Source organism: Rana temporaria, chromosome 3, assembly GCF_905171775.1.
Source record: "Rana temporaria chromosome 3, aRanTem1.1, whole genome shotgun sequence".
Lineage (NCBI taxonomy): Eukaryota > Metazoa > Chordata > Amphibia > Anura > Ranidae > Rana > Rana temporaria.
In genome coordinates, this window is record NC_053491.1 from 233,197,764 (window position 1) to 233,737,270 (window position 539,507).

At 44.2% G+C, this 539,507-nt stretch overlaps 7 protein-coding genes across 11 annotated transcripts; 4 read left to right on the forward strand and 3 right to left on the reverse strand.

Moving 5' to 3' along the window:
* The first annotated feature begins 13,277 nt into the window (after positions 1-13,277).
* Positions 13,278-88,326, forward strand: LOC120932220 (uncharacterized WD repeat-containing protein alr2800-like). 2 transcript variants are annotated; one of them, XM_040344459.1, is made up of 19 exons: positions 13,278-13,545; positions 24,488-24,549; positions 25,169-25,314; positions 28,926-29,104; positions 29,283-29,488; positions 39,633-39,770; positions 39,929-40,112; positions 44,995-45,085; positions 48,984-49,082; positions 53,373-53,463; positions 59,131-59,325; positions 64,476-64,617; positions 73,479-73,566; positions 78,428-78,522; positions 82,255-82,409; positions 84,174-84,357; positions 84,761-84,873; positions 87,892-87,985; positions 88,073-88,326. In XM_040344459.1, the coding sequence occupies exons 3-19, from the start codon at positions 25,212-25,214 to the stop codon at positions 88,154-88,156; spliced, it is 2,241 nt and encodes a 746-aa protein (XP_040200393.1). In that variant the 5' UTR covers positions 13,278-13,545; positions 24,488-24,549; positions 25,169-25,211; the 3' UTR covers positions 88,157-88,326. The 2 variants fall into 2 exon arrangements, with proteins under 2 accessions (XP_040200393.1, XP_040200394.1); XM_040344460.1 differs by lacking the exon at positions 13,278-13,545 and adding an exon at positions 19,144-19,182.
* Positions 88,327-90,959: 2,633 nt separating this feature from the next.
* Positions 90,960-115,183, forward strand: LOC120932221 (ADP-ribosylation factor-like protein 3). The gene is made up of 6 exons (XM_040344461.1): positions 90,960-91,145; positions 102,601-102,753; positions 103,864-103,980; positions 106,824-106,874; positions 108,435-108,620; positions 115,019-115,183. Exons 1-6 carry the CDS (start codon positions 91,128-91,130, stop codon positions 115,064-115,066), a joined length of 573 nt encoding a protein of 190 aa, XP_040200395.1. The 5' UTR covers positions 90,960-91,127; the 3' UTR covers positions 115,067-115,183.
* Positions 115,184-126,475: 11,292 nt separating this feature from the next.
* Positions 126,476-136,947, forward strand: NOP16 (NOP16 nucleolar protein). Its single transcript, XM_040344463.1, has 5 exons — positions 126,476-126,658; positions 128,514-128,622; positions 130,628-130,673; positions 132,677-132,783; positions 136,625-136,947. Exons 1-5 carry the CDS (start codon positions 126,555-126,557, stop codon positions 136,751-136,753), a joined length of 495 nt encoding a protein of 164 aa, XP_040200397.1. The 5' UTR covers positions 126,476-126,554; the 3' UTR covers positions 136,754-136,947.
* ARL10 (ADP ribosylation factor like GTPase 10) lies at positions 136,939-159,729 on the reverse strand. Its single transcript, XM_040344462.1, has 4 exons — positions 159,529-159,729; positions 145,502-145,670; positions 139,576-139,751; positions 136,939-137,433 (listed from the first exon to the last, which is right to left on the reverse strand). Exons 1-4 carry the CDS (start codon positions 159,679-159,681, stop codon positions 137,182-137,184), a joined length of 750 nt encoding a protein of 249 aa, XP_040200396.1. The 5' UTR covers positions 159,682-159,729; the 3' UTR covers positions 136,939-137,181.
* A 7,905-nt stretch (positions 159,730-167,634) lies between these two features.
* On the reverse strand, positions 167,635-323,238 carry CFAP43 (cilia and flagella associated protein 43). Its single transcript, XM_040344464.1, has 38 exons — positions 323,099-323,238; positions 304,124-304,377; positions 301,562-301,658; positions 299,564-299,731; positions 296,958-297,108; positions 272,604-272,760; positions 270,798-270,880; positions 269,106-269,237; positions 266,000-266,116; positions 265,544-265,624; positions 265,212-265,360; positions 262,698-262,801; positions 261,013-261,168; positions 258,770-258,939; positions 256,439-256,594; positions 250,466-250,596; positions 249,505-249,658; positions 246,158-246,262; positions 243,254-243,331; positions 240,802-240,927; positions 239,213-239,317; positions 239,012-239,128; positions 238,364-238,567; positions 233,866-234,072; positions 232,000-232,089; positions 227,033-227,113; positions 221,251-221,376; positions 220,049-220,168; positions 209,024-209,131; positions 204,384-204,470; positions 204,212-204,300; positions 202,870-203,077; positions 194,242-194,354; positions 185,390-185,549; positions 183,310-183,474; positions 181,092-181,172; positions 175,424-175,574; positions 167,635-167,936 (listed from the first exon to the last, which is right to left on the reverse strand). The coding sequence occupies exons 1-38, from the start codon at positions 323,128-323,130 to the stop codon at positions 167,764-167,766; spliced, it is 4,986 nt and encodes a 1,661-aa protein (XP_040200398.1). The 5' UTR covers positions 323,131-323,238; the 3' UTR covers positions 167,635-167,763.
* A 111-nt stretch (positions 323,239-323,349) lies between these two features.
* On the forward strand, positions 323,350-350,234 carry KIAA1191 (KIAA1191 ortholog). Of its 2 annotated transcripts, XM_040344466.1 has the most exons (10): positions 323,350-323,546; positions 323,844-324,115; positions 328,791-328,900; positions 329,072-329,158; positions 330,283-330,473; positions 331,583-331,700; positions 339,945-340,069; positions 342,943-343,046; positions 345,510-345,628; positions 349,266-350,234. In XM_040344466.1, the coding sequence occupies exons 4-10, from the start codon at positions 329,131-329,133 to the stop codon at positions 349,475-349,477; spliced, it is 897 nt and encodes a 298-aa protein (XP_040200400.1). In that variant the 5' UTR covers positions 323,350-323,546; positions 323,844-324,115; positions 328,791-328,900; positions 329,072-329,130; the 3' UTR covers positions 349,478-350,234. The 2 variants fall into 2 exon arrangements, with proteins under 2 accessions (XP_040200400.1, XP_040200399.1); XM_040344465.1 differs by lacking the exon at positions 323,844-324,115.
* A 34,267-nt stretch (positions 350,235-384,501) lies between these two features.
* On the reverse strand, positions 384,502-511,210 carry SIMC1 (SUMO interacting motifs containing 1). Of its 3 annotated transcripts, XM_040344467.1 has the most exons (10): positions 510,948-511,208; positions 485,599-486,195; positions 479,303-479,526; positions 454,290-454,359; positions 442,052-442,188; positions 439,962-440,054; positions 439,177-439,305; positions 413,947-414,109; positions 407,811-407,889; positions 384,502-385,219 (listed from the first exon to the last, which is right to left on the reverse strand). In XM_040344467.1, exons 1-10 carry the CDS (start codon positions 511,026-511,028, stop codon positions 384,996-384,998), a joined length of 1,797 nt encoding a protein of 598 aa, XP_040200401.1. In that variant the 5' UTR covers positions 511,029-511,208; the 3' UTR covers positions 384,502-384,995. The 3 variants fall into 3 exon arrangements, 2 of the variants coding, with proteins under 2 accessions (XP_040200401.1, XP_040200402.1); XM_040344468.1 differs by lacking the exon at positions 407,811-407,889 and having other exon boundaries at positions 385,073-385,219; positions 510,948-511,209; XR_005747941.1 differs by lacking the exons at positions 384,502-385,219; positions 407,811-407,889 and adding an exon at positions 425,189-425,409 and having other exon boundaries at positions 414,028-414,109; positions 510,948-511,210.
* Positions 511,211-539,507: the final 28,297 nt, after the last annotated feature.

The following is a 539,507-nucleotide window of genomic DNA, read 5'->3' on the forward strand; positions in this document are numbered from 1 at the left end:
TACAGTGCACCTGAGCCGATGTCTACGGCGCGCATGCGCCGTAAACAGTGGTGTACTCTATAGCACTTCCCCTGAAGGAGCTGCTGGTTTGTTTTGGGCGGCATGTTACTAAAGTTCAATGTCCACACTTTAGACTTATTTTTCTTCACTTTATTTGCCGAACTTGATAAAACAATAAAATAAGTAGTTGAAGAGGTGAAAGGGTAATAGGTAATAGGTTCAGGTGTATAACTTCTGTTTGGAAACACTCCTGCTTCCAGCAACACAGCTCTTGTCGCCACTCTAGCTAGAGTGGGTATTGCGCACCTGGATAGGCCTCTCTCACTAGCCTAGCAGCCAAGATGTCACACGGAAGTTGGAAAAGTCTCTGCCACAGACCTTCCCAAAGATGGAGGTATATTCGGTCCAGATTTATTCTCAACACAGGATTAAGCACCCGGATCTTTCCCGAATAACTTATTGTCAACTCAGAACTGACAGGCGACCATCATTCAGCCTTTCAGTAATGCCTCTCCTGAGATACCAGCCTGTTGCTCGGTGCTCTCCAAGACAGGTTCTTCATCGAGTGGCTTCCTCCCTCAGGACGCACAGCATAGGACCGCTCTGACTCCCGGGCCTACTTAGTAGATCACAACCCCGGACCAATGTGGTCCCGGAGCCAGGAACACTTGAACATCCCCCCCCCCCGGCCAGGAGGGCCACACACGGGGGGTGGTGAGACGACAACGCCCCCTGACTAATGCCGTCTGTCCCTTAAGTACTCCTCCCCAGCATGCACAGCAAGACGATCAACTCCCTCTGATTGGCTGCCGAAGGGGAACACCCAAAACACCTTGGCCTGACCGCTGCCACCCTTGGCCTGGGATGGTAACAGCACCCCAGACAACAATACTGGTCACTCACAGTAAAGGCATGGCTGTAACAGAGGCCCAAATTTTGTGAAAAATCATACAGTCTGAGTCAACTAACTCTCAGACTACCCTCTAAATTTAAAGCAGTGCTGGCTAGAAAGTAGCAGGCCGCTACAACTCTTTTTAGGAAATATCTCCTAAACCCTGTAGATTTAGGAGATATTGCAAACAGCCACAGGTAAGCCTTAATCTAGGCTTACCCGTTGGTGCAACTCACCCAGGAGGGTTTACAACCACTTTAAGCCCAGTGTGCATGGAGCCTGAAAGGTTTCCTTAATCTGGCTATGGTGCATTATACAAAACTAAGATTAAAAGTTAACAAATTTTTGGCTTGACATCATTAACCGACCGCCGCATGACTATTTACGGCGACAACATGGCATGGGCAGGCAGATTGGCGTACAGGTACGTCCCTTTAAATCTCTTGTGATTGCGGTCGGCAAGGGCAGAACTGGGGAATGCCTTTGTAAACAAGGCATTCCCCCTATTCTGCCTAGTGACACTGTCACTGCTGACCGTTCCTCGTGATAGGGAAGGTCATCAGTGACGTGTCACGTGTAGCCACGCCCCCTAACAGTAAGAATCACTTCCTAGGGAACACCTAACTCCAGCAGCGCCACCTAGTGGTTAACCCCTTCACTGTCAGTGTCATTTTTACAGTAATTAGTGCATTTTTATAGTACTGATCGCTGTAAAAATTACAATGGTCCCAAAATGGTGTCAAAAGTGTCCCATGTGTCCGCCATAAAATCGCTGATCACCGCCATAACTAGTAAAAAAAAAATATTAATAAAAATGCCATAAAACAGTCCCCTATTTTGTAGAAGCTATAACTTTTGCGCAAACTAATCAATAAACGCTTATTACGATTTTTTTTACCAAAAATAAGTAGAAGAATACGTATCGGCCTAAACTGTGGGAAAAAAAATATTTTTATATATTTTTTGGGGATATTTATTATGGAAAAAAGTAAAAAATATTGAATTTTTTTCAAAATTGTCGCTCGGGTAGTGTGCGGGTATTCCGTCACTTCCTTGATGCCGCAATGTCTCCTGGGAGCTTTTGTCATTGTTCCCAGGAGACATTGCGGAGGTCTGCAGCAAGTTATCGCAGGATTTATCACGGGATTTAGAAAGAACTACTGTCCAATAGTGCAGACCTCACACGTGCACGAAAATGTATTCCTTCCACTCCTCCATACCATGCAGCTAGGTACATGAGGTCTCTGTACCACGGGTCTGGTCCCAGATACTTTGGGGGAAGCGACCGCAAGGAAGGAAGCCCAAACCCAGATCCTCTCGCTACTGGAGGACCTGTCACCAACGCCAGGTACCTCGCTCTGTTGACCGGACGCTATTCATTCCCACTAGTCTGTAGTTACCCATGGTAACTACTCTTTTCCTCTGACTCTCCTGCTGAGTTAACCCTTTCAAGATTGTTTCCTCCTGTAGCAAGTGTGTGCTTTACAGACTGTGTTCTTCTGATACTCCGTGTACCACCATGCACCTCTTTGAATAACTTCAGACCAGGCTAAGAAAAATTAAAATGCTTTACTGAAGCTCTCATAGTGCAAACATTACAGTCGTATAAATACCATTCACAGATTCCACCTAACTAACTATCTTGGGTTGCCCAGGCATACCTTTGAAGGTAGAGATCAATACTTGGTAAAGTCCTTGCAGGTGAATCCCCTTCAGGCTGGTAGTCAAGCGTTGCTTTGGGTTACATCTTCTCCTTGAACTAGACCTTCTCGCTGACGGCCCCCCTGAGCCCGGCTTTCACCCTTTATATACAGACCAGGGTGGAGGGCAGAACCCCAAAAAAGCCTGGGAAAACGTAGATCCCAAATTAACCCTCTTACCTGAGAAGTCTAAACTATCTCGCTATCAGTATAACCCAACAAATAAGCACCTGCCTACAGGCGGGATGAATTTTTTTTGGAGTTAAAAGATTTCTAACAGTGTACAGTATGTAATGTTCATTACATTTGTTCCAAAAGCAAAGGTTAAATGCAAATGACATTTTGAAGTACTTTTTTAATGACATTTCTCAAATCATTAAATGTACTGAGAATTTTCATACAATTATTTCAATCCTCCTTTCAGGAATCTGCTAGTGTATGTCCAGTGTCCTGGCCCGCCAACTTTCATTCATTATATTTTATTTTCAATTATAGAGGCACAGCATCACATCATGTGATTCACATGTGGGCATTACCTGGGACATCTTGCATGCAAATGCAGCCTGCCTAAGAATGCCAACTTCTCCAGACAAATTCCCACCCATGAAAGCATTTTATATTAGCCTGATTCCTCCCATAATTACAATTCTAGTGCTAAAGGAGAGTTCATATTAAATCATACAAAAACAAAAGCAGAGAAGCGCTTCTAAGTGCAGTAAGACTTTGTATTTTAAAAGACCCCACAACAGGGCTACTTACAATAGATAGGTAAACAACAGGCAAATCAATAAGTGTAGGTCCGGAACGCCAATTGGAGAGGGCAACGGGAGCTGCTGGTACCGTCATATGGAATGTGACAGAAGTCCCTGTGTCGAGGAGGAAGCCGGCCGAATCCTGAGGGCCATTCCAGAAGCGAATGGGCAGCCAGGAGCATGATGTCACAGGCAGGGCTCGGGACCAGAATGCAACACATTTAGGGGCATGCATGCTCCCTTCTCAAGCAAATAACAACACTTAATGATGTGGTATATATACACACCAGCTGGCCGTGAGTTTCCTGCCAGCTCATGGAGAGAACTGAGCTAGGTATGTATGTAGCACCCTGATGTTTACACAGGGTTGCTATAAAATGTATTTGCCAAGTAATAGTTGCCTTGGCCAATTGATAGGAGGTCAATTGATTTCACCCTAACTCTGGAATTGCTTCATCTCTCTTCTGTCACTAGATGGCCGGGCGGTGGAATTAGACACGTCAAGGGCATTGCAAGGACAGAATAGGAATGAATGGGTAGTGCAGGGTTGGGACTGCGGACTTGTAGTCCAACCAGAAGTAACGGTTCCGCTGGCCGGGGAACCTGTCGTGGTCAGAGGGGAAGCTGTCGCCACAAAGGGACCATCCCCCTTGCTACCAGAGACCACAGTGAGTACCAGAGCAGACTTCTTGCCAACCGGGGACAGTGAAGAAGTGGGAAAGCATCAGCAAGTGCCAAGTCTGGGACCCAGTGGGACAGCAGAGGTGACGCTTGTGGAGTGTCAAGCCAGGGACCTAATGTGCCAGCAGGGGTGAAGCTTGAGGAGTATCTGTGAGTGCCAAGCCAGGGACCCAGCAGTGAAGAGGGGGTGACATTTGAGGAAGATACCGAATGCTACAGTGAAAGAGCTTAGGGGATCCATTGGCTGATCTGTGTCAGTCAGCATCTCTCCTCTCTGCTTCTCCATGCTCATTGGAGCGATAAGCTGTGGAGGGGTGGGGAGTGGCCGTCTCGGCAGCTCGCTCAGAGGTTGAGACTGCCATCAATCAGGGCAGCTGGTGGATCCAGACTTGGAAGTCGGAATGACGCGCTGCCTCGACTGATCTGTGTGACGTCAGCGGAGAGTGGACTTCAGACTGCTCTCCGCTGAAAACGGGTTACAGGAGTGCAAAACAAATTGCACTTCTGTCCTGTGACCCTGAGGAGAAATCCAGCCTAAAAAGCTCAGGCTGGACTTCTCCTTTAAAGTGGAAGTTCACCCTATCTAACAAGTTCACGTTAAAAACAAGGGCACAGTCAGCCTAAAAACCGTTCGTCATCCAAACATTTTTAAAACGTTTCTGTACCTTTCTTTAGGCGCTGTGAAGCAGGCACTTCCTGGTCTGTCTCAGCGGGGCTGGGCGTGTCGATTTGTTCTTGCATAACCGCTATGCTTCTTGGGAATGCAGCGTCACGTTTTCAGGGAGAGAAATCTCTACAGCAGGTCTTGTAATATCGCGCTATTTCCGCAAGTCACATGACTCTTGCAGCCAGTCATGTGACAAGGGCGGATACAATAGCGCCATTTTAACTTCTGGTATCCTGTTGAAAACGCCATTACTCACCTGTATACCGTCGGTATACAAAAGATCGCTCTTCTATTTACTGTGAAGGGGGCGGGCGAGTCCTTTTCAGGATGCTGCGCCGTTGTCACAGTAACTGTGCAGTGTTGATGGCGCGGCTCGCCGTCAACACTGCGCATGCCCGGGATAGAGTGGTAAATGCTGGGACTACAGCATTCGCGGCATCCCGGAAGACACTCACGTTGGGCTTCAGACTGCCCGGAGCTAAGATGGAAATGTCCATCTCTGTGTTATATAAAGTATTCTTTTGGTGGAATTCAGAATGCTGGCGCCTAGATTCCTGGGACGGGTGAGTACATTATTGAATATGTACAAAGCGGGAGAAAGGATTTAAAAAAAAATGAATTTCGGCGGAACCTCCCCTTTAAGTTATTCTATATGAATAGGAACATATAACAAATATAAAAGTACGTGTTATCCCAATATGACTGCAAAAGTGGATATACACTTTAATCATTTTGCTACCACCAATGTATACTATTTTTGTAGAAGCTGGGAAATCTGGAAAGCAGGAAAGCTTACTTTTGGCTGTCAGATGGATGTGTATTCGATTTTTCATGAAATATATTATTACTGTGTTTTTCTGCCTCCTTGAAATGTCCTCTCTAAACTCCCAACCCTCTAATTTTCCTTCTAACTGTTTGTTTGGAAAGATCAGGGTACATAGGTTTCTAGGTGGTATGCTACTCTATGCACACTACAATTCCCATAGTCCCTAGTCCACCTCAGGAGTAAGCAAGAGAGGGTGGCAACATTCCTACATACAGTGGGCCCATGGAGAACAAACCTAGTAGTCACCTTCTAACAGGAAGTCGGATCAGCAAAAATAAAGGATATGAAGGAGGCTGAGAGTTAAGAATACATACTTGTATGTACTTTAGAGTCACTTAAATTTCGAAGGAAAAGGAAAGTAGGCCGCTTGACCTTAAACGGAAAAAGGGTGAATAATGAGTGCATCACATCTTATACTGGTTACTCTGCGCTATTTTTGAAGGTGTTATAGATAAGAATCTACCTAAATTAGCAACATGTATGACTAGGAGTAATTACTGTACTTATACATGGAAACTTTTAATACCTTGTATGCTATTTTTCACAATTAACTTTCCTGAATTTGCTCATAACAGGTTAGCAGAGGACCCATGCTGAAAAAGTTTATGGAGTGTTTTTTTTTTTAACATTAATTTAGGATCTTTTTAATCTACAGCTTTTATCAAAACAAGATCCTTGTACATGCAATCATGCTAGGGGTGGCAATTGTCTCCTGATTGTTTTCCTGGTTTATCGTTCTGTCACATGTGCTTTTGGTTGAGACTTTAATGAGCTATGCTGACACACATTACCATGCCACCCTCAGGATGCCCTCCCTGAGTAATGATGGGCAGCAACCAGCGAAGTCGCAGCCAGGAAGGCTGCATACACACGATCAGTTAAACCGATGAGAACGGTCTGATGGACCGATCGTGTGTGGGTGCCATCGGTTATTTATCCATCGGTTAAAAAAAAGCCAACTTGTTTTAAATTTAACCGATGGATTCCTAACCGATTAGTTAGTAGGCACAACCATCGGTAGGCACAACCATCGGTTAAAAATCCACGCATTCTCAGAATCAAGTCGACGCATGCTTGGAAGCATTTAACCACTTCCCGACCTCCTCATGTACATTTACGTCAGCAGAATGGCACGGACAGGCACAATCACGTACCTGTACGTCCTCTGCTAGACGTGGGTGGGGGGTCCGATCGGGACCCCCCCCCGGTACATGCGGAGGTCGGGTCCGCTCGGGGAGCGATCCGGGACGACGGCGCGGCTATTTGTTTATAGCCGCTCCGTCGCGATCGCTCCCCGGAGCTGAAGAACGGGGAGAGCCGCGTGTAAACACGGCTTCCCCGTGCTTCACTGTGGCGGCGCATTGATCGGGTGATCCCCTTTATAGGGGAGACTCGATCAATGACGTCATTCCTACAGCCACACCCCCCTACACTAGTAAACACATACACAGTGATCCCTAACTCCTACAGCGCCCCCTGTGTTTAACTCCCAAACTGCAACTGTCATTTTCACAATAAACAATGCAATTTAAATGCATTTTTTGCTGTGAAAATGACAATGGTCCCAAAAATGTGTCAAAATTGTCCGAAGTGTCATAATGTCGCAGTCACGAAAAAAATTGCTGATCGCCGCCATTACTAGTAAAAAAAATAAAAAAAATAAAAATGCAAAAAAACTATTCCCTATTTTGTAAACGCTATAAATTTTGCGCAAACCAACCGATAAACGATTTTTGCGATTTTTTTTACCAAAAATAGGTAGAGGAATACGTATCGGCCTAAACTGAGGGAAATTTCTTTTTTTTATATATGTTTTTGGGGGATATTTATTACAGCAAAAAGTAAAAAATATTGATTTTTTTTTAAAATTGGCGCTCTATTTTTGTTTATAGCGCAAAAAATAAAAACCGCAGAGGTGATCAAATACCACCAAAAGAAAGCTCTATTTGTGGGGAAAAAAGGACGCCAATTTTGTTTGGGAGCCACGTCGCACGACCGCGCAATTGTCTGTTAAAGCGACGCAGTCCAGAACTGTAAAAACCCCTTGGGTCTTTAGCCAGCATATTGGTCCGGGGCTTAATTTTTGTAACTTCGTTTTTTTAGCACTTCATTGTGTTTTACGTCACCGCGTTCTGACACGATCGTTTTTTTAACCGATGGTGTGTAGGCACGACTGACCATCAGTCAGCTTCATCGGTTAACCTATGAAAATGGTCCATCAGACCGTTTTCATCAGATGGACCGATCGTGTGTACAGGGCTGAGGTAGCTGTAAAGAAGATGGAGAAGATCAGCTGCAAAGAAATGTAGCAAAAGAATACAAAAAAAATGAAAAAAAAAGTAATTATCAAGAAACAAACCTTCCAAATGTGTATGATACCTAGGGCTTTACCAAACTAAATATTATCCAAGGTACTTTAATGCCCAACTCTGGGCTCTACTCACCTCTCCACCCACGCAGTGCTTAATGTTTTTTTGTTTTTTTTAATAAAATGTTTAAGATATTTTCAGGCCATTAAAGTAAGTGGGTCTTCTTTGTCATTGCCTCTGTTGTAGTCTGATGCAGAGATACTGCATCACTGACCTTCAATATGTGGGGCCAGTAACACCCTGCATTCATAGCAATGTGACAGTCTTTCAGATTGAATAATACTGGGTGTAAGGCAATTTTCTTTTCCATCAACCTCAGGGAGGCGTGATCGCGCGCTGATTGGACAGAGGGGGAGCCAACCAGCGGGTCCGGCGGTCATTCCCGAAAGAGGCAGAATGGCGGTCCGCTTATGTAAACAAGACAGATCACCATTCTGACAAGGGAGAAGATAGAGATCTTGTGTTCCTGCTAAGCAGAAACACGGATCTCTGTGTTCCCCCAGTCAGAGCATCCCCCCACACAGTTAGCAAGCATCCCCTAGGGACACATTTAACACTTTGATCGCCCCTGATGTTAACCCCTTCCCTGCCAGTGTCATTAGTACAGTAACAGTGCATATTTTTAGCACTGATCACTGTAATAATGTCAATAGTCCCCAAAAAAAGTGTCAAAATTTACAGTTAGGTGTCCAATTTGTCCGCTGCAATGTCACAACCCCCCTAAAAATTGCTGCTTGCCGCCATTACTAGTAAAAAAATATTACTAAATAAAAATGCCATAATATCCTATAGTTTGTAGACACAAGTTGCAGATCCACATAGAATTAGATCCGCGCAGCGTATCAGAGATACGCTACGCCGCCGTACCTTACCTGGCGGATCTTCGAATCCTCAAAGAATTTGCGCCTTAAGTTACAGCTGCCTAGTGTATTTCTGGCGGCGGAATTCAAATCGGCGGGTAGGGGGCGTGATTCATTTAAATGAAGCGCGTCCCCGCGCCGATTGAACCGCGCATGCTCTGTTTTGAAATTTCCCGCCGTGCTTTGCGCGAAATGACGTCGCAACAACGTAATTTTTTTAACTTAGACGTGAGTTACGTCCATCCCTATTCACAGACGACTTACGCAAAAAAATAAAAATTTAAAATTTCGACGCGGGAACAAGGGCCATACTTAACATGGCAAGTCTATCTATACGCCGCAAAATACCAACTTTAACAATACGCCGGAAAAATCCGACTACAGACGACGTTATAAAATGCGAAGGCCGCGCGTACGTTCGTGGATCATCGTAAATCGGTAATTTGCATACCCGACGCGGAAAACGACGCGAACTCCACCCAGCGGGCGCCGAAGTATTGCATCTAAGATCCGAAGGCGTACGAAGCCGTATGCCTGTCGGATCTTACCCAGATGCCGTCGTATCTTGGTTTGAGGATTCAACTAAAGATACGACGCAGGAAATTTGAAAGTACGCCAGCGTATCAGTGCTGCTGGAGCATACGCTGGCATATCAGGGCTGCTGGAGCCCTTTTAGTTCTCCCATATAGAGGAGTGTATTTCTCCCATGGCTCAGAGAAGCAGGATCATCCATTCTATGGATAGCGTAGGACCCACTAATAATGGGGTACTTTGTCGCAGTAAGTTGGCTTAAAGCGGAGCTCCACCCTAAAGTGGAACTCCTACTGATCCGAACCCTCCCCCCCTCCGGTGTCACATTTGACACATTTCAGGAGGAGGGGGGGTGCAGATACCTGTCTAAAGACAGGTATTTCTACCCACTTCCGGCCACAGTCTGCGGGAAGACTGCGGGCATGACGTCACCTCCCGTCCTCCCCCTGTTGTGCTCTGGGAACACTCGGCTCCCAGAGCACAGCGGGAGCTAATCAGCTGGCGTAGCGCAACTCACGCATGCGCGGTAGGGAACCGGGAAGTGAAGCCGGAGCGCTTCACTTCCTGGTTCCCTCACCGAGGATGGCGGGGGGCAGGAGAGTGGCGAGCGATCGCTCGTCCTCTGCTGCGGATGGCGCTGGACTCCAGGACAGGTAAGTGTCCTAATAGTCCTGCAGTATTTGTAGCTGCTGGCTTTTAATATTTTTTTTTTCGGCGGACATCCGCTTTAAGTACCATATAAGCCATATGGTGTGACCAAATCCCCATATTTGAAAATGTTCAGGTGTTTGAAATACGGTAGCTTTGCAGGAGTTAAATGTTATTTTTTGCATGTGTGCGCTGTAATATTTTGTTCTGTTTTATGGTCTTATGGCTGCACCATCTATAATACATCTTTTAGGGTGTGCCCCCCAAATCTTTGTCTGTCTTTTTTTGTTTATAGAGCAAAAAATAAACACAACAGAAGTGATCAAATATCACCAAAAAGAAAGCTCTATTTGTGCAGAAAAAAAGGACATAACTTTTATTTGGGTTCAGCGTCGCATGTTCACATAATTCTCAGTTAAAGTAACGGAGTGCCGTATCGCAAAAAATGGCCTAGTCATTAAGAGGGGTAAAACATTCCGGGGCTGAAGTGTAAACAAATTGCCAAGTCATGGTGTACAAGCTTCAGCAGCTGTGTGAATGAGGCATTTCAAAAAAGCACTACATATTTATAAAGGGCTGCTGTGTTATGTATAAATGTGCAATGCACTTGGTTTTGGGACTTATAGGTAGATTCAGAAAGAGTTAGGCCGGCTTATCAGTAGATACGCCGACCTAACTCAGAATCTACGCCGACTTATGTTTAAGTGTATTCTCAAACAGAGATACGCTTAAACATATCTAAGATACGACGGCTTGCGCCGTCCTATCTTAGGTTGCAATATTGAGGCTGGCCGCTAGGTGGCGCTTCCATTGCGGTCGGCGTAGAATATGTAAATTAGTAGATATGCCGATTCACGAACGTACACCCGGCCGACGCAGTACATTTACGCCGTTTACGTAGGAGATAGGCCGCCTAAAGTTAGAGCTGGGCCCTAGGTGGCGTTGCCAATGTTCAAGTATGGCCGCCGTTCCCGCGTCGAAATTCGAAATTTTTACGTCATTTTAAGTCGTCCGTGAATAGGGATTTACTTTGTTTACGTCCACGTCTAAATCAATAGGCCCGTGCGGCGTACTTAGCCGCAATGCACACTGGGAAATGTAGGTGCCCGGCGCATGCGCAATTAAGAAAATACGTCAAAAACGTAAGGTCAAAGCATATTAGCATAAAACACGCCCCCTCAGCCGAATTTGAATTAGGTGCGCTTGCGCCTGCCGCATTTACGCTACGCCGCCGTAACTTAGCAGGCAAGTGCATTGTGAATCATGTACTTGCCTCGCTAACTTACGGCGGCGTAGCTTAAATGCTTTAAGCTACGCCGTCGCAAAGTTGCGGCAATGTATTTGAATCTACCTAATAGTGTTTCAGAGCCATGCATGCCCCTTCTTCAGGCATGTGGTCTGAAGCAAGGGGAGCACACATTTTCATTTAAAAAAAGCCCATAGGGGAGTTGGTTATGTGACCTGTCAAAGTCATGTTTTGGGCCTCATCTCTAGTCACATGGTTCTCTCCACAATGTTAAAACAGGACCTTATTAAAATGTGCTGTGTGTATAAATGACAGTGCAGCTTCTGTGTATGAGACCCACACCCATAGTAATCAGTTGCCATTTTTAGCACTGATCGCTGTATAAATGTCACTGGTCCCAAAAAAGTGTCTGATCTGTCCGACCGCAATGTCGCAGCCCCACTAAAAATCGCCAATCACTGACATTAAAATAATAATAATAAAAATGCCATAAATATATCCCCTATTTTGTAAACAATTTATTTTTTGTGCAAATCAATTAATATATGCTTATTGCGATTTTTTTTTTTTACCAAAAATATGTAAAAGAATACATATTGGCCTAAAGCCAGGGGTCTCAAACTGGCGGCCCTCCAGCTGTTGCGAAACTACAAGTCCCATGAGACATTGCAAGGCTGACAGTTACAAGCATGACTCCCACAGGCAGAGGTATGATGAGTCTTGTAGTTTCACAACAGCTGGAGGGTCGCCACTTTGAGACCCCTGGCCTAAACTAATAAAGACATCTGTTTTTTTTTTGGTGATATTTATTACAGCAAAAAGAAAAAATATTGACCCGGATTCACAAAGCACTTACGCCGACGTATCTTGATATACGCCGCGTAAGTGTAACTGTGCGCCGTCGTATCTGTGCGCCGTTCCCACAGAACTAGATACGCCTGAAAATAGGCTTCATCCGACCAACGTAACTTTCCTACGCCGGCGTATCGTGGGCGCATATTTACGCTGGCCGCCTCATTGCAAATATGCAAATGAGGGAGATACGTCGATTCACGAACGTAGTTGCGCCCGGCGCATAATATACGCGGTTTGCATAAGGCTTGCGTCCGGCGTATAGTTATTCCCCATCTATGAGGTGCAACTCAAGCAAAGGTATGGACCAGCGAACAGCCGCCGTATTTTACGTCGTTTACATAGTAGTACGTGAATAGGGCTGGGCGTAGGTTACGTTCACATCGCAGGCAGTGATTCGACGTTTCCTAGGCAGTTGTTTCGACGTGATTCTGAGCATGCACACCGGGATGCGGCCACGGGACGGCACATGCGCCGTACGTTATTCGTATCTTTATGACGCTCAGTCCATCATTTACATGGGGTCACGCCTCATTAGCATGGCTCACGCCCACTTCCACCTACGCTGGCTTACGCCGAGGAAACCCAGCGTAGATTTGGGGGCGAGTGCTTTGTGAATACTGTGCTTGGCGCTCTGCGCTACGCCGGCGTAGCCTAAAAAAGACACGCTACCCCGGCATAAATATGCGCCAATGCATGTGAATCCGGGCCATTGTTTTTTTGTTTATAGTGCAAAAAAAAAGTGATCAAATACCACCAAAAGAAAGCTTTATTTGTGGGGAAAAAAAGGACATACATTTTGTTTGTCACAGGACCGCACAATTGTTTGTTAAAGGGACACAGCGCGCATCACAAAAAATGGCCTGGTCATTAAGGGTGCAAATCCTTCCGGTCCTTATTAACTAGTTAACAATCTCATGTCATTTCTATTCTTCAGCTGAAGCAGCTTTTGCTTATTTTATCAGCGTTTTGCGGTTGTTCTCTCAGATACTTCCCAAATTTGAATGCTGTTTCTTTCCCTATAGGGATTGCTTTGTTTTAATGTCACTCCTCATTTGAGTTATGCAAATGCTTTTCATATTAGCATTTGAAAAAGAGTACAAAACATTGAAAATAAAGTTAATCTCAAATCCAAATCCAATAAACAAATTCTCATGGAAATATAGCAGAATAGTCAAATGGTTTCTAAAGAAGAGAGACGCCCAGACATGGCTGTTTGGGAGGAGGACTGAAGCAATGTGTTTCCTCAGAGAAGCAGACAAAAGAGTGTGGAAACGAGTTCCCATAGAGACAACAGCAGGAAATAATACAATGTCCCAAACACAAGTTGAAAGCAACATGTCGTCCCCAACAAAAAGAATGTTGAGAAGAGTCTGAGGCAGGTAATGACACTTGATGACACCGCAATGGACTTTTACTGCGCATACAGTACATTCCAGGATGTCCTACCTGGTCTATTCTAATGATTACGGTAATTTGTGGTGAAAAGCGACCAATATTCTGCGGATGATCACTTTCACAGTAAGTGCATACAGTACACTAAGGTAGTGCTGTACATACTTTTGTAAACAAGCTCAAGCTTAGGGGCCATGGGTTCAGTTACATTGCCGTACAAATTTATGTTGCTACTGTACTGTAGGGTATTATTATTATACAGGATTTATATAGCGCCTTCAGTTTGCACAGTGCTTTACAACATTAGGGCAGACATTACAATTACAATACAATTCAATACAGGAAGAAACAGATGGCCCTGCTCGTTAGAACTTACAATCTAGGATGACAATTATGTACCACATAAGTATAAGGCTGCATTCACACCTGAGCGTTTTGTCGCCTGAAACGCGAAGCTCAAATACGCTAGAGGGGAAAAAATACATTATTCCCTATGAAGATGGTTCACATCTGCGCGCCAATACGCCTGACGCCAAACGACTGAAGCTCAAACAAGTTCCGGACCCTTTTTTGTCGCGAGTATCGGGCGGTTTGGTTGTTTTTGAGCGTTTCCATTTCCCATAGAAAGTAATGGAAACGCTCGATTCAAGGGACTTGCGCGACAACGAGCGTTTGCTACGGGCGTTTCGTCGCTTTAATCAATAGAACATTTCACCCAGGCAGAAGATTAAAAAATCTACCAACAAAGCAACAAGTGATGAAAAGATGATAATTTTTCCTATTGGCTAAAATAAAAAACGTTGAAGTACAATAACGTCGGACGACGCTGTATGCAAACACGCAAATAAGCATGAATACACGCGGGAAAAAACGCCGGAAAAAACGACTGAACGACCGACGCTCAGGTGTGAATGCAGCCTAAATATTCTGTTTATATATTAATATAATAATACATATAAATAAAATTGGGTTTCTGTCTCAGTTTTGTAAATCAAAAAAACTTTCAAGCAATTTAAATAATGTATAAATAAGTAGGTGTAAAGCTTAAATGAATGACATTTAGAGGTGTATTCATAAAAACATTATACAGTGGAACCTCGGTTTAAGAGTAACTTTGAGAGCGTTTTGATTTGCGTTTTTTTTTTAATTCTGACTCGGTTTGCGAGTGTTGACTCGCAAGACGAGCAGAATTCAAGCTAAATAGGCCTGTAGTACCTCATTTGGCCTGAGGTACGGGGGCGCAGAAGCCGAGCAGAGCCGAAAATAGGCCTGCATTACCTCATTTGGCCTGAGGTACGGGGGCGCATAAGCCGAGAAAAGCCGAACATTGGCCTTCAGTACCTCATTTGGCCTGAGGTACGGGGGCGCAGGAAATGAGCCCAATAGCTAGATTCAGAAGGAGTTAAGCCGATGTATCAGTAGATACGCCATCGTAACTCTGAATCTAAGCCGTCGTATCTTTAAGTGTATTCTCAAAATGAGATACACTTAAATCTAGCTAAGATCTAGCTAAGATACGACGGGCTGTGCCTTAGCTTTCTATTTAGGCCGGCTGCTAGGGGCGTGAACGCTGATTTACGCCTAGAATGCGTAAATCAGCGAGATACGCCTATTCACGAACGTATGCTTGCCAGTAAACGCAGTAAAGATACGCCGTTTACGTAAGGCGTTTTCAGGCGTAAAGTTAGTCCAACAAAAAGCTGGCCTAGCCAATGTTAAGTATGGACGTCGGTCCCGCGTAGATTTTTTGAAATTTTTATATCGTTTGCGTAAGTCGTCCGTGAATGGGGCTGGGCGTCATTTACGTTCAAGTTAAAACCAATGGCCCAGATTCAAGAAGCACTTGCGCCCGCGCAACCATAGTTGCGCGGCGCAAGTGCTTACTTGCTCCGGTGTAACGAGTGCTCCTGATTCAGGAACCTCGTTACACCGAATGCAGCCTAGGATGTGATAAACATAAGCCTCTTTATGCCTTCACATCCCAGGCTGCATTCTTGCGTTGGCCGCTAGGGGGCGCGGCCTTTGTGATCGGCGTGTAGTATGCAAATTGCATACTACCAACGATTCACAAAAGTTGCGCGGGCCCTGCCTACGCAAGGTACGGAGTTTTCGTACGGCGCCTTTAGCATAAGGTTGCTCCTGCTAATAGCAGGCGCAGCCAATGCTAAAGTATAGCTGCGCCTCCCGCTCGCGACGTTCAAATTTAACATCGTTTACGTAAGTGAACCGTGAATGGCGCTGGACGCCATTCACGTTCACTTACAAGCAAATGACGTCCTTGCGACGTCATTTGCCGCAATGCACGTCGGGAAAGTTTCCCGACGGAGCATGCGCTGTTCGCTCGGCGCGGGAGCGCGCCTAATTTAAATGATTCCCGCCCCCAGCGGGATCATTTACATTAGGCAGCCTTGCGCCCGGCTGCTTAGCATATTGCCCGCGCAATTTACGGAGCAACTGCTCCGTGAATCGCGGGCAAAGCGCAATATTTGCGTGGGCGCAGAGAAAAAAATTTGCTCTTTGCCCACGCAAATATTGCGCGATTCTACTTGAATCTGGGCCAATAAGTCTTTGCGGTGTAATTTGGAGCATGCGCACTGGGATATGTCCACGGACAGCGCATCGTAAAAAATGTCAATCACGTCGGGTCACGATTCATTAGCATAAAACACGCCCACCTCAACACAATTTGAATTAGGCGGGCTTACGCCGGCCCATTTATGCTACGCCGCCGTAACTTAGGACGCAAGTGCTTTGTGAATACAGCACTTGCCTCTCTAACTTACGGCGGCGTAGCGTATATGCGATACGCTACGCCTGCCTAACGTTAGGCTCACATACCTGAATCCAGCTAGAAGTGTCCTCTGGCCCTTTCGGCCTTTTTCGGCGCTCTCTGGCGCCCCCCCATCTCTGGCCGCATTCCGTATTGCATACCATTGAAGTCAATGCGGAACAAATTATTTTTGTTTCCATTGACTTCAATGGGAAAACTCGCTTTGATATGCGCGTACTTTGGATTATGAGCATACTCCTGGAACGGATTATGCTCGTAATCTGAGGTTCAACTGTATAGCTGTTCGTCCATTAAAACTGCATATACATTCTGGGCGAATGGTGCAAAATTGAATGTTCTCAGGCTATATTCTCTGTAGATCGAAGGCTATGTATTGAAAAAGAAAACTGGCCACTAGTTTCGTGACTCTACAAAAATGTGTACTGGTTTACTTTCAAGCAAACTTCTCAAACTGGTGGCCCTCCATCTGTTGCAAAACTACAAGTCCCATGAGGCATTGCAAGGCTGAAAGTAACAAGCATGACTCCCACAGGCAGAGGCATGATGGGACTTGTAGTTTTGCAACAGCTGGAGGGCCACCAGTTTGAGACCCCAGGTCTACAGTATATGGACCCTTATAAAAAAAAGAGGCAGCGTTTACTTCATCTTTAAAGTGGAGGTTCCATTCCAAAAAAAAGAAAAATTAAAAGTCAGCAGCTACTAACACTGTAGCTGCTGACTTTTAATAAGGACACTTACCTGTCCTAGCCGCCAGCAATGTCGGCCCCCGCCGAGTCCGATCCTCGATACTGGCAGCTCCAAGCGCCGCCATCCACAGTAAGGGAAACAGGCAGTGAAGCCGTGCAGCTTCACTGCCCGTTTCATACTGCGCATGCGCGAGCAGCGCGGCGCTTTGTGAATGGGCCGGCTGCTTTCTGGGATACACACAGTTCCCAGAATGCAGCGCGCCCCATTCACAAGAAGACACCCAGTGTAGGAGGAGGAAGAGAATCCACCGCGGAGGATGAAGTGGCAGATTCGGCACTTCCGCATAGCAACAGCTATTTAGGGTAAGTAAAAAAAAAAATGTATTGGACCTTTAGGTGACCATGTAGAATATGCTTATGTTCACGGCCAACCTTTCATGTGGGGTTTGCCTGTTCTTTGTGCCCCTGCACTTGCCCCCAATTAAAGTCATACCATCTTCCAGTACAGATCATAGGCATGGAAATTTAGACTGTGCTACGCTACTGGAGAGCAGAATAATTTCTGAGAATTGAGAAAACCTCCAATCCACCGTTAGCATATCTATTAATATATATTAACTCACTTCCTCTAAGCCCAGTTCACCCTGGATCCACCCCAGCCTGTGATTGGACAGTGAAAGGAGAAGCAGCACAGTTATAGTCAAAGCTTCACAGTTTGTTTTGATCTGCAGACGCCCCTTATCTACATAGGTAGTCTTTGGGTAAAGGTTAACTATGCCTTTAACCACTTCCCGCCCGGTCAATAGTCAATTGACGTCCGGGAAGTGGTTGTGAAATCCTGACTGGACGTCTATTGACGTCCTGCAGGATTTCATGCCGGCGCGCTCCCGTGGGGGCGCGCAGCGCGGCCATCGGTGATGCGGGGTGTCAGTCTGACACCCTGCATCTCCGATCTCGGTAAAGAGCCTCCGGCAGAGACTCTTTACCACGTGATCAGCCGTGTCCAACCACGGCTGATCACGATGTAAACAGGAAGAGCCATTGATCGGCTCTTCCTCACTCGCGTCTGACAGACACGAGTAGAGGAGAGCCGATCGGTGTCTCTCCTGACAGAGGGGGTTCGCACTGATTGTTTATCAGCGCAGTCCTTCCCTCGGATGCCCACACTGGACCACCAGGGAGTGCCCCCAGTGCTCAATAGAGCAAAAAACAAAATAAAAACACCAAAAAAAAAACTTAACACAATCAATTGTAATCAGTGCCCACAAATGGGCACTGACTGGCAACATGGGCACTGGCTGGAATGATGCCCAGCAATGACATCAGTGCCACCCCTCAGTGTACATCAGTGCCACTCAGTGTCCATCAGTGCCACCTCTTAGTGCCCATCTATGCCCAGTGCCCACCTATCAGTGCCCATCTGTGCCACCGATAAGTACCCATCAGTGCCACCCATGAGTGCCGCCAAAGAGTGCCCAGTGCCGCCTATGAGTGCCCATCAGTGCCGCCTATGAATGCCCATCAGTGCAGCATACCAGCGCCGCCTATCAGTGCCCATCAGTGCCACCTATCGGTGCCCATCAGTGCCGCCATATCAGTGCCACCATATCAGTGCCCATAATTGAAGAAGAAAACATACTTATTTACAAAAAAAATTAACAGAAAAAAATAAAAACTTAATTTTTTTCAAAAATGTCGGTCTTTTTTTAGTTGTTGCGCAAAAAATAAAAATCAAAGAGGTGATCAAATACCACCAAAAGAAAGCTCTATTTGTGGGAACAAAATGATAAAAATTTCATTTGGGTACAGTGTAGCACGACCGCGCAATTGACATTCAAAGTACGACAGTGCTGAAAGCTGAAAATTGGCTTGGGCAGGAAGGTGCATAAGTGCCCTGTATGGAAGTGGTTAAAGCAGAACTGAAGCCTAAAAAAAATGATAAAATGTATAGCTCATAAAAAAGAAAAAAAAAGGAAAACTAGTTTTGGCTACCATATTCACCTCTAATTTAGAGATTTACCTTGTAACACTTTTTTGCCCAAGATATCCTCAGTCTAATGACAATCATTATCCAAGCCTCTTCCTCTGAGCCCAGGTTGTTCTGGACAGTGAAAATAGAAGCAGCAGAAGTGATGAGCTCATCTCTCTGTCATTCTTCCCTTCTCCTCCTATCAGCATGCTTCTTGCCAGCACATGAACTGATTGGCTCCCTGTTCTGCTTCTTCCTCTCACAATCCAGCCTCATTATACAGGGACTGCAAGAGGCCAACATCAGGTAAAACTCAGGTACTTACACTGCTTGTATAAAATGAATATACATTGGGGTAGATTTACTAAAACTGGAGAACACAGAATCTGGTGCAGCTGTGCATAGTAACCAATCCGCTTCTGGGTTTAAGCCTACGTTCACATTGGCCTGATTTGACATGCCATTTGACAGGTCACATCGTATGCCAAATCGGAGCCTATTGCCGTCAATGGCACTGGCACTGTCCGAATCAGTGCAGCGCCAACTTTGCAACTCCTCATCGATTCTCAAAAGTAGTTCCTGCACTTTGCGACTTTGGTGGCGATTTCAATAGACATCTGTGCATGAACCCTCACAGATGTCTCTCAAATCTCCCCCGAAGTTGGACTGAAATGCTGGTGACTTGTCGTTAAGGTTCCCCTATCGAGATGGTTCCTGTAAGGACTGCGCAGGCGCAATCCTTGACGACAGAAATCTCCGAACCTCGGCGGGCATCCAGGCTCATTCTTTAACATCCCCGTGGATTGGAGGATGTTAAAAAAAAACAGGAGGCCGAGCTAGCTGTCCGTGCGAATGGATTGCGCCTGCGCAGTCCTTACAGGAACCATCTCGATAGCCGGAACCATAACGTCAGATCACCGGTTTGAAATCATGCAAACTCAGCTGAACTGATATCAAACCCGCATTCAGTGTGAACCTAGGCTTAGGGCCCTTTCACACGGAGCGGATCCGTATTGATCCGCCCCGTGTGTGTCCGTCGGCTCAGCGGGGATCATCCGTAAATCCCCGCTGAGCTGTCGGCGGACAGGGCGGTCCCCGCACACTGTGCAGAGACCGCCCTGTCTTTCCTCCGCTCTCCCCTATGGGGAATCGGATGAATACGGACCGTGTGTCTGTATTCATCCGATCCGTTTCGGAAAATAGGGTTTTCTTCCGTCCGCAAAAGCGGATCTTTGCGGACGTTATCGGATGCATCATCCGCTAACGTCTGCAATCCCATAGGGATACATTACAAGTCCGTAAACGGACTTGTAAAAAATGGACCGTTCGTCCGTACGTGTGAAAGGGCCCTTATTGTCAAAGTTTAATTGAACAAGCTGAAGTTAGAAGCTGATTGGTTACTATGCACAGCTGCACCAGATTCTGTGTGCTCCAGTTTTAGTAAATACCCCCCTTGCTGTCTACGTAATAATGCACACAGCTGTGTAAAGATCAATAATACAGAAATGCATATAGAGTCATAAAATAAAAATAGAAAATGTTATGTTTAAGTCCAGTATTTCAGGCGCATACGCCACATGTATACACATGTAAACATGCAGATATTGCAACACTGGCAATTAGAACTGAAAAAAAATGTATGCATGTGTACACATATGCACACTTACGCACCCAGTGCCGGGACAAGGTCATCTAAAGCCCAGGACGGACATGCCAAACTGCACCCCCCGAGACATATGAGCATCATGTGTCAGCAAACATCCCCCCCCCCAAAAAAACAAAGCACTAATCTGCATGCTTAACCCCATGCATAAATCCCCCTCCTCCAAGTACAAATTCACCCCCCCTGCTGAAATCCCCCCTCCCAGCACAAATCTTTGCCCCCCCTCATCCTCCAAATTCCGCCAGCACAAATGACCCCCCAAAAAATCACCCCTTCTAGTAAAAACCATATACCCCTCAAAATTCCCCTCATCCTCTCTCCTCCTCCCAGCAAAAAGTCCTCCTAATTACCCCTCCTAGTACACACCGCTGCAAAAGCGCTGCCAAGAAGCTGCTGGCAGGACTTTTTTTGACGCCCTGCCAGCGCAGCACCCCAGTGTGAAAGCACTCGGGCTTTCACACTGGGTTTTCAGCTGAAAAAGCCTCCAGTGTGAAAGGGGTCTTTACCTCCCTGGCGGTATGATTCTTTCTGAAAAAACATGCTGAAAGCGGTACAATTATTTGCAAGGAAATTTGGCGTTTTATACTGTAGGGCTGCAATTTTTAGGAATAACTCACTTAAATCTGACCAAACAAGAATCTAATAGGCATCCCGGGTATGACATTTTTTAAAAACAAAATTTTAAATTATAATATAATAAATAATTATAAATAATTATAGCAAGTAATAATATAATTAAAATAAAAATTATTCAATAATGTAATCAACTCAAAATCACTGAAATTTGCTCAGTTGCAGAATTGTCGCTGTCATTATTATTATTTTTTTATGAGGAATTTCCCCACAAATCGCTGTCGCACAATTCTGCAAGTGATTATAATTTATTATCGCTGTTTTCTAGCTGCTCTAAAACCATTTTTGACATAAAAAGACACTTTTGGTTGCTATGGACAATCTACAGTTTTCAGGCAGAAAGAAAGGTTTTTATTATATAAAAGTACATATGACACTGGGCAGACCACTAGGGACAAGGGGGTGTGTATTTTTTACATACAGTACTGTAATCTATAAGATTACAGAATACTGTATGTATAGTGTTTGTTTACTTTTTTGAATTTGGCGCCGATCTCCGCTCCCGTGCGTCATAACGTCGCAGGGAACGGAGATCGGCAGCACAGGAGGACGCTGTGTGAATCGAGCGAGGTCCCGCTCGCTCACACAGCGTGGTGACATCGCTGGATCCAGGAGAAGGTAAGCCAGCGCAAGCTGCAGGCTCTGCATATCTACCCCGAGCGTGACTCGGGGATACCGATTATAGCAGAAAAAATCAACCCCGAGTCACGCTCGGGGATACCGCCAGGAGGGTTAAAGAGAGTCAGGCCGCGTACACACAATCGGTCCATCCGATGAGAACGGTCCGAAGGACCGTTGTCATCGGTTAACCGCTGAAGCTGACTGATGGTCTGATGTGCCTACACACCATCAGTTAAAAAAACGATCGTGTCAGAATGCAGTGACGTAAAACACAATGACGTGCAGAAAAAAAACAAAGTTCAATGCTTCCAAGCATGCGTTGACTTGATTCTGAGCATGCCCGGGTTTTTAACTGATGCTTTTGCATACTAACGATCGGTTTTGACCTATCGGTTATCAGTCCATCGGTTAAATTTTAAAGCAAGTTCTACATTTTTTGACCGAAGGTTAACTGACCGATGGGGGCCCACACACGATCGGTTTGGACCGATCGTGTGTACGCGGCCTCAGGCTTGGTGCCCTTACTATTATCAGATAAAACATACAGAAAATTAACACTTGTCATGCACAGTTGAAATTCATTTTTTTTATTTAATTTAAAGTCATGAAGTCATGAAGCCCTATAAACAATAAGGTTTTTGGTTTCCAAAATCTTTTTTTTTTTTTTTTTTAAGCTGGATCAGGGTTATGTTATGGAATCGTAGATAGAACTCCTTATCTCTAATAAATAATACACCTGACTCAATAACTTGTGGTTTAAATAGGCCGTGGCCTTTTTTTTTAGGTATAATAATAATAATAATAATAATAATAATAAATGAATCAATTAATTATCAATAACTTCAATAAATTAAATAATTAATTGTATTAAATTTAATTAAAGGGTTTGTAAAGGATTTTTTTTTTTTTATCTTAACCACTTGCCTACTTGCCTTTCCTGCCCAGCCGAGATTTTAGCTTCCGGCACTGCGTCGCTTTAACTGACAATTGCGCGGTCATGCGACGTGGCTCCCAAACAAAATTATTCCCCACAAATAGAGCTTTCTTTTGGTGGTATTTGATCGCCTGTGTGGTTTTTATTTTTTGGGCTGTAAACAAAAAAAGAGCGTCAATTTTGAAAAAAAAAAAACACAATATTTTTTACTTTTTGCTATAATAAATATCCCATTTTTAAAAAAAAAATAAAAAAATTTTCTCAGTTTAGGCCGATACGTATTCTTCTACATATTTTTGTAAAAAAAAAAAATCGCAATAACCTGGTTTTGTGCAAAAGTTATATTGCCTACAAAATAGGGGACATAATGATTTATTTTTTATTTATTTTTTTACTAGGAATGGCGGCGATCTGCGTTTTTTTCGGGACTGCAACATTATAGTGGACACATCGGACACTTTTGACACATTTTTGGGACCATTCACATTTATACAGTGAACAGTGCTATAAATATGCATTGATTACTGTATAAATGTGACTGGCAGGGAAGGGGTTAACCACTAGGGGGCTGGGAAGGGGTTAAATGTGTATCCTGGGTGTGTTCTAACTGTGGGGGGAGGGGGGTGACTGGGGGAGGTGACCGATCTGTGTCCCTATATACAAGGGACACAGATCGGTCTCCTCTCTCCCTGACAGGACGTGGAGCTCTGTGTTTACACACAGAGCTCCACATCCCTGCACAGTTACTGGGCAATCGCGGGGTGCCCGGCAGCCATCGCGGCCGCCGGGCACGCACACTGTGTTCCCAGTGACGCGACGGGTGTGTGCGCGCGCCCTAGAGGCCCTAGAGCGGGGATATGCAATTAGCGGACCTCCAGATGTTGCAGAACTACAAATCCCATGAGGCATAGCAAGACTCTGACAGCCACAATCATAACACTCAGAGGCAGAAGCATGATGGGACTTGTAGTTTTGCAACAGCTGGAGGTCCGCTAATTGCATATCCCTGCCCTAGAGGCTTTAAAATGACGTCCTGTCGGAACAAAAGAGCATTCCGCCCGCCGTCATTTGACGGCGGGCGGATGTTAAGTGGTTAATAGCTTTCTTTACCTTAATGCAGTGCTGTTTTCATGTCCTCATTGTTCGTTTTTGCTCTCAAGTTGCTGTAATTCTTCTCTGATCTCCACACTTCCTGGTTGTCTGTTTCCTGATAATCACAGTACTGGGAGCTTTCTCTCTGTGGTCACTAACTTCAAGGAGGTGTGATTACTGTGTGTCTAAAACCCCTTTAGCACCAATCAGTTTTGTTTTCCAAACCATCACTGCCCTGTATTGGCTCTGTGGCTCTGTACAGCAGAGAGGCAGGAAACAACATGCAAAACGAAACTAGAAACTACAGATACATTATATGATTGATTTTTATCTATTTTTAATAATTTTTAAAAGGAATCAGTTAACTATTATGTCTCTATACCCTGTAAACAGTCATTTCAGCAAAAAAATGTTTTTCCTTTACAACTCCTTTAAGCGATACTTATATTTTAATATATTAAAATATTGCATCACAATAACTCTAGCTCAGCTGTATAAGCTTGAGCTATTACTTTAAATCCACCATAACATCCTTTTTTAATAAGCGACAATAAACAGCAACACAACATCTCATCACAGAGAAAGTATAAACCTCATAAATGGCGGGGGGGGGGGGGCAGCTTTCTCTTAACCCTTCTTCCATCTGCCTGCTTGATGACGCATAATCTTCTTTTTATAGGTACCCGCTCGTGTCAGAGGACCATTTATTGGATAACTGCCAGTTCATTTCTCCAATCTGTGGTAAGTATTTATTTATTTCTTTTTTAATCTTTATTAAAACTAACTATTTGTCTCTCACGATCCCATATGTGGTGGGGGTGGGGACATTTCTTGTCCCACCCCTCACTTTTAGGGGGGGTCAATTTATACTCAAATAGCATTTAGAAAAATTCTCCTTCCAAAGTGATTTAGCTGAGGATTTATGTCTGGAGAAAAGCTGCAAACATACTAAAGCCATAAGGTCGTTAAAACCCATAAAAGGTTCCTGAGATTCTTAAGAAATATCTCTTGTTGGATAAACTATCAAGCTATTAGAGAAGCTGCTTGGAGCCTGCTGTGGCCTCTTGTATATAAGTAAAAAAGTACACAAGGAAATAAGAACATTTTCACAGAGCTGATAATATTATTTATCAATTTCAGTTATCATAATATACAAAAATGACAGCACCATTATGGAAAACAATTGTTGCAATATGAAATGTGCATAGAGACCAACAAAAGTTATTTTTTATTTTCTGACTTACCGTATATACAGCTTGATCTGTGTTTTAAAAGCCACAATCAGTGACTACAGTAATACATTACTCCTAACAATATTGCGATTTTTTTTTTATTCTTTTTTTTATTTTACACTAAAAAGAACAGGCAACAATTTGGATGAATGTCATACTGGAGCTCTCACCATGGCAATGCAGAAACACATTAGTGTGCGAGACTGCCACCTACGATCCATTACAGCGCTTGGGTACCACTCAGCGAGGCGAGAATTTCTCACAGGCTTTGAAGGTACTTCTATTGACCATTCACAACCATTACCAATAATTTAAGTGAACACGAAACGCGTAGAGATGCTAAATGATGACATGTCACAGTGTATATGTTTAATATCTACTTTCCAATATTCTATTTTAATGAACCATTATATTATTATTATTATTATTATTATTATTATTATACAGGATTTATATAGCGCCAACAGTTTGCGCAGCGCTTTACCACATCAGGGAAGACAGTACAGTTACAATACAATTCAATACAGGAGGGATCAAAGGGCCCTGCTCATTAGAGCTTACAATCTAGAAGGGAGGGTCAAGTGGAACAAAGGGTAGTAGATGTGGGGGGTGATCAGATGGACAAAATTAAAGTACAGTTGTTAGATGCGGGTAGGATAGGCTTCTCTGAAAAGGAGGGTTTTCAGGGATACTCTAAAAGCTAATAGAGAAGGAGATAGACGGACAGATTGGGGTAAGGAGTTCCATAGGCTTGGAGAGGCTCTGGAAAAGTCCTGGAGACGAGCATGAGAGGAGGTGATGAGAGAGCTAGAGAGCAGGAGGTCTTGAGAAGAACAAAGAGAACGATTAGGTTGGTATTTAGAAACTAGGTCAGTGATGTAGCTGGGGGCAGAGTTGTGGATGGCTTTGTAGGGAGTAGTTAGTATTTTGAATTTAATTTGTTGGGCGAGCGGAAGCCAGTGGAGGGATTGACAGAGCGGAGCAGCAGAGACAGAGCGGTTGGTAAGGTGGATGAGTCTGGCAGCAGCATTCATGATGGACTGAAGGGGGGATAGAGTATGCAGAGGTAAGCCAATGAGGAGGGAGTTGCAGTAATCGAGGCGAGAGATGACCAGGGAGTGAAGTAAGAGCTTTGTTGTGTCATTGGTTAGAAAGGGGCGTATTTTGGAGATGTTGCGGAGGTTGAGGCGGCAAGATTTGGACAGTGATTGGACGTGGGGCTTGAAGGAGAGTTCAGAGTCCAGGACTATTCCTAGGACCTTGGCATGTGGGGATGGGCTTATGGTTGTGCCATCAATTTTGACAGAGAGATTAGGGGAAGAGGCACGTGGGGAAGGAAAAATTATAAGTTCGGTTTTGGATAGGTTGAGTTTGAGGAAGTGGTGTGACATATAGTGACATTATATCACTATATTTTTCATATGCTACCACTACAAAGCCGGTCTACATATACCAGATTTATTATTATGGCTATTAACCTTAGACAATCATATACTATCATGTACCCTCTAGATTTTATGTACTTAGACCCACAACCACTATGCATTACCATGTTACTATTTTTAACCCTTTAGTACTATTATACCATCATATTTTGTATATGTTATGCCTCCTTTGTTTGAATTAAAAATATTTTTACTATATATCTTGGTTCATAATTCAGTAATGTGCTTCATACAAAGTCCCATCCTTAGTTGTTCCACTCAATTACCAATAATATAACTCCAAAGTAAGAAAGTCATCTATCATGGGTACAAAATGTGTTGTAATTTTGAGGAAGCACAAACAACTTGAGAAAAAGCACCACACCTGACAATCTAATGCGATCAGAAATGGCCAAAGGTGTCAGGGGTGGGAAGGTGTCAGGGGGAGGTAGATGTCAGGGGTGGGCAGAAGTGATAGGAAGTCTCTCCAATGGGACACAGATGTAAAAAATAACCTGCCAGGGGTTATACCCTTTCCTTATTTTAGCCACAATTTGTTATTTAATTGTCTTTAGTTCTACTTTGAAGTGGTAGTAAACTTTGTAGGAAAAAAAAGAAAATTTCACCCTGCAAGACAATGTCATAATGTGCCAGTTTGCATCACATACTAGTACATTACGAGAGACTTGCCTTGAGGCTGGATTCACACTTGTGCAGTGCGAATTCCAGCTCTGTTATCTCTGCAAAGATGTGAACCAGCCTCATTAAAATAAATGTTTTTTAAAATGTTATGCGAATTGGATGCGGTGTAAGCCGCAACCAATTTGCATAGGTGTGAACGGGGCCTGAAACAAAACCCTCCAGCGGCGCACTGTCACCGCTGACAGGGCTTCCATCTTCACCCTTCCAGGTTCACAGGCTCCGGCCGTCTGACTGGCCAAACCACAATGACATGACACCCGCATGGGACACTGTTCGCGGCACAGACCTCTGAAGGTATGCCGATTATTTAGAGCGCATGCGCCAGTGATGTCACCAGCTGCTGCGCCATGAAATAGGCAGGTTTTATTATAAGCCTACCTGCAGGTAAAAATGGCAGACACATGTTTACTCCCACTGAAGTTTTCACCAAGATGTAGCTGTATCGCTGTAGGCCATACTGTGTCATTGCGTGTTTTGGAGGGGGCTGTGGGCTGGCCTCCTACCCAAAGACTATGGCCCAGCCGAGAACAAGAGACTTGGGGACAAAATGGAGTTGGGATAATCCCTTCTCCCCCATCCCCCTCTTGTTATTGTGTTTAATTATGTTAGGTCATGGCACGTAGACAAAAGTTGTGTAGACACATCACAGCAGGGGATTTTTAAGGAGGGGCTGCCTGCTTATCATAACCCCTTTATGTGTTTCAACTGTAGTTTCTGTTTCAAAGTGTTGAGTTCCCATTGGTTCTTCCTTGTCCCCTACCCCCCTCTATGACAAGGCAAAGGGGTGTGTCCCTAACTGTGTTTAAAAGTGTATGTCTTGTATCTAATAAACAGTTTTATGCTCTGCATGTTTAACCCTTGTTATTGGGCTGGTTATGGCAAGTCTGCCGGCTGCAGATGCATTTGGAGGACAGGAGACACAGGTCTGGCGGAGGTGCCAAGCCAGGGTATCCGAGATCCGTCACACATACCACTGCTGAATCTTCTTACCAATAGTCTGGTTTTCTATGAATACCCTTTGCTGAGCTATAAAGATATGTGGACCAGATATTTCCAATTCCATTCCCTATAGGCTCCCTGCTATAATACTGCCAGAGAAGGAAAGAGCGATGCATATGCATTATGCAATAGGATATTTAGTACCATCCATAAGCACACACCAAAAGCTTACAAAATCAGAGAACATACAGTAAAAGTTAAATGAAAGTATTACTAAAGACAAAACTTTTTTTTTTGGTTTGTTTTATAGAGTGAAGATAGATTAGAACACCTATTGGGTTTTTAAAGCTGTTTGTGCCCCCATTAAGTAGATTCACCCTCTCTATTTGTCCTGTTTACCTTTAGCATTGAAAGTCAAATAAAATCCCAAATTTTGGGTTGTCCCCAGAAAGTAATAGAAGGGAAATCTTCCAATGGGGACACTAGTTCTAGTGACAAGGGGCGGGGAGCAAGGGATTCCCTTCATTTGCAGGGATTTCCTCTCACTTCCTGTTCTGGCTATGGGACAGGAAGTGGAACAGATTGCAAGAAAAAAAAAGAACACTGAGGTTATAACCCTCTGTTAATCTATCCAAAATGAAAAAATAAAGTTTTTGCTTTTAGGCTACTTTAAGTTTAATCAAATTGCTTTCCTGACTTTAAATCAATTCAGTGTTCTCTAATGACTATGGTAGTTTACTGGTTGATATAATGAATTGTCTTTTAGCTTATTCACTGTAGTTTGTAAATAATAAATGCAATATCTGATTTAATTTTCTAGATGGAGTGATCAAATGGTGGGATCTGGACAGTGGCAATTTGTCTCAGTCAGCCTCTAAACATTCAGGAATGGTCACTAATCTGTTGTATTGGGCAGATACAAAGCTCATTTTCTCCTCTTCCAATGACGGTACACTTATTGTATGGACCTCTGGAGCAGTTGTATTGGATAAAATCAAGGTGACTATAACTTCACTCCTGGCTATTGCTTTAGATCCACACATCCATACCAGTGGGTTTACTTTGGTTAGGAAATGCAGTGTGAATTTTGATTGGTCGCAATGCACAATAACCTTTTTTTCCAGTAAACAAAAGAAAACTGTAAGAAATACATTTTTTCTGTGTTTTTGTTTTTCAGCTAGGAAGTCCAATTTTTAGCATTGCCATCAATTTTCGCCGTCATTTGTTAGTGTGTGGATTTAAAACTCACCTTACAATCTACCCACTAGATGAGCAGAAAACCTGTGGACATGTCATCAACCTAAAGAAGAGCTTTTCTGACCATCAGCATGTAGACATTGTATCATGTATCGTGTCATTGGACAGTCAGATCTTCACAGTAGGGTATGTACAAAATAAACTAAAAGGAAAACATTGTTACAAAATCCATTCGTTAAAAAAACAACTATTCTGTATTTTGGCAAAAAGTATGTAAAATCGTACCTTCACTTTATTAAAAGTTTAGTTCTCTTCTAAGAACTATTGAGATATATAACTAGATTCAGAGACGCCGCTGTAACTTTAAGGCGGCGTAGCGTATCGTATTTACGATACGCCGCCTTAAGTCAGAGGGGCAAGTACTCTGGGCCAAATTCTCAAAAAGCTGTGTAAATTTAGTATTACCTAACTTATGTCATTTAAGTTACGGCGCCCTAAGTTGGTGTCGTAAGTGCCGTATCCACAGCGCATTTGCGCACAAAATTGCGCCATCCGTAACCTAAATTCCGAGGCGTAAGGCGTGGTTATGGCAAGTGGGAAGGAAGTGGGCGTGCTTCATTGTAATGAGCCGTGACCCCATGCAAATGAAGGGCCGGCCGTACTGCGCATGCGCGCACGAATCTGGACCTCACTGGGCATGTGCAGAACTTTGCTCAGCGCAATCAGTGAGATAGGTAAAAGGCCAAGCGTACTTAGTTTGAGGATCGCCCTGTGTCTAAATAGCCCCAGTCAAACACACTTCCCTTGCAAAAGTATTTCCCTGTGTTCCCTTCCTAAAGCATGTTGCTTCTGCTTTGAACGTTTGTCAGTGTTTGTTGGTAAGATTTGTTTGTGAGAAAAGTTGTTGAGGAGTTGTAGAGTATAGTTGGTGTTTGTTTTTGATAATTTGTTATTTGTTTTGATTTTTTGCCTGTTTGTTTTTGATAAGTGTTTGTTTTTGGAGTGTGATTGTTTTTTGTTTCCCTTTTTTGCCTGTTTGTTTTTGAATTTATAGTAGCTGTCTGTTTGTGTTTTTTTTTTTTTTTTGCAGTGATTTTTTTTCTTTGTTGTGTGTGTATTGTTGATTGTTTTTTGGGTGAGTTTCCTGTTGCTGGGTGGTGTCTGTGATGGCCCCCAAGCGCAGGAAGCTAAATTTTTCAGTGGCAGAGAAGCATATTCTTGCTCAGGGCATCATAAAATATGGTCGTTTTCTCCATGGCCCTGAGAGCCAGAACACCACCCCGGCCAGGAGGAAGGAGATCCTTAAAAAGATCACCGATCGGATCAATGCGTCGGGGGGGGGGAGACCAGGACCATCGCTGGCATCCAAAAAAAAATTAACGATTTAAAGAGCGTGTCCCGGAACAAGCTGGCAACGCTGCATGCCCATACCAGGGGCACTGGAGGAGGGGGGCCCTGCCCAGTCAGGATGAGTGAGGAGGAATGGGCAGTGGCCCAGTGTTTCCACCCACAGCAGGTGGTGGGCCGGCCTGGCTTTGACTCTGATGCTCCTGTGAGGACAGGTAAGTTTTTAATTTTTTCTATCTGGTGATTAGCATGTGTGGGTGGGGGAAGGGAAGATGTGCCAAGTGTGTGGATCCACCAACCTGTGATTGTTTTGTGTCCTCCCCAGATGGCCAGGAGGTTGCAGCCCCATCAGCCCAGGAGGTTGCTGGGTCATCAGCCCAGGAGGTGGCAGCCCCATCAGCCCAGGAGGTGGCAGCCCCATCAGCCCAGGAGGTTGCTGGGTCATCAGCCCAGGAGGTGGCAGCCCCATCAGGGCAGGAGGTTGCTGCCCCATCAGGGCAGGCTGCTGCACCACCCCCAAGACAGGCTGATGCTGAGTCCCAAGAAGGGCAGGATTCGCAATGGGAGGGGAGTGCCCACAACTCCCCTAATTTGGATGTTGAGTGGGAGGAGGATGAGGGCGAGGAGGATGAAAATATTGTGATTGGCCGGCAAATCATGATGGGCCAAGATAGGACCTTTGAGTCATCCCCTGAGGGTACCCCAGAGGCTCCCAGCAGTCAGGCCACCATCAGGGGTGGCCCCTCCCAACCCTCCTCCAACATGCAGCAACCCCCATGGGTCACTCCAACCCCTCCTCCAAGGCCACAAGCCTCAGGGGCAAGTAGGAGGCCGACCCCGGAAACCAGGGGGGGGTTTGAGCGTCTGCCGGTCAGTCTGCTGAGTGACAATGCCCGGCAGACCCGCAGTCTGGGTGAAATTAAAAAAACAATGACCAAGGTGGAGCACAGCATGGGTTTAATGAGGGATTCAATGGGTGATGTGGCCACCAACTCAGTGGGGGTCATCACCTGTTTGTGGGACCTGAAGAACGCCACAACAGGCGTGGCCCAGGAGGTGACTGCCCTGACCCAGGCTGTGCAGGCCAATACCCGGGCTGTGCAGGACAATACCCGGGCTGGCCAGGCTAATACGGCTGACATCACTGCCTGTCTGACAAGGATAGCCGTGGCCTTGGAGGGCAGGCCAGCAGGAGGACAGACACCAGGGGAGGCTCCTTCTTCCCCTGCACAGACCCCCCCCCCGTGAAGATAGTCCCTCCCCTGCACAGCCCCCCCCCCCCCCGTGAAGATCCTCCAGTTGGCCGTGCCCGTGGTCAGCCCAGAAGGAGCACTCGGCAACATCACTAAGTTGCAGGGGTACTTTTGTTTTTTTTTGTTTTTTTGTTTTTTTTATTATACTGTACTTATGATTTGGTTTATGTGTGTGAATGATGTGTGAATGTGGGGGGGTGGCATTCCTGATAACATAAGGGTGTCACCCTCAGTTTTGGTGGAGTAGGGATCCCCAGGACCAGGGAGAAGTGTTCCCAGGTTCCTGAATGGTGTATGAATGCACAGTGACATAATTGGAGCCGTGGCGGGGCGTTACTGCTCCCAAGTACCAAAGGTACTTGGATCTAATCCAATTCGATGTGCATGTGATGTGTCTGTGCTAGGGACCACAGTGGTGTGCATTCATGCATTCTCATTGTGAGATAATTAATGTGCGTTTTCTGTGAAAAAATACATTCTCATTGTCATATAATTAATGTGCATTTACTGTGCAAAGAAACATTTTAAATATCAAATAATATCTGTGCGTTTATGGTGTAAAACCAAACAATAAAGTGAGATAATGAAGGTCCATTTACTGGGAAAAGATGCCTTCAGCAAGTCGTCTCCTTATTGCTGTGCCCTCAGCAGACCGGGTAGAGGTGGTTGGGGGGGGGATTGCCTGGGTGGGGGGTCAGGTCAGGACATAACTCAATATGCAGGCCCCTTCTCATTGCAAAATTGTGTAGTATGCAACATGCCCCAATTATTTGACAGACAAAGTCTGGGGAATACAAGAGTGTACCCCCAGTCTTGTCAAGGCATCTGAAGCGGGACTTGAGAAGCCCGAATGTCCGCTCTACAATTGACCGGGTGAGAATGTGCACCTCATTATATTTGTGTTCTCCTGGTGTTTGGGGGTTCCTAAATGGTGTCATTAGGTGGGGTCCCAAGGCATATCCAGAGTCACCTGTAAGGGAAAAGACAGGAGGATATTAGTCATGCATGTGCCCCTTGTGATGTCTGCATCATGGGGGTGGGGCATACCTGACACCAATGTCACTCACCAATCAGCCAGCTGTCTCCATACACATTCTGCTCCAAGTCTTGGTAGATCTTGGTCTGCCGGAGAATGAAACTGCCGTGGCACGACCCTGGAAATTTTGCACAAACGTGCCAGATGAGGCCATGAGCATCTACAATAGCTTGGACGTTGATCGAATGCCAGCCTTTTCTGTTCCTGAACAGGTGCTCAGTTTCATGGGGGGGCTGTAGTGCCACATGGGTGCAGTCTATCGCCCCGATGGTCCGTGGGAAGCCACCAATGTTGTAGAAGTCAGTCATGGCTTGCAGACGCTGCTCCTCCTGGGTGGGCTTTTCAAACTGGTTGCCCATGCGCCGCAGTATGGCAGGGACCACCTGATGGACACATCGGCTCATTGTCGACTGCACCATCCCAGCCAGACCTCCAGATGCACGCTGGAAAGACCCAGTGGCCAAAAAATTAAGGGTTGCCATAACTTTTTGTAGAGGTGGCAGGGCATGGGATAGTTTGGTTGGGGTGGTGAGATCCTCCTGAAGTATTTGGGTGAGCTCCAGGATGGCTTCCCTGTCAAATATGAAGTTGCCATACACCTCATAATCAGGCATGGCAAACAGATCGCGCCGTGGGCGGTAAACCCTCTCCTGTGCCCGCATCCTCCTCCTCTGTGCCCTCCTCCTTCTTTGTGCCTGTAAAGTGGCAACTGCCGTAAGAACCATTGATGGCCCGGGCATTTTTGCTGACAGATTCTTGACAACTCTAGCTCTAGTCAGTAGCTTGAGCAGACCCTTACACGGCATGTGTAAAATTAGGTCTGCTTTTATAAAGTGTAAATTAGCGCAGGGAAACTAACAGGTGCGCACAGGGCGGAAACTACGCCGGACACACTTAATTTTGTGGATCGCCCTATCTCCCTCATTTGCATCTTTGCCTATCAAAAACAGCGGCGTGACTAGCGTAATTTGCGCCCGGGGATGCGCAGGTGTATTTTTTTTAGGTAGGACGGAAAATTCGGAAATCTAGGCTTAACTCGTTTTGAAGATCGGGCGCAAAGATACGCGCCGTGTAAATTTAGAAAACTTTAGTTAAGTCCGCGTATCTCTTTTGAGAATTTGCCCCTCTATTCACAAAGTACTTGCCTCCTAACTTACGGCGGCGTTGCGTAAATGCGGCCGGGGTAAGCGCGCCTAATTCAAATGAGGATGGGGGGGAGTGTTTTATGTTAATTTCTCGTGCGCCGTCCGTGTACATATTCCAGTGTGCATTGCTCCAAAGTACGCCGCAAGGACGTATTGGTTTCGGCGTGAACGTAAATTACGTCCAGCCCCATTCACGGACGACGTACGCAAACGACGTAAAATTTTCAAATTTCGACGCGGGAACGACGGCCATACTTAACATTGACTACGCCTCCTAGGGGCTGCTTTATCTTTACGCGGCATATCTCTTACGGAAACGGCGTATCTTTACTGCGACGGGCGCACGTACGTTCGTGAATCGGTGTATCTAGTTATTTACATATTCTGTGCCAAACTCAATGGAAGCGCCACCTAGCGGCCAGCCTAAAAATTACACTTTAAGATACGACGGCGTAGGAGACTTACGCCGCTCGTATCTTAGCCTAATTTAAGCGTATCTGGTTTCCAGAATACGCTTAAATTAACGCCGGCGTAGATTCAGAGTTACGGCGGCGTATCTACTGATACGCCGGCGTAACTCGCTCTGAATCTGCCTAAATATATAGTCATAATTGGAATTTTCAATGAGATGGCTGACTAATAGAAGTACTCTCAAAGAGTACAGAATTCTTTCTAAAGCTGGCCATAGATGGGTATTTTTTTTTCTTTCTTCTTTTAGCCAGAGGTTTCTCTATCCACATGAGCAAGGAGGATGGAGGTATCCATCCAGGCTGCAGCCACTGATCGAAAAAAGTTTTTCAGCATATTCCGTTGACAGAAGTTGATCAAACACATTTCTGTTGAACAGGGGCGGCCACAAACTGATTGAATTTGGTCCTGCCTCTGCTGAACCTGCCAAACTTTGACCCATCTATGGCCGGCTTTAGCAAAGCCATCCTATGGCCAGCTTTAGCAAAGCAATCATGTGCAAGGCAAAATCTTGTGTTTTATCTATCTATATGCAGTCTCTGCAGGGCTATGGACATTCCAACTTGCAGCATTACAGTGATTGGGCATAGCTGTAATATTAAATTACTGCTGTTGGAAGAAGGACTCTTAGAGCATGTGGGACCTTGGGCATCTGCACCAATCGCCCCATTCCCCCAACTCCAGCCCTGCCTGAAGCCCTTGAAATTTGACTGAGGCTGGGTTCACATCTCCGTGCAAAGTGGCTGGCAGCAGGGGTCCGGTGTGTCCCTGTTCGCCTGTTCAGGTCCAATTACGGTTAGAATTTTTGGCTGAATTTGGACCTGAAACGGACCAGAAGATGCATAGGATTCCGTCCTGGAGCTGTGTGAACCGGCTCCATTGAGAACCTGTCACAGGCTCCCCGCATCCAATTTGCAATAGTGTGAACCCAACCTGAAGGTATAAAGCCTCGTACACACGATCAGTCCATCCGATGAGAACAGTCTGAAGGACCGTTGTCATAGGTTAACCGATAAAGCTGACTGATGGTCCGTCGCGCCTACACACCATCAGTTAAAAAAACGATCGTGTCAGAACGCGGTGACGTAAAACACGACGTGCTGAAAAAAACGAAGTTCAATGCTTCCAAGCATGCGTCGACTTGATTCTGAACATGCGTGGATTTTTAACCGATGGTTGTGCCTACTAACGATCGTTTTTTTCCCATCGGTTAGGAATCCATAGGTTAAATTTAAAGCAAGTTGGCTATTTTTTTAACCGATGGTTAAATAACCTATGGGGCCTACACACGATAGGTTTGGATCGATGAAAACGGTCCATCAGACCGGTGTCCTCTGGTTAACCTATAGTGTGTACGAGGCCTTAGGGCTTCCTTTTGTGGAGGTTTCAGTATAGAATTTAGCTTGGTTTCTTCCAACCAAAATGGCAATATACACTCACCGGTCACTTTATTAGGTACACCTTGCTAGTATCAGGTTGGACCCCCTTTTCCCTCCATAACTGCCTTAATTTTTCATGGCATAGATTCAACAAGGTGTTGGAAACATTCCTCAGAGATTTTGGTCCATATTGACATGATAGCATCACAAAGTTGCTACAGATTTGTCGCCTGCACATCCATGATGTGAAATTTCCCATTCCACCACATCCCAAAGGTGCTCTATTGGATTGAGATCTGGTGACTGTGGAGGCCATTGGAGTGCAGTGAACTTATTGTCACCAGTTTGAGATGATTTGAGCTTTGTGACATGGTGCATTATCCTGCTGAAAGGAGCCATCAGAAGATGGGTACATTGTAGTCATAAAGGGATGGACATGTTCTGCAAAAATACCCAGGTAGGCTGTGGTGTTTAAACAATGCTCAATTGTTACTAAGGGGCCCAAAGTGTGCCACGAAAATATCCCCCCATATCATTAAACCCTCACTGCCAGTCTGAACTGTTTTCAATGCTTTCATGTTGTTTACACCAAATTCTGACCCACCCATCTGAATGTCACAGCTGAAATCACAGCTCACCAGACCAGGCAATGTTTGTCCAATATTCTATAGTCCTATTTTGCTGAGCCTATGCAAATTGAAGCCTCGGTTTTCTGTTCTTAGCTGATAGGAGTAACACCCTTGTGGTCTTCTGCTGCTGTAGCCCATCTGCTTCAAGGTTTGATGTGTTGTGCATTCAGAGATGGTATTCTGCATATCTTGTTTGTAACAAGTGGTTATTTGAGTTACTGTTGCCTTTCTATCATCATGGACCAGTGTACCCATTCCCCTATGATATCAACAAGACATTTTCATCCACACAACTGCCGCTCACTGAATATTTTCTCTTTTTCAGACCATTCTCTGTAAACCCTAGATGTTTTTTGTTTGTTTTTTCAGATTGTTGTGCGTGAAAACCCCAGTAGATCAGCAGTTTTTTAAAGACCAGCCCATCTGGAACTAACAACCAGGCCAAGTTCAAAGTCACTTAAATCCCCTTTCTTCCCCTTCTGTTGCTCAGTTTGAACTTCAGCAAGTCGCCTTCACCATGTCTAGATGCCTAAATGCATTGAGTTGCTGCCATGTGATTGGCTGATTAGCAATTTGTGTTACCAAAAAATTAAACAGGTATACCTGATAAAGTGTCCAGGGAGTGTATGTTATGTGTTAGCAGATCCATTTTGCCTGCAAGTATTTTATCAAAGATATGCCAATAGTATATACAGGTCGTTGATGGATAGTCATCTAGCAAGTCTCATACTTGATGTGTTATACAATAAAATGATATTTAGGTTATGGATATCAGGGAGTATGATCATCCCACTGGAGTCTCTATCTCTGCACCCTTAAACACTGTCTCACTTTTCTGTTTGCTTTCTCTGTAACCTAAAATACTCTAAACCAGTGTTAATTTTGGCAGCCAATTTCGATTTAGTTTTAGTCTTAGGACTAAAATGGCATTTTAGTTTTAGTCCCATTTTAGTCTTCTGCAATTGTTTTATTTTATTTTTTTCATATTTAGTCGACTAAATCTCCAGTGCATTTTAGTCGACTAAAATCTCCAGTACATTTTAATTGACCAAAAATAATTTTAGTCGTCTAAAATCGAATGGGTGTAATTAAATTGTAATACATTAGTGAACATTTCTCTACAATTTCCAAACTCATTATATACTGCTGGAGTGAAGAATCTAATATGTTAGTATTTATGGTATTGAGGTATGAACATGCACTACAGACCAGTGTTTATTTTGAAGTCAAATTTCTATTTAGTTTTAGTCTTAGTCTTTTGACTAAAATGACATTTTAGTTTTAGTCCCATTTTAGTCTTTTAGCTAAAATGCCATTTTAGGTTTAGTCGTATTTTAGTCATCTCAATTGTTTTAGATTTAGTCCTATTTTAGTCGACTAAAATAGTATTAATTTAGTCAACTAAAATGTTTTAGTCATTTTAGTCGACGAAATTAAAACTGCTCTAATCTGATAAACAACACTGAGGCCTCGTACACACGACCGTTTTCCTCGACAAAATTCAATCATAAAATTGGTGGCAGAGCTTTTTTGCCGAGGAAAACGGTGCGTATGTTTTTCGTTGAGAAAACTGTTGTGGATTTCGACGAGAAAAAAAGGGAACAAGTTCTCTTTTTTTTCATCGGGAGTCTCAATTTCCTAGTCGTGTTCCTCGTCGGGCTGGTTTACGACGAGAAACACGTTTGTGTGTATGCTTAGAAACCCGCGCATGCTCAGAATAAAGTATGAGACGGGAGCGCACCTTCGGTAAAAGTAGCGTTTGTAATGGAGATAGCACATTTGTCACGCTGTAACAGACTGAAAAGCGCGAATCGTCTCTTACCAAACTTTTACTTAACACGCAGTAACATGAGATTAGCAAAAGCAGCCCCAAGGGTTGTGCCAGTGGAATCAATTTTCCCCTTTATAGTGCCGCCGTACGTGTTGTACGTCACCGCGTTTGAGAACGACGAGATTTTGTCTTGACAGTGTATATGCAAAGAAAGCTTGTCAAGATTCTCCACAAGCCTAACAAGGAACTCATCGAGGAAAACGATGTTTCATTTACGACGAGTTTCTTGGTCGTGTGTACGAGGCCTAAAAGGGGAACTACTTTGCAAAAGCTCTAGTAGTTTCGATAAACTGGGACAGTTGTCTCCCCCAGAGCCTCCAAGAGATTTTATAAGCTGGCTAGCAATTGTAGATAACTGTTGCTAACCAGAAGTTGCTAACAAGAAGTGAAACAAAAGGGAACTGATTTTTTAAAGCAAAGATTGTACAAGCAGCACATAGACTGCCAACACTGCAAAAGCTTTTTTCTGCTGTCACAAAAAAACACACTTGGGAACTGGACAAACATTCAAACACATACAAAGAATGTATGCAAGTTTATTAAATGTTCTATTTAAAAAGTCCAGAAGTTGGCCTACTACCTACTGATACAGTCCTAGAACAACCTTTTTCTCATATGTCTCATTAACAATGGAAACTTTTAAACGCTGCATGTTTAATTCATGTAGCATATTTAGCTTATGTAAAATGATGACATTATCATGATTTAAAGGGGTTGTAAAGGTACATTTTTTCCCTAAATAGCTTCCTTTACCTTAGTGCAGCCCTCCTTCACTTACCTCATCCTTCCATTTTGCTTTTAAATGTCCTTATTTCTTCTGAGAAATCCTCACTTCCTGTTCTTCTGTCTGTAACTCCACACAGTAATGCAAGGCTTTCTCCCTGGTGTGGAGTGTCGTGCTCGCCCCCTCCCTTGGACTACAGGGGAGTCAGGACGCTCTCTACATTGCAGATAGAGAAAGCTGTGTGTTAGTGGGTGTCCTGACTCTCCTGTAGTGCAAGGGAGGGGGCGAGCACGACACTCCACACCAGGGAGAAAGCCTCACATTACTGTGTGGAGTTACAGACAGAAGAACAGGAAGTGAGGATTTCTCAGAAGAAATAGGAACATTTAAAAGCAAAATTGAATGAGGTAAGTGAAGGAGGACGGCACTAAGGTAAAGGAAGCTATTTAGGAAAAACAAATTGTACCTTTACAACCCCTTTAAAGTATAAACCCTAAAGATTTTTTTTTTCTTTTTAGATACGACAGAAAGTTTTTGATATTGGACACATATCAGACCCCAGAAAAGATTTGTCTTAGAGCTGTACATTGTAATTCCCGTGCTCATGATGCAGGAATCACTCACCTTCTACTCATCCGTGACCGGGAGTGTACAAGGTAGGTGCATATGCTTGAAGTACCCTGTATGATGGCCTCGAACAATACAAAAAATCCACAGCTGTACAATGAAATATTTAAAATCCATAATCTGTTATAAATTTAATTTATTATTTACATATTTGTCCCTAACCCATAATATCAATAATTTTTACCAGGTTTTTGACAGGATCTTTTGACCGCACAGTTGGGGTTTGGTCACAAGATGGTCAGCTAATCCAGAGGCTTCGCCAGTTTTCAGGTGAAATCACTGGTATGTGTTACATGGCATCGGTGAAGGCCGTGTGGATTACCAGTGGGAACAGTCAACCACTTGTTCTGGACCCACGATCTGGGGACGTAGTAAGTGATATTGTCTTTACTTTTGTTAGAAGAAATGCTTTACTAAAACCAAAATTTCATGTATGATGATAGGTCCAGGTTCACAATAAATTATGTATTTACTTATTTATTTTATATTTATATTTGTTTTCATTATTTCAGTATATATTTATTCAATTGATTATGCACGTATAATTATCATCTTGTGTTTATTTGCAAAAGGTGATGATGTCTGCGCTGTGAATAATTACCACTGTGGCAGGGGAGAGAGGAAGGTGAGGGGAAGGTGAGAGGGGGGGGGGAGAATTAAGGTTAAAGGGGGGGAGGGGGTTGAAGTCAGGTGGGTCTCTGGAGCAGTAATGAAATCACAAAAATGGTAGAGGTGCAGTTGCAAAGTGGTGATTAAATGAACATAAACTAGACAAAACTGTGCATATCACTGCAGAGGACTGAGAAAAAACTACAGTACATATATCTGACAGTCCCAAGTTAGATGAAAAAAAGAACCAAAATCAAATTCCAAAAAGTGCTGTTGCAAGAAAGCATACTGAGTAAATAATCAAAAATAAAGTTCCAAAGCCAATAATGAATGAAGATGTGCGGGAAAATCAAATCCAAATGAATGAAGATGTGCGGGAAAATCAAATCCAAACAAGTGCGCCCACACCGTTAGTGATCCAAGCAGCTTACCTCCTGGTTATCATTTAACAACCCCAAAAATGGGTGCTCTGGCCTTTCATTTGGTGGGGATCTTCCTGGTGAGTCTCAGTAGTTGGTCATGTATGGAAAATATATAATAATAAAGATAATGTGGCGTGATGCTGGTATCACATATATTAAACAAAGGGGGAGCTCTGTATAAGGTGGATGGAAACTCACACAACTTACACGCTGTGTAGAAATGGAGTGCTTGTCTCCACGAGCGCCGAGCTCGTCTCCCTAAATTCTCCTGCACAACTTTTCTTCCCTAGATGTCCGCGGAGCAGATGGCTCATGCGAAGGCAGAGGGGGTGGAGGAAGGAGAAGAAAGGGGGCACATCGCGTGATTCCGTATAAAAACTATTTAATTAAAGCATAAAACAATCTTAAAAGACTCACATGTAGCAGTCTGGTATCGGTTACATATCCTACGAGCACCGCGCTCGTTTACCATCTGTCAGGTGCTGCTGCCAGTGCTTAGTGTCCCACACATGTTCGTCACGCTGACTTCATCACGTGACGTGACGAACATGTGTGGGACACTAAGCACTGGCAGCAGCACCTGACGGACGGTAAACAAGCGCGGCGCTCGTAGGATATGTAACCGATACCAGACTGCTACATGTGAGTCTTTTAAGATTGTTTTATGCTTTAATTAAATTGTTTTTATACGGAATCACGCGATGTGCCCCCTTTCTTCTCCTTCCTCCACCCCCTCTGCCTTCGCATGAGCCATCTGCTCCGCGGACATCTAGGGAAGAAAAGTTGTGCAGGAGAATTTAGGGAGACGAGCTCGGCGCTCGTGGAGACAAGCACTCCATTTCTACACAGCGTGTAAGTTGTGTGAGTTTCCATCCACCTTATACAGAGCTCCCCCTTTGTTTAATTTATGTGATACCAGCATCACGCCACATTATCTTTATTATTATATATTTTCCATACATGACCAACTACTGAGACTCACCAGGAAGATCCCCACCAAATGAAAGGCCAGAGCACCCATTTTTGGGGTTGTTAAATGATAACCAGGAGGTAAGCTGCTTGGATCACTAACGGTGTGGGCGCACTTGTTTGGATTTGATTTTCCCGCACATCTTCATTCATTTGGATTTGATTTTCCCGCACATCTTCATTCATTATTGGCTTTGGAACTTTATTTTTGATTATTTACTCAGTATGCTTTCTTGCAACAGCACTTTTTGGAATTTGATTTTGGTTCTTTTTTTCATCTAACTTGGGACTGTCAGATATATGTACTGTAGTTTTTTCTCAGTCCTCTTCAGTGATATGCACAGTTTTGTATAGTTTATGTTGATTTAATCACCACTTTGCAACTGCACCTCTACCATTTTTGTGATTTCATTACTGCTCCAGAGACCCACCTGACTTCAACCCCCTCCCCCCCTTTAACCTTAATTCTCCCCCCCTCACCTTCCCCTCACCTTCCTCTCTCCCCTGCCCACAGTGGTAATTATTCACAGCGCAGACATCATCACCTTTTGCAAATTATCTTTTATTGTCTAATTAGGATAGACTTTCTTTGTCTGCTGCAGTGTTCCCATTCACGTCCCACATTCCCCTCTCCCCCATTCACCTATCCAAGACAGCGCAGGAGTTTCACCCAGTCTCATCTTGTGTTTATATTTATCATTTAGCGCGACCTTATCCTCCTTATTTTACATACATTTTTAACATGAGTATCGCATGATTTTAGGTGTCGCAGCTTTTTTTTCCACTAACACATAATTTTTTATTTTATCTTTAGCGCAGTATTATACTTTTTGTGGATCTATTTTACTTTGTATAAATAACAAAATATTGCGTATGTTAACCATTTAAAAAGTGAGGTTATATGATTGATTTGTATACCAATCAAGAATAGGGATGAGCCGAACACCCCCCTGTACGGTTCGCACCAGAACCTGCGAACACACCAAACATTTGTGCGAACTTTAAAACCCTGTTAAAGTCTATGGGACTCGAATGTTTGAAATCTAAAGTGCTCATTTTAACCACTTAAGCCCCGGACCAAAATGCTGCCTAAAGACCCAAGGGGTTTTTACAGTTTGGGACTGCGTCGCTTTAACAGACAATTGCGCGGTCGTGCGACGTGGCTCCCAAACAAAATTGGCGTATTTTTTTCCCCACAAATAGAGCTTTCTTTTGGTGGTATTTGATCACCTCTGCGGTTTTTATTTTTTGCGCTATAAACAAAAATAGAGCGACAATTTTGATAAAAATTCTATATTTTTTACTTTTTGCTGTAATAAATATCCCCCAAAAACATATATAACATTTTATTTTTTCCTCAGTTTAGGCCGATACGTATTCTTCTACCTATTTTTGGTAAAAAAAAACGCAATAATCGTTTATCGGTTGGTTTGCGCAAAATTTATAGCGTTTACAAAATAGAGGATAGTTTTTTTGCATTTTTATTTATTATTTTTTTTTTACTACTAATGGCGGCGATCAGCGATTTTTTTCGTGACTGCGACATTATGGCGGACACTTCGGACAATTTTGTCACATTTTTGGGACAATTGTCATTTTCACAGCAAAAAATGCATTTAAATTGCATTGTTTATTGTGAAAATGACAGTTGCAGTTTGGGAGTTAAACACAGGGGGCGCTGTAGGAGTTAGGGATCACTGTGTATGTGTTTACTAGTGTAGGGGTGTGTGGCTGTAGGAATGACGTCATTGATCGTGTCTCCCCTATAAAGGGGATGACGCGATCGATGCGCCGACACAGTGAACCACGGGGAAGCCGTGTTTACACACGGCTCTCCCCGTTCTTCAGCTCCGGGGAGCGATCGCGACGGAGCAGCTATAAACAAATAGCCGCGCCGTCGTCCTGGATCGCTCCCCAAGCGGACCCGACCTCCGCATGTACCGGGGGGGTCCCGATCGGACCCCCCACCCATGTCTAGCAGAGGACGTACAGGTACGTGATTGTGCCTGTCCGTGCCATTCTGCCAACGTAAATGTACATGAGGAGGTCGGGAAGTGGTTAAAGGCTAATATGCAAGTTATTGTCCTAAAAAGTGTTTGGGGACATGGGTCCTGCCCCAGGGGACATGTATCAATGCAAAAAAAAGTTTTAAAGTTTTTTTGGGAGCAGTGAATTTAATAATGCTTAAAGTGAAACAAAAAAAAGGGAAATATTCCTTTAAATTTCGTACCTAGGGGAGGTGTAAAGTATGCACGTGAAATAGCGCATGTTTCCCGTACTTAGAACTGTCTCTGCACAAAGTGTAATTTCTGAAAGAAAAAAGTCATTTAAACCGGACTCGCGGCTATAATGAATTGTCGGCTCCCGGAAATTCAGAGAGAATTCATTCATAAAAAAAAAGAAAAAAGCGTGGGATCCCCCCATATATTCAATTAGCAGGCCCTTCAGGTCTGGTGTGGATTTTAAAGGGAACTCCACCCCAAATAAAAAAAAATGGCGTGGAGTTCCCCCAAAAATCCACACCAGACCCCTTATTCGAGCACATAACCTGGCCGGCCGCAGAAAAGAGGGGGGGACAGAGAGCGGTCCCCCTCTCCTGAACTGTACCAGGCCACATGCCCTCAACATGGGGAGGGTGGCCCCATGTTGATGGGAACAAGGGTCTCATCCCCACAACCCTGGCCGGTGGTGTAGGGGTCTGCGGGCGGGGGGCTTATCAGAATCTGGAAGACCCCTTTAACAAAGGGGACCCACAGATCCTGCCCCCCCTATGTTAATTGGTATGATCTCGACTCGAACTCGAAGCTCATCTCTAATCAAGAAGTGGAAAACTCCTCCTTATGTTCCCTAAATAATCAGCCAGGATGGTACAACTTAACCTCCTACCGATTAGCTGCTTCTCATTTTATACTAAACAACTTTGAGGCTTCTCAAGAACTTAAAGTTCCTTGACCTTGCAGATTTGGCCTTGAAAAATACTTTTTTTGTTCAGTAAGGCAAAGAGCAAAGTGTGAATTGTAGTAATCCATAGCAGCTAATTACAATTTATCTTTTTCTGATCTGTCTTCGGTGAACTCAAATTTTTAAGAGCTGATGCAGCTTTGCACATACATTACCATTGCTAGCTACCTTGCTTTACAGGATATGGCCATATATGTCCTGCTTGACTATTCAACTATAGAACTTGACATCAAATCATTACAACAGAACCAAACAAAACAAACAAAAACAGTTATACTTGTTTTCTTTTCAGATATCTGAATTTGTGGATACTTTTCAAAACCAAGAGCACAGTCCACAAATAAAGCAGCTGGTATGTCTACCTGAGACAAGTCATGTGATTGGTGAGTTACATCAAATATATAACTTTTAAGATTACTTTCACAAACAAGGAACCCCTGATACTGCTGCCTAATGCTCTGGGGTTCAACTCCTCAAGGGTATTGATGCCATCACCCACCCAGATTGGGGGAAAGCAAAAAGAACTGTCATTTATAGCCAGAGACAGTCTCTCATACAAAACGAACCTTACCTATTGATTGCAGTGTTATGTGTGTTGTTGTCTCTAACAAGTTTTATCAATGTATACAACAAAGTAACTTTTCAAACAACTTGCAATTATCCTTTTTGCTACCTTTTCCTGACCCAAACTACCTCCCCCTTTTTATGTACATACTTACCTTGGTCTGGTAACCCCAACCAAGAGGTATGATAACATCACAATCCCATACATCATGCTAAGCCTGTAAAGCAGGCATGTCAAAGTCTGTCCCGCGGGCCAATCGCGGCCCATGTTCCGGTTTGAACGGCCCGCCTGGTTATTTGGACATATATATATATAGAGCCGGGGTCACAAAAGATATACATGCTGGCTGCCTTTGAGGGCACAGGGAGGAGGCGGGACAATTGTCATACACACACAGGAGAATTTCCTGTTTACGGGAGGCCTCTGTAATAGGAGGTTCCGTCTCCGGCACTGCCATTGGACGTTCTGTCCATCAAAGGAGGCCGGACTTTCTATTAAAGAGGCTGCAGTGTAAACAGGAGATTCTCCTGTAGGTAATCTTTGGCGCTCATGAGTGCATTCCTGGCAATGGTGAGTGCATCCCTGGCAATGGTGGGTGCATTCCTGGCAATGGTGGGTGAATTCCTGGCAATGGTGAGTACATTCCTGGCAATGGTGGGTGCATTCATTCCTTGCAATGGTGAGTGCATTCCTGACAATAGTAAGTGCATTCCTGGCAATGGTGAGTTCATTCCTGGTAATGGTGGGTGCATTCCTGGCAATGGTGAGTATATTCCTGGCAATGGTGAGTGCATTTCTGGCAATTGTGGGTGCATTCATTCCTGGCAATGGTGAGTGCATTTCTGGCAATTGTGGGTGCATTCATTCCTGGCAATGGTGAGTGCATTTCTGGCAATTGTGGGTGCATTCATTCCTGGCAATGGTGATTGCATTCCTGACAATAGTAAGTGCATTCCTGGCAATGGTGAGTGCATTCCTGGCAATGGTGGGTGCATTTCTGGCAATGGTGAGTGTATTCCTGGCAATGTTGGGTGCTGCATTCCTGGCAATGAAGGGTGCATTCCCGGCAATGGTGGGTTTATTCCCGGCAATGGTGGGTGCTGCTTTCCTGGCAATGGTGGGTGCATTCCTGGCAATGGTGGGTTTATTCCCGGCAATGGTGGGTGCTGCATTCCTGGCAATGGTGGGTGCATTCCTGGCAATGGTGAGTGCATTCCTGGCAATGGTGGGTGCTGCATTCCTGGCAATGGTGAGTGCATTCCTGGCAATGGTGGGTGCATTCCTGGCAATGGTGGGTGCTGCATTCATGGCAATGGTGGGTATGCAGATGGACACTGACCTTTATTTTGCTTCACAGTTCGTTATTTAAAATAAAAAAAATCCTAAAACTTCGCTCTTAAAGTGAAGGTGCGTGTTGTACACCAATAAATACGGTATGTCCAAATCATACGCATGAGCTCATCTCTTTACTCACACACAGCCACAAAGGCAAGAGAATTATTGTTGGGCAGTGTATTCGTGTTTTATCGAACAAGCTTAGACCAAATTTTAATGGTTCAAAGAATGTCAGGCAAAATGGTCGGCCCTCACGCATGTTCACTTCATCAAATCTGGCCCTTTTTGAAAAAAGTTTGGACATCCCTGCTGTAAAGTAACTCCCCATAGACTTCGTTAGGGCCATTTTGTAATGCTGGAGACGGCCCTATATACGTCTATGGGTAACTTCTGCACAACACTGACAACACACAGAAGATGTTTTGGCTGAGATGTAAACAAATTCTAGAACCTGGGGCTGCTGGTAAAGGGTATAATCTAATCAGTATGTTTTACTGTTTTGTATTGTTTTAATACATTTAACATGGATTAAATCCAAGGGAAAAAAATGGCAGGCATTAAATACAAAATAATGTGAAAATTTCAAATGTATGGTCTCATAAACACTACAGTGACACATTAGTTTCCTTTATAAAATAATCCAAGTGGCAAAGAAACAGAAATATAATGGGATTGATCTATTAACGTAAATTTATCTGTACATTAGTGAATAATGTGAAGCTCTGTTTAGTTTAATAATCCAATCATGTGCAAGTTAAAATGTTGTTATTATTTTTTAATTTCCTACGTATAAGGGTATTCAAAGTGAACACATCTTCTCCTTAATTATTAAAGCAGAAATAAACCTGTTAAAAACAATAAAAAATGGCCTCCTGAAACTTCATAATTATAGCCGGCTTACCTGCCAAGTGATCCTCTCCAGTGCTGTGGTGTCATCGCTTTCAACTGTCACGGACACTTCTATCTTCTTCCGTTCTTCCTTCCGAGTTTGGACTCCTTGGCTGCTTGATTGGTTGGGTCGCAACGACATCACTCCCCTGCCAGCGGACAGGAGTCACATCATCACGGCACATAGTGATGCCGTAAGCGCTTTTTATACATTAGCGCTAACAGACAGGGAGAAGCAGCTTTGACAGAAAAGACCGATAGAGTCTTCTCTGTCATAAAAATCCTACTTGTCAGCTTTTTTTGTAGAGTTTAATTTTACTTTAAGGTAAGTAAACAGTGTCCATACAGGGGCGCAGTCCCCCTAATCCATGTGCCCGGCCCCCTAATCTACATGCAGAGCATCTGAGGCATGGATTTCAATGGGGTTTTTCTTTTTTTTTATGTCATTAAAAACGATCGTGTGGGGGCTTCAGAGCATTTTTCATGTTCTAAAAAATGGGCAAAAAAAATTCAAACATGCTCTTTTTTTTAACACCGTTTTTAACATTGTCGTTTTTCGACGTAAAAAATCCGCGCATGCTCAGAAGCAAGTTATGAGACGGGAGCGCTCATTCTGGTAAAACTACCGTTCATAATTGAGTAAGCACATTCATCACGCTGTAACAGACAGAAAAGCGCAAATCGTCCTTTACTAACACAAAATCAGCTAAAGCAGCCCCAAGGGTGGCGCCATCCGCATGGAACTTCCCCTTTATGGTGCTGTTGTACGTGTTGTAGGTCACCACGCTTTGCTAGAGCATTTTTTTTTCACGATCGTGTGTAGGCAAGGCCGTTTTAATGATCAAGTTGAACAAAAAAAATCTTTTTTTCTAGAGCCTGAAAAACGTCATTTTTTAAAACACGAAAAATGATCGTGTGTACGCAGCATGAGGCTCTAATTGGCTTCAAAAAGTACGGGCTATTGTCTTCCTGATTCTCCTCCCGGCCAATTAGGAAGCCAATCCTAGGATTCCCGGGCCAATCGGGTCTCGGGACCCACTTCCTGTTTGGCCAGGTGGAGAAGCAATGGCCCCGAAGCGAGGAGCAGCAGCCCTACCCCAGATCCTTGTCCACTCTCCTATCCGTCTCACGTAGGGGAGGGGTGATCGCTGCCTTCCCATCCGACTCCTGTGGGGAGGGGATCACCGCCTTCCCATCCATCTCCCAGGAGGGGTGGGGGTGGTTTTGGTCATCTGCCCCCCCCCCCCCCAATAAAAAATTATTGAGCACCAGCCGCCACTGTAAGTAAACATTGACTTTTCCAACTGAACAGCCTCTTTCTCTTTAGTAAATCAATCCCACTGTATCCTTTCTTACACTGACAAAGTATTATTACACTGTCACTAATACATACTATGGACACATTCTAGAAGCTAAAGATGTCATTCTCTAAGATTATAGTGCTAATTAAAAATGTATAAATATGAGAGTAAATATGCTCTATCTTTTTTTAGGATCCACTAAGAATAATCAAGTTATAGTGTGGAAATATCACAAGATAGGCTGTGTTGCTGTATTGCATAGCAAAAACCCTCTGGAATGTCTGTCATATAGTAAGTAGCATTTGATTTCCAATATATTACAATCTTAGTCAGTCAGCTTGGATGACTTTAAGCAGCTTTTGAGTCATAAGGCCTGGTCAGAGGTGGCTCTTTAATTAGGCAAATTAGGCGGTCGCCTAAGGCCTCGCACTCACATGGGGCCTCGCGGATGCCTAATTTGCCTCTGCTCAATCACTGTGTGCTAGATCCATGCATCTCTCTTCAGCCATTTTCATTTGTTTGAAATTTTTTACCCATTATGGGCATGAGTGGGGCCCCCGTGTCTAAGTTTTGCTTAAGGCCTCACCAAGCCTAGAGCCGCCCCTGGGCCTGGTTTACTGAAGTATGAAGCAAGATGAGCCTGTGTTTACTTCAGACATCCAACCATTTGTACCGGGAGCTCTGGTTTTCGATTATTATCCATACCCGTGACTCATAGTGGTTGACAGTGTGTCTTATTTGGAAACAAGCATGACAAACACTGGGGCGCAATTAATAGCATTGTGCAGTAAGCTATAATATACAGTACTGGAACGAGAGGATCCAAGCTACTATCTCCTGTATAATGCCTGGCCAGCCTCAACAACATGGCACTCAGCCTGGGAAGTCTCTGCAAACCTCCATGAGCCATCCGTGCAAAAAAAAGAGAAAGGCTGGTGCCATGGAAGTCGACTAAAACATTGTTCGGCCATCAGGCCTTAATCATGGCTAACAAATAAGTGACACAAAGTTTAAATTGTGTAGGCTAAATCACATGTCAACCCCAAGGGTCACATGACCAAGAAAAATGGGTTGTGGCAAATATATATATAAAAAGAGATAAAAAAAGAGCACTATAAGCATGCAATTGGTAGTTTATCTAGTGGTTAGTGATGTGAAAAACTAAAAATATATATGAATAGTGAACACAAAAAATTCAATAAGTGATTGGGTAATAAAAATAATGATAAAATCACTATAGAAGCCAAAAGTATTGGGACGCTTGCCTTTACATGCACATGAACTTTAATGCCATCCCAGTCTTAATCCGTAGGGTTCAATATTGAGTTGGCTTCAATTCTTCTGGGAGGGTTGTCCACAAGGTTTAGGAGTGTGTCTATGGGAATGTTTGGCCAGAAGTGTATTTGTGAGGTCAGGCTCTGATGTGGACAAGAAGGCCCGGCTCACAGTCTCCGCTCTAATTTATCCCAAAGGTGTTCTATTGGGTTGAGGTCAGGACTCTGTGCAGGCCAGGGGGGAGGGGAGTATATTTTCCTTTTTCTTTTTTCTCTTTTTTACTGAAATGATGGGAGACCTTGGAAACCTGGTGAGCTCAAGGTCCCTACCCGGAGGGGGAGGAGCCCACTTTTAACAGCCCAGATAGAGTTCCACCATTTTTAAAGAGAGTAGATGGGTACTAAAGACCCAAAACCAGAACATCAGTCTACTGGGAAATAAAAGAGAAATGAGATGCCTTATTTTGGGTTTTGGGGGGGGGGGGGGCATGGGTGGAGGATGCAGGGGGGAGTGGGGATATGAGGGAAGGTTACTGGGGTAAAAAAAGAAGGGTAAACAGGGATTTTTTTTAAAGATTATGAAGTTGTTCTGTTCAAAGGTCTACAACCCCTTATATCTTGCAGGGTGTCAATTAGCTCCTTCAGCGTCCGTACCCAACTTAGTAGGGGTACGGGTGACAAAGGAATAAGGAATGTATTAGAGAGAGATGAGGGAGGAATAAAAACAAAATAAAGACCTTAAACTTCCTAATATACAATATAAGGGGCTTGAATACTCCATCAAAAAGATATAATATTGTAAAAGAGATTGAAAGATACTCTGCAAGTATAGTCTTTTTACAGTATCATGATCGTGGTGAAGAGAGGCAGAACAGGGATCTGCCTACGTAAACAAGACGGATCCCCGTTCTGACAGGGGACAACTCTGAGATCGGCTGTTCCTGGTGATCAGGAACGGCAATCTCTATGTTGTCCCAGCACAGTTAGAACACAGCCAGGGAACACAGTTTTAAATTGTTTTCATTTAGTTTTTTACATTTAAAAAGTTTACATAGTTTGCAAATTAATTTGCAAATCATCCATAAAAATACAAAACAGTCACAATACACATAACTACATATAAAAAAAAAAAAAAGGACATTGAAGATACATATAGGTACATAAATGGATCCGTCCTCTAATATACATTTAAAAAAAGGAATCCATGCCGCAGCATGTGCCCTTAATTCTCCTGGGTCTAGAATCGAAGTAATAAACTAGAGAGAAAGGATGGATAGAGAGACATGGGAGCAGATCCCCTTCCCCATGCCCACCCCTCCAAGAGGGAATAGAGAAAAAAAAAAGGGGGGGGGGGGGTCATATGCATATACGTGCGTACTAGTCTACAGGTATGCATGAACGTCTTTATGTAACACAGTTAACACCTTGATCGCCCCCTAGTGTTAACCCTTCCCTGCCAGTGTAATTTATGCATTGATCAGTGCATTTTTTTTTAGCACTGATCACTGTAACTGGTCCCCAAAAAGTATCACTTGGGATCAGATTTGTCCGCCACAATGTCGAAGTCCCGCTAAAAATCACCAGTAAAAGCAATAAAAAAAAAAAAATGTCCAAAAATTTACCCCATAGTTTGTAGATGCTATACCTTTTGTGCAAACCGATGAATATACGCTTATACATATATATATGTGTGTATTATAGCAGAAAGTAAAAAATATTGTGTTTTTTTTTTCAAAATTTTCTATTTTTTTTTTTGTTCATAGCACAAAAATAAAACCCCTCAGAGGTGATCAAATACCACCAAAAGAAAGCTCTATTTGTGGGGAAAAGGGACATCAATTTTGTTTGGGTACATTGTTGCAGGACCGTGCATTTGTAAGTTAAAGCTACGCAGTGCCGTATCGCAAAAAATGGCCCGGTCAAGGGGGTAAATCCTTCCGGGGCTGAAATGGTTAAGGCCTGATGGCCAAAACATGTTGGCTTTTTTACTGTTCCCCTGCATTAATGAAACAATGTTTTAGCCAACTTCCATGGCACCAGCATTTCTCCCTTTTTTGCACGGTCAATATACAATAAATCTTACCAACCGTACCGATTTCAGCTATTTAGCACAGTGAGCTTTATTTCCTATTGGTTCAAATGAATTACTACCCTATTTATTTATGTGTTTTTTTTTCATTGATTCAACTAATTACCACAGCTCATTATTTTATCAGCTTAAGCATTTGGGCCTCAGTACCAAGTTACCAGTGAGGCCTTGTACTCACGGCAGGACATGTCCGATGAAAACGGTCTGCAGACCGTTTCCATCGGACATGTCTGGCCGGGGACTGCCCGGGGACTTCTGTTCGATGGCTATACACACCATCGAACAGAAGCCCGCGCGTAAACATTACGCGGGGCGTGTCCGCGGTGTCGCCGCGTCGATGACGCGGTGTCGCCGCGACAATGACGCGGCGACGTGGGCGGGCCGCCTTAAATATGCTTCCACGCATGCGTCGAAGTCATTCGACGCATGCGAGGGATGCGGGCGGCAGGACATGTACGGTAGGTCTGTACAGACGACCGTACATGTCCGGGCGGACAGGTTTCCAGCGGACTGTTTTAAAACAAGTCCGGGAAACAGTTGTCCGCTGGAAACCTGTCCGATCCGTCCCAAAATGGTCCGCTCGGGCCAACACACGGCCAAACATGTCTGCTGAAACTGGTCTGCGGACCAGTTTCAGCAGACATGTTTGGTCGTGAGTACGGGGCCTTACATTCAAAGGCCTCATGCACACAGGATGCAAAAAACAATTATTTTTTAACCTTTAAACACCCCTCTATGTTAGTCTATGTATCCATGTACACATATGAGTTTACAGGCATATTGAAAGAGGAGCATTTAAAGGCTGGAGAAAAACCCCATCACTTGCGCATTCAGAAGAGGAGAGTTTGAGCAGAAAACATACTTGGCTTGCTTATATGACTGTAAACACATATAAACGTGCTTAAATTCTAGGTGTGTTTAGAGCTTGAGCATTCATTCACTCCAATGGTCAAAATAAATTCATATTCTGGTCAATGGATTGAATGAACTCTCAAAATGCTTGGCACACCCAAACGCACTAAAACGTGTCTTTAGGTGCGTTTTTAAGCTGCTTTTACCCCGGCAGGAGCAGGTTGCATTTGGGCAAAGGCCCAGTGTGCATGAGGCTGAAGACTATAAGGGTTCATTTGGTTGGTTGTTATAGAGAGTACAGAAAGTAAATACAGTATTTAATAAATTACTAAACAAAGGATGTTGTGTTATATTCCTATTTTTCAGCTGGAAAAAAAATTCTTCTTCTTTTCACTGGGGATAGCAGTGGCATGGTGGAGAAATGGGAAAAAAATGATTCCTCCCCATGTGTTTACAGGTATTCACAGAATTAAATAATAATTACTATTAGCCAACTAGACATTATAAAACATAAAAATAGCCAATTCTTCTGAATTTATGTTTATGATCTGCAGGACCATGCCGTCATGTGGCAAGTGGCTGGGTATAAAATTCCCCTCTCCTGTGCTACATGTGCCTTCACACTCACATGAACTTTAATGGCATCCCAGTCTTAGTCCGTAGGGTTCAATATTGAGTTGGCCCACCCTTTGCAGGTCAGACAAACATTCCCATGGACACACTCCTAAACCTTGTGGACAGCTTTACCAGAAGAGTCAAAGCTGATATAGATGCAAAGGGTGGGCCAACTCAATATTGAACCCTATGGACTAAGAATTGGATGCCATTAAAGTTCATGGCCCGGATCCAGATACATTGGTGTATCTTTTGGTGGGCGTAACGTATCTCAGATACGTTACGCCGCCGGAAAATAGGGCGCAAGTTCCGTATGCAGAAAGAACTTGCGCCCTAAGTTACGGCGGCGTAACGTCTGTGATCTGGCGTAAGCCCTTCTAATTCAAATGGGGATGATGTGGGCGTGTTTTATTTAAATTAATAGTGACCCCGCGTATTTTACGTTTCTTACAATTGGCGCATGCGCCGTTCGTGAAAGAATCCCAGTGCGCATGCTCGAAATTACGCCGCAAATCGTCATTGCTTTAGACGTGAACGTAACTTACGTACAGCCCTATTCGCGAACGACTTACGCAAACAACGTAAAATTTTAAAAATTCAACGGGGTAACGACGTCCATACTTAACATAGGATACCCCTCATATAGCAGGGGTAACTTTACGCGGGAAAAAGCCTAACGTAAACGACGTAAAAAAATGCGCCGGGCGGACGTACGTTTCTGAATCGGCGTATCTACCTAATTAGCATATTTATCGCGTAAATATACGGAAGCGCCACCTAGCGGCCAGCGTAAATATGCAGCCTAAGATACGACGGTGTAAGACACTTACGCCGGTCGGATCTTAGGGAAATCTATGCGTAACTGATTCTATGAATCAGTCGCATAGATACAACAACACAACTCAGAGTTACGACGGCGTATCCGGAGATACGCCGTCGTATCTCCTTTCTGAATTCGGGCCCCTGTGTGTGTAAAGGCAGACGTCTCAATACTTTTGACAATATAGTGAACGTATCTGCCTGGTTATTTGAGCAGCTGGTATGTGCACTTGTAATGTGTGATTAGGATCGGTGGTCCTTAAACTGTTTGTGCAATAGACCAGTCTGCAAAGTTTTTTGTAAAGCCTTCGTTAAGTGGGATCTTTTTATTTATACTGTAAGTTGATAAACAAAACCGCTAATAGTAATTAGTCACATACTGGAGTGCATCTGTAGTTTTGAAGATGTTTCATAACTTATTTTATACAGAAAGCTGCAAAAAATGCAATTTTACAATGATCAGTAATCTAAAAAACACATGGCACTTAGCATAGCAAAATAATTTTGACTGGTGGCAGACCAGATCTACAGTGCATCCAGAAAGTATTCACTTTTTCCACATTTTGCCATGTTACAGCCTTATTCCAAAATGGATTAAATTCATTATTTTCCTCAAAATTCTACAAACAATACCCCATAATGACAGCGTGAAAGAAGTTTGTTTGAAATCTTTGGTACATTGGATTTTTTTTTTTCCGTTTTTTACTTTTAATAAATTTGCAAAGTAAAAAACGAAAAAAAAAAAAAAATCCAATGTACATAAGTATTCACAGCCTTTGCTCAATACTTTGTTTAAGCACCTTTGGCACCAATTGCAGCCTCAAGTCTTATTGAGTATGATGCTACAAGCTTGGCACACTTATTTTTGGGCAGTTTCTCACATTCTTCTTTGCAGGACCTCTCAAGCTCCATCAGGTTGGATGGGGAGCATTGGTGCACAGCCATTTTCAGATCTCTCCAGAGATGCTCAATCAGGTTCAAGTCTGGGATCTGGCTGGACCACTCAAGGACATTCACAGAGTTGTTCTGTAACCACGTCTTTGTTATCTTGGCTGTGTGCTTAGGGACATTATCCTGTTGGAAGACTGAGGTCCAGAGCTCTCTGGAACAGGTTTTCATCAAGGATGTCTCTGTTCATTACTGCATTCATCTTCCCCTCGATCCTGACTAGTCTCCCATTTCCTGCCGCTGAGAAAATCCCCACAGCATGATGCTGCCACCACTATGCTTTACTGTATGTATGGTATTGGCCAGGTGATGAGCAGTGCCTGGTTTCCTCCAAACATGACACTTTCCATTCAGGCCAAAGAGTTCAATTTTTGTTACATCTGACCAGGGAATTTTGTTTCTCATGGTCTGAAAGTCCTTCAAACTACAGGTGGGCTGTCATGTGCCATTAACTGAGAAGTGGCTTCTGTCTGGCCACTCTACCATACAAGTATAATTGGTGGAGTGTTGCAGAGATGGTTGCTCTTCTAGGAAGGTTTTCCTCTCTCCACAGAGAATTGCTGGAGCTCTGTCATAGTGACCATTGCATTCTTGGTAACCTCCCTGTTTAAGAACCCTGGGCCAAATTCTCAAAAAAGCTGCCTAACTTAACTTTCAGCAGTTAAGTTACACAGGCGTTAAATTTCTACCTAAGTGCCCGATCTTCAAAGCACTTACCTAGAAATTACACGCCGTGTAACTTAAGTGCCTCCGTCGCAAGGCGGTCCTCCTCTCCGGGGGGGGCGATTACAATTTAAATGAGGCGCGCTCCCGCGCCGGCAGTACTGCGCATGCGTGTGACGTAATTTTCCCGACGTGCAGCGCGCGAACGTAATTTACGCCGGGCTTTGTGGATTGCGACGGGACAATAAAGTTGCGACGGGTGAAAAAAAAAATACGCGCCGGGAAAAAAAAAAAAAAAATTGACAGCATCGCTCGGCATGCATTCCTGAGAGGGAGAACTCCATGCCAATTTTCAAATAAAAAACCGGCATGGGTTCCCCCCCGAGGAGCATACCAGGCCCTTAGGTCTGGTATGGGTTGTAAGGAGACCCCCCCTACGCCGAAAATTCGACGTAGGGGGTCCCCCTACAATCCATACCAGACCCGTATCCAAAGCACGCTACCCGGCCGGCCAGGAATGGGAGTGGGGACGAGCGAGCGCCCCCCCCCTCCTGAGCCGTACCAGGCCGCATGCCCTCAACATGGGGGGGTTGGGTGCTCTGGGGCAGGGGGGCGCACTGCGGGCCCCCCCACCCCAGAGCACCCTGTCCCCATGTTGATGAGGACAGGACCTCTTCCCGACAACCCTGGCCGTTGGTTGTCGGGGTCTGCGGGCGGGGGGCTTATCGGAATCTGGGAGTCCCCTCAAATAAGGGGGCCCCCAGATACCGGCCCCCCACCCTAAGTGAATGGATATGGGGTACATCGTACCCCTACCCATTCACCTGGAGGCAAAGTGATAGTTATTAAACACACAACACAAGGGTTTTTAAAATCATTTATTAGTCTGCTCCGGAGGCCCCCCCTGTCTTCTTTAGCTCTAATACCAGGGGGGGCTTCTTCTTCCGCTCTCCGGGGGTCTTCTCCGCTCTCCGGGGGTCTTCTCCACTCTCCGGGGGGTCATAGCATAGCTATGAATAAGCACTGTATGAGAGTGTGAAACGAGTTAGCTCTTTTCCTGATTTTTTGCTGTGATATTTCCATGTTGTGACCAGTTTTTATTAAAAGGAACACATTTTTATTTTTGGAGTGCGGCCGTACCCGGTTATTCCATATACATTTTTGCGAAATATGTTTGTTTGAAATTTATTAAAAATAAAAAATGAAAAAAATCCCATGTATATAAGTGTTTCAGTTCAGATATTTCCAGTGCGGCCGTCCCGGTTCTTCCATATAAATTTTTGCATACTATTGCAGTGCCTGCACCCAAGGGTTTGGATTCCACCTTGCAGTTCTCTGGGATCTCTGAGCGGTAAACTTTCTTTCTCAAACATATTTCACATTGTCATTATGGGGTTTTGGATTTTTGAGGAAAGTAATGAATGTAATCCATTTTGGAATAAGGCTGTAGCATAAAAAAAATGGGAAAAAGTGAATACTGTGAATACTTTCCAAATGCACTGTATATATAGGCAGATCTCACTGGTGCCCATACATATTACAAATAACTGGACCTGCCAGGACTCTTCTCCCAAACCAGTATTTGTAAGGCATGCATTAACTAATGCTTGATATTTAAATGTACACACATGAATATCATATTTAATATGTAAAACAAAATTATCTGCAAAGAGCAGTAACCCACACAAAGATTTCATCTCTTAACTGATTTGATTACACTAAACTGAAATAACTGGCCTGAGTTGCAAAACATATTGCATTTTATACTTTCTCATCAAGTAAGCTCAAAGAGTTTTAATTCAATAAAGCAAGTATTTAGCTTTTATGTAAAGCGTTATTAAACACAAAAACAAACATTTTTATGTATTGCAACTTATTATTCCTTAAATGTTTCCAGCATTTCTCCTTTTTAGGCTTTTTTTCCCTTTATTTTGACCTGTTAATCCGGCCAGTAAAAGAGTTCTTGTCTTGGGGTGTTTCCACTGCACTGCACTGACTGCACTGCACTGACTTTTTCCATTGGAAATTCCGATCGTGTGTACGTGGCATAGGTTGCGTCAAAGTCACATCAAAGTCGTGTCATGTCGAAGCAGTGTCAACCCTGTCTAAAGCTGGCCATAGATGAATTGAGTCTTGGCAAGTTCAGCAGGGACCGTCCAAGATCTATGGGCAGGCTGATTGTACCCAAGTTGATCCATCGATCGACTTAAATACAACCAGCATGTTGGATTTATCACGTGATTATTCAAAGTGGCTATAGTCGCTAGCAGTAATCACTGTATTCTTCCAGTAGGAACGGCTTCCTACGCCAGCCCCCCCCCCCTGCCGGAAGTACACAATAGCTCCGCAGGAGTGATGCCGTCATCAACAATGACTGTGTTGATGGGGGAATCAAGCGACTTTCTTTACTGCAACCCAAGATTGCAGGAAAGAAAATCACTTAATCCATGGCCTGCTTTTGATGCACTAGCAGATTTACATAGACTTCACTAATAAATTAAAGTCAATCTCCAGCTAACACTTTTCAAGCATTTACAGCAACAGTTTTTTTTCCTTTTGGAAAAAAGGTTTTACATAAATGAATAAAACCTGATCATTTTAAGAACCCCAGTGGTAAATGTTTTTTGCACACTCTGCTTTGCTGGGCAACTTGGCCTGTTTTAGGAAGTAAAAAAAATATCAATCTTACTGTACAAATCACCAGGTGGAAATAAAGCGAAAAAAGCCTAACAAAAGAAAACTAGTACAACCACAACATCTAAGGATTGGTAAGCAGAAATATATATATATATATATATATATATATATATATATATATATATATATATATATATATATATATATATATACACACACATATATATATATAGTTTTGATATTGCAACATTAAAATACAGTATCCCACAGCCTGTTGAATCACCAACTGTCTTGACTGTTCTAAAGAAATGGGCTAGTGCAGTTTGCACAGTACCCTGGAAATTTGTCCTCTTTTAATGATTAAGCCCAATTTTTTTATCAGGAATTTTATGGTGTCTGTGTGTGTGATTAGGATTTGACATTTTAAGTGCATTATTTAAAGCAAAGAGTCATATCGCATAGAAGACAGCAGGCCTGAGTGGAGGGGGCTGCGTTGCTTACAACAGAAACAAAAAACAAACCAGAGCAAGAGACCACAGTCAAGGCTTCAACGGCCAGGAACAGCTGGGATACTGAGAAAAGGCACAATGCTCAATAATGGGAGAACTAGTAGCATAAAGTCCTGCGGATACACAAAGTAAGTGTAAGATCTCAAATATTCTGTTTTCAAGGGTGAAGCCTTCATACAATTAGTTGTGCATGAGTTTTGGATTCTTGTTAAGTGGTTGTAAACTTCTGAAATAAAGAAAATTAACAAAACATATAGTGTGTACTTGCCCCAGTCCCGAGCACTTAGTGTGAATTCTGGTTGAACCCTCCTTCCTCTGCTATCTGCATCAGTCACTTCTGAATTTTTTTTCAGACACCAGGCAATCCTTGGAGGCAGCCCACTCCTCCCCCATGTGATTGGCAGCCTCAAAAGTGCATGTTTTCCAGTTAGACTGTGCAGAGGGGTTTGTGGTGTCCATTCACTCCACTCATGTCTCAGATTACACTCAGCTCCATTCTGTGCTATACAGTGTGTGATATCAGATCCCCAACACCTTCCTCCTGGAAGCTGAGAATTATTATCTGCTCTGTGTACTTTAGAGGGCTGTAAAAGAGAGTAATCTGCATATAAGCAGGTACAGCTTATGAAGGAAGATTTAAAGACGAATTCTAGGTATGGCTATTTTATGCATAGTTATTTTAGTCCAGCATGGACCAATGTAACTATGTATATACTTTACCTGGCCAATCTCCTGTAAGCTGGAAATCACTGAAGTAGACACCGCTACTCCATTAATCTCTACTTGCTTCCGGTTCCTATGTTTAATAATATGATATTACATAATTTTGATGTACCGTATTTATTGGCGTATACCGCGCACTTTTTTCCCCTTAAAATAAGGGGAAAAAACGCCGATACCCGCTTCCGGCGCTCAGTTTGAATGCCTGCGCCGACATATACCGAGTGCAGTACACTCGGCTACATTCGGCCAGGCTCGGACGCCGGACCCGATGAGGAGGACACCACCGAAGCCGCAGACGGACGCCGGACCCGACGAGGCCGCCGCGCAAGACACCACAACTGTAAGTACTAACATTTTTTTTTATAGGAATGCGGGTCCACATTAGGGGTGCGCGCTATACGCCGGAGCACGCAATACCCCGATAAATACGGTAAATTTGCCCCCCTCCCACCATTACATTTTATCGCAAACGCTCGCCATTGTTCCTAAAAATTCACTAGTCCTTTCTAATTTACTAATGCAAGCCATTATAAAACTATAATACAGCCACTCTGATTTCTACAGGCCTCTGCCTTCATTTTTGTTCCTTACGCACTTTATGAAATAATAATAATAAGATTTCAGAGGCGGATTGATATACATCCTCTTTGCTGTCTTCTCAGCCAATAGGAACGTGCTGAACCCACCCCCTTCTCCAGCATGCCCTCTTTGAGTTGTGAGATACACAGATTGGAGGGAGAGGAGAGAGCACAGCTCAGCCCAGCCTGCCACAGGGGATGGAATAGAACAGAGAGATTCTCCATAATAATTACATGTAAACTATGTACATAAATTGTACATATTATTATTATTATAATATAGGGGGTTTCACCACTATTTGCACATTGCAGCTCTGCAATATTTCTTACCTTTTGCAGAGAGGGTGACACCATCACTACTATGTTCTAATACACTGGTTGATTTGAATCTCTGTTATTATTACTGTATGTAGGGGGTTTCACCATTATTTGCACATTGAAGCACCATCACTACTATATTGCAATACATTGGCTGATTTGCACTGGAATTTAATTTATAGGTTTTACTATTGCACTACAAAAGTCCATTTGTAGAATTGTATAAAGGAAGTGGAGGGTTGTGCTGCATTTTTTTGGCTTTTTATTGGTATACAGAGGGCAAGACATACTGATCACCATTCTACGCCATGAAGAAACCTCCACTTACTGACCATGCCCACTTGCTGGCCACACCCACTTTTTGGCCCCACCCATATGTGCTTTAGCACCCTCACTTTTGTCTCAAGCACCACCATAGCACCCCAAAAAAATTGTCTGGAGCCACCCCTGCCCGGATTGGATTTGAATTTTGCCACCCCATCTCTCTCTCCAAGTTTTTTCTTTATCTTACCTGTAATGGAATGGCCCGTGATACCCAGAGACTTTTGAAGGATGCAGGGTACTCCTGTGCCAGCTTCACTAATGACTCTTGGGTCTAGGGTCATCCTAGGTCCAATAGGGGCATAGGATGACTGAGAAATGATATCTCAGATTACATGAGATGGGACAGTAATGATAATTCATGTATTGCAAGATATCTTAAAATATTACAGGTGGTTAATTCTGACCCCAACAGGTCAATAGCAGAGTGACTAATTCATGTGGGGACACACAGACTGTTGAGGTGCTAATTAAGTCTACCTGGCTGTAGTGATACAAGCTTGCTGTGTTTGCATTCTATTGTCTATTGTGTTAATTAAGTCTGGCTCCTAAGATATTTCATTGTGCTATGCTAACTAACCCTGTATTGTGTGAAAGTTCTATTGATGCTAATATGTGTTGTGAGTTAACACACTCTAAAAGTTATGATGTCTGCCATGTCAGCTATAGTAATTGATTCATGTAGAGTTGGTGCCAGAAAGTCTGTCTAAGATGTGGATTGAGGGGGACTCGTTAAGCACCCATTGTGTGATGTTGTGGGTGGAGTGAGTCATTGTCCAGATTTGGTTTCTAACTGTATATAACCAGCTGAGTTTACCATTAAAGTGTTCATTTTGTTTGGAACCAGAGAACAGAGCTGTGTGTCTCGTTATTCTGGGGAATGGAATTTCTCATCACCACGTTCTTGGCAGTCAAAAGTTCACTGGACTTTTGTGTGACCGTGTGTATGCAAGGCAGGCTTGATAGGAATTCCGTCGGGAAAACCGTAGTTTTTTTATCAGATGGAAAAAACGGTTGTGTGTACTAGGCATAAGTGTTGCATAGGTTCCTACATGCTGGGTGGTGTACACATACTTCAGTGCATATGTAAAATGCAGCAGTTATTTACAGAATACACCATGAAATTGGCAATCCTTAGCTGGGTATATACTAGCAGAATTTGGTTCAACATTTTTTACTGTAAGAATGTTGTAATGCGTTAAGAACATTTGTTTTTCTAATCATTAGTGGGGTCAAATTGACAGTCAATTTCGACTGCAGTGATGAGAAAATTCAGAAGAGAGGGATGGAAAAAATTTCAGAAGCGTACAAATTTCTAACAGTGAATGTGGTTTACGTTCAGTAAAGTGCATTTATTCCAAAATTGATTGTCAAGAGCAAATAGAATCTTGAACTGCTTTCGAATGACTTTCAAATCTACCGAGAAGTTCTAGTAGTGCCGCTTTAATGATGCCAGCAGTATAAACAGTAGCCTACACAGCCTTTTGTTTTGTCAGTTCTCTATGCTCAGATGCATTAGCCTAACGCCTAGTACATACGGCCGGATGTCGGCTGACATCAGCCGGTTCAATAGAAAGCGTCTGACATTCGGCCTGTGTGTGTACGGCAACCATTTCAACAGAAGCTGAACCCAAAGGGCTCGTGACAAAAAAAGGTCTACCGACCAACTCCTGGTTAGCGCTCTCAGCCAATGGCTGAGAGTGCTGACCAGAGTGTTCTGGTGGGTGCTGTCTCTAATTCAAAACACAATAGCACAGCAGGGCAGATTGCTGTACTAACATCGTATTGTTATTACAGTAGCTCCAACCTGAGCTGTCAGTTTTTTTCATTCAACCTACTGGTTTGAACGGAAAATAAAACTAGTAGTGTGTACTAGGCTTAAGAATGAAACTATCCTACATAATGTAAGACACAGGTCAAACTGTACTGATCAGACTACTGAAACAATGTCACAGGGTTGTGTCCTTAAAAATAACTGGTTCAGAATGCTGGTCAACACCAGTATTTGCTTAACAGTCTCAAGCAAGTTGGTAACAGTATCTCACTGACACAAATGTCACAGGTATAGAAACTCTCAGCACGTTATTGGCACAGCGGTATAGTCCCAGCACTTATAGTGTCATCTTGATGAGGCTTACATTACCAGTACAGAATCTGGTTTAAGAGGGGTAGCTGTTTGGCAGGGTGGCGGTGTACACTGAGAAGACCAATGGCTGATCCTTATCACCAAATCTCAATTCCAGAGGTAGGGGAGCCAACGAAAATGTCCTTCCTCTTTAGGAACCTTTACCCAGGAGCAGATGCTCTGTCTATAGCCAGCACGGATCCTGTCCCTTGCCTATTCACTTCATAAATGTGCACCAACTGCATTAGTAATGCCCTCACCAAAGATGGCCGCAGAAGGCATCCAGTGTTGCAGCGTCCAATTGGACCACTACTCCCCTGGTGGCACCTACAGAGGCTTGATAGGAACAAAATTACTTTCATCTTCCATTTCCTCTGTACAGCACAGCACCACCTACAGAGAGGAGGGTAAATTGTGTCTGCCTGCCCATTGCAACACCATCCAGCATGGTCATCAATGTGAGCCCTCTGTGGTTTGCACTACTGCTTGATAGCCGGACTTCTCAACCAACTCCTTTTGTAATCAGGATTGTACTTCATTCCACTCATTCAACCATAATACTCCACGTATTTACAAGCCCCTTTGGAACTATATACACATTGCTCTGTGGGAACCCCCTCTCCCTTCTGTTTAGGGACTTCAAGTGGACTTGCTTGCATGTGGTATCCTTGGTGTGAATGAGGTATGCGCAGCTACAATCTCCCCTTGTTTTTAGATTGTTTGACAACATTGTCCTATTTTTAAATCAGTTTGTTTTGCACAATCTATTTGCTACTCTTTGATTAATTTAATTGTTGTAATATAAATTTTTGTAATTAATAAAGTCTTTTTGTATTCATCCAAAGTGTTTTGGTGTAACCACTTGAGAGAACTATATTCTCTCTTTTTGTTTATGCGATTTGGGTCTACCTCAACTGCGTCCCCTGGGCCCCCTTGTGGACGAGTTTTGAATACTTAATGTACCATTACTCCCCTATATTGTAGATTTAATTGCGGTGGAGCCAGCCACCCCCTTCTTTTTTGGAGGGTAAATCGCACCTGTCTTCAAGTGTCATTCAACCCTCTCATCCCAAGGGGAGAGTCATCGTGCTGACCTGGACTCATCATGTGATCACCTCTTGGTCTGAGAGTCTTTGTTTGGGGGTCACTATAATGTGTAAATTATCCAGCCTGATATCTGGAGTAATTTAGTAATTTGCTTTTTATTGGATAGGTCTGTGTTCTCAGATGAAATGGATCTCCTGGTCATGGCTACAGAAAATGGAGAGATTTATTTATGGGAGTTTGATGATTCCATCTCAGGTCCAGTTCCTGAGGATAATTCAGATGTGGATGAAAACCAGCAGATCATGGAGGTAATTCTTCTTTTTACATTTTCAGTGTCAGTGAATGGGTTTAAAAATCACACATTCGTAACTACATTTTGTTCCTCAGAAATATTTTTTGGGGGGGCGCAAACAAATGAAAAAAAAACATAAATTGCAGCCTCACTGTGCCCATCAAACACAGCTACTGTGCCCATCAATTTCCGCCACTGTGCCCATCAAACGCAGCCACTGTGCCATCAATTGTCGCCACTGTGCCATCCATAGTCGCCACTATGCTCATCAATTGTCGCCACTGTGCCATGCCATCAAACGCAGCCACTGTGCCCATCAATTGTCGCTACTGTGCCATGACATCAAACGCAGCCACTGTGTCATGCCATCAAACGCAGCCACTGTGCCCATCAATTATCGCCACTGTGCCCATCAATTGTCGCCACTGTGCCATGCCATCAAACGCAGCCACTTTGCCATCAATTTTCGCCACTGTGCCCATCAATTGTCGCTACTGTGCCATGCCATCAAACGCAGCCACTGTGCCATGCCATCAAACGCAGCCACTGTGCCCATCAATTGTCGCCACTGTGCCATGCCATCAAACGCAGCCACTGTGCCCATCAACTGTCGCCACTGTGCCCATCAAATGTCGCCACTGTGCCATGCCATCAAACGCATCCACTGTGCCATCAATAATCGCCACTGTGCCCATCAATTGTCGCCACTGTGCCCATCAATTGTCGCCACTGTGCCATGCCATCAAACGCAGCCACTGTGTCATCAATTGTCGCCACTGTGCCCATCAATTGTCGCCACTGTGCCATGTCATCAGTTGTCGCCACTGTGCCCATCAATTGTCGCCACTGTGCCATGCCATTAATTGTCACCACTGTGCCATGCCATTAATTGTCGCCACTGTGCCCATCAATTGCCGCCAGTTTGCCCCCTCAAAAAAATGCCAATTTGTCCCGTCAAATACTACCAGATTGCCCCCCCCCCCCCCCCAAGCATTTACCTTTCTCTGGTTAGCCATCCTCCCTCCACTATCCCTCGATGTCTTCTCCCACCCTCAATGTCGCCTCAGCCAATCAGGTTACCGGTAACCAGACCCAGTGAACCTGATTGGCTGAGACGCGTGTCAGTGTTAACCAGGGTGTGTCCCCTGGTTAACTATTTGAAAGCAGATTAGAGCCAACAGGCTGTAATCAGGAAGCCTATCAGAGGCGCTGGCTCTGATAGACACTTCCAAAAACCAACCAAGAACAAGGTCTGCAATGTTTCAGGGGACGGAAACGTCTTTTAATGTATTTTCCAAAGAACTTTAAATTCAGAGACAGTATCGCAGGTACAGTTAACAGCTATGAAACCCAGACAATATGTAATGAGTAACTGTTTTTTAAATACAACCATAAAGTGTGACTGCTGCTATAAAATGTTAAATAATCAAACAACTTGTATGTCCTCATATTACACAAGAAGTCTGCTTCCTTAGAGACTGGCAGGTATTGCACTGGTCTTGTGATCCAGGATAAACAAACAACAGCGAAAGTAATAAAATTACAAGAACATTCAGAATCAGTCTCCCACGTCTTACTTTCAATGATGAGCACTGCTTGCAATTTACCACTTAAGCCCCAGAAGATTTGGCTGCTCAATGACCAGGCCATTTTTTGCGATACGCCACTGCGTCGCTTTAACTGACAATTGCGCGGTTGTGCAACGTTGTGCCTAAACAAAATTGCGTCCTTTTTTTCCCCCCACAAATAGAGCTTTTGGTGGTATTTGATCATCTCTGCGGTTTTTATTTTTTGTGCTATAAACAAACAAAGAACGACAATTTGGAAAAAAAACACAATATTTTATACTTTTTGCTGTAATAAATAGCCCCAATTTTTTTTCAAAAAAGCTATTTTTTTCCTCAGTTTAGGTCGATATGTATTTTTATACATATTTTTGGTAATACAAATCACAATAAGCGTATATTGATTGGTTTGCGCAAAAGTTATAGCGTCTACAAAATAGGAGATAGATTTATGGCATTTTTATTATTATTTTTTTTTTTACTAGTAGTGGCGGCAATCTGCGATTTTTATCAGTACTGTGACATTATAGCGGAAACATCAGACATTTTTGACACATTTTTGGGACCATTGGCATTTATATAGCGATTAGTGCTATAAAAATGCACTGATTATTATTTAAATGTTAATGGCAAGGAAGGGGTTAACACTGGGGGCGATCAAGTGGTTAACTGTGTTCCCAAGTGTGTGTTCTAACTGTAGGGAGATGGGACTCACTATAGGAGATGACAGATCGTGGTTTCCAGCTTGCAGGAACTCTCGATCTGCATCTTCTCTCAAAACAGAACAGGGTCGTGTGTGTAAACACACACATCCCTATTCTGCCTCTCGTGCCCGCATTCCTTCATGTCCGGCGGTCATCGCGACCACCGGTCACGAGCATCAGCACCCCGCAGTGCAGAGGGTGCGTGCCCACGCACGCTATACTGCTTAAATAGACCGACGTGCAGCTGCAACGGTTCACAGGATCGTGCCGACCTGACGCAGTATAATGACAGCGGCAGGTCGGCAAGTGGTTAATTCATGATGCTGTTTGTTCACTAAGGTTCTCTAACAAACCTCTGAGAGCTTCACAGAACAGCTGTATTTATGCTGAGATTAAATTAAACACAGGTGGACTCTATTTACTAATTAGGTGACTTCTGAAGGCAATTGGTTCCACTAGGTTTTAGTTAGGGGTATCAGAGTGGCTCGGTTCACACTGCTGCGCTGTGAATTTGTTCTGTGGTGCGAATTTACCGCAAATTTCAAGAGTTGGACATAGCTGCGATTGATGTTCTAGCCAATGGAATCATAACGTAAAAAAAAAAAAAAAAAAGGTATTAACTTCATTTGTAGTTCCTGTTTTTTGTGGAGAGTAGTGTGGTGGAATTCGCACATATGTGAACCATCAATGCGATTCCAGAACGATTTACATTGATGTCTATGGATACTAAATTCGCAACGCAATGCTGTTAACACGCACAAGACCCTCTTTTTTATCGCATTCGTAGAGGAATCGCAACGCGTGTATGTGAACGACTGTCATTGAAAACAATGACTTTATGGATGACATGCGAATTTAGGATGTTTTTGACGCATCACATTTGTTATGAACTCGCATCAGTGTGAACCGGGCCTAAAGGGGGCTGAATACAAATGCACCCCACATTTTTCAGATTTTTATTTGTAAAAGATTTTGAGATCCATTTATCATTTTCCTTCCACCTGCCACTTTGTGTTAGTCTCTCATATAAAATCCCAATAGAATCCATTTATGTCTTTGGGTGTAACATGACAAAATGTGGACATTTTCAAGAGTATGAATACTTTTTCAAGGCGGTGATGTCCTGCTCTGGGCACCGGCCACTATGCATCACTCGTTATCCCTTCGGGAAACAATTAGGTAAAGAAAGGGAGTCACCGCTCAAGGCAGAAGATGCAAATGATGAACCTCTTCACCAGATCTGAAGCCACGGGTGCTGGCAATGCAAATGATAATGCAAAATAAAAGGGGATGTCTGGACAGCTGCACTCCAAATAAAATAGATTTTTATTGTAAAAATAGGATCACAGCATAAATGTCACAGCAAACAGGATACTAACTGACGCGTTTCACACTATAACATAGTGCTTAATCATAGCCAGTTATGATTAAGCACTATGTTATAGTGTGAAACGTGTCGGCTGGTATCCTGTTTGCTGTGACATGTATGCTGTGATCCTATTTTTACAATAAAAAGCTATTTTCTTTGAAATGCGGCGCAGACATCCCCTTTTATTTTGGGAACCAATCAGGTTTACTGAATTTGGCATATTTTATTGCAGTGTGTTATTTAATACTTGTTTGGTGTTTCTATGATTATTTGAGCTATAAAATGTGCAGGCTAGAATTGTACCATTGGAATGTAAAGAGAATCTTTAGACAGGCTAACAGCAATGCAGACTGGGGATTGAAGGTCTAGAAACCACAACATGTCAGTCTGACTTACTCATGATAAGAATTCTAATGTGATACATCTAAGGCAGAGTAATTCAGCCAATGTTATGTATCACCCTAGGGCTACTTCTGACAGATTCAGATGAGACTCATGCTTGTAAATTAATGATAGCAGTTTGACCATCTAGTAAATAATAGATCATAGCAAAAAAAACAACCACCGTAAATATCTGTGTCATTTAAAAACATAAGTTATTGTCTGTAAAATATTCATAAATGTTTAGGAGGCATTGGTAGCAGATGTACATTGGGGAGATGTACTTGCAATACAGCAACATGAACCTGGGGGCACATAAATATTGTCTGTTATCAAGTGTTATATAATGTAATAACCTCTGTCATAGTAAATCATAGGAAACAATATGAGAAGCTTTGTAGAATATACTGTATTACTGACTGCAGCAGGGTTCTGTGCTTTCCTAAAACTAGGGGCCAATGCAGCATATTCATAATGAGAAAGACCAAAGCCAGTAATAACAATCAAAAATACAATTTATTAAAGTGAAACAACTGTCTGCTGTCTGTCACTAGTATTAACACAACAGTTTTTGCTCCAACCTAGCACTCCTCGCAACACTTCAATGTATAGGAGATAAAAATAAATACTCACAAACGAGTAATTATATCAAGCATATAGTGTAAAAACTATCATCTGTATTATTTAGCAAGATCAGCTGGCCAGTAACCAGGGCTGGACTGGGACAAAAATTTGGCCCTGGACTTCATCCAGACTGGCCCACTTTGATAGGTCTCTCCTATGGCGGCCGGACAACTCCCGCCCCCCCCCCCAGCCACCTCTCCCCCTTCACTAGCCACTAGCCGTTCTACTTTATTAGTAAAACGGCTGGTACTCTTATAGGCAGTACCAGTGAGGAAGCTAGACATTATTTCACCCGGGCAAAGAATCAGTTCGGTGCCCCCCCCCCATGGGACAAGATTAGGCAGAAGTGAGAAACTCCCAGGCCATAGCTGTTGAGTCAGCTGTCTGTCCCCTCCCCCGTGCTCCTTCTGGTCCCCCCCATGCTTCTCTGTCATCCCCCCTGCTCCTCTGGTCCTCCCCCTGCTTCTCTGTTCCCCCCAGGTGAGCACTGCGGGGAGGGAGAGGAGGTGAGCACTGCAGGGAGGGAGAGACAGAGGAGCGGAGGGGTGCGTCGGTCCGCTGTCACTGAAGCCGGCCCACTAAGCCATCGGCCCACCGGGAAACTCCCTGTAGTCCCAATGGCCAGTCCATCCCTGCCTGTAACAGTGGTGGGATGTGTAGTCCAAAGACAGCTGACATGTTTCCATGGTGTACCCTCTTCTGAAGAACTTACTGGCCAGTAGATCTTGCTGGATGATGCAAATGATGGACTTTATACTATATGCTTAATTGTATTACTTGTTTGTGAGTATGCATTTTTATCTCTTATACATTGAAGTGTTGCGAAGGTAATGCACAAGGCTGGTGCACCCTCTGTTCTTTTTTCCTTTTTAAAGTTTCTTCTGGGCCCCCCCTGACCTGGTATGAGTGGCAGCACAGCTGATGTGGTGATTTGATTAGTGAAGACCACTTCATTTCTTTCCAATCAACCGCATGGCAATCTCTTAAGCGCAGGAGTTTTTGGTTTTTCTTTCTATTGACACATAGTTTTAATGCCTGTTGATTCTCTTCCTTTAACCTCCCTGGCAGTATTCCCGAGTCTGGCTCGGGGTGGAAATCCAGTACCATAAGCGGTATCCCCGAGCCAGGATTGCATCGCAGTGTCCACAGGCAGAGATTACTTACCTTGTCCCTGGATCCTGCAATTTCTCCCTGCTGTGTGATCGAGCTGTCTCCTCGCTCGATTCACACAGTGCCCGTGTGTCGTCGAGCTCCGTTCCCTGCGACGTTACGACGCACGTGGGCAGAGATCGGCGCCAAATTCAAAAAAATAAAAACACAGTATACATACAGTATACTGTAATCTTACAGATTACAGTACTGTATAAAATAAATACCCATTTGTCCCCAGTGGTCTGTCCAGTGACCTACATGCACTTTTATATAATAAATACTGTTCTTTCTGCCTGGAAACTGTAGATTGTCCATAGCAACCAAAAAGTGTCCCTGAGCCCTGGTTCACACTGGGCTGCGGGAGTGAAGCCGTGCGAGTTCAGCTGAACGGTTTCACTCCCGCTGGCAGGCCTGATTTCGGCCGCGATTCAAGAGACATCTGTGCAGGTTTCTGCACACACGTCAATGTAAATCGCGGGCCTGAAATCGCAAAAGTAGTACAGGAACTCGGTGCTCGCACCGATTAGGATGGTGTCATTGCCTACAATTGCCGGCAAATGCTGCCGATTTGAGATGCGATTTCACATGTTAAATCGCATCTCAAATCGAAGCAAATCGTAACCAGTGTAAACCTGGGCTGAATGTCAAAAGTGGTTTTAGACCAGCTAGAAAACAGCAATAATAAATTAGAATCACTTTCAGAATTGAGCGATAGTGATTTGTGGGGAAATTCGTCATCAAACACTGAAAGTAATAATTTTTATTATTATCATATTATTATTTGTTATAATTATTTATAGTTATTTATTATATTATAATTTATGATTTTGTGTTTTAAACTTTATCATACCTGGGATGTCTACTAGACTCTTGTTTGGTCAGATTTAAGTGAGTTATTCCTAAGAATTACAGGCCTAAAATATAAAACGCCAAATTTCCATGCAAAACAATTGTACCGCTTTTAGCACCTAAAATCTGAAAGAATCATACCGCCAGGGAGGTTAACTGGTACATGGCTATATCATCTGAATATACTTAATATCTTACAGCAGTGCTGTAATCCTATGGACATAGTAGTCTAAAGGCTCGTACACACGGTCGGACATCCAACAAAATTTCCCTTGGATTTTTGTCTTAATTGATTTGTCCGATCACACCCATAGCATACACACGCTCGGACTTTTCTGCAAACTTTTCTAACACTTTCCCAACATCACGTGGTTTTACTTGCTCTTTACCGCCACCCTTTGGTTAACTTCTGCTATTGTTGGTTGAGTTTAACATTGGTTCTGAGCATGCGCATTTGTACTTTGTCCAAAAGTCCGATGGTTTGCTGTACACACGGTCGCACTTTGCACAATCGGACTTTTCGGAACAGAAAGTTGGTCCGTTCACAGACCCAACTTTTTGTCCGATTGAAGCCAAAAAAGTTGGTCCGATGGAACGTACACACGGTCGGACAAATACGAAAAGTGCCGGATTTTGAAGTTGGTTGGGCAAAAGTCCGACCGTGTGTACGGGGCTTTAGGTGGACATGTAATTTTAATTAATACATTTTTAACATTTATACAATTTTCTTGTAGAATTTTCTTTTAGATTTACCAAACCATACAAATGAGGCCAAACCTAAACACTTTCAATTTGTATGCAATTAGGCAGGCCCTTGTACATAGTTGAAGGTAAATCTAAAGGAAATTGTGAAATGTTTGGCCAGCTTCACTAAGCAACAAACAAATTACATTTGATATCTAGCTAGCACTTTTTAAAGAGATAAAGAAACAGCCAAAACAGTGAAGGTAGTGATATATGTAAAAAAAAAAAAAAAAAAAAAATCTAAATGTATGTGAAAAAAGAAATTAAAAAATGAATGCCTAATTTCAAGTAATAACCTTAAACCATTACCAGCAAACAATATTTTTCACTTTAGTTTGCCTTTAGGGCCAGTTCCGTACAATTTTGTGTGCATATTTTCTGTGTTTTCCATGCATTCCAAGTTTACGGGGCAGAAACTGACCGGAAACTGACATTGTGTGAACTAGAGTCAACAAGAGCCGTTGGAATACATGGAAAACACTGTGCATGCATTTTGTGCAGAAAAAATCACACGGAACTGAATGGAACTGCGTCTGGTGTGAACTGGCCCTGAATGTGATATTTTTGTTTATTAAAATAAAAAAGATGTTATACTTACCTGCTCTGTGCAATTGTATTGCACAGAGTGATCCCTTACCTTCTCTTCCTGAGTTCCCCAGTAGCACTGTCTGCTCTTTCTTCTTATGAGGGGGGCACCTATGCAGATGCACTCCCTATAGAGGCTTTGTGCATCCATAGATGCCCACAGCACCGACAAGTCATGCCATTGCTCCCTCCTCACAAGATGTGACACAGCCTATGGCTCCCGCTGCCCTCAGAGTCTCCTGTGAGACCAGGAATAGGGAGCAGCATCACTACAGATGGAACAGCACTGGATAATGTATTCAACAGGTTAATAAATATCTTCAAATATACAAATGTTTTCAACGGTAATGTTTAAAACATCTATGTGTTACTTAGCTACCAAACCTACATTAAGCTAACAAAATATTCTTACCCTATGTCATCAGAAATCCAAAAGGATTGTCTTAGTATGTAATATTCAAACTTAAAGCTGAATTTCAGGGAATTGAAAAAATAAAAAACGTAGGGGGATTTCCTGCACTGCATGGGTTGGGTACTTGTTTTTGCTTAAAAGTACCAGTAAAAAGCACTTTTACATTCCGTATCACTTGCAGCAGCAGGCTTCTCCTTCCATGCGACCAGTCCTCCAAATCTGCCACTCCTCTGGAGGTTGCTGCTCTAAAATCATCCTGTACAATCCAAGACAATATGTCCTGCATTGTAAGTAGGAATGCCAAGGGCCTACCAACAACTCAGAGAGATGAAGGGAAGAAGAGGATGCCAGCTGCTGTTTAACCTTGCTTTCCAAGCAGAAGTTTTTACTTTTGCTTTTTAATATACATTATTTTAATTTATTTAATTTATTTAAATTTATTTAATTTATTTAATTTTCTGTTGTTATAAATATGTTTCTTTTTGTGTACAGAAATATGAAATTCTATTGTCTCAAGGCTCTCTAACAGAGAGTCAGCCAACACAAAAGAACACAAAGATATTGAACAAGCACTTAGCAGGTAAGTAACTGATTTCTACTTGCACTATTTATTTTAATTGTTCTGCTTAAAAAGTTTAGTTATTATAGACTGACATACAAATTAACAAGGACTTTAATATATATCTTGAGTTTGAGTTGAATTTTCTGCATTGGAAATTTTTATTTAGCGCAAAAATATCTCAAGATCTATATTATCACTGCTTGTGCATATTGCATTTTGTAATACTGGATGGCATGATTTGCATTAGGCATGAGCTGCACTGCAACATCAAAACCTTCTTTTTGAACCTTCAGATCAAATCCCTAGTACTATGTATATCAATCCATTATATTGTATGTATATAAAAACGAGACGACAGGAGTAACCAGTAGAACTAACATGAAAAAAGTTTACCAAATGAAAAAAACGTGGTTTAGAGTCTACAAACTCTCATAAATAAATTTAAATATAGCAAAACTAAAAAATACTATTAGTATTAAAAAAATCATAAACAACTCACTGGACTAAGTAAAAAACGTGCTATTCTTTATTACATATATCATTACATATATCACATTTAAAAAAAAATATCACACTACAAACACGTAGTGCCCCCCCCCCAATTTTCAGAGGCCTCGTGGTGCCCCCCAGAGACAGGGAGGGCCAACATTCCTCCTTGGAGTGCAGGGTACTAGGCATAGTGGGTGATGTAGAAGATAGAAAGATGGGCGCCAGTCACTTTTATGCTTGAACAAAGAGAAGTTTATTTCTCACAAACAGGAAAATGTGGGAGAGAGGGGAGGGGGCACAGGACACCCTTAGTCAAAAATAGTAATTATCAGCAAACAGGCAGACTCCTTAGACAAAAAAATTAGATAAGGCAGACAGCAGTACAGGAAAAGAGCCTTTTAACTGAACCAGTTGTACTTTGTAGAATAGGCTGTCTCCTAAAGTAACTGAACTTTGCTCACAGCATCATATAGAATTCTCTTGGATAAGTTCTCTCTTGAAGCTCTCCCAGCCACCTCATGGGTCTCCAGTCCATAAAGCGTCACCTCTGGTACTTCTCTAGAACTCCATCCCTCTCAGAATTGTTTCCAGGTATTAAGCAGGCTCTCCTCTGCGAAAGCTTGAACCCCTGGATAGGCAGACCTTGCAGCCAGGAGAGCTCCTGGATAGGCCTCCGGCTTCAGGCCTAGCAGCCAGGAGCTGTTTCTCACACACTCACCCAGACTGCATTCTGGGCGGAGAAGACGCGGATCGCCTAACTTTCTCCAAATAAATACTTTCTCCCAGCATGCATAGAGGCCAGTCAGATTGGCTGAGAGAAGTATATTTATTCATAACCGGAATTCACTTTAGCACATCATATTAATGTCAAAGGCAACAGTGCCACCTACTGACAAAAGGGAGATACCTCAGCTGAAACAGGATTAGGAGGAAACCCAAAATTTGATCCATAAAAAATACAAATTAGTCAGGCTAGCTACCACCCAGCATAGCTAAATTTACACGTAGCCCTGTTTTAGGACAAGGGTGTTACACACATATTAAAAACATGTCGTCACTTCCCGTTACGGCTCTTCACTTGTTTGTTGTTATGCGGCCAGTGAAGCAGCCGATCAGACCTATCTCCATCTCATCAGCTGCATTGGAGCTCAAAAGAGAGATCGGGGGGTCTAACAGAGAGTAAAGAGTACCTGTCATTGCTATTGCCGTCTAACATTTACATTCCTTTTGACAACAATAAAAGTGATCAAACTTTTTTTGTTCTTTTTTAAAAACACTGTAAAAGTAAATAAAATAAATAATAATAATATTAAAAAACACTGTAAATAAAATAAAATAAATAATAATAATATAAAAAAAATGTAAAGCCTTCCCTCTCCCCCCTACTCACACGCAGTGGCAAATCCACACGTCGATCCCGCACACATATGTAAACAGTGATAGCACCACACATGAGATATCACCGCGATCGTCAGAGTGAGACAATAATTCCAGCACCAGGCCTCCTCTGTAAATCTTAACTGGTAACCTGCAAAGGCTTTTAAAGCATCACCTATGAATAATTTAAAGTACAGTTGTTTGCCGTCATTCCATGAGCTCGCAAAATTTTGAAGAGTGGCGTGTTAGGTATCTATTTACTCAGCATAACTCACATTATACAAAGAAAATGGCCTAACTTTACTGGTTTTTAACTCATTAAAGTGTATTTTTTCTATAAAAAAAAATGTGTTTGAAAGACCACTGCGCAAATACCGTGTGACATAAAATATTGCAACCATTGCCATTTTACTCTCTAGGGTCTCTGCTTGAAAAAAAGATATAATGTTTGTGGGTTCTAAGGAATTTTCTAGTAAAAATAGTAGAGTTTTACATGTTTATGGGAAGTGTCAGAAATGGCCCGGTATTGAAGTAGTTAAATACCAGTAATTTGCAAAAACATTAAGCCAAAAAGTAAATGAGATTGTGCAAACTAAATTCCTGTGTCCATAGGCCTCGACAGGCAAAAGCAGCATGCTTTTAACATCAGTGTATGATGCTTCTGAGATCATTCAGGATGCAGTTGACCTGCATTTGATCTGCTTCAGTTACTTTTCAATTGCCATTGACTTGTGTAGGAAGAGAAGAAGATCCGAAGCAAGCTTAACTGCATAGATACTGAGCCTAAAACTGCGAAGAGGAAAACCTTTTTGTCGGTTTTCTAAAACACTGAATGTCATGTGTGTGTTCTTGCATTAGCATTAGGCTATATTCACACTGGCGTTTTGCCTCTGTGCGAACGAAAGTGACAGGAACTTGCTAATTCCTGTTGTTTTTTACACCTATGAGTGGCTAGCTGCATCTGCCGATCCTGTACACTGCAATGATAGGTTTCTGGTGGCCACAGCTATTTGTGGCTGTTCACACAGCCAATGATTACTTGTAGTGATCACTGCTGGATGCATTTTGGCACTTTGGCCACTACCACCAACACCACTGCCATTCGCACCAGGGCAAACCATCTGTGCGAATGTAATTTATACTATGCAGGAAAGTTTCAGCTCGCTGTCAGCGTGACTGGGACGCAGTAAAAAGAGTGATACAATACCTCAAAGGATTAATTCGGATGAAGTTACGGTTACCAGCAACATCCAATCCCAAACTGGTCGGATATCTGGATGCTGATTGGGCCAAGGACTACACAGACAGCAAATCCACGTGTGGATTTATTCATTTTTCAGTATGGGGAAGGAACCATAGATTGGTCTAGCTGAAAGCAAACAATTGTCAGCAGCACAAGCATGTCAAGCAGCGATATGGATTTGTCAACTTTTTGTAGACATTGTCGAAATCAATTCCCATTTTTGAAGACAACCAGGGTTGCATAAAGCTTACGCAATCAGAAAGGGTCAATCGACATTAGGTATCACCTACTGCAGGACAATCAAGAGCAAGGTGTTATTGACATTCGATACTGGCTGTCAGAGGAGATGACTGCCGATGCACTCACCAAGCCTTTGTTGAAGGAATGCCATAGTTGTTTCCAGAAGAAGCTGAATATAATTTGACAAAGCAAATGCTGTTGAGAAGGGGTGTTGGAAGAACTGCAATCTGCTTTTATATATATATATAGATAGATAGATTGATAGATAGATAGATATATATATATATATATATATATATATATATATATATATATATATATATATATACTGTGAACTATGTACTGTGTGCATTATACTCATCTATCCAGCAGGTGACACTGTAGTGTGTATCTATGGTAATGTATTTAGAGGAAGTGTTGCCTATCTAAGTGTATGTAATTGTATCCTCTTGTTTCCTGTAAAGACATGTTCTCATATTTCTTCATGACAGTAAAGTATTCTGCTGTATACAAGAAGCTTCCAGCCATGATTTCAATACCCTGCTAATATTTTTAGTATAGGTCAAATATCACTTTTTTTAATGTGTGTGTGCTCTTCTTCAATCTTCCACACTCATCATCTCCCAGATGTTCTGTGCATCACATGAAAAGAAAAAACTATATAGTGCCTTATCCTTTAATTATTAAATAGCCTTCAAGCTAATCAAATCACTTCCACCATGCTCAAAAAATTGAAAGTGTGCCACCTTCACCAGATGTGCCCTCACCTTGTTCTTATAAAATATCTAGCCTTGATACACCCCTCATATCAAATATTCCTTCCTTCAAACAATACTTCCTCTTTTACACATGGATCACAGCTTCTGCTATTTTGCAGCCTTCAATATCCTGCTAGCGGTCGAATAGCCCCGCTAAAATGATGGTAAAGCGCCACTAAAACTAGCAGCGTTTTACTGTCAACGCCTGTCCCGACCCAGTGTAAAAGCAGCCCTAAAAACACTTTTATTCAATAACATACCAATAAAACACACACATTATCTACAAAGTATCAATGCTTTTTGTTTCTCAGAGCGCTGTAGTGTGCTTTACAAACGGTTATGTAAAAAAATGCAAACAAACTGCTAGCCCGTGCCTCAGAGCGGGACCTGAGGGATGACGGAACGTCAGGGAGATGATGAGTGTGGAAGATTACAGAAAAGCACACGCATAAAAAAAAAGTGATATTTGACCTATACTAAGAAGTAGGGTCATATTCATAAGGTGAGAGCACAACTATAAAACATATAGTGTGGAAAACAAGAAAATAAAAAAAGAACAGAACACAGATGGATTACTACATATAAAGGACTCTAGGACTGTGGAGGTTTAAAGAATGACGTACACTAATTTTATTACATATATTGTTTTTTTCTTAGATTTTTGATTGATTTTTGAGTATTATTTTTGAGTATTTTTATTCTGTTGGTTATCTATTAGTTTATAATCTATGTGGTGTTGTTTGATATTCTCTTTCCCCCTTTTTTTGGTCAGGTTTCACTTGTAAGAAGGTATTGGCTGGCCACTTTAAGGCAGTCACAGCTCTAGCTATCGTTGGGAAGGAAAGTGGTTTCTCCACAGTGTATTTGGTGAGTAATTAAATACATTCTAAACAGAGTTAAAAAAACGAATGGACATATGTTCACGGACACATACATATCTTATACAGTATATTTAAAATGGAAAACTATGCAATGGCTTACTAACACCCTCCGATCAAGGAGGACTGCAGAGGATATAAAGATAAGTCTGGCAAATCTTTCAGAGAAAGAGAACAGACGCAATATATGGCTTTATCCCAAATGTCATACTGCCACCTACTGTAACTTAGACTAACTGAGAACTAATAACATCCTGACACATGTGTAGTTAAAACATCACTCTTTTTTTTATTTGAGCTGAAGGAAATTATTCTTCAACAATTTAAAATTCTATGGGCATAAAAAGTGTTAGAAAGCCTGTGCAACAATGTTGTTGCTTATGTGAGAGCCCCTTAAGGCTTAAAGTGGAGTTCCACCCATAAATATAACATTACATCAGCAGTTTTAAAAAAATGTCATTAGTCCTTTACGAATTTTTTTTTTTTTTTTAGATGCCTTCAAAGTGTTGTTGCTAGGCATAATAGTTAATCTTCCCACTTCCTGCACCTAGGTGCTTAATGCCTCCTAACCTACACCGCACAGACTCCTGGGAATGTAGTGGGTGTAACTTTCCAGGAGTCTGTGCACTCCCCAGTCTCAAAGAATCATGTGACTTGGACAGCACATGTGCTGAAACCTGATCTGACACTGCTTGTGCAGCACTGAGCATGTACGAGATCTGCAAGGCTGAAATCCAGGAAGTCATACAGTCTGGCTTCATGATGCCCACACTTAAGATGGCCCCAGTCAATTTCAATTTTATAAAGTGTCTAAATGCTGTAACAACCTAACAAAACGTACCTTAGTTTACAGACTAACTTTACTAGAATACATTAAAGCGGATGTGCCACTAAAAAAATATATTAAAAGCCAGCAGATACAAATACTGCAGCAGCTGACTTTTAATATAAGGACACTTACCTGTCCTGGAGTCCAGTGCCGTCCGCAGCAGATGACGAGAGATCGCTCGTCACCCTGCTGCTCCCCCCTCCATCCACGGTGAGGGAACCAGGAAGTGAAGCGCTCCGGCTTCACTGCCCGGTTCCCTACGGCGCATGCGCGAGTCGCGCTGCGCCCGCCAATTGTTCCCAGCATACAACGGGGGACGGACGGGATGCCAGGAAAAAACACGTCCTTTGCCCGTATCGTGTGGCCGGAAGTGGGTGCAAATACCTGTCTGTAGACAGGTATCTGCACCCCCCTCCCCCCTGAAAGGTGTCAAATGTGACACCGGAGGGGGGAGGGGGCCGATCAGCGCGACTTCACTTTAGGGTGGAGATCCGCTTTAAGCTTGTGTATTACAGGGGTATTTATATTTAAAAAGTGAAATTGTGGCCGGAACTCCGCTTTAAGTAATCTTCTGTTGCAAAATAGGTCCATATACGAGCAACCCAACTGTTTTGGAGAATAATTGTAAAAGGAGTCTGTAGACTTGAATGTTGACACTATCCGGCATACAAATTACAATGAGGTGTTATAAGACTAGGTTCACATCTATGCGTTTTGCAGTTTGCAGAAACACACTACAGTCCATTTAACATGGTTTCCTATGGTACATGTTCTCAGCTATGTGTTTTTTAGCTGCTACGTGGGAACCCAGCTGACAGCTGATGACTCATTGGCTGTTAAGGATGCGGCAGCCACCCCCTCCTTAACAACCGGCTATTCACAGTTTGTTAAAGGGATGTGAACCCTAGTTTAAAAAAAAATGTCATACCTACCTCTACTATGCAGTTCGTTTTGCACAGAGAGTCCCCCAGCAGCGCTAGCAGCTCCTCCCCGCATTGAGTGTCCTCATTAGAGAAGCACTCTCCTTGGTGGACACCAGTGCAGACGTGCTCCTGAGTCCCGCATCTGTGTCCATTAACACAGATTACAGGATTCGGCCCCGTCCCCCCCATGCTGTGTCATTGGATTTGATTGATAGCAGCGGGAGTCAATGGCTACGCTGCTATCAATCTATCCAATCAGGACACAAGACACCAGCTAGAGCTCGTGGGGGCTCCAGCACCACAGAAGGTTTTTCACCTTAATGCATAGAATGCATTAAGATGAAAAACCATGAAGGTTTACAACACATTTAAAGAGAAGAAAAAAAGCAAAACTCATGAAAACTGCATGCAAAAACACATGTTCTAAAATGAAAAATGCACCGCAAGCTGCGTCGGAAAACCACATCAACTGCAACTGCATAGATGTAAACCTAGATGCTCCTTTATGTGGCCTTATCATATCTGTATAATAAAATTAACATTTTAGAAAAGTTAATGTCATGTATTTGTATATTAATGTGGTTTGTTTTTTTATTTTATTTGGAGAACTTGGATAGGAGAAGGAATATGGTAGGATACTCCAAATTTAACTATTCACATGTGAGGAACAACTGGTAAACGAAGATTGGGACTTTAAAGGTGCCAAAATAATATACAACTACGTATATAAAAATATACATTTTATTTCAGTTTCTTTAAAATGACAGTCAATGTTCAAAAAGCGTATAATTCATACAACAATGCAGCCACTTCTTAATCTACATGTTTTGCTCACAAGAGCTTCCTCAGGAGCTTTTGAAAGTACTGCACGAAGTTGATACTACAAAAAAAAGAAAAATTATAAATAGTTATGCTTGCAAATATTGTGACAATAATGTCAGAAAAATTTGCATGACAAAATCATGAAACGTGTTTACAAACTTTTCAAAAATGATGAGCTGAGAATGTATGCCTGCCAGATTCTTTAAATGAACACACTTAAATTAATCAAATTAATATTAATTCATGTGTCTTTTCAAATTAAAGCATCTGGTAGGCATACATTCTCAGCTCATCATTTTTGAAAAGTTTGTAAACATGTTTCATGATTTGTCATGCAACTTTTTCTGACATTATTGTCAAAATATTTTTAAGCATAGTTATTTATAATTGTTTGTTTCTTTTGTAGTATCAACTTCATGCAGTACTTACAAAATCTCAAGAGGAAGCTCTTGTGAGCGAAACATGTAGAGTAAGAAGTGGCTGCATTGTATGAACTATATGCTTTTTGAACATTGACTGTCATTTTAAAGAAACGGAAATAAAATGTATATATTTATATACATAGTTGTATATTATTTTGGCACCTTTAAAGTCCTGCTCTTGCTTTATCAGTTGTTCCTATTTATTCAGTGGGATGTGGTACCTGATTTTGATCCCTCACTGCTCTGATCTTTAATTAATATTCACATAGGAGGACAGCTTTCTCGGTAGAACTGTGTAGCAGACTGAGCCCATGTGCTCATCAAATAATAATACAGGCATCCAGCATGCCTAGGGACAATTCTTCCTAATGTCCACAAGTGTAAAGAGCATTCTTCCCACTGACCATCACTCTATTATATCATGCGTTGTAGATATAGTAATTTTTAACAGGGGTTCCCTGAGACCGGAAAGTTTTGTAAGGGTTCCTCTGTGTTAAAAAGGTTAAGAAAGGCTGATTTAGAGTGTCTTCATTAGCATTCAATAGACTCGGTTCACAAAGCAAACACATCAGAAGAAGAAATTATTTTTTTTGTTTTTTTGTTTAAAGTGACACGAGTAAGTGAAATGAAAGCTGAAGATTAAGATCACATAGCTAAAATAAAGAGCATTTTCTTGTGTTAAACTATTGGGAGCTTAATCTGATATATGCTCCATTTTTCAGTAGATGAGTGGTGGATGGGACTGCAGAATCTGCATATGGGACCTACATTCCTGCTCACTTATAGAAACATTCTCCAGACCAGAAATGGATCACTGGAGTGAACAAAAAGAAAAGGCCTGTGATGGAGTCATTTTGGATATGTGTTACTGTCCAAAAAGGTAGGCTCATAGTAAGCATTTCTCCTAAAATTCATTTCCATTACAATAAAATATCATTGGTAATTTGTTGTGCTATATGTCACAGCACTTTGCCTTGTTCAAGTTTTTTAAAGTCTGTTTTTTATTGTTACCTATTGTATTTATCTAAGCAACCTTTTTATATCAAAATTAAATTTTCTTACAAATTACTTGACAGTTGTCATAGGAGGGGTCCACAATTTTCATTAATATTGCTTTTATCAGTTGAATTTTTGGTTCCAATTTCAATATCATACACATCTTGATGGGCATAAGAAAAAGTTTCCACCTGGTTGTTGTGCAACTAAAAGAGAAACGAGCTGCATTCAAGTCATGTTTTTCAAAAAAATAACAAATTATCAGGTTGTGCCAGTACAGTGCAAAAGCATGTTTTGAACAGCTGAAAGTCGATCTTAGGGATCAAGCTGCAGCCCATCAAAGCATGCACAAATTGTCACTGTCCAAGGCAAAGCAAGGAAAGGAACCTCAAGTACACTCGTTGTCGGGGTTTGAGGATTTTTTGAACACATAGAAGGTGTGATACATGGGCTCCCTATTTGTTTAAGCCTGAACATAAAGCAGCCCATGTCGTCAAACAAAAATCTTCAAGGCTTCATCATTTCAGCTAAATTCAACTTATTCATCATAGGGAGCACTGCTTGATTCTGCACTATGGGCCTAAATACCAAGCCGCCACGAAAAGTTTGGTCAAAGAGGGCAAGTGTCAGTATGACTAAGCAAAAACCATGGGAAAAAAATTATGATATCTATGCCAAATGGGCTTAACATCTGAAATACTGTATGCACTGATCTTGATTCTGAATATGCTAATACGACTAAAAAGAATAAACCTACTGTAGATTTAGGCAAAGCATTTTTTATAAAAACGTAAAAAGGGACATTAAAACTGAAGTTAACTTTTGACAATAAAACCTGAAAGGTGATTGGTTTCTATGCACAGCTGCACTCTCCAGTTTTAGTGAATCAACCCCATAGTGCATTTGTTCAGTTTTGGACAACGTGGGGAAAGGTGAGAACTACTGTTAAGTTTTTATTGCTGTTTATGCCAACAGTGGGATGATTTACCACTATACAGTATTTATACTGGTGGCCATTGTCACCAAGAAAGATGAGGCATTGGAGCTCCTGCTGCTGTCAATCAAATCCAGTGAGGATGGAGTGAAGGGGCATGACGGAGCTGTGCTTTGTGTGCCTATGGATGCATACAGCCCTGCAAGGCAGCACACCCACATGTGTACCCCCATAGCTTGCTGTTGGGGAACACTATGGAGAGAAGGAACAGAAAGTGCTGCTGGGGGAACCCAGGAGAGGAGAAGAGAAGGATGTGCAAGGATGTGTTAGTATAAACAACTTTTTTCTTTGTAGGTTAAATAATTACAGCCTTTATTATCACTTTAAGTTTTGCTAAAATCCCTCTCAGCCAATTCATAAGATGACAAGTCAGTTTATAACGTGTATATAGATATGGAAAATAGGTGATATAGGGGTTTATTTACTAAAACTGGAGAGTGGAAAATCTGGTGCCGCTCAGCTTAGAAGCCAATCAGCATTTAGTTGATTTTTTTGTCAAAGTTTCATTGAACAAGCTGAAGTTAGAAGCTGATTGGCTACCATGCACAGATTGTGTACTCTCCAGTTTTAGTAAATCATCCCCATAATGTATATTACATTTTATAAAAGTAGATCCAATCATTTTAATTGTTTCATATACTATTCCTCTTTTAGGAAAGAATTTGCCTATTCCTCCAGTGATGGAAAAGTTTACATACGTCATTTTGGAGTAGCCAGTTCTGAAATGACCCTTGTAAATATTCTAAAGGGACACGAAGCAGAGGTCACCACAGTTGTGTGGCATCACCTTGTAGACAAGTGGATCACTGGCTCTGAAGATGGAACCATTAGAATATGGGTAGCTATTTAAGTTTTTTTTTTTTTAATAACATGAAACATACCAAAGACCATCAAATCAATAAGATCTGATAAGATAAGGTTAGCAAGCAGCTAATATTCATTTCACTTAATGGTATAGGAATTGAAAAGTCTTTCTTACAAATTTTCATGAAGAGGAGCATATTTTTCTCTGCCCATGTGGGGCAAACAGAACCCCAACTAATTATTTACAGTTGCTTACGAAGTTTTAACATTTCACTTTTAGACATTGCAAAGATAAAAGGTATTTGTATATTCGTTTATTAGTTTGATCCATAAAATTTGCAGGTTTGAATGCAGTAAACACTTAGCTTCTGAGAGATATGTACCTTCATCAAAATATTATTTTTCAAATCAACATGTCTTGACTCTTATCAATGCAGGGTGCAGAAGGAGCTCTATGTGAGAAGATCCTGCATACTAAAGGAGTTGTTACTTGTATCTGCATTGACCAGATGAATGGATGCATTGCTGCAGGTGTGCAAGATACAATCAGGTAATTAACAAACTTAAAATGTTTTCCAATTTCTAGAAAACATAAACTACTGAATTAGATTCATGCATTTAGCAATGTATATGGATCTCTCCTAAAACGTATTGAAAGAGACAAGACTCACCCATGTTTTGTATACCTTGGCATTCATGCAGACTGAATCTGCTCCTACTACTGTATAAGCATTCACTTGGCAACTTTAAGTGATTGTAAAATCAGATAACTGGCTCTGTTGTATTAAGATATAAAATACTGTGTGTGAGTTTTTCTAAAATCATAATCTTTAATAACCTTTTTGCACAGCTCCGCAGTCATATGACCTCCCTCCGCTCTCCTTACCCCATCCAAAGAGAGCAGCGAGAGGGGCTGAGATTCCTCTCTAATATCAGCCAGGCAGCAAAGGGCAATCACATGACCACATAGTGACGCTGTGCAAGAAGGTATTAAGAATTATAATTTTTTTAAAACTGACACACAGTACTTTATATCTTCATACAACAGAGGGGATGCCAGTTATTTGTAAATCTTACTTTACAGGGAATAGCGGCAGGAGGATAAGGGAGGGGTAGGGAGGAAATCAGCTGTTGCACACAGACATGACAGGTAGGGAGGGGGAGAGACTCTGAGCACACAGCAGGATGTCGGAGGCACATATACTGACCACAGTATCATGGATTAGCAGCCATGATTACTGTGGTCAGCACACCTAGGGGGATACAGGAACAGGCAGGATCAACCAGGTATTTTACAACATAGAATGGGCAAAATTATACTGCAGAAGCACTATGATATTTATCATGTTTAAAGGGAACAGAATCTTTTCTTTTCTTTCTAGGGTTACAGCACCAATAAATGAACTGTGGTGCCCACTCATTCTAAAGCTGGCCATACACGGCTCAAATTATGGTTGATTCATGTTGATTTGCCTGGAATTCGAGTCCTGGGTAGCCCTCTTGGCAAAGAAAATTGAAGACTTGAGTGGGAAAACTGTCAGCTGAATAATGATTGCATCCTATCAGGTGCAGCCAATGTTTGGGTATTCCGACAGCTGTGGGTTCCCTCTCACTGAATATGATAGCCAGCAGGGGAGATTTTTCCATCCACACTGTTTAGCAAGGAATCTGTATGTGCATGGCAAGCAAATGTTTCCTCTAGGCAGTGAAGGTCCATGAGGAGTACTGGTGGGTGATCTGTCACTATGCCCCACTTAAATTTAGCAACTGAAGTACCAAAGCTGGCTAGACCAATATTGTACGCCAGTGCATTACAGAACAAGTGATCTATTTTTAAAAAGAGGAAGAGAATTCTACAGAAATTCTTCAAGGAACATAAAATGATTTTCCGAATATTCATTCAAGTTGCCTTAACCTCCCTGGCGGTATGATTCTTTCAGAAAAAACATGCTGAAAGCGGTACCATTATTTGCAAGGAAATTTGGCGTTTTATATTGTAGGTCTGTAATTTTTAGAAATAACTCACTTAAATCTGACCAAACAAGATTCTAATAGGCATCCCGTGTATTACATTTTTTTAAAAACAAAATTATAAATTATAATATAATAAATAATTATAAATAATTATAACAAATAATAATATAATTATAATAAAAATTATTCAATAATGTAATCAAATTAAAATCACTGAAATTTGCTCAGTTGCAGAATTGTTGCTGTCATTATTTTTTTTTTTTATGACGAATTTCCCCACAAATCGCTATCGCACAATTCTGCAAGTGATTATAATTTATTATCGCTGTTTTCTAGCTGATCTAAAACTATTTTTGACATAAAGGGACACTTTTGGTTGCTATGGACAATCTACAGTTTGCAGGGAGAAAAAAAGGTTTTTATTATATAAAATGACATGCAGGACACTGGGCAGACCACTAGGGACAGGGGGGGTGTGTTTTTTTTTACATACAGTACTGTAATCTATAAGATTACAGTATACTGTATGTAATGTGTTTGTTTACTTTTTTGAATTTGGCGCCGTTCTCCGTCCCCGTGCGTCGTAACGTCGCAGGGAACGGAGATCGGCGTCACACGGAGGCACTATGTGAATCGAGCGAGGTCCCGCTCGCTCACACAGCGCGGTGGCATCGCTGGATCCAGGGACAAGGTAAGTAAAAAGTGCCTGTGGATTCAGCGAGGCGAGCCGAGACTGACTCGGGGTTACCTATAGTAGCAGGAAAATCTAACCCCGAGTCAGTCTCGGGAAGACCGCCAGGGAGGTTAAGGGCAGGGGTCTCAAACTTGCGGCCCTTGAGCTGTTGCAAAACTACAAGTCACATGAGGCATTGCAAGGCAGACAGTTACAAACATGACTCCCACAGGCAGAGGCATGATGGGACTTTGTAGTTTCGCAACAGCTGGAGGGCCGCCAGTTTGAGCCCCTTTTTTTTTAATGTAATTGAATTATGGTACTGGTATGGTACACTTCTAATGTTTCAGTTTTCATCTCTGTTGGCAACATTGTAACACTCTTCATTTGTAGGTTGTTTTGTAGTTTATAAAACTTACATGGCTGTGTGTAGAAGCTTATATTACCCATGTAATGCCTTGCTCCATGAATTCAGGCAGCTAATAGTGGAATTTTACATAGACATCAGAGTACAATGGTCTCACAGCTTTACTGCATATTATAGTAAGCACATTGCTCATAAAATAACCCTAGCATTCCTGACTTGTCTATTTATTTTGCTCTCTGTGCCCCAACAGGGAGATTTCTTTGTACTTGTACTACTAAGGATGCAACAGGAAATGAGAGGAAATCTATACAAATGGTAGGATGGTTCTCCGGAAAAAAAATTCCATTGGAAGATTTCCCTTCATTTTCTCTTTGGGTGACAATGATCACTAGGACAAACAGAAGAGTGAATCTGCCTAGTGGGGAAACAACTAGCAATAACCCACAAACAGATGTGCTAACCCCTAACCACTCTATCAAAAAAAAAAAAATCGCCATACTATATTTTATATTAAAAAATATTTAACATGTCATTCTTTATTTTATTCTCCTTAGGGTTTATGATCCAGACTCTCTACTGCAGGTTCAGTATAACACTGGACATACAGACCTTATCCGGTCCCTCATCCACATTCCAGAGATGAAGCAGGTATGGTGCTTATGCACTTTTACGTAAAATAAAAATACATAAAAGGCAAATATGCATAGGGTCTTACTTACTAGTCTGTCTTTTTAGTATGTTACAGTGTCATGGGACAAGACAGTGAGAATATGGAAAGCTTATCACAAGGTCAACAACCAGAACAATTCAATGCCTTGAGCTACTAGATCTACAAACCAATACACTTCTGGGGTTACATGATCTTTAAAAATATACTGTTATTGTATTGGATTATACAGTATGTATTTTAATTGCATGTATTGCAATCGTAGAGTGTTTGGACTCTAAAAACTCTACACTTATTCAGTTTATTATAACAATTCTTTTAACTATAAGGCCCCGTACACACGACCAGTTTCCTCGGCAGAATTCAGCTTCCGACCGAGTTTCTGGCTGAATTCTGCCGAGAAACCCGGCCGTGTGTACACTTTCGGCCGAGGAAGCCGACGAGGACCTCGGCGAGGAAATAGAGAACATGTTCTCTATTTCCTCGTTGTTCTATGGGAGCTCTCGGCCCGCCGAGGTCCTCGGCGGCTCCAGGACTGAACTGGCCGAGGAACTCGATGTGTTTGGCACGTCGAGTTCCTCGGCCGTGTGTACGAGGCCTGATTCTTCTATATTGTTCCATCATATTCTATGTTATTGTATATGCGTGATGTATTTTTCTAATTAGCCTTTACCCCAAAAATGCTGAACTTGCCATGTGTGCCTGTAGAGCCCCTTGGATCTCAGACCCAGGCAGTACATCTGTAAAACACCAACTCTTATCTAATCCAACTAATCCAAGATTTAGCTCCACCCCTCCCATTGCTAAGCTTCACCCTTGTTACTAAAATGTCAAAACTTCAATGGTAGTAAATACTTTAGTATTTGACAACCGAATGACAAAGGTTGTGGGGTTTACAATCTTGATTTGGCCCAATGTACAGCCTGAACCTAGAATCCTTTTTTTTTTTTTACAAGAGTTGTTACTGTGTTTTAGACAGATTAGTAACATACCAATCGAATGTACAGCATTAACGTGACCAACAATCAAAAGAGATTATGAGACAATATATTGTATATTGTTTGTTAGGAAACACATCTGAACAAAGCAGTAAGCATGTTTGATCCTAAGAATCATATATTGGGGCAGGTACATAGATTAAACAAGGCATCTGGTAATCTGCTGTATATACATAGGGGTTCATTTACTAAAACTGGAGAGTGCGAAATCTGGTGCAGCTCTGCATAGAAACCAATCAGCTTTCATGTTTTTTGGCCAAAGCTTAATTGAGCACGCTAACGTTAGAAGCTGATTGGCTACCATGCACAGCTGCACCAGATTTTTCACGCAGTTTTAGTAAATCAACCCCATAGTCATTTAGTTTTATATGTGGTTTAGCTGTGTGGAATTTGTATAGCAGTTTTCAGAGTTTGGGAGATTAAAAGTTGAATGACCTTAGGGAAAGTGGTGGTGGTGGGGGGGAAGGGAGGGGGGTTTGAGGAAAAGAAAAAAGGTAAGCGAAAGAGAGAGAAGTAAAAGAGAGGAAGAGTACAAAAAACAAGGTGGGGCAAGAAAAGAGAGATAGAGATAGAGAGGAAGAGTTGAAAAAAGGTGGGGAGGTACCTTAATGTAGTTCAACAAATAAGTAGAAATTGTGGTTTGTAAGTTGCAGATGGGAAGGCCATCAAACTCACTTGCATATACAACCCATAACTCCTCATCCCCTCGATAGCTTACCCTGTTTTTACTGTTTACATGATCCCGTGGGAAAAGGCTTTCTGTCTGTTGTTTTACTTGTCCTTATTAGAGGGCCGATATATCTAAATTGTAAAAGATCAGGACACCCTGGATTATGCATTATATGATTTCAAACTTTAACTAAACATAGCCCTGGAGCACATACTTTGCAAGACTATAGCGGTCCTGGTCCCCCCCTTACCATGTTCCCTCCTCCCCCTTTCTCTTCTTTTTCCACACCTTCCTCTCTATTCCACCTCCCTTCTTTTTCTCGTATGTCTACTTAAACTCTCCCCCTTTCTGCACCTTGATCCTCTTTGTGCTCTCTCCTTTTTCTGTTATTTAGCTTTTTCTGGTTCTATATTGCCACTTATGACTTTATCTAATAGGTCAATGGGCCAATAAACTGTAGGTTTATTACCCCATGCAAACAGACATTTACTAAATTGCAGTGTATATTCATTATTATTAACCAATGTTTTCACATATGTTATGGGTGTATTCTGTTTATCCTTACGGTATAAGCTGTTGTGTCCCTTATTGAAAGAAAATGTAACGTGTGTACAGCCTTGATTATTTATTGTCAAACTCAATGCTACATTTATTTTAATAGAAATAAAGCCAAAATAACTTTTTGATAAATAATGCTGTTTTGTATGCTTTGCTTATGGTTATTTTTCTGCAGTTCAGATTTCCAAATGATATCCATCTTATACAATGAATGAACGAATTTGATCAACAATTTCTTCTCTAATTAAAAAAGAAAGAAAGCGCTTACCTATTAGGTGCAAGAATATGCAGGAAGAATAGATGAACTTGGTAAAATGTAAGGCTGACAGCTATGAGTTACCACAGTGCCTTATAAATATGCCCTGTCCACTCTAAACAAGGGAGAGATTAAAGGGAATTTATCAGGGAATACAACTAATATCACAGATAAATCACTACCAAATATATCCAGCATATACATCTTACTTGTACCTGTTTTTATCTGATGCATCTGAAGAAATGAAATAAGAAATATTTGCTATATAGTTTAAATGTGCATATAAGTGTGGTCTTCTTTTGTTCCTTGCTACAAGCTTTGCCAACTAAGAGGTTGGATAATGTGAGTGGCCGTTTATAGTTGTGTCTTGTGTGAAAGAGATATACTACCTACAGCAGAGTGGCAACAGATGGCATGGGGATTAGAAAGGTAATTACTTAATGCCGAGACAAAAACTGCAACTAAGTCAGTCTTCCTAATCCTTGTTCTAGCACTCCTATTTGACAGTGTGCTGCACACTGGGAAAAATATATAGAAAACTGTTCATTATAATGCTGCTACCACTGTAACTTCAGACGCTTTACTGTAACCCTATTTAATGGTTTCTTTACAAGACTCCTGTACATAAGGAATGTAGCATTATGGGTGAAGTTCAAAAGGTAAGTGCAAACATATGTATATTTAACATATATGCAAGACACATATTGTTATTTGATTATTGTTGGTTACTGGTATATATTTGATTTGGTCATTTATAGAGGGTGGTGTGAAAAATCGAAGCATTCTTTCTGCTAAAATCATGGCACTTATACTTCAGATATACAGCATTAACTACCATCCACTGAAAACCGTGGCTTCAAGAAATATGCTCTTTTTCAAATATATATAGATATATGCAAAAAATAGTAACAATTGCGCATCCCAAAAAACAAACAAACTGTTGCACAGTTCGTTTGTTTATTGGGTTGCGCAATTGTTAAAAAATGTTGAACATTTTTAGGAGCTGAATATTAAGGCTCTTGTTTTAGTTGCAGCACCATCAGCTATGTATCATTCATTGTTTTGTTTCATTTTTTGTTTATTCATTTTTGAATATTCATATATATACATTGATATATACACATTTTTTGTCATGGGATTAGCGTGGATTTATCACTTTTAACATATATAGATATAGATAGATAGATAGATAGATAGATAGATAGATAGATAGATAGATAGATAGATAGATAGATAGATAGATAGATAAAAATAGATGTAACTTCTTTCAATTTGTGTCCCAATCCCTGTCACTTAAATTTTTTGGCTTAGCCTGCATTTCATTGGCGAGAAAGATATAATAGCAAGCATAAAATGATTGAACTAAATCAGGAAATAAATAAATATATATATATATATATATATATATATATATATATATATATATATATATATATATATATATATATATATATTCTGTATTTATTAGTGTATAACGCTCACTTTTTTACCCTGAAAATAGAGGGTAAACTGTGCCTGCGTGTTATACGCAGGGGGCTGTGGATTTTTTTTTTCTTGAAACTTCCCTCTTAAAGTTAGGGTGTGTGTTATACGCCGATAAATACGGTATATAGGAACATATTGAATATTGTCATTTCATGTATTAACAAAATACAATTAACAGAATATTACATTTACATAAAATTTAGGGTGGGTTGTTTAAAATATAATCACATGTGAGAATGTGCAAGATAGGGCAGAGTATAAATATACAATTATGAATGAAAAAAATTATATGAATCAATGCTAATAAATGAAAATATGTTTTAGTTTTATGTAACTATTTATACATCTTTATGAAAAAAAATAACAATTATCTTTGCATGGTAATCCTACACTAATTCTTTGAAAATTACTATATGACACATAAGACATTAGAAACAGAAAACTGAAAAAAGATGCCCGTTATTATCTATTTTCTGGAGTTTTCCCGCTGATATTTAGTAAATTAAGTCATAACTAGAATCAAACAGCCTCAGCAATATAGTTCCACTAGATATTTAATTTAGTTACATTAATGAAGCCATTATTAAATCTTTGTAAGAGCTGTAATTTACGAACTGTGAGACCTCCCAGATTTAACAATTTATTGAAAAACTATTTAGTTTTCTTCATTCAAACCACATTTTAAGCATGATTCCCGAGCTGAGGATTTTCATCATTGGAAAAAGCTTTAAATGTAATCATTTACATTTCCACTAAATGCATTAATTAATTAATGAATGTAATTAAATAAATTAATACATACATACATTTAAATATATATGTAATAATAGAAATTTGAAGGTGAGGAAAGCTGGTCACCCCCATTACATCACACATTATACATATTGTATACATATTGTACGTTTAGTTTTATATTTTCTAAGAACTATTTATTGCAGATGTATAAATGAATATAAATTAAATAGATTGTCAGGTAAGCCTTCACATTACAAGCTGTTGTTGTTGGTGAACTGGTGCAAAGATTGGCCATGCAAAGCATCTTTGTTGTACAATGCATTTTTGCATCTACAAAATACTTGTGCTCAGTTGCAAAGTGCCTTTTTTTAAACATAAGAGTCATTTTTATTGTTATCGTGTTGGACCTACTGTATGTACAAGCCATATTCTAAAGCCTGATCAATATTCGTATCACACACGTTCCTGGTAAAATGGCTCATAAAAATGGTGGGTGCTGCAACGATTACCAGTTGGGTCCTGGAGACATCAAACAATCAAACGTTTTCGCCAGCACACCATGGATCGTACAATTACGTCCAAAAAAGTTTTATTGCAGAAAAATCACATTACATCATATTCTAAAGCTTGGTACACACGATCGGATTTTCCGGAGACAAATCGCAGAACTTTTGTCCGAAAGGTGTTGGCCGTGAACTTGTATTGCATGCAAACGGCAAAGAATTGCCGGCCAACAAACAGGAAACTATGTGGTTTTTCAGATCTTTAGCGACACCCTTTGGGCAACTTCTGCAAATGTTGTGTTATGGTTAGCATTGCTTCTGAGCATGCGTGTTTGTACTTTGGAGTTTTGTCCGAAGGACTTGTGTACACGCGATCGGATAATCCGACAACACACATTTGTTGTCGTAAAATTTTAAAGCATGCTATCCAACATTTATTGGCGGAAAATCCGACAACAATTGTCCGATGGAGCATACAGACTGCCATCACACAATTCCGGACGGAAAATCCGATCGTGTGCACGAGGCTTAAGAACACAGAGATGTTCCAGAATGTGCCAGAGAGGTTACTCACCAGTCAGTACAACTTTTATATCACAAAAATATTGGGCAGTCACTGCCAAATTATAAACCTTTTAGTGGCCTTTTCCCACCAAAACAGATCACCTAAGGTCATCTCTAACCTGAAAGCTGCATCCTAAATAGCCAAAGCTATCGGCCTAATCCTGTTGACAAAAACATTAAGTCTGTGGATTCATTTACCCTAACAGTGGCATGACACCAGCAAGTTAACATATTACCAGCTAAAGAAAAGGCAGATTACCACTGTCAGCTTGCAGTGCTTTCTCACTGTAATGAAGAGCTTGCTCTACTGAAATAACTATATGATCTGTTTACCAATTATGTATATTGTGTCCTCCAGAACTCAACTACCAATCTGGACCATAAAAGTGTTACACTTCAGCTTTGCTACCTGTGTATTTGTAGCACCCACTTGGTAGGATTACAATTGACCCCAATTTTTAATACAATATTTTAATCTATCCTCTGTTGTGCAATAAAGTTTCAAATAAAAAGCTTTTGATTCCACAATTTCATTTTACTGTTGGCTAAGGCCTCGTACACACGGCCGAGGAACTCGACGTGCCAAACACATCGAGTTCCTCGGCCAGTTCAGCCCTGAAGCCGCCGAGGAGCTCGGCGGGACGAGAGCTCCCATAGAACAACGAGGAAATAGAGAACATGTTCTCTATTTCCTCGTCGAGCTCCTCGTCGGCTTCCTCGGCCGAAAGTGTACACACGACCAGTTTCCTCGGCAGAATTCAGCCAGAAACTCGGTCGGAAGCTGAATTCGGCCGAGGAAACTGGTCGTGTGTACGGGGCCTAAGGATGTAAGGCTCAGAAAGGAACCATACCTCCAATCTCCCCTTTCAACAATAGCTATTGTTTTGCTCTGCCTTGCCCTAAGTGAGTGGAACTTCAGCAGCAAGACCTCACAATTTGTATTGTAAAGTAAGCTGCTTGTCCATGCTATGCAAAAAGTGAAAAAAGGTGCGCTTATCTATAACAATACAAACAGCTGCAAACTCAAAATGTTTATACAAACAAAAAATACTATAAAAAGAAGGAATGGAGTTGCGCTAAAAAAGTGACTTATCAAAAAATAGTGAGCACTATGAAGTCCCAAAGAGAAAAGAAAAAAACTTCTTTCATTAAATATAAACTCTGTGAAAGTTCCGTGTATAATCAAATTTTCATTTATAATCACAACGAGTGAAAAATTCTGGATCACTGTTCCCTGAATATGCTGACCCTTACCAGATCTTCAGATCCAAAAGATCAAGCCAAGCAGATTAGCCAAACACCTGGGCTGCACAGGAGATCAGGAGATCAGGATCTTGATAAAATCTTCCCAGCAGTGGATCAGTGGAACAGAAATCAAACAAAAAAATAAAACTAGATAGTGTGATATTGTCAGGTAATCACACAACAACAACTCCCCTGGTGACTGGCAAACGGACAGTGTGACATGCAAACCACCACCAATATACACACTGACCCTTACCAGAGTTGTAAATAAGATAGATTGAAAACACAGGGGGGGTGTGGGCAGCCACTGCAGAGAACTTCTCCCAAATACAGTCCTCGAATTCACCAGGATGCACCAGACAATCAGCAGTCATGGAGGAGAAACTCACAATGGTGTGATAACGTTTATGGCATTTATTGAGCAAAAACGTAGTACACTTACATCAAATAACTTTAAAAACAGCAAAAAGGATCCGGACGTTTCGTCTGCTAAGACTTGTTCACGGGTAGTGAGGAGGCGTCCTGCGTCACCGTTTAAATACATGTAAAGAGGCGGAGCCGGCTAGGCCAGTAATGGGCGCACGTCTCAGGTGATCCCCCGTCCGCCATCTTAACTCAGGGAAAAGAAAAGGGCAAATGAAAAAACATATAAAAACAGCCTGGAGATGCTCGGTGATTTGGGTAACATGCTGGGAGGCCACACAAGCCAATCAGGCAGCCCCCCAAGTAACCAAAAAACCCCGAAAACAATATCCAGGTACACAAAGGTTTTTAATAAGGGTTGCAAAATAGTAATCATGCAACTCAAGCAGGAGAAGTGGGGAAACATAAAAAATGGTGACAACATGATGCGCTCTTAATTACTGAGCCATAAGTTTTGGTAAAGCACAAAGAAAAACCAAAAATGTGAACTGTGGTGTATTTGATTATCACACCAACCTACCGTAGAACAGATGTTGTTGCAAATTGTCTCAGTATTTCACATTGTCAAACTGGTGGCGAATAGATCCAGCAAAAATCACCATGTCACCCACTTAGATGGAAGAATATACAAGCAAAATACAAATTGAGCATGTATAATAAAAAAATCAAATTTAAAAATAATTTAAAAATAATGTGCTTAATTAAATCTTGTAATGAAACTCATAAGAACAAGATGGCTACTCGGGGCACCCGAGACCTGCGTCCACAATACAATACATTACGTACGGGCAATAATCAATGCCTCGCGAAATGCAAAAACAGTGTACACAATATAAAAATATAAATTGTATAAATATAGAATATAAAAATATCTACAGTATATTATGCAAAATCCATAAAAAATGCATAAAACCTACATAAAAAACACAAAGACCATATGTATTATGTTGTAAACCCCAATGACAATCGTATTTGACCTGCTAAATAGGAAGGGCCGCCTATGTTGTCACCAACAGCGACTAGTCAGGGCAGATATAATTGGCATTAAGAGTATAAACCAAGGAAGGAAGTCAAACTGAGGCATATTACACCAAAGATTTGAATTCAGACTAGGAGTTGTCGATGAAGCAGTTCACATCCACTTCGATGTTTAAACCATGCGGTTCATAACATTTTAGTGTGTGAACCCACAACATTTCAGTTCTTGAGATGCTCCTTACAAGGTCACTGCCTCTCCAGTGCGGCTGAAACTTATCTATCCAAATGCATATAATGCCCTTGGGATCTTGATTGTGGGCCATCAAAAAGTGTTTGGACACTGAATGGTCGAGGTAGCCATTCGTAATGTTGGTTATATGTTCATTCAGGCGTATTTGGAGTGAACGCTTTGTCCTGCCCACGTATTGAAGGCCACAGGGACATTGTAGTAAATAAATAACACCTGTACTGGAGCAAGTAATGAATGACTCAATGGAAAAAGTCTTAGGTGAATGCCTGGAAGAAAAACTCGAGGTTCTCTTAGGAACCACTGTGTTGACAGCACAAACCTGACATCTCCCACATTTAAAGAAACCCACAAGACCCGACAAAAACATTGATTGGATTTTTGGAGGATCCAAGACATTTGGTGACAATTTGTCTTTAAGGGATGTGGACCCCCTGAATACCACTCTTGGCTTATCAGGGAGAATGGCATTCAGAGTCTTGTCACTTCTGAGTACATGCCAGTGCCTAGACACAATGTGTCTGACACTGGCATGTTGACAAGAGAAGTCTGTGATGAAGGGAGCTTTATAGTTGGCCAATTGGTCAACTTTGGGCTTAGTCTGGAGAAGGTCCTCTCGCCTGGTGCCTGTGACGAAATCCAGAGTCTCCACAAGAGAATCCCGGCCATATCCCTTTTCCAAAAAGCGCTGTGTAAGAACACTAGCCTGTTCAGAAAAAATGCTCTGCTCACTACAATTCCGTTTTAATCTAAGGAATTGTCCCTTGGGGACTGCTCCAAGCCATGAGGCATGGTGGCAGCTGTCATGTGGGATAAAAGAATTCCTATCTGTGGTTTTAAAGTGAGTGGAAGTACTAAACCTTCCTTCCTTCACAGAGATGGACAGATCTAGAAAATTAATACTGTCTCTACTGGCCTCGTACTTGAGGACTATGCCTCTGTTGTTAACATTGAGGAAAGACATAAACTCAGATAACTCCTCTTCAGAGCCTCTCCATAGGAGGAGGATGTCGTCGATGTATCTGGCCCACAACATAATGTGGGGCCTAGAGGCAACATCGACGACATCCTCCTCCCACTTGGCCATAAATAAATTGGCCAAGCTGGGGGCATATTTGGCCCCCATAGCAACTCCCCTATCCTGCCGGTAGAAATGGCCATCATGCCAGAAAAAGTTATGGGAAGCTGCAAATTGTAGTAGTTCCATGATGAATGCAATCTGGGCTTCAGGGAGCTCGGAATCCCTATCCAAATAATAACCTACTGCCTCAAGACCCAGGTCATGCGGAATCACAGTATACAGTGACGTGACGTCAGCTGTCACAAGAAAAAGACCTGGGGGTGGTATCAATTCAGTCAGGATATTGATGACCTGTCTGGTGTCTTTCAAAAAGGACGGCATATTTCTTACCAAGGGTTGTAAGAAAAAATCAATGTATTTGCCCACCCGGGACGTCACGGAATCTATACCGCTGACTATCGGGCGTCCCGGGGGGCAAATGGGGTCTTTGTGCACCTTGGGCAAATAATACATGATAGGCACCCGTGGAGCCTTGGGTACCAAAAAGGCCTTCTCTTTATTATTTAAAATATTCAGATGATAACCTTTATTAACCAGTTTGACAAGAGATTTTTTGTACTTGTCACCCGGGTTGAGCGGGAGGCGAGTATATGTATCTTCATCACTGAGGATACGCTGCATTTCTGTCAAATAATCTACTTTATTTAAAACCACTATACCCCCCCCCCTTGTCGGCGGGGCGTATCACAATGTTCTTATTGTCACACAATGACTTCATGCCTTCCTCCAATAGTTTTTTACATCTCACTTTTTTCACACTAAGATTCTCCAGGTCTTTAAGAACTAAATCTTTAAACACTCTCAAGGAGGCAGGCATGTGACCAGGAGGATTGTAGGTGGATGCATTACTCAAACCTGAATGAACATAGTTGGAGGCTAATGTATTGGAGGGGTTGAAAGGGTTAGAAGACATATAACGCTGGATGTTGAGTTTGCGCACAAACTTGTGAACGTCCATATATGTTTTAAATTTGCTAATGTTTTTAGGTGGAGCAAATTTCAAACCCTTGTCAAGCACACATAGTTCGGAATGGGTTAGCGTATGAGAACTGAGGTTAAAAATACCCGTCCCTATTACGTTTTGGGCCTTTTTGGACTGAGTATGTCGTCCCCCTCTAGTCCCTCTTTTAATTCTGCCAGTCTTTTGGTTCCCTGTCCGGCCCTGGGAAAACCCCAATTAGACTGGGACTGAATGATTGGCTGATTCGGGTAGCCCAACTCGTAAATTCCTGAGGTTTGGGCCTGACTGGTAGTAGGGATGGGGAAAAACTTATCTCCCTCAAAATTCTCAAAGTCCCCCAAAGGGAGGAAGCTATTTTGGGTAGAGACACTATAATCAGGTTCAAAGGTCCCTGTATAATGTGTAATACCCATATCTCTCTGTCTCTGTGTCACATTAGGATGTGATCCAATGTTGTATTGGGGAGTGTGGTTCATACTGGGTGGTTGGGCCTGATTCACACTATAATTTGGAAGATAACCAGGAGGTGGAACACTGTACAAACCTCGATTATGAGGAGCAGGTGCAGCGAGTGGTGCCACCGTGTTATGTCCCCATGGATGAGAGTAGTAACTAAGCGGTGGGCCAGTTTGGCCACGCTGATTGATCCCTCTCACAGGATTGGAACCATAAGTGACCACAGGTTTTTTAGACCTAAGTTGGCCCTTGGGGGTATGGTTAGTTTTGGTGCGAGCAGCACCGACTCTCCCAGGGTGTCCTTTAGGGATGACAACAGGTTGGACAATAGGGTTTGGAATGGTTACATCCATGGCTGGAGCCGCCATACCACTGGCCTCAGCCAGTAATTTTCTTTGCCATTCAAACACAGTGTTATTTTGGTAGTCAACAAAGTCTCTGTTAAATTTTTTCTTTTTTTTGATTTTTTGGTCCTTTTCTTCCTTGTCCAGGATCCGTAACAGATTTTTGGATCTTTCGGAATATTCCTCACTGGACATGAAAGGGGTTAGTTTTTCTTGAATAAGTTTAATTTCATCATCTAACCGTTTTAATTTTGCGGTCTTACGATCCCCCAAAAATTTCAATAAACTGAGACCACAATCATCGAAATGTTTGTACCATCCCTCCAAATCATCATCTCCCTTATGGGGGGCAATCTCCCACCTCAGGCTTCTAGGAACCATTTGGTTTTTGATATAAGTGTCTAAAAAGACAACATTCCACTGTGTATGGAGTTCTGAAATGGTCAAGTTTTTTAGCCTCATAAAAAGGCCTCCTTGATCGTTATCACCTTCCTTGAAAGCCTCAAAAACTCCTTCAGAGTTAACCACACGGGTTGCCCTGAATTGAAAAACATCCATGACAAAAATTAATTTTGATTGATTTTTTCAAGGTTATTAATGGAGCTCTATGATGAACCCGAAGATAGCTGCACCAAGTGTGTATACGGACAATATATGCAAAAAGTGAAAAAAGGTGCGCTTATCTATAACAATACAAACAGCTGCAAACTCAAAATGTTTATACAAACAAAAAATACTATAAAAAGAAGGAATGGAGTTGCGCTAAAAAAGTGACTTATCAAAAAATAGTGAGCACTATGAAGTCCCAAAGAGAAAAGAAAAAAACTTCTTTCATTAAATATAAACTCTGTGAAAGTTCCGTGTATAATCAAATTTTCATTTATAATCACAACGAGTGAAAAATTCTGGATCACTGTTCCCTGAATATGCTGACCCTTACCAGATCTTCAGATCCAAAGGATCAAGCCAAGCAGATTAGCCAAACACCTGGGCTGCACAGGAGATCAGGAGATCAGGATCTTGATAAAATCTTCCCAGCAGTGGATCAGTGGAACATCCAGAAATCAAACAAAAAAATAAAACTAGATAGTGTGATATTGTCAGGTAATCACACAACAACAACTCCCCTGGTGACTGGCAAACGGACAGTGTGACATGCAAACCACCACCAACATACACACTGACCCTTACCAGAGTTGTAAATAAGATAGATTGAAAACACAGGGGGGGTGTGGGCAGCCACTGCAGAGAACTTCTCCCAAATACAGTCCTCGAATTCACCAGGATGCACCAGTTTACATCCGCTTTAACCCCCCTGGCGGTATTCCCGAGTCTGGCTCGGGGTTAAATTTCATTACCAAAAGAGGTAACCCCGAGCCAGACTCTGGATCGCCTCACAGCAGCCACAGGCAGGGTTTACTTACCTTGTCCCTGGATCCTGCGATGCCGCCGCGCTGTGTGATCGAGTGGTGTCTCCTCGCTTGATTCACAGTGTCCCTGTGTGCCACCGAGCTCCATTTCCTGCGATGTTACGACGCACGGGGTGGAGAACGGCACCAAATTCAAAAAAGTTCATAAACATAATACAGACAGTATACTGTAATCTTACAGATTACAGTACTGTATGTAAAAAATACACCCCCCCCCCCCCACCCCTTTGTCCCTAGTGGTCTGCCCAGTGCCCTGCTTGTACTTTTATATAATAAAAACCGTTCTTTCTGCCTGCAAACTGTAGATTGTCCATAGCAACCAAAAGTGTCCCTTCATGTCAAAAGTGATTTTAGACCAGCTAGAAGACAGCGATAAAAAATTATAATCACTTGCAGAATTGAGCGATAGCGATTTGTGGGGAAATTCGTCATAAAAAAAAAACAGTAATGGCAGCGACAATTCTGCAACTGAGCAAATTTCAGTGATTTTGAGTTGATTACATTATTGAATATTTTTTATTATAATTATATTATTATTTGTTATAATTATTTATTATATTATAATTTATGATTTTGTTTTTCAAACTTTTTCATACCTGAGATGTCTACTAGACTTTTGTTCGGACAGATTTAAGTGAGTTATTCCTAAGAATTACAGGCCTACAATGTAAAATGCCAAATTTCCTTGCAAAATAATGGTACCGCTTTCAGCACCTAAAATCTGAAATAATCATACCGCCAGGGAGGTTAAAGAGGAGCTCCAGTCGTTTCAGTGTAGCTGCTGACTTTTAATAAACACAAATTCACCGGTCCCATGATCCAGCTATGTACTCACACGAGCCCTCAATTCTCTCTCTCCCTCTCTCATCATGGACATGGACATTATGGGGTTGATTTACTAAAGGGAAAAAGATTGTGCACTTGCACCAGAGCTTAGTAAATAAGCAGATGTGATTGGATATTCGTTGCAAAGTGAAGCGCCTTACCTCATTTACTAAGCTCAGGAGAACCTGCACTTGCAGAGGGTTACTGCACTTTGCAAGGCGCACAGTCTATTTGCCTTTAGTAAATAAACCCCTATATCTGTAGTAGAACATTGGATTATTTGGCATGTGTGCAGGGCTGCTTTTTATGTTGTTAAGTTATGAGCAGCTCCCTCTGTACTTTTCGGAATGGGAAGTTAGTTGTGAAAAATAATATAAAGCTGTGATTAAAACCTATTTCTACCTAAACATGCCCTCTATCCCCAGTCACCCTTTTCTCCTGGAGCATCCAAAACACATTACTGCATATTTATCTTTTTTCATGGGGTCTTCTGTCTGGTCATATGACATCATGAGTCCTTGTCTTCATCTTCCTCCAGAATATTACTTGGCATCGTGGCCTGCAGCCTTATCCTGTAAGTCCAGGGTGGCTTGATGAGGCACCCCCAAGGGGCAGGTTCTTAACGTTCTGGGCACACAGAAAGTGGGTTGAATGACACTGGGCTTCATTCAACCCAAAAAAATCAAAAATAGTGCTGGGTAGACTGGTGTCCTTGCATTTTTTGATGCACACTAGTTCACTTTATCTACTTCTCTACATAAAATCGAAATGTTTAGAAAATGAAACTAGGATTTCCTGATTTAAAAAAACATCTTTGACTTTGTATTATGTCTTTAGGGTTTGATGTCCCTTGTAGAAGAGTTAAGAAAGGTTGAACATTTGAATGACAACGGAGTTAGAATCGTGCTACTTGGCTTGGACAACGCTGGGAAGACAACAATATTGACCCGCCTTGCACTGGAAGAGGCCAGCAGTATAACTCCAACACAGGTGTAGAAACTACACAAATCCATAGCTCTGCTCAAGACTCACCTCTCTTATACATGGACAATCCGGGCACTGCCCACTATAGTCCATCTCCACTCTCCATCAAATATATGAAAGGATGTATCAGCCACACTCCACTCTCACTTAGCTCCTCTTACCAAATTTATTAATACTCAGTAAGTTGACTGCATACAACAGTATCTGCATCTGAGAACCAGTCTTCCCAGATATGTTTTATCATGCCTGGTTTGCTCACAATGATAATAGAAATTGTTGTTGTAGACATTGTTGTTAATAAATATTGTAAAAGAGAGGAGTGCAGCTGATACATCTTTCCAACACAGGTATGTTTCAGGTTTTAAAACAAATGTTGACTAACTTCAGACTATAATTATGTGTCATTGCAATATCCCATCTTGGATACCATATTGGTACTTGTATGGCCAATTATTTAGTGGGTACAGTTTCGAGGTGGTTCTGGCCAGCTCAGTAGATTGCTTTAAGAAAAGTCTGGATACTTTCCTAAATGTACAGAATATAACTGAGTACTGACATTTATAGGTAAAGTTGATCCAGGGTAAATCCGATTGCCTCTCGGGGGATCAGGAAGGAATTTTTTTCCCTGGTGTAGAAAATTGGATCTCATGCTCTGCTGGGGTTTTTTGCCTTCTTCTGGATCAACTGTGGGTATGGAGTTGGGTGCATGGGATTGTACTGTGTTTTTTATTTTTATTTTTATTTATTTTTGTGGTTGGACTGGATGGACTTGTGTCTTTTTTCAACCTGACTAACTATGTAAGTTTGTGGAATAGTATCACTCAAAGCCAAAGTTTAACAAAGAGAAGAACTTTTGTAGTAATTTATCAGTACTTTAGTGAATAATACCACTCTTTTGTGCGTGTGTGTGTGTGTGAGGGGGGGGGGGGAGTTTAGTGTATTAGTTTAAAGTTGTGAGCTTTGCTAGTAAGCCTGACGGTCCCTTTGCTTACCACATGTGTGAACAACAACAATGTATGGGAATTCTGTGAAACTCATGGCAGTATCCCTTTAAAAATTAGGTTATTACAAATGTTGCATTTGCAAATTTGTCTCCATTTTAACTCTTTGTTTTAGGGTTTTAATATCAAAAGTGTCCAGTCTCACGGTCTGAAGCTATCAGTTTGGGACATTGGAGGTCAAAGGTCCATTCGAACACATTGGAAAAAATATCTTGGGAGCACAGACTTACTGGTGAGATAACTCTATATACAGATGTTCCAAAAATTGTAGTGCTAATTAATTAATACATGAAGCTACTAGCTTGATAAATAAGGAGTACATAAAGTCCTGTATGATTCCAAAATGTTTCTTTCAGCTCTCTTAATCTTGTTGTCAGATCATAAAAGTGTTCAGATCAACAATATCAAGTGGTGACTAGAAGTGTCTTTATAAGTACCTAAATCTTTTTCAGTGTGCTTGGGAAGCTCTTTGGTCAATGGTAATATGTAATATACAGTATATAGACGACTATGACTGTCCAGATTCAGAGCCAAGCCCCCCTTTTTCTGGAGCTAAGCTCCACCTCTCCCTGCAACATGTATCAGCCCAATGTGGCAGCCTCTACTGACCACACAAATTATTGTTGAATGATAATTATAATTACAACTGCACTGATTTCTTTAATCTTCCTGCACAGCAGTGTTGCCAACCGCCAGTATTTTTACTGGCAGCCAGTAAAAAATAGGCAATTTTCTCCTGCCAGTAAATGCCAGTAAAAGTAAAAGGTTGCCAGTAAAAAATATGGCTGTGACGCTCGGCTTGGTCCGGAGCCGGCTGGGACCATCCAAGTGCTTGCATCAAGGTGATCGGGCAGCTTTGGCGGAGGCGGTGCCCGAGCAAGTCGTGTGATGCAATGGAGCCAAGCAGAGAGGCCAGAGCCTCTTGTGCGGGTATGCAGTAAAGGAGCAATGCAGGCTGGGACCAGGACCCTCAGTGCTGTTTAGACTGGAGTGGACTGGAGGGACCACTTGGCTTGGAGAGATACTGTCACTGTGACTCAGGAGGGGGCATGTTGTGTCGGTGAGGTCTCATCATCATGTGTGCGGCTGCACACTGCTGTCAGTGTCACTGTGAGAGTAAATTTTATGTGTGTGTGCCGCCCATTCTAACTTCTTGCCCTCCCGAGGCCCATTCCCTGAGCTACTCACTTACTATATCAAAAATAAAATAAGAATAATGTTTTTTTGCCTTATTATCTACCTTAAATCATATTACTAATTTTCTCATTGTACTTGTTTGTAGCCTAAATACTCTAATTTGCACTTATAACTGTAATTTTTTTAACTTTTGGAAATTACAGTAAAAACTTGTCTGTGCCAGTAAATTTTGGGTGATGTGCCAGTAAATTTCAATCTGGTAGGTTGGCAACACTGCTGCACAGACTCACCAACACCTGTTGAGTCTGCAAGTCTTCCAGCCCTGTAACTAAAGGTCTGTACTTGAGGAATAGTATGCAGGAGCCAGAATATTGTACCTGCAATCCACAGATTGTGGTTGCAATGCTTTGCAGGCTCCAATGCAAAACAATAATAAATGTGTTTACTAATCAATATGAGTGCAGTGGAATTATCCTTTAATTGGAAAATAGGACTATGGCCTCCCATTAAAAATATGCGATTCAGCACATTACTTGTAATTGCATCTGAATTCACCATTTTCCCAAAGTCTCACAATACCTGTTGATCCTGCCAGTTAAGTCCACCTCAAGTTTCCTTTGATGAGAGACACTGAATTTAAAGTAGCATTGTCCCTCATGTAAGCTGTAGCTACTTTTACTTCACTGGGATAAGAAGTACCGGTAGGCTGTGGCTATCAGCATTGTTGCTGCTGATTCATAGCTTGTCAATCAACGCTTGGTCACACCTAGTCCTGACACTGCTTTCTGGATTGGCAGAACTGAAATTTTCCCGCTGCAGTGTCTGAGAGGGATAGAATGTAATACTATACATACAGGAGGTTTTGGCCGAGGGAGCTAAAAGATTTTTGTCTTTTATTTTATAAAATTCTTGCATCACAAAGTAATTGGATCGGAAACCTCTTAAGCCCCATACACACTATCAGTTTTCCTGCAGGTTTTTTTCTTCAGGTTTACCAAAACCATCTAATATGAGGTCAAGCCTTAAGAGTGTCAATTTGTATGCATTTAGGCAGGCCCTTGTACTACATGGTTTTGGTAAACCTGAAGAGAAAAACCTGCAGGAAAACTGATAGTGTGTATGGGGCTTTAGACTCCTAGATGGGAGCATTTAGGACTCATTCACATGGGTAAAAACTCTGCCTTTAGATGTGCACTGTGCATAGTTTTGAGCGAATCCAAACACATCACTAAAGCAATAAATCAGTCTATACACACAGCTGCGCCTACCTGTGATAATGTGCGCTGCATTTAGCTGCGCAGAAAAAAGTAGGACACCTCTGCATCCAAGGTTGCACAGATTTGCAGATTTTGCATGCAAACATGGAGCAGCTGTGCATGGTATCAGCTTCTAACTTCAGCTTGTTTAATTCAGCTTTGACATAGCTGATAGCTATTGGTTTCTTTCTATACAGAGCTGCACCAGATTTTGCACTCTCCAGTTTTAGTAAATCAACCACAATGTTCCAGACTTCCCAGTATTGTTGAGGCTCTCATTTTTGGTGATACTGCACAGCTTGTGCATTTTCATTCGTGGAATAGTGTACTGTGTGTTTACAACTCTGGCTCTGTACACCTAGAACTGAACTTTTAGCAAAATAAGGTCACAACTTGCCTCACACGTGACTGTATTGTCCCGGAATGAACGTGCCCAGGACCGGGACAGAGCTGACAATTACGGGACTGTCCCGGGCAATCCGGGACTGTTGGGAGGTATGCTTGTTGACATTACTAAAGATACTGACTTACAGTAAGTGGGCAAACTATTTTAATAGACATTTGGCCTAGGATGAAAGGAAACATATGGCCCTGAAAATAAACAAATGTATGCAGAATTTGCAATGCGTAAATAAATAGGAACTAAAGTCATCATGCAATAATGTTTTTTGTTTTGTTTCAGATTTATGTAGTGGACAGTGCAGATCGTAAACGGTTTGAAGAAACAGGACAGGTATAATTTTTCTTAAAATCTTCTTCCATCCTGACCACCGGCTTTCTTACTCCTTTGTTTTGTCAGTAATAACATTCTGACATAAGAGACAAGACATGAATGCATAATCTATGGTCGATGTTCTAGTTGGGATTGTTTTACTATGAAAATTAGCTATTCAGGCCTGAACTGTTAAGAGTCATTTGTAGACCAATAATGTTCTGCATTGTGGAATGTGGAATGTAGCTTTTTTTAACCAAATATTACATTTACTCCTCATACAGGTACAGAGTTATTTTGCCTAGTTTTTGGGATACTATTGAAATGGCTTTAGCTGATTTTGTTTTATGGCTTTTTGATACAGGCACTCGCCAGATGTGATTATTATATCTGGCAACTGTGTTGTATGACTGTGAGAGACTTTTGCAAATTTGGTGATGACTTTTCTTTGTGATGACTGGCAAGACTACTAAGCTGCTTTCAGAAAATGGCTAACATAAAATGGGAAAGTACAGCTATACCCCTCTATAGCTTCTACATTTGGGATAGCTGTGCGGCAACACAGGCTGTACATGCAATATGTTCACCTCTGTGTAGGTGACAACATGTCCCCATCAAGACATGTGCGAGTGTCAGTTACCAACTCACAAGTCATACATCCACATATTAAAGTATATCTAAAGTGAAACCTTTTGGATAAAATAACCAATGGTTAATTTGTGCCATTTGTGTTCCTCTAGGGACTTTACATCATGTGCCGTAGACAAAGGAAGTAAGAGGGAATCTCTCCAAAGTAAGGGGAGCTCCCTCTATGGCTGGGTTCACACTATCTGCGGCCACGGCTCGCAGCAGGGGGTCTGGTGAATCCCCATTCACCATTTCTGGTCCAAATTAGGTCAGAACTTTTGCCTGGAAACTGAGCCAAAGACGCACAGGACCCTTCTGCTGTGCACTCCATGGCCACCCCGGAGATGTGTGAATTGGTTCCGTTGAGAGACGGTCACACTCTACTGTAATGTGAATTAGATGCAGGGAAATCTGCATCCAATTTGCATAAGTGTGAACCCGGCCTAAGACAGGTCATAAATTAAGCAATTTTCTTTCCTTCAACCACGGGTTGAAGAAAAGAATATTGCTTGATTCCCCCATTAACACAGTCAGTAATGATGGGGGAATCCCTCCAGCACTGTTGTGTTCTGACGGCAGGGAGCCTTCCCCACCAGCAGAATACAATGATTACTGCAAACTGCTAAAGTTGCTGGCAGTGATTTCAGTATAACCAGCCTGCCCATAGATGGATCCGAACTCAGCCAGTTTCTGCTTAACCAGCAGAATTTAATTCTGTTTATGGCCGGTTTGTCACCAGAACAATTGTCCCCACTGCAAGATTTCCCATCTATTCTTGTTCCCAAACTCCTAACAGAGTCATTTGGTTACAGAACAGAAGTGCCTAAGTACATTCACATATTAAAACGCACATGACTATTTTCAGGAGCAGTTGAAGACAAAGGGTAGATTTTTCAAGGTACAGCTTGGGCAGAAATGAACCTCTCTATATATTCTATCTTTTGTTCCCATCAGGAACTGGCAGAACTGGTGGAAGAGGACAACTTAGTGGATGTCCCCCTTCTTGTGTTTGCAAACAAGCAAGATTTATTGACGGCTGCCTCTGCTGCAGACATTGCTGCTGGACTCAACCTGCATACATACCGTGACCGAACATGGCAGATCCAAGCCTGCTCTGCCCTCTCTGGGGAAGGGATCCAGGTAGTACAGTATTAGTGTATGCTACAATCACATGTAATACATTAGAAAATTGTTGCGTGATTGAGGGCCCATTTACACTTGTGCACTGTGGCAACATGCACTAAAACACTAATGTTAATACAAAGCACTAGCGCTACCCCTATAAGAGCCACTGTAGTATAACCTATTCTTCTCCAGTAAGTGCAGAGGCAGCCAGGCACACAGCAACATTTCACACTTTCTAGCTTAGTAATTAGTCTAGGGCAGTGGTTCTCAACCTGGGGGTAGGGACACCCTCGGGGGTCGAATGACGATTTTCTAGGGTCACCAAATCCTGGGCTTTTCCTGAAGCCCACTCTGCTCTCCCAGAATTTTCGCAGCCATCCAGCAGGGCTGTTCCTGAAACCTGAAGCCGCCCATTCAGTTTACAGCATGGCTGTGGGGCAGAGACTAGAGGTCAGCTGACTGGTATTGAGTATTGCCACTCATTCCAACTCCCCCCAGCATTGCCACTCATCCCAACTCTCTGCCAGCACTGCCACTCATATCATTCCCCCCCCCCCCACCAAGGAGTAAGAGAAGGAATACAAATAGAGAATACATGGAAGGGAGAGGAAAAGAGGGGAGGAACAAAGAAAATGGAGAGAAAGAACAACAAAGATGGCTAGAGAGAGGGATGGGGGGGGGGACAAGAAATTAGGATAGAGAGAGATAAAAGGGAAAGAAAGTAGAGCAAAGAGAAAGAGTGGTACATCCTAAAATGTACCATAGGGGGTTTTAATACTGTACAAGTGGAAGAGACTCAGGGAGAACTAAATTTACGTGGGTGAAGGGTGCAAATTACTTGTCTTGCCTTGGGTGCCGACAACCCACGCTACGAAAATAATTTTACTGTTGGGGGTCCCCACAACTTGGGAATTTTATCAAGGGGTCATGGCACTAGCATGAGAACCACTGGTCTAGGGGATGTCTTTTAGGATTTGTATTGCTGAAAAACTTGGGATGGTAGGTTGGGTAATATGAGATGCTTCGGATTTGCAGATTCTTTGCAGGAGGACACTCCACCTTGCTAGTACAGTACATATGGCAGAGACTGAGCCATTCTAAAGCCACATACACACTATCAGTTTTCCTGCAGGTTTTTCTCTTCAGGTTTACCAAAACCATGTAGTGCAAGGGCCTGCCTGATTGCATACGAATTGAAACTCTTAGGCCCCGTACACACGGTCGGTTTGGTCCAATGAGAATGAACCGAAGTTCATTTTCATCGGACCAAACCGTCCGTGTGTATAGGCTATCGGTCTGGTTTCCTTCGGTCCAAAATTTCTAAACATGCTTCAAAACCAAACCGATGAACGGCTGCCCCATCGGACCACTACTGGTTAGTACAGAAAAGCATCGGTTCAAAACCCGCGCATGCTCTGAATCAAGTCGACGCATGCTTGGAAGCATTGAACTTCGTTTTATTCAGCACGTTGTGTGTTTGACGTCACCGCGTTCTGACCCGATCGGATTTTGGACTGATGGTGTGTACACATATCAGGCCGCATGGCCACTTCAGAGGTGAACCGATGAAAACGGTCCGACGGACCAGTCTCATCGGTTTGGTCCGACCGTGTGTACGGGGCCTTAAGGTTTGCCCTCATATTAGATGGTTTTGGTAAACCTGAAGAGAAAAACCTGCAGGAAAACGGATAGTGGGTATGGGGCTTTAGAGTCTATCCCTGTCAGGAATACTACTGGCTTACCACCCAAGTGATACAGCACACAGTCACTAGACCCTGAGCCCAGGCCATTACTCACAATGGTACAGGATCATTGGATGCTGCCTCCTTACAGTATCTACTGGACACTGTTCAGTGAAGGAAAGTTAATGCTCACAATGCCATAGGACAATCAGACCCCTTCCATTTCCCACCAAAAACTCTTCAGTGAAGGAGAGGTTAAAGCGGAGTTCCACCCAGAAATAGAACTTCCGCTGATCAAATTCCTTGTCCCCTCCGGTGTCATATTTGGCACCTTTCAGTGGGGTGGGGGGAGCAAATACAGGTATCTACTCCCACTCCCCGAGGAAAGTCTTCACTGCCTGCTTCCCTTACCAGAAATGGTGACAGCAGCACCCGGAAGTCGATCCGAATGTTCGGCTGGGGTGCCGACATCGCAGGCTCCCTGGACAGGTAAGTGGCCTTATACTAAAAGTCAGCAGCTACAGTATTTGTAGCTGCTTACTTTTATTTTATTTTTCCCAGGTGGAACTCCGCTTTAATGCTCACAATGTCACAAGGACATCCAGACTCCTTCTAACCTCCACTAGGCACTCTTCAGTGAGCTCCCTAGACCAGGTCCTCGGATGAGGGTTAGCTTGACCAGCTTCAAAAGTGGGTCTTTAGAAGAAAGCCCCCAGCTGGGATCTAGATGAATATTAGCAGGAACCAGATTAACTTATGCAGGTGGGGGTAGATTCCCTCCACAGGCAACAGAGAACCCCTCTGTTCTAAATCTCAGACTATTTATGTGCCTCTCCAGCCATGGGCGTAGGAACCGGGGGGGACGGGGGGGACGCATCCCCCCCAGGAAATAATGCAGGGGGGACAAGTATGGTAAAATCCCCCCCAGGTTAGGATAGGGAGATCGTCCCCGGATCGCAGGCAGGGGCCGCCGAGTCCAGCTGCGGTCACTGCTTTTCTCCCCCTTCAGTGCCGATGTAGTGCCGATCCAGCCCCGACCCCTCCCCTCCCGAGCGGCGCACAGCTGATTGCACACAGACATGCATAGCTGTGCTGGCCGCTCTGCTGAATGGGAGAAAGGAGCAGGAAGGGGGCGGGGCCCAGACTGACACTCGTGGCCACACTACACCCGACCAGCCTGCAGAGCCAGAGAGACTAAGTTGCATGTGATGGAGAGCCAGAACGACACAGTTGAGGTACAGGGGGGAGGAGGTAAATGTTACAGAGAGGGGGGAAGTTACAGTTTACAGAGAGGGGGAGGTATAATATTCAGAGAGGGGGGGTGTTACAGTTTACAGAGAGGGGGAGGTATAATATTCAGAGAGGGGGGGGTGTTACAGTTTACAGAGAGGGGGAGGTATAATATTCAGAGAGGGGGGGTGTTACAGTTTACAGAGAGGGGGAGGTATAATATTCAGAGAGGGGGGGGGTGTTACAGTTTACAGAGAAAGGGAGGTATAATATTCAGAGAGGGGGGGTGTTACAGTTTACAGAGAGGGGGAGGTATAGTATTCAGAGAGGGGGGGGTATGGTGTACAGGTACTAACCTGGCACTGGATAGTCATAGATTCATGCTTTTAGTGCAGCTGATGGAAATGGGGAACAGGACTCTTATCTATTCATGTCGTGTATTTACTCTGGCACTACCACTCTAACCTGCCACTACCACCTAACCTGCCACTACCACCTAACCTGCCACTACTACCTAACCAGGCACTACTGTATACCACCTAACCTGGCACTGCCACCTAACCTGGCACTACTGTATACCACCTAACCTGGCACTACCACCTAACCTGCCACTACCACCTAACCTGCCACTACTGTATACCACCTAACCTGCCACTACCACCTAACCTGCCACTACTACCTAACCTTCCACTTCCACTTATCCAGGCACTACTGTATACCACCTAACCTGCCACTACCACCTAACCTGGCACTACTGTATACCACCTAACCTGGCACTACCACCTAACCTGCCACTACCACCTATCCAGGCACTACTGTATACCACCTAACCTGCCACTACCACCTAACCAGACACTACTGTATACCACCTAACCTGGCACTGCTGTATACCACCTAACCTGGCAATACTACCTAACCTGGCACTACCACCTATCCAGGCACTACTGTATACCACCTACCCTGCCACTACCACCTAACCAGGCACTACCCTATACCACCTAACCTGGCACTACCACCTAACCTGGCACTACCACCTAACCTGGCACTACTGTATACCACCTAACCTGGCACTACCACCTAACCTGCCACTACCACCTAACCTGCCACTACTGTATACCACCTAACCTGCCACTACCACCTAACCTGCCACTACCACCTAACCTTCCACTTCCACCTATCCAGGCACTACAGTATACCACCTAACCTGCCACTACCACCTAACCTGGCACTACTGTATACCACCTAACCTGGCACTACCACCTAACCTGGCACTACTGTATACCACCTAACCTGGCACTGCCACCTAACCTGACACTACCACCTAACCAGGCACTACTGTATACCACCTAACCTGGCACTGCCACCTAACCTGGCACTACTGTATACCACCTAACCTGGCACTGCCACCTAACCTGACACTACCACCTAACCAGGCACTACTGTATGCCACCTAACCTGGCACTACCACCTAACCAGGCACTGCTGTATACCACCTAACCTGGCACTACCACCTAACCTGGCACTACTGTATACCACCTAACCTGGCACTGCCACCTAACCTGACACTACCACCTAACCAAGCACTACTGTATGCCACCTAACCTGGCACTACCACCTAACCTGGCACTACTGTATGCCACCTAACCTGGCACTGCCACCTAACCTGGCACTGCCACCTAGCCTGCCACTACTACCTAACCTGGAACTATTGTCAATCACCTAACCTGCCACTACCAGCTAACCAGTTAATTTTTGCTAATGCCATGTGGGTTAATTTTTACTAATGTCATGTGGGTTGGTTTTTACTAATGCCATGTGGGTTAATTTTTGCTTATGCCGTGTGGGTTAATTTTTACTTATGCCGTGTGGATTAATTTTTACTTATGCCATGTGGGTTGGTTTTTACTAATGCCATGTGGGTTGTTTTTTACTAATGCCATGTGGGTTGTTTTTTACTAATGCCATGTGGGTTGATTTTTACTAATGCCATGTGGGTTAATTTTTACTTATGCCATGTGGGTTAATTTTTACTTATGCCATGTGGGTTAATTTTTACTTATGCCATGTGGGTTAATTTTTACTTATGCCATGTGGGTTAATTTTTACTTATGCCATGTGGGTTGATTTTTACTAATGCCTTGTGGCCCACAGGGCATTAGTAAAAATCAACCCACATGGCATAAGTAAAAATTAACCCACATGGCATGTGGGAGTCCGAGTTTACTGAATAAGAATTTACCTGACGAGTAAAAATGCTGTCCCCCCCAGATTTGTAAGGGTTCCTACACCCATGTCTCCAGCCACCTTGTGGGTACACCCTCCAAGGATTAGCTGGAGCACACTAGATATTCAGGCTGCCCATTTGCCTTGCTAAACCCTCTTGAGAGCAAGGGAGAGCAATCAAACCCACAGCACGTTAGAGCCAGAACAGCTAAAAGCAATCAACAACTGCTCCACTGACTACAGTGGAGCCAAAAATAACTATGTCTGCCTATCTTCCTAGCAACCCAACCATATCTATATGCAGTGTCTTGGGCTGCCATTCATACACCATGGTAAGCAGAATAAATCAACTTATTGGGTTGCACATACAAATCACTAATGTGTACATACATTAGGCTGGCTGTTTGACCCCAGACCAGTGATTTTTTATTTTTGTTTTACATCTCTCCTGTGAAAAAGAATAGGCTGTAATGCAGTGAGCTGTGGTGAGGGAAGATAGCCAATTATAACAATTTATAATTCCATAAAGGCTTGTTCACATGGGTGGCAACATATCGCCTCCTCGCTGCCTTTGAAATGCTCTCTGCAAGGTGATCCACCTCGGATCGCTTTTTAGAGGCAGTATAACCTCACAAGTCTTAACTGCAAAAGCCTCTGTAAACTATCTTGTTTTACTAGCAGTTAATGTAGAATAGGAGATGCACATTAGAGAATCGTAAAAAATAGATATAACAGGTGAGAGCAACCAGTGTTACCAATTGGATTTCATGAAAAGAAAATTATATGCACTAATCATGGTTTATAAAATTTATGACATCTACAAACAGTAGACATGTGCAAGTCGTTTTGGTCTGAATACAAATGTGGAGGAATTTTGGGTTTGGTGAAATAGTAATGAACGGTAACAAATTTAATTGAAATTTGCTAAAAAAAAAAAAAAAAAAGTTTCCTGGCACACTGCTTAACAACCAGCTATTCTTCATACAGAATTCAATTTGGTCGATCGTTTTTAGACCGATCTGAATTCTAATCGTCCTGAAAAGTTGGAATTCGTTATAAAATTAATCAACAAAACAAATTTTAACTAAAACAAAATAAAATTGAACGAAAACTAAATGAAACTAAACTAATTCTGAAACCAAACTAAACGGATTACATAACGAAACTAAATTAGTAGCATAACAAATCTATCCGAAACGAAACAAATTTTTCCATTCTGCACATGTTTAATGAACAGTGTAATCTATACTGGAATATTTGTCTTTGTTTTATATGCAGGATGGAATGAACTGGATATGTAAAAACATTGCGGCAAAGAAAAAGTGAAGTCTCAATTTAGTAAAAAGAATGTAGAAGATGGAGAAACTCCTATAACTGTACATTGATTTTCAGATAATACTTGATGTTATTATACTGGACTGTAATAAAGATACGTGTACCCTACATCCGGTCATGTGATTATATATATTGAGCTGGACACAACCATATTTGAATCCACAAACAAACCACGCTAGCATTAACATTTTTGTTTTGAATAAAGCAGGGAAGGGTTAGAATCTCTGGCAAGATTATATTGCTGTCTGTGTGCCCACTAGGAAAATGTTTCCTCACTTCCTGTCTCTATGACACCAGGACACAAAATGAGAGGCATGGGGTTCACCAACACAAGAAGACACTGAGAGCCTTTAAAGCTTAGTAAAGTATCCAAACCTTTAGCATGTGTTGTCTCCATTGCAGATTACTCTCACTTTCCATGTCTTTGTCAACAGGGACAGAAATAAAGGGGATGAAATGGGGATTTGTGGGCCCCCAAAATGCATTGGCTATTCCTTTTATTGTCCCTTTGACCCTTGCTCTAATAAAATTGTGTCTGGACTATTAAACAAGTAGTATGGCTTTTTAATTATTTCTCTACTTGCAGAAATAAAAACCCAACAGAGGTTTAATTCCTTTCCCAGCCTGTCCAAAACTAAAAATGTGTGTAGTGGGGGGGGGGGGGGGGGGGGGGGGGGGGGGGGGGGCGGGGGGTTAAAGACGAATTCCAGGTTTGGAAATGTTGCTGAGCATCTGCTCTTCCACTTACTGAAAACAGGAGGTGGCCTACTCAGCGATTAGAGAACACTTTGCATTTTCTCAATAAATGTAAAGTGTTCTCGGATTGGAAAAGGTAGAGAGTGTGATGTCACTGTCCTGACTCTCCACCTTATCCAATATGAGAATGCTTTGCATTCATTGAGAAAATGCATAGAATTTGCTGAATGGCGCCTGTGCCCAGCGAGTGACCACCTGTCTTCACAATGCAGAAGGGCAGCTGGTCAGCACGGGACCTGAAATCTAGCAGCAGTCACTTAAAGAGGTTCCTTACCCTAGAAACAAAAATGTAAAAGTCAACAGCTACAAATACTGTAACTTCTGACTTTTAGCCTTGGTTCACACTGACTGCGGGAATAAAATTGTGCAAGTTCAGCTTGTCAGTCCCGGGAGGCAATTTTATTGAAACACAGGTACACAGAGGTAACACTCGGGACAATCCCCCCTCCCTTTGCATTCAGGGCGGGGTAGACTGTCCAATCAGCTGGGAGAGCTGTTGGAGGAATTCCCCCCTCCCTCCTCACAGCAAATAAACATCCCATAATACTTTTTTCCCTAGACAGACAGACACAATAGAACAATGGATACAGCCACAACCCCAAATGACCCAGCAGAGAGAACACCAAGATATCTCTATATACATAAATATAATAATACATAGCATTCCAGTGTGGTTGTACAGTGAGTTTGATTAGTACAGATCAGACTGGGGTTCTAGGTCACTCTGTGCCCCCAATAGACACAGGGTTACTTAAACATATGAGGTGCATGGGGAGCTGAAACAAGAGTTTCTTAGCCTCTCCAGGGGATTGTGGGTTCCAACGGCTCTCCACCCAAAGTGACTGCCGTCACAGCGACGCTATAAAAATTTCTACAGGTTACCAGTTTAGAGTTACAGAGGAGGTCTTGGACTAGAATTATTGCTCTTGTTCTAATGATTGTGGTGATACCTCACGTGTGGTTTGAACACCGTTTAAATTTGTGGGCGCAACATATACGCTCGCTTCTGCCCGCGAGCACGGGGGAATTGGGCGTGTTAAAATTTAAATTTTTTCCTATTTTTTTCTTTTTTACACTGCCTTTTAATTTTTTTTTTTCTGATCACTTTTATTGCTGCCACAAGGAATGTAAACATCACTTGTGACAGTAATAGGCAGTGACAGGTACTCTTTATGGAAGAATCCGGGGTCTATAAGACCCAAAATCTCTCCGCTGCACTTAAAAGTATTCAAAACACTAAGTGGCTTTTTTGAATGCTGTAATTTTTTAAAATTTGGCACCTTTAAAGAGGAAGTAAACCCTGATGGGTTTTACTTCCTCTTTGTTTCCCTGCAAAGGTAAAGCATAATGGGCTACTATGCATCACATAGTAGCCCATTATGTGACACTTACCTGCAAGAGAAGCCTGCGATGTCCCCGTCTTCCTCGCTGGCAGCAAGCATCCATTCTTCACCCCTCTTCCTTTCCGGGGCCATGAACTCCGGCTCTCTGACTTGCCGGAGCCGTGTGAATGCGCGTGGGAGCCACCAGTCACGGCATGACCTGAGCTAGAAACAGCACAGCGTACCCTTTCTAACTCTGGCACATGCACAGAAGAAATCGCCGTACAGCGATTTGTAAATATCTCCAGATTTATAGGTTTATAGGAAATATTTCCAGCACCTACAGGTAAGCCTTAATCTAGGCTTACATGTAGGTGGAAGTGGTATGTAAGGGTTTACAACCACTTTAAGTCTTCTGTAAACTGGAAGTGATGTCATGACATTGCTTCCGGATTAGTAGATCCGAGACCCGATCAAAGCCGATTCCGGCTTTGTTCAGGTCTCAGGACAGCCGGCAGACGTTCCGGCTTGTCGCTCGGGCCTCCTGGTGAGACAGGAGAGCCCGGGGCGAGCCGCGGAAGGCGGCGGGAGATGGGGAGCGTCCCCTCCTGCTGCTTGAGAATATCAGCCGAGCGGCTTCTAAGCCACATCGGTTGTTATCCCAAGAAAGCCAACCGCTGGCTCTACTAAAAATGTCAGCGGGCCGGATGCATGTGGATTCATCACGTGCACTGACGGGTCGGACATTTAGCCTGCAGATTGCCGACCTCTGAAGTAACCTGTTCCCGCCCAGCCTATGGGCGGATGACAGCAGGGCCGACCTCTCATTGATTCAGGTGGAAGTCATATGAACTTTCTCCCGGATCGTGCAGCCGCACAGTGGCGCGATCTGTCACCGGGTGCGTCCACCGGACACAGCAGATGACTGATCATTGTACCATGTGACCGCTGTAAAAATTCACAGCAGGTCACATGAAAATAAGTTTTACCAACTTAAAAAAATAGAGTAAGTGTTATGTACTGAACGTACCTTGTAGTAGAGCCTGACTTTGTAGGAGGAGACCCCTCTTGCAGCCCTGGCTCAGGAGTCGCTGGAGTGGGGACAGTGAACTCGAGAGCGCAGTGAAGTAGGAGTGCCTGGGATAGTTGTAGTAGCTGGAACAGTAGAAGGATGATGACCCTCCAGGGATGGCTGAAACTGCAGGTGGCAGCAGAGGTGGTTGCAGGTCAACGACCTGAAGAGCTGGTGTGTGCAGGATCAGCAGCGAACTGGAGCAGGGTGAGACAAGCCGGGTTAGGTGCAGAAGCAGTACAGAGCAAGCAGCAGGCAGTAGCAGGGTCAGACAAGCCGGGTCGGAACAGAGAGTCAGGCAGTTAAACTCAGCAGGCTGGAGCATGGTCAGATAAACAGGCAAGGTCTGGCAGCAGGTAAACAACATGAGATTAAGCAGGGTCAAAGGCAAGCCGAAGGTCAGGATTGGAGATAACGGGTGGTCAAGCAGAGCCAGATCGTTACAGCTAATAGGCAAACAGATTCACAGGTTTCTGAGTACAGAGCTGCAGATCAAACAGCAATGTACCAGTGCAGTTGCTGTCCTTTGAAAGGACCATTGGTGCCAAGTAGTGCTAAAGCACGCCCCCCAGCGCACACCGGCAAACAGGCACGCATAGGTGCCGTTGTCTAGTCTGTACAGTAACGCGTGTGTGCATGCGCGCACGCAAAAGCCTTTATTCTGTCCCAGCAGGTCCCTGACAGTAAGTTACAAGTTAATATCACTTAAAACTAAGTAATAGGACAGAACAGTGGTGTAGTGGTTAGCACTTTTGCCTAGCAGCAAAAGGGATGCTGGTTAGTATCCCAACCATGACACTACCTGCCTGCAGTTTGCATGTTCTACTCTGTGCCTGCGTAGGTTTCCTCCAACACTCCAAAGACATGCTGGTAGAGTAATTGGCTCCTGTGTAACTTGGCCCTAGGATGTGTATGTATGAATGAGAGTTAGATATCTTAGATCGAAAGCTCCTTGAGGGCAGGCACTGATGCGAATGTACAATGTATATGTAAATTAACAGTGCTGTATAAGTACTTGGAAATGAAATAAATAAGTTAATGTATGTGTTCCTTAGTTAAACTTTTCTATAAACTGGAAAAATGTTGTTGGCTTTACTTGAACCTAAGGTCTATAAACTGGAAAATGTATTTGGATTTACTTAAACCTATGATCTATAAACTGGAAAAATTGAGTTGTCTTTACTTAAAACTATAGTTCCAGACAAGTTAAGGCAGGCATGTCCAAAGTCGGGCCCGCGGGCAAATTGCAGCCTGCGTTCCAGACGGCCCGCCTGGTAATTTTGACATATATATCTTTTGTGGACCCCATCGAATCCCCGAGCGCCGGGGGCCACAAAAGATATGAATGCTGGCTGCCTTGAAAGGGACGGGACGAGTGCCATACATACAGGAGTATTTCCCGTTTACACAGCCTCCTGTGAAAAAGGAAGTCCTGTCTCCTGTGCTGCCATTGGACAACTGTTATGTCCATCATAGGAGGCGGGACTTTCAATTAAAGAGGCAGCCGAGAAAACAGGAGTTTCTCCTGTATGTCTGTTGGCGCTCGTCCCGCCCCCCTCCCTGTCTCCTCCAAGGCTGCAGATGGACATGAATCAGGCTGCACTGAAGGCAATGGTGAGTCTGCATTCATGTCAATGTGGGTGCTGCATTCATAGCAATGGAGTGGGTGCTACATTTATGGCAATGGAGTGGGTGCTGCATTCATGGCAATGGAGTGGGTGTGTCACATACCTGGCGGTAGAGCCTGATATGCAGAGGATGGCCTCTCTTACACCTCTGACTCAAGGCCCCTGGTAGAGCAGACAGGAGGCGCAAGAGTGAAGAGTCGCACGAGTGCCTGGCAGGATCGCTGATAATGGCGCTGGACTGGAACCCCTGAAGAGACTGCGGATGAACACCGGTACAGGAGAAGACCAGGAGCAGCTGCCAGCAGATAGCAGGAACTGGCTTGGTACAGGAACACCACAGACAGAAGAGTAGATGTAGCTGCAGGTGGGGTGGATGCTCAGCAGGACTCTGAAGGGCTGGAGAGGTAGCAGGTGCAGGCAGGCCGGGTCATACACTGGCAGACAAGTCAGGAACAGAAGCGTAGGCTGGAGCAGGGTCAGGGAACAGGCCGGGTCAGTATTAGGCTGGCAGCGAGGCAGCAGAAGGAGCAGGCAGATGCAAAGTCAAACAGGCCGGATCGGGTGCAGGCAGAAAGCAGGCGTGGCAAGGACAAGCTGGGTCAGATAACAGGAACAGGTATCAGATACTGGGGAACAGAACACACGGAACGCTGTAGAGCAGACAGCATCTGAGTCTGGGTACTGACCCAGTTTAAATAGCCTGTTTGGCGCTAAAGCTGTCACGGGTGCACAACGAATGCGCACCAGTGGCGTTCTGGCAGGAGCTGAAGTTCCAGGCCATCTTTTACGGCCGCCATCTTGGATGCTGGCATGCCCTTCCTGACAGGGTGCTGCATTCATGGCAATAGAGTGGGTGCTGCATTCATGGCAATGGAGTGGGTGCTGCATTCATGTCAATACGGTGGGTGGTGCATTCATGTCAATACGGTGGGTGGTGCATTCATGGCAATACGGTGGGTGCTGCATTCATGACAGTGGAGTGGGTACTGCATTCATGGCAATATGGTGGGTGCTGCATTCACGGCAATACGGTGGGTGCTGCATTCATGGCAATGCGGTGGGTGCTGCATTCATGGCAATACGGTGGGTGCTGCATTCATGGCACTTGTGAGGCTGCAGATGGGCACTGATTAGGCCTTATTGATGGGCACTGATCCTTATTTTGCTTCACAGTTCTTTATATAAAATGTAAGATCTCTTCCTGAAACTTCCTTTTTAAAGTTAAGGTGCGCGTTATAAGCCGATAAATACGGTATATCCAAATAACACGCCTGAGCTCATCTCTTCACCCCACACAGCCCCAAAGCAAGATAATTCTTGTTGGGCAGTGTATTAGTGCTCAGATGAACACATTTAGACCAAATTTTAATGGTTTAAAGAATGTCAGGCAAAAAGGTCAGCCCTCCAGCATGTTCACTTCATCAAATCTGGCCCTCTTTGAAAAAAGTTTGGACACCCCTGAGTTAAGGTATGTATTCCTAACTTAAAACACTATGGTCTATAAACTGAAAAACATTGAGTTGGCTTTACTTAAAACAACAAAGTTGAAAGCATGAAAGGTCTAATGAGTCAGACAAAAATAAGTTTAGTTGGCAGTACTTAACTACTTCCCACCCAGCCACTGCACATATACGCATACCTCCCAACAGTCCCGGATTCTGCGGGACAGCCACGCATTCGGACTTATGTCCCGCAGTCCCGCTCAGCTGAGCTGTTTCCCGCATTGCCTCCACTGCCACTCACTCTTGTAGAGTGCAGGCAGTTTTCAAAGCTTGTGAGCAGCTTATAGATTGGCCAAACATTAAACACCATTTGTTAGGGCCCCATCCTTCCATCAGTGGGGCCCCAGGAGGCAGTAGCAGAGCAGGACTCTTTTGTAGGGTGGAAGCAGCTAAGCCGCATTTGCCGACAGGAGAGCATGTGCTATCTCCCCATCCCATCCATCCTGCGATCCCCCTGCAATGTCCCCATCCCATCCTGCGATCTCCCCATCCCAGCCATCCTGTGATCCCCCTGCAATGTCCCCGTCCACCCCCCCATCCCATCCTGCGATCTCCCCATCCCAGCCATCCTGCGATCCCCCTGCAATGGCCTCGTCCACCCCCCATCCCATCCTGTGAATGCCCCATCCCAGCCATCCTGTGATCCCCTGCAATGTCCCCATCCACCCCCCCATCCCATCCTGCGATCCCCCCTGAGACAAGCCCCCCCGGCCCCTTACTAAGTTCAAGTCACGGGTTCTGCCAAAACTCCCCCCCCCCCCCCTGCTGCTCAACAACTTTAATCCAAAGTGTCCAAGTGTCCCTCATTCTGAACTCCACAAGTTGGGGGGTATGTATACGGCCGGGTGGGCGCTCTCTCCTTCTGAGTGGATGTTCAGGAACATCCATGCAATTTTGCTCTCCACCTGCTTTGAGACATACAATTAATATCAGCTAGACTCAAAATCTGTTTACTATATCAGATCAGGCAGTGATTGCGATTGGTTGCCAGAGGTTACAGCCTATCCTTACCACTTACTGACTGGTTGCTAGAGGTTACAACACACATTAGGGCTCACTGATTAGTTGCTAGAGGTTACAGCACATGATTTCTTCTTGTTGATTGGTTGCTAGAGATTACTGTACATAATACTGCTCACTGATTGGTTGCTAGAGATTAAGCACATCATCTCTTCACTGCAGAGGGGCATGACATACATATGAATTCCGCCTTTATTTACATATGAATGCTCCCGTTATTTACATATGAATGACAGTTATTTACATGTAAACACAGGGTCTGCAGGTGAGTCATCTGTACACAACAATAGGGCTGAGCTGGGCAGCATTAGTAGCAGCACGTCACACTGAGATATCAGGACACAGCAAAGGACTAAAACTTCAAGGGACAAGGGAATTTAAACTGGGATAGTTGGCAAGTATGAAGCAGCTGCTTTGGGCCCCACAACAATGACAGCTGCCCTTTTGCCCTGCCTTAAATACAGCTCTGGCCAGGTATAGTTGCCTTGGCCAATTGATAAGAGATCAATTGATTCCACCCTAATTCTGGAATTGCTGCATTTCTCTCTTCTGTCACTAGATGGCCGGGTATCTGGTGGCATTAGATAAGAAAAGGGCATGGCAAAGACAGATTAGGAATAGATGGGGTATCTCAGCCAATGGCCAGGGATCTTCTTGGGTCCCTTGGCCTGCTGGGAGAGCCTTTTTATTTGATTGAAGTCAGGTGATCAGGGTTCTTTGCCATCTGGATGTCTGTCTGGGTGGAAGTATGTAGTGCTGCCCCGGGCTACTAAGCCAAAGGCTGAGGCCTATCCCGGGCACATCTGGCTGCTAGGCTGTCTGAGGACCTATCCAGAAGCAAGAGAGTTGGGATTGCGGCTTGCAGTCCAACCAGAAGTGACGGTTCTGCTGGCCGGAGAGCATGTCGTAGTCCGAGGTAGAGGGTAAGCTGTCGCCGCTAAGGGACCATCCATCTTATTACCAGGGACCACAGTGAGTAGCTGAAGCAAGTACCGGAGCAGTATTCTCACCCATCGGGGATGGTGAAGAATTGGGAAACTTCAGCAGGTGTCAAGCCAGGTACCCAGCCAGCGAAGGTGATGCTTGCAGAGCAGTCTTGTGTGCCAAGCCAGGGACCGAGCAGGCCAGTGAGGTGACACTTGAGGAGTATCTGGAGTGCCAAAATAGGAACCCAGCAAGGACGCGGGGGTGACGCTTGAGGAAGATACTCAGTGAGAAGGTTTGAAGAGCTTGGGAGATCCAATAGAAATGGATCAGCAAGTCTAGTCTAAGAGACTAGGAGCTCAGTGGAGTGAAGATCTACAAGAATTGATTGTAGAGGAAGTACAGAAGTTCTTTACAACCTGTGCTAGAAACTGTTATAAGACTGTTGCCATAGGAGACCGCAATCCTACACATGCAGACGTGGTGCCCTGCTGGGTGCCTTTCCCTGCATGGCCTATAGAAGTCTCGGAGTCTGCTAATTAACATTGCAACTACTAAAAGGTGCCCTGGCCCTAACCCTCTCTCCCACAGTTCTGTTCTAGAGAAAATAAATCTCTTTGCATTCAAGAAGTGTCTGGTGCCCAGGAATCTACCTTGCATTACACCCACTATGCCTTACAACCCACTCTACACAGAAGGATGTCAGCTGTCCCTAACTCTGGAGGTTCTCATTAGACCAAAGGGGACTCAGGACCTTGCTAGATGTTTCACGTCTGTTAAAAATGTAACTGTTTGCACTGCCTATATGTGACAAAACGTGATGAAAAACTGATTAATTTATGTCCATAACATGATGGCACTCTCGAATGCATTTATGACCACCTGTGCCCTGTCGATATCCTCTGACCACCTGTGCCCTGTCCATATCCTCTGACCACCTGTGCCCATCCATATCCTCTGACCACCTGTGCCCTGTCCATATCCTCTGGCCACCTGTGCCCTGTCCATATCCTCTGACCACCTGTGGACAGGGCACAGGTGGTCAGAGTATATGAACAGGGCACAGATGGTCAGAGGATATGGACAGGGCACAGGTGGTCAGAGGATATGGACAGGGCACAGGTGGTCAGAGGATATCGACAGGGCACAGGTGGTCAGAGGATATGGACAGGGCACAGGTGGTCAGAGCATATGGATATGGCACAGGTGGTCAGAGGATATGGACAGGGCACAGGTGGTCAGAGGATATGGACATGGCACAGGTGGTCAGAGGATATGGACGGGGGACAAGTGGTCAGAGGATATGGACAGGGCACAGGTGGTCAGAGGATATGGACGAGGCACAGGTGGTCAGAGGATATGGACAGGGCACAGGTGATCAAAGGATATGGACAGGGCACAGGTGGTGGTTAGAGGCTGCGGACAGGATACAGAAGATGCTCATGTGGACAGGATACAGGAGATTGTATAAAATCATTGTATGCACTATGCAATCTCACCACTGACATTTTTGTCTGGAAACCGCTGCCTGTGCCAGTCTGTGGCAGTGACAGCCAGTCAAGCAGTGGATGGATGTTGTAGCCAGGCCAGGGCACAGGGTCCAGTGGTGGGAGTTCAAAAGAAGTAACTAATAGCTAGCTATGCATGCACAGCTGTGAGCTGCACACCACTCACTAACCAGGGGGCTGCAGCCAGGGCAGGGTCAGGTGTAGCGCTCAGTGTTGGCCAGGGGCATTACGTGTCCATCCAGGGGGTGAGCCCGGCCGGGTCCACAGCACCCTGCGCTGACCATGTTTCCCGGTGCTGCTGGTGCCCTTGCCTCAATTGTACGTCTGTGTCCACTCTATCTGCAGTGCCTGTGCGGCTTGCGGTATGACATCATTAGCAGGCGCAGGGGGCAGGGCGAGCAAGGCGGCGTGGGGCGGGCATGCGCAGTTCTCACCTGAGCCCATCGCGGCCATTTTTACTGCCACCATTCGGCTCCCACGGACAATTACGGACACCGGAAAACTGCCCTGTTTTTACGAACTGTCCGTTAATCTACGTACGGTTGGCAACACTGACAAGTTGATTTTTGGGAAGGGAGGGTGTCCCTAAATGGTAGTTTAGAAATGTGGTCACCCTACTGTGCATGGCTTTAAAATTGTCCAATTTCAAGGCTGCAGTCAATGTGAACAGGGGCTAATGCACTATACGAAAAATGAACATTCAGCCGTGAGCGCAAACGATAGTGCCATCATGTAATGACCGATAAATCGTTCAGAGGACATAAATATAAAAAAAATGGTTCGTTTTTTTTACATATACCTAGGGCAGACAGTTCGGACGAGAAACACATTAACCTTTCAATTTATCGTTCGTTCGGCAGAAGTTTTACAAACTTGCCATTGGTTTTTTTTTCCACAAAAACATCACCAACGATTGAACGATTTGTGCCCATTAACTTGTCGAAAAACGAACGATGATCGATTTTTCTTATAGTGTATGGCCAGCATTAGGCTGGGTCAACAATAGTGCGGTGAGGGAAATCCTGCGATTTCACACCTGAATCACAGGCTGTTCACACTGACATCTGCGAACCGCTATGAGTGTCAATGTAAAGTTATTTGCAGATTGCAGTGCGAATTATGAAATGGATAGGAATCAGTGTAAACACCCATGCAGTCTGATTCCAGTGCAGACCAAAAAAAAAGGATCCTGCACCATTTTGCTGCGAATGCAATGCGATTTCAAGCATACAGTTTGCATGGCTGAATTTGCATCGCACAGACATCGCAAGTGATCTGCGCAGCAATGCGGTGCGAATCGCATGCAATGTCTGGCATTGCACAAATGTGAACCCAGCCTAAAACCTGAAATCTGGTTTCTATGCAGAACTTTCATCGGATTTTGCACTTTTCCAACTTTAGTAAAACTCCCCATGGTGCGAAAGAGCTCTCACGTAGAATGCATTGTGGCTAAACCTAACCAAAAGCAACAGTATGTATGACCAACTGGTATAAAATGAAAACAACGTATATCCAACATCCCAAAGATGCAACCAGGACAACATTTATTACAAAATGTAGTTTTTATTGTATAGCTGATTGAAGAAAACTGCATTATAGGGTTGCCTTTCTCTCCCCCCTCCTCCTCTGTTGTCATTCATACAACTACACATCCCGGAAGTCTCTCCGTCCGTCCGTGTGACGTCAGAGCTGTGCGCCGGGCGCTTCCCTGCCCATGTGTTGTCGGTGAGAGAGAGAGAGAGAAAAGATGGGGAAGGTGAAGAAGACTCGGAAGAACACGTATAATTATAATGTGGATAGGAAGAAGCTGAGGCGCCGAGCGAAGAAGAAGAGTGCTCCGAGGATCCAATGGTGAGGAGACTGTGACAGAAGAATTGCTGCCGTACGCTCATTTCACCCCAGGAGGCTCTGACTGTACTTCAGTCTGCCACCATTCATCTACACTGGAAACAACATGGCACATGTAACCAATAGCTTTGTATAGAGAAAGGATGGTTAACCACTTGAGCACCAGAAGATTTTACCCCTTCATGGCCAGGCCATTTTTTGGTATTTAGCACTGCGCTACTTTAACTGCCGATTTTGCGCGGTCATGCAACGTTGTACACCGTCAATGACCGTAAACAAAATTCCGGCGCCAGCTCCATCAATTCCCATCCATGTGAAGCATTTCACTCTGATGGAGCTTAAAGCGGAGTTCCACCCATATACAAGTCAGCAGCTACAAAAAGTGTAGCTGCTGACTTTAAATAATCAGACACTCGCCTGTCCAGCGATGCGGGTGCAGAAAGCCTCCTGGAGTTTTGTTTACTGCTTCATGGTTGTGCGGCCATAGTTCGTTGCTTTCTACATATGTTTGGAGCTCAGCGTGCTCTTTGGGTAGACTGGCACCTGCAGCAGAGGAAAGCTGGCAGAGCGCCTGCACTGTGGCTTTGGAGCAGAGTCATCTAACATTCTCCTCATAAAGTGGACATCTTTTGTTGTAAATACGGCATCACATTTTCTAAAAGGTGAACTTGGCCTTTAAAGCGGATGTCCGCTGAATTTTTTTTTTATTAAAAGCCAGCAGCTACAAATACTGCAGCTGCTGACTTTTAATATTAGGATACTTGCCTGTCCTGGAGTCCAGCTAGGGTTGCCACCTCATCCCTTTAGGCTGGGTTCACACTTGTCCTACAACGGTCCTACATTGGGAGCTCATGTAGCATGACGTGTGAAAATCAATGTTTCCCTATGAGAGCTGTCTTAACTGGTCCGACACAAGTCAGTCCGACTTTGAAACTACTCCCTGTACTACATTGATCCTACTTCAGCCCATTGAATATCATTAAAGTAGGATCAAAGTAGGAGCCTTGTCCTAACCATCCGACTTTTGACATCCGACTTGTGATTACAGCAGCAGTAAAAGGAATTTATCTCACTCTGGGATTGTTTTGATTGGTCAAAGAACAAGTCAGACTATCACAAAGTCGGATCAAAGTAGTATCCTGTTCATGAAAGTAGGATGGATGTAGGACCAATGTAGGATCAATGTAGGACCAATGTAGGATCAGTGTAGGACCAATGTAGCAGAGCAAAGTAGGATCAAAGTAGTGTAGTAGTGTGAACCCAGCCTCAAAAAGGAACACATCTGAATTACACAGGTTCTGTGGCTGATTAAGGTGGTAATTAAACTCACTTGGTGCCTTATCTGCATTAAATTAGCCTCAGAACCTGTGTAATTCATATGTGTTCCTTTTTAAAGGGATGAGGTGGCAACCCTAAGTCCAGCGCCGTCCGCAGCAGAGGACGAGCGATCGCTTGTCACTCTGCTGCCCCCCCGCCATCCTCGTGAGGGAACCAGGAAGTGAAGCGCTCCGGCTTCACTGCCCGCTTCCCTACGGCGCATGTGCTAGTCGCGCTATGCCTGCCGGTTGGCTCCCGCTGTGTACTGGGAGCCGAATGTTCCCAGAACACAACGGGGGGGCGGGAGGTGACGTCATGCCCGCAGTCTGCCCGAGACTGTGTGGCCAGAAGTGGGTGCAAATACCTGTCTTTAGACAGGTATCTGCACCCCCCCTCCCCCTGAAAGGTGTCAAATATGACACCGGAGGGGGGGGGGGGGGGTTCCGATCAGCGGGAGTTCCACTTTAGGGTGGAGCTCCGCTTTAACAATATATTTGTGAGGAATTCCTGATACATATGTTTTTATGTGTTTTATTTACAGTGATGAGATCAGAAATGCCTGGAATCGCTCAAAATCACTGGCTGGAAACATGGCTGAGATGGGCCTGGTTGCGGACCCCAATAAATCTCTGCCGATACGTGAACGCACGGTAAGCATCAGTTATTCCACTATGAAGTGATCACACCAAGGATACATATCTTTAAATGACACCTGTACTTTAGAATTAGGCCTAATACCATGAAAGAGGAAATTTAGTAGGGTTGTCCAGATACCGATACCAGTATCGGTATCGGGACCGATACCGAGTATTTGCGCTAGTACTCGTACTCGCGCAAATACTCCCGATACCAAAATAGAATACTTTTTTTTTTTTTTTGTGACATCGAACACAAATTGGATGGCACTGGCATTGATTGAATGGCACTCATAAATGGATGGCACTGATAGGTGGCACTGATGAGATGCACTAATAAGCTGCCTCCTTGCACTGATGCACTAATGGGCACTGATCTGCACTGATAGGTGGCACTGGCTAGCTGCACTTTTGGGCACTGGCACCGATGAGCTGCACTGACAGTGATCACTCCTTCAATGATATGTAGTTTTCCAGTACCGTATGCTAAAAAACAGCCCCACACCATGATGTACCAGTTCTTCATAATTCTAAAGAAAATATCCTTGGTCTGTATTGTGGTTTGAAAACGGTCACATGACATTAAAAAAAAGTATCGGTATTCGGTATCGGCGACTACTTGAAAAAAAGTATCGGTACTTGTACTCGGTCCTAAAAAAGTGGTATCGGGACAACCCTAGTATGGAGGCATTCTCCCAGCAACCAGTTTTTTTTTTTTTTTTTAGGCTCCTAAAGCTGGGTATTTGCAATTAAAGAGGTCTGAGCCCTGTAACCACAATCTCACTAGCCCTAGATGTGCCCAAGCATTAATTTCTCTTTGAAGGTGGAGAATGGCAGGAATAAACGGCACTGTCACAAAAAGACACTTACCGGCCACTTTTATTAGGTGCAACTGTTTAATTGCTTGGTATCACAAATTGCTATGCAGGCAATCGCATGGCAGCAACTCAATGCATTTAGGCATCTAGACGACTTGCTGACGTTCAAACCAAACATCAGAAAGGGGATTTAAGTGACTTTGTTGGTGCCAGACAGGCTGGTCTGAATATTTCAAAAACTGCTGATCTACTGGGGTTTTCACACACCACCAACTCTAGGGTTTACAGAGAATGGTCCAAAAAAGAGAAAATATTTAGTGAGTGGCAGTTGTGTGGCTGAAAATGTCTTGTTGATGTCAGAGGAGAATGGGCAGATTGGTTTAAAGCATTTTTATAATTTCTTTACTAGTAATGGCTGCGATCTGCGTTTTTCATCAGGACTGCGACATTATGGCAGACACATTGGACACCTTTGACACATTTTTCTTAGTTATACATTTTTGTAAATAAGTAATTTTTCCCCTTCACTGATGTACACTGATCGGCATCACTGCTGGGCATTGTAGGGGCAGCACTGATGATCCCTGCTTTGATTATCTGTGCAGATCTCCCCTGTGAGGAAATTCTGCTGATCGGCTCTCCTCTCACGCTGTCAGTGTGAGTAGAGGAATGCCGATATCTGGTATTTCCTTGTTTACATGTGATCAGCCGATCACATGGGTAAAGAGGCTCGTCATCGACTCTTTATTGTGATCGGTGATGCGCCATGTCCCAGGGACAGAGCGCACCAATAGTCTAGGGGTGCATGAATAAGGTGTAATACCTATTGCTTGCTCCAGTGGGCTTTCACCCCACCTCCCCCACCCCCCTCATCCAGTCCTGCATAGCCTGATCTCTAAGGTGCTTTGGGCCCTGATCGGAAGCTCATCTACTTGTGTACAATGCAGGATTTATTAATAGCACATGATGACTCGGAGATATTGCCCACAGCTCAGTGCTTTGGGTGGAAGAGAATAGTGCTGAACTGAGGGAAAGTGTAGGTAATACAGCTTTTTATTGCACCACCGGGACTAAACAAGCATTTGATCTTTGCATTAGGGGGGGGTTTCTGCAACAGTAGATTTTATCAAATTTCAGCTTTAAATGGTTTATTAAAACTGTATTCTTATACTGCTTGGTTTGTTCTCTTATTTTTTTTGTAGGTGATTGGTGAACCGAGCAAAGTTCGAAAGCCATATGTACTAGAAGGTAAGATGTCAGTCTGATCTCACTCTCGTATGCGTCTGAAAAGTTTGTATTATAAAATGTAACAAACTGTGACGGCATTTGTCCCTCCTGGAGCTGTAAAGACCCAGACTAACCCTATAGCGGTCAGCAATAGAAATGCATGTGTTGAGAACACTGCAAACCATTAAAACATTTGCATATATATAGGCAGACATTTTGCAGATGTCTTTACAAAAGGAGATGCAAATTGGTTATAAACGGCAGCTTTCATATACCCCTTGAGTGGCTTGTAATTCCCCTCCACCTGCAATACATTTGCCCATGTAGTTTTTTCTTTACTCAAGAAATGCCACTTAATTTTATGTTGCAGCTCTCAGATGTCTTTTTTTATAGATATTTGTACAGGCAATCTTCTGGGACCTGTGACGTGTCCCAGAAGATTGCCAAGTGAGAGGGTCCGCCTAGGGGGAGAAGAGTCGACTACGCGGCCTCAAGTCAGAAACAGAAAGTGGGACAGGAAGTCCCACGCAAAACTAGGCCCCCCCCCCCAAAAAAAATGACATGTATATATGGCATGTAAGGGGGGGCACAAGGAGTGCTTAAAGGGGAAGTTCCACTTTTGGGTGGAATTCCGCTTTAACTATGTGATTGGGGCCACCTTCACTTTTGTTAAAGTGGAACTTTACCCATAACGGCTAAAAAACAAAACAAAAAACATGTTCTTTAGCGAGGAACATGCATTCCCCATTAATAATTATATCACAAAAATGAGTGTGGGCTGTAAATTGCCTCCGGAATTGCTCCTGTTTCTTCTTGCCCAAGGCTGCCATTTTTCTGAAGCTCAGAGCTCCTGAGCAGCAGTGAATCTAATATACAAAGAAAAAGAGCCGCTGATAACCTGAGGTGGAATATCTCGTGTGCCAGCCCCGGCCCGCCTCTGTGCGAAACTTGTAAGAAAAGAAATGGCTGCACATGCAGGAATTACGATTTGCCCTTTATTGTTCAAAGTGATAACACCAACACAAGGTCACGTAGACGCGTTTCACACAAACATCTTGTGCTTAATCATTCCCAAAGTAATGATTAAGCACAAGATGTTTGTGTGAAACGTGCCTACGTGACCTTGTGTTGGTGTTATCACTTTGAACAATACAAGGCAAATCGGAATTCCTGCATGTGCAGCCATTTCTTTTCTTACAAGCAGTAAATCTAAGGCTGTCACCAGATCATCCTCTAGTGCACAGGTGTCAATCGCAAGGCCCACGGGCCGAATCTGACCCTCCAGGCCATTTCATGTGGCCCTCACACCTCTCATGCAGCTGCAGGAGAGCTCCAGCCCTCCTCTGATCCTACTCCAGACCCTTACTCTCTGCTTTCAAGCAATGAATCCAGCTTCTTTCCAGCAGTAGTATAAGGAAAGGGGGTGCACTGTGATGTAGGGGGGAGGGTGGGGGACTCAACTTCTGATGGTGGAGTGACTCTTGACATCATGTAAAGGGAAGGGGATGTGCTGGACATTAATCTTACAGATACAACCGGCCCTTTTGAGGACAATCATAATGCTGATGTGGCCCACGATGAAATTGAGTTTGACACCCCTGCTCTAGTGGCTCTAATTTTTGGTGCAGTGGCTAAAAATAGCAACTGAGCATGTGCAGAGAGGGATGAGATGGTGTATTACTGGATATTAAACGGTATAGGCGCCTAATTTTAATGTTTTTTACATACCCATACCTGCAGAAGGTGCCAGCATGAATTGATCTAGCAGGACTTTTATTTTCTGACTAAAGTTCCACTTTAAGAATTTGTGGGCTGCAGAAGATCCCTATTTTGGATAGAGGACTCTGTTACCCAATCAAGAGAGCATCACTTGATGATGATGTCATGTAGGATTCTCTAGAGGGGGCACTCAAAATATTCCATGTAGTGTACATGTCTAACCTGCAGCCTGAGATCTCCAGGGGAGGAAATGACTGGCAGTGGGATTTTCTTCTGCATTTGTGCTAATCCATGTTATGTTACAGGTCTTAAAGCTGCTGCCAGCCTGCCATCCAAACAGACTATGGGCATCTCGAGTGACATGATTATGTATGTTCGCCACATGGTGGAAAACTATGGTGAAGACTACAAGGTACCAAACTCATGCTTATACAATATTGGTTACACTCTTTTTTTTTTTAGTGTTTGATGTTTTTTATTTATTTTTTAATCCAGTAGGGGGGGATTTCCACAAATGTTTTGTTCTATAGATCCATCATGAAATAAGAGAAAATCTCTCCAAAGTAAGGGCAATCACTAGAATAACTGTCCCCATGAAAAGATTTCTTTATCTATGTGAGAGGTGGGATTTTCCTTCAACTTCAGTCTGGGTGATATTGGTCACAGAGATAATTAGATTAGAGGACACGCACAATAAAAGACCTGAGGGGGTCACAGAAACCAGTGTCGGTCCTAAATTGCACTACGGGGCTTTGACTCTGGTTTGCAATGTATTCCTTCAATGTGATATGGTATGTGCCATTTTTTTCCCCTAGATTTATCATTTTATAATACTGTCACATTGTTTCTGCCTTTTTCCATTTTTGTACCTAAAGTCTATATGGGTATATTGTGTTTAAACTTTTGTTTAACCACTTCAGCTCCGGATGAGTTTACGACTTTCATGACCAGGCCATTTTTTTACATTTGGCACTGCGCTATTTTAACTGGTGATTGTTCAGTCATGCAACACTGTACACAAACTACATTTTGTAATTTTTTTTTTGCACACAAATAGAGCTTTCTTTTGGTGGTATTTAATCACCACAGTTTTTTATTGTTTATGAAAAAATATATAAAACGGGCAACATAATGGCTAAGCAGGGCAATAACTTTTCCGCAGGATGTGGAAACCTTTGCAAGAAGATCTGAACAAATGAATGGGGTGGGCAACTACATGGCAAATGAGGTTTAATGTAGAAAAATGTAAGATAATGCATTTGAGTGGCAAAAATATGAATGCAGTCTACTGACAAAGTTTGCAGGTGGTGCCGACAGGGTCACCTACAGCTTGAATTTTTGAGTTCAGCAGAAATTCAGCAAGATTTTTCTTTTTTTTGCATTAGAGAATAGTGTGGCAACAAAGGTTTTCTGATATGCATATGTGGGGCCAATTTGCTTTGCTGTGTTATTAGTATGTAATGTGTATGATCTATGGCAGCCGCTACTAAATGGCGGCCCGTGGTCTGAGTCCGGGCCGAGTGCCGCTTCTGCCCGGACCGCCAGTATAATTCTAAATTGCAGCAAGCGTTGGGGTTTGCTGGGACCACGGGTTTCCCCAGAAACGCTTCGTGTGTGCGCGCCTGCCCCCTACTGCAGTTCTCTGAGTTTACAGAAGACTCACAGGCTGCAAATAGGAGCGTGATGTCACATGCGCTGCGGTTCCCGGCTCTCCTTATGTCGCAGTATCCGCCCCTTTGGTATTTCAGTGCCCTCCTGCATTCAAGGTATGTGGGCCATTAGTGATCACTAATGGGCATATTTTTATTGTGCACACTGCTGGGCACCTTTTTTAATGTTATGGGGCACTCTGATGGGCACATTTAATTTTAATGTGCACGCCGATGTGTATATTTTTAATGTGCACAGTGATGGGCATATTTTTTTATGGGGCACACTGATGGACACGTCCTGTTGTGCCCATTAGAGTGTCCCTTAACATAAAATGTGCCCATCAGTGTGACCCTTATTTTATGTTAAGGGACACGCTGATCGGCACAATTTATGTTAAGGTGCAACTCTGATGGGGACACCTGATGTAAAGGGGCGCTGTGATGGGGACACCTGTGACTACAATCTTTCTGAGTCATAGCACAGACTTGAGATTCGGACCTTGGCACAAAGAAAACTTTGGCGACCGGACCTCCTTGAATTTTAATTCGGTACCCCTGATCTAGGGCTTCTGGCTAAATAGATGATTTCCATTTTTGACTATTCATTTTTTTTTGTCTCACAAGCTGACATTTTTGGTGCTCCACACAATCCCAGATATCAACATTAGTTGGCAATAACAGCATTATGCTATTAATATGTACTCTGTATGTAGACCTGCATTGATTATTGGATGAGAACCTAAATTTCAAGGATGTACAGCTGTGCTCATAAGTTTACATACCCTGGCAGAATTTATGATTTCCTGGCCGTTTTTCAGAGGATATGAATGACACAAACTTTTCACTCATGGTTGGTGTTTGGCTGAAACCATTTATTATCAATCACCCTGATCAAAAGTTTACATGCCCTGGTGATTTTGGCCTGATAACATGCGCAAAGGGGTTTTGAATGGCAATTAAAAGTAACCATCCTCATCTGTGATCTTTTTGCTTGTAATTAGTGTATGTATGTATGTATGTATGTATATATATATATATATATATATATATGTATATATGTATATATGTATATATGTATATATATATATATATATATATATATATATATATATATATATATATATATATATATATATATATATATATATATATATGTATGGTGAATGTTTCTGGGCTTCTGACAGACCCTTGCATCTTTCATCCAGTGCTGCACTGACATTTTTGGATTCTGAGTCATGGCAAAAAGTAAAATAATTGTTAGAATCTGCAGGAAAAGGTAGTTGAACTGTAAAAAACAGGAAAGGGATATAAAAAGATATCCAAGGAACTGAGAATGCCAATGAGCAGTGATCACATTCTAATCAAGAAGTAGAAAATGAGGGGTTCTGTTGAAACCAAACAGTGATCAGGTAGACCAACTAAAATTTCAGCCAAAGCTGCCAGGAAAATTGTTCAGGATGCAAAGAAATACCTACAAAAACTTCAGGTGAAATACAGGACTCTGAAAACATGTGGAGTGACTGTTTCAAGATGCACATGAAGAAAGATGGGCTGCATGGTCAAGTCGCCAGAAGGAAGCCAACACTATGTAAATGCCACAAAAGTATCCCACTTACAATATGCCAATCAGCACAGACAAACTTCAAGTCTTCTGGCACAAATCATTTGAAGTGATGAGACCAAAATGTAGCTTTTTGGCCATAAACACTTCATTTGGCGAGGAGCCAACAAGGCCTACGATGAAAGGTACACCATTCCTACTGTGAAACACGGAGGTGGATCACTGATGTTTTGGGGATGTGTGAGCTACAAAGGCACAGGAAATTTGGTCAAAATTGTTGGTAAGATGAATGCAGGATGTCAAAAAATACTGAAGGAACATTTGCATTCATCAGCCAGGAAGCTGCGCATGGGACGTACTTGAACATTCCAACATGACAATGATCCAAACCACAAGGCCAAGTTGACCTGTCATTGGCTACAGTGGAATATAGTAAAGGTTCTGGATTGACCATCTCAGTCTCCTGACCGCAATATCATTGAGCCACTCTGGGAAGATCTTAAACATGCAGTTCATGCAAGACAGCCCAAGAATTTACAGGAACGGGAGGCTTTTTGCCAAGAAGAATGGGAAGCTTTACCATCTGAGAAGATAAAGAGCCTCATCCACATATACCACAAAAGACTTCAAGCTGTCATTGATGTTAAAGGGGGCAATACACAGTATTAAGAACTGGGGTATGTAAACTTTTGATCAGGGTCAATTTGGGTAGTTTCTGTTGTGTTGATTTAAAGCATAAACACAGTTGATTGATAATAAATGGGTTCCGAACATAACTAACCATGAGTGAAAGAAATGTTTGTGTTAGTCATATTCTCAGAAAAATGGCCAAGAAATCATAAATTCTGCCAGGGTATGTAAACTTATGAGCACAACTGTATATTGCAATCAGTAAGTTGATTAAAAATTGCTTGTCTTTAGTCAGGTGATTACTGGTAATAGATCACTTGCAGTAAACATACTGAACTTGGGATGAGCTAAATAAATGTCTTGAACTGGCTGGTAGAGAGACTTATTTTTCTTTCTTTTTTTCGGTGTAGGCAATGGCTCGAGATGAGCAGAATTACTACCAGGATACACCCAAACAGATAATGCGGAAAGTAAACCTGTACAAGCATCATCACACAAAGGAGTACCAGACTCTGCTTGCATCAAGAACAAAACAGTGACGCAGCTATTGAAATTTCTTCAATGAAGACTTATGTGCGGACATTTTCCATTAATGGACAGAAATTAAATCCAGCTGCAACTTCAATTATCCAAGGCCCATCCTGGCATGAAGCAAACCCATGACCAGCTGATCCTAAAACAATTGTATTTTTATATGTATGTGTAACATTAAATAAGGACAATGGCAAAGTAATATTTTATTGTGTATAAACATATTTTGGGTTCTCTTATAAAATTAAGTTAGCAGTAGCTAGGCACGTTTCTGAAAAGGGCAGATGGTGGCGCAGGGACCAGCCCTCCCATCCTGTCCCCTCAGATTGTATCTTGTTGGTCATGGCTTTGGTCAGTCCTCCAGTGTAGTCTCAGTCCTTCCACAAATTAGAATCTTCGCTCTCCCTGCTAAGTACAGGACAAGTCTGCATATTCATTATGCACTTTTCTCTCTTTCAAATGAGTTCTGGCAGCAGCTATTTTGCAGCTGTATGATATTTTGCTGCGATTCTCTCACTTGGTGTAGCCGTTTTTCAAGCAATGACCTTACAGTCTGTAAATTTGTACTCTGACCAAATCCATTGCAGACAGCACTGGTTCCTAGTAATGTCACCTCCCTTTGGTCCTGGATTTGATGCAAAGATAGCTCTGAGTGAATGGCAGCAATATCAAGTGCTGACTGACAATCCTAATGAGAGAAGAAAGAAATTTGATATTAGCGCAGAACATGTTACATACGTATTTAGCCTTTTTATGTCTCAACCCATTCAAGACTGATGTTTGATAGCCTAGATAGTGTGATAGCCTAGATAGTGTGATCAAAGATCAGATGCAGCCTAAAAGTTTCTCCTGGATAAAGCTTTTTGCTTCAGTGCTACCTACTCTCTCCCAAAAACTGTGCATTACCATTCAGTAAAGTCATTATGCCCATGTTTTCTTTTATAGTGGGGGCTTAAAAAAGGTAAACAAAAGATCAAATAGTGCTTATTATGTAGTCTTCCATCCCACCAGCAGATGGAGCTCTAGTCTCCTTTTCATATATTTAGCTGTGCTAAAAGAAGCTTGTTTATAAAATTAGTTAGTAGTGCAAGGCAAACCTTCTCGACCTTTTTCATTCCAAAAACCCCCACTTAAAACGATTGGGATCAGTGGTAAGCAGGCCCCTTACAGACGGCTTAAAAAGATCTTTGGTACCCTGTCACTGGCTTTGACACTCGGAACCATTCGGGCACCAGCAGATTCGCTCAAGGTACGCAAAAAGAAAAATTAGCGCATTAAATGTGAATAGTGAACATAAGCAGCAACTAACAAGTGAAATACATACATAATAATGGAAAGAGATATAGCTGTGATAAATAAGGAGGTGAAAAATACTATTTGGAGTAGTATAACATGTATAAAAATAACAAATGTGAAACAAAAAAAAAAGTAAAAAAAAAAAAAAAAAAAAAACTATTTGCAATAAGTCCACATAAAAAAAAAAAAAACGCGATACTGATGAAAATCCACCACCGAAAGTGAAAACACCATAAGAAATGCGAGCTTACCGAATGGCAAGCAAAGAGCTTGCGGCTGAAACCCCAGCCCAGGCCTTTAAACCGTAAATTGCAGTAACCGCCAATGGTAATCAAAGGAAACCCCAGATGATTGATGTCACCCAAACAGATGAGGTACCAGAAAGGAATAAAGAATCGCCATAGTGAAGTTCTGTAAAACAACAAAAAAACTTACAAGTACAGGAGGAGACGTGCTGACGTCATCACGTTACAGTCAGAGCATACGGGCGTTCACTTAGCCGGTCTCTTTTACATGCTGCATACACTTCTGTGCTTGTAAGTTTTTTTACCTTTATTAAATTGTATTTATTTATGGAACTTCACTATGGTGAGTCTTTATTCCTTTCTGGTACCTCATCTGTTTGGGTGACATCAATCATCTGGGGTTTCCTTTGATTACCTCTGATGGTTACTGCAATCTATGGTTTAAAGGCCCGGGCTGCTAGCACCCTCCATTGTCACACTTGCCACTTTTTTTGGGGGGGGGGGTGTTTGAATAGAAATGAAAGGCAAAACATTTTTGCATAGGTTATAAGAAAAAAAAAAAAGTACTTATAATAAGCAAGTACCATCACAAGGGGGCATGGTTTCCAGGTTACATCAAAGCATGGCCCATCCCCATAGCAATACAAGAACTGTCAGACACTGGAGCTGCCAGAGCAGAGGGAGCATTCATCTGGGGAGGAGTGAAACATTGCAGCTGACCTTATTATACTACACTTTTTTTGTGGGGGGGGGGGGGGTGGTATTTCCCCCCCCTCAATTCTGAGGCAACACGACTATTGCATCCAAATAAAACAATTAAATTCTGATAAAAGTGAGGACATGTATAGGTGTTAAGGAATGTAAAAGCAGTGCTTACACACTTGTCTATTATGTTTAGCTTTAAAAAAAAAAAAAAAAAAAATTCTAACAATTTGTCAAGTATATCACACACACACACACACACACACACATATATATATATCAGTATTATGTAGTCTTATATTTGGCCAGCAGGAAGTGCGCTAGGCTCCTTTTCACATCTGTCTTTTTTGTAATAAAACTTATTTACAAAACTCAATAGCTCCAGTTGGAGCTTACACACCATATCAGTGCTTTTTAAAACAAAGACTATTTTCCTTTAAAAGCCAAACTCCAGGCAGATATAAAAGATCCAAATGAATGCAGTGAAGAGAGCATCAAAGCACCCCTTTCTATAAACCACACACTATTATAGGAGTATCTACACAGTGCTGGCTTAGCACATAAAAAAGCAAACAGCTGATGTTTACCTGCTTGTTTGCGAGCACCATCAGCGGTAAATGCGATGCCTCTTCCAGAAGTCGATGTAGTTCTTGTCTAGCAAGCTGCAGGCGCTTGTCATCCGTGGAATCCACAACAAAAACCATTATATGTGCATTCTTCAGGTACTGGTTCCAGTATGTCCTAAGGTTCTGGCTACCACCTACTGTGGAGAGAGGAGAAATATTACAGTACATATACAGGTGCTTGCAGATCCCTCAACCTTTGTTCCATGTTTTGTTTGAAATGTTGTGAAAAAAATATATTTTACCATTTTCTCAGGGGGCCTGGGTCTTAAGATCCCCCACAGGTGGATCAGATTTAGGGCGAGTACTGCTGAATCAGCCAAAACTAGAGCCATGGATGGACTTGCAAAAAAAAAAAAAAAAGGAGAAGGAAGTATATATTTATATTAGGAGGTGCACCGAAATTTCAGCCGCCGAAAACATTTCCCCCCCCCATTCAGGTCAAATGGAAAAACGTCAGATACCGAAAGGGGGCGTGGTCCATCCTGGAGCCCCTGCTGCACATTAAACAGTCCCATAAGCAGCACTGTTTTTTGCACTTTTTTTTACTGTCAGGGCATGGAAACTTTAAAAGCATTCACTGTTTACTATTGTTAAAGAATTTACCCTGCCCCAGTTTCACCAAGGTTGATAAGGCTGTGCAGCACTCACATGTAAGGCAATACTAACGATCATGCCAACAAACTCGCCTGCTTTCAGCTACCAGTTTAACCAATAACTGTCAGACCTGCAGATTTTAGCAAAGAACAACAATTAACCAAGTCTTCTAATGAAACAAATGTTCTAGTCTAGACAACATAAAATCCCAGTGCGGTAGAAAGCTTAGGAAACATCTGGCAAGGGCTTGGCTCTTAGGCCCCTTTTACACGTGCGGATAGTATGTCCGTATTTCATCCATCCGTTTTTGGATGAAATACAGACATACATGTATCCCTGGGAGATGGCGGGTGTCAGCAGATGAACATCCGCTGACACCCGATCTCATCGGTCCCCGCTATTGTCCAATTCTGCAGACGGAGAAAAAACCCTATTTTTCCATCTATCATCGGATCGTGTGAACACGGACAGACAGTCCGTTTTCATCCGATCCCCCCATAGAGGAGCGCAGAGAATGTCTCCTAAGTCTGTTTCCACTAGTTCGACTTGTCATGCAACTTTGGACAAAGTCGCATGACAAGTCATAGCCCATTGATTTCAATGGCCCCTGTTCCAATTTATGTGACTTAAAGTTGCAGCAACTTTGAAAAGGTTCCTGCACTACTTTGATGCGGCTTTGATCCAGAGACTGTAAAGTTGGACCAAAGCTGCACTCAAAATCACGCGACTTGGGGGGGGGGGGGGGGGGGGGGGTGTCGCAAATGTAGCCTAAAAGCTTCAACCATTGGTAAAAGTGATAAGACTGCTATATACTGCAGATGGGAAAATGCATTTGGCAGTTTATATTTACTCAAATAATTGTATTCCCATGTTCTGTGTACTGTGGGAGACCAGATATAGTGACTGCAGGGTCCTGGGTTTAGGAACACGGAGTCAAGGCTGATACAAGACAAGGAACTATGACTTTCAGCCAGCAGTTTGTTCTAGGTCTGTAAGGTTAAGGAGGTCTCTTGTGTTGTAAATTCTGCCAATGGTGGTTCATTGAGAGCATAGGGCCTCTAGTTGCCTTGCTTTTGTGCCAATCCAATGGCTTCAGAACTTAGTCACATACCCAAAACATTTACATAAATGTTTCAGATCAGTGACTACATACCGAAGCCATAAATAGCCAGACAACAAATATTTTCCTGGTGCCTCCATGGCAGCATACCAATGGTTGGTGGCTCTGCCCTCGTCCAACCCACAGGACCACGTAACTCTATAAAAGAAAGTTACTCCTCTCCCTTCCCTCCCCTCCCCCCCTCAGGCATTCTTTTTCCTGTCCTCATCCCTGCAGGATCACAGATCAGCCCTGCCTCACCGTCATATGGTGTAACCATTGCAGGTTAATGCTCTTCTGCAGTATGGAGTCCCATTACTTTGACTGCTAAATGCCTCACATAAGTATGGGAGCCCGTTTTTCTGTGGATCTTTTTGGGGCCTGTCTAAAAACATCCAGGAGCATCTCCTTCTCTGTGGCTTTTGGCTGGCAATTTCTGGGCAAGACAACACAAGCTACCTTTTAGAGCATACAATAGCATTCCAATGTTTTTGCCTCACCCTCTTCATGTCTTCTGACAGTGCATCGAATTCTGAATCCATGTGCACCCGACACTGCATCCACGTGCACCTGGTCCTACCTTCATGTGCACCTAACACTGCACCCATGTGCACTGGCGCTGCCTCCATGTGCACCCAACATTGCATCTGTGTGTACCTAGCGCGGCTTCCATGTGCACCTATCACTACATACATGTACACCTGACGCTATCCTCGTGTGCGCCTGGCACTGCCACCATGTGCGCCTGGTGCTACCCCCCCTCATGTGCGCCGGGATGCCACCCTCCTGTAGGTTCATTCCTGGGAGCCGCTAGTGGCCTGATTCTGCCGCCGGGGTGCTTCGCCATTTCCTTCCTGTGTGTGCGCGGGCGCTTCTCCCTACATAGAATCATCTCGGGGGGGGGGGGGGGGCGTAAAGTCACGTCACATGCGCAGTAACCTTTCTGAGGCTGAGCGGTGGCCATTTTGGTACACCCTGTCCGAGATTGTCTAAGGCCCCATACACACGAGAGAATTTATCCGCGGATACGGTCCAGCGGACCGTTTCCACGGATAAATCCTCTCAAAGATTTCCGCAGATTTCTATGCGATGGAGTGTACTCACCATCGCATTGAAATCCGCGCGGAAATCCTCTGGCGATGACGTGTCGCGCCGTCGCCGCGATTATGACGCGGCGACGGGCGCGACGCTGTCATATAAGGAATTCCACGCATGCGTTGAATCATTGCGACGCATGCAGGGGATCCCTTCGGACGGATGGATTCGGTGAGTCTGTACAGACCAGCGGATCCATCCGTGGGATCCGATTCCAGCGGATAGATATTCTGTGCATGTCGACAAATATCTATCTGCTGGAATTCGGAAATATCCGCGGATAAATATCCGCCGGAGTGTACACACCATAGAATCTATCCGCGGATAGATTCTATGGTGTGTATGGGGCCTTAGACTTGAATTGGCCATTAATCGGACAGAGAAAAGACATCTTTAGGTGTCTGCTTTCCTTCACCTCCCTCTTATAGAGCTTAACCAATATACTGATGGTGTGTGTGTGTGTGTGTGTGTGTGTGTGTGTGTGTGTGTGTGTGTGTGTGTGTGTGTGATATATATTTATTTTTTTATTTATAGTGTTATTTATGCCTTCCTATACTTTACGCAATTAGGATTTAATCTTAGTCCTAGCCGCTCTGGTATACAATGCCGCATCAATAAAGATCCGCAACATACCGCTAGGTAAGGGCTGCAACATACCGCTAGGTAAGGGCTGCAACATACCGCTAGGTAAGGGCTGCAACATACCGCTAGGTAAGGGCTGCAACATACCGCTAGGTAAGGGCTGCAACATACCGCTAGGTAAGTTCCTTCATTCAAAGAGCTTAGGGCATATGGAAACACTTTTGTTTGTTTCCGCAGCCCGCACCAAGAACCACCCGCAGGGGTTCTCTAGAAGGGCATACCTCCTGCAGTGACGGAGGTCACCCCAGCATACCCCAAGCAGGCATGACTCCCAGCGCAAATCTGAACATCCAGGGGAAAAGGCCTGTTGAGTTTGTGGGGAACAAACCTTACTGGGAAGATTGGCGTGTGGTCCAAAGTCTGTCTACGGAGGAGAAAGCAGTAAAGCGCTATCTTTTCTCCAGACCGGTTCAGAAGCCGATTCGGAAGGCGAGCCAAGGAACATATCAACGTTCGAAGTCAGTTTATTAAAATCGCATCACATTGTTATTTTATTTATCGCATTAAAAGACACGATTCTTTGGAAAGAAGATGCGGTATCCTCTGTCCATACGGGAATTTTTTTTCCCTCATCTGACAGAAAGAAAAGCTGCAGCCGTTACCTTTACGAGGTTAGGAGAACGAGCGGCGATAAGTGGGGAAAAAAAAGCATCGCCTACAATCAATGTCTCAAATTTTCTTACCACTGGCGCAAGCAGATGCTCAGCTCCTTGATTCAGATCCAACTTTGGGCACGTCGGTCATGGCATTAGCCAGGAATGCAGCCATCAATGTCCTTGGGTGCTTCCCCAGAGCAATGCTATACTTCAATCACAGCCAGAAGGGCATTACGTTTAAAGCCATGGTCGGCGGACCTATCTGCAATGCAGTCCTAGTGTCGCATCCTATATGATGGAAGGCCTGGTTCGGCGATAAAGAAATTCCCCAAGATAGGAGAAGAGAATTCGCCTCGCGGGCAGCTACCAAACAAAGATCGAGAGAGGAGGCTGGGAAGGCTCACAAGCCACCCTTCTCAAATTGAGCAATCCCAAGACCGCGACGACGGTTGAGAGCCAGAAGTCCTTTTGCCCCCCTTATCCACCGGTCCGGTAGTAGCAAGACTCAGGCTTTTCTCCCTACATTTGGGTGGAAAACTGCACTGGTCCATGCAGCCTCCACGGTCCTTCAAGGACTTTTTTCTCTTCTGGCGATTCAAAATCATCCTCCACCCCTTTCTCTCTGACCCACCAAATTCTGATCTCCAAAGACAAGAAAGAAGCTCTTTCAGTATATTCAAATACTTCTGCACCAACAGGCAGTATTGCCAGTACCAGTCTTGGAGAAACACCCGGGGCTCTACTCAGTCCTTTTTAGTTCCCAGGAAATCGAGGGTTGGAGACTAGTGTTGGACCTAAAGAGGACAACGGATACGTTCAGGTAGAACAAGTCATTTGGTATCCATAGTCACAGTAATTCGGATGGTCTCTATGGGTCTTTAGGCTGTGCACCTTCAAATTCCCATCCATCATCTTTCCAATCTTTCTCCCGGGCTCAAAGTAGGCGATTTGCGCCTCCAATGCAAATATCTTCCCTTTGGAATTTCATCCCAAAACCTTTTTACCAAGGTGTTAGTAACCATCCTAGCTTCCTTCTGGGAAAGGGAGATCAGGGTCCTACATTACTTCCAGTTCGAATGACTTATCTACTCAGTCAATTGGCGCTTACGCACGCATCTGGAAGCTTTATTCAACACCCCGAAGAAGCGACACCGCCTTCAATCAGAGAATCCCTGAATTTGTACAGAAGATGGACGAAGCAAACCACTTGGGTTTTTTCTGGCACAATGGAGAAAGGGGCATCTAAGACAAACGACAGTTATCGGGGAAGTCCAGCCTTGGTTCACGGCTTCCTTGACCCATCTCATGAACCATTCTTGCATCTGAGGCAAGTCATCTGGGCTGGGGGGGTGCCTCCATTGGTATGCTGCCATAGAGGCACCAGGAAAATGAAAATTTGAATACTTAACTTTCTGTAATTTTCCTCTCCTGGTGCCTACCCATGGCAGCATACACCCTCCCTTCTGTAATCCTTAAAGTTCTGAAGACTAGTTACAAGAATGCCTGAGGGGGGGGGGGGGGTAACTCTTTCTTTTATAGTTACGTGGTCCTGTGGGTTGGACGAGGGCAGAGCCACCAACCACTGGTATGCTGCCATGGGTAGGCACCAGGAAAGGAAAATTACGGAAAGATAAATTATTCAATTTTCCGTTTTCATAGCACGTCAGTAATGGCAACCTACACATTTATTTTGGTGTAGGTTTCCATTTAAAAAAAATGACTTGCTCTTTAAAACAATGTAGTTTGTGACATTATGCATGTGTGTACATACATAACAAGGACATGTCTATATCCCTCTAAAATAGTGAGCAAATTACACCGATTTCTACAAATTTAACTCCCCCTGATGGAAGAAACTCACCTTCCAGTAGTTCAATCCTCAGTCCCTGGCTGATAATCTGGGCAGTGTTAAACCCATGAGTAGGTGCCGAGCTGGATCTGGTGGTGTTTGTGCTCAGGGCATGAATTATACTGCTCTTTCCAGCACCATCCAAACCTAGGACTAAAATCTGACGATCCAAATAATTCGGCTGTATGCAAAAAAGAAGAGGAGACATGTGTCAGGATTGTACAAGTTAAAAAATAAATATAAATAACATTAAAATAAAAATTATACATTTTTTTCCCCCACTATATTGTGTGCAAAAGTAAAAATTTTATATTTAGGAATAAAAGTAAACTGCATTATTTGGAGTTTAAAATACAACTTCAAACCAAAACTAGGTCATGAATAAAATTCACTTTTAACACAGGACCCTGTACAGAGGGAACAATCTGTTTTTTTTATCCCTGCAAAAGGGAAAACAAAGATCTCTAGTATAAATCAGCACACATTGATAGGCATACATACAACTCTTTGATTAACCCTTCCCAGCTAGTGTCATTAGTCCAGTGACAGTGTACAAACCATGGTGCAGAGACGTCAGTTATTCTGCACGCATTTGGCAAAGGCAAAAAAAAAAAACACGCACACACATTCTCCATGTGCGATTTTCACACCACAACACTATCACATGCAAAAAAAATTTTAGCCAGAAACCTGTAGCATGTATACAGTTTACTGCAAAAAAAAAATTATATGATTGATGTGCGATTCCATCAAAACTATCATACAATGGAATACTCCAAAGACATGCTGGTAGGTTAATTGGCCCTAGTATATGAATGTGAGTGTGAGTCAGGGACCCTAGATTGTAAGCTCCTTGAGGGTAGGGAAAGCGCTGCATAAATTGACGGCGATATACAAGTACCTAAATAATAATAAAAATAGGTATAACTTCCCCCCCCCCCCCCCCCCCCCCCCCCACCCATCGATTTAGATCAGATTCAGTTGCTCATTCTGCATTATCAGCAGCAGAGATGCTTTGGTTGTGAATTAGAGCGAACAGATTTTGGTATTGCATGTTGAAAACATGTGGTCAAACTTGTGATCGTAGCTTCCAACTATCGATTCAAATGTTATTCTTGGTTTGTGTTGTAATGCCTGAATGGGTTGTACACTAGAGAGATTCTGATTGGAGGAGTCCCTCTGTTACGTCAGCACATTTGTGTCTGGCAGACACGGGCTGACCTGTTATAGCTCTATGAGTGGCTGGAGGCAAAAATGGACATGAACTTATGTTCTCCATGCTGAATGATCTCTTGGTGGCGGCTGTCACAATGCAGTTATATACGGATGATCAGGATACATCACTACCCCTTCTGCAGTTATTGAGAACCAATGTTCTCTAAATGCTTTGAAGTTCTGACTGTCATATAGGATATACAGGCTTGTTATATGCCTCTCCTCTACCCAGTGTATCATACTAGATTATCCCTCTAATCACTGCAGAAATGGGGTTCTTTATTGTAGCCACTAATATGGACCAGTTACACATGGAATGACATGTCTGCAACATCCGCCGCACCCATGAAACCTTTCTATTGCGATACCTACTTCTGGTTGCTGTGCATAATAATGTAGGCCAAAGCTCCTGAAGAAGCGTTCATACGTGTAACATGTAGAGCAGAGCTACTGCACATTTTGATCTACCCGTACCCAACCCGATAGAACAATTATTGCCTCAACAAGGACATGGTTATGGTCATTCAGGATTAATTCTTGGTGTATGGGTTACGTGCTGAAATAGTATATAGGCAATTCCTACTTTGCAAAGTTTTTAAATCACCATTGGCTGTCCTTTTTTAATCAATTTGTAATAAAAAAAATTATATATTTCGGTAATATCTTGCATCTCAGAGCCTATAAAGTCCAGAACCAATTCCTCCAATAGTATCTTGTGTCCGTTTACCTCTTATTTATATTACCGTATTTGCCGGTGTATAAGGCGACCAGGCATATAAGACGACCCCCTAATTTTAAATTTTTCTTAAGATTTTTTGCCTGTACTCACTGTAAAAGACGACCCCCCTTCCGAGGCTTCCGACACTTCATATTTCTTCCTTCTGGAGCCATATTCTTCTTCCTTCTTGCTGGAGCTGGAGCCAATCACGGCGAGCAATGTATTCTATTAATGAATACAAAGCCTGCTTGGATTGGCAGAGGCTGTAACATCATCAGCTGACTCTCAAAGCCAATCCGAGCAGGCTACTGTATGTAGCCTGCTCGGATTGGCAGAGGTTGTTACTCCAATCCGAGCAGGCTCTGTATTAATTTGAATACATCGCTCACCGGGATTGGCTAAGTGGTATATAGCCGAAGCTACATACAGTATTACCACACATCCAGCAGGCATCCGAGCGGTTGACCCGGCGTATAAGACGACCCCTGCCTTTTGGCCATTTTTTTTAAGTGTAAAAGGTAGTCTTATACGCCAGAAAATACAGTAATATTATACAGGGTTTATATAGCATACAGTTTACGCATTGCTTTATAACACAAGTACAGAAACTACAATTTAATACAGTAGGAATCAAATGCTTGTTTGAGCTTACAATTTAAGAGGGAGGCTCAGGAGATCCAAAAAAGGTAACAACTGTGGGGGGAATAGATGGACAGTTGGGTGGGGGGCCAGATAGGCTTCTCTGAAGAAATTTGTTTTCAGGGATCATCTGAAAGTGGGGAAAAAAAAAAAAAAAAAAATAGGAGCCAGTCAAACAGATTGGGGTAGAGAGTTCCAGAGGATGGGAGAAGCTCTGGAGGCGAGCATGGGAGGAGGCGACAAGGGAACTAGCGAGAAGGAGGTGTTGGGAGGAACAAAGAGGACAATTAGGTTGGTATTTTGAGACTAGGTTAGTGATGTAGCCAGGGGTAGAATTGTGGATGGCTTTAGAAGTTATTGATAGTATTTTGAATTTAATTCATTGGGCGAGCAGTAGCCAGTGTAGGGATCGACAGAGGAGTGGCAGACACTGAACGGTTGGGCAAGGTGGATGAGCCTGGCAGCAGCATTCCGTCACATTTATGTCCAGGGAAACAGAAAAGGCTGCAGTCTGTTCAATAGTTTTTTTTCCTGAAACAAAATGGACTCAAAAAGGTAAATGGACACAAATCGTCTTACATCAGCCTGTCCATAGGGCTGCATGGAGATTCCTGAAACGGATAGGTGGACCCGATAGGAAAGCACTTGTAAAAAGGGCACCTTAACGTGGAGTTCCACCCAAAAAGGGAACTTCCGCTTTTCCGGTCCTCCAATGTCACATTTGGCACCTTTCAAGGGGGAGCAGATACCTGTGTAATACATAGCAGTATTTCGCCCCTTCCAGGGCGTGTGCATCAGCCTGCTGGCCACGATAAACGACCACCTCGATCAAGGAGGATGCTTCTGTCTTGTTGGAAGAGGGGATATCACCTTCAGCTGTTCATCAGACCGGATCACACCACACAGGAAGGAAAAGCAGGCAGAATCCACTCAGGCACTTGATCTGGGAATAGTAGGCTCAGCAAAAAAAAAAAAAAAAAGAAGAGTTCCTTTGCACTTCAGCCAAGGATCAAACCTAAAGCTGAATAATATGAGCATGATGGCGTTGGGAAATGGTGCTCCACTGACGCGTTTCCTCAAAAATGGCTTTAACTGGGAACGGAGGCTGACGATTTTTGATATACTTCACCATGAAGACTAGGGTTGTCCCGATGCCAGTATCGGGACCGATACCGAGTATTTGCGGGAGTACTTGTACTCCCGCAAATGCCCCCCGATGCCTGAATAGAATACTTGCCGCCGCCGCAAACCCGCCACGTTAATCAGCGTGCGGGGAACATTACAGCTTGGACGGATGGGATGGGACAGATGATCTGTCCAATTCCGAGCAAGGGGGAGTGTCTATACACGGCGCGGCGGGGATACATCTATTCAAACAAAAGCTGTAATGTTCCCCGCACGCTGATTAACGTGGCAGCGGCGGCATCATCCAGGTATGGGGGACATGGCTGCAATATGTGGGGGGACATTTAAAAAAAAAGTATCGGTATTGGCGAGTACATGAAAAAAAGTATCGGTACTTGTACTCAGTCCTAAAAAAATGGTATCGGGACAACCCTAATGAAGACTATTGTCCCTTTCTTGCTGAGCCTACTATTGCCAGATCACGTGCCTGGTAAAGCTGAGTGGATTCTGCCTGCTTTTCCTTCCTGTGTGGCGTGATATGGTCTGATGAACAGCTGAAGGTGATATCCTCATCCAACAAGATGGAAGCATCCCACCTTGATTGAGGCGGTCGCTTATCGTGGCCGGCAGGCTGATGCACACGCTCTAGAGTTCTCTATAACCTGAGATTCTCTCAGTCCGGTAAGCGGCAGTAATATTACACTCTTTTGGCTGAAAATAAGACCAAGGCTCCTTCCAGATACTCCATTGAATATTGCAGTAGCTATCGGAATAAATCCTAGAAGTGTCCTATTTTTATGCTTTGGGACCGTGGGCCAGATTCTCAGAACTGATACGCCGTTGTATCTCTGAGTGTATCTATGCGACTGATTCATAGAATCAGTTACGCATAGATAGCCCTGAGATCCGACAGGTGTAATTGACTTACACCGTCGGATCTTAGGATGCAGTACCTCGGCCGCCGCTGGGGGGAGTTTGCGTCGTATTTCAGCGTCGGGTATGCAAATTAGCAGTTACGGCGATCCACAAAGGTTTTTCCCGTTGTTACAAGTATTTTTTTCCCGTCGCAAAGTTAGGTGTGCTTTAACATGGTGTAAAATTACTCCACCATGTTAAAGTATGCCCGGCGTTCCCGCGTCGCTTTTGAATTTTTTTTTTCCCCCGACGCAAGTATGGTACGCACGTCGCGATTCACAAACACGTCGGGCTGCCGTAAGTTCGCGCAAAGCACGTCAGGAAAATTGCGAACGGAGCATGCACAGAACGTCCGGCGCGGGAGCTCGCCTACTTTAAATGGTACCCGCCCCATTTGATTCGGGCGGGCTTGCGCCGGACGACTTTACGTTACACCGTCGCAGGTTTCCAGGTAAGTGCTGTGAGGATCAGGCACTTACACTGAAAACTTGCGGCGGTGTAACGTAAACGGGTTACGTTACATCGACGCAAATTTTCGTGAATCTGGCCCCTTGTTCTTTTTTCACACAATGAACATTTACCACATAATTTACTTTGAATACATTTGCCTCTTGTTATTATTCATTTTTTTTACAAATATTTTTATATGCACAATCATTAAGGATTTGACCATTTCACATAGAGATTTCTATAATGACACTTTTTTGAAATTTTGGTTTATAAAATTTATTATATCTATTTATATTTTTCTTTGGGTCTTAAGTATTTAGGCTTTCATGAGCAGCAGCACCACCATTTTTGTTTGATCATTTTTTCACAATCAATTGTTTGATTTTTCACATTCACTTTTTATTAGGTCAAGCGCAGAGTTCTTTTCTCTTTTTTGATAAACCCATCTGGACTGCTTTTTTTGTGGTGTAAAACTGTCCTTGGTATAAAAGTCAGATGTGTCACTCCCCTCTACAGAGCAGCGATTTGGGACTTGAGAGATACAAACCAGAATTTGCACACAGTTGCCTAGACAATCACAAAATGTGGATCTTTTCTATAAGATCAGTATGTCTCTAGGTGACCCCCCAGTAACAAAGGTTGCTGTAATCGTTGTGCTTTGTACAACACTCCCCTAATTAACAAAGCCCATGTGTTGTTGCTTAGTAATCACAGGCTGCCCTTAGGTAGCTCCATATGGTGTGCTATTAAGTTTTAGGACTCTACAATACACTCCATTGTGTTTACATTACAGAGGTGAGAGAGTACAAGGGGTAACCAAGGTGGCCATAGACATAAAGCAAGATGAATCTGATCAGCTCATGTCTGCATGCTAGTAGAATTTCATGCCAAGAACACCTGTCAGATTTTCTAACCGTTAGTGGGGTCAAATCAATTGACATTTGTTTGCAACAAGCAACATTTCTTAAGAAATGCTTGTCTAACAGCACAAGTGGTTTTCATGCAGGAAAGTCCATTCATTCCAAAACCGCATGTTATTATTAAAGGGGTTGTAAAGGTAAATGTTTTTTCACCTTAATGCATCCTATGCATTAAGGTGAAAAAACATCCGATGGTACCGCCCCCCCCCCCCCCCGAACCCCCGTTTTACTTACCTGACCCCTCGAAAGTCCTGCGCGCGTCCATGTGATGGTCTTCGGTTCCCAGCCTGGCCTTTGATTGGCTAGGCTGGACGGATTGATAGCAGCGCAGCCATTGGCTGGCGCTGCTGTCAATCACAGCAGATGACGATGCGCGCCGGGGGCGGGGCCGAGTGATACAGTCGGAGGCTATGCCCGCCGCTGTATCACGGGAGCGTGCGCGCAAAAGCTTTCCACCATGCAAGCTCGCTCGCATGAAGGTAGAAAGCTTTTGCGAGGAGGAGCCGAGACAGCCGCTGAGGGACCCCAGAAGACAGGGTTAGGGGACACTCTGTGCAAAACAAGCTGCACAGTGGAGGCAAGTATAACATGTTTGTTATAAAAAAAAAACAAAAAAAAACTGCCTTTAGCGACCCTTTAATATTTATAATAAAATAAATATAATAATAATAATAATTATTATTATTAAAAAGCATTTCAAGATTATTAACAGTCATTATGTCAAATGTACTGAGAATTTTTGTACGAATGTTTGATTGAAAATCTATCAGTGTATGACCAGCTCCATTTTTTGGGCCAAAAAACAGGATTGCTCAGGTTGTAATGCAAACACAGTAATAATGCATTGCATTATGTGCATTGCTATTCATTTAGAAGACCAGTGGACCCTAGTGCAGCGTACTACAATGCACATGTCATGTGTGATTCATTGCTTTTGCAGAATAAAGTTCTGGCTGCAACACACCACTTTAGAATGAGCAGATGCAAAGGGGCCCCTAATCACAAGTTGGTAGCATGTTAAAAAAAAAAAAAAAAGAAACTGCCTTAAAGTGGAACTTTACCCATAATCTGATTTAAAAAAAAAAGAAAAGAAAACGAACAACGTTGTTTAGAAAGGAACATACATTCCTCAGGAATAATTATACTACCAAAATGAGCGTGTTCTGCAAATTGCCTCCAGCATTGCTCCAGTTTCTTCCTGCTGGGGGCTGCCATTTTGCTGAAGCCTGGAGCCCACTGGGCAGCAGTAAATCTTTAGGCTGTCAGGAGATAGGCCTCTAGTGGCTCTGATTTTAGGCACAGTGCCAAGAAAGAAACTGAGCATGTGCAGAGCAGGGTGAGACAGTGCATTACTGGATTTTACACAGTATTTACTTATTTTTTTATATTTTATCTGCAATAAGGGGCCAGCCTGACTTAATTTTCTGACTAAAGATCCACTTTAACACAATGCATGCTGTTACACACTTCAGAGAAGGCAAATGTGAAAGCCAATGAACTCCCAAAATTGATAGGTCTGTACATAATGGCTGTGTGGCTTTCAAGGGCTCACAAAAATACTTCTGCAATGTGTTATAGCAGAAGAATTTGTGAGCCCTTGAAGGCTGCACAGCCATTATGTACAGACCTATCTGTCTCTATAGTGTTCCCGGGACTGCTGACCATGCAGGATGGGGGAAAAGTGCCGATTATACACTAAATTAGTCAGCAACTCTTCAAATGACCCTTTCCTGTGTGACGGCTCTGAGCAAATCCAACAGCTTTTCAATCTCTTTCAGATGGCAATACATGGGCAGATCTTTTCCAAATAATCCCAATTATTGTCCAATCTTCATACAATCAACACTGATGCACTTTCCCGTGTTGGATAGTTTTGAGCAATAGATGCACAGACAACAGAATGTTTGTTTGTTTTTTCGCTTACTAAGCAACTTTTTTTTTCCCCCCAGATCATTACTTTGTGATTATTGGCAACCTTTCACTAAAGTTAACCCAAACACTGAGCCAAATCCAGCTGGTTCAGCAGGGAGAGTCTGAAATTTGATCGGTGGTTGATCGACTTCTGCTAAAAGGCCAAGTTAGAAACATTTTCTTTAACAGCTGCAGCCCCCTAACCCAGTGCACCGTCACAGCCGCAGCCCCCCCCCCAATCCGTGCATAGTCGCAGCCCCCCAACCCAGTGCATCGTCACAGCTGCAGCCCCCTGACCCAGTGCATCGTCACAGCTGCAGCCCCACCAATCCATGCATAGTCGCAGCCCCCCAACCCAGTGCATCGTCACAGCTGCAGCCCCCTGACCCAGTGCATCGTCACAGCTGCAGCCCCACCAATCCATGCATAGTCGCAGCCCCCCGACCCAGTGCATCGTCACAGCCCCCCGACCCAGTGCATCGTCACAGCCGCAGCACCCCAATCCATGCATAGTCGCAGCACCCCAATCCATGCATAGTCGCAGCCCCCCGACCCAGTGCATCGTCACAGCTGCAGCCCCCTGACCCAGTGCACCGTCACAGCCGCAGCCCCCCCCCCCCCAATCCGTGCATAGTCGCAGCCCCCCAACCCAGTGCATCGTCACAGCTGCAGCCCCCTGACCCAGTGCATCGTCACAGCTGCAGCCCCACCAATCCATGCATAGTCGCAGCCCCCCAACCCAGTGCATCGTCACAGCTGCAGCCCCCTGACCCAGTGCATCGTCACAGCTGCAGCCCCACCAATCCATGCATAGTCGCAGCCCCCCGACCCAGTGCATCGTCACAGCCCCCCGACCCAGTGCATCGTCACAGCCGCAGCACCCCAATCCATGCATAGTCGCAGCACCCCAATCCATGCATAGTCGCAGCCCCCCGACCCAGTGCATCGTCACAGCTGCAGCCCCCTGACCCAGTGCATCGTCACAGCCCCCCCCCCCAATCCGTGTATCGTTGCAGCCCCCCGACCCAGTGCATCGTCACAGCCGCAGCCCCCTGACCGAGTGCATCGTCACAGCCGCAGCCCCCCCTCCAATCCATGCATAGTCGCAGCCCCCCAATCCATACATAGTCGCAGCTGCAGCCCCCGACCCAGTGCATCGTCACAGCCCCCCGACCCAGTGCATCGTCACAGCCGCAGCACCCCAATCCATGCACAGTCGCAGCACCCCAATCCATGCATAGTCGCAGCCCCCCCCCCCCCAATCCATGCATAGTCGCAGCCCCCCGACCCAGTGCATCATCACAGCTGCAGCCCCCTGACCCAGTGCATCGTCACAGCCCCCCCCCCCCAATCCGTGTATCGTTGCAGCCCCCCGACCCAGTGCATCGTCACAGCCGCAGCCCCCTGACCGAGTGCATCGTCACAGCCGCAGCCCCCCCTCCAATCCATGCATAGTCGCAGCCCCCCAATCCATACATAGTCGCAGCCCCCCAATCCATACATAGTCGCAGCTGCAGCCCCCGACCCAGTGCATCGTCACAGCTGCAGCCCCCCCCAATCCGTGCATCGTCGCAGCCCCCCGACCCAGTGCATTGTCACAACCCCCCCGACCCAGTGCATCGTCACAGCCGCAGCCCCCTGAGCCAGTGCATCGTCACAGCCGCAGCCCCCTGAGCCAGTGCATCATCACAGCCACTGCTCCCACTGTCAGAATACAATGTTCCGTGGGTAAATAGAAGGCTGGGAGGGATTCCTCCATCTCGTTTGCATGGATGGAGGAATAGATTTATTTTTTCATTTGGCCTGAGCAAATTAGGTTTATCCTGATGATCACAAGTGAAGCTCAAACCTATGACAGTTTACCAATTAATCATTGAGGAGATTTACTAAAACTGGAGAGTGTAAAATCTGGTGCAGTTTTATGGTAGCCAATCAGCTTCCAACTCCAGTTTGTTCAATTAAAGCGTTGGTAAATTGCATAAAAAATAAATAAATAAATAAAAAATTGGGCCCTGAGCAGTTAAGGTCATAATGTGCTAGTATGCATTGCACATTAGGACTTATCCGAAAACGAAGCCCTCCAGCGGCACAATGTCACCCAGTCTTCTTTGCAGGTTCGCCAGCATCAGTGATAAGAATGACGCATGCACAATGGAGTCCCTGTTAAGGCAGGGCTCTGAAGGAACAGCACAGGTATGTTGTTCCTTCAGAGTGTATGCATTGGTGACAGCTGCATCTAAGGCAATTTGAAGGTAAATATCTAATGGCACACGTTTAGGAGATATTTACTGTACATATAGGCAAGCCTTCTTATAGGTTTACCTATACGTAAAAATCATACATAGGAGTTCACTCCCACTTTAAAAAGGGGTTGTAAAGGATAATGTGTTTTTTTTAATAAATAAACATGTTATACTTGCCTCCACTGTGCAGCTCGTTTTGCACAGAGTGGCCCCGAACCTGGTCTTCTGGGGTCCCTTGGCAGCCGTCTCGGCTCCTCCCCGCAAGAACCAACCCCCTTCATGGGAGCTCTCTCCCATGGGGGTTAGTTCTTGCAGGCGCACTCCCATGATACAAATCGGTGGCTATAGCCACTCACTGTATCACTTGGCCCCGCCCCCGGCGTGTTGCGTCATTGGATGTGATTGACAGCAGCGAGAGCCAATGGCTGCGCTGCTATCAATCCATCCACTTAAGCCAATCAACGGCCAGACTGAGCAGAGAAGAGGACACCGGGGGCAAGCACAGCAGGTGAATGGGGGCCCAAATGCCACATCCCAAAAAATTGCAAAGAAACAAGAGAGTGCCCCAGGGACTATATGGGCAATGGCCACAACGAGATAGGAGAGTAGAAGGCTATAGTAAAAGTACAAAATTGAATATAAATATACTTTTACTATAGCCTACTACTCTATCTAGTCGTGAACATTGCCCATTAAGTCCCTGGGGCACTCTCCTGTTTCTTTCATAGCTACAGAGATTGGGAGTTGCCATCTTGTGCATTGCCACATTGTTCCTAACCATGTCAGCGTTTTCCCCTTTAGGCCTGGTGCACACTAGACTCTTCTCAACACCTTTCTACTTAAAGGAGAAAAGCAGCATTAAAAATGTGCCTAAAGCTGCATTTTTTAAAACACATTTATTTGCGTTTAGACAGCGAGTATCTGGGCACTTGTTCATTCCATTGGCCAGAATATACAGTTATGTAATGAATATTTAAGTGTTAATGTGCACAGCGTTAAGATGTGTTTAGTTGCGTTTTCATGCGTCTCGACTTTTCTGCCCAAATGCTTCTATACTGAATTTATTTTGGTTGCATTCAGATTGCTACCCCTCAGACCCAGTCTATACCGGTGCGGCTTTGAAATTGCACTACTTCAGTGCAATTTGCACTGCCTATTTAATTGCAGCATGCGACTTAAAGCAGATCTCCACCCAAAAGGGGATGCTTCACTTATTTGCCTCTGCTGCCACGGTTGGCATCTTTCGGGGCAAATTAATCTGGAAGTTCGGCCCGGCCCCCCCCCCCCCCTCCTCCTTACTCCGCCGCCGGGCTATTTACAAAGTGCAGCGCGCTTTGTGCATGTGCAGTAGGGAATCGGTTGTGAAGCCACAACCCAAGATGGCGACAGCAGCACCTGAGAGCCAATTAAAAAAAAAAAAAAAAAAATCAGCTTGGGTGAAGACATCGCTGGGATTCGTGGACAAGAAAGGGTCCCAATAATAAAAGTCAGCAACTATAGTATTTGTAGCTGCCGAATTCATTTTTTCTGAAGGAGCTGCACTTTAAATTTACCAAGTCAATGAAAAAAAAAAAAAAAAAAAAAAAATTCTGTAAAAGTAGTGCAGGAACTTTTTTCATAATCGCTGTGAGGTGAATCTTGGCAATATGAACAGTTCCATTGCTGGCAATGGGGTGCGACTTGTCATGCAATTTGGAACTGTCAAATGGTACAACAACAAGTCGCACCAGTGTGAGAACAGGGCTAAATGCCTGTAAATACCTAGGTATGCAAGGGCACATAGACTAAGATAGAGGGGCTTTTATGGGCAGGAGGGAAGATGATAAAAAAAAAAAAAAAAAAAAAAAAAAGCGTAAAACACGTGTAAAATGGGCAATTACCAAATGTAGTGTGGATAATGCCTAGGTTCGATTCTCCCCAAACTTTGGTCTGCCTCCTCCCCATCTAGCATACATCAACCAACATCCTGTCAGCCCAGGGTGTCATGGACACATCTCTCCAGCCTGAATTCACGGGTTCACTTGGATCTTCCTGATCACAGATGAAGCCCCCCCACATCTTTGGCTACTCCCAGCACATCCTCAGGCTACACACAGTCACATCTATTCACAGATCCAATGAAAAAAAAAAAAACTACAAGTCCCATCTGACACCAAGGCAGAGGGCCTCACAGATCTCACTGGAGAACAAGTGGGATGAGGTCACTGCACCTGTAGCAGGACCGCTGTGCAGTATTTACCCTACGTGGAGCCACCAGTGTCTGCTGCCATGCTGCAGAGTGTTTAGGAAAGCCATCCGGACACTTCCAAGATGGCGCTGGAGCGCACGCTTGGCCCGCAGCATCATCAAGATGATGTCACCGGAGTGGGAGCGATGCGTTTCAGAATATGCGCCGTGCACTCGTTCCCCTTAAAGTGGATGTAAACCCGGTTCATGAAATTTGAGCTTGGCTCATATATCTGCAGTATTTTGTTCTCTTTTCAATGAGCCAAGTCTTATAGCTCTCTTCTGAACGGTTCCTCTGTTATTAGCCTGAGAACTCCTGACATATTTTTTTACTTTTTAGACAAAAGCAGCCATAATCTTTTGTCAAAGGAGGTTGCTAAAATAGATTAGCAGAGAGCAGCTCCTATTACACAACAGCTCTGAGAGTCTCTGCCTATGAGGAGAGGGGGTGTGTTCCTTCCAGCAATGTTAGCTATCTTGTCTGTATGCCCAGACATCACACTCTGTGTTAACCAGGAAGAGACAATCTCCTAACAAAATCTGAATTTCTAAACAGTATATAAATGTAAACACAGCAGATATACATATAAAACCTATGTAGGGAGATTCGTTTCATCTCTGTGCATCTGAGGCTGTTCACGTCACTGGGTGTATGGGGGGGGGGGGGTTTACATCCACTATAAGCTGAAGATACAGAGAAGAGCCTCCATAAATCGGAACCGCCCTGCTGACGCTGTAATTTATCAGTAGATGGACTGCAAGTCATGGTGAGATTTTTGAAGTGTTTTTTTTTTTTTTTTTTTGAGGAGGGGAGGGGGTGGGGTGGAAGTAGCTGGTCTTGCTTAGGGTGCAAAATAGTGCAGCACCAGCCCTGTTTACTAAGAGATGAGCCCAGATTTGGTGTGTACTTGAGTTCAGAGTGAACCTGGATGGAATCCATCACTCCTGCCCAAGCAACACAAAGGGGTGGGGATGTGACATCACTGACCGAATATGGCCACTACAGGTCAATAGTATTGACCACATAAGTCCATATTGGGTCAACGATGACCTCCATATTGGGTCAACGATGACCTCCATATTGGGTCAATGATGACCTCCATATTGGGTCAATGATGACCTCCATATTGGGTCAACGATGACCTCCATATTGGGTCAACGATGACCTCCATATTGGGTCAACGATGACCTCCATATGGGGTCAATGATGACCTCCATATTGGGTCAATGATGACCTCCATATCGGGTCAATGATGACCTCCATATTGGGTCAATGATGACCTCCATATGAAGCTGGGATATAAACAATGCAGGAGCCTGCACTCAGGGGGCACCAATCAGTTGCAATGCTCTGCAGAGATGTAATAAATGTTATGAATGTGGGGACATTTCTTACAATAAGGGGCTCATGCACTGCGGTGCTGATAGGAGGACTCATGGGAAGTGGACCACAAGTTGTTGCATTGTCTTGCATCAACCAATCAGCTGTCATTGCTCCTGCCCGAGGTGTGTCAGTAAGGTCAGTCAGGATGGGTACTGGGGGTGTGACACTTCCATAGCAAAGCCCTTGTCACGTGACCACAATACACAGAGAGGGGGGGGGGTTCCCGGCTCCGGTGTGAGGGGTTCCCCGATAGTGACACACATTGCCCCAAATCCAGGCAGGGAGCGGCTCACCTGAGTGTTCAGCGGTTTGTACTCCAGCTGGTGTCCCGCCCTCCTGGACCTCCTCCGGCCCGGCATGTACCGGTTCCAGGCAATGAAGAGCACCGAGCCCAGCGCCGCCACCGCCGCTCCAATCACCATAGAGAGGTTCCTGAGAGCGGCCATCCGCCCGGTGCAACAGCAGCACCTCCAGCTATGACCCCCCGCCCGCCTCTGACGTCAGGTCCCGAGGCCACGCCCGCGGAATCCTTTTAACTGCTCGCTGCCCTACAAGGGATCCTTTGCGCATGCGTGATCGTCCATGGGGAATGTCATTTGGTACTGTTATCCCTGCCAGTGCCTACCGCAGGAAAAGCTGCTCTCTTGCTCCTTCCACTGTGTCAGGAATCACATAATTACCTTCACTGGATACTTTCTCTCTGCTGATCTCCATGAGCTTAGATTATAAATTACATCCAGTCAGGGCAGTCTTTAACCACCTCAATGCCGGGCACCTACCCCCCTTCCTGCCCAAAACAATTTTCAGATTTCAGTTGTCACCTTTGAAATGACAATTGCGCTGTCATGCTACACCCAAACTAAGAGCCAGATTCACATAGCTGCGCCGCGGCGTAACGTATCTCATTTACGTTACACCGCCGCAAGTTTTACGGGCAAGTGCTTGATTTACAAAGCACTTGCCTGTAAACTTGCGGCAGCGTAGCGTAAATCCGTCCGGCGCAAGCCCGCCTAATTCAAATGGGGCGTGTGTCATTTAAATTAGGCGCGTTCCCGTGCCGAACGTACTGCGCATGCTCCGTTTTCTAATTTCCCACCGCGCTTTGCGCGAAATGACGTCGCACCATGACACCAAACTCCTTAGAAGGTCATGTGCGTCAGAGGGGGGCGGGGTCACAGAGCGTCACACAGCGGGGGAATTCAATTTCAATCGCGCCGCCCGGAGAAGAAGATGCCGCCGCTTCCAATTGAAGTTCCCGCCGTGTCACACTCATGTCACCCCGCCCCCCTCTGACGCACATGACCTTCTAAGGAGTTTACTTGTGGCGTCAGAGGGGGGCGGGTCCCAGGAGCGGGAACACGGCGGCCAAATCAAATTCAAACGCTGGGTCCGGAGAAGACACAAGATGCGGACGAGGAGGCTGGCGGACGGACGGAGAAGAAAACAGGAGAAGACACCGGGCAAGATGCGGGACCAGAAGGCTGAAGGACGGACGGAGATGATAGAAGAACACGTCGGGCAAGATGTGGACGAGAAGACCCAAGAAAGAAGCAGCGGAAGAAACCCGAAGGAAAGAAGAAAAGAAGATTTTATTAAAAGATTTGTCAAAAACCGGCTACTGTCATTTTTAACACTTTTGACATTTTTTTTGGGGTGAAATGGTAGAGGTACAATGTACCCCATTACCATTTCACATAGGGGGGGGGGCCAGGATCTGGGGGTCCCCTTTGTTAAAGGGGTCTTCCAGATTCTGATAAGCCCCCCGCCCGCAGACCCCCACAACCACCGGGCAAGGGTTGTGGGGATGAGGCCCTTGTCCCCATCAACATGGGGACATCCTCCCCATGTTGAGGGCATGTGGCCTGGTGCGGTTCAGGAGAGGGGGGGGCCGCACTCTGTCCCCCCCTCTTTTCTGCGGCCGGCCAGGTCAACGTGCTCGGATAAGGGTCTGGTGTGGATTTTTAGGGGGACTCCACGCCATTTTTTTTTTCAATTTGGGGTGGAGTTCCCCTTAAAATCCACACCAGACCTGAAGGGCCTGGAATGGATATTTGCCGGGAACCGCACGTCTTTTTTTTTTTGGTTTTTACGACGGGGTTCCCCTTAATATCCATACCAGACCTGAAGGGCCTGGTAATTTAATTTGGGGGAACCCCTACACATTTTTTTTTTTTGTTTTATGAATGAATCCCTTTAGAATTGTCAGAGCCGACAATTCATTATAGCCGCGTGTGAATTTTTAAATGACTTTTTTCCTTCTGAATGTCACTTTGTGCAGGGGGAGTTCTAAGTGCGGGAAAAATGCGCTATTTCACATGCTGACATTACACCCCCCCTAGGTACGAAATTTAAAGGAATATTTCACTTTTATTGTTTCACTTTAAGAATTATTAAATTCACTGCTCCCGAAAAAACGGCCGTTTTAAAAAATAAAAAAATCATTGATACATGTTCCCTGGGACAGGACTGAGGTCCCCAAACACTTTTTAGGACAAAACTTGCAGATTAGCCTTTAAAATGAACACTTTTGATTTCTCCCATAGACTTCTATAGGGAGTTCGGCGCGGCTTTACATATTACTTTCAATGCGCCGGCTGCTACGCTGGTTCATGCGCCCAATTAAGCCTCCACCCGGAGTACTAATTAATGCATGAACCAGCGCAGCGCACAGAGCATAGTAAATCAGGCCCTCTGTGTTAAACAGGAAGAGAAAATTTCCTCACACAATCTGAACTTTCTAAACAGTATATGTGAAGACAGCAGATATACTGTACATATAAAACTTATGTAGGGAGATTTGATTTATCTCTGTATTATCTGAGGCTGTTCACTTCACTGGGTGTATGAGGGGTTTACATCCACTGACCACTGAGGATTTACACTGACCACCAATGTAAAGGGCAACTTTGCACTTACCACTAGTGTAAAAGGAAATGTGTTTTTAACCATGCGTTTTGGTGACTTGCATGCCACATTGGGGCTGCCATTAACAATGGATGACACCACAAGAACAACTTGTGGTTTTTGCATATTTCCTGAAGGCATGCTAAATCATGCGGTTGTGCAGACATTTATATGTTACTATAGTGTGATTGCAGCTCAGATTAGTAGGGGATCTGTTGATGGACCTCCTGCTGATCAGACTGCACACATCCCACGTGAAAGGGCCCTTTGAATTTTTATTATTATTACAGGTACTTATATAGCGCTGTCAAGTTACGCAGTGCTTTACATATACTGTATTAGCTAGATTCACAAAGAGTTAGGCCGGCGTATCAGTAGATACGCCGACCTAACTCGGAATCTGCGCCGTCCTAAGTTTAAGTGTATTCTCAAACAGAGATACACTTAAACCTATCTAAGATACGATGGCTTGCGCCGTCGTATCTTAGGGTGCAATATTTAGGCTGGCCGCTAGGTGGCGCTTCCATTGAGTTTGGCGTAGAATAGAAAAATCACTAGATACACCTATTCACGAACGTACGTGCGCCCGTCTCAGTAAAGATACGCCGTTTCCATAAGAGATAGGCCGCCTAAAGATAAACATGCCCCCTAGGTGGCGTAGCCAATGCTAAGTATGGCCGTCGTTCCCGCGTCAAAATGTGAAAATGTTACGTCGTTTGCGTAAGTCGTCCGTGAATAGGGCTGGATGTAATTTACGTCCACGTCGCAACCAATACGTCCTTGCGGCGTACTTTGCCGCAATGCACACTGGGATATGTACACGGACGGCGCATGCGTCACCCCCCATTAACATAAAACACGCCCTCTCAGCCTAATTTGAATTAGGCGCGCTTACTCCGGCCACATTTACGCTACGCCGCCGTAAGTTAAGAGGCAAGTACTTTGTGAATACAGTACTTGCCTATCTAACTTAAGGCGGCGTAGCGTAAATACGATACGCTACACCGCCTTAAAGATGCGGCGGTCTTTTTAGAATCTAGCTATATATTGTACATTCACATTAGTCCCTGACCGCAATGATCTTACAATCTACGGTCCGTAACTCACATTCATACAAACAATACATATACTAGGGACAATTTAGACAGGAGCCAATTAACCTACCAGCATGTCTTTGGAGTGTGGGAGGAAACCGGAGTGTCCGGAGAAAACCCATGCAGGCACAGGGAGAACATGCAGACTCCAGACGGGTAGTGCTGTTGTTGGGGTCTGAACTGATGACCCTAGTGCTTTTACATTGTTTCAGCTTGGATCATTATAAGTATGTACAGTATCTCACAAAAGTAAGTACACCTCTCACATTTTTGTAAATATTTTATTAACAACACTGAAGAAATTACACCTTTATACAATGTAAAGTAGTGAGTGTACAGCTTGTATAACTGCTGTCCCCTAAAAATAACTCAACACAGCCATTAATGTCTAAACCGCTGGTGAAGTACACCCCTAAGTGAAAATGTCCAAATTGGGCCCAAAATGTCAATATTTTGTGTGGCCACCATTATTTTGTAGCACTGCCTTAACCCTCTTGGGCGTGGAGTTCACCAGAGCTTCACAGGTTGCCACTGGAGTCCTCTTCCATTCCTCCATGATGACATCACAGAATTGGTGGATGTTAGAGACCTTGCGCTCATCCACCTTCCCATTTGAGGATGCCCCACAGATTCTCAATAGGGTTTAGGTCTGGAGACATGCTTGGCCGGTCCATCACCTTTACCCTCAGCTTCTTTAGCAAGGCAGTGGTTGTCTTGGAGGTGGGTTTGGGGTCGTTATCATGTTGGAATACTACCCTGTGGCCCAGTCTCTGAAGGGAGGGGATCATGCTCTGCTTCAGTATGTCACAGTACATGTTGGCATTCATGGTTCCCTCAATGAACTGTAGCTCATGTAATCCATGTCCTTAGTCTGCTTGCTTCTACAGTGATTGCCACTGTCTTTGGGGTCCCATTCCCAGTGGCTGCCCTCAGTGATTTATTTAGGTTTTGTGCTGCCCTAGGCCTAAATAAACTTGTGCACCCCCTAATTTAAATATGACCCACCCCTTCCTGTGAATGCCTTCCTATTTAAGACCCAATCTGTAAACCACACCCCTTCCTCTTTAGGCTCCACATTTTTCTCTTAGAGCTCCACCTCTTCCTTTCTGTACAATAAAAGTGGGTACCAAGTGCAGCCTCATCAGTGCCCATAAATGCAGCCTCATCAGTGCCCATCAGTGCAGCCTCACCAGTGCCCATCCATGCAGCCTCACCAGTGCCCATCAATGCAGCTTTACCAATGTCCACAAATGCAGCCTCACCAGTGTCAATCAGTGCAGGCTTATCAGTGCCCATCAATGTCGTCCGTGAATGGGGCTGGACGTCATTTACGTTCAGGTCGAAACCAATGACGTCCTTGCAACGTCATTTGGAGCAATGCACACTGGGATATTTTAGGGACGGCGCATGGGCAGTTCGTTCGGCGCGGGGACACGCTTCATTTAAATGAAACACACCCCCTACCTGCCAAATTTGAATTCCGCCGGGTGTTTTACGCTACGCCGCCGCAACTTTACAGGCAAGTGCTTTGTGAATAAAGCACTTGCCTGAAAAACTTGCGGCGGTGTAACGTAAATGACATACGTTACGCCGCGGCAGAGATACGCACGATGTACCAGAATCTGGCCCTTTGGTGTTAAATGCAATTGAAGCACCAGACTGAAGATGTTAAGCTGTAAAGAGTTAATCATTTAGATAAGCAGCAGAGGGTTAATTACCAGAGAGTCCCTATTTCAGATAACAGGGGGATAGGAGAAACAAAGTAGGAAAGCTGTAGCACAGATAAATGGTTTTATGAAGGTTAAGGAGAATATGTTGAGACCGGTTAGAATGGAGAAGGGGATTGGAAATTAAATTTTATGGGGCAGATTCTCGTACATTTGCATGGGCGCAGCGTATGTGAGATACGCTACGCCGCTGTAACTTACTTTTCTAATCTTTAAATCCAGAAAGAATTTGAGCCGTAAGTTACGGCGGCATAGTGTATCTCTCGCGGCGTAACGGCGCGGAATTCAAATGCGGCGAGTAGGGTGCGTCTTTCATTTAAATGAAGCGCGTCCCCGCGCCGAACGAACGGCGCATGCGCCGTCCCTAAATTTCCCGCCGTGCATTGCTCTAAATCAGGGCTCGACAAATCCCGGGCGCCAGGTCGCCATGGCGACTAGAAATAGGGTCCTGGTGACTTGAATTGGAAGGGGGGCAAAAAAAAAAAAAAATAATAATATTTTTTTTTTTTTTTTTGTGAGCTGGCGCCATCTGGTGGTGGCCGTTGGTATTACAAGTTAAGCATTACAAGTTAAACAGCAATTCTAATGTTGTTTTTCACTATTTTCACTGCCATCTTCTTCCCTCTGATTAGAACCCCCAAACATTATATATATTTTTTATCCTAACACCCTAGAGAATTAAATGGCGACCGTTGCAATACTTTCTGTCACGCCGTATTTGCGCAGCAGTCTTACAAGCGCACTTTTTTTGTGAAAAAATGACACTTTTTTTAATTAAAAAATAAGACAACAGTAAAGTTATCCCCCCTTTTTTTTTATATTATGAAAGATAATGTTACGCCGAGTAAATTCATACCCAACATGTCACGCTTCAAAATTGCGTCCGCTCGTGGAATGCCGACAAACTTTTACCCTTTAAAATCTTCATAGGCGACATTTAAAAAGAATCTACAGGTTGCATGTTTTGAGTTACAGAGAAGGTCTAGGGCTAGAATTATTGCTCTCACTCTACCAATCGCGGTGATACCTCACGTGTGGTTTGAACACCGTTTACATATGCGGGCGCTGCTCACGTATGTGTTCGCTTCTGCGCGCGAGCTCGTTGGGACGGGGCGCGTTTTCTGGCTCCTAACTTTTTCACCTGGCTCCTAGATTCCAAGCAAATTTGTCAACCCCTGCTCTAAATGACGTCGCAAGGACGTCATTGGTTTTGACGTGGACGTAAATTACGTCCAGCCCTATTCACGGACGAGTTACGCAAACAAAATAAAAAATTTTAAATTTGACGTGCGAACGACGGCCATACTTAACATTGCGTACGCCACCAGATAGCAGCTTTAACTATACGCCGAAAAAAATCAGGAAATTGCTAACAGTTGGGGCTCCTGTGTGCATCTTTGTTTGGGGGGGGGGGGGGGTTCTGCTTGTTGTGTGGAGGGTGGGGGCGCTGATTGTAGACTCTGGTCTCCTATTGGATGATCGAGTATTAGTCACTGGTATTTGTCGTTTTTTGAGTGGGTATCCAGTGGGACCATTTCGGGGTAGGTCCACCATATTTAGGGGACCTGTGTATTTATACCTGACATACATGTGTCTTTTTTGATATTTAAGGGTGTGCAGCAGTCTGTTTTATTTTTTATTATTGTGTAACTCTCTGAGCTCCTTATGCAGCTGAGAAGCTGAGAACAGAGGGTATGTGATCACTTGTATAAAAGGGGAAATTTATGTATTTATAATTGTTATATATGAATATAGATAGATACACGCATGTTTTGCCTTTTGTTTCTATTTTAAACTGAATGAGTTGTTTTACAAGGTGAGGATTTACATATACTTTAACTGCTGTTTATGTCTAAGGGCAGTGGTGGGCCGTAATGCAGGGTGCACGGGCACCGCCCCCCCCCGTTCATGCGTCCAGCCCCCTAATCTACATGTGGGATGCCGGACACATGGCTTTCAATTAAGTTTTTTTTTTAAGTACATGATTAGAGCCAGAGGCTCTAATAGGCTTCGAAAAAGTTCTGTGACAATAGCAAATGAATATTCGCTATTGTCTTCCCGATTCTCCTCCCGGACAATCAGGAAACGGGTCTGAGATCCGTTTACCGATTGGCCGAAAGGAGAAGCGTTTCAATTGGCCTAGGAGGAGGGAAGAGACGCATGGCGGAAGCTGCCTTGATTTCGAGGAGGAGATGCAGGAGAAGCTGCCGCCTGTCACCTGGAGGGAAGCGCTGCCCGCTCCATAGATGGGATCAGTGACAGGGGTTTTGTAACCGACCAACTGGGGGGATGACCTGACCGGCTGGACCGGAGGAGGTGGGTGGTGGTGTGGGTGACCCGACCGACTGGGTACCTCCAGCCGCCACTGTCAAGGGAACTGGGTAAAGTAGTTTTACTTACCCGATCCTCCTCTCTTGCAGGCTCCCCTGCACTGCTAGACTTGTCTGCCCTGATTTTTGATGATTAGATGCCCCTGACATCATCAAGACAGATGCAAAGACCATAGCCATGCATTGGATGTGAGAATGCCAAGGAACAGAGCATATTGGCATTTATCATATGCATATTGCCCTTGCAGTACAGGCACAGCTACACTGCAAGAGAGGACTTTTGCTGGGGTTGGGCTTTAAGGCACTGACATCACTTTCCAAAGAAAACTCTTTCTTACACAAGATAATACAAATTATTTATTTATTCATAAACTGTTCTGCACCACATCAGATGAAATGAGCAAGCCAACCAGACATAATAAATACAAATTGAAGATAGAATATTGATTTGGGGAATCTTAGGATGGTAAAGCCTAGTACTCCATTTGCATTAATGCTGGGAAGGTTTTCATCCTCAGTCGATCAAGATCAGCGCGTTGTATGTCGATCTCATGAGCTTGCGCCTTTACAAGATCTACTAATTTCCGGCGCTGCAAAATGTCTACGTATCTCTTTCTTGCATTCTTCTCTGCACTTTGCTCTAGCCCTGAAGAAAATATCAAACAAACCATTAGTCATGAACGTCATTCATGTATTGATTGTGCATACATTGCTTCATTTCTTTACCGCTTCCGAACCGGCCACCGTACATTTACTGCGGCAGGACGGCCTGGGTGTGCAAAATCACGTACATGTACGCGATTTAGGGGGGTATGCGTGCGCCACTCCAGCTATGATTGGACACAGCGGCAGCCAATGCCACAATCCCGCCGATCATTCACAGGAGAAACGGATCAGCGGTGCGTCAATGTAAACAAAGCACACAGCTGTTCTGTCAGGGAGGAAAAAGTGAGAGATCATGTTTCAGCTAAGCGGAAATACAATCTCTCTCTACCCCCCACAGTTAGAAACACCTCCCAGGGAACACATTTAACCCCTTGATTGCCCCCTAGTATTAACACATTCCCTGCCAGTGACATTTATACAGTAATCAGTGCATTTTTATAGCACTGATCGCTGTATAAATGTCACTGGTCCCAAAAAAGTGTCCGATGTGTCCGCCGCAATGTCACAGAACCGCTAAAAATTGCTGATCACCGCCATTACTAGAAAAATATTAATAATTTAAAAAAAATGCCCCTATTTTGTAGCCGCTATAACTTTTGTGCCTAGTACACGCAATAGGATTTATCCGCGGATACGGTCCTCCGGACCGTTTCCGCGGATAAATCCTCTGAGGATTTTGATCCGATGGAGTGTACACACCATCGGATCGAAATCCGCGCCGAATTCCCATCGCGATGACGTGTCACGCCGTCGACGCGATGATGACGCGGCGACGTGCGTGACGCTGTTATATAAGGAATTCCACGCATGCGTCGAATCATTACGACGCATGCGAGGGATGGGTTCGGACGGATCGATCCGGTGAGTCTGTACAGACCACCGGATCGATCCGCTGGAGCCGATTCCAGCGGATAGTTTTCTTAGCATGCTAAGAAATTTGTATCCGCTGGAAATCGGTCGGCCCGAAATATATCTGCGGATAAATATCCGCTGGATCGTACACACCAGTGGATCTATCCGTTGAAACCGATCCGCGGATCAATTTCAGCGGATCGATCCTCTCGTGTGTACGGGGCCTTGCACAAAACAATCAATATACGCTTATTGGGATTTATTTTACCAAAAATATGTATAAGAATACATGTTGGCCTAAAATGATGAAGAAGTTATTTTTTTTACATTTTTATTCTGGATATGTATTATAGCAGAAAGTAAAAAAATTTTTTTTTTTCTTTACAAAATCATCTGTGTTTTTTTGTTTATAATGCAAAAAATAAAAACCACATAGGTGATAAAATACAACCAAAAGAAAGCTCTATTTCTGGGAAAAAAGGACATCAATTTTATTTGGGTACAGCATCACAATTGTAAGTTAAAGCAACACAGTTCCGTATCGCAAAAGAAGGTCTGGTCAGAAGTGGGTAAAACCTTCCGGGGCTGAAGTGGTTAAAGCACAAATACAGGTAAAACATACTACTTTTCATGTTTTGGAGAGTCAGGAAGGGTTAGAGCCTCTGTAAAGTGTTTTATTTGTGCTTTCCAAGTCCCCATTATGTCGATTTTTCCCCACTTGCTGTCCTGATTTGAAACCTGTAACATGTTAGGACGTGGGCAGAATCTGTTGATGGGTGAAACAAACAGCAATAAAAACATTTTGTTTGATCCTTCTCTAATGATCAGTGTGCCAGCCAGGCAATTAGCATTTTCAGAAGGAAAGGTCAGCACTGGCAGCCTACATATGGTAATACAGGTTTCCTGACAGACTCCATGGCAGCCTACGTGTGGGTTAACCCCGCCTCTCATACCTCATAGGACCCTACTCCCATAAAGCTTTGCTTCTTGGCCATAGACAGTGTTCCTTTTTTGTCCTCCTCCTAGGACCTATAACGTTTTTACACTTTAAATCCAAGTCCTGGCGGGTTTTGTTTTGGGAGAAATTAAATGGTTGGAGTCCAACAAGTCCCAGCTATTAGCCGGGCGGATTGCACACTATAGAAAGAAATCCTGGTAGAAGCTTACTATTTAGCCATTGGCTAATATGCTATTTATGGTCAATCGTCCTGGCTATTAGCAGGAGACCTTCTTCCCACTGATGGTGCCCAGGTGATTTATTATGCTCCCACTCCCAGGCTGGACCGGATCGTATTGGTAATGTATCGATTACAGTATCTTTATGGCAGCTGTTTGTGTATGTTGTTTGTCAGCGCCGTTTTCTTTCCTTACCTTCCGGGTCTATGGCTGCTGGAACGCATTGTGCGTTCCACTCTCTCCTCCTTCAGTCTCCTCTGTGTGCGCGCGCAAGTCTCCGGTTCGCGCGTGCGCAGTAGAGTCCATTGCCGATTCGCGCAGGCGCGCTCGGCAGTCAGGGCCACGCCAATCACAGCACAGGTGCGCGGCGTACGCGGCGGGCGCGGTGACGTCATCGAGGGCGGCAGTTTTAAAAAGCTGTCTGCTACAGCTGATTCTGGGGATTTCTCCTAGGATCACTGTTGCTTCCAGGCTCAATCCTCATTGGAGAAGGTAGGGTGCTTGGCTGCACTATGTTCATATACTGCATCAATTGTCTCCTACACCTTATTGCCTGTGCTCTGCTATCATGCTAATATTTTTAATTTTTGCTTATAATTGTTTTCAGTGGATATATCTTACCACTATGGATGTGTCACCGCCCCCCAGTGGCCAACCCTTACGCCGCAGGTAGGATGGAAAATTTTCTTTTCCTCTGCCTGCTGTTTGGGTCTCTGTATTTGTTTTTTTTTTTTTTCTTATCGTTTCTTTCTCCTTCTTCAGCCCTTCTAGGTCTGATCATCAGCCCTCAGTTCAGGAAAACATTGACGTCGCCAATGCACATCGTCATCATTCCAGGTCAAGCTCTAAACGTCCAAAGAGCAGGTCACCCTCCAGACATCATGGGGAAAAATATAGATCCACCTCTGATCGCCATTCCCACCGTCATTCGGGCTATTCTGGAAGAAGATCTTGCTGGGGGTGCAAGGCCCAGGTCCCGGAAGGGAAATCTCTCTGTGATCCCTGCTATTCTCGTGCGGCAAGAGAGAGAGTGGATGGAGACCAACAAGTTGAAGCTCTGGTCAGGAAGGTGGTTCAGGAATCCCTGAACAAACCTGTTTCCTCTGGTGACATTTTTTCTCCTGTAATTCCAGCACCTGTCCTTATACAGGATGACTCTGAGGTTCCGGGTCCATCTCAGCGCAATCGTTCCTCAAGTATGTCCTCCCTTAGTGAGGTGGAGAGTGTTGTCAATTCCACAGGATTTGATTTTTCTCTAGTCCCAAATCTGGTAAGGGCAGTCAAAGTCGCTTTAAAATGGGAAGACCCGGTGGAATCTCCTAACAAACAGAGAAAATATTTTAAACACCTCAAGAAGGAGCGTCCCAGCTTTCCCCTCTTGGGTGAACTTGGTGAAATGATCACTGATGAGTGGACCTCCACTGAAAGGAAAAATTCATTGATTTCTAAAGTATCAAAGATGTATCCATTTAAACGCGAAGACGTGAAACATCTAGAATCAGCTCCTTTGGTGGACGCCGCCTTAATGAGATTGGTCAAACATGTTACCCTTCCTTTAGAAGACACAGTTTCCTTTAAAGATGCTTTGGACAGAAAGATTGATACAGATCTAAAGCGCATATATGTCACAGCAGGTATGACATGTAAGCCGGCTCTGGCCCTCGCGGCCCTCTCCAAGGCAATGGAAGTTTGGACGGATGAAGTGGATTCTACTCTATCCAATATGTCTGGTCTTCTGGTCAGAGACTTACCGGTTCATGAGTTAAGAATGGCTGCTGCCTTCTTGGGTGAGGCTTCCCTTGACATTATCCGCCTGGTGGCACGGGTCATGCTTTCGTCTGTTACAGCCAAACGTGCCCTATGGCTCCGTCCTTGGGTAGCCGACCCAGCCTCTAAACAGGCATGGTGCCGTATTCCCTTTCAAGGGTCCTCCCTGTTCGGGAACAAACTTGACAGCGCTATCTCCCGTGCCACAGGGGGTAAGTCGGGGTTCCTTCCCCAGGACCGTCGTCCCTTCAACCAAAGAAAATTTTTTCCCAGGCAAGACCAAGATCGTGCTAGAGAGGCCCGTCGATACAGGCCGGGTAGAGAGTTCAGGAAAAATTGGAGAAGAAACCAACCTTCGGGTCAAAAACCCACAAAAGGGGCAACTCCGGGTAACCGAGATACCCCTAAATCTTTTTGATATTGGGATCGCTCAGACGGAGCAGGTTGGAGCTCGGCTTCTGCAATTCCGGCACGTGTGGGCAGCCTCAATAAAAGACTTTTGGACGATCAAGACAATATCCTTAGGTCACTCCTGGACCTTTGTCAACCCTCCTACACTTCAGTTTGTCCCCACAACTCTGCCTCGTTCAGAAGAAAAGAGAAATATCCTTCTAACATACACAGACACTCTTTTGTCCCAGGGCGCCGCTATACAAGTGCCAGCGGCAGAAAGATTTCAGGGAATGTACTCACCTCTGTTCATGATTTTGAAGAAGTCCGGCTCTTGGAGGCCAGTGATAGACCTGACGCATCTAAACACCTTTATAAAAAAGGAAAAATTCAAGATGGAGTCACTTCTCACAATTCGTCAGACCATTCTACCGGGCGACTGGCTTGTGTCAATCGACTTGAAAGATGCCTACTTCCACGTGCCCATAGCGGCAGAATTTCAGAAATACCTTCGGTTCGCAGTAGGCAGTGTTCACCTACAGTTCACGTGTCTCCCATTCGGGCTTACAACATCGCCGCGAGTGTTTTCAAAGCTCTTACTGGCTGTCGTGGCCTTAATCAGAATGAAAGGCATCCGTCTACACCATTATCTAGACGACCTGCTGTTACTTTCACAGAGCAGGGAACAGCTATTGATACATCGGGCTCAAGTTATTCTCACTTTGACCGAGTTCGGCTGGCTTTTGAACAGGGAAAAGAGTCATCTAGAACCCACACAGTCTCTAGTCTTCCTCGGTGCCCAGTTCGATACGATTCAGAGTACAATTTCTCTACCCTTAGAAAAAATCCCAGTCATCCGGGAAAGAATTCGTCTTGCATTGGAGTCCCCTTTTCTCAAAGCTTCACTCTGCCTCAAAATTATAGGCACCATGGTGTCCACGACTCCCATGGTCAGATGGGCACAATGGCGAATGCGTCCTTTCCAGAGGGGTTTTCTCCAACAATGGGATCCGAAACCCCAGGACCAATTAATCCGGATAACTCAGTCAATGAGGGACAGCCTCCTCTGGTGGCTTCTGCGGAGAAATCTCCTCAATTGTCTCTCAATAGCCCCTGTCTCCTGGATCACAGTTACATCCGACGCCAGCAACAGCGGCTGGGGTGCTCTTTGCCTGAAGGAAGTAGCCCAAGGGAAGTGGGATTTTCCATCTCGAAAGGTAGTATCCAATATCCTGGAACTCCGTGCAGCCTTCTGTGCCCTTCAAGCCTTCACCCATCTGGTAAAGGGTTCGTCAGTCCTTCTGAGGATGGACAATACGACAGCCGTGTCTTACATAAAAAGACAAGGAGGCACACGCAGTCTGTCCCTTCTGAGGGAGGTGGAGCCGATTATGTCATGGGCTCAGACACATCTGACAGATCTAACAGCAGTTTATCTCCCCGGAACTCAGAATATTCAAGCAGATTTCCTATCGAGGACGACACTCGACAACAACGAGTGGTCTCTCCACAGCGAGGTTTTCGTCTGGATCCTGTCACTAGGATTCATACCGGAAGTGGACCTATTTGCATCCCCGTGCAACTACAAACTGGAGAAATTTTACACAAGAAATCGCTGTCCCCAAGCGTTCGGGGTGGATGCTCTAACAGATCAATGGATGTTCCACAAAGCCTATGCTTTTCCCCCAACTCCAGTTATTCTCCGGTTCCTGTCGAGACTCAGATGGGAGGAAGTCGAAGTGGTCGCAATAATTCCTTACTGGCCCAACAGACCATGGTTTCCACTGTTGTTTCAGTTGAGCTTCCGGGATCCAGTTCAGCTCCCATCCAGACCAGATCTCTTGCTCCAGGGGTCGACCCCTCACCCTTGTCCATCTCATCTGCACCTGATGGCCTGGTTTTTGAGAGGGAAAGATTGGAAGCGCTAGGTTGCCCAAGCCAAGCAATCTCTACATTACTAAATGCCAGGAAAGTGAGCACCAACAAAATCTATCAGAGGATATGGTCTAAGTTCTCGGATTACACCTCCTCCATGAACAGTTCAGCCAAAGTCCCCAGAGTGCAAGACATTTTGGGCTTCCTCCAAACTGGGCTTGACCTACCCTTATCAGTCAGCTCCTTGAGGGTCCAAGTATCAGCAATCTCTGCCTTCACAGGTATTTCGTGGGCCAGACATTCCCTTGTCCGTCAATTCTTCAAAGGAGCCATGAGGTTAAGACCTCTAAGAAAACCAAGATTTTCCAAGTGGGATCTCCCATTAGTCTTGGACTTTTTTTCAGGAGATCAAGATTCAACTAATCAATCTATCAAAGATCTTTCCCTCAAGATTGTTTTCCTTGTGGCTATAACATCTGCCAAAAGGGTCTCCGAAATTGGCTCTCTAGGCTCCAAAGAACCGTTCCTCACCTTTTTTCCGGACCGGGTAGTGTTGATTCCAATGCTGGGTTCCAAGCCTAAAGTCACGTCAATCTTTCATGAAAACCAGGAAATTGTACTTCCCACGTTTCATTCTTCTGAAGGTTCTATGGTTCATCCTCTGGATGTCGGCAAAATCCTTAAACAATATCTGGAAGCCACAGCGTCCTTCCGTAAATCTGATCATTTGTTTGTGTCATTCCATGGGAAAAACAAAGGCATGCGTGCTTCCTCCAGAACCATCGCCGCATGGATCGTCCAAGCTATCCAAAGGGCTTACAAGGCTAAAGGGTTGGCTCCTCCTGAAGCGGTAACCGCTCATTCCACGCGGAGCGTCTCTACATCATGGGCGGCTGCCCGACATGTTTCCCCTGAAGTTATTTGCAAAGCGGCCTCTTGGTCGTCTTTAAATACATTTATGACGCACTATTGCGTAGAACCGGCCTCCTTGTCGTCGGTTAATTTTGGTTTGAATATATTATCTGTTGACAATGTCAATTAAAATTTTTGTTTCTTTAACCAGCAATTGCCCACCCGGGTGTGTTTGGCTAGTCATTTCCCACACGTAGGCTGCCATGGAGTCTGTCAGGAAAAAGGAAAATTTATATGAAATACTTACCGTAATTTTCCTTTCCTGATGGACTCCATGGCAGCCGGAGTTCCCTCCCTTTTGCTGGAGTAGGCTATATTACGGAACACTGTCTATGGCCAAGAAGCAAAGCTTTATGGGAGTAGGGTCCTATGAGGTATGAGAGGCGGGGTTAACCCACACGTAGGCTGCCATGGAGTCCATCAGGAAAGGAAAATTACGGTAAGTATTTCATATAAATTTTCCTTTTTCCTTTACTTCCATACATCAGAACTTACCCACTACATCATAGATGTGTTTCCTTTCCGAGAAGGAGACAAGTACATCCTGCAGTTCTGTATCCAGCTCTTCATCTGCTTCCATTTTCCTAATATATTTCTCTAAATCCTCATGAGCTTTTTTGTAGTGCTTTACATTTTTCTCATGTTGCTGCAAAACAAAAAAAGTGTGTTATAGCTTTCCACACATCTGTGACTATATATTCGCATTTAATTTGGGTTTCACAATGCTGGTGGAACAAAACCGATAGGGTAAAGCTGTTTTGTTGCCATTTGGTTGACATTCATGTATTTTGCATGCTTCAGCATTCTAACTCATTGGGGGAGATTTACTAAAACTGGAGCACTCAGAATGTGGTGCAGCTGTGCACAGTAGCCAATCAGCTTCTAACTTAAATTAAACGTAATTGAACAATTAAGCTTTGACAATAAAACCTAGAAGCTGATTGGTGTCTATGCAAAGCTGCACCAAATTCCCCCCCCCAGTATTGGATCATAGGTTAGAAATTAGACAAATGCTTGCTGCCTGAAATCCCTTAAGAGTGAGCTTCTGCACTGTACATTCTCAAGAGATTTTGAGCAGTCAGCTTTCCCAGGCGGCAATGGCGAGGGACAATACCATCACTGTTGTCCCCAGGAAGTGCTGGAAGCTGAGGTTCAATGTAAGTATTTTTACTTTTTTTTTTTACTTGTTTTTTTTTTTTAGTAGGTTTTAATCATTGTGTTTTATTCATAGGGTGGGGGGTAAGAAAATAACTAGAGGTCTGCTTTAACTGTTAGGCCGCGTACACACGATCGGTCCAAACCGATGAAAACGGACTGAAGTTCAGTTTCATCGGTCCAAATCGCCCGTGTGGTCTGTTGTCCTTCGGTCCAAAAAAAGAGAACTTGCTTTAAAATCGAACCGATGGACGGCTGACCGATAGGTCAAAACCGGTCGTTAGTACGCACGACCATCGGTTCAAAACCCACGCATGCTCAGACTAAATCAGGGGATGGGAGCGCTCGTTCTTGTAAAACTTGCGTTCGTTTTTGACATGGCACATTCTACATTTTTAAAATAAGTGTCTCGTTTATTGCAGCGCATTTATTTCTTCGTTCTATTGCTAGAATAAACACGTTGTTTTGCTGATGCTATTTAGACAGAGTTCTCCCATACTGACTTCTTTTCTTTTTTGCTTTGTGATCTCATGTTTATTTATGTTTTTGGATTAAGCCAGATCTCCAAACAATTTTTTTGGACTCCACACATATATATATATATATATATATATATATATATATATATATATATATTTTTTATTATAATTTTTTTTGGCAAGTTATCGCACCAATGTTTTATTTATTTTTTTCGGGGTTTTTTGGAGAATTTTTTTTGTTTTTGTTTTTCGTTTGGCAAGTTATCACATCAATGTTTTTGTTTCACCCCCCCCAAGGAGGTTGTGTCCTTTGTTAATTACACATTGTATTTCGGAAATGTTTGATGGCTATTCACCAGAAAAACCCAATAGACAAGGTTTTAACCTAAATTAAATTACCATTTATTCTGGTAAAACAAAATTAAAAAAAGAAGGGCAACACTTGAGCAATTTACAAAATACATGCAGACTTTTTGGACACCAAAGGCACATTCCATCATGATCAAAAACAAAATCAACAACCTCAGGAGTCATAATGTGCTCCCCAAATCCAGCAATACCTGTAAAGAACTCACTGGAAACAGATACGAGCGGACAGGACGGCACTGCAAAGCAGAAACGACCCGACAGCCAGCACTGAATGCCAAATACGAACCCACAAGCACACACTGAACCCGAGAATACGATCTGAAAAAGCACAGAGACTGAAAAGCGCAAATCGGCTCTAACCAAACTTTCACTAAGACGCGGTTACACGGATTTAGCAAAAGCAGACTAAAGGGCGGCGCCGAAGGCTTTGGCCTTCCCCTTTATAGTGACGTCGTACGTGGTTTACGTGTCCGCGTTCTGACCCGATCGGTTTTGGAAACGATGGTGTGTACGCACATCAGACCATCAGTCTGCTTCAGCGGTGAACCGATGAAAACGGTCCGTCGGACCATTCTCATCGGATGGACTGATTGTGTGTACGTGGTCTTAAAGGTAGGGTTAGGTGTGTGTGTTTACAATTGTCAATTTTCAAGGTATAAGGGGCCTAACTGTGGCCCCTGACATTACCAGTGATGCACATAATGTACTACTGTATACATAATGTATTACTAAAGAGCATAGTTGAAGAATACAGACATACAAGGGGAAATGGTGGTCAAAGACTGTGGACATTCTACAGATTGGTTGCGATCTGGACACATGCTGCAGAGGACATGAGGAACCGGGAACATGTAACATGAGGCTAGTAGAGACCACTGTGATTATCACTCTACAAATCAATTCTGCCACTCCCATTACAGACTGCTGGGGTCCAAGAACCACACAACAAATATCAAAGTCCACATGTTGGGCACCAGGAACCTATGTACCAGCTTGTTATCTGCTGGAGAGCAGAGCATCTTCAGAATAGAAATGTCAGCTTCCTTAACCCCTTCACGCCGATCGCTTTCTTTGAGGCCCCGTACACACGACCGGATCTATCCGCTGGGATTTATCCGCATGTCAGTTCCAGCAGATAAATCCGGTCATGTGTACGTCCGAGCGGACATTTCCCAGCGGATTAAAATCCAGCCGACGGATTCCCAGCGGATAAAAATTTCTTAGCATGCTAAGAAATCTATCCGCTGGAATCCAGTCCAGCGGACTGATCCGGTCGTCTGTACAGACTCACCGGATCAGTCCGTCCGCTCCCATCCCTCGCATGCGTCGTAATGATTCGACGCATGCGTGGAAGTATTTACCTTCCAGGGTCGCGCACGTCGCCGCGGCGACGGCGCGGCCACGTCACCGCGGATGTATTCCGCGGGGATTTCGATCTGATGGAGTGTACAGCCATCGGATCCAAATCCGCCAGAGGATTTATCCGCTGGAAACGGTCCGGCGGACCGTTTCCAGCGGATATCCTCTCGTCTGTACGAGGCCTAAGAGTTCTAAAATCCCAGAGGCTTCTGTTTTGTATATTTTTTTTTCAATAAAAGAACGTTCTGTTCATGAGGAGGCACGCATTCAGGTCATGTGACCGCTGTGATTGGCTGTTACAGCAATCACATGATCAGAAAGCTCCCGATCGCAAGTATGCATTTGGAGCTTACCGATCCCCACCAGCTTCTGTGCTGGCAGCACACTCTCAGCCCAGTAAGTTGTTTTAACAGGGCCGCATATATGCAGTTGTTCGGCATTAAGACCCACATGCGAGCGGCAGCATATATGCATATGGCTAGCATCAAGAGTTTAACGCAACCTGCATGCCTTTCAACTTGGCACTGGGTTCAATGCATGTGGTTCTAAAGCTGAACTCCAGGTATGAATTTTTTTGTTTGGTTACAATGGTCCAGCTTGGAATCTTGTGGGATCACTGTGGAAGCAGAAAAACACTGTAGTAGTCACCACTGTGATAACGATCTCGCTATTTTTTGAGTCCAGCTGCTCCGCACTTCAGCCATTCACATAATGACATTTTTCTGAAAGAATGCAAGCCATTTTCTGATTAGAGGAGTTTGAGAAGTGGAGTGGTGACATCACCTCATGTCGTTCAGCGCAGGACCTGGACGACTGAGATATTCGCTGAAGTAGTGGATACTACTACCACTGTATTCTCTTCTTCCACAGCAGTCCCACAAGTATAGCATAAGTATATTTGCATTGATACGTGCTGAACCTGTAACTATGCAAGAAAATCCATACCTGGAGTTCACCTATAAAGCAGTCACATGGTCAGTAACTGGTAAAAAAGCATTTACAGTCCATATACTCTGCCATGATTTTTTTTATTTTAACCAGCTGATGCACAAAAGAATCATGGGAGCCAATTAAAATAGTTAAAAAAAAAAAAATATATATATATATATATATATATATATATATATTTATTATTATTTTTTTTTTTTTAATAACAACTTAATTTTAGCATATGGTTTATTTAGTGGAATGGAGAAAATTAGTAGGAGTTGGCGCCTGCCTGGCAAGTACTATTTTATTTCTACATGAACCAGTTTTTCAGGTTCTGAATTGGCTACGCATATATTTATCAACTTGGTTCTGTTGCGCGGATTCATTTTACCTCTCCACATGGTTTATTTAGTGCCTCGAGGTTATCTTTAACACACAACTTACTCCCATCATCCTACATACAAAGCAAACATTATAATTTTAGAAGATATTTCATGCCTATAGTCACCGTAAAATGTTTTTCACATAGATCACAGTACCACATACAACGGCTGCAAAGCTTTCACCTCTACAGTTGTTACAGCATCTTCTATGTCTACTACAGTCTTTAAAAACACTCAAGTGCTATATCCAGGACTTTTCTCTTTCACAATGCTGTAATACGTAATGCCTCTTTGGGGTGCAACCCTCGCCAGACTCGGAAATCTTTAATAAACTGCAAAAACAAATAGGAGGACGCAAACACCTTGTGCATTATCATAGACACGTTTATTATAGCCACCAAGACCAATGGATACTCACAAGCAGATAAAAACAGTAAGCATAAAGCTGATGTGCTTTATCCGAACGCGATGTCCCAGGACCAAAACCACTGGATTCTGCCGCGTTTCGGGGGACAAACCTTCCTCAGAGGGTTTTGTCCTGATGGTTGTAATAAACTTGTCTATGGTAATGCGCAAGATGTTTGCGCCTTTCTGTGTGTATTTGCAGTCTATGGGCTAGATTCAGATAGCCCGCCGTAACTTTGTGCGGGCGTAGCGTATCTCAGATACGCTATGCCGCCGTAGCTTAGTGAGGCAGGTTCTGTATTCACCAAGAACCTGCGCCCTAAGTTACGGTGGCGTAGCGTAAATCTGCCGGCGTAAGCGCGCCTAATTCAAATTGTGAAGAGGTGGGCGTGTTTTATGTAACTAAAACATGACCCCGCGTAAATTAAGTTTTTGACTAACGGCGCATGCGCCGTCCGTGAACGTAACCCAGTGCGCATGCTCCAAATTAACCCGCAAAAAGCCAATGCTTTCCACGTGAACGTAAATTCCACACAGCCCTATTCGCGAACGACTTACGCAAACAACGTAATCGACGGAAAATTCGACGCTGGCCCGACGTCCATACTTAACATAGGATACGCCTCATATAGCAGGGGTAACTTTACGCCGGAAAAAGCCTAACGTAAACGACGTAAAAAAAATGCTCCGGGCGGACGTAGGTTTCTGAATCGGCGTATCTACCTAATTTGCATATTCCTCGCGTAAATCGAAGGAAGCGCCACCTAGCGGCCAGCGTAAATATGCAACTAAGATACGACGGCGTAAGAGACTTACGCCAGTCGGATCTTAGCCAAATTCCGGCGTATATTGTTTTCTGAATACAGAAAAAAGATACGCCGGAGCATCCTAGAAGTTACGCGGCGTATCAATAGAAACGCTGCGTAACTTCTTTCTGAATCTACCCGTATATATGTCTACTTTCATTTATCCAGCTCATGGTACAGCTAGTAGTAGTTAGTTGCATTCATCTGGACTTGTTTAGCCCAGATGACAGCTTCTACATAATGATTCATAAAAAAATACTTAGCCTTTTAAACATACATTTTCTTGGACATTGATAGTCTCTTCTAGGACCTGGATCTGGTTAGATACACGCTTGTCATAATTGGATTCATTGAGAAACTATGTAACAAGAAAAATAAACTTCAGTTAAATAATTAGACAATGTACAATAAAAGTTTTACTTGTTCCATCTATTATATTTATGTTACAGATTTGATAGAAATGTTTGTAAAAAAAACAATCAAATGCTTGCTTTCCTTGCTGCAGACCTATGCTGGAAAAAAAAATGCCTCATAGAGTTTTTTGATTTGCATTTACATTATATGTGTACTTATTGTAGGACACATTTATTTTACACTGGGTGTTCATTTTTGTTTTTTTATTTTCTTCTAGTATACTATATATTTATACTTATTTGCATGCAGCTGGTTGGTTTTGCACCAGTCAGTGCTGACTCATGCATATTGTTTTGTTTTGGTTCAATTTACACATTACCTAAGTGCCGGTTCACACAGGGGCAACACGACTTCCAGCACGACTTTGCGAGACGACTTCAGCGCGACTTACAACGCAACTTCAAGTTGCCTCCAGGACAGGTCGACTTTGGCTGTGGCCAATCAAACAATAATCAGCTCTGTGGGAGGGAGGGGTTTGCCTGAGAAAACTATTTTCTCTTCCTGTAAAGTTGCTTCAGTTAAGATGGAGATCCGACAGCACTGGCCACAGCACTGGCAAGACGGTCAGGCAGTTCATATTTTCTAAGATGGTGGTAAGCATTGTCAGCCTACATTCTGTGCCAGTTTACTACACCACAACAAATCGCACTGCCCTTGCGGGTTTCAGTGCAAAATGAATGACACCCAAAATAAAGGTTGAAAATTTATTGTGTGTCTATTGTTAAAAAAAAAAAATGTATTGTGTTTGCCCACAGCAGATTCAATGTTACAAATGTACCATGTGCGATTCGGTTGCAGTGTGTTTACAAAAGTAGTGTATTCATTACTTTTGCTGTGGTGCAGTGCGATTTCAGTCCATTCAAAATAAATGGGCTCAAATCTCACTGCACAGAACTGCATGTGATTCGCACAGGAACACGCAGCGTGATCCTTTGTGATTCACATGCATTTCCTAGTGTGAATAGGCACTTAATTTTTTTTTTAATAGTTGTTCCGTCTTGTAAATCTGTATATGATTAGGTGGGTTTCAGAAAAATATTCAAACATGTATAAAGGCTGAAAAGGGATCTAAGTTATCCTGATAACTTGCATCCTTAATAACTTAAAATGGAGGTTCACCCTATAAAAAAATTCTAACACTGCATCCAGCCCAGTTGTGCATATAAAATGACACTGACCTTTTTTTTTTTTTTTTCGTAGATAGTGTTTAGCCGTGGAATTCACCGCGGCTTCCGGGTAGGGAATCCCGCGGGATTGGGCGTTCCTATTGACATGCCAATTGATTGACATGCTAAACGACGGCGCACACAGCGCGTCACGACTTCCCGAAGGAAGCTCGGGTCGGCTCGGCTCTATTCGGCGCCGGTGCGCAGGCGCCAAATACAGCCGAGCCGACCCGAGCTTTCTTCGGGAAGTCGTGACGCGATGTCTGCGCCGTCGTTTAGCATGTCAATCAATTGGCATGTCAATAGGAATGCCCACTCCCGCGGGATTCCGACGGTTCCTGTAGGAACGCCCAGTCCCGAAGACCATACCCGGAAGCGGCGGAGAAGATCGCTCTCTAAAACGGTAAGTACTGCTTCGTTTTTAAAAAAAATAGCCGATTCCCCTAGACAAAATGAGCATCAATCTAATGTTAAAAAAAAATTTTTGGGTGAACTCCCACTTTAAACTCCAAACTTTCTGTACTAATGGATGCATAACACGCTAAGGCCTGGTTCACATCTATGCATTTTTTAGTGCCTTTTCAGTTTTGCAGAAACACTACAGTCCATTAACCATGGTTTCCTAAGGATGTAGTTCACATCTGTGCATTTTATAGAAAGGGCCAGGGACTTTTTTCTGGTTTTTGGTTCCATAGACTTTAATGGATGAAAAACATGGATTAAAAAACGCAAAATGCACCTGAAATATGCAACTGCAACCTGCATAAGTGTAAACCAGGCCTGAAATACTATTTGCCACAGTACAATACTCCACAAAACATGGATATAGTTACATGTGATTGTTCAACTACAAACATTCTTCCTCTAGTTATGTTTTAATTATTGCTAATATAAAGTATTTGCAAAATGTCATACGATCTGAATGTCTTTAGTCACGCGGAGCATCGTAATGTCCCTGGATTTCTTTTTCAAGTCTTCCATCTCCATTCGGATCTTCTTGTGTTCCCACTCAAGCTGAAAGATTCCTTTACGGAAATCTTTGCTCTCCACCATGATGGCGATTTTCTGTTCTCCCAGGCCCTAGGAAAATGCATGGGACAGTAGAAATAAACTTAACAGTGCCACGTTTGTGTTATATGATCATCCTGTGTATATGCAAGTTGTACTTAGAAGATGCTTTTGCCAACTCTTAGTCAAAAGAACCTCCATAAATATAAGACTTTAACCACTTCACCCTCGGAAGAATTTACCCCCTTCCTGACCAGGCCATTTTTTGCGATACGGCACTGCGTCTCTTTAACTGACAATTGCGCAGTCGTGTGAGGCTGTTCCCGGACAAAATTTACATCCTTTTTTCCCCACAAATAGAGCTTTCTTTTGGTGGTATTTGATCACCTCTGTGGTTTTTAGTTTTTGCGCTATAAACAAAAGAAGAGCAACAATTTTGAAGAAAACAATGGGCCAGATTCACAGCGGACTTACGATCTTACTTGCGTATCTCCACGTACACCGTTGTAAGTCCGAATGTGAGCCGTCGCAACTCGCCGCTGATTCATAGAATCAGATACGCCTCACAGTTGCATAGATACGAGCAGCGTAAGTCTCCTACGCCGTCGTATCTTAGGGTGCATATTTACGCTGGCCGCTAGGTGGCGCTTCCGTATATTTCCGCGTCGAATATGCTAATTGGCTAGATACGCCGATTCACGAACGTACGTGCACCCGGCATATCAAGATACGTCGTTTACGTAAGACATACACCAGCGCAAAGTTACCCCTCATAAAGCAGGGGTAAGTCATGTTAGGTATGGACGTCGGAAACGTACAAACAGCGTCGAATTTTACATCGTTTGTGTAAGTCGTCCGTGAATGGGGCTGGACGTAAGTTACGTTCACGTCGAAAGCATTGACTTTTTGCGGCGTAATTTAGAGCATGGGCACTGGGATATGTTCACGGACGGCGCATGCGCCGTTCGTTAAATGCGTCAATTACATTGGGTCACGATTCATTATCATAAAACACGCCCACACCAGCCGACTTTGAATTACGCGGGCTTACGCCGGCACAGTTACACTACGCCGCCGTAACTTAGGGCGCAAGTTCTTTGTGAATACGGGACCTGCCTCATTAAGTTACGCGGCGTAGTGTATCTGAGATACGCTATGCCCGCCTAAAGATAGGCGCGTCTACGTGAATCTGGGCCATTATCTTTACTTTTTGCTATAATAAATATCCCATATTTTTTTTTTTATAAACATTTTTTTTTCTCAGTTTAGGCCAATATGTATTCTTCTACATACTTTTGGTAAAAAATAAAAAAAAATCCCAACAAGCGTATATTGATTGATTTGCGCAAAAGTTATAACGTCTACAAAATAGGGGATAGATTTATGAAATTTTTATTTTTATATTTTTTTTACTAGTAATGACGGCGATCCAGGATTTTTATCGGGACAGCGATATCGCGGCGGACAAATCGGACACTTTTGACACATTTTTGGGACCAGTGACAATTATACAGCGACCTGTGCTATAAAAAATGCACTGTTACTGTATAAATGTCACTGGCAGGGAAGGGGTTAACACTAGGGGTGATCAAGGGGTTAACTGTGTTCCCTAATGTGTGTTCTAACTGTGGGGGGATGGGACTGACTAGGGGAGGAGAGAGATCGTTGTTGCTACTTAGTAGGAGCACACAATCTGTCTCCTCTCCCCTGAGAGAACTTTAGGAGGCGGGTCCATGACACCAGAAGACCAATGACATGCAGGGGAAGAAAGGAATTACAGCAAAGGGGGCAGCACCCTGCAACACTCACCTCTAGGTGAGTGTTGCAGTCAGATCTGCTTTTTTTGTTTTAAACCCTATCTGGGAGACAATTTTTTAATAATATGCCATGAGTTGGGATTTAACAGCAAATATTTTTATCTGAAGCAAAAAGCAACACAACACCACCTTTCCCACCGATAAGCAGACATAATAAGATTGTCATTTACCCTTATGCTACTATTCAAATCTTCGATCACACTCCTGTGCAGCAGGATCGCATCAGCATAGTTAGGCATTAAATCTGTATTTTCAACTTCCACTTGCCCTTGTTTAAGTATAAACTGGACAGTCAGGTCCAATAGAAACTTCATTTTCTCATTACGCAATCTGCAATGATGAGATGAGGAAAAATATATTTTATTATGAATTATGAATCAATAAGAAAGAAAGTAGACAGTCAGATTTCATTTTACCATTTGACCTTACTTATATCAGTAATGGGTTCATTTAGATGAGCTGCTATGGGTTACAGCACTTTACACGTTGTCTCTGCTTAGCACTGCCTTATGGAATCATCCCTACCTGGCACTATAAGGACCCGTGTTGACAGGCTTTGGGATTGTGTCGATGACATCAGTTTGAGATGTAGCTATGATTATTCACAATTCATTGACAGGTACAGTACTTTACATTTGACTTGTAGTTGACCTCCTTCTGAAATGCATCTCACCTGCATTTCTATAAACTTGTATAGGAATGCAAAACCATTTTAAAGCAAACAAAAGGCCATCAACATAGGCCATTAAAGTGGAGCTCCACCCTAAAGTGGAACTCCCGCTGATCGGAACCCTCCACCCCTCCGTTGTCACATTTGACACCTTTCAGGGGGGTGCAGATACCGGCCACACAGTCTCGGGCAGACTGCGGGCATTACGTCACCTCCCATCCCCGTCCCCCCGTTGTGTGCTGGGAACACTCGGCTCCCAGTACATAGCGGGAGCCAATCAGCAGGCGCAGCGCAACTCGCGCATGCGCCGTAGGGAACCGGGCAGTGAAGCAGGAGCGCTTGACTTCCTGGTTCCCTCACCGAGGATGGCGGGGGGAGCAGCAGAGTGACGAGCGATCGCTCGTCCTCTGCTGCGGACGGCGCTGGACTCCAGGACAGGTAAGTGTCCTAATATTAAAAGTCAGCAGCTGCAGTATTTGCAGCTGCTGGCTTTTAATTTTTTTTTTTCAGCGGACATCCGCTTTAAGATGTTGATATAAGAGTCAATCAAGAATTATTGTTAATGGAAACCGGTACTGGTGAAATTATGTAGGCTAGCATTGTCTACGTCCATCTGAGTCACTGGCCCTGAATAATCAAGCATGCAGCAAGTGAAGGCAGAGTAATATCAGAACTTAAATTGGTTCTAAAGGCAGAAGGTTTTTTACCTTAAAGCATTCTATGCATTAAAGCGGAGGTTCACCCAAATAACATTTTTCTCAGAACAACTTCTTTAGACTTCTAACATGTACAGTCCGCAAATTTTTTTTTTTTTACGCTGTACATACCTTATAATCTATCTTTTACGGGGCCTTATCCGCCGGGGGGAGCTTTTTCTGAAAAGACGTCAATCATCTGGGCGACCTCCCAGATGACATGCCTCCTCAGCTTGGAAACGCCTACTCCCGCGGACTGTACATGTTAGAAGTCTAAAGAAGTTTTTCTGAGAAAAATGTTATTTGGGTGAACCTCCGCTTTAAAGTGGTTGTAAACTCTTACATATACCCAGTGAAGTGACTTCCTCAGGTGATACACAGAGATAAAACAAATCCTCCTACATAAGTTGTGCCTGTTTATCTACCACAATCGTTCCCCTACATCCATTCAAAGTGCAGAATTTACACAGAATCTCTCAGGTCTGAAAAGCAGGGGGCTGAGAGCTGAAGTTACCTCAGTGAGAAGAGCTTTGAGAGCTGATTGGGGGGGGGGGGGGGTGTTATACACCCTCCTTCATACAGCATACCTCCCAACATTTTGAGATGGGAATGAGGGACACCTACTAGCAAATGTATGTAGGCATAGGACACACACCCGTCACACCCCCGTAAAAGAGAATTAACCAAAAAAAAAGGTTAATTAAATCCACAAGAGAGTTTTTTTTACCACTACTATTCCTTTATATTGGCTTTTAACATTTACAAATGCAACAATTTATCATTTGGATGAATGTTTAGCCCTGGGAAACACTTTTTGAAAGATAAAAAGTGCATTTTATATACAACTATATATATCAGACCAAAATGAGGAGAAAAGAGGGACATTGCTCCAAATCAGGGACAGTCCCTCAAAATCAGGGACAGTTGGGAGCTATGATACAGCACAAAGGAACAGAGCTGAGGCTGTCAATCACATACAGTGCCCTCCCCATTACCATTTTTCTCCTGGTGTCATAAAAACTCATCAGAAGTGACGAATGCTTATAGCAAAGGAACGAAGCAGCAGAGGGAAATTACACCTAGTGCTATGGATTGAGACAAGCACACACTATAGAAGGATTTGTTCATATTTCATGTCTGAAACAACCTCTTTAAGGTAAAAAACCTTCTGGGTGCAACCTTCTAAACCCCATTATACTTTCATGAGCCCATCTCGATCTATTGATGTGTATGAGAGCAGCGTCTCTTCTGGGTCTCTCTCTTCTCATTGGCTCACACAGCAGTGGGAGCCATTTGCTCCTACTGCTGTCAATCACAGCCAGTGAGCAAATGAGGAGAGAGTGGGGGCAGGTCTGAGCCATGCTTTGTGTGTAAATGGACAATGTCCATTCACAGGGGCATGGCTTGGGAGCGAGCTGTTTTTTAGTGCCCCCATAGCAAGAGACTTGATATTAGGGGCATCCAGCAGGGGGGAGGAGCCAGGACCGCCGGCACAGACCATTGCAGAGAGCAGGTAAGTGTGAATTTTATTTTTTAATTACAACCCTAACAATCATTTTAAGATTTGTTCCACATCAGTGACTCATAAAGTACTAAAGCTGGAGGATCACATTGACAGCCAGGCAACTATCATTTCATGAGAGGTCAGTAGGAACAGCCTAATTATTTTTTTTTATGCAGCAATGAATTTCCCAAAAATTTCTGGTCTGTTCATGTAGATTGTGGGTTTGCAGTAAATCATTTCATACAAAGAAAACAATATTTCTCTGTACTGCTCTCCTGTGCTATTTGTTTTTCTCCTCTCTCTCACCTCCATGACAAAGGAAAGTCGGATCAATGACCTAGGTGTGCACAGGTCATTAGACTGCATATGGTGTGACATAAATATCAATCACAATGTTCAAGATAGGTCTTGTTTAAATGGAAACGCCTGGAAGCTTCTACTTATACCCAGAGTGCTTTTTGCCGGGAACAATGCTGCAAAATCTCGGCACTCTCTGAGCTTTACCTACTGATGACTGTACCGTTCAAATCTCATTTCTAATGTTTGAATTAAAGTAGATGTAAACCCTAAATGGATGACATTTAGGCCTCATGCACACTGGTTTCTTGTAAACGCTGTTTATTCGGACAAGAGAAAATCAACGTTATAAACTAACCTAAGCTGCATTCTTCCAAACCAGCTTAGGTGAGTTTAGCAGTGTTTGGAGTTTGGCCATTTATTTATTTCATTGGCAAGAATTTTAATTTATTCTGGCAATTGAAGAAAATAAACGCCCAAACGCGCCTAGCATTTAGCATTTTTGTGGTCTAAATTCCCTCTCCTGGGGCATTCAGAAAACATCCTCTGCATCCCCCTGCTACTAAACTGCTAAAAACATCCATGTGTGCATGGACACATAGGATAACATTAGGGGAGTTCAAGGGCAGAAAGAAAAATGCCTAAACTCACAAAAATGTGAGTGTAAAGTGGACCTTCAGTCATTTTTTTTTACTTTTTCTGCCCTTGTTGTTTTAACTTTGGGAAGTGCATGATCACATATATATATATATATATATATATGATCCTACACACAGCGGCCGCCCTGTAGCAGTAAAACTGCTATAGGATGGTCGGCAAGCAGTAAGGCTCCATTCACACTAATGCTTTTTTTGATGCATTTTGCAGAAATGCAGGGAAATTTTTTAACATGGTTTCCTATGGAACATGTTCACATCAATGCTTTTTTGTGCCTCTGCATTTTTGAAAAGGGTCAGGGACTTTTTTTTCCTGCAAAAAGCAGCGTTTTGCATGCAATAGAATTCAATGGACCTGCATCCAAAACGCAAGTACCGCGATTTTTGCCGCGATTTTGCCGCGATTTGCGTTTTGCGTTTTTTTTCCCAACCTGTTTATAGCTGGTTGTTAAAGGAAATGTAAAAAAATTAAAATTACTGGCAAAAAAAAAAAAAACGCAAATCGCGGTAAAGTCGTGGTAAAATCGCAGTAAAAATGCATGTCAAAAAACGCAGCAAGCACCGCAAAAAGCATTGCAAAAATGCTCGAAAGCAACATGCATAGGTGTGAATCGAGCCTTAGGCTGGATTCACACCTATGCAGTTTTAGTGCTTTTTGCATTTTGCAAATTTTTCACAGAACATTTAACATGGTTTCCTATGGAACACGTTCTGTAGTGCAAATCTGCAAAATGCAAAAAACACTAAAAATGCATAGGTGTGAATCAAGCCTTAAAGAGGGGAAATCTTCCAAATGGAGACACTAGTTCTGGTGACCTGGGGGTCCCCAAGAAATTCCCTTAAGGCTGGATTCACACCTATGCATTTTTAGTGCTTTTTGCATTTTGCCGATTTGCACTACAGAATGTGTTCCATAGGAATCCATGTTACATGGGCTGTAGTGCAAATCTGCAAAATGCAAAAAGCACTAAAGCTGCATAGGTGTGAATCCATCCTTACTTAACTGGGGACAACTCACAATGTGGGGTTTTCTTTTACTTTCAATGATCTTGATAAACAGGAAAAAGGCTGGATTCACACCTATGCAGTTTTAGTGCTTTTTGCATTTTGCAGATTTGCTCTTCAGTCCATTTACCATGGTTTCCTATGGAACACATTCTGTAGTGCAAATCTGCAAAATGCAAAAAGCACTAAAAATGCATAAGTGTGAATCAGGCCTAACAGGGAGCACAAACATTTTTTTTTTAACTTTCCATCTATTAAATCTTCTGCCCTTGTTGTTTTAACTTTGGGAAGTGCATGATCATATATATATATATATATATATATATATATATATATATATATATATATATATATATATGATCCTACACACAGCGGCCGCTCTGTAGCAGTAAAACTGCTATAGGATGGTCGGCAAGCAGTTAGGCTGGATTGACACCTATGCAGTTTTAGTGCTTTTTGAATTTTGCAAATTTTTTACAGAACATTTAACATGGTTTCCTATGGAACACATTCTGTAGTGCAAATATGCAAAATGCAAAAAGCACTAAAAATGCATAGGTGTGAATCAGGCCTAATAGGGAGCACAAACACTGGCAAGTGTTCGAATCCGTCCGCACTATATCCAAAACTAAAAAAAAGTTTTGCCTTTTAGTTATATTTTAAAGCAATCACTGGCACATAAGTGTATGTGGAAAACAACTTAAATATATAGAATGCAGAGCAGGGAACCAGAACCGCGAGTGATTATTGAGTGAACAGCAGGAGGGACAGATATTTTTCTGCAGCAGCAATCCCAGCAAAATACACCATAAAGGTAAGTAGAACTTTTAGATCACACTACTCCTCCAAGCACTGCCATTTTAAGCTGCCTCTATCTGTAATTGTGGATAAAACTATTGCCTCGTACACACAACCGTTTTCCTCGACAGAATCCATCAAGAAACTTGGTGGCAGAGCTTTTTTGCCGAGGAAAACGGTCGTGTGTATGTTTTTCGTCGAGAAAATTGTCGTGGAACTTGACGAGAAAAAAAGAGAACAAGTTCCGAATTTTTAAGAACAACACTACGACAAGTTCTCTTTTTCCTCGCCGGGAGTCTCAATTTCCTTGTCGTGTTTCTCGTCAGGCTGGTTTCTGACGAGAAACACGTTCGTGTGTATGCTTAGAAACCCGTGCATGCTCAGAATAAAGTAGGAGATGGGAGCGTGCCTTCGGTAAAAGTAGCGTTCCTAATGGAGATAGCACATTCATCACGCTGTAACAGACTGAAAAGCGTGAATCGTCTCACCAAACTTTTACTTAACAGGCAGTAACATGAGATTAGCAAAAGCAGCCCCAAGGGTGGCGCCAGTGGAATCGAACTTCCCCTTTATAGTGCCGTCGTACGTGTTGTACGTCACCACGTTTGAGAACGACGAGATTTTGTCTTGACAGTGTGTACGCAAAAGAAAGCTTGTTAAGTTTCTCGACAAGCCTGACAAGGAACTCGTCGAGGAAAACGATGTTTCATTTACGACGAGTTCCTCGGTCGTGTGTACGAGGCCTAAGGCTGGATTCACACCTATGCAGGTTGCAGTTTGCATATTCCAGGTGCATTTTGCATTTTTCAATACACATTTTTGATCCATTGAAGTATATGATACCAAAAACCAGAAAAAAATCCCTGGCTCTTTCCATAAGATGCACAGATGTGAACTACATCTATAGGAAACCATGTTACATTGACTGAAATGTGTTTCTTCAAAACTGAAAATGCATTAAAAAATGCATAGGTGTGAATATATTTTCATATACAAAACAGTATGGAGCTAACGAATTAGATTGTATATAAAAGAATAAACATAATATATCTGATCTGACTATAGGCTTGTGCCAGTGTTTTTAGTATAGCTCAGGGCAACCTGTGGGCATGTGAATTTAACTTTTTTGCCTACAGGGTCTTTACCTCTGAGAGACAAAGGATAGTAACTGACACTTCTTTTTTAAAACGTGGCACCTAAAAACTATTAACGAATATAAAACCACTTCTGCTCCCCAGAAAGCTGTATTGATTCTCTAAACAGTATGTTCAGTAGTGAAAAAGTATTCCCCCGTTGGACTATCTAAAACTTAAAGTGCCGACTCCATTCACATCTTAAGCCTCATACACACGATAGGTTAACCAGAGGACAACGGTCTGATGGACCGTTTTCATCGGTCAAAACCGATCGTGTGTGGGCCCCATAGGCTATTTAACCATAGGTTAAAAAAAGCCAACTTGCCTTAAAATTAACCTATGGATTGCTAACCGATCGTTAGTATGGATCGTTAGTATGCAAAACCATTGGTTAAAAACCCGTGCATGCTCAGAATCAAGTCGACGCATGCTTGGAAGCATTGAACTTCGTTTTTTTTCAGCACGTCGCTGTGTTTTACATCACCGCATTCTGACACGATCGGTTATTTAACCTATGGTGTGTACGCGTGATGGACCATCAGTCGGCTTCATCGGTTAACCTATGACAACGGTCCTTCAGACCGTTGTCCTCTGGTTAACCTATCGTGTGTACGAGGCTTTAGAGTTTTGAATCGTGGGCAGATTTGCCCCTATTCTGCCAGTGATTTCAAAGCATCGAGATGATAATGACAAATCACAGAAAGCACATTTGAGATGCCATTGATTTGAATGACACCTAAAATCGCGGCATTGGGTCTGCCAGGATTGTTGTGCCATAAATCGCGCTGCAATTGCGGCAACCCGCATCACGTGAAGTATGTCACCCAAAAGTAGCTCCTGAATTTTTTTGGGTGACAAGCTTCATGTGTTATCGCGTGACAATCGTGGCAGAACTGCACGGTAATTTTAGGTGACATTCAAATGAATGGCATCTCAAATGTGCGTTATGCGATTTTTTCATTTACACCTCAGGGGTTTGAAATTGCGGGCAGAGTTGCGGCATTTCTGCCCACGATTCAAAAGGCTGAGATGTGAATGCAGCCTAATGCCGCGTACATACGATCAGAAATTCCGACAACAAAACTGTGGATTTTTTTTCCCAAGAGGATGTTGGCTCAAACTTGTCTTGCATACATATGGTCACACAAATGTTGTCTGAAATTCCGAATGTCAAGAACACGGTCACGGACAACACTACGACAAGCCGAGAAAAAAGTTCAATGATTCCGAGCATGCGTCAAATTAATTCCGAGCATGCTTAGGATTTTTGTGAGTCGGAATTACAGACGATTGGAACTTTTGTTGGCGGAAAATTTGAGAATTAGCTCTACAGTTTTGGTTGTTGAAAAATTCCGACAGCAAATGTTCACACAGTTGGAATTTCCGACAAAAAGCTCACATCGAACATTTGTTGTCGGAATTTCCGATCGTGTGTACGCGGCATAAGAGCAGAGGACTGATTCACAGATTCACTTTAAACCAGGGGTTCTTAACCTAGGGCCCATGGATGAGTTTTAGGGGGTCCATGAGGGTCAGATTAAAAATGAGAGCTAGAAAGAGAAAGAGAGAGATAGAGATAGAGAGAGAGAGAGAGAGTAGTATTAGTGGTAGTAGTAGTAGTAGAAGTAGAAGAAAATACAGTAGTTACTACTAGTAGTAGTAGTAGATTTAAGATGACTGTATTTAATTTTTGTACTGATTGGCCATTACTTTTTGCATGAAAAGGAATGAGGTTTTTGTTAAGATTGTTTGCTTTATTCAAACCTTGTGTATGCCATATATGGGAGTCCATAGCGTTCATCAGATTCTTAAAGGGATCGATGATTCAAACAAAGGTTAAGAAACACTGCTTTAAACACACACACAAAAACATTTGACTATCCTGAAGACACTAGTTTCTACAAATTCTCTTAGGTACCATTTACACTGGAGAAATGCTGCTTTTTGGCAACTTTTTTTAGCACATTATTGGAGCGGCACCATTTAATTGAATGCGCCTCCCTCCGCTCCAAAAATATGCAAAAGTAGGTTGTGTCAAATTTTGGCACTGAGCCAAGCATGTTTTGCGTCCTTGATTTTTGTACATTTTTCTCGTGTTCTGTCGTGCAGAAAACAACAAAACACACAACCGCTAGCCACTTTTGGGGTGCCATTAAGAAATAATGCAATGGCATTCACGTTTTTGCACATTTGTGTGCAACGTCCAGGTGTGAACTGGGCCTTAATGATAAGACCACATTAAAATGTTACATTATAGTTACATGTTAAGATCTTGCATGATATTCTCAATGTCCTGCCGTGTCTTCTCATCTTCTTCTATCCTCTTATATAGAAACTCCTGCATTTCAGCCAGGATCTGTGCCTTTTGCTTCACCTAAACCAGAAAATACAAATACAATAACATAACTGACACATTTATCATATAGATACATAAACAAATGAAATATTGAAAATCCAATCATATTCTCTTCCACAACTTTATTATAATTTTAAGTAAAGACATAGGGTGTCTTGCTTACCTTACTCCTGGCTCTAGTAGGGTCTTTCAATCCATACAACTGGTCCCCCACAGAAAATATAAGTTTTAGTTGTACAACAATTGCATACCTGCCATTAATTTATCCCTTGCTATATATCCTCCAACATGAAGGCTCTCGTAGATCAGAGTTAGAGCTGCACATTACAGAGGGGCCTTGACAGTGCGGCTTCCACATATATTTGCAAATGTTTTCCAATTAAAACCTTGATCTGTATTGCAAGCTGTTAGATGTAATTCGTTTTTTTTTTTTGTCTCATTTCCAGAGTCCAGCTTTAAGGTTGGATTAGTTTTTAAAACAAAAGATATAAAACATTCAGCTTGCGGGCACCATACCATTCCTATTGGCCACTGAGGATCTCACTGCCCGCACCTTTAACAGTCAGAGGAGGCCTTCCTGCCTGCAGTGTATACAAGGCTATCAGGCAGCATGTTTAACACCACTGAAGAGTCAGTCTCCAGGTCAGGCTTTGTGAATGGGGAACCCAGCACTATAGGGATGGTGGGTGGGAACTGGCTGCTGTGTCTTAGCCATCCGCAGGCAGTATCCATTCACCACCTGTATGTAAGGGGGCTTCTGATTGGCCTACAGTTGGCACCAAATTACTCAAGCCTCTTCTTGGATAGGACAACAGTCCACTGCTATAGCCCAAAGCTTCCGTCATATTGTGCCTAATGACCTTCCCACAAAAGGCTATTAGCCTTCATATTCCTATAAAAGGAATGTGCACACAAAATGATAGCTCGGCACTTTACTGTCGTTCTTACAGATGGCAGTGACAGTGACACATCACATCACATAGATATAAATCACATATAGTGGACAGTCCACAGCAGTCAAATGTGAAAGCCACACATGGCACATCACTGTTTAGCCATCTTCCCTTAACCACTTCAGCCCCAGAAGAGTTTACCCCCTTCCTGACCAGAGTACTTTTTACAATTTGGCACTTTGTCGCTTTAACTGACAATTACGTGGTAAAGTGAGTGAGTGAGTAACTTATATAGCGCTAAGGCGATTTGTCCAGCTTGTCCAATTACGTGGAAATGCAAAACTGTACCCAAACAAAATTTGCGTCCTTTTTTTAACCACAAGCCTATAGTCTATAGAATTTGATCACCTCTGCGGTTTTTATTTTTTGGGTTATAAACAAAAAAAGAGCGTACATTTTGGAAAAAAAAAACAAAATTTTTAACTTTTTGCTATAATAAATATCACCAAAAATATTTCTAAAAAAATTATTTCTTCATCAGTTTAGGCCGATATATATTCTTCTACATATTTTTGGTAAAAAAATAAATATAAGCATATATTGATTGGTTTGCGCAAAAGTTATAGCATCTACAAACTATGGGAAAAATGTATGGATTTTTTTTTTACTTGTAATGGCGGTTATCTGCGACATTGTGGCAGTTTTTAGCGGTACTGCGACATTGCTACGGACAGATCGGACACTTTTGACACATTTTTGGGACCAATGACATTTATACAGCGATCAGTGCTATAAATATGCACTGATTACTGTGTACATGTCACTGGTAGGGAAGGGGTTAACACTAGGGGGTGATCAAGGGGTTAAATGTGTGTTCCCTAGATGTGTTCTAGCTATATGGGGATAGGACTGACTGGGGAAGGAGACATATATATCGTTGTTCCTACTTAGTACGAACAAACGATATGCCTCCTCTCCCCTGACAGAACAGGGATTTGTGTGTTCGCACACACAAATCCCCGTGCTGGCTCTGGTGCATGCAATCTTGCATCCGGGCCCCGCCAGAAGTGGGCACACGCCCTCTAGCGGCTCTAAAAAGGAAAGCCGTAGCCGTACCCGTACAAGGTTTCGGCCAGGAGAGCCATTCTGCAGCAGTATATCTAGGTGAGCCGGTCGGGAACCAGTTAACCACTTCCCGACCGCCGCATGTATATGTACGTCCACAGAATGGTACGTACAGGCAAATGGGCGTACATGTACGTCCTTGCCTTCTAGCGGGTGGGGGGTCCGATCGGGACCCCCCCCGCTACATGCGGCGGTCGGGTTCCCTCGGGGAGCGATCCGGGACGACGGCGCGGCTATTCGTTTCTAGCCGCCCCATCGCGATCGCTCCCCGGAGCTGAAGAACGGGGAGAGCCGTGTGTAAACACGGCTTCCCCGTTCTTCACTGTGGCGGCGTATCGATCGAGTGATCCCTTATATAAGGGAGACTCAATCGATGACGTCAGTCCTACAGCCACACCCCCCTACAGTTGTAAACACACACTAGGTGTACCCTAACTCCTACAGCGCCCCCTGTGATTAACTCCCAAACTGCAACTGTCATTTTCACAATAAACAATGCAATTTAAATGCATTTTTTGCTGTGAAAATGACAATGGCCCCAAAAATGTGTCAAAATTGTCCGAAGTGTCTGTCATAATGTCGCAGTCACGAAAAAAATCGCTGATCGCCGCCATTAGTAGTAAAAAAAAAATAATTAATAAAAATGCAATAAAACTATCCCCTATTTTGTAAACGTTATAAATTTTGCGCAAACCAATCGATAAATGCTTATTGCGATTTTTTTTACTAAAAATAGGTCGAAGAATACGTATCGGCCTAAACTGAGGAAAACAATTTTTTTAGATATGTTTTTGGGCGATATTTATTATAACAAAAAGTAAAAAATATTGCATTTTTTTCAAAATTGTCGCTCTATTTTTGTTAGATAAAAACCGCAGAGGTGATCAAATACCACCAAAAGAAAGCTCTATTTGTGGGGAAAAAAGGACGCCAATTTTGTTTGGGAGCCACGTCGCACGACCGCCTAATTGTCTGTTAAAGCGACGCAGTGCCGAATCGCAAAACCTGGCCTGGGCATTTAGCTGCCTAAAGGTCCGGGGCTTAAGTGGTTAATAATCTTTACCTCTCCTGGGAAGCAACACTGTGTTGGAACCCATCTCCGTAATGTCACTCTCGCACTCCCCATGGCCATTGGTACTCACTCAGAGGGCTTTGTTTTGCCCATTAGGCCTTGTGCATCCCCTTTATGTAATTCCAGAGACACCACTACCACAGCTGCACCTCCAGATTATGTACACTTTGCCTAGGTGTCACTGGAAGTCACAGGGGTATTAGTACCCTCCGTTTCTCCCAGGACCTCCTGCTCTCTAGCTCCCTTGTTACCTCCTCCCATGCTCACCTTCAGGACTTCTTCAGAGCCTCTCCCATCCTCTGGAACTCCCTGCCCTGAAATGTCCAATCAGACCCTAACCTGTCCACCTTTAGGAGATCCCTGAAAACGCACTTATTCAGGGAAGTCTATCCCACTCCCACCCAACAACTGTCCCCGAGCCACCCCCATCAAATCATTCCCTGCATCCATTACCTTTTGTACCACCACCCCCTCCCTTTAGAATGTAAGCTCTACGAGCAGGGCCCTCCTGTCCCTTCTGTATTGAACTATATTGTAATTTTGCTGTCCCCCCTCTACATTGTAAAGTGCTGCGTAAACTGTTGGCGCTATATAAATCGTGTATTATAATAATAATAGTACTCACGACAGAGAAAATTTTGCCTGGCCAAAAAGGCTTTTTGCATCTTACTCCCAGTCCAGTTAGATCATGTTCCCAGTCCAATTGGACCTTGCTTAGTGGGACAGGATGACTACAGCTGGCTCTTCTGGATATTGGACTATCTCACTGGGGACTTCTGCCCTATGCAGGGCCTTGACTGTGTTGACTACATCTGCAGGTGTGGGGTGTTTGGCTCGCATGCCCTGGCTACCTAAGGCTCACCTTATTCTGACTTTTATATGGGCACTAACTTCACCCATTATATCGCTCAGAAGGGACTTCTCTAAAAGGGGAGCTATCACTTGCTTATAACGTTTCCCTTTACCATACCATAATGAGAACAGAGCCATCTAGTGGCCAGTCAGCTAACTGCACCTGCTTACATGCCAGTCACAACAGCCTGCCCGCTTGGCATGCATAGTGAAACAATATATAGTAAAATAGTGACGGTGCTGCACATTTAATTTAAGCTAAAGCAGGAGATGAACAGTGAATTTGACCTAAAGAAGGTACAACTGGTTAGTGAATTTGAGTTTGTATTTAAACATTTCCAATTACCTTTTATATCTGTCAAAAGGTGGCCCATGGATAAAAGTGCAACCGTCTTTGCAGATTGCAAGGAATGTTAGCTGAAAATGGTGTTGCAAAGTAATTTTGAGCTAAAGAAGATGAATATGAGTACATATAGGTTTGTATCAAAACAATTACAATTCCGATTTATATCTGATAATGTGCGGTCCATGGATGAAGATGTGACCACCTTTGCAGTACATGATATGAACTGAGTATGACATGCCTGGTTTAAAGAGTCAGTCCAACCAACAAGAACCGTGGCAAGAAGACCTGACAGCTGGAATATCCAAACTACCCAAAACAAAGGTCAGAACCATTTATGTTTGTCAGGTTCCACCTATAACTAAAATTTCGGGTGAACTGCCCCTTTAATTTTAGATTTTTTTGATCTGCAGATACATGCAAAAACTGCAGTAATGCATGAAAATGTATAATCATATGATGGTAGACAGACACCATACCACTTGCCTACCAGCCAATTTAAAAAAAATCACATACATGTTAAAATCTGCATTATTTTTTTGCAAGAAAATTACCTAGAACCTTACAACCCCAAACATGATATATTTTCTGAAAGCTGAGACCCTGGAGAGTAATATGGTAGCTGTGGCAATGTTTTATGTCACATGATATTTGCGCAGCCATTTGTCAAACGCACATTTTCAGGAAAGAATACACTTAAATTAATTTAAGTGCAGAAAAACAATACACATTGGGGCAGATCCACAAAGGTATTACGCCGACGTATCTCTTGATACGCCGCGTAATTTCAAATTTTGCGCGTTGTATCTTTGTTTTGTATCCACAAAACAAGATACGACGGCATCTCGGCTAGATCCGACAGGCGTACGTCTTAGTACGCCGTCGGATCTAAGCTGCAATTTTTGGGCGGCCGCTAGGTGGCCGTCTCCGTCGAATTCCGCGTTGAGTATGCAAATTAGCTAGTTACGGCGATCCACGACCGTACGTCCAGCCGGCGCATTGTTTTTACGTCGTTTGCGTTCGGCTTTTTCCGGCGTATAGTTAAAGCTGCTATTCTGAGGCGTACTCAATGTTAAGTATGGCCGTCGTTCCCACGTCCAATTTTAAAATTTTTTACGTTGTTTGCGTAAGTCGTTCACGAATAGGAATTTGCGTAGAATGACGTCACCGTCGTAAGCATTGGCTGGTTCCGGTTTAATTTAGAGCATGCGCACTGGGATACCCCCGCGGACGGCGCATGCGCAGTTAAAATAAAACGTTGTTTACGTCGGGTCACGACGTATTTACATAAAACACGCCCCCATTACATCCATTTGAATTCGTGCCCTTACGCCGCCAGAGATACAATACGCTGCCGTAACTTACTGCGCAAATTCTTATTAGGATTCAAAATAAAATAAATAAGTTACGGCGGCGTAGTGTATCTTAGATACGCTGCGCCCGGCACAGAGGTACGTGGATCTGCCCCATTTATTTTTGTAAAATATAAAAGATGATGTTACGTCAACTAAATAGATACCTGTAAAAGGGCAACAAACTATTGTACCAAAAATTGTCCATAGGCGACACTTTAAAGCTTTTACAGGTTATCAATTTAGAGTTAATGTTAGCTATGGTGCTAGAATTATTGCTCTCATTTGGACATTATGTTGATACCTCGCATGTGTGGGGCAATCACTGTTTACATATGCATACCAGACCTACATGCATGTTTGTATCAGTATGCGAGCACGGGGAACATGGGGTGCTTTTACATTTTTATATACTGTATATATTTACACTTTCTCATATATATATATATATATTTTTTTTTTCTTTATTGATATCACAAGGGGTGATCAATCCCCTGGTGATAGCTTTGGGCAGTGACAAGTACTCTTGATAGAGACATCGGGGTCTATTAAAACCTCAATGTCTCCCCTGCTCTTCAAACATCAGATCAAACACAGATCATGTTTGATCAGATGCTTCCCTGGATGTACCGGACAGGGAAAGAGATGTCCCTCTATCTCCTCTGTGTGCAGCCAACCCAACTGCTTACAGCGGTTCCAGGCTCCCCAATGGAATAGGAGAGCCTGGCAACAGCGGTGGGTGGCAGTGAAAAAAGTGAGATAAAAGATCACTTTTACTGGGTAACCCACTGCTGACACAAAAAAAAATGGTACCAGGAGCATGGCTGCGCTGCTTTCTAATGAGGTTGCATATATACGCTCTTTGGGAGTAAGCAGTTAAGCAAATACTGCCTGGGGAAATAATGATAAGAAGTGGTATGCTGTCACTGCCCTTTTTATAGGATCAGCAGCTGGGGGGGGGGGGGGGGGGGGGGGGTGTTACATTTTATTTTTCCTATTGTCAGTATTACTATCATAAATGCATGTGGGTTAGTATCCTAATAGCAACTAGTCCAGCCTTGCTGATATCAGGGGCACACCAAAGTACCAGTGCCAAATGCTGATGAGAAGGCTTTTGTACCAAGAGGTGTGCTAGGATGAAACAACCTCTTGTTGTAACCCCTCACTGGTGAGTTACGTTATTTTGTGTACAAGCTGGGAAGGTTTTTAATATAGGACAAGAGTTGGGGGGAGTTCTCCTGTAGTTAAAAACGTCCCCACCATTGTGCTGCATTTTGTTATAGACAAGCAGGTTGTGAAACTCGTGCTGATCAATCTTAATGTAATAATAATTAAAAAAAAATGCTCCCAGACCACTGTCATTCCATGTCCACTGCGTGGCAGCAGGATCTTCCAACCACTGTCTGTGGCTTCTTGTTGTGACTAGCACTATATTCTTGCAGTGTTAGGATCCTGTGCCCAGTCCTGACCTGTAATATTATTTTTAGGAAGTTTATGGGCTCATGTACACTGCAGCTCCAAAAAAATGTTTTTACAGGCATCTTAGCTTTTATTTACGCTTGGGGAAGCTTGTACTTTTTTGGGCTCTTTTGCACGTTTTTATTGAGCTTCTTTGAGCTTCTTTTGTGCATAAGCGTTTTTTTAAACAACCCTCCGGAGCCTCAGCTAATTTGTTTTATTTTTTTGTGTGTTTTCAAGCTTCTTTGAACTTTTTCACGCTTTTTGCATGTTTTCACGTTATTTTGGCCACTTGGTGCGGGTGGGGTTTTTCTTCGGCCTGTAGGAGCATATGCCTGTAAAAGCCTGAAAAAGCCATAGGCCCGGATTCACAGACAGCAGCGCACATTTATGCCGCCGTAGCGTATCTCCTGTGCGCTAGGCCGACGCAGCGCAGAGAGGCAAGCATGGAATTCACAAAGCCACTGCTCCCAAAACTGCGCTGGGTTTCGAAGGCATAAGTCGGCGTAGGTGGAAGTGGGCGTGAGCCATGCAAATGAGGCATGACCCCATGCAAATGATGGTCCGAGCGCCAGACAGATACGTATCGCGAATTGCGCATGTTCCCGGAACGTGGACGCATCCCTCTGCGCATGCTCACAACCACGTCGGAACAACTGCCTAAGATACGCCGGATCACTGCGTACGCCATGAACGTAACCTACGCCCAGCCAGACTTGAGTTCCCTGGTGCAGACCTTTGCATGGCTGCTGCTGGGTTACACCTGCTTTATGGGGCATAACTTTACGCCGGACGTACAACTTACGTGCACATCACGTAGCCTGCGTCGGGCGCACTTACGTTTGTGAATCGCCGTATTTCCCTCATTTGCATATTTGAATGGCAAAACAATAGGAGCGTCCAGCCTAAATGTGCGCCTACGCTACGCCGGCGTAGGCAAGTTACGTTGGCGGGTTGAAGCCTGTTTTTAGGCGTATCTTAGTTTGTGGGTCCGGCGCACAGATACGACGGCGCATATTTGCACTTACGCGGCGTATCTGGAGATGCTTTGTGAATCCGGGCCATAGTGTGTATGGACACATTGGCTAACATAGAGGAGAGTTTCCAGGCAGAAAGAATCGAGAGCTCCAAAAAGTGCAAAAGCCTGTAGGAGCCACATCTTTAAGCTTCTTTGAGCTGCAGTGTGCATGAGCCCTATTTGTTGTTTTTGTGTTTGAAACAATTCATTCTGGTAGCTTCAGTTTCTTGCATTATTTTGAAAAGTGATGCAAGATTAACTGCCTTCTGCCCAAACTGTATGCCTCTGTATAAATGTGTTGGCGACATTAGATTGTAAGCTCAACTGGTGCCTGGGACAATGGTTCCATTTGCTCTGAAGTATTTTATAACATAGAAGTTGTGTAAATACAGAAAATAAATGCTTGTTTATGTTACTGACCTTCTGTTCATATTCCATTTTAGACCTCCTTGCTAGACAGAAACGCTCCCAAACTGGAAGTTCGAGTCCTTCTGGCATGTGTTCTGGAGCATCTAATTCATCCATCGCTTTCATGAGCTGAACAATTGAATCACTGTACATTTTCCCTGATGCTGGCCGATCACCAAAAGGGACCTCATTTTCTGTCTGAGTCCTAAGACGCTGAACTCTACAAAATGTACACAACCATTATTTAGACCGGGGATCTCAAAACTATCTAAACAAATGGACAATTTACTGTCCTTCAGACTTTAGGGGGGCCGGACTTTGGCCAGTGGGGGTAGAAGTTGTCCTTGCAACTGTGGGATAAAACAGTGCAGGAATTATGTACCATTGTTGGTGTCAGTGGGAGGAATAGTATCCCAAGGGCCAGATAAAGGCAAGCAAAACACCACAATTTGGAGTTTACCGATTTAGACAATACTGCAGTTAGCAATTCAGTACACTTAGGCGGTGCTTTGTGGTTTTGTGCAATTATACGCTTTTCATAAACATACAACCAAGAGTAGGCTTCCCATTTTATGCTGTTTTGTAGAATTTTTTACTTCAGCGGTGCTAACGTTTTGAAAACAGTTAAATAAATCTAAAATAAGTAGTGTGGTAACCCATAACAATCTTTCAAAAACTTTGTTCTGGCTATGGTAAGCTCATGACAAAAACTAGGCTAAAATGTTTAAAATGAGATACAGTTGAGATATGTTGGTTATAATAAATCATTACTTACCATTAATCTGCACTCTTATTAACAAACACTCTCTGCTGTTAAACATTAAAGTAGAACTCTAGGTAAAACTTTTTTTTTTTTTCATTTTGTATAGGACAAGAGTAGGTTATAACCCCTGTCAGATTTTTTTTTTCACCATCTGTGTTCAATTGCAGAGATTTCCCTTCACTTCCTGTTCCATAGCCAAACATGAAGTGAGAAGAAATCCCTGCAAATTAAAGGAATTCCTTGGGGACCCCCAGGTCACCAGAACGATTACTTTTCTGGGCACAACCCAAAATTTTGAGGTTTTTTTTTTTACTTTCAATGATAATGGTAAACAGGACAAATATAGAGGGTCAAAAAACGGGAGCACAGACAGCAACGAAAACTAATATGTGTTTAAATCCCTCTCCACTCTATCCAAAACTAGTTATACTTGAATCTGTATCACACCATGCTTTTGGTAGGGTTGCTTCTATTGTCTCACCTAGAAATAGTTCCTTATTATAAATCATTAATCACCACTCCCTAGAGGACTACCTTTTGGTCACTAGTGATATATACAGTTTCCCAGTCATAAGTCTACCTAAAATGTACCTTGGCCTTCGTTTGTAGAGTCTGTAAAGCTGGTCCACATGATGGGCTGATACATCTGGAAATTCTTTCTTAAATCCTCGATCCAACAACTAAAACCAAAACAGGCTAAAATGATATTGACTGGGAAAGAACACGTATCATTCCTTTTAAAGGACAGACATATAGGCTTTACCTTATCTTCTGCCACTAGGTCATCATAGGTCTCTCTGAAAGATTCTACCTGAACTTTAAACGTCTTAACTAGTTCGGCTGTTTGATTCTAGAACAAAAAGACATTAGAAATAAAATGTTGTAATTGATCTGGATAGGTGAAAATGACAAATCACACATATTGTAGAGTGAAAGTACCTTTTTTATATTTACAAAGGGTTTACAAATGATGAACTTTTAGGCATGCCATACACTAAGCAAAATTCTTTCCTGAAAGCATGGGAGCTCCATTCCCCCATCAACACAGACAGTGTTGATGGGGGAATCCTTCCCATAGAGCCATTATTTTCTACCGGCAGGGGAGCCGTCCCCGTCGTGAGAAGACAGTGATTATTGCTAGTGGCTATACCAGATACTAGCGATAATCATGTGTAAAATTCCGGCAGGCTGGTATTGCTCAAGCTGATTAATTGATCAACTTGGTACATTCAGCCTGCCCATACATGGTTTAAATCTCAGCTGGTTTCTCATGAACTGGCCTAGATTTGAACCATCTATGGCCGGCATTAGCTTCTTCATACAGGATTCCACCTGGTCATTTGATGCTGTATCTACAGATGTATAACTAAAATCTGAACATCTTTAATGCTCAGAGAACTTGCACTTTACTCTTGATGCCTATAGGCATAGTTGAATACCTCATAGTAGAGCAGTACATTGTCTATATTTACGATAGCAGAGTAAGACTCTCTGAAGAGGTCTAACACACCCCTCACTGAGTCACAGCCAGAACTCTCCAATTGGCAGGAAGCATAAGCTTTCCTGATTGCGTAGCTATAGGCTTGACTCTGCAAGAGTGTCACAGACCTTTTCAGAGAGATCACCCACAGACAGCAGGCAGCAAATGAAAAATAAATCTAACACACCCCTAAAGCTGATAATAGACTTACATGATTTTTTTTTAAACTTGTAGTACATATAAAATATGTACTGTATATATGATAATTGAGGAAGCAATATTTTAAATAGAAACGTCATAATTAATATCACTAAACTACAAACTTGTTTGTGTTGCAATATTATGTTTGTCACATCATTTCCTCATTGAACCATACTGTGATGAACTCCAAGTGACACCATAAATTGGTGTGTACAGTCTTGTTGCTTCTAGTGGCTGTTTGAGGGTGTTGTTGGACCAGTGGCGGAACTAGAACCTTCAGGGCCCCGGTTCAAGAAACCATAATGGACCCCCCTGACCCCAAGACAGGGCTCTTTCCTCCAAGCCCAGTGGCGGAATGGCAGGGCCCAGTTGCAAGTGCGACCTTATTTTTTTACAATATAATGTTTTATTATTTTTTACAATGTTTACAATTTAGGTGCCCTGTTGGGGGGTTTTGGTGAGATATCAGGGGTCTAAACAGACCTCTGATGTTTCACCTTTGGGACAGAGAAAGGAGATTAAGAATATAGCCCTCCATGTCCTTCTCTGTAGTCTCACGTGCACAGAATGAATGGACAGGAATAGCTCTGCACAGGGCTTCCCGTACATTCACAAACCAAAGCATAGTGAATTATTCCTCTATATGCAGCCACCCCATAGCTGATAGAGAAAAGGTTCCTCTATAGGAAGCCTCTCTCCTGCTTCTCCTATCCAGCTGTACAGGGGGGTCGCACAGGCCCCCTGCAGCACTGGGTCAGGTAGCAATTGTGACCCCTGTGGGTACACCCTTGTGCTGAACCAATTTTTTTAAATTTAAGGCACAGTCTAGATGCACCAAATGTGCCTTATGTGCCCTGTCGTAAGATGCCCGGTACATTAACTATTACAAAGGAAGATTGTAATCCAAAGCCCATATTTGTGCCTTGACTTTTTTCTTGAATTTTATTTATTAAGCAAACAGGTGGCTCCAATCTGAGGCACATATTTATATCCAAAATGTGGAGCTCTACAGTAAGCCATCATATAGGAGACACATTTTCATTAGTAGTTTTTGTTTTAAAAAGGAATCCTATAGAGGAGGGGCACACTTCCCCCCTCCTCTACCAACAAAGATGGTACTGTCTTAACCAATGGAAAACACAGTCTCACAAGAAAAAGGCATGATTAAGGGCAGTGCTGGACTTACTTTTTAGAAAGCCCAGATAGGGAAAAGTCTCTTACCAGACAGGAATGATCTTGACCTCTCAAATTTGAGATTTTTCCTGTTCGGTAAGAGACTTTTCTGTGTGTGCACACTGCAGCACAATTTGTTTATATTCATTACCGAACACTATTTGGCACTTGGAATGCTTCATATGGACTTTCATATTTATTCATGGACTTTACTTTAAATAATTTTTGCTATAAAAAAAGTATATTCAGCACTTATTATTAATGTATTGATATATGAGATACAATTTTTTTTGATTAGGTACTCTGTTGAGCACACCTTTTTTACACTTTAAATGTTGAGACACTAGTTCCCCATCAAGCCTGCTTCCCTTGTGATTGAGAAAAAGGCAGCGGGTGGATCCATAGCCAATAGACAGTCTGCTATTGGCAATAGAATCCGTTTACTGATTGATGTCAGTTACCAGGACAGAGCGGACCTGATGGTTAACCAGTTGGTAACCGCCCTATAGCCAAAATACGGCTACAGAGCGGTTCCTGTACTCTAGGAGGGCGTCAATGTACGTCCTCCCAGAGACTGCGTTGTGCGCGCCCGAGCGGGCGCGCACACGCGATCGCCGGTGCTCGCCGGGTCTACGGGACCCGCAGCAACAGCACTCGCGGTAAGGAGCCAATGGAAGCGGCTCCTTACCACGTGATCGCGCCGTCCAATGACGGCGCGATCACTTGTAAACAAACCGGCGCCGGTTCCTCCCTCTCCTCTCTGTACCGTTCGGTACAGTGTGAGAGGAGAGGGAGGGGGGGGGATCGGGCGGCAGCAGCAGCCGCCGCACTGTGGGCTGGATCTGTGACAATTGCAGTCACAGATCCAGCCATCCCTGCGCAATACTCTGCAGTAAAAAAAAAATAATGATGAGTGCAATACCCCACCCCATACTCTGCAATACCCCACCCCATACTCTGCAATACCCACCCTGGGGGGGTGGGTATTGCAGAGTATGGGGTGGGGTATTGCAGAGTATGGGGTGGGGTATTGCAGAGTATGGGGTGGGGTATTGCAGAGTATTGCACTCATCATTTTTTTTATTTTACTCTGCAATACCCACCCACCCATACTCTGCAATACCCACCCACCCATACTCTGCAATACCCACCCCCCCATACTCTACAATACCCCCCCCACCATACTCTGCAATACCCCCCCCCATACTCTGCAATACCCCCCCCATACTCTGCAATACCCCCCCCATACTCTGCAATACCCCCCCCATACTCTGCAATACCCCCCCCATACTCTGCAATACCCCCCCATACTCTGCAATACCCCCCCCCATACTCTGCAATACCCCCCCCCATAATCTGCAATACCCCCCCATACTCTGCAATACCCCCCCAATACTCCGCAATACCCTCAATACTCCAATACCTTGCAATACGTCGCCTATGGGGATTTTTAAGTAGCAACGTTTGGCGCAATTTCACGAGCGTGTGCAATTTTGAAGGGTGACATGTTGGGTATCTATTTACTCGGCGTAACTTCATCTTTCATATTATGCAAAAACATTGGGCTAACTTTACTGTTTTTTTTTTTTTTTAAGCACAAAACTGTTTTTTTTTTTAAAAACACGCGTTCAAAAAATTGCTGCGAAAATACCGTGCAAGATAAAAAGTTGCAACAACCGCCATTGTATTCTCTAGGGTCTTTGAAAAAAAAGCATATATAATGTTTTGGGTTTCTATGTAATTTTTTTAGCAAATAAATGATGATTTTTACATGTAGGAGAGAAATGTCAGAATTGGCCTGGGTGCTCCAGAACGCCTGATGGTGCTCCCTGCATGTTGGGCCTCTCTATGTGGCCACGCTGTGTAAAAGTCGCAAACATGTGGTATCGCTATACTCGGGAGGAATAGCAGAATGTGTTTTGGGGTGTAATTTGTAGTATGCATATGCTGTGTGTGAGAAATAACCTGCTAATATGACAGAAACTAGATTTTTTTTTTTTTTTTTACAGAATTTTCAGTCTTTTTTCTTTTATAGCGCAAAAAATAAAAACCGCAGAGGTGATCAAATACCACCAAAAGAAAGCTCTATTTGTGGGAAAAAAAGGACAAAAATTTCAGATGGGTACAATGTTGTATGACTGAGTAATTGTCATTCAAATTGTGAGAGCACCGAAAGCTGAAAATTGGTCTGGTGATTAAGGGGGTTTTCGTGCCCAGTGGTCAAGTGGTTAACTAGTGTCTCAGTGTCCCCATCATGCTTCGCTCTCTGTCAGCATCATCATGAAACCAGCAGCATCCTTAACAAACAGTGACAAATGGAGAGAGGAGGAGGTAGTGGCTGGAAACATGCTGCCTGGTACACAGCATACAGAGACAGGCCCTTTGCCCATCTCTGTATGCTAACGTGAGTACCGCACCTGTCAGTAATGCTATTGAAATATGGCAGTCATGTTTTTATTTGGTGCAAGCATACCACCAGAAAAGTTTTGTGAGGGCTTTATTAAAAAACCCCAATAGTTTTTCTTAAAGTAAAAGGAAACCATTCTCACCTTATGTTTTCGTTTTCTGGCCATGATTTTGTTTAATTGTTCCACTCTGGTATTTATCTCTTCTTCAATCAAAATGGAGAATAGAAGATTGCTGATTTTCAGTTCTTCCTGTTCAGCACAAAGATTAGATCAATAAACAAAGTATGGAATAACAGGGGAGTTAAAGGGGTTGTAAAGGTTAGTTTTTTATTCTCCAAATAGGTTCCTTTAAGCTTTTGAACATCTCCCCGCAGGGATGTAGTCCCAAGGGAGGGGGCGAGCATGCTGACTAACCCCCAGCCAGAACGGCTCGGATGATGGGGGCAAGCTTACTGAGGAGGAACAGGAAGTGAGAAATTCAGACAAAGAAAAAAAACATTTAGAAGGGAAATCGAAGGAAAAGGTTAGTGAACCAACAATGCACTAGCTTAAATGAAACTATTTAGAAAATACAAAATGAACCTTTACAACCCCTTTAATAACAAAAGTTTATCAAAATTTCAACGCAGTTTTTAAAGGACCAAGCCCCAAAAACAAAAATGTCATGTATAGGGATGTCATTGCTGAAGGCCCCAAGAGTTAACACAGTGTAGGATCCAGTGCACCATTATTGTATTGTTAAAAAGTGTATTTTTTCTGCATGCAAGTAGTATATTTTTATTGACTAATTTGCTAAAAAAAAATCTTAAATTACACTTTAAGATAAATGTTATTATATGTTTTATCTTATATTTACCCACTGAAGGTGCAGCACAAGTTTCTTTGTTTTATCTATAATCAAAAGCAAAAAGCAAAAACTTCTCATCTATATCTACTGGAGCATGTGATGGGTAACTCTATTGCACCTATTGGGGTGGTTTTACTAAAGGCAACTATGCTGTTACACATTGAGCTCTGCTGATTTCCAACATCCAATCATGTGGAATCGAAAATAGAGGTTTTATTTTGTTTTTAAAATTCCACATGATTGGGAATTGCACAGTGAATTTTCACCACATGTGCTAAGCTTGCAAAGTGAACAGCCTATTTGTTTATGGTAAACTAACCCTACATTTTTCTTATCATTAGCATAGCTGCTTACACTAGCATACCTAAAATCCTGAAGCTGCACAGCAAAAGATACAGCACATCTTTTACATTTAAGTTTTGCCTTCTAAAGGCAGCAACAAGGGTCTGTTCCAGGCCTCTGTGTTGTTAGCGATGACAATGGTATGTTTATGTACTCAAGGTACTTTGAAGGTATTCTATGTGATTTTCATAAGGGCTTTTGTAATGCCCTTTTTTAGCCTGGTAGTATATTGGGCATCTGCTGCAGGAGGGGCAGGAGCGCATTAGCAGTGGTGAGTTCATTGCTGCTAATGCGCTCCAAAGAAGCTACTGACAGGACTTTTTCTGATGCCCTGCCAGCGCACCGCTCCAGTGTGAAACCCCTTGGGCTTTCACACTGGAGACAATAGAGCAGCAGTTTAATGGCAGATTGCAGGAGCTATTTTTAGCGCTATAGCGCCTGCAAAACGCCCTCAGTGTGAAAGGGGTCTAAGTGCCATTTCTGTCTGCTGCTTCGTTCCTCTGCTATCAGCATTAATCACTTCTGACAAGTTTTCCTGACACAAAAGAAAAAAAGGTGACAGGGGAGGGATCTCCAGCAGATTGACAGTCTCTGCTCTGTTCCTGTGTGCTGTGTGAAGGAAGATGTGTCTCTTTCCTCCAATAAGCTGTCAGAGTTCTCCTCTCTGAGCTCTGCAGAGTGTAATTTCAGCTCTCTGCCCCCTTTTGTTTGATAGCTCAGACAAGCTTTATATATTCAGCACTGTGAACAGCTGTAGAGAAGAGAAGACAGCAGATAAACAGATACAGTTTTCATAGGAGGATTTGTTTTATTTTTGTGTTTCATATGAGGTCAGTCACTTCACTGGGTATGTGTAAGGCCTCGTACACACGAGGGGACATGTCCGATGAAAACGGTCCGCGGACCGTTTTCATTGGACATGTCCGCTCGGAGATTTTGGTCTGATGGTTGTACACACCATCAAACCGAAATCCCCGCGGACAGGATACGCGGTGACGTGGCCGCGCCGTCGCCGCGGCGACGTGCGCGACCCTGGAAGGTCAATGCTTCCACGCATGCGTCGAATCACTTCGACGCATGCGAGGGCTTTCGGCCGAGCGGACATGTCCGGTAAGTCGTACAGACGACCGAACATGTCCGACGGACAGGCTTCCAGCGGACATGTTTCTTAGCATGCTAAGAAACATTTGTCCGCTGGAAACCTGTCCGATCCGCCGGAAATTTGTCCGGTCGGCCGTACACACGACCGAACATGTCCGCGGGAACTGGTCCGGCGGACCAGTTTCAGCAGACATGTTCGGTCGTGTGTACGAGGCCTAAGGGTTTACAACCACTTTAAACAGAATTATTATAGTTGTGTTTTTCAGAGTAGATGAATGGCCTTTTATATATATTTAGCAAATTTGCTTATTGCTCAAGTTGAGCTGCTAAGATAACGAAGAGGAAGTCTTAACACAGGAATTGTGTTTCTTGTCAGCAGCACATGCCTGCCAGTATGTGTAAACCTTGCCTCTTGTGTGCACAGCCTCCAGATGTCACCATTTCTCTGCAAATGCTTCAGTCATAATAGTTTACCATAATGTGCGTTAATGATTCATTGGAGTGCTAGCCCTTGCAGCTTGTATACAAACTATGGCAGGAACAATGGATGAGGATTTTTATTGTAGACTGCAGTTCTTCACAGGAAAATGTCAACAAGGAACATAATCTTCCAGGATGAAACATTTTGCGTTGTATCCTGAAGCGTAGTAAGTGGGGCTTTGATCAGATTTTCCTGAGCAACCTATAAATCCCAGACTGCACATGGTTCATTTTTTCTAAGCCTGTTCAATGTATCAGGTTCAATTAGCAGCCTACTGAACCTATAGCATGTTACACTTTTTATCCTTTTTCAAATCCTTTTTTTTATAGAAAAAGCAAGATTGAAGTAAATTAAAGACCAAATAAATCCACTAAGGCTTGAACGTTTTTCGAGAAGGACCTAGAGTAAGTTCTGAACATGCAAGATCTTTGAGAATTTCTTGTCTTTGGATTTAGCTGAACTCCAGTCATATTTATTTTTTTTGCTTGTTAAAATGCATAGACGATATCTGGAAGACCGTTGAGGATGCTTTAAATAATTTTAGTTGTCCACATTACATACAGTAAGAGCTGTGATCCTCCATGTTCTACATGAGTTGGTTTCCCTCTACACACTGACCACACAGGGTCACTCATTTGGCACCCATAGTACTACATGTATTTTTTTTAACCACTTCAATACCAGGCACTTATACACCTTCCTGCCCAAGCCAATTTTCAGCTTTCAGCGGTCACAATTTGAATGAAATTGCGCGGTCATGCTACACTGTACCCAAACAATTTTTTTATCATTGTGTTCCCACAAATAGAGCTTTCTTTTGGTGGTATTAGATCACCTCTGCAATTTTTATTTTTTGCACAATAAATAAAAAAATATAAATAATAAGTGCGGCGCTTACAAGTGTATCAAAATACAATATCAGTGATAACATGCGGTATATGACATAAATGGCAAGTAATGATGACTTAATAATAAAGTCCATGTGTGAAGACCAGATATCACTAATGGTGTGATACCGGAAGAATAAACACTGAATGTGAAAATAGTCCATAAACAAACAAATATGTGACTCTCCAATCGCTGGCATGGACTGACGAATGACTAGTTGTCTGCAGGAATCATAAAGGCATCTAACATAAAAGGTAGGGTACTCTTACCATGTGTAGTGGACTCCAGCTGCTTTCACTTGTTTGATCTGGACCATAATGTTGCCAGTCAGTGCCCATTTGTGGGCACTGATTGGCATCTATTGTGCATATTTTTTCATATGTGAATGGCCATAGGGTACATACCTGGCCATCCACATGTTGGAGGCTTCCCTGATGGTCCTGGCGGCTTCCATGGTGGTCCAGTGTGGGCATCCGTGGGGGGGCTGCGCTGATAAACAATCAACGCAGGCCCCCCCTGTCAGGAGAGCCGTCAATCGTCTCTCTGCTACTCGCGTCTGTCAGACGCGAGTGAGGAAAAGCCGATCAACGGCTCTTCCTGTTTACATCGTGATCAGCCGTGATTGGACATGGCCGATTACGTGGTAAAGCGCCTCCATCGGAGGCTCTTTATCGAGATCGGTGTAGCGGTGTGTCAGACTGACACACCGCACCACCGATCGCTGGGATGCGCACCCCCAGGGCCTACTGCAGCTGTTATCCTGCTGGACGTCATATAACGTCCAGTCAGGATAACTGAACCACCGTCCGGCCGTCATTTTGCTATACGCTGGGCGTGAAGTGGTCAATGAATACAGGGTGTTCTCTGACTGGATAAGTTGGAGATCATGATGTTACTGCTCCTCAATTCCACTTTGTCCAATCACAGAACTCCTTGCGTGTACAAAAGCTGTTGTAGAGCGAGTATATCTAAGTTCTGCAGTGAACATGTCCACCCTGATGACCAAACCACAGGAAATTATATAAAGTTGAACTGTTTCACCTGCCAAAGGATTTGTATTTCTGTTTATCTAGCCATGAAACTTACACAGCTCTGCCACAGGGCATAGCCCTGTCTGGTAGGGCAGGACACCTGATTTTCCTCTGCTGAAGAAAAGGAAAAACTCCCACTGTCAGAATACAATAGCCAGTGGGAGGGATTCCCCCATAAACACAGACTGTGTTGATCAGGGCCGGTACAAGGGGTGTGCAGAAGGGGGGGGGAGCCCTGGGCAGAGCAATTTATTGTAGGAAGGGGGGCGCAGTGCTGGCAGTGTGCTGTTAAGCTTTCTGAGTAACAAGTGACTGTGACTACCGGCAGCCACCCCTACAACACTGCAGAGCTGCACCCTGCTTGCACAAATGTGCCGAGAGCGCTCCTGCACCGCGGTACAGGAAAAGGACCCGGTCTTCACTTCCCTGTCAGGCGTCAGGGTCTCCGAGTCTCGGCGAGGCATGATGTGATGTCACCAAGAGGCCGGCCAGGAGGAAAGAGGACAATAGAGAGCTGCTGGGCAAGAGGAGGAACCAACCAGGCAGTCAATAACAAAGTAAGCAAATGGGCATCTATGAATGAATGAATCGGCTAAATCTGGTGGTGGTGGGGGGGATAGATGAGTATTCTATCGTAGTGTTGTATTGTTTTAAGTGTTTTCTGGTTTTGAAAAGACACTGCCTCTTTCTTTATACCTGGGGGGGGGGGGGGGGGCGTGCAGTTTGCCATCTTTGCCCTGGGCACCAGATGTCCTTGTCCCGGCACTGGTGTTGATGAGTAGAATCAAGCAACAGCCTTCTGTTGCTATCAGTCAAACCCTGGAAAAAAAGAAGCAGGGGCATGGGCAAGCTGTGCTGTGGGTGTCTATGGACGCACACCCACAGGTACCCCCTCAGCATATGGCTTGCTGAGTGGTCTCTCGGGTAGAGAAGGAGCAGAGAGTGCAAGTGGGGGACTCCAGAAGAGGAGGTTAGGGACTGTTCTGTGCAATACAATTTTATTTTAATTGAAAACAAAAAATCCTTTACAACCACTTTAAGCTCTCCTACAATTGTATATATATGTGGAGCTGTCCTTTTGTTGAGGGTTGATGTAAAGTTGATTCTGTTGGAACATCAAGACCCACCCTCCTAATGCTGTGATTAATTCAAGTCCAATTTTGCCAGCCAAGGATGGAAATGGTAGAAATATACCATACTTACTTAAAATTGTCTTTGAGTCCCAGAGTTCATTTATTTATTTCCCTCCTCCCTCTCTCCCCTTCCCCTTCTCCGGGGCCCCGTCCTCAGCGGCATCCATCCACCGCCCCTCCGGGGTCCACCCGCCCCTCACCCGCCTTCCGAGCACCCCCCTCCAGCTGAGCTCAGTGGGACCAGGATCAGCGTTCCCCGTCCAGCCCCCTCCCCCCCTCCTCGGCCGCCAGCTGTCATCCTCCGCTGAGCACCCTCAGCGGCACACTCTAGTCCCTCCGTGGACAGCTTCTCCCCCCTCCTCTGCTCTCCGCCCCTCCGCAGCCGCCGCCTTCTGCCTGTGGCCCCCCTGACGTCCTCGGGCGCAGAGCTCCAGGAAAGACCGCGGCTGTGGCCCACCCCCAGCCATCTGTATTAGATCTTTTTTTTTTTTTCTCTTTTTTTTAAAGTGTATTTTTGTGCGTGTACTCGAGAGAGGAGCCGGACTGCAGGAGTTGGGAGTAGGCAGGCCTCCCCCAGAGGCAATCTGCCATCTTTCTCCATGCCCCGGGTGGCAATGGCGGGTGCGTGAGGGGGTCCTCCCACACAGCCCACCCTACCTGCTCCGCTTTGAAGCCCAACGGGGCAGAGGGACTCCCTATAAGGGAGTGAGAGGATCTAGCCCGCTCAACCAGCCCCGTTAGTCCTTCGCCTCTCTTTTTAGAGACCGCGTGGTCAAAGTGCGTGCATGTTAACCCAATTTTGAGTGCGTGTAAGTGTGGTGGTTTTTGTGGGAGGGGGGTGGGCGTACTAAGCGCAAGCTTACCTCGCATAGCACACCCACCGGGAGCAGGGCTGAGACCACCAAACTCAAATCACATGTAGCCGAGACCGGCCGTATTAGATATTGGTCTCCTTCCTCCACAGCATCGCCTCCAGCCAGACAGGGTTCTCCCTGACCCAGGAACACCCGGAGGCTGGTACTGACGCCCTCGAAGCCGCATCTCGGCTGAAGAGTGTAGGAGAGGCCCCGGCTCGGGCCTAGCTTCGGCTCCGGTGGCCATCTTGGTACTCCCAGACGTTTGGCCAAGAACTCCTCACCACCCTCAGGCACTGACCTACAGTCACGGGGGCCACGTACTACAGACAGCTGGAAGAGTAGCACTGGGCTACAACCCGGTAAGTAAGGGCCATTCTTTGGCCCCCTCTCCATTTTTTTCCCCCCCACTTTTCTTCCCTAGCTCACCCATTACAGCTCAGCCTACATCGGCAAGGTAAGTCTAATCCGGGGCCCATTTAGCCACTTGATCCAGGGTTCTCCGATCGCCTCTGGGGTCAGGAAGGAATTTTTTCCCTTGCTGTAGCAATTGGCTGCTAGGCTAGGGTTTTTTGCCTTCTTCTGGATCAACTGAGGGGGGCGGTTTAGGCCGGGTCACCACCTTTTTTTTTGCAGCAATTTCACCTGATCCGCATCACCGGCACTGAGCGATTTCAACTGAACCTTCGGGGAACATCACCCCCCCCCATGATCACCATCTTCATCATCGCTGGATCAACCGGATCACTGTATCAGCATATGACCAACAAGTCATCTCCCACCATGCTCATCTTCAAGTACGTAGCGGACACCCTGCGCAACTTAAGGAAGGCGGCCGCACCGCTACCAACCTCCATTCAAAAAACACTACTGAAAGAACAACTACTAAGAATCTACCGCCAGCCAAACCCAAAAAACGATAAGCCACCGCAGCGAGTACAAAACTTAGAATGCGCCCTGATCAACACAAGATCTGCAGTCAAGCACAGACAGGAAATCCACGACTTCATCATCCAACACAACACAGATTGCCTCTTTATCACAGAAAGTTGGCTTACACCCGGCTGTAATCCCATCCTAGCAGAATTGGTGCCCGAGAACTATCGCATCCTAACCGAGCATAGAACAGGTCAAAGAGGAGGAGGCCTTGCAGTGATCTACAAATCCCACCTCGCTCTCACCAAACCTACCCTACAGAACGCACTGCCCTTTATGGAAACACTCACCCTGCAACTTCAAGCTACACCCGAGGAAACCGTCCACATACTACTATGCTACAGACCACCTGGACCAAAGACGCATCTCCTCACACCCTTCACCGAATTCTTCTCTACATACACCCTGAAAACCAAAAACCTGCTGTTACTTGGGGATTTCAACCTCTGGGCTAACTCAACTTAGGATCCCATCGCTACCGCCTGCATCGACCAACTCGAAGAAAGCGGTCTGCAGCAACTGATAAAGACTTCTACGCACACGTCAGGTCACACTCTGGACCTCATCTTCAAGCAAAACGTGAATATCAACAAATTGGACAACAGACCTTTACCATGGACCGACCACCACGCCATCAAATTTATATTAACCATCGATACCGTCCTTCAAAAACCTAAACCCCCTACAACTATACATTGGACAAGATCACAGAAGAAATTACACTCTGAGCTCTTCAAAACCACACTAGCGACAAAAATAGAAGTACCAAATCTGAACCACTCAACGGAACAAACACTCAACGCTTTAAACAAAGCGTTACTACAAACAGCAGACACAGTCGCTCCGAAACGCAGAGCTCTCAGCCGGAAAAATAACTCAGGCTGGTTCAACGACACCCTCACCTTACTGAAACAGGATCGCAGAAGAGCTGAAGGAGCCTGGAGGAGGAACCCATCAAAAGAAAACCTCACAAAGTAAAAAATCCTCACCAAAAATTACCACAAAGCGATCTTTAAAGCCAAAAAAGACCATTTCGCAAACACCATCTCCAAAGCCCTCAACCGTCCACGGGAACTTTTTAAACTAGTCGCTAAGGCCATGAACCCCTCCTGCTTGGAGCCCCCTGCAAGTGAGACACAGGAATTCTGTAATGAACTATCTGACTTTTTTATCGACAAAATCGAAAAGATTCGGGCATCAGTTCAACAGAAAAAAAACACCAACCCCACCCAGATACAGCAAGAAGAAGCAATCAACACAAAGAATGTACGATCGACGAACTTCGAGCTGGTCCCAATTACCATCGACACCACAAAAAACATCATCAGAAGCCTCCGAGACAACACATCACCCAATTACATCATTCCTACAAAACTTTTAAAAGAATGCACAGACATCTTGGCACCCATCATAACGCACATCATAAACCAATCATTCAAGGAAGGGATTGTTCCGAACAACCTCAAGCAAGGCATAATAAAACCCCTCTTAAAGAAACCCAACCTCGAACCGAAAGACCCAAATCAGCGCAGACCGATAACAAGCCTCAACACGATCTCCAAGTTCATGGAGAAAGCAGTAGTACAACAGCTTCAACCCCACCTGGACGAGCACAAACTCCTAGATCCTCTACAATCAGGTTTTCGCCCAGGCCACGGCACAGAAACGGCTCTTCTTAAGATATGGGATGACGCCCTCGAAGCAGCTGATGACGGAGAATCCTGTCTCCTAGTGCTGCTGGACCTCAGTGCAGCCTTCGACACGGTAGACCACAACATACTGATCGCACGACTCAAAGAAGTAGCAGGAGTCTCTGACGCGGCCCTAGCGTGGTTCGCATCTTTCCTTGAAAATCGCTCTCAGACCGTGAAACTTGGAGGGTTTACATCAGAATCACGGACCACTACATACGGAGTCCCACAAGGATCGCCCCTTTCACCTGTACTCTTCAACATCTACATCCGCCCGCTCCTCAAAATCATCAGCAAACAGGACCTGCGCTACCACTCCTATGCGAACGACACGCAGCTTTACCTTTGAATCACCAACAAAAAAGACCAATTTCATGAACTTGGAAAGTGCCTTACGCTGATTGACAATTGGATGACAGAAAACTCCCTCAAACTTAACGGATCCAAAACAGAACTACTCACCCTTCACGCAAATAGGAAATACATTTCTAGGACCACCGGGACACCACCCACCATCCTCGGACAAACCATCGCACCAAGCAATAAAGCCAAAAGCCTCGGAGTCACCTTTGACTCTGACATGACGTTGGATGCACAAATAGGATCAGTTGTCAGCGGTTCTCATCATCTGCTCCGAATGCTACGTAGACTCATCCCCTTCATCCCAGAAAAGGACACGGCAGTAGTTGTGGGAACGATCATCAACTCACGACTCGACTACGCAAATTCCCTCTATTTAGGACTACCAAAATACCAGATTTCACGTCTACAAGTCGTCCAGAACACGGCAGCCAGACTGGTAACAGGTAAAAAGCCGTGGGAATCAGTCTCCCCAGCCTTGAGATCCCTCCACTGGCTGCCCGTACAGGACCGGGTGACATTCAAGACACTCTGCCTCACCCACAAATGTATACTGGGGAACGCTCCCCAATACTTAAGCGAGAAAATAAAACCCTACGTCACCAAGCGCGTTCTCCGGTCAACCGACCAAAACCTTCTCCAAATTCCTAAATCCCGCTACAAATCGAAGGGATAACGTAGATATTCGGTCCAAGGACCACGGCTCTGGAATGCTCTACCCTCTACAATCCGCTTGGAAGAAAACCATCAGACCTTTAGGAAAAAACTAAAGACCCACCTCTTCTGAAGGACCGGAATGACTCTGGACGGGAAGCGCCTTGAGGCGATTTAGTTCGCATTTGTTGCGCTATACAAGTTACTCACTCACTCACTCACTCATTATATTATTTGCTCATTTATCCCTCTTTATTTACATAAAAGTGCTTCACTTCCTTTCCACTGTTTCCATTATGAATGTACTAATGTGGGCAGCTATGCTAATGATGTACCAACTTATGTGGTGCAATGTGATACTTTCTACAGGAGATTTGAACCCTTCAAGTGCCGATAAAGACTGAAGTAATCTCTTTCTCAACCACTTTAAGTGTCAGGCCCCGTACACACGACCAGTTTCCTCGGCAGAATTCAGCTTCCGACCGAGTTTCTGGCTGAATTCTGCCGAGAAACCCGGCCGTGTGTACAATTTCGCCGAGGAAGCCGACGAGGAGCTCGGCGAGGAAATAGAGAACATGTTCTCTATTTCCTCGTTGTTCTATGGGAGCTCTCGGCCCGCCGAGCTCCTCGGCGGCTTCAGGGCTGAACTGGCCGAGGAACTCGATGTGTTTGGCACGTCGAGTTCCTCGGCCGTGTGTACGGGGCCTCAGCCTTGCACAGTGTAAGTTTGTTACATATTACTTGCACCACAAGTACAAAAGTTCACATTGACAACATTTAGTGAATAAGATTAGTTTCAAATTCTCTTTTTATCAAATATATTACATGCTAACAGCATTCAAATATACCTGGTAAATGGCCATTTCAGATTTCACCTTCTTTTCAAATAGTCTCATCAAAACATCATCAAAAGTCTGGGTAGTCTCCATTATTGAAGCTTGATTTTTTTTCATTTCCGCCTCTAGAATCTAAAAGTAAAAATATAAATGATAAGAAATAAAATGGAACAAACTTGAGATGCATACAGTATTCAGATCAAGAATATCTGCCATTCAAACTCTGATCATAATGATGCAATGATGCTTATCATATTAAGACAGTAGAAAACTATTACAAGTGGAGGAGGCACAAACACACAGCAAAGTAATATCCAATCCAACAGTGGCACCCTTGTCCACAGTAAATTATTGTCTACTTTGACATTTCAAGTGAAATGTAATACAACTGCTAGCATTGCTTTGCATGAATTATTGTGAAGGGGTTTTCTAGTTTACCTGCAGGTGTGTCTAATCAATCGTTTGATAGTAAGAGAAGAGAAGGCGGCACAAGTACAGCATCATCACTTCTACCCCCAAAACTTTTTCAATGGTAGTTCACGGAATTGAGTCTCTTCTTACACCCTAACACTAAATCAATATGCTGGGCATGAGTTTACAACCTCTGAGGCCCCGTACACACGACCGAGTTTCTCGGCAGAATTCAGCCAGAAACTCGATCGGAGCTGAATTCTGCCGAGAAACCCGGTCGTGTGTACAATTTCGGCCGAGGAAGCCGACAAGTTCCTCGTCGAGCCAAATAGAGAACATGTTCTCTATTTCCTCGTTGTTCAATGAGGAAAGTTGGCTCACCGAGATCCTCGGCGGCTTCACACAGAACTCGACGAGCAAAACGATGAGTTTTGCCCGTCGAGTTCCTCGGACGTGTGTACGGGGCCTCATAATTATAGGATGAAGAAGATGGTCATTTTAGAACTTTTATGTGATCGAAAAACTATGGCTAAAATGTAACTGTTTTCTGAAATTATATTTGGCTGACTGTTACAATACAGACAGGAACCATCCTTTGCTATTAAATACCCAATTTAATATTTAGAATGCGGGTCTGCTAGCAACCAGCAGGATGCTACCTCCATTTTCTAACCAGAACTCAGTAATTAAAAGCCAGAGCTGTAGGGTGTTGAGTACAGCATGCATACAACATGAAGAATGAAAGTTTTTTTCTTCTTCGCATTGACCAGATAGGATTTAGATTCCCAGTTTGTGATTCTTACCTTCCTGTACTTGTCCTTCTCCTCATTCAGCTCCTTACATTTTTTATCATACTCTGTGAACTGCTTTTTCTCATCTTCAGTCCATTCTGCCTCAGTCTTAGACAGGAATCCCGGATTTGGCACTTCCTGCAGAGCACAGAAAATCAACACATGTTATTTTCATTTACAACCTTTACTAGGTTGTATGAATGTAAATTTCTTAGATAATGGGTCGGTCAACTATTGATGGATGCTGGAAAGAGAAACCACCTTTTATCTTTCAGGGAATATATTGATGTAAGATCTCTGCACTTATATTCCTGGGTCTGCACACCTGTTGTGGCCATTATGAGGGGGTCCTACCCTCCATGTGGGATAACTGAGTTATGTTATAGAGATCCTGGAACAAACAAAAGTGGGTAGGAAGACTTGAAAGCCTGAGGGTCACAGAACAAATTGAGGAATCATGGCAGGGGGATCTTGTCAGGGGTATCAGGAGCAAATAGGCAGTCAGGGCCTAACCCAGGCTGCCATGCTCTATAAATAAACAAAAAAAAAAACATTTAGTCCAGTATAAGCCAAGATTGACGAATACCAGGCAGTGCAATTTCTGACCGTTTTTGTGCCAAAAAATGTATATGCAATCACTACGATTAATATCTAGGGTAGTAGTGTTTATTTAACCACTTCAGCCCTGGAGGTTTTGGCTGCCAAATGACCGGGCCACTTTTTGCGATTCGGCACTGCATCGCTTTAACTGACAATTGTGCGGTCGTGCAACGTGGCTCCCAAACAAAATTTACATTTTTTTCCCCACAAATAGAGCTTTCTTTTGGTGGTATAAGATAACCTCTGCGGTTTTGATTTTTTGCACTATAAACAAAAAAAGAGCGTCAATTTTGAAAAAAAAAAACCACACTATTTTTTACTTTTTGCTATAATAAATTTCACCAGAATATATATATATATATATATATATATATATATATATATATATATATATATATATATATAAATCCTCAGTTTAGGCCGATATATATTCTTCTACATATTTTTGGTAAAATGGCGGTGGAAGGGGTTAAGTGTGTCCTAGGGAGTGATTCTAACTGTGTGGGGGTGGGGCTTACTGTGACACAACACTGATCGCTGCTCCCAATGACAGGGAGCAGACGATCAGTGTCCTGTCACTAGGCAGAACAGGGAGATGCTTTGTTTACAACGGCATCTCCCTGTTTTGCCGCTCCGTGACATGATTGCGGGACACCGGCAGACATTGAGTCTGCAGGTCCCGCGAACACGGTCACGGAGCAAATCGACGTAATGCGCATCCGTGCCATTCTGCCAATGTATATTTGCTGACAGCCCTTAGCAAGTGGTTAAGGATGCATTCCCTAGAAAACCCACTTGATCAAGTCAACATTCTTTTCGAATCCCAATCATGTGCATGAGGGAAAAGCTACCAGAGTATGCATAGCATACCTGCAAATTATGGCTGACTTACCCTTTAGTATTTCCTCCTCTTGCAATGCAAGCCCTACACTTTCTCCTCCCTCCATTTGTTCACAGCCACTGCATAGCTGATTCAGCCCAGCGCCAAGCTCAATTCTCAATATCTCACAGATGACAGGCACCGACCAAGAGAGGACATTACTGTACATGCGCTCAGGCAGTGTACACTAATGCCCCGTACACACGATCGGAAATTCCAACAGCAAAAGTCCAATGTAAGCTTTTGAGCGGAAATTTTCAGATGGAAAAAAATCCTATCGGAAAATCCGATCGTCTGTAGCAATTCCGACACGCAAAATTCCGATGCATGCTCGGAAACAATTTGACGCATGCTTGGAAGCATTGGACTTCATTTTCTCGGCTCGTCGTAGTGTTGTACGTTACCGCGTTCTTGACAGTCGAGAACTTTTGTGTGACCGTGTGTATGCAAGCCAAGCTTCAGCGGAATTCCGTCGGAAAAACCATCCAAGGTTTTTCCGACGAAAAAATCAGATCGTGTGTATGCAGTATTAGGTGGGAAACTGTCAACCAAACAGTGGGGTTGATTTACTAAAACTGGAGTGCAATATTTGGTACAGCTGTGCATGGTGGCCAATCAGCTTCTAACTTCAGCTTCTTCAATAAAGCTTTGACAAAAAAAATGGAAGCTGTTTATGCAGAGCTGCACCCGATTTTGCACCCTCCGGTTTTAGTAAATCAACCCCTATGAATGCATCCATTCAGATGCAGTGACCGTTCATGTATTCAGACAACTGCAGGCTCTGAATTTCCAAATACAATAGTCAGCAGGGAAGATTGTGAGGATGGGAGAATCGAGTAATTCCCCATGTGCTGAATGAGGGAAATATAAACATGTATGGCTAGCTAACAAAACATTTGCTAGCAAACAGATAAAGCTCATTTTCAGCAGAAGAGAATTGTAAATTCTAATTGCTAGTGTTTTTATATTTTCTTTTTTGTTTATGTGTACTTTTAACCTCCCTGGCGGTATTCCTGAGTGTGGCTCTGTGTTAAATTGCTGTACCATTAGTGGTAACCCCGCGCCACACTTGAGATTGCATCTTAGGATCCTAGTGCAGTGTACTTACCTTGTTCCCAGGATCCTGCAATGCCCCCCTGCTGTGACCACGGGCTGTGTCCTCCGCCCGATGCCTCTGTGTACTGGGCTTCGTTACAAAATTCATAACACATACAGTACACTGTAATCTTACAGATTACATTACTGTATGAAATCATTTCACCTCCCTTTTGTCCCCGGTGCTTTGTCCAGTGCCCTGCATGTATTTTTATATTATATATATATATACTGTTCTTTCTGCCTGGAAACTTGAGCTTGTCCATGGTAACCAAAAAGTGTTTCTTTATGTCAAAAGCGGTTTGAGACCAGCTAGAAAACAGCGATAGTAAATTAGAACACTTGCAGAATTGAGCAATAGTGAATCGTGGGGAAATGTATTTTATTATTATTATATAGTTCTTTTTTATAATTATTTATAGTTATTATATTATAATTTATGCTTTCGTTTTTCAAACATTATCATACCCGGGATGTCTACTAGACTCTAGATTTAAGTGTGTAATTACTAAGAATTACAGGCCTAAAATATAAAACGCCAAGTTTCTATGCAAAACAGCATACCACTTTAAGACGCACAAATCTGACATAATCATACCGCCAGGGTGGCTACAAGTTAACTCAGTCCAAAATATATATTTCAGCTCAGATTCTTGTATTTCATTTAGACTAGAGTGGTACAGTCTCCTGCAGCAGTTTTCCCTCTCCTCCTCCTCTCACCACAGTCTGTAATGAAACTGTCACACTAATAGTAGGACTTCCAAATGACATATTTATACATTATAGAGGCTATCATAAGAGCTTGACACCTCATTTTGCTTTGAATGGCACTACCAGTTGGACTAAACTGCGAATTGTGGTGGTGGTGATGGAGAGAGCTCTCCACTGGTGTCCCTAAATTATATAAGAAGACTTCAAGAATACGCATTAATGAATAAGCAAGCAAATCTAAAATTCAATCATCAGCAGAGCTGGCCTTTAAGGAAATAAATTTAAATGTTAAAACTCATAAAATACCTGAAAATCTGCGAGAAAAAAAATACAGTGAAACAACAATACCTGCAGTTAATTACAGCTTAGAAACCGAGTCAGCTACTTGAATTAATTAATTATCATGGTTTCTGAACAACAGTGCTCATTTTTCTTACCAAATACATATTTTATTCCAAACAGTCGAATGTAAAAGAGGATGATTTAATCTAACTATTTTCTCAAACAGTAAAATGTAAAAGAGGATGAATTAATCTAACTATTTTCCCAAACAGTCAAATGTAAAAGAGGATGAATTAATCTAACTATTTTCCAAACAGTCGAATGTAAAAGAGGATGATTTAATCTAACTATTTTCCAAACAGTCGAATTTAAAAGAGAATGATTTAATCTAACTATTTTCCAAACAGTCGAATGTAAAAGAGGATGAATTAATCTAACTATTTTCCAAACAGTCGAATGTAAAAGAGGATGAATTAATCTAACTATTTTCCCAAACAGTAAAATGTAAAAGAGGATGAATTAATCTAACTATTTTCCCAAACAGTCAAATGTAAAAGAGGATGAATTAATCTAACTTTTTTCCCAAACAGTCGAATGTAAAAGAGGATGAATTAATCTATTTTCCCAAACAGTCAAATGTAAAAGAGGATGATTTAATCTAACTATTTTCCAAACAGTCGAATGTAAAAGATGATGAATTAATCTAACTATTTTCCAAACAGTCGAATGTAAAAGAGGATGAATTAATCTAACTATTTTCCCAAACAGTCGAATGTAAAAGAGGATGAATTAATCTAACTATTTTCCAAACAGTCGAATGTAAAAGAGGATGAATTAATCTAACTATTTTCCAAACAGTCGAATGTAAAAGAGGATGAATTAATCTAACTATTTTCCCAAACAGTCAAATGTAAAAGAGGATGAATTAATCTAACTATTTTCCCAAACAGTCGAATGTAAAAGAGGATGAATTAATCTAACTATTTTCCCAAACAGTCGAATGTAAAAGAGGATGAATTAATCTAACTATTTTCCAAACAGTCGAATGTAAAAGAGGATGAATTAATCTAACTATTTTCCAAACAGTCGAATGTAAAAGAGGATGAATTAATCTAACTATTTTCACAAACAGTCAAATGTAAAAGAGGATGAATTAATCTAACTATTTTCCCAAACAGTAAAATGTAAAAGAGGATGAATTAATCTAACTATTTTCCCAAACAGTCAAATGTAAAAGAGGATGAATTAATCTAACTTTTTTCCCAAACAGTCAAATGTAAAAGAGGATGAATTAATCTAACTATTTTCCCAAACAGTCAAATGTAAAAGAGGATGAATTAATCTAACTTTTTTCCCAAACAGTCGAATGTAAAAGAGGATGAATTAATCTATTTTCCCAAACAGTCAAATGTAAAAGAGGATGAATTAATCTATTTTCCCAAACAGTCAAATGTAAAAGAGGATGATTTAATCTAACTATTTTCCAAACAGTCGAATGTAAAAGAGGATGAATTAATCTAACTATTTTCCAAACAGTCGAATGTAAAAGAGGATGAATTAATCGAACTAATTTCCAAACAGTCGAATGTAAAAGAGAATGATTTAATCTAACTATTTTCCAAACAGTCGAATGTAAAAGATGATGAATTAATCTAACTATTTTCCAAACAGTCGAATGTAAAAGAGGATGAATTAATCTAACTATTTTCCCAAACAGTCGAATGTAAAAGAGGATGAATTAATCTAACTATTTTCCAAACAGTCGAATGTAAAAGAGGATGAATTAATCTAACTATTTTCCAAACAGTCGAATGTAAAAGAGGATGATTTAATCTAACTATTTTCCAAACAGTTGAATGTAAAAGAGGATGAAATAATCTAACTATTAAGTAGATACAAACCAAAACTGGAATTTAAATTTTTCGCTAAAGCAGTGTATTATAAACAACTGTCATTTAGTTCATAAAATACTGTTTTAATTTTTTCATCTTTTCAAGCTTTATTCAGCCACTTCCAGTCTACATGCACTTGCTTCATCAATAAATGACTGGCTCTTAGCAATTATGGCTATTTGCATGGCATTACTCTTGACTGGCTATGAAATTAAATGAACTAGTAAATCCTATATGAGATTTGAGTAATTGGGTTTAGATCTAATTTAGTCGTGACCTGAATACAATTACGACTACATAGCCTGACCATTTGATGAGCCCGTTTGACACTCACCATTCTTAAAATATCTTCTTTCTTTACTTCCAGAACACCTCCCATCATATCATTGAGGGCACGGTGTTTAGCATCATCTTCCTAAGAAAATTAGAAATAAAATACATTACAAATAGTTTCAACATTTCTACTTTGGCACAACTTATGACAAATAATGTTGGGTTGGGGGGTGACAGACAGAGTGATCAGACCATGCAGCTTCGGGGCTCATGTTTTCTGTCCTGCGTGCTGTATCTGTCAACTGTAACCGAGAACTAATCATTTCTAATTAACAAAGGAGCTTGCACACTTTTTGTTAATTAGGAGCAGCATCTGCACCATGTTCTAAATTTAGAAGAGTTCTCTCTTTGTTAATTTCCCCATTATCTTTCAGTAATACCAAATGGACAGACAATCAAGTTTCACACAAAACTTTTTATGTTCCTGATAATGCAAATACATATACTAACTTTAAAATTGCAACTGCAAATATTGCTATAAATGAAAACATACTACACTTTGATTATCAATTTTATTTTAAAAAGCTGGCGCAAACAATCTTTATTAAGAATAGTTAATTCAGTAAAAACGATTCTCTATAATAAAGATGTTTTACAGGGAAGTGTATTTTTTCAATTTGCAGAACTATTCATCCTATGAATCTGCATGTACGTTCATTGTGTACACATGGGGGCAAAAAAAAATGTTAATCGGCTGTTTTGCCTAAAGCTTGAATTTTCATAATAAATAAATTAAATTAGGAAAATCCACGGTATGGTAAGTACATGGAGCTGACAATCATAGGAAATAAGTATTTATTTCCTATCGTTGTCAGTTCTAGCTATTGACCATAATGCAGTATTTTCCTGATTCTGTCTGAAGAATAACATTTGATCTGGAGACAAAATATCCCAATAACATTAGTTTTTGCCCCATTTGCACAGAACAATACAGTTTCACAGGACAAACAGCTCTGCACATTTTTTTATAAATACACCTCACAGTATTTTCATTTGTATAAAACACTTTTCAACTTTGAATATACAATCCCTACTTATATCAATAAGTGGGAAAGACGATTGTTTTCAAAGAAACAAATAGATAAAACTTGTAGTAGATCCTTTTAATCTGACCAATGATTATCATTAAGCCCTGGTTCACACTGGGTACGATTTGGAACGATTTGAGATGCGATTCGACATGTCAAATTGCATCTCAAATCGGCGGCAATTGTCGGCAATGGCACTGTCCTAATCAGTGCGACGCCGCATCTGCGATTTCAAAAAGTAGTTCCTGTACTACTTTTTGCGATTTCGGGCCACGATTTACATTAAATTGCGGCCGAAATCGCGGCAAAATCGCAGCCGCGAAATCGCGGTAAAATCGCGCATTTTACCGCGATTTTGAATTCGCAGCTGTGTGAACCTAGGCTCAAGGAGTTGTAAAGGAAAAAAATGTTTTGCCTAAAATTGATGTCTGCAAGGTAGACAGACAGAATAGTGTAATGATTCTGTTAAAAAACGAGTAAATACCTATTAAATTCCTTCATCTATATCACCTCCGGCGTTCTAGTTTCTGTTCTCTCATTCACTTCCTGGTTTGCGGCGCTCGTTCATGTAAGAACTACATTTCCCAGTATGAATTGCGGCACGCCCAGTAATTCACACCTCCTTGAAGTCTCTAACACATAGAGAGCGTCCTGCCGCACAGATGTAGTTCCCAGGAGGGGGCGAGCACGTCACTGACCACCGCAGTAAAGTCTCCCTTAACGGTGGTGAGTAACAATCAGACAAGCAGGAAGTGAACAGAACAGAGAAGAAATAGAGCAACTTCTGAGCAAAAACGAACAATGAGGAAGTGAAAAGAGGAATGTCTGCAGGTAAAGGATGCTTATTATGAAAAAAAAAAAATTTCCTTTACAACCCCTTTAACAAAAACTATGGTATGTATAAATTAGTATCAACATAGTATAATACTTAATTCTATAACACAATATTATATCACATTTTGTTGGGATTGGAAATCATCTTCTCACATGGTTCTCCTGCCCTATAGTCCGTTCCAGGGTTTCTCAACCAGGGATCCATGGGACCCAGGGGTTCCTCCAGAGGTTGCTAGAGGTTCCTTGAACATTTTCTTCCTTTTAGAGAAGTTCCCACTTACACCATTGATCTTTTTAGCTATCTGTAAAGGTGTAATTCCTCTCAATGACCACAAGTGTAAAGAGCATTCTTCACAGTTATGTATCATGAGTTGTAGATATAATATTTTTTTATCAGAGGATTACCGAAAAGCTATTTTTACGAAATCCTCTGTATTGGAAAGGCTGGTTTATTCCAAACAGAGTAAAATACATTTTTAAAACAATATTTCTTTTTTTTAAACTAACTCACAAAGCTGTGATCCTGAATTAAGACTCAGACTTAAAGGGGAGAAATCCTCACTTCCTGTTCTTCTGTGTGTAACTACACACAGTAATGCAAGGCTTTCTCCCTGGTGTGGAGTGTCGTGCTCGCCCCCTCCCTTGGACTACAGGAGAGTCAGGATTCCCACTAACACACAGCTGCTTTCTCTATATGCAATGTAGAGAGCGTCCTGACTCTTCTGTAGTCCAAGGGAGGGGGCGAGCACGACACTCCACACCAGGGAGAAAGCCTTGCATTACTGTGTGGAGTTACAGACAGAAGAACAGGAAGTGAGGATTTCTCAGAAGAAATAAGGACATTTAAAAGCAAAATCGAAGGATGAGGTAAGTGAAGGAGGACTGCACTAAGGTAAAGGAAGCTATTTAGGAGAAAAAAAATTATACCTTTACAACCCCTTTAATTACACTTAAAAAAAATTAATTATTATTTTTTCTAATTCGAACAGCAAAATAACTACTCCTAAACGCTAGAATAAATAGCCTTCTCTTTGTAAATGGTTTATCGCAATAGACAATTTCTGCTGCATAAATGAAAGAGACTGAATGAAACTTACTGATATCCATCACATCGTTCTCAATCAGTGGGATATGTGGTATACGTTTAACATTTCTATTAGATATACTGTGTAAAAACATCTTTCTTATATAAATACTTTTACAGTTAGTATTTTTCCTTGGATAACAATCCTATTTTACTGTATATACTGTATGTGAAACTAACACTCATTTGTAAAAATTGTTTGTTTTTTCCTTCCTTATGTTTGTTTCATTCTTTCCATATTAAAGGCGGTGTGTCATTATCTCTCTTTAATAAAAAATGTATATATTAAAAAATAAGGTAGAATAAGCATTGACTGAAGAGGTAAACTACTGTATATCAATCCAAAGGAAAAGACTGGTTGCACTTCATGGAAATTCAAACACTGGTAATTATATTAATTTGGAAAGCACAGACAGAGTCCCTACCAGGCAGGGACCTTCTCCCGCAGTGTGTTCTGCACACAAGACTAGGCTACTAGTTGATTCAGGGCCTGAGGTTGTGTGCTGTCCACATAAACAAAGTGCAGGCTATCTTTTATGAAGCTGACCCAATTCAGGACATAGGAGCAGCCCCCTCCAATGTCTTGTTCAAAGCAAAATATTCCATTTGGAAAATTAAAAAAAGACGGTGTAAAGGAACAACTAAGTTAGAAAGCAGAATACAGGCTGGAAAAGATGTACACGGCACACGGAAATAAATTGTAAAGCCAGAAGACCATCTATTGCAAAATGAAACAAAGGGAGAAATAGAGGACCAGTATGGCGTCAGATGGTTATACAAGAAAAGGAAAATGTCGAACAGACAAAAAAGAGAAAAGGTAAAAAAAAAAGTGAAGACAAAAAGAAAAGAATATGGAATCAAAGAATAGACAAATAAAATAATTGCTGAAAGCATATGAGCAAAAAAAGATGTAAGGAAATGTTATAGTGGGGTAAAAAAAAAAAAGAAGACATTTTGAACCGAGAGAGGATTTTTACAGAAGTGAAAATGGTAACATCACATAGACAAAGACCGAATTGAGAAAGGATTCTTTGAATTGTTAAACAAAAACACAACTGAAGTCAAAGAGGATAAAAATAAAAGCAGGGAAATGTAACAGGATATCTAACAGAAGTATTAAAGTACTAAGTAGGAGGTGACGGAAACACTAAGGCCCGGATTCACGTAGAGCGGCGTATATTTGTGCGGGCGTAGTGCATCTCATATGCGCTACGCCGACGTAACATTGAGAGGCAAGAACAGTATTCACAAAGCACTCGCTCCCAACGTTGCGCCGGCGTAACGTAAATTGTCCGGCGTAGGCCCGCCTAATTCAAAGTAGGAAGGAAGAATCACGTTGAATATACTCCCTAAGATACGACGGCTCAATGGCTACAACGTGAACGTAACCTATGCCCAGCCCCATTCACGTACGACTTACAACGTAAACAACGTAAAATACGACGGCTGTTCCGCCGTCCATACCTTTGCATGGCGTGCGCCTCCTATATGGTGGAATAATTTTACGACGGACATACGCCTTACGTAAACGGCGTAGATTACAGCGACGGGCGCAAGTACATTCGTAAATCGGCGTATCTCGGTCATTTGCATATTCGTCACGTAAATCAATGGAAGCGCCCTTTGCGGCCAGCGTAAATATGCACCCAGGCTCCGACGGCGTAGGAAACTTACGTCAGTCGGATGAAGCCAAATTTCAGGCGTATCTTGTCTTAAAAATCAGGCGCATAGATACAACGGCGCATCCGTGCACTTACGCGGCGCATCAGTAGATACGTCGGCGTAAGTGCTTTAAGAATCCGGGCCTAAAGATCTATAAAAAAAAGAAAAACAAGACTCTAGCAAAGATACAATTGACGTTGAAATGTTAGTAAATGGAGGAGAAAGACTACAAAACAGCTTATTCTTTGACTATAGGGGGAAATAGAGATGCCGGGACAAGGGCGGACATCTTATTCTCATAGACTGTAACAGGATGTATGCCCTATGGACACAGAGCTATGTTATACAATGTATATTTACCTGAGAAGCCAGGTATTTTTCCTCTTGCTTTTTAGCTTGCTGCTCTGCTTCGGCTTTTTGCTCAGCTGTCAAGTATTTTTCAACCTTTATCTTTAGAGGAACAGTGGAGAGATATGAAGTTACATAATGTACACAACTAAGTTTCATCAAGAAATTAATTACGGTAACTCTTAAAAATGTATATTTTTTGTTCCATATTTCTCTCACAGATACAGCTTATCAGCAACAGGAAACTATAGAAGATAGATCACTACCTTTCAGCTCCAAGAATTAAGCGCTGTTAGATCTCATTGTCAGACTGTGGTTTTGGTGATCATACTTTCAGCACCTTAAGCCTCGTACACACGACCGAGGAACTCGACGGGCGAAACACATCGTTTTCCTCGTCGAGTTCCTTGTTAGGCTGTCGAGGAACTTGACAAGGCAAGTTTCTCCATTCCCGTCGAGGAAATAGAGAACTTGCTCTCTTTTTGGCTCGTCGAGTTTCTCTACAGTTTACTCGCCGAAAATGTACACACGACCGGTTTCCTCTGCAAAAAAATATCTCCCAGCAAGTTTCTTGCTGGTTTTTGCCGAGAAACTCGGTCGTGTGTACGAGGCCTTATATGATTAGTATACACTTTTAGGAGTTTAAGGACTCTACAAAACGTGTTTGCTTTTCTCCTTGCAAACCAGCAATAAAAACTTTTAAAATAAATAAATATTTGGTTGACTGTCAGTAAAGCTCCTGATTTTATGTTGCCGATTTTAATTTGATACCGCGTATCGCACATAGGGCAGCCCATTCACTTCAATAGACTGCCCTATGCACTTTTGTCGCCCAAGAGTAGCTACTGCTCCATTTTTGGAGACAGGCTTGAAGTGATTTTTAAAGGTGCGCTTTACTGTGATTGCCGCAAGATTCTGACACACAACAGCAGAAAAATTGCACATTTTTGAGATGCCATTTAAAATGAATGGCAACCAAACGTACAGTGTGCACTTTGCAGTGATTACCATGCAATTTGGAAGTGCACTCAGAATTGCGCTGATTCCACCCACAATTTCAAATCCTCAAGTGTGAATGGGGCCTAAGGGTTAGAGATAGGTAGAGATGAGGGGCATTGTTTTTAAACTGTAACTTGTGCCTTGGGTCAGGTTGTATGGTTGCAGACAGCCAAATGACAAAATATATCAGTATCTAACACATATGTGCTTAAAGCTGAGCTTGCATGGTCAAGAAAGGCCTACTTAATAAATCTGGGTCCCTCCCCCTTAAAAATAGGAGAACTGAGAATAAAAAAATCTATGGAGAAAAATGTTAGCTTACCTCTCCTTGGCATACACACCATGGGGGATAAATCTTGCCAGATACAGCCTCAGCATGGTGCCAAAGCATGTTATCATGCTATTTAGGATCTTAGGGTCTTGCTGGAAGGATCATGACTTCACCATTACCTAGGCACCATGGGCAGGAGGTAAGTATATTCACAATTTTTTTCCCCTAATTTTTTTTTTTATAACCATAACTCCACTTATAATTATGGTTGAGAGAGCCCTGATATATTAACCACACCTTACTTTTTTAGTGCATGGTCTGCTTTAAATGACAAATGTCTCAATTAAGATGATGGCAAAAATGGCAATAACATTTCCATGTTATTAGTGTGTATGGTGCTATGGCTCGGGCTGGGCCAAGCTTCTATATGATGTCAATGCAATGTATTTTTTTAGCTTGACCTGTACTAAGTGTAAAAATTCAATAAATATTCTTACTGGGGGGAAAAAAGGCAAACACACTGTTAGTAGCAATCATTTTAGCTGTTTTATTAGCTAAAGTGACCTGTGTTATTATTTTCATGTGGAAAATAACATTTTAAAAATTACCTCAGAATCCTCAACTGTGAGCGCTCTTTCTGGTTTCTCGTTATCTGTAAATTTTGGCTCAACAATTTTTTCTTGGAGGTTTAGTTCAGACATTATTTCCAGTATTCTTTGGTTTCTTTCATTCACCCGAGCCACTTCTTGTTCCTTCTGTCTATATATAACTTCAAAATCTTTGTTAAAAGCCGTTTTGACATTGTAGATGATGTCCTGTGTGAAATGGTATAACGTATATAAAAACAGGCTGCTACCACTGGATTGACAGGTCTATAATATTCAGAAAGCAATATTTAAAACATATTTTCACTTTTCTCTACATTTTTGACATATATAAAGTTGTAAGTCAGCAACATAAGATATTTAAAGGGCCAGTTCAGCTCAAACTTATATTTTACTTGTTGATAGTGGGACATTCGTTTTCTACACTGCTGGTTTTTGACACAGAGCTCTCAGTGTAAACTTTGAAACTCCCCCAGCTGTCCAAATATCACAAACAGGTTGATTTACTAAAACTCGAGAGTGAAAAATCTAGTGCAGCTCTGCATGGTGGCCAATTAGCTTTTAACTTCAGCTCGTTCAATTAAAGTGATTGTAAAATTTCTTTAAAAATAACAAACATGTTATATTTACCTGCCCTGTGCAGTGGATTTGCACAGAGCAGCCTGGATCCTCCTATTCTCGGGTCCCCCCCGTCCAGGGGCCCCACAGTAAGCAGCTTGCTGTGGGGGCAACTGAGCTGAGCTACAGCTCTGTGTATCCATTCAGACACGGAGCTGCGGTCTGGCCCTGCCCACTTTCTCTCCACATTGGCTGACAGCAGCAGGAGCCAATGGCGCCACACTGCTGTTTCTTCCATATGAGGGGTGTCCTGGGACAATCCTAAAACATTGCTGGATAGAGGGGGGACTCAGTTAAATATTAGGGGGGCTGAGAGGGGCTGCTGCACACAGAAGACTTTTTATCTAAATGCATAGATTGTATTAAGATAAAAAAAAACTGACCTTACATCCCCTTTAAGCTTTGACCAAAAAAAAGCTAGAAGCTGATTGGCTTCTATGCAGAGCTGCACCAGATTATGTGCTCTCCAGTTTTAGTAAATCAACCCCATAGTTTTCCTAATACTAAAGTAATACTCAGCACTCCATTTGCCTATCACTTAACCTAACCCCTAAATCAAGCCCTTAATACTCACCCTTTCAACATTTAACCCTTTCCCTGTGTCTTACAACTTAATCCTTGACACCTAACCCTCTACAATCCCAACCCTACTATTTATGGCAAACCATGTAATTCCTTACCCCTAAAATAAATTTTAACATTAAACTAACCCACTGTTCTTTCCTGTGCCGAAACCAATCTCAAAACTTCTGATGACAGTTGTCTGCCAAAAAAAATACTAATGTTGAGATGTCATCACCAAGAGTTACTGATTATATGGGAAGATTAATCACCGATTGGCATATTATATCTCCTAGATTTTCTGCTCATGTATTCTCTTCACTTCAGTTTCTAGGGTCACAGTCTCTGTTGGGTTTTTAATTTATTTTAAAAGCCATTTGTCACAGTTTCAATATGCAATGGATATTTCAAAAACCTTCACACATATATTTAAAAACAAACAAGTAATGAATACTGTATTTCCAAAATTTCCTATTCTTCCCGTGTGGTTAAAAAGACCGAAAATAAGCAGAATAACTACATTTAGGAGACAAACAGCAATAAAAGTACTTGTTTTTAGTAGAGTGAGGAACAGATAAAACAGGTTTTTATTGTTGTCTTTGTCCCTATTGGGAAGATTTTTCTGACATCTTGTGAGGTTACCATGGCAGATAGAGCAAATGTCCCTTAGATGTTATATAGACAGCAACAGAACTGTGTAGACCCTGGTGCCCAATCTGAAGTTCGGGGGCCCCATGCAGCCCTTTGGCACTTTTTGTGTGGCCCCTGCAGACACTAATCTGCGTTTACGGTTTGCCCTGTTATAGCAGTGATCTCTAGCAGTTTCATGTATTATGTTCTCTGATATTTATGTGTGGCCCTTTGATGATGTCAAGGGCCACACTTGAGGCCACCATATCAAGAAAGGTGACCACCACTGGTGTAGACAAATGAGATTTTAGGCAGCTGGATCCTCTAGTATAGTTCAATTTCTCAGCAGGAGGGTGTCTTCTGATGATAAGGCTCGTGGGAGGCAACTATTAGGTACTTAAGTGCCACTATATGGTTCTTGGAACTACCTTTAAGAAAAGTGAAGAAGAGCTGCCAAACCAGCAACAGGCTTTAAGCTCCTCCACAAAATGTGCACTTACGGTAAATAGTCTTACTTTATCACAAAGTCATCTGGAAACTACTTTAAAACATAACTACGATTGCCAAAGTCTTTTGGATACCGGCAGCATACAAAATCATCAACTTTCACCGGCGGCTATCGAGAAGCTACGAGACCGCAGTTTCGCCTACTGAAGGCAGCGACGCAAGCGGTGTGAGAGGAGACAGAAACGCGGTAAGCGTGGAGGTATACGAGCTAGGCTAAGGGCTAAACCCACAAGGCCGACTCTTCCAACACTTATGCTCTCTAATGTTTGCTCGCTGGAAAATAAACTGGATTTAATTCAACTCAGTCGTTCTACACAGCATGAGACAAGGGATTGCTGTGTGTTTATCTTCACTGAAACATGGCTAAATAACAACATCTCGAATTCCGTCATTCAGCTACACGGGCTAACCTGCTACCGAGAGGATAGAGATTCATCACAGTCCGTTAAGACCCGCGTAGGTGGTCTGTGTGTGTATATCAACAGAGAATGGTGTAAAAATGTTGTGGTGGTAACAAAACACTGCTCGTGACTGATAGAGTTTATGTTTGTGAAGTGTCAACCATTATATCTGCTGAGGGAGCTCACGGCCGCAAGGTTTACATTCCTCCGTGTGTAAACGCTAAGGAAGCGATTCGCGAACTTTACAGCTCTATCAGCGAAGATCAAACAACCCTAACGGCCTTTTCATTGTTGCTGGTGACTTCAACCATGCAAACTTAAAGACAGTTTTGCAGAAGTTCTACCAACATGTGAATTTTGCAACAAGGGGAAACAACATACTGGACTTTGTTTATACAACAGAGACAAATGCATACAAGGCTGAACTCGCTGGGCTTCAACCTGCCCCTCTGTAATTGAATTCTGGACTTTTTAACCGGAAGGCCTCAGTCAGTCCGTGTTGGCTGCAGCACGTCGAGCACTACCACACTGAGCACGGGTGCCCCACAGGGATGTGTGCTCAGCCCCCTGTTCTTCACATTGCTGACCCATGACTGTACTGCCAAGTTCAGCTCCAACCATATCATCAAGTTTGCGGATGACACAACTGTGGTAGGTCTCATCAGCAACAATGATGAAACAATGATGTGGCACAACTGGTTAAATGGTGTAGTACAAACAACCTGTTCCTTAATGTAAGCAAAACAAAGGAGGTTGTGATGGATTTCAGGAGAAATTCTGTTGACCACACCCCACTGACCATTGACAGCTTGATTGTGGAGAGAGTAAATAGTATTCAATTCCTGTGAGTGCACATCTCAGAGGATCTTACCTGGACAACCAACATCACGTCACTAACCAAGAAGGCACAACAGCGCCTATATTTTCTCTGCCGCCTTAAAAAAGCCAGTCTACTTCCACCCATTTTTACTACATTCTATAGAGGAACCATTGAAAGTGTGCTGACCAGCTGCATCATTGTCTGGTATGGGAACTGCAGTTCTGCTGACCGCAAGACCCTGCAGAGGTTAGTGAAGACGGCTGAAAAGATTATTGGTGTCTCTCTCCCCTCCATCCTGGACATTTTCCATACACAATGCTCCAGCAAAGTTACTAGTATCGTGAGGGATCCTACCCATCCCTCCTACAGTCTCTTCCAGCTCTTGCCATCAGGTAGAAGGTACCGGAGTATCAAAACCAGGACTGTCAGACTGCTCAATAGTTTTTCCCCCAGGCTGTGAAAACAGTTTTTTTTAAACCTCTTCTACAACCTATAAATTGACCAGGAACATCTCATTTTCCCTCTTTTTTACTCTTGCTGCTACAAAGACTTTTGGAAATATACAGTATATGTACAGTTACGTAGTTCCCAGATGTGTATAGGTTTATTTTTTTTGTACTTTACAGTGGTTTTATTCTTTGTATATTTATTTATCATTATGTTTAGTTTGTATGTAGCTCCATGGCCCTGTGAGAGACGACATTTTGTTCTACTGTACGTCTTTACGTGTAGTAGAATGACAATAAAGCTTGACTTGACTTAAGAATCCCACCTCTTGACCAGATCTTATTCTGTCTAACCTTTTTAGAGGCTCTGAGAAAGTGGGCCCCACAGAGGCCCCTGAATTGTGTTATGGTGTTATAGCTTTTTATCAGATACAGTGAAGAAGAGAGTTTCTTGTTGGAAGTAACACAATGTTTATAGCTTTTCAGTAGATGTCAGTAGATGTCAGCAATCCACCTACTTGAAGCAATATGATTTGGTTTATTTTCTCCTCTCTGCTGTGCATTTCCAGCTGACTGTACAAGTTAGACGTGTCCCCTCCATACTGATCACTCAGACTTCCAATTAGTGACGTGGTATCTTGACTCTTCACTGTCTCCTCCTCCACTTCTTCATCCTCTTCTGACCCTATCCTTGTGTGAACTTCAACAATTTCCTTTCTTGCCTACATTTAAAAACACAAAAATTACATTGTCATACAGTCCTTTTATATCTTGTCTTACAAGCAGAGAAAGGAGTACAGACACGAATAGCAATTGTTCCATTTGAGTTGTGCTAATTTTCAGTGCATCATCCATTAGCAACAGAGGGACATACTTTGGTGAGCTTACAGAAAGGAGACAGTTCGGGAAGAGTGTCTCATATTTGGTAATGTTAAGAAGTTGGCTATAGATCAGGCCAGGGCAGTGACACGAGGCTTACAAAATTTTGATGCCTTGATTATACTACATAGCCAGGGCTATATGTGTCATAACTGTGTGGGCTTTACTTTGAGCCTTTTGCCACATAAATTTGTTTTGCATTTTTAACTGACATGTCTGTAATTTATTAAATTAATGTATTTTAATGTTTTTTTACTACATGTAAATTAATGTAATATGATTTTTACCTTGAGATCAATAGATTCAATCTTCTTGAGCTTTAGTACTCTGGCGATATCTTCCAGTTCCTTTGCACTTCGTTCTTTCAAGGGATAATTTTTGACCTCATATCCTGTATGAAAGGACTAAACCAAATAACATGATTATTGTTAAGCTGGAATACTCCCATGTAGCCAATGGCCTTGTCATCCTGATTATGCTATATTTACCATAATAGATCGTCCTTTAACAGCCATAGCATCCCAGCATTCTTTCTTTATAACATCACGCAGGTACTGTTTGGCCAGGTTTTCCATTTCGATTTCTTGCCTCACCTTTTAGAAAGCAAATATTTTAATTGAAAAGTATGAGCTATAAACAACAGAACCACAAAATATATATTTCATCTCTTTATAAGCATTAACAACAAATACGAACCAAACTAAATACAAGAGCATAACAGATAAAATTAAATTGTTGACCTTTGTTTTTCTTTATCCTTAACTCAAGAACTATAAGAAAGGAAATAAAACCCACACCAAAAAGTAATAAAAAAAAACTATGTGTTCCCTTATGCAAATGTGAATGATGCTTTATGTACAAGATAACCCACTCTGTCCTTATTCATGATTTATAACTATTACGATAACTATTAAAGCCAGGATGTGCCTTTGAGGAGCACTTTACATGCTTCATATGTGGGGTTCTTACAGTCTAAAAGTCAGGAACCTACAGAAAAATACATGATCCTACTTCGATACAGAGCTGCTAGGAGACCTGTGTTTTATGTCTGCAGTCCCCACAATAATTACATTTCTGCTTATTGCTAAATTTTCACAAAGTTGCCCAGGGAATAGGAGCCAACTTTACCAGACTACTAGTGCCTGAAGTAAATATGGCCCAGAACAGAAGACAGGTCAATCCAACACTTATGTTCTTATGAGTGGACAGTGAAGCCATAGGTATACAAACTGATATCAGCATCATCTGCTGCATTTATATAGAGCATTGCCTTGTTTATTCATTTCAGCCACATGATAAAAAGCTGAACTGCAACCCAATGGTAACCCAACTATTTTACATGCCAAAAGATATGTCTTTCTGTGCAAATTCTTACCTGTTTATCTGCCCTATCTCTTGCGCTCTCTCATATATATATATATATTTGCCCAACAGAATGAAAAGAGGGTTTTTGTACATACCATAAAATTAAGCACTTTGGATACAATCAGATTATACTGCCACCTACAGGAGCATTAGACACTGGCAAAAAGAAAACGGGCAAGCCACCCTATATAACCCCTCCTCTACCCAGCATGCCACAGTTTTGTTGTAAAACAGTTTTAAGAGCATTAACAGGGGAGGGACCTGTGTCTCCAATGGACCCTAGGAAAAATGTTGTACTAAGTACAAAAAAATACTATTTTCATTCATATCCATCAGAGGACACATAAATTCAGATACAGTCAGGATGTCCAAAAGCAGTTCAACTGAATGATGGGCAACAGCAACACAGTAACAAACTCTAACAGGTCCTGCAAAGAACACTGGTGACTGCCTGCATCTCATGAGCCACCTGATAGATCAATGCCTGAATCTGAACCTGGATAAGCTTGAGCCCCCAACTAAAAGCCTGACCAAAAGGAGACACTTAAGGATTAATTAACTGGAGACAGCAGTGAAATCATAGTTAGCAATCTGATACAGAGAAAAGCCTGTACAACGCTTGCAAAACTGAAGGTTCAACTTCCAATAAACAAAATGTATTCCCACCACTTGGGGAATATTTTTTTTCTGCAGCAAATAAATGACCACTTACCTTTTCCACAGCCTGCTCTCTTTCTGCATAGAGTCTCTCTTGCTCCTCTGTGTCCAGATTAAATTCCTGCTGATCTAGTTTTTCAATGTCAGGCAAAGATTCATTCTCTCGCATCATTGCCTGTATCTAAAAAATACACAATTTTAAAGAAATGTAAACGGGGACATCTATACAAATTGGATACCATAATAAAAGTACAAATCTAAAACATCTTATTTCAGAGTTTTACATTTGTAAACATTGGCCCGGATTCAGATACATTATCGTATCTATCGGCGGGCGTAGCGTATCTCAGATACACTACGCCGCCGTAACTTAGGGCGCAAGTTCCGTATTCAGATAGAACTTGCGCCCTAAGTTACGGCGGCGTAGTGTAAATGTGTCAGCGTAAGCCCGCCTAAATCAAATTTGGCTGGTAGTGGGCGTGTTTTATGTTAAACTATCATGACCCCACGTAATTGACGATGTTTTCGAACGGCGCATGCGCCGTCCGTGGACGTATCCCAGTGCGCATGCTCCAAATTACGCCGCAAACTGTCAATGCTTTCGTATAACCTACGTACAGCAATATTCGTGAACGACTTATGCAAACTACGTAAAATACGACGCTGTTCGTACGTTTCCGACATCCATACCTAACATGACTTACCCCTGCTTTATGAGGGGTAACTTTACACCGGAAAAATCCTTACGCAAACGACGTAAAAAAATGCGCCGGGCGGACGTACGTTTCTGAATTGACGTATCTACCTAATTTGCATATTCAACGTGGAAGTCTTGGGAAGCGCCCCTAGCACTCAGCGTAAATATTGCACCCTAAGATACGACGGCGTAGGAGACTTACGCCGCTCGTATCTAGGCAACATTGAGGCGTATCTGATTCTATGAATCAGGTGCCGAGATGCGACGGCCCGCATTCGGAGTTACGACGGCGTATCTGGAGATACGCCGACATAACTCCTTTCTGAATCCGGGCCATTATCTGAAAACCAGCAGCCAGTTGCCAATATGTATTAAAAGTGGTTTTCTGCATATCTTCAATAGAGTATAATTGGCTGGAAATCTCCAAGGGTGACACCTTCCAAGAATCAGCTGTATCAGCTGTAAGAATGCATTCACATCTCAGTTTGGTTTGGAGTTGGTGCAGTGCATTAACCTCCCTGGCGGTATGATTATGTCAGATTTTTGATGCTAAAAGCGGTACAATATTTTGCATGGAAATTTGGCGTTTTATATTGTAGGCCTGTAATTCTTAGGAATAACACACTTAAATAATGTAATCAAATCAAAAACACTGAAATTTGCTCAGTTGCAAAATTGTCGCTGTCATTATTTGTATTGTTTAATGACGAATTTCCCCACAAATCGCTATCGCTCAATTCTTCAAGTGATTATAATTTATTAGCGCTGTTTTCTAGCTGGTCTAAAACCACTTTTAAAGTAAAGGGACACTTTTTGGTTACTATGGACAATCTCCAGTTTACAGGCAGAAAGAACAGTATATATATAATATAGAAGTGCATGCAGGGCACTGGACAAACCACTAGGGACAAAAGGGAGGTGAAATAATTTGATACAGTAATGTAATCTGCAAGATTACTGTGTACTGTATGTGTAATGTGCTTTTCACTTTTTGAATTTGGCGCCATGCTCCGTCCCTGTATGTCGCGACGCTCGCAGGAAAAGGAGCTCATCACTGATGAATCGAGTGGGGTACACAGCTCGCACACACAGCGGCGAGACACTGCAGGATCCTGGGGACAAAGTAAGTAACTTTGCCTGAATCCTGAGATTGTAACCCCCAAGCGTGTAACCCCGAGCGTGTGGCTCGGGGTTACCGCTTTTGGTACTGAAAATTCACCCCGAGCCCGACAAATCCTGTTTTCTGCATCTTTGGTGTGGTTTACAAATACACCTTCCATGGGAAGGATAGGTAACACATATGAAACATGTAAAACTGTGATGTATACAAAAGGCAAAGATCTTAAAGGGGCGTTAGACCAGACATACACAGGATGATCTCTAATAAAGAACTAAAAGAGATCCCAAATCTGCCCATGTTAATTTAGGGGACCGCACCAAAGGTAGCCATTATGACTTCTCTCCATAACTCGACGGATGGGGTGCATATGATGAAACCATTAAAACCATTAAAACCGTTATCGGGTGGCCCCATTATCACAGATTGCATTAGTTGCAACGATCAACCCATGACTTATAGCCAATGGATAATAACAAACATCTGTAACTGGCCAAGTAGAAAAGTTGACCACATTTTTGTCAAAAATGTATGGAAAAAATACTGTGTGCTTATAGGGAGTCAGTAGTGTTCTGAGATTTTGTATATAATGGTATGTGTTTTTAAAAATAAAGCAAGCGTAGCTAGAATAATATTAGATACAGGCAACATCTTCATATATTTACATCTCAAAATAATTTGAAAGGTACTTACTCTTTGCCTCATTTCCTTTATACCATTTTTTAGACTTTTCTTTTGGTTGGAATATTTCTTTGTTTCTTCTTTTATTGCCTTTTCAAATGAAGATTGAACACGTGAAAAGTAAAGTACTTAAAAGTGATAGCTACAATTAGATGACTATTTAGTTCATATACTCTTTTCATAAACATGTTTTTATTAAGTTGGTGCAAAGTGCAAAAACCCACAGCAACAATCAAAAACCTGTAGTGCATTTAGTGAAGCACAAACAATATACCTCAAAGCAAGCTTAAGCAGATACACTACTGCTAACACCAGTTGTTCCCACAATTAAAACGGAATATTGCAAAACAATAGTGCTGCTATCTTAATAAATGGTAACGCAACAGTCTGTGCAAAGTGCATCCGTGATACAAGTACACAGTAAAATGGCAGGATAAACCAAAGGACCTGGGACCTGAAAAGTTTCAGCTGACAGAAGAGTGCAAGCAAGGCAATATGGTCACATTAATACTAAGGAGGTTTAGAGGGATCATACCCCTTATTTCCTGGAGGCACTGTGGATTGTACCAAGAGAGACCCTAGTGAACAAGAGGCTTTGGTGGTTCCAGTCCAAGAAGCTGGAAGACCCTGGTGGTTTTATATATATTCCTGACCTTATCCATGATCCATTACCTTATATTGGAGGTAAGAGTTCTGGGAGCATTGACGTATCACGTGGTGTACCCATATAAGTGCACACACTGGTGTGGGGATTAAATACCATGGAAGGCTAAAGTTAAAGTGTTACTAAACCCACAATAGTAAAATCAGTCTGTATATACTGTATGCAGTAAAGCATGCTTGTTATACTCACTGTGGAACCTAAGGGGTTAGTCCCCTCATTGTGTAAAAAGGCTGTTTGATCCCGTATGCACAGATGCTCCTCTTCTTCCACTGACTCTAAAACATGTTCTGATAAGACAGAGTTACTGGAGTCAGGCTGCACACGCTCAGTTTGGTGTGTATTGCCAGAGTTTTCTCTTTCTTGGGAGAGTGCATGTGATCAGCACAGGGCCAATCAAGACTGCTATATACTGCTGATGAGAAAAAGTATTTAGCCGTTTATATTTACTAAAATGATTGCATTTCCATGTTCTGTGTACTGTGAGAGACCAGATATAGTGAGTGTGGGGTCCTGGGTTTAGTAACACTTTAAATATACACCAAACTTAATTTTGTATTTTAAAGAGAGACTGTTTTGTGTATTTTGCACAGTGTTTGTGTAAACATCTTATTTATATGTAACACTTTACTAGTGCTTTGTGATTCAGGAAAGAGAAATTTGACATTCTTTTTTTTGGTCCTTTGGTTTATCCTGCCATCTTATTGTGTACTTATATCACGTATACACTTTGCACAGACTGTGGAGTTACTCTAGCAGTGCAGCAATTTTTTTTTGCAATACTATGATTTGTAAATGGTTGCTTTAGGCTAATGTACTGTGCCTTATCATTGTTCCATTTAGTCAATAAAATAAACCTGAAATTCTTTCCTAACAGCCATTTCATCGTCCAGTAATCACTGACCGTGCATTCATAAAAATCTACCTTTATTTTACTCAGAAAAGTCTGCACAATTATTATTAATTAAAGGAATACTAAAGGTTTATTTAAAAAAAAACACTGTGCAGTTCATTTTGCATAGAGTGGCCCCAATTGTCCTTATCTGGGGTCGCACGGCGGCTCCTCCCCGGAAGAGCTAACCCCCTCTGTTAAGCTCTCTCCTGAGGGGGTTACCTTGCGGGCGCGCTCCCATGTGATACACTCGGTGGCTATAGCCGCCAAGTGTATGACTCGGCCCCGCCTCCGGCGCACCGCGTCATTGATTTGATTGACAGCAGCGGGAGCCAATGGCTGCGCTGCTATTAATCATCCAATGAAGAGCCGACAAGAGCTGGGGGAAAGCAACGTGGGATCGCACCCACAGAGATTCGAGGCTCAGATAAGTAAAATAGGGGCTTGGGGGGCGGTGACTGCAAGGTGTTTTTACACCTTAATGCATAGGATGCATTAAGGTGAAAAAACACGAAGGTTTACAACCCCTTTAAGCTGATTCTTATCAGTGGTTAAAACAAAAATTCAATCAATATACTGTAACAATGATTATGTTCGAAAAAAACACGGAAAAGTAGTCTTCTGTCAACAGCAAAGCTACAGTAACATTTCCAGGTATTCCTCACAAATGAGTAATTTCTTTCCAAGGTGGTTGGCAATGCCTTTGCTTCAGTGACCTGACTTACCTGAGATGTATTTATGTATTTTATAGGAAAGGCGATGTAGAATAAACTAGCTTCTGGCCCTATGAATTAAAGGGGTTGTAAAGGTACAATTTTTTTCCCTCAATAGCTTTCTTTACCTTAGTGCCGTTCTCCTTCACTTATCTCATCCTTTCATTTTGCTTTTAAATGTCCTTATTTCTTCTGAGAAATCCTCATTTCCTGTTCTTCTGTCTGTAACTACACAATAAGGCAAGGCTTTCTCCCTGGTGTGGATTGTCTTGCTCGCCCCCTCCCTTGGACTACAGGAGTCAGGACACTCTCTACGTTGCAGATAGAGAAAGGAGCTGTGTGTTTCTCAGAAGAAATAAGGACATTTAAAAGCAAAATGGAAGGATGAGGTAAGTGAAGGAGGACTGCACTAAGGTAAAGGAAGCTATTTAGGGAAAAAAAATTGTACCTTTACAACCCCTTTAAGAAGGCTCAATCCTTTGTTCATTCCATTAGCCGCCTTTTTTCCTACTGTTGTATCATCTAGTAAGTTTCTAAGGCATGTAGGTATTAAAGCTCACCTTCTTTGCTGCTGTACATACGTGTTATGTGGTTAGCAAGAAGTTAAACACATGCTTATGCTTACACATTTTAACAACTGTAATTCATACCTCATCATGCTTCTGATTAAGCCATGTAGGATCTCCAGATATAATAGATGAGGCTAATGTGAAGCTATCATCCTGATCAGTCACCTCCACACTCAGCTGGATGTCCTAAATAAAGAGTATGCCATCAACATATGCAAACTAAAAATCATACTTTCAAAATAATACATTCATAACATTTTAAATGATCAAAGAAATTAAGCAAAGAAAAGAGCAGGTGCTGCATATACCAACCAAATTTCAGTTTTTGTTTGCCTAAGGCAGGGGGAAGGCAACCTCGGCACTCCAGCTGTGGTGAAACAACATAACTCTGCCTCTTATGCCTGTAATTGTCAGGGTCTTGCAATGTCTCATGGGACTTGTAGTTTCACCACAGCTGGAGGGCCGAGGTTGCCTACCCCTGGCCAAGGGGGTCATTCACATTGGCAGCCAGGGGGTGCAAAAACAAACAGTTCAGCTGCCCATTTTACTACCCCCTGGCCAGCCACTGAGATTCTAACAATACAGCCTGTACAGATTCCACAGCTGCAGCAATATTAACTTGGGCTGCAGAGTTTGACAGATGGCACCACCTGTCAAACTCACCCATTGAGCTCAATGGGGCTGAACCACAACTGCAATCCAAATGCTTGGCACGGCCCTGCAATATATAATTGGTGTTTAGCAATTGAAAAAAAAAGTTTAAAAAAAAATGCATAAAAACAGGAGGTGGCAGTAATGCCTCTTGAATGCCTGCCAGCCACTGCTATTCTACAGTGGATTGCTTTTCAGAGGGCAATAAGTTTACTGCCAATGTGAACGAGCCCTCAAACATGTTACAAAACAGAAGGTAAACTCTTGATGGCTGCTGCAATTACTACCTCCACCATATACTTTAGTTTACTGTTTAATGTTTATAAACCTGACTATAAATTATGCAGCTTATGTTAAATATATATGACGCCTTTTTTCTAATTCACCATATACCGTAGGTCACCTATTTTTGAAGTTTGAACTGTAAAAGATCTATGAGGTTTGAGAGAAGGCACACTGGTTTGACAGAATGTAGCAGCATGTTAATGGAAAAAATTAAAACTGTAAATTGTTTCCCAAATCCATGCATATTTTAAATCACGATACTTAATGGGACTTTATAAGGAAAATGTGAATCTCCCTTTCGTGACGTGACATCAATACTGTGGTATGAACATGGGAATGTGACTGACACGCATGAACACTGATGTCAACGTGAATAAAAACTCACTGAAACGCGTATGAAAACTGACGTCTCTGCAAGTAAAATCTGTACAGTTTTCCCATCACTTTTCATGCATGTATGGTGTAAACGAGCCCTTAAAGGCCTCATTCACACCATACGTGAATAAAAATGTATTAGAAAACCGTGCAGATTTCACTTGCAGAAACACGAGTGTACATCAGTTTACATGCACGTTTCAGTGAGTTTTTATACACGCTGACAACACTTTTCATCTTTTTACGTCTTTTATGTGCCCTGTTTACATCTCAATGTTGAAATCAAATCAGTTTTTTATTTCTCCACGCAGATTCCTGCGCAGAAACTATCTGCATGTGATACCAGTGTTGTGGTGTGAACAGGGCCCATAGAGAACAATTGTTTTCTTTGTTTCCTTACAAAATGCATGTAGAAAAACAAATTTCTGTACATTGTGTGAACGAGGCCTTAACCTTTCCAGTAGTCACCTTCCACAGCTACTGTGTAAACAACTTAGGTTCATACCCCTATACGTTTAAAGTGGTGAAGTGTAGAAAAATAGTGGTTAAAGATAAAATGGCCATCTGTATGCCCAATGATTACACAGCTCATTCCTTTCTGTAGCAATACACAATCTATTTATGGAGATAAAACAAGAATGCTGAATCTTCAAATTGTAAAAGTTTCACACTGCTTGAGACATCCTTGGATAAGGTTTTTACATTTTGTACACTGTAGGAGTTATCTTCAGATTAGTCTACTACACCAAACCATGGGAAACATGTGATAACTGTCTGAGGAGAATTCCTGAGAGGAATCATTACTAATTGTATTTTACGCTCACTAGGCAATTATGCTGATTTAATAGTAAGTGTATTGGACAAATAACTTACAGCACATTCTCAGTAGAATACAATACACCAAAGAGCTATTTTTATATATTTTATTTGTATACATTAAAGAGGGATTCCACCCACGATTTATTTTATTTTTTTAAAAGTCAGCAGCTGCAAACACTGTAGCTGCGCCGCCATCCTTACTGAGGGAAACAGGCAGTGGAGCCTTGCGGCTTCACTGCCCATTTCCTACTGCGCATGTGCGAGTCTCGCGGCGCTTTTGTGAATACACACAGTTCCCAGAAGGCAGTGCGCACCATTCCCCAGAAGACACCGCGAGGAGGACGAGGAAGAAGACCTGCCGCGGTGGATGAAGAGGCAGATTAGGAACTTCCGCATAACAACCGCTATTTCTGGTAAGTAAAAATAAAAAAAAAAATTTAAAAATGTTTTAGATTTTCTGTAAAAAATACATTTAGGGTGGAACTCCACTTTAAGGGCCTCATGCACACTGGACATTTTTAATGCTGTTTTTAGGTATGTCTGCCATTTTTTTTTCTGTCTCTAAAGGTGTTTAGAGGTGTTAAGAGACAGGGGCGTTTAGAGGAAGAAAAACAAAACTACTGCCAGCGCATCCAGAAGCAGCAGTATTTTGGCAGAAAAACGTTTGATGCACGTAGACACGCCTAATCGCATTTTGGTGCGTTTAGCGTTCAAATATTAATTAGTTTCAATGGGCAGAATAAATTATTATTCTGGCCCATGAAATGAATTAACACCCAAGCACTTGATGGGTTTTCTGCCAAAACGAATGATTGTGTCATTCTGCAGTGTCAGGTCGACTATGAGCATGCAGCACGGTCACCATAGGAACGTCGGATCGAAACCGAGGCTTGTTGAAAACGCGATTGTGCATGCACGAGAATACAGCAAGATATACATGAAAGGGCGGAGGTAATATGCAGTGAAGACTATGGAAACAATACCTAAAATGGCGCAGCCTGATGCCTGGAGATACGATTTATAAAGGTTTTTTATAAAAAGTAAGTAATATGTGATTGAGGCTGTCTTACAATGTTTGCTAATTACCTAATATAATAGACTAGATGGAAAGTGGCAACGGAGTGGGAGAGTTTACTCTGGCTTTAAGGGTTTAAAGAGAGGATAAAAGAAGCACTAAGAAAAGAAGAGTAAATAGATGAGAATAAATAAGAGAGATGAAAAAGTATTAACTATTATGAATAAATTATTTAAAAAAAATATATAAGCTACAAAGGAAAACTCATGATGTTAAAACCAACCTCTTTTCCCTGAACCGGTGCAGTGTCAGTATCTAGTGACCAAACTGGCATTTTCCTTAAAGCTTCATCTTCATCAAATATTTTGGATTGAAGAGAAATGCTAAGAGCTCTACCATATTCTTGGGCAGAATTCACGATATTGTTCTTGGGAGATCTGTGAATGAAATTACATTTTTGTAAATGGCTCTCTAGCTTAGTACTAGTAAACAATATAAAGATGTGATTGCAGCAATATACTGACTAGCAAATCCTTTACATATTCCAATTCAATTTACAAAACAAATTGTTGAATGCGTTTTTTTAATTATTATGATTGTAGATACAGAGATTCCACTAATCTGTCCAGATAGACTGATTTTATGGTGCACTATTTCCTAGACTCCTAAATAATGTGATTCTTTGTAGCTCAGATAGATCTGCATGCAAATATTCAGCCAAATTAAAATTTGCAAATCGCTGATCTTCTTTATTTAGTCCTCAAAACAAGTGATTATGGTATCTCCACCATTTAAAAGATAGTTTTAATGGAAAACCTTTCTAGCTATTGCAGGGATGTTGAAATCCCCCAGTATAGCTGAATAAATGCATGCAGAGTGTGTGTTTGTTTTATAGAAAAGCAAAGCTTTTGGATATACCTTATTTAGCATTACGGCATATTACGTCAGATAACCACAATACAGTTTACATGCAAACTACGTGTCCAGAGAATTGCATGAATGCAAACCAGACAACATCCTCTGAGCTCCATGTAATTATGCAACAGAGCAAAAATAACAAGTTTAGTTAACTACATCAGCCTGTTAGAGATCACTTTCATCAGATTATTGTAAGCAAACTGGCAACAGCTGCTTATTGACTGGTTGCTGTAGTTCAGTTCATATATTGATTCTGTTTTCAGCATGTGCAAATGCATCCGGTATAATAATAATAATAATAATAATCGATTGACTTCTGAACTTACCTCCATCTGAGGCACACAATGGCTTCATCTCCCATTCCTGTGGTCACCAGTGTATGTCCATCTAAAGAAAAGGCCATTGAGCCAATACCCCCAGTGTGGTAGGAGTGACAGCTTGCCTGAGCAAAGGTTTCCTAGAAATTAGTAAACAGGAATAGTTATTAGATCTTGCAGTGGACCAAAGCATAGTTCATACTTTTTATAATATTTAATAACGTCTATCTGAAATATTCTCACTGTGTACTATCAGATACATTTTTTTTAAACTATCATGTAAAATATTTGATTTTGTTTAGAGTGAAGGGCAGTCTTCATATAAAACCATACTTAGCTTTGCAACTTTAATGTAAAAACCCTGTCATACAAAAAGTAGATTTTTTTAGCATGTATGGCTGGTTGTAAAAAATTAAAATAAATATTACACTTGTTGACTTAAAGCGGGGATTCACCCAAAAAAAAAATTCTAACATTACATTGAGCCGAGTTGTGATAATGACATTATGCTGACCTTTTTAATTTTATTGCCGTACATACCGTTTTATCTATATTTTCACCGCGGCTTCCGGGTATGTAATCTGCGGGACTGGGCATTCCTAATTGATTAACATGCTTCCGACCGGCGCATACAGCGCGTCACGAGTTGCGGAAAGAAGCCGGACTGCGAGTCGGCTATATACGGCGCCTGCGCACCGACGTTCGGCTTCTTTCGGCAACTCGTGACGTGCTGTATGACCGGGTCGGAAGCATGTCTATCAATTAGGCACGCCCAGTCCCGCAGATTACATACCCGGAAGCCGCGGTGAAAATATAGATAAAACGGTATGTATGGCAATAAAATTAAAAAGGTCAGCATAATGTCATTGTGATACATTTGCCTATATGTCTCAGTTTACTGCTCCCTGCTAGCCATGGGTAGAGGTAGAAAGGAATTTCATGTGATTCATTCCTCTGACAGGTTATTGACGTGCTAATGTCCCCTCACTATTTCTAAAGGTTAATTGATCTATTGTGTTGTGTGAAGGAGAGCTGGGTTTAAGTGGCTTGTGTTAATTATTCTGATTGCTTCATTGTGGTAATTATCTCTCTATATGCGGGGTCGAGCGGTCTGGTTGATGTATTCAGTACAGCTAGTGCTCAGCGTCATTGATGTCATTGTCTAAAGAAAATGTGTTTTCAGCATCGGCCCCGTCGTGTCTACCTAGTCATCTGTATGGAAGCCCCAGTGTGAGGGGGGCGGAGATTTGTCATTGTAACAGTTTTGGAAATGACATATAAGCTGTGTGTGATAACATTAAAGTCTGTGTTGTTCAAGCAGTAAGCTGGTCTCATGTGTGGCTTTCTGGGCGACTCCAGGGATATCCCTCCTCGTGGAATATTGGGGTGATTTTCGTTATGGGAAGAAGGGAACGTTGACTGGGATATCATACCGATACCGTCACAAATTGGTGGCAGCAGCGGGATCTTCCCTTCTACTCTCCTTTACACCCGGATTCCAAGCAGACACTGGGAACAGTGAATGGAAGGCTGCTACTCCCTGCTTAAAAGAAATACACTGAAAGAACTACTGGAAGTTCGTGGAAGGATTGCTAGCAACAAAACCAAGCGGGTCATCATAGCAGAATCAATGGAGATAGACCAGGAGGACGTGATTGCAGCAACGCCAGCAGTACAAGAGATGGAGACACCAGTGATTCAGGAGGAGTCACCAACCAACAAGCTAATGAGAGAGAAGCTAGCGTGGTTCGGCCCGAACCCAACGCCGGATGTGGTGCTGAAAGTGATGGACATGTTAGTAAACGCAGAGCTACAGAAGGCTAAAGAAATAAGAGACGCAGAGCTACAGGAGGCTAAGGAAATAAGAGACGCGGAGCTACAGAAGGATAAACAAATAAGGGACGCAGAACTACAGAAGGATAAACAAATAAGGGACGCAGAGCTACAGGAGGCTAAAGAAATAAGGGACGCAGAACTACAGAAGGCTAAAGAAATAAGGGACGCAGAACTACAGAAGGCTAAAGAAATAAGGGACGCAGAACTACAGAAGGATAAACAAATAAGGGACGCAGAGCTACAGTTAAAACTGGCAGCAGTCCAACAAGCAGCCGCACCTTCTACGAACAGTGAGTACAGCACAGCAGATGCAAGGAAGATTCCGTTTAGCGCTTTTAAAGCTTTTGATGAAAAGGACTGTGAGATTGATAACTACCTGGCAGACTTTGAGCGACAATGTAACCTGCACCGAATAGCTAGAAGAGACTGGGTCGCAATATTGTCAGGCAAACTATCAGGCAAAGCTTCTGATGCTTTCCGGACCGTGCCAGATCAGGATATCCATAGCTACGCCAGGGTTAAAGAAGCGCTCCTGGCTCGTTATGCAGTAACCCCAGAGTCCCACCGACAGAAGTTCAGGGACTCACGCAAAACCACGGAAGACTCTTACGCAGAATGGGCATGCCAGCTGTCCCTGTCGGCCTCTAACTGGGTTAACAGCAGCCAGGCCACCGCCGCAGAGGACATTTTGCAACTAATGCTCCTGGAGCAATTTTACAATCACATCCAGACGGACGTCAAGGATTGGGTGAGAGATCGCAGGCCCATGACTCTACCAGAGGCCGCGAAGTTGGCGGATGAATATGCGGATACTCGCAAGACAAACAATGTCACACCACGGGTACAACCCCCACAACCAACGGCGCCCTCACACCCACCAGCCGCTAGATACCAACCGCCTAACAGACCGATGACATATAGCCCTCGCTACCCACGCCAGGAGGACAACGAACAACGCTGCTTCCGGTGCAAACAGTTGGGTCACTTCAAGCATAATTGCCCCATGAATGACAACACCAGGTCAAATTGGTCTCAACCTGGGTACCGCCCACCAGCAGCAGCCCATTGTGTAGACTCAGCTTGGGATCCCCAGGATCTGGGTCAGGAAGAACCATTGGGCACCCCTTACGAAGCCCTCATGGTACAATCTGTTATTACGGACAACAGGGAACACCATTGTCAGCTGGTCATGGGCGACAGCCATGAGCCGGAGGGGCCTTGGAGGGAGCTGGGCAGAAAGAGGCACCGCCAGCTACCCTCCAAGAAGAGGTCCTGGAAGTCATATAACCAGCGGACCTGGGAGGAGAAGAAGCGACTGGAGGAGATGGAATCGCAGCGGGCGCCCCAGATGCGGGCCGAGATGTTCGCCAAGGGCCCACCGGTGGCCCCTTACACCACCACCCAGTTCCTGATGATGAAGGACCACGTGGAGAGCCTGCAGGACATGAGCAAGCAGGATCTGATCCGTGAGTACATAGAGCTGGAGGAGTGCATAAGCCGCATGGAGGAGGAGAACAACCACCTGAGGTCACAGCGGGCTGACCCCCCCAGGCTCCATGAACTGGAGATGGAGCTGGAGAAGCTCAAAGAGGAGAACCGGCGGCTGCGGAGGGAGCAGGGGGTGGCTGACCTTATGGGGCTCTGATTCCCCTTCCCCCCCGCGACTCTGAGCACCAGTGCTACAGCATTTCAACAAATATAACTTTTTCTTTTTATGAATCTCCTGGGATTGTCACTTCAGAGCCATAACCTGCCCCCTCCCATAGCGGGACACCTAGACGGCGGCGCACAGACCCATTCGCTGTCTTCACACTGACTTCTGGTGACTTTGCAGATCGCACAAAGACTTGGGGACTGACCGGCGTGTGATCTGACGACCCGGTGACATACCTGAGTCTGAAGCAGTTGCCAAGGGAGGTCAGTCATGCCAAACGGAGTTAACCTCGGACTAAAAGCTCTGAACCCGTCAACCCTACTGGACCAGGGAAGGTCCAACCGGGTTTGCCGGAGCAGGGAGCAAAAGGGGGGCCATTGTGATACATTTGCCTATATGTCTCAGTTTACTGCTCCCTGCTAGCCATGGGTAGAGGTAGAAAGGAATTTCATGTGATTCATTCCTCTGACAGGTTATTGACGTGCTAATGTCCCCTCACTATTTCTAAAGGTTAATTGATCTATTGTGTTGTGTGAAGGAGAGCTGGGTTTAAGTGGCTTGTGTTAATTATTCTGATTGCTTCATTGTGGTAATTATCTCTCTATATGCGGGGTCGAGCGGTCTGGTTGATGTATTCAGTACAGCTAGTGCTCAGCGTCATTGATGTCATTGTCTAAAGAAAATGTGTTTTCAGCATCGGCCCCGTCGTGTCTACCTAGTCATCTGTATGGAAGCCCCAGTGTGAGGGGGGCGGAGATTTGTCATTGTAACAGTTTTGGAAATGACATATAAGCTGTGTGTGATAACATTAAAGTCTGTGTTGTTCAAGCAGTAAGCTGGTCTCATGTGTGGCTTTCTGGGCGACTCCAGGGATATCCCTCCTCGTGGAATATTGGGGTGATTTTCGTTATGGGAAGAAGGGAACGTTGACGGGGATATCATACCGATACCGTCACAGTCATTATGACAACTCGGCTCAATGTAATGTTAGAATTTTTTTTGGGGGTGAACCCCCGCTCTAAAGCAGAACTTAACTCAATAATGCTTACCTTTACTTCAATGGTCCAACACCCGCAAGGTCACTTTCTGGTGCCAGCATCTTCTCTTCTATCGGGTGCTGGTCAGAACTGGATGCTTGCTTGGCTGGCACAGACAGGATGATGTCATTCCTGCACATGTGCCGCTCAGTGCACATTCTAAAGAAAACACTGTGAGAAGGCAGGTAGGTTTATTTTACTGCAGAAGAAACATTATATGACTCTTCTGCAATAAAGAGTCTGAGTACTCACAGGTTTTTAATACTAGAGTTTAGTTCCACTTTAACACAGAACTAAATACCTTGATTCAACGGTTTCCTAAAACAGTTGTATTGAAGATATGTCATGTATGATAACTGTCACAGTTGCCTGTACTCTCAATCGAACTGTCAAGCCATCAAATGGTTGGTGTCATAACTGATCACATGTGCAGCACTATGCCAACTGTGGACCAAAAGAGGTCAAGAGGAAAGCTTTCTTGGCTGTAAACGCTAGAAGGATTTAGTTCTGCTTTAAAAGGAAAGACGCAGGGAGGAAATAGCCTCCATCAAGGAAAAGATATCTATGAATGAAGAATGGGCAGATGAATGAAAGGTCTGCCTCCTCCATTTATATTTCTCTTTTCATCCATGGAAGCTATAGTACTGCTTCTACGAATGGGGGATGGATAGAAAGGGCGGGGATAGTTGGCACTCCTAATGAGTGCCTGTTAGGCCCCGTACACACGACCAGTTTCCTCGGCAGAATTCAGCTTCCGACCGAGTTTCTGGCTGAATTCTGCCGAGAAACCCGGCCGTGTGTACACTTTCGGCCGAGGAAGCCGACGAGGACCTTGGCGAGGAAATAGAGAACATGTTCTCTATTTCCTCGTTGTTCTATGGGAGAACTCGGCCCGCCGAGATCCTCGGCAGCTTCAGGGCTGAACTGGCCGAGGAACTCGATGTGTTTGGCACGTCGAGTTCCTCGGCCGTGTGTACGGGGCTTAACAGGTCTCTCGGATCTATTAACCCTGCAGCACAACAAAATTACTGCTGCAGGGATAAAGGGGATCGGATTACAGTCTATTTCGACAAAAGCAGCAGCCATCAGCACAGAGACACTTTGCAATGATAAAAAAGTGCTGTCCTTTGTGCTGATTTTGAAAGAAAAAAAACTTTGACTAAACCTAACCTTTAAATTGTATGTGCCAAGTGAATTAACAACACTCCAAGCTAAAGACCATGCACATGTGAAGAAGACAGCACCTGCCTTTTATCTGTGCACATTTGTTAATAAATGCCAGGCAGCATGGTTAGTAAAGATGTCTATCTGGATCTAATTGGGTATAGAAAGGCCATGTGCACTGCAATAATATTAATTTGTCCATGTTAAATTGAGGTTATTTAATGCTTTCCCGTAATCATTCTGCATGATTTTTGCATTGGAAATCTAGCGCATATGTCTTTGTATACTAACCAAGTTATAGGAGTCTTGAAGATACAAAATCCCATCTCTTGCAGCCACAGCCAGCCACTTGTGATGAGAAGACAAATGAAGAGATCCAGGCCCAAGCTGACTTCCCTGCACATTCTTCTCAGCAGACAGAACTTTAAGTAGGTTCCCATCAAAATCCTACAGACATAAATAGGCATTTTTGTCACATCTAAACAAAAAGTATTCAATGACAAAAAATTTACAGTTGCTCATTTCTGAAAATATCAGTGGTTTGCAGTATACAAAGCAGAGATCGACATAAAACAGTTTATTACTAGCCATAAAAAGCTTGCCTTCGTTTATTTTGTGGTTTTCTGGAGTTACTAAACAGCACCATTCTTTATCTAATATTATTTACTGTAATATACCATAAATACTTGAGTATAAGCTGACCTGAATATAAGCCGAGGCACCTAAATTTACCACATAAAACTGGGAAAACATATTAACTCGAGTATAAGCCTAGGAGTGGGGAATTGCAGCAGCTACTGGGTAAACAATGCCCAGCTGAAGTCTAATTGTGTCCAGTTGCAGTCTAATTGTGCCCAGGTGCAGTCTAATTGTGCCCAGGTGCAGTCTAATTGTGCCCAGAAGCAGTTTAAATGTGCCCAGATGCAGTCTCTCACTGTGCCCACATATGCAGCCTCTCACAGTCAGCTGTAAAACAGTGTGTCTGCCGCTGTGTAATCCATATGCAGACGTACCTTTTCATTAGTAAAACAGCGTGTATCTGCCGCTGTATAATGCAGTCTGTTCCCGTCCATTGTAAGAAAGCCCCGCCTCCTCCTCCTTGTCAGTCCATGATAGAGGAACACTGATACGATGCTGGGAAACTGTATCAGTGTTCCGCCTATCACAGACGAGGAGTAGGCGGGGCTGTCTTACAATGGACGGCCGAACAGACTGGATTATACAGTGGCAGACACACACTGTTTTACTAATGAAAAGGTACGGCTGCATATGGATTACACAGCGGCAGACCCGCTGTTTCACTGCTGACGCGAGTATAAGCCGAGGGGGTCGTTTTTCAGCCTAAAAAAAGGGCTGAAAAACTTGGCTTATACTCGAGTATATACAGTAGCTATGGCTGAAGTTGTATTTAGTGATTTCCTGCATGTGCAGTTTGCCTTACGATCCTTAGGCCCCGTACACACGAGAGGATATCCGCTGGAAACGGTCCGCCGGACCGTTTCCAGCGGATAAATCCTCTGGCGGATTTGGATCTGATGGCTGTACACACCATCAGATCGAAATCCGCGCGGAATACATCCGCGGTGACGTGTCACGCCGTCGCCGCGACGACGTGCGCGACGCTGGAAGGTAAATACTTCCACGCATGCGTCGAATCATTATGACGCATGCAATGGAGAGGAGCGGACGGACTGATCCGGTGAGTCTGTACAGACGACCGGATCAGTCCGTTGGACTGGATTCCAGCGGATACATTTCTTAGCATGCTAAGGAATTTTTATCCGCTGGGAATCCGTCGGCTGGATTTTTATCCGCCGGGAAATGTCCGCTCGAACGTACACACGACCGGATCTATCTGCTGGAACTGACTTACTTTTTAAAAATTTAGAATGCCACAACCTTTGCGGTTGGCGACCTATTGGCACAAGACATGACAAAGGCTTTAACCCTTCCCCACTTTGGGACATATTCTGAAAATGTATGTTTATAGTTTATTTCCAGTAGACATACAAGGGTTTGCACATAAAAGAGCCCTAATACCAATTGACCTAAATGTGGGCCAACAGTTATAGTTACATAGTTATTCTGCTTGAAAAAAAGACACAAGTCCATCTAGTTCAACCAATAAAAGGGAAAAAAATATACTGATCCTATATACACAATCCCATACCCACAGTTGAACCAGAGGAAGGCAAAAAAAAAAAAGCAGAGTGATCCAATTTGCTCCAGAAGGGGGAAAAAAATTCCTTCCTGATTCCCCAAGAGGCTCATCTTACTTTGATAAGGGGGGTGCACCTGTTATATCAGCTGTATAGATTTGAGGCAGAATAACCAATAATGAGCCGAACCAGATAAGCTCTTGCTCTGTGCCACCAGCCTTTACCCCAGAGTAAAATAGGAGTTTAACAGCTGTATAATATTTGTCAGTCTGAAGTTTGAAAAATTACAACTTTCATTCAAACTTTAATAAAGATACATAATATATTTACAAGTTATAGTACAATTAAGTGTCAGTGCTGTAGAGTACTGCACAAAATAAATACCAGGATCATAGACACAACATATATACCTTTATCGCTTTAATTATAAAACACTTTAGTAATATCATTCCAAAACATTTACCTTTGGCAGTACAAATTTGTAAATCAATGTAGAATCGCCACAGTAACCATAGACTGAATTGCCATTGCTTCCTAGAACAGCCGAATACAGGGGCTGCTCAACTTTGTACTTTTGCTTTTGGATCATGATGTCTTTAAACATCCCATGCTGATCCGTGTATTCAATGGGATCTGTAAGTACATGGCACAGATAAATTGTCACTGAAGATAAAAACGACAGGTTTACTTCAAGGTTTTCCCATGGCCGAGATCTCCTTAAAATCCTGTGACCACTACTTTATGTTATCATTATACACAGTAGTAAACCTGGCAAAAAAACCTTAACAAAACAATATTTTATACTGTATTTCTGATTCCTAGTTTTAAAAAGTGTATATAAGTTTTGAGTTTCAAGGCTATGTCTTTGAAATCATTTTCAGTTCAACCTATTGACAGCCCATACAGGAGGACAGTAGGGGAATGTCTGTGGCCACTGTGTGCAGAAGATCCTGCAGCCTCTGTAATGCCCCTATGTCTCATCCAGAGCAACACAATATTTACAGGACAAGTAGTAAGTGTTAATAATTGGCTGGCCCATGACCAGCGTGTTATCTTGAATATTTTCCCTAGACTGCATAGCTATGGTAGAAATTTCAGAGCTAATTAAGTAAGCCTCCATAGCACTACTCATTTCAAAACATCTCCTGAATTCTTGGCAAAGCCATACTCTGTGACATCAAAGGAGGACCGGGCCCTTGATTGATTACCTGAAACATAACAATGACTTGGAAAATTCATGAAGCTAGTGAAGTCTGAAAGATCTAAATTTCTAGCATTTATTGTCAATGTTTCATTGGACAGTGATCAGAGTCCTCACTCCTGGACAGAGCAGTTAGGGGAGTACTGCAAGTCCATGCAAGCAAGACTATTAGAGTTGCCAAACCGTAACAATTTAGCAGTGCACGTCACAGTATTTTAAGGGACAATGCTGTGGACTCTGGTGTAAAGGTGAATTCTGATGTAAGGGGGTTTCTGTTCACCAAAGCCCCCACTCACATCAGAGTTCCCAGCATTTCTCTTTAAATCAGGGTTCCCAAAGCCTCCCTTACATCAGAGTCCACAGAGCACCTCTTACATCTGAATCCCTCTTACCTTAGTGTACTTACTCCATCGAAGGAAGGAGAGAGAAGGGAGGGAGGGGAGAGACTTCAGTTTTACAGACACAGACTCACTAAAGAATGGAGGCTCAGGCATCGACACCTTTCATCCATGATGTATCTGCTGGCTACTGGGCTTCATATTTCCCACCCACACATCTCTTTTCTGCGGCACAGCACACTGGGGATTGGAGTGTGGATGGGAAGACACAGAGGGGTAGGGGCAGGAGGAGGAGGAACAAATCGAGCCCTTTCTCCTGTCAGTGCAGGGGGGACGTGTTGTCTGTGGGCAGTGTAAGAGAGTTTTACAGACACTCAGCTTAAACAACTGCAGCAGGCCCATCGGATGGTTGGCAACCCTGGGGATTAGAGTGTTCCCAGGAACACCTGGTCTGTACGCACACCAATGCACTCAGCACTTGTGGTAATGTACTTGAGTACTTGGGGAGCCACGGTCCGGTCTTAAAAATGTGTTCGGATTTCAGGTGGTCTGAAACCCGGACATATGAATGGCAACCATATAGATGATTATCCCCAGGGGGTGAGCTGCTGATAAATTGGACTTACAGGAAGTGGATTGAATGATACTGGTAATCATTTAACTTGAAAAATGACTGTCACCATGTTGCAGATTAAAGTACTAGTGAGTACTGCAGTGAGAGCTGCTTTTTTACTTTTTGAACATTCTTAGCTACTTTTAAGTTAATATTTTTTGGGTTTAGGCATTAAGCCAGGTCCAGAATGATCTGGATCTGTAAATTAGTCCTTGACAGTCTGGGTTTATAGGACATGAGTTGGATCTGAGCTGGTCATCACTCAACCCGGAAAAGGACTGGCACTGGATCGCAAAGTGGAGAGTCTACAGGAGAAAATACTGGTGAGTATTGCAGTAAGTGTTGTTTGTTTACTATTTTTAACATTTTGTGGGTGTGGGCATTAAGCCAGGTCCATGATGACAGCCCCACAGCCTGCAATATTAATGGTTCACACGTTCTTTTTAAGCATCCATAAGAACTCATTAACTAGATTACTGCCCAGTATTTGCGCTACTAAATGATTCTTTTTTTTTTTCTGTAATCACAAATAAACTAATGTGTTTGAAAATTACTTGCTAAGATTTGCTGAGCCAAGGAAAACAGTTCCAGCTGAGTGCCACTGTCATCTTCTTCTTTCTCTCCCACGGGATAGACAAGTGCCAAAACTTTAATATGTGGTGTATCTGTTGTACTCAGTGATGACAAGGACAGGATATCTCCACCAACCACTAGAAGAGAGCACATTTTACTACATAAAAACACACAAGTACAATTAGATTTTTCTCTTTTCATAGCTTCATATTCCATAGATGTTTTAGCTCAAACAAAATGGGTGAATGAAAGCAAAGGTGACTGGTTGATCAAATAAACATACTGTCTGCATTGTAATCAGTAAGGAAAAGATTAATTGTACAGATAAGAGCTAGCAAAATCCCTGGATAACCTCCACTGTTAAGTGCTATGGAACTGTGAGCGCTTATCAAGGATGGTTCACAGAAATTGTTGTGTTGGATCTAACCTATACAAATTACATTGGTGACTAAAGTCATATCTATCGCTAATAGATATTTCCCTGTTACTGATGAATAAAGCACTAAACACTTGGTATAGCACAAGAACTTGCTACAGTGTACGTTTCTTTGGCATCTAACTTTTTTCCACCATATTAAGGAAAGACAAAGGGTCTAGGTGGTCTTGTTTTAACGATGAGGTCACACACAAATAAAAATATAAATAAACATAAAGGGAAAATATAAAAAATTTGAAGAATTATCCATCTAGTAAAGTCACTAAAAGAAAGATATCTAGTAAAAAATGTGTTCTAGCATCTACCATAAAAGCCCCGAATTCTAGATGTATGCTTTACTGTCCTCCATTTTCACCAAATAACTTTGCTGTTGTAGATCCCCAAGTTGTTCTGGTTAGAAAATAAGTCAGAGAGGGTCAAGACGCAGTGCTGAAAAATTAACTTCAGCACAAATGACTACTTTGTCAGAACTTTAATTGGTACTATGTCCTCTCCCACAACTTCTTCGCTATGCAACCAGAGTGCCTTACAGCCTTATGAGGCTGTTCTGACTTCCTAGAACAGGGATCCTCAAACTACGGCCCTCCAACTGTTGCAGAACTACACATCCCATGAGGCATTGTAAAACTCTGACATTCAGAGACTTGACTAGGTATGATGGGAATTGTAGTTCCTGAACAACTGGAGGGCCATAGTTTGAGGACCCCTGGCCTACAAAGTAGACAAAGCACCAGTTCTCAGCTTAAGCTATTGTCTATAGAGCAACTACTGACCACCGAGGCTCTGATGAAAGAGGTTCGCCTCTGAAACGCGTAAGCCATAGATGTCGGTCTGATGCCATCTGATCCGTGTTGTTACCGTGATCGCTGGGCGATACTGTATACCAGTTCAATTGTCCGATAAGCGCTGTCTTTCAACTCCGTTTGTGAGTATGACCATTGTTTTAATCTATCTAATAAAATTCCTTTAAATGATAATGCACTAGGTTGGTGTGCCCTCCCTTTTCTTTTCTTCTATAGTTAGTGTTTGCCAGGGAACTAAAACTTGATTAATATTACTACCATTTCACAGAGGAGAAGAGATTTTATGCGGCAGGTATGAATAAGATAATAAAAACAAAATCAAGTTGCTATGAGAACATAAACACAACTTTGAAAGCCGTAGATTCACAAATCTTGCCTTAACAATGAAACACCCCTGTTATCACAACCACTTTAACAAAATTATTACCTGTATAGCCAAGCACTTGAAAACAATTGGAAGGCCTTGCATCTACTACAAATATGTGTCCATCATCAGCCCCAGTCAAAAGGAAATGGCCATTTTGATCAAAACTAGAGGGGGAAAAAATGTGCATCACGTGTTCTGCTATTGATTATACTGTATGCAAGTATTTGTTACTGTCAGAAATGGAATTACAATCTGTTAATACTGACATGTGCCAAACGGTCTGGCCTATCTAGGTCTATAAAAGTCCTTTTGGGGTTCAAAGCATGAAAACAGAACCATTTTAATTAAACAGAATATGTCAAGGTAAATTATGCACACCAAACTATACTTTGCCCATTTAGGACAAAGCAGCAGGTATGCCTTAATCCCTTATACTGTACAACTCCAGCCTATATTTACTCTGCTTTGCTCCCAGCTGCTCTGTTCAGTGCCAAGAGCCTAAAGTAAAAATCCAGTACTATTCGGTATGGAGGAGCACGTGACTTATTCACAAATCAATAATGCAAACAAAAACAGAGGTCAGCGCTAAATAAAAGAAATGGGCAGCTTGCAATAGGTAAATATACAGTACTGAAACAAACCAACAAAGAAAACAAGGCAGCTCCTCCAAATATAGAATATTACAAACTTAAAGCATGTGTTATCAACACAGCATTCAATATTCAAAAATGATAATAAAAATAAATCAGTGTGAATAAAAGTCCAATGCAAAAGAGTCCAAAATATGTGATAAATTTCACCGCAAAGAAAGTGTCTTCCTCCAGCTAATAAAAATCCTCTCCAACAGAACTAAAATGCACTCACTGACATTAAAACTGCCAGAGGAAAGCAGTCTGTGTCAACAGGATCCATCGCTTCTGATCAACCAGCTCCATTCTCGCAAGCGGTACTCCATGCAGTACCGCTTCTCACCACTGGGGACAGTCAGAAGGTTTGCTTGATACTGTCTGGGGAAAAAAGCACTCACCACACGGAGCCACAAGCAGGGGACCACATATAGTGTGGTATATTCATAAAAAATTATACATTCCACATAAAAAAGTAAAAGCTTCATCCCCAATGCATTTTATGTGAATGCATGTCTTCAGGGGATGTGCATTCGCATGAAACGCAATCTGGCAGGAACTACATGCTGACGTCTTACCGTCAATTCCATGCTTGGAACAGGCGGGTCTCTTTGTAAGTGCACTGTTTTTTTGTCATGACAATTGTTTAATTGGCATTTGGATGAAGCCTTTTACTTTTTTACGTGCAATCTATAATTTTTAATAAATATACTACACTATATGTGGTCCCCTCCTTGTGGCTTTGTGTGGTGAGCCGGTTTTCCCAGACAGTATCAAGCAAACCTTCTGACTGTCCCCAGTGGTGGCAAGCGGTACTGCAGGGTGTCCTCATTGCTGGTTGACCACGAGTGAAGGATCCTGTTAACACACATTCTGCTTCTTTCCTCAGGCAGTTTTAATGTCGATGAGTTTTAATGTCGATGGAAGACACTTTCTTTGCAGGGATATTTATTACATATTTTGGACTCTTTTGCATTAGACTTTTATTCACACTGATTTATTTTTATTTTCATTTTTTAATATTGTGAATGCTTTTTGCACATTATGAATGCTGTGTTGATAGCACATTCTAAAAGTTTGTAATATTCTATATTTGGAGGTGCTGCATTGTTTTCTTTGTTCATTTGTAAATCAGCTTTGTCACAGGGCAAGTCCATACCAGTGACTCATAGCTTACAGGGCTTTGCTTTACTCCTGGTCTCTGGATAGAACAATGAGGAAGCAGAAGCAAAGTAAGTACTGTAGATGCTGCCGAGAAGGGCTACATTAAACAAGCCTGCTAACTTGCTCTACATGGCAAAGCACAGTTTAACTTAAAGTGGATGTAAACCCACTCTCATCCTTTCTAAACTACTGCCATAGTGCTGATCTATAAGGATATACATGCCTCCTGCATGTATCCTTACCTGTCAAATGTCTCCCCTCTGTCTGTTATAAGAACTGAAAAACTGCAGATTCTGTGAGTGGATCTGTTGTCTGGAGCTCTGTGGGTGGAATCGTGATGTCAGTAGACTCCCTGCCCTTCTCTACACTCCCCTTGTCAACATGCATTTTTTCCTATGTATTCCTTACACTAAATTCTGTTATGATCACTAACATCCAGTCAAAATCCAGAAAAGTAACCACATGACTTCAGAAAAGGAGTGGGGTTGGGAATTAAAAAATAATGCCTGTCTCAAGCTAGTGCATGAGAGATGAAAATAACCTGTCACTCACAGCAAGGGGGGAGAACAGACAAAAGTTTTCTCCTGTTTGTCCGTTTATCTTACTGAAAAAAAATAAAAGAGGATTGCTCAGAGCTGGATAAACTCTTTGTTGCAAGACTGGGCACAGATGATAGGAAAGCGTATACTCTACATTGTGACAGCAAAAAAAAAAAAATTGGGTTTACATCCACTTTAACAGTGGACTCCAGAAAAGTGTCAGGGTCATATAAAAGATAACTTACTGCAGGTGCAGAACAGGAACACGATAAAGTCTTTTTCTTTGAACTATTCGAGGAGACTTTGTTTTAGCGCCATCAATGAAATAAATATGCCCGGTACTGCTTCCAATTGCTGCATAATGGGATGATGGGCAGCATGCCATGCAAGTTACCTAAGGGAGAGGTGCTATATTACCACTCAAAGACAGACATGGGTATGAGCTAGCAAATCATGATCGATACATTGATTCACTTGTGTTCTGTACGTAAACTTCACAAAATACAGGAAAATTGCAACAGAAGGATGATAGCATTTAATAATTTAGTAATAATAGACATTTTAACAAAATAATTACCTGGGTATCAAGAGTCAAAGCACTGATGTTTGCTCCATCTTCCACTGACCACATCTGAACAACTCCAAACTTGCTTACGCTCTTAAGTTTGAAAAAAAAAAATTTGATCATTTTAGGCGTGAAAGAAAAGGGACCATTCAACCTTAGAAATACATGACCTTCGATCTTGACATTCTATTGCATAGGAAATTTCTTCCCCACTATCAAGCTGTCTCTGATGATTAATAAACTAAATTACTACCTAAATGTCATTACAGAAGGCTAGTTTAATTGTCCATGAGTTTAAAGGTAAACATAAAGGTCAAAAATCTGGCCTCATGCATCATAACTCTGACTTAGGTGCTCTGGCAGATTTGATCTTCTGCTGGCTTGTTATAATGTTTGAGATCTCAGAAAGGAATTCTAACTTCCCCATCATAACCATAAAAGTAGAAATTATAAACATAAAAGACTTACCATGCAGGACTTGCTTCCATTGGTCAAAAAATCAACACCAATTAATCCCTTGTTGTATGCATTAAGAATTTCAAAAGGGTCTTGGGAATGTTTGTGGTTGTATATATAAACAGAACCCTAAAATAGAAGATAAAGAGTGTAGGGCAGTACAAATCTGTATGTGTTGTGTAAAACATAATTTAACAGAACAATGTTATGCAGGAGGAACTATGTTCCCGCCATAGGTGTGCGCAGCCTATTGCACTAGGGTGTGCACCCTAAAGCTCAAACACACATGTGTGCCTACATATATATGGCGCCGGCAGGGAGATCAATCTCTATGCCGGGACAGTGAAAGAGAAGTGCATAAGCACTTCTCTTATGGCAGAGCCGGTAGGATGGAAATATTTCCCAACTTCCTGCTGGCACACAGAGCGATAATGCTAATGTGCATAGGATGATTAGGGTGTGCCCAGGCACACCCAGTGCGCACGCCTATGGTTCCTGCTCATTTCATGCAAAACAGATATAATATAAAAGAACATGTCCCTTTAAATTACTGGTATATTGCTTCTATTCTATAAACCAAGCAGCATCTTTTTCATAAACATGTTTGAGGCTCCATATTTTATTACTAGCAAGACTGCCCCATCCCTCTCATAGGTCCAGGTGCAGCAAAAACATCACTCCAGGAGCAATCTAAATACTTCCACATGGTGGTAAAGATAAAACCACAGGAACAGAAGAAGTGGGAGTATCAACAGGGCCAGCACGATCCAGCAGAGACTGCAGATGCAACAGTGCAGGGAGTTCAATCACAAAGCTTTGCAAGAGTTTCGCTAACAAGTAAAGCCTTTAGCTTTAAGTGACTGTACACAATCACCTTGTAAAACAATCTATTCAGTTTAAATTAGAAATGAAAGGCAAACCATTTGTGTATACATAATAACAAACATTATCAATAGCCTTTTCCTCTTTTTCATACGTGATCACATTCCCTCTGTTCTCAGCTGCATAAAAGCTGGGGGGAGGAGAAGCAACAATACACTGAGCATCCCTGTGAGAGGCTGTGCATTGGAGGCATGTCAGGACAACACGTCTGATCATTGGAGGAGAGTACACTGAGTTTCCAGCACAGCTAGAGAACTGACCACACTGTGCTCTCTTGCTTATTGTGGTCAGTTTTTAATAGGAAAGCAGAGGGATTGGCAGGAACACCAGGGATTTCACACAAAGGAAGCAATACAGAAAATAATACTTTCTCATACAAGTACATGGTACAGCGGGCACATATCAGGAATATGAAATGGGTTTGGGATAACAAACACTTTAATTCCCAACTGCATGCAAGATGAAAAACTACACTACACGCAGCCATTGGCTGGTGAATTGGATGAAACTGTTGTAGTTAGATTGAGAGGTCCTGGGCAAAACTGAGATTTTCTCCAGCATCAGGTATGTGCTAACAGCTTATGTTGTCAAATTCATTCTACCGCTACAATTTTTGTCATTTTATTTCAAGCACAGCTGCACTTCAAGGCATCAGTTAACATAAATATTTTTTTTTGTTTTTATAAATTAGTGACATTTTTAGTAAATTTTCAATGTAGAAGATATTTGAGATACAGGGTTCTGTAAGAGACTCTTATACATAGCTAACTACCTATCCAGGAAACCCATAAAAGAATATTATTAACTGTCTCTGGTAGTTTTTTTTATCCTAATATAGTGATAACCCGATAGGAGATGCAGGAATACTATCCAGGTCTACCACACAGGCTTTTCCCTGCATCCAGACACACAGGCTCGTTCACACGTTCTTCTATGAACAGTCAAGGAGTGTTGTTTTTGTTGTTTTATTTTTGAAGAACTTGGATAGGGTTGAGAAAATTGAGTGGGACATAAAAAAACAAAAAACAAAACAGGACTTATGGCTTAAGGACTTGGGAATTTTTTTCTGGACAAGTTCATTAAAGCCTGTGCTTGTAGCAAACAGTAGACTTCAGCTATAAGGTAGTAGTAGTAGTAGTAGTAGTAGTAGTAGTAGTAGTAGTAGCAGTAGTAGTAGTAGTAGTAATGGTTAACTGTAAACTTTCTTAGAGCCAGCAAAGCAGAGTCCCTTAAAGCAGAAAATTGGATGGACAGCGCTCTTTAGGGCACCAGCCGGTCTCCCCTTTACCTAGACCCACAGCTGACTCTTTAGCACTAGAGGGGTGGCAACAGTACAAAGGTACCGAAGATCTCTTAGAAGCATCTGTACTCACACAAGGCCCAAGGCCAGCTGGTAGCCTCCTTTCAACTTCCAAGCGACACCTTACTCTGGTAATACCAGACTAGTTTTTCAGCAGACAGCCCACTCAGTCAGCTCTCTTTCTAGCTCTAGGGTCTCAGCACCCCAGGCCCTCAGGCCACCCATCTGAGGCCTCACGACAGCAGACATAGAAGCATTGCCTTGAAGGGCAGCGTTCCCTACAGGCTGGCCTAACCCTCTCCATGGAAAGACCCAGAGCCCAGTGTGCTTACACAATATATACAGTCTTCAGCATGCCTTCAGAGCCTAACTTTCTGGGATTAGGGCTGTATCAATATTAATGCTGCCATCTGCTTAACTCCACACCTATGATCGAGAAGCTTCTCAAGCTCTCTGGAGACACAGGGAGCTATCAAGTTGGCAGAAGCTGAGCATACTAAGCAGGCCTAAATATTGGAACACAGCTACACTGAGTACAATGAGCAAACTATAATTTTACTTATCAAACAATCACAGCCACACTGACTACAGGGTGGGAACTAAATGTACCTATCAAACACATATTAATTCTATCTATCTAATCCTATCACTTACAGTACCTAGGAGGGTGCTACACTAAACAATATATAACAGAAATAGACTACAGTAGAATAGAAAATAGTACCATATGTATTTGTTTCTTTAAATAACCAACGTTATGAATAGCACTTTTATATAAATTACCTCTGTACTAGATCTATTGGTCCTCTACAGTTCCAACAAGTGTCTGTGCAAAATCTGACAAAGCTTCCAAATTGTATCCAGGTTTTGGAAATATGGTGTTGCTTAATTTAGGGGAATTAATAAATACTGATTCATTTGTGACTTTTAGTTTACCTTGCTTGTTGCAATGGAAAGAATCCTGTAATCACTGGAGAAAGCAATACTTTCAATGGGTTCCTTTGCATCCCAGCATTCTTCAAGTTTATATTCTGAACCCTTTATAGAACATGACCACAAAATTCCTTCCTACAAAATACATACAAATTAATCATGTGAGTAACATATATAATTGGATATAGGAAACCTTCACTAAGAAAATATGGAGGCTGCCACTGTTAACCTCATTTTCTGAAGATTCCAGCTGCCTGGCTGTTACAATGGCCTAATAGTCTCAATAGGTTGAGTCACCGATCTAAGACAGATATGCAGAGAGGTATTGCTTTGACTTTCTTGATCTGCATACTAGTTTTCGATTATGGGCCCATAAAGTATTGAAGCCAGAAACAGCCAAGCAAATAGCTCTTACTGAAGGTGTTTACCATTGATATCTACTGTATTTCTCGTATGACCTGTGTAGAAGGGCTTTGGACTGTGTTGATGAGCTTGCTTCTAAAATCTTTTTGGAATGCTTTTTGACATTTTTCAGAATTAATTGACAGGTTCATTTGACTTGAAATTGACCTACTATGAGCTGCAACTGAACGGCCAACAAAAGCCCAAAGACATTGTCAATAACTCAAATATATAGAGCAGTGTTGTTAATTAAATATCTGGTGAGAACTCCATTAAGCAAATCAAGATACAAACATGCAACAATGTCTGAACAATTTGTTTAGCTACATAAACAAACATAATCTGAGTGTGTCCCTTAGACACAATTTAATCAATGGGGGCACAGAGTTTGATAAAATGCTTTGTCTCTTTTATAAGGGCATTTACTTTTTGTTTCTGGATTAAAGCATTGTGAAGTTATTCACCAATAACATAAGGGGGATCAGTAGGGATACAACTGTTAAGCAGTAAGGGCCAGATTCACAAAAGAGATACGACGGCGTATCTCCTGATACGCCGTCGTATCTCTGTGATCCGCCCGTCCTAACTATGCGGCTGATTCATAGAATCAGTTACGCATAGATAGCCCTAAGATCCGACAGGTGTAATTGACTTACACCGTCGGATCCTAGGATTCAATTCTAGGCCGGCCGCTAGGTGGCGAGGCCATTGCGGTCGGCGTAGAATATGCAAATGACTAGTTACGGCGATTCACGAACGTCCGCGATGCCCGTCGATCTAAATTTCCGTAGTTTCCGTCGAGATATGCATCGTAAAATTAGGGCTACCTCCTAGGTGTTCTAAGCAATGTTAAGTATGGCCGTCGTTCCTGCGTCGAAATTTTAAATTTCACGTCGTTTGCGTAAGTCGTCCGTGAATGGCGCTGGACACCATTTACGTTAACCCTGAAACCAATGACGTCCTTGCGACGTCATTTAGCGCAATGCACGTCGGGTAATTTACCCGACGGAGCATGCGCAGTACGCTCGGCGCGGTGAACGCGCCTAATTTAAATGGTGCCCGCCCCATTTGAATTAGGCGGGCTTGCACCGAGCGGATTTACGTTACACCGCCGCAAGTTTACAGGTAAGAGCTTTGTGAATCAGGCACTTACGCTGTAAACCTGCGGCGGTGTAACGTAAATGGGATACGTTACGCTGCCCAGGAGTAATGTAATTGTACCTGAATCTGGCCCTATGTGTGTGTGTGGGGGGGGGGGTGCTTAAACATACTGTATATAAGTAAAACTCTTACGCTTCCAGCTAAGTAGAGTCCATCTTTGTAAAGTGCAAAAGTGTTTATGCTTCCTTTCATATCAGTTCCTCTAGGCGATTCATCTGAAGAAAACAGAGTTTATGCAAGTTGAGGGAGCTTAACACAGAAATGTATAACTCAATACATAGTTCAAATGCATATATACAGAACTGTGCAAACATTACGCCATCAAAAAAATCTGAATCCTATAATGGTCAATGGTATTTTATTATTTTAAGCATATGTGTTTTTAAACTAATGTTCCATATATACATTATTTTTACTGTATACTGTACATTATATGGCAAAAGGTTCTTAGAGCACTATGAATTAGCTACAAAAACAGAGAGAAGCTACCAACTTAAAATTTGGATAGTCACTCTCATCTAAATCACTTGCATGTGCAGGAGGTGACAAGGCCCAGACAAAAAAAAGTGACTTCAAAGTCAATGATTTTTGAGAGTCCTCAGTGTAAACCTTCCACAGCCAGCCAAGCCAGTTTATAGTAATGTTTGTGGTTTGACTCTCTGAGGAGATACAGAAAAAGTCAAATGTTGATCTGGTATTTCAAAGTTAATATAATGAAATTATTAACAAATTAGTATGGTGGAATATTAGCTTTCAAGTGGATTGTTTATTTGCTGTTCAAGAAATTTCAGTCCAAGCTTGATTATTTTAAGTAATCAAAATATAAGTTAAAGTTTAATGATTATTACAATTTAGTATTATTTTTTTATGACTGGTCCCAGAGTCTCCTCGGCTCCTAGGAAGTGTGCCTTTAGCCAGTATTTCTATGCAATGTTAAATAACAGACTCTCATTTGCATACCAGGTATTCTGTGCAACCTGAAGATGCAAACTTTTTACTAAAAGCTGTAAGAAACATATCAAAAATGAAATTCCCTCAATAACTTAAGTCTCAGATTTGGGTGAACACCAATGGGTTCAAACGCCTATGGGCTCCTTTTACCTCTTGAACATCTCTGTAATGGGATTTTCCCTTGATTGTATCTTTCTTTCACAAGCCAGTAATGAAAATGACTTGCATCCTCAGTTATTTGTTCAATGTACAATATGCCACACTATCATTTGGCTTTTTAAGCTGGGCAGTACAAATTACAAAATATGTCAAATATGTTCCTATTGGCCTTCCTCAAAGATGTCAAATATGTTCCTATTGGCTTTCCTCAAAGATGTCAAATATGTTCTTATTGACCTTTCTCAAAGATGTCAAATATGTTCCTAATGGCTTTCCTCAAAGATGTCAAATATGTTCCTATTGGCTTTCCTCAAAGATGTCAAATTTGTTCCTATTGGCTTTCCTCAAAGATGTCAAATTTGTTCCTATTGGCTTTCCTCAAAGATGTCAAATATGTTCTTATTGACCTTTCTCAAAGATGTCAATAATGTTCCTATTGGCTTTCCTCAAAGATGTCAAATATGTTCCTATTGGCTTTCCTCAAAGATGTCAAATATGTTCCTATTGGCCTTCATCGAATATGTCAAATATTTTCCTATTGGCCTTGCTAAGAGATTATCAATATCTTCTTCATATTTCTTACATGGAGTCATTCTTTACATTTGGCAAATGTTTTAAGGTACCTATAGTATATCATAGGTGATCTTGTAACTGTGTGGTCACATTTGTGCTTCTTTATACTTTGATGAAACAACAGTTATGTGTACCTTCTTTCCAATCACCTCTTCCAAAAAAAGCCAGCAAGGCTATATCAGCAGAGAATTAACTAAAAAATACATTATAATTATATTTTTGCAAAAAGTTAAGTCTGTAAATTATGCATTTTACCAGCCGTTTGCCAATCCATTGGGCTAAGAACGATCACCATCTGTGTCTCTGGGTTAATAGACAGTAGCTGTCCTCCTTTACAGCCCACGTACAAGTCAGACGTTGCACTCCAGCAATGTGTATTGGGTTTAACAAATGGTTTTTGTAGTTCTTTTGGCTTAAATAAAAATGTAATATTAGAGAATACTCTTATGCTTTGATACACTGTTCCAAAAAAGCTTTACCTGATGTATTATTTAAGGAACAAAACAACGTATAATAAGAATAAAAAAATGTAAATAAACATTTTTTTTTCTACTCTGACTAGAAGCACCAAGCAGACACAGCCAAGCAAGCACCCTCTCTTAAAGGCATATCTAGACCCCAAAATGAAAAAATAAATATTTTGCAGTTTACTAGTAGTGTTGAGCAGAATATGCCATATTCGATTTCGCGATATATCTCGAATATATATTCGAATATTCGAGATATATTCGCTAAATTCGAATATTCGTGATATTTTATCGAAATTAATTGAATGCGATTTTTCGCTATTGCGAATGCGAAAATAATTGCGATTTTTTAATAACTGCGGTAGGAGCGCTCTGATTGGCTTAGAATATTCGTGATATTTTATCGAAATATCGCAACATGCGAATGCGATATTTATTGCGCAATTTCGAGATATGCTGGAGGAGCGCTCTGATTGGCTCAGAATATTCGTGATATTTTATCGAAATATCGCAACATGCGAATGCGATATTTATTGCGCAATTTCGAGATATGCTGGAGGAGCGCTCTGATTGGCTCAGAATATTCGTGATATTTTATCGAAATATCGCAACATGCGATTGCGATATTTATTGCGCAATTTCGAGATATGCTGGAGGAGCGCTCTGATTGGCTCAGAATATTCCTGATATTTTATCGAAATATCGCAACATGCGAATGCGATATTTATTGCGCAATTTCGAGATATGCTGGAGGAGCGCTCTGATTGGCTCAGAATATTCCTGATATTTTATCGAAATATCGCAACATGCGAATGCGAAATTTATTGCAGATATTTCGAAAACTGCTGTAGCAGCACTCTGAAATCGAATATGTATGATATTTTAACCAAAATACATATTGCGATTGCGATTTTTCGATCGCGCATGCGCAATTGCGCGAACAACACGCGACCATTTCCTGGAGCCTTGCCAGTTTCCCAATATTACAGCAACATGGTGGGAAGCAATTTCTCAAAGTCTGAGGAAAAGTTGCTGATTTGTGTAAGTATTTTGACCACTGTTATTTCATCATCTTCAACTGCATTTAAGTCTAGTTTAAAAGTTAGTATATATGATCAGATATTAGTATTTAACCAAAAATGTGTCTCCTGCTTTTACAAAACTACAAGTCCCAGCATGCCTGGACAGCTGCAGACACCCTGGTTGGCAAATGTGTATTTAGGCACTTTTCCTTGTTATTTAGCATAATGAATTTAAAATTTTTTTGGACATAGGACGTATGCGAACGTCCTGACTTCAGTGTCCTCAAGGCCCAAGGACGTTCGAATACATATTGCCCTTTAGATGTTGCAGAACTACAACTTCCAGCATGCCTGGGAATGCTGGCACTTCTAGTATTGTAAGTTCTGCAGGCCCACATTTTTCAGGCCTTTATGCACGGGTCTCTAAACTGTGGCACCCTAGATGCAGCAAAAGTAAAATTCTTAGCATGCACTGACAGACCGTGGCTGATGGGAGTAGTAGTTTTGCAACAGCTGGAGGTGGACTGGTCTTGAAACCCAGAGTTAGGTAACAAACCCGTAGTGTTTTGCAACCATTCTGCCTCCAGCTGGTTATTTTCTGTTGAAAAGCCTGTGGCGTGCAAAACACAACCCAAAAACTCCACCCGGTGCAAGGAAAAATTTGCACACACCTAAAGAGTGACATCACAAAAAACTGCGACGGTTGCATACGTCAGTGGTCCTCCGAAAAGGTCCCGTCTCTGACCCCCCGGGGCGTTAGGCTCCTGACAGGGAAAAGAGTTACTGTGGTCCATACAGCCGAAGCCATATGGACCCATCTCGGTCCAAGCAGCGCAATCAACACGCGAACAACACGCGACCATTTCCTGGACCCTTGCCAGTTTCCAACTTTATGATCGCAACGCAATCGCAGAGCAAGATGGTTGGAAGTAATTTCACTGTATCTGAGGAAAAGTTGCTGATTTGTGTAAGTATTTTGACCACTGTTATTTCATTATCTTCAACTGCATTTTAGTCTAGTTTAAAAGTTAGTATATATTCATAATTATGCAAATGATAATGGCTGCTATATTTATGTAAAAAAGGTGGCGACGGAAATGGCAGTATATAAAATCTGTCATGTTACCCCTGTCATTGATTAATAAGGCGAGAATGCTTCCAATTGTTGAATAGCATACATTTATGTCATATATCCATAAGGCTGTCAACAAAAGTATTACAATATACTTTGTTCTTCATCTTGCAGAAGTTCCTGGAAACAGGATACGATGAGCTGCGGAGGCAGCAAGAAAAACAGGGAGTTATAAGCTCCCTGATTGAGGAACTAGGCGAAGAACACACTCGCATGGCGATCCTCAAAAAGTGGTCCGACCTGAAGAGGCGCCAGATGAACCGGGTCAGGCGTATCCGGAATAAATATCATCCTGGTAAGTTATTGGTCACAGTTATGTTTTTTTTTCCCTAAAGTGTATTTTGTGCGTGTACTCGAGAGAGGAGCCGGACTGCAGGAGTTGGGAGTAGGCAGGCCTCCCCCAGAGGTAATCTGCCACCTTTCTCCATGCCCCGGGTGGCAATGGCGGGTGTGAGGGGGTCCTCCCACACAGACCGTCCTACCTGCTCCGCTTCGAAGCCCCACGGGGCAGAGGGACTCCCTATAAGGGAGTGAGAGGATTTGCCCGCTCAACCAGCCCCGTTAGTCCTTCGCCTCTCTTTTTAGAGACCGCATGGTCAGAGTGCGTGCATGTTAACCCAATTGCGAGTGCGTGTGTAAGTGTGGTGGTTTTTGTGGGAGGGAGGTGGGCATACTAAGCGCAGGCTTACCTCGCATAGCACACCCACCGGGGGCCGAGCTGAGACCACCAAACTCAATTCACATGTAGCCGAGAGCGGGATCCGAACCCCTAGCTGCAGAGGTGAATGGCTTGTCAGCGCAGTGGCAATCGCGTTGAGCCAGCCCGGGTCCCTTGGGGACAGTTATGGAAGGTCATATGTAATTAATGTAAGGTCAGATGTTGTTAACCAAGACGCCATGTTGTTGTAACATATATCACCACCAGCCAAGGTATTCATAGTACTGTTGGAAAAAAACATGGGACAGCAGACAGGAACACAGAAGTTATGTGGGAACATACTTTTCCCATTGCTTTGCATGGGACTTTAAACAAAAAGCCCGACCCTCACCAATGGGGTTAGTTAAGGGATAAATTAACGATCCTATACTTTAAGTGGACGTATAGATAACATGTGACCAAGTGTTATCGAAATATCTACAGCTGTTATGAAATAACATGTATTTCCCATAGAGTTGAATGGGACTTTAAAGAAAAACCCTGACCAAGGCAAATGGGGGTGGGTATGGGTTAAACCACCAATCCTATATTTGTGGCTGACATATAAGTAACCTGTGTGCCAAGTTTCATGTAAATATCTTTAGCCGTTTGGACGTGATGGTGGAACATACATACATACATGCACACACACGTTGAGTTTTATATATATAGATTCCCACTAAATTCCTGTGTTAGGCGTGGGGTTGTTATAGTAATCCTGTGTACTCCATCAAGTACTTTTTTTTAACATGAGATCGTCTGAACAAAACAAAGGAGACAAAAACAGCTCATTTTACCATGGTGGCAGCCCAGCTCACGCTCAGTCCCCTGTAGTGCCCACAAGACCCTTTAATATAACATTGTCCCATTGGTTAACTGTCTATATAAATTAATTTGTATTCATATACAATACAGTAGAGTACACAGAATTTGCATACGTCATTAGAAAACATTTTTATAATATATGAACATTGTGTTATTATAGGAGCTCCGCTACCAACTGTGCGCCCCAAGCGCACAAGGCGACAGGCCGCAGAGGAGGAGCAGGAGGAGGATGTGGAAGAGGAGGAGAGGGATGAGGAGGAGCAGCCAGGGCCATCCACATCACCACCCCCAGTTCCTGTGGAGGAGCAAGAGGAGGAGCTGCACCCCCCCCCCGAAACTTCTGGTGGAGTAGTGGGTGACGAGGAAGAGGAGCAGGATGAGACGGTTAATTATACCGTCAATCAGGAGGGTAAATATGTGCACATATATTAATAAAATTTCAACAATAAAATGTAGCTCTAAAAATGGACAGCATTTAAAGCAGGGCTGTGGAGTCGGTAGATAAATTTTTCGACTCCGACTCCTCAGTTTTATGTACTTCAGACTCCGACTCCCCGACTCCCCGACTCCGACTCCTCTGTATTAATATGCGAATGTATTTTATAGATTCCTTGAGGGAAAGAAACGCAAACTACCACAGGACTACTGGCTGGGAAGCCAACAGTCTACTGTATTGCACAGTTTAAGCAAAAGACAAACACAATGAAAACAATCAAGTGACTGGATAGTAGCAGCAGGCTTAAACATCAGGAACATGATCTTTAACAGTTCAAAAATACAGACCACATTATTTGGCTGTTTTAGAACCAAAACAAAGCTTATCTATAATGAACCCAAAAAAAAAAATATGAAAAACCTAGAAATGGTTTATATTAATCTTGAAATGTAGTTCTAGGCTTAGCAAATGCAAATAAATGCAATGTAGAGTTCTAAGGAAGAGAATTGCCTCTGCCAGATCCTCTTTCATAGAGTCTCTTAAGTCAGACTTTATTATTTTTATGGCTGAAAATAATCTTTCGTAACGGTCTTTGAAATCCAAATGTTTTTTTCTTATATCCTAACAGTTCTAAAAAAGCTAGAGGTGAAGCAAGCTGCCATGAAAAACCTCACGAAGAGAGTAATGGCAAATGAGCAGCAGATACTGTTTTTGATGCGCCAAAATCAACAACTGGTGCAACAACTGGCGAAAAACATGGATGAGGTGACAGAGCTTCAGAAGTTAATGTCCTAATTTTTTTTTTTTTTTTTTAATAAAAAATGTTATATTTTGCAAAGGTTTCATTTCTTATTGAAATTGTTAGTTTTTTAAACACATCTAACTTCACATCTAACTTCACATCTAACACATCAACATCAACATCAACACATCTAGCTTAATAATAACCGAAAACATTTTATACTATTACTAGCTGAATACCCGGCGTTGCCCGGTCTTCCTATCTTAACCTTTTGGGGAGGAAAATCATAGTAATATAAATATACCCATCTTTTATATAAGGGTGTTGGTAAGGGTTAATTTAACTGTTATATATTTTTATTTGGCATATAAGTAATATGTATAGCGGGTATTATTGAAATATCTCCAGGCGTACAGAAGTTATGTGGGAACATACATTTTCCATTGATTTGCATGGGACTTTAAAGGAAAACCCCGACCCTCACAAATGGGGGTAGTTAAGGGATAAATTAACTATCAGTGGTATCAGTGAACAGCAGTGGTAATAGGAGTATATATAGAGTGGGAATTAACTTTTTACATAGGTGTCTTGACAGAGCAGCAGCAGCAGCAGTAGTAGTAGTAGTAGTAGATACAGAGTCATATCACTTGGGCAGGAGGTGCCATGATGAACAGCAGTGGTAATAGGAGTATATAGAGTGGGAAATTACTTTTGACATAGTTGTCTTGACTGAGCAGCAGCAGCAGCAGCAGCAGCAGTAGTAGTATTAGCAGTAGTAGTTGATACAGAGTCATATCACTTGGGCAGGAGTTGCCATGATGAACAGCAGTAGGAATAAGAGTATATAGAGTGTGAAACAACTGCTGACATAGGTGTATTGACTGGGCGGCAGCAGCAACAGCAGAAGCAGCAGTAGTAGTATTAACAGTAGTAGTTGATACAGAGTCATATCACATGGGCAGGAGTTGCCATGATGTACAGCAGTCTTAATAAGAGTATATAGAGTGTGAAATAACTGCTGACATAGGTGTATTGACTGGGCGGCAGCAGCAGCAGAAGCAGCAGTAGTAGTATTAACAGTAGTAGTTGATACAGAGTCATATCACATGGGCAGGAGTTGCCATGATGTACAGCAGTCTTAATAAGAGTATATAGAGTGTGAAATAACTGCTGACATAGGTGTATTGACTGGGCGGCAGCAGCAGCAGCAGAAGCAGCAGTAGTAGTATTAACAGTAGTAGTTGATACAGAGTCATATCACATGGGCAGGAGTTGCCATGATGTACAGCAGTCTTAATAAGAGTATATAGAGTGTGAAATAACTGCTGACATAGGTGTATTGACTGGGCGGCAGCAGCAGAAGCAGCAGTAGTAGTATTAACAGTAGTAGTTGATACAGAGTCATATCACATGGGCAGGAGTTGCCATGATGTACAGCAGTCTTAATAAGAGTATATAGAGTGTGAAATAACTGCTGACATAGGTGTATTGACTGGGCGGCAGCAGCAGCAGAAGCATCAGTAGTAGTATTAACAGTAGTAGTTGATACAGAGTCATATCACATGGGCAGGAGTTGCCATGATGTACAGCAGTCTTAATAAGAGTATATAGAGTGTGAAATAACTGCTGACATAGGTGTATTGACTGGGCGGCAGCAGCAGCAGAAGCAGCAGTAGTAGTATTAACAGTAGTAGTTGATACAGAGTCATATCACATGGGCAGGAGTTGCCATGATGTACAGCAGTCTTAATAAGAGTATATAGAGTGTGAAATAACTGCTGACATAGGTGTATTGACTGGGCGGCAGCAGCAGCAGCAGAAGCAGCAGTAGTAGTATTAACAGTAGTAGTTGATACAGAGTCATATCACATGGGCAGGAGTTGCCATGATGTACAGCAGTCTTAATAAGAGTATATAGAGTGTGAAATAACTGCTGACATAGGTGTATTGACTGGGCGGCAGCAGCAGCAGCAGAAGCAGCAGTAGTAGTATTAACAGTAGTAGTTGATACAGAGTCATATCACATGGGCAGGAGTTGCCATGATGTACAGCAGTCTTAATAAGAGTATATAGAGTGTGAAATAACTGCTGACATAGGTGTATTGACTGGGCGGCAGCAGCAGCAGCAGAAGCAGCAGTAGTAGTATTAACAGTAGTAGTTGATACAGAGTCATATCACATGGGCAGGAGTTGCCATGATGTACAGCAGTAGGAATAGGAGTACATAGAGTGTCAAATAACTGCTGACATAGGTGTCTTGACTGGGCAGCAGCAGCAGCAGAAGCAGCAGCAGTAGTATTAACAGTAGTAGTTGATACAGAGTCATATCACATGGGCAGGAGGTGCCATGATGAACAGCAGTAGGAATAGGAGTATATAGAGTGTCAAATAACTGCTGACATAGGTGTATTGACTGGGCAGCAGCAGCAGAAGCAGCAGTAGTATTAACAGTAGTAGTTGATACAGAGTCATATCACATGGGCAGGAGGTGCCATCATGAACAGCAGTAGGAATAGGAGTATATAGAGTGTCAAATAACTGCTGACATAGGTGTCTTGACTGGGCAGCAGCAGCAGCAGAAGCAGCAGCAGTAGTATTAACAGTAGTAGTTGATACAGAGTCATATCACATGGGCAGGAGGTGCCATCATGAACAGCAGTAGGAATAGGAGTATATAGAGTGTCAAATAACTGCTGACATAGGTGTCTTGACTGGGCAGCAGCAGCAGAAGCAGCAGTAGTATTAACAGTAGTAGTTGATACAGAGTCATATCACATGGGCAGGAGGTGCCATCATGAACAGCAGTAGGAATAGGAGTATATAGAGTGTCAAATAACTGCTGACATAGGTGTCTTGACTGGGCAGCAGCAGCAGCAGAAGCAGCAGCAGTAGTATTAACAGTAGTAGTTGATACAGAGTCATATCACATGGGCAGGAGGTGCCATGATGAACAGCAGTAGGAATAGGAGTATATAGAGTGTCAAATAACTGCTGACATAGGTGTATTGACTGGGCAGCAGCAGCAGAAGCAGCAGTAGTATTAACAGTAGTAGTTGATACAGAGTCATATCACATGGGCAGGAGGTGCCATCATGAACAGCAGTAGGAATAGGAGTATATAGAGTGTCAAATAACTGCTGACATAGGTGTCTTGACTGGGCAGCAGCAGCAGCAGAAGCAGCAGCAGTAGTATTAACAGTAGTAGTTGATACAGAGTCATATCACATGGGCAGGAGGTGCCATGATGAACAGCAGTAGGAATAGGAGTATATAGAGTGTCAAATAACTGCTGACATAGGTGTATTGACTGGGCAGCAGCAGCAGAAGCAGCAGTAGTATTAACAGTAGTAGTTGATACAGAGTCATATCACATGGGCAGGAGGTGCCATCATGAACAGCAGTAGGAATAGGAGTATATAGAGTGTCAAATAACTGCTGACATAGGTGTCTTGACTGGGCAGCAGCAGCAGCAGAAGCAGCAGCAGTAGTATTAACAGTAGTAGTTGATACAGAGTCATATCACATGGGCAGGAGGTGCCATCATGAACAGCAGTAGGAATAGGAGTATATAGAGTGTCAAATAACTGCTGACATAGGTGTCTTGACTGGGCAGCAGCAGCAGCAGAAGCAGCAGCAGTAGTATTAACAGTAGTAGTTGATACAGAGTCATATCACATGGGCAGGAGGTGCCATGATGAACAGCAGTAGGAATAGGAGTATATAGAGTGTCAAATAACTGCTGACATAGGTGTATTGACTGGGCAGCAGCAGCAGAAGCAGCAGTAGTATTAACAGTAGTAGTTGATACAGAGTCATATCACATGGGCAGGAGGTGCCATCATGAACAGCAGTAGGAATAGGAGTATATAGAGTGTCAAATAACTGCTGACATAGGTGTCTTGACTGGGCAGCAGCAGCAGCAGAAGCAGCAGCAGTAGTATTAACAGTAGTAGTTGATACAGAGTCATATCACATGGGCAGGAGGTGCCATCATGAACAGCAGTAGGAATAGGAGTATATAGAGTGTCAAATAACTGCTGACATAGGTGTCTTGACTGGGCAGCAGCAGCAGAAGCAGCAGTAGTATTAACAGTAGTAGTTGATACAGAGTCATATCACATGGGCAGGAGGTGCCATGATGAACAGCAGTAGGAATAGGAGTATATAGAGTGTCAAATAACTGCTGACATAGGTGTATTGACTGGGCAGCAGCAGCAGAAGCAGCAGTAGTATTAACAGTAGTAGTTGATACAGAGTCATATCACATGGGCAGGAGGTGCCATCATGAACAGCAGTAGGAATAGGAGTATATAGAGTGTCAAATAACTGCTGACATAGGTGTCTTGACTGGGCAGCAGCAGCAGCAGAAGCAGCAGCAGTAGTATTAACAGTAGTAGTTGATACAGAGTCATATCACATGGGCAGGAGGTGCCATGATGAACAGCAGTAGGAATAGGAGTATATAGAGTGTCAAATAACTGCTGACATAGGTGTCTTGACTGGGCAGCAGCAGCAGAAGCAGCAGTAGTATTAACAGTAGTAGTTGATACAGAGTCATATCACATGGGCAGGAGGTGCCATGATGAACAGCAGTAGGAATAGGAGTATATAGAGTGTCAAATAACTGCTGACATAGGTGTCTTGACTGGGCAGCAGCAGCAGCAGAAGCAGCAGTAGTAGTATTAACAGTAGTAGTTGATACAGAGTCATATCACATGGGCAGGAGTTGCCATGATGTACAGCAGTCTTAATAAGAGTATATAGGGTGTGAAATAACTGCTGACATAATTGTCTTGACTGATCCAAAGGAGTCATGGGAGAAAATCATGTGGTCAGATGAGACTATAATATAATTTTTTGATCATAATTTCACTAACCGTGTTCGGAGGAAGAATAATGATGAGTACCATGCCAAGAACGCCATCCCTAATGTGAAGCATGGGGGTGGTAGCATCATGCTTTGGTGGTGTTTTTCTGCACATGGGACAGGGTGACTGCACTGTATTAAGGAGAGGATGACCGGGGCCATGTATTGCAAGATTTTGGGCAACAACCTCCTTCCCTGAGTTAGAGCTTTGAAGATGGGTCGAGGCTGGGTCTTCCAACATGAGAATGACCCAAAGCACACAGCCAGGATAACCAAGGATTGGCTCTGTAAGGAGCATATCAAGGTTCTGGCGTGGCCTAGCCAGTCTCCAGACCTAAACCCAATAGAGAATCTTTGGAGGGAGCTCAAACTCCGTGTTTCTCAGCGATAGCCCAGAAACATGACTGATGTAGAGAAGATCTGTGTGGAGGAGTGGGCCAAAATCCCTCCTCCAGTGTGTGCAAAGCTGGTGTAAAAATAAAAGAAATTTTTGACCGCTGTAATTGCAAAGAAAGCCTACTGTACCAAATATTAACATTGATTTTCTCTGATGTTGAAATAGTTATATTCAGCACTGTAAATACATCAGGTCCGGGGCTTCATCAGGGAATGCATGGCAAGGGACCCTTCAGCGCCCTGAACCGACGACGGGTGCCAGAAAGTCACCGCCGATCCAGGACTCATTCATCTTTATGAATGTGAGTCTGTCCACGGACTCTGTGGACAGACGGGTCCTCTTGTCCGTGACCACCCCACCTGCCGCGCTGAATGTCCGCTCAGATAGTACGCTGGAGGGGGGGCAAGACAATAACTCCAGCGCATACTGAGCGAGCTCGCGGCAGGTGTCCAATCTGGCAACCCAGTACTCCATGGGGTCGTCGGTGCTCATACTGTCAGAAGCACCGACGGACGCCATGTAGTCTGCCACCATGTGGGCCAGCCGCTGGTGGTGACTGCTGCTGCTGCTGCTGGTGGTGGTACTGGGTCGCTCGGTTTGGAAGAACATCCTCATCTCTTCCATTAGGTCCCCTGCTCGGCTGCAGCTGGGTGCAGCCACCTGCTGGGTGAGATGAGGGGGGACAACTGGAGGCCGGGGAGTTGCCTGCTCCAACCGTCTGACAATGGCTGCCTGCAGTTCCTCCATCCGGTGCTGCCTCCGGCTGGCTGGGATGAACTGCTCCAGTTTCCCCTTGCACCTGGGATCCAAAAGGGTGGCCATCCAGAAATCATCCCTCGTCTTGATGGTCTTAACCCGGGGGTCCCTCCTGAGGCATCTGAGCATGTGGGCAGCCATGGGGAAGAGCACAGCCCGCTGTGACTCCTCAATGCTGGCCAGGTGAATGAGGTGCGACTCTTCTTCCCTGAGGCGCTGCTGGTCAAACTCAGACATGCCCAACCCCCGGACTATCGGTGCCCCCAACACCGGCTCTCCCTCCTGACCAGGCCCTGACTCCGGGACGACACCAGCAACCACCTCCTCCTCCTCTTCATCATCATCCTCCTCCTCCTCCTCCTGGTCCTGGCCCTGGTCTCGGTGGAGCATTGCTGACTCCTCCTGCTCCACCAAGGCACTCTCCCCAGCCTCGAGCAGGCGATCTAGTGTCCTCTCCAGCATGAACAGTATTGGCAGCACGCTATTGAGGCCAATTTGCTCACTGCTGACCATCTTGGTCGCCTGCTCGAAGGAGGACAACACTTGGCAGACCTGGTTTATCTGCTCCCACTGCGCACAGGCGATGAAAGGGAGTTGTGGTGAAGCCCTCTGAGTGCCTAGTTCCATCAGGTACTCCCTCACCGCCCTTTGCTGCTCCCACAACCTCTTCAGCATGTGGAGGGTGGAGTTCCACCGCGTCACACTGTCCACAATCAGCCTGTGAAGGGGCAGATTGTACTTCCGCTGCAATTTGGACAGGGACGCGGTAGCGGTTGGGGAGCGCCTGAAGTGGCTGGCAATCCTACGCGCCTTTGCCACAATGTCACTCAACCCTGGATAAGTGCGCAGGAACTTCTGCACCACCAGGTTGAGGACATGTGCCAGACAGGGCACGTGCGTCAGACTGCCAGCATGGAGGGCGGCGAGTAGGTTGCTGCCGTTATCGCAGACAACCATACCTGGCTGGAGCCTTCGGGGTGTCAGCCACTTCTGGACCTGAGCTTGAAGTGCTTTCAGCACTTCTTCTGCAGTGTGTCTCCGGTCCCCTAAACTAACAAGCTGGAGCACGGCCTGACAGCGCACGTGCCCCACACTTGAGTAGCTACGGGGGCGCTTGCTGGGAGGCTCAGCAGCTGCGGAGACAGTGGCTTGAGGGAGACCAGCAGTTCTCCCCTGGACACCCCGGGGCGGCACCACAAGATCGGTTGCCGACGATCCCTCACCGACGCCTCGGAGGGAAACCCAATGGGCCGTGAAGCTGATGTAGCGTCCCTGCCCATGCCTGCTGGTCCAGCCATCCATTGTCAGATGAACCCTGTCGCTGACAGCGTGATCCAGCGACAGGGTTACATTCTGAACAATGTGCTGGTGTAGGGCAGGGACACCAGTCCTGGCAAAGAAATGGCGGCTGGGGACACGCCATTGGGGTTGGGCCTGCTCCAACATCTGCCTGAAGGGGTTGCTGTCAACTATGTTGAAGGGCAGCAGATGTTGGGCAATAACCCTTGCCAGGAGCCCATTGAGGGAACGCACACGTCGGTCTCCAGGGGGGAAGGGAGTGGTGCGGTCAAAGGCGTCTGAAATCGACGCCTGGCGCCGGACGGCAGTGCGGGACACAGACGTGGAGGGTGCTGTGGAAGTAGAGGTCTGGCTGCCGGTACCAGTACCTCTACTAGAGGGAGCGGGGGGGCATGACCTGCTGGAAACAGATGAAGATGTGGCAGGGGCTGCTGTACCCTGCTCACTTGTGGTGGTGGCGCTGCTACCACCACCACGCTTCATCTCCTCATACAACGCCCAGTGGTTTATCCTGAGGTGCTGGTTCAGGGCTGTGGTACCCACCCGAGCCAAACACTTCCCTCTCTTCACCCTCACTTTACAAATCCGGCAGATGGCCACGGTAGGGTTGTCTGCCACCAGGGTAAAGAAATTCCAGACAGGTGACTTCAGCACCGCCCTCCTGTCAGATGGGGTGACGCTTACTTGCACCTGCTGGGATTCGGTGCGCACAGGTGGAGCTGCCTGCTGCTGCTGCTGCTGCTGCTGCTCCTCCTCCTGACACCTCCTGCTGCCATCACCAGTGGAGACCCTGACGATGGTCTCCCTGGTGGTGACCTGGCGCACCGTTTCACCAGGGTGCCTACCTTCCCCGTCGTCACTGACGTAGTGAGCCGACGCGTCAGATGGCAACCATGATGGGTCACCCTCTTCGCCCCCAGAGATGTCAGACCAAGGGCTGAGATGTGTTGGTCTGAGGGAACCACGTGACATGGAGCCTCTAGCCTGGCTCCGCTGTCCCCTCACCCACGCCTGGGTCTGACTAGGTGCTGCTGTTTCCTGCACCAAAACAGCAGCACCAGTTTGAAGGGATGTCTCTGGGATACTGCCAGCAGGTATCCCATCCTCCTCATCCATCCCTTCAAAAAGGTCCTGACCATCAGGACAGAGCTGGAGGTCTGCCTGATGCATGGCCTCCCCCAAGAGATCCCTATCACTGTCGCTGTCGAACAGTAAGATGCTGGACTCTTGGGGGCTGGGGGGGGGTAGTACAGGCAACGGTGTAATGGTGGTACTACTGTGAGTCGGGACCGACGACTCAGTGGCACTGCTGTGCCCCATGTAGTCCACCACTACTTGAGCCTGAGATGGCAATATCGGGCGGCTGCCCGATGGGAAGAACTCCCGGATCAGGCGTACTCCCCTTGCACCCGATCCTCTACCACTAGTAGGGGCACGAGAGGTACCCCGTGCTGGCAGCGATCCAGCACTGGGAGTAACTCCCCTACCCCTACTGCCACGGCCACGGATGCCGCTCATAATTGCTGATATGTGTGTGGGGGGGTTAAACTTTATTGGGGGGGAAAATGTGAACAAAATGTGTTTTTGTGTTTTTTTTACAAGACAGGCACGCAGACAAAGACGTACACAGACAGCTACTAAACTATAAGAAAAGTAGTACACCAGACAAGGACTACAAAATTAAAGAAAAAAAAAAAAAGCACTAAACAAACACTAACTTTTTTTTTTTTTTTTTTTTTAAACACAAAACACAGACACTAAACACACACTAAGCTAAGCTAGATGAAATAAATGTACACTAACAGTGTGTACACTTACTACACAAAATTTAACTAAACTGAACACAAAACTTAGCTTTTATAAAAGCTCTTTAGGGAAAACTAAACAAAATTTGAACTGAGATGCCTATCAAATATCACTGAACAGTGAACCTGCAAGATCTGACAGTAACACAAGATGAACAAAACTTAGCTTTTAGAAAAGCTCTTTTATAAAGCTCAGATCAATATGTGTTCTGAAATCTCTTGCAAATATAACTGAACAGGGAGGATTGCAGGATCAAACAGTAACACAAATGAAAAAAACAGCACAAAACAGCACAAAACGTAGCTTTGAAAAAAGCTCTTGGGTCTATTGCTTTGAAAAAAGCAGTTGATATACTGGAAAAGATCCACTGGAATCACTAAATAGCAATGCTGGTGATGATCTAAATCAATCAAGAACAAAGACACAGGAAACCAGGAAACCAGGAACACAGAAACAGCCTCCACACTCTATAGCAAGCTTCTGAATCTGCAATGAAATGGTGCTGGGAGTGAGCTTATATAATGTCCATGCAGGCAGGTTCCTATTGGTTGCTAACCTGTGACGAGTGTGGAAGGAGAACTCTGATTGGCTCTGATGCAAAAGGGCGGAGCAAATAATCGCGCAATATTCCTATTGCCGAATATTCGCATTGCGATTATTCGGCAATATAAAATGATCGCTTCAGCTACTCGGCCCAATGGCTCTAATCATACCAGCAATGCTTTCAGACGTCTATGGAGATCACTAGGATGTGATCTGTTTTAAAAATGAAACTGTAAAAATCGCTCTGATGCGGAAGATCGGGGCGAGGAAAATAATCGCGCGATATTGCGTTTGCCGAATAATCGCATTGCGATCTTTCTGGAAAATTCAATGAACGCTTCAGCTACTCGGCCCAGGGTCTCTAATTATACCAGCAATGCTTTTAGACGTCGATGGAGATATCTAGGATGTGATCTGATTCAAAAAAAAAATTGTAAAAAATCGAATATTCGGAATTGCGAATATTCACCGCGAATTTCGAAATATAGCGCGATTTCTCGAATATGCTATATTCGAGTCGAATATTCGCAATGCGAATATTCGTGAGCAACACTATTTACTAGTCCTTAGATTTGAATGAATGAATGAATGAAAAAATAGGATTTTTTGTACTCACCGTAAAATCCTTTTCTCTGAAGTCCATGGACGGACACAGCTCCTTAAATCTTGACAAGTGGGTTATGTTCCCTGTTTACAGGAGAGGACTAGGCAGAAACATGTTAAATAGTTAAATACATGTTACATTAACAGAGTTGAACAGCCCCGCCCAGGGGGCGGTCCCTCCAGACATAACCCTCCTCACTGCAGCTTGCAGCCTCAGTTCGTAACAAGCAGTACAAACCTAAAAAGGAGGGGTGGGAGCTGTGTCCGTCCATGGACTTCAGAGAAAAGGATTTTACGGTGAGTACAAAAAATCCTATTTTCTCTTATTGTCCATGGACGGACACAGCTCCTTAAATCTTGACAAGTGGGACGTCCCCAAGCAGTGTCAAAAAACGAGGGGTGGGAAATATATCAGTAAAAACAATTTTAACTTCACCCCAAAACAAGCAGAGCTCCTCAACGGAGGAGGTGCAACTTTAAACAGCCGCCGGCAAAAACTAGCGGCTGAAAAAAAAACATCATAAGATGCACTCACAGCAACCATGTAAATTCTGGAAAAAGCGTGAACGGACGAGCAAATCGCCGCCTCGCACACCTGTGAGACCGACGCATGATGTCGGGAAAAAAAAAAACCCAGGAAGCACCAATTGCCCTGGTCGAAAGTGCCGTGACCGGAAAGGGGGGCCCGCCCTTAGGAGCATAGGCCTGTATGACGGCCTGCCCGATCCACCGAGAAATGGTGGTCGACGAGACCGCCAGGCCCTTTTGTGGACCAGACACCGACACAAAAGAGAGTCAGAAGCTCCGAAATGGAGCCGTAGTAGGCTGGTATACCCGCAAAGCGCGTACCACGCCTAAAGTATGAAAGGCCGAAACCTCCTTCGGAAGAAGGGAAGGTCGCGGGCGCACCATCACCTAATCCTTATGGGGGATCAAGCATGGCGGCTTGCAAGACAAGACCGCCAACTCAGAAACCCCTCTAACAGAGGTAAAGGCCACTAAAGGGGCCACCTTCTGAGATAGTGTCAAGAGAAAATCTCTCTGATGTTTCCAAAAGGAAGGTTCCTGAAGAACCGAGAGCACCAGAGTCAAAACTCATGGGGGAAGAGATGGGCCAAGAGGGGAAAGTATATGACAAACCCCTTGCACACAAAAAAAGGGGACCCACCAGGGAACGGGCCGCAAAAAGGCCACTAAAAGAACACAGCCAAGGCTGAAATCTGCCCCCAAACGGTGCTTTAAGCAATTTTTAGATCCAATCCAAGCTTTAAAAACAGCAGGACCCTGGACATTGAAAGTACGCCCGTGGACGTCACTCCATCCCTTCGCACCAAGAGAGGTGCGACGGTAGATCCTCCGGAAGAAGACTACGGTGCCCTGTTGAGATGACCGAGTCAGACAGACCCTGGTCACCTAAAGTCTGGCTTCCAATAACCATGTTAAGCAAGTCAGTGACTGTACAACAGGAGGAAGTATGGGACCTTGAGACAGGAACCTCCTGCCCTGGCAATCGCCAGGGTGCCTCCGCTACCAGGCGCCCGATATCAGCGTACCAAGGACGCCGAGATTAATCTGGAGCGATTAGAATCATCGGGATCTCCTCAGCATCCACTCTGTGGAGCGGCCGAGGAAGCAACTACCATGGAGGAATGGCAAAAAATCACCGATACAGACAACACAGGGCCACCAGCGCGACTGACGCGTCTGTACAAGATCACTAGACCTGGCCACTAACTGACACCCTTGCGGCGGAGACAAGCTGCCAGGAGATCCATGCCATGTGAGGCTCACCTCCTGCAAGGGAGCCGAAACACCCCAAGCACAAAGACCAGTCGCCCTGGTCCAGCATCTGGCGACTCCAGTAGTCTGCCTGCCGGCATACCTGATGGTAGACTGAAGCCACGGCCGTGGCGTTGTCCGGCTGAAACCAGATTGGTCGACCACAAGGAGAAGCATAGCCTGATCGCCTAAAATAGTAGGACAATGAACAGTAGACAGCACCTGGTATTCCCAGGCGGTCTTCCACCAGGCACTAGCCAGGCCCGACCCTGGGTAGCTACCGAGACCAGACACATTCAAGGAGGTGTGGTCATAGGTCCACGCAAGTCCAGCGACTCAGGGCCGACTGGACCCCCCAGTTTTGTGAACCTCCAGGTTCACAACCCGTGAGCTGGCATTCGTCGTAAACACCGACCACTGGAAGGAAGGAACAACTTCCCGGACCGAAGAGTCGGGAATCTCTGTCACCAACTCAGAGAGACTCTGACTAGGTGGCGCACAGGAATCTAATGATTTCAGAGACAAGAGATTTTTACCACCTGGACAGTAGTTCCACTGGAAAACCAGGGTGTGGAACTGGGCATACAGTACCACCTTGAAGGAGGCTACCCACAGACCCTGAACCAGCAGGCGCCCGGAGAGAAGACCGATTGCGTGATGCCAATACCTTCTCCGCAGACTGAAGAGTCTGCAATTTCTCCAGGGGAAGAAGGACCTTTGCCACTGAGGAGTCTGGATCAACACTAGATACTCAAACGCTGAGTCGGAACCTAGCATGCCCATAATTTGAACCCTGGGTCGCACACATGTAGGGCAGGCTTGCTGCCACTGAGCTACACTTTCTGGCCTAAACGTTTAACATCCACCCGAATCTTCGGAGGGTCTGAATGGGAATAACCCATCCACTAGGTCGGAGACAGAAGCTGCTCTCAGAAGAAAGTCGTCAAAGTAGCCAATGAGGCAAAGCCTCGCTGTCCCAACAAAATTCAAATAAGTGCGAGCTCCTAGCTGAAAACCCATGGTGCTGACGCCAGATCAAAAGGGAGGGCCACAGGCTGACAGAGACCCTTCTCTCATCACGAAGCACAGAAAAAAACACTGTGACATGTGCAAAACGGGACATGCATGTATGCGTCCCTGATGTCCGAGGACGTCAGGACATCCCCCGGATGAAGCGCAGCTACCACCGAACAAATGGATTCCATGCGGAACTACCCGACGTTCACAAAGGTATTTAGGGCCTGAGGCCCATAGAAAACCCCAAAACTCTCGTCCTGCAGGAAAGGTAAAATTACCTTGCAGCTTAGCAAATCCCACACTGCCCAAGGCAGACCGACGTGCCGGGAGGGGAAGACACAAGGACAGAACTTTGTTCTGTGGATAGGAGGAAACCCTATCTAGTACTCCGAAGAGACCACCTCGCAGACCCACTAGTCGGAGAGCAGGGAGGTTTCACTGAATTGTGAACCTGCAAGCCGCCCCTCCCACCTAGAGACAGGGAGGGAAGGCTATATACATTGGCAGGATTTGGGTGCCGGCGTGATCGGCTTATGCACCCAGGGACAGATTAGTCCCCCAGCTGGGCCTTTGACGGCCTGGGAGGGTTGCCCCTAAATAATACACACACATAGTGTGTATGTATATTATGTAGGTGTATGCACACATGTCTTTGGAGGAAACCGGAGTACCCGGAGGAAACCCACACAGACACAGGGAGCGACAATGCAAGCTCCAGGCAGATTGGCGTCAGTGTGCAGATTCGAACCAATGACTCTTTTGCTGCCAAGTAATGGAGTTAAGCACTACACCACCGTGTGCATAAAACCATTCTGAAACAGACGCCCTGGATAACAAGGGCGCAGCATTCAATGAAGCATCACAGACCTATATGAGGCCCTGGACCAGCTGGTCCGCTAGGCTAATAACCTCAGGAGAGAGTCGGTGCTCCTCCACTGTCTGGTGCCAAATGCTCACTCTGTGAGTTGTATACAGCACTAGGGGTCAGGACTACTCCAAGATGGCCGCCGAGCGTTCAGAACGCGGCCACAGGAAAAAGGCCAGCACAATGTAAGCTGCGCCATAGCGTGGCTACGACAAAATGGGCGCCAATGGGAGTTTTCAATGTAATTGAAAAATCTCCCAAAAAATAGCGCCAGCGACCACTGAGACCCCAGTGTAGTGGCCACAATAGGCCGCAAGCCAGACCCCAGCATGGTAAACATGGAACGGGTCAGTACTTCGGATCTTCTATCAGTCAGATCCATACAAGCAGGAGCTCCCGCCCGGCGGTGAGGGACTACAAAAGCCCTCAGTGGCTTTTCTCATTCTGCATCTCAGAAATTATCAAAGAAGGGCACAGAAGGAAAAAACCTACACAGCGGTCTGATTTGTGTGATCCAAAAAAGACCGAGCCCTCAGCGGAAACCCAGCTGCACTATGCAGCTTAGGAGAGTCCCTTGCAGCAGTAAAAAGCGCACCCATAAATGCCTTATTCTGCCTTTTTTTTTTTTTTTTAACTAGGTACCTAGTCCATGGCTCCATAACAGAGCATTCCCCAGGGGATAACGGGGGAAGGGGGCACTCTTTTACCGCCCGCCCGCAGTCCACCCCCACCCTGGCACAAACTGTGTCCAGGACTAACAATAAAAACTCTGTGGGAATCACAGGTGCTAACACCTGCTGCCACCACCAGCATGTGGGGAAGGACCCAGATACTGACTCCAATATTTACATAGTGTGTATTATAATATGCACACCTGTCCATACAAATAGACAAAAGCTCCTAGAGCCCTATTCAGGGCCTCTCACCCACTTGCTGCGCTGACCAGGGGTAACCAGGGGACTCCCTCAGGAGGAGACTGCACAGCGCTGCCTGTGAGGAAAAGAACCGTGAGGTAACTTTTGCAGGGACCTGTGTTTAAACAGGAAAAGCCTCATAGGGCTGTTTTATTTAAGGATAAGACACAGATACAGCATAAAAAGCAAAACCATTACAGGTGTCACCAATCAGTCAGCGTCTGCTGAAGTATAATCATAAACATCTGTGCTCATCACAGGGCTTTTTACCTCACAGAAAAGCCCAATACAAAAAAGAAAAAACACAGGCCAGATAACACAGTCCCCTCAGGAAGGCCCCCTCCCCCCTGACAGCGGTAATGTTAGCAATGCAGCAAGGGAAAGGAGCAGGGAAGTAAGGGGAAGGGACCCCCGAACCCCAGGAATGCCCAGCTGTACCAACCCACCGAAGCAGGAGGGACTGTACTTACCCGTCCGAGCGAGGACTCGCTGACGCATTCCTGACAGACCTACAACCGCAATGGAGGTAGCTGTCGGCCCGGTCCACTGTGATTGAGGCAACACCACAGCTCAGTCATATGTGGACCTCGGAGCAAAGCTCACCGGCCACCTCAGGAGTCATGAGGTATGGCGTGGCAGACCAAGCCTCTTTGCAAAGGTGTGCCCACGCTTGCTGGTCGGACTGAGTAGACTACAAGGATCTATAATATCCAGCCTGTCTCTCAGCCAACAGTTGAAAGAAGATTCTTCAAGAAAAAGTAAAGTAAAATAAAATTTCTCCTCAGGGCGCTGGGCCCAAAGGGAGCCATACGTCCTTCTCCTTTGCTAGGCAGAACGAAACTGAGGCTGCAAGCTGCAGTGAGGAGGGTTATGTCTGGAGGGACCGCCCCCTGGGCGGGGCTGTTCAACTCTGTTAATGTAACATGTATTTAACTATTTAACATGTTTCTGCCTAGTCCTCTCCTGTAAACAGGGAACATAACCCACTTGTCAAGATTTAAGGAGCTGTGTCCGTCCATGGACAATAAGAGAAACTTATATAGCGCGGCACATGCGAACTGAATCGCCTCTGGAGCGCTAGTTGTTCGTGTCTCATGACATCAAAAGAGCAGAGTTTTAATCTGTCTTCTGAAAGTCAGGTGGTTTTCCTCCAACCGAATGCTGGTTGGTAAAGCGTTCCATAGTCTAGGACCTTGAAAAGCAAACCTTCTTTCTCCTTTGGACTTGTATTTGGTTTTTGGTACCTTGACCAGATTTTGGTCGGTGGATCGCAGAACGTGATTGCAATTGTGAGGTTCTATCTTGTCGCAAAGATATTGCGGAGCCTTCCCATGGATGCACTTATGTGTCAGGCAGAGTGCTTTAAATGCAATTCTGTCTTTTACTGGCAACCAGTGAAGGGTTCTCAGCGAAGGTGAGATTGATTCCCATGTTTTTTTCCCAGTCACCAGTCTGGCGGCCGTATTCTGTACGACTTGCAGACGAGAGATTTGGTACTTTGGGAGTCCGAGGTAAAGGGCCTTTGCATAGTCCAGTCTGGAATTTACGATTGTTCCCACCACGACTGCTACGTCTTCTTTGGGGATAAATGGAATAAGTCTGCGTAGTAGGCACAACAGATGGTGCGATCCGCTGACTACTGACCCTATTTGTGCGTCCATTGTCATGAAGGCGTCGAAAATGACTCCTAGACTTTTGACTTTGGAGCTAGGGGTGATGATTTGGCCCAGAATGGGCGGCGGTGTCCAGATTGTTGCCAGTTGACTCTTTCGGCTGGCGTGAAACATAAGAAGTTCTGTTTTGGATATGTTGAGTTTAAGATAACTCTTAGTCATCCAGTTTTCTATCGAAGAGAGACATTTCTCTAAACTGAGATGATGATCCTTTTTGTTGCAGATGCGAAAATACAGTTGCGTATCGTCTGCATAAGAGTGATAGAGTAGTTCTTGGCTACTGATAATATCAAAGAGAGGGCGAAGATAGATGTTGAACAGCACCGGTGACAGGGGGGATCCTTGGGGGACTCCACATGGCACTGTGCGTTTTTCCGACGTGAAAGATCCCAGTTTCACTGTTTGTGATCGGTTTTCAAGAAAGGAGGAAATTTGTGGCTGTATTCGCTTTTTGCAAGTTTTTTCTCTTAATTTTTACCTGGGAATCCTGTAAATAACATACTTCATGGCCCTTTGTGGCTATACTCATTTCTCTACTGTATCTATGGAGGCAGTCATGGTTGTCAAACAGGCTGGATTTCACACTCGTCTGCTTTTGTTGTTTCTAGTTCATCTCATAGTAGGTAACATGGACACTGCATTTTTGGCACAATCAATAGGTATTTGCACTGTTAAGCTGCAATATATTATATTTTTGTTTTGGGATTTAGATACACTTTAAAGGGTATGTTAACCATAAAACTGTTGGTGCTATATAAAGCCTGTATTATAATAATAATAATAAAACTGATATTGAATATATGCATGGCTGTAACATTTATTCGTATAAAGGTCACCTAATATTTCAATTTTCATAAGATACATGGGGATGTCAGCTCTACTCATTTCCTCTTTCAATTTGACCACACTAAGCACAGTTTATGACGTGGTCAGTTTACATCACAGGGCTTGCTGATCGGAGGTACAGCAAGCCTGTACTCTCGTAATCAGTTTTGCTGCTATCCCTCTATTTCCAGCCCCGTGATTCCCTACTCTTATCAAAAGTAGAAAGAAACCCATTTGACTATATATAGGCATTGGGAAGCATAAATCTGTGTAAAGTTCTTTTGGAATTGTCTACTAAATACAAAATACTTTGAACGTTTAAAAATAGTGGGCCAGATTCATGTAGCACTTACGCCGGCGTATCTCGGGATGCGCGGAGTAAGTCAAAATGTGCACTGGCGTATCAGAACAGAACCAGATACGCCTCAAAATAGACTTCTTCCTACCGGCGTAACTTTTCTATGCCGGAGCGGCGTGGGCGCATCTTTACGTTGGACGGATCTGGCGTGGCCATGGTTTTTTGGTTTTAAATATGCAAATGAGGGAGATACGCCGATTCACAAAACTACGTTTGACCGGCGCAGGCTACTCCCGGTGAGCGTAACTGGAAATTCCGGTGCAAAGTTACCCCTCATAAAGCAGGGGTAACTTTGCACCAGACTTGCTCAAGTCAGCTGGAGAGGGCCCCGGATGGGAACCCCCCTTTTTTTTATAAAAATAAATTACCAAATAAAGGGGGCTTTCCATCCGGGACCTCTGGGCCCTTTAATCATTTGATGAAAGGGGGGATTATGGTGGGGGGTTGTTTTTCAGGGGTTGGGTTGGCCCCTTAGTTCCATTGAAGGGAACTCTTAAGGCATACCAAGACATTTTGGACAATTTCATGCTCCCAACTTTGTGGGAACAGTTTGGGGAGGGCCCCTTCCTGTTCCAACATGACTGCTCACCAGTGCACAAAGCAAGGTCCATAAAGACATTGATGAGCAAGTTTGGGGTGGAGGAACTTGACTGGCCTGCACAGAGTCCTGACCTCAACTCGATAGAACACCTTTGAAATGAATTAGAGCAGAGACTGCAAGCCAGGCCTTCTTGTCCATCAAAAAAATATAAATAAAAATATATTAAAAAAATATATATTCTTAATAAAAATAAAAAAAAGGGGGGTTCCCATCTGGGCCCCTGGGGACCCCCGGGCCCCTTACAGGTGTACTGCCTGTACCCTCCTGATGGCGGCCATGGTCATAAGTCTCCATTGCTGTTATGAGGGCTGACATCTCCTGGGTGTTAAAGTTTTTTTTCCTCCTCTGCCTGTGGGGAACGGGAGCAGCCATCTCACAGCAAATGTACCTTCCCTGGGGGGGGGGGGAATAAAACTGGATGTACTTTTGCATCGGCTGGGCGTAAGTTGGGCCGGCGTATCTCTGTAATTTGGGCCGGCATAGTTGTGAGCATGCTCAGAAGGGAACGAACGTACTGAGCATGCTCCGTTAATGATACGCCGGGCATAAATCACTGCTCCACGTTCAGAACATCATTTGCATAAGGTCACACCCACTTCCACTTACGCCGAGGAAATTAAGTTAGGCCGGTGCAAAGTTAGGCACAAGTGCTTTGTGAATACCCTACCTGCCTCTCCACACTGGTCCGGCGTAGCAGAAAAAAGATACGCTACGCCGGCAGAAAGATACGGCATTGTATGTAAATCTGGCCCAGTGTGTGTACAAATTTATCTGAAGCATGCCGTAATACTTCTAGCGAATTTATGAGACAAATTTGAATGTTGAAACAAGAAAATAATCTACGGAAATAAAAATACCACACACTTAATGTTTTTGTAAACTGAGACCAAAATAACAAGTATATATAAAGAATTCTCTATGCTCTTCTGCAAAAAAAAGACATTATGCTTTATAGGCTACTACTGGTATGGGCATAACTACTTACCATGAATACTTCTGCTTCATCACCCAATAAACCTGCAATGGCTGGTACTGGCATCTGAGGTCCAAGGTATGAGAGTTCAGTATCAATTTGAGAAGTAAAGTACTCATTATCTGCATTTACTGTACCATCCTCATTGGGAAGTTTAATTAGCCTGTTGGTTAAATGCAGTGTTAAAATTTAGTGAAATGGCAAATGAGGTTTAATGTTGATAAGTTATGCACTTGGGGGCTATAGAATATTCATGCATCGTACATACTAGGGGGAGTACAACGGGGGGGGGGGGGGGGGGAATCCATAGAGGAGAAGGATCTGGGGGTTTTGGTAGATCATAAGCTCAATAATGGCATGCAATGCCAAGCTGCGGTTTCCAAAGCGAGCAAAGTCCTTTCTTGTATTAAGAGAGGTATGGACTCCAGAGAGAGAAATATCATTTTGCCCCTGTACAAATCATTAGTAAGACCTCATCTGGAATATGCAGTTCAGTTTTGGGCCCCAGTTCTCAAAAAGGATATCGGAGAACTGGAGAAAGTGCAGAGAAGGGCAACCAAACTGATAAGAGGCATGGAGGAGCTCAGCTATGAGGAAATATTAGAGGAACTGAATCTATTCTCTCTTCAGATGAGGAGATTAAGGGGAAATATGATCAACATGTACAAATATATAAGGGGTCCATATAGTGAACTTGGTGTTGAGTTATTCACTTTAAGGTCATCACAGAGGACAAGGGGGCACTCTTTACCTCTAGAGGAAAAGAGATTTAATTTCCAAATACGGAAAGGTTTCTTCACAGTAAGAGCTGTGAAAATGTGGAATAGACTCCCTCAAGAGATGGCTCTGGTCAGCTCAGTAGATTGCTTTAAAAAAGGCTTCTAGTATTATTTCCTAAATGTATATTATATAACTGGATACTAACATTTATAGACAAAGTTGATCCAGGGAATATCCAATTGCCTCTCGGGAGATCAGGAAGGGATTTCTTCCCCTGGTGTAGCAAATTGGATCATGCTTTTCTGGAGTTTTTCGGTTTTTCTCTGGATCAACTGTGGGTATAGGATTGTGTATATACAGTAGTATATAGGATTGTATGATTTTTTTTCCCCTCTTTTATTGGTTGAACTAGACGGACTTATGTCTTTTTTCAACCTGACTAACTATGTAATTATGACATTTTTGTTAGGGTTCTCTATTGTGGGATTCTTAATTTTAATATGATAGACTTGAGCTGGAGGTCTTCCACAAACAAGTATGAGATCACCTCTATGGGAAAGCATACTGGAAACGAGAGAGTGTTTCCTGGAAACTACAAATCCCATCATGCCTCTAGGGCCCTGTACACACGACCGAACAAGTCCGCTGAAACTGGTCCGCTGACCAGTTTCAGCGGACATGTTCGGTCGTCTGTACGTCCGACCGGACAATTTTCCGGCGGATCGGACAGGTTTCCAGCGGACAAATGTTTCTTAGCATGCTAAGAAACATGTCCGCTGGAAACCTGTCCGTCGGACATGTTTGGTCGTCTGTACAGACTCACCGGACAGGTCCGATCGGCCGAAAGCCCTCGCATGCGTTGAAGTGATTCGACGCATGCGTGGAAGAATTGAACTTTCAGGGCCGCGCACGTCGCCGCATCGTTGTCGCGGCAACGGCGCGGCCACGTCACCGCGTATCGTGTCTGCGCGGATTTCTGTTTGATGGTGTGTACAACCATCAGACGGAAATCTCCGGGCGGACATGTCCGCTGAAAACGGTCCGGCGGACCGTTTTCAGCAGACAGTCCGTCCGTGTGTACGAGGCCTAGGAGTTATGCCTGTGATAGTCAAGCTCTTCCAATGTCTCATGGGACTTGTAGTTTCACCACAGCTGGAGAGCCGAGGTTGCCTACCCCTGGCCTAGGACATCTTTAAGTAGAGCAACTATTCTTTTTTTCAAATCCTCAGAGAGTTCTTTGCCATGAGGTGCCATGTTGAACTTTCAATGACCAGTATGAGGGATTGAGAGCGATAACACCAAACTTAACACACCAGCTCCCCATTCACACCTGAGACCTTGTAACACTAACAAGTCACATGACAGCGGGGAGGAAAAATGGCTAATTGGCCCCAATTTGGACATTTTCACTTAGGGGTGTACTCACTTTTGTTGCCAGCGGTTTAGACATTAATGGCTGTGTGTTGAGTTATTTTGAGGGGACAGCAAATTTACACTGTTATACAAGCTGCACACTCACTACTTAACATTGTAGCAAAGTGTCATTTCTTCAGTGTTGTCACATGGAAAGATATAATAAAATATTTAGAACAATGTGAGGGGTGTACTCACTTTTGTGAGATACTGTATGTCCGGTTCCTGGGGAATATTGTGGTCATGCCAGTTCCAGGTCTATGACTTGCTAAGCAGTGAAGTAAAAATAGCAAGACTGGTTCCAGAGCCAGTACCTCAGAAAACAAGTCAGCAATTGAAGCCTCTATATTTTTACCCTGATGATGTTGCTATATACGTAGCTGTGATTATTATTGGCAGCTCTATTTGTTAACACAAGTATGCAATTATTTTTGCTATTACAGTAGTGCTTCAAAGACAACATATAAGCGGGAAGTGAGTCTTACTTTTCTTTCAGGTGATACACTGTGTCACATACTTCAATGTTCCACACAGTAACAGATTCCTCACTACACAGGCATAGCTGATGCCAATCACTGGGGTTAAAGGTCAGACTGGTAAAACTGCAGCTGTAATGTGATTTGCTGCATAGAGAAATGCCTTCTTGCCAATTCCTGGAATTACAAAAAACAAAGTTACATATAAACCCATTCGCAGCAAGGTACACGTATTATGTATAAACACCAAGAACAGATGTTAACTTTGGATAATCTAGCTAAGTCTTCTATATGCAGATATATTATTGCTTTAACCACTTAAGACCCGGACCATTAGGCAGGTTAAGGACCTTGCCCCTTTTTGCGATTCGGCACTGCGTCGCTTTAACTGACAATTGCGCGGTCGTGCAACGTGACTCCCAAACAAAATTGGCGTCTTTTTTTCCCACAAATAGAGCTTTCTTTTGGTGGTATTTGATCACCTCTGCGGTTTTTATTTTTTGCGCTATAAACAAAAATAAAGCGCCAATTTTGAAAAAAATTCAAAATTTTTTACTTTTTGCTATAATAAATATCCCCCAAAAATATATATATAAAAAAAAAATTCCTCAGTTTAGGCCGATACGTATTCTTCTACCTATTTTTGGTAAAAAAAATCGCAATAAGCGTTTATCGATTGGTTTGCGCAAAATCTATAGCGTTTACAAAATAGGGGATAGTTTTATTAATAATTTATTTTTACTACTAATGGCGGCAATCAGCGATTTTTTTCGTGACTGCGACATTAAGGCGAACACATCGGACAATTTTGACACATTTTTGGGACCATTGTAAACGTGCTATAAAAATGCACTGTTTACTGTGAAAATGTCAATTGCAGTTTAGAAGTTAACCACTAGTGGGCCCTGTAGGGGTTAAGTGTGACCTCATGTGTGTTTCCAACTGTAGGGGGGCGGGGCTGGATGTGTGACTTCATTGATCGTCTTTCCCAATATCAGGGAACAGACGATCAATGACACTGCCACAACAAAGAACAGGGAAGGTGTGTTTACACACACCTCTCCCCGTTCTTCAGCTTCGGTAACCGATCGTGGGACACCGTCAGGGATCGGGTCCCGCGGGCGCGGTCACGGAGCTTCGCCACCCCACGGCTGGGCTTAAAGATACACGTACAGGTACGTGATTGTGCCCAGCCGTGCCATTCTGCCGACGTATATCGGCGTGAAGGGGTCCTTAAGTGGTTAAAGTTCAATTACAGGTATGCCAATTTCTTTTTTTTATTTGGGTGGGGGAACCAAAGGAGGTACAAAATAAGAAACACGCCACAATTACATCCCATGAGAGCTGAAAATAAAAAGTGCAAATTCCCCTAGGAAAATCCCCCTTACATATTTTTTTCTATTTATTTAAATGTTAATATTACATCGATCTACTGTGTTTGAAAAAAAAATCTGTGCTCCCCACCATGTGTGCATTCCAGCCATTCCCAGAGGGCACCACCCTGGCTTGACATCATCACGTCACATTCAATCTATCCTATATACTGAATGTGAAAGGAAATATCATGTCACTATCTGGTGCACTAGACTCCTATTGGATGTAACTACCAGGTAAAAAAGGGTAGGATATATTTAAAAAATATGTAAACCCAACATTTCACATTCCTGATATGTGTCTGCTGTACCATTTACTTGCATGATAAAGTATCCGGATCTCTTTGTACTTTTTGTATTCCTGACGTTTTTTTTAATTCTTTAGTGTTCTTGCCAGTCCCTCTGCTTTCCTATTAAAAACTGACCACACTAAGCATGAGAGCACAGAGTGGTCAGATCTCTAGCTATGCTGGGAACTCACCCTGCTACCCTCCAATAATCAGAATTGTCCTGACATCCCCTCCCCCAGCCATTCACTAGAGAGTTCAGTGTTTAGGAGCTTGTCTATGGCTGTGGATTTGTTTTAGAGACTGACAGAATCCCTTTACATACAAATCTCAATAATATTTCTTACCAGATAGTAAGCATATGATCAGGGACAGACGAATAACTAGCTAAATAATATCCAGAATGACTAAAAGTTATTGCAGAATATTCCAACTGTGCTCCATCTGTAAATTAGAAAATCATAGAAAGTCAGTTAAATAAGGAGGTGAAAGCATATGAAAAGGCACATTAATAACTTGCTGAAATTACCATATAGAGTTAACAGTGTACTTCACTTCCAATGGTGGCAGAGAGGCAGTAAAAACAAGAAGCCAATGCCTGAAAAAAGCCTAAAGCTGGCCATACACCATACAACTTTCTTATTCAATTTTCATTAGATTTACCTTCAATTATGTAGTGCAAGGGCCTACCTGATTGCATACAAATTGAAAGTGTTTAGCCTTGTACACACGATCAGTTTTCCCAACAGGAAAACTGTGAGGAGAGCTTTTGACCGGGAATCCCAGCCGTGTGTATGCTCCTCGCAGTTTTTCCAACAGGGGAAAACTGCCCAAAAACCGCCGGACAAAAAAAGAAAACCAGTTCTCTTTTTTCCCACCGGGAAATCCGGCAGACTTCTGTCTGGTGGTTTTTGGCAGTTTTCCTATGGGAAAAACTGCGATGGAGCATACACACGGCCGGGATTCCCAAACAGAGCTCCTTCGCAGGAAAACCGCCCGTGTGTAGGGGAAACACTGAACCGAGCAGGTTCTCGGCTTTCCTGGTGGTAAAAAGTTTGCCGGGAAACCCAATCGTGTGTACGAGGCATTTAGGTTTGACTTCATATTATATGGTTTTGGTAAATCTAAAGAAAATTGTATAATGTATGGCCAGCCTTACTCCAGGTTTCTTGATTATTTAAATAGCTTGTTTGGACCAAGCTGGCCCAAATAGTTGTCCTGTGCATATCCTACTCTCAAAAGCCACCGCTTGGGTCCCTCACCGCCATGTTTATGTCATTAGGAAACCAGCTGGTGTTTTTGGGTTTACCCGGCTAGCTTCCCGATGAGGTGCCACTATGACTGCCCCTTTTTCTTCTGTGAATGAAACACTAATGCTGCGTACACACGATCTGAATTTCCGATAGAAAAAGTCTGATGGACTTTTTCTATCGGAATTTTCCCATCGTGTATAGCCCCATCTGAGTTTTTTCATCGGAAATTCCGATGAAATTCCGATGAATTCCATCAGAGTTTAGATATAGAACATGTTCTTTTTTTTTTTTTTTCGATGGTATTCCATTAGAATTCTGATGTGATTTGGGCGGGCAAAAGCCATATCGTGTGTACGCGCCATTAGGCCTCCTTGGGTATGTGATGTACATATCCCAAGAGACACATTGGGCACAGTACATGTCATTCGCCTAGACCAGGGGTCTCCAAACTTTTTAAACAAAGGGTCAGTTTAGTGTCCTTCGGACTTTACGGGGGCCGAACTGTGGCCAGTGTGAGTAGAAAATGTCCCGGCATCGGTGGGAGTAAAAATTGCCCCATCATTAGTTTTAACATTTTTGTTTTTTGGTGTCACTTGGAGGAATTATGTCCCAAGGGCCAGATAGAGGCAGGCAAAGGGCCACATTTGGCCCCCGGGCCGCAGTTTGGAGACCACTGGCCTAGACAAATGACATTGTATTGGAAGTGGGACCAATCCCCTTTTTCTGAAAAAAAGATGGTAAAACAAAAATGTAAAACCATATTCAGGAAGCAAAGCAGAGAAGGGACTTTTCATTTGATCCGCTTCAGGGTGGAGGTATAGGCTAATCGTGAGACAAGTATTATTCTAGTATTAGCAGAAGGACAGTAAGGGGTAGATTCAGGTAGAATGGCATAAATTTCTGCTGGCGTAGCGTATCTCAGATACGCTACGCCGCCGTAACTTAGTGAGGCAGGTTCTGTATTCACCAAGAACCTGCGCCCTAAGTTATCGCGGCGTAGCGTAAATCTGCCGGCGTAAGCGCGCCTAATTCAAATTGTGAAGAGGTGGGCGTGTTTTGTGTAAATAAAACATGACCCCACGTAAATTACGTTTTTGACTAACGGCGCATGCGCCGTCCGTGAAAGTAACCCAGTGCGCATGCTCCAAATTAACCCGCAAAAAGCCAATGCTTTCGAGGTGACCGTAAATTACGCACAGCCCCATTCACGGACGACTTACGCAAACTACGTAAAATTTTCAAAATTCGATGCGGGAACGACGTCCATACTTAACATAGGATACGCCTCATATAGCAGGGGTAACTTTGCGCCGGAAAAAGCCTAACATAAACGACGTAAAATCATGCGCCGGGCGGACGTACGTTTCTGAATCGGCGTATCTACTTAATTTGCATATTCCTTGCGTAAATCGACGGAAGCGCCACCTAGCGGCCAGCGTAAATGTGCAACTAAGATACGAAGGCGTAAGAGACTTACGCCAGTCGGATCTTAGCCAAATTCCGGCGTATCTTGTTTTCTGAATACAGAAAAAAGATACGCCGGACCAAACTAGAAGTTACGCGGCGTATCAATAGATACGCCAGCGTAACTTCTTTATGAATCTACCCCATAATGTGTAAAATAAATGCAACATTTTTTATCATCCATTGGAATACCTTTTAGTTCTGCTCTTTTGACAAGTCCTGGGAAAGTATACACATAAATGTTTGGCTGACATTTCTGGTTAGTAAATGCCACCACTTCACTGAACGTATTTACAGCAAAAGCTCCAATGCTCCCTGTTGGACTTTGTAGCAAAGTCTGTTTTCTTGTTTCTATGTCAGTAAAAATGATAAAATTCCCACATGGATGGCACACTGTATTACGATTAACAAAGGTGACATGTTTTTCGTTAATTCCTTGTACCCATCTGAAAAAGAAAAAAATCATAATAAAAGTCAGTCTGGTTTAATTGAAAGAACATTTTATCAGCAGTAGCCAATATTTTCTGAATAAAGTAGGAACAGGTATGTCAGTGGCGTGTTCAGACCCCATCAAGATCTCTATGTAATGGAACGAAGATTCAGCATTAGTAACACTACAAATGTAAGAACACTGGGACTGTACAGGATTAGTGGAATAATTGCTTTCTAATAAAGTCCCAGCAAGGGAAAATAAATTTGGATGGAAAATACAGCTTGAATGAATGTATAGCGCTACACATGCGAACTGAATCGCCTCTAGGCGCTTTTTCCAGCCAGCTTGAAGCAACTCCCCCCCCCATATTTTTTTTAACCCCTGCTTACCTGGTTGCGGTTAAGATACTCACCCGCTTAGCGGATCCAGAGTTATCTTGCTGAGATCCTCTTCTCTTTTGCCCCCCACTCAGTCCAGCATCGCCATTTTGATGTGACTTTACATTCTACGGATCAAAGTCACATTAAAAGTCACACCAAAGTAGTGCAGGCACTTTTTCAAAGTCGCACCGATTTAAACGGGTGCCATTGAAAACAATGGGGTGCGATTTGTCATGTGACTATGATGTCCAAAGTAGCATGACAAATCACACAAGTGTGAATGGAGCCTAAAGCCGTCCAGAAACTGATTGATATGCCGCCGGTTCAGCTTGAACCAGACGACTTTTGATCCATCAATGGGCAGGCTGGTTGTACTGAAGTTGATCCATCAACCTGTCTGTTTTTTTTTTTCATTTAATCACTGCTGGTGGCTATAGCAGCCAGCAGTGATCATTGTATTCGGATGGCTGAAAAATCTCTGTCAGAATACAATAGCTCCATGGGAGGGATTCTCTAATCAACACTGAGGCCGCCTACACACGATTGGTCAAAACCGATGAAAACGGACTGAAGGACCGTTTCATCGGTTAACCGATGAAGCTGACTGATGGTCTGATGTGCCTACACACCATCAGTTAAAAAAACGATCGTGTCAGAACGCGGTGACGTAAAACACAACGACGTGCTGAAAAAAACGAAGTTCAATGCTTCCAAGCATGCGTCGACTTGATTCTGAGCATGCGCAGGTTTTTAACCGATGCTTTTGCATACTAACCATCGGGTTTGACCTATCGGTTATCAGTCCATTGGTTAAATTTTAAAGCAAGTTCTCTTTTTTTTGACCGAGGATAACTGACCGATGGGGCCCACACACGGTCCTTCAGTCCGTTTTCATCGGTTTTGACCGATCGTGTGTACGCGGCCTGACTGTGTTAATGGGGGAATCAAGCATTTTACTTCTGTTCTTTTCTATAGTTTAAGGAAAGAAAATGGCATAATGTATGGCCCACCTTACTTTTTTGTGTCTCCCAGGCAGTAGAGTTTGTCCTGTCATCTCCCTAATCTGTGTTCCCTCAACACAATCTGTGTCATTCCTCCACCTTCCCCCCTCAGAGTGAGCTGATCGGACTTTAGCGGCTCTGATGTTAGGCACAGTGCTGAGAATAGAGAGCAACTGAGCACGTGTAGAGTAGGGTGAGCCAGAGCCTTACTGGATTCTCCCTGTGCATGCATGGGTTTTCTCTCACACTCCAAAAGACACGCTGATAGATAAATTGGCTTCTGTCTAAATTGGCCCTAGTATGTGTATGTATGCATGTGAGTTAGGGACCTTAGGTTGTAAGCTCTTTAGGGCAGGGACTGCTGTGAATGTACAATATATAATAAAGCACTGTGTAAGTTGACGGCGCTTTATAAGTACCCAAAATAAATAAATAATAAATGTAGTTGCCTTAAAAAAGTATTCATACCCTTGTAATCCACATTTTGTCATGTTACAATCAAAAATGGAATTGCATTTTATTGGGATTTTATGTGATAGACCAACACAAATTGGTACATAATTGTGAAGCGGAAAGAAAATTATAAATAGTTTTCAATTTTTTTACAAATAAATATGTAAAAAGTAAAAGTATGGCGTGCATTTGTATTTAGCCCCCTTTACTCTGATACTCCTAACTAAAATTTAGTGGAACCAAATGCCCTCAGAAGTCACCTAATTAGTAAATAGAGTACACCTGTGTGGGATTCATTCTCAGTATAAATACAGCTGTTCTGTGAAGTCCTCAGAGGTTTGTTAGGGAACCTTAGTGAACAAACTGCATCATGAAGGCCAGGGAACACTTTGTGGAAAAGCTTAAAGTAGGGTTAGGTTATAAAAAAATATCACAAGCTTTGAACATTTAACAGAGCACTGTTCAATCCATCATCTGAAAATGGAAAACCTACCAAGACATGGCCATCCACCTAAACTGACAGGCCGGGCAAGGAGAGTATTATTCAGAGAAGCAGCCAAGAGGCCCATGTTAACTCTGGAGGAGCTGCCGAGATCCACGGCTCAGGTGGGAGAATCTGTCCACAGGACAACTATTAGTCCTGCACTCCACAAATCTGGCCTTTATGGAAGAGTGGCAAGAAGAAAGCCAATGTTGAAAGAAAGCCATATGAAGTCCGACTTGCAGTTTCGAGAAGCCATGTTGGGGACACAGCAAACATGTGGAAGAAGGTGCTCTGGTCAGATGAGACCAAAATTTAACTTTTTGGCCTAAAAGCAAAACGCCATGTGTGGCAGAAAACTAAAATTGCACATCACCCTGAACACACCATCCCCACCGTGAAACATGATGGTGGCAGCATCATGTTGTGGGGATGCTTTTCTTCAGGAGGGACAGGGAAGCTGGTTGACGGGGAGATGAATGGAGCTAAATACAGGTCAATCTTAGTAGAAAACCTGTTAGAATCTGTAAAAGACTTGAGACTTGTGCAGAGGTTCACTTTCCAGCAGGACGAGGACCCTAAACATACAGCCAGATCTACAATGGAATGGTTTAGATCAAAGCATATTCATGTGTTAGAATGGCCCAGTCAAAGTCCAGACCTAAATCCAATTGAGAATCTGTGGCAAGATTGGAAAATTGCAGTTTACAGACGCTCTCCATCCAATCTGACAGAGCCTGAGCTATTTTGCAAAGAAGAATGAGCAAAAATGTCACACTCTAGATATGCAAAGCTGGTAGAGACATACCCAAAAAGACTTACAGCTGTAATTACAGAGAAAGGTGGTGCTACAAAGTATTGACTCAGGGGAGCTGAATACAAATGCACGCCACACTTTTCACATATTTATTTGTCAAAAAAAATTGGAAGACCATTTATCATTTTCCTTCCACTTCAGAATTGTCATGAATATGCATCAAGTCTGTCTGCCTACCTGATCTCCATGTGTTCATTAGAGGCAGATCCTGTTCTGGTTTCCCTTTTTATCACTTCCTCTTCCTGTATGGCTCCACCCTAGTCCATCCCAGGAAGCCTATATTAACCTTTGCTCTACAGGTCTGCAGTGCTGTTCAACAGTGTTCCTATGCCTAGTTCCTGTCTGCAGTGTAATTGCTAGTTCCTGTTTGCAGAGTGCTACGATCATCTTTCCGTGTACCGTTTTGGCTTGTCCCGGACTTCGTTGTCTGCCTGTGCTCCTGACTATTTGCATGTTCCACGGTTATCCTTGTCTGCCTGTTGCCCTGACCTCGGCCTGTCCATCACCACTGTTTGTCCTGCTGGCTGCTTCCCCCTTCTCCCTGCGGAGTGTGACTTAAGGAATCCCGGGAACGCGACCTGGACCCAGTTGCGGCCAAGACCATCCCTACCACCAAGGGCTCTGGTGAATACAAAACTGGGTCTTAGACTCCGCGCCCTGGGTGATCTTGGGTTACGCTTTCTCCCTGCCAGCAGTAGTCGGCTATAGGGTTCACTTCCCTGTGGTGCATCCCTGACCACTACAGGGTGCACTTGTCACCGGGCCACAGGTGACCTGACAGTTTGAACAGCCATGAACCCGGCCGACGTGCCGCTTCCTGCAGATGACCCATTACAGGGCGTTGTTCACAGACTCGAGACGCATGAAGCTAATCAGGCTCAGGTGATGCGTTTTCTTCAGGGTCTGGCTTCCCGCTTTGATCAGCTTCAGACCTCATTGGGAGCCCCGAATCTACAACCCCAAGTACAACCAGCGGCAGCGGCTGCGCCCGTCGCACCAGTCGCAGAGTCGCATTCGCTGAAGCTACCACCTCCAGTCCGTTTTTCTGGAGACTCCAAGGCCTGCAGGGGGTTTCTTAGCCAGTGCACCATCCATTTTGAACTTCAGCCTCAAAACTTCTTGTCTGATCGGGCAAAGGTAGCCTATATTATTTCCCTCCTTTCCGGTGAAGCTTTAGCCTGGGCTGCCCCTATGTGGGAGAGGAATGATCCGGTAGTTTCCAGCCTGTTCAACTTCCTAAAGCTCTTTCGGAACATCTTTGAAGAGCCGGCTCGGGCCTCTTCAGCAGCCAGTGCTCTGCTACGTCTCCGCCAAGAATCTCGTTCAGTGGGTCAATATGCTCTTCAGTTCCGTATACTCTCAGCTGAATTGAGCTGGAACAATGAGGCCCTGGTCGCTACCTTTTTACATGGCCTCTCTGACCGAGTGAAGGACGAATTAGCGGGAAGAACCATCCCCGTCGGTCTGGACGATGTCATCTCCCTGTGCAACCAGATCGATATTCGTTTTCAGGAGAGGTCCATTGAGAAAAGACACCAGCACTCCCTAGGTCTTAGTCAGTCTGTGCTTCCCTCACTTCGTCCCGTGGACCATCCTCTGCCTGCTGAGGAACCTATGCAGCTGGGCCGGACCAGACTAACACCCGAAGAACGTGCTAGACGCAGAACGCTTACCCTTTCACCCCTCACTACGCCGCTGGTAGTCTCGGCAATTGATGGCACTATTCTCCCAGGGGGTCCTATTCGCTTCCAGACACTACCTATTAGGATGTCGATAGGGATTCTCCACCAGGAGTGGATATCCTTTCTCATCCTACCTAAAGCCTCCACTCCCATTGTATTGGGCCTTCCTTGGCTACAGCTCCACTCTCCCCATGTGGACTGGGCTTCTGGGCAGATTCTGGCTTGGGGCCCTTCATGTTTCTCGTCATGTCTTTCCAAGGTGACTCCTAAGGGGGAACTTCCGGTTGCTACCACATCAGTATCTTCGGATCTTCCCACTGCTTACAGCGATTACCGGGATGTGTTCTGTAAGAAATCAGCTGAGGTGCTTCCTTCCCACAGATCTTTTGACTGTGCCATTGACCTTGTTCCTGGAGCAATTCTGCCCAGGGGTCGCACATACCCTTTGTCCATCCCAGAGACCCAGGCCATGTCTGAGTATGTCGCAGAAAACCTTGACAGAGGTTTCATTCGGAAATCGTCATCGCCTGCAGGAGCAGGGTTCTTTTTTGTTGCCAAGAAGGATGGCACCTTGAGACCCTGTATTGATTATCGAGGGTTAAACGCTGTTACTATTAAGAATCGTTACCCCTTACCCTTGATACCTGAGTTGTTCGATAGGTTGAGGGGTGCCTCCATTTTCACTAAGTTGGATCTCAGAGGGGCGTACAACCTCATTCGAATACGAGAAGGTGATGAGTGGAAGACTGCGTTTAACACTCGAGACGGCCATTACGAGTATCTGGTCATGCCTTTCGGGTTATGTAATGCCCCAGCCGTGTTTCAAAACTTTGTCAACGAAATCTTCAGGGACCTGCTGTACCAGTTTGTTGTCATCTATCTGGATGACATTCTAATCTTTTTGGAAAATCTGCGTGTCCACAGGAACCATGTCCGCACTGTACTCCAGCGCCTCAGAGAGAATAATCTCTATGCCAAACTGGAGAAATGCTCCTTTGAATGTTCTGAGGTCCTGTTTCTAGGATGCTTTGTTTCAAGCTTGGGCCTTCGTATGGATCCTGGGAAGGTCTTAGCCATTACCAATTGGCCTCTTCCTGCTAGCCTCAAGGCCACACAGCGCTTTCTTGGTTTCACAAATTATTATAGGCAGTTCATCAGGAATTATTCTTCCATTGCCGCGCCTATTATCGCTTTGACCAAGAAGGGTGCTAATGCCAAAGACTGGCCTTCCGAAGCTGTCTCTGCGTTTCACGATCTGAAACAGGCCTTTGTCTCTGGACCTCTTTTGAGGAGACCAAACCCTGAGGAGGCATTCTTTATTGAAGTGGACGCTTCTTCAGTGGGAGTGGGAGCGGTGCTTCTTCAACTTTTTGAGAAGAGACGTCAACCATGTGCGTTCTTTTCCAAAAAATTCTCTCAGGCAGAGAGAAATTATGCCATCGGTGACCGGGAACTTCTCGCAATTAAATTGGCGCTAGAGGAGTGGCATCATCTTTTGGAGGGTTCTCCTCACTCCATAACGATCTTCACCGATCACAAGAATCTACAGTACTTACAGAATGCTAAACGTCTGAATCCCAGACAGGCCAGGTGGAGTCTCTTCTTTTCCCGTTTCAGTTTCACGATTACATACAAACCTGGTTCCTGCAACGGTCGGGCTGATGCGCTTTCTAGATCCTTTGACACCTTGGACGAAGATCTCACTCTTGAACCTGAGCCGATCATTCCAACTTCATGCATTGTTGCCCATTCTACCACCCTGGACTCAAAAATTCCTCCTGGTAAGACCTTTGTCCCCACTGAGCTAAGAGCCAAGATCCTTCGTTGGGGACATGATTCCAAGGTGGCGGGCCATGCTGGTTTCCTCCGGTCCTTCCTACTCATTAGTCGTCACTATTGGTGGCCAAATCTCCGCTCAGAGGTTAAAGACTATGTCAAGGCTTGTCATGTCTGTGCTCAGTTCAAATCCTCCACACAAGCTCCTGCTGGTCTCCTCATGCCCTTGCCCATTCCCAAGGAGCCCTGGGCTCACATTACCATGGATTTTATCACCGATCTTCCACTGTCTGACGGTAATACGGTCATTTGGGTGGTAGTCGATCGGTTCTCCAAAATGGCACATTTTGTTCCCCTTCCTGGTCTTCCTTCTGCTCCTGCCTTGGTCCCCATTTTTGTTCGAGAGATTTTCCGTCTTCATGGGGTTCCTTCTCATATTGTTTCAGACAGGGGTGTTCAATTTACGTCTCGTTTTTGGAGAGCCTTTTGCAAATCCCTCAATATTGCTTTGGATTTTTCCTCTTCTTACCATCCTCAATCCAATGGGCAGACGGAGAGGGTTAATCAGGAGTTAGAGGTTTTTCTTCGTACCTTAGTCTCCGCTCATCATGACGATTGGTCCTCTCTACTTCCATGGGCGGAATTTTCCCATAACAATCATGTTAATACCAGTTCGCAGAGAACACCCTTTTTCTCAGTTTATGGAAGACATCCTCAACTTCCACTTCCCATGACCTGTTCTCTGGATATCCCAGCTTTGGCTTCAGCTCAAGAGTCCTTCAATTCCATCTGGAGTGACGTCCATGATTCCCTCCGGGCAGCTGCCGACAAATTCAAAGGCTTTGCTGACCGCCGCAGGCGTAAACCGCCTTCTCTTCAACCAGGGGACAAAGTCTGGCTCTCCACCAGAAACATCAAGCTCCGAGTTCCTTCTCTGAAGTTTGCTCCAAGATTCATTGGTCCATACACCATAATGGCTAAGCTGAATCCAGTTTGTTTCAAACTTCAGATTCCCAAAAACCTCAAAATCTCTAACTCCTTCCATGTTTCCCTTCTGAAGCCTTTAGTCCTTAATAGGTTCTCTCGTCCTCTCCCCACCATGGCACCAGTCTCTGAGGAGAATCAGGAATATGAGGTCAGTCAAGTTCTGGATTCCCGACTCTGTAGAGGCGCTCTTTAGTACCTTGTTCATTGGAAAGGCTTTGGTCCTGAGGAGAGGTCTTGGGTTCCTGCATCAGAGGTCTTTGCACCTCGTCTATTGAAGAATTTTCATCTGAAGTTTCCCTCTAAACCCGGACCCAGGCGGGGAAGGGGGAGGCCTCGTAAGAGGGAGGGTACTGTCATGAATATGCATCAAGTCTGTCTGCCTACCTGATCTCCATGTGTTCATTAGAGGCAGATCCTGTTCTGGTTTCCCTTTTTATCACTTCCTCTTCCTGTATGGCTCCACCCTAGTCCATCCCAGGAAGCCTATATTAACCTTTGCTCTACAGGTCTGCAGTGCTGTTCAACAGTGTTCCTATGCCTAGTTCCTGTCTGCAGTGTAATTGCTAGTTCCTGTTTGCAGAGTGCTACGATCATCTTTCCGTGTACCGTTTTGGCTTGTCCCAGACTTCGTTGTCTGCCTGTGCTCCTGACTATTTGCATGTTCCACGGTTATCCTTGTCTGCCTATTGCCCTGACCTCGGCCTGTCCATCACCACTGTTTGTCCTGCTGGCTGCTTCCCCCTTCTCCCTGCGGAGTGTGACTTAAGGAATCCCGGGAACGCGACCTGGACCCAGTTGCGGCCAAGACCATCTGTCATGAATTACCTCGGCCACCAGAGGGCGCTAGCGGCGCATCGGCACGCGCAATGCGCGCGCAACCACGGCATCGCGCTCGTGCACGCGCGCACCGGCGGTAACGGCGCACGGGAGCGCGCACCGGCGGTAACGGCGCGCGGGCACGTGCAGGCGTCCATTTGGCGCCAAAACAACCTACTTAAAGTGTCCTGGGAGCCTGGCCCCTTGCTGTCCGGTCTGCAGCGTTTCCTGAGACCACCTGTACCTGTACCAACTACTCCTGCTTGATCCAGATCCTGATACCCGGCTTGTCTTCGTTGTTCCTGTCTTCCGCCTGCCCTGACCTCGGCTTGCTCTGACCATCCTTCTGCCTGACCCCTGGTACTCCGCTGACCGTCTGTTGCCGACCCGGCTAGTCGACCTCTCTGTTACCTGGGCCTCTCCTGTTACCAGTCCGGCTGCTCCTGCCTATCCAGTCTTCTGGGACCCTGTCCAGTCTTCTGGGACCTGCTGCGGCCAGACTTTCAGAATACCTTCCTTTCCGGCTTACCTGCTGTTCCAGTGCTCCTGCATCCAGGCTGCTACTTACCGGCCTGCACCTGCCTCTCAGAGACTTCCTTGGACTCCGCAGAAGCTCCATCCGGCCCCTGCACCAGCGTCATCCCTGGCGCTTGTGCGACTCTGCATTCCCGCTCCCCCTGTCTACTCTACCAGGGGTCCGGGATCAGAGGAGCAACAGCAGCCACTTCCTGCACGTCGGGCTCATCCTTAAGGTACGTGACAGTACCGGACAGCCATGTCCGAGCCCGCGCAGGGAGTGGATCCGATGCAGGAACTCTGCCGCCATTTGGAAGGACTAACCCAGGCCGTCCGAACCCTGCAAGAAGGTTACACACGTCTGGAAAATCGGGTCCAAGCCTTGTCCACTCCTGCCACAGCCTCTGCGACTTCAGGAGCATCCGCTTCGCCATCAGTAATAATGCTGCCACCTGAACCTAAAGTTCCCATGCCCGAGAGGTTTGCGGGAGAACGTAACAAATTCCGAGCCTTCCGCAACGCTTGCGAATTATACTTCGCCCTCCAACCCCGGACTTTCTCTCTGGAAGCTACTAAGGTGGGCTTCGTCGTTTCGCTACTGTCTGGCGAACCGCAAACCTGGGCTCATCGCCTCATGGAGATCAAGGATGAATCACTTGACAACTTAACCGCCTTTTTCCAGGCTATGTCTCTGCTTTATGAGGACCCGCATCAGACCGCCACTGCAGAAGCCGCATTACATGCTCTACAACAGGGTCGCAGACCCGCCGAAGACTATGTGTCCGAATTCCGCAAATGGTGTTCTGACACAACCTGGAACGACTCGGCTCTCTGCTACCAGTTTCGCCTTGGCCTGTCCGAACCGCTAAAGGACGAGCTGGCCCGGGTAGGAGTTCCTGGGACCCTGGACGCCTTAATCAACTTGACCATCCAGATCGATCGGCGCCTGAGGGAGCGCAGGACTGAAAGGACCACTGCCCCATCCCGTCCGGTCTGGATGATGCCACGGGTACCTTCCACGTTCAATCCACCTCTACCAGCGCCCACAGCCTCTTCTACCCCTGATAATTCAGAGCCTATGCAGCTAGGCCTCCTTCGCCCTTCACTTACTCCGGAGGAACGACAACGCCGTAGGGCCAACAACCTGTGCCTGTATTGCGGGGAGTCCGGACACTACGTGAGGACCTGTCCTGCCAAGCTGCGTAAGTGTCAATCCTTGTCGTCTGTATCCCTACCTGTCCGTCCAAGCAATTCCACTCATCTGGCTATCCTTGTTTTATTCCAGCTTCCAGGAAGAACTATACAAACCAGCGCCATTATTGATTCAGCAGCCTGTAGCTGCTTTTTGGATCAATCATTTGCCTTCAGATATCAGATTCCTCTCCGCCCCAGGTCTACTGGACTTTCTGTGTACTTAGCAGACGGCTCGGTGTTAAAATCTGGTCCCGTCACCCAGGAGACCCAGCCTCTTGCCACCACCATTGCCGATAACCACCACGAACTCTTATGCTTGGATGTGATCAACTCCCCTCTGTTCCCTGTCATACTGGGAGTACCATGGCTCCAAGTCCACAACCCCCAGATTGACTGGGCCACTGGTAAAATTGACTTCAACTCTCCATTCTGCCGACAGCATTGCCTGCAACTACCGTCTCCACCCCTGCCATTACTCTGTTCGGACTCTGACATTGAGACTCGTCAATCCGTCCCAGAAATTTATCATGACTATCTGGATGTTTTCAGCAAAAAGGGGGCCGAGACCCTCCCACCCCACAGGGCCTATGACTGCCCCATCGAACTCCTCCCTGGTGCCGAAGTCCCCTTCGGAAGGATCTTCCCCTTAACCGGACTTGAACTTGAGACCCTGAAAACCTATATAGATGACAGCTTGAGGAGGGGGTTCATCCGTGCCTCCACGTCACCCGCGGGTGCAGGCATCTTTTTTGTTGAAAAGAAAGACCATTCCCTTCGCCCCTGTGTGGACTACCGGGAACTCAACAAAATAACTATTAAAAACAGATACCCTCTTCCCTTGGTACCCGAACTATTTCAGCGTCTGGGGTCCGCGGTCATTTTTACTAAATTGGACCTCCGAGGGGCCTACAACCTTGTCCGCATACGCGAAGGCGATGAGTGGAAGACCGCCTTCCGTACCCGTTTCGGGCACTTTGAATATCTAGTCATGCCCTTTGGGCTCTGTAATGCTCCGGCAACATTCCAACATTTTGTCAATGACATTTTTAGAGATTATCTGGACCTCTTTGTGATTGTCTATCTGGATGATATCCTAATCTTCTCCCCTTCCCTAGAGAAACACCGTGTACATGTGAGGAAGGTGCTTGAACGTCTCCGTATCCACGGACTGTACGCAAAACCCAGCAAATGCGAGTTCGAGCGCCCCAGTATACAGTTTCTGGGACTTATCATCTCTGTAAGGGGCGTTGAGATGGATCCTCAGAAAGTTTCCGCAATACTTGACTGGCCAGCTCCGACTGACAGAAAAAGTGTTCAGCGATTCGTCGGGTTTGCGAATTTTTATAGGAAGTTCATCAAAGCCTTTTCCAACATCATTTCTCCTATAACGGACTTGACTAAACTGTCTGCTCGGTTTCGCTGGACACCAGAGGCCCAAGCAGCCTTCGAAACCCTGAAAGGCTTGTTCACCTCGGCATCCATTCTGAGACATCCCGACGCAAGCCTGCCCTACATTCTTGAAGTGGATGCATCTGAAACCGCGGTTGGAGCAGTCCTCTCTCAGAGGCAGGGTCCCAAGGCATTGCTATATCCCGTCGCTTACTTTTCCCGTAAACTATCTGAAGCAGAAAAAAATTACGATGTTGGAGACCGAGAGCTGTTGGCGATAAAAGCCGCCTTGGAGGAGTGGCGGTACCTCCTGGAAGGAGCAGCGCACCCGATTTTGATTTTTACAGATCACAAAAACCTGGAGTACCTAAAGGTAGCCAAGAGACTTAGACCACGCCAGGCCAGGTGGGCACTTTTTTTTACAAGGTTTTCATTCCACATCACGTACAGGCCAGGGTCGAAAAATGTCAAACCGGATGCTCTTTCCCGCATGTACGCCAGTTCGGAGCCTCCCAATCCTCCGGATACTATTCTGTCATCAGGGAACTTTTTGCTACTACAAAGAGACTTGGTACCCCAGATCAGGCAGGCATCCGCTGGCATTTCTTCTCCACCTGATCCGGAGCTACAATCCAGGGACGGTCTGCTATGGTACCGGGATAAGATCTTCGTACCCGAGGGGCTGCGAGTTAATGTTCTGGGCTCCTGTCATGACCACAAGCTGGCTGGGCACTTTGGGATACAAAAGACCGCTGAACTTCTGCAACGCACCTTTTGGTGGCCCCAACTTCTAAAGGACTGCAAAGAGTATGTGGAATCGTGCACTACGTGCATTCGAAACAAAGGTAGTAAACTCAGAGCCTGGGGGCTCCTTAAACCATTACCCGTACCGGAAAGACCTTGGAGAAGGATCTCCATGGACTTCATCGTGGAACTTCCCCCATCAGAGGGCTTCACCACTATCTTTGTGGTAGTGGACAGGCTGTCTAAGATGGCACACTTTGTCCCCTTAAAGGGCACACCCTCGGCTCCAGAGACGGCTAAAGCCTTCATCAGAGAAATTGTCAGACTCCACGGCGTTCCTGCGGATATTGTGTCCGACCGTGGAGTACAGTTCACATCTAGGTTTTGGAGGGCACTTTGCAGTAGTCTCGAGATTGGCCTATCGTTTTCCTCAGCATACCACCCACAGTCAAATGGGCAGACGGAGAGGACGAATCAGACCCTTGAACAGTATCTCCGCTGCTTCTCGTCCTTTTCGCAAGAAGACTGGGTTTCTCTGCTGCCCTTGGCAGAGTTCGCCTATAATAATTCTATCCATTCGGCCACCAAACAGTCTCCTTTTTTTGCCAACTACGGGTTCCACCCACTGTTCCTCTCTAATTCTGTTCCAGAAAGTACGGTACCCGCCGTTCAAGACACCTTGGATTTCTTTAACTCAAATAACAGGATCCTGCAGGAAACCATGACCCAAACACAGGAACGTAATAAGGAAATCTTTGACAGGAGAAGAAGGGGGGAACTCAACTTAGTACCCGGAACTAAAGTTTACTTGTCCACTTTGAACTTAAGGCTTGCATGCCCTACGAAGAAACTGGGTCCTAAATTCGTGGGTCCCTTTGCTGTCAAGAGAAGGATAAACGAGGTGGCCTACGAACTTGACTTACCGGAGTCCTTTCGAATCCACCCGGTGTTTCACGTGGCCCTGCTCAAACCGGACGTCCCCAACTCCTTCCCTGGACGGGATACCGATCCCCCAGAACCAGTATTAGTCGACGGTGAGGAGGAATTTGAGGTGGAATCTATCCTGGATTGCAGGAAGAGACGCAACCAAATTCAGTTCCTTGTTAAATGGAAGGGGTATGGGCCAGAGGAAAATTCATGGGAACCGGAGGACAACATACACGCCGAAAGACTAATTCAGTTGTTTAAAGACTCTCACCCGCTGAAGATGACTCAGTTGGGCATCCGGAGGCTGCCCCTTGGGGGGGGGGGCAATGTCATGAATTACCTCGGCCACCAGAGGGCGCTAGCGGCGCATCGGCACGCGCAATGCGCGCGCAACCACGGCATCGCGCTCGTGCACGCGCGCACCGGCGGTAACGGCGCACGGGAGCGCGCACCGGCGGTAACGGCGCGCGGGCACGTGCAGGCGTCCATTTGGCGCCAAAACAACCTACTTAAAGTGTCCTGGGAGCCTGGCCCCTTGCTGTCCGGTCTGCAGCGTTTCCTGAGACCACCTGTACCTGTACCTGTACCTGTACCAACTACTCCTGCTTGATCCAGATCCTGATACCCGGCTTGTCTTCGTTGTTCCTGTCTTCCGCCTGCCCTGACCTCGGCTTGCTCTGACCATCCTTCTGCCTGACCCCTGGTACTCCGCTGACCGTCTGTTGCCGACCCGGCTAGTCGACCTCTCTGTTACCTGGGCCTCTCCTGTTACCAGTCCGGCTGCTCCTGCCTATCCAGTCTTCTGGGACCCTGTCCAGTCTTCTGGGACCTGCTGCGGCCAGACTTTCAGAATACCTTCCTTTCCGGCTTACCTGCTGTTCCAGTGCTCCTGCATCCAGGCTGCTACTTACCGGCCTGCACCTGCCTCTCAGAGACTTCCTTGGACTCCGCAGAAGCTCCATCCGGCCCCTGCACCAGCGTCATCCCTGGCGCTTGTGCGACTCTGCATTCCCGCTCCCCCTGTCTACTCTACCAGGGGTCCGGGATCAGAGGAGCAACAGCAGCCACTTCCTGCACGTCGGGCTCATCCTTAAGGTACGTGACACCATCCCTACCACCAAGGGCTCTGGTGAATACAAAACTGGGTCTTAGACTCCGCGCCCTGGGTGATCTTGGGTTACGCTTCCTCCCTGCCAGCAGTAGTCGGCTATAGTGTTCACTTCCCTGTGGTGCATCCCTGACCCCTACAGGGTGCACTTGTCACCGGGCCACAGGTGACCTGACAAGAATTATGTGGCACTTTGTGTTGGTCTATCACATAAAATCCCAATAAAATACATTTACGGTTTTGGTTGTAACATCACAAAATGTGGAAAATTTCAAAGGGTGTGAATACTTTTTCAAGGCACCGTAAATCTCTCCTGCTGCCCATGCCACAGCACACCACTCAGTTGCCGAGTTGGCTGGGAAGCCGACACTTCTGGGAGCTACAATCACCTGTATCTTGCATTGCTCTCACTGGTTCCTTCTGCCAACCTCCACATTACTATAGGACATAGTAGTGATGTGGAGCAAATGACCACTACATAGAGACGTGGGATATCTGCATTCCAAGAAGTGTCAGATTCTCAGCATTCAGGGGACAATTCCTCAGCTAAGCAGCAGCATTCAGTAGCACCAAAATAGGTAGGAAAAACGCAGTAAAAACGCGGTACTTGCGTTTTGGATGTGGGTCCATTGAATTCTATTACATGCAAAACGCTGCTTTTTGCGGGGAAAAAAGCCCCTGACCCTTTCCAAAAACGCAGAGGCACAAAAAAGCATTGATGTGAACATGTTCCATAGGAACCCATGTTAAAAAATGTCCCTGCTTTTCTACAAAATGCACCAAAAAACGCATTAGTGTGAATCGAGCCTTAAAGGAACACTAAAGGTACAATTAAAAAAAAAAAAAAATAACATACATGTTATACTTACCTCCACTGTGCAGATCGTTTTGCACAGAGTGACCCGGATCTGTGTCTTCTGGGGTCCCTCGGCGGCTGTCTCGGCTCCTCCTCGCAAAAGCTTTCCACGTTCATGCGAGCTCCCTCGCATGGTGGAAAGCTTTTGCGAGCGCGCTCCCGTGATACAGCAGCGGCCATAGCCGCCGACTGTATCACTCGGTCCCGCCCCCCGGCGCGCCGCGTCATCCGCTGTGATTGACAGCAGCGCCAGCCAATGGCTGCGCTGCTATCAATCCGCCCAGCCTAGCCAATCAACGGCCAGGCTGGGAACCGAGCAAGATGACAAGCACGCGCCCGGGACTTTCGAACGGTGAGGTAAGTAAAACGGGGGCTCGGGGGGGGGGGGGGCGGTGCTGTCAGATGTTTTTTTACCTTAATGCATAGGATGCATTAAGGTAAAAAAACTTTTACCTTTACAACCCCTTTAAGCTCCATTCACACCTATGCATGTTGCTTTTGAGCATTTCTGCAGTGCTTTTTACCTATTTTTCTTTGCGATTTTAAAGCAATTTTTGCCGCAATTTGCATTTTTTTATACTTTGTTTTGCCAAATTTGTTGTTGGGTAGATTTAAAAATGCTAATTGCAGAAAATTTGCGGTACAAATTTAGTAAAAACACACTACATGCATTTCTATTGAAGTCTATTGAACCAAAAACTCTAAAAAAGTTTAAAAATGTCCCTGACCCTTTCCAAAAATGCAGAGGCATAAAAATGTATCAATGCCCATAGGAACCCATGTAAAATAAATGTCCTGCGTTTCTGCAAAAGCATGAAAAAAACACATTCGTGTGAATGGAGCCTAATGCTGGCCATACACTATATGAAAAATCAGCTGAACCCATTTTCAAAAAACAAACATTCGTCAGTGAGAGCAAACGATAGTGCCATCATGTAATGTAACCCTGATGGGTTTTACTTCCTCTTTTGTTCCCTGCAAAGTAAAAGCATAATGGGCTAGTATGCATCGCAGTTTTTCAGGCAGACCGGGAGCTCCATTCACTCCTATGGGGCAGCGGATGTCAGCGGTGACATGTCCGCTATCCGATCCGGTCCCTGAAATCCAGACGGATGGTGACCGTATTTTCCATCTGTCTGGCCGATCGGATGGGATGAAAACAGACAGGCGGTCTGTTTTCATATAATTTCCCCATAGAGGAGAGCGGGGCTCTGCACAGTGAGCAGAGATGGACCTGTTATCCACCTACTCAGCGGATTGATTCCCCCGCTGAGCAAATTGTTGTCCACCGGGTGGATTGTCTGTGTGAAAGGGTGGTGGTTGGAGTCTGCGTACTTGAAGGTAAATGCTTAGTATCAGCACTGATACCTGTGCAACACTAGTTTAACCCCTTCCCAACCAGCCGCCGCAGTTTTACTGCGGCAGGTTGGCTCCCCTGGCCGAAACAACGTTACCTTACGTCGCTTTGCTTTTTGACCACTAGGGGGCGCGCGCTCGTGGCACACCGCGGAAGCCGGTGGGCGTGATGACCGCTTGGCACCCGAAATTGCTTGTGACAGAGCGAGAACTGTGATCTGTAAATGTAAACACACAGATCCTGGTTCTCTCAGGGGAGGGGAGACTGATCGTGTGTTCATACTAAGTATGAACACCGATCTCTCTCTCCTCCTAGTCAGTTCCATCCCCCCACAGTTAGAACACACCTAGGGAAAACAGTTCGCCCCTTTCCTGCCAGTGACATTTATACAGTAACCAGTGCATTTTTATAGCACTGATCGCTGTATAATTGTCACTGGTCCCAAAAATGTGTCAAAAGTGTCCGATGTCACAGTCCCAATAAAAATCGCTGATCACCGACATTACTAGTAAAAAAAATAATAATAAAAATGCCATAAATCTATCCTCTATTTTGTAGACGCTATAACCTTTGTGAAAACCAATATATTGCAATTTTTTTACCAAAAATATGTAGAAGAATACATATTGGCCTAAGCTGAGGACATTTTTTTTTTTTTATTTGGGATATTTATTATAGCAAAAAGTAAAAGACATTGGGGGTTATTTACGAAAGGCAAATCCACTTTGCACTACAAGTGAAATTGAAATTGCGCTGAAATTGCCCTTGGAAGTGCAGTCGCTGTAAATCTGAGGGGTAGATCTGAAATGGGGGAAGCTCTGCCGATTTTATCATCCAATCATGTGCAAGCTAAAATGCTGTTTTTTATTTTCCCTGCATGTCTCCCTCGGATCTACAGCGACTGCACTTCCAAGTGCACTTTTTAGTGCACTTTGCACTTGTATTGCAAAGTGGGTTTGCCTTTAGTAAATAACCCCCATTGTGTTCTTTTCAAAATTGTCACTCTTCTTTTGTTTATAGGGCAAAAAATAAAGGGGCAGATCCACAGAGATCTGCACCCGCGTAGCGTATGTGAGATATGGCGGCGTAGTGTATCTCAAGCGGCGTAACGGCGCGCAATTCAAATCGGCGATTAGGGGGCGTGTTTCATTTAAATGAAGCGCGTCCCCATGCCGAACGAACTGCGCATGCGCCGTCCCTAAATTTCCCGCCGTGCACTGCGCTAAATGACGTCGCAAGGACGTCATTTTTTTAACATAGACGTGAATTACGTCCATCCAGATTCACGGACGACTTACGAAAAATAAAAAAAATTCAAATTATACGCGGGAACGACGGCCATACTTAACATTGAGTACGCCACCAAATAGCAGGTTTAACTATACGCCGAAAAAAGCGGACTAGAGACGACGTAAAAAAATGCGACGGGCGCTCGTACGTTCGTGGATCGTCGGAAATAGCTAATTTGCATAGTCGACGCGGAAAACAACGGGAACGCCACCCAGCGGACGCCGAAGAATTGCATCTTAGATCCGAAGGCGTACGAAGACGTACACCTGTCGGATCGAACCCAGATGTCGTCGTATCTTGTTTTGAGGATTCAAAACAGAGATACGACGCAGGTAATTTGAAAGTACGCCGGCGTATCAGTAGATACGCCGGCGTACTCGCTCTGTGGATCTGCCCCAAAGAGTGCAGAAGTGATCAAATACCACCAAAAGAAATCTCTATTTGTGGGGAAAAAAAGGACATCAATTTTGTTTGGGTACAACGTCACGGGACCGCGCAATTGTCAGTTAAAGCGTTACAGTGGTCGTTCAGCAGTCAAATCTTCCGAGGCTGAAGTTAACCCTTTACTTCTCAATTCAAAGCAAACTAAAAAAAAGTTTTGGCTTTGTGTACACTTTCATTTTTCGAGTCTGATCACAAATGTAGTGTAATATATAACACAAGCACTATAGATGGAGCACTGCTGTTAGTGCCAAATAAAGATTTGTGAAAAGAAGCAATCGTGATGCCGGTATTTCTTGCTAATATATAACACAAGTTAAAATAAAATAGTACAATAATACATTTATTTACAGAGATCTATAGAATACAAGAAGGAAAGTCTAGGGCTGATCTGATTGTAGAGGATAGGGAATGCTGACAGCTGTGTAATTCTATTAGATAGAGCTGAGATTTTCAGGAAAAGTGTATTTCAATGACACAGACATTTACATTGGAGCTCTCTGTCTATAATGCATTTACCTGACTTGTAGAGGGCAGCTGGAGGGGTCCATGATGTCCCTAAAGGGCTAGCTACAGCACCACTACAGAACATACACAGAGTTGCTAGGATACACTAAACATCACTCCCCATTGGATGAGGACACGTGCGAGGGATTGGTTCCTTTACAGAACACGTATGGAAGCACAAAAACAAATGTGCGCGTGCGCCGATTCTCTATGCCCACAACAAAAATGACGAATGTTCTATGATCACTTGCAACCAAAAGCACGCGTTGTTCCTCAGACCACGCCTCTGAATGGGCGCAGGCGCGATGCGTTTTATTTCCGGTCGCCATTCTAGAAGTGGATAATGGCTTGTGTACCCGGAGCGGGGAGTAGCGGTGTTTGTGTGAATCGACTGTCACGGGAGAGGAGAGCGTCAGGCGGGTTGTGATATACGAGTTTCGGGGAAGAGGGAGGCCGCCAGGTGAGAGCGGTGGTGGGCCCTTCTATATCCTGGGGGGTCCGGGCTCTATGGTCGCCCCATTAGTATGGTGTATCTGCGATATTGGCTGCTGCTGGTCCTTGTTTTTGGGCAGTCAGTCTACGTCATCGTATCCGCTCCTCCTGGCCTCTACTACTCAGCATTGTTGTTGTGTGTCCTCCATGTAGTCTAATACTCCACTGTCAGCTCCTTCTATCACCACACGCCATACAGACCCCTTTATGTCGGCCATACACACTTTAGTAAACGATTTCTTTCCCAATTGATCTCTCCCTATAGGAATCCTCAGTCTATAGACAACAACCCATTATGACACGCACACAGGAAAGTGGATTTTGAACAATAGCTGGAAGATACAAATAGGAATTGTCAATCATGTGTTTCCACCATGCAATCTCATAATCCCACCGATCAGACTACTATTGGATCCAAGAACAAATGATTATCACCCACTATGGCCAATCCACTCAGTGTGATCTCATCTAAATCCATGGAAAGGGAAGATTTAGCTGTTCAATTGTTTGACGATTGAATTATGTTTATTATTACAGGTACTTGTATAACACCTTCACTTGTATGCAGTGCCTTACATATATATTCACATCAGTGCCTGCTCCCAAGGAGCTTACACTCTAATGCCCTGAACTCACATGTACACATACACATACCAGGGCCAATTTAGGCAGGACATAGATGATGCGATTATCTGTGGTTGCAGGAAAGAAAACCACTTGATTCCTCCATTACAGACTGTGTTGATGGGGGAGCCATTGTGTTCGCCCGACGGGGGGAGGCGTTCCTGCCTGGAGAAAACAGTGATTGCTAGTGTATATTAGAGGTCGATCAATATGGGTTTTTCTCTGGCCGATGCCGTTTAGAAATTGGGGTGGTCGATATATGATGCAGATATTTGCGGCCGGTATTTTGGGTGTTTTTTTTTTTTTTTTTTCTTCGTCTCAAACTCACCAAATCCCCTCCCCCCTGCTTGCTCCTGTCACTATACTAAACACTTAATGTCCTCAGTACAGATTGCACTGGTTGGCTCTGGCAGATGGCACTGATTGGCAGGTGGCACACTGAGACAATTGTGTAACTGACATGTAACTAAATGCAGAGAGAGAGGAGCTGTCAAATTCAGCAGTGATGTTGGCGGGAATCAGCAGGTAGCCAACACCAGCCAATGATTGGGCTGTCTAAGAAAGGGGGCGGAGCCACATACACGTAGCGGCCTGCCCAGATCCCATTCCATTAGCTGCTGGGTCCTACCCCAACATCAATGCTCAATTTTGACAGCTCCTCTCTCTCTGCATTCTTTTACATGTCCGTTTCACACAGCGCTGCTCTGGCAAACAGAGTGTGGAGGAGGAATGTGCGGTCAGTGTTAAATATCCCAATTTGGATGATAATTGTCTGTTGCCGATATCTCCAAAATGGCCAAATATCGGTCGACCTCTAGTGGCTATAGCTGCTGGCAATAATCGCATGTACAAAACTTACCGGTACATTCTGGTTGTACCCAAATTGATCGATGGATCCACTTGGGTACACTCAGCCTGACTATACGTGGTTCGGCTAGTCCCTTCTGAACCAGCCAAGATTCAACCCATCTATGGCTGGTTTTATTTAGACAGGAGCCAATTAACCAGCATGTCTTTGGAGTGTGAGAGGAAACCCATGTAGGCACAGGGAGAACATGCAAACTCCAGGCAGGTAGTGCCGTGATTGGCATTTGAACCAACATCTCTAGTACTGCCAAGCGGAAGTGCTAACCAGTCTGCCACTTTGCTACCCATTTGATCAGATCGCATGTTGGTCGTATAATAAAACTGAAGTGAGTTTACGCTAAATGGAGGGCTGAGGTAAATTTTTCATGGCTTTGGTAAAGCTAAAGATGATTGTTTAGTGTGTTAGGCAGCTTAGGCCTCATTGAAAATGCTGACTGAACCCTTTGTGCCCTGCACTTCCTTTTGAGTGCAGACATATCTCTGCTTCTTCTGCTTCATTAACCCCAGCCTCCTTTTGTTTAGTTTATTTGGGCTTATTCACACCATGCCTGGTGTGGGAACACCTGCAATAGTGCGACTTTCACTGCACAAAAACACACTTCCCTCTGCACACGTAGACAGGTGCCCTCTTAATCTTTGATGTCCCTCACACATCTGGCGTATGTGCATGCATTCTAAAGCACCACAATGCATGGTACCACAGTGCCATGTAGTTTGTGGCACAATTTTAAAAACCATGCCTGTATTTTTTTGTGCGTTTCACACATGCAACTTCAGTGGGCTGCCCTGAACATGCTGAGCAGGAGCGTGAAAAAAAAACATGGCTGCTCAGATGCACCTTATGACGTGAACAAGCCCATAATGCAGAGAACTTTCCTGGGAAATATAAAACGTCTGCTTTCAAGGCTCAGTTCTCTTCTGTTAGAGGGCCTGTTTACGCCAGGTGTGGTGCCAAGGTGCTGGGCAGCTATTCCAGTGTTGTCCAACAGCAAGACAAGGCAAAGTGTCATCTCCTACCAGGCCAATTCACACACTTGCGTTACGACGGTGTGACCTAAAATAAGTGTGGGAGCGACAGAGGGTGGGGTTTTTTTGCCTTCATGCAGAGAGTGCATTAAGGTAAAACATGTTTAGACTTTAGTACCACTCTAATGCCCAACACCCATGTGTATGTTCCAAATGGGTATCCAGCATGTTTATGACGGCATCAGCTGGCTCAAAATTCTAGGTCCAGGATGTTCCACCTGTATGAATTGGATTTCCTGGATGATAGTATTTGTTTACACTGGATGTTTTGCTGCTTTCAAATGCTAAATGTACAGGCTAATTTGGTATGACAAAGTTCTGTATTGTCCTGCATTTTGTAACCCATTGTGTTTAAATGAGAAAGTATAGCCCGGACAGGTTAGCGGTGTGGTGAGCCAAAGAAACAAAAAAAACCTCCACTCAACTAGGCCATTTCTGGTTGGTTATACTTTTGTTGTGGTTCCCAAGGCCTACTCAGCAAAGACTATTATTTCCATGCATTGCTAAGATGACCAAAAAGCCTAAAGTAGCTGTATGCAGGTTTTATCTAGAATATGCTGTGTCTGCACTATACACCAGTGGGCTCAGTGGGGATAAAAATGAATGGTTTCAGTTAGGGATGCATATCTATATCCAAAAATAGGGTTTTCAGTGTTTTGTTTAATGGCAGCCAAAAATATAAAAAAAGTGCAGACGATGGATGAAAAATTCATAATGATTAAAAAGGGCGACTATAATACAATTTTTATATATAAAAATAATTTTAAAAGTTTAGTTTCTGGCCAGGTACATCCTGAATTTTTGGTTTCTGTCCAGAATTTTCATTTGGTGCACCACTCATTTCAATGGCTTCATCCACTCCTAGAATTAGGAACAAGCCCATTGTTTTGGGGATATGATGTAATAGAAGTTCTGATTTAACAGGGTTTTGCTGGATTTCTATTCATTTAAAAATGAATTGAGAAAAATTCACACAAATCGGTGCAGGCTAATGCCTACATAATACTGGACATGTTGTATCAGTAGTACCTGGAGTGTGCATTGTTGTTTTATGTAATAGTGCAGTTCTTCATTATGTTTTATTTTTGATGAAGTATTGTTGGGTTCTCTTCACCTCACAGCCATGTAGTTTTCTCCAGTCTTGTACATGTTCTAGTCTCCCACATATATGTGTCTGTGCTGTCATTTTATTTGTTCTTGTTGATAAATGCACCTCCCTTCAGGTAGGGGAAGCCATGGTGGTGATTGCCACCACTTCAGGATACCCTAGGAGACTGACAATTATTATTTCCCTGATGGACAAACTGGAGGTAGCTGGAAATAACATGGCATATTAAACGGGATGCATCTGCTTGATTTGCTGAAATTGGGCTCTCTGGTTGTGAACAGCCACAGAGTAGTCTGGGAATAGCAAGATCACTGCGTTATTGATTCTAAGGCTCCCTTTCAGGCGAGCAGCACAGAGAATGGAGTCCCGGTAATTTAGCAGACGGATCACAATGGTGCAGGGAGGATTTCCTGCTGGGAGAGGCTGACCTAGGACCCTATGGGCCCGTTCAATCACAAAGCATGTGGATAGTTGGGCGCTCCAGCCAGCTTTCCATGAAAGTCACCGGGTTCGACCCCCTCCACCTGTTCAGGGAGATCAACCATAGGTTGTTTATGCGGAGACGGTTCTCCAGGTCATCCACCTTGTTCTCCCAGGGCTGTAATCTTCCCACCATATGTACAAATTTAGGCAGTAAGGTGTTAACAGTGTCTTCCAGATCGCTAATGCGGCATTAGGTTTCAGTAACCTGTCCCCGTATTTTTTGTACATAATGGCAAAGTCTGATTTTATTTCAGCCGCCATCTCCATGAGATCAGCATGGTTTACCTTTAATGGTATGTAGTACGTCTGCCAGCGTAGGCCCAGTCGCGCCATTTTCTTTAAGGGATATTTGAGAGGATACATGCGGACTGCAGAGAGGTGTCCGGGAGGCTTCCCCAAAGAGATCAGAGGTAGATGCTGGCGAGACAGTGGGTTGCGGCGGCCATCTTGTCCGGAGCGCGTGGTGATATTCATCTTGGCCGGTGGTTGTTTCTTTTGCTTGCCCATCCACCAGCTCCTATAGGGGGAGACGGGGGGGGGCAGAATCTTTATTTTTATTTTTTATTCCTGCAAAAATTTGTGTGTTTGTTTTCCTTAAAAGGTGAACATCGCCTTTTAATGTAGTGTGACAGTATATGGATGAGGCCTTACTGTGGGTTTGGGGATGCAGTAAGGGCAATCTAAAGCCAGACTAACAGTAGTTGAAACATCTTACAGAAAGTAGTGGATGCCAGCAACTTTGTAGGCATTGTGGTTTTCTGTCCAATCCCTGTATTGTTATGTTAAAGGAAACCTGTACTGAAAGAAATATGTGGCCTGCCAAGTGCTGATCTTATTCTGAAAATGCCACTTACTGTGCTGTTCCTGCTTTCAGTTCTGTTTAGGTCACTGACCTAAAAAGCCACATGCAGCAAATTAATTTTGAATTTTAGATCTGCATTTTGGTATCGATCAGTGTCTCTAAAGCAGGGGTCCTCAAACTACGGCCCACCAGTTGTTCAGGAACTACAATTCCCATCATGCCTAGTCATGTCTCTGTGAATGTCAGTTGATTTTTTTTTTCAAACAAGTTGGACATGTGGTTTTTCTCTGCTTAATTTTCAGGCACTCTGCATGGACGACTTCAGAGCTCCTTTCAGGGTTTCTGATTCAATTGCACTATGTTTCATCGTGGTTCCTCTCATTCCTCATAATCCCTGGATCAGCGTGGCCTGGTAAGTTTCCATTGTGGCAGCAGGAAAGTGGTTGGGATTCTAAGTTCATATGGCTGGTTGCACAGTGCTGACTCCAATAAAAGCACAAATGGTGAATGCAGCTGGATGGGAGTGATTGGTCCTTGTGAACATCATTATTTGAAGTGATAAACAGATGTTTGTTTTCACCAGGTAACAGAAAATATTTTCTGGACTATCATAGAATAAAGGCAGCATCACTGTCCACAATAATGGCATCAAGACAACCCGATGTACCTGGTAAATTTAACTCTTAATTGTGTGTCTCCTCAATGAAGGGAGATTGTAATCTAGCATGTGAAGGTCATGTCCAAGTTTACTGGGTAATAATTAAGTTCTTATGCCGCGTACACACGACCGTTTTTCTGGTTGTAAAAAATTAAGTTTTTAATGGTCTAGAAAAAAAACCAACGTTTTTTTTGTTTTTTTTTTCAACCCGATCATTAAAACGGCCTTGCCTACACACGATCATGGAAAAAAAAATGCTCTAGCAAAGCGCGGTGACGTACAACATGTATGACGGCACTATAAAGGGGATGTTCCATGCAGATGGCGCCACCCTTGGGGCTGCTTTTGCTAATTTCGTGTTAGTAAAAGTTTGGTGAGAGTGTGATGAATGTGCTATCTCCATTACGAACGGTAGTTTTACCAGAACGAGCGCTCCCGTCTCATAACTTGCTTCGGAGCATGCACGTTTTTTTCCCCGTCGTTAAAGCCCACACACGACCATTTTTTTACAACATTAAAAGCAACGACGTTAAAAACGTTGTGAAAAATTAGAGCATGTTCGAAATTTTTAATGGCCATTTTTTACGTGAAAAATGCTCTGGAGCCCACACACGATCGTTTTTAATGACATAAAAAAAAAATGTAATTTTTTACAACCCGAAAAACGGTCATGTGTACGTGGCATTACACTTTCCTATTAACAAAAGGTGACTCTGTGATGTTTGTTAGCCTTGCGCTGTAAAACGAAGAATATCTGTGGCTAAGGATGTTCTTTTCCTTTTGAGTCCCTGCGCAACAGCAGTATTTTCTTAGTTGTAGCATTAATCCATGGGTGTATAGGTATAACTTATGCTAGCCGTTATAAGCACATACACAACCTAGGGAGATGCCAGCAGTGGAGGAATCTGCTTGGACCTCATATAGGAGCCACTGCACCACTAGCATTGTTTGTAAAATTGTCACTTATGGCTTCATGAGTAGGCAGAAAATATAGGGACACTTTTCTCAGCTTTTTTTGTTGTATACAATTTATTTTTCTTTTGGGGGGGGGGGGGGGGGATCTGTTTAACTTATGTTTGTTGTGCTCACGGAATATTTCTGGACTGTATAGTAAGGTATGGACTCTTTGTCCTCAGCCATTGAGCACGGCTCTAGTGGGCTTCTAGGAAAAATGTCCCTGCCCATCGGGATGCACCGTCGTGCTTTCAGTTATGACGATGCTCTGGAGGATACAGCGCCGATGACTCCACCCCCATCAGACATGTGTACTAACACCTTGTGGAGAAAACCAGTAATCCCAGAACGTAAATACCAGAAGCTGTCTAAGGTATGCTGCGTAGAGCCGCCTTTTAGGAATTTAAGTTTGTGACACGTGTATCTCGCATAATTTGTGGTCAGCTACGATTAAAGAGTTTAGTTTCCAATTTTGCAGCCAAATTTGCGTAATGCCTTCTTAAAGAGATTGTCAAGGTGTGTGTGTTTTTTATTTTTTATAACAAACACGTCATAATTGCCTGCTCTGGCTCCTCCTTTAGCGAGTGCCCCCTCGGAGAGTCGGTTTTCATATGGGCACCCAATGCGGGCGCGCTCCTGAGTCCTGCTGATGTGTCCATTGACACAGATGGCAGGACTTGGCCCAGCTCCCGTGTCACAGGATATGATTAACGGCAAAGTGAGCCAATGGCTCCTGCTGCTATCAGTCTATCCAATGAGGACCCGAGACAGCGGCTGGGCTCGTGCTCGGTGCTGGAACGATCGGGTTCAGGTAAGAAAAAGGGGGGGCTTCTGCAGCACACAAGGTTTTTCACCTTAATGCATAGAATGCATTAAGGTGAAAACCCAGGGAATTTACTACTTTTTAATATTCTATATTCACATAGCATAATTAAAGGTAAGCAACACCTTTTTATTTAACTATATATATATATATATATATATATATATAGGAGGGGACTGGGTAGTTATGTTTACCATAATTTACACTATCTGTTCTGTACTGGCAGATCTACATTATCATTTGTAATTTAAATGTGCACATTGGCCTAATAAAGGGTTAAATATTTGAAGGCTTGGGTGGTACATTCTGCTGTTAATGCACTTAAAAAGTCCCTTATCTGCTCATTGCCATTTATTCTAAGCACTAGAAGCTGCATGTAGGACCCTATGAATAAACCTGCTATAAACTAATAAGGTAAGAAAAATCTATTTTATGTTTGTAGATCTGCTGTGAAGGAGCATAAACCTATAGTGGGGGTTTCTCAAATTTGGCTGCAAAAGGGGAAATACACTTTGTTACCAGCAACTACATGTTCTCTTGTAGTAAAGATGAAGCCTTGCACTTAACATGTCATTTCTTTTATGTTTTCCCCCTCCTCTGCCATCATAATGTCATTCCCACTCTCTCTCTCTTCCCGTACATTCTTCTGTCCTGAGTAGGTTGAGGATGGGGATAACAGTATGCCCCCACCTGCCCTTCCCCACTCCTCTTCTGTTGAAAAGGCACCTGTGGTGAAGGCTAAAGCAACTTCTGTCATCATGAACTCCCTTTTAACAAGTAAGGATGTCTCCATGTTTCCTCATTTTGGATCATTCATTTGTAATGTACAAGTCGGTTGATCTTTTTAATGGCAAAGGTCATTGGCAGGGTGTAGTTTAAATAAACAGTGTTCTATAGAGCTGGCAGTGTTGCTTACAGTGGGTCCTTCACTTGATTGTCCCCATTCAGGACTTTTCCAGTACAAAGATGAGTAACTATGCAGTGGTGCTGCCGCAGACACGATTACACAAATTCAAATGGTCTGGACTGTATTTACAACCTTATTTAAAGCAGCTGGAGAATCTGTTATTTCAAGTATGCTGCTCATTAAAGAAGAAGTCCAGCCTAAGCTCATTTTGTACTCCTGTGAACCCCTTTTCAGCAGAGAGCGAACTGAAGTCCACTCTCTGCTGACGTCACAGGAATCAGTCCAGGCATCGCATCATCACGGCAATAAAGCCTTGATCCGCCATGTGCCTGGACTGATACCCATCTTTGAGAGGATGAGATGGCTGTTCCTCAGCCCCTCCACAGCTCAGCACTCCAGTGAGCGGGGGAGGGGGGTGTAGAGATGAGAGTAGCTGATTGACAGTCAGTAGCTCTCTGCTCGGCGCTGTGAGAACTGAGCAATCAGTGATGTTCGGTGGCTCGGTTCTCGGTGCAGCAGGGGAACAGATGCTGCATCCACCTAGGTAAGTATAATTATGGGAGAGGTAGGGGGGGGGGGGGAGGAGACGGAGACATACTTCTTTTAATAGTTAGCATTTTAAACCTTGATGGATTTAATTTTGCACCATCTTTATGCTTTTTGCCTTGACATATGCTATGTGTTTACTTTTGTAATGCATTTCAGCTACTTGCAGATGTTTGCCTTTTTATTCTGATAACATTATCTGGGATGTGCTGAGTAAACAGTTTGGCTCAGTTTTGTTTGCAGAGCTGTTAGTTGAGGCTTTTTTTGGGCTAGAATAGCTGCTGTGTGGGTTTTTTTTTTATTATGGCTCTTTGCTCCATAAGCCTCCTACTTTGATGTAAAACCTTTACTGATACAGTAAACTAAGTTTACTGTACCTAAATTCCATAGTTTGCCTATGATTTTTACTTATTGCAGGTACTGTGCAGCGCTTTACATATAGTGTACATTAACATAGGTCCCTGCCCTCAAGGAGCTTACAATATAAGATCTCCAACAAACATTCATACATATGCATACTAGAGTCAATTATCCTACCAGCATTTCTTTAGTTTAGAGTGTTATGCCGCGTACACACCATCACTTTATGTGATGGAAAAAAAACAACGTTTTTAAAAACGTCACTTTAAATGACCGTGTGTGGGGGAAAAACGCCGTTTTTATGTCTTGTGAAAAACGACAAAAAAAAATTGAAGCATGCTTCAATTTTATGTGTCGTTTTTCAAAACGTCGTTTTTTACTTCACAGAAATTGACCGTGTGTAGCAAAAAACAACGTTTAAAACTAAGTTTTTTACACCGCGCATGCCCAGAAGCAAGTTATGAAGCCAGCTTTAATGGAAAAAAGTGGTGAACGTAACCTCGCTTTGCTAGAACATTGTGAAAAAACGGTGGTGTGTAGGCAACTTCGTCTTTGAAAATTGAAGTTTCAAAAACGTCGTTTTTTACTTCACAGAAAATGACGTTTTTTTTCATCACATAAAGTGATGGCGTGTACGCGGCATTAGAGGAAACTGGAGTTCCAAAGGCAACCCATGCAGGCACAGGGAGAACATGCAAACTGCAGAATGCCCATATAAAATCTATTGTGTTGTCAAGTACACATCTGGATAGTCTGCAGAGTTTTCAAAGCAGTCGTGGACAGATGTCAAGTAACTAGCAAGTTTAAAGGAGAAGATTGGGGTATTCAACAAATCAAATATCTTTACTCGCCTCAAAGCTGCAACATTGGCCTGCTGCACTGCTGCAGCTGTCCCCCCTCCGATTAAAAGCCTGAGAACTGAGTGATCATGTGACCGATGATCATTCAGTTCTGGTGCCAATTACACATTACCCGTCTTAGATGTCAATGGTTTCTATGGAGAAAGCCATCGTTGCCACATGATCTAGACATGCCTCCCATTGTTCATCTTTAATACATGGGGATTTATGGGATTTGCAGTTTACGAACATTTAACATAACCTTGTTTATCTATTTTTTTATTTGTCGTCGCCGCCCCCCCCCCCCCCCCCCCCATGCAACAATCAACATTTTTTGACAGATAGCAGAGGCCCTAGAGAGTGTAGGCTGCAGCGCTGACCTTTTATAATCTGACAATTGCATAGTGTGTGGGTGGGGGGGGAAATCGGGTCAGTTTGTGGGGCGCTGGGTTAACAAAAGAAACGGACTAATGTATGGGCAGCTTAAACCCTTACAAACCACTTTGACCTACAGGTAAGCCTAGATTAAGGCTTACCTGTAGGTCCAAGAAAGATCTCCTTAACCTACATGGTTAAGGAGATATTTCCAAGAAAGACAACAGCCGTAGACAATGGCGCACTGAGCGTGCCGCTACTAACGGGATCATGCTGGCATCGTTGCTTTGGCCAGTCGCAGCGCCGGTCAGCGATTCCCGGAAGTCACTCCGGGTATGATGGTGGTGACGGAGGACCGCTGCGGGGGCTTCATTCTCAGGTAAGTAATTCATAATGAGCTAGTATGCTATGCATACTAGCTCATTATGCCTTTGTCTTGCAGGGTGTTTTTTTTTTTTTTTTTTTGAGAGAGGGTTTACTTCCTCCTTGAAGCTAACATTTTGAAAGCAAACATATTTGTGTTTGAAATCTAGCTATTCTTTTGTTACGTGCTGTGTTTCCAAGAGCTTTTAAGTATGAGTTGGCTTAACCCCACATTTTATACACTGTTATTTTATTGGCAAATCCTCTTTTCGACAGTGAAATTTAACAAGCAATAGTATTTCACTTTTTCTAGTAATATAACAGGGCCTTTCAATCAAAATTATATATTGGTTTTGGGGTACAGTAAAGGCATTTAGTAATTTTTAAAACGGTTAAAATATTTGAATTATCAAAATAATTGTATTGCTTCGTTTTATATAAAATATATTTAAAGACCCAAGTTCCCCCTTTCTGAATTTTTTTTGCGGTGATTTTTATGTATGTACCCCCAACAGACCATGTTTTGGGTATTTCTCTTGGATAAAATAACTGCTAAATACCAAGCAATTGACTCAGATTTAAAGCACCTGTGCAAGATAAAGGAAAACCTGCAAACATGGCCTGTTGTGGGTACTTGAGGACTAAGGTTGAGAACCACTGCTGTAGAGCATTGTACCCTACGATCAGTGGATTGCAGGTACATAGCTAGGCTCCTGCTCATCCTCCCTCTTGGAAATGCTTTTGTACAAGCTTTCTGTTAGAAAGCTGGAGGATACAGCATGAGCACCCTTCATTTATTCATTCAACTACAAGCTGTCTGCTATGGTGGTAGACAGGAATTGTGTTTTAAAAATGACAGCAGTTGTGGGGGGAGGGGGGGAGATTCCCTGCACGCTGTGAGGGGTGGGAGGAAGTTCTGCATAGGAACATGTAAATATGGGTGTAACAGGTTACTAAAGGTGAACTTAACATAAGCTGCATGATTGGTAACTGCTTTCATTCCCCCTATGGCAGTGGTTCTCAACCTGGGGGTCGGGACCCCCTCGGGGGTCAAATGATGATTTACCAGGGGTCCCCGAATCCTGGGCTGTTCTTGAAGCCTGCAACACCCTCCCTACCATTTTGTGGCCACCCAGCTTGGCTGTTCTTGGAGCCTGCCCACTAAGCCTCATCGCAGCTGCCCATTCAGTTCATGGCATGGGTGGGGGGGGGGGAGAGGCTAGAGGTCAGCTGATTGGTGAGGAATGTGAAGTGGGAGGGGCTGGAGGAGACCCTATCTCCTGATTCTGGCATAGGTGCCACTGCTACGAGACGCTACAAAGTTGGATGCACAGTGAGTATAGTTGCCATTTAAAGTCCTCACAACAGTTCTCAGATCAGCAGGTGACCTTGTTCAAGAGCATCTAATCCACTCATCCCACCCCCTCCCACTAAGGAGTAAGAGAAGGAATACAAATAGAGAATACATGGAAGGGAGAGGAAAAGAGGGGTGGAACAAATAAAAAGGTAGAGAAAGAACAAGAAAAACAGCTAGGGAGAGGGATGGGGGAAAAAACAATAAATTAGGATAGAGCCATAAAAGGGAAAGAAAGGAGAACAAAGAGAACGAGTGGTACATACTAAAATGTACCATACAGGGTTTTAATACTGTACAAGTGGAAGGGACTCAGGGAGCGCTAAATGCCTGTGGGTTAGGGCTGCAAATTACTTGTCTTACCCCGGGTGCTGACAACCCACAATACAAAAATAATTTTACTGTTAGGGGTCCCCACAACTTTGGAAATTTTATCAAGGGGTCACGGCACTAGAAAGGTTGAGAACCACTGCCCTATGGGTACCTCAAGATTGACTTGCTGGCTGGGCACATACAGGCTTTTTTTTCTTTTTTCCTTGGTTTTCAAAAGGCTAAAGAAGACAGAATTTTTTTTAACTGCTATTTGGGGATTTAGAGATGTATCTTCCCTTCTTGTCTTACTGACAATGTTTTACCACGCAGGAAGTGAAGGGAACATGTGGCAACAAAAAACGGGTGAAAAAAATCTTTAGTAGTTTTGCAGGTTTTGACTTACTCTGGTAAAACAGGACAGGAAGGAAGGGTCGTCTAATGGAGCCCCAAATGGTAAACTTGGTTCTAATTCTTTTCCACTCCAGCAAAAATATAAAGTATTTGGCTTGATGCAATCTTTAGGCTAAAGATTGCACTATACTTAAAGGCCTTACTTTAAAGCCCTGATCCTTAAGACCCTTTTGCCTCAAAAGATCACCACATAAAATAACCACAGTTTTTTTTTATAAAGTAGCCTTGTCACTTATTTCAGAGTTTCCAGAGCACCAGGTCATTTCTGCTTTTGCTAATGTACACAAATAGAGGTTGACTGACTTTTTCTCTGGCTGATGCCGATTATTTAGAAATCGCGGCGGCCTTCATCTCATAAAATCTAACGGTTAAGTAATAAGAAGTGTTTAATAAATGCTTAATTTAAGAATTTTCTGTATCACAACAAGCCTCCAATCGATGAACTAGTATGTATAATTTAGATTAAAAAAACGGTATCTTTAATATTACACAAAAACAGGTTATCAAACCTTTTGGATGGGGGAAAAAATGGGCTAACTTTACTGTTTAGTTTGTAAATTCATTAAAGTGTATTTTTCCCCAAAAGTTGCGTTTGAAAGACCGCTTGCTCAAATACTGTAAAATATTGCGACAACCACCATTTTTTTTTCTCTAGGCGCAGTGGTTCTCAACTGAGGACAGGGCCCACTAACAGGCCAGGATTGCAGGATAACTGATATACTTCACAGGTGATATAATTTGCTGCTCAGTGATTGCAGTATTCTAGTCTGCATCTCCCCAAGGTAATACTTAAAATCTGGCCTGTTAGTGGGCCCTGAGGACAGGAGTTGAGAACCGCTGCTCTAGGGTCTCTGCTAAAATATATATATATATAATTTGCAGAAAATATTGGATTTTTACTTGTAAGAAACACATATCAGAAAAAAACTGTTAAACTGGTATTTTCTACACACCAGGGTTTTCCAGAGTTTTCCTTTGACAAGTAGAAACATTGTATCTCTTTGCTTCTTCTATCAGTATTCTTAGACTTGAAGGGCTGCCCAGATAGAGACTCAAGTGGAGACTTCAGGCGACTTGCATTGACTTCTGTTACAGAAATAATTTGCAAGTCGCGCTAAAGTCGTCCCACAAGTCAGATCGCCCCTGTGTGAACCGGCTTGTGCATAAATTAATCTGCCTAATTTGCAGCACAATTGGCCGATGCCAAATAATTAAAACCTGACAAAATGTGTGTGTGTGTGTATATTCGACTTTATATAAAATGAAGAAATTTTTTTATTTTATTTTACAACCAATGGTTTAGGCTGGCCATAGACGAGTTAAAACCTAAACAAATTTTTTTTTTTTTTTGTGGTCATTAGTGTGCCAGCTGTGACATGCATTTTTTTTTTTCTTTTTTCTTTTCATACAATCAAGGTGCCTTTATCCAATATGCTGGCTTTTGTTTAGAAAAATAAATGATGGCACTATTGTAAGTGCCATTTTCATTTTTTTGATTGACAGAACGTTTGGCTTACGACTCGTCCATGGGCAGCCTTAATTAAAAACCCGCAGACTCTTTATGATCACCAATACAGATACACAGAAGAAAAAATTGCACATATAAAAACAAAGTGATACAATGGATATAAAAATAATAGTGTAGCGCTCAAACTAGTGAAAATGTAAAACTAAACTACAAGGTATATCGGTCCATCTTGATTCAATTTACCATGACGGTGTAAGTAAACATCATCAGTGTGAAATCTAGGGTGATAAAAATACCTTTTAAGGAAGGAAGTGCTTGATCATGAAGTGCAGTAAAAAAAAGTAAGGTTGGCACGCTTACCAGATGGGGTGGACACATGTACCTTACAGCACGTGGGTCAAACAGGCATAATGAGCACTCAGCATCAATGTAGTAATCTGTAAATGAAGCAGTAGGTGGAAAGTAGACCTCAAGGATAGATGATGGAAGATCGACGAATGAATGCCAAAGCATGCAGCAAGTGTTAAAACATTCCATTGGCATTGAACATAAAAAAACAAATGGATCCACATAGCATATTACTGTAAGGTATTTTATTCAAAGTGTTAGTAAAGGGGAAAAAAATGTTTTCCTTTAAAATAACAAACATGTTGTACTTACTTACTTCCACTGTGCAGTTCGTTTTGCACAGAGTGGCCCCGATCCACGTCTTCTGGGGTCCCTCGGCAGCTGTCTCTGGTCCTCCCCGCAAGTACTGACCACAGTCATGCGAGAGCTCGCATGGTGGTGAGTAATTGCGGGCGCGCTCCCGTGATACAGCGAGTGGCCATAGCCGCTCGCTGTATCACTAGGCCCCGCCCCTCGGCACATCACTGGATGTGATTGACAGCAGCGCCAGCCAATGGCTGCGCTGCTCTCAATCCATCCGCTCTAGCCAATCAGTGGCCAGGCTGAGCGGCGAAGAGGATCTCGGGACAGCGCGTGGGACTTTCGTCAGGTAATTAAAACGGGCTGGGGGGCGGTATACACTGAAGTTTTCTTCACCTTAATGCATAGATTGCATTAAGGTGAAAAAACGTTTTTCTTTACAACTCCTTTAAAAAAAAAAAGGTTGACACTTGCAGGATTGTAGCTAAAAATAAGCTTGTTATTTTAAAAGGTAAAGAGCGATTACCACAGACGTCATCCAATGCGTTTCATCCTAACAGACCTCATCCCAAAAAACTGGAGATGTAAATTGACATATGAACTAGAGGCCAACCGATATATCGGCCGATATTTGGCTTTATTTATTTTGAGGGAAATCGGCAGATTATTATCCAAATTGGGCTGATATTTAACACTGACTGCTCCCTTACCCACACTCCATTGGCAGAGCGGCACTTGCCAGAGCCGCTGAGTGTGTGAAACTGACATGTAACTGAATGCAGAGAGAGGAGCTGTCATAATTCAGCGTTGATGTTGGGAGTGGGCGGGACCCAGCAGCTATCAAACGCCAGCCAATGGGATCTGGGCGGGCCAATATGTGTTTGTGGCACTGTCCCCTTAAGCAGCCCAATCATTGGCTGGTGTTTGATAGCTGCTGGGTCCTGCCCACCCCCGACATCAATGCTGAATTTTGACAGCTGGTCTCTCCCTGCATTTAGTTACATGTCCGTTTCACACAGTTACACTAGGCTCGGTGTGAAACCTGCCAATCAGTGCCACCTGCCAGAGCCAACCAGTGCAATCTGTACTGAGGCCATAAAGTGTGTGGTAGGGTGACAGGAGACAGCAGGGGGGAGTGGGAGGGGGTGAGTTTGAGATGAAAAGGGGGGGTGGCCTAAAATATTGTCCGCCAAAAATATCGGCATCATATCGGCCGCCCGATTTCTAAATATCGGCCAGAGAAAAACACATTGGTCGACCTCTAATCTGAACAAAACCTGTGTTTAAGCAGCATTCGAGTGTTAAATTCCATTGTACCCACTATGTCTGTGTATTGTGTTATTTGCAATGACTGAATGGGAATGGAGGAGTACGGCTCCGGTCAGTCTAGCTGTGGCACTCGCTTGAAAGCTGTGTGTGCAAATGTCTTCCATTTCAGAACATTCACAAGAGAGTATTCAACGCTTCGAGCAGCAGGCTGGTCTCAGGGATGCTGGCTATACTCCACACAAGGGTCTCACAACTGAAGAGTCCAAATACCATCGCGTGGCGGAGGCTCTGCATGTAAGATTTGTGCCTTGCCCCCCTTGTCCCTTGTACTACCTTCCCTGCTGCTACCTGGATTGCACATCTTGCCCTCTGGTATTTACCTGTAGTGCTGCTGTGAAGTAAATGTGGACTTTGCTTTCTGTTCTGCTTCCATCTCTTCAAATGTATTCTGTATTTTATTGTACTGTACATGCATGAATGTGTGGGATTTATAAGAAAAGTGTGAAGGGAGAGTACATTTGTGTCTTTTATAGTACACCTATTCATACTTTGTGTACCATCTTTATCATTTGAACTAATAGTGTTGCTAAACCTAGAAATATCAAAATGAATTCATCTGCCCCTGCCCATACCTTTTTTTATAAATCATCTTTTTACAATAAAATACTGCCACTATATACCTTTTTGGATCTGTATACCACGATTACATGATAAACTGCAGTTTCTCCAGTGCTTAGAGTTCAGGAAGGAGGAGATTTCCACTACAGCCTGTAAACATGCCCACGCGTGATGTCAATATCATGTGACCTGACTATCTCTGAGAAAAAGTAACTTCTTTCCAGCATAAAAGACACAACTGATCATGTGCAGGTTGGCTACTCTGCCTGTGTTAGCTGGCCTTCCCTAGATAGACAGTGCAGGAGGGAAGGGCTCTGTGCATACAGGATATAACGGCCTTTTTACACAATGCGGAGGATTAACCCCTTAAGTTCTACAGTGCGTATAACACGCATGCTATGTTGCATTTACAGACTGATTTTACTGTGTGGGCTTAGTAACACTTTAACCACCTCCAGCCCAAGGATATCAGATGACGTCTTTTGACTTTCAGTGGGAATACCCGAATGATGCCAGCTGCAGATATCCCTGTTTTCAGCCGGCGATTCTGTTCACCATAAACGATCATAAGAACGATCGTTCTTGGAGGGGACATCCCCCACCCGCGGCCATCCAGTGCTTCTCCTCGCTCTCTTGTGCCATCGGGGAACCCGGTAAAAGAATTGCCCACCGCCGGATGATGACCATAGAGATTTCCAGTGATCATATGGTCACTATTCATCTCTATGACCGTTGGAGGCTCGGGTGCGATGTTATGACATCATGTCCAGGCCGCGGTTGTAAACAAAGCCGCTATCGCAGTTGGTAAGCATGAGATCATGAATTTTTTGATCTAATGCTTTCCAGCCTGGAGGAGAGATGTGGGGTCTTATTGATCCTGTATCTCTCCATAAAGAGGACCTGTCGCTAACCATTCCTATTAAAGGGATGTTTACATTCCTTGCGCTAGGAATAAAACTGATGACATTTATTTACTTATTTATTTTTTTAAAGTGTAAAAATAAAGTAAAATATATATATATATATATATATATATATATATATATATATATATATATATATATATATATATATATATATATATATATATATATATATATATATATATATATATATTTTTTTTTTTTTTTAAACTCACCTGTCCCTTGTAGCTCGTGTCAGAGGGAACGCACCTGTAAGTCCCGCCCACATATGTAAATGCATTTAAAACCACACATGTGGGGTATCGCTGTGTGCGCGAGCAACAATTCTACCACTAGACCTCCTTTTGTAACTCTAAACTGGTAACCTGTAAAAATAATTAAAGTGTCGCCTATGGAGATTTTAAGTACCGAAGTTTGGCGCTATTCCATGAGTGTGCGCAATTTTAAAGCGCGACATGTTTGGTATCTATTGACTTGGCGTAACGGCCCCCCCTGCTGTGAGTGACAGGTGATTTGCATATCTCATGCACGAGCCTGAGAAGTCATGTGGTTATTTTTTGGGGTTTTGGCTGGATGTTGGTGATCATGGCAGAATTTAGTGTAAGAAATACACAGGAGAAAATGCACGCTGACAAGGGGAATGTAGACTACTAACGACACAACTCCACCCACCGAGCTCTGGACAAGACTCGCCCATAGAATCTACAGTTTTTTAGATCTCATAACAGACAGAGGGCAGACATTTGACAGGTAAGGATACATGCAGGATGCATGTATACCCTTATAGATCAGCACTATAGCAGTAGTTTATAAAGGATAAGAGTGGGTTTACATCCACTTTAAGGACACCAAATAAGATGCAGCTTTTAAAAACCTCTGTCGCCATGGTCCAGTACTAGTTTGCTAGGGTGAAGGTGCATTCCTTTGCCCTTACAGAGAGGTTTTGCACGATCTTAAGATTATGGTTGTATTGCATTTGAGCCTTTACCTCCTAATTTGGGTGGAGACAGATCTGTATAAATGATGCCTATTTTTTTGATACACCATTTATTGCCGTGGACTGCGAGTATGATACAAATGAGTATGGTAAAGGAGTGTACTCCATCATCTGCAGGTGAATCCAGTATTGCATCTTGTCCACTTGGGTACAGTGATGCTCGTGTTTGTTTTTTAGTTTTTTTTTTTTTTTTTTTTTCCCTACAAGAATAGATCTGCATTGGCAATGCATAAAGCAGGAATAGTGTCCAGCTGTTGGATGTAGAGCCAGGGTTTTTAGGTTCTTTGTGAATTGATGTAAACGGATGCTTTAAAAAAGTTGCGTGTAAATTGAGGATTGGCCATATGTTTAAAGTCTTGTATTAAACGCTTGCCTGAGCTGGTAACCTTTCACTTCATGCCCTTCACATGTTTTCGGTCTTCTAATTTTAATAGTATTGATGAATCGGGTCTCGGGTTGCCTTTTTGCTATTTATAAGAAGCTGTTTAGGTGGTCTCAAAACATTGCCATAAATGAATCAATAATGGGTTAACTGGCTTTCAATTAAACATTATAGTTTACATGCTGGGTTTATTGCGTATTCTTGATCTCGGATGTAATTTGTTAATTTATTTTTTTCACTGTGACAGAAGCTAAAGATGCAAACTGGAGAATCGAGTGAAGACAGACAAAGCTCATCTACTCAGTCCACACCTTGTAGCACTCCAAGCTCTTCACCAAAGCAAATGCGCAGGTAACACAAACCTCTCGCTTGACAAACTAGACAAATTGGTCTTGTACATCAAAGCTTTAAAATGAAAAGGTGCATCTGTATTTTTTTTTTTTTTGGTCACCCACACGACGGCTTGAAGCAGGTTAGTGGCTATAAACACGACCACCACTTCCTTTCCAGGAAGAATTTTGTTTAGAAAAAAGTGTCATGCTAGCTGTGATTCTTGAATATATTGTAGTAATGATATTTTACAAGTCATATTATGCTTGGTGTGAGCAGATAGGCTCTTTATGCAGAAAAGAAAACGCAATGTCTCTTCTGCAATAAAATACACTTACCTGCCCTCTAGCTCCTGCGTATGCACAGGCGTAATGTCATCACGCACCACCCAATGAAGACAGCCAAGGACCGGTGAACAGAAGATGCTGATGAGGGACGGGACAGTTTCAGAATAAGCAATGCTTCCTTTTAGGCTAGGTTCCCACCTAGGCATTTTGCAGAAATGCACTACAGTCCATTTAAAGAGAAAGTAAACCCTCACCAATTCTCAAAAAAATAAATAAAAAACCACCTGCAAGAGAAAGGCATAATAAGCTAGTATGCACAGCGTACTAGCTCATTATGTGGCACTTGCCTGCGATCAAAGTCCTCCTCGGTTCCAACAACCACCGCCATGTCCCCTCGTAGCTACTTCCTGTTATCGTCGCTTCGGTGCTGTGATTGGCTGGAGCGGCGATAACGTCATGCGCGCGGGATGGCAGATCCCTGCGCATGCGCAAAAACACGGCATTAACCCCGATAATGCCATTCACAAAAACGGCACACTCAGTGCGCCTGCGCCGTTGTCTACGATGCTCATGCGCCGTAGACATCGGTTCCTGTTTTTGTGAAAATATCTCCTTAACCGTGTAGGTTAAGGAGATATTTCTTGCACCTACAGGTAAGCCTTTAATCTAGGCTTACCTGTAGGTGCAAGTTGTGTGGTTGGCTTTACAACCACTTTAACACTCGTTCCTATGAGTCAAGTTGACATCTATGCAGTTTCCATTGGTGTGAGTGTTTTTTTTTTTTTTTTGTTTCTTTGTGGGTTTTTTTTTTGGAAAGGTGCAGGAACTTTTTTACACTCAGCACTGCGTTTTTGGCTCCATAGATCTCAATGGATTTCTATAAAGAACTCATGATGCATGTACTTGTGTTTTTTTGGTGTGTTTTTCTTCATATCAGACACCTACTTCTAGCAACATTAACACATCCCAAAAAAGCATGTGAAACACAAATTAAAATGCATCAGAAATCTGCATCAACCACAACCTGCATAGGTGTGAACATAGCCTTAAAGTGGACTATTGTATCTTTTTATAGCAAATCACAACACTGGCTGCTGCAGTATGGACTGATGTGTCAAGACCTTTGTGAGCATCCCCAAGAACTGCACCAGGGATTATGATTTTCATATTTGTGTCATTTGAGCCTGGATATAACTCCACAAAGTAGATACTGATTTAGTCAGGCCATAGATGGACGATATTTGACCTGTGTGTGGACAGGCTGAATGTACCAAGTTGATCCATCAACTCGTACAACCAGCCTGCCTGATTCACTTGCAATTATCGCTAGCGGCTGCTGTAGCTGTTTGCAATAATCACTGTGGCTTATCTCACCGCCCGAAGAACACAATGGCTCAGCGGGAAGGATTTCCCTTTCGGTGCTGTCTGTGTTAATGGAGTTGTGGTTGCAGGAAAGAAAATCACTCCGTGAACCAATGGCTGAGGGCGCTGATTGGTGTGTTATGGCGAGGGGGGCGTCCCCCTGTCGGAACACAACAGCTTAGGGGGGAAGGTCACTGTACTAGCGTCAGATTATTAGTACAGCGGCTCCGACCGGAGCTGTCAGTTTAATGGTTATTGGTGTGTACCAGGCTTTTTTAGGTAATTCTTGAACGAAGATGGCTTTCTCTTAGGAGAAATGCAGATGAAGCTTAATAACTGTGGGAGATGATGCATATGCGTAGTAGTGTTAGGCTGGCCATAGATTAATTGAAATAGAGCCACATTACTGAACCTGCGTGCGCGTAAACATTAAGAAATGTATGATGCTAGGATCACTTTAACCACTTTCTTCCCGCCGGACTTTATACGTCCTGTCTTTGAAGAGGGATACCGTTGTTATGGTAGCAGCTAGCTACCATAATCCCGGCATCCTCTTCAAGAGTCGGCGGTTCTCTTGCAGATAAAAGTGGTCTCTGAATATATTTTTTATTAAAAAAAAGTGTGCTTGTAAGACTGCTGCGCAAATACGGTGTGAAAAAGTATTGCAACGGTAAGGAAGTATCCATATCATTTGTTAGTGCTAAAACAAGAGCCTTCACCATTCAATCTTGGTAGTTCCTGCTGGCATGGAAGTATCGCTACGAAATGTGAGTGTTTAAAATAACATGCATTCACCATTGTTTTTCATAAAGTTGTTTGACCTGTTTGTCCACAGATCGTGGTTTAGTCAGGGTTCCACTACCTCCCTTCCAGCTGGTGAGCTTCAGGGCACAGACGCCGACAAATGGAGCATGTTTGCTCCTCGTGCAGTGCAAAAGTCAACCACAGATCCAGGTAAGAATGAAATACAGACACCAATTCTACTGTGCAAGGTAAAAGCTGCACATTTATCCATTTTTTTTTTTTTTTTTGCCTTTCTCTTCCAACTGTGTAGAAGGTATTTTTTGGAAATTGGAGAGAAAAATCTTTATTTCCTTAAATATGTTGCAAAATATTAGGAAGTGCAGAATTACTTTTTCAATTGCTTTTGGAAATTGCGTTCCTTCTGGAAAACTGAACTACAAAATAACTATTGCCTTTGCATAACGCAACAGTGCGAAAAGCAACATGTCTGATGCAATACCCATGGTAGCCTATCCATCTTGTCCTGACCTTGCTTTTAACAGTGTGCAATGTTGTGCCTGTAAGTAACATGGATGTGAAGTTTTGGAATGTGCAGTGATGCATAGATCTAAGAGGTCATCTGCATTAAAGCGGTGATATACTGTTGCTATTTGGTCACATGCAGCAGCTGACAGGCAGAAGGATGTATTTATGGCAGAAGAGACCAAATGGGGGTCTCTTCTGCATAAATACCTTGCCTGTCAGCCTTTTGTTGATTTAAAAAAAACAAACAAAAAAAAAACTTCCACTTTAATTTTGCTGAAAATTATTTACGGCCTAGGATCCTTGGTGGAATCAGAAAAGATTGTGCATGATTTTAGAAACACAATAGTTCTAGTATGCAAGCTTATTGTATAGGTAAAGTGGGTTTAACATTTAAAAAGTATGGCACTAGCTGCTGAAAAATATTATAGGGATTTATCTTATTACTCTGCTGTTTAAAGCTGATCTGCAGCTATCTTACTTGCACATGCAGCCGCTGAAAGTGCTGTATAAACGGTGTTTAGCTGAGGCTACATCCAGTATATTGCAATGTGTGTAGGTGTGAGACCTTCCTGTCTCTCACACCCAGTACAAAATGGAATCGATCTGAGCGGCACTCAGCCATTTATATTAAGCCAGGTGGGCTGATGTCACACTCTGACTTTCACACTTCTGGGTGTGAGGCAGGAAGCCTCGGCTACATACAGCACAACCAGTGGCCACACATGTTGGTAAAGAAAATTGTTAGTGCTAAGCTGGCCCAAATTAACAATCTATTTAAACTGAAACTAAAGCTGGACATGGGCTTTAATGAGTTAACATGGATTTTGTTAAACTTTTGGCAGATTTTTTGGGGGGCTATATTTACAGTTTTTGACCTTTCCCACATTTATTAAAGCGAATTTAGCAAGGTTATACCTGGAAAAGCCAAAGGATCATTGTAAATTTGAATTTGTCATCTATAGTCTATCTGCTGCTAAAATGTTGTTTTAATAATCCTATCTTAATGGGAAAGAAGACAGGATACAGGCTTGATATTCATAAACTGCTTTGCAAATTGGAGCAAAAGAAGAAACTAGTGGTTCTCATTGCACCCAACTGGCCCAGAAGTACCTGGTGGACAGACATATTTGGACTTCTAGGAGACGTTGTGAATATATATTCTAGGAGACGTCCACTGGTCTCTTCTTGACAGACCAGACACTGGCTGATCGATGTGGATGTTTGTTTTAAGTCCGGGTCTTGAAGGACAGAGGGGTTCTCAGATTCTGTCATTTCCACATTGCTAAAACCAAGGGAAGCCACTTCCAGAGAGATCTACTATTGTACCTGGAAAACCTTCTTTGGTGTGAACACAGGTAATTCAACCCCTACTCTGTGCCTTGCATTCTGGCCTTCCTACAATTGGGACTTGACCAGAACTTGGCCTTAAGCACCCTTAAAGTGGTTGTAAACCTTTCCATATACATCAGGTGATGCACAAAGATTAAATTGATCCTCCAACCTAAGTTGTACCTGTGTTTTCTACAGCCCTCTCTACTCCACACATAATTCAAAGTACACAGATCAAGGGATTTTTCTCTGTAGTCGGATGCAAAGGACTGGGATCTGACATCGCACACCTTCCAAGCCAGAGCAATGGAGCTCTATGTAATCTAAGAAATGAATGTATGGATGGGACCCCCCCCAACCCAACCATTTACACAGGCTCATAGAAGCATGCACAGCTGAGGCTGTAGGTCTGTGGTGGCATCACCCAGGATTCTGTTGTGACGGCATAACCTATAAAAGTGACTCCTGCAAATAGCAGAGGGCAGAGATAAATGACATTTGGTGCTTTGGATAGAGGCAAGTGCACACTATAGAAGCAGGGGGGCAGATTTGCATCTCAAAGCCTATAGGCAGAGAATTCACACAGGCCCCCTGCAGCGTAGAGCCCAATAACGACATGCCCATCCCCCTCTCCATCCTAGTACTGACATGCCTGCCGCTCCCCCTTATAACCCTAGTAATGACATGCTGCCTAAGCGACCCGCCGCTCCCAACCCCTCCACAGCCCAGCTTTGTGTGTATTCACACACAAAGCAGGACTTGGCCCCGGTGCTCACGTCATTTTGGATTGATTGATTGACAGCAGCGGGAGCCAATGGCTGCGCTGCTAGCAGTGTATCCAATCAGGACACAAGACACCAGCTAGTTGGTGTGCTCATTCCCAGCAGGAGGGAAGACGGCGTTCAGGTAAGTAAAATGTATTAAGGTGAAAAATCATGAGGGTTTACAATCCCTTGATAGATATACAATCTGCAGCTATGTTTTTTTTTGGGGGGGGGGGGGGGGCTGAATGCTATAGTTTTTAATGAAGCTGGGTGATTTTCAACCCCAACCCCCCCACATAGGGAACTGATTAAGGCCCAGATTCTCAAAGACTTACGATGGCGTATCTCCAGATACGCCGTCATAAGTCTGAATGAGCGCCGTCGTATGTATGCGCCTGATTCATAGAATCAGTTACGCATACATTCTGCCAAGATACGAGCGGCGTAAGTCTCCTACGCCGTCGTATCTTGGGTGCATATTTATGCTGGCCGCTAGGTGGCGCTGCCGTTGATTTCCGCGTTGAATATACAAATGAGCTAGATACGCTGATTTACGAACATACGTGCGCCCGTCGCATTTAGTTACGCCGTTTATGCAAGACCTACACCGGCATAAAGATAAAGCAGGTCTCTAGGTGGCGCAGCCCATGCAAAGTATGGATGTCGGAACAAGCGTATTTTTTACGTCGTTTGCCTAAGTCATACGCGAATAGAGCTGTGCGTAAGTTACGTTCACGTCGTAGGCAATGTTCGACGTATCTTAGGCATTCTATCTGACGCATGCGCACTGGGATACGTCCATGGACAGCGCATGCACCATTCATTCAAAACTTCATTTACGCGGGGTCATGCTTTATTTACGTAAAACACGCCCACCTCTTCACAATTTGAATTGGGTGCGCTTAAGCCGACACATTTACGCTACGCCACCGTAACTTAGGACGCAAGTGCTTTGTGAATACAGCACTTGCCTCTCTAAGTTGCGGCGGCATAGCGTAAATACGATACGCCCGCCCACACTTGCGCCGCCCTACGTGAATCTAGGCCTAAGAGTTTATCAATGCAAACTAGTTGTTGGTACGGTCTGTCTGCCTTCTGATGCTGTAGGAACTTTTTGCCTTTTTATATCTTGTATATAGTGTGTTTTTCAGAGCAGTATAACTAGATACATTACCATATTTATGTGCCAATTGTTCTCTTACTTTTTTTTTTTTTCTTTTTTTATACAGGTGGCTTCACAGTCCAGTCTTACAAAGGTGCTCAGAAACCAACTCCAATGGAACTTATGCGAGCCCAGGCTAACAGAATAACTGATGATCCTGTTGCACTGAAACCACCAAAAATTGAAATGCCTCCATTAGTTACTGGAGATAGCAAAACTGTCAGAGGCCACAACCTTAAACCGCGTGAAATGAACATTCTAACTCCCACTGGATTCTAAGACTTGCGACTCTCTTCATAGGATGTTCAAGTAGTAGACACTTTCCTGTTAAAACAAACATATCCTTCTCCCTATACAAAGTCATTTTCTGGTTGTTGCTCATGATATGGTCCTTTTTTAATTTATTATTTTATTTGATAGTAGAAGGCAAATTGCTGGTTCCTCTTTTTTCTTTACGGACAGGTCAGTCTGGAAACCGTTGTAACTATGCATATTGTGGTTAGCTGTTTATAATTCTTCAACTATCGTACACAAACGGTGAATTGTGCCACAGCTTGTCATATCATTAAGCCTTGACCTTCCACTCCCTTGAAAAACTTTGCAGGGATACCCCATTATGTAACTTTTTTGCTTTGTTCCAGGACCATGTCATCTTGTACTAGGACAGCTGTAGCTTCCAGCACCAAGATTTGTAAATATCACAGAAGTTGAAATGCAATAAGTAAAGCATGGAATAGCCAATGTTGCTTGTGTCTCCTGAGCTTTGCCAGACTAATGCAAAGTAAATCTTGAATGCTTAGATTTCTAATTTGCAGATTCAGCAATGGGTATCTATCTCAGCAGATAGATGAATATGGATTCCTGCTTACTATCAAACATGGGCACATGCAAGCTGCGTAGTATTCTTTTTCCATTCCGTTCTAAATTGCACACGGAAATTCGGTTGGAGTTAATTTATTCGTATGCATTTTGTGTGTGTGCTTATTTGTTCTTTGTGCCTCCATTTCTGTTTTAAAATAAACTACATAAGAAGTTGTTGGTTTGTTTGGTGTGCTTTAATGTGTTTCCTACAAACAAGTATTGATTATAATTCAGGTTACATGCAGTATGGTTTCTTTTGTGAAAGCACAGCTCCAGTCTGTGTCTGTAGAGCCGGGCTCATCTCCTGGCTCAATTCCAGTGCATTACATAACACAATGGGGTTGAGTTACTAAAGCTGGAGAGTGAAAAAATCTGGTGCAGCTGTGTATGATAGCCAATCAACTTCAGTTTGTTCAAATAAGCTTTGGTAAAACCGGGAATCTGGTTTCCATGCAGAGCTGCACCAGATTTTGCACTCTCCTGTTTTAGTAAATCTTCCCCACTTTTTTTTTTATGATAATCCTAAATAACTTTTTTGCACAACTCCTCTGTGGTCACATCATCTGGCATCACTGGGAAATCTCAGCCCCTCTTACTGCTGTTCTTGGAGTGAGGAAGCAGAGGGAGAGCATGTGACCACACGGGAGCTGTGGGGGGAAAAAAGGTATTTAGGATCATTTAAAAGATGCACGCACACACACACTGCACTTTTTTATAGCTTGCAAAAACATGATACAAGTAATAGTGTTATGTGAATTTACAAGCTCTTTAAGACCTAGTTTTTAGTTCACTCTACTGGATCTTATGATTTTAAAAGACTAGCACTGTAATTCACTCATATCGGATGGTTTTAAAACATTTAGCCTGGCCATAGCTGCCTTTTTCTTCATGAAGGATTCCAACTCTGCCTCAATCTGTACTGCCTGCACCTCTGCCTATGTGTCAGCTACTTGTGCCTTTAAAGTGATTGTAAAGTCTTTCAGGACAGTCACAATGAGACATAGGCTCCTCCCCTTCCTCTGGAAACACTGCGCCAGCCCATAAATTCTTACTTCCCCTGCCGGACTTCAGTTGTTAGTGTTTGCTCCAGAGGGGAGACACTGTGCTTGGAACCAGGCCGGTCAGTCAGGGGACTGAGGCCACCTTTAGACCTGGAAAGAAGCACGGGCTTCTAGGGTACTATAGGTTCGGTACTTACCCACCATCTGGAGCCACCCCATCCTCGTTGAGCACGGCAGCAGGCTGAGTGGGTCCCCTATCACGTCCACAGGGCCGCAGCAGGGAGGCATCCTAGCTCTCCCTGTTTTTTTTCTACAAGCCGCATTTTTGGAACCAGCGGGCTGGACGGTGGGTGACATTTCCGACGGAGGGCTGATGTTTCCCCTTTGACCCGCGACTCCTTGTTCCGGGTCGCGGCGCTGATAGGGGACCAGGCAAACGCTGGAGAGAGTCGGGAACGCGCACAGGCAGCGTGAGACTCCGTAGCAGCAGCCACCTGCAGTCATGTCGGAAGCAGAGGCTCAATCAACACCTAGTGACACTACCTCCAGCCTTCCTAAGGTAAGAGTACCCTGGGGTGGGTTCCTTTCTAACTAGGAATGCCCCTCCATACATGTTTCCTGTCTATGGGGGGGGGGCTCTGATCCCTGCAGGATAGAGGGTCAGTGCACTCCCAGGGTTGTATCTGTCTGCCCATTTTTTTTATTGTTGTCTGCCCTTTTTTGTGCATGTTTTTCAGAAAGCGACTGAGAAGTCAAGTCGTCCCATACCTCCAGAAGGGAGTGTGCCTCCTGTAGGGATATTCTAGGGGATTCAGAGCGGGAGTCAGGACTAGCTGCTGCCGTAAAGGAACTCTCGTCCACCTTTTCATCCTTTAAGACTCTTTTTGAAAGATTTCAACTCCCTTCTAATCCCGTCTCTCAGGATACAACCCCTCCGTTGACTCAAGGAACTGCACCTGCCGAACCTGCCACTACTCAGAGGGCAGAGGAGGCTTCAGGTCCTTCCGCCATTGAACAGGCATGTCCAGATAGTGCTACATCTGATTCTCAGGGCTCAGAGGAGGAGGGCCAGGATGGGGAATCCAGCAAGCCCTCCAGATATAAGTTGTCCATGGACGAGGTAGAGGACCTCTTTGGGGCAATTTATACAACCCTCGGTATCCAGACCGACAAAAAGACCTTAACCAAATGTATCAGCATCTGGGGGAACAAGAGAAAACAGTCTTTCCAGTACATGAGGTATTGGTTAACACAGTTAAAAAGGAATGGGAGGATCCCGAGAGGAAACCCTTTTTAGACGCAGCCTTCTCCCAGGTCTCCAGAAACACGGACCTAGCGTTCAAGGACATGGGGGCCTTAATTGATGTGATGGATAAGAGGATAGACTCCCTTCTTAAAGACATGGGACTCTACAATGGGTAATTTAAAGCCAGAGATGGCTGTTACAGTTGTGGCCCGCAACTTGGAGCACTGGCTCAACAAGATCCAGGAGCACATTGAGGCCGGTATGGCTAAGGATACTATCTTGTCCTCTTTTCCCACCATCCTGCGAGGTATTGCTTATATAGCTGACGCCTCAACGGAATCTGTCCGCAGGTCTGCGGCCCTGGCTAACTCTACCAGAAGAGCCCTCTGGCTCAAAACTTGGCCGGGTGACAGCGCCTCTAAGGCCAAGTTATGCGGGATACCCCTGACTGGTGACCTACTCTTTGGCCCATGTCTAGAAACCGCTCTAGACCTCACGGCGGATATGAAAAAATCCTTTCCTCTCAAGCAAAAGGCCCCGGTACAGTCAAAGGGGTTTCGGCTACAAAGACAGAGGGGGGGCACCCAAGCCTGAGGGGCAGAAGAAGCCTTGGACCCCAAAAGGCAGGGGCAGAGGAGGGGCGATTTTTCGCCCTCCTGAGTAGCCTGCCAAAAAGCAATGACTCTCCAGTCAGGGTGGGAGGAAGACTGGGGACCTTCCTCCTATAATGGGAGGCAATTTCTCCCAACCAGTTCATCCTGGGGGTCATAAGAAGGGGGTATCGCCTAGAGTTTGCAAGTCCCCCCCCAGAGATACCTGATTACACAGTTACCCAAGTGCAGAGAAAAGTTCGAAGCCTTACTTGGGGCCCTAAGGGATCTGGAAGACCAGAGCATGGTCCGCAGAGTTCCAGAGGCAGAAAAGGGGAAGGGATTCTATTCACACATTTTTGTTGTGAAGAAGACTTCCGGAAAATTCAGACTAGTACTGAATTTGAAACCCCTGAACAGGTCAATTACCTACAAGCGGGTTCCATATGGAGTCAATATTCAGTCAGGGCCCTTCTCCCCCACAACTGCTTCATGGTATCTCTGGACCTCAGGGATGTGTACCTACACGTCCCGATCACAGAAAACTGTGTTTCCTGCGGCTAGCGGTAGACCTAGATGGAACAATTGTACACCTGCAGTTCCAGGCTCTGCCATTCGGGCAATCCTCATCTCCCCGCATCTTTACCAAGGTCTTGGCAGAACCTGTGGCGTTTCTATGCCTCCAGGGAGTGTCTATCATTGCGTACCTGGACGACCTTGCTCCTGTTCGTGACATCCCCAGAACAGCTTTCCAAAGATCTGGAGATGAAAATCCTAACGGACCTGGGGTGGCTACTGAACTTGGAGAAATCCAGTCTCATCCCCTCACAGCGTATCACATACCTGGGGTTCTGGTTGGACTTAACACTCTTAAGAGTGTTTCTCCCAACAGAGAAAGTCTTAGACAGAGCGGTAGCCCTCCTACAATGCAACCAGCAGGTCTCTATAAGATCTCTAATGTCAACACTAGGTCTGCTGACATCCACCCTCCCAGCAGTCCAATGGGCAGGACTGCACTTTCGCCCCCTGCAGGCCTTCGTCCTAAGGGTGTGGGACCACAGTCTAGAGGCTCTAGACACCTTGGTTCAGGTACCAGATCAAGTAAAAAGATCCCTCTGGTGGTGAACGGTTACAAACCTGTCGCAGGGTCGGCTGTGGCTTATCCCAGGTAATAACCACAGATGCAAGTGGCAAGGGCTGGGGGGCTCAACTGGGGGTCCGAAGATCTAAAGAGATCGTCCAATTGGAAGGAACTGAGGGCAGTGGGGCTGGCCCTCAGATTTTTCCAAGAGGAACTCCGGGGGACACCACACTCAGAGGAGGACGGACAATTCCTCGGTCGTAGCCTACCTAAACAAGCAGGGCCGCACGAGGAGCAGAGTTCTGTCCGCCCTAGCAACAGACATCCTGAGCTGGGCTGAGATCAACACTCTCACTCTCGGCAGTCTTTCTGAGAGACGAGAAGAATGTGTTGGCAGACTTTCTCAGTCGGAAGCAACTGAGAGAGAGTGGGTCCCCAATCAGGAGGTCTTCAGTCTCTTGGTCAAGAGATGGGGACCTCTTTGCGTCAAAAGAAAATGCAAAGGCCCTCTTTTTTCTCTCTAAACAGAGGAGAGGGAGCACTGGGGGTGGACGCACTGTCCCAAAGCTGGCAGTTCAGAATTTGTTACGCATTCCCACCACCGGTATTATTGCCCGCAGTGCTGAGGAAGTTTCAGTTGGAAAGCACTTCCCTGATCCTAGTGGCACCACATTGGCCCAAGAGGGCTTGGTTCTCAGTGCTCAAGCAGCTGGCTGTAGAACCTCCCCTTCTCCTACCGCTCTGAGAGGATCTCCTCTCGCAGGGCCCAGTTTTCTGCCCTCAGGTACACAAGTGGAGACTAGCGGCCTGGCTACTGAGGAGGGCATCCTAAGATCCAAGGGGTTTTCAGAGAGGTAAATTGCCACCCTCCTTAATGGCAGGAAGAAGGAGACTCGCCAGATCTACCAGAAGGTTTGGCTTTGCTTTAATAAGTGGTGCATAGGACGCTCCTGTTTGGTGCAGAGTCCCACAGCCATTCTGGAATTCCTGTAGTGTGGCGCGACAAGTGTTCTCTAAAGGAACTGACCTTAAAGGCAGTATTTTTGGTTGCAGTGACTACTGCTAGGAGGGTCAGCGAGATAGAGTCCTTATCTGTTAGACCTCCCTTTTGTGTTGTTTTTCCAGATCGAATCATTTTTAAGACCGATCCAGCATTTTTACCCAAGGTTACTTCAAAATTCCACAGAAGTCAGCAAGTAGTTCTACCTTCCTTTTGTCCCAACCCCACAGGTGAGGGGGAGTTGAGGTTTTATACATTGGATGTCAGGAGATGCATCCTGCACTATCTAGAGCTGACAAAGGAATTTAGGAAGTCAGACTCGTTATTTGTTTTCTGGGGCCAGAAGGGCTTACAAAACTTCTTGACGCACTATTGCCAGATGGCTCAGAGCAACCATTGGACAGGCATATAACCTAGCTGGTAAGGAGATCCCTACAGGGATAAAGGCACACTCTACCAGAGCTTTGGCAGCTTCTCAGGCAGAAAAGGCTGGAGCTACGCCAGAACAGATATGCAGGGCAGCGACATGGTCCAACTATTTCACTTTCATGAAACATTAGAGTGGACCTGGTGTCAGCAGGTTAGCAAGCCTTTGGTCGAAAGGTTTTGCAAGCTGTAGTCCCACCCTAGTTGGTAAGTGCTCGCTTATCCTCTCATTGTGGCTGTCCTGAAAGACGAAAATTAGAGTTACTTACCGGTAATGTATTTTCCAGTAGTCTTTCAGGACAGCCCTAGTTACCCTCCCTGAAATTTGGGGGGGGGTCTAGCTTAAGACCAGAACGCAGCATGGTAATGAGTTTTTGATGGCATGTTACTAATCTGTTCTTGTGTCTCCCCAGCTGGCTGGAGGTGATCTTGAAAAAACTGAAGTCCGGCAGAGGAAGTAAAAATTTATGGGCTGGCGCAGTGTGTTTCCAGAGGAAGGGGAGGAGGCTATGTCTCTCAATGTGGCAGTTCTGAAAGACTACTGGAAAAGACGTTACCGATAAGTAACTAATTTTCTCCCTTCGCCTTTCAGGACAGCACCTTGGAGAGAGCGTAGCTCCACCCCTTCACAGGAAACACTGCGTGACAACGCCCCTTTGACAAAGCAGCTGCTTCCACCCTGCCTTCAGTTTTAGTGTTTCCTCCGCCATGGAAGCACTGCTGGGGAACCCAGAGGGGCTGCGCTCTCTCCAAGAGGGTTTTGGCAGTACCTTTGTTCGTTTCGTTGTCTCTTAAAGACCAACCCAGCTCCTTCCCGTACGTGAGGGGGGCGCACCAGTGTCTCTTCCTTTGCCCGCTCAGAGGAGTAATGGTCGGTCGGGGGTTGTCCACCCAAGGTGTTCGGGGGGCCCCGGTTGTGCTCACTCTGAGCGTCTATGCCAGAATCCGGGACGGCGGGTGACGTCAGTTCCGGTGGGTGGTGACTTCAGGCAGGGCGTAGCGGCAATTAGTTCCAGCTGCTGGAACGCAGGAGGAAGAGGCGGGTCATCTGGCCGGGACTTCCTTTCGCTCATAGGAAAGAAAAAAGCTGTTTAAAACTCAGTGGCCGCAGCGGCGGTGGTCCAAAATGGAGGAAGCTGAACCATCAGCAGCAATGGCGGATGCAGGCACCCAGGTTCCCTGCCAGGCTCAGGTAGGAAAGGTACAATGGTACCTCTCTCCTTTTTTCACACTGGGTGTTTTCTTTGGCTGTTACTAATTAAAACCTGCAGCTGTCTGCTTTAGTATTAATGCTCTAATAGCAGTTAAGCAAGGAGTGAGACTCTGTGGCACATAGGGTGTTGGCTAAAGGGTGCTGTGTGTTCTCTTATTCAGTGATTTATTTAACCCTAAAAAGGGACTGGGGTTTTTTCTGTTTGTTTCAGAAAGCCACCGCTAAATCAGAGAGAGCAACAGGAAGAAAATGCCCCTCATGCAAAAACCCTTTAAGAGATTCTTGTCCAAAACCACTGTGCAGATCCTGCATTGCGGACCTAGTGAGGGAAGAATCTACACAGGAGTGTAAAGATCTTTTAGCCTCTGTAAGAAAAGAGTTAGCAGAGACCCTAGTAGAGCATGGTAGAGAAAAAAGACCAGGGTTCCAGCCAGGAACAGAGTTCTCAATCCAGTCTCCTTCCGTCCACTTCCAGACCAGTAGAGAGTGAGTCTGAGGATGAAAGGGAAAGCGTACCCCCCTCAACCGTTGATTCAGAGGATGAGGAGGAAGATGAGGCAAGATCCTCTAGGTATAAACTGTTGCTTGAGGAGGTGGAAGAATTACTCAAGGCAATATATACCACTTTGGAAATCCAAGAGGGAAAACCCCAGTTGTTGGTACATGACAAAATGTATCAGGGTCTGGAAGAAGTTAAACATAGAATCTTCCCAGTTCATAAGATCCTAACAGATACTATTAAGAGAGTGGAAGGATCCAGAAGAAGGACAGTTCTTTTCCAAAGCCCTCAAAAGACGGGTTCCTTTTGAGGAAAAGGAAGAGTTGGTTTGGAATAAAAAAAACAAAAATAGATGCCGCCTTCTCCCAAGTATCTAGAAAGACTGATTTAGCTTTCGAGGATATGGGCATTCTTAAGGATGCTATGGACAAAAGGGCAGATGGACTACTGAAGAAAGCCTGGGACTCAGTATTGTCCAATCTGAAACCTGCAATGGCTGCCACAGTTGTGGCCAGGAACATGGAGTGTTGGTTGGAGCAACTTAAAAACCATGTGATAGGCACTTCCAGGAAGGATCTATTGGAATCCTTTCCCACTTTGTTAAAAGCAGTCATAAATATGGCAGATGCTTCAGCAGAATCCATCAGGATGACGGCCAGATCCTCAGCGCTGGTTAACTCAGCAAGAAGGGCCATCTGGCTAAAAACCTGGTCAGGGGACTCTGCCTCCAAAATAAAATTATGTGGAATTCCCTTTTTTTAGACCTGATGTTTGGGCCAGAACTAGAGGCGGTGCTTGACAGGACAGCAGATAAGAAAAAATCTTTCCCACAAAAGAAGAAAGAGGTGCAGCAAAGGAAACATTTTCGTCCTTTTCAGCAAACCAATAAAGAAAGAGACCAAATACAGAAAAAGTCCTGGATTCCTCAGAGAGGAAGAGGCAGAGGAGGGGTGCTCTTTAGACCTCCCGAACAAACTCCTAAAAAACAATGACCATCTCCCAGTAGGGGGAAGGTTACAGGACTTCCTTCCAGCTTGGGAAGAAACAACAAGAAGTCCTTTTGTTCTGTACCTCCTAATTGGACAGGGGTACCAACTAGAATTCTCACAGACTCCCCCAAATCGATTTTACATCACAGGTCTACCAAAGGACCGGGAAAAAGCCCTGGCTACGAAGTTTCTTCTCAAGTACCGAAGGATCAGCAGGGGAAGGGGTTTTATTCCCAAATTTTTCTGGTCAAAAAAACATCAGGGAAGTTCCGCTTGATCCTCAATTTGAAGATGCTCAACCTATCCATAAAATACAGAAAAAATCTGAATGGACACAATTTTTTCTGTGAGGAATCTACTCACCCTGGGTTGTCACATGGCATCGATCGACCTGAGAGATGCATATCTCCATGTTCCAATAGCACCCCAGTCACAAAAATGTCTGCGGCTAGCAGTCAGTCTGGGAGGAGGAGAAGTGTGGCATCTGCAATTTTGGGCCCTGCCTTTCGGGCTTTCCTCTTCTCCCAGAGTGTTCACGAAAGTGATGGCAGAGGCTCTGGAACCCTTGAGGCTGAAGGGAATTCCAATAGTACCATACTTGGATGACCTACTGCTGTTCACAGACTCAAGAGATCAATCTGCAAATAACCCAAGAACACAAAGGGTTGGGGTTGGCTTCTCAACCTCCAAAAATCCAATCTTCTACCATCCCAAAGGGTGAGGTTCTTGGGCTACGAGATAGATTCAGTAAAACAGAGAATTTTTCTCCCGCAAGAGAAGATAGAAAAAATGCAGTCAGCTCTGAAAACTCTTCAGTGCGATCCAGAGATCTCGGTAAGGCAAGCTATGTCCACTCTCGGTCTCTTGACAGCGGCAATTCCTTCAGTTCAATGGGCCAGATTTCATGCCCGTCCTCTGCAGGCAGACATTCTGAAGAATGTCCTATCAGGAACCCCTAGAAAAAAGGTTCAAAATAGGACAAAAGACAAAAAGATCACTCTGGTGGTGGAGAAACCAAAGAAACCTCTCGAAGGGGCTGCTTTGGAACTTTCCAGTAACCGACCGTGTAACAACGGATGCGAGTGCATGGGGGTGGGGAGCCCACCTGGAAGAACAGATAACTCAGGAAGTCTGGTCAAAGTCGGAAGCAAGGAGATCCTCGAATTGGAGGGAATTGAAGGCTATTCAGCTAAGTCTTCTCTCTTTTCAGCTATCCCTAAAGAAACAACATGTACAAAAATGATCGGACAACATGACAGCGGTAATATATTTAACAAAACAAGGGGGTACAAGAAGCGGGGCACTGATGGACCTAGCTCATCAAATTCTGAGATGAGCAGAAAAAAACTTGGCCTCAATATCAGCAGTCCATCTGAAAGGTACGGAAAACACTCTAGCAGATCTCCTCAGCAGAAAAGAAATAAGAGAAGCAGAGTGGTCTCTGAACCAGGAGGTATTCGAGAAAATCCAAGAGATGTGGGGGTTTCCTCAGGTGGACCTCTTTGCAAAACAAGAAAATGCAAAGACACCTGCTTTCTTCTCTCTTCAGAGGCAGGACCAAGCTAGATGCGTTGGCCCACAAGTGGGACTTCCCTTTGTCTTGCGCATTCCCCCCGTTCCAACTGGTACCAAGGGTATTGGCAAGATTCAGAGTGGAATCCACAGATCTAATCTTGATAGCCCCCTACTGGCCAAAGAGGCCTTGGTTTGCTACCCTGATGAACCTTTCTGCAAACCCCCCCTGGAGGTTGCCGATCAGGGCAGATCTGTTGTCTCAGAATCAGATTCTTCATCCAGATACAGGCTAACAGCCTGGTTTCTGAAGAACAAATCTTAAGACGAAAGGGATTATCAGAAAAACGTATTAATACCCTCTTGGCAAGTAGAAAATAAGTCACCAGAGCTATATACTTTAAAGTCTGGAAAGTCTATAATACCTGGTGTTCCAGCAAGAACTTTAATTTAAGTAATACTATCTCGGTTCTAGAATTTCTTCAAGAAGGATTGGAGAAAGGTTTAGCAGCAAGTACCCTCAAGACGCAGGTAGCTGCCTTATCAGTTTTTTTTTTGGAAAAAACCCTGTCAAGGGAACCTTTTAATCATCAGATTCTTTAGGGCTTTGGCAAAAGTAAAGCATAGACCTATTGTTAGTTTTCCCAAATAAGACTTGTCTTTGGTTCTTCAGGCTCTCACTAAATCTCCATTTGAACCTATAGAAGAGTTTTCATTAAAATTTTTGACACTCAAAACTATTCTGCTGGTAGCACCTTTTGTCCCTGTCCTTTGGGTCCGGGGGAAGAAGCTTTTCACACTTTGGATGTCAGGAGGTGTCTTCTAAAGTATCTAGAAGTAACAAAGAATATCAGGAAATCTACTTCACTGTTCATCTTGATGGAAGGTGCTAACAAGGGCAATAAGACTTCCAAGAGTAACCTGGGAAGATGGTTAAAGCAAGCCATTAAGGAGACATACATCTCTTTAGGACTGGAACCTCCGGTGGGTATTTTGCCTCATTCTACCAGAGTAGTGGCAGCATCATGGGCAGAAAAGGCCGGGGCATCTCCTGAGCAAATCTGCAAGGCGGCCACTTGGTCCAGTTTTTCAACCTTCATAAGGCACTACCGCTTGGATCTGATGTCAGCCTCGGACCAGTCCTTTGGTAGGAAGGTTTTACAAGCAGTGGTCCCACCCTGAAGTAAGTTTCTCGGTTATCCTCTCCAAGGTACTGTCCTGAAAGGCGAAGGGAGAAAACCTTAGACTTACCGGTGACGGTATTTCTACGAGCCTTTCAGGACAGCAGCCTACTTCCTTCCCTTGGTTATCATAAGTAAGATATCATTTGTGGAACTTGGTAATTGTCTGCTTATATCTTCCAGCATGTCGGAGGATTTCTCGGTAACAACTGAAGGCATGGTGGAAGCAGCTGCTTTTTAAAAGGGGCGTTGTCACGCAGTGTTTCCTGTGAAGGGGTGGAGCTACGCTCTCTCCAAGGTGCTGTCCTGAAAGGCTCGTAGAAATACCGTCATCGGTAAGTCTAAGGTGTTTTTTTTTATATATATATATTCTATCATACTTAAGGATTCAAAGTACGAGGCTAGGTTCACAACTGTGCTTTTCCAACTGGAGTATGTTTGGAAAGGTTCAGGGGCTTTTTTGCCCACAGCAGGTTGCATGTTTGGTTTTGTAGATTTGTGGAACCGCAGCAGGAACACCTCAAAAACAGTGCTAGCGGTTTTTAATGCGTTTCCGTGACCTTTTTGCAGTGTTTTTTCCCCCTAAACGTCTTTCAGGATGGCACCTTGAGAGAGTGGCTCCACCCACTTTTTAGAAAACACACTTCCACCAAACTTCTTTAAAGGGAGGCTCCTTTCCACTTATCACCAGTTTTTTCCGGCAGGAACACATGTGGGAGTTAGGAGCCCTCAAGGTACGGTCCTTAGAGGCCAGGCTCCCTACTCCACTATTTTTTATTTGCCTCAGAGAGCAGGTTCCTCCCATCTCCACAGACTGATGTAGTGCCTAGTGGATGGGCAACTTCTCCCTCGTCAATGCTCGGGGAGGGCCGAGACTGCTCCAGAGACGCTGCTTCCAGGCGGTGGCAGACAGCATGTGGACGTTCTGGTCCGATCGTATTCTTTTTCCCAGATCTAATCGCATCTGTTAAAAAGGAATTGGACGCTACCATTCAATTCTTTAAATCCTCACTTGCAAATCCATCCTCAAGACAGCCTACTACCTCACAATCCTTTCAAGGCTAACTGTTAGTCCCAGCAGTGGAGGCAGAAGCGGGTCCTCTGAGCCAGGAAGGGCTTCCCCCCTCACATTCTAAATGAAGAATCAGCTAAGGATGAGGACGAGCTGGAGAATATGCCTTCCAAATATAAGTTGTCTTTGGACCATGTAGACGGCCTCTTGAAGGCTACTTTGGGCCTAGAGGAAGAGCGTAAAAAATCATCTTTACATGACAGGACTTATGCAGGACTCAATGAACCCAAAACACGTACCTTTTCAGTCCATGCAGTAATTTCTGAGACAATCAAGGAAGAATGAACTAATCCTAAAGCAAAACCTCTCTCCTCAAGGGCTCATAAGAGAATGTTCCCTTTTTGATGAAGACCCAGCGGCTCCTTTGCAGCCCTTTATCAGGTGTCAAGATCAACTGATCTAGCATTTGAAGACATGGGGATTTTAAAGGACCCCATGGATAAAAAGATGGATCAACAACTGAAGAGGGCTTGGCAATCCGTCATGGGCAACCTCAAGCCAGCAATGGCAATTACTTGCGTCTCCAGAAATATGGACTATTGGGTGAACCAGCTTAAAGCTTGCATAATAGCCGATTCTCCGTAAAAATAAATCCTTTTTTTTTTTTTTTTTTATAAATTCTTTTTATTAGTTTTTTGCACATAGAAACAGCACACACACAGGCAGGCAACATACCCACCACATTAGTGGCCACGCAGGGCCAACACACACAAACACCCACTCCGACCAACACCCTACCCCACAATCCCATCATAAAGGAATTTGCCACACGAAGGATTAGATAAAATTGAAGTAGAATATTTCACATAACTGTACCCACACAATTCAATCCCATTGACCTAGCACCCTAACCCGCCGTTACCGAATTGTCAAGCCATGCCTGCCAAACCTTTGAATTTTTTTTACCACAACCCCTTAACCTGTAAGTAGCCTTATATAAGTGTATTACTGAATTAACCAGCTCCTTCCAGTACGACACCGTGGGGGCAGCTGATTTTTTCCATCTTAGTAGGATAGCTTTCCTGCCGTAGAACAGCCCTATATTCAATAAGGTACGGTGTGCCAAGGAGGGAACAACCTCCTCAACCAGTCCAAGGAGGCAAACCCTAGCCGTTAGGGGGACCGGAACACTGAGTACCTCTGACAAACACTCCACCACCCCCGACCAGAAAGTTTGGATGTGAGAACATTTCCAAAAGATGTGCTCAGAGTCCGCTGGGGAGAATACACATCTCCAGCACTGACCACTAGTTGACGGATACACTCGAGACAACCTGGCAGGAGTATAATAAATACGATGCAGAAATTTGAAGTGGATTAGGCGATCTCTAGCAGAGACCAGATGTTTGAAGGGGTGATCCCACATATCCTCCCAGTCCTCCCCCTGAATATCCCGAATCTCTCTCTCCCAACGCTCCCGACATCTGGTGACTCCCAAGGGTGTCTTCGTAAATAATGCTTTGTACACCGTAGATAAGGTTTTGGGCAATGACTCATCCCCCAAGAGATTTCTAATGCCGAGGGAAGGAACTCCACCCTTCGATCCCCGAACTGCGCCCGAAAGGCATGGCGCAGCTGCAGGTACCGAAAGAAAAAGGAATTTGGGAGACCATGCCTATCCTTCAGTTGGTCAAATGAGATGAGCTCACCCTCTCTAGTAATATGCTCCAACAACTTAACTCCCCCGCAGGCCCAGATCATCGGGTCCGGGAGGGAGCAAAAGTCCGGCAGATTAGGGTTCAGCCACAACGGAGCCGAGGGAGAGACACCTATGTAGGAAGGCGACATCATAGTGGTAGCGGTCTCCCATGCTCTAATAGTGGCTTTCATGGAAATTGTTATAGGCAAGGAGGATTTCGGACCTCTATATAGGGCTAACCGTAGGCTTTCATAGGAACCTAATAGTACAGTGGCCGCGTCTCCTTCATCAGCCAGCAACCACCGCCTGGCAAACACCATCTGGCCAGCCCTCCCTGCCCCCACGGTTCCTGAAGGGCCTTGATGCTAAATTATTGGTGTCTGCGGTGACCAAATAAACGCCCCAATTAAGCCATTCAACGTGGTGAAAAAAGTTTTAGGAATCCACATGGGAGAGTGACGCAGGAAGTATAGAAGTACTGGTAAGAACTTCATTTTGAGCAGACTGACTCTACCAATTAGTGAAAGGGGCAATTTTTTCCATGCCTGTATGTTCTGTTTCAAAGACACCACTAGTGGGAGGAGATTCAGGGACATATAGTCAGATATATTAGCAGTGATTTTCACACCCAGGTAGGTGAGAGAAGAGACCCAAATTAACGGTAATGTGTCATCCCTCTGCAGCTGGGCCTCCGGGCCCAGAGGAAGGATAGACGACTTGCTCCAGTTTACACGCAGTCCCGAAAAAGAGGCAAACCTGTCCAAGATCCGCAGGGCCGCCTTAAGTGACGACCCCGGATCCCGGAGGAACAAAAGCAAGTCATCCGCGTATAGCGCCACTGATTCCACAATGGAGCCAACCCTAATCCCTCCCACCTCCCCCGAACGCCTGAGGGCCCTAGCAATGGGTTCCATCATTAAGGCAAAAAGGAACGGGGAGAGAGGACACCCCTGTCTCGTACCCCTGTCTCGTGCCCCTGCCTATTGTGAAAAATGAGGACACCTTAAAACCCAGTCGGACAGCCGTCCGCGGGTTAGCATATAGAAGTCGTATCCATTGACGGAAGCCAGGGCCGAAGCCCATCTCCTCCAACACTGCATGCATGTACTGCCAATCAACCGAATCAAATGCCTTTTCTATGTCAATGGAGACAATCACTTTGGCCAAAAAGTCAGCATTATCCATTTGAATATGCGTGAATAGCCTCCTTAAGTTCGTGTCCGTTGACATGCCAGGCATGAAACCCGTTTGATCAATGTCTACTATAGACGATATAACCTTCGCTAATCTCGAAGCCAGAACCTTAGTTAGGATTTTTAAATCCATATTTAGTAACGCTATAGGGCGATAGGAGGAACAGTCCAAGGGATCCTTACCTGGTTTCAGGAGAAGAACCATATAGGCCTCCATTATGGAGTCCGGCAGAGCCCCCATCTCCCAGCAATGACTAAAGAGCCGGTTAAGGCTAGGTGCCAGTTGTGAACCATACGTCCTGTAGAAGTCCGCCGGGAAACCGTCCGGGCCCGGCGCCTTCTGCGGAGGGAAAGCCTGTATCGCTGCCTCCATCTCTAGCACCGATATAGGTTCGTCTAGAGACACCGCATCGGAATCTGATAGACGTGGCAGAGCCACATCCTGCAACAATTCGACCAAATCAGAGGAAGTATACGCCGGAATTTAGGCCGCGTAGTAACTCACAAACTCCCCCAAAATTTTCTCGGGATCGGTTATCAGGTCCCCTCCCTTACTCCTCACCACAGGTACGCTAACCGTTGTTTTCTGATCCGCCGCCAAGTTGGCCAAAAGCTTACCATTTTTGTCCCCTTCTGCAAAAACATTTTCCACCTTTTTCCTAACCTCAGTGTGCGCCAGATTTGAAAAATGTAAAGTGAGTGAGCGCCTAGCCTCTAGTAGGGAAACATAGGAGGCCTCCGAGGGAGAGTCTGCATGTGCTTTAGCACTCTCCCGCTCATTGGCCATCAAAGTTTCACCCTCCTGGTTATGGTCCTTCCCGGCTGATTTTATGGCCGAGATACACTCTCCCCTCGTCACTGCCTTGAAAGCATCCCAAACCACTGAGGGCTCAGCCGAGCCCTCATTGGTCGCCCAATAAGCAGAAATGGACTTTTGCAGGTGCTCTAGCACTTGGTCCTCTCCTAACCATCCCGGGGACAGTCTCCAACCCCCCCCCCTGTACCACCCTCCGGGAAAGCCAAGGTAGCCAGGAGTGGGTTATGATCAGAGGGACCCCCCGACAAATATTCCATTGCATACACATGTTGTAAGACAGAGCAATTACCAAACGCTAGGTCAATCCTTGCAGAGGATCTGTGGGTCGCGGATAAATGGGAATATGAAGTGACACCGGGGTTCTTCCATCTCCACAACTCCGTCAGACCCGCCATCGACACCGAGGAGCTGAGATCCCCCGAGGCCGGCCTAGCAGCATTGGAGGAGTCCAGGACCGGGTCCAGAATAGCATTATAATCCCCCATAATAAGCAACGGTAGGTGCAAGTGCGGAGCCAGCGTCACCAATAAGTCATACAGTAATTTTACTTGAAATGGAGGAGGCAAATATACATTAACCAGCAGGAGTTTATGGGCGGATACTTCCAAGAGGACTGCCACATATCGACCCCCTGGGTCTGTAAAGACCTGGTGGATTACACAGGAGAGAGCCTTAATAATCAGAAGAGAAACTCCCCTCGAATATGTGGAGTAGGTGGAGTGGACCGCCCTCTGCACCCACTGCCTACGTAGGGCCAAAATCTTACTCCCTTCCAGATGGGTCTCCTGGAGGAGGACAATATATGGTTTGACCTGCTTGAGGTATTGAAACATAGCCGCCCTCTTAAATTTGTTATTTAAACCCCTGACATTCCAGGACAAAATCTTAATGCGACTATCCATGGCGTAAATTAGTAGAAGAATAATAGAAACGCCATGGCGAAACCGTTATGCAAAAGTAGACTAATAGAAATATCCCATGTGAAAGCAAAAAAAAGTTCAATTTCCAAAGTGTATTGTGAGAGTAGGTCCTTCGGTGTTGGTCAAACAAACCCCCCCCCCCGCTGTTATACCAGAAACCCCAACAAACAGAAAAAAACAGAAAACTATCCGGTATGCAGCTTGAACCCCGTAACAGACAAACCTGGAAGAGTTCCGCCTTCCGCGACTATAGTTCGGCATATAAAGATGAAAAAAATCCATGTCTGTCACCAGAGCTCCATTGGCTAATCAAACAATAGAGATTGCAACCGACCTTAGAACAGTAGATTGGTCACTGACACTGCAGTATATTGCAATATGAGGTGTGATGAATCATGTAGCTTGCATCCCAAATCCACAAGGCCTCAGACCTTACACTGCCATGTTAAAGTGCCCAGAGGAAAAAATAAAAATAAATGACACCATCAGAGGGGACATGTGGCAGCAGAAAAAGACAAATAAAAAGAGAAAAATATATAACCGGAGCACAAACCAGTTGAAGAACTAACGAGTCCGAATGATCCTGGAGGTCTCAGGGAAGGAGGTCCTCACGGCATCCGATCCAGCCAATCACAGGCATCCTGCAGACGATCAAAACATTTCACCGATCCCTTGTACTGCACCCGAAGACGACTGGGGAACAGCATGCTGTATTTTAAATCTTTGTCCCTGAGCCGCCTTTTCACGTCGGTGAAGGAACGGCGCCTCTTCTGCGTCTCCGCCGAGAAATCAGGGAATAGCATGATGCGGGCGTTGTTAAACTGCAGCTCCTTCTGTTTTCGCGCCTCCGCCAGTAGCATGTCCCTGTCCCTATAGTTAAGGAACCGGACCAGAAATGGGCGCGGGGGGGCCCCTGGAGGCCTGGCCGCAGTGGGCACCCTCTCTACAATATATGTTGGGGGACGATCGCCCAGATCCAGAAGCTCCACAAAGAACCGCTCCGCAAAAGTGGCGGTGTCCTTCCCCTCGGCCCCCTCCGGTAGCCCCACCACTCTTACGTTGTTCCGGCGTTGGCGGTCCTCGGCGTCGTCCGCCCTGTGTTGCAGGGACCGAACCATATCCTGCAGCTCCGCAAGTTGCGAATCATGGGCATGAGAGACATCTTCAACCCCCGAAATATGGTCCTCGGCAGTAGTCAATCTGCCCCTGATCTTCTCCAAGTCATGGCAGATGAGATTGCATTCCGTCCCCAGACTATCAATGCGACCCATTAGCTCAGTCTTTGAGGCCGCTATGGCCTCGAGGATCAGACCAGTTATGGCTGCCGTATCTACCTCGATCTCCTGAGGTATGGGAGAGGTGGCCTCCGAGACCCCCGGAGGAGCACCCTGCTGCGTCGCCATCTGAGCAGGAACAATTTTGGCGCGTGCTACGGAGGAGCTGGGAACCAAGATGGCGTGGGCGGAGCTAACCGCCATGCTGCCTTGCAAACGAAGCTGCCGCTGCTCCAACGGAGGCTGTGTACGTCTCTCCTTCTGCTTCTTTGAGGACGATTGGGGCATCTTTCTGATCCTCAATGGTTCCCCCAGCCGGATGTCACCACCTCGATGCGAACCGGTCGGTCTGGCCGCCACAATCAGGATAGATAAACGGAGGAAAGCCGGAGCTCCGAGAAGACAGGTCCTGCCGCGATCACATCCGGCCACGCCCCCCGTAAAAAGAAATCCTTGACTCCTTTTCAACCCTGTCAGCAGCTATACCCTATCAGAATGACAGCCAAATCTGCAGCCCTTAGGGCCCTTTCACACTGGTGCGTTTTTGCGGTAAAAATAGCGCTATTAAAACGCTCCCCATGCCCCTCTCCATTGAAATTAATTAAAAACATGGTAAAATCGCTGTGTTTTACCGCGATTTTAACACTCCGTTTTTACCGCGGTTTTTAATTCATTTCAATGGGGGGGGGCATGGGGAGCGTTTTAATATCGATATTTTTACCGCAAAAACGCGGGAAAAACGCACCAGTGTGAAAGGGCCCTTACTAATTCAGTCAGAAGAGCTCTGTGGTTAAAGACCTGGCCTGGGGGACGCGGCATCTAAAAACAAACTATGTGGAGTCCCGTTCCTGGGGGATTTATTGTTCGACCCCGATTTGGATTCAGTATTTGACAGAACTGCAGATAAAAATAAATCTTTTCCTGTCAAAAAGAAGAAACAGCCAGGCAAACAATTTTTTTTCGTCCTCAAAGGAACAAAACAAGCCTCAAGAGAAGAAGAAAAGTTGGTCAGGGCAGAGGGGAAAAGGCAAAGGAAATGTTCTTTTCCATCCTCCTGTGTCAACCAGCAAGACACAATGACAGCCGGTTACAAGTGGGAGGAAAAAAATCAAAGTTTTCTCCCCTATTGGGCAAGCATAACGGAAAAGCAGTACATTCTGTGCATGCTGGCCCAAGGTTACAGAATAGAATTTTCGCAATCCCCCCCCCCCCCCCAAAAAGGTACTTTATAACAAATCTACCAAGGGATGCAACAAAAGCCCTAGCCATGAAGAACCTGTTAAAGGATCTGATAAATCAGGTGGTTGTGACTCGTGTACCATTATCAGGGATTCTATTCTCATATATTCCTGATAAAGAAGCCGTCCGGAAGTTTTCGATCAAATCCTGAACTTGAAACCGCTGAACAGATCAGTCCTTTACAAGAGGTTTCGTATGGACTCCATCTTCACGGTCAGAAACCTATTGACAAAATAATTCTTCATGGCATCGATTGACCTTTGAGATGCCTATCTGCATGTCCCTATTGCCCCACAGTCTCAGAAATTTCTAAGGATGGCGATAAACATGGGGAACGAGGTTCTGCACCTACAATTCGGGGGTCCTCCCCTTCAGCCTTTCCTCTGCCCCACGAATATTTACAAAGGTGATGGCAGAAGCTCTTGCACCTCTTCGCCTGCAGGGGATTGCTGTAATTCCATACCTGGACGATCTGCTCTTCTTTGCCTCTCCCAAGGAGAAATTGTTAGAGGACCTTGGAAAAGCCCACAGTCATCTAGAAGCTTTGGGTTGGATGGTAAATATGCAAAAGTCGAATTTCAATCAAGCCCAAGAAGCACACTATCTGGGGTATCAGATCAGTTCAGTGAAACAGAGAATTTTTCTCCCAGAAGAGAAAAAGTTAAAAGTTCAAAATGCAGCCTCCTTACAGACAAATCGGGAATTATCAGACGAGTTATGTCGGCCCTAGGAACCCTAACCTCAACCATGCCAGCCATTCAATGTACAAGGTTACATTTCGGACCTCTTCAGAGTTTCCTTCTGAGAGCATGGGATCACAGGACAGAATCTCTGTAGGAAAAAGGTAAAAATCCCCATCAAAGTCAAACGATCGATTTTGGTTGTGGAGAAATTGAGCGACATTGTCAAAAGACCTGCTATGGTCTTTCCCAATAGAAAAAGTGGTAACGAAATCTATGCTAAATATCCCGGTGACATTCGACAAATAGAACGGTAGAAAACTTGGTGTCAATTTTAGAATTCCTTCAAAATGGGGCAGACAAGGGCTTGTTAGTCAGCACACTAAAGGTGCAGATAGCCGCATTGGGAGTTTTTCTGGAAAACTCTTCGGGGGGCCTTAGTTTTTTTTTTTTATTCTTTTTATTTTGTTTTATCAAAAGTACATGAATACAAAATATAAAATTACATAAGTGAAATGCCGTACACCATCCTATAAACCTTCTATCCTATTTACTTCTGGTTTAACCATCCAAAGGTGCCCCCCCCCCCCATCACCTCATAAAAAAAAACCCTAACCCTCACCCCACCTGCCCCTCCTCGACCTCTTAAACTTACTGAATTTGTCTTTTTTTTATATTTACTCTTGCTGCGGAAGGGTTCCCTCGGTCTAGAGACTCAACACCTACATATCTACTTGTCTTTTTAACCACTTAAGGACCCCTTCACGCCGATATTCGTCAGCAGAAGGGCACGGCTGGGCACAGGCACATACCTGTACGTTGCCTTTAAGAGCCCAGCCACAGGGGTTGCGAGCGCGCTGCCGCGGTGCGCTCACGACCCGGTCCGAAGCTCCGTGACCGCAGGACCCAATCGCCGCCGATGTCCTGCAATCGGTCACAGGAGCTGAAGAACGGGGAGAGGTGTGTGTAAACATCTAATTGCTTCTGAGCATGCGTCGGAATTTTGCGCGTCTCAATTGCTACAGACATCGGATTTTCCCGATAGGATTTTTTTCCGTCTGAAAATTTGAGAACCAAAATTTCGGTGCATCCCTAATTAGTAGTGCACTCCACAAATCTGGCATTTATGGGATAGTGGCAAGAAGAAAGCCATTGTTGAAAGAAAGCCATAAGAAGTCCCATTTGCAGTTTGCAAGAAGCCATGTGAGGGACATAGCAAATATGTGGAAGAAGGTGCTCTGGTCAGATGAGACCAGAATTTTACTTTGTGGCCTAAAAGCAAAACGCTATGTGTGGCTGAAAATTACATCACCTTGAACACACCATCTCCACCATGAAACATGGTGGTGGCAGCATCATGTGGGGATGCTTTTCTTTAGCAGGGACAGGGAAGCTGGTCAGAGTTGATGGGAAGATAGATGGCGCCAAATACTGGGCAATATTAGAAGAAAACCTGTTTGAATCGGCAAGAGACTTGAGACTGGGGCAGAGGTTCACCTTTCAGCAGGACAATGACCCTAAACATACAGCCAGAGCTACAATAGACTGGTTTAGATCAAAGCTTATTCATGTGTTAGAATAGCCCAGTCAAAGTCCAGACCTAAATCCAATTGAGAATCTGTGGCAAGATTTAAAAATTGCTGTTCACTGACGCTTTTCATCAAATCTGACAGAACTTGAGATATTTTGCAAAGAATGGGCAAAAATGTCACTCTCTGGATGTGCAAAGCTGGTAGAAACATACCCAAAAAGACTTGCAGCTGTAATTGCAATGAAAGGTGGTTCTACAAAGTATTGACACAGGGGGGGTTGAATACAAATGCACGGCACACTTTTCAGATATTTATTTGTAAAAATTAAAACTAAAAATTAAAATTTATCTTTTTCCTTCTACTTCACAATAATGAGCCACTTTGTGTTGGTCTATCACATAAAATCCCAATAAAACACATTTACGTTTTTGGTTGTAACATGACAAAATGTGGAAAAATTTCAAGGGGGTTTGAATACTTTTTCAAGGCACTGTATATTAGTGTGACATGGGTGAAAATTTAAGGGCTGTCCACCTTCCGATCTCTTCCAACCAGCCAAGCTACCGGATTTGATGGGAAAAGTAAGAAATTCTGGTCTAGTTTGTAGCCAAATTAAATAAAAAAAAAAAGGAGGTTCCAAGTGCCCAGAGGAGATGAAGATTCGGTTCACCTCTGTTCCTAGTTGGAGTCATGCAAGATAAAGAACCTCCAATCAATTCAATTATTCATAAATCTGGGAGATTGGATGCTCTTTGTAGGTTTATCAGACATCCACTTGTCCCAATCCATCCTGCATTTCTGTTCCACTACCAGTTTGAGTGCCTCCCCTTCAGTCTGTCCACCTCCCCCAGGGCATTCACAAAAATCCCACTGTCTGCAATAGCAAGGGGGATGAAAATACACCACTTGGCCAGCATCCTTCTTCTAGCCAGCAATTGGGAGATGCTTATCCAGTATCGGGATGATCTGCTACACAATCTACAAAATTTTGTTAGCTAATTCTTTTTTGCCCAGCCCAAAGAATGAGGTTTGTGACAAACTCACCCAGGACTGAGCTGAGCTGAGCTGTTTACCCAGCAGAAGATATCCCCACCGGGAGTGGAGAAAGCCATTCTCCCTCCCAGCAATTAGAGATTACCCCAGTGTTCATCTCCCCAGCAGAAGTGTTGGCGACGGAGCAGAGCACCGATGGCCTCTGCCCTCCCTCAGAGTTGGATCTGGAGAGTCCGAAAGATGATCTTCGTGAGCCGTTTCCCCAGCAGCAGATATCCCCACCGGGAGTGGAAGAAGCAATTCCTCCTCCTCAGGAAGGTGGGGCGATCGGCCCCTCTGTTCAGCAGCAAACTGAGCCCCGCATTGTTAAAAACAACCCAGCTAACATACTGGCAGCCGGAGAGAGAGTCAATGACCTCTGCCCCACACCTACTGGTGTCAACTACTCATTGCAGCCAAGATTGGAGATCATGCAGACTATGCGAGTGCACTTTGCCTAACTAACGCATGTCAAGATAAGGTGGAGGTCTGGGACTTTGTTAGTCGACTTTTGATGGGAGAGAAATGTTACACACTCACCCGGGACAGAGGCTTTTGGAGGGAACTGAATGCTTTGCCTTGCGATTATGGGCCCTGGCATTTGAGGGAACGGTGCTCTTTGTGAGCTGTATGCCTGGGGACCCTTGAGGTGGTGTTACTTTAAATTCAGGCCCATGTCCCCTCGCAAGACACACAGACTCTGGGAACCATGTATATGTCATATTAGAAATAGTGACTGATTCATAATGTTGGGACACATACTGTTATGCCGCGTACACACTATCACTTTGTGATGAAAAAAAACGAAGTTTTTAAAAACGTCACTTTAAATGACCGTGTTTTATGTCGTTTTATGTCTTGTGAAAAACGACAAAAAAAATGTATGTGTCGTTTTTCAAAACGTTGTTTAACGACGTTTAAAACGACGTTTTTACACCCGCGCATGCCCAGAAGCTAGTTATGAAGCGAGCTTCAATGGAAAAAAGTGGTGAACGTAACCTCGCTTTGCTAGAGCATTGTGAAAAAACGATGGTGTGTAGGCAACTTCGTCTTTGAAAATTGAAGTTTCAAAAACGTCGTTTTTTACTTCACAGAAAATGACGTTTTTTTTCATCACATAAAGTGATGGTGTGTATGCGGCATTAGAATATGCAGATGTCAACTCCAGTCACCTGTCTGTCTGTTGTCTGATACAATGTAAATAAGTCTAGTATAACTTCTAAGAGCCTTTCACCCATTGTTATTTGTGCTAATTAACCCTGTAATTGTATAAAGGAGTTCTGTGTTGATATGTATGATAATGTGTATTGTAGTTAGGGAATAACATCGTCTGCTTTAAGGGATTAGTTAATTAGCTCATGTTAATTTATGTTTTGTTAGAGTAATATGAGCAGGAGGTAGGAACCTTCTCTTTAACTGTATATAAGACTTGTATTCTGGTTCTAATAAACTGTCTGATGTTTTACCCTACACTGAGCTACGACTAGTGAATGGGAAAGCTAAGGGGTCTTGGATTTTGTGGTACCGGACAGAGGAGCGATACAGCGGACAGACTCATCTTGAGTACGGGGGTCCATCACAAGGTTCTTGGGGGCATTTTTGGATGCACAGAAAAATTTAGTAGAACTTTCCTCTTAGCTGACCAATTGTTGTTTTTGAATGGAACATTATCACATCAGACCCCAGCCAGAAAGGTTGGGGGACATATTTCAAAGAGCAGGCTGCTCAAGGCCATAGGATGTTTAGCTTACGAGGCATATTTTCGAATGCACTTGAACTTCAAAGCCCTTCTGTCATTCACTCCTTTTATAAGAGGAACACGAGGTGTACTGTGCCTAGACAGCAGTTGAAGAGTAGAAGTCTGAGGCTGTCAGTGGAACTTCCAGTATCCATAATTGCAATTATACAATTTTGGCCGATGAGGCTCTGGTGTCTGTCTTTCCTACAGTTGAGCATTCAGTCACCACTGCCTCTGCTAGTGATGATGGATCTGCTCACTCATTGCCAGTTTTGCCATCGAGCCCCAAGAGACTACTTCTGATGGCATGGAAGTTGAGAGGTGGGGAATACCAAGTCAAGGATGCTCATTGCAAGTATTGGCTACCTTCTGTCAAGCCAGAGAGGTCTCCATGAATAACACTTACCAGTGAATATGGGTACAATTTTCAGATCTCACAGGGTAAAAGCTTGGAGTCCTTTATTACCAAAACTAGCCCAGGTTCTGCAGTTTTTACAACTGGGACTGGACATGAGCCTAGGTTCAAATACCTTTAACGTTCAAAGTTCAGCCTTGTCTGCACTTACAGGGGTTTAAGAAACCCTTAATCCTCTAGTGATGCAATTCTTAAAAGGCTTGCATGAAGTTATAGACCTGCCAGAAAACCATTGTTCCCTAAGTGGGACTTGCTTATGGTCCTCTGCATTATCAAGGCCTCATTTCTATCCTACAGAATTGGCTACACTCTGCAACCTAACCCTGAAGTCCGTATTTCTGGTTACTGCAACCTCTGTGAAAAGGGTGTCAGAACTCCAGCCTTTGTATTCAAGGAGCCTCACCTAACAATCTACACAGACAGAATAGTCCTAAAACCCTCGGACCGCTTTTATCTCTAAGGTGTCTTTCTCCTTCCACTTTAACCAGGAAGTCAATTTACCATCTTTCTTGATGAAGCAAGAAAATCACATTTCCTGGATGTTGATCTAACTCTGAGGTCGCGTACACACGGTCGTTCCAAACCGATGAGAATGGACCGAAGTTCAGTTTCATCGGTCCAAACCGACCCCGTGTGTATGGCCCATCGGTCTGTTTTCCTTCGGTCCAAAATTTTAAAACATGCTTTAAAATCGAACCGATGGACCACTACCAGGAACGGTCCAAACCGCTGGTTAGTACACAAAAGCATCGGTTCAAAACCCGCGCCTGCTCAGAATCAAGTCGACGCATGCTTGGAAGCATTGAACTTCGTTTTTTTCAGCACGTCGTGTATTTTACGTCACCGTGTTCTGACCCGATCGGAATTTGAACTGATGGTGTGTACGCATATCAGGCCGTCAGGCCACTTCAGCGGTGAACCGATGGAAATGGCCCGTCGGACCATTCTCATCGGTTTGGAACGACCGTGTGTACAAGGCCTTCAGCCCTGCTTAGCAGCTACCTTTTCATTCAGGAAAGCTGTGTTTGGTTTCCGGCGTGGCTTAGGGCAGGGTCAGTCAGCATCAACACGTATAGTCACCTCCTAGACCTTCCTATCCTGGAAGACTTAAGAGCACATTCAACCAGGGCAGTGCCAGCTCTGTGGACAAAGCAGTGCCGAGTGTCTCCTGAGACTATTTGCAAGTTAGCAATATGGTCCTCCCAGGACACCTTCATTACGCTTTTATTAGGTGAAACTGGCTCAGCTCACAACAGTAAATTTGGAAAATTTGTTGTGCATACGCTACTGACCATTACAAAATTGTTCTTGCACTCTCCAGTATGGCAAGTTAGTTCCCATTGTACGCTGCCATGATGCACCAGGAAAATTGTATGCTCACCTTTTCGTAATTTTCCTTTCCTGGTGTACCTTCATGACAGCATACAGATCCCCATGGGTCTGTCTTTAATTTTTGGTTAACTAGTTCTACCAGGTTGTGGGGGCAGAGACAACCCATTGTATGCTGTCATGAAGATCCACCATAAGAGGAAAATTATAGAAAGGGGAGTATACAATTTTTTGATTTTCCTGTCCAATAGCCAAAACAGGAAGTGAGAGGATATCCCTGCAAATGAAGGGAATCCCTTGGGGTCCTCCAGGAAAGCACACGCGTCCCCATAGGAAAATGCCCCCTCTATTTTTTGTCTAGGGAAAACCCATAATTTGGGATTTTCTTTTACTTTCAATGACAATGAAAATATAGAGCTATACAATGGCATCTGAAAGTGGGTGGGATTTGATAGGCAGCAAGTAAACGTGTTCTCTCTGAAGTTGATGTGTTGAAAGCAGGAAAAAAAAATAGGCAAACATAGGGATTTGAGTGACTTGACAAGGGCAAACTAATGGCTAGACAACTGAATCAGAGCAACTCCAAAACTGCAGCTCTTGTGGGATGTTCTCGGTAGTCAGTGGTAAGGACTGACCAAGAGTAGTCCAAGGAATGAAAACCAGACACATTCTGGCCTGTGTAGTCTCATTCAATAGAAAAGCTGCTGTAGCTCAAATTGCAAAAAAAAAAGTTAATGCTAGTTCCGATAGAAAGGTGTCAGAACACACAGTGCATCGCAGTTTGTAACGTATGGGACTGTGCCACTGAAGACTGGTCAGGGTATCCATGTCCACAGCCAAAAATGCCTACAATAGGCAAGTGAGCATCAGAACTGGACTATAAAACAATGGAAGAAGATGGCCTGGTCTAATCAATTTTGTATTATTTTACATCACTTACCTGGGGGAAGAGATGGCACCAGGTACAGTATGGGAATAAGGCAGGCTGGCGGAGGTTGTGTGATTGCTTTGGGCAATGTTCTGCTGTGAAACCTTGTCCTGCTATTCATGTGGATGTTACTTTGAAGTTCATGCCTTGACAGGTCAGGGCTGTGTTGGTGGCATAAATATCTGTAGTAAAAAAGATGCCAATTACAACTGCAGTATGTTTTCCATTAAACGGAAAAGTGAGAATTTTGCCAGTTTTAAACAGAGATCTCAAACAAGCTAGAATTTGCTGTTCTTTGCACACAGTTTGCTCTGAAAGAATATTTTTTTTCTTCCTTTTAGGACAGACATCTTCTATTCAGATCTGCTGTGGTAAAGCGTAACTTATTTTTTTGACTGTTTACAAGGCTGTCCTCTGCTTCCAAGTCATACCAAGCAGAGGTTTCACTGATACCAGCTTTTTGAGCCACAGACAGTCCTGAGTTCTCCATTTCTTGAGCCTGTTAGCCTTTGTTTGCTGTGTTGCCCACCACTCACACTTTTGGATGCCCTGAAGGTTAAGAATGAAGAATTTGGTGGACTCCCCTTAAAATTATTTTCATTGAGTCTATATTGGGGAATACAGGCATCACCCTACTTTATTTGTGATAATTCTCTTGGTAGTGCTTTGCCTTAAGCCTCATGCACACTAGATGTTTTTGACGTGGTTGTTAGGGGCGTCTGGCATTATTTTTTTGCCCTGCCTCTAAACACCCCTGCACGTCAGCCTGTCTATGCACACAGAGGCATTTAGAGGATTTTAAAGGCAGGGGAAAAAAACACATCCAGGAGCAGCAACATTTTGACAAAAAAATAAAATAAAATGCTTGACGTGTTAACGCATCTAAATGCATGTTAATGCTGGGTGAGTTTAGCGCTTGAGCATTAATTCATTTCAATGGTCAGAAAAAATGATTATTCTGGCCAATGAAATCAATTAACGCCCAACTGCCTAAACACTTTACACGGGTCTACAAGCATCAAGCTATTTTTTTGCCAAAACCCTACTGCTAGGAGGAAAGGCATCTAGGAGAGATTGTAAAACGTCCAGTGTGCATGAAGACTTATAGTGACCTTGTAAAAGATTGCCATGCTCAGCCTGCACGCATAGAACATTCTCATTTTACAATAAATACAAAAAAGAGATGGAGCACACTAGAATAGGATAAACCACCTGCAATAAATGAAGCACAACACAAACATAAATTGCCTGTTTACACTGCCCTTTAACCACTTGCTTACTGGGCACATATACCCCCTTCCTGCCCAGGCAAATTTTCAGCTTTCAGCACTGTAACGTTTTGAATGACAATTGCGCGTGCGACGTGGCTCCCAAACAAAATTGACGTCCTTTTTTTCCCACAAATAGAGCTTTCTTTTGGTGGTATTTGATAATCTCTGCGGTTTTTATTTTTTTGCGCTATAAACAAAAATAGAACGACAATTTTGAAAAAAAAAACACAATATTTTTTACTTTTTGCTATAAAAATCTAATAAAAAAAAAAAATTTTTTTTCCTCAGTTTAGGCCGATATGTATTCTTGTACATATTTTTGGTAAAAAAAAAAAAAATCGCAATAAGCAATTAGTGATTGGTTTGTGCAAACGTTATAGCGCCTACAAAATAGGGGATAGAATTATCGTCGTTTTTTTTTGTAAAAAATGGTGTGTGGGCTTTAACGACGTGAAAACGCGCATGCTCAGAAGCAAGTTATGAGACGGGAGCGCTCGTTCTGGTAAAACTAGCGTGCGTAATGGAGTAAGCACATTCATCACGCTGTAACAGACTGAAAAGCGCTAATCGTCTTTTACTAACACTAAATCAGCAAAAGCAGCCCCAAGGTTGGCGCCATCCGAATAGAACTTCCCCTTTATAGTGCCGTCATACGTGTTGTACGTCACCGCACTTTGCTAGAGCTTTTTTTTTTCCACAATCGTGTGTAGGCAAGGCCGTTTTAATGATCGGATTGAAAAAAACTTTTTTTTTCTAGACCATTAAAACTGTAATTTTTTACAACCCGAAAAATGGTCGTGTGTATGCGGCATCACCGTCATTCTTTCAGGGCACTTGTACCAGCAGAAAAAGAGCTTTTAAACAAGCCATCACTGACCTTTTTGCTGCAGGCGTTGTAAAGAAATTAATCTTCAAAGACATGTATACTTACTTGCCTCTATACATTTAGTGTGGATCCTGGCTGCTCTCTCCTTCCACTGCATGTCTCTTCTGACAGTTTTCAATCACGGTAATCACCTGCAGTGTGCTAGAGAAAAGGGGTGGGAGTGCAGGCGATCGACAGCCTCAGATATGCAGGTTTCCTAACGAAACTGAATATAAGTGTGTTCATTCCCTCCACTCAGGTTTCAGATCGCACTGAGCTCTCTGCTACAGTGTGTGGATTCCCACCCCCTGCAAACTGAGAAAGGATCTGATTTGTGTACTTCGAAGGGCTCTGGATCAGAGCGGGTTGCAGATAAAGAGGTACAGCTTATGTGAGAGAATTTGCATCATCATTATTGATCACCTGAGGCTATTCATTGCATTAGCCTTATGTAAGAGTTTATAACCACTTTAAAAGGTCTGGAAGGCAGCCAAGTTATATGAAAATATTCCTATAAAAGGTATTGCTTGCCCATGCTACACCAAACCCCATTTGTCAGTGAGATCACCTTATGGCAAACCTGTGCTTTAACAATGCTAGATAAGGCAATTGTTCAATCCCAACTCCTTCTTGAGGATCTCTAGTGCTGCCCTCCTGGATTTGGGAGGTGGTACCCCCACTGTGAATATTTAAGATTTAGCAGCACAGGGAGACTGGTTTTCAAGCCCGCCAGGCTGTTTACCAGTATAAAGAGACTGCAGACCGGCCAAGGCAACGTTATCTTCACATTAGGCAAGCTGAAACCTGTCCAAAAAAAAAAAAAAAGGGTACTGGTTTACCAGAAAGAAAAGCTGCAATTTTGATAGCAGTTGTGAGGAAGAAAGTAAAAGCAACTTTAATTTTCAAGGGATGGTCCACTTTAAAACCAACCCTCCCTTGCAGGAGATAATTGCTTTTCATTCACAACCACTTCACTTGTCTGCCAGAAGTGAAAAAAATAGCCAATACCTTAAAATATGAAGAAGTATGTGACTCACTCCATGTGATAATGCTGCCAATCAGACACGGATGCTGTCCCATAGAGAAAATAAACAGTATTGTGTAAGCCAAATGGTCATCAACCCTGTCCTCAGGGCCCACTAACAGGCCAGATTTTATAGATTACCTTGGGAGATGCAGACCAAAATGCGGCATCACTGAGCAGCAAATTATATCACCTGTGATGTATTTCAGTTATCTTGCAAACCTGGCCTGTTAGTGGGCCCTGAGGACAGGGTTAATGACCTCTGGTGTAAGCTACCACTTAAAAACTCCATAGCTTACAAAAGGGGGGAGGGTTACTAAAACTGGTGGACACAGAATCTGGTGCAGCTGTGGATATTAACCAAGCAGTTTCTAGGTTTTATTGTTAAAGTTTAATTGAGCAAGCTGAAGTTAGAAGCGGATTGGTTACTATGCACAGTTGCACCAGATTCTGTGTGCACCAGTTTTAGTAAATCTACCCCATGGTGCCTTTTCCTATTGCCAGAAGTTAAAGGAGTTGTAAAGGAAAACATTTTTTTTGCTGAAATTACTGTTTACAGGGTATAGAGACATAGGGCCAGATCCAGAGAGAATTAGATGGGCGCAGCGTACCAGAGATGCGCTACGCCGCCGTACCTTACCCGGCGGATCTTCGAATCCTCAAAGAAATTGCGCCTTAAGTTACGGCGGCGTAGTGTATTTCTGGCGGTGGATTTCAAATTGGGCGGGTAGGGGGCGTGTTTCATTTAAATGAAGCGCGTCCCCGCGCCGAATGAACTGCGCATGCTCAGTTTTGAAATTTCCTGCCGTGCATTGCGCTAAATGACGTCGCTAGGACGTCATTTTTTAAACTTAGACGTGAGTTAGTCCATCCCGATTAACGGATTACTTATGCAATAATTAAAAAAAATTCAAATTTCGACGCGGGAACGACGGCCATACTTAACATGGCAAATCTAACTATACGCCGGAAAAAGCCGACTAGACTTGACGTAAGAGAATGCAACGGCCGCGCGCATGTTCGTGGATCAACAGAAAAAGCGAATTTGCATACCTGCCACGGAAAACGACGAGAACTCCACCCAGCGGACGCCGAAGTATTGCATCTACGATCCGAAGGCGTACGAAGCCGTACGCCTATCGGATCGAACCCAGATGCCGTCGTATCTTGGTTTGAGGATTCAAACTAAAGATACGACGCAGGAAATTTGAAAGTACGCCGGCGTATCAGTAGATACGCCGGCGTACTCTCACTGTGGATCTGGCCCAAAATCATTAACTGATTCCTTTTAAAAATGATTAAAAATAGATAATAATCAATCATATAATGTGCCGGCAGTTTCTAGTTTCGTTTTTGCATGTTGTTTCCTGCTTCTGTGATGTACAGAGCCAATACAGGGCAGTGATGGTTTGGAAAACGAAACTGATTGGTGCTGTGGGGTTTTAGACACACAGTAATCACACCTCCTTGATTAGTGACCACAGAGAGAAAGCTCCCAGTACTGTGGTTATCAGGAAACAGACAACCAGGAAGTGTGGAGATCAGAGAAGAATTACAGAAACTTGAGAGCAAAAACTAACAATGAGGACATGAAAACAGCACTAAGGTAAAGAAAGCTATTAAGATAAAAAAAAAAATTCCTTTACAAACCCTTTAACAGAGCAGCAGAGAAAAAAAAGGAAAGCCGAGTACTATATTTTGCTGGGGAGGGTAGACTAAAGTGAACCTGCTTTACCGCGTATTGAAAGCTGATCTCCAGCTTTACTGACTAACTAGTATGTTGGAGCAAAAATAGTCCAAACTTTTTCCTACACCAACAGGTGCACCCACTGGGCATGCTATATAGCAGTGATGAAGAACATTGGCACCCCAGATGTTTTGAAACTACATTTCCCATCATCATGAGCATCCTCAACTACACTGCAGGTTGCATGAGCATTATAGGAAATGTAGCTCCAAAACATATGGGGTGCCAAGCTTTGCCATCACTCCTGTATAGGCTTATATGAAGCCTCAGCTGCTTTCTGGGCCTGAGACAAGACCTTCCTGAGTGACGTTCAGACCTTCATAGGCAGCTTTGTATTCTATGAAGCCGATTGGCAAATGTAGGCAGATGGCATCAAAATCTACATGTTACAGCTGGGATGACCATACAACTATAGGGTCTAAGATTTGAACAGCTTTCTAATAATGATCTGATATTTAACTAAAATTTATGTACAGTGGGGGGGAATAAAATATTTGATCCCCTGCAGATTTTGGAAGTTTGCCAAATGGAAAAAAAAGAGATTAAGGGTCTATATTTTTTTTTATCATAGGTGTATTTTAAATAACAGAGACAGAATATCAACCAAAAATCCTGAAAAAACACGATCCAAAATGTTATAAGTGGAGTTGCAGTTCAGTGACTAAAATAAGTATTTAACAATAATAATAATAATAATAATAATAATAATAATAATAATAAGCAAAACATGACTTGGTACTTGGTGGAGAAACCTTTGTTGGCAAGCACTCGAAGTTTCAGCTCCCACCATAAATTTTCTAAATGATTAGGGTCTGGAGACTCCATGACAGTAATGTGCTTCTTCTTGATCCACTCCTGTGTTGCCTTGGCAGTATGTATGTTTTGGGTCACTGTCATTCTGGCTGAGGGAAGAAGGTTCTCATCGAAGATTTTACATTACATGGCCCCGTCCACTGGCCCCTCAATGCGGCAAAGTCAGCCCGTACCTTAAGCAGAGAAACGGCACCAAAAGCATAATGTTTCCACCTCCATGCTTAACTGTAGTGATGATGTTCTTAGTTTCATAGTCAGCATTTTTCTTCCTCCAAACATAGCAAGTCGAGTTAATGCCAAAGAGCTAAATTTTGGTCTCATCTGACCCACAGCACTTTCTTTCTTTCTAATCCTTCTCTGAATCAGTTAGATGTTCATTGGCAGGCTTGTACATGAGCCTTCCTGAGGAGGGGGACCTTGTGGGTGCTGCAAGATTTCAATCCATGGCGGCGTATTGTTGCTAATGGTTTGTTTGGTGACTGTGGTCCCAACTGCCCTGAAATCATTCACAAGCTCCTCCCATGTAGTTCTGGGCTGATCCCTCACTTTTCTCATGATCATCATTACCCCATGAGGCGAAACCAAGCTTCTTGCTGATGTTCGTGTAGCCAATTCCAGCCTTGTGCAGGTCTACAATCTTGCCCCTAACATCCTTTGACAGCTCTTTGGCCATGCCCATGATCTTGATGGAAGAAATATTCTGTGGACAGATGTATTTTCTACACTTAATGAATTGTCGTCAGGAGCGCCTTCTCAGAACTGACATGACTACTGTCAATTCTGTGGCAGCCAGAATTATTGTTGGTTGGTAGGGGATCAAATACTAATTTTACTCACTGAACTGCATCTCAAGTTATAACATTTGTATAGTGTTGTTTTTTTTTTTGGTTGATATTCTGTCTCTACAATTTAAAATACACTTATGATAAAAATTATAGACCCTTCATTTCTTTGTAAGTGGGCAAACTTACAAAATCTGCAGGGGATCAAATAACTATTTCCCCCACCTTATAACAATAAATATATGTACATATAGCATTTGCCAGGAGCATGTATTACTCCTGATCCTCGATAGCTGCTGGACTCATTCCAGCATTCTGGTTTTAGTTGCAATATAGTCTCCCTGCCTATCCAACTGCACGGTGATGTATGTGGACAGTCTCTGGCTAAAGACAAAACCTGATTTAGTCCATCTGTCCAGTTTGTATTCCCATTTATGACCTTGGATCAAATATCGAATGTTGTTCGAACTCTGCCTGCCTTTTGACTATGGATTGGACACAGACTACTCTGAACCTTGCTTGCCTTGTATCTGGACTGTCATTGAGCCACTCTGCCTGTCTGCTAACCACAAGTACTGGTTTGCTTGGCTTGGTTCATGCCTGCCAACACTATAGCATTGTGTATAAGTCCTGGGGGACGACAGAGTACCGGCAGGAGCTGCTATAGGTGAAGAATACAGTGTCTCACCACCTGCATTTGGGGGTAAGCGTGACAGCATTTAATAACATATTTAGCTCAATATTTTACCCATTAACCACTTAAGCCCCAGACCATTTTGCTGGTCAAAGACCAGGCCATTTTTTGCAATTCCGCACTGCGTCGCTTTAACTGACAATTGCTCATTTGCGCGACGTGGTTCCCAAACAAAATTGACGTTCTTTCCCCCCCCCCCCCCCCACAAATAGATATCTTTTGGTGGTATTTGATCACCTCTGCGGTTTTTAAGCATTTCCCCCTGCTTCCTCACGGTGACACGATCGCGAGTATGCCCACAGACATCGAGTCCGCGGGACCCGCGTTCAGAGTCACGGAGCTCTGGGCGGGCAGGTGCACGTCCACAATGCCGGCTTCTTAAGGGGGACGTGTGTGTGTGTATATATATATATATATATATATATATATACACATACACACACACACTTCTGCCTGTCCGTGCCCTGCTGTCGACGTATATTGTCATGCGCTGGTCGGCAAGCAGTACTCATTGCTATTCTCTCTCCCTCACAATACAAATACTTGAAAAACACAGACTAAAATATAAGACTAACTGAGCTTATACCAATAATCTTATCAAGAAATGCTAATCACATTTCCCCAATATACAAATAACCTTTAGAGAAAGCCTATACAATCCTGTAAAATAAATACAAAGGTTACAATAAAAAGCAACAAGCAATTTAAAATGTAAAAGTTTAAAATGTGAGCGACTTGGCCATAAATATATAAAACGTTCTTTAGAAAATAATTTACAGCAATACTATTTACATCTTCCATGCCACTTGTAAATTAGGTTAGTAAGTTTTCCATAAAACAAATACACTGAATAATTTTATGGCATAAGGATATTGGCAAGTTACATATAGTCCATAAAATGTATTATAATCATGGACAGGTTCAGGCGGTAAGCAAACCTTTTTTGCTTTATCATTTAAAAAAAAAAAAAAAAAATTCTTGGAGTTTATTAAAAAAAAAAAACTTTCACTTAGCAAGCACACACACACTATTCATGGAAGAATTTTTTTTTTACATGCATAAAGTGCTAAGAATTTGTGCGGAAACCAGCTACACACAAAACATTTAAAATGTAACTGTTGAATAGTCCAGTAGGATAAGATTAAGTTGTTAACCTTGAGGTTACATATTAAGCATCCAAGTAATGGGAAAAATTCATGAGATTTGTCTTTTAATGGTTGTAAGTAGCAACGACTTCAGCATGTAAAATCGATTGTGAATGTCAGCAGGAACATCAGATCCAAGTGCAGCACGTCTCAAGAATTGTGACAGGCACTGCTCCACATCTGTTTCTGTGGCACTCTCATAGAAATGTAATTTCATTTGTGGCCTCCGAACGATTTCATCGGCACGGTCTGTAATTGGAGTTCGTAAGCGTTCTGGAAAAGGAAATTGTTTGTTTTACATTAGCACATATCGCTGCAATAAGAAGTTGCTATTGCATAAAACGCGATCCTTAACTTCTGCTGCCACAGCCTGCTGTCTTTCACTGTCACAAATACCAGTCATGTCCCCACCGGCCTCTCCCAACCTTTTAACCCCAGAGGAACCCTTGAAATAAATTTAAGCCCTGCTTTGAAAAAATAAATACAAATAAAATTATTATCTGCATTTCAGTTATTAAGCCTAGACTCTTAGATATTAATTTATAAATCAATATAATAAAAAATTATTAACTTTGCATGCACCACATTCTTTAACAGCCCCTAGTGTACTTAATAAAATTATTTGAAGTAAAATTTAAATTTGAAGATTGTTAGCCAATGGAGAAATGTCTCCTTGCATTAGTGTTCAGTAAAGGAGAGCCCCCTTACACTGGTGGTTACTGAAGAAGTGGTCCCTTACCGTATGCTCAATGAGAGGGGTACATCGGGTGAGAGGTCAGTTAAAAGAATGGACTATTTCAATTATGGATCAGTGGGAATAATGCCACTCTTGGCCCCACCACTATGCACAGTGAGATTGTAGGCCACTGTTCAAGGAAACCTTGCTGAGAATGACTGGCCTAGGCTGCTGTTATTACGGACCCCAACTTTTGAGCACACACGAAGGGGGCGGGGTTTTACACACACTACCGCTAGGACTATCCACAATAAAAAAAGTTGTATGCAACTTGACAGCACTTTTCAGCATCGTATACCTCTACTGTGCTATGCATCATTTTAAATCATCAACTTTTCTACACGTGTCTTTTGCCAAAAAATAAAACAGATCAATCTAGCAATGTAGTAAAAGTGGCATCCACTAAAATTACCAGCACATGCTTACTTTCAAAATGCAATTCCCTGTACACAAGGATGGAAGAAAGACTTTAACATGCATCTCTTTTTGTTGTTGCCTTCGCATTAATCACAAGATAAGGTGGCAGAGCAGTGTGCATTTCTCATGAAATTAACTTATGGGAGCACAAAAGTTTGACACTTTTGGGTGGTCATTTATAGTGTTACAGTGTTTTTCATACCAATTTTGGAACAGTGATATACTTTGTGGTGTCGGCTTGCAGACAGGTGGTTTGTGGTATTGGCTAGCTGCACAATGAAATAGATTATTATTCAGAAGATACAGTGCCTTGAAAAAGTATTCATACCCCTTGAAATTGCCCACATTTTGTCATGTTAAAAACATTTGATTGTAATTGGTATTTTATGTAATAGACCAAAAAACAAAAGCGGCACATAATTGTGAAGTGAAAAAATGATAAATGGTTTTAATTCTTTTTTTTTTAAATAAATATGTAAGTCTTGACACATATTCTCAATTGGATTTAGGTCTGGACTTTGACTGGGTCATTCTAACACATGAATATGCTTTGATCTAAACCATTCCATTGTAGCTCTGCCTGTATGTTTAGGGACGTCGTCCTGCTGGAAGGTGAACCTCTGTCCCAGTCTCAAGTTTTTTTGCAGACCAACAGGTTTTATTCCAAGATTGCCCTGTATTTGGTTCCACCCATCTTCCCATCAACTCTAACCAGCTTCCCTGTCCCTGCTGAAGAAAAGCATCCCCACAACACGATATTGCCACCACCATGTTTCACAGTGGGGATGGTGTGTTCAGGGTGATGTGCAGTGTTAGTTTTCCACCACACATAGCATTTTGTTTTTAAGTCAAAAAGTTGGTCTCAGCTGACCAGAGCCCCTTCTTCCACAGGTTTTCTGTGCCCCCCACATGGCTTCTCGCAAACAGTAAATGGGACTTCTTATGGCTTTCTTCTTGCCACTTTTCCATAAAGGCCAGATTTGTGGAGTTCATAACTAATAGTTGTCCTGTGGACAGATTCTCCCACTTGAGCTGTGGATCTCAATGATGACACAAACATTTCACTCATGCTTTGTGTTTGGCTGAAGGCATTTTTTATCAAATCAACTGTGTTTACACTTTTTAAAATCATAAGCGACAACTGAAACTACCCAAAAAACCCTGATCAAAAGTTTACATACCCCAGTTCTTAATACTGTGTATTGCCCCGTTTAACATCAATGACAGCTTGAAGTCTTTTGTGGTATTTGTGGATGAGGCTCTTTATCTTATCCGATGGCCCATTCCTCTTGGCAAAAAGTCTCCAGTTCCTGTAAATTCTTGGGCTGTCTTGCATGAACTGCACATTTGAGATCTCGCCAGAGTGGCTCAATGATATTGAAGTCAGGAGACTAAGATGGCCACTCCAGAACTTAATTATGCTGTAGCCAATAACAGATCGACTTGGCCTTGCATTTTGGATCATTGTCATGGTCGAATGTCCAAGTATGTCCCATGCACAGCTTTCTGGCTGATGAATGCAAATGTTTCACAAGTATTGTTTGATAACATACTGCATTCATCTTGCCATCAATTTTGACCAAATTGCCTGTGCCAATGTATCTCATACATCCCCAAAACATCAGTGATCCATCACTCCAAATTACTTTGTGCCAGAAGGTTTGTTTCTGTGCTGTTTGGCATATTGTAAGCAGGATACTTTGTGGCATTTGCATAGTAATGGCTTTCTTCTGGCGACTCGACCATGCAGTCCATCTTTCTTCAAGTGCCTCCTTATTGTGCATCTTGAAACAGCCACACCCAAGTTTTCAGAGAGTCCTGTATTTCATCTGGTTATTTGTGGGTTTTTCTTTGCATTCCAAATATTTTTCCTGGCAGTTGTGGCTAAAATTGTAGTTGGTCTACATGACCGTGGTTTGGTTTCAACAGAACCTCTCATTTTCCACTTCTTGATTAGAGTTTGGCATTCTCAATTCCTTAGATATCCTTTTTATATCCATTTCCTGTTTTATACAGTTCAACTACCTTTTTCCACAGACCCTTGGACAATTATTTTGCTTTCCCCATGACTCAGAAACATCAGTACAGCACTGGATGAAAAATGCAAAGGAGACACACAAATTACAAGAATACAGATCACAGGTAAGGATTGTTACATTTTAATAGCCATTCAAACCCCTGTGTGTCAACTTGTGTGCATCTTATCAGGCCAAAGACCCCAGGGTATGTAAACTTTTGATCAGGGTCAATTTAGTAGTTTCTGTTGTCATCATGATTTAAGAGTAAAAACACAGTTGATGGTTATTATCAATGAGTGAAAGAAATGTCTTTGTATTGTTCATATTCTCTCAAAAATGGCCAAGAAATCAAATTCTGCCAGGGTATGTTAAGTTATGAGATATATAAAAAAAAAAACTAAATAGTGTTGTATTTTAATTCAGCTTTAAGATTGCTGTAGAATTTGGGTAATAGCTGCACCATGATTGAATGGAGATAGGCATTTCCTTACAGTTTCTAGTTTGGTTATTTGTTCATTCAGCTCACAGCCATGTTTATATTTATTTGTTCTCAGGAGTAACATACTCTGTGTGAAATACATCAAGACTTTCTTTTAATATCTGTTAAACTACATACAAATCGTAAAACCTGTGTTCGAACCAGGTGTGGTATTGACATCCAGTGTTTGTTTTGTTTTTTTCTGAAGCAGGGGGGGGGGGATTGTTTAGATTAGTCATAATATTGGGGTTCACTGAGGCGCTATAGACATTTGGCATATTTTCCATTAACGGCAAGGCCCTTTCAAAAAGAAAACTTTTAAAGGTCTAGAGATCGAGAAGATGTTTATTCATCCAGAAATACTTGGAAGTTTAGTTCATGGTTCATACCATTTGGGAGGAAAGTACCCTATGCGAAGATCCATCTCTTTTCAAACTGTTGTAGGATTCTGTCAGTCGCCTCTCCTTTTTGGAGTTTCAGGGACATTATGCCTTTTACCTTTAGGCCCTCCATTTTCCTGTTGCGGTCCTCACTGAAGTGCTGCACCATGGGGTTTAGTTTTTAGTCAGATTCACTTTCAGGTCCCCCCTCCCTTTTCTGATTGAGCAAATGTGCTCTCCAAAACGTACTCTTAGTTTTACGACTGTATGATTTATGAGGACACTAAAGCATGTATATGACTTTGTCCATTGAACAGTTGATTAAGGGGGTTGTAAAAGATCGTTTTTTTTCTAAATGTTTTTTGTCTTTGTCTGAATTTCTCACTTCCCGTTTCTGCTCAGTAAGCTTGCCCCCATAATCTGGCTGGGGGTTAGTCAGCCAGAACAGCTTACCGAGGAGGAACAGGAAGTGAGAAATTCAGACAAAGACGACAAAAAAAAAACACTATCAATTTTCGGCTTGTGAAAAACAATGTTTTTCAGCCTCTTGAAAAAAAACAACGTTTTTTCCAACTTCAGCATTAAAACGACATTGCCCACACACGATCGTTTAAAAAAAATGCTCTAGCAAAGCGCGGTGACGTACAACGGCACTATAAAGGGGAAGTTCCATTAAACAGCGCCACCCTTTGGGCTGATTTTGTGTTAGTAAAAGACGATTCGCGCTTGTCTGTTACAGCGTGATGACTGTGCTTACTCCATTACGAACAGTAATTTTACCAGAACGAGCGCTCCCGTCCCATAACTTGCTTCTGAGCATGCGCGGGTTTTGAACGTCGTTTAAGCCCACACACGATCATTTTTTACAACCCGAAAAACTACATAGTTTAAAACGTCGTTAAAAAATGCAGCATGTTCAAAAAAAATGTTGTAGTTTTTCAGAAACCGAAAAAATTATGTGAAGCCCACACACGATCATTTTAAAAAACAAAAAAAAGTAGTTTTTTACATGCTGAAAAATGATTAGCAGCATTAGAAGGGAAAACAAAGGAAAGGGTTCATGAACCAACAATGCACTAGATTAAATTTAGAAAAAAAAAAAAAAAAAAAAAAAAAAAAAAAAAACAACCTTTACAACCCCTTTAAGCTTTTGATTTCATAGGTTTTAGTTGCTTCTACATTTGAAGCATCTGCCCAATCATTGAAAAAAAGAAGAAAAAAAAAACACAATCTCAGCAGGCATACATCCCCATTGTTTCAAATCCTTGGAAGGAGGGGGGGCCTTTAAGGTCAATAGCCCCTCTTACCACCATCCGAGGGTGTGGACCCACTATCCTGGCAAGTTGAAGGCTGGAAGCTAGTATATGCCAGTATTTATTCAAACACTTCTGATCGTTCTCCAAATTTGGTGATCTATCCGATTTGGTCATTTATGTTGGCTTCATTGCCTCTTTGTGCATCACCCACTTGCAGGAGTTGCTCTCTCGATGTTAGAGGGCCTTTTCTTAGCCCTTCTCAGGGTCTTATGGGGGTATCTACTTTTCCTAAAAAAATTGCATAGAACAGGAATCTACTTCTTTTCTAAATGGCTCTGGTACAGTACAGTTCCTCCTGATTCTGAGGAACTGACCTATTGGGATTGCTTAAAACAGTCACTTCCCGTGCTAATAGGTCTTCTGGGGTGAAACGTAACAGGCATTAAAGAGGCAGTAGACCCTCTTCAAATAATGCCAGAAAAAAAACACCTGCAAGAGAAAGGCATAATGTGCTAGCATGCCATGTCCCCCCGCAGCTTCTTCCTGTTATCGCCGCTCTCGCACTGTGATTGGCCGGAGCAGCGATGAGGTCACATGCGCAGGACCGGCAGATCCACGGGAATATGGCATTAACCCCAATTATGCCATTCACAAATAGCGCCTGTCATTATTGTAATTATCTTCTAAACAGTGTGATTTGAAAATAGCAGAATTGCACGAAAATCACAGCAAGACACACAATGTGCGTTTGGTGCCATTCCTTCTTAATGGCATCCCAAACGTGGTGCGATTTTAGCACAACTGTTGCATAATAAAAAGCACCTGGCTCAGAGCCAAAATGTGGTTCTTGCACCTCTTTGGCATGTCAAAAATACACTGTACAGCTCAAGTGATTGGGCTGCCCTATGCGCAACATGGGAGAAACAGGTTTAAATCATGGCAAAAATAAAAAATGTATGCGTGGGAATGTATGTTTCCACTACACAATGTGAACAGGGCCTTCAAGCTCCTGTTTGAAATGGTTATACACAGAGCTGGTTTACACCAGGATCGCACTGGAATGTGCAGGTTCAAACCACGCGGTGTGATTTTGCATTAAACTTGAACAGACTGCAAATTGCACTGAAACATAGAAAGAAAAAAAAAAAAAAAAGTCCCATACCATGTAACTTGGCACCTGCAAATGCACTGCATTTGCATTAAGGTGCCGTTAATATGCAACAGGCGCTCCCAGCGCCGTAATGCGTTCCACGCTGGAACGCATGCCACGACTGCATGAGGATGTCATCGCCCGGCGCCGCGTGCGTTCTAGCTTGGACCGCGGAAGTGCGCCGCACCGCCGTCTGGAATCGGTGCTTATGCACTGCACCTGTCTCCTGCCTATAAAGACATTCAGGTTACATTCAAACACTGTTCTATTATGGTCAGCCGTAGCCAGAGCTATTAGGCCTTGTACACCCGATAGGATAGCCAGAGAACAACGGTCTGAAGGACCGTTTATCAGTCCGAACCGATCATGTGTAGGCCCCATAGGTTAGTTAACCTTAGGTTAAAAAAAAATGAGAACTTGCTTTAAAAATGTAACCGATAGACAGGTCAAAACCGATCTTTAGTATGCAAAAGCATCGGTTAAAAACCCACACATGCTCAGAATCAAGTCGACGCATGCTTGGAAGCATTGAACTTTGTTTTTTTTTTCAAACGTCGTCGTGTTTTACATCACCGCGTTCTGACACAATCGTTTTTTTAACTGATACGCACGACGAACCATCAGTCAGCTTCATAGGTTAACCTAAGACAACGGTCCTTCAGACCGTTGTCCTCTGGCTATCCTATCGTGTGTACAAGGCCTAACTCTTCCTAAATGGGAAACCATTCCTTGCCTGGATCTGCGCTGTCAACCTCACAAGAGTTGCTGCGAACACCACAAGATATCCCCCACCAGGAGACCCTCTATAGAAGAATCCCTAAACTACGGAACTCCATTGCTGCTAAACTACAAGACTCATCCTCTGCAAACGGATAAGTGGCCATTGTTTCACTTGTAGTGCCTTTAGAATCATCTACTACATATATTGCTCCTAATCAGTTGCTGTATTGAACTCTGGCTTATTAAGTACTAGCATACTGCTTGAGATTGTCTGTTGTGTTCTCGGCTACTTGTTGTGGAGTATCTTAAAAAGGGACATGCACTCTCAAATTACCTGAGCTACAATTGCCTCTCTTACGCAACTAGCAGTTTCCTACACCTTGCTTAATTACTACGTGCTTGACGCAAGTTGTTACTTGTTTATGGGTCCATGTCCTAAGTTACTGAACATGTTCGCCTTAACTTTCTATGTTAGGATTTGAAGGTATTTCATACCTGCTCCCTTAGTGACCTAATGCATTCTTTATGTTAAAGTGATATGATGTAGAGAACCCCCAAACTCTTGTTCCCTAATTGGAGTGATGCCTGGGGTCCGATACTCATAATCACTTGCATACAGAAGTGCATTGGAATCTTCACATGCATTGGAATCTTTTAACGCTAGGGGTTGGACGCATGTTGTAATACAACCGCCCTTAGAAGCTCAACGCATTCATATATGTGAGAGATGATGTAGTGACCCCCCAAACTTCTGTTCTATGATTGGAGTGACGCCTAGGCCTAGTACTGAAATCTCACATACACGTGCATTGAAATCCTTGCTAACCGCCGTTGTGGTTCACTCCCGTTCACCATAGTTTGGGACATAACATTAAAATGGCACCACCATTGAAGACAGTGCGGGAAACGTGGATGGAAAAAATAGATTTTTTTCTACTCACCTGACACTGAGTTGACGGACCCCTCATTCTTGACCTTCGGGTTATATCGCCACCTTTAGGAGTAGGACTAGGCAGAAACACAAAAAACGGCACCGCTGTTACTGCCAGTAACCCCCCCACTCTGCTCCAGGCAGCTCAGTTCGTTAAAAAGCAGTACAAAAAAAAAAAAAAAAAAAACAACACACAGGAGGGGTGGGTGCTGTGTCCGTCAATGAACACAGAGAAAAGGATTTTATGGCGAGTAAAAAAAATCCTATCATCTTTCGCTCATTGATGGACACAGCCCTCATTCTTCATCTTAGGGACGTCCCAAAGCAGTGACAGAACGAGGGGTGGGAACACAGAAAAACAAAATAACCTCTACCCAAAACAAAACCCCCCTGTACAGGGAGCCAAAACCTCAGATGGTCGCCTGCAAAACTTTGCGGCCGAAAGACACATCCGAAGATGCCAAAAAAGGGATTTTTAATACAGCTTACCTGTAAAATCCTTTTCTTGGAGTACATCACGGGACACAGAGCAGCATATTCATTACTATGTGGGTTATATGGAGTACCTTCAGGTGATGGACACTGGCAATCTCAAACAGGAAATGCCCCTCCCTATATAACCCCCTCCCATAGGAGGAGTACCTCAGTTTTGTAGCAAGCAGTATGCCTCCCAAAATGGTCCCCAAAAGAGGGCTGGGAGCTCTGTGTCCCGTGATGTACTCCAAGAAAAGGATTTTACAGGTAAGCTGTATTAAAAATCCCTTTTTCTTTATCGTACATCACGGGACACAGAGCAGCATATTCATTACTATGTGGGATGTCCCAAAGCAATGCTTACAATGAGGGGAGGGAGAACATCTCCAAGACAAAAGGATTTAATTTAGAGGTATACTCAAATCATAATAAATCCAACTTAGTTGAGAAAAATAATTTTAAATATTAAATTTAACTCAAAAGGGAGCCCCCGGAATCCGAGGGTCTCAAACTGCAGCCTGCAGTACTGCCTGCCCAAAGGCTGTATCAGTATTCCTTCTTACGTCCAACTGGTAGAATTTTGTAAACGTGTGGACAGAAGACCAGGTTGCCGCCTTGCAAACTTGAGCCATAGGGATCTGGTGGTGTGCTGCCCAGGAGGCGCCCATGGCCCTAGTAGAATGAGCCTTTAATGATAACGGAGGAGGCAACCCTTTCAAGCCGTAAGCCTGAGTGATTAACTGCTTAATCCATCTAGAGATGGTGGACTTTGCAGCTGCCTGCCCCTTCTTGGGCCCATCCGGTAAAATGAACAACACATCTGTTTTCCGGATCTTCTCTGTAGCTTTAAGATAGGCCTTTATGGCCCTGACAATATCCAAGGTATGCAGCAACCCTTCCTTTCTGGAAGTAGGTTTAGGAAAGAAGGATGGTAATACCAAATCCTGGTTTAGATGAAAACTGGATATAACCTTTGGTAGGAAGGAAGGATGAGGGCGGAGAACGACCTTGTCCTTATGAAAAATAAGATATGGTTCCTTACAGGATAAGCGGCCAGTTCCGACACTCTTCTGGCGGAAACCATGGCGACCAAAAATACTAACTTCCTTGTCAGTAAAACCAAAGGAATTTCAGCCAACGGCTCAAAAGGTTGTTTCTGTAAACTTGACAGAACAAGATTTAAATCCCACGGACAAAGCGGGGATTTAACTGGAGAATTAATACGCAAGACCCCCTGAATGAAGGTCTTAACTAGCGAGTGGGTGGCCAGCGTTCGCTGAAACCACACTGACAAAGCCGAAATCTGTCCTTTGATTGTGCTTAATGCCAGTCCTTTATCCACTCCTAGCTGGAGAAAACTTAATACTCTATCGATGGTAAATTTGCGAGAAAGCCATCGCTTGGACTCACCAGCCTACATAGGCCTTCCAGACCCTGTAATAAATCACCCTAGAGACCGGTTTCCTGGCTCTGATTAGGGTAGAGATTACTTTCTGAGACAGACCTCTACCCCTGAGAATCAGGGATTCAGCTTCCAGGCCGTCAAATTTAGATGCCGTAAGGCAGGGTGGAGGATCGGACCTTGCGATAGCAGGTCTGGCCGTAGAGGAAGAGTCCAAGGGTCTCCCACTACCATCTTTAGGATTAGTGAATACCATGCCCTTCTGGGCCATGCTGGAGCTACCAGGATGACTGGTATGTGCTCCACCCTGATCCTGCGCAGCAGGCGGGGTAGTAACTGGATCGGGGGAAAAGCATAAAGAAGTTTGAACTGATGCCAAGGGAAAACCAGCGCATCGGTTCCGCAGGCCATCGGATCCCTTGAGCGGGATATGAACCTGTCTAGCTTCTTGTTGAGTCTCGATGCCATGACATCCACGTCCGGCACTCCCCATCTTTGGCAGAGTGCTTGAAAGATCTGTGGATGTAGAGACCATTCCCCCGGCAACAGAGTCTGGCGACTTAAGAAGTCCGCCTGAAGATTGTCCACTCCTGGAATGAATATTGCCGATATGCAGGGCACATGAGCCTCTGCCCATAGGAGAATCAAGCTCACCTCTCTCTGAGCGGCTTGACTCTTGGTTCCCCCTTGGTGATTTATGTATGCCACGGCCGTGGCATTGTCTGATTCCAACACCTAAGACACTGGCGTAAAAACTGAGGTACTCCTCCTATGGGAGGGGGTTATATAGGGAGGGGCATTTCCTGTTTGAGATTGCCAGTGTCCATCACCTGAAGGTACTCCATATAACCCACATAGTAATGAATATGCTGCTCTGTGTCCCGTGATGTACGATAAAGAAACATATACCCTGTAAAACTTGGTGAAAGTGTGTACAAACGACCTGAGAAACAGACGCTTGATGCCAGAAAGCCCAGGAAGCACAAACCGGCCTGGTAGAATGCGCCATGACGGGAAAGGGGGGGGGGACCAGCCCCCTAATGGCATAGGCCTGAACAATAGTCTGTCAGATCCAACAAGAAATGGTGTCCGAAGAAGCCGCCGGGCCCTTCCTCGGACCAACCACATTCAAACAGGGAATCTGCCTTCCTAAAGTAAGCCGTAACCGATGGATACACCCGGAGAGCCCGAACCACATCTAAAGAATGCAAGGTGACCTCCTTGGGATGAGACGGTTGAGGACACAAGGAGGAAAGGACAATGTCCTTGTTTAGATGAAAGTCAGATACCACCTTAGGTAGAAATGTGGCATGCGGCCGCAGCACCACCTTATCCTTGTGGAGAACCAAAATAAGGAGACTTGCAAGCTCAGAAACTCGAAGAGCGGACGAAATAGCTACCAGAAAAACAACTCCCTAATGTTCTCAAACGGCGGCTTCTGAAGTACCGAGAGCACCAAATTTACATACCGGGGAGCGTACTGAGGGAGCCACGTGCCAAACCCCTTGAACAAAAGTACGCACCAACGAGTAAGTAGCCAATGGCGGCAGAAAAAATAAATAAAAAAAAGCTAGTGCCGATATTCTCCCCCCCCCCCCCCCCCCCGATAGCTTAAAGCCAGCTTCTGATCAACCCCACGCTGCAGGAACGTCTAGAGTTCAGACACCGAATAGGAACGCGGATGCCATCCCACAGCCTCGCACAAAGCTATGCATGCCTTCCAGGTGCGATGATAAATCTGCAAAGTTGACTTCCACACCTTCAGCATAGTGGGAATCACAGAAGCCAGCAACCCTGGTCTCAGCACCTGGCTCTCAAAAGCCATGCCGTCAAAGCCATTGATGGTAAAGCAGGGTGGAAGATCGGTCCCTGAGACAGGAGGTCCTCCCGTACTGGCAGTCGCCAGGGAGCGTCCGCCACCATTCATACCAGGTCGGCGTACCATGGACGCCAAGGCTAATCCAGAGTGATTAGAATGACCGGTATCCCCTCAGCCTTTACCCTGCGCAGACGAGGGAGGACCTCGAGAGGAGGAAAGGCAAAAAAAAAAAAAAAAAAAAGCCGATAATGCCCCCACTGTGCCACCAGCGCGGCCGCCAAGGAATCCCTGGTTCTGGCCACAAATCTCTGCACCTTCCGATTAAGTCGAGAGGCCAGAAGATCCATATCCGGCGTGCCCCACTGCAGGCAAATCAGACGAAACACCTCCGGATGCAGCGACCACTCCCCCTGATCCAGCAACTCCCGGCTGAGGTAGTCCGCCTGCCAGCTTTCTACACCCGGGACGTGAAGTCCCGCCCATCGCAGAATGTAAGAGACCTCCAGTGCCACTGAAGAGCTCCTCGTCTCCCCCCCGGTGGTTGACGCAAGCCACCGCCGTGGTGTTGTGCGACTGGATTATGACCAGTTGACCGCGCAGAATCTGCGTCCAACTGGAGAGAGAGACACACACACACACACACACACACACACACACACACACACACAATCTGATCTCCAGGACGTTGATCGATAAATGAGACTCTTCCGACGTCCAGCGGCCCTGGGCCAGACTGCCATCCGTCGTGATCATGTGCACTGGAGAGGAAGAAACGACTTTCCGGACCGTAGCCACTAAAGAAGCGAGGCCCTGGTCAGATGGCCCACGCGGATCTGGCAATCCAGAGATACTGGAGATTTGTCCCATTGGGATAAGATCTCCCTCTGCAAGCCCTGAGTATGAGACTGGACATACGGTACCACCTCACGGTAACACCATGATGTCCAGAACTCGCATGCAGAAGCGTAGAGAAGACCACTTGCAGGACAGCAGCAACCGCACTGCAGAGTGAATGGTCTGAAGCTTGACTGGCAGAAGAAAAACCCTCGCAGAGTCCAGAATCAATCCCAAGTTTTCCAGGCGTTGGGTCGGGAGCAACACGGACTTCGAGCCGAACTCATGCAAAGCTTGCATGACAATTGCCACATTGTTCCCACAGTTCCGACACCGCTCGCAGGAGAAGATCATCCAGGTAGCCCACGATCGCGATCCCCCACTGTTTCAGCAATGCCAGAACTAGGGTTGTCCCGATACCACTTTTTTAGGACTGAGTACAAGTACAGATACTTTTTTTCAAGTAGTCGCCGATACCGAATACCGATACTTTTTTTTTAAATGTGTCCCCAAATGCAGCGATGTCCCCCCACATATGCAGCCATTGTCTCCCCCCATGCAGCAATGTATCCCCCCATCCAGCCATTGTCACCCCCCATCCAGCAATGTATTCCCCCATGCAGCCATTGTCAACCCCCATGCAGCCATTGTCACCCCCCATGCAGCCATGTCTCCCCCCATCCAGCATCTCCCCCCACGCAGCCATTGTCTCCCCCCATGCAGCCATTGTCTCCCCCCCCCCATGCAGCCATTGTCTCCCCCCCCCCATGTATCCAGCGTCTCCCCCCCCCCATGTATCCAGCGTCTCCCCCCCCATGTATCCAGCGTCTCCCCCCCCCCCCCATGTATCCAGCGTCTCCCCCCCCCCCCCATGTATCCAGCGTCGTCCCCCCCCCCCCATGTATCCAGCGTCTCCCCCCCATGTATCCAGCGTCTCCCCCCCCCCCCCCCATGTATCCAGCGTCTCCCCCCCCCCCATGTATCCAGCGTCTCCCCCCCCCCATGTATCCAGCGTCTTCCCCCCCCCCATGTATCCAGCGTCTCCCCCCCCCCCCCCATGTATCCAGCGTCTCCCCCCCCCCCATGTATCCAGCGTCTCCCCCCCCCCATGTATCCAGCGTCTCCCCCCCCCCCATGTATCCAGCGTCTCCCCCCCCCCCATGTATCCAGCGTCTCCCCCCCCCCCATGTATCCAGCGTCTCCCCCCCCCCCATGTATCCAGCGTCTCCCCCCCCCCCATGTATCCAGCGTCTCCCCCCATGTATCCAGCGTCTCCCCCCCCCCATGTATCCAGCGTCTCCCCCCCATCCAGCGTCTCCCCCCCATCCAGCGTCTCCCCCCCATCCAGCGTCTCCCCCCATCCAGCGTCTCCCCCCATCCAGCGTCTCCCCCCATCCAGCGTCTCCCCCCATCCAGCGTCTGCCCCCATCCAGCGTCTCCCCCCATCCAGCGTCTCCCCCCATCCAGCGTCTCCCCCCCGATGTATCCAGCGTCTCCCCCCGATGTATCCAGCGTCTCCCCCCGATGTATCCAGCGTCTCCCCCCGATGTATCCAGCGTCTCCCCCCGATGTATCCAGCGTCTCCCCCCGATGTATCCAGCGTCTCCCCCCGATGTATCCAGCGTCTCCCCCCGATGTATCCAGCGTCTCCCCCCGATGTATCCAGCGTCTCCCCCCGATGTATCCAGCGTCTCCCCCCGATGTATCCAGCGTCTCCTCCCATGCAGCCATGTCCCACTTACCTGCATCCCCGCTGCCGCCGACTGTGTCATACGCCGGGAACATTACAACTTTGAATCGCTGTAATGATTGGCGCTGCGTATAGACACTCCCCCTCGCTCGGGATTGGACAGTTCACCCGAGCGAGGGGGAGTGTCTATGCGCGGCGCCAATCATTACAGCTATTGAAAGCTGTAATGTTCCCGGCGTATGACACAGTCGGCGGCAGCGGGGATGCGGCGGGATGCGGCGTCGCGGAGGGGGAAGTATTCTATTTGGGTATCGGGGGTATTTGCGGGAGTACGAGTACTCCCGCAAATACTCGGAATCGGTCCCGATACTAGTATCGGGACAACCCTAGCCAGAACCAGTGGCAACACCTTGGTGAAGACCCGGGGAGCCGAGGCCAGGCCAAAGGGGAGAGCAACAAATTAATAGTATGGGTCCCCGACCGCAAAGCGCAGGAAGCGCTGGTGCCAGACACAGATGGGGACATGCAAGTACGCAGCCTTGATGTCCAGGGAGGCCAGGAAATCCCCATCCTGAACCTCCGTACCCTCTTAAAACAATTGAGAGCCTTGAGATACAGGATCGGTCGGACCCCCCCCCCCCCTTTTTTGGAACTAAAAACAGGTTGGAGTAGAAACCCCAAAACCTTTGACACTGGTACAGGTACAAGTCCTGCACCAACCCCAACAAAGCCTGCCAACAAGATGGAGGCAGATGAAGATTAGAGGGAAAAATCTGTCTGGAAGACAGGAAAGAAACCATTTTGTAGCTGGATGAAATGAGTTTGCAGACCCCCAGTAAAATACTTTACAATGTCATCCAGCATGGCCCCAAATAGTCGCCCACCCTGCAAGGGCAAATCCGCCAGAGCCTTCTTAGATGTTTGGTCCACAGATCAATACTTAAGCCAAAGCAACCAGCGAATCACCACGGCCGACACAGAGTTAGAGAGTAACGGGGCCAAGTCTAAGGCCGCATCACAAACATACTTGAGCCCTTGCACCAATTGATCTGCCAGTTCCACACAGACTGGAGAAACCTGCTCATCACCCAACTCGTGGTGTAACAGCTTAGCCCAGGGTTTGACAAATTTGCTTGGAATCTAGGAGCCAGCTAAAAAAGTTAGGAGCCAGAAAACGCACCCAGTCCCGACGAGCTTGCGCGCAGAAGCGAACACATAGGTGAGCAGTGCCCGCATATATAAACGGTGTTCAAACCACACGTGAGGTATCGCCGCGATTGGTAGAGCGAGAGCAATAATTCTAGCCCTAGACCTGCAACCTGTAGATTTTTTTTAAACATCGCCTATGAAGATTTTAAAGGGTAATAGTTTGTCGGCATTCCACGAGCGGACGCAATTTTGAAGCATGACATGTTGGGTATGAATTTACTCGGCGTAACATTATCGTTCATATTAAAAAAAAAAAAAAAAAAAAAAAATGGGGATAACTTTACTGTGGTCTTATTTTTATTAAAAAAAGTGTAATTTTTTCCCAAAAAAGTGCGCTTGCAAGAGCGCTGCGCAAATACGGCGTGACAGAAAGTATTGCAACGATCGCCATTTTATTCTCTAGGGTGTTCGGATAAAAAAATAAAAATAAATTTATATATATATATATATATATATATATATATATATATATATATATATATATATATATATATATATATATATATATATATATATATATATATATATATATATATATAATGTTTGGGTGTTAGAGGGAATTAGAGGGAAGAAGATGGCAGTGAAAATAGTGAAAAATTACATTAGAATTGCTGTTTAACTTGTAATACCAATGGCCACCACCAGATGGCTCCAGCTCACACATCTGGTGGTAATAACTTGTAATACCAACGGCTCACCACCAGATGGCGCCAGCTCACAAAAAAAACTTCCAAGCCAAGTCGCCAGGGCGCTATTTCTAGTCGCCATGGCGACCGGGATTTGTCGAGCCCACTCAGTAAGAGTCTTCGACACTAGGGATGTGACTAACACCAGGCGAAGGGCCGAATCTGCCATTGTAAACATAGACCGATCGACCGCCTCGGCCCTTCTATCAGCAGGGTCCTTGAAAGAAGGGGACTCCTCCACCGGAATCATGGTCGCCTTGTTCAATTTAGATACTAGGGGGATCCACAACAGGAGGGGAACACCACTTCAACAGACCTTCCTCAAACGGGTACCACACCGAAAACCGGGACTGAAAAGGACCACTGCGGCCGTTCCCACTCCTTGCAAATAAACCTATTGAAATAAAACAGGTATATAAACACTTTAGCGGTGCGGACCAGCTTACGAGACCCAAAAAGGACAGACGCCCCCGCCGGATCCTCAATTTTTAAAGGTATCGCATTAAGGCGCTAGGAGTGCACCCACCAGTGCTTTTTCATGCGCAGCGATGAATGCGGAGGATTCCTCCTTACTGTCCGAGTGATCAAGGCCCGTACCATTTGAGCCCGCCAGACAGTTGCCACCCGCTACAGAGGAGCACGCCTCTGGATCAGAGTCCTCCCCAGATGATGGAGGGGGAAGGGGACGTTTACCCACCTTACGCCCGCACGCCACCTCAACCCGGGAGAGAAAGGATTCCAGGACTGCCGACAAAGCATCCAGGGGAACAGCAGAACCAGAGGGACCTGCTGAAAAAACAGGGGTGTCTGGGTGAGGGGCACGTGCCTCAGACACCATGACAGTCCCACGCTCGACCCGGCACCCCCAGGGACCGCACACCCACAAGTGATAGGGAGAAGGGAACCCCCCCTAGCTGCCATAGACTGGGGAAAACCCCAGAAGTATTTACCACCCGACCTAAACTCAGGGAACCAGTGCTTTGTGCTGTCCGTCCTCCAGCCGGTCCACAAGACGAGCCGTGTTCGCGTCAGGTATCATTTCCGGCGCTAGAGGCCCAGCAGAAAACCGCACACGCGGCCATAAGAAAAAAAGCAGATTGAGCCAGAAAACCCCCAAACCAAGGCAAAATGGCCACCGTGGCTACAAGAAAATGGCCGCAGATAGAGCCAGAAGCCAGGAAAAAGACCCAAACTACAAGAAAACGGCCGCAGTGCCCGGCCACAAGGCTATGGCGACTGTACACGCGGTGGAGGACGCCAGCTACACGCCCCGCGCTGGAACAGCCCATAGACTGCCCGGAGGGGACCCCACAAGGGACGGGTAGGAGCCCCACACAGCAATGCCAGGCAGCATAATGCGAGAGGGAGAGTGGGTAATACCCCAGAATCGGGCCCCCAAGGAGTACCCAGTTGCTCCAAAACCGTGTCCAGACGGGACCGATGGAATCCATACTTACCCGTCCAGCAGGGACCATGGGTCACACTCCCAAGACAGAACCATCTCCTGCCGAAGCGACGTGGCTGACAGCCATGGTGACACTGACTCAGACAGCAGTAGCCTGGTCATATTTGCCCCTACAGGGCATATTAGCCTGCCTGTCGGTCCAGGATGGGGCTTGTCGCGGCCTACCCAGCGCGGAGCTCAGGTCTGCGCGCGCTCGGTGTGCAGGTTGGGCAGACTACCTCGATCTATAGTACCCAGCCTGTCACCCAGCCCAGCAGTTGATTATTTTTTGTATTTTTTTTACGATCTGCAAAGAACCAAAAAGGAACCACAGATCCCAGCAGGGAGCCAAGTCATTCTCCTAGACTAGGCAGAAAAAAAAACTGGGCTGCCTGGAGCAGAGTAGGGGGTTACTGCCAGTAAGGACCGCCCCTGGGTGGTGCAGATTTTTGTTTCTGCCTAGTCCTACTCTTAAAAAGGTGGCAATATAACCCTAAGGTCAAGAATGAGGGCTGTGTCCGTCAATGAACGAAAGAGAGACCCCTCCCCCCCCCCCCAGTGTTCTGGCCCTTAAATCCTTAATAAACCAAAACCAACAATGTAATATTACACTTTACCATACAATGTCGTGACTTAATTTGTTTAGGCTTTTTTTTCCCCCTGTTTTTATCTGGTGATCTAGCCAGTACCAGCTCATGTATTAGAATGCCTTCACTCTGAACGAGGGAGCTGTAAAAATGGTCTCATATTGTGAAACCCTCGTTAACAGGACTGAGGTGCAACCTGACTGTGTCGGATGGACCGAAACAATATCCCAGATGTGTTCTATTGGATTTAGGTCAGGAGAGCGTGGGGTCATTGAATGGTTTAAATCCCTTCATCCTACAGCCACGTGAGGCCGGGCATTGTCGTGCACCAGGAGAAACCCAGGACCCACTGCACCAGCGTAGGGTCTGACAATGGGTCCAAGGATTTCATCTCAAAACCTAATGGCAGGCAGGGTGTCATTGTCTAGCCTGTAGAGGTCTGTGCATCCCTTAATGGATATGCCTCCCCCGACCATCACTGACCCACCACCAAACTGGTCATGCTGCACAACCCTCCCTACGGTTTTTCCAGACCCTTTTACGTCTGTCACATGTGCTTAGGGTGAGCCAAATCTCATCTGTGAAAAACACAGGACACCAGTGGCAGACCTGCCGATGGTGCCACCCTCATGAAGTCTGTTTGATCAGAGACATTCACACCAGTGGCCTGCTGAAGGTCAATTTGTAGGGCTCTGGCAGTGCTCATCCTGTTCTCCTTGCACAAAGGGGTAGATACCGGTCCTGTGATGGGTTAAGAACCTACTATGGCCCTGTCCAGCTCTGCTCCATCTTTTGGAACCTCCTCCATGCTCTTGACTGTGCTGGGAGCAAACCTGACAATGGCACCTATTGATGTGCCATCCTGGAGGAGTTGAACTGCCTGTGCAATCTCTATAGGTTCCAGGTATTGCCTCATGCTACCAGTAGAGACACTGACCCTAGCCAAATGTAAAACTAGTGAAAAAAACAGTCAGAAGGGATGAGTAGAGGGAAACAAAAAGATGTCAGTGGTCTCCACCTGTAAAACCATTCCGGTTTTGGAGGTCGTCTTTGTTGCCCATCTAGTGCACCTGTTAATTTCATTAACACCAAAGCAGCTGAAACTGATTAACAACCCCCTCTGTCTGCCATTTAACTGACCAGAGCAATATCCCAGGAGTTGAAAAACAGACACTTAAGGTTTCACTTGTTTAACATTATGCTGCCACCCGGGGGGGGGGGGTGTAATAGTTTTAATAGCATTAAATTTCAGCAATTTCTCCCGTGTGATTTTTTTTTGCAAGCTTCTGTGTTTCTGCAAGGCACAAGGTGGCTAGGACAATTACCATATTCTATGGTTTGCCTCGAACTTCTGCATGCAAGAAGGATATTCATGGATGCCAAGTGTTTGGCAAAATCACTACCTGATGAAGATGAGGTCTCAGGGAGGGAGAGTCATTACATCTGGAGTCAGAATATTATGCATTTAATTGAATCTTGTTGTGAGCTGCCTATGAGCGTTAAACAAGTTTGGCGTACTACACTCCGAGAGCACTGCAGTCATTCTACAGATAAGTCTCACATTCAATACTTTAAAATAAATTAGGTAAAAGCTTAAGAGGAGGAAAGGTATAGAAGAGAGTGTACTAATCCCACAGCTCTATGATGCGAGCTGAGATAATGGAATACATCCAAATGTGGCATCTTCATCACTCCAGGCTGGTCCGTCCACACTAGCCCCAAACTTAAAGTGGAGGTTCACCCGAAAAGTTAATTTTTAACCTTAGATTGATGCTCATTTTGTCAAGGGGAATCGGGTAGTTTTTTTAAAATCGAAGCCGTACTTACCGTTTTAGAGATGCATCTTCTCCGCCGCTTCTGGGTATGGGTGTTCCTACTTGATTGACAGGCTTCCGACGGTCGCATCTATCGCGTCACGATTTTCCGAAAGTAGCCGAACGTCGGTGCGCAGGCGCCGTATAGAGCCGCACTGACGTTCGGCTACTCGTGACGCGATAGATGCGACCGTCGGAAGCCTGTCAATCAAGTAGGAACGCCCAGTCCCGAAGACCATACCGGAAGCGGCGGAGAAGATGCATCTCTAAAACGGTAAGTACGGCATCAATCGAAGGTTAAAAAAAAAAAATTTCGGGTGAACTCCCGCTTTAACTCCAACTGTAGGCAATTGTCCGGTTCCTAGCCAAAATATTAGTGAAAGGATGGATGACCGCACTTCAAACATGCTGAAGATCCAAAGTTTACGTGTAGAAAATCAATTAAAAAAAAAAAAATTCACAGCTCCGTAAAGACATGTACAGGCCTTAAAAGGGGTTGTAAAGGTACATTTTTTTACCCTAAATAGCTTCCTTTACCGTAGCGCAGTCCTCCTTCACTTATCTCATCCTTCGATTTTGCTTTTAAATGTCCCGATTTCTTGTGAGAAATCCTCACTTCCTGTTCTTCTGTCCAACTCCACACAGTAATGCAAGGCTTTCTCCCTGGTGTGGAGTGTCGTGCTCACCCCCTCCCTTGGACTACAGGAGAGTCAGGAACGCTCTCTACATTGCAGATAGAGAAAGAAGCTGTGTGTTAGTGGGCATCCCGAATCTCCTGTAGTCCAAGGGAGGGGGCGAGCACAACACTCCACACCACAGAGAAATCCTTGCATTACTGTATGGAGTTAGACAGAAGAAATAAGGATATTTAAAAGCAAACTCGAAGGATGAGGCAAGTGAAGGAGGACTGCACTAAGGTAAAGGAAGAAAAAAAAAAAAAATTCACACTAGAAAGCGCTTAAATCATGTTTATGGGTGAAGTTCAGCTTTAAGGTCACACAGAGATAAAGGGTCACAGGAAATAAAATCTGCATTCCACCCTGCAAAAATAGCCTACCAAGCAATGAGACACTACTGGTCTCCAACACAGAGCAGCCAAGGCAAAGATCTGCCCTAGTGGTACTTAAGGCCAGAGACCTCTCCACACCAGAATGGAAAAAGAGCAAAAAGTGTGCCCAATGACATTCGTGGGGATCAAACTTGCGAGTCTCACACAAGGCAAAATAAGCCTTCCATGTATGGTGGTACACCTCCTTGTAGGTCTACTTCCTTTCCCCAAGAAGAAAGGCATAGCTCAGTATGAACAGATTCCAAAGAGTGACCAGAATATAAAGTACAAAATGCCTGAGAATCCCTGGTTTAGGACAACCCAATCCAGCTTGTTCTTGAATGTGGATGGCAAGAGCCACACCTGGAATCACCCCACCATACACAAATCACTCAAATACTTGTTCACAGCTGGGAAAATACACCTGCCAATGTTCCACCCTGGAAATGGAAGGGCAGAACATGAAGATATCTGCCGCAGACAAGGTCTGGTCTACTTCCTCTTCAACTTATTGTTCCTCCTTAATGGGGGGGCGTATGCCACAGCTGTGACATGGTTTGTACTGCACCCTGAAGGCAAGCAGACCAACGCTGAAGCACCACTCCCCTGAAATATGAGAATGTTGATCAGTAACCTCTGTTCTTGCAACAACCTAGTTCCCTGAACCTAGTGGTTTTCCAGAACTCCCATTCGTCTTTCAAGCTAGCATCCCCTTTCAAACTCTTCCAAGGCATCACAAAAAAGGTAACATTTTCTGACATCTGCATGAAAACGCGTTATTCCAGAGCTGACCTGGTCTTGAGTCAGATGCATGGGTAAAATCCAAGGACTGCTGACATTTGTCCCAAGCCTACAAAATATGGGGCTGAAATGCCCTGGAGTGAAACGGAGCATACAGAACCACTTAATAAGGCAGCCAACACCTTCAAAAGTACCCTCATGCAGACACAAATCAAAAAGGATTCTATCTGAAAGTGTAGGGACAGGAATCTCTCAGGAAAGAAAAAAAAAACACAAACACACACCTTGGCCTGTGTGGTGTCCAGGACTGAACCCAAATACTCCAGATGTTACTTCCAAAAGCAGAATTATGAAAGTCCAGTACCCAACCAAATTTTCCAGGACCTGCCGTTTGACAGACATTTGATGGAAAGACCAAATGGCAATGCCACAATAACGGGAGAGGTGGTCCTCTACTGCAAACTGCATAAACCTTTGGGGATGCTGGAAAAATCAGACTGCATCAGTCTGATCCAATGGCAGACTAGAAAGTTCATGCTTTTCAAAGACCACCATGACAGTATAGCACGCCATCTGCTTAAACAGACAAGCACACACCGCCCAGCACATGGGGACACCACTGGTAGAACATTTATCTAGCTGCAGGACGATGTCGAACCCAAAATTCACTTATCACGATGGGCATGCATGAAAGGGCCTTAATGGACAGGACTTGCTAGCAGGGGGGGGATCACCGCTCTGGACTGGTGCATTCCCCTGTGATTGCCAATGGGCACTAAACCCTGTGCGAAGCAATTTTACAGGCGGTCTCAGCTTTTCCACAGTGGGGTCCGGGCAACTGTCCCTCTGGTCTCCGGGCAACAGATCTGAAGAATGCCCTGCCATTACAGCAAAGGTATACAAAACAGACAACCTAGGGCAACGTGAACGTGCAAAAACTGTCCAGTGAAGGACACCTAGAACAAAACAAACACACACCCTTATTTTAAATACATGTCAGAAAGAAAAAGTAATTCCAGGCTGTATGTACCTGTGGTAATCCTCTGCAGGCTAAGAAACAGGAGAACGATATGATGCAAAATTTCATCCCATCGCTGCCATTCTGGTCCCTGTAGAGGAGACAAATCTCAATGTTGGCCATGATCGCTTACTAAAATTAACATGGAACAAAAACTAAAAATTAACATAGCATTAGTCATGTCCTACAAGTCAGGCATCAGATTCTCAGATGCCTGTTGAAAAATGTAGCCATCTTATAAAGACCTGGAAGAGGGCAGGTGTTGTGTGTGTGTGTGTGTGTGTGTGTGTGTGTGTGTGTGTGTGTGTGTGTTTTAGACATTATGTCAAAAAAAAAAAAGTTAGATTTTATTTCCATCATTTACACTTTCAAAATTACAGAAAAAAAAAAATGGTGTCTGCAAAAGTTTGGGCACCCTGCAGAGTTAATATCTTGTACTGCCCCCTTTGGCAAGTATCACAGCTTGCAAACGCTTTTTGTAGCCAGCCAAGGAGTCTTTCAATTCATGTTTGAGGTATCTTTGCCCATTCTTCCTTACAAAAGTCTTCCAGTTTTGAGATTTCTGGGCTGTCTGTCACGCTCTTTTAAGGTTTATCCATAGATTTTCAATTATGTTGAGGTCAGGAGATTGTGAAGGCCATGGCAAAATCTTCAGTTTACGCCTCTTGATGTAATCCCGATGGATTTTGAGGTGTGTTTAGGATCATTATGGATTTGTAGAAGCCATCCTCTTTAACTTCAGCTTTTTCACAGATGGCATCAAGTTACCATCCAAAATTTGCTGAAATTTTATTGAATCCATTTTTCCTTCTACTCGTGAAATGTTCCCTGTGCCACTGGCTGCAATACAACCCCAAAGCATGATTGATCCACCCCCATGCTTAACAGTTGGACAGAGGTTCTTTTCATTAAATTCTATGCCCTTTCTTCTCCAAACGTACCTTTGCTCATTCCGGCCAAAAAGTTCTATTTTAACCTCATCGGTCCACAGAACTTGTTTCCAAAATGCATCAGGCTTGTCTATATGTTCATTTGCAAAGATCAAACGCTGATTTTTGTGGCGAGGACGTAGGTCTTCTGATGACTCTTCCATGAAGACCATATTTGTACAAGTATCTCTTTATAGTGGAATAGTGTACCACAACTCCAGTGTCTGCCAGACCTTTCTGGAGGGATCGTGCAGTCAAACGTGGGTTTTGAATTGCTTTTCTCACAATCTTGCGAGCTGTTCTGTCTGATATTTTTCTTGGTCTTCCAGATCTTGCTTTAACTTTCACTGTTCCTGATGACTGCCATTTCTTAATTACATTCCGAACAGAGGATATTGACATCTGAAAATGCTTTGCTATCTTATTATAGCCTTCTCCAGCTTTGTGAGCATCAACTATTTTCAGTTTTCTAGACAACTGCCCATGGTGCCGATTGTTGGGGCAAGGTCAGATGAGTCTGGGCATTTAAAACCTTTGAGATTGACATCACCTGGTCTTCCCAGACGATGATTAAGAACAATCCATGACACTGGCAGGTCTCAGCTTTGCAAAGGGGCAGTGCATGCTATAAATTCTGCAGGTTGCCCAAACTTTTGCAGACGTCATTTTTTTGTTTTCTGTAATTTTGAAAGTGTAAATGATGGAAATAAAATCTAACTTTTTTTGACATGTTATAAGAATGTCTAATCTGTAATTTGATGCCTTTTGGAGTTTTTTTCCCCATCTTTCCTTGGCTTCGTTATGCACATTAATACAAATTTTTACCTGGGGTGCCCAAACTTTCGATCCTCACTCATATTATGAGACGCACATACACACAAAAAGTTTTTTTATAATTCGATTGCCAGTATATCCTCTAGAGCAGGGGTGTCAAACACAATTTCATTGCAGGCTGCATCAGCATTACGATTGCCCTCAAAAGGGCTGGTTGTATTTGTAAGATGTAGATGTCCAGCGCATTGCCTCCGATCTCTGCATCCGCAGAGACCTGAAAATGTCACGGTGCATGCGATTGGCTCTGCGCACTGTCAGCTTCACAGCAGCTCTGGCAAATAGACTTGTGAACATGGCCAGCTACACAGTGAGGCGCTCGGGATTTGTAATGCTGAAGCGGCTCTGGCAAATAGACTTGTGAACACACTCAGCTACACATTGAGAGCGGCGCTCGGGATTTGTAATGCTGAAGATGTATCCCAAAAAATAAACACGTGGATATACTTGGGGGGGGGGGGGGGGGGGGACATTAGAATGTATATCTAAATACACACTCAACTACATGCCCCGCTCAGCCCAACAATGAGAGCGGCACTCGGCACGCAGAGCCAGAGATTGGGGGAAAATGTCACAGTGCCTGTGATTGGCTGCACGCTATCATCTTCCTTGCGGGCTCGGGCACATCTACTTGTGAACACGCCCGACCTTCTTTTCAGTCAGTGAGAGGGCTAAATGGCTGGAGGAGACTTTGCTGCAAAAATACAAAAACATATATAAAACACCCAAGCTCATGCTTCGTGAGCGGCGCTGGTTGGCTGGCTGAAGGAGACTTGGCTGCAGAAGGAAAGAATATGGTTTTAAAAAAAGTACATTAAAAACCCAAGCTCATCCTTGGCGAGAGGCACTGATAGATTTCCTGGATTTTTTTCATCCGGCCTTCAGATATGAAAGGCAGAGTGATTTAACACCTGTTTAGATTCGTCATCCATGTTACAAAATGAAAAGTATGCAGTTTGTTAAACTGCATAAAATATTAAATTTTAATGGTTCAAAAGAAAGTCAGACAAAATGGTCAGCCCTCATGCACATTCACTTCATGAAATCTGTCCCTCTTTCAAAAAAGTTTTGCCACCCCTGCTCTAGAGTATCTGTACTTAAGAAAATGGTAACACTGAAAAGTAATCTTTATAGATCTGAAGTACTGCTGGCCATACACGGTTAGAAAATCGTTCAAAACAGTGTTTGAAGCGCCCGATCGTTTGACGTGTTAATGGGCAAATTTAGATTCTCAAAATGCTATTTTATTTATTTTTCCTTTCGTAAAAAGGAACCAACAGCAGATTTTTTTGCACCGGAACGATCGATTTGAAACGTTAGTAGTGGAAAAGCAGCACATGTACGTGTAATTGAGCGACGAAAAATCTGTTTGTTTTTGATCAATATGTTGATAATTGGGCAACATCTATTGATACAATGATGGCATTATCACATGCACGGTCGACAGATTTTTTTTTTTTTAAATTCTGACCGTTGTTCTATCCATGTATGGCCAGCATTACACTTTTGAATCTAGGGTGGCCATACAAGGTGCAAATTTTTCCTACAAAAAAAATATCTTGCATGGTTCCCCAACAGACTGTTGACAGGGGAAGATCAAAGTGCAAATCTGGTGGCCAACTACAAGAAACGTCTGACATCTTATTGCCAACAAGGGTTTTGCCATTAAGTACCAAGTCATGTTTTTGCCTAGGGGTCAAATGCTCATTTCACTCATTAAAATCAATTTATAACTTTTTAAATGAGTTTCTGGATTTTTTTGATATGCTGTCTCAAACCTACCTCTAAAATTAGACTGATCATTTGTCAGTGGGCAAACATACAAAAATCAGCAGGGGGATCAAATACACTCCCCCACTGTAGAAGAGGTTTTTTTATAACTTAAATGCTGCCAAGTGGTGTAGGTATGGAGGTCGATTCACAAAAGGCCAATTAGGCTGTTCACACTATAAATCAAAGTTGCCTCAGAGCTTGGTGAATGTTGTGAAGGTAGTTTTTCAAAGAATACCAAAATTGTGTAACATTTGCAGAGCAAGAATCTCCCAATTTTTGATCTAGAATAGTTTAAATATTTACCATCTACAGCAGTCGTTCTTAACCTCAGTCCTCAAGTACCCAACAGGCCATGTTTGCAGGTTTTCCGTCATCTTGCACAGGTGCTTTAAATCAGTCAATGGCTTGGCATTTTGGACGGCTATTTTATCCTTGGATGTGGTGTCATTCTATACCTCGATTCCCCATAGAGTAGGGTTAGAAGCACTCCAACACTTTCTCTCCAAAAGATCCTAATATTAACTCCAGGCAAGCCCATGTTTTTTTTATTGATTCCACAGATATAGGTGTTCTATAGAGCTATTTGAGTAATTTGTCGTGTAAGTGTTTTTGGACCTGATTATACCATGAGGGTGGGTCCATTTGCACAAAAAAAATTACTGTAAATCTACTAGTGGGAACTCTAATCTACCCTATACCAGCTGTCACCATCCATCTTGGACAAAAAATATTCCAAGTGGACAGTTCCAAATGCTGAGAGGAAACTACAAATGATGGTGAATACGAGTCACAAAGTGGGTCTAAAAAAAAAAAAAAAAAAAAAAATTCTTACAAAAAGGCATATTCAGTAGAATACATACAAGCAGCTCATGATAAATTTAAAGAAAATATACCATCTTCTAAGATTCGGGGGGAAAAAAAAAAAAACAGATGCCAACACCAAGTTTATAACCGAGTACAATAGCAAATATAGATCCGTTCAAAGTATTGTCAAAAACCACTGGCATATTCTGCATATGGATCCCAAACTGGCACCTAATCTACCTCCAGCTCCACAGGTCACATTTAAAAGAACTCGTACTCTTAACATGTAGCCCAGAGCAAGTTAAAAAATCCTCGTAAAGAGTCATGGACATCAGGTCCCATTTTGATAATAGAACTGGCATCTTTCAGTGTAAAAAGAGGGTGTTTGACGCGTGAATTTATTCAACATGGTCAATCCTCTTTTCCTGATAAGTCTGGCAATACATACGATAGTAAGCAATTTATCACTTGTGCCACTGAATATGTGGTATAAATATTAATAGGCCCTTGCCATCTGCTTTATGTGGGCCGTACAATGCGTAGTTTACGGAAACGGGTGGGTGAGCACCGACGGTTCATACAGAAAGGCTATCATGAACAGTGTTCCCCGCCATTTTAAAAAAGTCATCATGCCAAGAACATCCAGTGTTTAAAGGTTGTAGCCATTGAATACATGCCACGTGGTTCCAACTGACAATGAAAGGTTTTCTTTATTGTGCAAATCATGAGTCATTCTGGATTTATAAATTGGCTTCTTTGTCCCCCAATGGGTTAAATGAGGGACTTGAGATTCAAATTATCATCTAGACCCAGTATCATCGCTTGTTGTACATTACGTATATGCCTTTAGATATGGGCATCAATTTTCCCTGTTAGGTCACATGGGGTTAATGTATAAATTGTTAAATCATACGCCATATCCCTTCCCCCCCTTCCTTTTTTTCCTAATTTTTAATTTCTAGATTCACTGTATTCATTTCATTATCGGTCATTGCCTTTTTCATAGTTTAGTATCTATGACGGTCCCAGTTATTTATGTTTTAGCAATTTTGTTATGAATTTGTTAATAGAGGTTTGCTGCAGTGGGTGAAACCTGTTATGGTTCCCTTCCCTGCAGTCATTTCCTATTTATACTCAATTGGCTGACTAAGTCACATGACAGGAGTAAGGGCCACACCACAATATGTGTTGTCAAGGCTACAGCCAAGCACGCTTTCTCCCCGTCTTTCGGCTTGCTCTTTACCACTCTGAGCTCTAAGCCTTGCTTTGGATTCAGTCTCCCTGAGCGCTCTGATGTCAAGCCCAGGAATCTTTTTCATGATCCTATTGAAGCTCGTTCACCCTGCCTTCTCCCCTGTGGACTTCACAGGGGACACATGACGATTCCATCACTGCAGCAAACTTTCCAACCAGCCGGTCTATTGGCCACCTTCATAAGTTATCACTACAGTGCCGAGCAAGCCGACTGTTGACCATCTATGCAAAAGGAGAATTTAAATGTTTACATATTATTCTACGGCAACATTAAAATCGATAAATAGTTCTGCTTATTGATTTTTGTCTGTTCATTTTGTCTGCACAAGACTTGGCCCAAATAGTGCTTTTTGTATGGTTGCTTCCGATTGTACATATCGCAGCGCTCCAGTGTGAAAGCCCTCGGGCGAGTTAGGGCGCTTTGCAGGCTCTATTTTTAGCGCTATAGCACCTGCAAAGCGCCTCAGTATGAAGGAATTACCAAAACATGGCCTTGAGGACTGAGGTTGAAAACCATTGAGCTACAGCTCTAGTTCAATCATTTAATTCACACTCACCTGGTTCTCCAGCAGCAGTGTGGAATTGCCAATGAAGTGAAGAATTTTGCATAAAGAAAGTGGTAGGTCTCGAGGAGGCATAGACTCGCAGCTATTAAGGAAAATAAGCTCCAAAATCTTTGCTCGTAGAAGGTGATTTTCTGTGCTGCTGAAGAATAGCTCCCTTATGAAAAAAAAAAAGCAGACGTGTCTCAAAGCTTGAAATCATACCAGTTAAGAGAGTTGTACATTGAAGTGTTCCATTTAATATCGCTATACAATTAGGTACAGAGCACAAAGACACATGGAGAGAGGAGGGGATACATTTTTTTTTTTTTTAGCATGTAGTAAGCAGTGATCAAAAGAGAAGAGTGACCAATGTCCTGTAATCCAAGAAAAGGAATTTATAGGCAAGTCATTCCTTACATCTTAATCATACAGCATAGGACTTTTTCCTAAACCATGGGTTGTACCCAAACCATAGACTGAGGAGTGGGCAACATAGCAAACAGAACTGCTAACAGGCCCACAAGAAAAATAGGATTTTTTGTACTCACCGTAAAATCCTTTTCTCTGAAGTCCATGGACGGACACAGCTCCTTAAATCTTGACAAGTGGGTTATGTTCCCTGTTTACAGGAGAGGACTAGGCAGAAACATGTTAAATACATGTTACATTAACAGAGTTGAACAGCCTCGCCCAGGGGGCGGTCCCTCCAAACATAACCCTTCTCACTGCAGCTTGCAGCCTCAGTTCGTAACAAGCAGTACAAACCTAAAAAGGAGGGGTGGGAGCTGTGTCCGTCCATGGACTTCAGAGAAAAGGATTTTACGGTGAGTACAAAAATCCTATTTTCTCTTATCGTCCATGGACGGACACAGCTCCTTAAATCTTGACAAGTGGGACGTCCCCAAGCAGTGTCAAAAAACGAGGGGTGGGAAATCTATCAGTAAAACCAATTTTAACTTCACCCCAAAACAAGCAGAGCTCAACAGAGGAGGTGCAACTTTAAACAGCCGCTGGCAAAAACTAGCGACTGAAAAAACAAACAAAAAAAAAACACACAAGATGCACTCATAGCAACCATGTAAATTCTGGAAAAAGCGTGAACGGACGAGCAAATCGCCGCCTCGCACACCTGTGAGACCGATGCATGATGTCGGAAAAAAACCCCAGGAAGCACCAATTGCCCTGGTCGAAAGTGCCGTGACCGGAAAGGGGGGCCCACCCCTTAGGAGCATAGGCCTGTATGACGGCCTGCCTGATCCACCGAGAAATGGTGGTCGACGAGACCGCCAGGCCCTTTTGTGGACCAGACACAGACACAAAAGAGAGTCAGAAGCTCTGAAAACGGAGCCGTAGTAGGCTGGTATACCCGCAAAGCGCGTACCTAAAGTATGAAAGGCCGAAACCTCCTTCAGAAGAAGGGAAGGTCGCACCATCACCTAATCCTTATGGAGGATCAAGAATGGCGGCTTGCAAGACAAGACCGCCAACTCAGAAATCCCTCTAACAGAGGTAAAGGACACTAAAGGGGCCACCTTCTGAGATGGTGTCAAGAGAAAATCTCTCTGATGTTTCCAAAAGGAAGGTTCCTGAAGAACCGAAAGCACCAGAGTCAAAACTCATGGGGGAAGAGATGGCCCAAGAGGGGAAAGTATATGACAAACCCCCTGCACACACAAAAAAAAAAAAAAAGAAAAAAAAGAAGAGTAAAATAAAATTTCTCCTCAGGGCGCTGGGCCCAAAGGGAGCCATACGTCCTTCTCCTTGCTAGGCAGAACGAAACTGAGGCTGCAAGCTGCAGTGAGGAGGGTTATGTTTGGAGGGACCGCCCCCTGGGTAGGGCTGTTCAACTCTGTTAATGTAACATGTATTTAACTATTTAACATGTTTCTGCCTAGTCCTCTCCTGTAAACAGGGAACATAACCCACTTGTCAAGATTTAAGGAGCTGTGTCCGTCCATGGACGATAAGAGAAAACAGGGATTAAGGATCCCGGACCAAAAAAAACACAGATGACAGCGCAAAGCTCACATCAAAGTCTGAACATCCACATGGTATAATTTATAAACAAGTGAACAGGACCAGGCAGATGCCTAACAAATTGTAGAGGCTACTTATACAACATGAAACCTTGCGATTGGTCGACTGCTGCGACTCCTGGACCCAATACAATGCTACAGAAAAAAAAAAAAAAAAAAGAAAAGTGTGCTGCCTCCAAGTTAAAGAAAATTTAGTACTCATCATCAAATGAGCCCCTAATGACTCATACCACCCCCCCTCCCAAAAAAAAAATGAAGAGCACGATAACCATCAGAAAATATTTATCATTAACCACTTCAGCCCCAAAAGGTTTTCCCCCTTCCTGATCAGAGCACTTTTTACAATTTGGCACTGCATCGTTTTAACTGGCAATTGCGGTCATGCAATGCTGTACCCAAACTATTTTTCCTACAAACAGGGCTCGACAAATCCCGGTCGCCAGGGCGACTAGAAATAGTGTCCTGGCGACTTGGCTTGGAAGGTGGGCAAAAAAAAAAATATATTTTTTTTTGTGAGCTGGCGCCATCTAGTGGCGAGCCGTTGGTATTACAAGTTAAGCATTACAAGTTAAACAGCAATTCTAATGTTATTTTTCACTATTTTCACTGCCATCTTCTTCCCTCTAATTAGAACCCCCAAACATTATATATATTTATCCTAACACCCAAGAGAATAAAATGGCAATCGTTGCAATACTCTGTCACGCCGTATTTGCGCAGCGGTCTTACAAGCGCACTTTGAGAAAAAATTACACTTTTTTTAATAAAAAATAAAACAGTAAAGTTATCCCCATTTTTTTTTAAATACTATGAAAGATAATGTTACGCCGAGTAAATTCATACCCAACATGTCACGCTTCAAAATTGCGTCCGCTCGTGGAATGCCGACAAACATTTACCCTTTAAAATCTTCATGGGCGACGTTTAAAAAAATCTACAGGTTGCATGTTTTGAGTTAGAGGAGGTCTAGGGCTATAATTATTGCTCTCGCTCTACCAATCGCGGCGATACCTCACATGTGTGGTTTGAACACTGTTTACATATGCGGGGGCGCTGCTCACGTATGTGTTCGCTTCTGCGCGCAAGCTCGTCGGGACAGGGTGCGTTTTCTGGCTTATAACTTTTTTAGCTGGCTCCTAGATTCCAAGCAAATTTGTCAAACCCTGCCTACAAATATAGCTTTTTGGTGCCATTTGATCCTCTAGTTTTAAAAAAAAAAAAAAAAAATTGTGCTATAAACAAAAAAAGGATAATTTTGAAAAAACATGCACCACTAGTTAACACTAGGGGGCAATCAAGGGGTTAAATGTGTTCCTTCAGTGTGTGTTTTACCTGTATGGGGATTGGACTGAGGAGGATGAATTAGTGAATACCTCGCGCAAAAACACAAACACAAACACACACACTCCAAAAATGTTAAAACTAAAGCTGCCAACCCCAAACTAGGTGTGTATACCACTAGTGCAATTGGAATAAAAGTATGGTAGGGAGCGCTATGATCTAGTGGAATCTTTAAATATACGTAAAAAAGTGAACATCTATACCAGGGTCTCTGGTGAAACTTATTACAACTAATCGTCACATATGTACATCTTCGTGCCTTATATACACACACACACACAGTGATCAACCATCAACCATATCTTCACAATATGTGCTGAAAAAGTGAAAAAATTCACAATTTTAATGGCCAAAAGGAACAATTTCTTCCACTGTTGAAGTGAAGCACCTTCACCGACTACTTTAACACCCAAAGTGCTCTGTAAGTGGATGTCTGCTTACCAGATGGCATTGACCCAATTAAACAAAAGGTCAAATTGGGCTTTAGCAACATATTGCTTGCTGCAAAGTGACGGATGCAATGATCTGTTCCGTTCCCCAATTATGGAGACCAGGTAGGATATAGATGAAGGATACAAAAAGGAATAGTGTAATCCCGTTTATTTTAAAATAACAAAGCCAAGTAGCTGCTTACGTTTAAAAGTTTTTTTTTTTTTTTTAACTAAAAGGGGGGGGGGGGTTGTAATGGCGCTTGCTGATTAATAAATATGATTATAAAAGAACAGTAAAAACAAGAATTGTATTTCTTCTGTGCAACTAACCTTGTGCAAGTATAAAAATGTGCAAAATATGCGAATAACCAAAGAGGTGCAAGAAAATTTTAAATGAATCGTGCAAAATTGGCTAAATTTTTAGGAATGTGTAAAAAGTGTTTCCTGTGCAGAAGCATGTTCTTCCATGCATGAAGTTCCTCGGTGCAAACACAAAACTCTGTGCAATGCAAATAATCTAAAGTCAATGATAGTCGCAGACAAAGTGCAGGATAATCCAAAATCCTTATATGCACAGGTGCCTTTGTTTCCCCAAGCCTCTCACCTTAGCTAGCTTAAAATTAAGCCTCTTATCCTGTGGCTGAGCGGTTCCTAGTGGCAGCAATTCTTAGCTTGTTTGCACATGTAGACACTTTTCCCTGGAGTATTCACTCTCAAGAACACAAAAGGGAAGAGGAGGGCTCCATAGTGTATCAGGTTCAAAATATTTTATTCAGTGAAATACATTAAAGCGATCAACCATCAGCATATAAATGGTAACTCTTCCGCTCTCGGCCGAGAGTGGAAGTGTTATTATTTCCATGCTGATGGTTGATCGCTTCAATGTAAGTGTTTTAATGTATTTCACTGAATAAAATTGTTTGAACCTACTACACTATGGAGCCCTTCTCTTCCCTTTTGTGTTCTTGAAAGTGAATACCCTCCAGGGGAAAGTGTCTACATGTGCAAACAAGCTCAGCCACTGGATAAAAGAGGCTTAAGCCCCATACACACCATCAGTTTTCCTGCAGGTTTTTCTCTTCAGGTTTACCAAAACCATGTAGTGCAAGGGCCTGCCTGATTGCATACAAATTTAAACTCTTAAGGTTTGGTAAACCTGAAGAGAAAAACCTGCAGGAAAACTGATAGTGTGTATGGGGCTTTAATGTTAAGCTAGCCAAGGTGAGAGGCTGGGGGGGAAACGAGGGCACCTGCGCATAAGGATTTGGGATTTATTTTGAATTAGACTGCACTTTGTGACTATCATCGACTTTGGATTATTTGCATCTCACAGTTTTGTGCTTGCACTGAGGAACTTCATGCATGGAAGTACATGCTTTTGTACAGGAAACACTTTACACATTCCTAAAAAAAAAAAAAAAAAAAAAAAAAAAAGATTTCGGAACTGCTTGCAGAGTTACACAATTTTGCACCTGTTTGGTTATTTGCATATTTTTGCACATTTTTATACTTGCACAAGATTAGTTGCACACAAATTTAATTATCATTGTTTTTACTGTTCTTTAACCACTTAAGCCCCGGACCATTTTGCAGCTAAATGCCCAGGCCAGGTTTTGCTATTCGGCACTGCGTCACTTTAACAGACAATTGCGCGATCGTGCGACGTGGCTCCTAAACAAAATTGGCGTTTTTTTCCCCACAAATAGAGATTTCTTTTGGTGGTATTTGATCACCTCTGCGGTTTTTATTTTTTGCGCTATAAACAAAAATAGAGCGACAATTTTGAAAAAAAATTCAATATTTTTTACTTTTTGCTATAATAAATATCCCCCAAAAACATATATAAAAAAAAAAGTTTTTCCTCAGTTTAGGGCGATACGTATTCTACCTATTTTTGGTTAAAAAAAATAAATAAAAAAAAATATCGCAATAAGCGTTTATCGATTGGTTTGCGCAAAATTTATAGCGTTTACAAAATAGTGGATAGTTTTATTGCATTTTTATAAAAAAACAATTTTTTTTACTACTATTGGCGTCATCAGCAATTTTTTTCGTGACTGCGACATTATGGCGGACACTTTTGACACATTTTTGGGACCATTGTCATTTTCACAGCAAAAAATGCATTTAAATTGCATTGTTTATTGTGAAAATGACAGTTGCAGTTTGGGAGTTAACCACAGGGGGCGCTGTAGGACTGACGTCATCGATCGAGTCTCCCTTATAAAAAGGATCAGTCGATCGATGCGCCACCACAGTGAAGCACGGGGAAGCCGTGTTTACATACGGCTCTCCCCGTTCAGCTCCGGGGAGCGAACGCGACGGAGCGGCTATAAACAATAGCCGCGCCGTCGTCCCGGATCGCTCTCCGAGGGAATCCGCCCGCCGCACGCAGCGGAGGGGGTCCCGATCGGACCCCCCTCCCACTAGAAACCAAGGTCGTATATATACGCCCATCTGCCTGTCCGTGTCATTTTGCGGACGTAAATAGTTGTGCGGCGGGCGTTAAGGGGTTGTAAAGGTAAAAAAAAAAAAAAATCCCTAAATAGCTTCCTTTACCTTAGTGCAGTCATCCTTTACTTACCTCATCCTTCTATTTTGCTTTTAAATGTCCTCATTTCTTCTGAGAAATCCTTACCTCCTGTTCTGTCTGTAACTAAACACAGTAATGCGGCACTTTCTCCCTGGGGTGGAAAAAGCCTCTTGGGGGGGGGGGGGGAGCAGGAGGGTTAGGATGCCATCTACTTTGCAGATAGAGAAAGGAGCTGTGTGTTAGTGGGCGGCCTGACACTCCTGCTCGCCCCCTCCCCCTCAAGAGGCTTTCTCCACACCAGGGAGAAAGTGTTGCATTACTGTGTTTAGTTACAGACAGAAGAACAGGAAGTGAGGATTTCTCAGAAGACATAAGGACATTTAAAAGCAAAATCGAAGGATGAGGTAAGTGAAGGACTGCACTAAGGTAAAGGAAGCTATTTAGGGATTTTTTTTTTTACTTTACAACCCCTTTAATATTTATTCATTGTAAATACATCAGCAAGCACCATTAACCCCCCCCCCCTTTTTTTAAACTATCATTTTAGTGTGTGAACACTTTCTTTGTCGTGGCAGCTGCTTTATGCAAGGCTAGGATTAGTTGTTACCCATATTGGTTTGCGCATTAGTAACCCCCATTTCCCAATTACATTTAAAAGTGGCTGGACAGCATATCAGATAGAGTGGAAAGCCCTGTTCGTCGTAGAGACTGGCGTGCATTCCACTGCCAGCAGCGAGCAACCAGAAGTGATGTAATCAGGAACACACGCCAGTCTCCGTGACAAACAGGGCTTTCCGCTCTGATATGCTGTCCAGCCTCAGTGCCGTGAGAAGGCACTTTTAAAAACGTGAGCAGCCACTTGGCTTTGTTTTTATCATTTTAAAATAAAACAGGATTACACTATTCTGGTTCCTTTGTATCCATCTATATCCTACCCGGTATCCATAATTGGGGAGAGTAACAGATCATTGCATGTTCTCCATCACTTTGCAGCAAGCAATATTTTGCTAAAGCCCAATTGACCTTTTTTAAAGTAATTGGGTCAACACCATCTGGTAAGCAGACATCCACTTACAGAGCACTTCGGGTGTTAAAGTAGTCAGTGAAGGTGCTTCACTTCAACAGTGAAAGAAATAGTTCCTTTTGGTCATTAAATTTGAAAAAAAAAAAAAAAATCCCCTCTTTTTTCAGCACATATTGTAAAGATATGGTTGATCACTATATTGTATATAAGGCACGAAGTTGCACATATGACAAAAAGTTGTAATAAGTTTCACCAAAAAAAAAAAAAAAATGGTATACATGTTCACTTTATGTATATTATTTAAAGATTTCACTAGCTTATAGTGCTCCCTACCATACTCGGAGGAGAGGAGGACTACTTGCTAGGCACAAACGACATGTCTCCTCTAACAGAACAGGGATTTGTGTGTACACACACACACACACACACACACACACACACACACACACACAAACAGTCCCTGGAGGCATGCACCCTCTGGCAGCCCTTAAAGGAAACCATCCGTAAATCGACAAACAGGTTAAATTCAAAAGTTCATAAAACTTTTTTTTTTTATAAAAATAAAATAAAAAATCTGAGCACTGAGCATTTTGATGGCACAAACCTCATGGACTTCATAACTTTTTTTTTTTTTTTTTTATGAAGTCCATGAGGTTTGTGCCATCAAAATGCTCCGTGCTCAGATTTTTTTTTTTTTTTTTGCGCGGTCATGCTACACTGTACCCAAATTAAATTTTTATTATTTTGTACCCACAAATAGAGCTTTCTTTTGGTGGCATTAGATCACCTCTGGGATATTTATTTTCTGCAAAAAAAAGACCAAAAATTTAGAAAGAAAAAAAAAAAAAAAAAAACGTTTTTTGTTTGTTATAAAACATTGTAAATAAGTAAGTTTTCTCCTTCACTGAGGGGCACTGATGGTACTGCACTGACTGGCACTGAAAAGGCGGCACTGATGGGCACCAATGAGGTGGCACTGATGTGGTGGCATTGATGGGCACTAATATGCGGCACTGATGGGCACTTATAGGCGGCATGGATGGGCGGCACAGATGGGCGGCACGTATATGTGGCACAGATGGGCGGCACGGATAGGCATAGATGCGCACTATCGTATGTGTTGTACTAATGGATGCCAAACAGTGCCAAACAATGCCTGCCAATCAGTGATGCCCATTGTGGGCACTGATTGGCATCCATTTTTTGTGTCCTTCTCATTCCTGGTGGTCTAGGGTGGCATTCTTTTTTTTTTTAAATCCCTGGTGGTCCAGTGGGCATCCTCGGGGGGGCTGTGCCGATAATCGATCAGCACAACCCCCCCCCCCCCCCCATCACAGGAGCAGCCGATCGGCGAGTGAGGAAAAGCTGATTACTGGCTTTTCCTGTTTACATCGTGATCAGCCGTGATTGGACACGGCTGATCACGTGGTAAAAAGTCTCCGTGAGAGACTCTTTACCTTGATCGGTGTTGCCGGGTGTCAGATTAACACCCTGCAACAACGATCGCCGCGATGCGCGCCCCCGGGGGCGCGCAGCGGCTCAGAATCCTGAGGACGTCTTATGACGTCCAGTCAGGATTCTACAACCACTTTGCCGACGTCAATTTGTCTTTGGCGGGCGGCAAGTGGTTAATATAAATTATATTGCACTTACAAGATTAGAACAAGCAGTGTGCAAGACCAAAAAACATGCCTGTATGTGAGGACGTCACAGTCTAGCTCCACCCAATGGGATTGCAGCCTCCAAATCCAGAGAATGCCCATTATGGAGAAACACATCAGAGCTAGAGTACAGCATCACATACAGGCATGTAGGGTCCTTCAACTGTGCATTTGAGCTTGTACACTGCGTGTTCTAATCCTAAGTGCAATATCATTTACCGTATTTATCGGCGTATAACGCGCACCCCAATTTTAAGAGGGAATTTTCTGGAAAAACGAATTCAAGATAAGCAGCAATGTACAGTACCTTAGGGCTTCTAAGCAGGCTAGTAAATTACGTGAAATATATGCAATATTAAATGGGATGCATACCAAATAATTCATGCCATACTGTGCACCAAGTGAATATGACAAGTGCTCCTCCACAACAATGAATAAAATAAAATGGGTCCAATCACATTCACAAATGGAAAAAAAAAAAAAAAAAATGTACAGTACCTTAGGGCTTCTAAACAAGCTTCAGCAGTCTGTGGTGAAGGGGAGGGTGAGGAAACCCTTAAACGTGGGCAGCGCTGGCCGAGACTGGAGTGTACCTATGGCATACCTCGGAAGGGAAGGAGGGGGACGAGCGCCCACCGGAAATCACCGAGCCGTCATCTCCACTCGGCTCTCACGTCACACGCACAGTCCCGCCTCCACCATTGGACCATCTCCTGTGACAGACAGAACACTGGTCCAATGCTGGTGGCGGGACTGTGCGTGTGTGAAGTGACAGCTGAGAGGAGATGACGGCTCAGTGATTTCCAGCGGACGCTCGTCCCCCTCCTCCCCATGCTATCGGTGTATAGCGCGCACCCGTGATTTTCCCCCTATTTTCAGGGGGGGAAAAAAGTACGTGGTATACGCCAATAAATACGGTATATGGAACATTTTTACTACACTACGAGACAGGTAGAGGGGGAATAAAAAAAAATAAAATAAAAAATAAAGAAGAAAAAAAGATTGTATACGTGCAAAATCCTTTGTTGGTAATGACCACTTCACGATGCCTCCTGTTTAGAGAAACTAGTCGCACACATGCTCAGGTGCAATTTTGGCCCATTCTTCAACAGTCTTCAAATCTTGAAGGTTCCGAGGGCTCTATGAACTCTTTAGTTATTTCCATAGATTTGCAATTGGATTCAAGTCAGGTGATTGGCTGGGCCATTCTAGCAGCTTTATTTTCTCCTTGAAACCAATTGAGTTTTCTTGGCCTTGTGTTTGGGATCACTCATCGCGTACCTGTTGCGGGCGCTCCGAAGCTCCGTGAACGCGGGACCCGACCGCCGCCGGTGTCCTGCGATCGGTCACCGGAGCTGAAGAATGGGGAGAGGTGTGTGTAAACACACCTTCCCCATTCCTTATTGTGGCAGTGTCAGTGATCGTCTGTTCCCTGATATAGGGAAAGACGATCACTGACGTCACATGTCCAGCCCCGCCGCCCTACAGTTAGAAACACATATGAGGTCACACTTAAACCCTACAGTGCCCCCTAGTGGTTAACTCCTAAACGGCAATTGTCATTTTCATAGGAAACCGTGCATTTTTATAGCACTTTTTGCTGTGAAAAGGACAATGGTCCCAAAAATGTTTCAAAATTGTCCGATGTGTCTGCCATAATGTCGCAGTCATGAAACAAAATCCCTGATCGCCGCCATTAGTAGTAAAACATTTTTTTTAATTATATATATATATATATATATATATATATATATATATATATATATATATATATATATATATATATATATATATATATATATATATATATATATATATATATATATATATAAAAATGCAATAAAACTATCCCCTCTTTTGTAAACTCTATACATTTTGCGCAAACCAATCGATAACGCTTATTGCAATTTTTTTTTTTACCAAAAGTTGGTAGAATACGTATCGGCCTAAACTGAGAAATTTTTTTTATATATATTTCTTGCATTTCTTTCAAAATTGTCGCTCTATTTTTGTTTATAGCGGAAAAAATAAAAACCGCAGAGGTGATCAAATACCACCAAAAGAAAGCTCTATTTTGTTTAGGAGCCACGTTGCACGTGCAATTGTCAGTTAAAGCGACACAGTGCCGAATCGCAAAAAGGGGCAAGGTCCTTAACCTGCATAATGGCCTGGGTCTTAAGTGGTTAAAGTGGTGTTCCACCCTAAAAAAAAAAAAAAAAAGTACTCACCAGAAAGGGCGGTTGCGATGCGGAACTTGCTAATCTGCCTCTTCCTCCACCTCGGCGGGTCTTCTTCCTAGTCCTCCTCGCGGTGTCTTCTGGGGAATGTGGCGTGCTGCCTTCTGGGAACTGTGTGTATCCCAGAAAGCAGCCGCCCATTCACAAAGCGGCACAAGCCTCGCAAATGCACAGTAGGAAATGGGGGGTGAAGGGGCTGACATTGCAGGCGCCTAGGATAGGTAAGGGTCATTATTAAAAGTCAGCAAGAAGTCTTTGTTCCAAGGGGTATTTCTAGGCCAAACAATAGACATAACAGAAATATGAAAGGTTTGGGGTAACACAAGGGTGCTAACAGCTGAACGGTCATCTGCCCCATCCTGCTAAACTTTAATACAGTAATGTTGTGTACCAAAGAAAGTGCTTTTCAGTACACCAAGACCTTTGCATAGACCGCTCTGGTTACTTGCAACCTGCTTATTTTTTTAATACACACACAGACCCTGGCAAAGAAGATCTCCACTCTGGTTAGAATGCGGGGGGGGGGGGGGGGGGGGGGGGGGGGGAGGGCATTTTGCATTATTTTTATTTTCAAACAGGTCTACCTGGGGAATACATGCAGGTTTATGAGAAATTTAATATCTGCCTTTGGGGGTTTCCAGCTGCTGCAGGGAGAAACTGTTTACAGTGCACAGATTAGGACTGCTAGCTGGGGAACACCCCATCTGTCTCGTCTCTCGAAAACCTTCTGATTTCTGCATCCAATGTCTGCGAATAGCCAGTGATCTGGTTTAAATATCCCTTCAAATGCATAGCTATTAGAGGAGCCACATTTACTTTTGCACAGCCGATAAGCTCTTCCACTAGATCCAAGAGAAAACTGCTTTTGGTGCCCCGACTAGGTAACAAAAAAGGAACTAGATTTCACTTTTGAAAGTTCAAGAGCCAGCCTAGGTCCTTCAGATAAATAAAAAAACATAAAAACATAAATCACGCAGATTAACCAGACATGCAAGCTGGTAAATGCTGCTGGCCCTGGGGACTGAAGACCTGCGGCCAAACAGGCTCTTCATAAGCACTGAAGGAGGGATGGGTCCCTGCAACAGCCCCTACCCATTAGAAGGGATGCTGGGGCGGTCACACAAGAAAGTCTCATAACAGGACAGCATCTGAGCAGTAACAAACCCCACAATTCCCTAAGCACCGTTTCCACTCAGCTGAAGGCAAGAAACAAAGGCTGGAGGATCCTCTTTACAAATACTTGAATGCAGCGTTTCCTGTGGGAGAAGCTACTTTTTCAAGTGCTGTCCTGTAAGGAAAAGTTTCTGGATTAAGCCAGTTTTTAGTGTCCCTAGGTTAAGGGGACCAGATTTTTAAAATTAAATCCAGACATCATTTTTTTTTTTACTAGTAATGGCGGCAATCAGCAACTCTGCCAGTCAACGCCCGCCTCACAGCCTGTCAAGTCTTACTCTCTGGCCCCGGCTACTACTGGGTGGGGAGCAGAGGAAGATCAATCTGCCAGAAAAGGCAAGGAGATACAGGCAGCTGGCCAAGACTTGAGCCAAGGCAGAAAAACATGTGAACAGGAGCGGAACGGGCATGCACCTGAAACTGAAGAAATATTCGACCGACCAGCACATGGATCATTAGAAATGGGCAGATAAAAAAAAATATACACCCCCCCCCCCCCTAAGCCAGTAGGAGCAATTCAGATTTTTTTTCTAATTTTTTTTTATTTTTTATTCTGCACTGACCGTCTTTGAAACTGCCCCAGCCCCTATTCAAATCCAATTTGGGGACCACACCGGGGACAGTGTCTTCGTATCGGGGATGTCTGGTCACCCTACCCTAGGTGTAGGTTTAGGCTGTGGAGAGTCAGATGGTTGTTGGCAAAGACTAGCAGGCATTGTGTCACAGTATTTGGCAAAAAACCTCAGCTTGCATCTTAAAACTCAGGAGGGCATTTCTTTCTGCAACCTCTGCTACAAAAATTAAGTTCTATACTTTCCTCCACAATATCCCCAAGGAAAGAAGGTTGTGTTTTGAAACCTGAAGAGGATTAGGTAAAATATAGCTTCTGGCCTCTGGAAAACTCTGGTTTCCAAATTATTCAGACATCGGAGTAAAATCTGCTTTTGTAAGACAGGCTGTATGCCTGAGAGGGAGCCAGAGTCAATATAATGGGGAGCATTGTCACAATAAGATGTAGCTCCTGTACAAAGGAAACAGCAAGCACTCCAGGTGATGTTAGAGTCATGTAGGCTGTCTGCAGGACACAGGCTATTTAGTCCTGTGCCCTAGGTCCTTTGTGCCCATGATCCACAATTACAAAGTGAGGGGAACTTCAGTGGTCTAATCACGGTTATGGAGGGCAGAATGAATGGGTTGTGCATGTTCAGATATAGGAGTGGCTATAACCCTTTTGCTGAACAAATTCCTGTGCCGCTATAGAAGGTGGCAGCAGGAGGACAGAAACATTCTGGCGTGCATTTTTCATGCAAAACTGCAAACTGGAAAGCATCATTCACAAACCGTGACAGTTGCCTGCTCCTCTTGAGACAAGTTTGCACAGGAGAACAAAAAACAAATGATAGAAGTGGAAAAAAAACATTCTCAAAAAAATAATAGCAGGGGTAGCATAATATAGTGAACACCACCAAAGTCTGTCCATAGAGCTACATAATGTGCTAGGCAGTGCAGATTAGGTTCGTAAAAGCCAGGAAGTGGAACAGTACACAGGGTAACCCTGCCTTACATTATCCATGTCACTGAAACAATTGGTGATCCAGGTGACAATGGTCACCCCCCACCAAAAGGGTCTTCAGGGTCTGGGAACCAGATAAATTGACCACAGCCCTGAAGCTGTATAGCACCCTGAAGCCAAGTACATCACGCATGACATGGCAAGGTGAGCATTTAAACAGTATTCAGAGCCCAAAGCAAACAATACAAGGTGGACACAAAGTACAAACCATGGGTAACCGCTCTAGAAACTGCAAGATATCCGAGATAGAGATCGAGAAACAAAAAAAAACAAAAAACAAAAAAAAAACAAACAAACACACACACACCTTAGTTAGAGTAGGTGTTTGCGATATTGTGTTCTTAGCATGACAGCATCGCGCTGATTCTCAGCGACATGGTGCCGAGATCTCGCCGACATCTCACACTCACTGGAATAGTGACAGCACATTCCAACGTGCGCGTCATAAAAATTCGGCATGGGTTCCCCCTCAGGAGCATACCGGGCCCTTAGGTCTGTTATGGGTTGTAAGGAGAGCCCCCCTACTCCGAAAAAACGGCGTAGGGGGTCCCCCTACAATCCATACCAGACCGTATCCAAAGCACGCTACCCGGCTGGTCAGGAAAGGAGTGGGGACGAGCGAGCGCCCCCCCCCCCCCCCCCTCCTGAGCCGTACCAGGCTGCATGCCCTCAACATGGGGGGGTTGGGTGCTCTGGGGCAGAGGGGCGCACTGCGGCCCCCCCCACCCCAGAGCACCCTGTCCCCATGTTGATGAGGACAGGGCCCCTTCCCGACAACCCTGGCCGTTGGTTGTCGGGGTGTGCGGGCGGGAGGCTTATCGGAATCTGGGAGCCCCTTTAATAAGGGGGCCCCCAGATACCGGCCCCCCACCCTAAGTGAATGGATATAGGGTACATCGTACCCCTACCCATTCACCTGGAGGAAAAGTGGTAAAAACACAAATAAAACACACAGGGTATTAAAATATTTTATTAGTCTGCTCCGGAGGCTCCCCCTGTCTTCTTTAGCTCTTTTACCAGGGGGAGCTTCTTCTTCCGATTTCCGGGGGTCTTCTCCTGCTCTCCGGGGTCTTCACCGCTCTTCTGTGACGTCTTCTCCGCTCCGGGGGGTCTTCTATGTTCGCCGCTCTCCGCTCTTGACTCGGCGCACCCCGGTTCTTCCTCTCGCTGTCCGGTGCCTTCTTCTTCCGCTGTTCTGCGACGACTTCTACTTCTCCCTTCAGGCCGCTGTGCTGTGACGTCTTCTCTTCTTCCGATGTTGACACGCCGGCTCTTCTCGCTGAAATGACAGGTGCGCTGCTTTCATCGGACCTATATAGGCCTCAGTCCCATCATGCTCTGTACCTACCCATGTGATACCTACCCACATGGGTAGGTATCACATGGGTAGGTACAGAGCATGATGGGACTGTGAGGCCTATATAGATCCGATGAAAGCAGCGCACCTGCCATTTCAGCGAGAAGAGCCGGCGTGTCAACATCTGGAGAAGTGAAGAAGATGACGTCACAGCCCGAAAGAAGAAGAATACGTCACAGCACGGAAGAAGAAGATAGACGTTCAGCGCTGAAGGAGAAGGCACCGGACAGCTGGAGGAAGAACCGGGGTGCGCCGAGTCAACAGCGGAGAGCGGCGAACATAGGAGACCCCCGGAGAGTTGAGAAGACCCCCCGGATAGCGGAGAAGACCCGTCGAGATAGCAGAAGAAGAAGCCCCCCCGCCGAAGGAAACCCGCCGGGGTGGGGGCTTTTTTAAAAGCGACCCCCCCGGCGGTGGAAGAGAACCAGACGGCGGGCCCCACCCACCCGAAGACGTCGAAGAAGCTCCCCCTGGTAGAAGAGCTAATAAAGAAGACAGGGGGAGCCTCCGGAGCAGAAAAATAAATTTTAAAAACTCTTGTGTGGTGTGTTTATTAACTTTGACATTTTTCCTACAGGTAAATGGTTAGGGGTACGATGTACCCCATATCCATTCACTTAGGGTGGGGGGCCGGTATCTGGGGGCCCCCTTATTAAAGGGGGCTCCCAGATTCCGATAAGCCTCCCGCCCGCATACCCCGACAACCAACGGCCAGGGTTGTCGGGAAGGGGCCCTGTCCTCATCAACATGGGGACAGGGTGCTCTGAGGTGGGGGGCCGCAGTGCGCCCCCCTGCCCCAGAGCACCCAACCCCCCCATGTTGAGGGCATGCAGCCCGGTACGGCTCAGGAGGGGGGGGGCGCTCGCTCGTCCCCACTCCTTTCCTGGCCGGCCGGGTAGCGTGCTTTGGATACAGGTCTGGTATGGATTGTAGGGGGACCCTACGGCGTAGGGGGGGGGCTCTCTCCTTACAACCCATAACAGCCCTAAGGGCCCGGTATGCTCCTGAGGGGGGAACCCATGCCGGATTTTTATTTAAAATCCGGCGGGGAGTTCCCCCTCAGGATTCATAACAAACGCTGCACACGTGTAGAATTGGCGGGAATCCAAGTCGGATCTCCCGTCGCTTCTATGACGGCTTTGTCTCTATCGCGGCAAGCCAGCTTGGCACTGGCTCCCGCGATGGGGCTCGTAGGTGCTCAATCTCGCCGAGAAAGGGAGCGAGATTGACACAATATCGCGTGCACCTACTGTAGACTTAACTGACGGTATTTCTACGAACCTTTCAGGACAGCACCTTGGAGAGAGCGTAGCTCCACCCCTTCACAGGAAACACTGTGTGACAACACCCCTTCAAAAAGCAGCTGCTTCCACCATGCCTTCATTTGTTACCGAGAAATCCTCCGACATGCTGGAAGATATAAGCAGACAATCACCAAGTTCCACAAATGATATCTTACTTATGATAACCAAGGGAGGGAAGTAGGCTGCTGTCCTGAAAGGCTTGTAACCGGTAAGTCTAACTAAGGTTTTCTCCTTTCAGGACAGCACCTTTGAGAGGATAACCGAGAAACTTACTTCAGGGTGGGACCACTGCCTGTAAAACCTTCCTACCAAAAGGACTGGTCCGAGGCTGACATCAGATCCAAGCGGTAGTGCCTTATATGAAGGTTGAAAAACTGGACCAAGTGGCCGCCTTGCAGATTTGCTCAGGAGATGCCCCGGCCTTTTCTGCCCATGATGCTGCCACTGCTCTGGTAGAATGAGGTAAAATACCCACCGGAAGTTCCAGTCCTAAAGAGATGCATGTCTCCTTAATGGCTTGCTTTAACCATCTTCCCAGGGTACTCTTGGAAGCCTTACTGCACTTACCTTCCATCAGGATGAATAGTGAAGCAGACTTCGATATTCTTTGTTACTTCTAGATACTTTAGAAGACACCTTCTGACGTCCAAAGTGTGAAAAGCTTCTTCCCCCGAACCCGGAGGACGGGGACAAAAAGGTAGGGAGAATTATCTCCTGTGTGCGGTGAAAGATTGATGATCCTTTTGGCAGCAAAGCTGGGTCCGTCCTTTTGGCAGCAAAGCTGGGTCCGTCCTTTTGGCAGCAAAGCTGGGTCCGTCCTTTTGGCAGCAAAGCTGGGTCCGTCCTTTTGGCAGCAAAGCTGGGTCCGTCCTTTTGGCAGCAAAGCTGGGTCCGTCCTTTTGGCAGCAAAGCTGGGTCCGTCCTTTTGGCAGCAAAGCTGGGTCCGTCCTTTTGGCAGCAAAGCTGGGTCCGTCCTTTTGGCAGCAAAGCTGGGTCCGTCCTTTTGGCAGCAAAGCTGGGTCCGTCCTTTTGGCAGCAAAGCTGGGTCCGTCCTTTAGACTAGCCCATCTGGTAAACATCTCATAAAAGGTTCTTTAATTGAAAGAACTTGTAACTCACTTATTCTTGGAGCAGAAGTTACTACCAGCAGAATAGTTTTAAGTGTCAAAAATTTTAATGAAGACTCTTCTATAGGTTCAAATGGAGATTAAGTGAGAGCCTGAAGAACCAAAGACAAGTCCCATTTGGGAAAACAATAGGTCTAGGTTAGGATGAAGGAAAAAAGCTGGGACAGCCGCACTCCAAAAAAACTCCTCCTTTAATTAAAAATCACAAAATACATGCCACAGCAAAAAACAGCACAACAAAAGAAAAGCTGACGTTTCGCACTATGCCTTAGTGCTTCTTCATAGCATATAAAGAAGCACTAAGGCATAGTGCGAAACGTCAGCTTTTCTTTTGTTGTGCTGTTTTTTGCTGTGGCATGTATTTTGTGATTTTTAATTAAAGGAGTTTTTTTGGAGTGCGGCTGTCCCAGCTTTTTTCCTTCATCCTAACCTGCATTTTGATTGCACTGCCTGCACCCTTGGCTCGGACCACAGGAATCAGATTACCTGGTTCTCTTTGAGCGGTTACCCACTCTCTCATTAACAATAGGTCTAGGCTTTACTTTTGCCATAGCCCTAAAGAATGATTATTAAAAAGGTTCCCTTGACAGGGTTTTTTCCAAAAAAAAAAACGGATAAGGCAGCTACCTGCGTCTTGAGGGTACTTGCTGCTAAACCTCTCTCCAATCCTTCTTGAAGAAATTCTAGAACCGAAATCGTATTACTAAAATTAAAGTTTTTGCTGGAACCAGGTATTATAGACTTTAAAGTATATAGCTCTGGTGACTTCTTTTCTACTTGCCAAGAGGGTATTAATACGTTTTTCTGATAATCCCTTTAGTCTTAAGATTTGTTCAGAAACCAGGCTGTTCGTTTGAGATAGCCTGGATCTGGATGAAGATTCTGAGACAACAGATCTGCCCTGATCGGCAACCTCCAGGGGGGTTTGGCAGAAAGGTTCATCAGGGTGGCAAACCAAGGCCTCTTTGACCAGTAGGGGGCCATCAAGATTAGATCTGTGGATTCTACTCTGAATCTTGTCAATACCCTTGGTAGCAGTTGGAACGGGGGGAATGCGCTAGACAAAGGGAAGTCCCACTTGAGGGCCAACGCATCTATCCCGATAGCTTGGTCCTGCCTCTGAAGAGAGAAGCAGGTGTCTTTGCATTGTCTTGTTTTGCAAAGAGGTCCACCTGAGGAAACCCCCACACATCTCTTGGATTTTCTCGAATACCTCCTGGTTCAGAGACCACTCTGCTTCTCTTATTTCTTTTCTGCTGAGGCGATCTGCTAGAGTGTTTTCCGTACCTTTCAGATAGACTGCCGACATCGAAGTTGTTTTCTGCCCATCTCAGCATTTGATGAGCTAGGTCCATCAGTGCCCCGCTTCTTGTACCCCCTTGTTTTGTTAAATATATTACCGCTGTCATGTTCTCAGATAATATTTGTACATGTTGTTTCTTTAGGGTTAGCAGAAAAAAAAAAAAACTTAGCTGAATAGCCTTCAATTCCCTACAATTCGAGGATCTCCTGGCCTCCAACTTTGACCAGACTCCCTGAGTCATCTGTTCTTCCAGGTGGGCTCCCCACCCCCATGCACTCGCATTCGTTGTTACACGGTGGGTTACTGGAAAGTTCCAAAGCAGCCCCTTCGAGATGTTTCTTTGGTTTCTCCACCACCAGAGTGATTTTTGTCTTTTGTCCAATTTTGAACCTTTTTTCTAGGGGTTCCTGAAAGGACCAATTCTTCAGAATGTCTGCCTGCAGAGGACGGGCATGAAATCTGGCCCATTGAACTGAAGGAATTGCCGCTGTCAAGAGACCGAGAGTGGACATAGCTTGCCTTACCGAGATCTCTGGATCGCACTGAAGAGTTTTCAGAGCGGACTGCATTTTTTCTCATCTTCTCTTGGGGAAGAAAAAAATCTGTTTTACTGAATCTATCTCGTAGCCCAAGAACCTCACCCTTTGGGATGGTAGAAGATTGGATTTTTGGAGGTTGAGAAGCCAACCCCAACCCTTTGTGTTCTTGGGTTATTTGCAGATTGACCTCCACCTGATCTCTTGAGTCTGCGAACAGCAGTAGATCGTCCAAGTATGGTACTATTGGAATTCCCTTCAGCCTCAAGGGTTCCAGAGCCTCTGTCATCACTTTCGTGAACACTCTGGGAGAAGAGGAAAGCCCAAAAGGCAGGGCCCACACTTCTCCTCCTCCCAGATTGACTGCTAGCCGCAGAACTTTGTCACTGGGGTGCTATCGGAACATGAAGATATGCATCTCTCAGGTCGATCGATGCCATGTGACAACCCGGGGTGAGTAGATACCCCACAGAAAAAAAATCGTGTCCATTCTGAATTTTTTGTATTTTATGGACAGGTTGAGCATCTTCAAATTGGAGGATCAAGCGGAACTTCCAATGTTTTTTTTTTACCAGAAAAATGTGGGAATAAAACCTCTTCCCCTGCTGATCCTTCGGTACTTGAGAAATAACTTCCTGTTGCATCAGTTCTTGTAAAAGACTTCATAGCCAGGGCTTTTTCCCTAGTCCTTTGGTAGACTTGTGATGTAAAATCGATTTGGAGGAGTCTGAGAATTCTAGTTGGTACCCCTGTCCAATTAGGCTCAGAACAAAAAAAAGACTTCTTGTTGTTTCTTCCCAAGCTGGAAGGAAGTCCTGTAACCGTCCCCCTACTGAGAGATGGTCATTGTTTTTTAGGAGTTTGTTCGGGAGGTCTAAAGAGCACCCCTCCTCTGCCTCTTCCTCTGAGGAATCCAGGACTTTGTGTTTGGTCTCTTTCTTTATTGGTTTGCTGAAAAGGACGAAAAGGTTTCCTTTGCTGCACCGCTTTCTTCTTTTGTGGGAAAGTTTTTTCTTATCTGCTGTCCTGTCAAGGACCGACTCTAGTTCTGGCCCAAACATCAGGTCTATTGAAAAGGGAATTCCACATAATTTTACTTTGGAGGCAGAGTCCCCTGACCAGGTTTTTAGCCAGATGGCCCTTCTTGCCGAGTTTTTGACTTGTACCTATAATAAGGCTTACCTGTAGGTATAAAGAATCTCCTAAACCTGTACAGTTTAGGAGATTCCCCCCCCCCCCCGCAATGCGCCGCTGATTGCAGTGGCGCATGCGCAGCAGGGATCCTCAGCTAAAGGACCGTCAGCCGCCAGACCTTGCTGAATTGAAGTCTCCCGCGCGCATGCGACGTCATCGCCGCTCCAGCCAATCACAGCGCTGGAGCGGCGAGACCCGGAAGACACGCCGGAGCAAGATGACATCTCGCTCGGCGTGGACCAGGTAAGTTCTCTTCACCTCGTTTTAAGGTAAGTATTTCATAATGAGCTAGTATGCGGTGCATACTAGCTCATTATGGCTTTTCCTTTACAGGTGTAAAAAAAATAAAAAATATATAAAAAGGCTTTCTTCAGTAGTCCATCTGCCCTTTTGTCCATAGCATCCTTAAGAATGCCCATATCCTCGAAAGCTAAAAACAGTCTTTCTAGATACTTGGGAGAAGGCGGCATCTATTTTTGTTTTTATTCCAAACCAACTCTTCCTTTTCCTCAAAAGGAAAGTCTTTTGAGGGCTTTGGAAAAGAACTGTCCTTTTTCTGGATCCTTCCACTCTTAATAGTATCTGTTAGGATCTTATGAACTGGGAAGATTCTATGTTTAACTTCTTCCAGACCTTGATACATTTTGTCATGTACCGACAACTGGGGTTTTCCCCTCTTGGATTTCCAAAGTAGTACATATTGCCTTGAGTCAGTGTTTCTCAACTCCAGTCCTCAAGGCGCCCCAACAGGTCATGTTTTCAGGCTTTCCATTATTTTGCACAGGTGATTTGATCAGTTTCACTGCCTTGGTAATTACCACAGCCATTTCATCTGAGGGAAATCCTGAAAACATGACCTGTTGGGGCGCCTCGAGGACTGGAGTTGAGAAACACTGCCTTGAGTAATTCTTCCACCTCTTCAAGCGACAGTTTATACCTAGAGGATCTTGCCTCATCTTCCTCAGAATCGCGCCCCCCCCCCCCCCGAACATCTTGGGTGGACAACCCCCAACCGACCATTACTCCTGTGAGCCGGCGAAGGAAGAGACACCGGAGCGCCCCCCTCACGTACGGGAAGAAGCTGGGTTGGTCTAAGACAACAAAACGAATGAAGGTACTGCCAAAATCCTCCTGGAGAGAGCGCAGCCCCTCTGGTTCCCCAACAGTGTTTCCATGGCAGAGTAAAAATTAAAACTGAAGGCATGGTGAAAGCAGCTGCTTTATAAAGGGGCGTTGTCACGCAGTGTTTCCTGTAAAGGGGTGGAGCTACGCTCTTTCCAAGGTGTTTTCCTAAAAGGCGAAGAAAAAGTATGGTTAGAAAGAAAGTCTCCAGAGAAAAAAAAACTGGAGTCTCGGAGTGGGCAGGGTTGTAGTGTGCTCTGATGGTGGCCCTAGCATGTTTTTTGCCAGTGTTTACTCTCCTTAACCACTTCCATACCAGGCACTTACGCAGCTTCCCGCCCAAGCCAATTTTCAGCTTTCAGCACTGTCGCACTTTGAATGGCAATTGCGCGGTCATGCTACACTGTACCCAAACAAAATTGGCGTCCTTTTTTCCCCACAAATAGAGCTTTATTTTGGTGGTATTTGATCACCTCTGCGATTTTTTTTTTTCGCAACAACTAAAAAAAGGCTGAAAATTTGGAAAAAAAAATTACGTTTATTTTTTTCTGTTAATTTTTTTGTAAATAAGTTTTCTCTTTCAATTACGGGCACTGATATGGCGGCACTAATGGGCACAGATGATGGCACTAATGGACATCGATGAGATGGCACTGATGGACATCGATGAGATGGCACTGATGGACATCGATGAGGCGGCACTGATGGACATCGATGAGGCGGCACTGATGGACATCGATGAGGCGGCACTGATGGACATCGATGAGGCGGCACTGATGGGCACACATAGGCGGCACTGATGGGCACACATAGGCGGCACTGATGGGCACACATAGGCGGCACTGATGGGCACACATAGGCGGCACTGATGGGCACACATAGGCGGCACTGATGGGCACACATAGGCGGCACTGATGGGCACACATAGGCGGCACTGATGGGCACACATAGGCGGCACTGATGGGCACACATAGGCGGCACTGATGGGCGGCACTGATGGGCACTGGGGTGGCGCTGATGGACACTGGGGTGGCGCTGATGGACACTGGGGTGGCGCTGATGGACACACATAGGCGGCACTGATGGGCGGCACTGATGGATACTTATGGGTGGCACAGATGGGCACTGATAGGTGGGCACTGGGCATGGATGGGCACTGGGGTGGCGCTGATGGACACTGGGGTGGCAGCACTGATTTTTGCCAGGTTTCCAGTCAGTGCCCATTTGTGGGCACTGACTGGCATCTTTTTTTTTTTAATGCTTTTTTTTGCAAGCTTTTTTTTTTTTGCCCACCCTGGTGCTCCAGGGTGGGCATCCCTGGTGGTCCAGTGTGGCGATCCGAGGGGGGGGGCTGCGCTGATAAACAATCAGCGCAAACCCCCCCTGTCAGGAGAGCCGCCGATCGGCTCTCCTCTACTCGCGTCTGTCAGACGCGAGTGAGGAAGAGCCATCAACGGCTCTTCCTGTTTACATCGTGATCAGCCGTGATTGGACACGGCTGATCACGTGGTAAAGAGTCCCTGCCGGAGGCTCTTTACCGAGATCGGAGATGCAGGGTGTCAGACTGACACCCCGCATCACCGATCGCCGCGATGCGCCGCAAACGTCCTGTCAGGATTTCATAACCACTTCCCGGACGTAAATCGGCTATAGGCCGGGCGGGAAGTGGTTAAGGTAGCTACACATAATTCACGGTCTAAGAATAAATGTCCTGTACGATAAAAGTGAATGTAAACCCAATTCATGAAATTTGAGCTGGGCACATTTTTAGTGTTTTCTTAGGTCTTCCCATAGCTGTCTCTTTCTCCGTAGCTCTGTTATCAGCCTGATGACTTCTCACTCATTGGGAGGTGGCAGAGGAGGTTGCTATAGATTAGCAGCCGGCTAAATACACAGGCATGGCTCTGCATGAGAGTGTGTGTGAGAGAGAGAACCAGGAAGTGAACTTTCTAAACAGTGCATAGAGCTGAATACAGCAGATATACATGCAAGACTTATGTCGAGAGATTTGTTTCATCTCTGCATCGGAGGCTGTCACTGGGTATATGCAGGGTTTACAGCCTAAGATACAAAATAGTCAATGAAGCCTTGGAACCGGCAACCAATTCAAGTGAACCTGGTTTATAAGTCAGAATCTGTTCAGAGTTAGACTCAATGATGAATTTCCTACATGTCACTTTGACAAGTTTTGATGACACCCAACGGGGGAAAAAGGCGACGAGGGATGCTCCAACACACAACCTGTGATTGACAGCCTCAGTTCTGTTGCTGTGCAAAGGGAGGGGTCCCTTCCCTCCAATCAGCTCACTGAGCTCTGCAGAGCAACTTCAGCTCCCCACCCTCTGCTTTCTACAAGTAAAAAAATCCAGAATTTTTACAGCTTGAACAAATGCAGATGTATAGGTGCAACTTTTGTAGGATATGTTTCATCTGCATCAACTGAGGCTTGTCATTTCACTGGCTATATGTGAATGTTTACAACCACTTTAGAAAGCGTATTTTAGAGGCTGCCTCTCCTTTTTAGAGGGCATCTCCTCAAATTGTATTTTTAAAGAATTCTGCGTGCCATGGCTATCCAACACATTCAAGTGAATCCTGTAGCAGCAGGACACCTTAGTAATGTGTAGGGGGTCAACAGAAAGGAACCACAGAATCCAGTGGGGACACTTTCCAATACACCTAGAAGTGTCAGATAGCTGGGGCACTTGCACCTGGAGCTATTCATAAGGGCAAAAAAAAACATTTGAGCCATTGCACATTGACAGGCAAATATAAAGCATAATTTTTTACAGACAGCTTTTTTTTTTTTTTAAAGAAACATGGTCACCAAGTAGTATCTTAGTGAGCAGATACCATCCACAATATGAAAACAAAATTCTCGCTCATTTATATGAGGGCATTCAAAAGGTCTGTGCCCTCTTTCCATATTTGCCTAGATACTAAAATATCCAGCATTTGCTCCAATGTAATGGATACATCCTGTCTACATTGACAACTTGTGGTACTGGATTTTCCTGGCCGATATTTAGGAGTTTTCAAATGGGAAAATAAAAAAAAGTTATGTAAAGCTAGGTGCCTTTTAAACCACATTCTTAAGATTACATTTATAATTGTGCAGGAACACATTATACCAACGTATCGCTGTGCTACTGCTGACCTGCATGTTCTTCTCAGTTTGTGATGCGATAAGGTTTCACATCTGCAGCATGGTGGAGTTTTAATCATTTGCAATTAAACTTTTCTTTGGTAAAAAGGTCATTAGATTTTTATTTTGTTTGTGCAAAAATTACCTCTGTTGCCTTGTTTTTAAGACAATGACATAAGGAAAAAGGAGATCTGCTATCCTGTTTGAGTTTGTTACTGGTAAATCATCTACTTCCACTGCAATAGTGAGCATGCGCTGTAACAGGAACACCACCCTGAAGAAGAAGAAAAAAAGCAAATGTATTTTTGTAAATTTCTGACAAGGATACAGCATTCACAGCAGGTACACCCCCCCCCCCCCCCAACCATTTGACAAATCAGTTGATTGTAGGTGGAGGAATGCCAGTTTTACCCTATTGGCCAATGGTACAGTCATAACACATTGGTTCTACACCTATCATCTGATCAGGTGAGTATTACACACTCCAAAGCCCTGACTCCATGCAACACTGCTTACAGTCCTGCTGACACCCAAGTTTTGCTCCCAAACCCGCACCAATTTTCTACTGAAAACTAACATTTTCCACCCTCCTGATCACAGATGTTAGGCATTTCTTCCTTCCATTGAACAAAGAAGTTGGACTTTTTTCCTCCCTCTGAAAAAGCAGAAGAAATGCTCAATTGGGGTACAGTAGAGATTCTGTGTGTAGTGTATACGATGAGCAGTAATAAGCTCAGACGCATTGGCATACAAGTCCAAACCCGTCTGAGCCATCGTGCCAAGAGGCGGTCAAAGCCAATAGGCAGCAGAAGCATTCCCCACTCTTATGCATGCCTCATGTTTGATGGATAATTATCGCAAATTTATTCTATCCATCTCACACAAAAAGCCACCAAGAACCCCTCGTTATAATAAATGAACACATCCTACCTTTGCTCACACTCAGAGGGTGCATCCAATTCCCTATCGACCGCAATACCACAGGCATTTTCCACAGCATGTATAAGCCAGGCAATTACATCCCTAGGAATATAGAAAATCACTTTAGCAGAGGTTGGCCAGAGAAAATTATGGGGGGGGGGGGGGGGTCCAATACACTACAAGTGGTTTAACAGATGAACAAGGGTGTGCTATACAGATAGTAGCAAGGTTGTCATGCTGATGAAAAGCCCACCACTCTATAAAGAAGTTATGGAAAGTCTGATTGGGTCCGCCTGAAATGTGACAGGCAGACCCGATCGGTCTGTCTGAAAGGGGCCAGTGTTAACCCCAGAGTTCCAATTTCATATAGACCATCCTCAGAAATGCAATATACTGTTGCATTACACACGAAAATGAGAGCCTCAATTAACATTAAAATCACTCTCCTCCACACAGAGTTCTGGAGGTGGAGCAAGGAATAATCCTGTGATGCACTTGCCACTCCAGGTACTGTACAGACTTGGCAGGAGCCACTGGCAAGCAAAACTTGAAACACACCCCTCAAGCTTGTGGAATGGTTCACATGCAGCTGTGGCAAAGACAGAAAGGCAGGGGGAATAAGCCAATTCAAGTGCCGGAGCAACTGTTAAGGCCCTTTTCACATGGGACGGACCAAAGATACTGTGCTGCGCAGAGCACAGCCGGCGGACAACACACCTATGTCAAATCAGTTTCTGCAGCGCAGATATGGATAGAGCCCACTCTGCTTTAATGGCGTCCAGGAGTAGAACAGACTGTCCGTATACACACAGTTACCTCCGATCTGCCTGTCTGGACACAGGTAGACAGGTGTAAACAGACAAGTCAGTTTAGACCAGTGTTTCTCAATTCCAGTCCTCAGGCCCCCCCAACAGGTCAGGTTTTCAGGATTTCCCTCAGATGAAAAGGCTGTGGTGATTACTAAGGCAGTGAAACTGATCAAATCACCTGTGCAAAATAATGGAAATCCTGAAAACCTGACCTGTTGGGGGGGCCTGAGGACTGGAATTGAGAAACACTGGTTTAGACCGACCTGTCCCAATGACTGCTCTGCCTCTCCAACACTCACTGAAGCACCAAGCTGTGGAGGGATTGGGAGCAGCTCATTAGGCCTCTGGGTGGAACCCGACATTGTCAGTTTTCCTTTAGCCCTCGTTCACACTGAAGGCAGATTTGAAGTTGTGCAAGTTCAGCTGAACTCGCATGATTTCAAACCTGCATTTCATTGCACATTCGGGGGCAATTTGAAAGACATGTGGGTTCATGCACAGATGTTTATTGAAATCGCCCGCAAAGTCGCCAAAAGTAGTGCAGGAACTACGTTTGGAAATCGGTGCAGCACTGCAAAGTCGGCATCGCACCCTTTGACGGTGTCGTTGGGGTTAATAGGCTGAGATTTGACATGCTTAAAATCGAGCTGTAGTCTAAGACAGAATATGCCAGAACCTTACAAAAGGTCTGGATTAAGTGAACATTGCTTTTATTGTGGGCTGCAGGACTAGCTGAAGGATTATTTTACCCTTTCACTGCCAGCTCTGCTTCACCCAAAATGCCTCCCCCTGTTCTGACCCCCCCCCCCTCACATTCCAATTCTTGACCCCAGCAACCGGCCCACCCTCCGCGGCAGCTCCAATCTGTGGCCCCGATGCAATTGCCAGCGCTCCCCCCAGCACTTGCATGGGAGCCACAGTGTAAAAAAGGTTTAAATACTCTGATGCAAGGACCCCCCCCCACCCCCCCTTCAGTATGGCTCCCTCACTGATCTTCAGCTGCATCCCCCTTCAGGTCTCCTTGCCAGATTTTCCTCCATCGCCTTTTGCCAGCTGCAGCCTGGCTAGCTGTTAAAAATGAAATTATTATAAAACAAAGTAAGGGTAGATTTAGACATCCAAATCTCCCTGGAATAGTTTTAGGTTTATTTTCCTCTGAAAATAGCAATCCGATAAAAAAAATTACCACGGTAAAAAAAAAAAAGTTTGGACTGTCTTGCTAGCTGATAATTCAGTCACTCCTGCTGATTCTTTTGGTCTTCAGTAAAGAGCTTATTGTTGGAAACTCACTTGATATTGGGTTTGTCACAAGACAGCATTGCTTTACATAAGCTTTTCTGAAAGCTTCTTCGATTCAGGTGCTTTTGATAGTTATCATCCAGTGTCTGTACTACATAGTGGAGGAAAAGGTAGTAAGTATGGGTTTCCTTTAAAAAGAAAAAAAGAAAAAACAGGCTAAACAGCTATTCAGGTTAAAAACAGATTTTACAAAATTTCTTTACTAACCACATAATCCACAATAAGGACAGAAGCCCCCATAAAATTCATGAACCAAAGGCCACCAACAAGAACATCCTGCGGTCCTGAAAATTCAAGTTAGACTTACCGGTAACTTGTTTTCCAGAAGTCTCAGGATAGCACCTTGAGATAGTTGCTCCTCCCACAACCACAGGAAACCCCTTCCTCCAGAACTTTAAAGGGAGGTACCTTCCTGGAATATCTCAGAGAACCTCCGGCCCCAGCTGGAGCACATGAACACATACATTAGTCACAGCATAGTATATTAAACCAATAGAGCGGCTCGTTGCTGTCCTGAAAGACTTCTGGAAAACAAGTTACCGGCAAGTCTAACTTGAATTTTCCCAAGGCGTCTTTCAGGACAGCACCTTGAGAGGATAACAGAGACTTGCCCCCTTAGAGTGAGACAAAAGCCTGTAGGACCTTTCTGCCGAATGCCTGGTCACTGGCAGATTTGAGGTCCAGTCTGTAATGCCGCGTGGAAACTTGACCACGTCACCGCTCTGAAAATTTGCTCAGGGGCAGCACCAGCTCTTTCTGCCCATGTGGCCGAAAGTGCCCTTGTTGAATGAGCACAAATTCCTACTGGTGGCACCATGTCTGCGTGAGAGTAGGCCTCCAGAATGGATAACTTGAACCATCTAGCCAAGGTACCTTTTGAAGCTTAGCAACCTTTTTGTTGCCACCAAAAAGAATAAATAAAAGTCTGTGCATCTGAAGCTCTTTGTTATTTTTAGATAGCATAACAAAGCCCTTCTTACATCTAACATATGAAAAAAAAAACGTTTATTTCTTCCCCGAAGGGTCAGCACAGAAAGTAGGCAGCACAATCTCCTGGGAACGATTGTCAAAGCTACCTTAGGTAAACATTTTGGATCTGCTCTCAGAACAATTCTGTCCGAAAATAAAGATAAATAATGTTCCCTTATTGACAGGGCATGCAACTCACTGATCCCGCGCGCTGAAGTGATAGCGACCAGGAACAGTTTTTATTGTGAGATCTCAGAGATGCGTCTAAAGGTTCAAATGGCTTTCCTGCCAGGGATTGCAGAACTACCGAGAGATTCCATTTTGGGAAACCCCTGATCTTAGCCAGTCTGGACCTTGTAAGGGCTTTGAAGAACCCAAATGTCATGGACCTTGGGATGCTAAAGTGTTTCAACTTGACATCTGTTACACAGGAGAGGGTTGCTAATAAATCATAATTCATGTATTACATGAGATGGGACATATTACAGGTGATTTCATGTAGGCCAGAGTGACTCATTCCTCTGCATAACAGACTGTTGAAATGCTAATGTCCCACCACCAGCCAGCTCTCTATTCTAAAAGGTTAATTGATCTATTGTGTGTGAAGACCTTAAGAGATGTGTATTGTATCGTGGGGAATTGCAGACGAGACGCCTATTCACCTCGGCAGGCTAAATGATTAGATAATTGGCTCAGGTTAATTATCCTGATTGCTTCGTTGTTATTCTGTTACAATTAGTAATTAACTTCACTAATGTCATTATCTAAAGAAATGTGTCTCGTCAGGGTCGGCACCAGAGTGTCTACCTATAATCTGTATGGAAGCCCCAGTGTGTGAAAAGGGGGTGGAGATTTCATTGTTCTTTGATTGATAAGCTTGTAAACTGTATATAACCAGGAGAATGCGGTCATTAAAGAGAGTCCTGTTTGAACTTACATACAGCCTGCCTGGTGTGTGTTCTTAATGGGTCTGAATGGCACATAGCTGTAATTCGGATCCCGGAACCTTGGATGACTGGACCATCAGATGAGTGTCGGGAGAGCAGATTCGAGCGAGCAAAGGGTCTCGTCACACTAACTAGTGGTTCTGAGGCCACGGATCTTTCCAGAAACACTGTTAGAGCAGATACTTGTACCTTTCAAAAGTACTGAATGCCAGACCCTTATCTGCTCCCTCATGTAACCACTTCAAAATGGACCCTCCGGTCCGGTGACTTATCTGGTCAAGATCATCCGGATCTTGACCAGATAAGTTGCACCAGGAGTTATAAACTTTCCACACCTTGGTGTATATGGCCCTCGTCACTTTCTTCCTGCTTTCTAGTAGTGTTGAAATTAAACGGTCTGAAAAACCTCTTTAAGAGTTGCCTTTCAGATACCAAGCTGCAAGGGAGAGACTGGACACATGTGGGTGATTTACAGGACCCTGTATTAATAGATCCTGCCTGAGAGGCAGGATGCCAACATGGCTTGGTCGCCATCTCTAGGACCGTCGAGAACAAAGCTCTTTGGCCACAATGGGGTGATCAAGATGACCAGTACCTTTTCCCTCTGAATTTTTCTTAGCACTAAAGGGGGGGGGGACGCGAAGTACATGCGAAGCCTCCAAGGATGCGCAGAGTGTCTATTCCTAGAGACCCGTCTAGTCTGTTGAGGGAAAAGAATTGAGGTACTTGAGTATTTTCCCTTGAGGCAAACAGGTCCACCTCTGGTTGACCCCACTTTAAATGGATAGCTGATAGGGACCACAAGTTCTTTTCCGCCCACAGAAGAATTTCTGCTGCAAGAATTTGTAGAGGTTTGCTTCTTGTTCCCCCTTGCCCGTTTAGGTATGCCACCGCCGTGGCCCTGTCCGTTAACACCTGTACTTGGTGATTCTGGAGATCCGGAGTAAACTTTAGAGCCAATGCAAATCGCCTTTAGCTCTCTCCAGTTTGAGGATCATTGTCTCTTTCATCCAAGTCCCTTGGCTGAAATTTTTTCCTAAGTGGGCCCCCCCATCTCCTGTGGGAGAAACATTTTTTTGGTTCACCGAATCCACTTGGTAACCCAAAAAACGGATCTCCCGAGATGGAACTAGGGAGGACTTTTGTAAATTCAAAATCCAACCCAAAGATTCCAGGTGGCTTCGCGCCTTGGATAGGTTGTCTAGTAACCCTTCTTTCAATGGGGCGAAGAATAACAGGTCGTCTAGGTAGGGTATAACTGCAACCCCCTGTAGACAAAGCGGGGCTAGGGCTTCTGCCATCACTTTGGAAAAAAAATCAGAGGAGAGGATGACAGCTCGAATGGAAGGGCCCTGAATTGTAGAAAATGCACCACTTCCTCCATCCTTACTGTCAACCTAAGGTACCTCTGTGACTGAGGGGAAATTTGGATGTGCAGCTATGCGTTCAAGTCAATTGACGCCATATAACTCTGGCGTCAGATTTTTGACCGAAAATATTTAGTCCATCTTGAACTTTCTGCATTTGACAGACTTGTTCAGGGGCTTAAAGTTTAGTATCATTCTGAATTTCTGTTTATTTTTTTTATCAGGAAGATGTGTGAATAGAACCCCAGTTGCTGCTCTTCTGGAGGCACTTGCACCACCACACCTTGTTGGGATCAGCTCTCTCAGAAAGGACTTCATTGCCAGGGATTTTTCTGGGTCTCTTGGGGTATTTGTTATCAAAAACCTCTTTGGGGGGGGGGGGGGGGGTCTGAGAATTCTGACATAATCCTGGGCAAGAGTGGTCAGGATATACAGCTGACCACTGGAAGAAATTTGTGTAGTCTTCTGCCTACCCGCACGGCTGAGTCATTGGGATTTCTCTGCTTGTGTAGGAGGATGCAAAAGCATTCAATTTTTTTCCTTTGGCCTTCTGTGCGGCCCAATTCCTCCTAACCCACTAGGTTTGTTGTCCTTTTCTTGAGTTGTTTAGGTTAATCACACACAATCGTTTCTTTTTAACTGGGAAAGATTTTCTCTCACCTGTCTAGGATACTTTCTAGATCAGGTCCAAAAAGAAGGTCCCCCAAAAAAGGAATCCTGCAAAGTTTTTTTTGAAGCTGCATCACCTCTGCATTAGGTCTTTAACCACAATGCCCTTCTAGTAGTATTAGTCAAGGCTGCAGATCTCACTGACATTTCAATGCTTCAGCTGAATCATTTGCTATGTCAGCCACCGCAGACGATAAAGTGGTAAAAGAATCTAAAATTTCGTGTTTAGGTGAATCCGCCACTATATGGGACTTTAACTGGTTAGTCCAAAATTCTGGCTACATACGTTGTGGCCATAGTGGGTTTTAAATTATTCATTAACGACTGCCATGACCTTTTTACTAAGAGATCCATGAGTTTGTCCATAGGGTCTTAGAGAACCCCCATGTCTTCAAAAGAAAGATCAGTGGACCTGGAAACTTGAGAGAAGGCCGCATCTAGTTTAGGGACCTTATTCCACACTGCAGAGGGATCTTCCTCAAAAAAGGGAAACGCCTTTTATGGGCTTTTGAGAAAAACGTTTTTCTCCAGATCCTGACATTCTTTATGGCATCAGAAATGACTGGATGAACCGGAAATGTCCGACCCTTAGGGTCACTTAGACCTGCATACATGCGGTCATGTGAACTTAAATGCTTCCTTTCTTCACTTAGGCCAAGAGTAACATGAATGGCTCCAAGTAACTCATCCACCTCTTCTAGGGATAATTTGAATTTGGAAGGGGACACCACCGATACCTCCGAACCCTCACTAGAAGGTACGTGGGACTGTTCTTCCCTGGTAACAGGCTCCTCAGCCACAGCTTCCAATGCTGGTACAGCCACAGACCCTTGGGAAGACTGAAGTGGAGGCCTGAGTAGCAGTCGGGTGAACTAATGAGTCACGAAAGGTTTGAATCGTGGCAAAAAGTTTCTTTACAGAGGCAATCAACTCTTCCCATACTGAGGCCGATTCCTCCTGAACTAAAGAAGAAATGCAAGTGTTGCATAGAGCTTTCTTCCAATTCTCTTCCATCTTTGTCCTACATGAGGGACACCTTTTTCCCTGGGTCAGAGCTCTTGACCTGGAGAGAAGACAAAAAAAAAAGGAAGAAAGCAGGGGATCCTTAGTGAGACACAGTCTCTGCCGATGGACCACCCCACACAGGTGCACCAAGAAGGAAACATGAAAACACCTCCAGTGCCCAGACAGGCCCCTTGCCACTTAGGGGAATATAAAAAAAAAAAAAAAAGTGACCCAAACAGAACAGCTAAGGAATAAGCAGACTTTAACTGCTGCTTCCTACCCGAGCCTTGCCAGCGCCTGTCCCTGTCCCTACTGCTGTATCCGCCACGTCCTCCATTGCGGCTGTACAGCATCCTCGTGGCCACACACACCGCTTCCAGACTTCCCTAGTGCCTCTGCACTGGAAGCAGAAATAGGCACCAGTTACTGTCCTGCCTCCTCGCCCCTGCGTCTACGCCAGAAATTAAGTTTACGCCGACCTGGTGAACCGGTCTGACTTCCGGCCTACACAAAAACGGCGGCAGTGCATGCGTGACCGCCGCTCCCAGATGAGCAAACCACCCAGTCCCTGGCTCCTCTGAGCACTCCGGGGGGGGGGGGGGGGGGACACAAAAACTGAGGTATGCCAGGGGGGTACCTCCCTTTAAAGTTCTGGAAGAAGGTGTTTCCTGTGGTTGTGGGAGGAGTCACGATCTCTCAAGGTGCTGTCCTGAATGAGGCCTTGGGAAAATTGAGTTACCAGGTAATTCATTTGTTTTTTCCCCAAATCAGCCTTCAGAATGAATAATGCAGAGATTCCTGCTTGAATCATGGCAGAGCAACAATTCACATGGCCAAACCCAACTTCCACAATATGCATTCCTAAACTATGAACAAAAGAATAACTGGGGCGAGTTGTTGGACTTATGGATCGAACGCCTTAATGCCTTATGTACCCCTGGCCTCAATGAGGCACAATCTTATAAACCTTTTCTATAAACATCTTCCTCCACCCCATTTCCTTCATCCCCCTGCCCCCCCCCCCTTTTCCCCCCTCCCCCCTTCTTTTCCCCTTGGAAACTAATAATCATCTATACAATTTACGAGTATTACTATAAACCAGTTATCTAATGAACTTATGTACCACATTATGGCTACAAGTCTTAAATTCATTGGTTAATGTAGGTCTTATTATACCGTTGGCCCCAGGTAATACCAATATACATTATATTCAATTCATGATTTATGACACTGTTATAACACCATCAATTTTGATCTATATATAAAATATTTCCCCCCCCCCCTCCTCTCTCCCCCCCTTCCCCTCGGTTTCCCCTTATTTACACTTGGTCCTGTGTTCTCTGCTATATAATGATCTATAGTACTATATTTTTTTAGAGTTTTTCCAAATTGTATTTCTTTTATGCTACTTGCAAACATAATTTGTTTGTGTCCTGTCAATTTTTTCAAAGGAACTAATAAGTTTTGAAATATATGTACCACGGTTCTAATTTAAGAATGATGCAAGTAACGCAATCTGTATGATGGGCTTGTGAATTGTTATCCCCCTCATGTGTCTTCTTGTGTCCCTTTTTTCCCCTTTCTTTTCGTTTCTCTCCTTCTCCCAGGTCCTGCCCTTTGTGTATCACGCCTCATCTCACGAGATATTTCCCTCTTTCTGTGTAGTGTTGGCCGCACATTATATCTCTCGAATACCTTGGAGATATTTAGTTACACCACTAGATGGAGCCTCCATCCTGGTGTAATGCCTCCTACGCAGCGCGCCGCCTGTTCTATGCGACGCCTACGCTGGAAGTTTTTTTTCGGCCTTTGCGGATGTCATACAGCCGCGCCGTGCTGTAAGTCTCCTCCGCATGGAGCGGGGCTCTATTTAAGCCTCCACAATCCAGACGCCTATCGCTGCAGTCTCCTGGGAGGCTTGTGGATCGAGGGTGTCACTGCTACCATTACTCAGGTAAGATCCCTTCAGCCTCACCGTTATGCCTTTTGACTCTATTCATGAACTAGCCATACTGACAGCATGTGTCTGTCTCTGCTCTCCTTTTTAACTTACCAGGATTCTTAGTGCCTACTAGCCATTGAAGGCTGTTATCCAGGCATGTGCATTACTCCTGTATACCCTATACCAGGGATGCCATGTTTGGCTCCCCTCTTCTGTGGCACTACTACTCTCCACTTAAGGTAATCTGCAGACACCTTTACTATTCCTTCTCTATTTAAACTTACACCTTTTCATCGCAAATACTGAAAAATTATATATATATATATATATATATATATATATATATATATATATATATAATTTTTTTTTTTATTAGATTTCTTGCCCATATCTATCCAACGTCCAGCAGCCCGGACCTAGCTACTTAACCCTTTGTAGGAAGTTACCTTTCCTTTTTTCTTCTCTCTCTCTCTCCCCATGAGAGTGATTGATGCTGTTCACGTGCTCATCTGTTTTATATCCTTATTAAATTTACTCATTGTCGAATTGACTTATTTTTGTATACGTTCGTGTTTTCTTGTGTTTTTCCTTTTATCATTGTCCTGCAGCTAACCATACTGAGACTGAGGAAGCGCTGCAATAAGCGCGAAACCGGTCGAGTCAGCAAACTTTGCAAGCTTCATCTTCTCAGACATATACTTGTTTGCACCTCCATCATTATACAGGACAATTAATCTTTAAATGGGTTGTTTTTTGTTACGAAAGCTTTTGACCCCATCGTTGAAACTCAGTTTTTTTACTTATGACTACCAATTCATCAATTCCTGTTACACTTTGAGGTTCTTGCATTGTCGAGTTGGTTTACCAGATAGTTCTGCTGCTGTTAATGGCAATCTCTTTAATATGAACTGTATTTTTTTTTATGTATAAATAAATTCAAAAAAAACTTTAGAGAAAAATGTGTGCTGTATATAAAAAAAAAAAAAAAAAAAGGGGGATGTAGCTGAGGCTACAGCACTGTATTCCAAGTGTGAGAGGAAGCCATTATCTCACAACTGTACCAAAAAAACATCAGTCTGAACGGGGCTGAGCCATTCATAGAAAGCTTTGTATGCGATCAATAAATACAAAACTTTATCTGGTTGGCAGAGTCAGATGGTCTGAATTAGTGGAAGCTTTGTAGAATTATGAATGGCTAAGCGCTACTTAGACTGATGCCATTTTGTTCCAGGGCGAAGGTTTCATCTCACACCAGAAAAAAGTGCTGTATACTGTATGTCACCCAACCTACATGCAGTTCATACAGCAGCCACATGCTGGAGAGCATCTTTAAAGATGGAGACTGCAATGCAGGGTGGAATAGGGAGCCTTGGGCTAGCAAGTCTGGTCTGTTTGCCAAGGGACCAAAGCTTGTTCACTAGAAGTCTGTACCACTTTGGTTTGAGGAGTAATCACTGGAACATTTATCCTGTCTTGAACAGCAGTGAAGGGAGGATAGTCATCGAAGAGAATGCATAAACCAAATGGAATTGAACCCAAGGAACCCCCTGAGCACCTTCTGTGAAAGCTAAAGGATCCCTGCTCTTTGCCACAATTTGGTCAGCTTGTTGAACTTGGAGGCCAGATGTCCATGTCTGGATTTCCCCACCGTTGACATTTTGAAAGATTTCAGGGTTCAGAGACATCCAAGAGAACTGAATGCAAGTTTCCACCCAGGAAAGTATCAAAAATTGTATTCTGACTGCATCATGGTTAGGTTGACCCTGAAGGGTGGTTCAGCATTGTAGAACCAATTTAAAAAAAAGCTCTCAATTACAGAAGGTCGACGCCGGAAGAAGGAAGGATTCAAGCTAGACTTCAATTTCAATGTTTATAGTGGTGTCCACTGGAATATTTTAGCTCCCAACTCCTCTTCCCCAGTGCTCCCCTCCCCCACACAGTATCAAAATAAATTACAAGGAGGAGGCTGGGTGGCACCAGTGTGTACCAAGTATTCGGTTGTGCTAAGGATATGGTAGCAAAATGGAATGGGGGGCAGGAGTCGGGTTGAAGCTTCACATGTGTACAACAAATAGCTAAACAAGAAAATCTGGGGTCTAATGCAGCCATGCCCATGGCTTTGCCAGAATTGTTGAGGTCAATAGACCTAGGGTTCTCAAGACTTCTCAAGCAAATCATGAAGAGGAGTGCGGGGTCATGACTTGTTTCTTCTAGATTAAAATTCTGAAGCCATTGCGAAGACTATGGAATCTACTATATACCCCAAAAAAATGTTGATCTTTGGAAAGGTTGTCAATTAGCCAAACCAATTATTTGAGGACTTCCAGTATCACAAAAGGGAGTAAACCCCCTGACATTTTTGTAAATATATTACATCTTTTCATGTGACAACACAGGTAGTGAGTGTACAGCTTGTATTACAGTGTAAACTTGCTGTCCCCTCAAAATAACAGCCATTGATGTCTAAACCGCTGGCAACAAAAGTGTACCCCCTATGTGAAAATGTCCAAATTGGGGCCAAAGTTCCAATATTTTGTGTGGCCATCATTTTCCCAGCACTGCCGTAACCCTCTTGGGCATGGAGTTCACCAGAGCTTCACAGGTTGCCATTGGAGTCTTCTTCCACTCCATGACAAAAAATCAGAGCTGGTGGATGTTAGAGACCTTGCGCTCCTCCACTTTCCCTTTGAGGGGATGTCCCACAGATACTCAATAGGGTTTAGATCTGGAGACATGCTTGGCCAGTTCATCACCTTCTTTAGCAAGGCAGTGGTCGTCTTGGAGATGTGTTTGGGGTCGTAATACTACCCTGTGGCACAGTCTCCGAAGGGAGGATCATGCTCTGCTCCAGTATGTCACAGTACAATGCAGTTTGCATTCATGGTTCCCTTAATCAATTGTAGCTCCCCAGTGCTTATGCAGCCCTAGACCATGACACTCCCACCACCATGCTTGTAGGGGTGCGCATCTTCACTGGCCTCACGATTCAATTAAGATTATCATGTCAACGATTCAATTAGATTCCGCGATGCATCACGATTGCAGCGCAAGTGCGCATGGCTCTCCCCCCAAAATACTAAAGGAGATGATCAGAGACTGCGGACGTGCTACAGGAGATGATCAGAGACTGCGGACGTGCTACAGGAGATGATCAGAGACTGCAGACGTGCTACAGGAGATGATCAGAGACTGCAGACGTGCTACAGGAGATGATCAGAGACTGCAGACGTGCTACAGGAGATGATCAGAGACTGCAGACGTGCTACAGGAGATGATCAGAGACTGCAGACGTGCTACAGGAGATGATCAGAGACTGCAGACGTGCTACAGGAGATGATCAGAGACTGCAGACGTGCTACAGGAGATGATCAGAGACTGCAGACGTGCTACAGGAGATGATCAGAGACTGCAGACGTGCTACAGGAGATGATCAGAGACTGCAGACGTGCTACAGGAGATGATCAGAGACTGCAGACGTGCTACAGGAGATGATCAGAGACTGCAGACGTGCTACAGGAGATGATCAGAGACTGCAGACGTGCTACAGGAGATGATCTATATTTCTCCTCCATACAGCCCAGTCCCTGCAGTGACAATGACTTATCACAGGTGACACATCAGATTCCACTAGACGCCCGTACCCCCCTGTGTCCCCGGATCACAGCACCCCCCTCCTCTGTACTTACATGCTGCTCTGCGCACAGAGGATGATTGGAGGGAACAATGAGGAAAAAAAAAATTGCACCAATTTTCATAGTGTGCACCTCACTTTAGGCTGGATTGTCACCATTCAATGCATGTTTTTATGCATTTTATGTGCATTTTCAGTGTGTTTTATGTACTGCCATTGTCATCAATACGCCCTTTAATGCACAGATGACAAATGAACCCTCAATAAAAATATCAGTACAGCGAGGACTTGGACTTTTAAATACACTACCGTGTTATTTATTTTCTATTACAATTGACACATTTTCTCACACGAGTAAAAGCAATAGCACTTAGAGAATCTGATCTGTTTTCATACATTAAGTGACCGCTCTGCTTCTTAAAATCACATGGATGGTGCCACACCACAGAAGTAAACTTCAGGGGTTGTAAACATTACTTGTCATTGCAGCCTTGTAATGAGATGGGCAATCTGCCTGCTGACCATCCCTTGATCTCCATTCCAGCTCTCGTCCATTCTCTCGTCAGCAGGGTGTTTGTATATGCCGCGCTCATATGACCGACTGTCCGGCCCTCTGCGCTCAAGTCTCACGTCTATCCTGGCGTCAGCCCCTCCCCCTTTTTACTGATCTGATAGTTACAGTCAGTGGGCGGGGCCGACGCCTAGGAAAGACGCGAGACGCAAGAGGAGAGAGGCGGGCCGGGCAGTCACATGAGCGCACTATATACAAAACGCATGGTAACATCTGAACGGAGCGCTCTCTTGGGAAGGGCAGGGACGGGGCTAAACATTGATTATTACGGTCGCATGCATCGGTGCCGCATGTGGGACACCCGAATCGCGATGCACCGATTAAATGTGACACCCCAACATGCTTGGCTATAGGCAAGACACACTTGTCTTTGTACTCCTGACCTGGTTTTCGCCGCACACGTTTGACACCATCTGAACCAAATAAGTTCATCATCTTGGTCTCAGACCACAGGACATGGTTCCAGTAGTCCATGTCCTTAGTCTACTTGTCTTCAGGAAACAGTTTGCAGGCTTTGTGCATCATCTTTAGAAGAGGCTTCCTTCTAGGATGACAGCCATGCTGACCAATTTGATACAGTGTGCTTCTAAAGCAATGCTGACAGAACTCATACGTCGATTTCCCAAAGACAACCTCTGGATATGCCACTGAGCACTTGCACTCAGCTTCTTTGGTGGACCATGGCGAGGCCTGTTCAGAGTGGAACCTGTCCTGATAAAATGCTGTATGGTCTTGGCCACCATGCTGCAGGTCAGTTTCAGGGTCTTGGCAATCTTATATCCTAAGCCATCTTCATGTAGAGCAACAATTCTTTTTTTCAGATCCTCAGAGTTCTTTGCCATGAGGTGCTATGTTGAACTTCCAGTGACCAGTATGAGAGCAATAACCAAATTTAACACCTGCTCCCCATTCACACCTAAGACCTTGTAACACCAATGAGTTACATGACACTGGGAGGGAAAATGACTAGGGGCACTTTAATATAAAAAGACTGCACTGTAATGTAAAAGGGGAACTGAGGATACCGATATAAAGCAGGAGGGCTGAGGACAGACTGAATAACACACAAAAAAACAAAAACAAACAGTCCCTAGTGCCAAAAAGATTGGGGACTGCTGATAGACGTACCTTTCTTTCCATCACCCCAGAGAGTAGACTCCAGTTCCAGGCCACTGTATTCACAGAAGCTGGATGCAGCCTGAAAGAAGATTTCAGTTAGAGCAGTTGTAAAACATTACTAGATAATGCAGAACACAAGCTATAATGGCTAGTGTGGGAACATCTCAGTAAAAGGTCAGGAAACTACTGTACATGCAGTGGGTATAGAAAAGAATCACCCACCTTTAAAATAAATCACATTTTGTTGCTTTGCAGCCTAAAAAAAAGGAGACAGTTGGTTGTATCCAGCTGATTTACTAGGTGCAACTTATAAAAACATCCAAGTGAAAGCTAGAATACCAACAGGTCTCAAAATACAAAAAAAAAAAACAAAAAAAAAAAAACAAACACACACACACACACACACACACACACACACACACACAGGCGTTTCCCTATAACCCCAGGTCCATTCATACACGCCGTCGATCCTCCAGAAGTACGCCTTTATACATCTTCTAGCTCTCCTTGAAGGTGGCTCCCCCCCCCCCCCCCCCCCCCAATAGCCCCTTCCTCTACCTCAATTATCCAACTCTTTTCCATCCCTGTTCCCATCTTTCCCATCAGCACCTGCTGGGAGGTTGGGACATGAACGTTTGTTTTTGGTACAAGGTCGTTAAAGTTATTTACATTTCACAGGTTCAGATGTCCTTATGGCATAAATATTAATGTACTTGGGGGGGGGGGGTAGCTCCTCTAGCAGGTTATCAATGGTTTTCTTGATACCTCCTGTGAGTGCACTTAAATCACTCAACTGGAGACCAGAGGGCCTCAATGCCCTGGCACAGTCCGAACCCATATGGGGCGCCAGCGTTTTGGAGCAACTGGTGTCTTTTTAAATCTGTGGTCACTGTGCCTTACGCCTCTAATACAAGTATAGTTCCCTCTGCACTTGTAGCAGAACCACCCAGATGTTTGTCCCTGAAAATCCTCTTGGATAACAGCGGTTTCTAGGTTACTATACTTTTGACTCCCCTGCGCGAATAACTTGTTACATTATTTATCATTCAATATATAAAAAAAAAAAAAAAAAAAATATACAAATCACTGAGTTTTTTTGTTATAAAGTTTTCTCCTGCACCCAGTTATGTCTGATGGGCACCTCAGATGGGGCACTGATAATCCTTGCGCTGAGGATTTGGTTGGTATTTTTGAGACTAGGTTAGTGATGTAGCTGGGGGCAGAGTTGGATGCTTTGTAAGTGGTTAGTATTTTGAATTTAATAAATTAGTTGAGGGAATGGAAGCCAGGAGGGACTGAGAAGAGTAGCAGACACTGAACAGTTGGTAAGGTGGAGGAGCCTTGCAACAGCATTGATGGACTGAAGGGAAAATAGCCTATGTAAAAGTAATCCCGTGAGAAGGGAGTTGCAGTAGTAGAGTCCGGAGAGGACTGGGGAATGAACTAGGATCTTTGTGGGATCATTAGTTAGAAAGGGGTGTATGCTGGAGAGATTGGAGGTTGAGGTGGCATTTGGATAGTTATTAGACATGGAGCCAAAAGGATAGGTCAGAGCCCAGAATTACACCTATAACCTAGGCATGTGGGGACAGGCCGATAGTGCCATCGATCTTGACAGAAATCAGGGGAAGAGGCACATAGGGTAAAAAAACACACACACACACACACACACACACACACACACGCTTCGTTTTGGATAGATTGACGGAGGAAGTGGTGCGACATCCATGTTGATGTCAGTTAGCAAATTAGTGATACACAAGGAGACTGAAGGAGTGAGCTGAGGGGGTAGAGAGATAGATTTGGGTGTGGTCAGCATAGAGATGGTATTGGAAGCCATTACCTGACCCAAGGAGAAGGTGTAGCTGGAGAATTAGAGGTCCAAGAACAGAACCTTGGGGGACCCCAACAAAGAAAGGGAGGACAGGAGGAAGAATTGTAAGCAACACTAAAGGTGCAGTTGGATAAATAGGATGAGAACCAGCAAAGAGTATAGTCAGATCAAAGGCATGGCGTTTGAGGGGGTGGTCCACTGTGTCAAAAGGCAGCAAAGAGGTCCAGGAGTACGGGTACAAAGAGGTGACCATTGGATTTAGCCATTAGCAGATCATTTGAGTTTTAGAAGGAGGAGAGCAGTTTTCGTGGAGTGTTGATGGCGGAATCCAGAAGGTTATTCTTGGCAAGGTGGTCGGTTGTAGACCAGACATTCAAGAAGTTTGGATGAAAAGGGGAGCAAGGAGGTGGGGCGTAGGTGGTTTAGCTTGATGGGGTCCAATGAGGGCTGTAGTAGACAAGAGTGGCTAAATTGGAGCAGGACAGGGATGAGATTGTCAGTAGCAGATTGATTACAGAAGGGTCAGGGTGGGGGAATGTTTCTACCGGTAGTTAGGGCAGTCATAGGAAGGGGAGGTGGAAGAGAGTGTCAGAATTCTCCCTCCAAAATTTTGTAGCACAATACATATTGGGCCTAAATTTATGAAGAAATTGGATTTTGAAATTTATTGGATAGGTTTTATAGCAGAAAATTACTTTTGTAATGGTTATTAAAAAAAACACACCTTGTAGAACCTTCCACTCCAACCAGTCCCTCCCCCCATCCAGCTTGTGGGAAGACTTCAGGGATAAAGAGGCCGCACGAGTGAAAGAAAGGGCCAATACAAGAAGCCTTAAGGGCACAACTCTGACCAAAAAAAACAAACTCCAGCATTTTTTTTTTTTTTGGTACGCTATGCAGCAACCTAGAATTTTGTACCTTTTTAATGCAGTCCCATAGAATACAGATTCCCCCTGGCTGTAAATATTATATACAGATTGGTGTATTCTAGGACAAAGGACCGTGCAACTCCGACAGGGACCCTTAAAATCAAATGAAAAACAATTAAAACACATGAAGGACACACATACCCCTTTCAAATAAATAAAAGCCACAAAAGTATAAATCACACTTTTTGCGGTCTTTTGGTAAGAGTAGATGGAAGTTTTAAATAATGGATTGGTTTGTGGGTTATTAGATTAACAAGGATCCCAATCAGAGTTGCAACATTCAGCATAGAATATCTACAGCTGGGGAGAATCTGTACTCTGTGGGGCAGCTTTGTAAAAAAAAAAAAAAAAAAAAAAAAAGGTACAAAATTCTGGGTTGTTACTACATAGTGTACCCAATATGCTGGAGTACTAATATACATACATTTTTAACCCCTTCTATACAATATGCTTTTTTGTTCAGAGGTTAGAGAGTTGTGCCCTTGAGGGCTTCTTGTATTTGCCCTTTCACTGTGCTGTCCTCATACAGGCCAGGCAGGGGAACCTGGTGGGAGTGCAATTCTTGTTCCAGTCAGGGAATGTGCAGGTCTAGTCCTGATATTTTCTGCAAGGTGGGCTTATTCTCTCCCCCCGGTTGACCTCCCCTTAGCCAAATTCGAACATAATTACTAATGTCTTATATTTATCCTAGGTTTGAACTTTTATAAATTTGACATCTTAACCACGTTAACTAATAGTGACCCCCATGCTTCCGCTACCAATTTCCAAAAGCTATGCAAGCTTTTAAAAGCTCCATTAAATGTGCAAAAGGTAGTGTGTATGGGGCTGAAGTTTTTCTCCCACTAAATTATGAGCGTTTACTGTTATGCCACGTACACACGACATTGACGAGAATTTTTTTTAAATTGGTCGTTAAAAAATGGTGTGTAGGCGCCAGAGCATTTTTCTTGACTAGAAAAATTACCATTAAAAAATTGGAACCTGCTCTATTTTATCTCATCGTTTTTCACGTCATGAAAAAATGGGTCGTGTGTAGGCTTTAAATGACGAAATTAAAAAAAAAAAAAAAAAATGCATGCTCAGAAGTTATGAGAAGGGAAATTTGCATAATCAGCCCAAAGGGTGGCGCCATTCGAATGGAACTTCCCCTTTATAGTGCCGTCGTACATCACCGCGCTTTGCTCCAGCATTTTTTATCACGATGCAAGACAGGCTTGAGAGGAATCACGTCGTCGAGAAAAACGTTTATTTCCATAGCATGAAAAACATCCTGTGTACGCGACATTAGAGCGGGCAGTCAATTCATAGAAAAGGGATTTCAATAGAATTCTTGGGATTACTTTTTTTTTTTTTAAGAAGAAATCAGATATACTTTCCAAGCGTACTCAAGACTAAAGACTTGTAATGCAAAAGGTAGGTTTTTATAAAAATGGTAGCCCTGTTTAATCCAATCTACAGATAGACGGATTAGACAAATTCACCTAATCCAGGTATTTGCTCCCACTTCTGGCAAAAGATCGCCACAGTATCCTTAGCGATCTACGCCATGTCCGGCCTCTCTGCCCCCTCCCTGTCTTCTGGGAGACAGGTCCCAGAAGACAGCAGTAACCACTCAGATTGCACAGCGCAACTTGTGCAGTAGGGAAGCAGGTTGTGAAGCCACAAGGCTTCATTTCCCGATTCCCTTACTGAAGATGCCAGCGCCTCCACCCAGACATGAGGGATGGGTTGGCTTTGGGTGAAGACAATGCAGGTGCCCTGGACAGGCAAGTGTCCTTATTTTAAAAGTCAGCAGATAAAGCATTTGTAGCTGCCGATTTTATTTTGGGCAGAACACTGCTTTAACCATAATTTGTCTTCCGATAGATATTAGACCAGATGACAATTTGGTTCTCTACAAGGATGCATAGCAATAGCTTTTAATGTCTGGTAAGTTCATTCCCCCTGAAGATTTATGTTTAAATTATTTTTCTTCTTTTCACATAGAAAAATCTTTACAAACTTTTTTTTCTTTTAAATCAACATCTGATATGTGGTTCATAGATTCTTCATACGTACACTTTAACATATACATACAACATAATACATAAAAATATTTGTGTGGGTACAAAGCTAGATCATCCTTATAATCTTAGGTCTCTAATGGGACTTCTATTATACCTTAGCACCTTTTAATTTCCTACTCTACCTTTCTTGTTATTACCGAGCCCCTTGGTGGTGGTGGAGTGGTCATGTCCGCCTATCCTCACCCCTTCCTGGTCTAACCCGACATACATATTAATTTGCACATCTATACCCATCTATCAAAATAAGGGCAGGGGGAGGGAGGAAAGGAGGGGGCAGAAAGGAGGGGGGGGAAGAGAAGAAAAAAAAAAAAAGGGGGGGGGAGAGAAAGATGGGGGGGGGGGGGCGGGGTGGGACCAACCGGGTGTTTTCAGGTCCCATAAGATCGCAGCGTGACCCGCGCATGCGCAGTGCGTGCCCGGCCGTGAAGCCAAAAACAGCAATGGAGGCGCTGGCGGAGAGGAGCGACGCCACGGGCAGCAGCATCGCTGGACCATGGAACAGGCAAGCGTGTTTATTAAAAGTCAGCAGCTACACTTTTTGTAGCTGCTGACTTTGAACATAAAAAGCCTGGCACTTCGCTTAAAAGTCCCATTTTCATGGTTACACTTTGATTATACTCTGGGAAAATTAATGTGCATAACGAAGCCAAGGAAAGATGGAAAACTTTCCAAAAGGCATCAAATTACAGATTAGACATTCTTATATGTCAAAAAAAGTTAGATTTCCATCATTTACACTTTCAAAATTACAGAAAACAAAAAAAAATGGTGTCTGCAAAAGTTTGGGCACCCTGCAGAGTTAATATCTTGTACTGCCCCCTTTGGCAAGTATCACAGCTTGTAAACGCTTTTTGTAGCCAGCCAAGAGTCTTTCAATTCTTGTGTGAGGTATCTTTGCCCATTCTTCCTTACAAAAGTCTTCCAGTTCTGGGCTGTCTGTCACGCACTGCTCTTTTAAGGTCTATCTATAGATTTTCAATTATGTTGAGGTCAGGAGATTGTGAAGGCCATGGCAAAACCTTCAGTTTACGCCTCTTGATGTAATCCCCCGTGGATTTTGAGGTGTGTTTAGGATCATTATGGATTTGTAGAAGCCATCCTCTTTAACTTCAGCTTTTTCACAGATGGCATCAAGTTACCATCCAAAATTTGCTGAAATTTTATTGAATCCATTTTTCCTTCTACTCGTGAAATGTTCCCTGTGCCACTGGCTGCAATACAACCCCAAAGCATGATTGATCCACCCCCATGCTTAACAGTTGGACAGAGGTTCTTTTCATTAAATTCTGTGCCCTTTCTTCTCCAAACGTACCTTTGCTCATTCCGGCCAAAAATATATTTTAACCTCATTGGTCTACAGAACTTGTTTCCAAAATGCATCAGGCCTGTCTATATGTTCATTTGCAAAGTTCAAACGCTGATTTTTGTGGTGAGGACGTAGAAGAGGTTTTCTTCTGATGACTCTTCCATGAAGACCATATTTGTACAAGTATCTCTTTATAGTGGAATAGTGTACCACAACTCCAGTGTCTGCCAGATCTTTCTGGAGGGATCGTGCAGTCAAAACGTGGGTTTTGAATTGCTTTTCTCACAATCTTGCGACCTGTTCTGTCTGATATTTTTCTTGGTCTTCCAGATCTTGCTTTAACTTCCACTGTTCCTGATGACTGCCATTTCTTAATTACATTCCGAACAGAGGATATTGACATCTTAAAATGCTTTGCCATCTTCTTATAGCCTTCTCCAGCTTTGTATGCGTCAACCATTTTCAGTTTTTTAGACAACTGCTTAGAAGAACCAATGGTGCCGATCGTTGGGGCAAGATCAGAGGAGTCTGGGCATTTAAAACCTTTAAGATTGACATCAGCTGGTCTTCCCAGACGATGATTAAGAACAATCCATGACACTGGCAGGTCTCAGCTTTGCAAAGGGGCAGTGCATGCTATAAATTCTGCAGGGTGCCCAAACTTTTGCAGACGCCATTTTTTTGTTTTCTGTAATTTTGAAAGTGTAAATGATGGAAATAAAATCTAACTTTTGTTGACATTATATAAGAAATGTCTAATCTGTAATTTGATGCCTTGGAGATTTTACCATCGTTCCTTGGCTTCGTTATGCACAATACCAATTTTTACCTGGGGTGCCCAAACTTTCGATCCCCACTGTATACATACAAAAAACTCTCTTCTTAAAGCGGAGGTTCACCCATAGCGAACACATTTTCCCCTTAGCTTCATGCTCGTTTTGTCTAGGGGATGAAGCGAAGGGGAAAATAGAAAAAAAACGAATTGGGTGAACTCCCGCTTTAAGTACTGTAATGAAGCATCCCACACTCCGCTTGAGTGCTTTCGTCATATACCACTTCCTTCTAGTCTGAATATAGATATCAGATATTCCAACCACAAACAAGGCTCACCATGAACCGTTTATTAGAAGAACAGTCTTATATACAGTCGAAAAGGTTCCTGCTCATATTACACCAACAATACACCTGTAACCAGAAACAAACTAACATGAGCCAATTAACTAGTCCCTTAAAGCAGCCGAGGTGACTCCATGCCAACCGTTGATTAATCAGGATTTCACTACAGGTCAGACTTGTTGAAACCGAGCTTCACACAGTAGATTATACATCATAATTATAAAACACAGGACACCTCACAGTAGCAGAAGCTTCAGTAGTAGACAGCCCCTCTTCTACGGTGTACAGAGGCCAATGTGATCAGTCTTTATATATCCTGGGAGATATTGTGGATAAATATTGCCCCATTTTAAGTAATCCAAGCCACATTTTCTCAGCCACAGGGTGACTGACATGGGAGGTGCTTGGGGAGCTGAAACAATGGTTTCCCAACCTCTCCCAAGGAATTTTGGGTTCCACAGGCCCTCCCGTCACAGGTATACCTTGCTAGTACTGGGTTGGACCCCTTTTGCCTTCAGGACAGCCTTCATTCTTTGTGACATAGATTCAACAAGGTGTTGGAAACATTCCTAAGAGATTTTGGTCCATATTGTTATTTGCTAAATTTGTCAGCTGCACATCCATTATGCAAATCTCCCATTCCAATGGTGCGCCATTAAATGGAGACCTGGTGATTGGCGGCCATTGGAGTACAGTTTACACCGCAATCAGCTGTGATTGACACAGCTGATCACGTGATAAAAGAGTCCAGAGGCTCTTTACTTTGACCACAACATCGACCGCCAGCTCTTTATCCTGAAAGACGTCATATGGCTTTGTCATGATAACCGAACCACTGCCTGTCTGTCATTTTTCTATAGGCTGGGCAGGAAGTGGTTAAACAATGCTCAATTGGTACTATGGGGCCTAAAGTGTGCCAAGAAAATATCCCCCACACCATTACACCACCAGCCTGAACCATTGATACAAGGCAGGATGGAGCCATGCATTTATGTTTTATGCCAAATTCTGACCCTACCATCTGAAGGTTGCAGCTGAAGTCGAGACTCAGACCAGGCAGCATTTTTCTGATCTTCTATTGTCCAATTTTGGCAAGCCTGTGTGAATTATAGCCTCAGTTTAATTTTTTTTTTTTTTTTTATTACAGGAGTGGCATCCGGTGTGGTTTTCTGCTGCTGTAGCCCATCTGCTTCCAGGTTTGATGTGTTGTGCGTTCAGAGATGGCATTCTGCATACCTTGGTTGTAACAAGTGGTTGAGTTACTGTTGCCCATCATCTCAAACCAGTCTGCCCATTCTTTTGGCAAGGTATTTTTGTACTCACAGTAAAATCCACTTCTGAGTTCATGGACGGACACAGCAGCCTAAGGTCATTAGGGTTATATCCACTTCCTTCCAGGAGAGTTAGGCAGAAAAAAAGCACTTTAAGTGTTAAAACACTTTCCTCAGTACAGCTCCTCCCAGGGGGCATGGTCCCCCGGGTATAACCTACACTCTGCCTCAGCAGCTCCAGTTCGTAACAAGCAGTACAAACGGAGGGGTGGGTGCTGTGTCCGTCCATGAACACTGGATTTTACAGTGAGTACAAAAAGCCTATTTTCTTCCATTCATGGACGGACACAGCAGCCTTTGACCTTATGGACGTCCCAAGCAGTGTCAAAAAAATTTGAGGGGTGGGAAAAACAAAGCAAACCAAGCTACACCCCAAACAAAACCGAAGTTACTCAACGGAGCAACTCTAACCTTAAACTGCCGCCTGTTAACACCTTTCGGCCGAAGGAGGCATCTGAAGATGCACTCACATCCACCTTGTAAAATTTTGAAAAAGTGTGGGCTGACGACCAGGTCGCTGCCTTACACACCTGTAACACAGGCTTGATGCCAGAAAGCCCAAGTGGCACCAATCGCCCTGGTCGAATGCGCCGTAACCTGAAAGGGAGGCGCCCGCCCCTGAAGCACAACCTGTCTGATCCACCTAGAAATGGTGGCCGATGAGACTGCCAGACCCTTTCTAGGACCAGTCACCGACACGAACAGTGAGTCCGACTTCCGGAACGGAGCCGTAGCAGCCAAGTACACTCGTAGGGCCCGAACCACATCCAGGGTATGTAAAGTGGCCTCCTTCGGGTTCTTCGGCTGAGGACATAAGGATGGAAGAACAATGTCCTCATTAATGTGAAAAGCCAAAACGACCTTAGGGAGAAAAAACTGCTGCGGCCGCAGCCCCACCTTATCCTTATGGATGACCAAGTAGGGAGCCTTGCAGGACAAGGTCGCCAGTTCAAACCACCTTCTGTGACAGTCAAAGGGATCTTCCGAATGTCCTCAAAGGGAGCATCTTGAAGCACCGAAAGGACCAAATTCAAGTCCCATGGGGACAGTGGAGGGCGCACAGGAGGGGCCACATGCCGGCCCCCCTGCACAAACGTACGCACCAAGGCGTACGCTGCCAAGGCTCGCTGAAAGTAAACAGCTAGAGCTGAAATCTGACTCTTAACCGTACTCAAGGCGAGAGCCTGATCCACTCCCCGCTGCAAAAACAGCAGAATCCGGGACACCACGTATGTACAGGGGTGCTATTTCATCTCCTCACAGAGATGTAGGCCTTCCATGTATGATGGTAAATCCTCCGTGAGGTAGACTTCCGTGCACGCAGCATGGTTGAAACCACCGAGCCTGACAGGCCACGGTCCTTTAGTACCTGGCTTTCAACAGCCACGCCGTTAAAGCCAGCGACTGTAAAGCAGGGTGGAAGATTGGACCCTGCAACAGGAGATCTTCTCTCAGGGGTAGACGCCAGGGGGCGTCTGCAACCAGACGCACCAGGTCCGCATACCAGGAGCGGCGCGGCCAGTCTGGGGCGATCAGGAGGAGGGAAGGCGTAAATTAGACGATAGTGACCCCAAGGTGCCACCAACGCGTCTGACGCGTCCGCCCACAAACCGTGGCAACCTCCGATTGAGACGGGACGCTAGAAGGTCCATATCTGGAGTGCCCCACTTTCAGCACAGACTCTGAAACACCTCCGGGTGAAGTGACCACTCTCCTTGGTCTAGTGTTTGGCGACTAGGTAGTCCGCTTGCCAATTCTGTACACCCGGAATGTACACGGCCGCTTGCCAATTCTGTACACCCGGAATGTACACGGCCGATAGAGCCAGAACGGACCTTTCGGCCCACCGAAGGATGTGCGCGACTTCCAGCTCAGCAGCCGAGCTCTGTGTGCCTCCCTGATGATAGACGTTGGACTGGATCCTGACCGGTCGGCCCTGCAGATCCAGGGACCACCTGGCAAGGCACAGCTTGATTGCTCGGAGCTCCAGTATGTTGATTGGCAGGTGGGACTACTCCCGAGTCCAGCGCCCCTGGGCTGACTGGGTGCCCCAAACCGGAGAGGCTGGCATCCGTCGTGACCACAGTCCAGTGGCACGGCAGAAATGACTTCCCGGTCCGAAGCACCGGAGACGTCAGCCACCACACCAGGGAAGACTTGACCAGATGGCTCAACTGAATCTGGTAATCCAGAGATGACGGGAGCTTGTCCCAACGTGACAGAATTTCCTCCTGTAGCTCCCGAGTGTGGAATTGGGCATATGGAACCGCCTCGAAAGAGGCCACCATCAGACCCAGAATCGAAGAGATGACCACTTCTGGGCCGATAACTGTTGCACTGCAGATTCTGAAGTTTCTCCGTTGGGAGGAAAACTCTTGCCTGTGCGGAATCCAGGACTAGCCCTAGGTATTCCAGTCGCAGAGACGGAACCAACACAAACTTCTGGATTTTCAGAAGCCAGCCAAACTCGGAGAGTCTGACATGTGATAGACACGTCCTCTAACTCTGAGCCTGAGGAAGCTCTCAGGAGAAGGGCGTCCAGATATCCCACGATAGAGATCCCTCGCTGCCTCAGCAGTGCTAGGATCGGGACTAGCACCTTGCTGAAAACCCGTGGTGCCGATGCCAAGCCGAACAGGAGGGCCACAAATTAAAAATGGTCCTCCCCGATTGCAAAGCGCAGAAACCTCCGGTACTGTGTGCATATGGGAACATGCAGGTACGCGTCCATGATATCCAAGGACGCCATAAAGTCCCCCTGATGGAGCGCTGCTTTTACCGAGCGAATCGACTCCATCCTGAATTTTTGCACCTTGACAAAACAATTGAGGGCCTTTAGGTCCAGGATTGGACGGACCCCTTACTTCTTGGGGACTACAAACAGATTGGAGTAAAACCCCTGAAACCGTTCCAGCGAGGGAACTGGCACAATTACTTTCTTGCCCAGTAGATCCTGGACAGCCCCTGACAGAGCCTGCTGGCGATCCGTAGGAAGCTGGAGGTTGGAAGGAAAAAAATCTGTTTGGTGGACAAGAGAGAAAACGCCATCTTGTACCCCGAGGAAACTACTTCGCAAACCCAACGGTCGGAAAGAAGAGACCTCCACCGAGCCGCGAAGCCAGCCCCCCACCCGAGACACGGGCAGACCTTCGTGCAGAAGCAGGCTTGTTGGGCTTGCGGTACCAGGTGCGCTTCTGCCCCGCAGCGGGGGCCTTAGCACCTTGCAAACTTTTTCCCGCCGCATGAAAAAACGCTTGGGGGTAGTAAAGGAGGGCCCTTGCTTATGGCGAGGCTTTTTGCCCTTCCCAGACTGTGGGAGCTGCGTGCCCTTACCACCTGTGGCATCCTTAATGATGTCATCCAGGTATGCCCCAAAAAGCAGTTCACCCTTAAAGGGTAAATCCACCAAGACCTTCTTTGAGGAGTGGTCCGCAGAATACAAGGAAACACTTTTGTGGTGCGGGGTGGCTTGCAGAACCCTAAAGGGACCGGCACATCCAATGCCTCGGCCAAATCCTCAAGTTTGAGTGTCCCGCACCGCAGTGATAAGAGCTCCAACAAATTCCTTATTCACCGACCCTGAAGCAGAGTCATCCTCACTGTCCACGTGGGTTAAGCCTGCATCATCTGACATGACATGCCAGAAGCAACGGCAGGATATGATTCTGTGTCAGAGACATCCCCAGAAGCAGGCTCAGGGAGGGGGTGCTTTTTACCCCCCTTCTGGCCACTTGTCGCTTCAAACCTGGCGAGAAACGCCTCAAGGACAGCCGACATTGCCTTAACAGATGCGGCATGGGCATTAAGGGTTAACTCAGGCATTGCTGGGGCAGAAGCACCAGGTTCAGGCTCCATGTTGCCCCACCGCTGTGTCACCCAGCACTGCAAGGCAATGCAACCCACCAGTCACCTCCCAGCTGCAAAAAACAGAAGGCAGAGGCCCCCAGGGAACTCACCACCCCACCCGGTTGCAGTGTGAGCTGAAACACTGAGGTGTGCCGACAAGTGCTGGCTGCGCTGCGTCTGTCCCTCAGGGATGATTCGCGGTCTTTTGCAGCGCTAATTTAGTCACAAGAGGCCAAGACTTTAAGATGGCCGCCGTCTGAGGTAAAAAGCCCCATATGTGTTACAAGAAAATAGCCGCCGACCATGTAAACCGCAACAAAATGGTGGCCAAACGCAGTTCTAAAAACCCCAGTGACGCACACAACACAGAGCAGCACACACAGCAACACCCCCCAAATGTAAAATCACAGCCCCCGCAACACGGTCCCCGGTGGCATGAAAAGACCCCAGGAGGCCCCCTCACAGCCGCTACCCAGTATGGGGAAGGAGGGAGAGGAAAGGGGGAGAGGAAAGCAGGGCGGACCCTCAGTCGACCTCCCCAGGGGAAACACCAGCCACACCACCTTGCCAGGGCAAGGGGCCACTACTTACCCATCCTGCGACTACCGGCTGGAGGTATCCCGGACAGAACCAACATTCGCTAAAGGGCATGGCTGCCGGCCAGACACACTGACAAGGCCATGGAGACCGGTCATGTGTGTCCTGGAACATGTAGTTCCCCGGCTGCCCCTGGGGCAATGGGGCCTGTCGTGGACGACCCAGAGCTGGGCTGGCACACGCTCGATGGCCGAACATGGGGGGGACTACAAGAGTCAAGACCCAGCCTGTCACCCAGTCGGCAGTTGATAGAAGAATCACAGGATTCAAAAATACAGGAACAAATAAAAGCAAAAAAATAAATAAAAAATTATTCCAGAGTACAGGGACTCCAGAAGGCCATGTCCGACAATTCGGCAGAAAAAAACTGGAGCTGCTGAGGCAGAGTGTGGGTTATACTCGGGGACCACGCCCCCTGGGAGGAGCTGTACTGAGGAAAGTGTTTAACACTTAAAGTGCTTTTTTTCTGCCTAACTCTCCTGGAAGGAAGTGCATATAACCCAATCACATCGACGGAGCAGCGATACCCGGAATTAACTTCCAGGAGATATGTCTGCGGCTGGAGGGGATGACTAGGTTGGCTTCAAACTAAGGTAAGTAAATGCATAATATGCTAGTCATACTAGCCCATTATGCCTTTGTCTTGCAGGTTTTTATTTTTTGGGTTTACAACCGCTTTAAATCCCCCTTTCCCAAAATGTCTTTCAAGACAGCACCCAAGAGATCATTGCTTCTCCTCCCACAGGAAACGCATTAATTAAATCTTTATCAGGAGGTCTCCACATTGCTTCTATCATTTTTTTGCGTTTCCTCCAGCCAGAACCTCTGGTGGGAGCCATGATCTTCCTAGTGATCCTGGCTGGGACTCCCTCCTGAACCAAGGGTGCTACATGGCATCAATAGATTTACAGCAGGGGTGCCCAACCAGTGACCCGAGAGCCACATGTGGCCCACGACCTCCTGCTCTGGGATGGCAAGCCCAGATCGCAGGTTGCCAACCCACCATCCCAGAGCATCATTGTTGTAAATGGAGCCAGCAGTAGATCCGCATAAGGCAATGCTTCCTGTATAGCGCTGCTCCTGTCACAAGCAGAGTGATAACAAATGCACTCTACCCGGGACAGCAACAGCATGTGATACCTAAATGGAAGACTTATTAAAAGGCAAGTTTATTACTAAAATAAGTGTATATTTGGGCATATCTGTTCTGCAGATGTTACTGGGCTGCTTTCAAACTGATCTGCAGGGTAAGATGCACTGTGCCATAGACCTGTTACTACCTGCGGGTTTGGTGCGCTTTCAGAAAGTGCAACATACCTGTAGGATATACAGGCAATAGAGGTCTATGGCAAAGTGCCGCTAACCGGCAGGTGCACTGCTCTGCACCCACGATGTGGGTAAACTGCAGTGCATCATTGTGAAAGCAGCCCTAGGCCCCTTTCACACAATTGGTGTGACCCAATCAGACCCTTCATTCACCTTAATGGAGCAACAGATGTAAATGGGCTTGTGTTCATTTACACCTGCCTACCTCCAATCTGCAAAAAAACAAACACACACACACGTCCCTTTCCGTCTGATCGTATGGGAGGTGGGAGGGCGCATAGTGTAGATGCAGAGTGGACACGGACCTGTCATCTGCCCACGCCGCTCATTGTGCCCCTTGACCAGTTACCAAGTCGCTCAAGTGGCTCTCACTCTTCAAAAGGTTGGGCACTCCCAATTTACAGGATGCCTACCTCCACATAGCCGACAGGTCTCAGAAATATCTGAGGTTGGCATTAAAAGTAGGGAAGAAGGCGGTACACCTGCAGTTCAGAGCACTCCCATTTGGCCTGTCATCGTCCCCAAGAGTGTTCACAAAGGTAATGGACGAAGCATTGGCACCTTTGCGTCTAGAAGCAATCTCAGCGATTCCTTATCTGGACAACCTGCTATTTTTTCTCTCAAACCAGAGAAGCATTTCAGAAGAACTTGGTCAGAGCTTGTGCTCATCTAGAATCCATAGGATGGATCTTAAACCGCCAAAAGTCAAATCAGATTCCCTCACAGGCGTTATTCCTGGGTTTTTGTATCAACTCAGTGAAGAAAATGATTTTTGTTCCAGAAGATAAAACAAGGTTGGAAGTTGTGTTACAGTCCAGTTAGCTCCTGTCCATCAGGACAATAATGTCAGCATTAGGAGCCCTGACCTGTTAAATACTGGAAATTCAGTGGGCAAGGCTCTACTTCAAACCTCTTCTACAAAGTTTAGTTAAAAACCTGGGATCGCCAGAAAGATTCACTGACTCACTAGTAAAAGGACCTCACCACGGTGAAAAGGAGTCTATGGTGGTGAAAACCAGACAAGGTATTCAGGTCTGTTATGGTCCTTCCCAATCCAAGAAAGATTAACAGATGCCAGCTCCTGGGGTTGGGGGCTCACATGAGCTGTCGGTGGGCTCAGGGCTTGTGGTCCACAAGAGAAGCAGGTCCTCAAGTCGGAAGTAAAAGGCAATAGAAAATGGCCTTGCTGATGCAGTCCCCAAAGAAGTTCAGGGACTACATATACAGATCCTGTCAGACAACACCATGGCGGTGGCCTACATAGACAGGGGGGCACCAGAAGCAGAGTTATTCAGTGCCTAGCAGGAAGCATTCCAATATGGGCAGAGCTCCATATTCTATCCTTGTCCGCAGTCCACCTAAAGGGGACTAACACGGTAGCGGAAACCAGGTATACGAAGCGGGGTGGGGATTGAACCCAGATAGCTTTAAAAGATTTCTACTATCCTGGCATTCCTGCAAGGAGTGGACAAGGGCCTAGCTGTCAGTACCCTCAAAGTTCAAGTTGCCACACTGGGGGTATTTTTGGAAAATTCTCTCATCAGAACCCCTAGTGATCAGATTCTTTAAAGCCCTCACCCGGTACAGACCAGAAGCTGTCCAAAGTGGGACTTATCGGTTCTACAGGCTCAAGCCAGGGAACCTTTCAAATCCATTAATTTAACCTCCCTGAAACCGATTACCAGTACTTTGAAAACTTTTTTTTTTAGTGGCTATAGCAACAGTTTGAAGAATTCATGAGCTGCAAGCCTTGTCAATCAATGAGCCATTTTTTTTTTTCAATTGTCAGACAGAATTGTTCTGAAGACCAATCCTAATTTATTGCCGAAGGTCGGTTCAGTCTAAAATCGGGCTCAGGAGAGGATTCTTCCTACGTTTTGCTTGAAGCCATCGGGTAAGAAGAACTCCATACCTTGGATGGTAAAAGCGCAGTCTTAAGTTACCTGAAAGCCACCAAGGACTTAAGGCGTTTAGATGCATTGGTTTCATTTGCTGGTAGTCTCACACACACACACACACACACCTGGATTGTCAAGAATGCCCATCTCAGAGGCCTATTCCCTTACAGCAGTGGTCTCAAAGTACCGGCCCGCGGACCAGGCAGGGCGGAAGTGGGGCCCCCAGGCAGGGCGGAAGTGGGGGGAGCAAAGAAAAAAAAAAAAACTTTTTTTTTTAACTGGCGCCATCTGGTGGTGAGCCGTTGGTATTACAAGTTAAGCATTACAAGTTAAACAGCAATTCTAATGTAATTTTACACTATTTTCACTGCCATCTTCTTCCCTCTAATTAGAACCCCCAAACATTATATATTTTTTATCCTAACACCCTAGAGAATAAAATGGCGATTGTTGCAATACTTTGTTACGCCGTATTTGCGCAGCGGTCTTACAAGCGCACCTTTTTGGGAAAAAAATTACACTTTTTTTAATTAAAAAATAAAAAAAAAAACAGTAAAGTTATCCCCATTTTTTTTTTTAATATTATGAAAGATAATGTTACGCCGAGTAAATTCATACCCAACATGTCACGCTTCAAAATTGCGTCCGCTTGTGGAATGCCGACAAACTTTTTTACCCTTTAAAATCTTCATAGGCGACGTTTAAAAAAATCTACAGGTTGCATGTTTTAAGTTACAGAGGAGGTCTAGTGCTAGAATTATTGCTCTCGCTCTACTAATCGCGGCGATACCTCACATGTGTGGTTTGAACACCGTTTACATATGCGGGCACTGTTCGCTTCTGCGCGCAAGCTCGTCGGGATGGGGTGCGTTTTCTGGCTCCTAACTTTTTTAGCTGGCTCCTAGATTCCAAGCAAATTTGTCAAACCCTGACTTACACCAGTACTGGTGGTAATAATGCGCTCGCTGACACCAGTGCTGGGGGTTAATAATGTGTTCGCTGACACCAGTACTGTTGTTTTTGAAGTTTGAAAGTTTGCATGCGGCCCCCCATGGCATATGAAAACGTGTCTTGTGGCCCTCAGGTAATTTGAGTTTGAGACCCCTGCCTTACAGGCAAGAAAAGTCCAGTTGGTATTCGGGCTCAGTCTACAAGAGCTTTGGCAGAAAAAAAGCTGGTGCCACCCCCCGAAAACAAATCTGTAAGACAGCTACATGGACGAGTGACAACCTTAACCCATCATAGGTTAGACCTCCTGATGGCTGAGGACCAGGCTTTCGGTAGGAAAACCATAGAGGCTGTTGTCCCACCCTAAATAGGGCAAATCTTGATTATACTCTCGGGTGCTGTCCTGAAAATACGTCTTGGGAAAATTCAAGTTAGAGACTTACCAGTAACTTGTTTTCCCAATAGTCTTTCAGGACAGCAGTAACCCGCCCTTTATTCTGTTGCTGCAATACTATGATACAACTGACTGCTTATGTGTTGCGGATGGAGGTTCTCTTCAAAACTGATGGAAGCAACATGGAGGGCTCCTGATAAAGATTTGATGAGGTGTTTCCTGTGGGAGGAGGAGCCATGATCTCTCAGGTGCAGTCCTGAAAGACTATTGGAAAACAAGTCACCTGTAAGTCTAACTTGAATTTTCTTCCCCATTCTGATGCTCAGTTTGAACTTCAGCAAGTCATCTTCACCACATTTAGAAGTTTAATGTATTGAGATGCTGCCATGTAATTGGCTGATTAGCAGTGTTACCAAGCAATTGAACAGGGGTAGCCAATAAAGTGAAGACACACACACACCAATGAATGAGAAATTTGACACAAGGAGAAAAGCAGAACTCAAATAGATCATTTGTATCAAATATAGTTTAGAATTTACCACCACCAAATGTATTGCACCACCATGGCATTGAATATACCACTTAACAGCCGAGCCTCTTTCTGAGATTTGGTGTTTACAAGTTACATTTTTTTTTTTGAAAACTTTTTTTCTAATAACCTAGAGAATAAAATATAATATAAGTATTTGCGCAGCGGTCTTACAAGTGCACAAAAAAAAAAAAAAAAAAAAACACACCGTTTAGTAACTTGATACTCCAACATGTCACGCCTCGAAATTGCGACAAACTTTTACCCTTAAAAATCTCCATAGGCAACATTAAAAAAATCTTCCCCTCACTCATCTCCATACCGAATAGGAGAGCGGACACGATCGCCTTCGCCGCTGCCGGCAGCTCAGGGCACCAGAGCGCGGTGGGAAGGGGGCCCTCTCCCGCCACAGATGAAAGATCTTGCGTCAAATCCGCCACAGAAACCACTTTTATCTGAAAGCGGCCAACTTGTTGAAAATACTGAGCTATAACGATATCCCTCAAACAGCCAACGTACAACAACGTTAATCATGCACATATGTCAATTTCAGGTGTGACTTTAATAGACAAAAAGTAGTGCAGGAACCAGTTTTGCAAAACGGTGCAGCAAAGTCAGCGCCGGACCAATTGGAACGGTGCAATTGCTGGCAATAGGCTGTGACTTGTCATGCGATTTGAACACTGTCAAATAGCATGACAAATCATTCCAATGTGAATGAGGACAGGATAGCTCCAGGCAGGCATCAAACATATCCTTCAGTCTCACACATTTGTAAACCGGTCTATGGTCCCCCTAGACGTGTTTTTTTTTCTCCCAGCCCTCTTAAACAGCTCACTGGCCGCAGCCGCAATCTGCAGCCATCCAAGCAGCTCACACTTGAGCACCAGGCCCGCAGGACAGACCGCAGCCTAAAACATCCGGCCTCCCACCTCTTCCTCCTGCAGGTCTGCCAGCCACCGCACTCCCCAGAGTGCCACCCAAACCAGCAGTAGGCCCCCGGAAACCACACAGAGGTAGGTACCCACTGCCCACGGCTGTCCGAGGCTCTCAGGATAGTCCGCGGCTTAGTTGCAGGCCGACATGGCCATCCACTGCTCCAGCCCCTAATTTCGGTCTCCATACCTCCCACCAACTGGAGCGGGCCCGCCGGCTGTCTCCTTCCCTGGAGCCCCCCCGGGCCGACGGCTGTCCATCCCCAGCAGTTCCATCCGGCGGCCATCTTGGTACAACCGGCCAAGGAATCAGAACACCCTATCTCTCACCTCAGTCACCACTCCCAGATTTTGCCACAAGTTCTAACAGGAACCAGCGATCAGCAGAGAACCCCCCCCCCCCCAGGCCACTCACAACAAGGAAGCCGGAAGGACGGAGGACAGGCCGGTAAGTAGCAGCCATAGTGCTACACCCAAGCACTGTCACCCCTACACCACCCCCACCCCTGCCGCACAGTCTATTACCTCCACCTGAGGATCATCAGCATCACGTTGGACTAGCGGCTCAACTTTTTAACCCACAAGCAGGCAAGGACCCAGGCCTCTGTCACCATAGTAAGTTGATCAAGGGATAAACGCGATTGCCTCCAGAGGGATCAGGAAGGAATTCCCCCCCCCCGGCTGCAGCATATTGGCCGCGCTCGGCGGGTTTTTTTTCGCCTTCCTCTGGATCAACTTTGGGGGGGGGGGGGGGGAGGGTCGGTTTAGGGGCCCACCCTCCCGATCATCATCAGCACATTTCACCAGATAATTACCGCCATCACCAGTGTTACCGCCGCTAGCCATCCCATCATCGTCGGCGCTTTTGTAACATGCTCAACATGAAATATTCAGCAAAAAACATCCGTGGCCTAAGGAACACCTCAACATTACCAGATGCAATTCAAAAACTACTACGGAAAGAACAACTTCTAAGAATCGATCGACGGTCAAACAGAATGGCACCATCTCAGCCACACCTATCATGCGCCCTGATCAACACAAGATCCGCAGTCAAGCAGACAGGAAATCCACTACTTCATCACCCAACACAACCTAGATTGCCTTTTCATCACAGAAAGCTGGCCAACATTGGATTGTAACACCATCCTAGGAGAACTTCTGCCAGAGAATTATGGTATCCCAGCCGAGAACAGAACTGGGTAAAGAGGAGGCCTAGCAGTGATCTACAAAATCTCACCTCTCACCAAACCAGACCTACAGAGCTCATTGCCGTTCATGGAAACACTTACTCTGCAACTCCAAACACCCCAGGACATGGTCCACATTAGGGGTGCAACGGATCAAAAAAACTCATGGATCGGATCTATCCTCGGATCAGGAGTCACGGATCGGATCATTTTTGGATCAGCAAAAAAAAAAAAAAAAAAAATATTTATGAAAAGGACGTATTCAAGTCTGGGCTCTAGCTGGGCCAATGGCTCTATATGGTAATGTCCACCATTGCCCCCCCACTCGTCATCACTGTTCCAGACCAGTCCAACATTGCCCCCACACTAGTAAAGAACACCGAGTCCCCGTCCTTCATAGCGGCGCTCACTGTTCCCCCTCAAGCTCCACACGTTCATCCCCATTCCCAGAGCGCCGCCAAGACAGCCAGCCAATCCGGGCAACTGATGGTTTAATACCCATATTATTATTATTATTATTATTATAAGTGCTGTTAAAATATGACAGTGCAATGTTAAAAACTAAAAAGTGTGTGTTTAACCCTTTCATGCCTATGTATGACATTTGGTGTTTACAAGTTAAAATCCATATTTTTGGCTAGAAAATTACTTAGAACCCCCAAATATTATATATAATTTTTAGCAGAGAATCTAGAGAATAAAATGGCGATTTTTGCAATATTTTATGTCACACGGTATTTGTGCGGCGGTGTTTTAAACACAACTTTTTGGGAAAAATTAACTTTCATGAATTTTAAAAAAAATGAAAAAGTAAAATTAGCCCATTTTTTTTGCATAATGTGAAAGATGTTACGCCGAGTAAATAGATACCAAGCATGTCACGCTTTATAATTTCACGCACTCGTGGAATTGCGACAAACTACGGTACCTAAAAATCTCCATAGGTGACACTTTAAACTTTTTACGGTTACCAGGTTAGAGTTACAGAGTAGGTCTAGTGCTAGAATTATTGCTCTCGCTCCGACGATCGCGGCGATACCTCACATGTGTGATTTGAACACCGTTTTTATATGCGGGCGCGACTTCCGTATGCGTTTTCTTTGCTGCGCAAGCTCGCGGGGAGGGGGGCGTTTTTAAAAAAAAAATAGTTTTCTTATTTTTTTTTTTTAGAATATTAAATTGTGTTTTTTTTTTTTACATTTTGATCACTTTTATTGCTGTCACAAGGAATGTAAACATCCCTTGTGACAGTAATAGGTGGTGACAGGTACTCTTTATGGAGGGATCGGGGGTCTAAAAGACCCCCGAGCCCTCCTTTGCACTTCAAAGTATTCAGATCGCCGAAAACGGCGATTCTGAATACTGTGTACTTTTTTAAATCCGGCGCCATTGACAGCCGAGAAACCCGGAAGTGACGTCATGACGCCGCTTCCGTGGTTTCAATGCGGAGACTGAATCAAAGCCGTTTACGGCTTAGTGTCAGTCTCCGCCTGGACACAGAAGGCGGCGGATCGAGGATCGGGTCTCCCGGTGGGACGGGAGGCCCGGTGAGAGCGGCGAAGGGGGGGGGGGGGATGTCCCCTCCCGCTCCTCCGGCATAACAACCAAGCGGCTTTTAGCCGCATCGGTTGTTATGTTTGGATAGCCGATCGCCGGCTCTAAACAACAGTACAGGCATCATCCTGGTATAACCCCCGAAAGCCGAGGACGCATATATGCGTTGCGTCGGCGTGAAAGGGTTAAACAGTTAAATATGCCAGCATTGGACTCCGCAGATACCTCCAGTCTACAACTTAGCAATCACCAACACTTGCGTAAAAGATAATATTCCGCTATAATCTAGATTTTCAATAAACCAGAACAAAAACCTGAGTGAACATGTGTAGACGCATTTTGAAGCAACATACTATTGCAAAGCAAAACCCTCTTTGTCATTTTTGTAGTCAGTGTGTAGAAATTGCAGTTTATATTTCAGACACTAGGGGGAGTTGCTGAATTTTGACAGATGGTAAAGCAGACATGCATAGCTATAGGGAGTTAATAGCTTTGAGCTGTTATTTGTTATTGCCGATCTGTGATTGGTTGGGGTGGAGCAAGATGGCCGCCGCACCGGAGCTAGGCCGAAGCCGGGGACTTTCCTGAGGCCCCTTACCCTGGACTGATCACCATGCAATCAAATTCAAAATAACCACCAACACCATCTTCAAAAAAAAAAAAAACTGTTATCACACTGGACAAGATCCCAGAAGAAACTCCACTCGGAACACTTCAAAATTACACTATTAAAACAAAACGTCAAGGAGTGGAAACACTCAAACCCCATTAACAAATCATTACCACAGACATAGTCGCTCCAAAACGCAGAGCGCTCATCTGTAAAAACAACTTTGGTTGGTTCAACGACGCTCTCACATTGAGGCAAGAACGAAGAAGTGCGGAAGGCGCCTGGAGAAGAAACTCAACAAAAAAAAAGGAAAACCACAATTACAAATCAATCACTAAGAAATAGCAAAGAAATCAAGGCAAAAAAAAAAAAAAAAAAAAAAAAAAAAAAAAACACACACTTTTCAAACATCCTCGCAAAAGCCCGGAACCGTCCCTGGGAGCTCTTCAACCTAGTAGCTCAGACCATGAATCCAGCCTGCCTAGAGGCTCCAAATTATGAAACAAGATTTTTGCAATGAATGATCGGATTTTTTCAGCACAACACACACACACACACACACACACACACCTAAAAAGGAAATACAAATACTCTTCAATCAACAAAATGTACACTAAAGCCAATTTCCAGCAATACCACTAAAAATATAAATCGGAAGCCTGCGAAACAGTACATCGCTTAATGACATTCCCACAAAACGCCACCGCCCATCTTGGGACAAACCATCACCCCTAGCACCAAAGTCAAAAGCCTCGGAGTCATTTTTGACTCCGACATGACAATGGATGCACAAGTAGGATCAGTGGATCTCAACCATCTTCTGCTACGAAGACGCGTTCCTTCATCCCGAAAGACAGCAGTAGTGGTTGGAACAATTATCAACTCCAGGCTCGACTATGCAAACTCCCTTTACCTCAGACTCCTAAAATACCAGATTGCTCGTCTACAAGTCGTCCAAAATACAGCGGCACGACTGGCAACAGAAAAAAACCCTGGGAATCAATCATTCCCTCCCTGAGGTCCCTCCACTGGCAGGCCGTAAAAGACCGAGTCACATTTAAGGCCCTCTGCCTGAAGCACAAATGTGTACAAGGAATCGCCCCCCCAATATTTATGTGAGAAAATAAAATACCACAATACAATCTACTACAAATCCCCAAGGCCCGCTACAGGACCAAAAGGTGAACGAACATTTGCAGGCCAAGGACCTTGACTGTGGAACGCGTTACCAACTTTCTCACCCACAGGACCTTTCAGGTTAAAACCGGTCCTTTCCTATCTGCCATCAGCACCCTGAGTTGTGGGGTGCCTCAGGGCTCTGCCCTGTCACCATGGCTGTTTAATGTGTATCTTCGGCCGCTTGCGAGTCTGCTGGACACCCATGCAGTGTTTAATCGGTTGTACGCAGACGATGTCCAGTTAGTCGTTGACAGCCTATCCAACCCTGCTCCTGGCCTGCAGCTTGCTTCCTGTCTATTAGACATCAAACAATGGATGGATCGCAATTCCCTTAGTCTAAATGCTAAAAAGACAGAAATTCTCATCTCTGGACGCATTGATCCAGCTGTCTTTTTGGGAAACTGGCCCACGAGCCTTGGGCTGTGTCCGGTTCCAGTGAATCAAGTCTGCGTCCTGGGGACAATTTTTGACTGTAATCTGAATTGGATACCCCAAGTCAATCAATGTATCCACAATGCACTGTATTACATCAGGTGTTTGAGAAAGGTCAAAAATTTGTTTTCTCAGTACCACCGGAAAGTCTTGGTTCAATCTCTCGTCAACTCCCGGATTGACTTCAACAATATTGTGTATTTGGGTATGCCTCTAAAGTGGCTGAGGAAAATCCAGCTCGTCCAGAACCAGGCCACTAGACTAATCTCCGGCTTAAATAGGCGGGAGCATATTACCCCTACCCTGCGATCACTGCACTGGCTCACTGTGGTAGATCGCATTGAGTTTAAGGCTCTGTCTCGCCTATCGCGCTTATCATGGGACGGGCCCACAATACCTGAATTCCTTGATAACGCGATACACCCCTGCACGAGGACTTAGATCACTTACAGCTGGTCTCGTCACTTGTCCATCTGCTCGCCTGCTTACCTTCGGGGGTAGACGCTTTTCTGTGAGAGCAACGGCCCTATGGAATAGTCTCCCTGTTTCTATCCGGTCTCTCCCCTCCATTATGGCCTTTCGTAAAAGGATAAAAACTTGTTTTTTTTGAGGGAAAAGCAGGCTGAGTCACGTTAGTTTTCCCTGTTGTTCCTTGGTAGTTTGTTTTTTTGTGCTCTCCTTTTTTCTTTTCCTTCTATTTTCTTTCCCTGACTTGATTTTATCTATTTACAGGTATGTCTTCTGCGCTTAGACGCTTCCCTGACGGGTCAGTATTTGGCGCATTACAAATCCATTAAATCAATCAACTAACATCCAAACGGAAGTTAAACACCAGGCCTTCAGGAAAAAAATAATTCAAGACCCACCTATTCTGAAGGTTAAATAGAAGGAAATGGATAACAAGCGCCTTGAGGCGATTCAGTTCGCATTTGTAGCGCTATACAAGTTATTCACTCAGGACTTAAGGCAACAGAGAAATAAAAAATAAAAACAAACACTTACTTTTGCATCTTCATTAGGATCATGTAAGCCTCATGCTTGATTGCCTGCTCCTCCTCTCCCAGCAGTATGGACTGGATGACATACATGACAGTGTCTTTAGGTGGGTAATGCTCAGCAGTTACAAATTCGGAGAGGAAATGTAGTGTGCCCTGGTGGATGCTTTCTTCCCTTGTATTGTTCACAATACTCATACGACTCTGAGGTATTGGCTTTTGAGTCTTGCTCTGCAATAGGATACACATGACACCAATGCTAAAGCTTTAAACAGTTTAATGTTGACTAATGACCATTACAGAAGAAACCTATATTACTGCAACATTTTCAAAATTAGTCATTGGGTAGTCCGACTAAAAATGTAATATTCATGTTTATTTTAAGTCTGTGACACTACTGAAACCCACTGGACCAGCAACTTTGCCAGGCAACTGGCATTTTCAGATTCAAAGCTCAATGGCAGGCACCATTTTCCTCAATTCAAATCTATTAACTGCTTGTCGACCAGCGCACAGACAGGCTATATATATATATATATATATATATATATATATATATATATATATATATATATATATATATATATATATATATATATATATACACACACACACATATACACACACACACACACACACGCGACGCGGCATTGGGGACATGGGCACGCAAGCCCGAACGCAGGTCCCACGGACTCATGTCCGCGGGCATACCCATCATCTCACGGAGAGGAAGAATGGGGAGATGTTAGTGTAAACACAACATCTCCCTATTCTGCATAGTGACACTGTCACTGATCGTGTTCCCTGTCATCAGGATCAGCGACATGGCAAGCCACACCATGTAACAGTTAGAAGGGCTCCCCAGGTCACTCAACCCCTTCAGCGCCTGCTACAGGTTAACCCCCTTCACTGTCAGTGTAATTTTTTTTTACAGTAATCAGTGCATTTTTATAGCACTGATCACTGTAAAAATTACAATGGTCCCAAAGTGGTGTCAAGAGTCCGATGTGTCCGCCATGATGTCGCAGTCACGATATAAAAAAAAAAAAAAAAAAAAAAAAAAGCCATAAAACTACCTTATTTTGTAGACGCTATAACTTTTGCGCAAAACCAATCAATAAACGCTTATTGCGATTTCTTTTACCAAAAAATATGTAGAAGAATATGTATCGGCCTAAGCTGAGGGAAAAACAAAAAACAACGTTTATATGTTTTTCAGGGGTAATTATTACAGCAAAAAGTAAATATTGAATTTTTTTCAGTTACAGGGACAAACCATTTAACACTGACAAGGGTGCTTATGCTTACAAAAAGGATTGATGCAACTGCTTAAACAGAGTATTAGCTGGAGTTAAGTTTTAGTGTATCCAACTGCTAGTACATACAACACTTCATCCCCACAGATTAACAATGCTACTGTACAAAAGGTGCCCCTGTGATTTACCCAGACAGATCACCAGGTGAAAATAGCCTTACAGAAAACAAATGCAGCCATCATAGCTAATGATCGGCAAGCTGCAACATTTCATTTTTGATTTGGGGTTTAATACAGCGAATGCATTAAGGTGAAAAAAAAAATAGAGGTACACACACACACACACACACACACACACACACACACATTAAGCCATAACATGGTTATTTCTCATCGCTGTCCTGGATTCACATATTTAGAGAACTTTGCCAAGGAAGAGTGGGCAAAGATATCCAAGGCAAGTAGTGCCATGCCAATACAATCCTAACCCAAAAGCCTGCATATTTATGCAACCATATTGTAATTTTGTTTTTCCCCCATTAACACATTTTCAATTGAATTGCACAGTTTATAGGCGAGACTGAAGTTGGAAAAAAATTGGATTTTAAAATCCTTCTCAGTCGTCCATGGACAGACACAGCTTCCTTAAATCTTGACTTGTGGGTTATGTTCCTGTTCTATAGGAGAGGACTAGGCAGAACATGTTAGATATTTAAATCACGTTACTTTTAACAGCCCCGCACAGGGGGGGCAGTCCCTTTCAGACATAACCCTCCACCCTGCAGTCAGCAGCTCAGTTCGTAAAAAGCAGTACAAACTTAGAGGGGTGGGTGCTGTGTTCGTCCATGGACGAAAAGGATTTTACAGCAAGTACAAAAAGAGAAAACTCTAATTTTCTCTTTTCGTCCATGGAAGGACCCAGCTTCCTTAACCACTTCCCGACGGCCGTACGACTATATACGGCCGCCGGGTGGCTCTACTTCTCTGGGAGGCCGTGTTTTTACGGCCGCCCCTTTTCGCGTTCCCCGCGCGCGCTCCCGAGCGCGCAGCGGGGAACTGCTGTGCTGGCCGTGTCCCTTGGACACAGCCAGTCACAGATCGCCGTGAACGGCCAATCGGAGCGGCTGTTTCCTAGGCGATCTGTGCGGCCAATGAGAGATGATCTCATATGTTTACATACGAGATCATCTCTCATTCCCGGCTCTCGCAGACAGCGGTGCTGTCAGGGGAGAGAGGAGACGGATCTGTGTCTCTTGTACATAGAGACACAGATCGGTCACCCCCCCAGTCACCCCCCTTCCCCACAGTTAGAACACTAATTAGGATACACATTTAACCCCTTCCTCACCCCCTAGTGTTAACCCCTTCCCTGCCAGTCACATTTATACAGTAATTAGTGCATATTTATAGCACTGATTGCAGTATAAATGTGAATGGCGCCAAAAATGTGTCAAAAGTGTCCGATGTGTCCGCCATAACGTCGCAGTCCCAATAAAAATCGCAGATCGCCGCCATTTCTAGTAAAAAAAAAATAATAATAATAATTCTGTCCCTTATTTTGTAGGCGCTATAACTTTTGCGCAAACCAGTCGCTTATTGCGATTTTTTTTTTTTTTTTTACTAAAAATATGTAGAATACGTATCGGCCTAGACTGAGGATAAAAAAAAAAAAACGTAAAAAAAAAAAAATTGAGCTATTTATTATAGCAACAAGTAAAAATATATTTTTTTTTTCAAAATTGTCGCTCTATTTTTGTTTATAGCGCAAAAAATAAAAACCGCAGAGGTGATCAAATACCACCAAAAGAAAGCTCTATTTGTGGGGAAAAAAGGACGTTAATTTTGTTTGAGCCACGTCGCACGACCGCGCAATTGTCAGTTAAAGCGACGCAGTGCCGAATCGCAAAAAGTCCTCTGGTCAGGAAGGGGTTTAAGTGCCCAGTAAGGAAGTGGTTAAAGCTTGACTTGTGGAATGTCCAAGCAGTGTGTGTGTGTGTGTGTGTGTGTGTGTGTGTGTGTGTGTGTGTGTGTGTATGTATGTATGTATGTATGTATGTATGTATGTATGTATGTATGTATGTATGTATGTATATATATATATGTATATATATATATATATATATATATATATATATATATATATATATATATATATATATATATAAAAACACGCTGGGAACAGCAATCAAAAAAATGAACTTCACCCCAAACAGAGCTCCTCAATGGAGGAGTTTCAACTTTAAACAGCCGCCTGCAAAACCTTGGGGCCGAAGGAAGCAACCGAAGATGCACTCACATCAACCTCGTAAAGTTTGGAAAATGTCTGAATGGACAGACGCTTAATGTCAGAAAGCCAAGGAGGCACCAATAGCCCTGGGTCGAAAGGGAGGCGCAAGCCTGGATGACGGTCTGCCTGATCCACAGAGAAATGGTGGCAGACGAGACCGCCAAGCCCTTTTGTGGATCAGACACTGACACAGCGAGTCAGACGTCCGGAACAGAGACGTAGCAGACAGGTACACCGGCAAGGCACGTACCACGTCTAAGGTATGCAACGCAGCCTCTTTGGGATGCGACGGCCTAGGACAGGTGAAAAGCTGAAACCACCTTCGGAAGAAAAGGCAGCTGTGGGCGTAGCACCGCTTTATCCTTATGGAGTACCAAGTAAGGTGACCTGCAAGACAAGGCCGCCAACTCAGAAACACATCTGACAGATGCAATGGCCACCAGAAAGGCCACTTTGACATAGTGTCAAGAGGAATTTCTCTGATTTTCTCAAAAAGGAGGCTCCTGAAGAGCCAAGAGCACCAGATTCAAATCCCATGGAGGAAGCGGACTTCTTTGGGACCACAAACAGATTCGAGGAGAATCTGAAACTTCTTGTAGTGGCACAGGTAAAATTACCCCGCACCTGAGCAAGTCTTGTACTGCCCCCCCCCCAAGGTAGACGAGTCGGAAGAAGAGGAAGATTTGGAGGGGAAAGAAACTATCTTGTACCCTGAAGTGACTACCTCGCAGAACCACTGGTCGGAGAGCAGGAAGGTCCGATCTGCAAACCGTGAAGCCATCCCCATGAGTCGGGTGGGGGCAAAAACTTCATGCGGTAGCAGGCAGCTTGATTGGCTTGCGCACCCAGGGACATCCTGTCCCTGGGTGCGCAAGCCCACCCATCCCAGCGAGGTACCAAAAAGCCTCCCACCTTTGGAGGGCAAATCTGACAGCTTTTTTGGATGCTTGGTCAGCGTACCAGCATTTCAGCCAAATCAGGTGGCGCAATAGCACCGCAGATACAGAGGCTCTGGAGATCAAGGGGGCCACATCCAGAGTGGCATCACAGACATACACAAGGCCCTGTACCAATTGGTCAGCCAGCCTTATGCACTCTGGAAGAAGGACCTCTGCGGCCGTTCATTCCTTATCAAGGAAAGACCCAAAAAGGAAAAAAAAAAAAAAAAAAAAAGCTTTAACAGAGCGGTTCGCCTTGTGCAACCTAAAAGACTGAGCCCTACGTGGACGTCTCCAGTTTGAGTCCCTCACAGCATTGATAAGTGCACTCACAAGTGCCCTGTCTTGCGCTGACCCGGACGAGGGATCCTCCTCTCCGGGAAGGTCCTGGTCCGCATCCTCTGACAGTCCAGAACCGGGGTCCAGTGCCGCAGCCAGGCCCCAAGTCAGAGCATTCCCCAGAAGATGGAGGGATGTAGCCAAGACAAAAACGTCCAACCTCCTATGCTGCACTGACCAGGGGGTTACCTAGGGGGACTCACCACCCAGTCAGAACCTGTTCAGTGCTGCTGCCCGCTCTTTCATATAGCATGTGTGAGGAAACGCCAAGGGGAATTGCGCTGTACGCGTTGTCCAGGAAGCTAGTCCAGCCCTAGAGACCAAAAAAAAACTCCAAAATGGCTGCCGAAACACCTAGAGAAAAGGGTGCGGACCACAAGAAAATGGCCGCCCGCAATGCCGACCTGCGTCACAGCGTGGCGGCAAAATGACAGCCAATGGGAAAGTCAATAAGCACAGGCCATAGAAAAATGGCGCCGGCGCTACCAAAATGGTGCACAAATACAGCGAGGTGGACGAGAAGGCCGCGGTGGAGGCTTCCCACACAAAAAAAAGAAAAAAAAAAAAAAAACACACACACACACAACCCGCCACAGAGAGCGGGTCTGGACACCCCTACAGACCATAACCGGGAGCTGGAGACCCACAAAGGTATACCCCGGTCACAGTGAGCCCCTCAAGGAAAGGAGGGGGAAAAAAAAAAAAAAAAAAGGGTGACAGGGAGAGGAAGGACAGGAGAACCCCCATCCCGGTAATGCCCAGCTGTTCCATCCTGCCAAGGCAGGAGGAACTGTACTTACCCGTCCCTGCTGGTGCATTCCTGACAGACCTTCAACCGAGTAGCATGGAGTAGCTGTCGGCCCGGTCCACTGTGACCGAGACAGCAAGCAGCCTGGTCATATGTGAACCCTAGATCATAAAGCTCATTGGCCACCCCTGGAGACATGGGGTATGTCGTGGCCGACCCAACGCGTAGCCAAGGCCTGCTCACGCTCGATGGCTGACTTGGGGGGGGGGGGGGGTCTACAAGGATCTATATTATCCAGCCTGTCACCCAGCCGGCAGTTGATAGAAGATTCTTAAAAATAAAAATCATAAAAATAAAATTCAGCACCCCAAGTCCAAAGGGAGCCAGGTCGTCATCCTACTAGGCTGGAAAAAAAAAAAAAAACCACACACAACAAACACACTGAGCTGCTGACTGCAGGGCGGAGGGTTATGTCTGGAGGGACCGCCCCCTGGGTGGGGCTGTTCAACTCTGTTTAAATTAACATGTATTTAAATATCTAATATGTTCGGTCTAGTCCTCTCCTATAGAACAGGAACATAACCCACAAGTCAAGATTTAAAGGAAGCAGTTTCAATCCATGAACGAAAAGAAAAAGCATTGAAGGCAATTTTACATTTCAAACCTGGTATTTTTATTTGGGGGGGATTTAGTTCTTTATATCCACTGTAGATAGGCGCCTTTGTTGGACACACACCTTATCTAGTTTATGGAAGAAATGACTGACTGGTGGTTTCTTGAAACATCTCAGTTTATAAAGTAAAGCTTTGTTGATTGGAGGTTGTTGCATATTAGTTTCTTCTACTGTAGGCAGGGCGGGCATGGATCGTGCATCAAACTGATTTGGAGATTCGATTGCAAAGTCTGAGCTGCTTTCACCACTAGCAGGAGTGGGTAAAGGAGGCCACTCTTGTAAAGTAGAATCTGAGTGTTCTTTAATGTCTGCTTTAGATACAAGGCAATTTGTGCTGACTTCATCTGCAAGGCACTTGTCTTTCCACGAAGTAGGAACATCTCTATTCTGTAAACCATTTTCTATTGAGTTTGTTTCACTGTCTGTTCTCCAGCTGAACTCACTGGTCCCTTCCTCATTTTCTGAGATCACTCCTGAGGAGCTGTTAGATGGAAAGTACATATCCCCATTACTATCGGAGTTTGAAGGCTCATCCTTGAAGGGTGATTTTCCAGGACTTAATCCTAGACCATCTTCATTAGCAGTGAGATCAATAACACCGTTGTCCAGCTCTGGCAGGTTCTCCAGTGTAGTGTGGTTGATTGTCAAATCAATAATGTCCTGCAAAAATATTTGCACAGTTTATATTTAGAACTGAAAGTTAAACATTTTATACAATTTTAAAAATCCTCATAAAAATACTAAAAGGTGTACATCTATCAATTTGCTTATCCAGGATTTACACATTTTCCTCATTGAATCTTTAGGGGAAGAAAATTCCTAGGTGAAGACAAGACCCAAAAATCCACAATAAAACCTTAAGTGGCACTTTTTGGAGGAAACCTTTAGAAATATGGAGGGGCGTTCGTTACTCTGTCCAAAAGGCAGCAGACATCCCACTGAGGATCCATTTTTTTTAATCATAGGTGTATTTTAAAATGATAGACAGAATATCAACAAAAAAAAAAAAAAAAAATGGAGTTAGTACTCACCGGTAACTCCTTTTCCGGTAGTCTTCCAGGACAGCCCTTGAGAGATGTAGTCCCTCCCATCGACACAGGAAACACATTGCCAGCAGTTCAAAAGGCGGTCCCTCAGGTCCCTGGCCAGTCTTTCCCAAGAACCGAAGGATGGAACTGCAAAATATAACTACAACAGGTTAATACATTACCTATAAATATAAAGGGTGGGATCGTGCTGTCCTGGAAGACTACCGGAAAAGGAGTTACCGGTGAGTACCAACTCCATTTTTCCCTAGTCATCTTTCAGGACAGCCCTTGAGGAGGATCCCCAAGTACTCACCAGATTTAGGGTGGGACCACAGCTTGGAGGACTTTCCTCCCAAAGGCTTGATCCTGGCTAGACAGTAAATCCAGTCTGTAACGTTTTGTAAAGGTGGAAAAAACTTGACCAGGTTGCCGCCTTACAAATCTGCTTCGGAGTGGCACCAGCTTTCTCTGCCCAGGATGTTGCAAGTGCTCTCGTGGAGTGGGCCTTAATGTCCCCTGGAGTATCTTTTCCCACTATACTATAACTCTATAGAATAGCTAACCTAATCCATCTAGCCATCGTGGTTTTTGAGGCTCTGACCTCTACGCTGACCAGAGAAAAGAACAAACACAATCTGTCAACCTAAAGTAGTTTGTTGAATCAAAGTATTCTAGAATACATCTTCTCACATCAAGGAGATGGAACTGTCTCTCCTTGTTAGAAGCGTTCTGACAAAAGGAAGGTAAAATATCTTGGGACCTGTGAAAATTTGATGTTATTTTTGGCAGGAACCCAGGGTCTCTTCAGAATGATTCGGTCTTCCAAAATTTGAAGAAAGGGCTCTGACTGAAAGCGCTTGTATTTCACTCACTCTGCGTGCTGTAGTAATTGCTACCAGGAGCACTGTCTTCAGGGTGAGCAGTCTAAGGAGGCCTCCGAGATGGGCTCAAATGGAGCACCCAAAAAAGCTTTAAGGACGACTGCCAGGTCCCATGTTGGAGTTGCTTTTGTTTTAGTTGGTTTGTCTGGAAACCGCCTTGCAAAACCTAGAGATAAGATGATCTTCCTGTAGCCGTTTTTCAAGAAAAACGCTTAAGGCTGCCATTTGCACCTTAATAGTGCTAAGGGACAATCCTTTGTCTATGCCGTCCTGTAAAAATTGTAATATGTTTTTAATACTGTTGTCGGATTCACCCTGCTCTGTCAGCCAGGAATTAAATCTTTTCCAGGTTTTCCCGTAAATCGCCCGGGTAACCGGCTTTCTACTCTAACAGAGTTTTGATCACTTTTTCTGATAGCCCTTTTCGTCTCAGAATTTCTTCTTCAGTAACCACGCTGAATTTTAGCATGGTTATCTGAGGGTGCAGGAGAGGCCCTTGTGACAAAAGGTCTTGCCTGTAAGGAAGTCTCAACGGTGGTTGGTCTGTTAAGTTTTGTATCGTCGTGAACCAAGGCCTCTTGGGCCAGAAAGGAGCCACCAAAATCAGAAAGGTTTCCTCTACTAGAAACTTGGACAACACTATTGGAATGAGATGAAATGGTGGAAATGCATAAGCTAGATTGAAAGTCCACGGTATTTGTAATGCATCTACCCCCCAAGGGTGATCTCCTGGGCACAGAGAGCAAAAATTTTGAACTTTGGTATTCACCTTGGTTGCAAACAGGTCTATGTCTGGGTACCCCCAAATGACTCGTTATGAGCCTGAAGGCTTCCTTGTGAAGAGACCACTCTTGATTCGACACTAAATGTTGGCTCAAAAAATCTGCAGTGTTCTGCTCGCCCTTCAGATGAATTGCAGAAATAGATCTTAGATAAATCTCTGCCCAATGGAACAGTTGTCTTGCCACTGTCATTAGGCGAGGACTCATGGTTCCTCCTTGCTTGTTCACATAGGCTACTGCCGTCACGTTGTCCGACCAGACCCGAAGATGGTGGCCTTGCAGCTTGTCCTGAAAGGCAAGCAGAGCTTTCAAGATTGCCGCTAAGTCCTTCCAATTGGAAGAGGACCTTCTTTCTTCTGGTGTCCACTTGCCTTGTACCCAGAAGGTATTGAGATGAGCTCCCCAGCCCCAACTGCTCGCGTCCATGGTCAGAATGTAAGTGATAGGAGGGACCCAGAGAACCCCTTTGTTCAGGTTCTCTTTGTCCTTCCACCACCAGAGTGAACGTTTCACCCTGTTGGGGATTGACACCAAGTCCTCCAGATCCTTTATCTTTATCTGTTCCAGCAAAAAAAAATTAAGGTTTCTTTGGTGGAACCTGGCCCATTGTACCGCTGGGATGGCTGACGTCATAAGCCCCAAGGCAGACATGACCTCTTACTGTACAATTGTGATTTGTCTGAAGAAAGGACATCCGGTGATGCATCTTGGAGATCTTTTCTTCCGGCAGGACAATCTTTTGCTCCACTGACAGAATCCTGTAACCCAGGTATAGGATATCTTGTGTTGGAGTCGTCTTGGATTTTTCCAAACTGACGATCCAACCCAGACTTCTCAGGCTTCGCTGTGTTAGCTCTAAGTCTTGACAGAGTTGTCTGAGGGAGCCGTGAGGAGCAAGTCGTCCAGATATGGTATGACTGATACCGACTGGAGTCTCAAAAGGGACTAGTGCCTCCCCGAGAACCTTTGAAAATATCCTTGAGAGGACGACAGCCCAAAAGGCAGAGCTCTGCACTGAAAATGATAAATTTTTAATTCGATCTGAATTGCCATACGAAGAAATTTGACATTCCTTCTTTATTGGAATATGAAGGTAGGCGTCCCTTAAATCCAAGGTTGCCATAAATACTTTCTGCAGAAGATTTACCGAATAAATTGACTCCATCCAAAACTTCTTGTAACGAATGGAGAGGTTTAGGAGTCAGAGGTTCATAATTAGTCTGAACTTCCCTGAGGGTTTTTTGGCTACAAAAATATGAGAGTAGAAACCCTCCCCCTGTTCGTGAATAGGCATTGGCATCAATACCTCTTGATCTACCATGTCTCCTATTAGTAAGGGCAAGGCCTTGGCCTTTTGAGTGACTGGGTAATCTTGTCACTAGGAACTTGGATGGTGGCTCGTTGTAGAATTCTAGAGCATAACCTCTCCTGATGATATTCAGAACGAATTCGGTCAAGGTTATTTTTTCCCCACTGGGGAAGAAAGTTCCTTAGTCTTCCCCCCCCCACCGGGACCTTGACGTCACTGGGGTCTGGCTTGGGGTCTGAACCGGGGCGATTAAAAAGAATGCCCCGTTTCCCTTGCCTTTTTGGCCTGCCCAATGCTTCTTCGGTTTAAATTATTTTCCAGTTTTTTCAGGCTCTTCGGAGGGACTTAAAAATTCTCTGAAAGAAATTTTTTCTTTTTAAAAAGGAGAAAAGATTTTTTTGTCAGCCGTCCTTTCTAAGGCGGTATCCAACTCCGGACCAAAAATAAGGTCCCCAGTGAATGGAACAATACACAACCTTGTCTTGGACGCTGTATCTCCAGCCCAAGTTTTTAACCATATGGATCTCCTAGCCGACACAGAGAGAGCTACAGATTTGGCTGAAAATTTTACCGCATCTGTTGCTGCATCCGAAATAAAGCCAGTTGCTTTAAAGAGCATAGGGAAGGTTTTTAGAAGATCTTCCCTAGGGGTACCAGCCTTGAGATGTTCCTCCAACTGGGATAGCCAGAACTCAAGGTTTTTAGCTACACAAGAAGTAGCCAGTGCAGGTTTTAAACCTGCCATGGAGGCCTCCCAAGCCCTTTTTAGGACGATGTCAGTCCTCCTGTCCATTGGGTCCTTCAAATGCCCCATGTCTTCGAAGACCAGATCCGACTGCTTGGATACCTTAGATAGGGGGGCATCAAGCTTAGGAACCTTGTTCCAGACTGCCTTTTGGGTTCTCGTCAAAAGGGAACCTTCTTTTAACCTCTTCCATACCGGGCAGTTATACACCCATCCATACCGGGCCTATTCTGGCACTTCTCTCCTACATGTACAAATCATAATTTTTTTGCTAGAAAATTACGCAGAACCCCCAAACATTATATATGTTTTTTTTAGCAGACACCCTAGGGAATAAAACGACGGTCATTGAAACCTTTTATCTTGCACGGTATTTGCGCAATAATTTTTCAAACGCCTTTTTTTTGGAAAAAAATTGTTTCATGAATTAAAAAAATTTAAAAACAGTAAAGTTAGCCCAATTTTTTTGTAAAATATGAAATATGATGTTACACCGAGTAAATAGATACCTAACATGTCACGCTTTAAAATTGCGCACACTCATGGAATGGCGCCAAACTTCGGTACTTAAAAATCTCCATAGGCAACGATTTGAAATTTTTTACAGGTTACCAGTTTAGATTTACAGAGGAGATCTAGTGCTAGAATTGTTGCTGGCACTCCAACGCACGCGGCGATACCTCACATATGTGGTTTAAACGGCGTTTACATATGTCGGCGGGACTTGCGTGTGCGTTCGCTTCTGCGCGCAAGCTACCGGGGACAGGGGCGTTAAAAAAATAAATTTTTATTTCTTTTTTTTTTTATATATATTTATTTCTTTTTTACACTTTTTTTTTTATTTTTTTTTTTTTTTTTATCACTTTTATTCCTATTACAAGGAATGTAAACATCCCTTGTAATAGGAATGTGTGTGACCGGTACTCTTTATGGAGAGATGCGGGGTCAATAAGACCGCACATCTCTCCTCCAGGCTGGAAAGCATGAAATCGGTGAAAAAAAATTCACCGATCTCATGCTTGTGGTTGCTTAGCAGCCGCAATCGCGGCTTTGTTTACTTACGGGACCCGGGCGTGACGTCATCACATCGCGCCCGGGTCCTCCGACGGTCATAGAGATGACTGGTGACCATCTGGTCACCAGTCATCTCTATGCTTCCTGCGAGCGCCGGACGATTCGTTCTCCGGGCCCCCGATGGCACGGGAGAGCCCGGAGAAGCACCGGATGGCGGCGGGAGGGGGGGGATGTCCCCTCCCGCCGCCTGTAAGAACGATCTAGCGGCGGAACCGCCGCTATGATCGTTCTTACGTTGTGCAGAATCGCCGGCAGTTTAGAAGGATATCTGAATGATGCCTCTTAGCTGCAGGCATCATTCAGATATCCACCCGGAAAGCCCAGGACGTCATATGACGTCCACTCTGAACGGCAGAAGTTCTTTGTGGACGTCATTTTACTATGGGCCGGTAGGGAAGTGGTTAAGGGAATTTGGAAAAAAAAAAAAAAAAATCTGGTTCCGCCCACTCTTTGCGGACCAGATCAGAGATGACCTCATGAATGGGAAACACTAAGTGATTTAAATGTAGAGGCCATTTCCTCTTTAAATGAAACCAAACCACTGGAGAGTCTGCTTCAGACTTTAACAATTTAGCTATACATTGTTTACACAACGACTTATCATAGCCTGAGGATAATTTACTGCTACAATTTGGGCACTTTCTGCGACCAGACTTGTCTTCCCTTGTGGGTTCTTTAGCCTGAAAGTAAAGAAAGTACACTCAGGACCTCCCCTACTTGCTGAGGGTTACACCCGTGCTGCTACCATCACCAAAAAGTTTCTCCCCTGGGATGTGACCCCCATGGAGCGACACCCAGCCACCACACTATGCTTACAATCCCCCCCGAGTACATGCCCGGCAGACTACCTGGGGAATGCTGGTGCCTGCGTCCTCAGAAGTGAACAGGGAATTCACCTCCATGGTTGCTCCCTCCTCCGATCGCGCCGCTCGTCCGGTGTAGCTGAGGCAGGCCGGGATATGCAGGACCAGCCTGGGCTTTTCTTCTGCCCCATGCGCCGCTGGAGACCCGGAATCAGAAGTCTCGGCGCTCAGCTATGACGCGGTTCTGCTGGAAGTGACGCAACGGCGTCTCCGGCCCCACTGAACGGTGCGAATTTTCGAATCCACCGTTCTGGGGGAACTGCGCCATTCTGCCACAGACCTGCTTTGGCACCGGGAAGGGGAGAGAAAACGGGCCTGCTCCGAACAGCTGTACGGTACCCGTGCCCCACACCACAAAGGTGAGACTTCACAGGGCGCAACAGAAAAGACCCAGTCCCCTGTGCGCCCTCATTTTCCCTGCAGGAGAGCCCCTAAAAGACGAAGTCCATGTATGTTCCGTTTAGGCAACATGTTCCTCCGACAGAGGAAACACAAAAGACTGGCCAGGGACCTGAGAGACCGCGTTTTGAACTGCTGGCAATGTGTTTCCTGTGTCGATGGGAGGGACTCCATCTCTCAAGGGCTGTCCTGGAAGACTAGGGAAAATTATATATAAAATAAACACACACTGCACGATACAAATGGAGTTGCAGTTCAGCAAGTAAAATAAGCATTTGATCCCAAAGCATGACTTACTGGAGAAACCCTTGTTGGCAAGCACAGAGGCAAGATGTTTGTCGTTTGTGACCAGCACACATCTCAGGAGGGATTTTGGTCCACTCTTTAATAGGGGTGCAACGGATTAAATAAACTCACGGTTCGTATCGTTGAAGTCAGAGTCATGGATCACCACCATATCGTCCCCACTGTGATATCAACATCTCCCCCACTGCAATATCCACGTCATCTCCCGTCAGCGCGCCGCTCTGGGGAGCTCACCTAGTCCGCCGGGTGTACAAAGATGGGCCCCGCTCCATAGCCAGGCCAAAGCTGCGGCCTTTCCTATGGCCACAATCCGTGGATCTGAACACAGTGACCTGTTTGGATCACCGATCTGTTGCACCCCTCTTTCCAGATCTTCTCAAGATTAAGGTTTCTTGGCAACTCAGTTTCAGCTGCTTTATAGGATTAATGTCTGGAGGCTGGCTAGGCCACTCCATGACCTTAAAGTAAAGCCACCTTTGTAATGTACATACAATCCCTTGTGTTGGATAAGGTTATATGCCCCAGTGTATGCCCTTTGTATAAAAAATAATAAAATTAATAAAAAAATAAAAATAAAAACACAAAGCGCCGATTTGTGCCTCACTTCTTAGCACCGTCCGGCTCTCACATTACTGCCTGCTGTTCCCTCTCCCAATCTGACAGCTACAGCAGGAGTGGCCGAGAATCCCCTGCCGACGTTGGCCAGGAGAGCAGCGGACAGTCACGTGGTATGAAAGAAGGAACAAATTGGCATTAGTTTTTTTACAAACATTATAGAAACACAAGGGATTGTATGTACATTACAAGGTTATTTTAGCTGCGGGAGGGGCAGGCACTGACAGCTGACAGGAAGGGGCAGATGGAGGCACATAAACTGACCATGTTATCAGGGGCTCAGCAGCCATGATAAAAACATGGTCAGTTTACAGAGGGGCAGGCAACACCATCCAGGCTCAGCCAGGTATTTTAGATACAAAGGGCCAAATTAAAGCATGAACAGCACAGTGCTTGTCCTGTGTAAAGGAACAGGATCATTTAGTGTTACGGCTTTAAAGTGCTTCTTCTGGAGCTACGCCTGTCGCCTTGGGTCATTGTCATGCTGGAAGTCCCATCCACAACTCGTGTCCTGGCTGAGGGAAGGTTGTCATCCAAGATTTTACAATACATTGCCCCATTCAGGGGCCAATAGATGGGATCAAGTCAGCCTGTACCTTTAGCAGAGAAACAGCACCAAAAGCATAATGTTTCCACCTCTGTGCTTGATTGTAGAGATGGCGTTCTTGGGGTCACAGTCCACATTTTTGTTCAAACAGTCAAGTTAATGCCAAAGAGCTCAATTTATGTCTGCACATGTGCCTTCTTGAGGACCTTGTGGGCATTGCAGGATTTCAGCCCATGGTGGTGTATAGTTTTACCAATGGTTTGTTTGGAGACAATGGTCCCAACTGCCTTGAGATCATTCACAAGCTCCTCCCGTACAATTCTGGGCTGATCCCCCACTTCTCATGATCACCCTTACCCCCGTGAGGCAAAATCTTGCATGAAACTCCAGACCAAGGGGATTGATGGTCATTTTGCATTTCTTTCATTTGCAAAAAATTGTTTTAGTTGTCTCCTCCTTACCATGGTCTTGTAGCCCATTCCAGCCTTGTGCAAGTCTACCATCTTGTCTTGTATGTCCTTTGACCGTTTTTTGGTGTTGCCCATGATGTCAAAGATTAAATGGAAGAAATATTCTGTGGACAGGGGACACACACACACACACACACACACACACACACACACACACACACACACACACACACACACACACACACACACACACACACACACACACACACACACACACACACACACACACACACACACACACACACACACACACACACACACACACACACACACACACACACACACACACACACACACACACACGTTCTTTGGGAGCAGTCTTAAATTGACAGAACTAATCTACCACATCCTGTAGCCAGCAATATTGTTGGTTGGTAGGGGGGGGGAATCAACTACTTATTTTACTCACTGAACTGCAACTCAATTTATAACATTTGAGTCATGTGTTTTTCAGGATTTTTGGTTGAGATTTTGTCTCCAGCATTTAAAATACACCTTTGATAATAAAGGATAGACCCTTGACTTCTTTGGACACGCAGACCAAATAAATAAACTAGGGACATAGGCACAATAGTCTTGAGAAGTGCAGCAGTTCTTCAAATCACCCAATTCTACACTAGAGTGTAGTTGCAACCAGTATCTAGGACATGTCCATCCAAGCAAAAAATCAAAAACAAAAACCCCAGGTGTTGTGGATAGAGGGTCCTTCAAAACAACCATGGAGAAGAGAAGCCCATAAGATTAGTCTTAAAGTGGAGGTTCACCCTAAAAAACCACCATGTATCATCCAAACCAGCATACTAGCATCAGCTACAGTATGCCTTTTTTTGCGCTGTACTTATAGTTTAATCGTCCAGTTTTGTTTCAGACTCCCGCGGGGAGTAGGCGTTCCTATGAAGAGGAAAACATGATTGACGTCCAGGTATGGCACGTCACTCGTTCCGAAAATAGCCGGAGTAGGACTCTGCTCTTCACGGCACTATACGGTGCATGCGCACAGACTAGGAGCTGACTGCGCAGGCGCCGTATATATCCAAGTCCTTTTTTCGTCTATTTTTGTGACGCGCCATAGCCGGACGTCAATCATGTTCCCCTCTTCATAGGAACGCCCATTTCCCCGCCGGAGTCTGAAACAAAAGTGGACAATTAAACGGTAAGTACAGCGCAAAAAAAAGAAAAGGCATACTGTAGCCGACGCTAGTAGATAAAAAATTTTTTTTTTAGGGTGAACCCCCGCTTTAAGCCTTGTACACACGATCAGGTTTTCCGATGGGAATTGCAATGATAGGCTGTTGGCGGAAAACCCAACCGTTTGTATGATCCAGCGGACAATTGTTGGATGGCAGGCTTTAAAATTTTCGAGAGAGAGAGAGAGAGAGAGAGAGAGAGAGAGAGAGAGAGAGAGAGAGAGAGAGAGAGAGAGAGAGAGAGAGAGAGAGAGAGAGAGAGAGAGAGAGAGAGAGAGAGAGAGAGAGAGAGAGAGAGAGAGAGAGAGAGAGAGAGAGAGAGAGAGAGAGAGAGAGACTTGTAAAGCGCAACACATGCAAACTGAATCGCCTCTGGGCGCTGTATCCATTTCATGGGTAAGGAACCCCTTGACCTCAGAAGAGATGGGTTTTAATCTTTCTCCTGAAGGCCAAGTGGTCCGACTCCAGTCGGATTGGTGGTTGTACACATCCGTCAGACAAAAAGTCCAAACACACATGCGCGGAAGAATCATTAGCAAACGTTTTCCAAGAGCTGAAGTGTCACTCAATACGTCACTACGTTTGCAGGCAGACAATTTTGAGCCGTTTGTATGCAAGACAAGCTTTTGGCCAACGCCCGTCGGACAAAAGTCTGAGGCTTGGTCTGTGGAAAATCTGATCGTGCGTACGACGCTTTACCTGTAAAAGACTTTCCTTGAAGTACACATATTTAATCAACATGGGTTATATGCAACCATCAGGTTGATTTTTCCAGTGTCCAAAGATAGACATTGAGCCTCAGTTTGGCCGACTAAGTTTGATTGACAGGCCAAGGCACTCGTGAACATCACAGGATTGAGAGGGAAAGTATTAGGGCCCTTTCACCACGGGGCAAATCAGTGCAGGGACCGCCCTGTCTTTTCTCCGCTCTCCCATATGGAGGTGGGATCGGATGAACATGGACCGTGTGTCAGTGTTCATCCGATCTGCAGACGGAAGAAAAAAATAAAATAAAAATAAGGGTTTCTTCCGTCTGCAAAATCTTATCTTTGCAGAGGCGGGCGATTATGGGTGTCAGCGGATGTTTATCCGCTGACACCCGCAATCCCTTAGGGACCAATGCATGTCCCTTTTTCATCCGCAAACGGATGGATAAAAAAGCGGACATATGGTCCGCACGTCTGAAAGGGGCCTTAGAGGGCCCTGCATACAGAAGTATTTTTATCTTAATGCAAAATAAAATAAAGGGGGGGGATGCACCTCACAACTAAAGCAAGGTTATGTTTACCTTGTGTATTAGACAGCTGCACACGCAGTCACATCAATACATCAGGAGCCAACATTTTTGTGGGACCCCCAGAGTAGGCTCAGACAACACGGTAATGATCAGTCTAGAGGGATTTAAAAAAAAAAAAAAAAAGTTCCCCCTAGACCAAGAACACACACACAGTTCAGGTCTGCATTCTCCACAAAACCAAGCAGAAAAAAAAAAAAAAAAATTGCCTTTTTTTCCACTCTTGTATGAGATGTAAAACTGAACTGCAACACCAAACATTTGCCAAGTGAACAGATGCATGCATTGATCTGACAGTGCTCATGTCAACAGGCCCCAAGGAATACAAAAATAAATAAAAAATAATTATGAATATTTTTTTTGCAAACACTTGTAGTACGGCTACTTTTCTTTTTAAAACTGAAGGCTGAACATCTGATTGACAATAATCTGCATATTATACCAAGCTAGGTGCGCCCCCCCCCCCATAACAACTTCCCCTCCCCCGGTTGAATAATTTACCTGTCACAGGTGCACAATGCTTATGAAGCCCTCTAGAGAGTGGGCTGCACCCCTCTGAATTATATGTTGTAATAAACATGTTGTTACAAAGCTTTCACAAGAATGTGCAAAAAAAAAACCCACACCTTAAAAAAACTATACAATCATTTTTATACAATCTGATGAGACACACACACACACACACACACACACACACACACACACACACACAAATATATAATATAGATATATAGATATAGTGACAGGAAGTCGGGTAAATCTGTGGGTGTTGTCACAGATGGGAAATACATTTCTGCCTTGTTTAGACAATACACGTATTATTATTATTATTATTATTATGTGTCGGCTGCAGAAGTAGCCAGAAAGATTTAAGGGCGTTGGAAAACTTCAGCTGTTCAGAATGAGGCAATTAAGGCCTCTATAAGTAATCCAGAGCATTACTACTGATTGCTGCTTTCTGAGTGAAGGAGAGCAGTGAACAGAAATACTTCTGAAGAGGTGAGGTGCTGTTGATTTTTCTGTGTGATATAAATCAAAAAGACTATTTGTTTTTCTGCTATATGACCAGCAGTGTCTGCTCAGCAGTAGGCTGTGCCAGACTCCATAGATGGGTTCCTGTGTGGTGAAGGTAGACGCCCCAAGTGGCCAGGGTTTATTTTAGGTTTGATTTTGTTTATGCTGTTTGGATGCTTGCACTTGTTTCCAGCAAGATGGAAGAATAAACCAAAATCTTTGTTTTCAACCGTCTTCGGCTGTTTCTCTGTATAATTCAGTGTGTAGTGAACCCATCCAGGGGGTCACACACCCCCGCTACCGAGCCAACCCCTTAAAATAAATATAACATTTTGATCAGCTGCTAGATAACCGAGTCAAACATGCACATGGTGTTAAATAGGATTATATTATGCTGCTCAATGAGGTTACTGTTATGGGTCATTGTTAAACTTGATGGCAATTCTTTGGTATCAACTATTAAAATTCATAACATTTCCAGTGACAACTGTTAACAAGCCTCAGTTCTGTCACTCATATCAGCGAACCAAACCTGTATGGAAATGCTGCATGAATGGCCACAGTTTTAGTCTTTGCCATAAGAAAAATATAAAAATAAACCACACACACACACACACACACACACACACAGTAAAAATGTAATTGGAACATCAAGGTCAGAAATTCTCAACATGAAATATGCACACTCCAGCTATTAGTTGCTAGTTTATTTGTGAGAATTTGGGAATTTTCCAGGTTAATATATTCAGGAAAATGTGGGAATAACCCTGGGTAATAGAATATTTGGTAAAATGTGGATATAGCCTTGGGCAATATATTTGGGAAGACAAAAGGTTTGCTTAAAGCAAAAGGCAAAACACTAGTACTATATTTACACTTGCAGCCTATAAAACTTCTGGCTGGATAGCACGCACTGACCACTCAATAGACAGTCAACCTGATCCCCCTCTTTGGGTCGTTAAAGTCAGAATGTGGCCAATGCCGTGATCCCCGGGCTCCAGGAAGACGGGCAGCAGTAGCCTGATCAATAGAGGCATTTCGACACGTCGTCGCACATCTGTTCAGCAGTGGAGCCAGGCAAATGGGTGCAGAGCCTACCTCACTGCGCAGAGCATAGACCACGTGTATATGGCAAAAAGGACGCCAGTTCAGGAGGGAAGGAGGATGGCCGGACACAATCACCCTGCACAAGGCAGAGGAGCGACTGGCTTTGGAAGGGGCAATACAACACCTGGTCGAGGCCATTCACCCTTAAAGCAGAGGTCCACACAAAGTGAACCTCTGCTTTTTGGAACCCCCCCCCCCCATTATACTTGTATAATACAGGTATTTGCACCCATTTCCAAGAATAGACTCCCCTTCACGTCACCCCCCGCTGTCTTCTGGGAAACACTGGTCCCAGGAGACAGCACGGACCAGTGAGGGCGTGCCGCGCATGCACAGTAGGGAACCGGGCAGTGAAGCCGCAACTCTTCACTTCCCGATTCCCTCAAAGAGGATGTGGCGGGGGCTGCCGACATTGCGAGTGCGCTGGACAGGTAAGTGTTTATTTATTAACTGCTTGCCTACCAGCCGCGGTATAATACGTTACGTTATATACGTTATACGGCGGCAGGTTGGCTCTGCTGGGCAAGATCACGTAGCTATAGGTCATCTCGCCGAGCAGCCAATAGGGGAGCGCGCTCTGCCGGAGGCGCTCGCCCCTGACGCACGTGGCTGGCGCGATCACCGCCGGTTACCCGTGATCGATCGTTACAGAGCAAGAACCGGGAGCTGTGTGTGTAAACACACAGCTCCCTGTCCTGTCAGGGGGAGAAATGCCTGACTGTCTGTTCATGCAATGTATGAACAGCGATCAGTCATTTCCCCAAGTCAGTCCACCCCCTTCAGTTAGAACACACCCAGGGTACATACTTAACCCCTTCCTCGCCCTCTAGTGTTAACCCCTTCCCTGCCAGTGGCATTTTTATAGTAATCAATGCATTTTATAGCACTGATCGCTAAAAAAAAAAATGCCAATGGTCCCAAAAATGTGTCCGCTATAATGTCGCAGTACCGATATATTTTTGGGGGATATTATAGCAAAAAGTAAAAGATCTAAATTTTTTCAAAATTGTGGCTCTATTTTTGTTTATAGCGTAAAAACTAAAAACCGCGGAGGTGATCAAATACCACCAAAAGAAAGCTCCATTTGTGGGGAAAACAAAAAAAAGCCGCCAATTTTATTTGGGAGCCACGTCGCACAACGGTCAGTTAAAGCGGCACAGTGCCGAATTGCAAAAAGTGGCCTGGTCTTTGACCAGCAATATGGTCCGGGGCTTAAGTGGTTAAAAGTCAGCAGCTGTAGCATTTGTAGCTGCTGGCTTTTAAAAAAATAAAAAAAAAATACTAATAATGTGAGTGGACCTCTGCTTTAAGTTTAACCACTTACCCCCCGGACCATATTGCTGGTCAAAGACAGAGCACTTTTTGCGATTCGGGACTGCGTCGCTTTAACTGACAATTGCGCGGTCGTGCGACGTGGCTCCCAAACAAAATTGGCGTCCTTTTTTTCCCCACAAAGAGCTTTGTTTTGGTGGTATTTGATCACTTTTGCGGTTTTTATTTTTTGCGCTATAAACAAAAATAGAGCGACAATTTTGAAAAAAATGAATATTTTTTTGCTGTAATAAATATCCCCCAAAAATATATATAAAAAAAAAATTCTCAGTTTAGGCCGATACGTATTCTACGTATTTTTTTTATTTTTTTTACGAAAAACGCAATAAGCGTTTATTGATTGGTTTGCGCAAAAGTTATAGCGTTTACAAAATAGGGGGTATTTTTATGTCATTTTTATTAATATATTTTTTTTACTACTAATGGCGGCGATCAGCGATTTTTTTTCGGTACTGCGACATTATGGCAGACACTTCGGACACTTTTGACACATTTTTGGGACCAGTGGCATTTTTATAGCGATCAGTGCTATAAAAATGCATTGGATTACTATAAAAATGCCACTGGCAGTGAAGGGGTTAACACTAGGGGGCGGGGGAAGGGGTTAAGTATGTCCCTGGGTGTGTTCTTACTGTGGGGGAGGTGACCTCACTACGGGAATCACTGATCCTCTGTTCATACATTGTATGAACAGAAGATCAGCATTTCCCCCGCTGACAGGACCGAGAGCTGTGTGTTTACACACACAGCTCCCGGTCCCCGCTCTTTAACGAGCGATCGCGTGTGCCCGGCGGCGATCGCGCCCGCCGGGCACACGCACGGGAGTCGGGGGCGAGCGCCTCCAGCGGCGCGCACGCGCCCCTAGTGGCCGCTCAGAGAGCCGACATTATACTACGTGCGCTCGCCCAGGAGAGCCAACCTGCCGCCGTAGAATGATGGCGGTCGGTCGGCAAGTAGTTAAAGCAATGCCTTACAATCCCAGAAGTGCATCTCCCAGGAGAGGGAGAGATCCCATGGCCCACGTGTGGGCAGCTGGGGAACACTAAGGCCCCGTACACACGAGAGGATATCCGCTGGAAACGGTCCACCGGACCGTTTCCAGCGGATAAATCCTCTGGCGGATTTGGATCTGATGGCTGTACACACCATCAGATCGAAAGCCGCACAGAATACATCTGCGGGGACGTGTCGCGCCGTCACGATGACGCGTGCGACACTGGAAGGTAAATACTTTCACGCATGCGTCGAATCATGCGTCGAGGGAGGGGAGCGGACGGACTGATCCGGTGAGTCTGTACAGACGACCGGATCAGTCCGCTGGACTGGATTCCAGCGGATAGATTTCTTAGCATGCTAAGGAATTTTTATCCGCTGGGAATCCGTCGGCTGGATTTTTATCCGCCGGGAAATGTCCGCTCGGACGTACACACGACCGGATCTATCTGCTGGAACTGATCCGCGGATCAATCCCAGCGGATAGATCCGGTCGTCTATACGAGGCCTAAGGAGCGGTTCATGAGTCTTCATGAGGTGAAAGGAATCCCTGGATGAAAGAGAATTTTTTTTTTATTTTATTGGCGATATTATAGCAAAGAGTAAGATATATAAAAAAAAAACGGAGTTAGGCTTACCGGTAACTCTGTTTCTAGGAGTCTTCCAGGACAGCCTCTTGAGACCTTGGGCTCCTCCCTCCGGGACAGGAAACACGTACACCCTTTTCTTTAAAGGGCAGTCCTCCTCCTCAGTTTGCCCGAGAAATAACAGAAGACTCTGAAAGACACAATCTACACATCGTTAGATCATTACCACACTACCAGTTCCTACATTGACACCGGGTGGGAAAAACTCCGGCTGTCCTGGAAGACTCCTAGAAACAGAGTTACCGGTAAGCCTAACTCTGGTTTTTCTCTAGTCGTCTTCCAGGACAGCCTCTTGAGATAAGCAAGAAACTTACTCTTTTTTAGGGTGGGACCACTGTCTGTAGGACCCTTCGTCCGAAGGCCTGATCTTTATCTGACATAAGGTCCAACCGATAATGTCTTGCAAAGGTTGAATAAGATGTCCAGGCTGCCGCCTTACAGATCTCTTCCGGGGAAGCTCCGGCTCTCTCTGCCCAAGAAACTGCAACTGCCCGGGTAGAGTGGGCTTTGACAATCGGTGGTTCTTTACCCCCTACCTGATAAGCCTCAGTAATTAACATCCTCAGCCATCTGGCTATAGAGGATTTAGAGGTCCCGTAACCTTTACGGGTACCAGAAAAATTAACAAAAAGGGAATCACTAAGTCTAAACTGCTTAGTGGCCTCTAAATAAAATATTTCTTTTAACGTCCAGTAGGGACAACAATTCCCCCTCATCATTCTCTGACGAGGAATGCAGAGTTGGTAGGATAATATCCTGAGTTCTGTGGAAGGTCGATGCCACTTTTGGCAAAAAATTTGGGTCCGTCCTAAGAATGACCCTATCATCAAAAACCTTCAGGAAGGGCTCTCTAATAGAGAGGGCCTGAAGATCACCAACTCTCCTAGCCGAGGTTATGGCGACTAGAAATGCTGTCTTTAATGTCACATGCTTCAGAGAAGATTCCTCCAGCGGCTCAAACGGTTTGTTGGTGAGAGCTTTTAGTACCAGCGAGAGATCCCACGTAGGGCATGCTTTAACCCTAACGGGCTTGGATCTTGCTAGGCTTTTGAAAAAAAATTTAACAAAGCGATCTTGCTGAAGGGGAGTCTCCAAAAAAATGCTTAAGGCCGCAGCCTGTACCTTGAGGGTGCTTATGGATAAGCCCAGTTCTACCCCAGCTTGCAGAAAGTCCAGTACTGCTGGAATGTTAGTTTGGAAAGACCCTTGCTCCAACCTCCAGGAATTTAACTTTTTCCAGATCTTGGAGTAGATAGCCCTTGTCACTGGTTTGCGGCATTCCAGTAGAGTTTTCACTACCCTATCTGAAAAGCCACGGGCTTTTAAGAGTTGTTCCTCAGAAACCAAACAGTTAATTTCATGCTCTTTATCCGAGGGTGAAGAACCGGACCTATAGACAGTAGGTCCTCTCTTTCCGGAAGTGACCAAGGTGGATATAGAGCCAGTCTCTTTAGGCTGGTGAACCAAGGCCGCTTTGGCCAAAACGGCGTGACCAGAATCAGGTCCGTGCATTCCCTGATAAACTTCTGAATTACCCTGGGAATTAATCTCACTGGGGGAAAGGCATATGCTAGGTTGAAATGCCAGGGATGTGCGAAGGCATCTATGCCCTTTGACCTGTCCTGATGGTGGATAGAGAAGAACACTGGAACTTTCTTGTTCCCTTCTGCTGCGAATAGGTCCACTTCTGGTAATCCCCAGAGAGACACCATTTGCTCGAACACAACCTGGTTCAGACACCACTCGTCCTGATTTACTGACTGTCTGCTGAGAAAGTCGGCCAGGGTATTTAGAGATACTTTCAAGTGGACTGCCGAAAGGTATATCGAATTCTTCTCTGCCCAGCTTAGAATTTGTGTCGCCGTGGCCTGAAGGGCTGGACTTCTTGTGCCCCCTTGTTTGCTTAGGTAGGCTACCGTAGACGCATTGTCTGTTCTTACTTGTAGGTGTTGTCCTACTAGGCGACTCCCGAAAGTCTGTATGGCTCTTAGGACGGCCAACAGCTCCTTTTGGTTTGATGACTTTAGGACTTCTGAAGAGGACCATTGTCCCTGGGTCCAAGTCTCCTCTAAGTGGGCTCCCCAACCCTTTCCGCTGGCGTCGGTGGTCAGCACCAGGGCAGTTGGGGGTTGCCATGAGAGCCCTCCCTCTAGGTTCTTTTTGGACCGCCACCACCACAGATCTCTTTTGATTCTGTCTGGGATAGGCATTGGAAGGTCCAATCCCTCCTTCCTGCCATTCCAGTGTTTGAGCATAAGCCCCTGTACGGGGCGTAGGTGGAACCGGGCCCAGGGCACCGCTGGGAAACAGGCTGACATGAGTCCCAAGACTCTCATCACCTCCCTGATGCTGGCTTCTAAATTCGTTTGAAGCTGTGCAATTGCTTGTTCCAATTTGTGGAATTTTTCCAGTGGAAGAAAGGTCTTTCTTTCCACAGAGGAAATTCTGTATCCCAAATACATGACTTCTTGGGAAGGTACCAGTTGTGATTTGTCCTTGTTGACTAACCACCCTAAGGAGCTCAGGAAGGACAGGGCCACCCTTAGGTCGCTCTCTAGTTGGGGACCTGATGGGGCTAAGAATAAGAGGTCGTCCAAGTATGGAATCACTGTGATATTCCGTGTTCTCAGGTGCGCCAAGGCTTCTGCCAGCACTTTGGTGAAGATTCTTGGGGAGGACGATTTCACTTCCGCCCGAGGAACGAATCCACCCCGCCCCTCAGCGCCGCTCCGGAAGGAAGTAAGTGCCGAGCGGCATGGCTAAGCCAGCGTCACTCGCCGCCGCCATACTGAGTCCCCTGCTGTGGAAAATCCATGCGACCGAGGTCCAGGTACTGGGGATAGGGGGGAGGATTTTAAGCCCCAAGGGTCCCCGCTCTCCCCGAGCGTAAAGCACAGCAGCAGGAACTTGGTGACCTCCTCTTCCGACCAGGAACAGAGGGGTACCAAGGCAGAGAGGGAAGTCCAGCATTCTCTAGTCCCTTAACGTGCTCCTTCCCTTCTGGCAGGAAACACAAATAACTGAGGAGGAGACCTGGAGGACTGCCCTTTAAAGAAAAGGATGTACGCGTTTCCTGTCCCGGAGGGAGGAGCCCAAGGTCTCAAGAGGCTGTCCTGGAAGACGACTAGAGAAAATGTCCCTTTTAAAGCGTAAAATTAGCCGCAGTGGTGATCAAATACCACCAAAAAAAATATATATATATTTTTGAGAAAAAAATAAAGTAGAATGTGAATTTTGTTGGGTACAGAGTCGGACAACTGCACCATTATCAGTTAAAGCGACACAGTGCCTTATCGCAAAAAAATGGCCTGGTCAGGAAGGGGGTAAATGTCTATATGCAGTGGAAAATATAAATAACTAACTATATGGTAAGGGAGCAAAATCTCAAATACACTCCGAGAATTATGCTGGCCATACACTATACAAAAAAAAAAAAAAAAACGGGCAAAATCTGGTCATTTAGACGGTCAGTTTATGGGCACAGAATCGATCATTGCTGTGACATTTTTGAGTGGAAAAAATGAAGGCCAAGTTTGGAAATTTTCTGTCGAACAAACGATTAATTGAAAGGTTAAAGTGAAGTTCCACCCAAATGCATATATTAAACAAACAAAACCCCTATAATATAACAAATCATTTACAAAATAAAGTGGATTAAAAACAGAAAGACTATTGCACTCATGTTCCTGTGCCTTTATGCCGGTGACTTGTCGGTATGGTTCCCCTATCGAGATGGTTCCTGTAAGGACTGCGCAGGCGCAATCCTTACCGACAGAAATCTCCGAACCTCGGCCGGCATCCAGGCTCATTCCTCAACATCCCCGTGGATTGGAGGATGTTAAAAAAAGAGCCAGGAGGCCGAGCGAGCAGTCCGAGCGAAGCGAGGACGTGAGGCCGACTGGCCACTTACCTCAAATTCTATGCCCTGTAGGTTCGGTGATTTCCGTTGGCAAGGATTGCGCAGTCCTTAGAGGAACCATCTCGATAGCCGGAACCATATCGTCAGATCACTGACATCCAGCTTCTCCAGCCGTGTAAAGTGCGTGTGAGAGGTATCACGCGTCACTCTGCCAATTGTAAGAAAGGCCTGCAGGGTACACTGACAGAGGAATGAGCAGGGGCACACGCACTTTATTTTACCCTGCATACAATAGTCTGTTTTACTACACTATGATGGCCATCTATTTATTGTGAGTATTAACAGAAGAAAAGCCATAATAATTTGTTTACCTGGGGAAAGCAGCTTGATCACATAGGATTGTTATCCAGACTAATGAACCGAAGGCGCAAATAAAGCTGTATCTGGTGAGTGGCCATTGCAGAAGGTGGTGGGATAATCACGGAAATGGTGAAAACAGCTGCACCTGTAATTTACACATGAGGAATGCAAAGTTTTTCTGGAAAAGTCTGATCACTCACTGGGACTATTCAACAGAGAAAGGGATTGTTTCTCGTTCTTTTTCTTGGTTTTCTCTATTTTTTTCACATGTTTTTGGTCATTCATTTGGACATTGGAATATAATGTCTAGATTTACATTGGTATAAGTCGAGGAGCTACTTGGAGGCACAGCATAATTGGTGGTGAGCACTTTATTTTGTAAATGATTTGTTATATTATAGGGGTTTTGTTTGTCTAATATATGCATTTTTTAGGATCAACAGAGCCGGTTCACACTGGGGCGATCCGACTTCCAGCGCGACTTCCAGCGATTCCAACATGACTTGAATGTGAACCACAGGGCGATCTGGGGAGATTTACAACACGACTTGAAGTCGTCTCCAGGACAGGAGACATTCCAGTGGCCAATAAAACAACCATCAGCTCTGGGAGGGGGAGGGAGGGATTTGCCTGAGAAATGTATGTTATCTTCCTAGAAAGTAGCTTCAGTTAAGACAGTGATCCGACTTCTGAGGCGACTTCCATTGAAATCAATGGGTACAAATCGCCTACAAGTCGGATTGAAGTAGTACAGGAACCTTTTCTGAAGTCGGATCGCCTTGAGTCGTGTGTATTAACACCGCTTCCATTCACTTGCATTGTTTTTCTCTACAGCGCGACTTGGGACGACTTGAGGCGTCATGAAGTCGGATCGCAAGTCGCCCCAGTGTGAACCGGCTCTAAGCACGTATGTAAAAGCCTAGTGTTATTTCACCATAGGGGAGCAGAGGACAGCATTTTGGTTTTCTGCACCTAAATAGGCTACATATTTTGATCTATAATTTTTAAGGTTAGCGCGATCCACTCACTGTATAAACAAACATGTTATACTTGCCTCGTCTGTGCCATTGATTTTGCATAGAGCAGTCCAGATCGTCCTTTTGGGTCCCTGGCCCCTACAGCAAGCAGTTTGTTATGGGGGCACCCTAGATAAGCTGCAGCTCTGTGTATCTATTCCGACACAAGCTGCCGTTCGGCCCTGCCCCCTCTCTCCTGATGGCTGAGTTTGATTGACAGCAGTGAGAGCCAATGGCAGCGCTGCTGTGACGAGAGAGACCGCGAGAGAGAGAGAGAGAGAGACAGAGAGCGAGAGAGACACTGCGAGCGAGCGAGAGAGAGACTGCGAGCGAGCGAGAGAGAGAGAGAGAGAGAGAGAGAGAGAGAGAGAGAGAGAGAGAGAGAGAGAGAGAGAGAGAGACTGCGAGAGAGAGAGACTGCGCGAGAGAGAGAGAGACTGCGAGAGAGAGAGAGAGAGAGAGAGAGAGAGAGAGAGAGACAGAGAGAGACAGAGAGAGACAGAGAGACAGAGAGACAGAGAGACAGAGAGACAGAGAGACAGAGAGACAGAGAGACAGAGAGACAGAGAGACAGAGAGACAGAGAGACAGAGAGACAGAGAGACAGAGAGACAGAGAGACAGAGAGACAGAGAGACAGAGAGACAGAGAGACAGAGAGACAGAGAGACAGAGAGACAGAGAGACAGAGAGAGAGAGAGAGAGAGAGAGAGAGAGTTCTGGAGAAATACAGCGCCACATGGGCACTACCAATCAACTCCAGCAAAACAAAAACCATGGTGTTCCAAAAGAAAAAATACAAATCAAACAAAGAGCCCTTCCTTCACAATAAACAACTGCACTGTGGATGAAACTAACAGCTACACATACCTCGGCCTAGACATTACCCAATCAGGAAGCTTCAAGCCAGCCATAGAGGCACTAAAAGACAAGGCATGCAGAGCCTACTATGCCATCAGGAGACGGCTGTACCACCTAAAACCACCCGTGAGAGTCTGGCTCAGAATATTTGATAGCGTCATCGCCCCAATCCTTCTTTATGGCAGCGAAGTTTGGGGTCCTGTCACCTACCCAGACCAATCCAAATGGGACCCCAGCCCAACCGAAATATTCCATCTGGAATTTTGCAAGCACCTCCTCCAAGTTCATCGGAGCACCTCCAACAGTGCTTGCCGGTCCGAGTTGGGCAGATTTCCCTTACTCCTCGCAGTACAGAAGAGGGCGCCATCATACTGGGACCACCTACAAAACAGCAGTCCCAACTCCTACCACCATCAAGCCTTACTGGACAGTAAGAACCAGTCCAAGCCGTGTGGCCTGCAACAACTTATCAACACCTTGTCTCCCCAAAACTCTCAACAATGCAGCCTGACAAAATCTCAAATAAAAATCATAACTTATAACTCCAAAGAAAAACATGTTGGAGAATGGAGACACGCAATAACAAACTCCAAAAAACTATTGATTTACCAGTCACTGCAGAGAGAATACAAACTGGCCCCGTACCTGGAGGTGCTACAAGACCCCAAAGAAAGACAGACAATGAGCCTGTACAGACTGAGCGCCCACAGCCTGGAAATGGAATTAGGACGGCACAGACAGACCTACAAGCCCAGGGAGAGGAGACTGTGCCAGCAATGTGACCAGGGGGTCCCGGAAGATGAGGAACACTTCCTGCTACATTGCCCTAAGTATTCATCAGTGAGGGACACTCACTTCCAGAGACTCTCCACTCTCATCCCGGACTTCAACTCTACAGAAGAGAAGAGGAAACTCCAAATTCTACTGGGAGAAGAGGAGCCAATGGCGAAGATAGCTGCCCAATATGTGACAGCGTGTCACCTACTGAGAGGGACATGAGAAACTGAGGACTTTCACAGACTTATGTCCTTTCCCCTTTATATTACCCCCTTCCCCTTTCTTTGGCAATGCTAACTTGTATTTGGTCCTGCCAATAAAGCTTATTTGAATTGAAGGGGAGAGAGAGAGAGAAAGAGAGAGAGAAAGAGAGAGAAAAAGAGAAAGAGAGAGAAAAAAAGAGAGAAAGAGAGAAAGAGAGAAAGAGAGAGAAAAAAAGAGAGAAAGAGAGAAAGAGAGAAAGAGAGAAAGAGAGAAAGAGAGAAAGAGAGAAAGAGAGAAAGAGAGAAAGAGAGAAAGAGAGAAAGAGAGAAAGAGAGAAAGAGAGAAAGAGAGAAAGAGAGAAAGAGAGAAAGAGAGAAAGAGAGAAAGAGAGAAAGAGAGAAAGAGACACCGAGAGAGTTTTTAAAACACACACACGCCTAAAAATTCTAAGAATATGACTAAAGATTTTTTTGGGGGGGAGGCTTAAAACACCTGTTACCGCTGACTTTGCCGCATCAGGGAGATTCACACCTATTTTTTTTAGTGCTTTTTGCAGATTTGCACAGCAGTCCATTTACCATGGAACACGTTCTATAGTGAAAATCTGCAAAATGCACAGGTGTGAATCCAGACTTTCCTGTTGACCATCAAAGCGAAAAATAAAAATCTGGAATTTTGGGTTGTGCCCAAAACAGGACTAGGAGAATACTACTACAATGGGGACACTGCTCTAGCAAAAACCTGGGATTCCCTAATTTTTGCTCCCTTTGACACCAGCGGACTGATCCGATCCATCTGTCCATTTTTCAGGTACACCTGATCGGGCCACCCATTATCCTCTATGGGGCGGCAACATCAGCAGACATGAGTCCGCTGGGCATCAGATCCAACTAAATCTGCTAAAAAAACAGATGTATAGCGATACTTTCGCCAGCTGTCCAGTGGGTTGATCAGATGACAGTCAGATGGAAATGGACTGCCCCATAGAGGAGCGCAGGCTCTGTCCTTGTCTGCTCTGCATAGTGAAGCAGACACAAACCTGTGAGAGACCACTGAGCAGGCAGATGTTATTGAGACAGATCCATCCTGTGTGAAAGGCCTTCCTGTTTTAGCTAGAAGACAGTAAATGAAGGGAAACCTTGAATACCACTTTTGAAGCGATCGTACGATAATCTGATGGTTAGTACACACCTTTCAAGAGCCAAGCACAACAGCTCATCCAATATTATCCCATGGGACAAGCACAAAAAAAAGAAAAATTCTCATATCATACCAGATCGTACGACTTGCGTTTAATTAGTACAGTTGTCATTTGAAAAATACATTACAAGAAATCTCTTTCAAATTTTTGTTCTGTCATATGAGAATTTTCATAACCTCTTCATTTGACACAAAATTGGCATGGAACAAATTAAATAGGATGGACAGGACAGACAGAGCAAAGAAATGAAAGTGAAAGCAGCCAGAAGGGGGGAGGATTAGTCAGAGAGATGAGCGGGAAGCAGTGAGGAACCTCTGGTCAGGTCTCTGTCAGGTGTACAGATCCTCATATCCTATAACATACGACTCGTGTTATTAGTAAACACGGCAAGCACTTCTCCCCCAGTCTCACATCTCTGATAGTGCTGCTAACTTCCTACCTCCTCACTCTATACCCCGCTCGGCCGACCTCCCCTCCACAGCCTATACACACACACAATGTGACAGGAGCACGTGACCCCGCTCCCATGTAAGGTACTACTCACACAGTCCGGACTTTGTGACAGAAGCCATGCCCCCCGCGGTTCTTCCCCCTCGTCGTCTGATATAACGATGGTGTCTTCCATAATGCACACTAAACTTCTTTCCGTTACCTATTCCGAGGCGGCGCCATCACCACCAACTAAAAACTTCCCTCACACCGTTCACGGGACTCACTACTGATCCGTTTCTCCCCCATCGCGCACTTTTTATAGAGAGTCCCCACAAGTGAGCCCCGAGATGTCTGATTGGAGGAACGGTAGTTGTGCCGCTTGGCCACACCCTTCCAATACGTAACATTCACTTGCAAACCCCGCCTCTATATGCAGATCCGTACAGCTGTGTTATGTCATCCTGTTCTACACAGGGTGTCTAATGTCTATGCCTCCTAGGATTCGGAATGTCTGTGTCTCGTAGTATTGTCTGTGGCTTGTAGTATAGTCTATGGCTCCTAGTATAGTCTATGGCTCCTAGTATTGTCTTTGGCTCCTAGTATTGTCTTTGGCACCTAGTATTGTCTATGGCTCCTAGTATTGTCTGTGGCTCCTAGGAATGTCTGTGGCTCCTAGTATTGTCTTTGGCTCCTAGTATTGTCTGTGGGTCCTAGGAATGTCTGTGGCTCCTAGTATAGTCACTGGCTCCTAGTATTGTCTTTGGCTCTTAGTATTGTCCGTGGCTCCTAGGAATGTCTCTGGCTCCTAGGAATGTCTCTGGCTCCTAGGAATGTCCGTGGCTCCTAGAAATGTCTCTGGCTCCTAGGAATGTCTCTGGCTCCTAGGAATGTCCGTGGCTCCTAGGAATGTCTCTGGCTCCTAGGAATGTCTCTGGCTCCTAGGAATGTCCGTGGCTCCTAGAAATGTCTCTGGCTCCTAGGAATGTCTCTGGCTCCTAGGAATGTCTCTGGCTCCTAGGAATGTCCGTGGCTCCTAGGAATGTCCGTGGCTCCTAGGAATGTCTCTGGCTCCTAGGAATGTCTCTGGCTCCTAAGAATGTCTCTGGCTCCTAGGAATGTCCGTGGCTCCTAGGAATGTCCGTGGCTCCTAGGAATGTCTCTGGCTCTTAGGAATGTCTCTGGCTCTTAGGAATGTCTCTGGCTCTTAGTATTGTCTGTAGCTCCTAGGAATGTCTCTGGCTCCTAGGAATGTCTCTGGCTCTTAGGAATGTCTCTGGCTCTTAGGAATGGGTCTGGCTCCTAGGAATGTCTCTGGCTCCTAGGAATGTCCGTGGCTCCTAGGAATGTCCGTGGCTCCTAGGAATGTCTCTGGCTCCTAGGAATGTCCGTGGCTCCTAGGAATGTCTCTGGCTCCTAGGAATGTCTCTGGCTCCTAGGAATGTCTCTGGCTCCTAGGAATGTCCGTGGCTCCTAGGAATGTCCGTGGCTCCTAGGAATGTCTCTGGCTCTTAGGAATGTCTCTGGCTCTTAGGAATGTCTCTGGCTCTTAGTATTGTCTGTAGCTCCTAGGAATGTCTCTGGCTCCTAGGAATGTCTCTGGCTCTTAGGAATGTCTCTGGCTCTTAGGAATGGGTCTGGCTCCTAGGAATGTCTCTGGCTCCTAGGAATGTGCGTGGCTCCTAGGAATGTCTCTGGCTCCTAGGAATGTCTCTGGCTCCTATGAATGTCTCTGGCTCCTAGGAATGTCCGTGGCTCCTAGGAATGTCCGTGGCTCCTATGAATGTCTCTGGCTCCTAGGAATGTCTCTGGCTCCTATGAATGTCTCTGGCTCCTATGAATGTCTCTGGCTCCTAGGAATGTCCGTGGCTCCTAGGAATGTCTCTGGCTCTTAGGAATGTCTCTGGCTCTTAGGAATGTCTCTGGCTCTTAGGAATGTCTCTGGCTCTTAGGAATGTCTCTGGCTCTTAGGAATGTCTCTGGCTCCTAGGAATGTCTCTGGCTCCTAGGAATGTCTGTGGCTCGTAGTATTGTCCGTGGCCCCTAGGAATGTCTCTGGCTCCTAGGAATGTCTGTGGCTCGTAGTATTGTCTATGGCTTGTAGTATAGTCTATGGCTCCTAGTATTGTCTGTGGCTCCTAGGAATGTCTGTGGCTCGTAATATTGTCTATGGCTCCTAGTATTGTCCGTGGCTCCTAGGAATGTCTCTGGCTCCTAGGAATGTCTATGGCTTGTAGTATAGTCTTTGGCTCTTAGTATTGTCTGTGGCGATCCTAACCTCCCTGGGGCCCTAAGCGAAATTCTGCTAAGGGGCCCTCTACCTGACCTGTGATGCTGTGAGCTATGTAAACCATTTGCCATTGCCACACAGTCATACCTGACACTTCAGTGCTCCCAATACAATCCTTGCTTCATTTTGTCATGGATGTTGTAAACATTAGTGTAATAGTGTCATTCGCGCTAAATGTGGGTAAACAAATATCACTAAGCCTCCATTCACATCTCGGCGACAAAACGCCCGACGCCGGACACTTGTGCCGCTAGAGGGGGAAATTCCCATTGCTGTCTATGGAGATGGTTCACATCTCATAGACGCCGTACGCCTGTCGCCTGAAAAAAAGTCCCGGACCCTTTTTTTCAGGCGACATTGGCGTTCGCCCATTGACAGCAATGGGAAGAATTTGAAAAAAAAAAAAAGATACACTATCCGCGGCAAAATACGCGGCGTTGCTTGTCGCGGAGATGTGAATGGAGCCTAAGAGTCTTGTTTTCACAGAGAATGGGTGCATGAACTCCCCCTTGTCTACATCCCTACCCAGCTCTGAGCACCATGCCTTATTTCCAACCCCTACCCACCTCCAAAGACTACCCCTTCTGGCCATTTGTGGTACTAACAGTTTTGTATAGAACTTTTTACCAAGACAAGCAGTAGATCCCAGTAGATCCCTGACAACAGTAGATCCCTAACAGGAACACTAGTTCCCCTGACAACAACAATAGATCCCTGACAACAGTAGATCCCTGACAGGAACAATAGTTCCTGTGACAACAACAATAGATCCCTGACAACAGTAGATCCCTGACAGGAACAATAGTTCATGTGACAACAATAGATCCCTCACAACAGTAGATCCCTAACAGGAACACCAGTTCCCCTGGCAACAATAGATCCCCTTAAAACAACAGTAGATCCCTAATAGAAACACTAGATCCCCTGACAACAACAATAGATCCCTGACAACAGTAGATCCCTAACAGGAACACTAGTTCCCCTGACAACAACAATAGATCCCTAACAACAGTATATCCCTGGCAGGATCAATAGATCCCCTGACAACAACAATAGTTCCCTGTTAGGAACAATAGATCCCCTGACAACAGTAGATCCCTTACAGGAACAATAGATCCCCTGTCAACAATAGATAACTGACAGTACCAATAGATCACCTTATAACAACAGTAGATCCCTGACAGGAACAATAGTTCATGTGACAACAATAGATCCCTCACAGCAGTAGATCCCTAACAGGAACACCAGTTCCCTTGACAACAATAGATCCCCTTAAAACAACAGTAGATCCCTAACAGGAACACTAGTTCCCCTGACAACAACAATAGATCCCTGACAACAGTAGATCCCTGACAGGAACAATAGTTCCTCTGACAACAACAATAGATCCCTGACAAGAGTAGATCCCTAAGGCCCCGTACACACGAGAGGATTATCCGCTGGAAACGGTCCTCCGGACCATTCCCGCGGATAAATCCTCTGGCGGATTTTGATCTGATGGTTGTACTACCCATCAGATCGAAATCCGCGCGGAATCCATCCGCGGTGACGTGTTGCGCCGTCGCCGCGATGATGACGCGGCGACGTGCGCGCCGCTGGAAGGTAAAGACTTCCACGCATGCGTCGAATCATTACGACGCATGCGAGGGAGGGGATCGGACGGATTGATCCGGTGAGTCTGTACAGACCACCGGATCAATCCGCTGGACAGGATTCCAGCGGATAGATTTCTTAGCATGCTAAGAAATTTTAATCCGCTGGAAATCCATCGGCCCGAAAAATATCCGCGGATAAATATCCGCTGGGATGTACACACCACAGGATCTATCCGCTGGAACTGATCTGCGGATAAATCCCAGCGGATAGATCCTCTCGTGTGTACGAGGCCTTACAGGAACACTAGTTCCCCTGACAACAACAATGGATCCCTAACAACAGTATATCCCTGGCAGGATCAATAGATCCTTATTGATCAATAGATCAATACTGCCAAACCAGCTGCTATGACAGCTGACATTACTTAACGCACAGGGAGAATTTTGGACACAGAAAAACAGGGAACAGGGAAGAAGAAATGAAACAGGAAGAAGAATGATGTCAAAAGAGCTTAGAAGCTCTGATTGGCCACTTCTAACATTCCCTGTCCTGGAGGCGACTTCAAGTCCTGTTGTAAATCGCCCCAAGTCGCCTGGAGTTGCCCTGTGGTTCATGCTGAAGTCGTGTTGGAGTTGCCTCTGGAAGTCGTGTCGCCCCAGTGTGAACCGGCTCTAATGCCGCGTACACACCATCACTTTATGTGATGAAAAAAAACGACATTTTTAAAAACGTCACTTTAAATGACCGTGTGTGGGGGAAAACGTTGTTTTATGTCTTGTGAAAAACGACAAAAAAAAATTGAAGCATGCTTCAATTTTATGTGTCGTTTTTCAAAACGTCGTTTTTTACTTCACAGAAATTGACCGTGTGTAGCAAAAAACGTTGTTTAAAACAACGTTTTTTCACCCGCGCATGCCCAGAAGCTAGTTATGAAGCGAGCTTCAATGGAAAAACGTGGTGGAACGTAACCTCGCTTTGCTAGAACATTGTGAAAAAACGATGGTGTGTAGGCAACTTCGTCTTTGAAAATAGAAGTTTCAAAAACGTTGTTTTTTACTTCACAGAAAATTTCGTTTTTTTTCATCACATAAAGTGATGGTGTGTATAAGGCCCCGTACACACGACCGAACATGTCCGCTGAAACTGGTCCGCTGACCAGTTTCAGCGGACCTATTCGGTCGTCTGTACGTCCGACCGGACAATTTTCCGGCAGATCGGACAGGTTTCCAGCGGACAAATGTTTCTTAGCATGCTAAGAAATATGTCTGCTGGAAGCCTGTCCGTCGGACATGTTCGGTCGTCTGTACAGACTCACCGGACAGGTCCGATCTGCCGCCATCCCTCGCATGCGTCGAAGTGATTCGACGCATGCGTGGAAGCATTGAACTTCCAGGGCCGCGCACGTCGCAGCGTCATCGTCGCGGCGACGGCGCGGCCACGATAGAAAAAAACGATCGTCTGTGTGGAAGTCCATCGGTCAAAAATCCACACATGCTCAGAATCAAGTCGACGCATGCTCGGAAGCATTGAACTTCATTTTTCTCAGTACGTCGTAGTGTTTTATGTCACCGCGTTTTGGCACGGTCGAATCTTTGACTGATGGTGTGTAGGCAAGACTGATGAAAGTCAGCTTCATCGGATATCCGATGAAAAAATCCATCGGATTAAATTCCATCAGATATCCGATCGTGTGTACAGGGCTTTAGAAATAATAGTGAAGTGAAAAAAAATGCAGCAAAACCTGACAGTGTTTACAGTACACAAAAAATGAAATATAATAAAAAGTGATCTCGTGCAATAAACACATAAAATGCCTAATATCCAGCAAAGATAAAGTGCTAAATAGTGACTGTATCAAACACTATAATTGGACACAAACCAAGTGAATATAAATGTGTATAGACACACTAATGATCAAAGGGGTCAATGAAATGTTCAAAAAAAAAAATGATCAAAACTGAGTGAAAATAATAAAAATATTCAAAAATAATTATGGAGAAGATAATAGTTCCACAAATAAAATAGTAAATATGTTTTCTTGAAAAGTAGTAAAGAATCTGTCTTTGTATGGCTCCACAAGCATGTACTTGTACATGATTTCTGTTCTTCTGTGCAGTAATCCAGGCCAGGATCAGGATCCCTGAATATTAGTGCACTTTTCTCCTGCAAACAACTTCCTGGTTACAGCAGCCTGCCTATTGGAAAAATGTCCAATATCAGTTGTTTTTTTTGTAAATAATAATAAAAAAAAAGTGATACTGGACATTTCTCCAATAGTGGGGATTGGGATGGAGAAGCAGGCTGCTGTGACCAGGAAGTTGTTTGCAGACACGCACTAAAATTCAGGGATCCTGATCCTGATTAATCTACTGCAGTAGAATAATCATTGAGCAATATAGGCTATTAAAATGTGACCCAACAGTACATTAAATATGCATAGACTCATATTTACCCACAACATTCACTGACCTACAGTTTCCAGAGGCACTATCTGGTGGGCAAAATATGATCCTACCGTAGCAATTGGAGTTGTAGCACGCCTGCGCTGCTCTCCTGAGTGACTGTGACTGACACTGACTCCACCCCCCAGGAGCAGGGAGCTTCAGCACGTAGCCGCTGCCGTGGACTACAACTCCCATAAGTAATAGCGGCGGCCATCTCACATGACGTCACCTGATTCACTGACGTGTGACAATACTAGTAGTGACTCATGATTCAGCACCGCGGGCGGAAACTCCGACAAACGCGTCGCCGGCCAGGCGGCGGCCATTGTTTCGGTTATCAAACAGACACTCCATGCTTCCCAGCAGCCAGCGGGGCCTCGAATAAGTTTCGGGGTCCTACGCAGCTTGCGTAGTATGCGTATAGGGCGGATCGGCCCTGCTCCTAGGAATGTCTATGGCTCCTAGGAATGTCTCTGGCTCTTAGGAATTTCTATGCCTCCTAGTATTGTCTGTGGCTCCTAGGAATGTCTGTGGCTCCTAGGATTGTCTATGGCTCCTAGTTTTGTCTGTGGCTCCTAGGAATGTCTGTGGCTCCTAGGAATTTCTGTGGCTCCTAGGAATGTCTACGGCTTCTAGGAATGTCTACGGCTCCTAGGAATGTCTACGGCTTCTAGGAATGTCTACGGCTCCTTGGAATGTCTATGGCTCCTAGGAATGGCTATGGCTCCTAGGGATGTCTATGGCTCCTAGGAAAGTCTACCTAGGATTGGGGGAGGGAGGGGTGAGGGGGGGAGGAAGACACAAGGGAATAGACACAGGGGGGGAAGAGTAAAAGGAAGTTGGCTCTCTTTTATTTTACTTTCTTTTGTTTTCTTTTTTTTTTTTGCTTTTCTTTTCCTCTTCTTCCTCTTTTTTCTTTTGTGGGTTAACCGCAATTGTATACTCTCTCAGCATGGCACAAGGTCGTTGTTTGACATACTATTGTTACTTTGTAATCATGAACCTGAACCGAACTTGTTAATCACTGAATCCAAAAAAATAAAATAAAAATAAATGATATAAAAAGGAAAGTCTACGGTTTCTAGGAATGTCTACGGCTGCTAGGAATGTCTACGGTTTCTAGAAATGTCTACGGCTTCTAGGAATGTCTACGGCTCCTTGGAATGTCTACGGCTCCTAGAAATGTCTACGGCTTCTAGGAATGTCTATGGCTCCTTGGAATGTCTATGGCTCATTGGAATGTCTATGGCTCCTAGGAATGTCTATGGCTCCTAGGGATGTCTATGGCTCATAGTATTGTCTACTGGCTCCTAGGAAAGTGTATGGCTCCTAGGAATGTCTATGGCTTCTAGTATTGTCTACTGCAGTGGTTCTCAACTTTTCCAGTACCGTGACCCCTTGATAAAATTGACAAGTTGTAGGGACTCCTAACAGTATTAAACCCCCTTATGGCACATTTTAGGATATACCACTCTCTCTCTGTTCTTCTTTCTTTCCCTTTTTATCTCTCTCTATCCTAATCTCACCCCCCCCCCCTCCCCCACCCCCAATCCCTCTCTCTAGCCGTCTTTCTTGTTCTTTGCCGTCTTTCTTGTTCTTTTCTTTGTTCCTCCCCCTCTTTTCTCTCCTTTCCATGTGGGAAGGGAGAGGAAAAGAGGGGGAGGAACAAAGAAAATAACAAGAAAGATGGCTAAAGATGAGTGGGATGAGTCGCAAAGCTGGTGCGAGTTCTGATCAGCCAACTTAGGTGCTCTTGATCAAGATCATCTGTTGATCTGAGAACTGTAGTGGGGACTTTAAATGCCAACTATAATCACAGGCAGTGTTACTCAATGTGTCTCCGACTTAGTGGTGTCTCGTAGCAGTGACACCTATACCAAAATCCAGAGATAGATCTCCTCCAGTCCTTCCCACTTCACATTCCTCACCAGTCAGCTGACCTCTAGTCTCTGCCCCCCCAGCCATGCCGTAAAAACTGAATGGGTGGCTGTAAAATTGCTGGGTGAGCGGTACAGGCTTCAGGAACAGCCCAAGGTTCAGTGACCCCTGACAAATTTATCATTCGACCCCCAGGTTAAGAACCACTGGTCTACTGACTCCTAGTAATTTATATGGCTTCTAGTATTGTACTGGCACCTGGGAATGTCTATGGCTGTCACGTATCAGATAAGACCAGAACTGTGTGGACTTCAACAGAGGAAACACAGACGTGTTTAAGTGAGATATGATAATTTATTAAAGATAAGTGAAATAATATAAATACAACCACCTCCAATACCAAACAGAACCCACAAATAATAACAGTAACAGACAAATATGTACAAGTAATGGGGAAAACCACAATCATAAACAGGGCCAGGCCAGGGTCTTCAGTGGGAGGTCAGCAGCTGGGGAAAGGGAAAACAACAGGACAAGGAGAGGATGGATTGTCAGGACCTGGGCTTGAACCCGGGACAGCTTCTGTGTCTGTCATTGACTCTTCCCATTGGGCTATCTGGGATGCTGGACAGTGCCTTGCCTGATCTGCTGGATAAACCTATCTGATCCATTAGACTACTCTGCTTGGTGTCTTGATTTCTGTTGAACCTTGAACCCCTTGCTCCTCCCATAGACTTCCTATAAAAGCCTTGTCTCAGCACTTCCTCTTTGTCAGGTTATTGTGCCTTGCTGTTGTCTTTCCTGCTGCTATCTGTACCTACAACCACCCGTGATTGACCCTTGGCTTGTTCCTGGACTACTCTACTGCCTCATCCCAACCTGCAAACACCCGTGTTTGACCCTCGGCCTGTTCCTGGAGTACTCTACTGCCTGATCCCAATCTGCAACCACCTGTGTTTAACCCTTGGCCTGTTCTTTGACTACTCTACTGCTTGATCCCAACCTGCAGCCACTCGTGATTAATCCCTTGGCTTGTTTACTGACCACGCTGCTGTTTCATCCTTGTCTGTTTATCCATTATTAGACCTCGGCTTGCTCACACCCTGGTGGGGCAAACTTGAGGACCGTGACCTGGTACTAGCTTGCAGCTAAATCCATCTCCACCATCAAGAGCTCTGGGGAAAACCAGCTAGTACTTAGACTCTGCACCTCAGGGGAGCCTGTGCCATCTGCCAGAAGTGACTGCCTGTATGCCTGTCCTGCCACTGCTATTGCAATTGGTCTTCAAGCCGGACGCCTGATCGTGAAATGGATGGATCACAGGAGGGACGGGTACAGGTACAAGGCTCAGGGTTCAGATAACAGACAGGATCAGGATCAGGTACAGATGCAGAGCTTTTCAGGGTCAGGGCACAAGGAGAGATACCAAGGCAAAGTATGATTGTGTCTGCCGGGTATTTATACACATCTCCGGCAATCAGACTCAAGTGATGCCTGATTGCAGGAGAAGATGTTGGCCCCACACTGCAAGGAACCCCCTGCTGGTGGACGCCAGTACTGCGGCCCAAAGATCACATAATACTACCACCAGGGGAGAGCTGCCTGGAACTGGCAGCCAGTAAAAAAATGTTTTTTTTTTTCTCCTGACAGTAAATGCCAGTGGCAGGAAAAAGTTGCCAGTTAATAATATGGCTGTGACACTCGGGCCATCCGTGTGCCTAATATAGTGTATTCGGGTGGCAGGTCTGGCAGAGGTAGCACCTGAGATTGTTGTGTGATGTCATGGTGCAAGGGAGCCTGAGCCTCGTGTGCAGGTCTGTGGGAAGGGAGCAAGGCAAGTCGGGAGTGGTGCTGTTTGAACTGGAGGGACCACCCGGATTGGAGAGAGAGCGTCACTGTGACTCAGTAGAGGACATGTCATGTCGTGAGGTTTCATCATCATCTGTTGCTGCTGCAAACTAATGTCAGTGTCACTGAGAGAGTAAATAAGGCGTGATTATAAACAGTGGGATATTTTTCTTTGTTAACCATGTCAAGACTGCTATATGTATGTAGCGTCTGGTTACTTTCCAGAACCGGTGCTAGGTTAAATTTAGAGGGGGTCAGAGAGTTTGGTAACTCTGACCTTGTTAATTTGTTCAAATTTAGGCCTCTGTCTCAGCTTTGGCTGTGCTGTGGGCTCATTCTGTTGGTTCTGGGGTGCTGATCACACCCCAGGTTGGCAGGTGGCAGCAGTGGAGTCAAGGATTATTATTTTAATTTTTTTTAAAGGGACAGTGAAAAAATAAAAAGTCAAACAAATAAGAAAATAAATTTAAAGTGCCTCCATCCCTCCGTGCTTGTGTGCAGAAGCAAGCACATACGTAAGTCGCACACACATATGTAAACGGTATTCGCACCACACATGTGGGGTATCACCATGAACATTAGAGAAAGGTAAACTGTAAAGGCGCCACCTCATCAATGCCCTTAAGTGCTATGTCATCAGTGCCAGTATTAAGGACCAGGGTCCTGAAAGCAATCTGTCCTTTGAGGACGAGGGGGAGTTTTCGAATTACAGGTCATCACATCACATCTCAAAAGCTTTCAGTATTTCACGGGAAAAGGGAATAGCCGCTCCAGGTGGGAACCCAGATGATTATCCTTCGTTGCAGACAACTCAGGTGCAGGCAATGCACTTAGCAAAGCAGGAACAAAGATTGTCTCTGGACAGCCGCACTCTGAACAAATTGTAGCCTTTTATTAAAAGGACAGCACTACAAGTCACAGCAAAATAAAATAAAACCTGACCCTGATGCGTTTCGCACTGAAACTAGTGCTTAGTCAGAGCTCAGCTATGACTAAGCACTAGTTTCAGTGCGAAATGCGTCAGCAGTCAGGTTTTAAGGACAGCACTTGTAGTGCTGTCCTTCTAAAAAAAAAAAAAAAAAAAAACAGCGGTCATTAAATACCACCAAAAGATAGCTCTATCTGTCTTAAAAAGTGATAAAAATGTTGTTTGGGTACAGTGTTGCATGACCGTGCAATTGTCATTCAAATTTCGGCAGCACTGAAAGCTTTAGGCCCCGTACACACGACCGGATCGATCCGGTCGTGTGTAGGCCCGAGCGGACAATTGTCCGGCGGATCGGACAGTTTCCAGCGGACCAGAATTGGTTAGCATGCTAACCAATCTGTCCGCTGGAAATCTATCCGTCGGACGTGTTCGGTCGTCTGTACAGACTCACCGGACACGTCCGACCGACCGCCATCCCCCGCATGCGTCGTACTGAATCGAAGCATGCGTGGAAGCTTTAAACTACAAGGCCGCCACGATGACTTCACTCCTGCGCACATGTGCGCGGGTGCCACCGGTCATGGCATGGGTCCTGAAGAAACAGCAAGAGCGGGCTTTTCTTTCAGTGTGCATGCGCCGATGATGTCGTCAGGAGCGTATATAGTAAATATCTCCTAAACTGTGCAAATTTAGGATTTTTTTACAGTACCTACAGGTAAGCCTTACTATAGACTTTACTTCCTCTTTAATTGTGAGTGCACATGGGTTCCAGGCTGGTTCCCGTCAGAACCTGCTCTGTCATTAAAAGATAGGTGGCAGAGTCTAGCTGGACCGTTTGAATGGGACACTGCTAAGTGGTGTCTCCTTCAAAATGTTGCATGCTGAGCAGGTGTATATATCATGGGATGACAGCTTCAGGTTATAATACAGAGACACTGGGTGAATGGCTTGGTTCTAAGTAGGGGTGCCACCATGGTGTTGGTGCCACATGAACATGGCCCCACCTGATCCTGGGCATTAGCGAGCTCATATACTACCAGAGAATCCGAAGGAAGGAGAAGAGTGAAAGAGAATAAAAGGCCCCGTGTCCATCGGGCGAGTCGACCCTGCCCACAGTATTGTCTATGAGCTCCTAGTTTTTTTTCCTATGGGCTGCTAGTAATGTCTATGGGTTTATATCTAGCGCCTGTGTACTTTTAGTACAGGTGCTATTCTAAATTTAAGGGGGGATGAGAGAGTTAGTTGGTTCTCATCCAAGTGTTTTGTACAAATTAGGCCTCTGTTTCAGCTGGGCGGTACTCAGGGCCGGATTAACAATGGGGCTGATGGAGCTGCAGCTCCAGGCCCCTTTCTCAAGATAGGCCCATTTGCCCAAAAAAAAAAAAAAAAAAAAAAAATTTCTTTTTTTATTTTTTTAAGATTTTTTTTTTTCTAAGATCGAATTTGGGGGGTTGTAGCTCGATGACCAGAAGTCACAGAAACCCCACATTTGGGGGTAGGCATGGGAAGAGCTACCCCACAACTGGTTAAAATATGGGACAGCTATCATTTATGGTTCCGGAGATACGGGCCTGCTTGCACAGCCTGTCAGAAGCTACATTCAGAGCGGCCAATATAAATACAAGCTGACACACTACAGCAGACTGATAGGATCACTGTGCTTATAATAATTATTTGTATATTACTCATGGTAATTAACCCCTTGCCACCCAGGCCAATTCTGACACTTCTCTACTACATGTAAAAATCATCATTTGTTTTTTGCTAGAAAATTACTCTATGGTGGTCTTTGCACTTTTTATGTTGCAGGGTACAGAGCTGCACGATTCTGGCTAAAATGAGAATTGCAATTTTTTTGCTTAGAAGATAGATCACGATTCTCTCACGATTCTTGCGGCGTAACATCATCTTTCACATTAAAAAAAAAAAAAAAAAAATGGGCTAACTTCACTGTTTTGTTTTTATGGTTTTTATTATTCATTGAAGTGGGAAAATGCAGTGTGACATAACATATTGCAGCAATAGCCATTGTATTCCCTAGAGTCTCTGCTAAAATATATATAATGTTTGGCAGTTCCAAGTAATTTTCTAGCAAATAATATTACTTTCTAACTTAAGAAACAAGTGTTGGACTTTAAGTGGTTAAATTTAGTTACAATGTTAGTTAGTTACAATGTTTCATTTTGTTTACAAAATTTGCAGACTGCCCAGATTTGTTCTTTACACACAGAAGTGTATCCCTTTGATCTAAGAAGGAAGTGTCAGTTACAATGTTTCCTGTTAAAAACTTGGCAGACTGCCCAGATATTTTCTTTTGACAGCTGAAAGTCTCTCCACTTGTTATATGAAAGAATCAGCAAACTCTGCATTGAAGATCGTCAGGGGGGTTGAATCGAGATCACGATTTTTTTAACGATTAATTGTGCAGCTCTAGCACGGTATTTGCGCAGCAATTTTTCAAACATGTTTTTTTGGAAAAAAATGTTTCATTCATTAAAAAAACAGTTAGTTAGTTAAGTAAGCACAATTTTTTTTGGTATCCTAAGCGATGCTTTACATTTTTTTAGGTTACATGTTTAGAGTTACAGAGGAGGTCTAGTACTAGAATTATTGTTCTCGCTCTAACGATCGTGGCGTATGCAACCTGTGTGTATCTGGCTCTGATACTACCAGTGCCTACCCAGCCACTGACTAGTATCTCTCCCCAGCCTGTCCCCACACACCCTCTCACCTGCTGACCTGTGGATGGGGGAATCACTCCTGCAGTGTTATTGTGTTCTGCCAGTGCGTACAATGATCAGTGTTGCTAACTTTAGCTGGCAGCACTGATTGTTTTAAGAAAAAAAAAAACAGGCTGGTTGTACTCAAGTTGATTAATAGATTGACTTGTGTAAAACCAGCTAGCCCATACATAGATTGACTATGGCTGGTCTCTGCATAATTGGCGTAATTTCAATCCATGTATGACCCGCTTAACCACTACTCAGTCCCTAAATATCCTTCCACTCCTGTACATAGTGCTCACTGTCATACTCTCCACACTCCTCTCCTGTACATAGTGCCCACTGTCATACTCTCCACACTTCTCTCCTATACATAGTACCCACTGTCATACCCTACACACTCCTCTCCTGTACATAGTGCCCACTGTCATACCCTCCTCTCCTATACATAGCGCCCACTGTCATACCCTTCACACTCCTCTCCTGTACATAGTGCCTGCTGTCATACACTTCTCTCCTGTACTTAGTGCCCACTGTCGCACCCTCCACACTCCTCTCCTGTACATACTGCTCACTGTCATACCCTCCACACTCCTCTCCTATACATAGTGCCCACTGTCATACCCTCCACACTCCTCTCCTATACATAGTGTTCACTGTCATACCCTCCACACTCCTCTCCTATACATAGAGCCCAGTATCATACCGTCTACATTCCTCTCCTGTACATACTGCCCACTGTCATACCCTCCACACTCCTCTCTTGTACATACTGCCCCATCATACCCTCCACACTTCTCTCTGGTACGTACTACCCTCTGTCATACCCCCTCACTCTTCCTGTACATACTGCCCATTGTCATACCCTTCACACTCCTCTCCTGTACATAGTGCTTTTTTCCGTACCATTTGTACTCCTCTCCTGTACATAGGCCCCATTATTAGTACTAATTTCATTTTGTGATTACTACTATGATGTATAGAGGAACATCGGGGATCTCAGCTACTCTAAATATAGCACTTATATAAAAAAGTGGCCCTGAAAATATTTTTTAAATGTTGGCAACTGTGCACTTAGGCACTGCCCAAGGGCCACCGTCCACCGGGTCAGTAGGGGGCCCCATGAGAGGCTCCTGGGATCCTGTGATAATAAAGCGGTAGTAAACTTTCCTGACATTACTACTTTTTAGAGGCCCTGGGGTAGGTTATGCCACAACGTACAAGTATGCACAGCATATTAGCACATTAGTGTACACTTAAATTTTCAGACTGAGCCCTCCAGTGTTGCGATGAATCAGGCGGGGCCTGGACACTTCCATCTTCACCCGGTCTTCCTTCTGGGTTCTGTGCCTTTGGTCACTTGCCTTGGCTGGGCTGCGTTCATGTCATTCCCACGCATTTATTTATTATTTATTACACCCCATTCACACCTCCGCGACAAAATGCCCGACGCCGGCCGCTTGTGCCGCTGGAGGGGAGAATTCCCATTGCTGTCTATGAGATGGTTCACATCTCATAGACGCCGTACACCTGCGGCATGAAAAAAAGTCCCGGACCCTTTTTTTCAGGCGGCATTGGCGTTCGGCCATACAAAGCAATAGGAAGGATTTGTAAAAAAAAAGTTACACTATTCGCGCAAAATACGCCGCGTACGCGGCATTACTTGTCGCGGAGGTGTGAATGCAGCCTAAAAGGCCCCACCAAAATCTTCAGCACCAGGCCCATGATGTTCTTAATCTGGCCCTGGCGGTACTGTCGGTTCATTCTGTGTTCCTGGGGTGTTTTTCCACCCCGGGGCGGCAGGTGGCAGCAGTGGAGTCCAGACCGAGGTGCCTCTTGCCAGCAGCCAATCGGGAGGGGTTTTCCCTCGCTGGGCATGCTGGGAGAGGGTACTTCTGGAGCAGACGCCATGAGGCGGGGTCTTTTTCTTGTTCTTGGTGTGGCACCCACCTTCAGGGTGACCACACATCACGGCCCCCGGCGATGTGGCCTAGGAGGCCGGGGGTGCCTGTGCCACTCGGTGTTCACTGGTTCCGGGACCATGTTGGCCCGGAACGTCTGAAGCTGTGGCGGGGGCCCCAGTGGTTCGACTGGGTCCCCAACTCTGAGGAGATCCCAAGCAAGATAGCTGTTCGGTGGGGAGTCCGTCTGAGGAGCGCCAACGAGAGGCTGGCGGTCCAACAGAGCCTAGACAATCCACCGGGGATCGAGGTAACCGGACACTGAGGGGTGGAAGTTAGCCACCTATGAGTAGGTAACCTAATTGAAACAACCTGGGCAAGATTCAGGCAAGAAGAAGTTTACTGAGGAGAACAGTCTCCATATCCTAAGTTCTGAGGCCAGGTCTGTGGCAGAGACCTGTTCCTCTCAAAAGTGCGCTACATATAGTTATGTCAAAGGGCTCCCAGTATTGTCTATAGGCTCCTAGTAATGTCTGTGGGCTCCTAGTATTGTCTATGGGCTCTTAGTAATACCTATGGGTTTATAATAATATCTAATGGCTCCTAGTCGTGTCTTTAGGCTCCTAGTATTGTCTATGGCCTCCTAGTATGGACTTCTAGTATTGTCCATAAGATCCTAGTAATATTTTATGGGTTTAGAGTAATATCTAAGAGCTCCTAGTATTGTCTATGGGTTCCTAATATTGTCCATGGGCTCCTAGTATTGTCTATAGGCTCCTAGTAATGTAATGCGTACACATGACCGTTATTCATGTCATGGAAAAAAACAAAGTTTTTCTCGACGTTATTTGTCGTGATTCCTCTCAAGCCTGCCTTGCATACACACGATCGTAAAAAAAAAAAATGCTCGAGCAATGCGTGGTGACGTACGACGGAATTATAAAGAGGAAGTTCCATTCGAATGGTGCCACCCTTTGGGCTGCTTTTGCTAATTTCCCTGTCTCATAACTTGCTTCTGAGCATGCGCGTTTTCTTCCCCCTCGTTAAAGCGTACACACGACCTTTTTTCACGACCCGAAAAAAAAACGACGAGAAAAAATAGAGCGGGTTCTAAATTTTTAACGCCCATTTTTCTTGTCAAAAAATGCTCTGGAGCATACACACGACCGTTTTTCACAACCAAATTTTAAAAATAGCTATTTTCCTGTCATGAAAAACGGTCGTGTGTACGCGGCATAAGGGTTCATAGTGTTGTCCATGAACTCCTAGTATTGTCTGTGGGATCCTAGTAATATTTCTCGACTCCTAGTAATGTCTATGGGTTCCTATTATTGTCTATGGGTTACTAGTAATTGCTATGGACTCCTAGTAATGCCAATTGGCTCCTACTATTGTCTAAGGATTTGTACTAATTAACTAGCTGCCATAGTAAGGCTGTATCAGGCTGATCTCCCCTGAGTGCTGGGGGATGCAGGAGTCGCTTCACACCTGTTATTAGACTGTTTGGTACAAGCTGCTTGGTGACAAAGCCTATAGAAAGTGAATGTATAGTCCAAACATTTTTCCCTAGTTTTTGAGTTATTAGAGGTTACAACACCTGTCAGTATATTAGGGAGATTTTTTTTTTTTTTAGCTTTGGATTAGAGGACTTTTTTTTTTGTTGCTGTCTGTACCCCCATTTACCTTTATCACTAAGAGTGAAAGTAAAGTAAATCCAAAATTCTTGGTTTTCATCAGAACAGGAATAGAGGGGGAATCTTCTATGGGGACACTAGTTCTGGTGACAACCAGGGATTCCTTAAGTTTTCAAGTATTTTCTCTTGTTTCCCGTTGTGGCTATGGGATAGAAAGCGCATGAAAATCTCTCCAGGCACAGATTGCTAAAAAATACCCCCCCCCATGCAGTCAACGGGCCTCAGTAGTAGTGTTGTTCACGAATATTCGCATTGCGAATATTCGTTACGAATATGGCATATTCGAATATTCGTGAATAACTCGAATTTCGCGGCCAAAATTCGCTATTCCGAATATTCGTATTTTTTCTAATTTATTTTTAAAACAGATCACATCCTAGTGATCTCCATCGACGTCTAAAAGCATTGCTGGTATGATTAGAGACCCTGGGCCGAGTAGCTAAGCTGAGGCGATCCTTTTATGTTGCCGAATATTCGCAATACTTTCTCCACCCTTCTTTTGCATCAGAGCCAATCAGAGTTCTCCTACCACAGTTATAGGAGAGAGTGGAGTGTTTCTGTGCGTTTTTCCAGTGTATCACATCTTCAAAGAATTTTCCATCTTTTGTCACGTGTCATCATTTGCATTTCACCTCTTTAATGAGAATAATAACTGTTTAACATAAAGACATTTAAGAGATGTCAACGTAAATGGTTTACTTGGCTTTTTTTTAACTCAACAGAATCAGGGGCCCCAGTGTGCGGTTGATCTTTACCTAACTCAATACAGGTCAGTCTAGAGGAGAGATCTGTATTTTCCAAATCTATGGTTATTCAATATTTATTAAACTAATCAATATACAAATTGGTCAAAGTAAACCCTCAAATCTATATAATAATGTATTTATTTTATTAATACCTTGTTGTTAGTTGCAGGGTCCATTACGTAAAACCACACTTTTTCCAAAGGGCAGGTGAAATTGAATGTTTCAAAATTTCGCAATCAATTTCGCATTCGCATTAGCGAAATTTTGCAAAAAATTTTTTTTATGATAAAATATCACGAATATTCGATTTTAGCGAATATTTCACGAATATTCGTCTATATATTCGTGATATATCGCAAAATCGAATATGGCGTATTCCGCTCAACACTACTCAGTAGATAGTAAAAAACTCTGCAGCCTTGTAAAATGGTCATTCATTTTATTGTCATACCTGTAGATCATTTGCCTCCCACCCCTTCCCCAGAAGCCTAGCCGCAAAACGCCCAGGTAGGACGTTTTGCCTTATTGCTAGGACCTGAAACCATTCTTTTTTACTCCTGTTGGGGAATTACCATCCAATGTTTTTCAGGTCCTAGAAACAAGGAAGGATGTAGGGTTTGCTAACTAGATGTATTTCGACCAGGCTTCCTGGGGACCCAAATGGCCTACAGGTATGACAATATAATTGATGAACATTTTACAAAACTGCACAGTTTTTTTAATGCCTACTTGGGCCCCTTGACTGCATAGGTTATTTTCTGGAAAACGTGAACTCAGCTTTAACTTTTGCAGACCAGCTACTGTACATAAACAGCCACTTTGCACCCTTATTGTTCAGAGAGGACATACCAGTATTTCCTCAGGAAACTACACTCCTGTGCCCACACTGTCCTTTTATCATGCTGTGCTTGGACACAGGAGGTCATTCATAGGCAAATGCTACTGAACCAATGAGAGTGGCTCTGTACCACAAAATTGCTGGGCAGCATTACAGAATATAAACAAAAGTTGCTGTTTGCAGCCGTGTCTCATTTACTTGCTGGTGATCAGGAAGCCCTTACACACCAATTGGTATGTGACAGAAAAGAAAGCCTCCTGACTATCAGCCAGCACCACTGCAGTAAATGTGCTGAGTATTAAAATACACCCCTTGTATGCCATTTACCCCCCCCCCCCTTTTTTTTCAGCTCCATTCTGTCTCTGATCTGACCTATCCCTGCTGGGCTTTGCGGTCATGTGACCACATAGAAAATGAAGCAAGAAAAGGAACAGTGGATCCTCGGATTGCGAGTAACGCGGTTAACGAGCGTTTCGCAATACAAGCTTTTTTTTTCAAAATCATGACTCGGTTTGCGAGTGTTCAAGCCCCTGCGGTGTGCAGTACAGAATTTGGCCTGAGGGGCACGGGCGCCGGTGACACTCTGAGCCGTTCGGAAATACTCAGAAACCCCAGTAAGCACTCTTATGATCTACCATAACATGTCTGCATTCCCGGAGATTCTTCTATGGTATTGCATATACATATTCTAAACATAATCTGTAGCCCTTTGGTGAAGTCCGGGCCATACCGGAGGCTGGCATATGAGGCTTTATGTGAGTCTGAGGTCACCACCTCTGTTTTAAGTTATCGATGTGAAATACCTGCTTCTCTAAGATGAAAAATATCCTCTTGATATAATCCATTACACCCCTTTTTAATATGTATTTATTTTTTCATTTTTTTACACAAGTCCTGCTGTGTAAGCTGTACAGGCAGTAATATTGGATATCCCTCACTGCAAAAAAAGGGCCGTGGCTCCGACCCATATATCACTACAGAACTCAGCAGCCATGCAGATGCTGGAGAATGAAAACAGTGGCAGATTAAAAAATGCCCTTTTTAGGTTTGGAAGATATTTGTTGCACCCACAGGTAAGCCTTAGGCCTCGTACACACGATAGGTTAACCAGAGGACAACAGTCTGATGGACCGTTTTCATCGGTCAAAACCGATCGTGTGTGGGCCCCATAGGCTATTTAACCATCGGTTAAAAAAAAGCCAACTTGCTTTAAATTTAAAAATCCACGCATGCTCAGAATCAAGTGCTTGAACTTAGTTTTTTTCAGCACATCGTCGTGTTTTACGTCACCGGGTTCTGACACGGTCAGTTTTTTAACCGATGGTGTGTGGGTGTGACGGACCATCAGTCAGCTTCATCGGTTAACCGATGACAACGGTCCTTCAGACCGTTCTCATCGGATGGACTGATCGTGTGTACGAGGCTTAAATCTAGGCTTACCTGTAGGTTAAAGTGGTTGTAATGGGTTTACAACCACTTTAAAGTGATGCTATGGCTGCACCAAATTCAATAATAATTACAGTACCTCCACATAGATTACAAAACTTGAGATTATTAACTCTAAGTTGACGTACAGAGATAGACAGAGCACTTGTCTCTGTACATTGTGTAGCAGGGTGGCTTGATTGCTGCCGCTCTACCCTCCTCCCCTGTCACTGATTGCCAGAGATGCTGGTTGGCTTCACAGCTCACAGACTCCTAGCAACTAGGGATGCTGACAGTAGGTAGTGACTGATGGGAAAGGGACTATCTCCCCATCAGGTCCATGCTCTTCTTGTAATTAACAGCAGGCAGTGGGGAGATTCCACAGCCAATAGCATGCTGTAAAATCCACCTACTGCCTGCTGCCAATTTTATAGGGAGCAGACCCGATGGGGAACTAGTTTTTCTGTATCCTTATCAGTTTAAAGCGGGGGTTCACCCTATAAACCCAAAAAAAAAAAATGTTTTGTTCTACCATAAAATCAGGCATTGTAGCGCGAGCTACAGTATGCCTGTCCCAATTTTTTTTTCCCCGTACTCACCGTTTACTCGTACATCGAAGATACCGACTCCCCTCGGGGAATGGGCGTGCCTATGGAGACGGAGGATGATTGACGGCCGGCTCTGGCGCGTCACGCTTCTCGGAAATAGCCGAAATAGGCTTGGCTCTTCACGGCGCCTGCGCATAGCCTGTGCGCAGGCGCCGTGAAGAGCCGAGACCTACCTTGGCTGTCTTCGGGGAGAGTGACGTGCTAGGGCCGGCCGTCAATCATCCTCCCTCTCCATAGGCACGCCCATTCCCCGCGGGAGCCGAAATCTATAATGTACGATTACAAGGTGAGTCCGGGGTTAAAAAAATCGGGACAGGCATACTGTAGCTCGCGCTACAATGCCTGTCTCGATGGTAAAATCATGTCAGTGAGGGTGAACTACCGCTTTAAGTCCACCCAGCTACACAATTCTTTGTTCATTGTGATGTCTGTGTGACAACTGCAGTGGCAGAGAGGTAGCTGAGCTGTGCTGAGGATGGTGAATGAACGGTCCGCCTCAGTGTACCTCTGCACAACAAATGTCAGTGCTTTCCCCTCAGTATGCCTCTATATCAGTGGTCATCAACCCTGTCCTCAGGGCCCACTAATAGGCCAGGTTTGCAAGATAACTAAAATACATCACCGGTGATATAATTTGCTGCTCAGTGATTGCAGTATTCTAGTCTGCATCTCCCCAAGGTAATATATAAAATCTGGCTTGTTTATGGGCCCTGAGGACAGGGTTGATGACCACCGCTCTACGTGACAGTAGTGGGTGCTTGCCCCAATTTATGTACCTGTTGGATTTGTTTCGTAAACTGACAGAGTCTCTTTAAGGCTGGGTTCACACTACTACACTACTTTCATCCTACTTTGCTCTGTGTTCAATGTTTCCCTATGAGAGCGTCTTGTAGCGTCCTACACAAGTCGGTCCGACTTTGAAAATGCTCCCTGTACTACTTTTGGTCCTACATTGATCCTACTTCAGGCCCATTGAATATCATTGAAGTCGGACCAAAGTAGTATCCTGTTCATGAAAGTAGGATGGATGTAGGACCAATGTAGGATAAATGTAGGACCAATGTAGGAGAGCAAAGTAGGATGAAAGTAGTGTAGTAGTGTGAACCCAGCCTCATAAAGAAGCTCTAACTGGCTCTTAAGCCAAAAGAACTGGGGTGTCAGCTGCAGCTTTATTTTTCTTGCACCCTGGTAGGCATCAGCAGCTCTATCCTCATAAGGCTTCAGGCATGGCATTATGTAATAGTACCTCTTAATGGGTTAATTTTTGCATAAAAGCATTTTTCACCTTGATTACCCAGGTGGAAACTAAGAGGCAAATTTTTGCATGAAACCACCCCCCTCCTTCTTTCCTAAAAACAAGTAATGGATCATTACTATTTGCAAAGCAAATCAGTACAAGATACATTTGAATTATCATTGTAGTATAAGAAAGCATTTGCATGTAATGTTTAGGACGTACAACGAAGTATATGAAATAAAATAAAAAAAAACTAAAATAAAAATTGGAAACAGGAAAACAAGAGCAAATACAACGTGAAGTCATACTGAAGGCATATGTATTAGACATCATTGTAAGTGTTATTATCAATGGGAATGCTATGTAATAACACTTCCAAATTAATTAAAGTGAACAAAATTAGGTACTGACATGGTTGTAGTAGTTCTTTTGGTACAAACAGAGGCAAATGTAGTATTTCATCAGTTCCATGTCCCGGATTTCCCCTGCCAACGAGAGTAGCATTAAACTTGAAAACTTTTTTTTTTTTTTTTTTTTTCAAATATTAACAAAAGAAAAATACATAAACCTCTACCTGCAATGGAACACTAGTCAAAAACATCTGGAAATAAAGGCTGATACTTGTGGCTGGATTTCTGGCTTTTGTGTAATCCATGTCTTCCTAATGCCAGCCCATTTGATCTTTAGAATCAATGTGTGCTTGGAAAAGCCACCCTTAAGAAAACATGCAGTGGAGGTTTATGCACAACTTACCAGTATCTGCCAAGTCCATACCATTTTTGGGGTTGTCCAGGCCTGGATTTAATCCCTTTGCCGCCCCAAAGCTGGGTCCTTCAATGCTGCCCCCCCCCCCCCCACACACACACACATCATCTTTCTTGTCCTTTATCGATGACACAAGAACACTGAAAATAACTGTGCCCATGAATGCAGCCTCTGTGCCCATGAATGCAGCCTCTGTGCCCATGAATGCAGGCAGCCTCACCATTTCCTGGATGGATAACAGGCAGTGCTCCCCTCCCTTTGTCCTCCGGCGCTCGGATGTCATCACAGAGCTGTGCTTTATAAAGGGCTAATTAGAGTGAAGGGACAGCAGCAGGGCCGGATTCCTCACAAGGTCACCGTGGGTGGGTCACTCCCAGTGCTGGGACAAGGCCATTTGGTGCCCAGGGCGAAGATGGCAAACTGTGCCCCCCCCCCCCCGTTTTTAAGAAAGAAATAATGTTTCAAAACAAGAATATGTGAGGAGGGGATATGACAGTGGAAGTATATACAGGAGAGGAGTGCAGAGGGGATGGCTGCATGCAGGAGGTGCAGATGGTATAAAGGCAGTTGTGGGGGGATGTCTTTTAGTTGGGGAGATATTTCTTTTAAGCTACTTTCACACTGAGGTGCTGGCTGCTTTAGTGGTAAAGCGTCGCTAGTTTTAGCTGCGCTTTTTGACCACTACTGCGGTGCTTTTAACCCCCACTAGCATTCGGAAAAGCGCTTTGCAGGTGCTTATTTCTTAGGCAGTGCTGGCTATTGATTACAATGGCAGGGGCATTTTGGGAGCAGTGTATTCACTGCTCCTAAACCACCCCGAAGATGCTGCTTGCAGGACTTTTTGATGATAAAATCAGCAGAGCTTCCCCTCATTTAAGCTCTCCCCCTCAGATCTACAGCTACTGCACTTCCAAGTGCACTTTTAGTGCAAAGTGGATTTGCCTTTCGTAAATAACCCGGCTGTGCCAAAATGTGCAGCTCAGTGTGTAGGCAGGTGCAGTCTATTTTCTCCACTGCAGGTGGCGCTGAACTGCAGCAGCAGTACAGAGGGAGAGGAAGTCAAGAAGAACATAGTTCCTCTATGGCAGACATGTCCAAAGTCCGGCCCGCGGGCCATTTGCGGCCCGCATTCCGGTTTGATGTGGCCCCCACTTGGAATTTGCATATATATATATATATATATACACACAAATCTGTGGCCCACCAAGTATATCCATCTATGGCCCCCAAAGCTCGAGCGTGTTTTTTTTTTATGCTGTTAATATATCTATCTTCTTTAGCTTGACAAATCTCGAGCACTATGCTCATTGTTAGTATGAGCCGGGGCGTGTGGCTGGGTGTGTTCAGAAGTCGATGTGCCAGAGCCGCTATGAAGCTGACAGCCCGAAGAGCCAATCACAGGCACTCTGACTATTCACGATCTCTGCATCTGCGGACTGCAGATGCAGAGATCAGGGAAATGTCACAGTGCCTGTGATTGGCGGTGCGCGTTGTCAGCTTCCTTGCGAGCTCGGGCACATAGCCCAGGCTCATCCTAAGAATGAGCGCGGCGCTGGGATTTGTCAGGCTAAAGAAGATAGATGTATTAACAGCAAAACAGCGGTTCCTTTCCGTTTGAGAGAGATATAGAGAGTTATATATATATTTTTAAACATAACACGCCTGAGCTCATCGTTACCCTGAGCAGAGAATATATATATTATATATCATCATATATTGTCATCAATGTTATGAAATGAATAGTATGTCGTTTGCAATAAACTTTGCATAAAATATTTTATTTGCATTTAATTTTAATGGTTTAAAAAAAGTCAGGTAAATGGTCGGCCCTCACGTATGTTCACTTTGTGAGATCTGGCCCTCTTTGAAAAAAGTTTGGACACCCCTGCTCTATGGGTTTCCTGGGGCAGCGATCCAGATGGATACTGACAGCCATGTGACTCTGGCTGTCATCTTGGGTCAGGTGGAGTCTATCGAAGACCCTGGCTCCTATATTTGACACACATTTTTTTGTTTTTCCACATAAATTATTTTTATTGTAAGCTATTAGGGTGTAATACAAGACAGAGCCTATTGGGCATACCCAGGCTCAGAATAAGACAAAGACCAACATAAAATAGACAGTTATAAAACATAACATGTTTAGCATAGCAATCAAAATAGAGCATTCATTATTCACAAATCTGGTTCTTACGGATGGACACCTTCCTAAACTGGACACCTTCCTAGATATAATCACCTAGCAAAGTAATATAACACAAATAAGAGTGCCAGTACATTAAGGCTCATGTTATTCATTAAAATAAAGGTCAATCAGAAGTGTCAGGGGCAATATTCATAGATGGTGAATTTACCCCAATATTTTACACTTTATGAACTTTTTTAGGAAAGCCACAAGATAAATAAGTGGCCTTATACGATGCTTGAGAAAGAAGCGCGCTTAGTCATCTGACGGCGCCAGCTTTGAAACGTCGTCGCACCTGGTGACGTCACCGTGGCCTACGCTGCGCTCCGGGCCTCGTTTCCACTATCCCTCCGGACCAGCTGTTCTTACAGCAACAGGACCGACTGGCTTAGGAGTGACACCCGAGAGCAAAAACAGCACTACAACCAGCCCGGATAGACGTCCCATCAACCCCCCCTCTCAGCACCTATCGAGTTAACTTCCTACCGGATTTTAAGATTTTACAATGTAAGTTCACACTGTTGTCTGTATATTAAAAGCTTCTCAAACGTTTAACCTGGAGGCGCCCTCTGTTTTTCTCATCCTTTATACAGTGGCAAGGCTGGGTTGACCAATCACTTCCAGTAGTTTAGTGAAGGAGTTGAGGACGATTTCCATCTAAGTACAATGAGTGCATAGAAAAGTAATAAACCCAAGAGAGTTCTAGAGGCCCTATGAAAAGCTAGAGCGTCCACCAGCCCGGGCACACACACATCAACCATCAGTGGCACCTGGATAGTGGCAATAGAAAAAATGAAAGAAATCACAGCCGCCCAGAATGCTTGGATCTGGGGACACAACCAAAAAACTGAGATGTATTTCACTGAGGCTGATGAACACCTCCAGGAGGCACCTGGTACATATGTTTATTTCCTGTGCAAAAGCATGCGAGTCAGGTAGACTCGGTCGAGAATTTTAAATTGAATAAGTCTACCCCTAGCAATTACCAATTGTAAAAAGTAGCATTCCCACATATGCTCCAAATCCTCTTCATCCAAAACAGGGAAGTCAACAAGCCATTTATTTCTGAGGGACTTAAAGGGGTTGTAAAGGTTTGTTTTTTATTTTCTAAATAGGTTAATTTAAGCTAGTGTGTTGTTGGTTCACTTACCTTTTCCTTCGATTTCCCTTCTAAATTGTCTGAATTTCTCACTTCCTGTTCCTCCTCAGTAAGCTGTTCTGGCTGTCTAACCCCCATGGATGATGGGGGCAAGCTTACAGAGGAGAAACAGGAAATGAGATATTCAGACAAAGAAAAAAAACATTTAGAAGGGAAATCAGAGGAAAAGGTAAGTGAACCCACAATGCACTAGCTTAAAGGAACCTATTATGAAATAAAAAATTAACCTTTACAACCCCTTTAAGGCCAGTATGAAAGGAACAGAATTCTTTGTAAGTAGTGGATAGAGGTTGGACCATGGTATCATCTCTATGCAGATTTTCAAGAGCAGAGTTATAGAGAACCACTGACTGATTGCTAGGTAGGTTATACTGTTGCTTTAAACTGTCGAGGGTCCGCAACGTTCCCCCAACACAAATCTGATTAAGGTATTTAATGCCCCTGATCCTCCCATATATGCGGATCAGGGATTGACATAAATTCTGACATCTCGGCATTAAAACATAAGGGGAGGGTATGTGGGGCCATATGCCCAGGTGGATCAGGGCTAGCAGCTTTAATAACAGACCAAGCCTTCAACACAGTTTTAATAGCTTGCAAAATTTTGTTCAAGTGTTCAGACATTAGGCTTTGTTTTATCATCTGTCATGAAGTTGTTAGGGAGTGAAGTGCCTGGCATTACAGCACATGGTAAACACGGCAGGTAAATAAAACAAAGAGACAGAGCAGTATTAATAAAACAAAATATTTGCATTGTCGTATTCAGAATGCTCAGCAGTCATAGATTCTCCAGTGTGTTGTAGAAAATCAGTCTTGGACCGAAATTAGTTTAAAAAGTGACAAGTTTTAATTTAATTTAATGAGTGAGTGTCAAAGAGACAACATGTACAAAATAATGTCTGTGTAGCAAAGTAAGGTTTTATATTCTAATTAGGCATGGTTCATACTGATTTTAGATGAGACTTGGGTCGCACTAAATTGCATGACAATGAAAATAACATTGCTTTCAATGATGCCCTTTCACATCAGTGGAGTGCAGCTGCGATGCAACCTTGGGGAAGTATTTTGTGCTACTTTGGCATACATGCCAACAGTCCTGATTTTCCTGGGACAATCCTGAAAATTTGACCCTCGTCTCGATCTAAACGCATCCCAAACATCAGAACTTTTTTGGCATTGTCACCAGCCGCTGCAGCTTCTGGGTATGAAAACATGGCCGTAAGATCTCGTTCTGGATAGCAGGTATCATAGTTACATAGTTAGTCAGGTTGAAAAAAGACACAAGTCCATCCAGTTCAACCACAAAAAAAATAAAAAAATAAAATAAATAAACAAACAAAATGCAATCCCATACACCCAACTCCATACCCACAGTTGATCCAGAGGAAGGCAAAAAACCCTAGCAGAGCATGATCCAATTTGCTGCAGCAGGGGAAAAAAATCCTTCCTGATCCCCCGAGAGGCAATCGGATTTACCCTGGATCAACTTTACCTACAAATCTTAGTACTCAGTTATATTCTGTACATTTAGGAAAGAATCCAGGCCTTTCTTAAAGCAGTCTACTGAGCTGGCCAGAACCACGTCTGGAGGGAGTCTGTTCCACATTTTCACAGCTCTTACTGTGAAAAAACCTTTCCGTATTTGGAGGTGAAATCTTTTTTCCTCTAGACGTAGAGAGTGCCCCCTTGTCCTCAGGGTTGACCGTAAAGTGAATAACTCAACACCAAGTTCACTATATGGACCCCTTATATATCTGTACATGTTGATCATATCCCCCCTTATTCTCCTCTTCTCAAGAGTGAATAAATTTAGTTCTTCTAATCTTTCCTCATAGCTGAGCTCCTCCATTCCTCTTATCAGTTTGGTTGCCCTTCTCTGCACTTTCTCCAGTTCTCCGATATCCTTTTTGAGAACTGGGGCCCAAAACTGAACTGTATATTCCAGATGAGGTCTTACTAATGAGGTCTCTACTGTGTTCAGTAGAAAGGGGAGGGGCCTCTGCCCGCGCAGCCAACTGGCATCAGTGTACAAGCAAATTGCCTACTTTTACACTGAAGAGAGAAGCCAGTAAGCTGTCCAGGTTGGAGGCCATTCCCCTCTCCACTAAACAAAGGGGAAAGAGACCTGCTAGAAGGAAGGAGATCTCACGGCCATGTTTTCAGCCAAAAGCTGTGGTCAATGCCGATGACGGGTTGCTTAATGAATACCGGGAGATCCCGCAGGCACCACAGAGCTGCCATCCACCCCCTCCCCTGCCACTCAATTCTTAGCTGACAGCCAGAGGTGCAGGCGGAGATGCTGCAGGCACCAATGACCACAGTTGCAGGTGAGTGGCCATGGGGTGATCTGCTGGAAATTCTGTTGTGTGTTGGGGGGGTACAGAGCTGGGTTAAAGGTGCACATCAAGTT

What these genes read in the sequence shown, in the direction of transcription:
- SIMC1 (XM_040344467.1), bottom strand. Translation starts at nt 511,028, where the DNA reads ATGGAAGACACCATCGTTATATCAGACGACGAGGGGGAAGAACCGCGG. An exon ending in TGTGACAAACCCAATATCAA is followed by an intron (nt 440,055 to 442,051) that starts GTGAGTTTCCAA and finishes CTATATTCCTAG; the next exon opens with GGATGTAATTGCCTGGCTTA. An exon ending in CCTGCAGAGGATTACCACAG is followed by an intron (nt 385,220 to 407,810) that starts GTACATACAGCC and finishes TTCCTTTTCCAG; the next exon opens with AACGCTTACGAACTCCAATT.
- NOP16 (XM_040344463.1), top strand. Translation starts at nt 126,555, where the DNA reads ATGGGGAAGGTGAAGAAGACTCGGAAGAACACGTATAATTATAATGTG. An exon ending in AGTGCTCCGAGGATCCAATG is followed by an intron (nt 126,659 to 128,513) that starts GTGAGGAGACTG and finishes TTTTATTTACAG; the next exon opens with TGATGAGATCAGAAATGCCT. An exon ending in AAAGCCATATGTACTAGAAG is followed by an intron (nt 130,674 to 132,676) that starts GTAAGATGTCAG and finishes GTTATGTTACAG; the next exon opens with GTCTTAAAGCTGCTGCCAGC.
- LOC120932220 (XM_040344459.1), top strand. Translation starts at nt 25,212, where the DNA reads ATGGCAATGCAGAAACACATTAGTGTGCGAGACTGCCACCTACGATCC. An exon ending in TTGTATTGGATAAAATCAAG is followed by an intron (nt 29,105 to 29,282) that starts GTGACTATAACT and finishes TTTGTTTTTCAG; the next exon opens with CTAGGAAGTCCAATTTTTAG. An exon ending in ATGTGTTACTGTCCAAAAAG is followed by an intron (nt 82,410 to 84,173) that starts GTAGGCTCATAG and finishes TTCCTCTTTTAG; the next exon opens with GAAAGAATTTGCCTATTCCT.
- CFAP43 (XM_040344464.1), bottom strand. Translation starts at nt 323,130, where the DNA reads ATGGACCCCTCCAGCTGCCCTCTACAAGTCAG. An exon ending in ATGGAAGCAAGTCCTGCATG is followed by an intron (nt 265,625 to 265,999) that starts GTAAGTCTTTTA and finishes TTCAAACTTAAG; the next exon opens with AGCGTAAGCAAGTTTGGAGT. An exon ending in TGACTAAAGACATTCAGATC is followed by an intron (nt 181,173 to 183,309) that starts GTATGACATTTT and finishes CTTGTTACATAG; the next exon opens with TTTCTCAATGAATCCAATTA.
- ARL10 (XM_040344462.1), bottom strand. Translation starts at nt 159,681, where the DNA reads ATGGCCGCTCTCAGGAACCTCTCTATGGTGATTGGAGCGGCGGTGGCG. An exon ending in ACAAACCGCTGAACACTCAG is followed by an intron (nt 145,671 to 159,528) that starts GTGAGCCGCTCC and finishes TTTTGCATACAG; the next exon opens with CCGAATTATTTGGATCGTCA. An exon ending in GAGGATTGAACTACTGGAAG is followed by an intron (nt 139,752 to 145,501) that starts GTGAGTTTCTTC and finishes CTCTCTCCACAG; the next exon opens with TAGGTGGTAGCCAGAACCTT.
- KIAA1191 (XM_040344466.1), top strand. Translation starts at nt 329,131, where the DNA reads ATGGCATCAAGACAACCCGATGTACCTG. An exon ending in GCGTGGCGGAGGCTCTGCAT is followed by an intron (nt 340,070 to 342,942) that starts GTAAGATTTGTG and finishes TCACTGTGACAG; the next exon opens with AAGCTAAAGATGCAAACTGG. An exon ending in TCACCAAAGCAAATGCGCAG is followed by an intron (nt 343,047 to 345,509) that starts GTAACACAAACC and finishes GTTTGTCCACAG; the next exon opens with ATCGTGGTTTAGTCAGGGTT.
- LOC120932221 (XM_040344461.1), top strand. An exon ending in GCAGTATAACTCCAACACAG is followed by an intron (nt 102,754 to 103,863) that starts GTGTAGAAACTA and finishes TCTTTGTTTTAG; the next exon opens with GGTTTTAATATCAAAAGTGT. An exon ending in GGTTTGAAGAAACAGGACAG is followed by an intron (nt 106,875 to 108,434) that starts GTATAATTTTTC and finishes TGTTCCCATCAG; the next exon opens with GAACTGGCAGAACTGGTGGA.